The sequence below is a fragment of the Leptinotarsa decemlineata genome, unplaced genomic scaffold (genome assembly GCF_025532065.1).
Source record: "Leptinotarsa decemlineata unplaced genomic scaffold, Ldec_3_MD MMD2_tig00002974_RagTag_RagTag, whole genome shotgun sequence".
Classification (NCBI taxonomy): domain Eukaryota; kingdom Metazoa; phylum Arthropoda; class Insecta; order Coleoptera; family Chrysomelidae; genus Leptinotarsa; species Leptinotarsa decemlineata.
The window spans coordinates 10,091,938-10,668,653 of record NW_027412578.1 but is presented as its reverse complement, the minus strand read 5'-3'; the positions used below and the strand labels follow the sequence as shown (position 1 = coordinate 10,668,653).

Below are 576,716 nucleotides of genomic sequence, written 5' to 3'. Positions count from 1 at the left end.
AATCTTCCCATTTCATTTCATTCGAATTCGTGTTTTTTTCCATTACTTTCTATTATATCTTTCAAATAAATGATTTTCCTGGTTATATACGAAAATTTCTTGACATGAAGGCAGAAATGAAACAGAATCAGTTTTTATACTTTCCAAATGAAAATTCGCCACTCTTAAATCGATTTTGGTTACATTTTCAGAAGCTTCATTTTGCAACAAGTTGTTAGAAGTTGAGCTGCAACCAACATAGTGTATTTAATATAATATTATTATGAATATACCGTACAGGAAAGTTGGTTCTCGTACTATAAGGCCAGACCATGTTTCCCATGAGTTTGAATCATGTACAAATCAATGAGGGAAGTTCAAATGAAAATCACGCTGAAAAATAATATTCGATCATCTCAGGTGTACATCCGTTCGTCTTTATCAACATTATTACGACGTTTCGGTAACATCCCACTTGACATATTCATGTGCTTCGCTCATTAGCTGAACTTGAGACTGTTCAGTTTCATTAATCTGACTTTACAGATACTGACACGATTTAAGGTTCTTGTGCAGGATTCTTTACAGAAGTAATATCTGCATACGATGTTGGCGATACAACTTCTGTAAAGAATTCCGCACTGACATCTATCGGATATAATCCAACCCCTCCGTGGTGTTAGCCAGGGTAGTAATTTGAAACTGGCTTAGACGAATTTAGGTATGCCCCTCTACTATATGTGCAATTCTTGAAGATGAAACTAGGCATCATTCAGATTCAACAGTTTTGAAGTACCTAATGAATATAATAACAATTTATTGAGGGTTGTCGAATGTTGAAATGATATATTTCATCATACCTAATATTCATTATTACTTCGATCAGTATACATGTGTGTGAATGTACTCGTGATAATTTGCTTATTATTCCTGTTCCAGAGGTCGTAGAAATTTAAAATTTTTGCAAGTGAATGTGAACTTGAAGACAGTCAATATTGTGTATTGGGTGAGCTGCTATACTTTTGCATGATCTGTTTAAGTTGATAAACCGAAAGAACCTCTGAAATATTATCAAAACGATATTATAGAAACGAACTGAATAGCAGAGGTGCTACAACCGAAAAATTAGTGTAAACATGTCACAAACTAATGTTCTTGAAATGAACACAGAAATCTCCCTGAAGTTTATAAAGTTCTAATTAACCTTGAAAAAAACAGACACTACCATTGAAACTCTAAAGGAAATAAAAGAGGAACTGCAGGTGATTAATCACAAAATTTCTACTCTAGAAGCTGAAAATACCAAACTGGCGGGGCAAATCCAAACTTTGGACAGAAGACACAGGAAAAATAATATTATTGTATTTGGCATCTGAACTTCAGATATATCTGAGGCACTGTCATACCTCAATAACAAATTAGAAGTTGATATAAGAATAGCTGATCTCAATAACGCCTACTTTTTTTCGACTAAAAATGAAGGAAACGCTTTGGAACTTGAACTTATATCGTATATAAAGAAATTCGAAATAATAAAAAATTTACACAAACTCAAAGGCGAAAATATCTACATTGTTGATGATCTGAACCAAGCAGATTAAGCAATCAACAAAAAACTCAGGATTTATCCTAATACTGCAAAAAACACGGAGTAAGGGCCGCCATCAGAAACAATCAGTTGTATATCAACAACGAACCCTATACTCTTGAAGCTCTAATATCCAGTCCTGACATCTATACCAAACAGCTGGGCAGTGCAAGTGGACCTACGCATAAGGAACTCTGTTCGCTAGAACAACCAGCTCTCAAAAAAACTCTGAGACCAAGAAACAACCCAATGAAAAACTGAAAATATTCGAAGCATTTTAGCATCTCATCATCCGAATTAAACCACTTATTATAGTGATAAGAATAGTATTATTTTTTGTGAAATCTATAATTTCTTATTTTCTTTTTTAGACTTTCATTTTTCCACATTTTTATTAACTATTTGTGTTTTGATATAAATGGACCAGTATATTAGAGATTGTCGTTATAGACCAGTTGTTACTGCAGAAATTAAAAATGTATCTGAATTAAATAGCTTCATGACACAAGGGGAGGAGAATAAATTCAATTTATATCATCAAAACATAAGAAGTGTATTTAGAAATTTTGATAAATTAGAAATTCTCATGAGTCAACTTACAAACAAATTTGACGGTATTATTTTAACAGAAACCTTTAAAATAGAATATGAAACTACTCATGAAACTGAAAATTACAATATGATACACAATTATGGGGATATAAATAAAAATGATGGTACAGTAATTTATATAAGAAAAAATATCATGTCGAATAATGAAGTTAAATTAATAGGTGAATGTAGAGTCATTGAAACAAAAATTACAAATAAAAAAACCAATATTCTCATAACATCAGTATACCGACCATCTTCAACAGAAGCTATTACATTTATAAATGAACTGAAAAAATATCTGGAAAACTGTAAAACTACTTCAGAAACTCATCATATCATAGTCGGAGATATGAATTTGAATTTAAACGATGACAATGAATTTATTTCAGAATATTTAGACGTGATGAGCGAGTATAACTTTATTTCAATGATTAACAGTGAAACACGTGTCGAGCAGGGAGCATCAACCTGCATAGGTCATATTTTTTTCAATGTTAAAATTTTAACAAAAGAATTCCATAACTTTCTAGACGATATGCATAAAAATAAGCTAATAAAAGTCAACTCAATACCACTAATAAAAAAATATATACAAAAAGTATCTCCTCAGTGTAGATCATGAAATAATATTAAATATAATTGATAACAAATAACTTATCAAAATTTCCCTACTTTCATCGCTATAGAAATGAACTGAATTTTCAATTCTCCTCTCATTGTCATTGTCATTGTCATTCACTTTTTCTCAGGTCCAGAATATTGTAAATATTGTAAATACTCATACTGAAATACTGAATCTTTCAGAATAGCAGTAGGACTTAGGATGGGTTCATCTATTTGTGTTTCTCATACTTGTGTTTGCGGTAGTATAGTTGATGAGAAAGGTACACTTGGTTTGAGTTGCAGGAGAAGTGCAGGGCGTATATCTCGACATCACCAAGTGAACGACATATTGAAACGAGCTATGTTGTCAGCGGATGTTCCTGCAATTCTGGAACCCTTAGGTACCAGTCGAGATGATGGTAAACGACCAGATGGCATGTCTCTCATACGGAAATACGGTAAACCTGTGGTATGGGACTTTACTTGCGTTGACACGGTCGCGGCTTCCCATCTAGCCGAAAGTTCCAAGTCTGCTGGAACTGCAGCATTGTCTGGCGAGAAATTGAAAAGGAAAAAATACCAAAATCTTGGAAACAACTATCTGTTTCATTCACTAGCGGTTGAAACTTTTGGTGTTTATGGCCCGGAGTCTCTGTTTTTCGTTCATGAACTCGGAAGGAGAATAGGCCAAACAACGAAAGATCACCGTTCTACCTCTTTTTTGATAGAAAGAATTAGTATTGCTATTCAACGTGGCAATGCTGCTTCAGTACTTGGAACTATTCCTCCTTCACATAATTTTGATGAGATCATGCATTGCCCTAATTTCAGTACGGAACTGAAACCTCTTCGAAACAAGCCGAGATATGTGGATATTAATCAGTTTCCTATCAAGGTTAATTCACAAGTGATTGATCCACCTTTTTCTTTTTCAGTGCGGTCAGTGGACTCAGGTCATTCTTGGCCCCAAAAAATGAGTTGCATTCCTCGTAGAACTGGTACCGTTTCAGTGGAAGCGCTTCTTGAAGCAAGAGCCGAATCGATTCCTCTACGAAACCCTTTTTCACTTGGAACGATCGATCGCATCTTGAGAAATGGTTCTTATGGAGATTCTGTGAAAAGTGTTCTTCCTTACGAATCAGTAGAGAGTTGTCCTGAAAATCTGGAGAAGAAAATTGGATTGGATAATTTAGGAAACACTTGCTACATGAATAGCATTTTACAAGTGTTGTTCATGACGAAGAATTTCAAGAACGAAGTTTTAATGATGAACGAGAACGGGAATGTTTCCTGCTTATTCATCAAACTCAAACAACTGTTCATGCAACTGCAGTTTCGTAAGAAGGTATCATCTTTCCCTCCAACCGATTTCCTGGAGTCTTTGAAGTCCACTAGATGATGATGTGGTGCTGCAGGTTTTTCCGGGTTTTCCTGCAGCTGAAAAAGCAAATGCGCCACTGGAATCAATGAAGTCGCCCCGTAGCGCCAATTAATTTTTATTGTTGTATTTATTTTGAAATACTGTTCGAAGATTATTTGGTAATACAATAAGTAAAGAATTCCCATGCACAACCTTAGGGTTTTAATAGGTTCTCTCGATGTTTTTTACCTATATCTAGAACATTTCATTTAATTGATTGTTTTCTTTTTTTGTATTCTATCTGAAATTGTATATGATGTATTGGAAACTGGTAAATAAACATATCATTATTATATTATTATTATTATTATTCAAGCATCCATATACAGGGTGAACCTACATGAACTGCATCGGTCGATTGTGGGAAAACTATAATTAGAACGGGCAACTCGGCTAAAATATTTTCAAAATAGCGCCACTATTCGTTATACCGGAAGTAGCTGTCAACTTCGTTATTTTGAATGGAACACTTTATATACTATTACATTTTCGGATTTTACATCAGAATCGTAAAAATCTTTGTGTTCAATGTCCTATGTCTGAGTCTAACTGTTTTTGACATATTAAGTTTTTATGTCAAATATAATGTTTGCAGACCCTACAATAAATTACCAAATTTTCCTATGACAAAACCTTTATCATTATCAATTGATATTTTTAACGCCGCGCCATCAGGGCTTACCGACAAAATTTAGAAACCGTCTGGTAAGTATTCTATCGACAGAAAATAACTAAATTGCAAATATTCCAAAAACTACTAATTTTCAGGATAGGTATCCTCATATGAAGTTACCCTTATTTCCAATGCAAAAAACGACTAAATCATAAAATTGGAGGGTTTCCTTTTGAAAAAATCCACTTTAGACGGTGTATTAAATTTCATTCATATTCTTTTTTGACCACCCTATATTATTAATTACCTACATTTCATATTGACGTCTATTACATTTGGTTTCCCTCCACAAGGATCCCAACCAAAAATATAATGATAAGAGTTTCCTCATAGAAAAAATTAATGATTATTTTAGGGTCTGCAAACATTACTTTTGAAATGAAAACTTAAATCGAACAAGATAGGACTTAGATTCAGGATATTATACACCAAAAGTATTCAGATTCTAATGTATAATCCAAAAATGTAATAATATATAAGGTGTTTCATTCAACGTTCAATTAAATTGACACCTACTTCCGTTATTACCGGAAGTGCCGCCATCTTGAAAATATTTTAGCCAAGTTGCCGCTATCGACTTTAGTATATTGTCAAATTTTCTGATTTTTCCTGATTATAGTTTTCCCACAATCGATCGATGCAGTTCCTGGGGATTCAACCTGTATAGTTGTTTGAGATTTGTGTATGTCACTTAGAGTCCACATTATAAAATTCATCAACTAAAAAAGAAAACGTTAAAAATGAATTCGTCAAACAGACCGCAAGACAGATATTGCAATAATCTATCATAAATCAGTGAAAGGCAGCATCTATGAAAAAGCCGAATTGAATTATGAAAAAATTGATTTGTTTTTTATGTTAATTGGAAGCACTCTACATTATTTATTTCTTCATAACTCAACAAATTAAACTAACTGTTGTTTGTCAAATTCAGCGGTCCGTACGCGGATGAAAATTGATAAACACAACATGATAGCGGAGTGCTAATTCACTGGAATTCACCGAATCAATCAACTGAATCAAATTGTTTTTATTCCATTGCATTTTGTATAATTTGTTGGCCGCTGCCGCAATAATTAAAATGTGAGTTAGGAAAGAATATGTAATTAAAATCCCAGCTTGTTTAACGGTACCGTGTCATTTCATCTGAATTGAATGAAATTGCGCTGTTATTTGTTCAATGATTTCTGCAGGTTGCAGACGTAGTTTTGTGGAAAATGGGAAGAAAACTTCTGTAGCATCAGTTTAGATTTTTTGAAAGAATGAACAAATTTGAAACCCAAAACTAGTCTTTTAATAAGTGGAGATTAAGTCGGAATAGATGAAAATAATTTAGTAATAACAATTCAAATAATATACTATTTTTTGGTAGAATAGATGGATTATTGAAACGATCGAAGGAAAAGACGAGAATAAGACTATGGTCTGTCAAAACTTTGGTTTAGAAAGAAGAAGGAAATAAAAGAATAGTTGGCACCGACCTCGCAAGGTTTTCATATTGAATCGCTCCAAGAATTCAGAAAGAAGGACAAATTGTACACAATGAAATGAAACGATAGTTTGTCACTGAATTTTTATTTTGTTTCAAGTTCAAAACACGAGCACTTCAGGAAAATCCTCAATCCAATTCTTGGATCGCAGTCCGCGTTTGGTGGCCTGATTTTCGTGAGACTGCTACGGACAGTGTTTCCGGATCTGAAGCAGGTTCTGATGTTGTACTTGGACCCAATTCTTGTTATCTTTTTCGATAATCTCTGATGTAGGGAACTGCAAGTACTGGTTGTGACGGCTTCTCTTCCTTACGAGGCTCCTGCTGTCTTTTAGCCAAAGTCTGTTCCACCATCGCTTCAAAGTAGTCATTCCATTGAAAATCATTTTTGAAGATGTCTAGTTCCTTGTGGAGACCTTTCTTCGTATTATAGACCATCACGGTCTTGATAATTCCTCTTTTAGTCGATTGATGGTAGTTGGATTCGTGGTTCAAATATTGTCCCATGTAAGTGGGTTTTCGTTATACAGTGTTTTCCACTCAGTGTCAGTCCTCTTCACCAAAACGTCTGGGCATAGCAATTTGTTGTGGACCTCCTTCTTCATTGTGAAAGTGATGGAAGGTCTTACGCTGTTGATGTGTTTCAGAAAGGCGTCTGGTTCAGTTTTCCAATGGTTTCATATTATGGAGGTATCGTCAACGTATCTAAACCAGACACGAGGTTTCTTGTGGGCTTCTTCAATGGGCTGAGTTCCAAACCATTCCATATATATGTACAGTGTCACCATTAAAGTGCGCACCATAAGGGAAACTTTTTTTTTCGAAAAGTTTCAATGAAGTTGAACTTCGGCACTTGTTTGTGCTTTGAATTTAACTTGAAATGATGCGGCCAACTGCGACCCACTGACGTTCAGTTTGTCGAAATAAGTGCATTTCTAGATCGAATTTAACAAAAAGTTACTTGAAAAAGTTGTGTCTACGGCAATTTCATATCCATATGCCAAATTTTTTGCAACTAAGATGAAGTTAACGTTTTGCTTATTTTTGACAAATATCCCCTTTATTTTGAAAAACAAGTTCGGGTAATTGTCATCAATTCATATATACATAACAAACTCATCATGGACTTTATAACTTTTCTGATACATTTTTACTCATACGGGCATTTTAAGAGAGAAATTGAAAATTTGCTTTAAAAAGTTTAACATGACTGGTGCAAAGTTTCAATCACTTGGCTATCTTCTTAAAAAAACCTTTGATTTCGAAAAAGTAGAGACAACTAAAAAAAAATGCAAATAATTTCGAAAGAACTATTATTATCATTATAAATTTTGAACAACAATAATATTATAGAAAATACAAATGGGTACAAAAAATTACTTATTGATCTGAATGAGGTTGTCAAACACTTATAGCCTACATTTTAGTATGTCTTCCTCCACGTTCAATACAAATTATGGTCCTTCTACTGACATCTGTAACTGCTTTTTTAATAAATCGGGGATTTATATTTGCACAGCACTCGCGAATGGTATTTTCCAGATGTTGTATGTCAGTAAATGGTCTACTTCGGTACACTTTTTGTTTCAGGTAACCCCACAAAAAAAATCTGAAGGCGTCAAGTCGGGTGATCTAGGTGGCCAATAATGTTCCCAGTTACGTCCAATAACTTTGCCATTGAACATTTGTTGGAGGAACTGTTTTACAGCAACCGTGTGATGTATTGGTGCGCCATCAAGCTGATACCATAGGTCGTATTTAATATTTAAAGGCATATTATCTAAAACTGCACCAACCTCATCATTCAAAATGTTGAGATAACCGACGGATGATAGATTTTCCCTAATTAAAAATGGCCCAATTATTTCGTCGTTAAGTATCCCACACCATACATTAGTTTTGAAGGAATACTGATCACCACATTCAACTGTGAAATTGGGATTTTCTTGGGCCCACCATCGGCAATTTTGAGAACTTACCGTCCATTTGAAGGGAACGTTGCCTCATCTGTCCATAAAATTGTATACGAAAACTTTACATTTTCTTCTCTCTCTCCTTGAAACCAGAATGAAAACCCCAAACGGACATCAAAATCTCGTTCTTTCAATGTGTTAATAAATTTTGGCTTGTAAGGCCAAAATTTATTTAATAAAATTTTTCTAATACTTTCTCTCTTGTAATCGGTATTTTTTATAATATCGGTTATGGTCGTTTGTCCGTGTTCAAACAAATGTTAAGTTGGACCTCCTCATTATATTTACTTGGAGTGTGCTTTTTCTTAAATTGATTTGCTACGGATCCTGTTTCTCTGAATTTCGACATTATCCTTGACACAGTAGTACGCTGAACTTTTTTTCCTGGATGCCGTTCATTAAAAATGTTAGCTACATGCCGGTGTGGTGTATTCTCACCACATATTAAAACTATTTCTATTCTATCCTGAAGAGACAACATTATTGCAACAATAACTGTTAAAAATTTGACGAGTAAATCAACAACTTGACACTACCATAGCATGCATTTTGTTTGTCGAAACCTACTTAAAAATTTTATTCAACGTGATTAAGCATCCTTACCGCCCTAGTTAGTGTTTATAAATAATCTGTAAATACTGAATATTGAAATTTCAATGTAATTTCAATTTCTAGTAATTTTATTAATACTTATTGCAGTTTTTGAGTTTTGTCTGCTTTTTAAAAATTGAAGTTACTGACGTTTGTTTAAGAAAATAGCCAAGTGATTGAAACTTTGCACCAGTCATGTTAAAATTTTTATAGCACATTTTTAATTTCTCTCTAAAAATGTCTGTATGAGTAAAAATTTATCAAAAAAGTTAAACTCCATGATGAGTTTGTTATGTATACATGAATTGATGACAATTAACCAAACTTGTTTTTTAAAATAAAGGGGATATCTGTCAAAAATATGCAAAACGTTAACTTTATCCTAGTTGCATAAAATCTGGCATATGGATAAAAAATTGCCGTAGACACAACTTTTTCAACTAATTTTTCAATAAATTCGATCTAGAAATGCACTTTTTCAATTATTTTCAAAAAAAAGAGATGAATTTGACAAACACTGAACGTCAGTGGGTCGCAATTGGCCGCATCATTTTAAGTTGAATTTAAAGCACAAACAAGTGACGAAGTTAAACTTCATTGAAACTTTTCAAAATAAAAGTTTCCCATATCGTGCGCACTTTGATGGTGACACTGTATATATATATATATATATATATATATATATATATATATATATATATATAGGCTATGACTGGTGAGAGTGGATCTCATTGGCAATCCCTCATCTTGTGTAATTAATTCGTTCTTCAGTTGGAAGTAACAGTTTCGTACACAGCATCCTAGTAGTTTCATAAATACTTCTATAGGTAAATTCGTTCTTCTAGGTCACCTTCAGATAATTTTGGAGTTCATTTTGGTAATGGAGATAATGAATTTGTGAGCTGGTACATTGTCTTGATAACATAACACTTTTTTCTCAGCTAAAGGTTACTGAACTTCGCCAAATTAGTTTTTTGTGCCATATCTAAACCATTTTAAAAATTTGTAAGCTTGCAGATACGTAACTATTTGAATGAATACTGAATCTTGTGTCATGCTCTTCGGTAAGCCAAATGCAAAGAATTGTTGCAGTTAATTGATTAACATTTCCATCGATGGGGTTCAATTACCAAAAAGTGACGTCACGAAAAATTTAGGCCTTTATCTCGATAATTCTCTGCGTTTCACTACACATGTTTTTCAAATTCTTAGGAAGGGTTATATGAATATAAAATTAGTATACTTGAGTACAAATCTTTCGAACAAAAAAAATGGTACTCTGCGACGCACAGGTACCATGCCAACTATGCTGATACTGTTTATGGTCCAGGACTCTTGAAATTTGACAGGCAGAGACTTCAAAAACTGCAGAATTAGTGCATAAGACTCATCACAGGCGTAAAGAGACGTGAGCATGTGTCTCAATACTTGGAACAACTCGGGTGTCTGAACATGGATGCTAGGCACACACTGTATTCTGCTAGTTTATTCCATTAGGTCATAATATCCACTGGGAAACCTGCCTACCTATTCTGGAGTCGCCACCTCATTTGGTCGACCACTGCGATGCTTGTCTTGACAGCTCATACGGCCTCGATCAAACTCTGCTACCCAATATTTTACTGTTGTTAACAGAGGGGAAGACTCACCCAAAATAGAATCCACTTCAGCTTTTATATTGGTTGGGCGGAGGCCTTTCAAATGAAAGTACTGTAGCACATGGCTGCCAAACAAATACTAAACAACGCAGCGTCTTCAAACTTGAAACATATGGTCTACATATTGTTTACTTTCTAATACAGTGTTGTTTTTCAAGCAACTACCGCCATCTCTAGGTCAGGCAGGGTATTTCTGGGACCATCCTAGTGGATGTCGCCTCTTCGCCTTGAAAGCAAACATTTCTCATCTAGCACGTTTCTATTGCCTACCTGTTTTAGGTTGCTTTAGGCAGCCGAAATTATTAAAAACCTCTGCGACTTTCGTTTCGAAGGTATTTACATTTTATTACGCCAAAGGTATTCGTAGTTCTTTTATCAAAGACGTTTCTCATTACCCAGGAATTTTTTTCTAATTTGATGCCGAGGAATGAGATTAGCGACATCATATTTCATTAAAAATATGCAGACAGACGCGGAAGTCCGCAGCATCCTTGTTGTGCTCAAGTATTTAATATCTCAAGAGCGTGGTTTTGGTTTAATATCCAATTTCCATAGTCTGGATTCCGAGTTCCACATTCTTTATTGTAACCCGGGTGTACAGTGTGTGGTAACGTCGCTAATTTCAACGTTATTGCGGAGTTAAACTCGAAACTAGGTGATCTAGGTGGCTTGACGACGCGAAGAGGATGACACTATTCGAGAACTTCATCTCTGGTAATTCTACGGAGTCGCAATAGGAGTGTATTGATGCTCTTCGATGTGATATGCAGGATTTCCTAATTAGAACGAATGAAAAATCGGCTCGATACCTTTTGGGGAGACAGCTTCGAGCTGATAATAATAATATAAGTTCATTCATGACATTTTACAATATATACACATCGGAAATAATAAACAAATTTCTAAATTAACTAATAATAACATTGAGAAGTGAAACTTATGCCAAGGTATATGAAATATATGAACATATATTGTGAAAAAAAAAAGAAAATAACAAATGAATACATAAATTCAAAATATATGCTCAACAACAATATATGAATTGAATAAAATGATTCAGAAATGTAGTTGATGAAATATATATCATGATTTATTGAAATTCATTATATCATGGGAAAAAATTCGTTATGTCCCTATTATCCATTCTTTAATTTTATTTTTATATGAAAAAACAGATTTGTAATTTTTTATATAATGAGACAGGCAGCTTATCAAATGTATAAGGAATTATATATTTGTATTTTTTTTTGAGATATCATCTTCTTCACACTATTTTTTAAAGAATATGTTAATTCATTTCTTGTATCATACTCATGATTATTATATTGAATGTTTGATTTATTTTTATGTATATGAATCAAAAGATTATGAAAATATAATTCACATATATCCATTTTTTTACTAATTTTAAAAAGTTTCCACTTGAAAAATCATATTTTTCATTATAGATTATTTTTACAAAATATTTTTGAATAACTTCAAGTTTAGTCAAGTAATAATATTCCATATTGTAGTTGGGATTGAACCAGAGCAAAATAAAATAGATTTAAATGATGTATACTCAAAAACTTTTTTAAATATTTGAATTTTGGCAGGAGGAGCCTTGAATTTTCCAGCAAATAATTGATTTGATGATTCCATCCCAACTGTTTGTCAATCATTATGCCAAAGTACTTGATACAGTCAGTCTCACTAACTTTGAGTATACCTGATTTTGGCGAAAAATTTTGGTAAGAACTGAAAGTCAAATATTTGGTTTTTTCAAAATTTATCATTAGTAAATCACAATCAAACCATTTCTATCAAACCATTTCTTTTAAATTACACCAGCTATTAGCGGTATATGAAATCACCGTATCATCTGCAAAATATTGAATTTTTTCCTTCAGTTTGCATATAAAATAAATCATTTATGTAAATATTGAACAATATCGGACCCAAAACAGAACCTTGCGGAATACCATGAATAAATATGTTTTATCACTGTATATATCATTAATTTCAACTTGTTGATTTCAATTTTGCAAATAACTTTCCATTAAATTGAATGAAGTATCACGAAATCAAATTACTTGTAATTGATCATAGGATTGTTCAAGGATCTGTACTGTCCTGATATAGCATATCTGAAAAGGTTTTTTCCTCAACATAGTCTCCTTTCGACTCTACACACTTCTCCTAGATATACTCCTATCTCTGTAACCCGTTCAAATTGTACTCGGCATTTTTCTCTGCAGAATAATTGTTCACGAAGGTAATTGCCTCTTCATTTGATGAAAATCTCTGCCCCTCGAGCACAGTTTTCAAATGAGGGAACAAAAAGTAGTCGCTTGGGGCTAGATCCGGTGAATAAGGTGGATGGTCATGCAGTTCAAACCGTAATTCTTAGATTTTTGCTGAAGTGTGAGACGGTTGTTGTCTTGATGAAACAAGATTTTCTTTCCTTGCAATTTTGACCGTTTGGTGACCATTGTTGGTGTTTTCGTCGGTAGTCGTTTTCGGACGTCCCGAACTTTCATCATCTCCCAAGCTCCTACGGCCACGTTTAAATTCAGCTGCCCAAAATTTCACTGTAGTGAATGATGGTTGCTGAGTCCCCATACAGAAAATTCAACTTATCTTTAATTTGCGTTGGCGTATTGCCTTTCACAAACTACACTTCACGATTTGATCTCCACAAACTTTATTTGAGAAATATATCACGACATGTTTCGAATCACTGCGATTCAAATCACTGTTGAAAAAGCAACTGTGTTAGCGAAACATGTCGGTATATATTTCTCAAAAAAAAGTTTGTGGAGATCAAATCTCAAGGTGTAGTTTGTTAAATTATTATGGATATTTATCAAGTAACGGCCGAATCAATCAGAAAACAAAAGTATTCCCTTTCAAAAACAAATATTTAATGACAGCTCGATACTCGATTTTGTCCATTTCGATAAAAACACTCACATCAACTCATTCAAACGACATAACATAAAAACTGCGCGTCCAAAATGGTTAAAACTTTGGTGAGAAACTGTTAGATGAACAAATAAATTCACCAGCTTTCATTCACGAGTGCAGCTACCTCCATATTGAGGTCTAAAACTTTCCAGACCACCTACAAATATCTATTTTTTTTCTGATTAGATTTGCACTGGAACACAAAGGTGCGTAGGTTTTTGCCTCTTGGACTTCGTCAATTTAATTTGCGAAGTCGAAAGAATCAAAGGAGGACTACAGTTTATGTTTGATTCCTAAACTCTGAAATCAGAGATTGATTTTGGGTTTCGCAACGTTAAAATTAATATGTGTATGATTCTGTCTCAACATCTGGACCTCTTCTGCCAGACAGCAGAAATTTCAACCGTATCGTGAGCATGTGTTAACTGATAAAAATGCATCTATATGTGGACATCAACAAAAAATAAACCATACATTAAATAAAGAAAACATAAAAATTCTCCATACGTGAAGTTAGAAAGGAAGGAAAGGAAAATGAATTTGTTCCAGCGTTGGAAAAATGGATTAAACAGAAACCCCAATTTCGAAACCCTGAAACTATAACTATGCAGCTCTCCCCTTGGATTTGTGGAATTTGACAACTAGTTTAGGATCCATTGCTATTCAAACTAATCCAAAAGTAGCGTTTTTGGATCAATGCACTGGACAGCCGTGAACAAGTTGATTCACTGTATACTGATTTCAGCAAGGCTTTTGACAAGGTTGATCAAAACATACTCATGTCGAAACTTGCTGGAATTGGTGTACAGGGTGATCTTCTTAGGTGGCTGTCCTCTTATGTATTTAATCGTAGTCAACTTGTTAGCATCAATGGATTCAAGTCGACGCCCTTCGTGGTTACCTCAGGGGTACCTCAGGGCTCACACCTGGGTCCACTGTTGTTTTTAGTATTCATAAATGACATACAGTCTTGTTTCCTTTATTCTAATATTTTGTTATATGCGGACGACTTGAAAATATTTTAAAAAATTACCTCTATAAGAGACTGTTTAAAAATTCAGGAAGACCTTGCTAGATTTGTAATATATTGTGATATGAATAAGCTGAAACTCAACGTGGAAAAAATGTACATCTATTTCGTTTTATAGAAATCATTCACCCATATTGTTTCAGTATTTGTTGAATAGTATTGCATCAAATAGAGTAGAATATACCAAGGACCTTGGAGTATACTTTGACACAAAATTGAATTTCAATCGCCATGTTGAATATGTCATAAATAGGAACAACAGAACACTGGGTTTCTTCAATAGAATGTGCAGAGACTTCAACAACGAAGCCGCTATTAAAACTATCTATTATGCATTTGTTTATCACTAATGTCTATGTAACTCACGGTATTAATCAAATCCGTAACTATTATAACATTCAGCCTCTAGAACAACGGAGAATCACTTCGGATCTAGTGTTTGGCTATGAAATTTTAACGAATCTTATTGACTCGCCTGAGTTGATAGCAATGATGTCCTTTCATGTACCCCAGAGAAACACAAGGAATAAATATTTATTAGCTACTTCCACATATAACACCAATGTGGAGAAAAACTCTCCAATAAATAGAATTACAGACTCATTCAACAGATACTGTTCCAATTTGGACGTTTTCTCCATGTCCTTACAAATGTATAAAAGTAACATAAGGAAAATATTCAATTTTTGATCATTTATGTTTTAGATTAAGCATTTAGATCATTTACCTGTTGAACGCCAGTTTTGTTAGCACAATCTGTATTTTAGTGGATATTTGTTTGGGTTCTTTTACCTGTATGTGTCCCGGATTTAGAATAAATAAATAAAATAAATAAATAGTCAGTAATTGCCTTTGATTGTGAATTCCTTGTCCTTGGTGTACAATTCGAAAACACCAGCAGTAATGCAGTGATATTGATATGATATGATTGTTCTGTAGGAATTTGGGTGTTACTTTCTGTTGAGTGAAACATTTTCTCATGTAACTAGTTCAGGTTAGGTTAGGTCAATAGTGAATGAATCTATTCGACAGTCCACCGCAACCCGCAAGGGTTTTTTGTGGCTTACACCTTATAAAACTCTACCAAATAAACCCAGCTTCTCAACGAAGCCGATTAGTGAATATGGTGAGGCTCAGGATGTGGAGTGTACTCCAGATCACTAAGCCTAAGGATTAAGTGGGGAATGGGAAGAAATACCAGCGTGGTCCAAACAGAACTGGCTGGTATCTCAATCGCCACAAATGAAATAACCAAGAAAGGAATTTCTGGCAAAAACATAACAATCTGCACTGATAGCAGACAAGCACTATTAGCCTTGAACAGACAGCGTGTTACCTCAGGGCTAGTACTAAAGTGCCACCAAGATTTAGCCAAAGCCTCGGTAGATAATAACATTACCCTGAGCTGGGTTAAAGGGCACGACAGGAGTGAAGGTAATCGTATTGCCGACTCTTTAGCCAAGGAAGCGGCTGGATTAAGAATTTTAGGACCCAGTGGCACCCACGGCCTGATGACCTCGACAATTACGGAACTAGTCAAATGTTACACCCATGCTCAATCCTTAAAGAGATGAGATGGAATTAAAGGATATAATCTTGCCAGGATCACCTTAGCATTTCTGACTGGCCACTGTCAGCTAAGAAAACACCTACATAATATGGGGCTAGTGGACACACCTCTATGCAGGATGTGTGAAAAGGAAGATGAGACTGTCACGCATGTCCTGTGCAAGTGCCCGGAGTTATCGTCAATAAGAGAGTGTGTGTTCGGCGAGTCTTGGCCTACACCTGCCGATATAAAGGAGATGTCTCCCAGCGACCTGTCCACCTTCCTGGAAAGGACAGGATGGATGATGACCTAGGAGGACAACTCCTCGGGAGGATGTACAATGGGTCATATGTGGCCTAAGTGCGTGGGCTTACACTCACCCTCCCTACTCTACAAATAGTGAATATGGTGCCTGATCTTTCAGCTCAGATGGTAAGAGTGTGGCTCTACCAAACTCTGAAAACCTGATTCGGTCCATAGCGGGGCAGGCAGAAAGTATATGCTCTGCTGTTTCACAATTTTCCAAACAGAAGCGACACACACTGTCTTCCGACAGTTCGAGTCTCTGCATATGATGGTTCAAAGGACAGTGACCCGTAAGAAGGCCTGTTAGACATCGTAGTTCATCCCTAGCGTAGTCCAACAACTGTTTGGTATTAAGCTTCGAAGGGTGAATTAATGCCTTGGAGTAAGCTAATCCTGGAAGAATTTGTCAGATGTCCTTGAATCTTCTTGCCATCCAGGTGTTCAATATTTCTTTGGCAGAACCTAAAGGATGCCAATGGCAGATGAAGCTGCTTGTAGAACCCTCCTTCGCAAGGAAATCAGCAGCCTCATTGCCTTCCAGGCCAGTGTGGCCAATAATCCAGACCAGAGACAAAGTATTCCTATTGTGGAGAGTTATTTTTGGCAATTTGCTACCAATTTAGACGTCGCTCGGTAGGAGCCAAGAGCTTTCAATGCCGTCTGATTGTCCAAGAATTTTTTTTTCAATTGTGTATGGGTCTCCAACTGAAAATACCTGCACCAGGGCCTGAAGGTGTTTTTGATCCATCTGTGAATCAACAACTATCTCTTCCTAATAATTTCTTCCCCTGGAGGATCCAGTATTCTCTACTCGGGAAAAGTACTGTATAACGTAGTTCGTAGTTGACTCAATGTCAGAAGTCATTCCCAGAATGCTCTGACTTTCAGTGTCAAACACCAGTCTAGTGTACTCTGCATCATTGATTTGTGCAATTGGCGATGTACGCAAGTCTATATGCAGTCCATTTAGACTCTCTCTTCAAGAAAATGTGGAGAGGAGATAGATCTAGAAGGATCTCCATGGACGCCGACGGTGCGGTACTGATGACACCACAGACAGCCAGACAAACCTGTCGTAAAGCTTCGCCTGAGCTGTTTTCTGTAAACCCTTCGGCCACCAGGCAATTGCTTCATAAGTGATCATTGGTCCGACAATCATCACATATACCCAATGGATTTGTTTGGAACCTGAACCCCAAGTTGTACCACAAATCCTTCGACCTGTCCAGAGGGACAGTCTGGATTTGTGTGGAACTTTTTCTAAGTGAGCGTTTCAGGTGAGTTTTTCATCAAGGATAATGCCAAGATATTTCACCTCCGTTCCAAATGGAATGATCTCATGTAACTAACGAATTATATTATATTTCATGATTTTTTTCGGCAAGTGTGAAGACCTGTTGTACTTCATGTTGTTTCAGTTTCAAGAATATCGATTGATGAATTCTTTCAAATTTGAAACACCGCCATCAACTCCATAGACTCACTCACCTGCCGATGCGTCCCTGTTCCCCAGTACCGAAGAAGGCCTAGGTCTTGGCCTGTCCTCTTCAATCGTAAATTCCTTCTCCTTGTTGTACAATTCAAAAATACTAGCAACGCATGAAAATCTCGCCTTGCCCCCGTGGAAGATCCTCTCGTCCATCTCGACTTCCACGCCTGATAGAGTAATGAGGGGCAGTCTTCGACCGCTAGAGGGCACCATTTTGCCTTTCTGCTCCATGACCGGTAAGTGCTTCAGGTAGCTCTCGTTTATCTGTAACAAAGTTTTAAAGTTTACTATTTGCTTTGGAAGTTCGGTTTTATTTACCGAGGCTATTTTTTCTGGATTTTCGGGGAATGAATTGGTGCGTGTGGTTGAAAGTTTCTCCCGGCCCGTGGGGAATAGACGGGGTTGTTTGAGTACGAGTTATGAAGGATTTACCTGATGAAGAGGGCTCAGTTTGTTGAAACTTATAGAAGACTGAGATTGTGCTTGTGGAGAAAATGGCCGTACTAGTTAATAAAACAGTAATCAGATCAGATATAAATCGAAATTTCTCAATCGTTTTCGTGTTAATAAAAAAGATATGTTCTTGAAAATAAAATATTCAAGAGTGTGAATTTTAACGGCCGAAGATGACTGTGTCAAAGCCTTTTTCCAGGTATTCCGGCTGTGATGTAGGGTTTATTGCCTGACGTTTCGTCTACTACTGCGATGAGGTGAAAATCAAAGTGCTCTAATAATTCTTGCCGCTGAAACTACAGTGTTGGAATTTGTACCCACTCTTATACTATCATTGGTGGTTGTTTTGCACGTTACCCAGCATTTTTTCTTCATAATGTTATTTTTGGTGTACCTTCCACAAGATGTTTCAATGAGAAAAATCACTGGAAATTTTGACGAAATTGGCGGTACAGATTTCATCTCGGTTGTCTTCCAAAGCGCCTCTGAACCAATCAAGTCGAATTCAATTACTAGCTCGAAATGAAAGAAATGAAAAAGTAAGCACCAAGTTTGAGAAAATTTCCGTTTTCTAAAAAACTGGATTGGAAATGGAGGAAGCACAAGATATCAAAGGGTTGTACATTTTAGTTGCTTGATCTAGAAAAAAGAAATGCCAGTGGTCCCATTGATAATAACCTAGTTAGGACTAAATGTACCAATAACTATACCAAATTTTGTTCAAATCGGTTCTAGGATATTTATATATTATTAAAACCATTTTTTTCGAAAATCAACGCCCTGTATCTCAGAAACCGTTCATCGGAACGGTTTTTTTTCAAAACGACCTAACAAAATACCATTCGAGGTTTGTTTATTAGCGGTAACAGGTGGCTTTTTTTCATTAAATCAGATTGAGTATACCGATTCCAGTGGCGTGTGACATTTATGGTAAAAGTTATTGTACGCCACTCCCAACTAGCAATTTCGTATTTTATAATAATTGCGGAAACGTTTCGGAGAAACAAATTATAGAAATACATTTCTCCCAGAAATGTTTTCAATGTGTTTATAAAACTGCTATAAATTGGAAATTGGCACCGTTTTATGAAACATTATAGGTATTATCAATATTTTGTTAGGCCTTTTACAAACACTATAAAACAGTTTTATAAACATTCTGGCAGTTACTATAAAATTTATCTAACACTCTTGAAAAGTAGTTTTGTAAAGACTTCCCCTACTGCACTTTTGCAACATATTTAAGCGATGCCTATAAAAAATAATCAGAAGACAGTTGTATAAGAGTTTTTTAGTAGTTTCAAGTAGGCGTTATGAAATATAATACAGCCGAAAACGATAACAATAAAATGAAAAAGTGTTAAAAATGTTTTCTTGAAGACGCAGGAAGTAATTTTGTATTGGACACTAGGAAAATATAATTGATATGTCACCAACTGAAAACTAAGAAATAGAAAGGATGAAGCCATTTTAAAATTTCACTTTTGCACTCATAAAACTGTAAAAGACATTGTTTGTGTTTCGAAGATTGATATTTTTACTGCAAATGAAATTTTATTGACAAATATATAGCCTATTATTAGCGCGCCACTCATTTATAAATGTTTTCGGTAAAATTATTAATTACATATAAACTCACTATGTCGACGTATTAATTTTCTAGTCACAAACTTAACTCACTTTATTCTAAATAATATAATGTTATAATATTTATGTACTTTCCAGCTGTAAATATCACCATATGTGCGGTATTTCCTATTTTCAACTCATCTAATTTCAGTATCCCGAATCGCTATCATTTAAAATGGCGGCGTTCTATAATGAATTGGTATCAGTAACAAGCATTTCAACGTATTTTAGCTACTAAGTTACCCCTATAAAACTGTTAAGAAACACTTAGTTCTGGGAGTGATGGTATTGCGGCAGAGTCGGACTACTTTTTAAACTGTAGTTTTCTATAAAAGTGCTTGTATGAATAAAGAATTTCTCACATACAGTTTGGATAAATATTATCTGTCGGGATGTTTTGGCTGAAAAGTTTCTTTCATCGATTATAAAGGATAAACGACGGGTTTTAACCATTATAATAACCTTTTCCTGTTTTTCGCAAAAAAATTGAAGCACTACGTTAGGTGGGATAGTTTTAAGTGTTTTTTTACTATTTCCAATATACAGGACGACTCAAAACTTCCAGAAAGTTTTTTTATGAAACAGCAAGTCATTTCTTCGTTTATTTGAAGCACCTTGAACTGAATCTGAAACTATCTTATACTCCCCAATGAATGTTCAAAATAGGCGCCATTGAGTTATTATTTATTTTCATTTATATATTCGGGATACAATCAGAAAAATCCACTACAGTATCCACATAATGGAATTATTATCAAATTGAAAGTATAACATATATTAATTGAATTTACTTATGGGGTACCTATACTCAATAAAAATCAAATATTTAGAAGTTACTGAAGAACTAATTTCCACCACGTTAACGATGGTGTCCCACTTGAATAATCAAACAAAAATATTCTTAAAAAACATAACTAAAATTTTGAAGAATTTTTCAAAGCTGTGATTAGGAATCGATGTCAGTTGGTTGTTCTTAAATGCTGCATTTTATTCTTGGTGGCAGCGAATATATATAAGCAAAATCAATTTGATTTTATAACAGTTATATTAGTGTTTTTGAATTGTAGTTAATATACCATACTATAAAATAGTTGGGAAATTATCATTGAAGTGACAATATGGTAATGAAAATAAAATAGTATCTGAAAGCATTCCAATGAAATTATTTCATTCAAGCTACAGGAAACCGGTATAAAAAAAGCTTGAAATCTTTTTATAACCATCATAAAAATCTCGCAGAAAAGTGTTAAGAAACTGCTACATAACAATTTACTTTTATAGAAAAATAAGTTTTGTAAGTTAGTTGCAAAAATGTTTCTGTGATAATTTCCTGACTATTTCATAATGGTTTTTTAATTTTATTTCATAAACGTTTCTATGACAAATTTATAAAACACTTTTATTGCCTACAACTATTGTGTTCACCGATCATCTAATATAATCAATTAGCATTTTGGAAGTAATTATAAAATACTAATAAAATAAAACTGTTGCAACACCATGGAATTATAAAACAACTTTGCTGGTTGGGCTGTTTCTCTCCAAGTTCTCTCCATTTCCATTGAATTGAAAAGACGTGTATGAAAAGGAACTTTCATTCACATGCTTCTATACAAATACACGATTACCTATTTTTCATCCGCGGCAAGCCATATACTTACAGAATAACCTACATCAAACATTGCAAGGAAATAGTTCTTCATTTTTAGAGCAATCTCATAAGAGATCCTCTTCAGAGGTATCTTTTCATAATTTTCATTCCAAAACATTTTTGAATCGAAGTAAAATCCGAATGTATATCAAAGAAAGGGATACAAATTATTTAATTTTGATTTAATCACCTGTCAAACCCCACAGGGTTGGAATAACTCATATCACAAGTCTGGTTATTTCAAATGATATCAGATTCAGCAAAAACAGTGGCGTACAATGGTTTTTTGCCAAAAATATCAATCAAGTAACCATCTGCGACGCCACTGGACGTGAATTCCAAATCTAATATCACGAGAAGAAGCTGCTTGTTACTCGTAACAAACAAACGTAGTTTATTTGAAATCAGCAAAAACAATTAGCAGTTATTGATGATAGAACAAGTTAGATCACACGTTCATATGAACTTTTTTTATGTAATATAACAAATAATCATCACCTGAAATTAATGACATTACTTAAAATAAATTATGTATTTGGATATAATTTTTCTTGCCCTTTTTGCGTAGATTCAATTCAAGAGGTCTTCCAACAATAAAAAAATCATTTTCTCCAGAAGCTACTACAATTCATACCTCCTAGTATGTTTATGTCGAGGAAGAAATGTCAGACTGAATATACAGGCCGTTTGTTTCATATTCTATACCGTAACAATTACGAATACTATCAAATGGGGAAAAAAGGTAACTGTCATCGGAAAAAATAGAATAGTAGAAGAAAATTTACGGGGACTCCCGCCCTTCTCAAGTTATACTAGAAAAACCAGAAATGCTGTTTATCGTTTTTTTCGAATGAAATTGATATTTCGGAGGATATCAAAAAATGGAGAAGAAAATGTCATTGTATTCGAATATTCGGGAAAACATTTCGTGTCAACATGGCCACCACCAGCTTCTTTTTAATACGGACCTTTTTTTATTACAGATATCGATAAAGCAATAAATTCAACATCCAAACGTATATTACATTCGATAGTTTTATAGTGTTTCCTTCGAAATAGGTATCATAGTCAGTGACAACAATTTTAAATTACGGTCCTGGCGTTACTTTTTTTGTAAATTGTTTCGATTTCTTCAAAATATAATTCAGAGAACCCAATAAATTCGACAGGTAGGTACCCTAACACAATGAAAATTCGTACTTTTTCATTTTGGAAATTGTTGTATTGACGTAATCCTTCTTTCAAGGCTCATTTCTTCCTAATCAATTATAATTCGTAATATTTTTATAATTCTCAATCCCGGAAGTAACGAAAATCTCAGTTTATGGTCAAAATTCGATTGTTGAATGATTTGATATGATCAAATAGCATCTCAATTCATTTACCATCTCAAACGCGTAGGCTTTGTTTGGTTTCTATGGCAGGAAAAATGAATGCGTTGTTGATATCTGTTGAGAACTGTCAGATGTTTATGAACATATCAAAGATGTATTCAAATGATGAATGGGCTGATATGCTATTTAGTTATGCAAAATCAAATGAAAATCGTCTTTTAGCAAGGAATATGTATGTTGACTGTTGAATATGGTGTTGTGTAACCACAGCAGTGATGGTAACCACCATCAACAGTAACTGTTGTCACTGTTGATGATGGTTATTTCAAATGAAACGCTATAAAAATATCAAATGTGATATACCCTTTAATTGTGAATTTATCGCTACATCAATATCTGTAATAAAAAGAACAGGTCTATATTAAAAAACTGATGGTGGTCATTTTGACATGAAACGTTTCATCGAATATTTATTATTACAAAGTCATAGTACACTTCGAATATCTCACTGCGTTCTGCATCATCGATGTCTCTACGACCACGTTTGAAGTCGTCAGCAAACCAACATTTAGTTTTTGTTTCTGATGGAGCAGAGTCGTTATAACAGTTTTCAGGCCAATGCTTCGCTTGAACAGTATTTTTCCCATCAAGAAGCAGTGGTGAATTTTTTTTATTGATTGTTTTGAAAATAACAAAAGTAGTGTCACTCTTAGGACAATGACTCACAAACTTATAGCCCAGGTAATATTAGTGAAAATGGAAGATTCATTTTCAGCAGTACAACTACTAAATAGTCTACAAAAAACAATGTCATGTTCTGTTTGCTGTTAAACCAAAAAAACTGACAGCATCCGCAATTATTCATAGTTTATCATATCACACATAAAACCGCAAACTAACGCCCAAGCATTCAGTGACTAGTTTATATTTCCAAATATTCCTCTCCAAATCGCCCGTCCATTCCATCACTATCTCTGAACCAACATAACCATCATCCACTATCACTGAAAACTCCGTTCAAAACTCCCGTTCAATCGTTGACCAATAACGTCCTGGACTTTGAAGTTTTATCTGGCATGCGAATATTTTCCATTTTCATTATTTTCGTTAAGAGCGGCGCTTTTGAAGTTTATTCTTTTTCTAGTTTAGTTGAATTGTTGCCGTCCGTTCTACAAATAGTTCCCGTAGAAACTCCATTCTGTCTCATATGGTTCGTGTACGGAAATTACAGGATGAAGTTCAAAGAGATGATACAAACGGCAGCCTGCGAGAAAAAAGTAATTGCAATTAAAAATACAAGTCGTTCGCAGAGATGCACGGTGCTACAGAAACAAATAATGAAGCAGAACTTCTGCGGTTATTTCACTCAACATATTCGCTAGTATAATGACTCGTTGTTTTTAGACTGGATTCAACGTAAAACACGTAAAATGTTGTTGTTTTAATTTTTTTGAGGACGAGCACTACAGAAAAGTCACCAAGCTGGTCCGTCTTAGAAAAGTGGACCATTTCTCAAACGAATGGAAACGCTTGATGAAGCTATTGCGAAACACATGTTGCTGTTTTGTTAACTGTCTAGTGAAAATCTCAAAATGAAGTGTTACTTGAAGCCATGTAAAACATAGATTTCAAATTTGAATATCAAAACTGTTTTTCGAAATGAAGTCGACAATATTCTGCTCACAAACAATGAAAGTACGATAAAACCACCGCTATAGCGAAAGTAACAATATATAATCGTCGTAGCCCATTTGAGCCAATGTAAAACAGGTTTTCCACACCCAAATTTCAAATATATTCTGTTGAATTGAAGTCGACAAAATCCCGCTATTATACACACATGCTTCTTGTACGCATAACAGTCCTACAAGTTCTTTGAAATGAAGTCCAAAGGAATCGTGTTTCATTATCAAGCATTGTCAACAGTTCATTCGCCGGCAATGGAAGAACGATAAACCTGCCACTATCACCGAAGTGACAACATGTGAACCTCATATCCCTTTTGAGCCCATGTACACAGATTTTAGAATCGAGATCAAACCCGTTTTATTGAAATGAAAGGGAAGATCTTCAACTAGTATTATCAATAGTTCACTCTCCGGCAATGAAAGACAATGAACCCGCCGATATCGTCAAAGTAACAACATTTACGCTTCATAGCCCATGTACAAATATATTCAGTTTAAACGGAGTCGGCAATCTACTGGAATTATACACTCATGCTTCTGGTATATACTGCAGCCCCAAAAGTACTTCTAAGAATCATCCAAAAGGGTTGTATTTCATCATCAAGCATTGTCAACAGTTTACTCAGCAGCAATTGAAGTACGATAAACCTGTTACTTTCGCGGAAGTGAAACCTAAGCTTCATAGCCCATTTGAGCCCATGTAAAAAATTCCATTGCAAACATTCAATGTATACTTTTCAATGAATCAGTAAGGATTCATTCCATCAGATATGATTGAGCAGGGTTAGATTTGAGGTTTCAGTTTGCTTCACCTCCTCACGAAGCCTCCTTGGTGTAACGTGTTGTTATTCTGATATGAGAGAATAACCTTATACCCCTTTCAAGCCCATGTACAGGACGAACTGAAAATCCAAATCACGATGAAGTCGAAAACTTCCTGAGTTTATATACACACACTTCTTTTGTGCATCAAAGCCCGACACATTCTCGGAATTGTCGTCAAGCCTATTTTACCTACTCTACCTACTAGCTGGCAATAAACGTATTATAAGTGACAACATATAAGCTTCATAGCCCATTCGAGCTCATGTACATAACAGACGTAACATTCAAATCACAAACCTATTTTGACGGAATGAAGTTGACTATCTCCTGCGATTATACACACATATTCTTATATGCTTCACAACCCAACAAGTTCTCTGAAGTGTCATTCAACGGCATCGTATTTCAGTATCAAACATTGTCTGTCAACAGTCTCCTCGTCGACAATGAGAAGATGATGAACTCACCGATATTCAAGAAATGACATCATATGAGCGTCATAGCCCATTTGAGCCCATGTACATAACAGACATAAATTCAAATCACGAACTTATTTTGACAGGATGTAGTCGACTATCTCCTGCGATTATACACACATATTCTTATATGCTTCACAACCCAAAAAGTTCTCTGAAGTGACATTCAACTGCATCGTGTTTCATTATCAAACACTGTCTGTCAACAGTCTACTCGTCAACAATGAGAACATGATGAACTCGCCGCTATCCATGAAATGACAACACATATGCCTCATAGCTCATTTGAGCACATGTACAGAACAGGGTTAGAATCTAAATCATGAACTCATTTTGCCGGTATAGGTAGGTAGGTAGGTCTGAAGTGAGTCGGTCTATTTGACCCTCTATCGCAGCCCATAAGGGTTTATTGTGGCTCACACCTATTCACACTCGGCCAAATAAACCCAGCTTCTTAACGAAGCCGATTAGTTTGTATGGTGAGTGGTCTTTCAGGTCAGATGGTGAGAGTACGGATCTGCCGAACTCAAAGAACCTGATTCGGTCCCCAGCGGGGCAGGCACAAAGTATATGCTCTGCAGTTCCATCATTTTCCAGACAGAGGCGACACACACTGTCTTCCGACAGTCCAAGTCTCTGCATGTGATGATTCAAATGACAGTGACCTGTAAGAAGGCCTGTTTGACATTGTGGTTCATCCCTACTGTAGTTCAACAACTGTTTGGAATCAAGCTTCGAAGGGTGAATAAATGCTTCGGAGTGAGCCAATCCAGAAAGATTCTGCCAGAAGTACATAACTCTTCTTGCCATCCAGGTGTTAAGTGTTTGTTTGGCAAAGCCCAAAGCGATGCCAATGACAGGTTCTGGTCCAATGAAGCCGCTTGCAGCACCCTTCTTTGCAAGAGAATCAGCAGCTTCATTGCCTTCCAGGCCAGGAATCCAGACCAGATACAATCTGTTTAGTCTTCCTATCGAGGAGAGTCTTTTTTGGCAGTTTACTACCAATTTAGACGTTGCTCGGTGGGAGCCAAGAGCTTCCAACGCCGCTTTACTGTCCGAGAATATTTTTAATGACTTGTGAGTGAGGTTGGGTTTATCCAATCTCTCCGCACACAATTCAATAGAGTAAATTTCCGCTTGAAATACAGTCGCATAAGTTCCTAGGCAGGTAGATGACTCTGTCCTGGATATGCGACTGAAAACACCTTCACCAGAACCGGTAGGTGTTTTTGATCCATCTGTGAACCAACAACTATCTGCTCTCAATATTGTCTTCTTTCGCAGGATCCAGTCCTCTCTACTCGTGGATAGTACTTTATAAGGCAGTTCGTAGTTGAAAGTTGGAGGCATGAAGTCAGAGGTCATTTCCAAAATGCTGTGACTTCCAATGTCAACCAACAGTTGCACTCTGCATTGACTCAATTTGTGCAATTGGCAATGTGCACACGTCTGTATGCAGTCCATCTAGCCTCTCTCCCCAGAAAAATGTGGAGAGGAGGTAGACCTAGGAATATCTCCATAGCCGCTGACGGTGTGGTACTGATGGCACCCCTGATAGCCAGACAAACCTGTCTCTGTGAGCCAGAGAGCTTCGCTTGGGCTGTTTTATGTAAAGCCTTCGACTACCAAGCAATTGCAGCATACTTGATCATTTATCATTGGTCTGACAATCATCACATTGATCTAATGGATTTGTTTGGGACCTAAACCCCAAGTTTCACCACAGATCCTTCGACATGTCCATAGAGACAGTCTGGCTTTGTGTAAAACTTTTTCCAAGTGAGCGTTCCAGGTGAGTCTTTCATCAAGGACAATGCCAAGATGTTTCACCTCCGTTCCAAATTGAATGACCACAACATTGAGGGGAAGTGGCGTTAGATCGTCCAATTTCCTTCTCTTGGTGAAGGGGATTAACACAGTTTTGCTGAGGTTGACAGACATCTGCTCCCTCAGGCACCAACTGTGAACAACGTCCAACGCGCTTTGGAGGATTTTACAAGCTACCCTTTCCGACGTGAACCTTGCCAGGATGACAAGGTCATCTGTATAAGCTTGCAGATCAACTTTTCTTCTGTCGAGGGCATCAAGCAGACTATCCACCAGGAGCGACCCTGGAAGGGAAGATAGTACCTCATTTTGAGGACAGCCCCTGGTGACCCTGAACCTGATAGCTTCGCCTTGAAGAGTTGTAGTTGCAGTTCTGTTTATTAGCATCGCATAGATCGAGCCAGTTAAGGTCGATTCTATACCCTTCCTAGCCAGAGACAATCCTATCGATTTAGGTAGTGCATTGTCAAATGCTCCTTCAATATCAAGAAATACAGCAACCGCATAGAGTACCGGTATAGAGTACTAATTGTCTCCTGCGATCATACACACATTCTTTTTGTGCGCATTAAAGCCCTGCTCGTAAACTAGTATTCTGCCATTTCAAGAGCTCTATAAAGCTCTTTTTTTTGTACAACAAATAACCTTGATGGTCAAAGTTTTGACAAAAACTTAACAAATGACAAAACAGTTTTGACTCCCCTGACGGAGACCGCTATGTAGTATTTTTGGAACAAGCTAATAACATCAATAGCCCCTTCGAGCCCATGTACATAACATCCTCCAAATCCAAATCACAAAGCCGTTTGGCCGGAATGGAGTCGACTATCTCCTGCGATTATACACGCATGCTTCTTGTATGCATTGAAGCCCTACACGGTCTCTGAAATGACGTCCAGCGGGAACGTGTTTTATTATCGAGCATTGTCAACAATCTACTCGCCGGCAATGAAAGTGCGATAAACCCGCCGCTATCGCAGAGGTGACAACATCACAAGGACAATTCATCATTCCTGGCACGATATCCGACGAAATTATGCACCCCGACAACTTTCCATCACGACGGAGGCATTGAGATGGGGATGGCATTTTTGCTTTCTCGTAGACAATGACCCCGAAATGAAAACGGTCGCTTTATCAGGAAATACCAGCTTTGAAAAGGTTAGTAGGCGTATCGCTTCTTCTGTACAGTATACGCAAAAAGGAAAAAGTTGAGTCAACTTCCAGCATGGGTGTGTTTGGAATTTGGAAAACACTGAGACAAATTTTCAAAAGAGGTGAGAATTTTTTGGTATTTTTGGGTATCTATTTTATCATCTATTTCCCCAAGTATAGTTCATGTGGGTCCCCAATAGAATAATTTTTAGGGCAGAACTTCCAGAAGAAGAAAAAGAGTAATTAACTTCGAAACAAACTCTCTATGAAGATTTGCAGATCATGCATTAAAGTTACCTTCAGATACGAACTGGAAGAAAAACCCATCTCAATTCAACTAGTTTCATAAAAACATTGAGTTATACGAAAGAAAAAGTATGATCACCATACAAACAAATACATTCACAACCACCAAACATCACAATCACTACTTCGCAGTACAACTAGAATCCTTCTTCCACCGTATCGCTTCGATTACTCGACTCAACAGACTCACGTCGCACTCATTTTATATCAATAAGAAAGGTTCTAGTCTTAGTATGGAAGATTCTATTGTTTTCAACAAAAATAATTGTGTATTTCCTCTTGTTGCTAAGAGATAGCGTTACTGTCTATGATTGAGTTGTTTACTAGAACTAAATAGGTTTGTTCTGATTTTAACATCCGAAACTGTTTGGAAACTGCGCAAGACATGATGCGTTTAAACAAAAAATCTGAAACAGTCCGAAATAGTCTTGGACACTCGTTTAAACCAGAACGCATTTGGAGGAGACCACTGTGCCACCTATCGTTATATGAAGAGATGAAGATGAGAAAATACTATTGATCATGTCCATTTTGTTATGTAGTCAGTTCAAATGTTGTCTAACCTCAATCATCAATTATTTATATCAATTAAATAAAAAAACATCTTAGCAAATAGCCCAAACAAATTTCCACACGAATGCGCATGAGCAACGGGAACAGTTCTCAACAGTTCAGCTTCGCGAGCAAGAACGATTCGGGATGGTTCAAAACAGTTTAGGATCATTTCGCAGTCGAAACCAGAACAGAGGATTCATCAGTCCGAAATTATCTTCAATAAACCAGAACGCTATATATCAACTGCGCATGATCCTAGCGTCCTAGAACCTGAATTTCGTAGAACCAGAACAAACCTAGAAGGCACTTAACTAATACTCTCTCGCTTGTTTAGACGTGGAAGATGACCGTGGAAGATGACCGTTTGGTGGGAGTTGGCCATTTTTCGCTTGATGATGGATTTCCATAAGTAAACACATAAACACTATCCGTAACAGCCTCACGAAAACCGGGCCACCAAACGCGGACTACGATTCCAAGAATTGCATTCACCGGATACTCTGTGAGTGCGGAAACATCTATATTGGTGAAACTAAGAGGCCATTCAAAGTTTGCATTACCGAGCACAAGAAACACACACACCGAGGGGAAACCAGCAAATCAGGAATAGCAGACGATGTTCGGACCCATCAACACAACATCGAGTGGTCCCAAGCTGAGATCTTGCACAGAGAAGAACATTGGTTTAGGAGAAAATTCAAGGAAGCCGCATACATGTTGTTCAACAACGTATTCAGCTAAGCCAGCGTAGAAATACGCAACATATGGAAACCCATCATCAAGCGAAAAAGGGCCAACTCCCGCCAAACGGTCATCTCTCGGAGGAACCAGTCCAGTCATCACCCGAAGACGATTGTAGATACTAACAATCGAAACGTCGTGAACTAACGTGACTTGGAATCTCTCCACTTTGATTTTTATTTCATTTTTTCATTTCTTTATCATTTTATTTATTCAATTGTTCAATTTTTACTTGTATTTTATATCACTATTATTTTATTTCAGGTTTATTTTGCTTAATATAATTGTTATTTTCAGCTTTTCATTTTTAATTCTTCTTTTTTAGTTGTTTCAGGGATTTCAAATCATTTTATATAGTAGACAATGGAAGTTCGAACTAGTAAAATTCAAAATGTATATACAAAATACTCTTGCTTCATTTGTATCTGGGGAATTAGAGCGAAGGACAATATGTGTGACCCTACAGAAAATCACCAACTGTTGGTTGAGCCAATATAATAAATGAACCAATGTTAAGTGGGGGAAAGATCATACTTCCGCCACAATGTATCAAATTAGGTAAGATGGAGCAATTCGTCAAAGCATTGGACTAGGAAGGAGGTGGGTTTGAATACACCTGTAAAGAATTCGCTGAGCTGCGAAGCATGGAGTAGTTTTGTGTTTGTGGTAGAATATTTTCCATGAAACTATAATGCACCAAATCATAAGATGTTGGAAAGCTTTGAAATTCCATGATTGAATTTGAGCGTGAAGTTATACTTCTTACACAGTCATCTGGATCTGAAAGTGATGAAAGGTAGGTATCAAGGTAGAAGGGACCGTCACATGATAACAGATTACTGGTGGTCTTCAAAAAGAGAAAATATAACGAAAAAGTTACTGAAAGGCGTTTCTCTTGAGTTGAAAATGGATTGAATGTTTTTTTTTCAATTCGGATGAATGTTAACTAAATATTAAAACAGAAAATTCTATAATGATTCCCAATGAAATATTGTCATTTGGAAAAGTACTTGTTATATCATTTATACTGATAACAGAAAAGAATATAAACTTTCACAGTGGAGTATTTCATGAATTATTCCACACCCTACATTTATTTCATGGAAATATTGCATTTTTGTCTTCACTTCGAATTTTGGGACGAGACAACTCCATTTGTAGTGAAAGTAGCTTCATCACTGAACAACATTGTTTTGAAGAAATTCATATCATTCGAATATTCTCTTTGAGTCCACAAACAGAGTTCTAACCTTCTTTTTTCATCTCTCGGTTCCACAGTGTATAAAATTTTTGGAATGAATAGTTTGATTTTATGTTCAACAAAACATCTTCTGATATTGTCTCTAGCGATATTTGAGTTCAAACTGACCGTTCGCGAGCTTGCATGAGGATTATTATGAAAATTGGCAAAATTCCCACACCATTTCTATCCTCACGATCTGAGCATATTGAACATATGCTTCGATACACAACCTGTTTCGTTAAAAACAGAATGTATACAGTTCACCGTACTGCTGCTCACTGGAAGTTACAGGATGTCTATTATAAAATTCTCTGGCAGCTTCTCTTAACCGAAAAAGGCGCACAAGTTTACTTTTATCTCGCACAGGTAGTTCTCTCATGACAAATTCCTAGCGCTTTACAAAATATTCTCCATACAAATCGGCATAATCTGACGTTACTGTTTTAGTTTACAGTTTGTGACAGCAGCAATAATAATCAACAATAGACTTTTGTTTCCAGTGCCAAATGAAAAGAGCGCGATTTGGCACATCCGTACGGTGTTTCACGGGTCTCTCACCAAGAGTTTGAAACCATTTAGGAGGTATGCAGTTAACATTTCCTCATCATATAATGTGAATGTTGATTCGACCACAGAATCATCAATTTTGTATATTTTTTTATGACATTTGGTATACCACATTTGAGAAAGGCCCAAATTTTTCCTAAAGAAATTTCTTCCAGTTTACCCTATAAAAATATTCACAGCGGGCCTTGGTTTTTATAGAAAGAAAATGATATTTGGTCTCAAAATACAGTTTTTTGAACTCCATAAATCAAGTTCTTCGAAATTGGAGAAAAGATGCAAGTTTTAGGGAGGTGTCCTTCAAGTGACTCACAATTCTCCATAGATTTTTTACTGAGACTATCCATAAAATCGATCAATATTATTTTATTGGAATGAAGTTTCAAATGGAAAGCAACCTTCACATATAATGAAAACTTCATACTTTTACAAGGTATGGAAAGCGGTATCAAAGCCCGCAGAGTGCCAATTAATCGATCTGATTAATTTCGATGGTTGTACCAAAAGTTTCCATCATATGAATTGAAACATCCGCCGTATTTTCGTTTCTATGAATGTAATCCAGCAGGGTAATAAAGTAAACTAGACGATTTAATTGAACTACTGCAAATAAACATGAAATCTGAAACGAGCTACTAAAACTAATAATTAGATTGATCATAAATATAATTACTGGAAAGTCTATTACGGATATCTAGGAATAGGTTTTCGAAATTCGCCGGATCGCTAGCATATAAATTGGAATTAAATCTGAATCCAATTGTCAGAGCCAGCACCCACACAAACTTTGTAATGCGAAATTTACATGGGGAGGGGTACTTAAAATAATCCTACGTATTGAGTACTCGATGATTTGGTGATGATCCCAGGTTATTCAAACGTGTATTTCAGCAAAAATAGCAGTTTACGTACTGTTTTTAGACGAGTCAACAAAATTCTATGACAACCGACCACTGAAAGGCTGAGATTCCGAAAAAACTGTTTTTGAAAGTTTTGCGTACCCTATTTTTTCGGCCACCGTGTAGAATAGCAAATTATTGTGACACATTCCTTCATTATATTTTGGCATCCTAACCAATGATTCCCAAAGTTGATATGATAATTTTATCGACAAATTGAAGCAATATGTGAACCGAGCAACTAAACATCAGGTTATATCAAAAAATAGAAATCATAAACTCGGGGTTTCATAAACTCGATAAAAAATAGAGACAATATGACGAAAAGGTTAAAAAGTAACTATTCAGATGAGTTCAAGAATGAATTTACTGAATATAGAAATAAATTAATTAAAACAACAAAAAATCAATATTACAAACAGAGGAAAAGTGTTAAAGAAGGGGGAATAAGGTGTAAAGATGACCTAGTGAATAAATGCTTGTGTTTTTAAATAGTTTATTTAGTGAAAAAGAAGGCTGAAAAGTTGCCCTTTTCTGAACTTTGAAGGGCCGTAACTTTTTGAAAAAGAGAGAGCGCCGCTTTTTTCTTTCGGATTCGTAATCTACGCATCAAAATACGTAAGTACAGTCAAAAATTTTTTCAAAATCGCTGGGTGTCCACATAACGAAAATTTACCTTACCTTCTATTATTGTTAAAAAAATTGTCTTTCTTTATTTTTGAACGACGCTCTCTTTCCCATAACAATCATCAATAAAATATTCGCAAATTAATTTACTCCTTTCTTCTTTCTTTATACCCACTCTCGTTTCCACTGTTGAAAAGCTGGTGGGGCATTTGTGGAGGTAATAACTTCTCAGCCTACAATGGCTATTTATGATAAGAGTGTTGAAAGTAAGGTTTTATTTTGTGAATGAGAAAGTTTGCGTAACGAAGGTGGCGAGTTGAGCAATTTCACGAACAAAATAAAACTTACTTTCAACACAAATATCACAGTTTATTGTACAACTGTCCTGTTTTCATAATAATATAGATACATTTATTATTTCCATAAAAACACTCTTTGTCAGTTAGCTTTTTTCAAATTATCACATTTGCTGTGGAGTTGCAATGTCAGAAGACGCCGAATCACCGGATTAACAACAAACAGAATGGTTTACAGCTCACGCGAATTAAATGATTGGAACGAGAAAATAACTTTTTAAAAAGAATTTATTTTACAAACTAGAGACGACTGTCTCTTACGAGAGCTACAAACAGAATGATAATTAATATAAAGTTAACTGGATGCTAACTGCATGTCGAGATAAGGGATTCCTGGAATATCTCTTACTCAGCTGAATCTCCGTGTGAATGGCCGTGTCGTGGGAACTATGACCACGTAACTCCTCCCTCCTTAGGCCGAAAAAATAATGGAATTATTTTGGCGGCTTGGAACCATATCTTCGTCATTGGTATTTTCTTCTTTTTGGGGTGTTTTGAAGCAACAACATCCCAGTATACGGGTTTTAATCCAATTTTTCTTAAAAGCTGCCAATATCAGGACAATTATTGTGATAGTAACTCCTGCAAAAACGCCAAAAATGGTAGTGTTATTTTCGGAGTTGTTAAATTTGTGGATTGGTTTCAATCGGTCCACTATATTGTTGATTTCGTAGAGTTCTTCAAAATTTAGTCTTGAGAAATTTTGTGTTTCATATATTGTTGACTTCTCGATATTTTTCATTTCAATTTTAGGTAAGATCAGTGGCTTGCCTGTTCCTATTTTCACGTTGTTGGTGAAAATCTTGTTTCTCACTTCAATTTGGCAATTTTTCGGGATCTTGACTAGGGTGGGCGCTTTTATTTCCAAATATTGATCGGTTTTACACTTGGAAAATATTCTTTCGCTCTGTATCGGAATTACCAGGATTTCTTCTTGAGTGATTTGTTCGATAATCGACTCTGCCACATTGATTGGAAAAGGCTGACAATTATCGGCAACTTTGCCTTCGATCAGGTGGGATGTGCATTGGTCTTCGGAAAAGTAATCTTCTGGACAATAATACGTTTTCTCTAATACTGGGCATGGACTGTCTTCGAACTGGATATTGTGGTTTGCTCGTGCCAAATATGGGTATTTTGGGATAAAAATACTGTGATTTTGGATGATAGGATAAAGGTGGAAAAATGTAAGAACTTCGTTTCCGACAATAGGAACGTGTATTGCGAAAATTATTCTGTCATTCGAAAAAGTTACTTGTGCACCGAAAAATTGATAATATGTCAACATACTTTCAAATTTCGGGATTTTTGAATCAGAATAGATGTTGCTTAAATAATTTATTATTTCTTTCAGTTCAGAACTAGGTATTATTGAGTTGTGTAAGGTATTTAACTTTGCAAATGTGATAGCATCTTCTAGATTATCGATAAAAGTAATCATATTTTGGCAGTCAAGGGTTATTTGTGAAACAATTCCTTGAAAACTAATGTAATTCGTCAGGTCGCCAATGGTTTTTTGAACTGCAACTTGAAATGTTTTCAGACTGTTTTCTAATTTTTCTTGATTTGAATTCAAAATTTGGATAGTTTTATTATAGTGATTGATTAATTTTTTGGACAGAGAGATTTGCATGTTTACCTCATTAATCATATTTTCTTGGTTACGTTCTAATATAGCGATACTTTCGTCGTATCGTTTACCATCATCAGCATCAAGAGTACCGAATAACCAATTTTCGATTTTTCCAATAACATTTATCATACCTCTTTTAATACGGATATGGGGTTGGAGGTTTTCTAATTTTTTTTGTCATATCAATAAGATATTCGGTTCTGACTAGCAGGTTGTATGCTAATCCATGATAGGAAATTGGGTTATTAATTGTTCCCTTATCAAAATTATTTTTGATTATTTGGAAGTAGTCGTCTAGTTTGTTTAATTGTTTTATTATAGAGCTAAGTTCTATGTAATATAAAAATGTATGTTTGCTATATATAATTCTTGCATTTCCCAGCTGTATGGGAAGGATGGGGTTGGTTATAGGGGTTATTTGAATATCGTCACTTTGGACTCGGAGCACGTGAAGTAGAAGGTATAGCGTTATCAACACGTGTATCTTCATGTTCTTTTACTCCCTGTAACAAAAGTTTTTTTGAAATTTTTGGTTTTCTGGCTATTGTTTTGTGGTAGGTGCCTTTATTTGTTTTGAGTTTTATATCGGTCTCTTCAATAATTTCAGTTTTCTTAAATTTCGGTCGATCTTTATTTCGCGCCTTTGTTCTAATATACGCAACTTGTTGATTTGCAAACTCTGGGGGTTCATTTCGTTGGGTATTTCTGTTTTCAATGACTTTTTCTTTAGTAATTTGGTTGGAATTTTGAATAGATTGATACAGTTTTTTAACATTTTCTTTGTGTTTTTGAACGTAATCGGAAACAATTATACGATCATTTAAATCAAATGGGTCTGTGTTATTAATATGACCTTTAATTACTTCGAAAGGTGTAAATTTGGTAACACTATGTATTGAATTATTATAGCCAAGGACAGCTCTTTTCATCAGCTGTTCAGGTGTGAACGATTTTCCTTCTTCCTTTAAGCATCGATAATGCTCAATCAGTGTTGAATGAAATCTTTCAACTGGTGAATTAGAATTACTGTTTTTTGAAGTTGTGTAATGCAACTCAATGTTATAAATTTTACAAAAATTTTCTAGATCTTTATTTTTGAATTCGGTGCCTGAATCAGCGGTTATTTTGAGTGGTAAACCGTGATGGGTAATGAAATTGAGTAGATTTTCGACTACTAAAACTCCGGTTAAGGATTTTAATGGATATGCCTGACCGTATCGTGAAAATGTGTCGATAATTGTTGAAAAAGTTTCGTTTGAAATTTTGAATGTATCTATGTGAACATGCTCAAATGGCTTAGAAGTTGTAGGTGTTAGGTTGAATTTAATTACAGGAGGATTCCGATCGTATTTGTTTTTCTGACATGTTTCGCAATTATTAATATAATTTTGTATGTCTTCTGCCATTTTTGGCCAATAAAATCGTGAACTGAGGGATGTCCTCATTTCATTTATACCTCTATGGCATGTTTTCTTAACGTGATAGCATTTAAGTTTCTCTTTCTGTTCTTTCGATGTTTCTACATCCTCTAAGAATGTTGGACAATGGACAATTTTGAATGAAGAATTCTTGAGTAAATTTTGGATTGTTGTATTGAACATTTGTGAGACTGCTGGGTTTTTAAAATGGAAGGCAAATGTTTGTTTTGGATCGATATATTCTTTAATAAGTTTAACAATATTCTCGCTCAGATTTTTAGAGGGTATGGTAATATAAGATCGCAAATTCTCGAATACCTTTTCTATTCTACATTTAAGTTTTTCTATGTCACCAATAGCTATAATTATTTGATTTTTATATGTATTAACTGGTCTTTCTGAAATGGGAATTTGAAAAACAGGGTCTTCGAGAGAAGTGTGAACGGTTTGTGAATCCGATGTTTTTTCGATTTCGTTTAATTTTGGAGGAACAATTTGAATATCAGATAATATGTTAATTTGTTTTTTCGGTTCTTGCGGTTCCAGGACTTCATTGAGAACGTCGTTGTCTAAGACTGGAATATTATCGTTATTCAAATAGATGTCGATAAGTTCGTTTATGTCTCCAGGATTATTTTGAACTGAAAGTGTTTCGATAGCATTGAAGTCATTTGTATGAGGATTTCTGGAAAGAGCATCCGCTGCTTGGTTGCATTTTCCTTTCTTATATTTTACAACATAGTCGAATTCCTCTAATTTCAAACGCCATCGCACAAGTCTTGAATTAGGTTCCTTTAGTGAGAAAAGCCACTGAAGGGGTTTGTGGTCTGAATAAATTGTAAACTTTCTGCCAAAAAGGTATGGTCTGAAATATTTGCAGCTCCATACAATCGAAAGAAGTTCTTTTTCGATAGTTGAGTAATTAATTTCAGGTGGGTCAAGTGTTCGAGAAGCGTAACAAATTGGGTGTCCATTTTGTGACAAAATGGCGCCAAGGGCGTAATTTGAAGCATCAGTTGTGACTTCAAAGGGTTTTTCAAAATCGGGGTATGCAAGAACCGGTTCTGAAGTCAATACCGATTTACAAGTATTGAAACATTCGATAAATTCTTTAGTGTGTTCAACTTTTGCGTTCTTTTTAAGACAACTTGTTAGAGGTTTTGTTAGTTTAGCAAAGTTGTTTATAAATTTTCGATAGTATCCCAATAGTCCTAAGAATGACTTTATTTCTCGTTGTGTTTTTGGGATTGGAAAATTTTGAACAGCTCTGATTTTCTTTGGGTTAGGTTTTATGCCTTCGGGCGTAATAACATGACCCAAAAATTCTACCTCTTTTCTGAGAAACTCCGATTTATCCAGTTGGATCTTAAATTGTGCCTCTCGTAATTTAGAGAAGACCAATTTTAAGTTTTGGATATGTTCTTGGAGTCCAGTGCTAAAAATAATTATGTCGTCCATGTAAATCATGCATACTTTATTTTGTAGGTCTTTCAGAACCTCGTCTAATACGCGCTGAAGACTTGATGGACCGTTCTTAAGGCCATACGGAAGTCTCAGGTACTCGTAGTGTCCGTGCTCTACATTAAAAGCCGTTTTTTGGATTGAATTTTCAGCCATCTCGATTTGATGAAAACTGCTTGCCAAATCGAGGGTGCTAAAGTACTGAGCTCGTCCCAGTTTATCTAAAATGTCGTTTATGTTTGGGAGTGGGTAACGATCACTAATGGTTTTATCATTAAGTTTTCGATAATCGACTACCACTCGCCATTTTGGCTTCCCGGAAGCATCCATCTTTTTTGGAACTATCCAGACTGGGGAAGACCAGGGACTACAGCTTGGTCGTATTATATTTTTTTCGAGCATGTCTTTTATTTGACGCTGAACTTCGCTCTTATGAACGTATGGATACCTGTATGGTCTGGTATGTATGGGTATTTCGTCTGTGGTCTTGATTTCGTGTTTGACCTTGGAGGTGAATGTTAATTTATCTCCAGGTTTCAAAAATATGTCTGAAAATTCTTTACAGAGTTTCAGTATAGCATTTGTTTCTTCCTTGTTCATGTGGTCTGTACGTATCAAATCAGCGATATTAATTTCGGTTGCCAATTTAGGTGAGTCCGTCCCTGTATTTTCGAAAGTTTCGTAAGAATACATTTCGAAAGTAGAGGATTGAAAGCTCTCTACAGGAAGTGGTTGTATCAATTTCACTGATATTGTTCTATCGGTGGGGTTTTGTACTTCCATAAGGGCGTAACCATTTTTTGAAGTTGTTAATATTTGTGGAATGAAAAGATCATTGAGTGTTCCCTCAAGGGTAAGAATTTCACCTTCAGGAACTGTGACAGGCAGATATTTAAGTACTCTTTCTTGTGGGTTGACAGAGAAAGAAAAACTCGTATCTGTAGACTGTCTGAACTTGAAAGGAATTTCAACATGATTTCCTATCAGTCTCTTATTAACAAGGTCTATATTCAGGTGCATATTTATCAAGTCTGTTAATCCTAAAACTCCGTCAAAGTAATCGTGGAAATCAAATAAAATAAAAGTAATTTCATAGTTTGTGTTGAACTCTGGAAAAGCAGGTATCGAGGCTTGGTACCTTACTTTCTGACTTCCTAAAGCCGTTTTGATAATAGTATTTGAGTGATAAATTTTGTTTGGAAATAATTTTTCAATAATAGATGGTTTAATAATCGATCTTGAACTTCCAGTATCGATTAGTAGTTTAATAATTTTATTTTTGTGACTAACTTCGACATAAGGTAATGCATTGTTACAAAATGCATTGATTTCGGCTAAGTATGATCTTCGAATTGGGTTGTTAAATGAAAATTTCCAGTTTCATCACAATCTACGTTGCTTAAGTATTCATTCTGAAAATTTGGTTCGTTTTCTAAATAAACAGCATTTTCTGAAGAGTATGCTTCTTCACTGAGGTTGGGATTATCATAAAATTGTTGATCAGTGTCATTATATTGGGGAAATTCATCGTATTCGTTAGAAAATAATTCCTCAGATATAAAATGGGGTTTTTGACTTGCGGTAAACATTTTTTGAGGGTTTCGGTAATTATTAGGGTTCCTAAAAGTGTTGTTTTGTTGAGAAAAAGGTCTTTGAGACATTTTTGTTGGGTTTCTTGATGTAGTGGACATGGGTTCCGGTTTCGGTAATTGATTAGGTGGAATATTTTTTGGTTTAAAAGCATTCTGAGGAGGTCCGAAAACTTCTCGGTTTGTAGGGTATCTTTGCGGTGGTAATTGTCTAGGTTGGATATTAATAGGTTGGCTTGGCCAATTAGGTCTCGTTGAGAATTGTGGATTGAAAAAATGTTGATCATTTTTTGAAAAATAATTTGGGTTAGAGAAATTTTCGTTTTGAAAATTTTGTCTTTGAGGTTGCATGAGTCTAGGGCCATTTTGGTTGACGTTTGGCATGATGGATTGTCTGCCGAAAGTATTGAACTTTGGTTTATAATCGTTTAACGAACCATACATTTTTTCAAAATTTTCGAACTCGTTTACGTATGCTATGGCATCTTCCAGTGAGGCTGGCTTTTTGAGATGCATATTATTTCTCAAAATACCAGGACAACCAGCAATGAAAGTACTGAGGGCTACTTTATCGTAGTGAGTTGTTTGGTAAAGTTTTTCTTCTGGAGTTAAGTCTGGGTTGTTACTGACTCTTTGAACTACATTACTTTTGATTAATTGATTTCTACTACCGAAATTCATTAAGTCTTCTCCTCTATGGGGTCGACTTCTAGTTAATTCCTGAACTAAACAGTCCAAATCTCTCCTATCCGAAAAACATTGTTTCAGAGCAGATTTTAAGGCATCCCAAGTATTAAGTTCGGTTCTGTTACCAACCATATACTCGGCTTTACCTGTCAATTTTTCTTGAATACATTCAAGAACGTGTTCATTAAGTGAAGCATCATTAAACACATTGTACGCGTTAACTATAGCATCGCATCTACTGATAAATTTGTTCAATGTATTGCTATCACCATCAAAAGTTTTTAAATTGTTTATTCTAGATTTGAAAAGGTTCCAATTTATTTGAGTTGGTTGGGGTGGAACTGGTGGAACCATTGTGGGTTGAAAAGTATTATCAAAATTTTCAGTATTATTTGCTGAACTTTCTTGAAATGATAAACTATTCAATCGTGATAAAATATCTTCGATTTCACTCATAAATAAATAATTGTTTTTCTCAATAAATAGTTTCTTAAAATTACTCGTCTCGAATAGACAACAATTTGTTCGCAATGAACGATACTATATATCTTCGCCGAAGTCCTTATACAGAGGGTTCGTGAAGGCAAGAAGGAAATATTTGGCACTTACTTGTAAGTTCCAGTTCCTTCTCCGTTGATTCCTTGCAGCTTCCCTGGGGCTCTGTCGTCTCCTTGTCCGCTCGTTCTGGGTGGTCCTCGAAGGATTCTTGTTGAATTTGTGCTGAAGGGGTTGAAACTCCACGACGCAAAAAGTTCGTTTTCACGCTGCACAAATCCTACCGACTGCGCCAATTAAATGATTGGAACGAGAAAATAACTTTTTAAAAAGAATTTATTTTACAAACTAGAGACGACTGTCTCTTACGAGAGCTACAAACAGAATGATAATTAATATAAAGTTAACTGGATGCTAACTGCATGTCGAGATAAGGGATTCCTGGAATATCTCTTACTCAGCTGAATCTCCGTGTGAATGGCCGTGTCGTGGGAACTATGACCACGTAACTCGCGTAATATTCAAAGTCACATTTGAAGATCTTGCCGGTGTTTAATGTATTGCATAATGAAAAACAATACTGGGAAGTCGTGTGTGCCTGACGTTATTGAAGAGGCTGCAAAAAGAGCTTCAATTGAATTGTTACCAAAAAAATCGGCTCAGCAGTATGACATCGCATATTTCAATTTTCTCAGCTGGTGTAGAGTTAAAAACGTCGAAGGAAATTTCAGCAAAACCGTCTTCTTAGCCTATCTAGAAGAGAAATCAAGAATATGGAACTCGTCAACTTTGTGCAGCAAGTTTCCAATGATAAATTGGAATGCGCCAGTCAAAAATGGTGATAAACTAAGCAAGTATTTCAAGGTAATAGCAATTTTCAAAGCGGAAAAATGAAAGTTATAGGCCCAAAAAATCAAACACTCTTAGTATTTTCGGAATATATGGAGCCTGCCGGCGTGAAGAGCTGTGCCATTTATTAATAAAAGACATTGAATTAATGGATAAATCATTGATTATTCAAATTCCAAATACAAAAACGGAAATAAGTCGTTCCTTTTGCATTGTTGAAAAAAACATTGACTATTTTAGTGAATACGTTGCATCACGCCCTTCTGTTATTAATCATCAACGTATAAACACGTTTGGGAAAATGCCCTCTACCATTGCTGAGTTTCTGAATCTCCCCAAAGGAATATACAGGTCACTGTTGCAGAAGGTCTTTTGCTTCTTTGGTATCAGAATCAGGAGCAAATATGACGGATAATAAAAAACACGGAGAATGGAAATCTACAAAAGTAGTTAAAGGTAACATCGATCCATCTTGATACATACAGAATTGATACATAAATCCTTGGAGAAAGGAAAACCTTCTTTATACCTATTTCTAGACCTAACGAAGGCTTTCAATACTGTCGATACTACAAACTTAAGAAAATAATGGTATCAGAGGGAACAGCCAAACGCTTTTTGAAAGCTAGCTTCGAAATAGAATGCAAATTGTGCGAATTGCAGATACAATAAGCAATCAAAAACAAATAGAATGTGGAGTCCCACAAGATACGGTACTGGGTCCTCTGCTTTTCAATTTATATCTAAATGAATTATTCAATTTGGACAACTGTGGAAAAATAATTGGATACGCAGACGATACTGCGATATTCTATGAGGCAGACACTTGGCCTGATTTGAAAAAGAACGTAGAAACAAATTTCCACTTGCTTAAAAAATGACTAAAGTGGATCTGAAAAAAACTAATTGTCTTCCTTTTAGCTGCAATCTATCCAATGATTGTCCGTTTGAAACTCTTGATGTCGGCGAACAAGGAAAAACAATAAAAGTAGATTACCTGCGGGAAATCAAATACTTGGGCGTCTACATAGATAGAAACTTAAGATGGGACTCTCATATAAAATATACAATGATAAAACTGCAAACAATGCTTCACAACTTCCGTTCCTTGAAAAATTACTTACCTAACAAAGAACTTAATCAATTATTTAGTTCCCTAGTAGAGAGCCATTTGAGATATGATATAACAGCACGGGGATCAGCTTTGTGTGTACACTTCAATCCGTTAGAGGTCACAAAGGAGATTCATGAAGTTGATCATGTCTAAAAATTTACGTTTTTCGTCAGATCTCCTGTATAAAGAGTGTGAAGTTATGAATATGAGACAATTATATTACTATTGTACAAACGTGAAGAATCATTTCAGCAAAAATAAAGCATCACCACGGAACCACGACTATAACACACGACATCGCGACCAAGTAACCTATCCTACTGTTAAAAAGTCAATTTCACAAAGAGCATATTCTTTTATGGCAACTAAATTATATAACACCATACCTCACAAAATAATTTTTTTTATTCCAAACCTATATTCAAAAATCAAATAGGAAAACACATTCTCGAAAAAGATAGACAATTCTTAAAAAATCTGATAGAGTGAAATAAGTTAGTCTTAGTCGAATTTATCCCAAAGTTGTATCATATTGTATTGTAAGTAGCATAATGTTATGACCACTCCCCACACCGTGGGGTAAGTGATCATTGGGTCCGAGAATCATGTGCCCTGAGCAAGCGCAGTGAGCCAAGAAGGACAGCCTTCTGCATCTGTGCGGCTAAGAGTTCTGCCTTAGTGCGGCAAGCCTGCGTTACACATCTATCGATGAGCAGGTTCTCTTTACATCCAGTGACTCCTCTCTTCGACCCTCTGTTGTGTTGATGGGTCCAAACATGGTCTGCTATTTCTGATTTGCTGGTTTCCCCTCGCTGTGTGTACTTCTTGTGCTCAGCAATGCGAACATTCAATAGGATTTTCCGCACTCACAGGGTATCCGGTAAATGCAATTTTTGGAATCGCAGTCCGCGTTTGGTGGCCTGGTTTTCGTGAGGCTGCTACGGATAGTGTTACCGGATCCGAAACAGGTTCTGGTCTTGTATTTGGAACCAATTCTTCTTATCCTCTCCGATAATCCTCTGATGGACCATCGTGTGGTCCCAAGCTGAGATCTTGCACAGAGAGAAACATTGGTTTAGGAGAAAATTCAAGAAAGCCGCATACATGTTGTCCAACAACGTATTCAGCCAGGCCAGCGTATAAATACGCAACATATGGAAACCCATCATCAAGCAAAAAATTGCCAACTCCCGCCAAAACGGTCATCTCCCACGGAACCAGTGAAGCGGAAAATGGAAAGCAGGGATAAGTGAAAGTATTATTGCATTTCAGTTTTATTTTGCTTGATATAATTGTTATTTTCAACTATTCATTTTTAGTTGTTTCAGGGATTTCAAATCATTTTATATAGTAGACAATGGAAGTCCGAACTAGTGAAATTGATCATGAAACATTATCAATCACCTTCAAACAGGCGTAAAATAAGCTTTTATAGAAGGTACATTGAAAATAGAGGTCGTGACTATTGAAATAGTTTGGTCATTATCACGCCTTAGTCAAAGACGAACAGGACTGGTTTGAATTTGACGATAGTCATTTCACGAAGTGTTCTGGCGATGTATTCAATCTATTGGAGCCTCTGGAAACACCGTACATTTTGATTTATAAGAGAGAGGACATTGGCAGATCAAGATCTTAAGATGATGTGGTGCTGCAGGTTTTTCCGGGTTTTCCTGCAGCTGAAAAAGCAAATGCGCCACTGGAATCAATGTAGTCGCCCCGGAGCGCCAATTAATTTTTATTGTTGTTTTTATTTTATCGTTTTATGATTTCACAAATGTTTAATAAAATGTTTCAAACTATATCCAGAGTATACTCGCATTTTCGTGTTCATTCATTCGTCGCTTTGCCATATATCACCAAACTAAGATCATCTGCATAGGCAGTTACTGCAGAATATGGTATTCTCCTGCTTATATTATTGATACATAATAGAAATAATAGTGGCCCAAATATAGATCCCTGGGGTACTCCCAATTTACCTGACCTCATTTCTGATGTTGAAAACGAATAAACATCAATTCTCTCAAATTTGAGTGAGACAAACTGCATTCTGTTGCTGAGGAAAAATGAAACCATGAATGTGAATTTCCTTTTATTCCATGACGATCCAAAATGACATTCAAAAGTCCTACCCAAATCACATAAACACTCAGGCGAATGTTCTATGTGGTATTCTGTGTGAGGGTTTTCAAATCAATTCATATCATGAAAGTCGGAACTAATGAAATGAACAATCATGGCATAACCTAAAAACGCGAGGAGAATGATGTACTGGGATTTTCAACACCATTCAAAGGAGCGTCTCGAATTTGATGCGTCTAGCCCCAGAGTAGCCCGAAGTCACTCACATGAACAAACGAAATCAGCGGAAAGAGAAAGATGCCGAATTTATTGGAAGTATCCATTCCCCACCCTCAACAAGCTTCCAAGCTCAATGTAGCTCTCGTCGACGATATACGGTATTGATATACAGTATTCTTAGCTCCGATTGTGATGAATATTGTACAAAAGAAAGAGGAAAAATGGATGAAACATCGATATTTTCTCTTCGGACTTCGCAAACTCCACTCAATTGAAGAAGTAGTTGCAATGGTTCATACTTGACTGATTCATTACTTTCATTCTCGGTTACATTCAACGCATAAATTACTGAACACACTAGAATAACATTTAATCAGGTAGATGTGATACATGAATGTACCGCCAACATATTTCTTGAGAGGGGAGGAAACGCTTGATTGAGTTAAATTGGATAGATTGCTTTAGTGACTAAAGCCGCGGCAGGCAAAGGCGCGACGTGTCGTAATTGATGGAATAACGAATTACTCGTGCCATATGCGAAGTTGATATGAGTTATTATGACACCAATTTCGATGTCATTGTGTATTCCCTAACGAACAAAAGTATGAGACAAAAACCTCAGTGAGAATCCTTTACAAATGCATTATTTTAGGTCTATATATATATAAAAGAAAGTGGTGTCAGTTACACTATTTGTAACTCAAGAACTGATGAACCGATTTGGCTGAAAATTGGTGGAGAGGCTAGAACAAGGAGAGGGGCATAGGATACTTTTTATCCCGTTCGACCGCGTTTCCATGAAGTCACCAAGAAGTCACTATAAAATGTGGTATAGCAAAAACGCATCTGACATGGAATAACAAAAAAGTAAATGGCAGCTAAACGTAATTTTGTCGAAGGATAATGAACTTATGATGCACTGTTTGGAACCTTTGTTGTAGTAATGAATATTACTGGAGTTTTTTCACAACACCAAACCGTTATTTTAACACCTCGACACGTGTTTCGATCACCAAGTGATCATCTTCAAAGAGGAGGATTAAAACTAAGGACTAGTGCGAGCTAATCCTATTTATGCTAAGAGGTAACTCATACAGGTAGACCATCCAGGCATACCAACCTAAATTGACTTTACAATTTTGCCTTATCTATTATTTTACAATATATGTTTATATAAAACAATTTTCAGCTATATGAAAATTAATTTCACAATATTGCCTATCCAAATTTATTTTTGCAATGTGTCCTTATGTAGTAATCAGGAAACCCAACAAAATTAATTTATTTTATTTCAACAAGCTATATAGTATGCTCTTTGGTATAGGTCCGTCATAGTTATTCATAATAATATTGTGTTTACTTATTTCTACACTCTCATAGGCATCTAGTTGCCTGTTGTTGTTGACTTGTCTAACTAATCTGAATGAACTGAAGTCTATGGAATGGTTTTGTTGCAAAATATGATGGGCGACTGCTAATTTTTCAGGTCTTCCATATTTTAAGTGTGCTACGTGTTCCTTATATCTCACTTTAATAGATCTTTTTGTCTGTCCATAATATTTTGCATCACAGTCCTTACATTCAATTTCGTAAATTCCAGACTTTTCCGAATTCTCGACTTTGTCTTTTGGACTTCCCAAAAGGCTCTGTAGTGTATGACTTGTTTTAAAAACCACCTTCATACCTAATTCCTTGAAATCTTGGTTTTTGTCCTTTCTGAAAGTCGAGATTTCGTTCATCCTTAACCTAAACTTCTTTTTCCTTATTATGTCATCTACCATGTCCCTCGAGAAACCGTTAGTGGCTACTATTTCCTATATTGTACGTCTTTCTTTTTTGAACCTATCATGTGTTAGAGGGGAAGTCAAAAGACAATGCACTAAAAAATTCAACCCAGCACGTTTTTGCTGAATGAAAAATGAATTTCCAATTTTCCACAAACCATCTTACACGGACATTATCATACATAATTCCTCAACACACTCTTACCAGCATTTAGTTGCTGCATCCAATAGAATGCTTTACAGACTCATAAATATTCCACTGTCTGAGAATAGTTTCCAGAGAGAGCTGAGTTTGATCAAACAAATCGTGGTTAACAACGGTTATAAGGTAGATAGTATAGACTACATTCTTTTCAAAAAATTACAAATTCAAGATATAGAACAAGATATATATATAGAACATTGTCATATTTAAGTGCACTAACCAATAATATTGCCCGTTTTTTGGAGAAAGAATGCGTAAACGTAGCTTACAAAACGAGTAAGTGTCTAATTAAATGTAATAAAAACAGTAAAGATGAAACTTTGGTATCGGATAGATCAGGAGTATATGAACTGACTCGTGGCTCTTGTCCAAAACTGTATATTGGCCAAACAGGGAGAAAATTTTCCCAAAGCATTAAAGAGATAAGAAGTAGTTTTGTAAATAGAAATATCAATACCACCTTTTAGCAGAAGGACATGAATTCAATCATGAATACGATGTGTTACATTTAGAAGAGAAGAGTTTGAAACTCAATCTTGCTAATAGAAATCCTAATCATGGTTATAAAAGTTTTTCTCTGAGCGTAGGTGATTTTTCTACAGATATAATATATTGCTTTCGGTAACCGTCCAGGAAGTATGAGATACTTTTTCTTTAAGAAAGTAGCATTTTTCTCGCCTAGTCCGGGAAGTACGTACTTCTCATGAAGGCCGGGAAGGATAACATCGTTGTTGTCATTGTGAATATTAAAGAATATAAAAGTATCAACTTAACTTGCTTCATTTTCAATAGTAACAATTATTGGGTCAGCTGGTGCATATAGACGGGAAGCTCTAACACAAATGTCCTTCAATAATAATAATAATAATAGTAATGTTTATTTTGACAAGAAATGAATCAAATTCACAAAATACAAATAAACATGATACAAATAAACATGATAGATCTCACTGAAGTGGTGAATAACTTACATTATTCACCTCTTGTACGTGAGTTTACTTAGCGTGCTAAATATACTATAACTCCACTTTGATCTAATATACGACAAAGAAGACATGTTGCTTGCGAAAATATCAGCTTCCAAATCACATAGTCGGAGAACTTTTGTAGTAATTGGACAAGAAAACCTACCGTTGTATAGGTAATATCTATCTCCACGATCATCCCATATTTCACACAACATATTCGTAAAATATACAGGCGAACCAGAACGAACCAGAACGTTGAACTCCAGCGACGTTATTTGCTAATAATGGTGGAAACATCATAAATTTGAAACACGGTGGCTAGATGTCTACCAATGTCACTGAAAGATATACAGACAATTCACTTACAAACAAAATTAAAATTGTTCTGCCTTCAACCAAAGGCATCTAAATATCTCAAGAATTCCATATCAGCAACTGCTCTAATTATTATGTAAATATTTATTAAAATAAGAATTAGATTTTTTCTGTTAGTAGCTATTTTCTGCTTGAATTGCAATATTCAATACAAATAAGAATTAAAATGTTCGAAATCGTATTCTACAAAGAAATATATTGGAGAAATGTGTCTCACTCATTTGTCATTCCACGCGGTTGTCGAAAAAATAGTTGTCGAAAAAATAGCTATGGCTCATCCAAGAATTTTGTCTACTCGTCCAAAAAATTCGGACTTGTTACGTGAATTACTATTCTCGCAAGGAGTATGAAAATTGTAGCACTTTTTCTATTTAATGAAAAGGAGCAAATGCAGACGGCAGCTCTTCGTCGGTTGGCACTATGGATTCGTTTACAAACAAAAGTATATCATTGTACAGTAATTGATTGGTCAAAAAATAGGAGGGGCGCCACTGCAACTTTTAAAATGTTTATGTCAAAGATTACTTACTTGGAAAGTTGAGCAATCGAGTAATGACTAAATAGTTGTTATACCCAAAACTATAAGAGACTTTACCATATGATATTATCAAGTTGATGAGTGTTAATCAATAAATAAATGAAACATAGTAAAACATATTAATAACTCTTCAATGGTTCAGAGCAAAAGTTCCCAGAAATAAGACTTGTAATTCTAATAATAATATTCAATATTAGATACCTCGAGAGGTTAATTGGTTAGGTAGATGTTTTAGGAAATTAATTTCCCAGCGCATAGTACTATGTGATGGTTTACATATATTCGTTGAAAAACATTAATAATTAAAAAATTTAAATGGTAGGATTTTATCCCGTATAAAATATATTCATCGGGCTGAACCATGGAGTGTACACTTCGGGCAAGTGAGCCCTATTGGAACCATAATACCAAAAATATCCTTGAAATGTAGACGAGGGGTTAAACCAAAGCTTGGGAAATAACAACCAGAACAGAAACCGTGACAATTCCCTGGGTGAAAATCCTCCGTGTAAAACAACCCTATGAATGTTTTTTTTATAGAAACTGTATATTGTCGCTAGCAAGAGAATAATGAAAAGAAAAGTAGGAAAATTCACCTTCTGTGAAGGATTTTATCTTGTAGCAAAAAAGGCGTTGGCGTGGTACAAAGTATTCTAACACCAAATTGTCGTAAATGTTCAATATAGGCCTCTATTAGAAGCCAGGACGTAGTGGTTGATAATAAGATGGGTAGAACGAAATATCCACTAAGGATCATTTAACAAATTCAGGATTCGTCAGCCGAACAAAATCAGAAACACCTGTAGGGCAGACACCTGTCGTTTTCGCGAAATCTACCATCCTAACTGATCAGAAAACAATTCCTTTTCTTCTTCTTCTTCTTTTCGGAAGATAGGGTACTAGAGTTTTGACCTATCAATATTTGCATGTTCCATGCGTAAAGGTCCAATCTGAACAGAATAAAGTAATGGTATGTTTGGTTGTATCTGGTCAGACACCCCCTAAAGTTAAATTGGCTACACTGACGAAAAATGAAACAGTTGACAGTCAAAATATCATCAAACAGCTGACAATTAAAATTGAACAGAAAATACCAACTCGAAGACACTCCTTGTGAAACATATCCATAACCAAAACATTCGAGATTAGCAATAGGATTTTTATACGGTTTCTATGGATGAGGTTAGACAACCAACTTTACATATCTATGTTTGTTATTTTCACGTTCGCTGAGGGTAGGTCACCACGGAGTGAAATCCATGTTGCTCTAAAACTTTTTTATTTATTTACAAAATAAAGTAGCGAAAATTTACATGCTACAAAATATAAGTGAATTCTTAGTCAAGCCTGCGCACTGTTGGATAAAAAACAGCCACAGTACGAATAACACATATTTCGATGGATCGACAGTTTAACGCGAAGTGTCAAATCTATTCAAATGCACACATTAAAATGCAGAGTATCATTGATTTAACCAGAACAGTATATCACATCAGTAAATCTATTCAGTTTACATACACTATGTCGCTAATGAACATCACTTGTAAACGCTCCAGTATTGACGTAATCTGATTTCTGTTGTTGATAATTCTGCATTGAATAAATACATTTTGAGGGGTAGCTGGATCGACAAATGATTCACCTCTGCGGAGATCAGCGCTGATACGATGTTATGGAATATGCTTCCAGCACTCCAGTAGGAGTTATTTAGTTGAAGACTCATTCTGCTGAATTCCAATTACTCAATGTTTGGAGTACAAAATGAATAGGAAAAGGTGTTTTTTGTAAATGTAAATGTCAAAGTAGTTATTTCGAAAGTTTTTTTTCGTGTAATTCAATGTTTATATAAAAGTAGGTGTTTCAAAGGGGTTGTTTTCCTGTTTGTGTCTGAGAGCAACTTCTCTACACATCTTTGTAGACAGTTTATTTTGAAATTCATTGCTTCCTTCCTTTCCTTGGAAAATGATCATATTTTTGTTAGTATAAAGATGGAAGTAGAAAGGCCTTTATTTCTCAAAAAGCAATCTCTCCTCAAAATATGTCTCTTCCAGCAATTTGAAAATACACCGTATGAACATTTTCTAAAGTTCCAAAAAAAATTTGTTTTGTGATAATTTTTCCATCAACTATTTTTATGAAACCATGCTTATTTTAACTAGATACTATTCCTTGCGTATTTCTACCGTTCCCAATTCCTTCAGTACACAAAACAAAGTTTAGTTTTCATTGTACTGGGATGAAGAATGTCTTGCCTGGAAAGCCTGATTAAATTTTAGACATCTTGCAAAAAATATATGGGAGTTGGAATAGATTTTCCGTTAACCAGCTGCCATCCTCATAAAAAACTATAACTTTCCCGAGTCTAAACTTATGCGAGCCGAAGATTAACGAAATCTGCAATTTTGTAGGGTACTAATAACGGCTCTGAATGTCACCTACCTCTCAACCTTGACTATGAATGACGTCACCCGACCTGGAGCTATGTGCACATCGTATGACCTTGAAGACCCTGAACGAACTTGAGCTATGAGCACATCATATGGTCTTGAGCATATGTACTTGGTACATGATCTTGAGTTAGGGTATAGGTCTTGAGTACAGAAGGTATAATCTTGAACCCCCTTTCTTCCTGATAAGTCCTATATAAGCAAGATGTTTCATGCTTTTACTTTCGGTTTAGATGACCTAAAGTGTTTCAATTGGTGATGAGTATTTATTGGGTTCCAAAGTGGCAGCAACAAGTATCTACCAATCCATGTAGTGAGTGTTTTTGTCGTCATAGTCGTAAAGGTGAACATATCTTCTTGAACCGTAATTTTCATTTTTTTTTAGAAATGGATAATTCAAAATTTGACATTGAAAAGAATAATTTTGCGATTATTCAACAAAGTAAAGGTTTGGAGCAGAAACCCATTACGTTATTGGTTGTCAATTAAGGTTATGAAATTGAAAATATGTCTATGCTTTCTACACGATTTGGTGAATACATCCAAGTACTTCAATTGGATGAGGACAGTAATGCTTCTTTCAAATCATGGCTTACAAAACGATTCAAAGAGCAATTTATAGTTTGATTTCACATTTGACTTCAATTCCAAAATGACTAAAGTGAAAGTGAGTTTATTGAAAACAAGTTTCTACGCCATAACAAAAATACTCCCACGACATAGGTTTCTGCTTGAAAAAACTTTTCTATAATGAAACACGAGTCTCAATTTTGTAAACCTTCTATAGATTAAATCAAAATAAAACTCATCACTGACTTTTGAAATGGATTCCCATCAAGTATCGGCCAATTCCATTTGAGTTTTTTTGTTACTTTTTCCTCTTCGTTGGATTTTATTTCAAGCTCATTATTATTATATCACTCGAATAGTTAATGAAAATAATCACATGATTAAGTATAGATGTTATGATACCTGATACTTACCTAGTTTCTATTATCAATAATATTCATTCATTCATTTCATGCCAGAGTAAGTGCAATAGTGAAAAATGGACTGTTTGAAATGGTACCTGATCATAAATCTCGATTCAACCTGTTGTTTATTTATTGGTTATGATCAACACTGATAAGCACTACCTACTAGTTTTCTTCATTGCCTGAAGATACCAACTTGAATGATATCTTCAGTTTGGTTATTGGAAAAAGTATTTGTTTTGGACTGATTCTACGAGAGGTTCCAGTTTTTTCTCTTACTGCTCATCAACGAAAGTGAGTTGATATTTTCACAATTTTACTTCCAACAAAATTATCAGAATTTGATAACAGAATAAACACCAGAAAGAGTAACTTACCCTCTTTCCATTGAGGTACCAAGTTATATTTGCCGCAGGATATGATGCTGGAGCTGTACAATTTCCTTTCGCGGGTTGTCCAATTTCTAAGAGGTCCTTCTCCATTATGATTGTTGGCTCTTCAACTGGTACATCTGCAAACAAGAATAGATCAGTTGGAAAATGTAATTATCTAATTCAGAAGTTTTTTGAATATGATATTGATGAAGTGAAGCAAGTTTTTGGCTTTCATCGTTACTAAGAAAAACCTTCGAGTATTTGAAATAGACGAAGGATGCATAATATACAGTCCACATAAATCTGTATATGAAAGAGTTCCTCATAGCTTACCAAAGAAATTGATCGTTCAGCCACCGTTTCAGATATTTTCAAACGAATATAATAAACTGTACCCTTATATGTATACCTATATAGCCAATCAGTCGGTAGCCAAGCGGTTCGGCGTGGGTGATTTGTTCACTCACTCGAATTGACTGCCGTGTTGGTCGGTGGTTCAAGCCCTAGTCGAACGACCGATCTTCACTTGCTATCGTCCAACCCGTGTTAGGAATCACACGTTAAAAAGTAAGACCTCGTTAATCCTTAGCTCGCAGTTGATATTATGTGTGAAATATAAGATCGTTCAAATGTCTGCCGCAGCTTCTCTGTGTGGAACGCATCTGGAACGTCCAATTTTTCATGACTATGTTGAGAAGCCCTCCTTCAAGATGTGCAGTAGATGTGTAGAAATCTGTCATCAGTCTGTTAGATCATTCGAGCCGTATTCATTTAGTGCTGGAGATTGGGAGTAGATTGCATAAACACATTTTGAATAGTCAAACTCGTGAAGTTATTCCTGAGGGGCTTCTCTCCGACCATGCTTCAGTCCGGCAGCTGTAAATTAAGTTGAATTCAACCAATGGCATGGATTATGTTGGCTTTGAGGGCCGCTGTGTTTTGTGGCTTATTTGCACACAGCTGCAACTTGAAAAACTTCACAAAAACAATTCTTACAAGGTCAAATCTCATGATCTCGATCCCCAAATCACATCATTTCCACGCGAGATGACCATGCCCTCCAATCGTTCGTGCAGAATAGCCAATGTGGCACGAGCTGTGTGGCACGTAGTGCCGTCCTATTGAAACTTCATGTCGTTGGTACCCAGATCATTCAATTCATGCCAGAAGAATTTGGTAATAATCGACCTATAGTGCTCGCCGTTGACAGTGATATCATGTCCAAAGTCGTTCTCAAAGAAATATGATCTGTTGACGCCGCCAACTCAAAATCAACACCAAACAGTGACTTTATCGAAATGTAACGGACGCTCTTGGATCATGTGAGGGTTGGTATCGTCACCAATTCGACAATTTTGTTTGTCCACATACTTATACGACATTAACCTTTTGTTCGTATCATCTTGACTTAAACAGGTTGGAGTCTGGCTCCCTTACCCTTTCGACTGATGTTCGTCAGAGAGACAAACGGGTCAAGACTGATTTATGCTCCGAGGATGTACCTCTTGCTCCGATATCGGAGCAAGAGGTACATCCGTCAATTGTGCAATGTGTTGTAATCAAGTTTCTCGCCGCAGATGGCGTAAAACCGCCCGAAATCTTAAAGAGATTGACTGCCCAGTTCGGGGAAGAGAGACTGTCGCGAGCTATAGTGTTTGCATGGCATAAACAGTTCGTGGAGGGTCGTGATCGTGTTGAAAATGAGAGTCATGACCGCAAACCTCGCACCAGCATTACAGCGAACAACATCAGCAGTGTTCGACGGCTTACTGAAGATGACAGACGTCGTTCCACTTCTGAAATTGCAAGTGAGGTCGGGATAAGTTATGGGACTAATTACTCCATACTCACAGAGGAGCTAGGGTGGCGCCAGGTGGGTTCTTCGCCTTCTGTTAAAAAAAAATCTGTTTGAAATCTGTTTTTCCGTTAACCAGCTATCGCACCCCTACGAACGACCACCCTCAGAAGTCGAAACTTGTGCGAGCTAAGAATTAACGAGGTCTTACCTTTCAACGTGTGATTTCTAACATAGCTAACCAGAAATTGCATCGTCTTCAGGTGTGTGGGCGTCTTCTTGCACGATTTTAGGAACAAGGTGACCAATTTCCAACTCATATTATCACCTATGATGAAACATGGGTGCACCGCTACACTCCAGAGTCTGAACGAGCGAGTATGTAGTGGAGAAAACAAGGAGAACCTGGGCCAGTGAAAGCCAAGTCACGTTTGTCGGCTGGCAAGGTTTTGGCTACCTTTTCACTGAACAGCGTGGATTGCTGTATCTCGATTTTTTGCACGAGCACAGGACAATTAATGTGGCTTACTACTGCGACGATTTGAGTGAGATCCGACTTGAATATCGTCGCAAAAGACGAGACCTATCGATCAGGGGAGTGGTTCTTCTTCATGACAAAGCTCGCCCCCATACAGCAGCCTTGACTAGGGAAAAATTGGAGCAACTGGGATGGGAAACATTGGAACACCTTCTTTACAGTCTAGACCTGTCACTCTGTGACTTTCATGTGTTTGGCCCTCTCGAGGAAGTTTTTGAGAAGCCAAAGATTCGATAGTGATGCTGGGGTTGAAGCCTGCGTGCGCAATTGGCTGCAGACACGACCTGCATCTTTCTACGTGGAAGGAATTAGAAAGCTGCCTATCCGCTGGGGAAAATGTGTTTCCAAATCAGGAGATTATGTAGAAAAATAAAATATATTCTTTATTGCGTTTAAAATTAAAATAAATGATCAAATAAAGTCTCGTTTATATTTGATTCACCTAGTATATTTTGAAAGCGTATTCATGTTGTTTCATTTGTATTCAGATAAAGTGAGTTTTTCTCTGAGCCATTGGTACACATCAGAGGAAATTTAATAACATTTCTGACGGATATTCGATCCATTCCTGTCTGATACAATAACAGATGTGTCACCAGCCTAAACAATAATTGAACAATATCCTTTATATTGAGTAGATATAGGCTAGTCAAGTCAGATAATAATAATAATAATAATAATAATAATAATAATAATAATAATAATGTTTATTTCATAAGATTGAATACATTTACATATAAACAAAAAAAAATGCAGAAATAAACATGGCAAGCCACTGAAGCTCATAGAGCTTGTGTATGACAAAAAAAATGAAGAAATTAAAATGAAACAATCAATCAAGTTGACACGTTTTGTGTGTGATGTCAATTGAAAGGGAAAAATAAATAAAATATCATGAACAAGAATCAGTGAACAAACATTACAAACTAAACTATCGGTCATAACATTCATCATTCATACACCATATACGTATAACAAATGAAAGTCATATATCTTATATTTCATTCACTGTTCTGTTCTTAATATGGTCTTAGTTCACTGCACTTCTGTAGAGTCACTGTCTATTCTATAAGGTAAGTCCTTGTTCAGAAAGATTGCGATAGTACAGAATATGGTGAACAATAATGACAGATGTGGATTAGAACATATAAATAAAAGTTCAAATATAAGTATGAAGCTGGTGTATATCATGAATTGTGAAATTATTTCCATTTATACTTTAAATATTCACATTATTTTTTGTGAGAACATGTGATTTTTCTTTCTGTATCACTACTTCATTTTTTTTCATTCCAATATTTCATTTATCTTACCTATTGTTATATTCGTTAGCCATAATTTCAGTTCTTTTTTAAATCTGTTATCACTTGTAATAGACTTAATTTCGAATGGAACTTCTGCATAGGCAATAGGGCACAAGTATGTGAGAAATCTTTGACTTCGAGATGTACTTACTTTAGGAATTCTTGAGGTTTTGTGCTTGAATCTGGTATCGTGCAAGTGATCCACAGACAATAATTTTGTTTCATATTTCCTATGATACATAGCGAGACTTTGAAAATATAGATGTCTACATGTAAAAAATTTAGATTCTGCGAAAAGTATTTCAGACGGATAGGTATAATCTCTATTGAAAATAATTTTAATGAGAAATTTTTGAGTGACATTTATAACCCTGAGATGATTATCAGTAATACCTCCCCACACAATTATTCCATAGTTGATATGGGACTGTACTAGACCGAAATATAATGTTCGTAGCTGTACTATGTCAAAAATCTTTTTGAAAAACTTAAATTTGTTCAGTAGAAACCTTATTTTATTCGCAACATATTCTGCGTGCTTACTCCATCTTACATTTTTATCTATTATTATGCCAAGATATTTTATATGTTCTTTCATATTTATAGTCATTGTGTCATTGTCATTATCGATTTCCAACGAGGTATAATTTGGCAATTTGTTGTTGAAATAAGAGAAAGGTACAAAGTGAGTTTTTTTTGTGTTAATTGTCAGCAACCTGCTCTTAAACCAACTGACAATTTTTATAAAATCTCCCTCAACCTTGTCCTTCAATTCATTACAAGTTTCAGCGCGATATATTACGGCTGAGTCATCAGCGAAACTAATAATGGTACCTTCTGAATTGACCCTAAACAAATCATTCAAGTAGATATTAAATAGGAGAGGCCCCAATACCGTTCCTTGGGGGACTCCATATTCTATGATGTCGATGTAATTCAATTGAAGTTCAGACTAAAAATTTCCCTGTAGAGGGAGATACATTTTTAAATTGACACACTGTATAACTACGACATAATCGTATCACATTTCGTCACATTGTTTTTATCAGCACCCTTCAGAAATTATATAATTCCCCCAATATTCTGAAGAGTGAATAAGAAATGTTCTGTTTGTATTTCCCAAGAGCCTTTGAATAAATGCACATTTCAATTCAGAATACTCGAGAGAAAACTAAATATTAATCAGCTCCCAAAGATGTCCCAGCCTCCTCAAGAAAATCCAACTGAAAATCCCGCGTCGAATTCCTTATCCCCATCCAAGAATTAAAATATTGCCGAAAAACAATTTCATTATCTCTTCCAAGAATCCCCATTTGGCCGGATAACAAATTCTATTGTCACCAACGGCCGTAGCCCGATGAAAATTTTCATTGGATAGAAGAGAATCGAATGAGATAATTTTACCAACATGTTTTTCATTTTCCGGGCTTTTCAGCAAGCTGGTCTCGTACCGACCTGCTTGAGTTACTTGGAAAACACACACCGTGTTTTTCAACGGGCAGGAAGGAGGGGAAACTGTCGAATTAGCGCTCAAGGGTATGGAGATGTATCTTCTGCAGGTTGTTTTCGCTTTCGAATCCCATTTCAGTATTTCTCAAGTGTTTTCCTTCTGAAGACACTTGGTGTGTTTATAACTGCTGAGGACTAATAACAATTAGTCACTCAGTGAAAACAAGCTATTGATGTCGGCGGTAATATCAATGGGGGTTCCATCTTATACAACATAAAAGAATAATTGAAATAACATTTCACCGTCAATTGTTTACTGAAAAAATAATACAGTGTTCAGTATGAACATTTCTTATGAATATATTATCAACTAAATAATGCTAATCACAAAAGACTAAAAGTTAAGGTGTAGAAATTTGAAAACAGAAATGAAAAAAAGTAACTCTATACCCATGATAACATACGCATCTCTGGTCTGGTGGTCAAAGATGAAGCAGGCGACCACCATCAACAAACTAGGCAAGGTGCAAAGACTTGCATGTTTGGGAATAAAGAGAGCATTCCCAAACAAGCAACCCTAACAGCTGCATTGGAGACACTCCTGAATCTACCTCCTTTACACTTTGTGATAATGGGGAAGGCCAGGATGGGCCAATTCAGAATGGAAAACTCACCGAACTACAAAAGATCGGACCTAACAGATATTTCGGAGCAAGTGGACGAGCACATATTGAATATGTGCACGGACCACATGACACAGAAATACACCTTTGACACAAACTTCACGGCCAAAATCATGAGCCGTGAAGAGTGGAAGACCATTAGTCATCCCGTAAACATGGATCGAACACCAAACATGGAACGAGAGCTGGAATATACCGAGCGGATAGAAATCTAAACTACAGCTATCCGCTAGGACTATACACATCCGTCTTTCAGGCGGAAGTTTATGCTATCTTGCAGTGTGCAAGGCTCACCAAATTGAGACCTCTAAGAAATGAGCGGATCAATATTTCAACAGACAGCAAGAGCGCACCAGGGGCTCTGACAAATCCGAAGGTGACATCAAAACTGGTCTGGGAATGCCATAAAGAACTGAATGAACTTGCAAACAGGAACAAATTGACTTTGTACTGGGTGCCAGGATATTCAGGAACCACAGGTAATGATAAATCTGATGAATGTGCTAGACGCGGATCATCAACTTCATATATAGGTCCTGAACCAGCTCTGGGAGTACCAAAATCATTGGTACGAAACCAGATTGAGGCATGGACCAATAAGAAGCACACAGAGTACTGGACGAAAGTACTTGACAACAAACACAGTAGAAGCTTCATCAGGGAACCGTTCGAGAAAAGAACCGAAGAACTACTTCAATATAGTAGGGATCGACTCAAAGTAATTACAGGGTTACTAATTGGGCATTGTCCGCGTAGAGGACACCTGAATTAAATGGGGCTGTACAACGGAGACCTCAGCTGCAGATTATGCAACGAAGGGATAGAAACAGCTCTACACATCTTATGCGAATGTGAGGCACCGAATCGCAGTAGGCAGGCAATATATGGACGTACAAAATTACGCCCGGAAGAACAAACATCCAACACGGAACCTGTACAAACTAGTACAGGGAACGGGAATATGGGAGAATAAGCGCAATGAGTCCAAGAGGCTGCAGAGTTTTCTGGAGACTTGGACTAAATGGGCAAGTCGGACAGCTCCCAAGGTACAAAAAAACTCTATACAGAGCTGTGAAGATCATGCAAAGAAGTTCCAGACACATGAAACATGAAGAGTCAAGAGTTTTTGCGCTTGATATTTCTAAGGCATTCGACCTTGTGTGGCATGAGGATTTGCTAGCCAAACCTCGATGCTATGGCTTATCGGATGGATCGTTTTCGTGTATGGTTCTCCAGCTTCCTGAAAGAAGGTGCCCTACCAGTGGTCGTTGATAGATATATCTCGAATACTTTTACCATCAACGCTGGTGTTTCCAGAAATCCATACTGTCTCCAACCCTTTTTTTATTGTATATCAACGACTTATTGGAGAAAACGAAGAATCTAATTTATTGTTTTGCTGACGACAGCAAACTTGTCTCGTCATTTCATTTGGATTCCAGGATATCGGCTGCGAATGCATATCTTCACCGGCTGCAGGAGGTTGTATGTCTTGATGAGGATCTGGAAGGGATTGCGAATTGAAGTGAGAGTATAACCAGGTTCAATGCCATCAAAACCCAGGCATCGGTTTTCTCCAAATAGATGAATGTCTCCGAACCGGATATAATAATGCCAGGACAGATAATTCCGCTTTCTGTTTCAATAAGTTTGTTGGGGGTTAAAATAGACACCAATATGTTTTGGCACATCCATGTCGCTGGAATTGCAAAGGCTGCTTTTCAAAAGCTTGGAACACTGTTCCAAACCAGAAAACTGTACACCCCTCAGCAACTTTTGATGTTTTATAAAGCTCAGATCAGACCTTCTTTGGAGTATTGTTCTCATGTATGGAGCTCTGCCCCCAAACATACCCTGAAGTTGCTGGATCCCATCCAGAAAAGAGCAATCTGCCTGATTAGAGACGCGAGTATCACTTGCAACCTTGATAGTCTGGAATATCGTATTGTCTCTCTTCTATAGAAACTTTCATGGGAATGGTTCAAGTAACTTGGCAAATTTGACTGTAGCTGCTCATCGTTTTGAGGCTCAACTCAGTACACCTCGAACTTCACTGCTTGAGAACTCTTTCATTTGGATAACTATTTTTTCACGAAATAGACTTCTTGAAAACGTTTTTCTATATGGATTTAATCTCCAACGATTTGAAACGCTACTTTCGCACAGGCAACGGTCTCAGAACGGCTTGAGGATTCTCCTGTAGTGCTTGTGTTCGGTCTCTCAAAAAAACACAAACTGAAAAAAATCCTTTTGAAACGGCCTCATCGGCTGAAGGCCGGTGTCTTACTGCGAAACATCTGATGTCCCAACAGTGAGGATGACAGTGTTCCATGTAAGTGAAATTTCACCTCTTTCATTCACTACATTGTGTATATTGTGTAACATTGTGTAAAAGTATATAATTCAGTGTTTGTGAAATGTATGTGTTTCGTGCAGGTATATAAAGAAAACATCAATTTTTGCTACTGCCAAAATCCGTTGATAATTGAAAGTGCCAAATGCACGGCTGGAGTTGATGTGCACCACCAGTGTACACATACACATCCCTCCATCTTATTTTGTCAATGTGAAGAGAAGCTGAGGAACTATACACTTTTCGAAAACCTAATTGGATTTCGGGTAGCAAACAGTGATTAACGATAGGAGCTTCACATTGAACTTCAGTTGCTCTTGGATATCTTTATCTTAAGCTGGTTCAGACCTTTAAGGCAGTACCCGCAGTACGACGCACAATTCACCTCATTACATCCTCCGTACGTTGAATCAACTTCTATTTTTTCATTACAAGCAAATGAATTTCTATTTTTACTTTTGCAGTTAAGGATACGTTTTTTAGAGGATGTAGTTTTCTGTTGTTGTTATGTAGGAGGGGTTATTATAAGCTGAAATTCGAATTTGTGGGGTCGCAACTCATGTTTGGTGTCCCACAAGGGTCAGTACTTGGCCCTTTTCTATTCATAATTTACATCAATGACATTGATAAGCTCCCTGTGCCAGCATCCTTCACTATGAACGCAGTTGACACCTCACTTATAATTTCCAATACCCGAGAAAGTTCTATAACGGAAAACTGTGAGGAAACTTTAACCGCAGTTAATGATTGCTTCTCGGCAAATCGTCTTCTTCTGAATATTGATAAAACAAAATGCCTTAGATTTCATATCCCGCAAAGAACCTGTGAATATATCTCATTTAGTTTTCCCATGATCTCCACTAATGTCACAAGAACGAAAATGCTGGGATTGAATGTTGAAAATCATTTCAATTGGAAATCTCACTGTGAGGATCTTGTTTCCAAACTCCACACAGTTGCCTTTCAATTTAGGAATATAAAAGAAATTCTGAATCCTGATCAGTTGTTGCAGCTCTATTATGCACAGGTAGAAAGTAGACTACTTTCTTGGCTTGACCTTCTGGGCAACATCAACTTCATCGTCTGGTGTTTTTATAACACAAAAACGTATTATACGTTCAAAGTTGGGTTTGAGCTCTCGAACCTTCTGCAGAAATGCATTCAAAGATCTGGAGATAATAACCTTACCCTCACTTTATATTTTGGAATTGTGTATATATATATATATATATATATATATATATATATATATATATATATATATATATATATATATATATATGGTAAAATGGATTAACAGGGTCTCTCAGTCAAAAAATCAAAAATCAAACTCTGCTTTACTTTGCCAAGCTTTCGCTTCTAATGGGAAGCTTCTTCAGGGCCTATAATTTAATGATTTTTGAATATTTTCGCCTTTGAATAATATTACAAATCATACTTAGAGTAAAAATGAGTGAAAAACAATAAATTGAAGATAGAATGGACATAAAAGTTAACATGTATACGATTTTTTTTGTGGGTTTGAAAAATGTCATACCTTCACATAAATGTCATTTTTCAATGGGTATGATGATTTGATAATTTTTTACTGTAATGAAAGAGTTATTGATTGATACATCTTTCATTATTATTATGTTTCTGATGTAGTTCTAGTAAATTACTATATATACTGCTGAGATTATCAATGTCAGTTTTCTTATTCATACAATCAGAAGACTTATTAATTTCCACCATTTCAAGAAAAAGGCGTTTGGAAATATTTTTTTCTGTATGTAAAACTTTGATATTAGAGAAATTTGGTTTATGACCTGTTTCTATAGAGTGTTGTGCTAATGCACATGATTTTTTATTGAGCTTTATATCACTTTTATGTGAAGTTATTCTATCATATATATATATATATATATATATATATATATATATATATATATATATATATATATATATATATATATATGTATAAGAAAAAAGATACATTCCACCAGATCGATTCTAAACATGGGTATAACACTAGACACAAAAATAACTTTAAAGTGCCTTTAAGAAAACTTAGAATAACTCAAAATGTCCCAAACTTCAGGGCTCCAGAAATATTTAATTCAATCTCGAAAAACATAAAAAATAGTAGCTAAATTTTCATTTTCAAACGAAATCTGAAAGATTTTCTAGTGCAAAATTGCTTCTACTCCATAGAACAGTTTTTAGAACATCACTTCTGTAATGAGTTACGTTGTATACTATACAAATTCAAATATTTGTTGAAAATACTGACATACTCTGATCTCAAAATTCTATATCACGTACTCGTGGCGAGTCATCTGAGCTATGGAATCGCTTGCTGGGGTGGAACATTCCATATACACCTTCGTCCACTTGAGGTGTTCCAAAACAGGTTCCTGAAATTGATACTATCAAAACCACCACATTATTCAACAGAATCATTGTATTCCGAAGCTAAAGTTTTCGATATCCGCCAACTGTTTTACTATAATATTGTCATAGCTTATTACAAGAACATATGTTTCACTCTTCCGACTCACTTATACAACACCCGTAAAAAATAACCACGTTATTCCTCAAACGCAAAAATGAATTTTCAAGCTTGTCCAAGAAAAAATTAAGATTATTCATATTATCTCAACCAAGAAATTTTTTTGCTGAACTTGTTGACAAAAAAAATATTTGAAATTTGTGTGTTATGTTTGTTATATACCTGAACCCATATTATGCATATGTTTGCATGTACATCATTAACATCAATTCATTTAAGTATAAAGCAGTTTTATAATATAATGTATAATGAGCGTTATTATTTTTTGAATTTTTTTACAACAGTACCTATTATGAAATGAAAAATATCACCCTTCTGATCGTTCACCTTCTAGGTTTACAATTTTGTCATTTTATAGCCCTAACATTATTTTAAAGAAAGTGTCTGTATGTATTTGTGTGTGTGTGTGTTTTCTTTTTTAGGCGAAACAAGTGCTTCTGCACTTATTGCCATTTTACTTTATTCAACATAGCTATTATTTGTTTGTATGATTATAATTATTCTTTTTTATGAATAAAGTCATTATTATTATTACTTTTGAGGGATTTTTTTTCTCATCTATTCATGTACTTATTTGCTTTGTATTACCTTTTATATATAACCATTTGTATATTTTCCTTGCGGTGTTTGTTATTCGTTTGTTGATGGTATGTGCACTTTGTATGAAACCCTTTTTTTGACTTTTTCCATACAGACTATACTGTCTCAAGGAAATAAAATCATATTATTTTCATGTATCTCGGCCCCCTCTTGGAAAAAGTGATTTTTCTCCAAGTAAATAACACAAGCACTACATAAAAATCCTTATGGGCTCTCAGAGCGGTGCCTGTGCGAAAGTAGCGATTCACATTGGATTTTAATACCTGGAGATCAAATCCATTATCTATCCATCCATCCATGAGGATGTTTATTCCACTTAAACGCACTTCACCAGATGGGAAAGTTCTCAAACAGTGAAGTTCGACGTGTACTGAGTTGAGCCTTGTAACGATGAGCAGCAACAGTCCGTCGCATTTTTCTGATATGTACAGTTCTTGGTGAAATCAAATCTGCCAAGTCACTTGAACACTTCTCATGAAAGTATCTATAGAAAAGAGACAAATCTCCAACCATTCTTCGATGTTCCAGGCTATTCCGTGTTAGGAATCACACGTTAAAAGGTAAGGACAGATTTTTAAACAGAACAGATTAAGGTTGCACGTGATGTTCGCGTCTCCAATCAGGCGGACAGCTCTTTTCTGGATGGAATCCAGCAACCATAGAGTATGTTTGGGGGCAGAATGGATGAAAAGAATTGCTTGGGATGGTGATGTCTGTATAATTACACAGATAGGTCATAATAATGGTTTGAACGCATATACTTTCCAGAAGTTAGTCAGAAAACAAAGCCGTAAATTCACTTACATTTTAATATACCCTCAGGTCAAACAACCAGAAATCAAGAAATGGGTGACACTAACATATTTTGGGAAAAGAACAGAGATAATTGCAGGTTTCGCCAGAAAAAACAATGTGGAAGTGGCATTAAGATCACATGCCAGGTTATCTGACTTCCTTTTCAATGCCAAAAATAAGGTGGACTTGTTGGAGAAATCTGGAATTTATAAGCTTAAGTGTTCGGAGTGTAATAGTGTTTATGTAGGACAATGTGGCCGAAATTTCTAAAAACGGTATGCTGACCATGAAAGGTCCTTCAGACTAGGAAAAAATGAGTCGACATTTTCAAACCATTCCTTGGCATGCAACCACAAGTTTCCGTATCTAAACGATACGGAAATTTTGCACTATGCAAGGAAGGGTTACAAACTCAATTATTCAGAATCCTTGGAAATTCACAAGCATAAACATTGCAGGTGCAACCTGTTAAATGATTTAGTTTACTTACCAGTTTTCAAATTAGCAAATCCGCATTGTAAATTGTAAATTCAGGTACCTATTCAATCAAGCCAAATACCTGTATTATTACCTACAGGGGGATATATGAAGGCTAATGTAATAAACCAATGTGAGTTCAACGTACATGTTTGAAAATGTCCTTATAGGATGAAACTGCAGTAACGTTAGTTACAAATAAAAGTGGTAACAACATAGAAAGTTTAATTTCTCTTTTCTCCATTATGAAATAATAATCATCATCAATCAATCTACAAAATCATAAACCCCCATGGAATGTATTCACTGAACTGTTTCACGCATTCATTATACATTTTTCAATGAGCCCCAATCGAATAATTTTTTATTAAACATATCCAGCAGTCAGCAAATCGGAATATATCATCACGAAAATAAAAATCATTATCGAAATAACTGAAAATCAGTGCCAGTTTAGCTAACAAAAATTAATTCTGAAACAAATAAAACGTATTAAAATGCCGAATATGATATAACTCTGCAAAACAATTTTCATCAAGTGTGCGTCGAAATAATTGGGCAACGAACAACGCCAGAGCCGATGACAAATGATACAGAAGTGAATATCGAGAACAGCGGCTGAAATTACCGCCCGAAAAATGAATGATTCGGTCATTGTGATAACCGCAGCATAAAATTTCGTTTGTCATCGACGGCCTTTGCTCTGGAGAATACAAAGCAACTCGAGCACATACATATTAACGGTTGGGAACGGAATTTGTTACCTTTGAATTGGTAATAATCGATTTTGGACAGAAAATACAGCGTGCATTACGTTAAGGGTCCATTGAAATGTTTAATTTTTTAGGCTTTTGCGTGCGTTTTTCAGGAGACGCAATTTTATTTCTTTGATGTGTAGGAGGGGTAAGTATAAGCTTAAGAAGTTCAAGTTTTGGGTCGCAACCCTTGTCCTTCGACCACCATCTTGGAAAAGGGGATGCAAAGAGGTTTGGAGCTGTATTTCGTTAACTACCAACTTTACAGCCTATAATGAATCGATAATAACATGGGAATATCTAAAAACTAGTAATATTGTCAATACGAAAAAACTATTTTTCGAGCCCTGAAGAAGAATTTGATTAAACCCGAAACGTCGGCAAGCAAATAACACAACACAACAAAAAAATATTTTTTGAATGTTTCCTACACTAAATTAGTCAATTTCTACTAATTTTGGGGTGATAAAAACGAAAATAACAATGAAAAATTTTTATAAGCTCTGGTTTTTGAGATACACAGTACTTAATCTTAAAGAGTAGTTATACTATACGTGAAAAGTGAAAGTACATAAAACAATATTGTTATGTTTCTTTTAGAATATTTTAAGTACAAAATTAATAAAAAAAAAACATTATTCTTAGTGTTTTGACAAATAAAAGAAGTTTGTACCACCAAATTTCAATTAAGTCCATCCAATTCATTGTAAGATCGCTGTCGTTTAGCTTGTCTTTTATAAAACACTTCTGGAGCATCCCTACACACAGACCAGCAGTAGTCTGCAAGCATTGCTTCATTCTAACGGCCCTGATATCTCTGTTCCATTAAGGCAATGTCTTGATGGAATCTTTCTCCATGTTCGTCACTCACAGCTCCACAGTTTTGTGGGAAGAAATTAAGATGAGAGTGAAGAAAATGAATTTTTAAGGACATGTTGCATCCAAGTTGGTGGTAAGCTTGAAGGAGCTCTTTAACCAATGCTGTGAAGTTATCATCTCTTTTGTTACCTAAAAACCCATGTACAACCCCCTTAAAGGCTTCCCAGGCTCTTTTTTCATTTCCTGTTAAAATCATGTCAAAAGCAGGATCATTTACGATTTCACGGATTTGAGGCCCAATAAAGATGCCTTCCTTGACTTTAGCATCACTCAACCTGGGAAACTTTGCTCTCAAGTACTTAAAAGCTTGTCCTTCCTGGTTCATGGCCTTCACAAAGTTTTTCATTAGTCCCAACTTAATATGTAATGGGGGAAGGAGAACATCCTTAGGATCTACAAGAGGCTCGTAAACTACATTTTTCTCATTAGGGTTTAGGTCTCGTGTAGGCCAGTTCATTTTTTTATAGTGAGATTTTCTATCCCGACTGTCCCACAGACACAAAAAACAACAGTACTTGGTGAACCCTAATTGCATTCCTAGGAGTATAGCAATGACTTTCAGATCACCACAGATGTGCCACTTGTGTTGTTCATATTTGATTGATTGGAGAAGTGTTTTCATATTTATATACGTTTCCTTCATGTGAACTGCATGACCTATAGGAATAGAAGGTAGCTGATTTCCATTATGCAGAAGTACAGCTTTTAAGCTTAGTTTTGAAGAGTCTATAAACAGTCTCCATTCAGATGGAGTGTGATCCAAATTCAAGCAGTCCATCAAACCATTAACATCAGAACAAACTACGAGGTTTTCTTTTTTCTCAAAAAAAGGAAGCAGATCTTTTTGACGCTGTCTGTACTGAGATATTTTCACATCATGTTTTAGAAGATTCCACTGTTGTAGTCTTGACCCTAACAGCTCAGCCTTTTCCTTAGACAAGCGAAGAACTCTTATAAGGTCACTCAACTCTACTTGACTAATTCTGTGCGGATCACTAGACCTATCGCTTACTTCAAAATCAGGGTCATAGGATGTAGAAGGATGGGTTGCTCCTTCTAAACAGTCTTCATCACCTTCCTCTAAAATTTCATAGTTTTGGGGTGGAGAAGGGACTGGCAAATTGTCTGAGTGTGGTACAGGCCGAAGAGCAGATGGGAGATAAGGGTATTTAACCGTTCCTCTTTTCTTCATAGATAAACCTTGCTTAATGGGAGGAGTTAAGCAGAAATAACAGTCGTCTGTATGATTGGTAGGCTCACGCCAAACCATAGGTACTACAAAAGCCATTGCCCGGTTTTTATTTTTCAGCCACTCTCGCAATATGACGGAACAAGAATTACAACATATATGAGGAGCCCATGATTTATCTTGGTCCCCAACTTTCACACCAAAATAATGTTCATAGGCTGTCTTAACGATAGGTGTCATTTTACGTTTCTGAGCCTTAAATGTTATTTCACCACATATATAGCAAAAGCTATCGACAGAATTCACACACTTTCGAGGCATTTCAGATCAGCACTTAAATTAATTTAAAAATCAACTTCACACGATAATTTCAATAGCAACCACGTGCGTACAATTGACAAACTCACATAGGTTATGTTTACTACTTAAGAAAAGCTGATGAGAGGGGTGTTATGTAAACAAACATGTGTACCAACTGTTGGTGATGAAATATTTCATTTGTTGAAAACTCAGTATACATATATATATATATATATATATATATATATATATATATATATATATATATATATATATATATATAATATAATGATACTATATCTTGAAAACAAGAGCTAATATATAATTTTTATGGTCACTTTCGGTTTTAACACGTGGAAATACATTAAAATCATCTAATTTCAACCCCGAAACAAAAACTTTGTTGTGTTGTGTAATCGTTTTTAAGAAAACATTGATCCTGTTACCAACCAAGTTTTTTCAGAAGAGTTAGTCATGCATATTGTTGCTACAAACTCCCTCATAGTCCGGTCAAATTAGACTAAAAAAATAGTGAAGGTACACACATTCACAACAGATTGCAAATGCGTGTAATTGTTCAAAACATGGTTTTAAATGAGATTTTGAAATTCCGAATTATTGCGATGCCTGGAAAAAAATTTATTCGAGGTCAAAGGTCAAAAATCTCGAAAAAAAATGTTTTTTCACGATTTTCAGGAAAACGGTAAGTTTTATCATAAAATAACTCCAGATGAAAATTGTAGACCATAAAATTTTCTACAAAAAATGTTATGGTCATTTTTTTTCTTAGAGCCACCGTTTTTGGCATACGACGAGTAAAATAGTTTTAAAAGTTGTAATCGTCATTATATGCATAAGTATGCCACGTATATACATCTCTGAAGTTGTAATTTGAGTAAAAATATTTTTCTATTGGTATACATAAGTATGAACCTCAGTTGCTGCTCATCAACATATTTTCCGGGTATATTACCAAGTTCAAGTGTGGCTTGGTTATTAGCTAGACCCAAAAGACTGGGGTTGGAAGTTGGTCGACTTTACTCCCACCTGCGCTGCTGCTGAACACAATTTTTTGCAACTGTAAGAAGGGATGCAGCACTAAATGTGGTTGTAAAAAAGTTGGACTGTTTTGTTCTCTGGCATGTACACATTGTCAAGGCCAGTCATGTTCTAATGCTGAATCACCAATAGTGGAGAATTCATTTGATACCAACGAGGAACATACGATACATCACTCTTGACGCAGTTTGCCTGCACCCAGGATGAACATCAAGAAGAAGAAAATCAAGAAAAAGAAAAGACCAAGAAGAAGAACGACAAGAATAAGTATTTGAAGGTTATGACTCAGATGAATACATTTTTACATTTTTTTAATTTCAATCGCTTTTATAATTTCCAACCCTTCCTAATATATTTTATTATGCAAGTTTTCAATTTGAGAAAATCACAACAGACATGTGGAATAGGCCTACTGGGGAATCCACGTTAAAAAAACGCGCTAAGTACACTACCTCAAATGTGGCGTGGAAACGTGTGCATATAATGACGATTACAACTTTTACAACTGTTCGACTCGTCGTATCTCAGAAACGGTAGCTCTAAGAAAAAAAGTATTGACACATTTTTTGTAGAGAATTTTATGATCTATAATTTTATTCTGACGTTATTTTATGATAAAATACACCGTTTACCTGAAAATCGCGAAAAATCCATTTTTTTACGGGATTTTTGACCTTTGACCTCGAATAAATTTTTCTCCAGGCATCGCAATCATTCGGAGTTTCAAAATCTCATTTTTAACTATGTTTTGAACAATTACACGCGTTTGCAGCTTGTTGTAAATTTATGTTAACCCGATTATCAATATTCGCTCCAGTTCGGAAACCGACCGATGCCCGACTCAGACGACATTTTTACTGCAGAACCCAACCCTCTCATTTCACTTTCGATCCCTGACAGGAGTATCCGTTACAGTTTCCAGCCATAATCTAGGTCGTTCAATCCTTTTTGAGCCAATCTACGTGCCATCGCGGTTCAACTAAGGGCAGAATCCCTATTAAAGCCTGGGATCTTCTTTTCCATCCGGCCAGGGAGACTAATCAACCAAGGCCTCCTTGATGGATCGCCCATCACCTACCCGGATGAAAACAGTGGGTGGTGAGGTGGGGGTTGGAGGATTTTCGGTGGTTTGTCTGAAAATTGATTCGGTTATGGAGGGATCATGTTCGCTCTGTTTCAATTTCTATTCAAATTTCGGGTCGTAACAAATATAGGAAATTGACTGTGAATTAATCACAATCAGATTATTAGTAAATAGTTATTTTTGTATGAAGTATGTAATAGCGTACAAAAATAAAAAGATATGAAAGATATGATTCCTTAATCAAAAAATCCTTGTGAAGTCCCACTTAGCTGTCACCAGACTAACATATATGGATGTGTCACCAGTGAAATCAGAACGATGTATATACCTACCTATACGGACCTATACCAAATAGCATACTATATGGCTTGTTGAAATAATATTGTTGGGGTTTACTGATTACTACATAAGGACACATTGCAAAAATAAATTTAGATAGGCAATATTGTGAAATTAATTTTTATACAGCTGAAAATTGTTTTATGTACAGCTATAATATTTAAACATATATTGTAAAATAATAGATAAGGCAAAATTGTAAAATTAATTTAGGGTGGTATACCTGTATGGGTGGTACACCTGTAGGGTTTACCTATAGGTTATATCTATATAGCATAAATAGCGTAAGCTTCGCGATAGTTTCTAGTTTAATCTTCCTCTTGAAGATGATCACTTGGTGATCGAAATACCTGTAGAAGAGTTAAAAATAGCGATTTGGTGTTGAGAAAAAAAACTCCGGTAATAGTAAAATGTCAAAGTTATCAAATTTTACCACTTGCACAGTGTTGCCAAGTGATTAGGCTAATTCAACAGATGATTTCAGGCGAATTTCGTCTTTTTTAGCTATTTATTCACCAATTTATCGCTTTTTTTCTATATCGGGACGTCAGTTTCAAATAATCCTTGTTTGGCATATATTCATCAGTTTTTCAAATATTTCCTTCCCTAATATATTTTCATTCTCTGCCAACCCGATAAAGAATATGCAGGCAGGGTAAAGAGATTTCTAGGAGTTGGCCATGTCCTTGAATTGCAAATCTAAATGATTGAGTTAGACAATTGCTATTCAGTTTTGATAGTTTGTTGCATTCGTACTGATCAATATGAATATCATCAAAATTTATAAAATTTGTGATGATAAGCATGATGCACTCGAAAAACTGGCAGCTAATACCGCAAGAAAGTGAATATTTATGTCCCAAATGTGATGGACCTTTCAGCCTTATTGACGACATATCAAAGTAAGAGAAGCTTCAGTTTTTTTGTGGGGGCTTCAAGTAAATTTCATTCACAGTCTCATTTACAGCAATCATCATTCATACTTAACTCTACATCAATAGTCATTATTTGCAATATGATTTGGTAATGAATACAAGTTTGTTTTGAACTCTAGATAGGTTCTGAATTTTCTTAATCAATATGACCAATTTCGTTAATGGTGCGACAAGAAACATGAAACAAAGGTTTCTGAAAATGTGCTTGTATGCTGTTTTGAGGTCAAATCCAAATTCATAAAATCTCCTACGTTATGGAGTGTCTATTCAATTTTGAAAAGTACAAAGAAGTTTTAAAAATTGCTAATCTGAAGTTTTATCATCAGTAAGTAACAATTGATGCAATTGAATATGTTGGATCTAAATTGTTTGTTGACATTACATTGTAAAGTTCTTTTGACATCTGTCAGGGAAAATTCAAAATAAGTCAAGTCGAAGGAAAAATACTATTAGCTATAGTTGATTTTTTCAGTTCAGGACGGAGGCAGATTCCGAAAAAATAGGTACCCACATCATTCTGTCATAACTCGCTCAATTTTGATGCTAGTGACTTTTATAAAACACTCCAAGTTTCCCGAGATACTAACTCAAAAAAACAGTGTTGTTTGGTCACTCAACTGAATAATAAAAATCAACCTCCAACAAAATATTACTCCGTTTATATTGTATCTACAGACCAAATAAATCCGCAATTCTTTTTGCTTTCTTATGAATATAGGATAGAGAAAATACTTTTGTCTAACTTCTACTGAGTGAATTATTTGTTACGACTGCTTTCGGTTTGTCAAACCATTCTTAAGTTACTTGAGAATAATCTTATTCAAATGAAAGAAATGTTATTTTTTTCATTTTATATTCAATATGAATTTCTACAAAATAAATAGGTTTTCAATCGACTAACATTTTGATAGGCTACATTCTCACTTGAAATAATTTTTTCGACAAAATAATTCCTTTTCGCACCCGCAAATAAGTTGCATAAAACAGTCTCTCCACTCACTACATCAAAAACATATTTGCATCCAGTTTATGTGGGTCCCTTCACATATTGGCATAGTTGGAAATGAAAGAGTTGACAAACTAGTGAATGAAGCAGTTACTAACCCGCTAACAGATACAGTGTTACTCTATACAAGCAAACGATCATCAACAATTGGCAATCACAATAGAATAGTTCATCAGCAAAATTTCATGAGATAAAACAGTCAGTATCTCCTTGGAAAAACAACCCCAATAAAAGAAAAGCCCATTTTATCTCGTCTTCGTCTAGGCCACACTCGTCTCACCCATGGATATCTACTATCTGAAGAAAATCCCCCAGTATGTGAAGTGTGTGATAGTCTTCAAAGTGTCAAACATATTGTCACCGAGTGCGTGCTATATCACAACGAAAGACAAAATTATGACTTCCCACCATCAATAAAGGACATATTAGGATATGAATGTGATATTAATAATCTATTAGCTTTCCTCAGAAATACCAATTTGTTACATACTCTCTAAGCTTTTTTTCCATGAACATGTAATATATCGACAAGTCGCTAATGACCCTAGAGGTCGATGCGACTGTAAATAAATAAATAATAAAAAAAAATAAGTCTAAAAGCATTAACAGTAAAGTTCAAGGTGTAAACTTCAAAACGATGAGCAGCCACAGTCCGTCGCGTATTTCTGATATGTACCGCTCTTGGTGGAATCAAATGTGCCAAGTCTCTTGAACACCTCCCGTGAAAGTATCTATAAATTCAATCAATCTATCCATTTTCAGAGTATTTTTCAATGAAGCATTTTGTTTACTGAAATTTGTGTTTTACACAATGACAAATTATGCAGCAATTGAAGCTTTTTCCGTTACTGATTCAACTAATCAATGATTCCTCGAAACTGTCAGCATTCCGCAAAAGCGATGTAGCAAAACACATAAGCTAACCCAATTGGTGGAAAAGCTCCTCTGCAGCGATCCAAATGTTTCCGTCGAGTTTGGACTTTTCCCAATGGCGCATCTTCTTCGGGGATATTGAAAGAAAGCCACTTTACTCGTTGGCAACCGATAATAAATGGAAGAACATCCATCCCGAGTGATACTCCGGACAGGTTACCCATATCTCAGTGACACCGAACTTAGAAACGATTACTCATGTGGGGTTGTACGATATTGTTTCTGTCCTTGGCGGGTTCGGGGACAGAAGGGCGGTTTCGGATAATTGGGCGAACCTCTGTTTACGACATCCGCCAATAAATAGCGTGTGATCGGTGAGCAGTGACCGTGTTTTCCATGGGGAGCTCGATCAATTCCAGTAATGGAAATAAAAACAAAAATATATTGGCGACGATACGTGACATACAGTTATTCTGTTTACGTAAGAGTGGGTTCCCATCTGAGATGGTTTTGTAATTGAATTACAGTTTAGAAAATCTAGCTGTGTCCCTGTATATTGGATACGTAGTAGATCAACCGGCGGAGTGGGGCGAGAGCTCACAAACATCGAGGAACTCGGGTAGCCGATATCAAGTTTGAACAGTGAGTGGAGAAATTATTTTGTGTGGAGAACTGTGAGTTATAGAGAGGCGAAAGATATTAAAAAACACAATTATGTTCGCAATGAGATCACAGAAATAATTGATAAATTATGTATACATTGTCCTCACCCCAACAACGTGTGTTATGGGATATCGTGTATACATTTTTTTCATGATTAGAATATTTGGTGAAATATTGAACTGAATGAATATGTCGCAAATCGAATAAATTTTTGAGGCTGATAAAAATACGTATTTTTTCAATCAAAAAAAACTGTTTTTCTGATGATGAATTGCAAATGTCAGAAATACATTTCATAACAAACTGAAAAGCAATGGATATTTGAGGAAGAAAGTTATCAGTAATCCAAATTGGCATTATTCAAAGTTCATTTGAAACTATAATTTCAGAAATGCAAGGAAAATCAATCATGATGAAACGACAATATCATATGTTCATCCTCATCAAATCTTCATCCTTCATCTTCAGCCTTATCCGTTTCAGAAAATGTTCACATTCATTTATTGTATCATTCTGGGAATAAAGACCTATTATTATTATTTTTTTTTTCACCGTAGTGTGCGCTGGTCAGGCCCTACACCCCAAAGCCTCGATACATTCGGGAGGGCGCGCCAGCATAATCAACCAATGACCACTCCCCACACCGTGGGGTAAGTGATCATTGGGTCCGAGAATCATGTGCCCTGAGCAAGCGCAGTGAGTCAAGAATGACAGCCTTCTGCATCTGTGCGGCTAAGATTTCTGCCTTAGTGCGGCAAGCCGGTATGATTTTAAGATTCGAGAGTAGAGAAGACATCATTCCACCAAGGACTCCAATAATCAGAACAACCGTCTTGACAGAGTGATCTGGATAGAGTCTGCGGAGTTCGAAGAGAAAATCTCGATATTTTATCCGTTTTACCTTCTCTTTTCTGACGATATTCGTCTCGTCAGGAGCTGAAAACTCCACGATAAATATCGTTTTGGTCTGATGGTCGAGAAGGACTACATCAGGCTTATTAGCTTGTATGAGTCTGAGGGTGGGGAACAAAAAGTTCCAATAAATTCGGCACTTCTGGTTCCTCACAACGGATTCAATATCCCCCGGAGCGTAGGGCAACACCGGTGTCTCGTCAATACCGTAAGAGTGTCATAGATGGTAATATATCACTCTTAGAGCCGCGTTATGTCGATGGATATAGACTGAGACCGCATATGTTGGACATGCTGATAGCAAGTGCATTAGGATCTCGGGCGCCTCGCGGCAGGCCCTGCACGTTGTGTCAGGAACCTCTATACCCATCACGCCACTGCGGTAGACTAACGTGTTGAAGACACCATCCCTTATTATTATTATTATTATATTCTCTGTGATTTTTGAGCTGACGAAAATGCGTATTTTTTTCGATTAGAAAAAAATATGTGTTTCTACTGATGTATTTTCAAAGTCAGACACAAATGTTCAATTTCGGGAATATTCTAAAAAAAATGATAACTTTATCTCAAGTCGATATAGTTAACATCATTTTGAAAATATGAAACAACTTTCATTGTATATTACATCAAAAATACATATTGAATGAGACCATGAAATGTTATTTCTATAATAATAATTATTATTTGATGATCAAAGTTGTTCCAAAGATATTAAATCACTATCATCAAAGTCGATAATAAAATTCAAGATTTGAATAATGAAAAACATGAATAATCAAAACTCACACATCAAAACGTATAATTCATATTCTATCATGTTTCTTATTCAATTTCTTCAACTATGTTTCACGCAGTGGACATTTCTTTATGTTTCAATATAACCTAGCTTTCATCAAGTACATGCTTTTCTCATTATTCAAGAATCAAAAAATTTTCTTATCTTTCCGATATAAAGGTCTGTGTTATATGTTGTCTAGCTATTGCTTCGTAAAAAGTAAGTCATAGGTTCACGGTATAGCGGAGTAAGTTTGATAATATATAGGTATGAAGTGATACATTTTGACACGATCCTTTTGATACATGATGCTATTATAACGATGTTCTCCAAGATTTTCATCACATCTTGTATGTGGCAACGGAGAAGTTTGCAATACAGGCTGTGAGGATTGCGATAAAAATATATTGGTCAAACTAAACAGACTAAAATAGCTCGCGTCAGGGAACATACTTCCCATATTCGGTTTTATGAACTACAGAAGGCTAGTGTCACTGACAGAACAGCCACAGTATGTAATGCAATCTGCAGACATCAGCAAACAACCCGGCGTTCACTTTTTGTAACGATTACAAGTAGCAATCAGGGAAATAGTGAGTGTCATAACAAGTAATCATCAACAAAACAACTAGGAAAATATATAAAATTGTTTCGAATGATCGAGAAGTGGAGTTACGAGAGTTAACTGATATTGTGAAGTTATCAAAAGAAAGAGTTGGATTTATATTGCATGAGCATTTGACTATGAGAAAGCTCTGTTCCAAGTGGGTGCCGCGCGAGTTCACTGTTGATCAAAAACAAGAACGTTTTGATGATTCTAAGCAGTGTTCACTTCGACCGAAGACTAGCAAATTGTTCCAGTTAGCAGAGTCATAATCGAACAGGCGGGCAAGCAAGTAGAAATTAGTTTACATTGTTTGCCTGCATACGCTGCTGTGAATGAAAAACGTTTTAATATATGCTGAAATTGTTTTTACTAGTGTAATTTATAATGATCTTATCAGCAGTCATATTCCTAATAACATATCGACTCTTTCGTTGAATTTAAAACTAGTTTCGACCAATGTGGACCCAAAAATTCCGTACCTCGAAATATCATATTAGTTTTGGTGATAATGAAAACAACTATATTATTGTCACACCCGTTTTCGTCATCTCAATTATTTGTTGTGATACTTTGGAAAAAATTTCATGTCTTCTCAAGGGTTCAATAAAAGGACTTTGTTTTATAGAGGACAAAACTTATAGAAAATAACTTCAACTTATTGATGACTCCTGTATTGAATATAGGAAGAGAAGAAGAGTGGCGTATTCCTCAACAAATTCAGGGCTGAGTTTTAGAATAATCTTTTTTCTGAAGCGAGGAATGAAACTGTTCTTCTAATAACTCAAGATAACAAAAATTGTTCCACCCTGATGAACTCAAACTCCCTTCATCCCTGTGACTGTACATATTCCATTTGCAATCCATGCAACATTCCTCTCCGGGAAATTAATTTCAAATCTCAATACCTGCGAACACAGCAAATAATACGACACAACACAAAGTGTTGAATGTTTGGCCAAGCATGCAGAGCTGATAATACAGCCCACAAACGGGCAGAAAGCCCTCCATAGCCCCCTAGGGCCCTCAAAGCAAATTCCAGACCGAACTCGGGTCAGAGCTTAGGCGCCACCGTCTGAGGAAATAATCAGAATTCACGTTGTAATTCGGGATCGGATAAAGGACCGCTGACGAGGACTGATCCTTTCAGTTATATCATATTGTTGTGGATAACGACATGCTGAAGTTGAAACAGAAATTTTAGTTTCAGCAGGCGTGATTTGTTTGTTTACAATCTGAAGTGAACACGGTCTAGATGGTAAATTCTCTAGGTTGCTTTGATGACCATGAAAATTAATGAGGATCTTCTGAAAAATCTTCATCGGAAAAACTACGCCAAGTTGAAAGTTTCCATTGTCGTCCTAGTGGATCCTAGATGAAACGTAATAAAAATAAAGATGTGTAATATTGTCGCAACTCTGTACTCGCTTGGCTTATTACCGAGAGGACTTTATACGCTGTTTCACGCATTCATCATTCATCTAAATAATGAAAGAACTCATTTTAAAACGTAATCAGATATTAGGAATAAACTTCCACTCAAATGTTAATCAAAAGTACAATAAATCACCGAAAACTCACATTATGCTGCCACCCAACAGGATCTAAGAAAAGAATATGTGCTGCATGGCTGGAAACTCTTTCTGAAGATCAATAGACACTGAATGAATTTCTCAATACTGTTTTTTCCTGATGTTGACCTCCCTCAATATTTATGAAGATTCATACGCTGGAGATTGGAGATTGTTTTATATTTCTATATCCTGTGATCGTATCAATTTCGATATCTGTGAATAATAAAAGAAAGAATTTTGAATTCTGGGTGGTTTTGTTTTAGAATATTGAGGTTGAAGTTGGAACACCTTTCAATTGATGTATTTGCTTGAATGAATTTGAATTATTCTATTATTATGTTCGATATTTGACAATATCCCTCACTTCTTCATTTGGAAGACCCAACATGGAAAATCTCGTGGATAATTTTTCAGAAGACAAACACACACACTACGTTATTTGTGTGTCTATGTGTGTGTGTCTATCGTGAAAGGTTTTCTGGGTCAGCAGTCTAAAGTCCGGGTATAACCGCGTCCGGTTTTCTAGTTGTTAGACGTTGCGGCTTCGACTTTGAAGCCATTTTCAAGAAGCTATGAATACACTGAGGTCTGAATCTGCCTACTCCTTAGATAGTGACAGGCTGCAGAGGTTTTGTGACTTGACGTCGGGGTCTCAACCTGCCTACTCCCAAGCGTCGAGTCGCAAATCAAATCAAATATGTTTCATTGCCAGAAAAAAAATAAATCGCATAGACAAAGTCTTGAAGAAATTGTTGATATCAATAATTCTTCTAAAGGAAATCTTTCAGAAATATGCAAACAAATTGAACAAATAATACAATTAAAAATGAAGATATAAAGTACAGAGCTTAGGTGGATCCAGAATACTGGATATTCTCTTCGTATTTTTTCTTGAAAACGACACATAACTTCAGGATTCTAATTGATTTTATGACCATGTGGCAAGAACTCCTGATTCAATACAACACGGTAACCGAAAAAAAAAACATTAAGCGAAACCTCGATATGTGATCGAACATGGCGTGCTTTTTTGGTCTTGGTTCTCTTAGGCTCTTCCTTTGGAGCACTTAATATTTGGTTGATAACCATATATAGCCGAAGTAAACGATATTGTGCACATTTAGAGTTGGCGGCACTCTCACAGGCAAAAAAACCAATACATAGAAATTGGCGGTTCGTATTGGATATTTTTTACTAAGCGAATTTTATGATTGGCTGAAGAGTCATAAAATTAAATTTGAAGTCATGTTACAGTGACGAATATGAATCGGGAAATGCGGGGATGGTTATCGCCGTCGTGTTCAGTTCAGGAACTGATCGCGATTTCAGTGTTAAAATTCGATATTGGTGCAGTTATAATTACTTAAAATTTCTGTTATCTGTTGAAAATGAGGCGCCCTTGAACAAGTACAAATAGTAATAACGAGTATGATAACAACGCAGACTTTTTTCAATGTAGTGATTCAATAGCGATGGTGAACAATACAAAAAAGAGATACCAGTGAATAAGATTCAGATGCATTTGAATATTGAAACACAGAGAGTATGTTTCAATGTATATAAGAATCTACATCTCAAGTTTGATTTCGAGGGAAAGAAACTATAACAAGCAACATCAGATTTGACCGAACGCAAGACGCGATGTGATACAGGATTACCGAAACCTTTAGATGTTCATCTAATAAAATCATTGACAAAAATATACGACTGTTACAGAAGCAATGAGATCCCTACAACTGAAATCATAAGGAAGAAATTGAATACTTTCGGCAATAACGTGAGTAGCTGTGACAAAACTCTTCAGGATTGGATAAAGAAGAAGGATTTAAATTTAAAATAATGAACAGACATCAAGCAGTTATGGAAAGCAGAAGAATAGTGGAAATGCGTAACAAATTCCTAGAACAAATAATTTAATATAGACAAGAACAACGGGGAATTTTCTATTTGGACGAATGTTAGTATGACACTCACGACACAGTTAGGAAAGGGTGGACTGATGGTTCGAGAATGTGTACGCCTAACATGCCTGCAAACAAAGCATCGCGACTAACTATTGTGCATTTACTTAAACTATACCTATGATTCGTCACCAGTAATGACCCTTTTCAGCAAATTCAGATCGCCGTTGACGTTATTGAATAATTCCTGAGCGATGTTCAGGAATTATCCAATTCCTGAGCATCGTCAATATTTTCATCGGTTGTTGATGTGCTGGGGCTAGCGTTTAAACAAAATTTGCGTAAATTCTTCGGTTCATTTTTTTTTGATAGCATAAAATCACCAAACAGGCAAAATACTTCTAATTTGTATGCCTCTCACCAACAAACTAAACACGCAAAACACCTGATACTGTGAATATTGAACATTCATCCTATTTTTCAAATGGCCCACGTATATCTCAGTCTTTTCGAAATTATTATTTTATCTCGGTTACCCTCTTAAAGAACTGCGAATTCTTCATCGAGAATGAAACCGCCGTAAACGATATCTTGAGGAGCATTCCCCAAATTGCTTTCTCGGAGTTGATCTCACATCAAACTCGACATAAAACATCCAATTTCCATCAGAATCCCACACATCTTCTCCGCCATTATTTCAATTTCCGCGCGGTCCGCTCATGTGCAAAATGCAATTCAACTTTATGAAAATAAAATTGAAAAATAAATTATACGGAGTCACTCGTACACGAGAGCATAATAATCTGAGAGCTTAAGAGCTGGAAAGTTTTATTTGGAACGGGGTATGTTGTTTCCGTCTTTTTGCGGCACGGATGTGCTCTTCCTTAAATTGAGTTGTAATTCGTATAAAGTGTGTTTGTGTGCACGACAAGCGGAACTTGAGTTTTCAGCAGTTTTTGCGCTCTACTGGGAAATCCTTGAGCTATGATTATTCAGATCGTCTCTGAGAAGTCTAGTTTCGAAGAAATTGACCAAGGCAACTCATTCTGCTCATCAAAACTCATCATTGGCACAAAAAAATATTAATAATAATAATACAATTTATTTCACTTATTGAACAGTATGAAAGCATTACAATAAACATTTTCATGCAGTACCAAGAAAGACGTCTATGTATAACTAAAACCAAAAATATTAATATATACCGTGTGACACAGACTTATGGTACACCCCCCTTTTTTTCTTTATTCTTTCACCTATTTTTTCGGAACTATCAATATTGATTATGATTACAAAGAGGCACTTTTTCACGTAATGTGAGATTTTTTTCAACTTCCAGTTTTTCCAGAAATCTTATCAACGTTTAATTTTCAAATAGAACACCCTGTATATTATTACATTTTTGAAATCTACACAATTTTCTGAATCCAATGATACCCCATACTTGATATTTTAAGTGTTAAGACACTCGGTTTATTTTTCGATCTAGCGGGACGTGAACGTGAAAAGAATTAATATTATTTCAATTAAGTCAACACAACGAATCAACATCATTGTATGGAATAAAACTTAGATACTCATTTTCTCATATTGTGATTCATTTAAGAAACAATTTTTTTTAAAAATACACAAATTAATCATAACAGCTGTTCGAAATGTAGACTGTCAACATCGAGGCATTTTCGAGCTCGTTTCGCGGTATTTTGAATCACACAGGCCAATTATTGAGGCTTTATATTCTGAATATCTTGTCTTACTCGTACTTCCAGGTCCTCGCGGGTTGTTGGGAAAGTTGCCTAGACTAAATTTTTCAAGTAACCCCAAATGAAAAAGTCTAACGGAGTTAAGTCGGGTGATCTAGTAGGCCACCTAATAGGACCATGTGTTCCAATCCATTGCTCCCCAAATCTATCACGAAGAAACTCCGTTACTATCCTATTATTATGGGGAGGTGCTCCATCCTGCTGAAAAACCAGTCGATTTGCCAGATTGAGCGGTAAATCTTCTAAATATCCTTCAATTTCATTTCTGAGAAAACCTAGGTATCTATCACCACTCAAAGGACCATCAAATATTATGGGGCCAATTATCCTAACCCCTACTATTTCCAGCCAGATATTGAATTCAAAACGTTCTTGGAAATTTCCCTGTCGAAACAAATTCTGATTTTCTTGTGCCCAATATCGCGTATTCTGTCTATTAAAGAAACCAAGATTGGTGAATCTTGACTCATCTGAGAATACAATTGTTTTCAAAAACGCATTATTGGGCTGCAACATTATTGTGTAGAACCCATCTGCAATATTCCACCATTCCTACGCTATCGGCGTCATACAGATGTTGGTGAAGTTGATATTTGAAAGATAGATACTTGTGTTTTTTTACAAATCTTTTTACACCTTCACGACTGATATCCAACTCAAAAGCCAGCTGCCTAAGAGATACTGTTTTATTGATTTCCAACCTCATGAGGACATTTATTTCCATTTCTTCAAATATAAAAAAATTTTCATTACCCTCATTATGATCAGGCTCACGTCTGAACTCCTCTTCAAGACGCTTGAATTAATTTCTAGCCGGACATTGTCGTGCGAGATATCGATCTGAGTATAACCGGAGATCCGCAACTGCATTTTGCCGACATTCCTCATAAATCAATAGCATATCTACTTTCTCGTTTCTATTATTCACTTGTTGCATTTTTAACTCATTTCTGTTAGAAATCCGATTGACAACAATGTGTTCTGTAACCAACAAACAATGTCAGTTTATAGAAATGTCAAGAATTGTTTGTAATTCATAGCCACCTCATCAACTTACCTTTATTAAATTGCGAGAATACTAAATAAATTCCATGGCTCTCTAGATCGAAAAATGAACACTTTAAATATCAAGTATGGGGTATCATTGGATTCAGAAAATTGTGTAGATTTCAAAAATGTAATAATATAGAGGGTGTTCTATTTGAAAATTTAACGTTGATGAGATTTCCGAAAAAACCGGAAGTTGAAAAAAATCTCAAATAACGTCAAAAAGTGCCTCTTTGTAAGCATAATCAATATTAATAGTTCTATAAAAATTGTTGAAAGAATAAAGAAAAAAAAGGGGGGTTTACCAAAAGTCTGTGTCACACGGTATATAAAACAACAAAACATGATATGTACTAAACTGGACATATAAAGGTAATTATCATTTATTTTTTTCAAAAGTAACTATCAAAACTCGTCAACGGTGTATCAATTTCTTTCAATGAGATATTTTTTCAATTTCCTTTTGAATATGCAGATATTCATTAAGTCCTTGCTAGAAACATCTAGCTTGTTATATAGTTTGGGTCCAAGGTATAGGTGACTCTTCTGATAGGGATAGGTTCGGTGAGGATTCGCTATCAGCAACCCTCTAGCTCTAGTTGCTTATGAGTGATCTTGTTGGTTTGCGCAAAATCATTCTCCACTCTTATAAACGTAGAGACACATCTCATATATATACAGACCAGCAACTGTGAGTATTTCCATCTCTTTGACACTCTGCATGAGTGTAGCCATCCTAAACTAGCAATTATTCTGACTGCGCGCTTTCGTAAAATGAATACTCTTTCAGCAGAGGAGCTCAAACCCCAATTAAAGATGCCATAGCGCAAATGACAGCCAATAGTTGCATAATACAGATTTGGATTTCGACATAAATATCAGTGCATAACAGTTCTTTCGTAGGTTATCACATAGTGAATCTATATGAGGACCCCAATTCAGCTTATGATCTAGAAACAAACCTAGCATTTTTGTTTCTGTTTTGGATGTCACCTCTAGTTGACTGTCTTCATATATTTTGAAAGTTTCGGTGATGTTCTGCATTGAGAATTTTAATAATGCTGTTTTGCTGATATTTAGTGCTGAATGTTTTTCCCAGTCCATTATTTTCTCATATATGGATTCTGTTGTTTCTGCAAGTGTTAATGTATTACGATCAGTGACCAGAACATTTGTATCGTCTGCATATGCAACTATATGTACCTTCGAAAGATTGTTAAGGTATTGTATCAAGTCGTTCGCATAAATGAGAAAAAGCAGTGGTCCGAGTCTAGACCCCTGCGGAACTCCTTCCTTGCAGGCCAAGGACCGACTGTGAACACCTTGGATTATCACTGCTTGTGACCTGTTCTCTAGATAAGGACCTCATCCAATATTGGGCAACTCCACCAACCCCATAGCGATGCATTTTCTGAATCAGTGCATAGTGATCAACACAGTCAAATGTTCTATAAAAATCCATGAACAAACCACAAATTTGTAGTTTGTTATCCAAGGATGATAGTACGTGTTCTATGAAATCATACAAAGCTGTTTCCGTGCTTTTATTTCGCATGAAACCATGCTGTATAAATTAGATATACTAGAGAAAAGTCTCACTCCTCTATATTTCTCATAGCTATTTGAGTCTCTTTTTTTAAAGATTGGTGTAACGATTGCAAATTTTTATTTTACAGGGAACATTCCTCGTTTCATGGAAAGATTCATCAGATAGGCCAAAGAGTAGACTATTTCTTCCCTGCATTTTTTCAGAAGATTGTTTGAGACCTCATCATATCCGCTAGCTTTAGAATATTTCAATTCATTTATTGAATCAAAAACCTCATATTCCTTGATTGGATGGAAAAATATGGAGTTTGCGTAGTGTGTGTAGTTCACAGAATAGAAGATGATTACAATAAAAAATTTCTGTTTGAAGTCGATGTATCGATAAATCAATCATAATAAATATATATTTTTTTAATCGACGAACTCATACATACCAGTACTCATATTCAAAATTTAAAATATAGAATAGTTTCATAAAACTGAATCACAAGTCTCAGAGGAAATTGTGAATGATACAATTCATACATTTGTTTGAAAGGAGATTAACAATGTGTCATGATGAATTTCATTAGTTCGGACTTCCATTGCCTGATGTTATATAAATCCCTGGAGTACCTGAAAGAACCTATAAAAAGAAGAAGATCGTAGAACAGAATTCTGCAAAATCATGACGGAAACCATTGCAACGCATCCTACATATCTCCACAATAATTGTTTCAGTGACGAATGTACATTTTTTCAAACGTCAATGTTCACACACAAAATTGCCGTTATTGGACTGACACCAACCCTCACGTTTTCTGGGAAACACATACCCAACATCCAGAAAAAATTAACGTTTGGGTAGGAATATTGGGAAACGATATTGTAGAACCTCTATTTATTGATCAGAATTCAACAGTGGAACTGTATTTGAATATGCTGGAAACTACTGTTGACCATCTCTTCACTGAAATCGTCGAAGCGAATCCTAATGAATTCGATATGGATATTGTATTCCAACAAGCTGGAGCACCACCACATTACTCCAGACAAGTAAGAAACTATTTGGATACTACTTTTCCCGGTCGTTGGATTGGCCGTCGAGGTCCTACAGAATGGCCAGCCCACTGCTCGCCAGATTTGACACCTTTGGACTTTTTTTATAGGGTTATTTGAAGCAAAAGGGTACGAAACTGAACCTGCTTCAATATTGGATATACGGCAGAGAATAATGAATATTTGTAGAGATATTGAAATGTTCGGCGTGAAATATCGGATAGACTGTTCATATGTCAAGAAGTTCCAAGTGAACATTTTGAGTATCTTCTGAACTGACCTCAAGGTTAATACCTCATATTATGTGGTTAAACGTCAATGTATTCAGGCAATTATTAAAAGTTTCGTCGTTCTGTAGTAGTTGAAGATATTGATATTAATATTGATTGTTGATGTCAATAAGACTCTTTGTATTGAATTTGCATATTCTCCTCGAAGTCTACATCACTTCACCTTCAATTTTCTCAACGAATCTCTGAGATTATCAACTTTTACAAAGTTTTTAGGAACAATGAATAATTCCCTTTTCACATGAAAAGAACACATAGAGTTTACATCTAAGAAACTGAACCAATGTTATTACCTAATGAAATCACTGAAAAGTAAACTAGATACCAAATCTCTACTAACGATTTATTACGCAAAATTTCACTCCATAGTATGTTGCAACATTGCTGTCTGAGGATTATCCACTGAAATTGACAGAATATTCGTAAAACAAAAGGCACTGCTACGGTTAATTTTTAACCCTGATTACAGAATGTCGTGTGAAGAAATACTTCAAGAGAATAAAATATTGACTGTGGCAAGCATATTTATTTTAAAACTGATGACATATATCATGAATATAAAAAGCACTTCGACCTACGATCGGAAGTACATAAATATAGTACTGGAAAAAACTATATGTTCACAACTCGAAAACACCTCTATACAAAATATGAGAAGTCTCCTGTGTTTGTTGGAACGAGTATTTATAATAAATTGCCTAACAGTGTAAAGACACTGCCACCAATTGCCTTCAAACAAAAACTCAAGTCATTTTCATCGGCAAATTGCTTTTACACACTTGACGAAATTTTACTTGAAGTTGTAAATATTTAATATTTTTTACAATATTTTTATTTTATTTTATATTTTATTATGTACTGTATACATACAGTGTGACCCATTTTTAATGGAAACACCCCCCTAGAATCTGAAGTTGTGAATCGATTTTAATAATTTTTTTTAATGTTAACTACTGAAAGGTCTACCTTGGGACGGAATTTGAAATGTTCATTGAAGTTTCAGGGCATACTACGATATTTTTTCTTAGTCGAAAATCGGGCTTTTTCATTAGCGATTTTTTTATTGGAAAAATCACTACGCCGCTGGATTCAGAGTGCCTCTAAATAGGTGTGACCAAAATTTCATGAAAAAATATTCATTATTAACAAAGTTATGACAACTCAAAAATTCGAAAACTCACACAGCTAACAGTCACAATATATCATTTTTTTTGAGTTCAACAATAAAGTGCCGCTAGATGAAAAAAAAAACAAAAAGCGTAAATATTTTTAATGAAAATAACGGAATTACATTCCGTTAGGAAATTTCTATTGTTTAAATATTCCCCTTGGGCCCATAAACAATATTCCAGGCGTCTTGCTTCGTCGCTTTCTTGAAGTGTGTGTAAAAATTTTGGCTTGAAAGGTTTAATATTCTTCGCCTTGATACATCTCCGAATAGTTTCTCGTGAAATATTCAAATCTAAAGTGGCATTCTATATATTGGCATTAGGATTATTTCCGAAATGATCTAAAATAATTTGATCATTCCTGTCATTCCTGTTTCGTCTTTGTACAGGATTACTTTTTAACATCATTTTTGATACTGCACCAGTTTCATTGAATATTTTATTAATTTTATTTACCGTACCGCAGCTCATACGAGGACGATCTGGATGTCTCTCATTAAATACTCTACAAACCTCTCTAGCACTTCTAACGTCATCTCCCGAAAGGCGTACAATTTCAATTTTCTCTCTTACGCTCAATCTTGCAGCCATGACACAAAATAATTCGAATAACTGTAAGGTGAATATTTTTGACAATAGTACACTTTAATCTTTCACAAGTGTCAAACTGTAATATCATTTCCATGGCAACTAAGATTTAAATTGAAATATTAAGTCTTAGTTTTAGTTAATTTGCGTGAAAAATTGAATGCAATTCCGTTATTTTCATTAAAAATATTTACGCTATTTGTTTTTTTTTGTCATCTGGCGGCACTTTATTGTTGAAATCATAAAAAAAATATTCTCATGGCTATATCTGTTAATATAGGGTGTTTTTTGTAACTGCTAGCTATGTGAATTTTGGAATTTTTTGAGTTGTCATATAACTTTGTTGATAATGAATATTTTTCCATGAAATTTTGGTCACATCTATTTAGAGGCACTCTGAATCCAGTGGCGTAGTGATTTTTTCAATAAAAAAATCGCAAATAAAAAATCCCGATTTTCGACTATGAAAAAATATCGTAGTATGCCCTGAAACTTTACTAAACATTTCAAATTTTGTCCCAAAGTAGACCTTTTAGTACTTGACATTCCAAAAAAAAATATTAAAATCGGTTTACAACTTCAAATTTTAGGGGGTTGTTCCCATTAAAAATGGGTCACACTGTAGATGTATGTATATATATTATACTATTTGTATTATTTGTATTCACTTTTTATATGTATCCGATCAAGATTTTATTTGACGTATCAGATCTTTGTAATGAAGCACAAAGAATAAATAAATTCTATCAATCTATCTATCTATCTATCTATTTATCTATCTATCTATTCTAGAGTTGTGAAGTATTTGACCTCCTAGAACGAAACTGCAGTAACATTAGTCACGAAAAAAAGTGGTGAAAACATAGACAATCCTTTTTCTTCATTATGATTTCCTACTACGTAGTAACGACTACATCTATCAATTTATTGAAAAATATTTTCTTCCAAGTGTGGAATTTTTCGCTTCTGATAACAAAGGTAACCCTTGTATCATCATTCAGAGATACAGACATTCTTTCCATACCATCCCCAAATGTAGCTCCTTGTTCAGAAGTAGTAAACAATTTTCCATGAAATGTGCCACCCCTATGTTGCAAACTGCAATTATCCCTCTCGTATCTGGTGTACTGCACAATAATTATGACCGAGCGTCGAGGTTATTGCATCCCCACTACCTGTTCAGGAATTTTAATGAAAACTGACCTTTGTTCGAGAAACGAGTTGAAAAACCAAAGAGTATAAATCTCTTTTGAAACAAACACAATAAAAGCTCATTTTCCGAACCGAAGTTACCGAATAGATATGTACAGCCAGCTATACATTCATATCACGCAGCATAATTTGTATGAGGGCTGCAAAATACGACCAGAAAACTCGGTTTTAATTAATGTTTTAATTAAAGTTGGCGCTAATGATGTATCTGTCTTGAATGAATTCGGTGGAAAGCTTATCGGCCTGAGGAGGGAAAATAATACAGGGAAAAGGGACGGAAAAGTTGGGAATGGCATAATGATACTGAGGAGAAATAATACTATTCCTCCTTCACATAATTTTGATGAGATCATGCATTGCCCTAATTTCAGTACGGAACTGAAACCTCTTCGAAACAAGCCGAGATATGTGGATATTCATCAATCTCCTATCAAGGTTAATTCACAAGTAATTAATCCACCTTCTTCTTTTTCAGTGCGGTCAGTGAACTCAGGCATTCTTGCCCCCCAAATATGAGTAGCAGTCCTCGTAGAACTGGTTCCCTTCCAGTGGAAGAGCTTCATGAAGTAAGAGCCAAATCGATCCCTCTACGAAACCCTTCTTCACTTGGAAGGATCGATCGCAGCTTGAGAAATGGTTCTTATGGAGATTCTGTGAAACATGTTCTTCATTACGAATCAATAGATAGTTGTCCTGAAAATCTAGAGAAGAAAATTGGATAATTCAGGAAACACTTGCTACATGAATAGCATTTTACAGGTGTTGTTCGTGACGAAGAATTTCAAGAACGAAGTTTTAATGATGAACGAGAACGGGAATGTTTCCTACTTATTCATCAAACTCAAACACCTGTTCATGCAGCTGCAGTTTTGTAGGAAGGTATCATCTTTCCCTCCAACCGATTTCCTGGAGTCTTTGAAGTCCACTAGATAGGACAACAAGAGGATTGTTGCGAATTCTTAGGGTTCTTGTTGAATACTCTTCGTGAGCAGAACAATAGCAAAATCAATACTCCTGACCGCTCTGGACTGAATGATTCCGTACTGCCCGTCTCGTCTTTTGTTTGTAAATCTTTTGCTGGAAAAATCCTCACTTGTTTACTTTGTGGTAAATGTTCAAGGAGTACCGAAAACTTATGTGAATTTCTGGAACGTCATCTAGCTTTTCCTAATATGACTAATAACCAGTCCGTGCAAAGCTTATTGTTAAATAATCTGAAAATGGAATTTTTAACATGTGATGATCGACTGTATTGTCAAACATGCGCCAAACTATCTGACTGTTTTAAGGAAATGAGCATAACTGAGGCCCAGTCAATCTAATAATAACACTGATGATTTTCAAACAAGACTCAACTTCCAACGGAAGCAAAAAATTCTTTGGAAGGTTCGAAATAGATGAACATTTCAACCTAGCAGACCACTATTGTAATATTCATGCAGTCATTGTTCACTGCGGTTCTGGCGTTAAATTTGGTCATTATTACGCCTTGGTCAAAGACGAAACGGACTGGTTTAAGTTTGACGATAGTCGTGTCACGAAGTGTTCTGGCGATGCATTGAATTTATTGGAGCCTTTGGAGACAGCCTACATTTTGTTTTATAAGAGAGAGGACATTGTTAGATCAAGATCTTCAGATGATGTGGTGCTGCAGGTTCTTCCGGGTTTTCCTGCAGCTGAAAAAGCAAATGCGCCAGTGGAATTAATGAAGTCGCCCCGGAGCACCAATTAATTGTTATTGTTGTTTTCATTTTATTTTTATCGCTTTTTCAAAATGAAGTATTCATGCATTAATTTATAATTAAAATAAAAAATACTGTACTTGAACTTATCAAGTACTACCGTTGCTACCGAGCAACGTCTTGATCGGTAGCAATTTGCCAAAAACCATTCTCTTCGATAGAAAGACTTAAGACTTTTTTATCCATGTGACTATCGTGCAAGTAAGACGTGTCTGCTAAATGTTCCAGTTCTCAGTGAGCAAATAAAAATGACAAGGAGTTCAGTGAAAGCAGAGGTTGGTAAAAACCAATTAATGATTACCAAAAGTGTGGACGACTTGAAAGATATTTTGAATGAAGCCATAAAGAAAAATAGTGATAGTTTGATGGAACAAATTGCCATTCTGAAACAAGAAATTCATCAACTTAAAGAAAGTAATATAGAAATGGTCGAAATGCTCGCCAATCATCCTCATAATAATTATGAGTCCGAGCAATCTGCAACTAATGACATTAGTGATCACGATTCATTTTCATCAGCTGAGACGATTGTGGGAAATACTCCGCGAAAAAATATAAACAGACTACTAGATAAAAACCCCCTAAAGAAGAGTTTCCACTCTGATGTGATAAAAAGAAGTAGAAAAAAAAGGTAAGAATGTGTTAGTGGGTACTCGAACAGAGGACAAATCCAACATTAATGAAACATTAAGTAAACCTCCACACCCGAGGCTACGATCTCCAGGACATCAATTCAATGTCACTAAATTGAATTATCTGGGTAGTAAATGACAATCGCGAATTTTAGCTCATCGAAAGAAACAACTTTGAATTGTGATCTGACTGGATTAAATTTTTTTTTTCACCGTAGTGTGCGCTGGTCAGGCCCTATCCCACGAGGTTGCACCAGCATTATCACACTACACGACAAATATCGTTTTGGTCTGGTGGTCGAGAAGGACTACATCAGGCTTATTAGCTTGTATGAGCCTGAGGGTGGGAAACGAATAGTTCCAATAAATTCGGCACTTCTCGTTCCCCACAACGAATTCAATATCCCCCGGAGCGTAGGGCAACACCGGTGTCTCGTCAATACCGTAAGAGTGCCGTAGATGTTAGTATAGCACTCTTAGGGCTGCGTTATGTCGATGGATATAGGCCGAGACCGCTTATGCTGGACATGCTGATAGCAAGTGCATTAAGGTCTCGGGCGCCTCGCGGCAGGCCTTGCACCTTGTGGAAGGAACCTCTATACCCATCACGCGACCGCGGTAGACTGAGGTATTGAAGACACCTTCCTGGCAAGCCATGATGAACCCCTCAGTTTCCGACTTCAGCCCACTCGACGACAGAGTGTCTCTGCTGTGGATTCCTGGTCATGAGGAAGGCAATGAGGCTGCTGACTCCTTTGCAAAAGAGGGTGCTGGAAGCAGCTTCATCGGACCAGAATCTGTCATTGGCATCGCTTTAGGCTTTGCCAAACAAACATTGAGCTCCTGGATGGCAAGAAGATTCATAATCTTCTGGCAGAGTCTTCCAGGACTGGCTCACTTCAACGCGTTTATTCACCCTTCGAAGCTTGATACCAAACAGTTGTTGGACTACGATGTCTAATAGACCTTCTCACAGGTCACTGTAATTTGAATCATCATGTGCAGAGTCGTAGTTCTTACCAGCTGACCTGAAAGACCACTCACTCACCATACAAACTAATCGGCTTCCTTAAGAAGCTGGGTGTATTTGAACGAGTATAAAAAGATGTGAGCCACAATATACCCTTGCGGGTTTCGGTGGAGGGTCAAATAGATCCACTCACTTTTGATCTAACCTAACCTAACCCTCTCATCTGAAAAACTGCGTTTATGTGAAATAAAATTCCTGAGAACATTTTTCCAAATGAATTTGATCTCCAGCAATTCAAACGCCTTAAGGATTTTCCTGTAGGGCATGTGTTTTGTCCTTGAAAAAAATAAAAAACCTGAGGAAGTTCCATCGAATTTCAATCAATCGAAAAACGGCTTTTGATGGAACCCTTTTCCACAATCGTACGCAAATTCACTCAATAATATTCATAAGACCGTAGGTGAAATTTCAATTCTGCATGCCCAAATTTCTCTGATTTATCTTCGCCCCAACGATGCGGAAGTTATGAGGGCAATTGGAACATATGTGACCGCTGCCTTTCTACTAAATCAAATTCAAAACATCAAATAAAATACGCCGTCAGGAATATTTATACATGCTTCAAAGTTGGCTCGGCAAAAGTACCTTTTTTTATTTCGCGATTGGATGCATCGGATTTACTCTAGTCAGCAATTTCGCGATATTCCAATTCGTTATGAAAGTTCTATTTTATATTCGGGAATCGGGTATTCGAAGTAATTGGAAGAATTGTGAGAGACTTACTGTAATGCCTGATAGTTGGCTGCCTCAAGTATATTGAACTTTGTGAGGTTTATTCGACATGGAAACCTCATGTTGTTTTCAAAATAATAAAGCGGAATATAATAAAGATCTATTTAATGAGATGTAAGTACATCAAATAAGGTATAAGAGAGATATAAAAAAAGACTTTATCCATAGTCACACACGTATTTTCCTTTATTATAACCCCACTTATACATTTGATGTACTCGTTGAAGCCTACGTGGTAAAATATGTTTCGATACTGTTGATAACAATTACATGATATGGCAAATGAGTCAAGCAAATCAACAAATGCTGATACTGATGATTATGTGCAATACTGAACAATTACAAACAATAACAAGGGAGGGCTACAAGGATATATCGTCAGGCCCTTGCCGCGTAGCTTGTATTTCTGTGATTTTCATCTATTTGTAAAAAAATACAAAACTCATTACTATGCTGACGACATGTAATTATTTCTCTTTTTCGCCTGGTGATTCAACATCTGCTTTGACATTTCTACAGACTACAAACTCAAGCTCAATTCTAATAAATCTGCCATAATGATGTTAGAACCTTAGAAGAAGAGAGAGCTCACCAGCTCCACTTTTCAAGTCCACATCGAAAATTTAGGGTTGTGGTTTGATACAGAACTTTGCTTCACTAACTATGTCAGCTATCTGCACCAAAATTCTCATAACGTCCTCACGCAGATGTTTCCAAATCGTGGTTTGCTAAACACAACATTGAAACTGAGACTATGCGAATCAATGATCATGTCAAAAATGACTCATTCCGACAGTATCCATGGACCTGCTCAAGACAATCACATGATCTACGACTACAGCGTATTCAGAATAGCTGTCTAGTTCAGTATCAGTTCAGTATCAGGTAATATAACAATATATCCTCAGCAATACAAGAATCATGATGGTTGAAAGTTGAGAAACTTAGAACACTGCATCTACTGACCAACACATATGAAGATTTGATATGTTATCAACCTGATTACATACTGAAGAAGCTTTGAGCATTCTTAACAATTATCAGTTTCACCACACGGAACAGTTCAGTTTCAGTGATCTCCAAAAACAAATTCTTCTTCTTCACCTGCTGCTTTTCGTATAATGCACCCAAACATTATATACCAAGTGAATTTCGATATTATACAACAGAAAACATCAAAATAAGACTAAAGACTTACTGTCTAGTTTCTTGTCCGTTCCCGACCTTGGCAGATCGCACCCAGATGATTGAAACCACTTCATACTTAAATGAAGGTAAAATTACTTGAGGCGTCCCACAAGGTTCGGTACTGGGCCCACTTTTATTCTTAATTTACATTAACGACCTATCGTCTATCAACATCCAAGGAAAATTTACTTTGTTTGATGATGATACTACAATTTTATGGCATGCTCCTAACAACCATACGTTGTATGTAGTTATTGAGAATGACATCAAGAAAGTGAAAGACTGGTTTGATTCAAATCTCTTGAGCTTGAATTTATCAAAAACAACTTCGAAATTCCCTGGCTTGTTCATTGACAATAATTTAAAGTTCAACAAACATGTAGATACTTTGAAATCGAAGCTCTCCTCTGGATGTTATGCAATACGAGTAACTGCATTTAAGCTCGGATCTGCAGAAACTAGAATGGTTTATCATTCCCTTTTTGAATCCCATCTTCGTTATGGTATTTGTTTTTGGGGTGTGTTCTACCACATGCCTTCAATCAGTATTATTAATACAAAAACGTGCAATACGATGCATATGCAAAGCCAAGCCTAGGGACTCTTGTCGGCCTCTTTTTGTCTCTAACAGAATCCTAACTGTGGTCTTCTCATTTATATATGTGACTATCTGCCTTCTCTTCAAAAATAGGATATTGTACGAGCCAATGTATCAAACCAGGTAAAGATTCAACTTTGAATTACCGCTGCCTTCTTCAACCGTAGTTAAAGATTCCTTTATTTACAACGGTCTCAAAATGTTCAATCACCTTCCTCAAGCTATAAGAGCCATAAATGACCTTAGAGCTCTTAAGAAAGAGTTGAAAGACTTGCTTTCTGTGAGACCTTATTATAGCTTAGCAGAATTCTACGATGATAATTTTAATTGAGAAGACTAACTGTAATATCTACGGTATTTTATTGATTTGATTCAATTTAGTTTAAATCGATTTATTTAATTTTTTAACCATGTTCTTATATCCTGAACGTTTGTATTAGGTTATTATTATTTACATGTCTCTTTTCAGTTCATGTTATTATCACTTACTTTTAGTGATTTCACTTTTGTGATAATTTTGTGATTTTATGTATATGATATATATATATATATATATATATATATATATATATATATATATATATATATATATATATATATATATATATATATATATATATATATATATATTTCGCGCAAGGTTTTGTCAATAAGAATTTATTCTTCAGACAATGAAGTATATTTGAATTGAATTGAACCTGGTTACTGTCATCCCAACTAGAAATCACTTCTAGATCCTCATTAGGATATGCAACCTCCTGCTGCCGGTGAAGATGTGCCTGCGTAGCCGATGTCCTGGAATACAAATAAAATGACGAGACCAGTGTGCCAAGCAATATATTGGGTTATTGTTTTTTTCCAATGAGTCGTTGATATGTAATAAAAAGAGGGTTGGAGACAATATGGAACAACAGCGTTAATGATGAAAGTATTCGAGAGATATCCATCGACGGCCACTGGCAGGAAACGTTTTTTTCTGTAAACTGAAGAGTCATACACAGAAATGATCTGACAAGACATAGCATCAAAGCTTGGTCAGCAAACCGTCATGCCACACACGGTCAAACGCCTTAGAAATATCAAACGCAACAGCTCTTGATTCTCCATGTATTCCAAATATGGGTGACATACGATAGGTCGTCCGTTGATCTTTGTTTCCGGAAACCATATTGATGATCGCTCAAGATATGGTAGTTTACAACTTTCTATAGTCAGTTGGTGTATAGTTACTTGGAGTATTTTTCTTGTCCTTTTTGGGAATATGCTCAACGAGAGCAATTTTCCAACAAGAAGGATAAACCCCTTTCTTGTAAGACAGGTTGACCTGTTTCAAAATTCGCCTGACTAGACTCTGTCGGAAAGTAATTTACAGCTGTGGAGTGGGATGCAGATTGTTCAGATAGTACATTTGTTTTTCTATAGCTGAATTCTATTGTGAATGAAGACGTATTATTATTATTATTATTGTTATTATAACTCATTGTTCATGTTGTTCATGACTTGTTTGGGAGTATGAAGAACTGTGTTCACAGTTTAAAAAATAAAAACACGGTTTTCACTGTTTGAACAATTTTGACACATCAATCCTTTGTAATCCTCATTCTTACATGTTCACAAACTCAACTATTCTGTATAACCACTATATTGAATTAGTATTTTGAATTTTCTAAAAACAGATTTATAATGGATCCACGATGGAATTATTAGAGTCGTCCCTGAAACACTGCTGTTTGGGTTGGATCTTTCCTGCACCAACGAAGAATAATAACCCGAAACCAGTCTGTTTATGATCTACTTGAATAATTTCAGCCAGAACCTGCTGATATACGTGGTATATATCTACAGCAGCATTTTTAGACATTCAAGCAGCCTATGATAATGTTCAATTGAAATTACTTTTTGAAAAACTTGTAGAAACCAAAATCCCAAAAAATATTTGTTACCTTCTGGTTATGTTGTTTTCAGAAAGACAAATATATTTGAAAATTGGCGAAACTATTTCTATTCCTCGTAAAACATATTTGGGAATACCCCAAGGAAGCATTCTGAGTCCTCTTCTGTATATATTACATACAAGAGATTTATAAAAATGTATTGAAACAGACTCTCAGATAATACAATATGCAGATGACATTTGCATATACACACAAAATTTGTCTTTTGAAAAGTCACTTGAAAACTTGACGAGAGAGATGGAAAATGTAAATAACTGGAAGGACAAAAACGGATTGATGATTGAGGAAAAAAAATCAGAGATTTGCATATTCACAAAATCTGGACCGTGGGTCCTACCAATTCGACCGTCAGTCAAATACTTGGGTATTATCCTAGATAACATGGAAACAACATGTCATAACTCAAATTCGACAGAAAGCAGAGAAAGGTATTGATATCCTTAGAGCCTTTTGTGGAACAAAATGGGGTGCAGATCCAAATATCGCCCTAATATTTTATAGAGCATTCATACGTTCAATATTAGACTACGGAAGTATTTTTTATGGAAGTTCTGCAGATACTCACTTGAAGAAATTAGAAATAATAAAAAATAAATGTCTGAGAATATGTCTGGGGTATCTCCCGTCAACGCCAATATCAGTTATGGAAGCCGAAGCTAAGGAACCTCCATTAGACTTAAGAAGACAACTGCTCAGTAACAAATTTGTGACAAAATCTTCAAATTTGATTCCCAAACTTCATCAACTTACAATTTTCACACTCACTCATCGATACTGGCAGAAAAAGAAAACGAATTTGTTGGTAGAAAGTTTCACCAGATCGTCTTCTTATGACAAAATGATCTACAAAACCTACAACCTTCCATAATATACAGAAGATTACGACATAATATCCCACGAGTTTAAAGTACATTATTTGGGAAAAAATAATATAAGTTGTGAGGGAGAGTTTTCAGGAATAATCAAGAGGCTGTGGCCAAATGCAGATTATATCTACACAGATGGATCAAAAATATCAGAGAAAACAGGCTTCGCATTCTATCATTCAAATACAAAATATTTCCAATGAAGCATTCATCTACACTGCAGAACTGAAAGCCATACTTTTGGCAATGCAATATATTCTGACACAAAACAGCATTCATTCAATAATTTTCACTGATAGCAAGAGTGCCGTGGATCGACTGAAAAATTTCCGAAATCTTAATGCAAAAACAAAAAAGAAAAGAAAAAAAAGAAAAAATAAATACAAAAACCAACAGAAATGAAAATTCAAAAGCAAAAAAAGAGGGGGAAAAATCTATGTTTGAGCTACTATTCAATATTTCTTTCAAATAGTTTTTTATTAAAACAGTCTGGCTAATTGGTTCTCCCAAAGCCAAAAAATTAAACCACACACACACATGTCTATCGTGGTATTAGCCCAAAAATAAATGATGTTCTGCCAGGCATTCACAGAAGCCTACAGTGGCAGAGATGAATGTTTTGGAAATTTCATTTTAAAAAATATATTTTCTCAGAAATGTTCATACAGGCTTCAGAGTTGTCTCGGCAAAAGTACCCTTTTCAATTTTTTCGATTGGATGCGTCGAATTTACTCTAGTCAGCAATTTCGCGATATTTCAATTCGCAAAGTTCTATTTTATATTCAGGACTCGGTTTTTCGAAGTAATTGGAACAATAGTCGAAGGCTTATTGTTATGCTTGATAGTTGGCTGCCTCGTTTAATGACTCATGTTCGGGAAGTTCTTGAATAAATGGAATGGAATATAGTAATGATTCGACAAGATGAAACTACATGAAATGAATTTTATTCAAATATAATTTTACTTTTTGGGAAAGAATGGTTTCGGCCTTCTACTTCTTCATCTTCATACAAAAAAGGGGAAATCTATTTCAAAAAAGTAACTCTATACACAGATGTGTCGATCATGCAAAGACACAGATTGGAAAAAAAACCCTATAAAAACAGCTATTTCAACAGCTATTATAATTCAAACATATTTGTATTGAAATATCGAGAGATGTGATTCCATTGTAGTACCTTATGAAGTACTGACAAATTATACCGCTATGAAATACGTTAGGTTAGATTAGGTCAAAAGTAAGTGGGTCTATTCGAGCTTCCCCTGCAACCCGCAAGGGTTTATTCTGGCTCACACCTATTCACAGTCGATCGAATAAACCCAACTTCTTAACGAAGCGAATTAGTTTGTATGGTGAGTGGTCTTTCAGGTTATATGTGAGAGTACGGCTCTGCCGAACTCTAAAAACCTGATTCAATCTCCAGCGGGGTAGACACAAATTACGTGCTCTGCTGTTCCTTCCTTTTCCAAACAGACACTGTTTCCGACAGCCCTGTAAGAAGACCTATTAGATATCGTAGTTCATCTCTACTGTAGTCCAACAACTGTTTGGTTTAAATAAACGCTTTGAGGTATCCAATCTTGAAAGATTCTGCCAGAAGTCCATAAATCTTCTTGCCATCCAGATGTTCAACCTTTGTTTGGCAAAGCCTAATGCGATGCCAATGGCAGGTTCTGGCCCGATGAATCTGCTTGCAACAACCTCTTCTGCATATGAATTGCATATGAATGTTCTACGAAGTTATTTATCACAAAATCCCAAAAAGTAAATTGTAATTGAAGTGATTCACGGGTACTGTTCTGATACTCATACTTTGATTTCTCTACAAAGGGAATAATGCATGGAAAGTGGCTAAGGTGTGTTCTGTACACAAATCAGATGCCAAGAATCTGATTGATAATTATAGTTCAATATCTCTCTTGAATATTGGAGCCAAATTATTCTAGATAATTTTGTACAACCGCATCTACTTGTCAACGAGACATATAATCTCTGTCTATCAACATGGATTTATGAATTCTCGTTCGACAATTAGTAATCTATCGATATTCAGTCAATTTCTGTGCAAAACTCTAGGTAATAGGGGTCAGGTGGATGTGGTGTATAAAGATTCCTCGAAAGCTTTCGACAGAATAAATCACACACTTCTATTACACAAGCTCTCGAACGTAGGTTTTCCCAAAATGTATATAACAAATTTTGGAATCATATTTAGTCAACCGTATACAGTTTGTTCAATACAATGGTCGTGGAATTACAGTTTTAAGGTTACCACCACACCACTGCGAATTAAACCCAATAGAATTAATCTGGGCGCAAGTAAAAGGATATGTGGCACAAGAAAACAGAACATTTAAATTAGTGGACGTGCAACATCACCTACAAGAAGCTATTCGAACTGTTTCTGCAGAAGACTGGAAGAAATGCATGCAGCATGTTTTAAAAGAGGAGCAATAAATGTGGGACGTAGACAACCGTAATGAACACAATATTAAACCAATCATAATTCACTTTGATGATAGCGGTAGCAACATTGACAAATCTGAGGTTGAAGATTAGACGAAAATTTGTACATTTACATTTATATTATATTCTACCCCTGACGTACCCCTGACGATGAGTTTGAGTTACTCGAAAGCTTGAGAATAGTTATAAAGAGTTCACTTATCAATTGCTGCAACCCAATAGTGAAAAAAATTTATATACAGGGTCCTGCAACAGTGGCGCGGTGTTCCATATCTCTATATAGGAAGCAGATAGGAATCTAATTTTCTATAATATTACCTTATTGCTCGAGGTCGACAAAATAAAAATATTGGCGGTCACACAGGGTGTTCGTTTTTTTCTGGGCGGATCCCAACTGTGTCTTTTTAAATGGCAACCTATATTTTTTATCGCTTTTTCGGTTTCTTCATAGAAAATAAAATAAACTTTATATATATCTGCACTTCGAAAATATTGATGGTTTTCGAGATATCTAGCATGACAGGTTTTTTTTCCAATATTCGTCACTCAGAATATTTGAAATTATAAAGTGGTGCCAAGTCCAGTTGAAATTTTTTTTTGGTCGAATATTCTACATTGGTAACTCTCTCAAACGATATATCTGAAATCGACCTGTGATATACAGGGTATGAAAAACCGCTTGCCAAATATTGTAAATGAAAATTTGCAAAATCTTCCTTATATTAAATGGAACACCCTGTATATTATTGATCCATAAGAAGCGCCAACGAAACCTCTACAAATTTCATTAAGTATTCCCTATGGCTGAGTTCAATAGTTTTTCTTAAATGAGCATTTCTTTCGAAAAATGGTCATTTTTTCAAAGCGAAATCCATTTGATGACTGATAAGAATATACAAAAAATACCCTTTCCTTAAAATATCGCCCATTCCTAAAATTACCTGTTGCTAGATAAACAAGTTGCGAATTACACCACAAAATGGACGTTCTTGAATAGTTACAATAATTTCAAAAATCTCGGAATTTGTGCCATATTCTTTCGGTCTAAAACAACCTTTCAGCGAATGAAATATTTATTGGAAATCAAGTAGTCTGGCAAATGACAGAACAAAATATTTGGCTGCAAATGAATATTGAAATTTTTAGTCAATCGTGAAGTTGAACTGTGAGTATAATTTCATCAGAATGTTGTTATCAAAAAGTGATTTGATTGATATGATTTTCATATTAGGTGAATCAGACAGGAATTGTTTATTGGCAAGTAGAATTTATTCTCAACGGTATCCGATCTTGGGACGATTCGTTGAAACTGGATCTATTAATTATTCCAAACATGAGCGCATCAAGCCAGCTACTAATGAAGATAATGAATTGCAAGTTCTTCTTGCTGTTGAAGAAGATCCTAGTAGGAGTCAACGACAAATTGGGGAAATAGTGGATATAAGTGAGAGATCAGTGCAACGAGTATTGAAGAAACATCGCTTGCATCCATACCACGTTCAGTTACATCAAGAACTACTGTATGCTGATTTCGAGAAAAGAGTGAGATTTTGCAATTGGGCCATGAACAAAATTCGTCGAAACGAATATTTTTTCAATAATATTTTATGGTCGGATGAATCGACATTCCATAAAAATGGATTTGTAAATCGACATAATTACCATTATTATGCGACAGAAAATCCTCACTTATTGAGACAGGTGGATTATCAACAAAGGTGGTCGATAAATGTCTGGGGAGGCATCATTGGAGAATATGTAATTGGTCCATACTTTTTTGAGGGACATATGAATGGTGCAATGTATCTCAATTTCTTACGAAATGATTTACCAGGTTTGTTAGATGATATTCCTCTTGACCTCCGCAATAGAATGTGGTTACAACATGATGGTGCACCTGCTCACTATTCGGCAGAAGTGAGAGATCATCTAAATGAAGTATTTCCCAATAAATGGATAGGACGGAATGGGCCTGTACGGTGGCCCGCTAGATTACCAGATTTGACGAAACTAGATTTTTTCTTATGGGGATACATAAAAAATAAGGTTTACGTTGAGCCACCAACTTCTCCCGAAAATATGCGACTTAGAATAACGAATGCTTTTCGCAGCATTACACCAGCTGTCTTGCGCAGGGTAGAACAGTCTTTCAAACATAGACTTCAGCTCTGCATTCAAGAAAATGGAAGACATGTTGAACATATTTTATAAAAGTTTCATTATCAACCTTAATTAAACTCTCCCTTTTGTAGTTTTGTAATTTGCCAGTTGACAAATTTGAATATCTAGAACTCAAGCTCTGAATGAATATAATAACATGAAAAAAATAGTTATTTATAATGTTTCTTTCTTTTAACTTGTTTGGTTTGATATTGCACGATTTATGAGTGAAATTCTGCATCCAATGAAAAAATAATTTTCCATTTAGCAAAAAGTGATAGGTACATACATTTATTTCGTTAAAAAATATTTGTTTGGACACCTTCTAATGTACAAAATTGAAACAAGATATCTTTCGTATATTTTTATCAGTCGTCAAATGGATTTCGCTTTGAAAAAATGACCATTTTTCGAAAGAAATGCTCATTTAAGAAAAACTATTGAACTTAGCCATAGGGAATACTTAATGAAATTTGTAGAGGTTTCGTTGGCGCTTCTTATGGATCAATAATATACAGGGTGTTCCATTTAATATAAGGGAGATTTTGCAAATTTTCATTTACAATATTTGGCAAGCGGTTTTTCATACCCTGTATATCACAGGTCGATTTCAGATATATCGTTTGAGAGAATTACCAATGTAGAATATTCTACCAAAAAAAATTTCAACTGGACTTGGCACCACTTTATAATTTCAAATATTCTGAGTGACGAATATTGGAAAAAAAAACCTGTCATGCTAGATATCTCGAAAACCGTCAATATTTTCGAAGTGCAGATATACATAAAGTTTATTTTATTTTCTATGAAGAAACCGAAAAAGCGATAAAAAATATTTGCTGTCAACTGGACTTACTTCTACTCTCAATCATATTGGTTTTAGTATAGAGTTGCCAGATTAATTATCCATACAAGACGAAGAACTGTCAATTCGATTACTACGTTAACAAGCTACAGCTGACATGTACAGCATGACTCCAAACTGAAGAACCATATATGAATCTTTAATTCTGGTTGAGACGAATTGACAACGCCTCCATAGTATGAAACCATGAAGACAAAGAACTAGGCATTTCTTGCAGCACCTGCAAAATTTGATTTATCAACTCAATCATTATCAATCTACACTGCTATTTATCGTGTATTAAATATCTGTAACATAAAGGAAAGCCTAGACGGGAAACTGGGCTGCATCAGGGGTGATCTTCAGCAAAACGGTTATTGGTGGAACAGATTTTGGCCAGGAGAAAAGAACCCTGCAAGGAAGAGAAGCTACCGCAACCAGTGACATCGTTTCCTCACGTCAAACGACTATTGAAGAAGATGGAAAAAATTTGGTTCAATTGCCAAATTGAAACCTGTTTCAGATCCGGGAACACCATACTCAGCAGCCTCACGACACCCTAGCAATCACACTGGGTCATTGACATATCCTTGATCTTGGATGATTGATGCAGTTAAGGTTTCACTTCTCTAAAATTCAACTAGAACCGAATTTAGGGGAGGGGTACTGCCTTGGCGCCTCCATAGGAGTGGGGCCCCCACAATAAAAAAATATTCAAATTTTGACGGGGCAGCAACCAAACACTTTTTTGTATTTTTACTAAGATTACTTGCACAAACATAATGAAACTGCTATCGATATATCCCAAATCCCTGATTGCAAGTTTTCATTTACTATCAATTTTTGACTTGATCGACCGTTTCGTTGGTAATATCTTTTTTCAATGTGTAACTTGTGATTTGTATCCATGGGTTGAATAGAAATGAAATAAGTAAAAGTATCTGAAAATTAGTTGACCCTGTAGGTCATCTTTACAAGTTCTCGCTTCTTCGAACTCAAAATTTTAAAAATTATTCCACGTAATCACTTGAATCAAGATTCTCAAACGACACTATCTAATGAACGCATCGATTTTCGTCCGCTTCCCCTTTTTTGAAAAATTTTGGATTTTTTTTTTAGCGGAAAGTTAAAACTTCAACTTCTATGAGAACATTTTTTAAAAGGCCTCCACTCCTCCGTTGCCTCATGGCCACCAAACTTCCAAATCCGGCTCTGAATCAATTCATGTTAGCTATCAAAAGTATTTTCCAAACCAATAAAGGCACAACGAGCTGTTATACTTGTCACAACATATTTTTCAGTGCTTCAAATCAGGAACTCTCCAACTCTCTTATGATAGGGGAGCCCACGATGCAAAATGGGGATTTACTCGAGCGTCATTGAGACATATTAGGTTGCAAAGCTTAGATGATAAGACGAAAAGAATGTCATATAATATATACCTTTTCATCGGTGGGAGAAGTGAGTATAGATTTTTAAATATGTAAAAGAATACTGTTGCATGGACATAATCGAGCGCATCAGATATTGATAACATAACATTAGAATACTTGTATTTATAAGAAAATAATTTTTAAAAAATGCTCAAAAAAATTAATTTTTTATAATCAATTGAATAATTAGGCATCATCTTCATCTTCATCATGAACGAGTCTCTGTGATCAGCTGTGATGGCGTTATGGCAACAGAATTCATAGTGGAGACGAAGTAAGAGAGTAATAGATAGCAAAAGAGGAGAGTTTAATGCATGCATTAAACTTTATCGACGAATTTTTATATTTCAGCTTGCGTAAATCGTCAGATTATATATTTTTCGTTATCCTTGAATCATTTCCTTCAAAATAAAAAAAAATTAGCTACGCCCGCGAATGTCGTAATGACGTTATTTTTTTATAACTTTGCTGCCCTCCCGTTTCTTTACCTAACTCTCAAATTGTCAGATTACTGGAATATACACTTTTCAGCATGTAATTAACTTACCCTACCTTAATCTGACGCGCTCGAGAATTTCTGATGATCAATTTTTTTTTACAAATCTCATATTTGGTGAAGGTACTTAACCGGGTACAAGGTATCCCACTGTGTAATAATCTGCCGCGCTTTAGTAAATCCCGAAATCCCCGCTTGGACTCTCCTATTATTATTATTGCATATCAACGACTTATTCATTGGAAAAAACCAAGAATCAAATATATTGTCTTGCTGACGACAGCACACTTGTCTCGTCATTCCGTTTGGATTTCAGGACATCGGCTGCGGATGCACATCTTCACCGGCAGCAGGAGGTTGCATATCTTTATGAGAATCTAGAAAATAATCAGGTTCAAATCATTGCCTCGAAAACCTAGACATTAATTTTCTCCAGAAAGGTAAAATAATGTCAGGACAAACAATTCCGTTTTCTGCTTCGATAAGTTTATTGGGGGTTGAAATGGACACCAACATGTCTTGGCACAAACATATCGCTGGAACTACTAAGGCTGCTTCTTCAAAGCTTGGAATACTGTTCCAAACCAGACAACTGTACTAAATTCAGCATTTCTCGATGCCTCATGAAGCTCAGATCAGACCTTCTTTGAAGTAATGTTCTCATGTATGGAGCTCTGTCCCCAAACATACCCTGAAGCTTCCATCCACTTGATTGATAATACGAACATCACCATAGTCTGGAACATCAAAGGAAGGTTGGAGATTTATCTCTCTTTTATAAATACTCTCATGGGAGGTGTTCAAGTGACTTGTTCCATTTCATTCCCCCAAGAGCGGTACATATCAGAAATTCTCGACGTTCTGTGGCTGCTCATCGTTTTGAGGTTCATCTCAGTACACCTCGAACTTCACTGTTTGGAGACTGTTCCATTTAGAGAACTGCGTATTTTCCTTCATCCCTTCGAAAAATATCTCTGGTTGAAACTCGCTTTCAATAAACTTTCTAGTTGAGACGATTATATAAGTACATTTCTCAGTACCTCACGATTTTTCTAAAATGATGATTCGTTCCGAGAATTCGCTACTCAACCATTATGACTGCCCAGTCACAATGATCTCCTGAGGACGGTATTTTGGGTAGTGAAACGCGCGTGTAGATACCGTGATTTTTGTTCTGGTGTTGGGGAAGCGTTTTTAATAGAACGTAGGATATAACAAACTCATTCAAATTTTTTATGAAACGAATCACATAAAATTCGGTAATATAAATGATAAATCCCACTCAAATGAGGACCGAAAATGAAAAACCTGAATTTCACGAGATTTCATTAACCCGCAAGCTGAAAAAACCAGGGAAAGTTATGAAACTCAATTTACATAACGAAAATGAAAAATATCCCTGATGTCGGAGGTTAGATAAGAAATTTCTCTCCGAGGTGAATAATAAAGAGGCAGGTGTGTATTGATTCCAAACGTACTCCAAATTGAAAAACTTTGAAACAACATCTTTGTTCGAAGCTGAATTGAAGTGTGGAGGGGGATTGGTGGGTCTTATTTTAGAAATAACCCAGTATACCTCAATCAATTTCATGATTGCTAAATCAGTTACTCGGCCAGTTAGAATTCGAAGCAAACTATTACGAGACAACTTGGCTATGGAATTTCCCAGCGTTCTCAGAACCTTGCACGAAATTGCACCTTGGAAACTGGTACAACCTTAAATGAGGTTAGAAGTCATGAAATATAAGAAGAACAATTTTAATAACATCATGATGAAACCAAAATTCTTTGAAATACTGTCCAAATATAAGGTGCGAAAATTATTTACATGGATGGCTCTAAAACTAATGATGGAGTAGAAAGTACATTTTATACGCCAGGAGGAAGCCACTTTCTGTCGTTTTTAAAGTTCTTAAGCATATTCACTGCTGAATTATATGCCAAACCTGCCAAAGTAGAAAAAACGAACTATTTAGGCAAATTATTACGACGTGAATGAGTGATCTTAATCCGCTTGAAAATAGGTGAAACTTGGCCATTGGAAACCTGCATTGCCGAGCACAAGAGAAACACACAGCAAGAAGAAACAAGCAAATCAGGAATGACAGAACATGTTTGTAGTCATCAACATAACATCAAGTGGTCCCAAGATGAGGTCATCCACAGGATGGAACACTGGTTCAAGAGGAACCAGTGTTCCATCCTGTGGATGAGGAACCAGGATATATATATATATATATATATATATATATATATATATATATATATATATATATATATATATATATATATATATATATATATATATATATATATATACATATATATATATATATGAACACCCGGAACACCCGGAATGAACACCCGGAAAAACAACACATCATATTCTACCATCCGTGAAAACCTACATTGTAATGTATATATATATATATATATATATATATATATATATATATATATATATATATATATATATATATGTTGTTCAACGACGTATTCCGTCAAACTAGCGTAGAGATACGCAATATATGACAATCTGTGATCAAGCGGGAAAACGGCCAACCCCCGCTAAATCGGTGAAGCTGAGAAAAGGAAAAGAGACCTGTAAGTAGTCATTTTTCGGAGGAATAGTCCAGTCATCGCCTGAAAACGATTGTGTATACTAAAAATCGAAACGTCGTGATGTTACTTGGTTTGAAATCTTTTTCAATTTCAATTTCAATTGTTCAATTTTCAATGTTTGCTTATTATTATTCTACTGTAATTTCACGGTCCTGTTCCTAGAAATACAAAAATGTAATCCATATGGCCTTGAATCGACACCATTTTGGAATAGTAATAACTTCCACCAACAATTATTCACCAAAAATATATTTGTAATAATGCAAAATATCATCAGTAGAATAACAGATTTTTTATTAAAAACAAACTAGACATGCTAGTCAGTTCTGAAAATATCATTGGATGTTTGATATATTTATGATGTTCTAGTGTTTCACCAATTATTTCAACCCTGAAAAAAGTAACATTCCAAAAAAATGCGGTCATATTTTTTACATTTTCTAAATGCTGTTTTTCAAATTTATCCATGATAACGTCATTTCGAATTACCAATAACGTTCATTTCAAATATTCATTGACGTTCTCGCAGAAAATTATTTGATATGCACCATATTCATGAAGTTCGATATTCTATCAGATATTTTGATCGAGAGAAAAATGTATATATGACGTCGAATAACAAGCGTCATCAAAATGACGATAATTTATACATTATTACTAGCAGACCCGGCCACGCGTTGCTATGGCTCAGGTTTCTTGTAATATTACATTGTAGTAAACTATTTTCTATGCTTTTTTACATAGATGCCATTTGTAAAAAAAATATGGCGACCTCCATGACAGTTTGTCTACTACCGTAACTCCTAAGTACAATGAAATTATTATTTACGAACGAAGACGAAACCGTTACAGCTGGTATAAAAATCAACTGGATTGGGATTTTGAACACGATTGATTAACATTTTCGTGCACAATATTTTTGGTCAACCTGTCTTCAGCTAACACAAATAGATTCGACGGTTTTCCTACACGTGAACATACAACATATAGTTGCCCATGAGAAAATCATGGATTTTCCAAATGTAAAGCACAAATGAACATGAACAAAATGTTTGGCTTTGAGACTTATTTACCGACAGCCATCTTGGTTTAGGATAGAGTGTTGGGGCCTTCTAAATCGGGAGGGGTCGTCTACAGTCTACAGCATAATCCATAGCTTCCTTAACTAAGTGACTTCTTTATATACATGGCAAAAGCTATACGAATTGGAAACTATAGCATTCTTAAGGGTATGGTAGAATCTGACGTTACCATTGGAATACGTGGCAACAGGACCACTTTTCCTTTAAACTTCACAGTTAAAATGGTTGCCTAAAGAATATTTCCGGTGATCTTCTTGATGACCAAACGCGTACTGTTGCATAACTGAGGTGGATACAAATTAGGTAGGAGGATAATAGGGGAACCAATCTTCAATCGAAGATTATGTGATGGCATTCCAGATATATCTAGTGAATTTGCAAATTCAATTGGGAAATTTATACTTTCATTTTCATCAACAACAGTATCGATTGATTTAGAAGACATCAGATCGCCTGGTAACAACTGTTGTATCTGGAAGATAATTTCGTCAACATCAACATTTTTAGCTGCCAAAATCTCCCGATGACTGAGCCAGTTATGATTCAAGTAATTATACTGTATATCCGGAAAAATACTCTAAATCAATTTATTTTTTTCCTGAAGAACAGTGCAGAAATTGTCTGGCAGTTTGATGCATTGCGGATTTGATTGCAGTTCTATTTTACTGTTCCCAATATCTAGTAATTGTTCGGAAAATATTTGTGCTGATGGATTATTTTGCAATCGTACGCGCATGTTTATGGTCGATCGGAATATTCCAACGCTTCGCCATAAGATATGATTTGTAGCTTGTATGCCGAATTTGTGGGTTCAACATGGCAGCGCCATCTATTGATTACTTACTCAATACAGTCAACAGATATCGCCATCTGTTGAAATCATTTGGAGTTAACAGATAGTTCTGAATGTCAAATAGTAGACCAATAATTTGCAATCAAATAATATTGCGACTATAAATTGAGATGTAGGCTATCCTATCTTCCGAGTTGGATCAAACTATACACGGTGTGCGAATTTAATTGAAATTGGTTGAGAATTTTAAGAGTCCATCGCGGACAAACAACGTGACACTTAATTTATATATATTAGATTATATCATCACGAACGTAGTCTATTTGCAGATATCTCACGAAAACTATCATATAAGCTATATTTTGCAAATACCAAGTTCACCGGATGATACTGCATAATGATAACATAATATTCAGGCAATTAGATTTGTAGTGTTTCGATCAACTTACCGATAACATACATGTACCCCGACTGCATGAAGGTATAAAAGTTGGGTGCATCCGAAGACACTTCACATTTGTATCGTCCTGTTGCTTCAGCTTGTACGTTTTTCAGAACCAACTTATTGGGAGTACTCTTGGTGAGCTGAAAAATAATGGAATGTAAGTGCCACATTATTATAATTTCCTTATTTGTATTAGGTTGCTTCAAAAGATTTGTCCGTTTCAATGTCATATGTTTTTATAGCTACATATCTCAGTAAAACTGTCGTGGTATATATTGTTTGTTAGAGAATTGTATAGTCTATACATTGAAGCTGTTCGTATGATTCCAACCGATTGCTATTTCACACAGAAGTACGTTGGTTATCAAGAGGTAACTGTTTGACTCGGTTTTACAATCTACTTGACTCTGTAATAGGGTTCTTGGAAAACAAAGACAAAGAATTGCACGACAACCTCATCACTTCAAAGAATAATATTGCGTACTTGACAGACCTGTATAATTCATTCAAAGATGTCAGTCTCCAACTTCAAGGTGACGACTTGAATTTGATTAAAACAAAAAATATCATTGCTGCTTTTGTAGCCAAATTGCTCTTATACAAGAATAATATCGGCAGACGTGACTTTTACAATTGTCAGCAGTATCCTTCAACAACAAAGACTTGCTTGTTTACTGCCAACATTTGGAGAACCTCCACAGTGATTTTGCAGAACGATTTCAGGACATTTTAAAATTGGAAATACCGGACTGGGTGTTGGATCCTTTTCTAAATGTCAACACAGCAGGAACACCCCAGCTGGAAGAAGAACTCATAGAACTGGTAACGAACGAGAAAATAAAAATAAAATTCGAAGATGAATACCAAGTATTTTGGCTACAAAAGCCAATCTCGCAATTGTACCCTGAATTGTGGTCCATCGTTCAACGATTTTTGATAGCATTCTCATCATCGTATTTGTGTGAACGTGGATTTAGTACTGTCACAACGTTGGCATTCTTCTTCACATTAGATTCACATTAGATTAGTTTTAAAATTCAAATTGAAATGTCTGTTTCAATAACATGAATAAAACTTTTCTTAATATTACAAAATGGTGTTTCATATTACCCTCATCAGAAAGTCTTACTTTCACATGACACACATAACTCAATTATTAAAATAATAACTGAGATTGTGATTCTTAACATGAACAGAAAATAATTAATTCTCGAAGTGGGCGGTAGACAAAATAAGTTTGAGAACCTCTGTTCTATCGTATGTCACCCATATTTGTAATAACGCAATCGAGAAATATGTAGAGTCAAGAGCTGTCGCGCTTGATATTTCTAAGGCATTTGACCGTGTGTGGTATGAGGGTTTACTGGCCAAACCTCGATGGTATGGCTTGTGTATGACTCTTCAACTTTCTGAAAGAACGGTCCCTGGCCGTCGATGGATATCTCTAGAATCCTTTTACTATTAACGCTGGTGTCCCCCAGAGATTCACTTTATCTCCAACCCTCTTTTCATTGTATATCAACGACTCAGTGAAAAAAACAAGAATCCAAAATATATTGCTCTGCTGACGACAGCACACCCATCTCCTCATTCCATTTGGATTCCAGAACATCGGCTGTAGTTGCACATCTTCACCAAGATATCTTAATGCATATCTAAATAAGGATCATCCTAATGCATTATTTATGATAATTCCGCTTTCTGCCTTGATAAGTTTGTTGGGGTTAAAATGGACACCAATATGACTTGGCATAATCATGTTGCTGGAATTGCAAAGGCGGCTCCTCAAAAATTCGAAACACTCTTCTTAACCAGAAAACTGGAGAATTGTTCTCATGAGCTCATGAGCTCCACCCCTGAAGTTATATTAATAATAATAATAGCTTTATTGTGCATAAATTACACACAAATTACACACAAAATATTACCTGCTAAGTAATACAAATAACATTTATGAGCAATAAGGTAATTACCTAATATAATTCAATTTTCTTCAGCGGTAAAATTGAAAGAAAGAATATGATAAATACATCTCAGTTTGCAGAAAAGTAAAGGAAAACACTACACTACAATACATTACTCCATGCTGGTCAACAAAGTTGATTTCAAATGATGTTTCACTTCATATAAAGATGAATTCACGAGAGGAATCATCCTGTTCAAAAATAACGGTGCCAGATAGGAAATGCATCGTTCGCATTTAGATATAACATGGTTTGGAATGTTGAAATTATTAAACCTGGTATTGATGCTACGGATATTAGAACGACGTACTATAGGCTCTAATAAATACAGGGGTATTTTGTTTTTGATGAGTTTAAAAAGAAATATTGTGATCAGATATTCCATTCTACACTTTATGTTTAATTCTCTCAATCCTATCAGAAAAAGAGTAATGTGCTCTCTATAAGGTACACAGCAAACAAAACGAATACAAGAATTTTGAATGTGTTGCAACTTTTGTCGATTATATTCCTGTAGATTTTGATAGGTGTCGGTGAATTATTCTTATTCTTTCCGATTCTCACTACTTTGATGCGCTGGATATCGAAAGAAGGGGCTTACGCTTGAATAATTTCAGATACCTTCTTTTCATCTCCTTCTCCTTTGTTGGTGACTGATTCATTGTGTTGCTGCTGAACATTATACATTATTATGTTTTTCTCTCGTCGCTGCCTATCATTTATTTCATTCAAAATGGCATTCATATTATAGGTTTCTCTATTTTCTTTAAGCTTCTTCAGATCTTCCTGAAGTGCCTTGATCACTGACTTGAGATCTTTAATTGCTGTAATTAGCTCCCGACAATTCTCACAATCCATTTCCTTGGGGGGTGTTGGGATTGGAGTTCGACAGTCCTCGCACCTATAGACGGGACCTTGTATATTGATGAATGTGGAATATTATTCTTTACTCATACCCAAACATTTGGCATGAAAGTACTTCTTACAAAAAAGGCACTGTATGCCAGGCGATCGATCGTTGACTGTTTTGTTACACTTTTTGCAAGCGGACGCCATATCAAGCTGAGTAATTCACTGTTTTTTTTCCTGGGAACTTTGGGTAACGTAAGTTCACAATGGTGTTTGATATAAACGAGATAATCGTGATTCCGAGAAAAAGAAAAACGGATTCAGAAGGCAATGTTTTACCACTTAAAAACACGAATTTCACTGAGCTCGCAGAAATACGTGTTCACACGAGGACAGCTCAATACAGTTGTCGGATTTCATCCAGAATAAGCCATCTGCCTCAATGGAGATACAAATATCACTTGCAACGTTCATTGTATTGAACATCGAAGAAAGGGTGGAGATTTGTCTCTCCTTTAAAGATACTTCCACGGAAGGTGTTCAAGTCACTTGGCACATTTGATTCCAACAAGAACAGTACATATCAGAAATATGCGACGAACTGTGGCTGCTCATCGTTTTAAGGTTCAACTCAATACACTTCAAACTTCACTGCTCGAGAAATCTTTCATTCGGAGAACGAATGCGAACGCTTTGATTCAAGTGCCCTTAATACCAGAAATACTAGTATTGATATATTTCAAGTATCAATTAATTTCAACGTGATTTCGAGCAATATTCAAGTTTTCTTGCCTTCTAACTCGATTACATTCTATACATTTCTTCTGACCATTTTTACTAAAAGGCGTCAATACAATTATGCATCTTAGAACATGCAGATTCTAATTACATGTGTCAGTTCAGAACGCTATTTTTCTAAAACTGCTCATAAAAAATTAAACGTCAGGGTTTAATTGGAAGCAGAAATGAACGCCAATCAAAATGATGTGCCACTTTACCCCCATTCTCATTCAAAATTCTAAGGGTAACATTCACTCCTCCTAGGAGGTTAAATCACAAAGGCTACAACTAGTCCTTGAAAATGTCCCCCTTGACAATAAAATTGACCTGTTTTTTCGATTCCCCATATTGTTTACTGGAAGGAAGATATTGAGGGTGGGAAGTTTTCAAGTTGACACACTGTATATTCAGGGGTAAAATCAGGAGTATTTGCAACTTCCTGAACAAAATGAAAAAGCCTTCTCACGAAGGGGTGCTTTGCACAATCAGCAAAAAGATACAGTCGATTTTATCATCCTGCAATGTCAACTCTAACTCCACAGCGACCGACTTTTATATTTATTTCCCTCCTAACTCCATATACAATCGACGTCCCACTCTTATCCACTCTAGATAAAATGAACCCCAACAAAAAACACCCTACTGGCTTTGAAAACCCTGGCAGAAGTGTTAAAGGAAGCTTCAACGTGAACCCGCCGAACACCTTTCATACAACTTACATCGACATTGATCCCAGGTAGGGGGAATACTTGCGTATTGGGAAGCTCCTTCGGAATAAATCTGTAGAACTCCTTCGTGCCCTTATACCACTTGAAGGTGTAGAGGGGCTCCCCTTCCAGGTCGTAGTCGCACTGGAGCGTCACTGTATCCATAATTCTCACTGCGGGAGGTATCACAACTGAGACGTCCTTCAGGGCGATGATACCTGCAGAAAAATACATATTTCAGCTGGATTATGGTATGACGGGATATTATACAGGAGTTGCGAGATTTTTATCTTGGGGATTTGAGGATTTCGGGCTTGGATGTGGGAGAGGGCGCTAACTTAAATGCTGGATTTATTTTTCGAGAAAGGAAAATGTATCTTCTCATGGTGAGACAGACTTATGGAATGAAATATGCTATTTTCGAAGTGTGTATATCATTTTCTTACTCAAATGCTTCCAAATTATATCGGAAGAAATTTTAAAGTCAGTAGCCGTCTAGTTTTCCCTTTCATTTACTTAGTTTGAAACTTTGAGCAATATGTGGAGCTGTTCCACCATGAAAAACCCGAATTATTGCGTTGATATGTGACAATGGATGAAACATGGCTCCATCTTCCCACACCAAAATCAAAATGATCGTCATCTGAGAGGACTGCATCTGGTGGAACGACTCCAAAGCGTACAAAGACGCATCAGTCGGTTGTCAAGGTTATGGTATCAGTATTTTGGGATGCGCATAATATACTATTCATGGACTATCTTGAAAAAGGGAAGACCATCAACCGCAACAATTACTCAACGTTATTGGAGCGTTTGTAGGAAAAACGGTCTCATGCAAAACTGCATGATTTGGGCTTCAAATTGCTTCCATGTCCACCGTGTGCTGGCCTCCAGCGACTTTTTCGTCGCTGGAGGCCAGCACTGATGAGGAGGTAATCGTCGAAACTGAGGCCTATTTTGAGGCTGAAGACAAATCGTATTATGAAAATAGTATCGAATATATTGAATAATAGAATCAAATCTCATTAAAAAAAAACTCCTTGTTGACCTAAAATCTTTTTAACTCATTTGCTTGGACGAAGAGGCTTCTGCAGTGAGTTTCTAAAATGTTTTCATATTATTCAAATTGATACCTAGTTCATACCTGAACTCGGGCTGAATTATAAGTCATCAACTAGGTAGAAAAAGGCATATAATTGAAATCACTGATTTATAAAAAGCATGAAGTAGTTACAATTAAGAAACTATGATAACGCCTGAAGAATCTATTTTATAGTGAGACTCATGTTGCGGTTTGATGAATTGTTTAGTAAAATCTCACAAACGTTAGTACAATTACCATTCAATAAAGTTCAAAAAAATTCAGTGAATAGTGTTAACACCTTTTCTACCTGTCACCTGTCACCTGTCAAAGCCACGATGATTCAAACACCAAAGTAGACTATCGTTTCTCACCTATGTTGGATCATACTTCAAGAAACTCTTAGTTTTCGATAAACAAAGGTTTGACATTCAAGGGCTCTTAGACCATAACCTCAAATTTGTTAGGACTGGTTCGAGAGTAATGTATCTAACCAAACACTCGAATAATCTGATAGATCGGGGTGTTAAAGATTATGACATAAACCTGTTGAAATCTTTCTCACTTTTACAACCCCAGTCACGAGAAACTTCTTTCTTTATATCACTCCGTTGTTCGACAATTAATTTCTGACGATAGCCAATTCAATGTCAAGTAATATCCCTCCTTTCCATTGTTTCGCGAAGCCCTATTGATGAATGATTTCTGCAGTGTCATCAACTCTTCTTTTTCAAAAAAAATCGACGAATATTATGTAAAGGAGAAGGCGCGAATGAAATCTAATTTATAAAGATCGATCAATTACTGTTGACCTGGGAAAGATTGATTGCTAAAGTGGAAAAACAAGTAAATCAATTTTAAACTTTCCTATGGAGGCAAGATTCAAATTGCTTTTCTTGTCAGGCCTACACGACGATGCAAAAAATGGATTATAATTGATTCTAGACGTTTTGCCGGAGACTCGTCTGCGTTGTTTTGCATGAAAATGCGGTGGAAAAGTCGAAGGAAAATGCATTCAGCCGCTGATAGCAGCTGAGAGTAGATTGCTGGAGACGAGAGGTATTGTATAACGAGCTGAAGAGAAATTTGAACAATCTAAACAACCTTTTGAAGTGACACTCCTCACAAATAATCATTAGTAGATAAAGTAATGGTGACTTATGAAACGAAAAATTCCAGTCTCAAAGTGTGTATATCACTTAAATGCGTTCGAATTATATCAAAGGAAATTTTGAAATCAGTAGTCGTCTAATCTTCTCTTTCATAAAAGATTCATAGACTTCTGATAGAATCTTCTAGGATTGGTTCACTCTGAGGCGTTTATTCACCTTTCGAAGCTCCATATTAAAAAGTTGTTGGACTACAGTAGGAATGAACTACGATGTCTAACAGGCCTTCTCACTGGTCACTATCATTTGAATCGTCATATGCAGAGACTCGGACTGTCGGAAGACAGTGTGTGTCGCCTCTGTTTGGAAAATGAAGAAACAGCAGAGCACACAATTTGTACCTGCCCCGCTAAGGACCGAATCAGGCGTAGTCTTACCATCTGACCTGAAAGACCACTCAACATGCAAACTAATCGGCTTCGTTGAAAAGCTGGGTTTATTTGCTCGAGTGTGAATGGGTGAAAGGGAGTGTGTTGCGGGTTGTCGTGGAGACTCGAATAAACCCACTCACTTTTGATCTAACCTGACCCAACTCCCGAATGTAACTCCCTTATCGTAAAGATAGAACATGACGTAGCTCCGTTAATGATAATAATCTGATCGTAACGTGCAGCAGATCAAATGGAAGATGCAGCTTAGTGTCCTTCTGTTATGCCAGCATATTTGATATTCACGACAAGGGACTTTCATTTGGAGGAATCTAAGGTATTTCCAATGAATCTAGTAACAAAATCAACAAGGTAAATTTGTTACTAACCCTATAAGATTTTAGGGGTGGACTCTGGTAATTTGTTGGGGAAGTCTAGGGACTTTTTGAAAAATATCGTGACATTTTGGACAAATATCCTGACTTTTTGACAATTCTAGTGACTTCTTGACAAATCTAGTGACTTTTTGAGAAATATAGTGACAAAAATGACATGTGGGACCTGGAGATCTAGAAAACGGCCATTCCGGTCCTAGTTCTCTCATAGCGTATCTACTGTGGTTTCCTGGAAAATACCAATTCTGACTGAATTGCTTTACTTCATTACATTAGATGTAATATCATGTGAATCTATTGATATATTTGTTTGTTTCCATATGATTGATTGTTGAAATTTCCGTAAGGCTCTTGTAGTTCGCATGTGTAATTTCAATTGATATCAATTCGTAGAAATGAGGTATTCATAAGGTGTTTTTTCATTACTATAACAACTTGTATAGTTCAAGTAAACGATATTATGCAACCTACCATCCAACAGTTCCTCTTTAATAATATAGTTAGGGAGCTGAATATTTTGATATTTTCGTAATTCAATAATTATTATATATATGATGCAACAAGTTTTCCTTCATTCTCAGTATTTTTTTATAAACATATGTCACAAAAAGGATTTGAAGCTTTATAACTTATATTTATTATATGCGAGCGCTTTCGACAGCTGGCGGTGCTATCATCTTTCTAGCTCTACTCAACTTGAGTAGTGCCAGAAAGGAATACAAATTATTATCTATTGAAAAACTTTGTATCTCATCTTTCCTCGAATTTTTATTCGGTACACTGATGAGTCGTCGCGAATGATAGGAAGCGTTGACAAGAACTATTACACTATTCGCATCAAAATTTGGGATGTATGTGTTATCAAACCATTTCTCGAAAATATTAGCTTATGATAGTCTTCTTATGATAGTCAAAGTTGCAGTCCTCAAGTCTTCTTCCACATAATTTCAAAGAATTCGGAACCCATAGTTCACTTCTTCCGCAATGCACAATGATTAATCGCGATCCTTTGCTAGCAGGCATGCTAGGCGTACTCATTCTCGAACCATCAGTCCACCATTTGGTAACTGTGTCATGAGTGTCATACCAAGTTTCGTCCAAGTAGAAAATTTGCATTTGTTCTTGTCTATATTTAGTTATTTGTTCTAAGTATTTGTTACGCAATTCCATTATTCTTCTGCTTTTCATAACTGCTTGACGTTTGTTCATTATTTTAAATTCAAATCCTAGTTTCTTTATCCAATTCTGAAGAGTTTTGTCAAAGCATCTCACGTTTTGGCAGGAAGTATTCAATTTCTTCCTTATGATTTCAATTGTTGGTAGCTCATTGCTTTTGTAACAGTCGTATATTGTTTTTTTTTTCAATGATTTTATTACATGAACATCTAAAGGTTTTGGTAATCCCGTATCACATCGCGTCTTGCGTTCATAAGGTTTGTTTTTGACTATTTTACGTACAGTTGAGAAAGGAATTTCGGTCAAATCTGATGTTGCTTGTAATAGTGTTTTCCCTCGAAACCAAACTTGAGATGTAGATTCTCATATACATTGAAACATACTCTCTGTATTTCAGTATTCAAATGCTTCCGAATCTTATTCACTGGTATCTCTTTTTCGCATTGTTCAACATTGCTATTGGAATCACTACACTGGAAAAAGTCTGTGTTATTATCACACCCGTTATTACTATTAATACTTGTCCAAGGACGCCACATTTTGAACAGATAACAAAAATTTTTTTCAATCATAACTGCACCAATATCGAATGTCAACACTTAAATCGTGATCAGTTCCTGAACTGAACACACGGCGATAACCATCCCCGCATTCTCCGATTTCTATAGGTCACCGTAACATAATTACAAATTCAATTTCATGACCCTTCAGCCAATCATAAAACTCGGTTAGTAGAAATTATCCAATATGAACCGCAAATTCTTCAGTCCACGTGGACTAGCAGACAGCGGCATGATTTCTTTGTATTGGTTTTTTTGGCCTTTGAGGGCGTCGACACCTTTAACTATTCACAATACCAGTTACTTCGACTATACTGTCCACTTCGTTAGATACGTTAAAATGAAATGTGTGATGTGGGGGAAATGAAATGAAAGATATAAAATAACAACCCCTCATGCTCCCACCAAACATTCTTCAGGGAAAAAAACCTTTTTAGCTATTTTCTATCAACTTCCATTCGCCATTTCGTAACGCACCATTGCCTAAATGACCCATTCAACGACTGTCGAGCCGATCGAATTTGACGTCGTCGCCCACATCCAAAACATGTTTTCTCTGTCGCTAACCGCATCTCTTATTCGATCATTTACTCGCAGGAAATCGTAGCAGTAATAAAATCCCGACATGCCATTGAATTTTATCTTCTGAAATAAACAACAATCCGCTTTCAGTGTTATGTTTATGCAGGGACATTATATGGAATTTCAAAACAGAATAATAATTCCCCGTGCACCGAATAAGGCAGGAGGAAGGAAGAGATATAATTTACTGATTGTGTATAGCTGCATTCATGAAGGAAGTATTATGTACAAGTATACAATCCATAGGATAATAAGGAGTCTTCAATTCTGTTCTGTAGACAGCGTAGGTTTGAATTTTAATTTCATATTTTGCCGGCTGAGCTCCTAGAAGTTCTGGTATCTCGATGATATGCACAATGTTTCACGAATCAATATTTTGTCTTTTTGTGCCAATTAGAGTTATTCGTGTTTTCTTTCTTGCAGATACTCTAGTGTCTGATTTGAAAGCAAGTCCACCAAAGTGCAAAATCTACAGTCTACTTCAAAAATCAGATTCAAAGATTTGCCCCTCGATACATGGGTTCTGCCCATCAAGACGCCCACGATTCCTTCGATATCTTTTAGAAGGTTCATATGAGGACCTCAACAAAATTACTGAGAAAGCTGAACTGATCTTAACTGAGATTGACGAAAAATTGAGCAATAACGGAAAAGCACAAGAGTCCTGGCAGAGATATTTGAATATGAACAACTCCAAGATTGTAGACTATTTCGTTGGTCAATTAAAATCCACTATGAAGTGCACACACTGTGGACACTCATCAGTAACCTTTGATCATTTCTGGGATTTGTCCCTTCCCATACCAAAAAGATCTGGCCAAGTGAGTTTGTGACTTTTCTTCAGATGGATTAGATATGAGCAGTTATGCAGCAAACAATGTGGCTCCTTGTCATTATAATCTATATGCACTTTCAAATCACAGTGGGACTACTTACAACGGACATTACACAGCATATTGCAGACACCCATATAGTGGCACGTGGCAGGAATACAACGATTCACACGTGTTCCCGATTGCGCCAAAATCAGTTGTGAGCAATGAGGCATATGTCCTCTTTTATGAACAGGAGCGAACGAAGCAACACCTCAGGTGTGATTTTTTTTTCTTCTTTCCTTTTTTTTATAGTCTCAGTTCTTTGAATTGATTTGTATTTCATGAAAAAAAATCTTAAATGAAATTGTCAGTTGGAAAGATCCCTATGACCTCTACTGAAGTATTGTCTGCATATATAAATAATCTTCATTCTTTGATGAAGTAAGGCAAGTGATTCATGCACAGAGTGGGTCAAATTGAATACTTTCAAAGGTAAACTCAAACTAGATGAAAACTGATGGCTTAGGGTCAAATTTTATGTCAAACTTGTATTATTATCCTTTCGGAGTTACAGCATGTGTTTCAAAAATGTACATTTTCGAAAAGTTGCCGAAATTTTTTCCTATCAGAAATTTCTTGTTTCTCTGAAAACATTTCCATGCACTTAGTTACATCAATAACTATAATAATTATATCGACTACAATTTGTGCAAAATGTTTTTTAATATTAATTTATCTTATAAATATTTCTTTCAACTGATACTGTACTATACTGACTTGTTCTGTATTATGCTAGACGTAATCTAAAGAACTAATAAACTATTATTATAATTATTAGTTTCATGGCGAAACACGTGTTGCGTTTTTGTAAAATCGTTTAGTAAAAATATCGCAATAAAGTGTTTTTGAAAACGTTATTTCAATGGAGTTTGAAATAATCTTTCAAGAAATGTAGCACACATGATATTCTGCTAGAGTCATCTTTGAAATACAGAGCTTTATGATTTTCCCATGTAGACTTTGAAACGCACACTTTGATCAACTGAACTTTGGACGACACAGTAGTGAAAGAGAAAGAAATTGTTCAGTAGTAGCTATCAGATGTTGAAAAAGCTCTTCACAAACGGATAGTTTCAATAAAACTGATAACAATTTATACTATACTAGTACTATGTTGCTGTATCGCTGCTGTTCCAATATTTTGACAGAATCAGAATCAACGAACTTATGCGTGCGCAGCGTTATAGAACAGTGCTTTCAAAAAATGATTCCACAGCGCCATCTAGTGGCGAGCTACAGAAAAATTAATAGCCTATATATAATAGCCTATATATATATATATATATATATATATATATATATATATATATACATATATATTTGTTCATTGCATATTGGTGAGCCCGGTATATGAACGGGGCGTTGGTCCACCCAGCACTTCCCGAATATATTTAGGTATATACTTTTCGGAATACTCTTCAGTGGTATGATTTTATTAATAGGCCCATCAGAGGGGTAGATTTTTTCTGAAAATGAAAATTTTACATATCCTTTAAACCTTTGTCAGCCCCATGCTGTTGGTCAGCCCATAGTTATACAAATCGCTATATGAAGAGCATCTTGGTCAGCCCTACAATGCTGCCACATCGAAGGGCTGACCAGGAACGCGATCCATTTCAGTGTATCATTGGATTTCATCGTGAGGGTATCAAGTGTTTTTAAAATCCTGGCAAATCCAGTTTTTCAGAGGTAAACTATGTGTTAGTTTACCGGAAAAAATATATTAGGAAAAGAAAAAGATGCCGTTACTATTGAATATTTATGTTTCATATAGTTTCTGTATTATGTACGATTGATTACTTGTTTATTTTGTGGTAATTCATGATCACTTTAATGAAATGAATAAAAACACTTTTGTCTAAGTACCACTAGTTGATTTTATGTATACGACCAGTTTTGGGTTTGACCCCGCATTATTAAGTATTTTTTCAATACTTCAAATCAAATCAAAAATCTTTATTTCCGTAGACCTAGGGACGGCATGGAAAAAGTCACATAACTCAGTACAATTACAATGAGGTCACAATCATAAAACAACATAATTATATGATATATTACATAACATTCAGACCATAAAAGGGGTACAAAAATTAAAATTTAAAATTCCAAATCAGACTGAAAAAATTCATCAAGCAAATAAAATACCTTTTCACATAATACTTTCCGAACTTTTTGTTTAGAGAGCCTTACACTAATTATTTTTTAATGGATATTGGGAGCTTGTTGTACAGTTTTTTTGACATGATATGAGGTCCATTAGTCACCTTGGCTAACTTATGACTAGGAATTAAAATGTTATAGTTTTTTCTCAGGATGAAGCCCGAAAGAAGACATGTATCATCTCTGTTCTAGAACTTGGAGCAATTTGATTTAACGTAGATTACGCAATTAAAAATATACATGCAAGTAACAGTTAATATATTCAACTTTGCAAATAGTGGTTTACAGGAATCGAGTTTTATTTTAAAACAAATTGTTCTAATATTTTTTTTCTGGAAAATTAATAAGACACTGATTCTATTGCAGTTGCCAAAACAAATAATACAGTAATTGAGGGCAGAGTAAATATATGCATATTTATTCCAATTGAGTTGGGAATCAATAAAAACTCCTAAAATTTTTTTATAGTTTACCTGTTCAATATTTTTAATCTCAGACCTAACCAATACACTACAATCAGTTTCCTGAATTGTAAAGAAAATGGTGTTGGTTTTAAGATTATTTAGAATCAAGCCATTCTTAGAACAATAATTTTGCATGTTGAATACAGCATCATTTGCTCTTACTGACAATGTTTCACATTCCGAACCACTGACAGTAAAATATGTGTCATCAGCAAATTGTATAGAGCACTGTGGATGATTAATTTTTGAAAGGTCATTAACAAATAAAATAAATAGTGTAGGCCCCAAAACACTACCTTGGGGCACACCTGTACCAACGTTTCGAAATTCAGAGAAAAATGACCCAGTCTGAAGCCTAACTTTAACAACCTGTGTACGACCAGTTGAATAGGTTTCAATCCATTTCAGACTTGGACCACGAACGCCCATGCCAAACAGTTCATCAAGAAGAAGACCATGATGACTGATATCAAACGCTCGTGTCAAGTCGAAAAGAACACTAAGTGATTTTTCATCGTTGTCGAAGTTTGATAATACATGATTATGTAGAGAAAGGATGGCATCCTGGGTTGACAAACCCACTTGAAACCCATATTGGTTGTCAGATACGATATTTTATTTATTTAAAAAGGACACAAGTTTTGATATGATTCTTCAAATATTTTCGAAAATGGAGATAGTAAAGCAATACCTCTGTAGTTCGACATTACATGCTTATCGCTTTTTTTATAGACTGGGACGACCATTGCTTGCTTAAGTCGGGAAGGAAAAATACCTTCACAGAAAGATAAATTGATTAGATAAATCAGAGGTTTCATTATTTTCAAAGCAGCCTTCATTAAAACATTGCCTGGCAATTCATCAACCCCACTGGAATTTTTCGAACATGCGAATTTAATTATTTCCACGAGTTCAGTTTCATCTATTATAAATATCTCTGAGTAATATACCTTCTTCAACGATATCCTTAGTAATCCATGGTTTGTGTCTACTTGAATTTTGATTTTGTTTAATTTTTTGAAACTGTTTAGGAAAGGATATATCAAAAGCTTGAAGAAAAACATCATGAAAATGGGAAAATTTAGTATCGAAGTCAAATTCAGTGAAGTATAGAAAATTGCACTTTTCATACGATAATAAATTTATGAAATGGAGGATATTATGATCATTAAAATTTCTCTTCAAAAAATAATGGTATATATCAGCGGCGACGAAATTTATAGGTAAGGTAATACTTGGTAATGGGGTCAAACCCGAAAACGGTCATATAAATAAAATCAAATATAGGTAATTAGACAAAAGTGTTTTTATTCATTTCATTAAAGTTTCAGTATTCCTACGAAATCTGCAATTGTTTGACACGCGTTAACTATTTTAGCGCGAAACTCTTTGAGAACCGTTACGATCTTTGCAATGGTCCTAATGCTATTTTGTTAATTGGCTTGCCAATATTTTGGTATACTTAGAGAATAATTAAAGAATATATAGGTATGTGACGATTACAAATAAATATCATAGAATCTACTTAATTTTAAGTAATTCACTGTTTTCCAATTCCTAACTCAAATGAAATATTATTTTCCTGTGTTTTCATTTTTAGTTCGAATGGATGTTTCAAATTTGGTATATCGATTTGATGTGAATGTGTGTAGAAAGTAGCAAGTATTAGAATAAATATGATACTTCACTTAAGCTCATCAATTTTTTTTATCAAATAGACGTTACAGTTTGTTCAGGACTGTTGTATTAAATATTCATTATGCATGTATTTCTTCAAGCATTGCGATATCCATTTATCACTAGTAAATAATAAAATCATTACAGAAAAGAAAGTAGGCAAATTCGTTGAATATGTCAATTCCATCCACCCGTCAATAAAATTTACCACTGAGAGGAAGGTAAATAATTCATTAAATTACCTTGGCTCAACCATTACAAAAAATAACAATGAACATGAATTTGCAATTTTCCACAAACCATCTTACACGGACATTATCATACATAATTCCTCTACGCACTCTTACCAGCATAAAGTTGCTGCATTCAATAATATTATTCATAGACTATTGAATAATTTCCAGAGAGAGCTGAGTTTGATCAAACAAATCAAACAAAAACTACAAAAGCAAGCCATGGACCATATCTACCCAAATTCAAGATGCGATAACGTCAGTTATGAGACATTGTCATTTTTGGCTGAACCAACTAATAATATTTTTTTAAGAAAGACTGCGTAAACTTAGCTCACAGAAATAGTAAGGCAAAACTTTGGTATCGGATAGATCAGGAGTATATCAGCTGAGTTGTGACTCTTGCCCAAAACTGTATAATGGCCAAACAGGGAGATTATTTTCCAAAGAATTAAAAGCTTAGATGTAATTTTGTGAATAGAAAGACCAATTTCACATTTGCAAACCACCTTTTAGCAGAAGTACATGAGTTCAGTCATGAATATGACATGTTATATTTAGAAGAGAAGAGTTTGAAATTCAATTTTCTAAAATGTCAAGCAATCAATAGATTCAAGAATTCGGGTAACTAACTAAATGATCAATTAGAATTGAATAACCGTTACTGAATATTTTTCAAATGTGGGGACTGGGACATAAGCTCAGGTCATTTAATCCATTACAAACTTAAGTACTTGAAATGTAGGTACTTTAAATTTTAAAATTAGGTATACCAAGCATTAAATTTGTAAAATATAGTAGATAAAGATACGCCCGGAGAAGCCATTGTATGGCGAAACACGTGTCGCGTTTTTATAAAACTGTTTAGTGGAACATTTTTGGCTGTGAGTTTTAGAAAGTATTTTGAAGTGTTTTGTGTGAGAAACTTTGCCAAAAATCCGACAGATATAATTCAACGCGACAAAAGTTGTTTCTTGTTAGGAACTTAACAATAGAAATGATTGTTGTATACGTTTTTGTGAGAGATTGTATCAATTAATCTAAAAAGTCGTTCACTTATACTTCAAGGTCCTTCTTCACAGTAAATTAGAAATCAACCCTGAAAAATCATCGTTAAATTCCTGATAAAATCACTTATCCAATAGATGGCATATATGGGGTTATTTTGTTTGATATTTTGAAGAGAAGTGTGTACACATCTTAGTGATACCTTATATTATTTCACAAAAATTAGGTGTTTCGGGAAATTTACATTACTGTCTTATTTATGGAGATATTGAACGTGGCTCCTTTTGAAAAAAATTCCCTATATGCAATCAATTATTTATATTTTGAGCTGTTTTGGAATCATCCGTATCTGTGAGTATAGGTTGGAAATGAGTCAAATCACTTTTCAGTATCGTCCTTCCATTTTTTATTTTTATCATTCATTTTTGGATCCATTTTCAACCCGTTTGATATCTTGATAGAGTTTTTCAACACACTGATCTCATTTCAGATCATCAGACACGCACAGTTTTGAAAACAATAAAACCTTCTCAAAAACAAACTTGGTCTAAGGAGCAAAACGAAATATTGTCAAAAAGTTTTTCGCTCCGAAAAAAAAAAGAAGTTCTAGAATTGAATTAGTTCTTGTTTGTATCTAAAATATAAGGAAAATAAATATTCATCATTATTAAAAAATAGAAACAGGGCTGCAATCAAAGAATACGTTTACTGTTGTTATAGAAAGAAGAAATAATATTAATAATTTTCATTTGATATTTTTTTACCCATGTTGTAGTTTCATTTCATTAGAAATTATGTTATTTTTTCATACTACGTGTTTATTAGTTTACCGAACAATTTTTGTCAGCAGTTCTCAAATTGAAGAATAATACTACATTCAAATAAATGTTTATTCAACCTGATCAAATTTTTTCTGTGCTGAAATATTCCAAGTCTTTTTTATTTTGATTGAAATGTCTGCTGCAGGTTATAATCGATGATGATATGACGTATTCATCGTCATGAACAGTCAACATAATAAAAAAACATTGGTTTAATCTCCACTTCATTATGTTCAACCTGAACAACATCATACCTCCAAAAACTGAAAGGGAGTTTTCGAAAAAACTATTGTTAAGAAAAAGAGAATTGAAACTTATTACTAATATCTGTTTCACAAATTATATCTTACCTTATGCTAGTCACTCAGAATTTCGTTTCGTCATAGAAAACATACTTAGTGCGATTTTTACCTAATTTTTGAACTAAATTATATATCGGAAATCCGTAGTGCTGCTGCGGATTTTTATATTATTTATATTATTATTATTGCGGATATTATTGAAACTGTAGACATTCTGGATATTCACTATTCATTTCTCAATAAATTCATTACCAGATCATTCATCACATTTTAGATTTTTCGTTTGTGAAAAAAATGTAATTTTTCATCTACTCATTTCTACTCAGTCACACTTCGATTATTTTTGTGCAGTCAGGTTTTCAAATCTACAATTTCAAAGTCAAATCCGAAGTTTCCTGCTTAATGTCTAAAATTGATTTACACAACGCGATTTCTGTTGAGGCGTTCATGCCAAATAATTAGAATTTGAAAATCTACATTTGAAAATACAAACAGGAAACGGTTTAAAATATGTCTGTCGCACCCCTACGAACGACAACCCTCAGAAGTATAAACTTGTACTAGCTATAGATTAACGAGGTCTTACATTTTAACGTGTGATTCCGAACACTATATTGATATTTTCAACTTATAACATATTCAAATTTTTGTATCTAAGATAGTGCAGAGGTTAAAATTGCTTCGACAAGCTAAATGGAATAACGCACTGTTAGTAATTATATTATTATCCTAACTAGAACGGAAACAGTACATTTCCGTACTCGACACCGTTATCCGAAAAAGCTGATTTCGGGTAAGTAGTCGAATGTGGGAAAGTATGAGTTCAGATCAAGCATTTTTCTACAAGTGCACGCACACGAACGCTTGTACAAAAAACATCCAAAACAGGAACTTTTTCATAAAATTCTACATCTCTCAAAAAATTTTCCATTTCTATTATCGAATTTCTGCACCACGACAATCTAGTTAGAATCATGAAATGCAGCGTTGCCCGATTGTGGGCTGACCAACATGCTATTCATTGAAAGTGTTCGTATAAACGTGGGCTCACAAAGACACTATTCACATCAGGTGTATACAATTACACAGCCACGCCTCCTGGCGAAGTTTTGTGAAAGTAGGTGGTGTATCAGCTATGTGTATATGGTGTAATGGTCGGCCCAACCGAAAATTTGCTAAACGTCATTTCACATGATAACATGTCCAAAAAACACTATATACAGTGGGAAACGTTGGTGAGCCCGAAACCGGGACGACCGACGTTTCCGAGGGCTGACCAGAGTTCACATCGTATATTCTACGGGCTGACAAATGACCGTTTACATATATATATATATATATATATATATATATATATATATATATATATATATATATATATATATATATATATATATATATATATATATATATATGCTGAACTGGTTTTTCCGGGTATTTGATCCGTGTATGTGATATTATCTCTAATTTCACCGACGTTTCGACAAAATCTCATTTGTCATTATCAAGGTGCGCTTTTACGTGTTCAGAAGTTTGTTGACCTTGCTCAACTCACTTCTTACTATAATGGTAAAATGGTATTCGTTACGTGTTCAGAGATAGAGTGGTCCATAAACCCTCTACTTCCATAAACTTCAGATTTCATATTCAATACCTTAACGGGGAGATGAGGTCAACTAAGAAGAAGAAGAACGCAGGTAAAACTCAACAACATTTAAATACTAGGTAGTAGATGGTTTATGGACCACTCTATCTCTGAACACGTAACGAATACCATTTTACCATTATAGTAAGAAGTGAGTTGAGCAAGGTCAACAAACTTCTGAACACGTAACAGCACACCTTGATAATGACAAATGAGATTTTGTCGAAACGTCGGTGAAATTAGAGATAATATCACATACACGGATCAAATACCCGGAAAAACCAGTTCAGCATATTCCTATCCGTGAAAACTTCAGATTTCATATATATATATATATATATATATATATATATATATATATATATATATATATATATATATATATATATATATATATATATATATATATATATATATATATATATATATATATCTATATATATATATATAGATTTACTACTGATAAATGAATCTCCAACAATTGATAATATCAAAGAACAAACAACGAAATATATTCCTTCAGAAAAAGTGTTCGAAATGTCTACTATCTCCTTCTACACACAGGCAACACCTTTTCAGAATGTTTTTTGCCGAATTATTAAGTTAAATAGGGGTCAGAGGAGAGAAACCTCTGATTTGTCCCAATCTGTACAAGGGAAAAAGAAAAGGTCCGAGTATAGTTCCTTGTGGAGTCCCTAATTAGATTTTTTGCCTTTGGAGAGTTCTGTCCCAATTTCAACAGAGCTGTTTTAATTTCTCATTAACGAGATCAGTCAATCATTTACCATCTATCGAGTACTCAATAAGTCCAACTTTTTCGCCAGATGTGTGGATTAAGATCGCCAAAGGCACGGGATTAGTCCAAAAATATTCCTATCACATAATAATTCCGTTCAATGTTCGTATAGATACTGCACCAGGTCTGATGTTGCGGTGGTTTCTGTTGATATTTTTTCATGAAATCCATGTAGGCAAGGGTTTAGCAGAATCAGTATTTCCAAAAAACTTTAAAGTCATCATATATGCATCTTCCTAATATTTTTGAAAATATAATGAGAAAGGAAATGCCCCAATGGTCATCACCATTTTTCAAGTCACCTGCCTTTAGTATATATACTGTTTCCCATACTTTCAGAAAATCTGAAAATTCTTGCTTTTCTACAGAGAGATTTATTTTTTTGCAAGAAAAGGTGATAAACGTGATTTGCACTGTCTTATGAAGGAAGGAAGAAGCCAGTAGGTATCTGCTGGGTAAGTACTTCCCTAAGGACGATCGTCTGAGCGACACCCAGGCAAGGCGGAGGATAAGGGAGAGTGAACAGGGAGAATTGGATGAGGATCAGCCGTCTTTCACGGTTGGGGAGCTGCGCGCTATAACCGAGCAGCTACTCGATGGGAAGGCGACGGGAGTGGATGGGGTCCCCAACGAAGTGATTCGGAGGGTGACAGTTTGAAGTTGTTCAATGCCTGCCTAGAAAGAGGGTATTTTCCGGAGGTGTGGAAGCAGACAAAGGTTGTGTGGATACCTAAGAAGGACGGAAATCCTAGGCCAATCAGCCTGCTGACGGGCTTGGGAAGGATGTTGGACAGGCTTCTCAATGGTAGGATACAGGTCTGGTGTGAAAGGGAGCTGAAGTTCTCACCCAACCAGTATGGTTTCAGGGGGGAATGGATACGGTGATGACAGTTGGAAAAATGGTGAAACGATTAAAAAAGAATAAGAGAGGAAGCATTGTGGCGTTGAACCTGTCAAACGCCTTTAATACCGCGTGGGCTCCGGCGATTGCGGGATGCATGATACGTATGGGAATGCCGGAGAATGTGGAAAAGGCATGTAGTGAGTTTTATAGGGGAGCGAACAGTCACTTGTGGGACGGTCGCTGAAACGGTGAACAGAGGCTGTCCACAGGGGTCTAGTTTGGGACCAACACTATGGCTTATAGTCATGGAAGAGTGGTTCGAGAGAATGAGAAGGATGAAAGAAAGACAAGACATTGGAGAATATGGGGTGTACGTGCAGGCCGACGCGGATGGCACCGAGGGTGGCACCGTTGAAAGAATAGATGGAATCTGGTCTGGAACGAATGCAAAGCGTGGGAGGAGGAGATGTGGCTGGGGTATAATGATAGAAAAACGGAATGTATGTATATGCAGACCAGAAAGGAAGAAAAGCCACCCGGTCATAAGAATGAATGGCAGGTAAATCGAGATCGGTATGAGCGTGAGATACCTAGGAATTGTGGTGGACTCTGGACTTCTGTTCATAGAACACCACAAGGAGGTAAGGAAGAAGGTCAGTGTGCTTGCAGGGAAACTGAGAAGATGGACCGGGCGGGACATCGGGCTCAGGAGAGAAAGCATCAGAATGATATATGAAAGGGTTGCCAAACCTACAGTAATGTATGGTGTGCAGGTGTGGGGGAGTAGAAAACACGACAGTAGAGTCAGGAGACAGCTCAGCGCGGCCCAAAGGCCATTCCTGATTGCCTCATGTGGGGCATACAGAACGGCACCGACGGCTGCGCTCAGCGTGATCTCGGGTATTGCGCCACTTCATGTTGAGGTCAAGGCAGATACCATGAATGGAGGATGAATGGGGGGGAAAGGAAGATTGGGGACAGAGTGAAAGGGACGGATTAGGTACTCCCTTGGATGCAAGGAATGTTGCTGGAGGAAGCGGAGGACGAAGGTATTGGTGAGGTGTACGTGGACGCTGGAGCGAATATCGGAAACGAAAGAATGTGCATAGGTTGGGCGTATGAAAGGAACGAGGGTGAATGGGTACGAGGAAACGAACGAATCAACGAACAGAGCAGCGTGAACAAGGCAGAACTCATTGCGATTGAGAAAGTGATAAGCATATGGAGTATGAACGAGAGTGTGAGAGTGGTCAGCGATTCTGCCGTGGCTGTGGAAAGGATGAATGCGTTACGATCAAAGAATAAAAGGGAAGTAATGATACAGAGAATGATTGAGGCAAGGAAAGAAAGGGGGCACGGACCCAAATAGTATGGCGCAGAGTAGTAACCTGAGCAATCAGAAAGCCCATGAAGGGGCAACTTGAAGCCTCAACCTTGAAAACGTCACCTGGAATGTAAGAAGAATGGACAATAAGAATGAGGAGAGAAAGAGGATAAAAAGGCGCATAAGGGAAGAATGGCAGAGGGAATGGGAAGAAGGAACGAATAGGCGACTTTTATACAGGTACTGTAGAACAGTCAGATTTGAATCACTCAATTGTCGAAGAAGGCTGTCCAACTGTTCACGGAGCATGGGAACTTCCCGGGTTACTTTGCCAGGTTCAACCTGGGACCTGAGGTACCATGCCCCTGTGGCTGGGGGGAGCCCGAAACGGCAGAGCATATGCTGGAGAGGTGTATGGAGGGAGAGAAAGTCGGATGGCGCGAGTGGAAGGAGCGACTTGAGCGAGAAAATGGAGAAATGCAGCTTAGGGGAATGAATGGAAAAAAAGGGAATGGATTCACGTCGCGAATGAATGGGCGGAGAGTGTGGTGAGGGATGAAAGGGAACAATGACAGGCAAACTGCCACATACAAACCTGGGAGGAAAGGTGATGGACGACACGCGCCCCGATCCTGTTACTGGATGGCGGATGAACCCCAACTCATGTATTAATTTTGAACGCCAGATAACATAATGTATTGTGTAATTGTTATTGTTAGGTATTGCATTGATAAGTTAATAATTATTTAGGTAATAGTTAATATACAAAAGAATGTAAATTTCAATTTTCTGTTGAATTTGAATGTAATATGTTTCATGGACAATAAATATAAATGGGTCTTCTACCCCGCTGGTTTCGTCCCTTCGAGTGGCCGGCGTTATGCGTCGACTACACGAAGGGGGGGGTGAGTTCGGAGGAGTAGGAATTTCCTTGACAGTGGTGGCGTTAGATAGAGGCAAGATGCCTAGTGGTAAGGCTCTCGAGCCAGGTCAGCGGATGGCGATGGCATCATTCATTTCTCATAGTATAATTATTCCCAAACGACATACAATATTTCCCACTTCAAACATATCTATATGACAAACTAATAAAAATAGGAAATCTGAGTGATTATGACACTCGTAACTCGGGGTTACTGGCAATGTACAAACATAAAACCTTCATTTTTTAGCGATCTTTCACGTACAATGCCTGTTAGTTCTATAATCAACTTCCGCATGATTACACTACATATACTTTGATGAACTTCAAAAAAAATTTGAAATCCCTATTATCAGCTCAATATGATTAACAAATGTCGAGCTGTGCATCTACAGAACGGATAATGACCAGTCGATCACTTTATGAATTTAAGGTACTAATTAATTTGATAGATCTCAGACAGCAGAATTATTCTACAATGTGATAGAGTTATACTAATCGTAGATATTATAGCTAAGAGAAAATTGTAAATTAATATTGTATTCCCATGGTTAAGTTGAAAAACACCCTCGGGTGACACTTCGCCACTTTATCTTTGTTGAATACCTGTTATTGTTATCTCTTTACATGTGTATTCAAAGATGATAAATTCATTTTCATTATTATATAAGCTGAAGAGAGGGATAAATTGAAATTTGGAAAAAAAATTACAGTTCCAGTGTATAGAGTACAAATTCCTCTATAGATCAGTATACACTAAGACTCAGTAGATTGAATATTTTCTGAGTTATGGAGCTACAAAAACGCATGTCATCAAAACGGACCAAATTTTTGTAACAACGTAATAATCAAAATCTTCATTATGAAGACTACGAGGTAATGCTCAACAGGACTGCGACCACAAGCGTCCTCGGTTAATTTCAGCAAAGCACACCCCATCCCAATATTGCCAATTTAGGGTGTATGGTTAAAATCGTCGTGGTATTTAATTCCGGAAATTGAATTTTGCTTTACATCCGGCGAGCTCTTCTTGCAGAACGTCCACGAGGAATTTTATTAGCGCTTAATTAGAAATGGAATAATTACTTTCCGTCAAAATAAATCCATTAATTTGAGTTCTGATGGAGTCCCGGCATATCTGGTAGCAAATTGAAATTAATGGCCAGAAAACAGATGTTCCTCAATCGATTCGCTGCGGATTATATCTAATATGAAGATGGAGGGAGTGACGCAAAACAGTATAATTCTGTCTCGTTTCACGGCGTCTGTAGGTATCAACGGGTCTGCGATGTAATTTATGTCAGGAATATCACCATGAAACTCAGCTCTGTGATATGGAAATTTCGACTGGGAAATGCAGGAAGACACAGTGGTTAAAGACTATTATATCTCGTAGTTTGACGACATTTATTTCCTGTGAAAATATTCAAGGAATGTGAATCAGTCATATTCATGCAACACTGAATTAAGATTTTCAATAGACACTGTACCGCAATACGTGCACATAATATTTGTTCTCTTCTTTTATAACGTGGGCTACACAGTTCTTCCACACATCACTATTACCTACTTCATTCACTAATCGCCTTATATTTTCAAGCCCTACAGCATTCAAAGTCGGTGACTGATTACATTTCCGCAAGCTTTCTTTCATTGTGGCCCAAACCATTCCAATTGGATTGAACACACAATAGTATGGAGGCAAACGTAAGAGAATATGACCACGTGTTTCACACATCGAATCAATAATATATTCTTTTTTGAAATTACGTTGTTTTATGGTCGCCAGTAATAGCTTTTTCATTGGAATCTTTTCGGGTATTTCCATGTCATGATTTCGTATGAAATCAACAATATCTGCTTTTTTGTGTTATTGTTTGGTATTGTAGTCAATAACCGAGAATGATACGAAGCGTTATCCATAACAATAACCGAGTTTGGAGCAATATTTGGGAGAAGCTGCTCACTGAACCAGGTTTCGAATAAAGCCGCAATCATATCTTCGTGGTAATCAGCAGACGAATCTTTTATATTTTTGGCCGACAAAAGCAAAGCGTTAGGTAGGAAACCACTTTCATTCCTGGCATGAAAAATTATAACACGTTTTCCGCTTAAAGCAGGTGTGTTCAAAGCACAATACTTGGTTTCGTCTACCCAGCCATATTTGACAAAATCATGTGTGTGAAACCAAGTTTCGTCGAGGTAAATTATATGCCTGCCGGATTCTCGGTAACTTTTCATTCGCCTCAAATATTCTTGTCGGAGTTGAACAATGCGTGTCGATTCCATTATGACCATCCGTTTGTTCAATATTTTATATTTAAAACCACAAGACAATACGACACCTCGTGGAGTTTCTAAAAATTTGTAATTGTAATCGGGATAGTCGAGTAATTTATACCAAATCATTTCCAAGGTTGGCACTTCATTTTTTTGGTATATACCATAAATTGTTCGCCGAATCACATCTTTTGTAGCACCATCAACGTTTGAGAATTTTTTATTCCGTTGTTTTCGTTTCATTGCATGATCAATGACACCCCCTATTTTAATGACTCGAAGAACTGTCGAACGAGATAGTTTCGTTAACTCGCATATTCTATTCACAATAGCATTCTGTGAAGTCTGACAGTTTTCCTTCTTCAAGCATTTCAGAAGAAAACATTCAAAACTTAAAGGCTGTCCTACAGAAGGAGTCTTGGGACGATGTCTATAAAGAAATATGCCCAAACAAAGCTTATGAAAGTTTCAACAATATTCTTCAATATTATATTGAATTGATTTTTCCGGTGAAACGCTTCCGAAAGCAGACAAAAAAGCATAATTTTGACATTTTCACTCCGGAACTTCACAAACTGAAACACCAAGTAAACCTCTATTCAGAATGTGCTAAAGTTGATAATAATTATACGGAGATATATAAGAGAGTGATCCAAACGTATAGGGAAAAATGGGGATCTGCCAATTGAATCTTGTACTTCTACAAAAATGTTAGGCGTCTCCTTGGACTACAAACTCACATGGATCCTCATATTGAGACCCTCTGTATTAAATTGAGAAGAAACTGCTATGCTCTGAGATTCATGGCTAATTTTTGTAGTAAAGAGATTTTACTGAGCTTATACTATGCGACCATAAACTGCCACTTGAGATATGGAATTTTGAATTGGGGTACCGGATCTGCTGCTGAAAGAATATTTATTTTGCAAAAAAATGCAATAAGAATCATTGCCGATATTGGTTGCAGAGAATCATGTAGAGATGCTTTTGAAAATCTCAAGGTACTAACTGTTGCTGGTCTCTATATTTATGAATTGTGTATATACGTTTATAGAAACAAGAATAATACACCTTTCCAGCAATATAATTATTCAACTCGTTCTAGAGACAAAAAGATACCCAATATTCATAGAACAACTCTTTATCAGAAAAGTTTTCTTCATCTTGGACCAAAAATGTTTAATAAATTAGAAGAATCAATTAAAATATCACCAAATCTTAACATTTTTGAATCAAGACTGAAAAAGGCACTTATTGAAAAAAATTGCTACACACTTGACGAATTTCAAACTGTTTTTTCTATATTTTAATGACAAAATATCACAACTATGTGATAAAATTGACTTTCATTTATTTATAGTCATTTTTTTTACATAATCTAAGCCAAACAAATAATTATATGTATATACCTATATGTATCATATTTTTAGATTATTGATTATTGATGATTGACGTTTTCCTCGTCACTGCACATATAACAATGTACTTTTTAACAAGGAAATAATAAAAAATTATTATTTATTATTATTTAATGGGAGATGACCGTTTGGCGGGAGTTGGCCATTATTCGCTTGATTATGGGTTTCCATATGTTGTGTATCTCTACACTAGCTTGGCTGAATACATTGTTGGATGAAATGAACGCGGCTTTTTTGAATTTCCTCCTAAACCAATGTTCCTTTCTGTGTATGATCTCAGTCTGAGATCATTCGATGTTATGTTGATGGGTCCAGACACGCTCAGCTATTCCTGAGACGGTGTTTTTCCTTGTAATGGTTGTATAATGGGAAGTAAAATCTAGACAAGTTTTGTGTATCCGAATCTCTGGAGCTGATGATCGGTCTAAGCGGAAAGTCCTCCTTATGGATTTTGGGTAGTCCATACAAGTGAGGGGGCTTACTGTGGTGCGGTGTTAGCGATGATCTTTCCTTGTCCGAAAAATGAATTTGGTGTTTTTTCAAAATCTGGTACAACTTCCATTTAATTGATGCAGGAATTTCAAATCATTTTATTTAATATCAGACAATGGAAGTCTGAACTAATGAAATTCATCATGAAACATTGCCAATCACCTTCAAACAAACATTGGAATAATTGAAAATTTATGAGAAAGATATCTAGAACGATTTTTCTGTGCGCTGAAAGCCCTAGAATTTTTTCGTATGTTAAAATTGTGAGCGTCCGTTCTGCAAGATAATGTGTTCGCCTGAAACTTTATAAAAATTGATTTGATTTTTTTACAGTCCCAACAGTGGGGCTGGTTCCAACAGAAATGCACTGTATACTTTCATATCCAAATGTCTCTACAGTTACGAAAGATAAAAAGTCGTTTGATGCTCACGATTAGTTTTTTTTTGCTTGATTTTTTTCTGAAATCATCCATCCTCTCTAGTTTCTTGTTGCCTATGGAATTCTAGTGTTTTGTAAATATTTATCTTTATGGTATTCACCCACTCCATAATGAAGTCATTCATTTGCAAATGTTCCTCGGTCCTCCATACTTCAAACATAAAATGAATATTCTATGATAAAACTCAGACGATAAATAGACATTTGGAAGCGTGTAAACGATTCACTACTATTTTTGATTGTTCCTATTAACAGCTCGCTTTGCCTCTTCGATGAATGATCATAAAATGGAGTTGAATACGAAATAACTGCACTTTTATTTTTTTATGCGTTTTTCATGGTAGATAAAGCTGAATGGCTGTGTAATAATGTCGGATAGAGAACATAACTATTTACTGTTATCTCAATGATACTTTTACCTTGTTGATGAGATTAACCAACTAATCTTCAGAAACAGAAACATTGATACAAAGTAATAGGATGGTAAAAATGTTTCGTCCGTTTTTTAGAATCTACTTCGGACTCAAATATCTCGGTGAATACTGACCCAATTTGATCGAAATTTTTGCCGTTTCAATCAGTGTACCTTTGCCAACGTAACACAAGCTGATTAATTTCGTCAGCATATAGATTTTGTGCTCGAGATTCGATGAAGTCAACGAAGGCCGTTTTGCCAGGTCCTGATTGGCTACTGGAGAGAAAGTTATTGAAGTACTTGAAAAGACGGTATTCGGACGGTTATTTTGAAAACGTGCGGACGGACGTTGTTATGGAACAGGATCGGACCGGCTGCCGCTGACGCAATGTCCGGTACATTTCGTTGATTTACTGTTGTGAGGGTTTAGCTCGATTGCAGAAAGTTATAGTGAATCACACCAACCGCTGACAACCATACAGTAATCATGGTATTTCTTTGATGGGTTTTCTCTTTTGGTGGCTTATCAGTGTCCAATCACTACCCGGAACGAGTCATGTTGTCGTAGAGGACCCATTTTTCATCATACGTGCTGATTTGATTCAAAAAAGGATCGTTTTGGTTGTGCAGAAGCAAAGAGAAATAGTCTTTCGAACGTGACAATTCCTACTTACGTTCAAATCGTGGGGAACTCACTTTTCGAGCTTCTTGACCTCCCCAATACGTTTCAAATACTCAAAAACCGCTGAGCTGACGCTCACTTCTTCCGCAATTGACGCACCGTTTGTGATGGGTCCGTCTGTACCAGGGTCAGCAAATTTCAATCCTGGATTACTGTAGGTCGACCACTTCAACCAATCAATCAATATACTTCATTGTCCAAGGAAAAATATTCTTATTGACAAAGCTTTCCATAATCTAAAGACAGAACATGTTTAAATTTAACAAATAGTATTCTATACACCACAAGTCGACAAATACAAAAATGTCCACAATACAAAAAGTGAGCATCATCGTAAAAAAATTATTTACATAGCTTATTATAATCTAAAATGGATATATGTATAGTCAAATTTGTAAATAAGTTGTTAAAGGCAAAAATTTATCACAATACAAGAAAGTTAGCATCTTCGGCGGGAAGGGTATAATAGGACTTGAGCAAAATTATTTTTTTGACTTTTTTTCGAAAAATATGGTGTATGATGATTTCTCTCAAACGGAGTAGCAAATTGTTACATATCTTTTTAGTCTTATTGATTTTTTCGTTAATTCCAAGTGGGGGGAATGGGGAGAGGTAATTTCAAGTCAAAGTTCTGTGTTTTATAAGTAACGGTTCACAATGGTCAGTATATTCAGCTCTGGACATGAATCTGACTGCTCGTTTCTGCAGGACGAAAACAGAATTGAACAATTGCTTGCTGCAATAACCCCAAAAATGCAATACCATATCAATTAGAGAAAAATATGTCACCTTACTCATTGGCAGACCTAGTTCCTCAGACACAACTCTCACTGCAAAGCAGCTCGATGCCAGTTTCCTTTCGAAACTTTGGATGTGGATATGAAATTTTAGGTTACTCTCTATTTCAATGCCAAAAAATTTGGTACAGAGTTTGTTTTCGATGGTTGTAGTTTCAAACATCAGAAGTTCATGAATGTATTTGAAGGTTGGAAGTCTTTGGCATTGAAGCAGAGATGGTTTGTGTAGCACCAGTGTTTTACTTTCTTCAAATCATCTTCAAGTTTTGATTTGTGTTTTTTCCGGCCTGGAATCCAAATTGGGCCTTATTCAAGATGTTTTTTCTTGCAAAAACTGCAGAATTTTTTTTGACAAGTTTTTGTATTACCTTAGATAGAAGAGATAATGAAGAAATTGGACAGAAGTTCGACGGATTGTGGATTGGAATGACAACTGCTGTTTTTAGGCATAATGTCACTGTCGAATGAAATAATTATAGCTTCAGCTAAGAGTATCAACGGTCCTTCAGAGATACTTTTCAATATACTCAAAGGAATGTCGTCAATACCAGTACTTCCTTAATTTTTTGGTTCACGGGGCTCATTTTTGGGGCTAAAATCCCCGGAAAGGAATTTCGAAAACCAACCTAGAACAGTACCATCATTTCCAAATGTCTGGTTAATTTTTCAGTTTGTTTTGGTAGCACTTTGTTTCAGTTGTTCCGTAATAATTTATTATTCAAATTATAGCAAAATAAGACATGTACCTCTATCTATTACGCAATTAAATTATACAGCGTGACTCACGGTCGATGGTAGGTTAGACGTTTCTGGAAAACGCAGAGCATGATTTTTCTGAAAATTCCATCTCTCACATTTTCTTACTTGTTCTATCGATCTAAAATATTTTCAGTATTGCGGCGTTGCCACTTCCATCAAAAAGTCCTAGCAACTTTATTTTTTTAAATAGAACACCCCGTATAATAATACATTTTTGGAATCGCTCTGGTATTTCAATACTTTTTTGTTGATAATATCCTATACCTACCTCTATCTGTTTCCGAGCCTTAATTGAACTTAATTACATCAGTACTTTCAATTCATGAAAAGTTGATATTTTGATGATAGTTTGGACAAACTCTAAATATTCGAATAACACCAAGAAATCGTCTCCATATCATACATGGCGTGCTAAAATTACTATTATTTCCATTATGCATAAAAGTAGTCAAGAGTTCATTTTTTCAAATGAAACCCCCAGTATATTACTCGGTAAATTGAAAGATGGTGAAAAATGCTTCAAGATGATATATCATATTCCTATACCTAAATCGTCAAGTTTTCATGCTTTGCGTTTTCCAGAAACGTCTAACCTACCATCGACCGTGAGTTACGCTGTATAATAAACTTCCACTGAAAATCAAGCAAATTCCAGACAAACTCGAATTCAAAGTTGTCGTGACCCGAATACCTGAATAATTCCCATGTTATCTCATCATAAGGTTTTAACAAGGATTTTCTGGTCCTGTGAATGTTCAACTTAATCTGTTGTTATGTATATCTGTGCATATTTTCGAAAATTCAATATCTGTTTTGTCTAGTATTTATTTTGTCATATTATTTATAGATAGATGGATGGATAGATATAGTTTATTCACCGTTTGTGCTACATTACATAGATGGGATACGTCGTATAATATTTTTCTCCGATACATACTAAAAAAGTACTACAAATAGTTTATTTGGAAGCACCAAACTCTCACGAAGGTTCGAAATAGATGAACACTTCAATCTAGCAAACCACTATTATTATCATCTTCATGCAGTCATTGTTCACTGTGGTTCTGGCGTTGAATATGTTACTTTTATTAAGTACTCTCCTTGGTTATTCACATTTTGTCTTCAATCGAGGACCGCCTGCCCGGTACTGACGATGCCCAATAGGCTGAAACTGCTGTCTACTGGTGGCTCTTGAATTGAAATCAATGAGGGAATGATCAGAATAGTACTTATCAGGTTTGTTCTGGTTTTAACATCAGAAACTGGAAACAGCGCAAGACATGATGCATTCAAGCAAAAAATCTCAAACAGTCCGAAATAATCTCGGACACTTAAGACATGATGCATTCAAGCAAAAAATCTCAAACAGTCCGAAATAATCTCGGACACTTGTTTAAACCAGAACGCTTTTGAGGAGACCACCATACACCTATCATATATATGAAAATACTATTGATCATGTTCATTTTGTTATGTAGAGTATCCTCATAGTCAGTTCAAATGTTATCTAACCTCAATCATCAATTATTCAAATCAAATAAATAAGAAAATATCCCAGCAAATAGCCCGAATAAATTTCCACATGAATGCGCGTGACCAACGGAAACAGTTCTCAACAGTTCAGCCTCGATAGCATGAACAATTCGGGATGGTTCAAAACAGTTCAGTATCATTTCGCAGTCGAAACCCGAACAGAGGATTCATCAGTCCGAAATTATCCTCAATAAACCATAACGCTCTATATCAACTGCGCATGATACTAACTTCCTAGTCAGGATCATGCACATATATCTATTCCATTCCTTCTCTTTCCTTCCTTTCCCTTACTTACCCTTCTCTTTACTTCCCTTCCCTGCCCTTTCCATCCCTTTCTTTCCCTTCCATTCTCTTCTCTTTTCTTTCATCCCCTTCTCTTTTCTTTGTTCCCTTCCCTTCTTTCTTTCACATCCCATCCCATTCTATTCTATCCTATCGTATTCTTTATTCTATTCAATTATATTCTGTTCTATTCTAATCTATGTTCGGCCTCTATTTAGAGATTTACAATGAATCGGATAGTCGACAAATATAGTCAACAAATATAGTCAACCAAAATTTCAACCAATTTTGCAATTTCAAAGCTTTTTGAAGCTTTTGTGAAGTTTTGAGGCAGTATGACACTATAAAGACTAACGGCCATCTTTTCATTATTATTTTATCATCGACCCCAAAAAACTGTAAAAAAAGCTAACATCAACGACGCTGTAACTTCTGAAATCCTCTTACGTCAAGCACTCTGCGCTAGCCAAACTTCCTGGTCTCTCGACCGCTAAAAGTCGGCACGTTCGTCCTGCTGAATCCTGCTGAAAGGGAGTCAGAATAGTGTTATGATACGATTTATCACGGCCCCGTCTTCCATCAAATTAGAATTAACGAGTTCCAACAAGAAATTTTTCCCAGCAGCTGAATATTTTATGAAAAGTGAGAGCTTTCCAGTGTATAACGCCTAAAATGCTCGTTGAGGGTGTAGCAATTAATTTTTATTATTCAATAAGATATTTTCGGCTACGCGTAAGTGCACAAAATAATATCGTCAATTTGTCTAACTGAGCTCTTCCATTTTTTATGTGGACTCGCCCCGTGGAGGGGGATGAAGTGAAATACGAGCGGATATTGCATGAGGTCGAATGTCGAGCGTGTTTTTTTTCGAAAACGGTAATTTAATTAGTGGATTATTAGAACGACGAATACAAGAAGGGTGTTCTTAAAGAAAAATTCATTTCGGGAAATCGATTTTTGGGTGATGGATGTGTTGTTTATCTGTTTGGACAGTTATGTCAGTGCTAGTGGCTGAAGGAGTACAAAATTGTCTATGATCCCAATCAGAAGGGGCCTTTTTCCATTCGATTAATTGATGGAAAGTATTTACTTTTGCTTTTGCGCAACAAAAACAATTTTTTTGGGGATCGTATCAGCACGTGTAATGAATAGTCGATCCTCTATGGCAACAGCAGATGTTCAGGACAGTGGTTGGACACTGACGAGCCACTCTGGCATTTTCCAGTGTGTGTTTCACTATAACTTTCTGCCACCGGACCAAACCATTACAGCACAGTGCTATTGTGAGAAAATCGATGAAATGTGCCGAAAATTACGTCAGCAGCAGCCAGCACTGGTCAACAGAAGAGTTCCAATCTTGCTCCACGACAACGCCCATCCGCAGATTTCACAAATCACGATCCGATAATTAAACGAATAGAGTGTCAAAGTTTATGCGTCATCCACCATACTTCTCAGACCTCTCGCCAATCGACTTCCATCTTCATAAGCACTTCGATAGCTTTCTCACCGGTAGAACTTTTCCCAATCAGAACTAGGCAGAAAACGGTCTTCGTCGACTCCATCGAATCTCTGGCACACAATTTTTATGCTGACGAAATCAATCGACTTGTATTACGTTGGCAAAAGTGCATTATTCAATACTTTTCAATAAAATTGAATGAGTATTCACTAAGACATCACATTTCACAGCAGATTCATAAAAACTGACAAAACTTTTCAAACAACCATAGATTGGTATTCTCAAATGTGGAAAATAATCATGAAACAATTCAAAATAATTTAATCGAATACATGAATTGAAAGATGTTCCAACCTCAACACTGCGCCACCTGCAGACAAAGTCCGGAAACAACTCCACAAATACATACTCCGGGGTGAGAGTGAGAATAATAATGATATACCGGAGAAGTGCATAACATGTCAAAGTTCAGGTGAAAACGATCTTATCCCTTGCATATCATTTGGAACTACGACTTTGTAGGTACCTATGGCAGATTGTCAACGGAAAAACAACAACTAACCTCCGAGCAGAAATAAAACCAGGTACCTGTGCAATTTCTTCCATTTGCGACGAATCTTCCAAATGGAAGACGTTGCACAGGGGTATTGGTTTCCCTCCAGCTTTCTGCGCGGCATTAGCTGTGTTAACCATAATTCGTCCTCAGTTGTAACCCGTTCAAGCGAATCTAAATCACCGTTGACGTCATCGAACAATTCCAGAGCGATGCTCATGTGACGGTTCATTTTGTCAAAATTCAGCCATTCTGAAAAGAATTTCTCTGCCATATGCCTCATGCCCAAAACTGCTCGCGTTCAGCCTATTCCCAATGAAGGCAAGAAAACTCTTTCAAATACTATATATACCTGTTAATTTGCTATCAGTGATATGAAAAATCATGGAGAAAGCTGTAAGCCACCATATCCTCAAATATTTGAAAGGCTCCATCATCTTGAGCAATCATCAATATGGCTTTCGGAAACAAAGGTCAACAGGCGACCTTCTATGGTGTGTCACCCATATTTGGAATAACGCAATCGAGAATCATGGAGAGTAAAGAGCTGTTGCGCTTGATATTTCTGGGGCCTTTGACCGTGTGTGGCTTGAGGGTTTGCTGGTCTAACTTCGATGCTATGGCTTGTCGAATCATTTTTGCGTATGGCTCTTCAGCTTCCTAGAATAATGTTCCCTACAAGTGGTCGTCGAAGAATATCTGTCAGAAGCTTTCACCATCAACGCCGGTGTTCCCCAGAGATCCATATTGTCTCCAGATCTCTTTTTATTGCATATTAACGACTTATTGGAAGAAAACATGAATCCAATATATTGCTTTGCTGACGAGAGCACACTTGTCTCGTCATTCTATTTGGATACCAGGAGATTGGTTGTGAATGCACATCTCCAACGGCAGCTGGAGGTTGCATATCTTAATGAGAACCTGGAGGTAATTTCAAATTGGGGTGAAAATAACCAGGTTCGATTCAATGTCATAAATACCCAGGCAACGGTTTTCTCCAAAATTATGAATGTTTGCGAACCAGATATAATGATATCAGGTCAGACAATTCTACGTCAATGAGTCCAATGGAGGTTAAAATGGACACTAATATGTCTTAGCACAATCATGTCGCTGGAATTGCTAAGGCTGTTTCTCAAAAGCTTAGAACACTGTTCCGAACCAGAAAAGTGTACACCTCAGTAACTTCGGATCCTCTATAAAGCTCAGATCAGACCTTCTTTGGAGTATTGTTTTTTTGTATGGCATACCCTGAAGCTACTGGATTCTATTCCATCCAAAAAATAGTCATTCGCCAGATTGGAGAGGCGAACATCTTTGCAACCTTGATAGCCAGGAAAATCGAAGAAAGGTTGCAGATTTGTCTCTCTTCTATAGATACTTCCACGGGAAGTGTTCAAGAGACTTGGCACATTTGATTCCACTAAGACCGGTGCATATCAGAAATACGAGACGGACTGTGGCTGCTCATCGTTCTGAGGTTCACCTCAGTACACCTTGAACTTCACTGTTGAAGAATTCTTTCATTTGAAGAATTGCGTTTATGTGAAATAAACTTCTTGAAATGTATTTAATCTCCAGTGATTAAAGTCCAATGTGAATCACTACTTTCGCATAAGCACCGCTCTTAGAGCGCCTTAAGGATTTTTCTGTAGTGCTTGTGTGTTATCTTTAAAAAAAGGGTATAATCAACCCTTGGTACAAGATCAACTTTGAAGCAAAAGGTAAGAGAATCATCCAACAAAGGGTAAGAGAGTCCAAATGTTTGTGCAGATCCGTGCTGTTTGGAAAAATCATTTATTCATATATTTTGACAGGTTTTCAAATAAGCTAGTCGGTATGCTCGCTCATCCCATGTGAAATCGTCCTCCAACTCGCAGCAGACGGCGGTTTCCTGATGAGAAACGACGCGCCTCCTCAAAGAAAATTCCTGACAAAAACTCGGGAGCGATTGTCGAAACGGATCTGGGCGGATAACTATCGGAATACTCAAAACTTTTTTAAATTAGGAAAAGAGATCAGTCAAGTAGGAAATCACATCTCCCGAACATTACTGCAAACAATAGAACTCGAAATTGGATCACTGGAAACAAAAGACATTGATTAATGAAAGCGGACGGTTTTGCCCTGTAAACTGCATCCACGAGTAGTAGGCGGGGAACTTTCACGAAAAAAGAAAGCACGGAGAGAAAGATTAGATAGTGAGATGTTTACTTGGAAAATACAAGACATTTTATTGATAAAGGGATTGTCTGGGAGCAATCTTATCAACAAAAAATGCAGACTGAACTCCATAACCTTGAAAACTGTTTTCAGAACTGCTGCTGGCATAACAGCAGAATTATGTTTTTTATCGGTGTTGCTATAAGAGTCATTGTAGCATCTTCTTCAATTTCACTTATGAGTCTCAGGCACCAGATGTTTTTGTTATTGTTCGAAATATCAAAAATTGACGGACTTCTGGAACCTTCGCCGCGAAAGTCTCAACCATTTTGTCAGAGTAGGTTATGTTTGTTTGTTGTTTAATATCATTCTCTGGCGGCAATTGAAGTATGTCACATGATTCACAAATACTCAGATCTTCACACTGGCCTAATTGAATGCTTCGTTCAATGTAAAAATTACCTCTTTGAATTATTTTTCAAACCAATGTTTTCCTGTGAATATTGATATGGGCAGACACGTTCCGTAAATATAGATTTACTAATTTCTTCCTTCACTGAGTGTTGTTGTTCTGCTCAATTCAGATTTTTTGACTTCACTGCTGTAGAACTTGCAATATCCACATAACGAAGTTGTTTCAATCGTTATTAGCGTTTGTTGGCTCAGTTTCCATAAAGCAGGCCGAAGAGGGTTGGCCGAAGAGGGTTCACTGAGCCAAAAGGTCTTTTCTACACATGAACAAACCGCTTCAATACGATTAGCTGAGTAGTCTTTGACGCTGAGGGCTGCCTCTTCTTACAACACCTTCTGGTCATTGACGATCTACAAGAACAAGGGTTGCTCAAGAACTCTCACATTGTCAACCCTAACTACAATTATTCTTCTCAAACGAAGCCTTTTTGACGCACTTCTTCACCCCAAACAACCACACCCCTAACGATCTCGATGGAGAACTCGATGGCATGGTTACCATCGTATCGAGAAAAATATCTGGTCGAGGCGGGAATCGAACCCACGGTCTTCCGATCGTGAGTCGGGCGCACTACCACCGTGGCCAATTCAACAACAATATGTGAATATACTACGCAGATTCGATTTCGTGTCTTCAGAAAAGCTTCTATACCTAATATTTCTATTGAATGGTGAATTTCTATTGAACTATTGAATGGTGAAGTTGACCCCCCTGTACCATTATCACAAATAGATTTTCATGTCCCGAGATTGGAGTCTAGGTCAAATAAAACTTTTAAGTGCAAAACAGCTCAAACGAATAATATGTCTAAAGCACCAATTGATGTGATGTGTTCAAATACTAACAAATTGTCAAATATGTGTGATATTTTTAACTGCAGTAAGAGTGAATTGGGAAATAGATCTCGAGCACATCTAATTTGGTAATCAATAGTAGATGTAATATTTGTTTTTCTTTTTATTTTTTAATGTATCCATGTCATGTTTTATTTGTTGTAACACTGTTGCTATCCTTTGGAAATTGCTCTGTAAATGGTTTCTGTTGGGCAATAAATGCTATATTTCTGAATTGAAGGGGTTATATTTTTAGGAGTTATTAATTTTTTGGGAAAGAAAGTTTTTGGCTTTCTACTACTTCATCTGATACAAAAAAAGGGATGAGAGAATCTTCCAAAAAATTAATCACTCCTAAAAATATAACCCCTTCAATTCAAATAAGATTCCTCTTGGCTGGGATTAAATCAAATAGGTGAATGAATGTCATTACGATGTCATCGATGACATAAGCAGATCAAGCTTATTCCGTGACATTCAAAATCGTAATTCATGAATGAAGTGTGTGTATTTTCTATGATGTTATCCAATTTGGTACTGAAGAGCCTTGGGGCAAGTGTCTTAAGGCGAAACATCGGTGTATACCAGTGAGGGTGACAGTGTTCCATGTGAGTACAATTTATTACCATTCATTCAAAGTAGAACTCATGTGAATGATATCTGATTCTTATTCCACAACAAATGTTTGAAATACAAACTGAGTAGAGGAAAGTATCTTCTGTATAATTCAGTAGTCATATAGAAGTATTTGTTTCGAAAGAATTATTTTCTTCCGTGTAATTCAATGTTTATATGAAAGTAGCTGTTTCAGTAGGACTTTCTTTCAGTTTGTGTCTGAAAGTTACTTCTTTGCATGATCTACACATCCATGTATAGAGTTACTTATTTTCAAATTGATTACTTCCTTCCTTTCTTTGGAAGATTCTCTCATCCCTTTTTTTGTATCAGATGGAGTAGTAGAAAGCTAGATTTCTATTATCACAAGTGCTGTTTCGTATGAATTAGTTTTTAACAGACAAGGTTTCCATTTGTTGTTGGTTCTTTCACGTCCACTTCTAGGAACCGCAGTTCATTCAATACTGTCTTCTATTGTGAATTTCAAGCAAAATATCACTCTTTGACATGTTAAAAATGTCCAGTTTGGTCTTCCTAGTTTCACGCAATGAAGGTGTCTACGTATCTCAACCAGACGCGAGACTTCTGCAGAATTCTTTTATGGTCACCATTTCAAACCATTCGCCCCTCATATGAAGTTAGTACAGCTATTAAGTTCACGATTTCTTCTACCGGAACTGGTGAAGTTGACAAGATTTTTTTTTGAGGAATACAATAAAGACTGAAAGGTGTTTTTGAAAGAATTGCTCTTCTTGTTAATTTTCTTCAACACCTTTCCAGAACACTCCACGCTCTATGGCTAATAATGACTTATGGAACTGACAACTTTCATTGATGGTAACGTGAAGAAGAGTATTCCCGAATTCCTCGCCTATGCCGGGTGATTGATTATAAAACAGGAGAACGGCGAAAAAAGCAACGGATTTGTGAAGTTGCGGTCAAATTGTTTGAAATGAATCGACGTGATCCATTAATACAGAGGTATTATTATTTATGTGATTTATGGATCGCCATCAGTTACATTCGAAGTGCGCTCCGACCCCATCGAGCAGAGGGCTATTAGGGTGGTCTTTCTTTTGTCTTTCTCGTGATTCGAAAGGAAACCTCATAATGGAAACGGAACCCATTTCGAAATTCACAGTTTTTGAAAGATGTGATGAATCTCAGATGAGTTCGCATGAAAAATTGATGCTGATGATTGTGGCTGTTTTTGTTTCCTAAGAAAGATGTATGGATATTTTATTTCTCGCATCTAACGATTCTTTCCCTTTCGATGTGCCATGTCGTAGATAAAAGTACACATTTTGTTTTGTGATGGAATAACTTGGTTGTTTAGCAGATTGAGTTTTAGCTTCACTTTTCGAAGCAAGCTGATATATGGTTCTGAAATTTTCAATCTGTAATAATGGTCAACTCTTGCTTCATCATTCAAAATGAGATATACACATTGCCCATGGCGTTGAAAAGCTCGGATTAGTACTTAAATCATACATCTGATCAAAAATTGGAATGTCTGGAACCCTCAGATCTTAGATTATATTAGATTGTCGGGGAGCTAGCCCATGGCCTGATTCACTGCGACCTTTTCAGATCTATTCTGATGCTTCTTGGATGTTAGAGTTAATTGTCTAGCTTGATCTCTTCAATGAGATTCCACTACCTTGATACTGACCCCTTCATATAGCTGGCAGCCTCTGGTTTCTCTTTCCCGCATCTTGTGTGTCTCAGCCTTATCGCTTCGCATTCACAGAGCACATGCAGTGCGGTTTCTTCCTCTTCTTGACAGAACCTGCATTGGGTTTCTTCTGTCAGACCCATGTTGCTCATATGTTTCCTGAGTCGGCTATGCCCAGTTTGTAGACCCACCACTACCATTACAACTTTGGGGTTGTGGTTTAGCAGGTGTTCCGTGAATCTGGCCGATGGTTTCTTCATGAACTCTCTCGTCTGCCTCATTCTTGGGAGCTTACTCCACCAATCTATTGATTCGGCTTGCATCCATGAATTTATAGATGTCTTTATACATGCTTTCACTACCCCGCAGAAGGGTTCTGGCCAGCCTTTGGATGCGCCTTCACGGGCTAGAACATCGGCCTCCTCATTGCCCTTGTGACCCTCATGTCTGGGTACCCAAGCAAGACTAACCCTATTTTGGGAACTCAGCTCCTTAAGTGCGCTCAGACAGCTTCCCACCATTCTTGAGACGACATGAAATGAGCTGAGTGCCTTAATTGCCGCCTAGCTTGCTGGCTGTTTATTTCCCCTATACAGTGTTCGATGGCCGCTAATTTGCCTGGAACACACTTGCGTCATGTCCGAGACTGACATCTGCTCTGTTTCCGTAAATACCAGTTCCCACTCCCTGGGTCTTTGAGCTATCTGTATACCAAGTTTCTTCCGCTTTTACCGTTGGGCCGTTTTGCCAGTCCTCTCTACTTGGTTTAATGATTTTGAAATATTTTTGAAAGTTGTACTGCGGAACTATGTTATCCACGGGCATTCCTAGTATTGAATCTGCCTTCAGTTCATTGTACAGTTCCAAGTATTCTGCACCGTGTGACTGGCTGATTGGGGTTTGCCCCTGCATTAGCCTGTGTGTCACCAGTCGATCTTCTCTTTGCATGTAGATGTGCAATGATGGAATTCCGAGTAGGACCTCAAGTGCTGCAGTTGGGGTCGTTCTCATGGCTCTCGTGACACTTAGGCACGCCAGCCTTTGTATGCCGCCTAATAACCTAGCCGTACCTGATTGCCTTGTTCTTGTCCACCAAGTCACTATGTTATCATGGGTCTCACTAGCCTTGTATATAACCAGAGTGTAATTTTTGAGTTCAGCCACCAGTTTTACCACACATTCTTCTGCAGATTCACCGGGTCATCCTGACCTTATGTGATGTTTTTTGGATGTGGAGGTTCCACGTGAGCCTGCGATCGAAAGTCACACCTAAGTATTTGACTTCCGTGGCAAAAGGAATCTCCACTTCATTGAATATTGGTGGTTTTAGTCCTCTCATCACTCTTCTCCTTGTGAACACATGTTTTTTGAGCATTCACTAAAGGTTCTCATGCTCGCACCATCTGCCGACAATGTTCAAGGCTCTTTTCATGCGCTCCGAGATGACGCCTGCAAATTTGCCTTTTGTGACTATCACCAGATCGTCAACATATCCCAGGCAATATATGCCTTCTTCAGATAGCTTTCTGAGGATATCGTCTACTCCAGCATGTTTTGCAGGGTCATCCGATGCAAAAATCCTGTTTTGATAATGTTTCTTTTTGGTTTCTTCTACTAAGGCTTTATGTTTCTTTTTTGAGATACGATACACATCCAAGAATAGTGGGTTATATTTTTGTAGTATGTAAAGATCACTGAGATTATTACTGGACAAACTTCTTCACTAATCCAATACTTATTATTAATTTTTTTATTTTTCTGTTGTGGAATGATACATGAATACTGAATGAAAATAATCGAAAGCATCATCTATCTTGCTCATTCCATAGAGAACCGTCCAACTCTCAGACATCAGACCGGTTCCAAAATTGTTTATTGCTTCTTGTGTGAAGTATCGTTTCGTTCTAAAACTTTCCATGTGTTCGTTTTCATGTAATGGAAATTCATATAAGATTGTTCTATGATCAGAGTGAAAATTGTCAACCACGCAACAGGTTCCTTTCTCACTTGAATTTACAAATATTTGATCTATAATAGTACATGTTTTCAACGTTATTCGTGTTGGCCATTTCACTATTGGAGTTAGGCCAAAAATAGATGAAATATTGCTCAACTCATGGAATTTGTTATTTTTGTAAACGTCGAAATTTCCCCACAGAGAATAATATTGACATAGGTTTTATTCAAATAATCTAACACCCCATATATCCTATCCAGAAATACATCACTATTTCCTGAGGGAGATCTGTAACAATTGAGAACAGTATATCGCTTACCCTTTTTGAACGTCACAGCACAAATTTCAAAATTTTTTTCAACACAGAACTTAGATAAATTAATTGGAGTTGCCTCAATATTTTCCTTGGCCCATATAGCTAATCCTCAACTTTTTTTTATTCCGGCCCATATAGCTATTCCTCCACTTTTTTAATGGCCGACAGTATGAATAAATTAATTCAAATCCATTGAGATGAAAAGTATCTATACCGTTTTCTTTAACTCCTATCTCTGTTAAACATAAAAGCTCAAGGTTATTAAAATTTGAAATGTATTGTAATGAATCTGAAGCCGGCCCTGACCGATGTCCCAGTCAGCAAACGCATGATGCATCGCGAAACAGCGCGAAAGGTCCGGATGGGTCCCAAAATCCGCAGAGAGATCCGGAACGTTCGTTGACGATATAAAAAGGTCGCTCTTCGTCCCGAGGAGTAGTCTGTACTTAGAAAGTGAATCAGGCGTTTAAGGAAAGGAATCTAATTGTGAAGATAAATTAAGCGTTAGTTACTAAGTGTTGTACATAAATTAGTTGTGATAGTGAAAAAATCCCACTTCTGACACCAGTTGTAACGAATTAAAGGATTAACTGTCTTAATCAAATTTATTTTTAACAATATTTCACTATCACAACTAATTTATGTACAACACTTAGTAACTAACGCTTAATTTATCTTCACAATTAGATTCCTTTCCTTAAACGCACGATTCACTTTCTAAGTACAGACTACTCCTCGGGACGGAGAGCGACCTATTTATATCGTCAACGAACGTTCCGGATCTCTCTGCGGATTTCGGGACCCATCCGGACCTTTCGCGCTGTTTCGCGATGCGTCATGCGTTTGCTGACTGGGACATCTTTCGATAACTCTTGCATATCTTCTATCGTGGTTGCTGGATCTACTCTACTAACATATAGTTCCGCATACCTGGGGAATCCCTTCACAACATTCGAATTTGTGTTATTTCCGTAGATGATTATTTTTCTGTTCCGTTTATGTTTGACTGATTACCAACTTCCATTGTTTTTGGAACTGTGTGAGTCACCACCGTTTTCCGTCAAATTTATTATTTCCTTCATTTTGTTTTCACTTTCAGCTTGCAACAAGACCGCTGAAAACATTTTATCATTTATATTTTTTGAAGATGAATCATTTGAGTGTTTTCCATCCATGAACACTTCTTTGGGATTCTCCTTTTTTTGTTTCTGACCAGATGTGCCCACTAGTTGTTCGTTTCTCTCTGTTTAATTTTTTGTCCCCAAAGGTTTCTGTATTTTTTCAATTTTTCCAGTGAATGCTTCGTGTTGGATAGAATTATTTGAACCTACTTGATAAAATTCCATATTTTTCTGATTGGCTCCGTTAGATGGCGTAATATACTTGTTTATCAGAGTGATTTGCGACTTCAAAGAGATAATTAAATCCTCTTGATTTCTAATCAAAAGGTCTTTTTGTTTCAGAAAATCCTTCAAATAAGCAATTTCGATATTACTCACAGTTTTTATAGGTACAGTTTCAGTAGAACTGTCTTGGTCCTCCTCTTCTTTGTCATCTTCCACACTCTTGATGTTACAACACTTAATATATTTTTCATTGATTTTTTGTATATCACTATAGTATTTCAAGCAGCCGAGATGCATTGACATTCCACAATTCACACACTTGAGTCCATTAGTTGGCATTATATTGCACTTTTTGCACTTTTTTAGTGACACGTCAACTTCACGTGTGTTGTTTGCAGCCGCCATTTTGCAAAAATGTCATCAAAGTTGGCATAAATGCGAAGCCAAATTGCAAATTACCAAATATGGCTCTATTTGGGTCGAGCTTCAGCGATTATTGGTAATTCATTTGAGACTGAAATTTTGAAAGGTAGAACTGAAGTCTCTAACGGAGAACCAATAAAAAAAATTACTTGTCCTAAACATCAGAACTGCAACACTTTTCTTGACACGCGTTTCAACAATCAAGTGTGAAAAAGACCATAGTAGATGGGCTATGGTAGAATTGCTACCGAAATGGTCATTTCCTATATAAATCCCCTCAAGAAAATCTAAGCTCTAACATAATACTTATAATTTGAAACACTGGCCAGATTGAGACTCTCATCTTCGATTTCATAACCCTTTTATCGTTTATTACATTCAGTTATGCATGATAAAGTAATGACCTCAAAGTAAGGTTTCATATAATCCATCTATTGTATGAATACAAATTAATATTTTGTAACATTATATATGGTATATGATATAATAAAAAAATCAGTGATTTTTGGTAAATCTGAAGACAATGATTCTAGTGACTAAATTGCCAAGAATTTAGTGAAATTTCAGTGAATATAAAGAATGATGAGTAAATCTAGTTAACAGGATTTCAATGAGTCTGGTGATAATATCGATAGAAATATAATAAATATAATAAATATCTAGTAAATCTAATGACGAATACAACAGGATTTCAATGAATCTAATGGAAGAATTGACAAGTTGGAGTCAGTAGTCGCCATATGGGGAGAATTTTATGATCTGGGAACTTTCGAGAGAATCTTGTGATTTTTTTTTTGGAGAATCTAGTGACTTTCTGGGATATCTAGCGACTAAATTACCACGTTGTTTCTTATATCTTTTTTCCTACACCCGTACTCTAACAATACACTTATATGACCATAATCTGTTTCATAATGATATCCATTATGATACACATTTTTCATAACGATACAGATTATCAACCAATAGAAACCCATAATTTTTCAATCAAGAATCCTGTTCCTTTGTTTGTCCTAGATTCTAACCTAAGTAACTAATTGCTTTATTTGTCAAAATCAGTTTTCATATTACCTACCTATATTACCAAAATGTCTGAAAACAGCGATATAGAAGGAATACCATCGACTCCAATATTTTTAAAAGATCAGATTAATTACAGTTGTCATATTCAATATAAATATAATTAGAATCTTTATAGTTTTCATATATCCATGATAATACCATTAAGTTTGTGTTTTTTTTTTAATATGAGTTAATTACTGTAAATGTGTTCAATACAAATATAATATTTATAGTTTTTCATTATTTATCGGGTTTAGAAAAAATAGCGTATGCAACTCTCATGTAATGGTTATTAATACACTCGCATATACCATACAAAACTCGCCTTCGGCTCGTTTCGTATCCCGGTTAATGCTCGTGTTACATGATCGTTGCATAATATACTATTATGGAGATTCAACATTGAAAATGGCCATTTTGATTGACGTTCTATGAGAGCATATCTACTTCAAACCTGTTTTGAACTCAAAGATGTATGTAAGCCAGTGAAGTAAAGGAAATTAATCTATTCTGAAATACAGTACTTCCAACTGTGGAATCGGAGATCCGCATATAATCAAGGAATATAAAAAACTCGCTCTGCGAATAATTCTCCTTTTTCCACGGATTTCCTTCTTCCATAGGGCATTCCTTTAAAATCCGGTTACTTGAAACATTCCATCAAACCTCTCACCTAACTCCCTTCATACAGTTCCAACAGAAATACGCCGACATTCGCACATTTCCCGTAACTTTAATCATAGGAGCTGCCGCAAAGTTCAAAGGACGAGTCGAAAAAAGACACACCATCAAAAGCACGTGAACGTTAAAAGAAAAAAGTAAATAATGGATAAAATGAGAAGTTTAAGGAAAGAATGTATAAACAAGGAAGATGATTGCCTGCCCGCGGCGCGAGGCTGCCTAAACAAGTTCAGAAATATGTTGTCAGGAATATTTCTCTTTGAAAAATTACTTTCTTGTTTGGGTTTCACAAACAGATAAATTAAATATTTTACGTTGCAAATTATCAAAGTAGTTGAAGGAAGCTTCTCAAGAATTCGGATTATGCGTGTTGGGAAAATTACTGTAACGAAAGTTCAGCTACGTTATATTGCACACATTGGTGAGCCTGAGATTCAGAATGTGGGGTTATTCGGTCAAATTTTTCAAGACGGTAGTTGTGGTTTCGATTTTTTCAATGAGATAGAAACTACGCAAACTGCAGAATAATATTAACTTTGGAATGATATTATGCTAGGAATCGTACAATTGAAAGTAAGACCTCCTCAATCCACAGTTTAAACTCCAGATTTCAATACAATATATATCAATTTTCATGCACACCCATCAAAAACCGATATGATTTTTCACGTTTCAGCCAATTTTCTCAAGTTTGGGAACAGAAAATAATCCAGAGGGGGCTGAATCTGGCAAATATTTATGTTATCAGTTAGAAAACACTAAAAATAATAAAGAAATCTGGAAAACACTAAAATCAAATGAAAAATGCCATGAAATTCCAGATTATTTGAATAACACAAATTATGTAAATAACTTTTTCATTGAATTAAAAGCCATCTTTTGAATTTCCTTCTGTTGCCTTCTGTTCAATCGGGATTTCGGAAAGAGCATAGCTGTACAACCGCTCTTCTACATATTGCGTTGTTTTCTACGAAAACAAATGTATGTTGTTAGTCCTACTAGATTTCAGCCGGGCATTTGATACTATTAGTCATAATCTTTTGTTGAATATTTTGGAATATATCGGTTTTTCTGCTAATGCTTTGGCATTATTGGCAGATTATATGAAAGATAGACAGCAGATGGTCAGTATAGAGGAATGCACCTCAGATATTCTATATATCAAATCAGGAGTATCCCAAGGTTCTATACTTGGCTCTTTATTGTTTTCTATATATACTTCTCATTTACTACAAGCTCTTCAAACTTGTCAAGTGCATTTATACGCCGATGATACTCAAATATATCACAGTTTTCCAGCGAAAATGGTAGACAATGCTTGTGAAGTTGTCAATGCAGATATAAATAGATTTGTTAAACTGGCAACGGACCATTGTTTATTTATAAATCCTAGCAAATCGAATGTAATGATCTTTGGCCTAAGGTATCATCGTTCCATTGTGACTAACTCTGAGAATTTCTGCATTCGAAATGAATCATCAGATATTGTTAATGAAACAAAAAATCTTGGTGTTTTGATAGATGTAGAGCTGAGATTTGAAAAATTAAGAAATGAACTGTTACAACGTGCCTATTCTGCACTGAAAATTATCTATGGCAATAGACATATTCTGCCTTACCATGTAAAAAAATCTTTATGTGAATCCTTGGTACTTTCGGTTTTCAACTATGGTGATGTTCTTTTTGGCCCATGTTTTTTTTTCAATTTCAATCAATTTATTTCAACAAGAACAAAACCAGTTATTACAGTTCAGTTGGCTGATAAAGTAATTTCAAGGTTATCTAATTATTCATTTAGTTAACAATATACAGTTAAACAAAATATCGGAAAAATAAGTAGAATTTCTAATAATACACAAAGTAATCCTTGGTGAATACAGTAGGTATATCTTAATATAAATAATATTGCTCTGTTTTGAAACTCATCCGGGGTGGAACAAAATACACCTAGGCGTGTAACGCCTGTTTTGTGCTTTTTTTCCACTCGTTGATGAGGTATTCAAATAGTGTAATAACATATATCAAATAACAGCAGTAGTTGAGTATAAGTATGAGAATGTAGATGAAGATGGAAGTTAAAAAAAAGAAAAAAATTCTTATACTGAAAAACCAAACAAAACAAAACGAAACAAAATGGGAACGAAGGGACAGCGATCGGCTTTGCAGGATTATGAGGTGAGTCTTTGGATTACTTTTTTTTTTCAAAATATTTTAAATGTCGTCGGGTTCTCTAGTATGTATAGCTTAAGGGTGGTTTTAAATTGACTCATTTTCTTAAATAAATTTTTTCAGGTGCGTTGGAAGAAGATTGTACAATTTGGGTCCGAAGAAAAAAACGAATCTTTGTGTATGACTTTTTTTGAAGAGTGGAATTTTGATATGTAAATTTTCGACGGATCTTGTTGTTTTGAGAGTGTTATAGTTGAATTTATGGATGTTCGAGAACATCCATATCAAACATTGGTAGCTGTATAGGGATCTAATGTTGAATATTTTAGTTTCTCTGTATAGTTTCTCCGTTGCGAAACGTCTATCTCTTTTGAATATAATTTTCAGTAATGAGTTTTGAGTTGTTTGAAGGTAATTAATAGCATTATTGACTGCGCCTCCCCATACAACAATACAATATCTGAATGTGGACTCTGCTAATGAGTTATATAAAATTAATATATTTTTTGTGAGAGTATATCTCTAAGGGTGTAGAATTTGAACATGAGAATTCTCATTCTTTTTATAACTTTGTTGTTGAGGGTATGCTGTCAATAAAGCAGCGAAATGCTATTAGGTTTGTTTTGGAAACATCAAATGACAGCAGATTGGAGTCATATCACTCTTTCATATTTTTTATATCTGAGCTTATAATCTCATGGAGATCACATAAAGTTTCATTAGGCTACGATCATGAAATATCATTGGCGAATAGGTTAAATTTTTCAGTTGTTTAATAGTTCATGCATAACAGTATCGGACCCAGTATTGAACTTTGTGGTTACCACTTTTTATTTCATCTTCTGATGAGGATGTTGAGATTTTCACAGCCTGACTTTTTCCAGTGCAATGATTCTTGAACGATTTATGAGGAAGTCCACGAATGCCATAGTGATTGTTATTAATGTCTTATTCAATCCGCTTACTGTGTTCCCAGGTGATTTTTCCCATCACAAGGTATATTGAGTTCATGATATGTTGGTAGATTTGCAGAATATGAAGTTAATGGTAGGGAAAATGTATATTACCTAAGAAAGAGTTTGCAATTCAAATGAAATGCAATCCAGCGACGAAACTCTTCTCAAGTCACCCGGAACATGAATATTCAAACGTCCTTATTAGACATAAAATGAACCGGAGTTTATTCAATTCCAAGAAAGAGAAAAGTCGGGACACCTTACGGAAATGTGAGTACTTTATTCCATTATACCCAAACAGAATTAATTTCGGAGGTAAACTTCACCAACAAAGTTTGGGCGTCATACAAGAACCCCATTATGAAAATCAAGTTATAATATTGAGGCAGAGCGTTACACTCATGAAATAAAAATAGAAATGGAAAACAGCCGGCGGAATTTAGAAAGACTTCGTCCCATTAATAATAACGCCCTAGTAAATTTGTGGAATTATCATTCAACGTGGGACTTAATGTCTGTATTTTATTAATTGGGGTCGGGGTGTCATACAATGTGTAATTGGATGAGTGCTAGTAATTTTCTCCCAGCGTCTCGCTGAATGAAATATAAAAATGACTTCGGTTGACGGAAGACTATAAAAGAAATGAAGCAAGAATGGACATGAGCAATAACTCGTCTTTCATAAAACCATTTGGAATTATATTTTTACTTTTCGTCCAGGACGATTATACAGAGTGGTGAATCAAAAACAGTTCATCAACGTTTACGTCTTTGTATGCGAAAATGAAAAAGTCATCTGGTAGCATAATTTTGTTTACAGTGGACACATTTAGGTGCATACATACCCGCCTTTTGCCCTCCCCAGGTCAAGTAGCCCTAAGCCGAAAACCAAGGAATTCATAATAATAATAATGATGATTTTTGTAAAAAAAAGTTTTTGGCTTTCTGCTACTTTATCTTGATACAAAAAAATGTGATCATCTTACAAAGGAAGGAAGCAATCAATTTCAATCTGTACATAGATGTGTAGATCAGGCAAAGAAGTAACTTTCAGACACAAACTGAAGGAAACAAACATCAATCAGTATATTGTGTAGAAATCCTGTGGATGATATCTGATTCAATTCTATAATGAATGTTTGGAATACCAACTGGGTATGAATGTATGTGTTTCGAAATAATTTTTCTTTCGTGTAATAATTTTCTCTAAGAAATTGATCACTTCTAAAAATATAAACTTTTCAGTTCAAACAAGATTCCTTTGGCTGGGATTAAATCAAATGAGCGAATGGATGTCATTACGATGTCATCGATGACATGGGTGGATTGAACTCATTCTGTGACATAAAGTCGTAGTAATATAATAATAATAATGTTTATTTGTATAATAAAATAAAAAATTACAAAACCAATATAACACATGCAAAAAAAACAAATAAACAGAAAAATCACAGAAGCAGTTCAAACTGCTTGTACGTGATATAATGACACATCCGGGTAAAGTCATATTTGGGTTTTTTGATAAGTCACATGTTAGGTAAATTTCACACTTCGGTAAATGACATAATCAGGAGGTACTCTTTTTTCATTTTTCATACTCATTTGGAATTTATGATATTACTGAAAATATTACGTTCCGTCTTGAGAATCCACTCAGTTAAAAAAAATTTGAATTTTCTAAATTTCTCAATATTCAAAATCTCATGAGGTATTTGCTTGTATATTCTGGGTGCCAGATAATTGACACTTCGTTGTACGATCGTTTTGTCACATCGGGGTAAAAATAAAGAATAATTACTTCGTGTATTATGAGTATGTTCAAAAACTTGTAATGAATTTTTTGTATTTTTAATGATTAATAATATTTTCATACAGAAAAGTTGTCTGATATCCATGATTTTAGCTTCTTTATATAAGAGATCACTACTATAATTACATGTCTTGCCAAATATTAGTTTAAGAATCCATTTCTGAACCACATTTACGTTTTCTGCGAAACAATCACTAACACCCCCCCATCCTAGAATTCCGTATGTAAGTTGTGACTATATTAGTGAAAAATAAATCATTTTTAATTGTCCGATGTCCATAAATTCTTTAAGATATCTAAATTTCGGAAGAAACCCTCTTAATTTTTTGAGAAGTTGTTTCATATGTAAATCCCACTTCATATGTCGATCTATCGTGACACCAAAGTATTTCACCGATGTTGCTGAAGGGATTTGTTTGTTCAAACCTACTTTGAGAGGACCTAGGTTCGGTAATCCGCTAATATAAGATGTGAATGGTAAGTACCAAGTTTTTTTGTAGTTAACAGTCAATTTATTGAATTGGAACCATTCCGAAATTTCTGGAAAATCCTCTTCAACGGTTTGCTTCATATTTTGCCAAGTTGAAGAAGTGTACAAAATGGCAGTATCATCGGCGAAACTGACAGTTCGACCTGTGGTTTTCAAAGAAAACAGACTATTCATATAGATAGTGAAAAGAAGTGGCCCCAGTACAGTGCCTTGAGGAACACCATAGGTTACAGTTCTGGGAATACTCAGAACACCATCAATTTCAACACTCTGTTCACGATCTCTTAAATAACTGGACAAAAGATCGTATGTATTCCCACGGATACCATAGTCATTCAGCTTTCGTAAAAGGTTTTTGTGACATACAGTGTCAAAAGCCCTAGAGAGGTCTATGAATATTCCAAGTATGGGTATTTTTTTATCTAGAGCATTATACACAACTGTAGTTAGTTTATATATGGCATCCTCGGTTGATCTGCCTTCTCTAAAACCGTACTGAAATTCCGACAATAAGTTAAATTTCTTCAAAAACTTAGTCAGTCTAATTTTTATTAATCGTTCTAAAATTTTAGAAACATTAGACAGTAAAGAAATTGGTCTATAATTACTGATTTTTGATTTATCTCCATCTTTATATAAAGGTTTTATCAATCCATATTTCAAAACATCTGGAAAACACCCAGAGTCGAAACATTTGTTACACAAAAATTTTAGCGGAGAGCATATCTCATTCGCTATCAAAGTTTCTGATCGGATATTATCATATCCGGGTGACTTTCTTGGTTTTAATTGTTTTTATTGTTTCAATAATTTCGAGCTCATTCGTAGGGTATAGGTACATTGTGTGTTCCAGATTGACAGATTCAACTCTATAATTTTGTAAGTCTGGTATATCGTTTGTTAAGTTTTTTCCCAATTCGCTATAATGCTTGTTGAAACTATCGGCAATCTCAATTTTCTCTGTGATGATAGACCCATCATCTAATTCTATTTTGTCAATAACTTTTTTTTGTTCATTTTCCCCACACACGTTCTTAATGAACTGCCAAATAGCTTTGGAGTTATGTTTACTATTTTGAATTTGTTGTAAATAGAATGTTTTCTTAGCTACCTTGACGATTTTGTTAAGCTTATTTCTGTATGATACATATGTTTCTTTCAAATCGTTGTTATTTGGGTCTTTCAATGACATTTGATATAAATTTTGTTTCAAATTTATGGATTTAAGTATTGCCGGGGTGAGCCAATTTTTCTTATGTACATTTTTCCTTTTAATTTTTACAGTATTTGTGTTTTTTCCTATATAATATTTCAATTTTTCGATGAATATTAAAGCCATTTCGTCTACATGATTTTGAGAGTACATATCGTTTCAATTTTGTGCTCTCAAATCTAATTTGAGCTGATGATAGTCAATGTATGTTTTATAGATATCACTTCGACATATACTAGGTGAACATAGAGATTTTATTGTGAGAACAATGGGATAGTGGTCCGTTATATTATATCGAATTATGAAAGATTCAATTTTATTGTGTATTCTCTTAATTTTGTGTCTCACGAAGAAATGGTCCAAACAACTATGGCTTGGCAATCTAGTATAATCATTTATAAAAGAATCGTACCTGAAATTACTCATTATAGTTTTGTATTCTTCGACATAATCGTTGTCACCCAATAGATTTATATTCAGATCTCCTGTGATAACATCAATATCATTTTGCTCTTGTTGTTCTAAGTATTTTATTAGTTCAGAATTAAAGATTTTTGGACACGTTCTAGGGGAGTGATATATGGCTGTAATCGATATCTTCATTTCATTCAAAATTAAAATTCTGATGACTTCTATTTCACCAATTTGAGTCTTATTTGTTGTAAAGTTTAGACTGTCTTTAATGAAAGCCATTATGCCATCATTTTTATTCATTTGACCCTCATTATAAAATGTAAGAAACCCCTTTATGAATTATTATTATTGAATTATGTGTTTTTTCTCATAATGTTATCCAGATGGGTATTGAAGAACCCCAAGGCAAGTGTCTTAAGGCGAAACATCGGTGTCTATTAGTGAGGATGACAGAGTTCCAGGTAAGTGGAAATTTTACCTTTCATTCAGTATATTGTGTGAGAATCCTGTGAATGATATTTGATTCAATTCTATAATGAATGTTTGGCATACAAACTGAGTAATGAAAAGTTTTTTTTTTATATAATTTGGTATTCGTATAAAAGTGTTCGTTTCGAAAGAATGTTTACTTCAATCACCTCTAAAAATATAACCCTTTCGATTCAAGGATGATAATAATTCTTCCATTCCTTTCAGATCTAATACACGATACTGAAAAAGTACCACTACATGAAATCTTTGAGGTTTCATATGTTAAAACAATCATGTGAGCAATACAAGATAGTACATATACAATAAATTCCTTTCGTTAATACTATAGAAACAGTTTCCTCAAGGGATTTGGTTAGGACAGAATTGAATACCAGATCTTTTTTTATTTTTTATTTCGATGGGAAGATATTTAGACAGTTTAATGCTCATATAGCACACCATTTGCTGAATTCTTCAGATAATTTATTCAACTTGATGCGGAGTTCCTCAGAGAAAACGTTGGTTGAGAGAGCACAACTCATCTGGTGAACCTGAGAGTTTTCCTAAGGAACACCTAAAAATGCCTTCAAAGGAATTCGTGCGGGCCATACGATCCAGGAGGGAGAACATGAAAGTAACCCCAGTAAGGCTAGTCAAGGAAAACACTTTTTTTCCCTATGTTGAAATTGTTACAGACCGGATTGGGAAAATCTTAGAGATACACGACGCAAAACCAACATTTAGGCCAACAAAAACCATCGGAGAAACTCTAAGAACAGCTAAGGACATCAAAGAACTTTCAGCAACACCCGAGGTATACCGGGGTTGGTTGTTGCTGCGTGTTGGTGTACATTGGAACCACGGAAAGAAGTATAGGTACTCGTCTCTCTGAACACAAGAAAAATTATCGACTCGGAGGAACCAACAAACAAAGAACATTGTCTCATCCGAAGGTACAGTAATACTCGATAAAACTCTCCAAAAGTATATAGAAACGTAATAGAATATGGATAAGGCATAGGGATGAGACAATAGAAATTCGAAAATAGGGATGAATTCAGTTGAAGTGAAGAGGCAATAAACATTAATGAAATTTTGCTACCTTTCCTCAGTTGTACACAAACGAGGTCAGGTGATCCAATAATAATATAAATCCGGAGTCTGCCATCTGATGGCAGTCTGCACCTTCCGATGCCAATTGCCATACTGAACCACACCCATTCACTTTTTCAGTACACATCCATGAATATAAGTGAAAATTAACGAAAGACCTTCATAATTATTATCATTATCAAATATCAGCATGGTAGTTTCTGCGTTGAAAACAACGAGAGCGACAACTCGAGCACCAACTCGGGTACCGCAATCGTTACCACATCGCCTTTGATACCGCAGTAGTAGACGAAATGTCAGGCAACAAAATCTGAAGACCACGGTAAATAAACCCAGAAAATAGTTGTCACACAGTATTATCAGAACACGTTTTAAAATCAGAATGTGAACTCTAAGAACTTATATTCTCACAAATTGAGAGTAGTGTACTCAAAGCAGCGCTTTAAAAATGTATCTTACTACCGCAATAGTAGACGAAACGTCGAGCATTGAAACCTCCTGCAGGCCATGGCCAAAAAAATTCCGAACAATGGCTAGTATAAGGTTGTTTCAGAAGCTTTGTCCGTTTTCATGAGTCTAATTTGAACTACAATATCTCGGTGAATACCTATTCAGTTTTATCGAACTGAGCGCCATACAAATCAGTGCATTTTTTCCAACGAAACACAAGTCGATTGATTTCGTCAGCTCGTTGCCTAGTTCTGATTGGCGAAGTTTCTTCCGGTGAGAAAGTTGTCGAAGTACTTGAAAAGATGATAGTCAACTGGCGAGAGGTCTGGGGAGTATAGTGGGTGGACCAGAACTTTGACGCTCAATTTCTGGAGAGTGATGTGTGAAACGTGGAAAGCAGGATCAAACCTTTTTTACTGACCATTGCCGACTGCTACTGCTGACGCAAGTTTTGGTACACCTGGTCGATTGACTCACAATAGTATGGTTTGACCCGATTGCAGAAAATTGTAGTAAATCACACCAGCCGCTGATCGCCATACAGTACCCATGGTCTTTTTCAATATGTTTTTGCATTTGAGAAGTGTCTGGGTGACTCATTGGTGTTCAACCACTGTCCTGAACGTCTATTGTCGTAGAGGATCCACTTCTCATCACTCGTGACGGTCTGAGCCAAAAAAGATCGTTTTGGTTGCGCATAAAAACAGACTCGAAACGTGGCAATTTCTGTTGATCGTTCAAATCATGAAACACCAACTTTTTGAGTTTCCTGGCCTTTCCAATACGTTTTGAAGTGTCAAAAACCGCATGGGAGCTGACGTCCAGTTCATACACTATCCCATGCATCGTTTGTGATGGGTCAGTTTTCACCAAGTTCCTCAAATCCTCGTCCTGGATTACTGTAGGTCGACCACTTCCTTCGAAGCTGAAATCTCCGAAAATAAATTTCGCAAACCAACAGCTGCTCAATGGAACAAACTACAGTACTGAAGTAACACCTATCTTAAAAACATATCCGCACATATACAGTAGATTCGTAAAATGAGAATTGTTTTCAAATTCTTTGTCGAGATGGGGATCTAACAAAAAAACGTGTTTCGAACAGCATTCCTTGCCATTATTATTTTCCTTATCTTCTTCATTCCCTGCAAGGACCGAACAAATTTGATCATCCGGCGGAAAGTAAGTTCACAGAGGAATATTATACTTTAAATTCCGAAGGACAGGAATTCTCATTAAACCCTGCGTCAAGGGAAAATTCGCGATTGCAAAAGTTTAGGTTGAGGCATGTTGTTGGACTGAGGAGGGTCACATCAAACCGACGTGAATGTCTCGCGGAATTAAATCTGAATTCTGATGTGTCGGGATAATAAGACTGAATTTTTGGGGCAGTTACAGTGCCGTAAAGAAGCATATGGCTTGTCGTTGAGTTATTCAGGAGTCATTTAATTTGAATAAGAAAGGGACGTCTGCCATTTCTGGCAGAAAGTGTCATTCCACCCAATCTCAACAAAAATATCCAAATTGACACCTAACCAGAATCTTAATAGTAGGGGAGCCCACGATGCAAAATGGGGATTTACTCGAGCGTCATAGAGACATATTAGGTTGCAAAGCTTAGATGATAAGAAGAAAAAAATGTTTTATAATATATACCTTCTCATCGGTGGGAAAAGCGGCTATAGATTTTTAAATATGTAAAAAAATACTGTTGCATGGACATGCTCGAGCGCGTCAGATATTGACAGCATCAATGTCCTATTTATTTTTAATAATGTTTGTATGTTAATCTGATCGTTTGCATGATGCGGGTGGTTGTACGTAAGGGTTGAAAGTGAAATGGAAAAAAAATTGATCAAGCGCGTCGGATTTTCTTAGGGGGGGTTAAGTGCAACAAAAAAGCTCTCATTCAATAATCTGACGATTTAGATCTGACGCAAACTCGCAAAACTCTTCAAAAAATACTCAAGCGCGTCAGACTAAGATATATATGGTTCATCTTCATATTTTAGACGTGCTGTCTCATAATCTGAAGATTATCTAGAGGGATTCGCCTAATCTGACAATTTTTTTTTTTTCATCGTTGAACTCAAATAATTGAGAAGCTCAGGAAATATCATGCAAATGAATAAGTGTATGTTTTTTAAGTAGAATACTTTATAAAAAAATATTTTTTTTAAATGCTCAAAAAAATAAATTTTTTATAATCAATTGATTAATTAATGAATCGAAGAGGTTTTGTATTAAAGTGTATAATATAAAAAGTGTAGTAATATTAAAAAGTATATAGAAAGTGTATTAATACAAAACCTCTTCGATTCATTAATTCAAATAAGTGTATTCAGCTTTTCCAAATCCTTTTAATTGATTAATTATTCATCATCTTCATCACGAAAGAGTCTCTGTGATCAGCTGTGATGGCGTCATGGCAACAGAATTCAAAGTGTGGACGGAGTGAGAGAGTAATAGATAGATAAAAAGTTAAATAGGAATAGAAACTCGGAGAGGAAAATATAGGTATCGCACAGCTGCACGCATCAAACTTTATCGACGAATTTTCGTTATTTCGGCTTGCGGAAATCGTCAGATTATATATTTTTCGTTATTCTTGAATTATTTTCTTCAAAATAAAAAAAAATTGCTACGCTCAAGAATGTTGAAATGACGTCATTTTTTACAACATTGCTGACCTCCCCTTTCTTTACGTCACTCTCAAATTGTCACATTACTGGAATATACACTTTTTAGCATAAAATTAACTCATCCTACCTCAATTTGACGCGCTCAAGAATTTCTGATGATCAATTTTTTTCACTAATCTGATCCTTTATCCTTCACGGGCGGCCTTATATATGTGGCTCATATTTGGTGGAAGTACTCAACCGGGTACAAGGTATCTCCCTGTATATTAATCTGCCGCGATTTAGTGATTCCAGAAATCCCCGCTTGGCTCCCCTATTATAAAGGGAAATATAGGGCTTTGAAGCAAGAAATTGAAAATAGTTTATTAGGGATGAGAAGTCTCAGAGTTCTCTCATCCATTCAATCACTTCATTTAAAAAAATAAGTAGAACTAAATACCCTCATGAGAAATCAAACGACAAATGTTTATCATAAAAAAATCAAGACGAGACCAAATACCGTTTTTGGAAAAACAATGGAGAACGTTGATAATAGGAATGATATTCGTCTTGTTACTCATTGGAAATCTATTGTGCGTGCCACAGGTGCAAATTACCTCATTATCAGTTGGGCATTTTATTGCTTTCTATTTATGAGGCAGTAAGTACTGGTGCATGATATTTTCATTGCTCTGGAGTCTGCAAAAATTGATGGTAACTGTTTCAAGAGTAGTTCTTCTGTACCTAGTTCAATGTTATGGAATTGGGGGACTTCCATTCTTGTTTTGCGTGTGTTTAGCTATCAAGTATTTGTTGTTTACTACTTTTGATGGAGATTTTTTGTGGGTTATGCTGAACGAACTAAGTAGGCACAGGTTGCGTTATTTCTGCCTACCTGTGCGTCATCTTAGCCTCTTCAATTCGTTACCTTATGACACCTATACCTATCATTTTGTGCATATTTTGCATTTCGAGGTTCCTTTTGGTAAATCATAACAGAAAATTACAGATAGGAACGTTTTATGTAGAAGCTTCGAGTGCAAACATTTTTTTTCATTTACATTCAATGATATATTTTTTTTCATTTCGTTCTTGATTGAACAGTTTTTATTCCATTCCTTCCAACAAAATTATATTGCGTCGACTTCAATTCCTATAGCTACACGAATTCACCGAACGAAGAATACCTAACTAAATCATTTTTATCGGATATCTGCGAAATGGAAACGTAGGAAATTCGAGGAATCTATAGAAGAATTACAATTTCCTCTAATTATACAAAGGAATTTTTCCGTATCGATATACTATCGTTATGGAGGAATTTCAAATGAGATTCCACGAAAACTCTCATTAAAGCGAACGTCGCAAAAGAATATTTGATTCAGTTTTTTATTAACTTTTCTCAACCGGTCTCTTCACTGGAGTTATCGGTGTGTATGAAATTTGATGGAAGAATATGAAGTCAACTGCGAAACGGTATTCTTTGAATATGACTTTTGTTCATTATCTGAAGGTACCCATCTTTGTTAATTGTTCATCAATATGTACGGCAAATTGAGGAACTTTTATGTATTGCAAGATTCTTCAAAGACTCTTTAAAGAACCTTTCCAAAGGGAAATTTCAATTTGCATGTACTGTGCTGCAGTTTATTGTTTTTTAATAATTTTTCAGTTTGTACAGAGGTGGTCTTCATTATTTGAAAAAATGTCTCAATTTCAATTCATATCCCCTATAACTAATAAAATGATCTAAATTATAATCATTTGCCTCTATTATTTTCATTAGTGATTTCAATAAATTTCTATGAGTTCAATTCATTTCAGATATATAAAAAATAAACTGTTACTTCTCTTTACTTCAGAACTTTTTTCGTCTATTTGTTTAGACTTTTGAGTAATAGAGTGAACAATATAGGGGTATGTACCCAAGGATGAAAGCTTTCGGAAATGATTATTTCCTTCTTCAGGACAACTAAAATGATGATTGTAAATATATATGTATAAAACGTTACAGATATAACTCACTCAACATGAGATTAATATAAAAAATCAGCAGCAAATCGAACGAAAAATAGTTTAAAAGTTAATTTTGACATGAATCAATAAATGAAAATTATTTGTTGATAACATAAAAATAATAATTTGTGTTACAGTCAGTTATATACTGGATTGCTCTCTATACAGCATTACTATCTCTTCTTCGACTATCAAATAAATAAGTACAAATTTGACTGAGATTATTTAAGTCAGTTTTTTTATTCATGGATTTTGATTCTGTATTTATATGTATGATTTCTAGAAAAAAACGTTTGTAGAAATTTTGTTCAATTTCTAAAATAGTAGCATTAGTATAGTTTATTTGGTGGTCTAATGAATTTATATGTTCTGATAATCACATGATAAAACATTTTTTCTGCAGTCCCTTTTATGGAGAAGAGGGAGAAGAAGAATATATTTATTGAAATAGATAATCCTAATACACAATATTATATAAAACATATTACTAACATAGAAATTCAAAATATATAAAAAAAACTAAAAATGTAGATATAGTTCAAAATTGAAAATAAAAATTTTTAGTTTGAAAAATCACGACATATGCTATTTGAAATACATTACAATATAGGTGCAACTCCAATACAATGATAAAAAGCAGAAAACAACATACAAATACTATATTTATTAATATTATCTTACCAAGTATCATTCTATCCAGCATTATGGATGGATTTCAATAACTGTTTTTTAAAAATACAAAATGATGGACTAGATTCAATTTCATTTGGTAATTTATTGTATGCATCAAACCCTTTGAAAAATAAAGAATTCATGGCACTCCTGCTATTTGAATTAAAGGGGTTATATTTTTAGGAGTGATTTATTTTATTTATTTTTGGAAAAGAAAGTTTTTGGCTTTCTACTACTCCATCTTAATACATAAATGCAAATTAGTATGATTTCTTGCGGCATATTTGTGCACATTAAAACTAACAAATTGAGAAAAATATGAAGGCGATGAGTTATTCAGAGTTATATATATAAATGTCATAGTTAAGTAATACAACCGTAAAGAAACTGGTGGCCACCGCAAATTTTGTAACATAAATCCAATTTCAGTGAATCTATTCACTTTTAGAACAATTCGCATACCGCGATTCTGAAGTTTTTGTAATTGGGATGTTTGATTTAGATTAAACGAGAAAATTATATAAGCACATCAGTAATCAAAATGTGGTTGGATTGTACACAGTAATTTTAGACTGAGTGGATAAATTACCAGAAATTCTTGCGAAAAAATATAGTTTTTTAGATATTTTTTTACATATATAATCGAGGTGATTGCCAAAAAGTAATAAATTATCTAACTGGAATGCAAGATATTTGATACATGACACAATTTCAATGTTTTCATTATCGATTTGTAGATTTATTCAACATTGGTCCACTTATATTTTGTTGTAATAATCATTCTTTTAGTTTTCATTTCTTTCAGTTTCAATTTATTTTATTATATTTATTATTATTATTTATTTTATCAATAGCTTCATCTAAGCTTGTATCGTAGCATGCCAATAGTGTTTCATCTGCAAATAAATTTATAAAATCAACGTTTATAAACAAGTTTATGTCATTTAAGTATAAGATAAAAAGCAGAGGTCCTAAAACGCTACCCTGAGGCACACCTATACATATAGCCTAAATATCCTATATACGCCTCCAAGCCTCCAAGTATCCTTGGACTCATTTTCCGAATTTATAAGATAGGTATTATATGCGGATTTTTTGGCTTCTTCAAGTTAGAAATTATAGAAACGTTTAAATATTTTAAAGTGTTCCTTATCTTTGTTCAAATTTGAGACATTTCTAATTGTTTTAAATGTTATTGAGGTATTTTTAATTTCTTTGAGTTCATCATTAAAAAAATTTACTGGTTGTTTTCTTTGATAATTTGAGACGACTTCCAATGGAAAATTAATTTCAACAAGTTTTTTTATTGAGTCTGTAATAAAAAATACGAGATTTTCAATATCAATATTTAAATTTCGCCACCTTATACTTTGTTATTTTTCAAATACAAGTCTTGCCGGTTCTATGGTTAAAGGACGAACCCAGTTTGATGAACTGACCTCGATGATCTGACAAACCTGTTTCTAAAATTTCAAGCCCAAAAGATGTTATAATACTCCCAAACTCTCTAAATATACTGTTATATAACTCGAAATTGATATTGAAATCACCCAAAACAATGATTTGGGTAAAAGTATCTGATAGAAAATTTAGAAGTTCCTCAAGCTTTTCCATAAATATGTCATTATCTCAATGGAGGCACGATCTATACACAGTGACTAAGACAGTTTTGTTTTGTGTTAATTTAATAGCACAAAATTCGGCATGATATGCAATACAGTATTTTTCGAGATTCAGTTGCTTAAACTTGATATAATTTTCCACAAAAATTGCCACACCACCATGTTTATTTTGCTCTCTGCAGTAATCAGCTGCAAGGGAGAAATTGGTGAACCGTATCGCTGAAAGATCGTATTTAGTGAGCCTACTAATACGAGCTCCCGCTGGCCAGGCATAGACAAACGTCGAGTGAACAATTTACGCTTAAGTCCTGATAAAACTTCCATGAAACGTTAGCGAAGTCGTAGTTTGCGATCTGTCTACTAATGTAGCTAATGATTCAAAGTAAGAGTGGCGATAAGCAAAACTGTCAATAATTGAGACTAGTAATTAACAAAAATCCTAATGGATATTGACAAAGAAGCTCACGGCGAAGAAAGACCCAATTTCGAAAACCCTGCATTGCATACACGATGTAAATACATCCTCCAAGGCAATTTCTGCGTAATGATCTATCAAAACTTCCTGGAGTTGACGGGCTCCAAACTTGCAAATTATTTGGAACTGTGTTAATAGCCTAGGAATATGCATGACATGGAATAGTTCTCTTCTACTTCAGGACAGAATTGGGGTGTGCATAATCAGATGAGAGTTTTGAGGTTTTTTATGAGGTTGTCCCAGATCTCCCAGTTTATTATACCGCCATACTGATGCACATTGCAACTAGTCCACAAATATTTGCCCTGATATGAATTTCCGCAGCGCATGAAGTTGTGAGTTCGATTGAAACTTTGTGGTTACTGTGTACGCTCGTTGGGAAGAGGGCTAGACAGTGAAGGGTTTTGTTTGAAATATTGCGGGTCCAGGCTGTCTGCTGGTATCACAACGTCGAGGGAACAATGTCGAGAAGAGATTGTCGAGTGATGATTCGTTTACCGTGGCCGACTTTGTTTCTGTGGGGTTTTGAAAGAGAGAAATGAAAAGTATGAAAAACGCTGGAGAATATTCACGATATGAACAGTTTACCTGAGATATATTCTGGTAAACACATCTTATTATATTTGGTAGATTTGTAGAGAATTTTGGCGACTGTCTATTCGGACTACATATGGTAGGGTGCAAGCAACTATTAAATTTCAAGGTCAAAGGTCATAAAAATCGGTTTTTTGCGCTTTTTTTTGGAAATATCTCATTTCCTATGGGTTTTTTGCTATTTGTATTCATCATCAATATTGTAGAATACAAAATTCTCTACAAATTTTGTTGAAAAATATTTTTTATACGGTGAACCGTTTTCGAGATAGAGGGCGGAGAGCACGCGGTCACAGCATCACTTCAGGTCAACCGGTGCCTCCGGTCGAAAACGCGCCATATATAATTGATGAACTATCGATAAATCAATGATTATAAATATTTGTCAATTTTTATTAACTATTATATTATATTTTATCATTTTCTTCATGCATTAAATTTATATCTATTCAATAATACTGATAACCGTTTACTAAAATTAAAAAATAAATAAGAGAAAAACTTAAATCATAATATAATTACATTCCCATTTACACTAATGACATTTTAAATAGAAAATAATTTAGTGCCTCTTTAAAATCTGTAAATTTTAAAATTCTTCCCCTACGTCAAATCGAAATAACAAAGATAAGTTCATTAATATGTTAATTGAAAAATTACAAGCTGCAAATATTACTACTAAACAAGCCAGAGATGATGCGGATGTTCTTATTGTTGAAACTGCAATTGAAGAATCAAAGTCTAAAAAAACTGCAGTTATAATAGGACAAGATATTGATTTACTTGTCATTTTAATTGGGCGTACACTGTCTTACGAACAAGAAATTTTCTTTAAAAAAGTTGGGAAAGGTAATGTAAAAACGGAGATATACTCGACTAAAAGTTTTGATAATTATCCTCATTCTAAAAAACATATTTTATTTCTGCACGCATTAGTGGCTGTGATACAACTTCTGCGCTTTTCAAAAAGGGAAAAAAATCATTTTTAAAAGTTTTTGAGAAACTGACAAATTTGGATGAACTAGCTGCAGCATTTGAGGAAGAAAATTGTTCGGCCCAGAGATTATTAGAAAGTGGAACTCAAACCTTATTGGCAGTCTATAATGCTCCGAAATCTGTGAAAAGTCTCGATCATCTTCGTTATATGCATTACGTCAAGTCTACAAAACTTAATAAACCTGTGCAGCTTTCAAATATTCCACCAACAAGTGCAGCTGCTTATCAACATTTCAACCGTGTATATTATCAAGTTCAAACTTGATTAGGACATGATTTGGAACCCCAGGTATGGGGTTGGGCAATGCGAAACGATTTTCTGGAGCCTATCATGACAATTTTACCACCTGCTCCAGAAGATTTGCTAAATACAATTTTCTGCAACTGCAAGAGTGGATGCAGGAAAGCGGGCTTGCAATGCTCTTTAGCTTGTGGCCAATGTAATGGGCAAGCTTGTCTCAATGCTCTACCATATCAGAGCGACATTAACGAAGATGAAACCTTTGACCCCGAAATCATGGAAGAACTTGAGACAAATGTCATTGAAGACGATAATGAAGACCAGTTTGAAATTTACCAGCAGCCAGAAGACGACGATGAAGAGGAGGAAGATGATTAAAATTATAAATTGTAGTTTTTGTACCCTTTATTCCATTTCTTTACTTTCAATAAAAATAAATGTATTCAATGATATTTTTTAATAAAAAGATTAATTCATAATTTATTTGTTTTTTTTCATCATGTTAGAAGTTATAAATATTAATTAGGTTAAAATTCAAATATAATTCCTATATTTCCATTAACAATTCTGCAATTACATGCATTAAATTAAGACTGAATAAAAAGTGGATAAGTTAGGAAAAAAATTATAAAATATTATATAATAGTTAATGAAAATTGACAAATATTTATAATCATTGATTTATCGATAGTTCATCAACTATATATGCCGCGTTTTCGACCAGAGGCACCGGTTGACCTGAAGTGATGCTGTGACCGCGTGCTCTCCGCCCTCTATCTCGAAAACGGTTCACCGTATAAAAAATTTTTTTCAACAAAATTTGTAGAGAATTTTGTATTCTACAATATTGATAATGAATACAAATAGCAAAACACCCATAGGAAATGAGATATTTCCAAAAAAAGCGCAAAAAACCGATTTTTGTGACCTTTGACCTTGAAATTCAATAGTTGCTTACACCCTACCAAATGTAGGTTTTGAGACAACTTTTAGGGTGTCAATATACAAGTATTTACAGACTTACCGCTAGGTATCTCGAATTCCGAGGTGAATTTACTATAATGACTGGACTATGATAACGATAACGGGTGATAACGATTGTGGACAAAATAGATGTCCAATTGGAATATACTGCGATCCGAGCAAAGCGTTTGATTGTGTTCAACACGATCGATTGTTAAAAAAGCTTTGGATTTATGGGATTACAGGAAATACACATCCATGGTTTCGGTCTTATCTTGATGGTAGAAAACAATATGTACAGATATCTCATATTAAGGATGATGGACAAAACAGAATACACTGCTCAGATTTGATATCGTTAAGTGTAGGGGTACCGCAGGGAAGTGTCCTTGCACCTATATTGTTCTCTTTATATATAGCAGGTATTGTTAAATACCTAGATGAATACAAACTAACACTTTACGCAGATGATCTGTCGATCCTTGTAGCAGAAAACTTCTTAGAAGCCATCCAACAAAACTGTAACGATTTAATGACAAGAATTATACTTTGGTTCTCAACAAACAAATTATATGTCAATTCTTATAAAACAAATTTTTCGATATTTCACTCTAGACAAAAGAGTATTGGAAACATAGAAATTAAAACAGGAGAAGTAAAACTAAAACAATGCGAAAACATAAAATGTTTAGGTATAATTATGACTGACACATTAGATTGGGAATTCCATATCAGAGAAACAATGTCCAAACTGAACAGCAAAATATACCAACTGAAATGCCTACGAAGAGTTCTCAACTTTTCCGTACTAAAAAGTTTGTATTATGCTGAAATTCAGTCACGACTCTTATTATGGGGTTCATCATCAGCAGCTCAGAAATTATTTGTACTGCAGAAAAAATGCTTCAGAACTTAATTGAATAAACGTCAGAGAGAATCATACACACCATTATTTGCCAATCTGAAAATACTTCCTATCTCTTGCTTGTATATTCTAGAAATATCTTGCTACATTTTTAAAAATAAAATAAGCATTAGCACTCATAGTAATGATCACAGTTATTCGACTAGATTTAACCACCATCTAAAAACACCTCGAAATAATTTGAATATAACTCTCAGGGGACCTATCTCCAATGGCGTAAGAATTTACAATAAGCTCCCGAAATCATTTAAAAAGGAAACTACTGACTTCAAATTAAGAAAGCATCTCAAAAATTTTCTGTTGTCGAAAATGTTTTATGAAATTGAAGAATTTTATTTCAGCTAATTCGATAATTTCATTCAATAATATATTTCAAATAACTTGCTATATTTTCAAAATTGTCAGTTTCAAATGTGAAATGTCTACCTATATATGTAATTTGTGACGTGTTTTATATTAATTTTACTGTAATCTGTAAAACCAATGAATAAATTGAATTGAATTGAATTGAATGTAGGAAGCTCCGCCCCTGAAGCGGAGGCATATTTGATTCCACCAAAAGCAGAGCATAAAAAAGCAGTTTAACTCAGTACACCTCGAAATTCACTGTTTGAAAACTCTCTCATTTGGAGAACTGCGATTATGTGGAGTTTTTCTAAAATGGCTGTGATCTCTAGCGATTCATATCCAATGTGAATCGCTACTTTTGCTCAAGCACCATCCTTTAAAAAATCGGCCGATTCCGTCACATGTACTGAAGGCAGAATTTTCAAGAAACAAATATATGTTCCTTCTGCGTTTCTGTATAGAACCGACTGTTTTGCAAATATAATTGAATATATAACCTCAGTGCAATGAAGATATCTGTCGGTATTTTGGCGCTGACATCTAGTTAAGAAAAAACTCAATGAATTTCTCCTTCGCCATAACATCATAAGGAAAAATCAATTTGGATTCCAGAGCAACAAGAGCACACATGATGCAATATTCTCTTTCCTGTTTGAGATGTATTCCAATATGAATGATGGAGATGCTGCTGCAGCAGTGTTTTGTGACCTTAAAAAAGCGTTTGACTGCGTTAATCATAAAATACTGCTACGTAAGCTGAATATCTATGAATGTAGAGGGATAACACTACGGTGGTTTGAGTCGTATCCCAATGGTCGCAGTCAGATTGTGAAAACGATTGAATGTCCAAACAGTATTGAAATAAATACTGGTGTACCACAGGGATCGGTTCTCGGTCCCCTATTTTTCCTGTTGTATATTAACGATATGATGAACATAAGTATATCTGGTACATTCACTTTTTTCGCTGACGATACCACTATATTGTGGCATAGTAGAGGTATAGATAGATATACTCAATACTCATGATATACAAAAAATCAAGTCTCGGTGTGATTCCAATCTATTCTCCCTTAATATTTCTGAAACAAATATTATGACATTCGAATGTTCACTTTAGAATTTATCTGTAGCGAGCGGTATCATTGAGAACAGAGAGAGTACTGAATTTCTGGGACTGTATGTAGACGGTGGACTGAAATTTGACGCTCACATCAGAAAAATGTTATGCAGTGGTAGTTATTGCAAAATTATACTACAAAAACACACTTTTGCAAAAGTGTTCACTGTGAACATGAATTTCCATAAAATAAGTCGTCAGACAAAGAATTGGGAGTTTATACTGCGAAAACAGCATATCACGCTTTGGTAGAGTCTCACTTAAGGTACGGTATACCTTTTTGGGGGGTGTGTAGCCTCAATTTGCTGTAGTCTGCATTAGAATTACAGAAGAGGGCTATACGATACTTGTGCAAAGCTAAACCTCGTGACTCATGTAGGCAACTGTTTATAGATGAAAAAAAATTGACGGTTGTTGTTTTTTTTATTCTGGAGACAGTGTGTTTAATTAAGAAACATCTTGTGAAACTTGAGGTTACCTCCCATCACTATACAAATCGTCAGAGCATGCAAAAAAAATTAAAATTACCTATCCCTTGCAACTCTCTGGTCAAGGACTCCTTATTTTACAATGGTATGAAAATGTATAACCATCTGACGAGTTACACTAAGGAGGTAAATATTGATATCAATCAGTACAGAAAAATTATTAAAGAAATTTTGAGTACTAGACCCTATTACAGTTTCACTGAGTTCTATACCGATCATTTTTAACTTAGCATGTTTTATATGTATGTATGTTGCAACCATTGTTTGTGTTTTTTTATACAGTGTTTTTATATTTTACTTTACATTATATTCCATCTATATTTTTAAATTAATAGGATATTTTTGTATTTTTTATATTTATTCACTAACTTTGTGTACAAATTTTTTTCTTTGGATACTAAAGTATATATAATAAATAGTAATAATAATAATTTTGCCAATAGATTTACCTTGTCATTATAAACAATGAAGAGTATGTCAACGAACTTTGCATCCATGACACACTTCATTCAACACGCTGTATTCACACGCTGCCCAACACATTCATTAGCCCCACAATTATCTCGATGGTAATTAAGGTTATTACATATGAAGAACAATCCTCATACTGGTCCGAACCGACATTATGCAACTTCTCGACAATAAATCTGCCAGGATCAACTTCGTAACTTTCGGAGCTCCAGCTTCCGCCCCCAGTGCTTCTCTAACGATAATTTATAAATTAAGAGTTAATACTCTTTGGGGAGCAACTTTCTGCACTTTTTGATGTTATATAGCACGTTTACTGTATCGTTAGCTGAAACAACTTCGAACATAGCCACAAATGATTTATTTTCGGATATTGTTCGCGAGTTGCTCCGTTTCAAGGGATAAGCTAGTTTTATCGAAAATTGAAACGGTGGTTCAAGAACCTTCTGATATTATACGTAAAGATTTTGAGAAGTTGAGAATATTACAGTGGTTCGGGTTCGGAAAAAGGAAATATGAATTTTACATAGGAATGTAGACGTTTAACAGATTATTATGAATACTCTGACTCGAAATAAAGTTATTGAATAGTATATTATATATTTAGGGTGAGAAGTGAGCTATTATTTACCGAGCATTTTTATATGATGGATATGATGTGCGAGGTAAATAATAGCTTTTTCAGCCGAGGTATATATAGAATTTTTTTCACTACTAACATTGATATATTAACAATTTTAATTTTGGCATTAGTAATTTTCCAACAATTTGTTAAATATATCGAAATATCAAGTAAAGTGGAGCGTGTTTCTGATCAGACTGGCTTTATTTATGTAAAAATTTGGCATGTATCAAATTTTGTTATGAATCTAGGAAATATCTCATTGCATTTTCGATATATTTCAATGTTCCACTTCTCTCATCGCTTCTGTATGTTCAGAACTTAAAATTTCTCAATTCTGCATTGTAGTGAGAAAAAAATTTCCTTGGTTATATGATAACCCAAGGCAGCTATGAATTGTTGCATGTCAAATTGAAACGGTACAGTTTCCATGTTGAATACGCGATGTCGTTGATAAGCGCTCAACATCTACTTAGGCCATGAAAACGTTTGCCGGCGTTTCCATGACAACCAAACACTGTACAATGTTTATATTTGCTGTCAGTTTGCCAAATGCGGTTCTAATTCAAATTCAGATGTCATTTTGAAGAAGTTAAAAGATCTATATAAGTGAAACGTCAATATAATTAATTGAGAAATGGGTGAAAATTCAAGTGAAGATGATTTAGAGATGATGTGTACCCCGCCTGAAGTTAGAGTGGTGGCAGCTAGTACAAGTAGTGATTTATTGCCAGAAAAATCAAAGATACTGTACATGAATGCATATAACCAACTGAAAACATGGTGTAAAGAAAGAAAAGTTGCTAAAGTAACAGAACTGACATTACAAAACTATTTATTTTATACCGTAAAGGTAAACATATTAAACAAAATATTGGGCACAATACTATTAGTAAAGTACCATATGTCGTGGCTAATTATCTCAAATTAGAAAATCCTGAGTGTTATACTGGTCATTCTCAAAGACGTAGCTCAGCAACACTTCTCGCAGAAAACGGAGGAGATTTACTAAGCCTGAAACGGCACGGTGGGTGGAAGTCGGCTGCAGTGGCTGAAGAATATGGTGAGGAATCGATAGGTGATAAGAAGAAAATCGCAGAATTACTGCCAAAATGTAATTTACCTGATGAAGCTTCAAATATAACTTCTTCTGCAAGTCAAGATGATATCTTTGAAAATGTCCATGTTGAAGATAATTTAGTGGAAAAAGGTAATGAATGCGTTCAAAATATGAGGATTGTTTGTAACACAGAAGTGAATTTACCTGGTCCAAATGTTAGTTCCATTAATACAGGAAATGCTGGAATACACATGATTTGTCACAATTGTACAATTAATTATAATTTCAAATAATTTTCAAGCGTATTTCCAATGTTCAATTTCCTACTTCTAGTTCTAGTCATTATTTACCTAGGTGGTTTTTTATTATCATTATTTACCAAGGGTGAGAAATATTAATTCTCGTTAGGGGAACGGAGTGAATAATAGCAATTTCTCAGTTATGCAATATTCATTCGTTCTTAACTTTGCATAAGATAACTTCATAAAATATGGTTTTTTGAAAATTTTTTCGTGTTTTATAGTAATACATATCAACAGTTAATATAGTTCTACTGAATAGTCAAATTTCCTGATGAAAAATCATTATATAAAAAAAATCTCAATTGAAATTCCACTTTTTTAATCCATTTCAAATTATTTTGACTCTGATATTCTACTAGTACGAGTATTAATGTGTTTCACTTCCAGACGAAAACCGGTTTTTCAAAAATGGATATTTCATGAAGTACCATTATACAGGGTCAAGAACAAATACCACCTTTCACCTTTTATCAAATGACAAAAATCTACATGAATTCCAAACCAATAATAATTCTGGTTTTTCATTAATATAATTTTCATAAATTTCAAACATGTTCCCTTCAACAAAAAAATTTCCAACCTCCCTAAGGCAGGGTTTTATTTTTATTTACAACACCTCTTCACTTGTTTTCTCCTAAAGACCAATGAGGATGTTGTTCATTCAATTTAACATATTTGATTTTTGGGTTTTCTCCTTGAGTTACTTACAGAACAGCAGATGACTCTGATCACACTTGCACCAAAATCAGTTCTCTTTTGTTCCATTTATTATCATCTACAAACAAACACACCTTTTCAAACTAAATTACATGACAGCTGACAGTGTCAATTGTTCTGTGTCTCTCACTTGTTCTTCAACCTCATGACTTTTACCGGTAGTCCATAATTTTGAAACAATTAACGATTTTTATCAAATTTTAATGTAATATTCTTCTTTGTATCTTGTGAGGAGTCAACCTCTTTTAATTAGTGACTTTGTTTATTGTATTGACATGTTTCAAATTTTTTAAATGCAACATCTTTTTCGACACGGCCAACCTCACTAACAGTAAGTGTGACCTTTCATATCAATAATTTTTTATAGTGTATTATCATCATTCAAAATTTGTAGCTTTTCCCTGAAGATGATAATGAATTTTATCGAAATATTGGAATAACTTGTGTTATAAGAGTACACTTCCGTTCTGCTGATCACCCAAAGAAAATTCCCAAGTTTTATTATTATTGATTCCTGAAAAGGTATCGAAGAAATATATCATTGATGTAATTCATTTTCCAAGTGAAAATCAGGTAATAAACTTTTACTAATCGATAAAAATCGGCACCATCAGGATGAAAGTGGTGGAAAATATCAAATAATGGATTGGAAACAATAAAAGCGAGTGTGCTTCAGGCCAAACGACCAAACGAAATTAATTTCTACTTTTCATAGTGGGAAATAACTTGCGACGAATCTTCCAAATCGAAAATTTTGCACAGGTGCCTGATGGTTTTACTTCAACTCTCTGCGCTGTATAAGCTGGGTCATTTATTCTTTTCCGTTGAGTTCATATAACAAAATCTTGAACGTCACATTTGCATTTGACTTTTCGGTTTTGTTTGTTAGGATTTTTATGCATTTTCTATATTTCAAAGTAACTTTGGTGAGTCATTCATAAAATTGTTATTACTATATAATTTATTTATTTATTTTATTTATTTGTAATACAATTCTCTACTGGACATAGCCCGATTACAGAACAGGAAATAACAGAGTACGTATAATAAATACATCGCAAACAAGTGATTATAAAGACTACACATTTTATATTTATTATAGGTGACAGAACAATTATTTTAAGACGTGGGATTTTATATCTGACAATTTGCAACTGAATATATATATATATATATATATATATATATATATATATATATATATATATATATATATATATATATAAATTATCTCTAACAGAGTCACTATAATATTCACGCCTTTTTCCGAGACTGCAAAAGTTATGCTTTTGTAGCAATTCAGAGTGGGTTGTTCCAGTTGGAGGATAAATGCCATCAGTTTTTAGGCTTAGCAGTTTCAAAAATCGTTGTTGAATTGCTTCTATTCTATCTATATGATATTGATAAAAGGGGCTCCACACAACTGACGCGTATTCTAACTTTGATCTTATGAAAGCGTAGAATATAGTTTTTAAGGTCGAAGTTTCTTTGAAATCACTACTCTTACGTGCAATTATTCCGTACAAACTACAGGTGGAGGTTACAACATCATCGATATGCCTATTAAATGATAGTGCAGTGACGAATTTGACGCCAAGATCAGTAAATGTTTCTAGTCTCACCAGGTAAACGTTTTCTATTGAATAATCCAAGATCAAGATGTTCGTTTTTAAACTGTAGGACATGACCTTACATTTATTCGGATTCAGCGACAAGTATTTCGATAACACCATTCTTCAACCCGTCCTACGTTTGCTGACAGTTCATACAATCATCTATGTTCTCAACGAGGCAGTATATTTTCAGATCATCGGCATATGAAGGGAAATATACATCTATAACATCTGCAATATCAATAATGAAGATATTGAAGAGCAGCGGTCCCAGATTTGACCCTTGTGGAACACCGGAAGAAGCACTATATGCCGATATATAACTCGCTCAGTTAGAATCTCAGCAACCTTTGCAAAGTTGCAAATAATAGAGATAGGCCGATAATTCGAAATACCTCGTGCAAATGTGTTTGCATCACATTTATTTTGTAGATATTCTTGATAAATATGAATTTCGAAATGAATTTTCGAAAGCTTGAATAACAGAAAATACTGTTTTTATAGCGCATGGACTGAAATACCCAACTGAAAAATAACCTAGAGTTGTCATTTTCATTTTTGGATTGCAAGACCGGAACAAAAGGCTTATGATACAAGAAATAAGATACATATGTTTTCGAATTGAAATTATTCAGATATCTAGAGAAAACTGCATCCATTGCTGTTTCATGTCTTGTGGTTGTCTCATTTCGGTTATTATTCATTTGTAGTTCAAATTCATCTTGAAAAAAGGTTACCAAAAGTTGTTCATCGTCGGACGCGAAATTACCATTGAAATATCCCACTAAAATTAGTGGGAACGTATGATATATTTCTACTAATTTTTCAGAGCCTACTTCACTGTAAATGTGTGCTCGTACCTCTCTCTCTCTCTCTCTCGCTCCTGCACAGTAATATACGAAACGTAACTCTCTCTCGTCCCATCTTCACTAACTTATACCTCCCTCTCAACTTCCGTTCGCCTCGCCCTATCACACTTTTCGTCACGCATTCACCAGCTTACTCCCAAAGTCAAGCGCGCGTAAAAAAGTTTTACTTCATAAATTGCAGTTTCTTCTTTCCTTAAATGGAAACCTGAGCTGGTTTGAAATCAAAACATTTTTCACTTCACTCCTGATTGGGTCAGGGAGCAACGAGAAATAGCAAAAATAATGTTGCACAACAAACGAGATTGTTATTTTATCTGTCACATGCTCCCTTTACGTAAAACCACGAGCAAGCGTTTGACATCGATCCTCTACATGAAAGTGGATAAAAGCAGAGGAAAATGAAACACAATAGTCTATGATATTGTTCGAGTAAATCGATACCAGGCCGGACACTTTCCAAAAACACCATTTATTATATTTCTTTGTTTGTGTGTCATCGGCCAGTAGTACGTTTGCCCTGACATATTTAATTTTCAGCGATGCTCTCGAACGGCTTCCACCCTTGTTTTGTGTAAACAGGGATAAATCAAATCATGATAGACAGTTTGTTGATTCAGGGTTGAACGTTTCTAACTGAGAATCGCTTGTGTCATCGAACAGAAATGAAGTGCCCGCCATTCTCGAGAGACATCAGTGTGGTGAAACATCGAATGAACACAGGGTGTACAGAAAAATTTGCTTGGGAGTGGAAGCAGTGTACTCAACTATCGGAGAAGAGAAAAGTATGGTAATAGAACCAATTCATGAATAACATCAAAAAATTAAGAGAAGTTTCAGGTGTAACACTGAAAAAAGCATTTTTGGAGTTATACTTCTTTTTGCGCAATAGGGAAAAATTATGTGAGTGAATGTTCACGATGCGCGCGTTAACCTAGAAGTTAGCTTCTTCTTCTTCTTTAATTTATATGACCGTTGCCTCTCAGTCGAGCGCATTTAGTCAGACTCCCCTTGTTCATAGTTAACAGAAACTTCGTCCAGGGGCGCAGCTATCTTTCTAGGGACAATGCTGCCACCCTAAGTTCTTAACGATTATTCGAATTTTCAGCAATTTCTGTCAACCACAAAGTCGATTTTCTCAATAGTCCCAGTGTGCTCACTATGTGCCAGAAAATATAGTATACATACGGTGGGTTGAAAATGAATAAACTCCATCTAACTACATAACGCAAAGGATTAAATTTTTAGAAAGATTTTTGTCTTGTTACGCCAAAGAAGTATAACTTCTTACGGGCGTACATGAATGAATGAATGAATAAATGCTTTATTTATCATCGGATAATCAGATTACAATGTATAAAGAAAATATAAAAAATACAGATTGCAAAAAATATAAAAAATGAAAGAATAGTATGGAACATGCTGAAATTTTGACACAGATCTATATATACATATACATTAACATATACATAAATATACACACACAGATATATACCTACATACACAAAATAATATCATAATGAACCCACATCAGGAACCACGTATTTTATACATATATACACATATACATACATACACATGGCAATAATTTTTTTTTAGATCGCTTTAGGGAGAAAAAAGTTGACGGGTGATTATTAAACGAATGTAACTTACAACAAAATTTATTAAATGGTCAAAAATACTGAATGCGCATATAAGCAAAACTAAAAAAAAATATGGCTCTTCTTTGGCACCCCGAAAAAAAATCATAATACAAAAAAAATTGGAATCAGTACGAAGTATGGCCTCCATGCTGGTTTATTACGGCCCTACATCTATCGTGCATCGACAAAATGAGATTGTCAATGTCTTGTTGAGGTACATTTGCCCATTCAGCGATTAAAAGCTATCTCAATTGAAACGTTGAGTGAATGTTCCCCATATGCGGAGTAACTCTTCGTTGAAGCATGTCCCACACATGCTCGATGGGATTCAGGTCCGGCGATTGTGCTGGCCATGGCAATACATCAACTCCTTCGTTGGTGAGCCAGTCAGTCACTAGACGCGCGACATGTGGACGAGCATTATCGTGCATTAGGTGGAAGTTTTCACCAACAGCACCAGCAAACGGACGGACGATAGGATGAAGAATGGTGTCGAGGTACTGTCGAGCTGTGAGACTGCGTACACATACAGAGGTGGTACAGCATTACTGTACCATCTCTGTATGTGTGCACTTCCTGGACGTGTCTCAAACGTTATCATTTCCAGGTCGTCTCCAAAGTCTTACTCGACGAGAATCTGGATGAAATCCAAATTTGGATTCGTCTGTAAACAAAACTGTGGCCCAATCATTTGCATCCCAGTTTTGATGTTTTTGACACCACTCTAATCTTCTACCGCGATTGCCTCTCGACAAAGATGGACATCTAAGTGGCCTTCTGTTGTGGAGATCTGCTTCATGCAGTCGATTTCTGACAGTATCACGACCAATGGTTACCTGGTGCGTCTGCTGCAACACGTTAACCAACTCAGGTGCTGTGATTGTCGGTTGTCTTCTTGGGGTTAAGACCAAAAATCGGTCTTGAACTGCAATTGTAGCGCGTCCTCGCCCTGGATGATGTTCGGCTGGACTATCAGTTTCACGGAAACGCCGCCACAATCGACTGATAACACTTTGGGGGACCCCCAAACGAAGAGCTACATCATTTTGTCGCATGCCACCTTGAAGAAGCCCTACAGCTCTATTCATCTCAGCCAATGGTAAGTGATGGCGTTCCATGTTAAAGCACAATATTCCCAGTTTAATTGCTGAGCAAGAACTGCATAGAATGTACAAACTCGACACTTTCAGATTATTCACTTTAGCCGAAAACCTACAGTTTGTAAAAAACTTGATAAAAGATTAGTTACCGTTTTTGCAGGCTTTGTTCAACCCATAGAAATCTACAGGGTGGTCTAGTGTACCAATTCAATCGAAATTAAACGACCTCGTGCATTTATTTTTATGATATTCAGTATGTTATAAAAATATCCCTAGACTTTTCCGATGTGTGTATGAACATATACACATACATACATATACATACACATACACATTTATACTGTTCAATTTGTCACATATTCTTTCAGTGGTGTGGGCTTACACTCACCCTCCCTACTCTATAGATACAGAACATGACAAAATCTATCTAAGAAATAGAATACTAAAAGGAATATTTACTCGATTTATCGTTTTCTAATTGGATCATCTCACTTTTCCAATATTACAGCAAATTCAACCAAATTCATTAATCCACATAAATTCCTTAATCGATTTGATCTGCTAGCCAACAAACCGAAAAACATACTTCAGAACCCCAGTTGTAATTTCAAACACAGTTCAAATTAAGAGCAGTCAGAGACGATCAAAGGTCTCGAATGCTCATATTCCCAGATCGTTCTGTCACATCAAGTGTGCCGGAGGCTCTGGATTAATGGATCCCTACCGTTTCACCTATCCCGAAAACAAACAGTGTGAAATGCAAAATAAACACTGCACTTGAGCGGTTTCTATTGTACAAGCGCAAAATGGGTTTACTTTCACCCATCGCGTTCAAGTGACAGACGAAATAGAAGAGGAAAGTGGTATATTGTTTCTAATACAAATTTCACAGTGAAACATAAAATTGGGACATTTTCAAAATAAATGCAAACTTGGAAAGCATCAAATAAAACCCTTCAGATTTTCATCGATTGATTTCTATCATCAATCTGATAGTTCGAAAAATAACGGAGATGAACTGAAGTCTGACAGTCATTTGTCAAAACCAAAATATATGACCCAAAACCCAAAGTCAAACCGATTTCACAGCATATTCTATTGTACAAAATTTGTGTTTGAAAGTGGTTAACAATGTTTCATGATGAATTTTTCACATATAGTCAGTGGGCATACTTGAAGACTGGCTATAAATCAATTCATCCAAAGGAACAATTCATTCAGCTTATGCATCTCAAATCTATTCATTTCTAAACATTTTAATAGAATGAGTTTCAAACTTTTCTCTCCTAAATGTAACACGCCATAATCATGAATCAACTCAAGTCCTGCTGCTGAAATATGGTTTGTCAATATGAAAGAAACTACTTGTATGTTCCTTAATGTTGCGTGTTTCTAAAACTGGTTTGTGAAAATCTCACGATAAAGTGTTTCTTGAATACTGTATCAATTTTCATTAACAATTGATCAATTCCATCACATATCGAAAGGATAAGCGTTACTTCGAAAAACTAAAGCAGGAGGATAATGATTCACTATTTAATTACTCACTATTCTGTACAGAAATGACTTTTGAGCAATCAATTTTGATTTTGAAGATTTTGAAGAAAAAGAAGATCCACTACTTCACTATTTTCATTGGCATTGTTTATATTCCCCACTAACTTCAATATTGTCCAAGATTAGGTTCAGGAAACAAGTTCTCTACAAAAATGACTCCTCCCAATTGAAAATGATTTCAAAGTAGAAATAATTTACAAATCCGCTATTTTCCATAGAATTGTTAACAATTTTTGATAACTCTGGAAACACTCAGATTGCGGAAGATTAATACAACCCACTTATGCCACCAATAAATGCCACGATCAAATAAACTTTTATTTTCCACCGTCATGACTTCCAAGCAATCATTAAAATTGAAACTGATTTCAAAGTGTATTTCAATTCTCCACAAAAATGACTTCCAAGCGGTCATGGCAATCGAAACAGATTTCTAATCAGAAAGAATTTCACAACTCTTGATAATTATTGTCAATTGGATAGTGTGTAATCATTGATGAATTCAATTTTTTTTCGAATTTTGGAAAAAACCCAGAGAACAGTCACTGTGTTTCATTTCTCCAGGAAAATGACTTCCAAGCAGTCGTATCTATTGAAACCAATTTCGAAATAGAAAGAATTCCACAACTCTGTTATTAATGTCAATCGGACAGTATATAATCATTAATAAATCCAGAGTTTTTTTGTATTATGAAAAAAAAACAGAAAATACTCAACTGTATTCCCTTCCTCCACGAAAATGACTTCCAAACAGTCATTTCTATTGAAACCAATTTCAAAGTGAAAAGAATTCCACAACTCTGATATTTATTGTCAATCTGACAGTGTGTAAACATTATTGAATTAGGAGTTTTTTGTATTATGGAAAAACCCAGAGAACAGTCACTGTATTCCATTTCTTCACGGAACTCACTTCCAAGCAGTCATTTCTATTGAAACCGATTTCGAAGTAGAAAGAATTTCACAACTCTGCTATTTATTGCCAATTGGCCAGTGTATAATCATTACGAAATTCAAAGTTTTTTTGTATAATGGAGAAAACCCAGAGAACGGTCAACTGTATTCCATTCCTCCGAGAAAATGACTTTCAAGCAGTCATTTCTATTGAAACCGATTTCGAAGTAGAAATAATTCCACAACTCTGCTATTTATTGCCAATCGGCCAGTGTATAATCTTTACTAAATTCAAAGTTTTTTGTATTATGGAGAAAACCCAGAGAACGGTCAACTGTATTCCATTCCTCCGAAAAAATGACTTCCAAGCAGTCATTTCTATTGAAACCGATTTCGAAGTAGAAAGAATTCCACAACTCTGCTATTTATTGCCAATCGGCCAGTGTATAATCATTACGAAATTCAAAGTTTTTTTGTATTATGGAGAAAACCCAGAGAACGGTCAACTGTATTCCATTCCTCCGAGAAAATGACTTCCAAGCAGTCATTTCTATTGAAACCGATTTCGAAGTAGAAAGAATTCCACAACTCTGCTATTTATTGCCAATCGGCCAGTGTATAATCATTACGAAATTCAAAGTTTTTTTGTATTATGGAGAAAACCCAGAGAACGGTCAACTGTATTCCATTCCTCCGAGAAAATGACTTCCAAGCAGTCATTTCTATTGAAACCGATTTCGAAGTAGAAAGAATTTCACAACTCTGCTATTTATTGCCAATCGGCCAGTGTATAATCATTACGAAATTCAAAGTTTTTTTGTATAATGGAGAAAACCCAGAGAACGGTCAACTGTATTCCATTCCTCCGAGAAAATGACTTTCAAGCAGTCATTTCTATTGAAACCGATTTCGAAGTAGAAAGAATTCCACAACTCTGCTATTTATTGCCAATCGGCCAGTGTATAATCATTACGAAATTTAAAGTTTTTTTGTATTATGGAGAAAACCCAGAGAACGGTCAACTGTATTCCATTCCTCCGAAAAAATGACTTCCAAGCAGTCATTTCTATTGAAACCGATTTCGAAGTAGAAAGAATTCCACAACTCTGCTATTTATTGTCAATCGGATAGTGTATAATCATTAATGAATTCAAAGTTATTTAGATTATAGAGAAAACCCAGAGAACAGTGAACTGGATTTCCATTCTTCATAAAAATGACTTTTCAGCAGTCACTTCTGTTGAAACTGATTTCGAAGTAAAAAGTATTCCTCAACTTTGGTATTCATAGTCAACCATACAGTGTGTAATTACTAATGAATTTGAAGTATATAGGATATTGGAAAAAAACCCAGAATATAGTCAACTGTATTCAAGTTCTCCACAAAAATGATTTTCAAGCAGACACCGCTATCGAGATCGTTTTGAAAGTAGAAGAAATGTCACTAACCATCAACAACTGTCAACAACAACAGAAACAACCGCTTCCCCGAAGAAACGTCCACAAACTTCTCCATCTTCATCCTAATCTTCAGAGCAGTCAAATCAAAAATCACTGTCACTCATACCCGGTACTCGAAAGTGATCATTTCCCCCCTTCTGCCCCCGAACCGGCTCTATGTCCGCGGCCGTCCATACTGCCGTCTGTCACTGTATGATTGAATAATTAAACAATTACACGGGACGTTAATGGATTCAATTAGAGCGGCACGCCGGTATTTTAAAGCGGAACAAGTGACATCCGTTTAGAGCCGGGTGGAAATTGTCGCTGCTCTTGTTTTGAGGACCGCGCGAAAACTGTGGCGGAGGGAGCGCGATCTCTTCGGGATGCTGCGCCGCTGTAGCCAGATGCCACTCCCACTTCGGTGGCCAAAATCACGCGGATTTAGGTTTTCCGTTCGGAAAAATCTCTCGCATGGGAAATTGCCTCATTGATGGGGAGAATCACCTTTATGACCCGATTTTCGAGGGATAATTCTCCCCGTTACAAACTACCCGCTTAGCACCAAGACGGCATACTGAGTGAAAATGGTTCAATAATGATGAATTTTATGACTTTTTAATGACAAATTCATCAATTATCAATATTAATAATAATAATAATAATAATAATAAATGCTTTTATTGAAAGGTTACTCAGTACAGGAGATACTAATCTAACCTAACAAATGGCAGAATTCAACGTCTGCGCATGATAAATCAAGGCTGAAATTGTTCTTATATCCAACCAGTAAAGATATAAGAGAGTGAGAAATGACTATGTGAATATAATAATAATAATAATAATAATAATAATAATTAATCGGCTTTATTGATAATACAAAAAAAACAATACAAAGATATACTTGAAAATGAAAATAGGTTACAGGAGATGCTGGTACTCCTTGGCGAAGTCTAGCTCAAAGCTACTCTAACTCAACCAACAAGCACCACTCCATGATGTACGCAAACATACAAAAATAAAAGCAATTAACAGTTATGGTAACATAAAATGAGAACCGTTAATAAAATAATAATTTGTGATTACCTTCTAAAGATAGTTGACAAATAATTTAATTTAATTGATCTGTTATCTAAAAAGCAAAAGTTGACATTACTGACTATCATAGATGTAATTTTTATATTTGTATTTGAATTTCCTGATATTGAATCTCTTCAATTTCTCGAGCAATGAATTATAGAGCTTTACAGCACCAAAAAGAAATGATCTCTGAAACTGTGCAGAGCGATGTTGTGGCATAGTTAATTTGTTTTCATGTCTAATGTTTCTTGATTGAATATTTTCACGCAGAATTAGTTTTTGTATTAAAAGAGGAGAATGGGAAAGGGTGATCAATTTATGGACAATACAACCCAAATGATGAATCATACGGTTTTTCATATTGAGCCAGCGGGAGCTTTTAAAGGTTTCAGAAATTGAATCATACTTACGAAGTCCATAAATTAGGCGGCAACAAGAATTTTGCACTTTTTGTATTCTTTTTTTATCTGAATCATATAAGTATGGCCCATATATGAAGTCACAGTAGTTGAAATGGCTTAGCACCAAACTATCACAGAGCATTCTTTTTAGAGGTTGGCTCAAAATGAAACGATTACAGTATAACAGTTTCAATGACATATAAGCTTTTTTCATTAAATTTTTAACATGACTAGTGAATCTAAGATCAGTGTCAAGCATGACCCCTAAGTTTTTAGCTGTATTGACAGGAGTCAAGATAGTATGACCTAGTTCTAAACGAAAATTGTTTTCTGCAAATTTACGATTCTTCTGCGATCTAAAGTGCATCATCATTGTTTTATCAGGATTAATTTTCAAATCATGTTCACTTGATAGCCCATTGATCGAATCAAGATCAGTGTTGGAGAGATTTTGTGCCTCAGCACACTCATCGATTTTAAAGTGCATGTATAATTGTATGTCATCAGGAAACGCCAGTATTTACATTTCTTGATGGACGAGATAATGTCAGTAGTATAAATGATGAACAATAAAGGTCCCAAAATGGAACCCTGTGGTACTCCTGATAGAATATCAAGAGGGAAGGAGTGATGACCATCAACAACAACTTTTTGAGATCGACCAAGTAAATAAGACCAGATGTTGAAAGTTATTATGAACAGAAAATTGATGAAAATAAACATAATGCGAAAGAAATGTGGAAGTATTTAAAATCACTTATAAATCCAATTGAAAGCTATAATTTTGAAAAGATAGTATTCAATGTCGGCGATCAAATAAAAGTTTGTAGCACAGAAATTGATATTACAAATGCATTCAATGAATATTTTATCAATAGTATAGGTGAAATTGTAAACAATATAAATTCTGAGTCAGACTGGAGTTCAAACAGTTTCGACATAGTAAATTGTAAATTAAATTCTTTTTTTAAGCTGATAGACTTGCCGCAGTTGAAAAATATAATATTTTCAATAAATAAAATTAATAGATCTGAGATAATGAACAGTCTATTTCTAAAAGAGATATTCAACACCTTGGGCATGTTATACTGAACTTCATTAATACATCTCTTCAAACAGGACAATTTCCCCAATACTTCAAAATAAGCACAGTAATACCAATACCAAAAATAAATAATATATATGAAGCATGTTATTTTCGTCCTATCAATACTCTTCCAACCCTTGAAAAAGTATTGGAATTAGCAGTATATGAGGAACTCAACAAATACTTTGATGAAAACAGGTTACTTTTAGGTTGTCAGTCAGGCTTCAGAAAAAAACATTCATGTAAGGCTGCCTTACGATTCACAATAACAAATTGGCAAGAAAAAATTGATAAAGATAATTACGTTGTTTGTACATTCTTGGATTTAAAGACGGCATTCGAAACAATAGACAGAGATTAATCCAAAAGCTCAAATATTATGGTATTGGTGATGTAGTTTTGAAATGGATGAAAAGTAACCTCAGTTCGCGGAGTCAAATAAAAAAATTAATAGGTGTTATTCACAAGAGTTAGTGAATGATTTTGGAGTTCCACAAGGTAGTGTATTAGGACCTTTACTATTTCTGATTTATATAAACGATATCAATTACGTAGATGGTGATCATGTGATTACCTTATTTGCAGATGATACATTAATATATACCTACAATAAAACCTTGCGATTTGCTATTGAAAAGGTGAATAATTCATTGAAAAAATATTGAGTTGTACCTTGGAATAAATAAACTGAAACTTAATATCACTAAAACTAAGGCGATGATCATTACAACAAAGTATAAACAAAATAAAATTGGGAGAAACACAGTCAAAATTAAAATTAACGAAACTGATGTAGAAATAGTGAGTAAAATTAAGTATCCAGGGTTCACTGTAGATAATACTATTTCATTGAATGATCATGCTGACTATATAATAAGCAAAATATCAAATAAACTGTTTTTTTTTTCTAGAGTAGCATCTGTATTATCAATGTATGCCAAAATAACGTGCTATAATTGCATAATAAAATCTCTTTACGACTTTTGAGGGACTCTCTTATATCTCTTGAATCAGAACAAATTGAATCAATTACAAAAATTACAAAATCGTGGAATGCGAATAATATTACTCTGCAATAGAGTAAAACCTATACATAATATGATCTGTAGTTTAAGGTGGTTTAATGTCTCTCAACAATTGTATTATCAAACTATGATATTTATATTTAAAATAATAAATAAATTGCAACCAACATACTTAGTGAACCTTTCAATTACAAATAGTGAAGTACATCATCATGATACTAGATCGAACACCAATTTTCACATCCCAGGGGCAAATTCACGTAGCAGTATGAACTCGTTTATTTTTCAAAGATCTGGAAAGTTTCAATAAACTACCAAATAACATAAAAAACTCTTCTTCTTTCCGTCTATTCAAGAGGGACTAGGTAACATTCATAACGAAAAACTGAATTGAAGCTAATTTATATTTGAAATATAATAATAACTAAGACTTTGTTTTGAATGAATATATAAGTAAATATGTAAACATGTATCCTTTATAGAATATGGGCGATATAGTTTCTTTTTTGGGATTTTCTGTTATTTCGTTATAATAGACTAATTTATATAGATTTTTGTGTACATTTTAAGTACATTAATTATGTTTATATTAGGCTTGCCTATCTGGAAATAAAGTTCTTCTTCTTCTCCATAACTTATATTAATGCATATTATTCGCAATCGAATTTAATGAAAAATAAAAAAACGAAAAGAAGGGAGAGAAGCAAAAAAAAGAAAGAAATGCAGAAAAAAAAGGCAAAAAACGAATAAATGAGAAATCGATGTTTCATATTTGACTTCAGTATTGCCAGAAGTAGAGAGTGGTTAATACGATCAAATGCTTCAGAGTAGTCCAGCAATAATAGGAGACAAAGTTTATTATTGTCGACAGAACAATGTAAATCATCAACAACTTTCAAAAGAGTTGTTGTGCAGCTGTGGTTTGGCCGGAACCCTGATTGACATGTAAGTAATATATTGCAATAATTCAAATATTTACGTATCTGCAGGTTTACACATTTTTCAAATGCTTCAGATATGGCACACTAATCGGGCGAAGGTCAGTCACACTCTCTGCATTGCTTATTTTGCCTAACGGATTAATATGCGAATGTTTCCAGATTGTTGAATAAATATTTTTTTGAATATAACCATTGAATAAGTGGCATATGTGAGGTGAAATAAATGGACAACAATATAATAACAATTGTATGCTGATATTATCAGGTCCAACAGCATTAGCTTCAATACCTAACAGAATGGTGTAAATCTCATTCTCTTTAGTTTCATGAAATTGGAAATTTTGGTTATTCAGCTTCGAGCTAAAAAAATGATTTATTGTGTCGGCATCAGGCGTGGAGTTACTATTAAGAATATCGCCGAAAAAGTTGTTGATTTTTTCGACATCCGAGAGGTGTTCAGGAATTGCCTTTTGAGCTTTTTTCTTATAAACATTGAGCTTAGCTAGTTCCTTCCACAATTGTTTACTTTTCGATAAGCAATAGTTATATGGTTTCTTCTCGAGATTTACCGTTAGATTTGTGAGATTCCTCAACTCTTTGTATTATACCCAGTGATGAGGTGATTTGGTTTTTTAAATCTAGGAAGAGCATCATCTCTGAGTTTGAACATGAGTTTAAGGTTATCTGTTATACAAGGTACTTTATTCCTAGATATTTTGTCAACTTTTTCGTCGATGTTATCGGAACTATAAATAGGTTGGAAATTAATATTATTTAAGTCAGAATAAAATGATTCTGGACTGAATTTTCTGAAGTCTCTAAAAGTGTAAATGAAGCTATTCCCTTTTGTATTCGCGATATCCGACCTGCATGATACAAGAAAGTGATCCGAAAACGAGCTACAATCGATCGTAGTACAGTCGCTTATTGTCAATAATTCAGAGCATATTATAACATCTATGATTTTGCAGGTAGTTGTAGAAAGGCGTGTTGGCTGATCTACTATCTATTTCAAACCGAAAGATTCAATGATCTCACTCAGTTGAATACAAGATGTATTTGCAGAGTCTGAGAAATCAGTTTAAAAACTTGGAAGAGGAACATTGGGGGGTCTGTACATAGAGGCTACGGCATATTTTACTTTATGGATAGTGAAGGTTATCCACACTTGTTCAAATGCATCTGATGAGTTATAATCATTTGAGTTATGCCAACAATTCATAACTCAACTCAGTAGGAAATTGCCATTTGAGTATTCATTTATACAATCAATCAAATTTTTTCTCTAGGAACCTTTCCAGATTATTAGAAACATAGCTTCCTGAAACCAATACATAAACTAGGATATAAGAAAAATATAATATAAGGAATTATAGAGCAGTTTGCAATCAGTCAGAGATGGCTAAGATGTCTGATTCTATGGTTACAAAGAAACTTTCCAGGGACTGTAAGTCTTTACTCAAATCCCAACAACACTGTTTTTCAGAAGGTAAATCCACGTGTACCAACCTTGCTCCTTACACAGACTACTAAACTAAAAATCTTGAGAGGAGGCTACAAGTTGACTCTGTCTATACTGACTTTTCCAAAGCCTTTGATAGAGTCATACACGGCCTACTTATACCTGAAATTCAATCGCTTGGTATAAAATCGCTTTATTCATTTATTCTATTTTGTAACTTATTCGTATCTGTATTTGTATTTATCGTTTGTAAATAAAGTTATATTATTATTATAATGTTTTGCGAGTAATCAATAGCTTCTTAACTGGTAGAACTCTGTCTGTAAAATACGGAGATACAACATCTACGTCCATTCAGGTTCCATCAGGGGTACCACAGGGTTCCCATATGGACCCACTGTTGTTCAACTTGTTTGTATATTACTGGAGTTTTTTCCCAACACCAAATCGTTATTTTTAACACCTCGACACTTGTTTCGATCACCAAGTGATCATCTTCAAAGAGGAAGATTAAAACTAGAAACTAATCCGAGCTAACCCTATTTATGCTATGAAGTCATATATATGGCTGAAATAATCATAAGAAATTTGAAATCGGGAAATAAATATAGTTCCCACAGAAGGATAAATCTGTACGTGGGTTATATCATTTTAATATACAATAGATTATAATGAATGAAATATAAAAATTAAGTCTCTTCCAGTATGAACAAAAAAAGCACTACAAAAATTGTATAAAGATATCACATTGAAATTACATATAGTTAACATACATAAAAAACATTTAGGTTACATAATGAAAAAATCGCAATAGGTACATTACATCGAACATTACCCACACATCAATCAAACAAACACCCTGGTTTTTTTAAATGAAACAAACAAACAAACCATGGAGAAGTTGACCTACAGATTACACAACTATAATCACACACATCTTTTACAAACATTTATACACTGTAGTGATATGTATTGTTCACATCAACATATTGGTCTATCTGTGCTCTAGGCAAACCTGAGATCCAAGCTGTAATCTTATTTTTGAACATATTAATACCAACGATAGTTTTGATATGTGCTGGAATGAAATTAAACAGCCAAGGATCTAAGTAAGTATAAGATTATTTCATCAGTTCGGACTTCCATTGTCTAATATAATATACATTGATTTGAAATCCCTGAAAAAATTGAATGAGATACGTAGAGATGCGTAACATATGGAAACCTCTAATCAAGCGAAAAACGATCAACTCCTGCCAAACGGTCATCTCCCGCTAAAACCAATGAAGCGGAGAGAGAGAAGAAAGGATCGGTGAAAGCACTCGAATGACCTATAAATAGTCAGATTTTGGAGGAATAAGTCTAGTTATTACCCGAAGATAATTGTGGATATTAACAATCGAAACATCGTGACGTAACTTAGTTTGGAATCTGTTAATTTTTATTTTTTTTTATTTTCAGCTTTTATTAGTATTTCAATTTTTTATTTTTTTAGTTGTTGCTTGTATGTTATTTCTTTGTAATTTCAGTTTTTTGTTCAATAAAATTGTTATTTTTGGTTAATATTTTTGATTTTTCCAGGGATTTCAAATCAATTTATATTATATTAGACAATGGAAGTCCGAACCAATGAGTATTTTTTTGTGATTTTAGTACATAGGTTGAATTCATTTTGTGGCGAGTTGCATAATGGTGTTCAATTTTTCTAAGTTCATGTTTATTTTTGTGTTGCCTCGTAACAGTTTTGAAGAAGTAAAGTTGCCGTATGTCTAAAGTCAATGTTTCCTTATATAGGGCTTCTTTGAGGTAAGTTCTTTTTTTATTTGTGATTATTTTCAGAGTTGATTTTTGAATTTGTTCTAGAATGTTTACATGAGGATTACTTGCTGCTCCCTAGGCAACTATCCCATAGGAGGGATCAGTTTCAAACAAGTTATAGTATAGCATGAGCATTTGAGCTATATCTAGGTAGAATGTCATGTATTTCAATTTATATGTAGCACTACGTCTATATGTGCAACCCATTTCAAATGTGATTCCTAACACAACCGTGTTAGGAATCACACGTTAAAAGGTAAGACCTCGTTAGTCCTTAGCTCGCACAAGTTTCTCAACTTCTGAGAGTTGTCGTTCGTATGGGGGCAACAGCTGATTAACAGAAAAACAGATTTTTCAAAACAGATATATACCAAGATATATGCATAAGCTTCAACTTGTCGACGCTTTTTAGGTTATAATGAAAATAAATATTATGATTTTCCGTTTTGTTATCATAGATTTCCAAAAATAACTACCACATGCTATATCTATGTCTGAGTTCTAATTTCATAAATCTCTGGGATGAAATATTGTTAACAGGTAATGCCTATTATCGGGATTCCAACTATGAACCACGAACCCACAACCTCCAATCGATCGGCTCTGTTATTCCATCCAGCGATCTATTAGATTCATATTTGAATATTCGAAGTGTTGATGGGATCCAATAATAAATCATTTATTCAAATAGGCAAACCAATATACGATCAAAGTTTACATGGCAGTAATTACAATTGCGTTATGTAAATATGAACCAAATATACAGTGCGAACCATCTTAAATGTACCGCAAGACGGAAGAAGAACTTTTTGAAAAAGGAACAAGCGGAGTTTCAATCTGAAAACTATCGACACCTTTCTAAAACTATAGCAACTGTCGGCAGTATTTTTTTTTCTGAAAAAGGGGTTGGTTAAGTAACAGGATCAATGTTTTCTTTAAAAAAAATTGTATTCTGGCCGACGTGTCGAATTCAATTAAATTCTTCTTCAGGGCTCTGTACCAATGAATTTTCATGAATATACCTTCCACAAAACTTATACGATTATTATCGTTTCATTTTCATAAGAAATAATGAGTTCTCAATTAATTTACTCACCGAAAAGTATTTTCTTTGTGTTGATGATGATACTATTTCAAAAATCATCAGACATATTAGATACGTATTTGAAAAATAAAAATGAAAAACACATTGCAACAACAAATTTTAGAGACAACACCAACAACAAAACGACATGAAACAAACGAATGGCTTCATCTGTGATTCTGATAAGGTGGTGTCTGTTTTCAATCAATGACAGAAAGAAAAAGAAAGAAGTGTAAATTATTCAGGTATTTTACGTATCAAATTGAAATATGCGGTATTGAAGCCATCAACATATCTTCTAGTGTTAACACTATCGCATTTCGCTCAAAAGTCTTTTTCATATATATTGTTGAACATCTAGAATAGTTGGATGATCAAAATCAAAAATGTGTTCATTATCTTTTCCTTATTCAACGAGAACTGTGGGGTTTTTCATATTCAGTTTCTTAGAGTCTCTCGTGTGTCCAGAAACTCGTGTTTTAAGATCCCGCCCGGTTTGAGCAACATAGTATGTGTGACAGCTTCCACAGTTCAATTCGTACAAAATATTGGATAGTATTTCTTGTGGTGTTTTAGTTTTTGTTTCGAGAAAAAATGCTTTCCAACTGTGTTTTCATTTGAAAAAGCCACTTTTATTTCTTCGGAACTGGGTAGCATTCCAAGTTCAACAGTTAAATGTCCTACAAATGGAATTTTATGATATTTGGGTTCCACCCCTGTATTTTGGGAGGAGATCCTTCTTTCTTCAATCATTTTTCTAATGAGGGCTCTAGAAATTTTTTTTTCAGTAGGTAATTCTCAATTAATTGGAGATTTCTGTTATGGAATTCAGAATTGGAAATGACAATTGCTCTTGATTTCAAATTCCTTATAATGTTGATTTTACTTTGAAAATTATGTTTCGAAAAATAGTTTAAAAATCTCTCATAAAAAGTTGATTTATTATACCAGTCTACCTTTAAAATTCGGTTTGCATCTTTGATTATTTTAGTACCTAGAAATGCTAACGAATTGTTTTTTTCCATTTCTATAGTTAATTTCAGTTTTGGACGAAAACTATGAAAAGTATCTAATATTTCAGTTTGTTTACTTTTTTGAATGAAAGTAACAGTATGATTTCATTTCTGATAATATACCTGAGAATCAAATTTTAATTTCTCTTGACGTGGTTTAACTAAGATTTCTATAGATCTATTGGTTAGTATAATTAGAAGAAAATAGAAAATCATTTCAAATTACCACTTTACCCATAGATCTCTTCATAGAAGTTTCTGAATTCTGTATAGATTCCAATAATTTTTGCTACAATGGATCTTTTTACAAACAAATTTTTGGGTTGTGTTGCCGTAGATATGAAGTGATCTCTGCGGCTTTTATATAGGCCTTTTGCTAAAAAGGTTCCAACTTGCTGATAGAGTTGTGCTCACCTCGTTTGTTCACCTGCTCGGGCAGCCAACCTGAAGAGAAATGTTTCAATTCCTTCCTCTCATGGTCACGGACCATGCAGAGAAGGGTATCCGAACTCCTGACGACTTTATAGACTCCACCCAGTACCATTCTATCATGTAGAGACTCAGAACTCAAAAGTTCACCTCCTCCCTGTTGTTGGGAGAGGTACAACCGTGGAACGGACGATTTGAGATATAAACTCTCATGGAGGTGCATCATTCTTCGGGTTTTCACGTCGCGCTGATATAGCTGCTCCCAAGCTCACTTTACCAATTCAACCGGGTGGAATAAGATTAGAATGGCAAGCATATCTGTTGCAGCAACTTTGTTTTTCCCCGACAGTTCCGTTGGGGTTTGTGCTGATATTAACCGCAAAGAGAGTTTTTTATTGTTGTTACACTTTGTGAATGGCGTTGTTCCACCCCGAAGTGAGTATTCATTTCTCCAGCCTCCAGATGGTGTAGGATACTTCCATCTATGAGCTGCACATACTTTCCATAGGTTTCGCATCTGGATGTGGGAAAAAATGAAAGAACAGAAATACAATATAAACGGAATTACTCTGAAAATAATATGATGAACTGTAAAAACCTGATCGAAAAAGAACGATGGGCAGATGTTTATTCTTCTTCCACAGTGGATGATAAATTCAGTAACTTTTTCAACACTCTCAAATTCTACTACGATATCTCATTTCCATTTGAAAGAACGCAAATAAAGAAACGCTGTGAAGTCTGGTATACCAAAGAACTGAAAGAACTTCATAATATGCTCTGTGATATGACAAACATTATTCAAAGTTCATCAAATATGGCCATTGAAAATAAATTTGATACATTGAAAAAACTATATAAAGAAACACTGAAGCAAGAAAAGTATAATTACAATGATGAAAGAATAAAACAAACTGGATGAAAGAAAGTTGGAAAATTAATAATGAATCCAAAAATCTTAGTCAAAATCAATCAGTATCAAAGCTCAATTATAATGGGGAATGTTTGACAGATTTGAGGAAAATCTCTAATATATTCAGTAATCACTTCGATGATTTGCAATGTTCCCCAGTTAATAATGATAAAATCAAGCTGATATATCATTTCCATCATACATTCTTTCTCTCTCCTACTAATGCATATGAAATTGAGGATTATATTATGAAAACCACCAAGAAAACAGCTGAAGGTATTGATGAAATTCCTGGAAGACCGTTGAGATATGTCAGAGAACATATAAAAGACCCACTAGCACAGTTAATCAATGAAACGTTCGTTACAGGTCAACACCCAACAAATTTGAAAACCTCCAAATCAGTACCTGTATATAAAAATGAAGGATCCAAATATGACGTTAATGATTATAGAAATATCTGCTTACAAAGTCAGTTATCAAAAATTCTCGACTTTGCTTTCAATTGGCGCCTCAACAAATTTTTAGAACACCATAACTTAGTGTTGAACTATCAACACGGATTTTGGCAAAATAAATCAACTGCAGTAGCAGAACTCTGTGAAAACATTTATAACTATTTGAACAACAAACAGAACACAATAGCTCTATACTTCGACTTAAGCAGAGAATTTGATACTGTGAGTCATGATACTTTAATAGAAAAATAATATCGATTAGGAGTTCGAAGACTTGCAAATGAGTGGATTACATCATATTTGAACGATAGAAAACAGATTGCAGTATTGAATAATAATAAATCAAGAGAAAAAACAATTAATATGGGTGTTCCACAGGGTTCTATAATGGCCCAGTACTCCCCATCATTTTTATGAATGATATGAATAACTCATGTCCAAGTGCGCAAAATATAATTCTCTATGTATGTAATTTTCTCATATCGGAAAAATCAATAAAAAATCATATAAACGAAACAACCAACAAGCTGAGTAAAATATGTTTTGTAATAAGACAACTGAAAAACACTGTAGCAACTGAAACTATGAAATTGGCATAATATGGATTGGTTCAATCAACATTCAGTTTTAGCCTAATGTTTGGGTCACTATATATATTTTAAATTACTCTGAATATTAAAACACGAGAGAATTCCATTCTTAATAATAGCAGTCTACACAAGTACGATACAAGAAAATGTGGTAACCTACATCAACTATACTCAAGAATAACCATTGGGCAGAACTCGCACATAAATAAAGATTTATAGATTTGTCTAGAGAAATGAACTAATATGTTGTAATCAGGTATATTTTTATATATGTCTGTATTTTGTTTTTATACTTCTTCATGTGCTGATTTCTATATGTAGACTAAATACTAAATTCATATCATATTTTGAGACGAGTCCAATAAGTTATACATTTTATAGTCTTTTTCGTAATAACTTCAGTGACGAATAAAGTTCTATTCTATTCTTTGCTGTTCTGGTCTGTTCTGTTCTGTTCTATTCTATTCTATTCTATTCTATTCTATTCTATTCTATTCTATTCTATTCTATTCTATTCTATTCTTTTCCATTCCATTCCATTCCATTCCATTCCATTCCATTCCATTCCATTCCATTCCATTCCATTCCATTCCATTCCATTCCATTCCATTCCATTCCATTCCATTCCATTCCATTCCATTCCATTCCATTCCATTCCATTCCATTCCATTCCATTCCATTCCATTCCATTCCATTCCATTCCATTCCATTCCATTCCATTCCATTCCATTCCATTCCATTCCATTCCATTCCAATCCATTCCACTCCACTCCACTCCACTCCACTCCACTCCACTCCACTCCACTCCACTCCACTCCACTCCACTCCACTCCACTCCACTCCACTCCACTCCACTCCACTCCATTCCATTCCATTCCATTCTATTCTATTCTATTCTATTCTATTCTATTCCATTCCATTCCATTCTATTCTATTCCATTCCATTTTATTCCGTTCCTCCCAAAATACAGGGGTGAAACCATTTGTGTAACATTTATCTGTTGAACTGTGAATGCTACTCAGTACCGAAGAAATAAAAGTGGGTTTTTCAAATGAAAATACAGTTGGAAACCATTTTTTCTCGAAAGAGAAACTGAAACGCCACAAGAAATACAATCCAATAATGTGTACGAGTTGAACGGTGGAAACTGTCACAAATGATATGTTGGTCAAACCGGGCGGTATCTTAAAAAATACGAGTTTCAGACCACATGAGAGTCTTTAAGAAACTGAATATGAAAAACCCCACAGCTCTCGTTGAACATGAAAAAGAATATGGACACATTTTTTATTTTGATCATCCAACTATTCTAGATGTTCAACCATATTTATCAAAAAGTATTTTGAGCGAAATGATACATATCCTCAAATGCAATGGTCGATGGCCAATGTCGATGCCCTTAATACCGCATATTTCAATTTTATACGTGAAATACCTGAATAATTTACACTTCTTTTATTCTTTTTCTTTCTGCCATTGATTCGTTTGTTTCATGTCGTTTTGTTGTTGGTGTTGTCCCGAAAATTTGTTGTTGCGATGTGTCTTTATTTTTCAAATACGTATCTAATATGTCTGATGATTTTCAAAACAGTATTATCATCAACACGAAAAAACTACTTTTCGGTGAGTAATTTGATTGAGAACTCCTTATTTCTTGTGGAATTGAAAAGATAATAATCGTATAAGTTAGTGGAAGGTATATTCATGAAAATTCATTGTTACAAAGCCCTGAAGAAGAATTCAATTGAATTCGAAACGTCGGCAATAATTTTTTTTTATCCTTTTACCCAGTCGACCCCTTTTTCAGACAAATTATTGAATCACTAAACTAGTTAACTGTATTTTTTTATTAAATTTTCGCTTCAGAGGACTGTATATATTGCTCAATATAATTGTTACTTTCAGCTTTTCAATTCAATTCTCGATATCATTTGTTCTTTCAGAGATTATATCATATCATATTATATTTGACAATGGAAGTCCTAACTAGAAAAAGCAGACTTTTGAGTTGTTAAGAACAATATTTTTAGTAAAACTTTGACACCCCGTTACTCGGAAACAAAGCAAGTCAAGACACATATGAACTTTTTTCCATAAAATATGACAAGTAATCACCACCTGAAATTAATGGCATCATTTGAGATACATCCTGTATATTAGTAGCGAAATCCGTAACTACTCGTTGTCCCGTACTGCCCAAATGGCCACTCAACTGATCGATCATCAGGCCCGAATGCAGAGTAAACGAAGCGGGATTCATCATACTCCGTTGCAGGATTCATTATCCTGCGACTGGGGCTAAATGAAAGGAAAGAAGGTGTGCGTGCCAAATAACTAATTCCCGGCATTAGGGCTCTTCATCTACGCCGATGCTTCGGTGCGAAACCTCGACTGCCGGCTGTTCTTGATTGCTTATTGAGACCCACGAATCCAATAATCGGCCTCCGCTTGTTTACTTAGCACCTATTAAGTTATTGCCGCGGAATTTTTCTGATAGATACATAAACTATAATTGAATTCCGGATTGATTTTTCGGTTTGTTTGGAAAATCTGGGATAATTGATCATGAAGGATAGTATTAGTAATAATAATAATAAATTGGCTTTATTCATTGACATACATTATTTATAAAGAAGAAGTAAGATACAAAAATCAAAGAAACGGAGAAGTTCAGCCGAAGCTGTTTTACAACTTAACCCAGGGGATAGCATGTATTATACTAATTGAAATTTATTTGGTTTACCCCACGGTTGTGAGGGGTGGAAAACGCAACCCCTAAAATGTATTTTCAATGTAACTTTTGTCTTATTATTTGTTTACCATTTAAAAATTTATTTCCGATAGCCTGTTTTAATCTAAACAAAAAATGTCTACTGGGTTTTTTGCCCAAAATGAACCAGTTCGCAACAAAAAATTATTTTACGAACAACTACAGAGATGCGAACTAGATTTATTGTTATTTTGTAGTTAGTACCTGCATTAAACGATTAAAGGGGAATAAACAAAACTAATTTATTAATAACAAAACACACAACATGTAGAAATCATAGTTAATGTTCAATATGTCTACCTTCAGATATTAGGCATGCGTCTAGACGTCGGCGCATTGAACCACATATTCGCTCAAGTATTCCTGGAGCCTCTCTGATTACCCTGCACGCATCGATGATGCGGTTTCTTAAGTTCTCTACATCGCGAACAGGAGTACGATAAACCAAATGCTGTGAAGTGCCCCAAATAGAGAAATCGAGAGGATTGAGATCCGGGGATCGAGCGGACCAGTTTTGTGGTCCTCTTCGACCTATCCACTGATTTGTATATGTTTCAGTTAAATGCTGACGTGCTACTTGACTGAAATGGGCGGGAGCCCCATCATACATAAAAAACATATCCCGTCTGACACCCAAAGGGACTTCCTCCAGCAGTACTGGATGCACTTCTCTTGAAAATTGAACGTATGCCTCACCATTTAATCGAGGAGGTAGAAAATGAGGCCCAATTTAATCATACCCAATAACTTCGAGCCACACGTTGAGAGATGGTTAATTTCGACAATAGCGTGAGGGTTTTCATCAGCCCATATGTGGTAATTATGAAAATTAATAATCTTGTCCCGAGAAAAACTACATCCGTCTATGAATTTTATCGTCTTCAGAGAGTCACAGTTTCTTCTAATCATTTCCAGCATCCAATTGCAAAATTCAAGACGATTCGGAAAGTCTCGCGGTAACAGTGCCTGTACTCGTTGAAGATGGTGAGGGTATAAGAGTTGTTCCTTTAGAATTCGAAATACCGTCATATGATCAACATTTAGCTGGAAAGCAATCTTTCTAGTACTGGTAGTAGGTTGTTCTTCAATCAAATTGATTACTAATTCCTCAAGATGTGGTGTTCGTACTTCTCGATGGCGACCACAATCCTGCATTCTTTTGTTAAATGAACCATATTCTCGTAATTGTTGATGAAGTCGAGCAAATATTCTATATGAAGGATGCTTCCGTTGAGAATACATTTCAGCATATCTTCTAGAAGCTTCTAACCCATTTCCCTGCGACAGACTGTAAACGTAATGCATATCCGCCATTTCCTCATTCGTGTATGCCATTTTAATAACAAATGAATTAATAAAGTAACAAATTAAGAACAGAACAACAACACACAATTAGTATTAATTCAATTTCGAAAATTCACAAACTGACAGCGTCATATCAATTTGAATGTCACTATCGCTAATAGCGACCTACTAGATAGATTAGTTTCCTATTATCGCATTTATGACGATGTATCTCTGTAGTAGTACCTAAAATAATTTTTTGCTGCGAACTGGTTTATTTTAAGCAAAAAACCCAAGAGACATTTTTTGTTTGGAATGAAAGAGGCTATCAGAAATAAATTTTTAAATAGTAAACAAATGATAAGACAAAAAGTTACATTGGAAATAAATTTTAGGGGTTGCGTTTCCACCCCTTACAACCATGGGGTAAACCAAATAAATGTCTGGCTAAGTGTCATTCTGGTGATTCAAAACGTCAGTTTAATTTCAATATTGTAACTTTTTCAGTGCTTGTGAAAAAAATTGTTATACAAATTTTATGTAGCCCCTTTAAGGGGTTGTATCTTAACAAGGCATGATCCAATGAGATTCCTCTATATGAAAGATCCCATCTTTTTTCCAATGAGGAATCACCTCCTTGAATGTTTTACACTTATTTAGTTACACCCTGCATAGAAATATAAAAATAATTACCTAGTATACATTGGTAAGTGAGTAGTTTATAAATCTTTGTGAAATTGAGAAAAAAACAAAGGTTATCAATTTCAAAGTAAATATTAAAAATCTATTTAGCTTAAATGAGGTTAAGTATATAGCAAAACATACACAAAGGTGGGACAAAGGGAAAACCATATGAGCAAGACATTACATGAATATATTATCTATCCAGAAGTTTTGATTTCTGTTAACGTTTTTTTTTTGTTCACAATTGGCTTCATTCATCAACGTAATTTCCATCAACAGCTTTATCTTTCTTCTACGGACGCTATTATACAATGTGCCACTTCTCTCATCGTTTTTATACGTTCAAAACGAAACGGAAGATTTCTCATGCAGTGAGAAATATCCGTCATTACAGTGAGAAATAATTTCACACTTTTATCACGATAACCCAAGTCAATCATGAATTGTTACATGTTAGATTGATATGACACGTTCTATATGTTGACAACGCTATGCCGACGATTCGCGTACAATATCCAAGTAGCCCATTGTCGGCGTTTCCATAACAACAAAACCAAAGCACTGAAACGGGCACTTAAAAATGATTTTACACATTCAAGAAATTCTCAGAACAGTTTACTAAACCGCAACACGTTTCACTATTTATTGGCTTCTTCAGACATGTTTATATCAACTAAGAAGAATTTGAAACCTTATTTCTCTTCACTAAATTCGTCTTTCTAGGTAAATTTGTTCAAATAGGTAGTTCATGCGTAAATTTGGATGAAATTATTTGCCATGACATCATCATTATTTTTTACAATTCTCCTTCGTTATCGCAATTTCTTATTTGGATAGATTTTGGTGAGTATATGCGAGATTCATCAACAGATGTTAATAAACTTCCCCTTCAAATTTCAGTCTGTCATCTGAAATCATTTCACGAACTGTCACGCTTGTGTAAACTCAAATTTTTGTAAAATTTATCACATGTATAGTGTTACACATTGATGCAACGGTAAAAGATTAACTATTCCGTATCAAGTCGTATATCCTTCTCTTCACCTGACAGACATAAATATTAATTCATTAAATATGTATGTGAAATATGCGGTCTCAAAATAAACACTCTTCTAGCAACTACTATAGAAACCTATCGTGTGGTTTTTAAAATGATTTATTGGTTAAATGAAATTATATTTCACGGGTTAAAAGTAGAATCCGGTAGTGTGAATGAAAAAAACACATTGTCATAAATCAACAGAAAAACAGTCATATTTCCTGCAACGTCTGAATGTCGAAATTTAAATCAAGAACCAGTCTGCAGTTTTTATTTTATTGACAGAAAAATCTTTGTCTCGTCTAAAAAGCTAGCACAATAAGCTCGTTACTTGAAACCTTCAATTTAATTTGCCATATTTGTATTTATGTTACGGTTACAGTATTTACTTGGCTAGTAAATAAACCAGTTGGATAGTATACAAACTATCCAACTGTGTGGTTATTTTGATGGCCTAAGATGAAAAACAGAGGTTGCATCTTTTGATGCAACCAACTTGATCTTCAGGGAAAACATCATTCCACCAAGGACTCTAATAATCAAAACAACCATCTTGACAGAGTGATCTGGATAAAGTCTCCGTTTCTCCTCCTCTTTACTGACGATATTCGTCTCGCCAGGAGCTGAAAACTCCACCTCAAATATCGTTTTGGTCTGGTGGTCGAGAAGGACTACATCAGGCTTATTAGCTTGTATGTGCCTGAGGGTGGGAAACGAATAGTTCCCATAAATTCGGCACTTCTCGTTCCCCACAACGGATTCAATATCCCCCAGAGCGTAGGGCAACACCGGTGTCTCGTCAATACCGTAAGAGTGCCGTATATGGTATTGTAGAACTCTTAGGGCCGCGTTAAGTCGATGGATATAGGCCGAGACCGCATATGCTGGACATGCTGATAGCAAGTGCATTATCGTCTCTCGCGCCTCGTGGCAGGCCCTGCACCCCTCAGTTTCCGACTTCAGCCCCCTCGACCTGAAAAAAGCGAACGTCAGGCGCTTTGATAAGCCAAGGTCTGCAATGTTATTGAAGAAGACCCCATGCATTGGCTTATCGTTGTGTTTCCGCAGAAGTAAGGTGATCTCTGCGGCTTTTGTCTAAGCTTTTTTCTGAACGGGTTTCAACTTGGTGACAGAGTTGTAGTCACCTCGTTCAGAGTCGAAAACTATACCGGGTTCATTAGCTGCTCGGGCAGCTGCCCTAAGGAGAAATGCTCCAATTCCTGCTCTCTCATGGTCACGGAACATGTAGAGAAGGAGATCCGAACTCCTGATGACTTTACAGGCCAGTACCATTCTGTCATGTAGACACTCCAAACTCAAAAGTCCACGGCCTCCCTGTTATCGTGGGAAGTACAACCGTGGAACGGTCGATTTGGGATGCAAACTCCTATAGAGATGCATCATTTTTCGGTCTTTACGTCGAGTTGATACATCTCCTCCCGAGTCCACTTCACTACTCCAAACGAGTAGAGTAAGATTGGAACGGCAAGCATATTTGTTGCAGCAACTTTGTTCTTCCCCGACAGTTCCGATGACCAGATCTGTCGAAGTTTGTGCTGATACTTGCTGCGGAGAGAGTTATTCACTGCAGTTACCTCTTGTGAATGGCGTTGTTCCACTCCGAGGTAAGTATACGTCTCTCCGGCGTCCAGATGGTGTAGGATGCTTCCATCTACGAGCCGCACATCCTCTCCGTAGTCCCCGCATCGTCCTCTTTTGAGATGAACCATTGCACATTTGTCTATCCCGAATTTCATATCGATAGCATGCGTGTACTCTTCCACCACCCTCAAGGACTGATGGAGATCCTTCTCTCCAGAGGCATAAAGTTTAAGATCATCCATATAAAACAGATGGGTGACCTTGTGCCTCCGGTTTCCGGGGGTGCCACAGTTATACCCTCGAGTATATCTGAGCGCAACGGATAATGGATATAGTGCGATGCAAAAGAGAAGGGGACTATCACCCTGAAATACACCTCTTCTGAAAGTGACCCACCCTGTTTGGACTCTTGCTTGACCAGATGTTATGGTGAAGCGAGTTCACCAAAGTGGTATCAGTTGTTCAATGCATCTCACTATGTTGTTGGGTACCGCATTATTATTATTATTATTATTATCATTATTATTATATACTATCTAGCTAGTTTATAAACTATAAAAAATTTATCGCTTAAACACAAACCACAAGAAAAAACTACACAAATTAGCTAGCATTTTTGGCAAGTTTGTAAACTATCCACATTAGTTGGATAAAGTGTGAAGCTGATATTGATAGTAATAGGACATAATAACCAACGAGTTCGTTATTATGTATTACTCAACAAACTAATCAATTCTCTTGGGTTGATTTAGTTTAGGATAGTGAAATCCTTAGTCAAAAATGGTTTCTTTTTTGGTACAATGTAAGATTGTTACAGGTACCTATTATTATTTTAGAAAAAGTAAAAGAAATATAACTCATATAATAAATGCAATACGGATTTATACAGATGGCTCAAAAATCAAAGAAGGCTCAGGATGTGGAGTGTACTCCAGATCACTAAGCCTAAAGATTAACTGGGGAATGGGAAGAAATACCAGCGTGGTCCAAACAGAACTGGCTGGTATCTCAATCGTCACAAAAGAAATAACCAAGAAAAGAATTTCTGGCAAAAACATAACAATCTGCACTGATAGCAGACAAGCACTATTAGCCTTGAACAGACAGCGTGTTACTTCAGAGCTAGCACTAGAGTGCCACCAAGATTTAGCCAAAGCCTCGGTAGATAATAACATTATCCTGAGGTGGGTTAAAGGGCACGACAGGAGTAAAGGTAATCGCATTGCCGACTCTTTAGCCAAGGAAGCGGCTGGACTAAGAATTTTAGGACCCAGTGGCACCCACGGCCTGATGACTTCGACAATTGCGGAACTAGTCAAATGTTACACTCATGCTCAATCTTTAAAGAGATGGGATGAAATCAAAGGATGTAACTTTGCCAGGATCACCTTGGGCGACCCTGGGAAGCTGGCGCCGAAGAAATATCTGGCGATGACCAGGAAAAATCTACGCCTTACCGTAGGATTTCTGACTGGCCACTGTCAGCTAAGGAAACACCTACATAATATGGGGCTACTGGACACACCTCTATGCAGGATGTGTGAACAGGAAGATGAGACTGTCAGGCATGTCCTGTGCGAGTGCCCGGAGTTATCGTCAATAAGAGAGTGTGTGTTCGGCGAGTCTTGGCCTACACCTGCCGATATAAAGGAGATGTCTCCCAGCCACCTGTTCACCTTCCTGGAAAGGACAGGATGGACGATGACCTAGGAGGACAACTCCTCGGGAGGATGTACAATGGGTCACATGTGGCCTAAGTGCGTGTGCTTACACTCACCCTCCCTACTCTACAGATACAGATACAGAACTCAAATAATACCAGGTGACAAAACATCAACCATAAAATATGTCAGGATATTAAAACCACTAAACAAAGAACGGTATTATTTGTTGGAGCAAGTTGCACTGTTGTGGCACTTACTATTTACACGTATATCCAGACGCAAGACATTTACACTTTTTATTCGCACAACTCTTGCAGTGGCATCGCACATATCCTAGGGTTGAACCCGATACTGAAAATTTTCCTGCAGCGCTTCGTTATGTTATTTCGGTGTCCGTCTTGACATTTTCCAACTTGAAAAATTGTTGCTTACATAATATTTCAAATTCGTTGCGGGAATAGAGCTGTTTAAGGACACCGTGAACAGTTCCAATTCGGTAAAATTCATCTTCTACACTCATTATGACGCCCAATATATTTCTATGATCTGACCGACTTCGATCTACATCTGGAATGAGTACTCTCACGGACATGCCGACAGTTCCTGGTTTAAATTTCTTGCAAGAAGTTAGTAGCATTTTTTGTGCTTGCCTTTTTAGACTTTCCTGGCATGAAAGCATTCATTCATCGCTTTCTCTCTCTCTCTCTCTCTCTCTCTCTCTCTCTCTCTATTTTAGATGGTCGTTGCTTCCTATCGTCAGCGCATATGACCAATGCTCCTCCTGTTGGTTAACAGGAGCTTCGTCGGAGGGCGCAGCGGTCTTGCACAAAGCAATTCTTCCACCCATTTTTTTTTAAATTTTTATAACAAAAACAATTTGATTTTTTGAAGTCGCCTCCTACTTGGGAGACCTTTTGATAGTTTTTCACATATATAGCCCCCTTTACGTGGTTATCCGAACCAACCCGGCCTGGATACCGGCGTGAATAAAGGGTGCCACTTATTCATCACTTTTTCAGACACTCCACATTTCAATTTTAATACAACACAACACAAAACGGAGCCCCACGATAGCACATGGCATCCGCGTACCTTCTTTGTGGACGGACGTTATCAGCACGTCCGTCCCCTACCATGGCCACCACGGAACTCCCATTCATCGCTTTAATATTGTTTTTATTCTGACAATGGTCACATACGTTTTCTTCAGAACATAATAAGCATTTTTGTGGTGATGATTCATTGAGAGCATTTTCTGTTGTTTCAGTAGAGAGCAATGCCATTGCTTGTTCTTTAAATGAAACTGAGGTTTTATTGTTAACTTCGAGCGAAACTGAGATTTCGGTATTATTTTCAGGTAAAACTGGGGTTTCAGTATTAACTTCGAGTAAAATTGGGGTTTCAGTATTATCTGCGAATACTATGAGCTATGGGCTATGAGTATGGGCTATGAGTATTATCGGGCAGCACAACCAGAGTATCATTTTGAATTAAATCTAAAAGAAATTAGGTTGCGTTGTGAAATAATATGGAAATACTTTACAGATACGTACCAGTTAATTGTTGGGCGGCCATTTCCTCTTCAGTGACGATAGATTTTTCATCGGGTACAAAATTATTTGAAGGATGATAATAATAATAATAATATTTATTCATCCTCAAAGACATTGACAGACGTATAGGATAGGTCAGTATTAAGCACATAAAAATCACATCAAACGATAAAATTGTAGATCAGTAGATAAAAATAATACAATAAAAATTTATACAACAAAAGTCAGAATTACAAAAATTAAAACAATTGTAGTTATAAAAATTGAATATGTCATGCCAAAGCCGCATGAACCCAATCAGTCGAGATGGTCCGAGAGAAATTCGCCAATACTATAGTAGGCCTTAGAAAGAAGCAATGTTTTAACTGCTTTTTTAAATGCTACAGTGTTCATCTGTTTGAAATGGTCTGGTAACCGATTGAATAATTTTATTCCCATATATTTGGGAGAATGTTCGAATTTTATAGTTTTATGTTTAGGAATGCTCAACTCCTCTGCATATCGAGTTGGGTAGCTATGATAGAATGAGTTCTTAGTACAGTCTGTTATACATTCGCGAACATATAAAAGTATTTTAAAGATATAGATGCAAGGAAAGTTTAAAATTTGATGACTAATGAAAAATGTCTTGCATGATTCCCTCCAAGGGATGCCTAGAAATTTCCTAACAAATTTTTTTTGAGTAATGAAAACCCTATCTTTGTCAACACTGTTTCCCCATAGGATCACATTATAACTTAGATGGCTATAGACCAGACTGTAATATACATCTGAAATGGCGCGTAAAGGCATACAATTCTCAATTCTTGGCAACGTATGAATCATTCACATTTTTCCCGGGATGACTGTTATTAAAGAGGCGAGCAGTAAGTCTAGCACAACTATTATGTTGATAATAAAGTTTAACAATTTCAACTCGTTCAGGAATGGAATAAACCATTTTTACAGTAAAGTTGAAGTAATTTCAAAAGTAACCGAACTGAATTAATGAATGTTTGCCTAAATTCGTTTTGTACACTTATCTGCTGTTGTTATTTAAACCAAAAAACGCACGAGAGAAATTGAGGAATGTAGTAGTGATAAAAATGCCGTTTTTTTCCGCATTTTCATTAACACCAAAAATATGGAGTAAATGTTCTTGCTTTTTTATAACTATTCCAGTAAATACAACAAATTAGGTATCTTTGGAAAGAGAATTTTATGCCCATACAAATGATATATCACTCGACCCCACTTTCTATTTAAAATTTTAGGGTTGTTACTCACCCTCGCTAGGGGGTTAAAGGCACAGGTAGGAAAATACATTTAAAATGTGTCCCCCTCAAAAGCAAAATTGACCTGTCCGAGCATTTTTAAGGTTAGTTACAAAAAAAGGAGAAAAGCAAGGTGCATACTTTTCGTTGGACCACTCGATATAGTGACAAATGCATTCGCAGAAGTTTGAAGAGTGGTGTGATGACTGCTACCTAGGACTTTCCGAATTATTTTTTAGTACATTATCTCCTTTTTTCTTAATAAAACCATTTAATTTTTTTTTCAATTATTTCATTGAGAATTTATTCAGAGGCTCAGTTGGAAATTCGAAGTGATGACTCGAGTATATCCTCAGGTCATTGAAGTTTGCACCAGCCCAAAATATAAATCAGACTCCATAATGAGTGTAACGTTGGCTCCTTTTAGAGAAAAAGTGCAGATCTTCTGAATGCCGAAGTTGTGGAAAAGCGCTTTCGGCCCTTTTTCGTTCTGAAGTTTTGAGTTTATGAATTAAAATAACCTCGCGCGGTTTGGAGTTTCAATGTGCGAACTCTGCACTGATCTGAATAACGTGGAAAACTACTCTTCACTAATTCCCATTTTATTTACTTTGAGAAAACTGTTTGCTCTTCAAACTTCTGCGAATGCATCTGGCATTGTATGTGTAGTGCAGTGAATATTTTGTTCACATGGTTAGATACAGTAGAACTACATAATATAATATGTCATCTAAAATAAAATATACAGTTTCACCATTAAAGTGCGCACCATATGGGAAACTTTTTTTTCGAAAAGTTTCAATGAATTTTTACTTCGGCACTTGTTTGTGCTTTAAATTCAACTCAAAATGATGCGGCCAACTGCGACCCACTGACGTTCGGTGTTTGTCGAATTCAACTTTTTTTTTGAAAAAAATCGAAAAAGTGCATGTCTCGAATTTAACAAAAAGTTACTTGAAAAAGTTGTTTCTACGGCAATTTTATATCCATATGCCAAATTTTATGCAACTAGGATGAAGTTAACGTTTTGCTTATTTTTGACAGATATCCCCTTTATTTTAAAAAACAAGTTCGAATAATTGTCATCAATGTATACATAACAAACTTATCATGGAGTTTAACTTTTCTGATACATTTTTACTTATAACGGACATTTTTAGAGAGAAATTAAAAATTTGCTATAAAAATTTTAACATGACTGGTGCAAAGTTTCAACCACTTGGCTATTTTCTTAAACAAACCTTTGATTTTAAAAAAGCAGAGCAAATAAAAAAAAGCAAATAATTTCGATTGAACTATTATTATTATTATAAATTTTAAACAACAATAATATTATAGAAAATACGAATGGTTACAAAAAATTACTTATTGATCTAAATGAGGTTGTCAACCACTTATAGCCTACATTTCACTATGTCGTCCTACACGTTCAATAAAAATTATGGTCCTTCTACTGACATCTGTGACTGCATTTTTAATAAATCGAGGATTTATATTTGCACAGCACTCGCGAATGGTATTTTCCAGATGTTGTATGTCAGTAAATGGTCTACTTCGGTACACTTTTTGTTTCAGGTAGCCTCACAAGAAAAAGTCTAAAGGCGTCAAGTCGGGTGATCTAGGTGGCCAATAATGTTCTCAGTTACGTCCAATAACTTTGCCTCTGAACATTTGTTGGAGGGACTGTTTTACAGCAACCATGTGATGTATTGGTGTGCCATCAAGCTGATACCATAGATCGTATTTAATATTTGGTTAGGCATATTATCTAAAACTTCACTAACCTCATTATTTGAAAGGTTGAAATAACCGACGGACGATAAATTTTCTCTAAAGAAAAATGGCCAATTATTTGGTCGTTAGGTATCCCACATCATACATTAGTTTTAAAGGAATACTGATCACCACATTCAACTGTGAAATTGGGATTTTCTTGGGCCCACCATCGGCAATTTTGAGAAATTACCGTTCCATTTGAAGAGAACATTGCCTCATCTGTCCATAAAATTTTATACGGAAACTTTACATATTCTTCTCTCTCTCCTTGAAACCAGAATGAAAACCCCAAACGGACATCAAAATCTCGTTCTTTCAATGTGTTGATTAATTTTGGATTATAAGGCCAAAATTTATTCCTTAATAAAATTTTTCTCTTACACGTTCTCTCTTGTAATCGGTATTTTTTATAATATCGGTTATGCTCGTTTGCCCGTGTTCGATAACTTTTAAACAAATGGGCCTCCTCATTATATTTACTTGGAGTATGCTTTTTCTTAAATTGATTTGCTACGGATCCTGTTTCTCTGAATTTCGACATTATCCTTGACACAGTAGTATGTTGAACTTTTTTCCTGTATGCCGTTCATTAAAAATGTTAGCTACTTGCCGGTATGGAGTATTCTCACCACATATTAAAACTATTTCTATTCTTTCCTGAAGAGACAACATTATTGCAACAATAACTGTTAAAATTTTGACAAGTGAATCAACAATTTGACACTACCATAGCATGCATTTTGTTCGTCAAGACCTACTTAAAAATTTCATTCAACGTGATTAAGCATCCTTACCGCCCTAGTTAGTGTTTATAAATGATCTGTAAATACTGAATATTGAAATTTTAATGTAATTTCAACTCTAGTAATTTTATCAATACTTATTGCAGTTTTTGAGTTGTGTCTGATTTTTCAAAATTGAAGGTACTGACGTTTGTTTAAGAAAATAGCCAAGTGATTGAAACTTTACACCAGTCATGTTAAAATTTTTATAGCACATTTTTAATTTCTCTCTAAAAATGTCCGTATAAGTGAAAATTTATCAGAAAAGTTAAACTCTATGATGAGTTTGTTATGTATACATGAATTGATGACAATCAACCGAACTTGTTTTTTAAAATAAAGGGGATATCTGTGAAAAATAAGCAATACGTTTACTTTATCCTAGTTGCATAAAATTTGGCATATGGATATGAAATTGCCGTAGACACAACTTTTTCAAGTTACTTTTTGTTAAATTCGATATAGAAATGCACTTTTTCAATTTTTTTCAAAAAAAAGTTGAATTTGACAAACACTGAACGTCAGTGGGTCGCAGTGGGCCACATCATTTTGAGTTAAATTTAAAGCACAAACAAGTGTCGAAGTTGATCTTCATTGAAACTTTCCGAAAAAAAAGTTTCCCATATGGTGCGCACTTTAATGGTGACACTGTATACAGTTTAAAAACTAAAAAACACGATTTTGAAGAACATTGAACTAAAAAAATGAAAATATTTTTTTAAATAAGTTTAAAACAATAACGAACGAAAAATACTAATATTATTGTGAAAAAAGCGATGGGTGTTTGATATACAAAAAATATAGCACAAAAAACTATATTAAATGGTTTCATTGAGAAGAAAAGGATAATACTGATGGAGATAACGTACTCACAACTAAAAAACAATTCGGAAAGTCCTAGGTAACAGTCATCACACCACTCTCCTTATCAATCTACGGTATTGAACGCATAACGTAACCTGAGTTGATATGTAAATACTACGCCCAACGATTTCATTTTTTCATCTGATCAATACCGTAGATTGCTTAGGAGAGTGGTGTGATGACTGCTACCTAGGACCTTCCGAATAATTTTTTTGTTTTTAGTACATTATCTACATCAGTATTATCTTTTCCTTCCAATAAAACAGTTCAGCATAAAAAAATTGTGCTCATTTTATTTTCAAGTTTTTAGTTTCTAATTTTTTTCTACCCTGACGCCAACTTAAAAATTATTTCTGGTGCTGAGTCTACAGAGGAGATGGATGGCGAGTCTAAAAAGGAGATGGATGTCGAGTTTACGACTCCAACGGACTTTCCTGTAAATTTAGTTCAGGAGCGAGTCTAAAAAGGAGATGGATGTCGAGTTTACGACTCCAACGGACTTTCCTGTAAATTTAGTTCAGGAGCGAGTCTACAGAGGAGATGGATGTCGAGTTTACGGCTCCAACTGACCTCCCTGTAAATTTAGTTCAGGAGCGAGTCTAAAAAGGAGATGGATGTCGAGTTTACGACTCCAACGGACTTTCCTGTAAATTTAGTTCAGGAGCGAGTCTACAGAGGAGATGGATGTCGAGTTTACGACTCTAACTGACCTCCCTGTAAATTCAGATCAGGAGCGAGAGCTTCTCAACTCTCCAACTCCTAATCCAATAACTGAATCTAAAAAAACGTTTGGTGGTGCAGCCAGGAAACGACCGAGTCGTCTCCTCAAGAACAGGGTACCTTATGAAACCGCCTTGCACCAAATTCTTGAGCGGCGTACGCAGAATATGTCTCAGGTGGAGGAACAAACCCCCCCTCATATGGAAAGGTTTTCGCGAGTATCAAGGTGGGAATATTGCACTTTGACAATCCGACTACCTCATCAACGATGAAACAGCAGAGCATAACTTTGTGTCTGCCCCGCTGGGGACTGAATTAGGTTTTCAGAGTTCGGCAGAGCCGTACTCATACCATCTGACCTGAAAGACCACTCAACATACAATCTAATCGGCTTCATCGAGAAGCTAGGTTTATTTGGTCGAGTGTGAATAGGTGTGAGCCACAATAAACCCTTGCGGGTTGCGGTGGGGGTCGAATAGACCCACTCACTTTGGACCTAACCGAACCTGATTGGAATTGCGAGAATGATTCTCATCTAGGCCCTGGGAGGCACGTATAAACCAAAAATGACGACAATTTGATGTTGATTTTCTGGCTGTCAGTTTCATTACTGTTGGAATGAAGCGTTTTATAGCTGTGAGACTCTTCATTTGTCGGATCATTCCATCGATTTCAAGAAAATAATTGATGAGGAAATTTGGATTTTTGATGATCTTCAATTTTTCGTAAAAGTGTATTCTTTCAGCACTTTTGGAATCATGGAATCTGATTCATTTTCTCGGCTGAAGCAAACTACGATGGCCTGTATCCATCGCTGTGGCTGTGAATTTTTCCATTAAGGAAACTCTCGACGGTATTTCAATATCCCAGTGTGCGGACACTTAGGACAGGAAATTATAGGTGTCACTTGTATCTCCCTGTGACTGCATATTCAATGAGGCTCCGCTGTGGATTTCGAATTGAAATGTTCCAGATGGGAAATGAAGGAAAAATGTTCGTTGATTTTCGGAGATTTATTATTTAGCTCGCTGATTTGACGGGCAACATGTTGACGACATTACAGATGTCCCAAAAGACTTCTGTCCAATATGGGGTATCGAATAATTCATCACGTTATTATTTGGTGAGGTTTAAATGGGTATATGATGGTTCAATCAATGAGAGTTTCATTGTCACGTTCATTTTTTTTTATATTTGGTGGTTGCTCTTAGTTTCCTAGCGTAAAGAATATACTGTGCATTTCTTTAATGCATCCCCTTTCATTTTTTGAACGCGATCAGGGGATGATAAAATTAATGCATGAATACTTTATTTTGAAGTGAAATTGACAGATAAAACTTTCAAGATAGCGAATGGAAAGGGGGGGTCTTGGGACACATCTTTTTGAAACTCCTGACAATTGCTTCACAACCCTAGAATATAATGTCAATATCTTCAACTACTACAAAGTGCCGGAACTTTTAATAATTGCCTGAATACATTGACATTCAACGACATAATATGAGGTAATAAGCTTGGGGTCAGTTCAGAAGATGCTTGAAATAGTTGCCTTGAACTTCTTGACATGTGAACAGCCTATCCGATATTTTACGTCAAACATTTTCGTAAGCAGTTGTTACGCTGTTCAACGGGGGTGGAAGAGAAATTTGGTTTTGGAATGAAAGTTAAACCTCCCCTCGGTATATTCCAAAACCGTGTTGGTAACAAAAATATTTTTTTCGGTCACTGAAAAGTTTACTCAAATGACCACTCGGCTAGCTCAGCAATTTGGGGGTGAGTATGGAGAATAAATCCACCAAAGGGTGCTGTTCTTGATATTTTACAAAAACTTTATTGAATCTTTAACAGGTTTCAAATAACATACAATGACAAATATCAAGAAAGAATATGCAGTGTTTGTATCAACCCAAAGTGGTTTTGAGGGGTATTTCTCAAAGCAGATTAATGTATATATACATATATATAACAGAAATGCTTCCGTGCCTGTGTGATCACACAGGCACGGAACTTAACAGGAAACAAGTTCAATAAATCTATCAATAATAATTCTATCCTAACACTGAATCAATTACAAAACTCAGTTATCACAAATTTGCTACAAATCAAAGTTACACTGAATGATAAGGGCAAAATAACAGTTTGATGCAGCACTTCCTATGAATTACAGGAGGCAAATCATGTTAAGGCAAGTCTCTAGTACTCGTAAAGCGTTAAGGATGCTAATGATTACGCAATGTGTTGTTAAACAAACTGAATCGGTGTCAAGCACAGCTGCGGCAAGCTTTAGGCATTCATAAAGCTATAGGCTTTTTCATAAAGCTGTAGGCCAGTTCATTTTTTTATAGTGAGATTTTCTATCCCGACTGTGCCACAGACACAAAAAACAACAGTACTTGGTGAACCCTAATTGCATTCCTAGGAGTATAGCAATGACTTTCAGATCACCACAGATGTGCCACTTGTGTTGTTCATATTTGATTGATTGGAGAAGTGTTTTCATATTTATATACGTTTCCTTCATGTGAACTGCATGACCTATAGGAATAGAAGATAGCTGATTTCCATTATGCAGAAGTACAGCTTTTAAGCTTAGTTTTGAAGAGTCTATAAACAGTCTCCATTCAGATGGAGTGTGATCCAAATTCAAGCAGTCCATCAAACCATTAACATCAGAACAAACTACGAGGTTTTCTTTTTTCTCAAAAAAAGGAAGCAAATCTTTTTGACGCTGTCTGTACTGAGATATTTTCACATCATGTTTTAGAAGATTCCACTGTTGTAGTCTTGACCCTAACAGCTCAGCCTTTTCCTTAGACAAGCGAAGATCTCTTATAAGGTCACTCAACTCTGCTTGACTAATTCTGTGCGGATCACTAGACCTATCGCTTACCTCAAAATCAGGGTCATAGGATGCAGAAGGATGGGTTGCTCCTTCTAAACAGTCTTCATCACCTTCCTCTAAAATTTCATAGTTTTGGGGTGGAGAAGGGACTGGCAAATTGTCTGAGTGTGGTACAGGCCGAAGAGCAGATGGGAGATTAGGGTATTTAACCGTTCCTCTTTTCTTCATAGATAAACCTTGCTTAATGGGAGGAGTAAAGTAGAAATAACAGTCGTCTGTATGATTGGTAGGCTCACGCCAAACCATAGGTACCCGGTTTTTATTTTTCAGCCACTCTCGCAATATGACGGAACAAGAATTACAACATATATGAGGAGCCCATGATTTATCTTGGTCCCCAACTTTCACACCAAAATAATGTTCATAGGCTGTCTCAACGATAGGTGTCATTTTACGTTTCTGAGCCTTAAATGTTATTTCACCACATATATAGCAAAAGCTATCGACAGAATTCACACACTTTCGAGGCATTTCAGATCAGCACTTAAATTAATTTAAAAATCAACTTCACACGATAATTTCAATAGCAACTACGTGCGTACAATTGACAAACTCACATAGGTTATGTTTACTACTTAAGAACAGCTGATGAGAGGGGTGTTATGTAAACAAACATGTGTACCAACTGTTGGTGATGAAATATTTCATTTGTTGAAAACTCAATATACATATATATAATATAATGATACTATATCTTGAAAACAAGGGCTAATATATAATTTTTATGGTCACTTTCGGTTTTAACACGTGGAAATACATTAAAATCATCTAATTTCAACCCCGAAACAAAAAATTTGTTGTGTTGTAATTTAATAATATTCGAATGTTTGTAACTACAAGTCCTTATGTCGGTAATAATTTTTCCTCAATTTTGAAGTTCGAATTATCAAACTAGATGTCGCTCACTCCGCGGTCCTACTGAATAAAGCAGTATGTGAGTAACTACCCGTTTCTCTCCACCCCCAGTGTTCAACATCCCGGAACGCATGCGAAACTACCCGTTCTCGCCTCAGTTCCACTTCCGTGATGGATTACCCGAAGAAGAATATTCGACATAATTCCTGCAACTCCTGCGACTTCGTGTTATTCTTCGGGAAAGAACGCGTGACTCGAAACAATAAATTACCTGACATTTAATAAATGTCTCGCTCCGTGCCACAAAACGCAAAAATACGAACCGAAAGCAAAGAAAAGCCAGATTTGCATGAATAAATTCTCATAAGGCTGAAATGTTAAGGCCTGCCGGAAAGAATTATGAATCTTAATTGTGGTAATGTGGGAGAGAGCCGGTTTTGAATGGGAAGGCGGGTAAATCGTCTGATTTTGTGGTTCTGTGGAAAATCCAGGATAATCAGCTGGTGCCGCTATAAATTTCCGTTCAACGGGTTATTGGATGAAGATCGTTTGCTTGTTTAGTAGTTTTAGAGGATATGTAAAATACAATTTGGTGTTTTCTACAAAACAACATTTACGAAATGCAAATTGTTATGTTTCTTTGGGAGATAATTGGTGATACCTTTATTCAATGACGCGGTTTTCATATTTTTGCCTTGATAAAAAGTGAAGTACCTATCAGCAACTGCTCTTTTCCAACTTAAACTCATGAACTAACACAAACACTTTCTATTGGAATTGTCAGAAGGTTTTTTATAGTCTAAGAGATTTCCACTAAACAGTTTTACAAAACCGCAACACGTGTTTTGCCATGCATGGCTTCTTCAAGCGTGTCTTCACGAGCTAAGTTTGGATAATTTTTCAAAAATTTTTAATTTTCGAGTCAAATCACAATCACAAAGTCTTGATTTTATTATTGACTCCCAACTCATTTTTCCTCGGCTATCTTCCACCTCATTTTCCGCTTCGAATAACTTTTACTGTGATATATTAGAGTTCAAACATGAGTTGTGAGCAATAGAAAGTTTGTAGAGATTATCCAAATCATAGTTGATATTGATTTGAGCCCATCCCAGTTCAAAATAATTGAAAGGCACAGTGATGGACAGAGGCATCATTGATTATTTCATGAAAATCTGCAACGTATAACGAAAAAAAGGTGGGGCCTAAAATAGTTCCTTGAGGAATACCATAATCAATATTCAATAGATCTGATTTGATTTCTTCCAAAACAATACGTTGAGTTCGATCAGGAGCATAACGTGTTCTAGTTCTTCTATCTTGGCTATTTTGATTAATTCTACAAGGCCCAATTTGAATGGACTTCTTCTCTTCACTATATCATTATTTTCGCCCAGGACTAGGATTACTAAGTCGACTACATACCTTGATGTTTCATATCCATTTGTATTTCTTATGGTTCATTATTACGTTCCATGACACTGGTGACAAAATCTTCGCTTTCCCTTTCACTACTTTTTCCTCATACCAATCTCCCTCAGCAGTCTATCCACCTGCAGTTATTATTGATTCTTCTCTTCGATGCCTAGATTTCAAGATTTTTCTTTAAATTTGCTCTCAATATCCAAGAAAGCTGCTGAATATATTTTGTACATGTGTGGCACAATATAAAGTCGTTTCTATTCACATACATCACATGTACGCTTGTAGGTTTCTATGTAGAGGTCTGTTAACGAGTTACATCTTCCTAACATTGTTGTCAAGTGGTCACTGCCGAATCCTGTTCTATTTTTTAGTTTTTGGAGTGAAGAACCTGATCAATATACGCGAGATAGTAGGTTTTGTAGACTCCTATTCACTATTGTTCAAACTTCGAGGTTTTGAGCATTTAGTGAATGCAAATTCTTATTCACAAAGACAAGGTTCTACACCGTCTATCAGTAGATGGTAAACTGTCTCCTCATCGTGGCTAACAAGTTCTTCATCAGTATCTTGCTCAGTTTGGAACTCAAACTCCTGGGAGCATTCTTGGTTCCTTTATTTCCAGTAATGTTATAATGGATGCAGCAGTGGATAAGATTGTTTTATCTAATCCATCTCAGAAAATATAAATATGCGTTGTGGATTTTTGTCAGTGGGCAAAGTTAAAGAGTCACTTCATATCATCTCTATATTCGTGAGACAGTGTTTTTGATATAGGTAGTATATGAAATATATTATTCTAATAAAAAAATTTGTTAAAATATGTTTTCCCGTCAACGAGCTCGTCAGCTCCTCTCCCTCAGAAGCCTAAACTTGTGCGAGCTAAGAATTAACGAGGTCCTACCTTCTAACGTGTGATTTCTAATACGATATAACTGTTGCCTGGTCGGAATACCAGCTGAAATCTCATTCATACATGCCTGTTTTTGAAGCAATTGTATAGTGATTTCGTGTAGCAGTTCTGTAAAAATGCTTTGCGAATATCATAGAGTAAAAAACAATTTTACCATAATGTAGAACATTATCCGTAGTCGGGAGAATAACAACCCTATTTTCATTCATATCTATCATCCATTACACATTCTTCGAAGTAGTAAAACTACAATTTCCCTGTGAACGCCGAGAATCTAAAGCAATAAACCGCGAGAACACAGAGAGAGAAACAGGCGTCGACTCCAATACTAATGATCCCAACTACACTGTTACTCCGATAAAATTAGGTTCTCTGGTGAATTCTACACTGAAATCAACTTACATCAACAATAAACGTAAGAAGTGATATCACTAATGCTTTAATTTCAAAAATTATCCAGGTGTCATGACAACTGTAATGGAGAACAAAGAAAGACCTTTTTTTTCAAGGTTCTTAAATCGCCCTGGAGGCCTTTACCTGTGTGATTCTTGATAAAGTAGCTTTATTATCCAAATGAAGCCCAATAAATCCATTGAAAGTGACTTCACTTACGACCATGATAGGATGTTCTTCTCTATACACACAGAAATGGTTGTCATGAAACTTTCTGATATCATACTGTGAAAAACTACCTTTATCAATTAAAGAAACTTCAGACATAAAGTTGGGATTGTTTACAATTTTCCGAAAGAACCACCGACAAAAATTCAATCACTCAGGACTATTGCTTGGCAACGGTACATGAACCCGTTGAATGTGGTATGAATAAAATAAATTTCGTCTGCAAAACCCTTCAAATACTTCGATGACCGATGCTTAATTAAAACAATAGTGATGATGCCACTAATCTGTTCGTTTCAAAAATTATCTAGGTACCATGACAGTAATAATTGAGAGGTTCTCAAAGAAATGTGCATATAATTTTCTAGTACTTGTGACAGCCAGGTTTTCAACTACGAGTACTCAAGTAAGTACCTCTTCTAACCGTGGTATTATTATCGTTCTTGATCAACCAGAACATTCAGCACGTGCAGACAGAAATCCATGGAAGTAGTTTCTGTAAGGATAAAAATCATTCGAGCTAATTTGGCGCTGCTCATTCATATTTATTCGTTATTGGGAGAAATATCGAGAAATACTACATGAAACTGACCTAAGGACCTCATAAATGTTGTAGCAACATCAAGATATATCGGACCCCTTATAGCTGTATAGCCCTTATCAGTCTACGTTGGAACCTCAGGAAGAAATGTAAGTACGCAGCTCTCTGAACACAAAAATAGAATCGTCGCCTTGGACATACTTACAAACGAGCGGTCGCGAAACATGCACACAAAGAAGGCTCTGATGTTAACGCCAACTACTCAACAGGAACTAAGGACTGCTGTCCAAGATTACACGAAAGGTGGTAGTGATTCAAACAATTCCAGTCGAATTCTAATGGAAGACTGAATTAACATAAAAATAGTATAGCTACCTGCAATGAGTTGTAAACGTATGCCAGGCTGATTACCACTGTGAATAAACCGAAAAGAAACATGAATAATTTTCTGTTCTTGGGTACTTTGTACATTGACTTATCACCTTCGATGACATCTATCGCAGTTGTAGAAGAAACATCAGGCATGGAAACTGGCAGACCACGGTCAACAAACCCAGAAAGGTGCTTCCAGCTGCTCCCACTTTACTTTCTTCCACTCCATTATAGTTTTCAGAAGTTTTTTAATATTGACTGAATTAGTTTGCTCTAGTTTTCATCATCAATAAATACTTTTATTATGCCTGCTTCCATTGCATCAACACCTTCGATAATATCTACCGCAGTTGTAAACAACACCTCAGGCAATAAACTTCGGATCAATAAATCCGAAAAATGACTTTCAAATAGTGAAAAAACCTCTTCGGGAATGAAAGAGGTGTCATGATATAAACTATTTTGATGTAGCTGAATCTCAGTGGTGACATCTAACAATACCCTGAACAGTTTTTCAAATTTAGCAGTGTGAAAGTCAAAACAATATTTCAGCAATTACATCAATATAAAATAATTTCAAGTAATGGATAAGGTAATGATTCACTTACTTTTATAAGTAACCTTCTCGAACAGTTTACATTTGCTTCGCGTTTAATCAACGGAAGCTCTCATTAGGATGACAGCTTGCACTCAATACATCAAAAAGTGGTAGCTATACAAACGTGAGTCGTTGGCAATACCTAAGATTCCAAGAACGGAGTATAAAATAACATAGATTCACAGAATAATCAATGAAGTGCTAACGTATGCATCCGTTCAAGGTGGAGGCATCTATCTGCATAATTTGTATGTTTATTGTCTATGAGTATAAGGGGAACAGTTCTCAGCTTTGATGATGACACAACGATAGTATATGCAGCACAAATCTAAAATTGAACTGAAAGTCATCGATCATAGTTATCCTACTCGAAAAAAAAAGAAATACAACTGTGCAAATTCCCAAATGTGAAAAAAATATTGGACAACGATGTACAAGCTTCTTAGGTCATAAATTGTACAATCATTTTCCTCCAGAACTTAAATTGATCAACAACATTAACTCATTCAAACATTAATTAAAAATTTGGATGCAAACCACCGGAAGACTGTTTTTTAGTGATATAGTCAACAAGAAAATTTAATGAAAACATAACTTTTGTAAATCATATATTATTCCATACTCTAATCTGAATATATGATGATGAAATTTATGATATTACGACAAAATGCCTCGATTGTGATAAAATTTTCTCGAATATGACAATCTCACTTTTAGTGTATTCAATACTCAAATTGAATAGTGAAGTTTCCGCTTTCGACAAAATACCCCGATTCTGATGGAAATTTCTCGAATATGACTCCTCATTATTACCGTATATATTTTAGTTATAAGTGTTATCGTTATTTTTTCTTTTACTGTATATATTTTAATTATAAGTGTTGTCAATATATTCATCTATTTTAACGTTTACGTATGTTTCTATATCATGCTTACTAAATATCAACTTACTTTTTCTCACTCACACACAAGCAACCCCTTGCTTCTGTGAGCATATATGTTTATTATTCTATAATTTATTGATTGTGTTAATTTTTCTATTTGAAATAAACATTATTATTATTATTATTATATCAGCTTTTAATTTCAGAATATCCCGCCTGCGAATTACATTTCCGTTGCTCGTAGTTACAGTCACGTCCATTCTTCCATTTTTTGTTTCCATTATCCATGAAAATGATTTCACAACTTCTGTTTTAAAAAAAATCTGTTTAAAATCTGTTTTTCAGTTAACCAGCTGTCGCAGCCCTACGAACGACAACTCTCAGAAGTTGGGAAACTTGTGCGTGCTAGGGATTAACGAGGTCTTACCTTTCAACGTGTGATTCCTAACTTTCACAATCAGTTTCATTTCTAGACGTGTTTCGCTAACACCGTAGCTTCCTCGGAAGCTACAGCTACCGAAAAAGCTACCAAGTTTCTTTTATAATTGAATAGAACTGGCCGATACTTGATGAAAATCCATATTAAAAAACTAATCAATACAGTTTATTGTATGATTTTCACTATAAGGGTTTTACAGAAACGGCGACACGTGTTTCGCTATACAATAGCTTCTTCAAGCATAACTTGCTTGAAAACCCTTGTAGTGAAAATCATACAATGAACTGTATTGATTAGTTTTCTTTTTCAAGTTTCTTTTTTCGATGTTTTGTTCCAAAGGGGAAACAAATGAAAAGTTTGATGTGTCGTATATTGCCGTTGAACGTTAACAGAGACAAAATGATTCACATCGTCTGAATGACAATAGCCAACAAAACTCGAGACATACTTCAACTGAAGTATCTAAATTTCTTGTAGTAATCCACCGTATGACGAGTCCTTAAATTTGAAGCCAGCTTCGAAATGCGGCGCGTATCGTGTGTTTCTATATGTTGCTTGCGGTCGTGCCGTTGATCCTCAGACGACTCTACGCCGAACAAATCCGAGGGGATTACCCGACGCTACTCCAACTACCCTGGCACTGCTCCAAATAGATAGGATATAAGGATAAAGAAGGTTATGTACGTGGCATTTGGTTACTCTTCTCGAATTCTGGCCGTGTTTTCAATTTGAGGCGGCCTTGTCGATCTTGCGGCACGCTTATGTTTCATTTTATCTTTCATTTGTTATGATCAACTTTTGTTTCATGCAATCGCTGTTTTGACGTGGATTACCGAACTCGGGTCGGCCGGTTTGTGGATCAACATATTGCTTTGATTGATGATGGTTGGAGAAGAGTAGACAAGCACTTGGAGATTGTTGGTTTCCATTCGACTCCCGCTAGATTTTTCTTCATGGAAAAGTTTATAAAGCCACAGAATAATCAGTGAAACAAACTTTGAGATTCTGAGTGTGCAATCTGGATACTTTATGAGTTTCTATACCCAGTGACCACTATTTCCAAAAAAACGTAGTGGTGTCTTCCAAACAGTTGATAAGTGAAGAGTTAATCAACCCAAGATGGCGGCTGTTTTGGCGGGAAATTCGAATTGATTATTCTAGTTATAATTTTAAACCTGGCGAACATCCTGAGCCGGAATCACGTGACGTGTATTGTCTGTCAGCGGCGTTTTCTGAAATCACGGAACATGAGATTCAGATTGTCACTTCACGTAACCTTAACTGTCATTTTTGTCGTTTTTGTGCCACCTATGAATTTTATTGAAAATCAGCTTGAAAAAAGATTGGCTTGTGAATTGAACCCTATCATCGACGTGCTAGACTTTGACGGAATCAAAATCAAAATATCTTATTGAAAAATTATTTACATGTCATTCCGTATCTCATTTGTTACAAACATTTCTTCTCGCGGTAACTGCCTCTTGGAGGCAGAGTAAGTCTAATATCTCCTGCCTCAGTGACAACCCTCAGAAGTCGAAACTTGTGCGAGCTAAGGATTAACGAGGTCTTACCTTTTAACGTGTGATTCTTAACACGCGTTGGACAATAGCAAGTGAAAATCAATCGTTCAGCCTGGGGTTTGAACCACCGACCAACACGGCAGTCAATTCGAGTAAGTGAACAAAGCACCCACGTCGAACCGACCGGCTACCGACTGACCAATAATACTGAGATCGCTGAAAGTCCATATGCGCTACTTTCATCAGGCTTTTTGTTGAGCTTCCTGATAAACGTTCATATATAAAACAAAAGCTAGACTTCAGCCCCAGCCTGGATACTAACATGATATTGTGAAAGAAGAATCGGACTGGAGATTGTAGTGGGAATCGAAGGCCGAAGATTGGAATTGATTTTTGTTTTTGGTAATAAAAAAAATGAGAATCGGGATGTGACGTAAGGGTGGGCTATTCTTTTTGAAATTTGAAATATTTTTTGCATTGGATTTGGGGCTTGGTCCGCTTGGTGTGACATAAGCATGGACATGTCGACCTCATTCGGATGAGAAATATGAGGACAATGAAGTATAGTGCAAATTCTATATTCATCATAAGAACAATCTATCTGTGGTTATCTATCCAGCACTTCAGGTCCGCTTCTGAAAATATCAGTTTTAAATAAAAAACTATCGATTTTCCATCATTTTTCAAGCAGATAGAGCACGTACTATCTCTTGACAGTAAAATTCTCTTCATATGATGAGTTGTGCTGTGATTTTACAATCATTTGGCGCCATTTTGCGAAGAAATTGGCAAATCCTGAGAGATTTTGCCGGAAATCTCATCAAAACAGATTCTGGTCTGACGTAACCCCTCACAACGTCCTCTCTGGCAAGGGACTCACCAGCTGCATAACCTTTCAGGTCAGTAAGACTAGGAATCCAAACTAGTGACATTTTGTCAAATCTTCTCAATGATAAAAATCTTTTCAGCAATTCAATACCAACCAGGACATTGCTTTAAGAGAGTCAGTGCTTTCACAGCCGTTTGGTGATCTGAGAATAGTTTCATTGATTCATGTGTGAAGTTGGTTTCCATCAATCTCTCCACACATAAATTATTGGGGTATATTGTCCCATATTTTTCCAGGCAGGCTCATATATCTGTCCTAGATATGTCATTATATACAGCTGCAATAGAACCTGAAGGAGTTTTTGATCCATCCTTGAACTGCTAGCTGCTCTTAATGAAGTTCCTTTCGGAGGATTCAGGTCCTGCATCAAACAAATCCAAGGAAATTTGGGGATGTATTGCTCAAGTTTGTGAACAGAATGACCACTATTTAAATGTTAACGTATTGGTATCTCCACTGGAATTATATGAAACCGATATAGTATTTGCTGATATATATATATATATATATATATATATATATATATATATATATATATATATAGTATTTGTCGATATAGTATTTGCAATTCTTAGAATCACAGTCCTCGTTTGGTGGCCTGGTTATTGTGAGGCTGCTATGGATGGTGTTACCGGATGTGAAGCAGGTTCTGGTGTTGTACTTGGACCAAATTCTTCTCATCATTTTCGCCAATCCTCTGACGTAGGCAAAAGCAAGCACTGATTATGACGACTACTTTTTCTTTTGATGCTCTTGCTGTCTTCTACCCAAAACTTGTTCCACCTTCGCTTTGGAGTAACCATTCTGTTGAAGATCTTTTTTGACGATGCCTAGTTCCTTCTCGAAACCTTCCTCCGTCCAGAGGCCGAAAGCAGGATACACTTGAACCTTGATGATTCCCCTTTTGGTATGATGTGTGTTGGAGTCGTCATTCAGATACTGTCCCGTGTAAGTGGGTTTTCGGTAAACAGATAATTCTCACTTAGTGTCGGTCCTCTTCACTAATACGTCTAAGAATGGCAATTTCTTGTGGACATCATTCTCCATTGTGAAGGTTACGGTGAGTTCCATTCTGTTGATGTGCTTCAGAAAGGTGTCTAGTTCTGTATTCCCGAACTAGTAAAATTCACCATGAATCATTGTCAACCGCTTTCAAACAAACATAAAATGTTTGAAGGAAATAGAAATATCTTTGGTGATTTTTAGAATTGAAACCTCTGGAGTAAAATGAGTCCCATACCAGAACAAGAATCTCAACACACGCATCATCAGAAGATGATCAAAATTGTAGATACAGTATTTTTGCAGTGTTTTCAATAGAAAAGTAAATATTATTATGTTTTCCACCATCATTCACTTCTAATATCCAACAATAAATACAGACGAAAGGAATTTAACGGTAGAGATTCATCAAACACCTGTCAAATCGCCCTCTATCTCGTATTCGTATCAACTGTCAAAACACAGATGAGTAAAATAAATATCGCCAGTCGTTTTTCATTCAACGACATCCCCATTCAACCGAGGGTAAATGACAGCAATATTCGACGGGATGCCTTTCGATATACTTCAGAATGAGTTAATTGTCTGTAGGGTCGTTTCCTCCGGTAATTTGCTGTATAAGTTTGAATTAGGTGATTTGTTCTTGGATTGTGTTCGCTGAAATGGAGTGCCTAATGAACGTGTATTCGTCTATTGACATTCATATTTGTTCGGTCAACAGCAATTGAAAAAGACTGCCGTTATTGCCAAACAAGGGTTTGGCAAAATTGAATTCGATTGGGTTGGCGCTTTTTGTTGTTTGATTATTTCTCCACTTTCAGAGGTATCGTGGACTGTTTCTATTGAATGTAACATACAATGTAACATTATGGCTAGACCGAGCAAGTATTTATGTAAACAAAATTCATCGGCGTATTTTGGAAAGATGCAAAGTCATATATATTTGTCACGTAGCTGAAAACCACCCAAGATGTAGATATGGGCATATCAATATCCCAGCGTCAAAATAGTCAGTTTTGTCGATTCAGCGCTATAGGTTTTCTGGTTCGTCGCACGTGTTACGAGGAACGGTTTGAGATTTGAGCACTCGTGATTTCTTTCTAGCTTTTTACAAGGCAGAGAAGACAGAAGGTTCATGCAAGTTTTGCGAGAGCCATGAAGAGAGTCGGACACGAGAGCCCGTGAAGGTGGGTTCGGTAGTGTCATCTCTCAGCCTTCAAGGCTGAGGGTGGTGGCCTGAAAAGAGAACTTATTTTGTTTCTGAGCGCGGAGTGTGAAATTTAAGAAAAATCAGTAGTGAAAGTGTAAGCTGGTATTGGGCAGCCTTTGAGGCTGAGGGAGGTGGCCTAAATAGGGGAGATATTTTGTTTGTAAGCGCGTGGGGCGAAATTTAAGTAAAAATGATAGTGAAATCTTAAGCCGGTATGGGGTACAGGGGAGTTTAAATTAAAAGTGTTGGTGTAGAAGACACACCGGGTCAACGAAACCTATGGTTGACCACGAACCACACAAAGAGGCGTTATGTAAGTGTTTGTTATTTTTTTCTACTAACCAGTTGATATTCAGAGAGAGTTCACATAATATTTTATCTGAGTCCACTTCCTATTTGCAGAAAGTTGCATATTGTGGGGTTACTAGCTCTAATTGTTGTTGTTAAAGATGAAGTTGTTAATACAATTACAAAAGGGGTGAAAATTTAAAGTTATACACTACTCTCCCTGAAGTAAAAGTAAAACTAAGAGTATTTTGGTACCGAGTTGGCGCATTTGTAATTATTAAATAGGTTAGATTAATAGTAAATAGTATGGTAAAATTGGCGGCATTTCTTTTGTTCTAATTCTTTCATTTTATAGAAATTAACATTTTCCTTTTATATAATATTTTACACGTTGTTTTTATTTTATCCATGGAGTCATTTTTCTACTAGTATACTTTATATTTGAAACCTTTGGACTTTCATTTTCTCTTGGACTGAGAAAAATACCATCCTAGTAGAGTAATATGAAGTTAAGAGAACACAAACAAATAAGAGACCTTTTGTCAATCTATCGAGAAGAGAATAGTGAGTGAAAAGCATTTCAATTAAGATTAAAAATTCAGTTCTGGAACCACACAATGAGAGAGAATATAAGTAAGTATACCAAATGATCAGATTTAAAAAAGACCGGCCTTCGTGCGATCGGCACGAACTCTACAGCTTTTTCGGACCTGCCTTGATATTCAAAATTTGATGTGGAGAAATCTGCATCTGGTGACAGCGCTGCTAAAATTCATTTCAGAAAATAAATGAGGGAGAAACGAGCTAGAAAGCTTCTATACTTTAAACTTTGAAACCTTCAGTTTCTTTCGTTTTCTCTTGTCCTGAGAAGAGGACCATATTATTACAACGACAACACCCGTCCGCACGTTTCACAAATCACCGTCCGAAATTCGAACTAATTGATCGTTGAAGTTCTGCATCACGTACATGTCCATCTATCTGTCTTTCATATAATGATTTTGATAATCGACACTGGCATTTTGGATGTTTCACAAAAATAACTTTGATTATTTTTGGGCAATATTAGGTACGTATTCTTGATTCCGAAGCCTTCGCACAAAATAGTCATCATCCTCATTTCAAAATGTTTTAAGACATTAGCAACACAACTCCAAACAAGCGTCGATATCTTTCGAATTACAAAATTACCTGATCGTCTTGACTGCTACTTCTCAATTAGATAATGAACTTCAACAAATCCTATCTACTGTTCCATTTATTCCTCCCTTCTGAGTGTTCGAGTGATCCGTTTTTCCCGTTTTCAAAAAAGGGTACTGGGTAATCTCATTCTGGTTATTAGCGAACGAAATGGCTGAAATTTGCCATAAGTAAAACTAGAGAATCCTTTTACGAATATTTAATCAGGGCACTCCAAGCGGCTGATTTATTCAATTTTGACGCCAAACCTTCTCCCTAGACGTCAATTTTCCGGATGTCACTTGCTGAATCTGAAGTTTTCCAACAATTTTTTTGTTGCATTTCAAGATGTTAACGAAAAGTAGAGAAATTTCGAAATATCTGCAGTGTATCGATTATAGAACCTAAAATAGCTTTCTCACGTGAGGCGATAACATCTTTCCACCGTAGACTCAATCCATCAGATAAACTAGGTTCTTCAAAATGAGCAATTGCGAAATCAAGCTTGTACTACGATCGACTCACGAGATTCCTTCTACGCCTTCCACTACAACTTTCACTGTTTAAAAAAAATTGTTTTAAAATCTGCGAACAATTGCGAAATCAAGCTTGGACTACGATCGACTCACAAGATTCCTTCTACGTGTTACACTACATCTTTTACTATTTAAAAAAAATCTGTTTAAAAATCTGCGAACAATTGCGAAATCAAGCTTGTACTACGACCGACTCACGAGATTCCTTCTACGCCTTCCACTACAACTTTCACTGTTTATAAAAAAAATCTGTTTTAAAATCTGCGAACAATGGGCTTTATTCATGCTATTGAAAATGATACTGGTTTGCTATTAGACTGATCGAGTTAGGAGTATATTACCAATCGGTCCCAATACCTCTTTATGTTTTCAGAAAAAAGAAAAATTCGAGAAGCAGGAGTTCAAATTGGCTGCGTGTCTGTTGACCAATAAAATTGATCGGGTCCACAGCGGTGTTGCCAAGTGTCAATTATTTTAACAAAAATACGAAGTTATGAAACATTAGAAAGAGTACACTGTCTCATACATTCAAGAGAAATAGCTGACTGGATGACAATATGACTAATACATAACGTTGAATTTCTCATTTTTGGCGGGTGGCAAGAATGCATAATTAATAACAGGTTCCGGTCCGATGAAGCTGCTTGCAGCACTGTTCTTTGCAAGAGAGTCAGCAGTCTCATTGCCTTCCAGGCCAGTATGGCCAGGAATCCAGACTAGAGAGACCGGGGAGAGTCGTTTGTAGCAATTTGTTACCAATGTAGATGTTGCTCGGTAGGAGCCAAGAGCTTCCAACGCCGCTTGACTTGTGTATGAGGTTGGATTTTTCCAATCTCTCCGCACACTATTCGATGGCGTAAATTTCCGCTTGAAATACAGTCGCATAGGTTTCTAGGCAGGTTGTGTCTGTCCTGGGTCTGCGACTCAAAACACCTGCACCAGGATCGGAAGGTGTTTTTGATCCATCTGTGGAGGATCCAGTCGTTTCTACTAATTCAAACGTACTCAATGTTAACAGAGCATTTTCGTGCGTATCCGTCGTGGTAGATTCTGATAAAGCGGTCGATTTCTTTCATATAACTATATCCTATCCCTATATCGTGCCAGATCATTCATCCAAAATCGAAATTCACTCAATAGAAAATTAATTTGTCGAATTTGAAGCCTTCACCGTGTTGTCGACATTGAGCGACAACCCTCATAAAAATCGAACAAAGGCCCAACTTCCTAATGAGAAGCGGGAACACTGCCCAAAATAATTATGTGAGTGTAAGCTTGATGAACTAATCAATGAACCCCGAGGATTGTTTCTGGAAGCTAGAGTTTGTATCAGTGGGGAAGTTTTCATGGCGTCGTTCTCGGTTGTTATCGTTCATTATAATGAGTAACTTTCTCTATTGTTATTCATTAAAAGTTTCGCCATTTACATACAGAGTTGAAGGTCAGCGGAAAGAGGGTGGATTTTAAATTGAACTGAACGTGAGTGTGAATTTTTCAAATGTTGAATTTGATAGTGATCATCAATTCTCCATCATCTGAGATTTTCAATTATTGGAACACACTCGGTTTCGGGCTGTTTAGCCACTCGTCAGTGCAAAGTAGTATCTATCATCATTATAAAGTGGATGATTTCCGATAATTGAAAATCGAATTCCTTTCAGAGTAGCATTCCTCGAACTAGGCTGAAACGAACAACAAACAACAGGTTTGTTATCGCCCCATCTGCCTGTGAACGAGGTGACCAACCGCATTTCCGAAATTTGCCGAATTCTTCGTATAAAGGAAGAAAACTTCTCACATATAGTCAGTGGGCATACTTGAAGACTGGTTATGAATCAAATCATCAAAAGGACCAATTCGTTCAGGTCGATTCATCTGGACTTTGCATCAGGAAAATCAACCGTTGAGAAGTGGTTTGCTAAGTTTCAACGAGGTTAAATGAGCACCGAGAGAAACATCAAGAAAGTCCACAAAATTAGTTTGGATTACCGTAAAGTGAAGTTGATTTAGATAGCTGAGCCTCTGAAGATATCAAAGGATTGTTTGTTTGAAGGTGGTTGACAATGTTTCGTGGTGTATTTCATCAGTTCGGACTTCCATTGAAAAAAATAAAAAGATTACCCGAAAATAACAATTTTATTAAAACAAAAAACTGAAATTACAAGGAAATAAAATACAAGCTACAACCAGAAAATGAAAAATTGAAATATTAATAAAAGCTGAAAATTAAAAAATATTAACAAAAATGAAAAATAAAAATCAAAACCAAAGTTAGTCACAACGTTTCGATTGTTAGTATCCGCAATCGTCTTCGGGTGATAACTGGACTTATTCCTCCGAGATCTGACTATTTATAGGTCATTCGGGTGCTTTCACCTTTCACCTATCCCCCCTTTCCTCTTTCCGCTTCATTGGTTTTAGCAGGAGATGACCGTTTGGCGGGAGTTGGTCGTTTTTCGCTTGATAAGAGGTTTCCATATGTTACGTAGCTCTACGCTAGCTTGACCTATATGCGTTGTAACTCTGGCCATTGAAGAAGCCCACAAGAAGCCTCGAGTCTGGTTGAGATACGTAGACGACACCTTCATAATATGGAACCATGGGAATGCAGAACTAGACATTTTCCTGAAGCACATCAACAACATGAGTCCTTCCATCACTTTCACAATGGAGAAGGAAGTCCACAACGAATTGCCTTTCTTAGACGTATTGGTGAAGAGGACCCACACTAAATGGGAAACATCTGTATATCGAAAACCCACTCACACAGGACATTATCTGAACCAGAAATCCAACCATCATCAATCGACTGAGAGAGGAATTATCAAGACTCTACTAAACCGTGCTTTCGAGCTCTGTAATACAAAGGAAGGTCTCGAAAAAGAAATTGGCATCATCAAAAATGACCCTCAATGGAATGGTTACTCCAGAGTGATGGTAGAACAGACTTTAGACTAAATCAGAGGATTATCGGAAAGGATAAGAAGGATTGAGTCCAAGTATAACATCAGGACCAACTTCAGATCTGGGAACAATATCCGTAGCAGCCTCACAAAAACGCGGACTGCGATTCCAAGAGGTGCATTCACCGGATACCCTGCGAGTGCGGAGAATCATACATCGGTGAACTAAGAGGCCATTGAAAGTTCGCATTGCTGAGCACAAGAAACACACACAGCGAGGAGAAACCAGCAAATCCGGAATAGCGGAGCAAGTTTGTACTCATCAACATAATATCAAATGGGCTCAAGCTGAAATCATCCACAAATCATCCAACTTATAAGTAGTACAGTCCTTAAAGAGTATTCTCCTCAAAATCGACCCATCAAATCGCCGGCGGTCGTGACAACATTTTATCGTGTATTTTATTTATATGTGTGTATTCTGGTGTTGTCCCAACTGTATTTTGAATAACTCGTCGATAGCTCATCGCACGCCCATATACCCACCTTGTTTACCTTCATGTGATTCTCATACCCCCAGAAATATCAACAACCCTCCTGTAAGGTAATCTGGCTAGGTAATCAAATAAGGAGCCATATTCTTTAGTCGGGCAGAACGCCCCAAGGACCAAGCCACATGATTAAGGGTCACTTTAAAGGAAATCCGCTGAAATTGAGGCGCTCGCTCAGAGATTGGATATTGACCAGAGTATCAAGCCCGCTTAAACGGATATGTTCGGGGTCAATTTCGAAATGTTTTCTATTAGGGCTTTCTCTATTCGAAATTTCAGGATTCGACGTCGGAGGGTGCATCTGCAACTCCGTCGATATTTTATTCGAGCAGTAAATTGTCTATTGGGAGTCCGAAGTTAATGGCGGAGGATGATGTGGATTTCTCCAGGCGGTTTATTCCCGATTACTTCCGTTAAAACGATATTTGTAAGCTATAGTCAGTCCAGAAATGAGAGAACTACAGCAGTATATTATATAGAAATGAAAGTTGTTGAGTGTCTTGATATAGAAATAGAAGTCATTAATCGGACATAGCAATCAAGAAAGTGGCAAACCATAGACATGTGTTTCGGGCTTTTGGTTCATCATCAGTATGGTGCAGCCAAGTGTAAGGATGGACAACACTTGATTACCAAAAGATAGAAACACAAATGCACGGAGCCAACAGCGGTAGCCAACCGCACATTTATGGTTTCAGTTGATACATCTTGTGGTTACAAGAAAACCGTCAAGATCACCACGGAGGCAGCATGGACCCGGATGTCACGCAGGTAGCTATAAGCTGCCTCCGTGGTGATTTTGATAGTTTTCTTAAACACAAGATCTATCAACTGAAACCACAAATGTGCGGTTGGCTCCTGCTGGTGGCTCCGTGCATTTGTATTTCTATCTTTCGGTAACCAAGTGTTGTCCATCCTTACACTTAGCAGTACCATACTGATGATGGTACTGCTGGTATATATATATATATATATATATATATATATATATATAGTTATATATATATATATATATATATATATATATATATATATATATATATATATATATATATATATAATGGAACCAACAAATAATGGGGCTAAGCAGCAAATGAAAGAGTACTTTTTAAAGTTTGTCCAAGCTTTCGGAAATTTAATAAATTGTTTCCATCATCAGGGATGCTACAATTTGAGGGTAATATTAATATATAATTATGAATTGTTAGACTTACAACTTTTTGAGGCTGTTTCATACGATAGTTATGTAAAATATTGGACACAATATGATGGATGAACATTGATACAATACATTTATAAAACTGGTTAAAGGATGTCTAATATTGGATAAAATATTTGTGAAAAACGTTACAGTTTAAAATTAATTTGAAGGAAGAATAATGTCACATGTCGAAATTTCACAAAACATTAATTTGGAGGGATTGACAGATAGTTGACATGACATATGTCAGTGGTTCTAGTGATAAAAGCTGTTACCAACTTTGACTTGTAAAGAATTATTTTTGGAAATTTCTACCTGTGCAGCTTTTATTAAAGTGAATGTAAGATAATAACATTTGGATTAAAGTATAAAGTACATTATTCTATTAATGCTAGATTGGGTGAATTCATTGAAACATTGTTATATGGATTTTTATCTAACGTCAAAAGATAGGAATATATCTCACTAAGATGATTAATATCTGTTTTTTTGTTGATGTAATTTTTATTTTCAGCAATGAAGGCCATTTCAAGAAAGGACCTTTTTGTTAAATGTGTTTCACTTGCTAAGACCTTAGTGGCATCAAAATTCATATGGTGGTCAAACTTATTGATATGTTCAGCTAGAGCACATCTTTCAGGATGGTGTCTACAATCGCTTTTGTCTTCAATAGAGGACCGCCTGTCCGGTACTGACGATGCCCAATAGACTGAAACAGCTGTCTACCGGTGGCTCTTAAATTGAAATCAATATGGGAATGATCAAAAAGTACTTATCTATTCATTTTATATATATATATATATATATATATATATATATATATATATATATATATATATAGCAGATTTTCATGGCATTATTTTCCAGCAGCTTGACTGCATTAACCTTTCTGGATTTCATATCATTTCTAGAAACATGTGGATTCGTTTTCAGATGGCATTTCATGTCATCTTCTAAAATTTCTGCTACCGCACTGACATAAAAACTTGCCAAGTTGACTTGGGTGTCACACCAATAGGTGGTTCCACTTATGTTTCACTTGCGTTTACGCAGCTATTTTTATCAAGTACTTTCTTGTTTTTTTTTCCCATTTTGTATACACCAGTTGAAAGGGGAAGGGAGCCAGGCTTCAACCTGAATAAACTCAAGATGGATTACGTCTCATTTTGTCTTCAATAGAGGACCGCCTGTCCGGTACTGACGATGCCCAATAGACTGAAACAGCTGTCTACCGGTGGCTCTTAAATTGAAATCAATATGGGAATGATCAAAAAGTACTTATCTATTCATTTTATATATATATATATATATATATATATATATATATATATATATATATATATATATATATATATATATATAAAAGTAGGATGTTTAATGACTGAATCTATGAATTGATTAGATGATATCTTGAGGTTGCAGTCAAGGTCAAAAAAAACTGTCTTAAGTCAAATTTGTACTTATTTATTTAAATTAGATAATGATAGTCGAAGAAGAAATACAAATGCTGATTCATCCATTATGTAAGATGTAACATTATGTAAAACAAATTATTATTTTTGTCATCAACAAATAACTGTCATTAATTGATTCATATCAAAATTAACTTTTGAATTATTTTTCGTTCTATTTGCTGCTAATTTTTTATATTAATCTCATGTTGAGTAAGTTATACCTGTTTCAGCCTATCGGGCATCGTCAGTACCGGGCAGGCGGTCTTCCATTGAAGACAAAATGTGAACAACCAAGAAAAGTACTTAATTGAAATTACTGCGTGAGCGCAAGCGAGACATAAGTGGAACCACCTATTAGTGTGACACCCAAGTCAACTTGCCAAATTTTTATGTCAATGTTGGTGGTTTGACCAATCAGCCGGCAACTACGGTTGCAGAAATTTGGGAACCTGAAATGCCATTTTAGGTTAGCTTCATTTTCAGGGCCAACTATTCTTATTTTTTCATGGTCAAAAATTAAAAAAATTATTAATGATTTTTTGTAAAAAAATCATTAATACACCACTGTATTTGTGACGTTTTCAAATTGTCTGTAACAAATTTACGAAGAAATGCGTCCAATAATACAAATACAAAATAATTACAAAAGTATGCTGTTTATATACTACACTACTAAATTAAGGCGGTCTCAAGACATGACTGTTGAAAATTTCAACAGTTCATCAATGAAAAAATTATAAGGGAAGCGTCCAAAACTGTCAGCATTGAATATTAATGAGAAAACAATTGTTATGAATGTCTATAATTCTTTAAAAATACAATATCCGTCCGAAATAAAAAGTAAGGGGGAAGTAGTGCAAAAATGTGCGAGTGTGACCGGTATCAATAGATCGAAAATTTTTAGAATCCTTAAGGAACTCAAGGAAAACAACAGATTTTTTATGCCGATAGTATCCACTGGCAGAAAGTGTTTGGTTATCGGCGAAGAAGTCAAGAATTCTATTAGGAGAATACAGTGAAATTTTCCAATCAACTACCGCCATCTCTAGGTCAGACCAGGTACTGAGATTAAAAATTTTCAGTACCAAAATCAGACTGTGGTTTTTGTGTTGAAAGTAACTGTTACATGTGGTAAAGAAGTGAAAACTTCTGTTTCTCTCTGTATCTCTAGAGTAGGGAGAATGAGTGTAGACCCACAGTACTTAAGCCATATGTGACCCATTGTATATCCTCCTAAGGAGTTGTCCTCCTAGGTCATCGTCCATCCTGTCGGCCAAGACTCGTCAAACACACACTTTCCTATTGACGATAACTCTGGACACTCGTATAGGATGTGCCTGACAGTTTCATTTTCCTGTTCACATATCCAGCATATAGGTGTGTCCACTAGCCCCATATTATGGAGGTGTTTCCTTAGTTGACAGTGGCCAGTCAGAAATCCTACTGTTAAGCGTAATTTTTTCCTGGTCATCGCAAGACATTTCTTCGGCGCCAGCTTCCCAGGGTCGCCCAGGGTAATCTTGGCAAGATTGCATACTTTGATTCCATCCCATCTCTTCAGGGATTGAGCATGGGTGTGACGTTTGGCTAGTTCCGCAATTGTTTAATTCATCAGGCCGTAAGTGCCACTGGGTCCTAAAATTCTTAGTCCAGCCGCTTCCCTGGCTAAAGAATCGGCAATGCGATTATCTTTACTCCTGTCGTGCACTTTAACCCACCCCAGGATAATGTTATTATTTAGCGAGGTTTCGGTTAAATCTTGGTGGCACTCTTGTAATAGCCCTGAGGTAACACGTTGTCTATTCAAGGCTAATAGGGCTTGTCTGCTCTCAGTAGAGATTATTATGTCTTTGCCAGAAATTTCTTTCCTGGTTATTTCTTTTGTGGCGATTGAGATACCAACCAGTTCTGTTTGAACCACGCTGGTATTTTTCCCATTCCCCAGTCAATCCTTTGGCTTAGTGATCTGGAGTACCCTCCACATCCTCAGCCTTCTTTGGTTTTTGAGCCGTCTATCTATATGCGTATTACATTTGTAGCATCTGACTCTGTGTTCTGTTTCATTTGTATTTTGTAGGGTTTATTTAACACAAACCTGGGTTCAATTGCATCACTGGTTGCCTGCAGCAGAGGTTGCGCAGTAAGCGCTTCTCCATATAAGTTCGGCCTCAATTGACCCATTCCTACTTCGAAGTTTACACCAGCCGTGCGAAATCGAAACATAGCCATTAACGCATTAACCTCCAGGTCCAGAGGGGACGAACAGAAAAACTTCTGTTTCATGTTCTACAGAACATTTACGGAAAAGAAATTTCCCATATAATAAATAGAGCAGAACGAAATCAGTTATAATCAATTTATTGTGGGGTAGAGAATAATGTTTTTAATTCTGTTTCTATAAAGTACTATGTCAATGTTTGTATTCAACTTAACAAAAGGCCATGAAATACAATATTTGAAATGAATTATAATTGAAATTAACAATTCCAAAAGCTCTGGCATTCCGATTTTCAGGATGGTATCGTTATTATATAATTAATTTTCACCAAACCACATGTTTTAGTGCGTTCATAATTAAATTACGATATTTTCACAACATACCTATTCAAAAAACCTATTTGCAAATAATTTCGGACTGCTATGATATAACTCATACAAACCACTGCAGAGCATTATATTTTAATTGAAATATCACATTGAGTCCCAGTTTACGCTGGAGAAAAATTGTTGAAACAAAAGATCAGTTCAATTCATTTTTTTCATACAGGAAACGATAATAATAATGCATGTCACTTCCAATCGAATTAACAAACTTCTTCAGCAAATGGTGATTTCGTAGAAAATTCATACTATGGACATTCGCATGCCGTTGACAAACGCGGACTGCGATTCCAAGAATTGCATTTACCAGAAACCCTGTGAGGCCGTTGAATGTCCGCATTGCGAGCACAAAAAACACACACAGCGACTCATCAACATAACATCAAGTGGTCCCAAACTGACATCATTCACAGGGTGGAACACCGGCTCGAGAGGAAGTTCAAAGAAGTTGCATATATGTTATCCAACGACACATTCAGCCAAGCAACATACGGAAATCCATAATAAGGCGGAAAACGGTTAACTCCCGCCAAACGTTATCTCTCGTGGTGAAGCGGATAGAGGGAAGAGGGGATAGGTGAAAGCACTCGAATGACATATAGACAGTTATCTCTTGGAGGAATAGTTCATCATCACCAGTCCATATCAGACTCTTTTCTGAAATTTTTATTTGTCATTGACTTTGTAGAGAAAATTATCTTTGCCAGTTCGTCCCATAGTGTTCAAGCTTAATGAACCGCATAATAAAGTAAAATCATTTATTGGTCTTCACTTTCTCAACAGTGTTAGTTGAAGTGGTATTTGGAATTAACCCTGTTGCCCAAAACCTTTCGTATGTATCCATGGTTGAGAGGGACATAACTAGTAAACTCTAAAACGTACGACAAGTTTGTTCTTTACATTGATGAAAGTAATATACTTCCCAAGAAGTTTGTAAATTATTTAAAGTTTCCTTCATATTTCACTTCCACATAATACAAGTAAAGTAGCTAAATAAAGTTGCCAGACTCCACTCGAAAGCTTTCAAAGCAGTTTGAAAGTAGCAGGTGTCTTTCATTCATAAAATATTTTCAATATTGACTTGTTAATGTGTTGAACAGAGTGTGTTTGACTCAATTTCGATTTGTGGTTTTGTACATTCCTGAAACTTGAATATTATTTGTGATATAGATAAAAGTCTGAAGTGACAAACCAAGTTTTCAGGATTAGACAGCTGGAAAATAAATAAGGAATATATTGTTAACTTTGGTCAATTGTTATCGAAAATGTAAACAAAATTCGCATGCATAGATTACAGTGGATTTTTGGAGCCCATTATCTAGTACCTAGTCATACTTTCACTTGCTTCAATCTTGTTTACATGTTACCTAATTTGATGGTTGATCTGTAGGTAACTACTCTACTTTTTTGTGGCTTTGAAAATTTTAACAATGTTTTGAAACCATTATCAAAGAAACGATAAATTAAGGACAATTTTTTTCATAATTAAACTAGATTAATTAAACATTACAACCGATTGTTCATTGTCAAAACTGAATTGTTTGCAATTGTTTTACTTTGAGGTTGTTACACTCCATTTTTCCATTATCATTTTATATTGTTTGTGGAACAATCTGAACACAAACAAATCTTTTTTGCCAATTTTGAATTGTACCAACTATTCAAAATTTCTGTTTTCTATTTTCACAGATCTGGAATACTTCTGATAGTCTAATCAACAAGTTCAAAAACATGAAAAATAGAGATAAAGGTCCTAAAAATATAAGCGATGGCTCATTCGATCCGGAATCACCTCTAGAAAAATGTTTTTGAAGGATTTTGGTGCAGGTGAAAAATTGCAATTGTTATTAACAAAATAAGATTAAAAAAAATAGTATTTAGTTTTCCATTAATAACTCAAAAAAAATAATATTCAAGCAATTTTGAAAAAAGCTCGTTGAAGAGGAGGAAATTTCCGATAAGAAAGTTTTGACTTCTGAAACTCTATCTCCATTATTTATAATTTTAATTTGACTTTGAAAATAGGGTTCCGCGTGGCTGTTACGGCATACGCGCGCTGCCGCTAAAGAGAGTTTATCAAAAGAAATAATTTTTTATAACATAAAATGTCATTTTAAAAATTTGAAAAAATCCTAGTATCTTCTTAATGCTTGAATGAATCGAGTCCCGTAGAAAAATAATTTGTATCACCATTTTTCCGAAAGTTATTCAATTGTTAACTAACAAATTTTTTCCCAATCTCCGTTGACATAAATAATGGGATGAAAGGTATAAATAATTGGCCTATAAATTTTAAACTTCATGGAGCCGATTTGATATATATACTCCATACGATCTTGCGATAAAGGTTCATAAAAATGTATTGATTGGTTAATTATGATTTTTTATAACTATTGCAAAATGAAATATCTAAAAATTGTTGATTTTTCAATTGATATTTAGCTATGTCTGTTTTCACATCAAACAATGGCAATATTTTTGAAGAAATTTTTTTGCTATTTTCTTGTCTACAGATAATTATGATAAAAAAAAAATCTAAATTTTAATTTTTGATGGTTCAAAATCGATTTTTTTATATTTCAATTGTTTAAATAATTAGTTGGGAAATTATTTTGCTTTTAAAAATCATAATTTACACTTATAAATAGTTTTTCAAGAAAAAAAAATATATAATATTTAATTATTTATTGGTTCAACAATTTTTTATGAACAAATATTATTAAAACAGCTATATATATGAAAGTGCCAATTCATTATAATATATATTAGAAAGTATTATAATCAATGTAAAAAAAAATTATGGCACTATTTTATATATAGCTGTTTTTATAATAATTTTCTGCTTAAGAAAAAAATATAACGTTGGTCAATATTTGTTTATAGCAAATTGTTAAGCTAATGAACAATGAAATAATAAACAAAAATCTTTTTTTTTGGTAAACCATTTGAAAGTGCTTTTAAAAGCATAATTATTTCTTAACTAATTATTCGAACAATGGAAATATAAAAAAATCAAGATCTTCAGATGATGTGGTGCTGCAGGTTTTTCGGGTTTTCCTGCAGCTGAAAAAGCAAATGCGCCACTGGAATCAATGAAGTCGCCCCGGAGCGCCAATTAATTTTTATTGTTGTTTTTATTTTATTTTTATCGTTGTTTTAATAAAATGTTCAATTCTCAAAAAAAATCGATTCAAAACAATTAAAAATTTAAATTAAGAAAAAATAACTATTTTAAAAAAATCATAATTATCTCTAGACAACAAAGTAGCAAAAAAAAGTTTTCAGAAACATTGAATTTTAAAACAATTCAATATACAAATTACGTAAAAAATTCATATCATATGTCAATAACTGCCATTGTTTAATGTGAAAACAAACATAGCTAAATATCAATGGAAAAATCAATAATTTTCAGATATTCAATTTTGCAATAGTTATAGAAAATCATAATTAACAAACTAAAAAAATTTTAACTTTTATTGAAGGATCGTATGAAGTATATATATCAAAAGGGCTCCATGAAGTTTAATATTTATTGGCCAATTGTTTATACCTTTTATCCCATTATTTATACCAACGGAGATTGGGAAAAAATTTGTTAGTTAACAAATGAATAACTTTTTGAAAAATGGTGATAAAACTTTTTTTCCACGGGACTCGTTTCATTCAGGTGTTAAGAAGATACTAGAATTTGTTCAAATTTTCAAAATGACATTTTATGTTATAAAAAAATTATTTCTTTTAATAAACTCTCTTTATTAGCGGCAGTGCGCGCATGCCGTAACAGCTGCGCGAAACACTATTTTCACGTCAAATTAAAATTACGAATAATGGAGGTAGAGTTTCGGGAGTCGGAACTTTTTTATCGTAAATTTCCTCCTCTTTAACGAGCTTTTTTCAAAATTGCTTAAATATTGATATTTTTTAAATTATTAAAAAAAATAACTAGTATTTTTTTTAATCTCATTTTGTTAATAACAATTGCAATTTTTCACCAGCACCAAAATCCTTCAAAAACATTTTTCTAGAGGTGATTCCGAATCGAATGAACTATCGCTCATATTTTTAGGACCTTTATCTCTATTTTTCATGTTTTTAAACTTATTGATTAGACTATAACAGTCTGCTGTAGTACTCCAATTAAATCAAAAGCTTGACATTTGATCTAACTTGACGTGTTTTTTTTTTTGTTCTTGGCCCTTATGGGCTCTCCCATTGAGACCATTGGACTCTACCAATGATTCTGTACCACTTGTGAACATTATTTAAGGAATACAATGAGTCAAAAAAGACTTTCAGCTTTGGCAGTTTATTGAAGCAGGTTATAGCATCAAAGATAAATTACGAACCAATAATTAGGGAGTTCAGAAAAACCAAAAGTAAACAATTTTTTTTATTTTTTTTTTTTACGTTTCTTACCCCCGACGCAAGAAAGGTGTGTTTTAATTTTGACTTATATATCTGTATATCTGTGTGTCTGTCTGTGGAACTGTAGCTCATATACTAGTAGACCGATTTTGATACTATTTTTTATTCAATAGGTATAGTATTTCCAATACCAATTGGAACAGCACAGAAAAGGAATTCCCGCCTCGACATAGGCGTCGGCATAATTATTTTTCAGTTACTTATCCTTACAATCATATCAATTGATCACCACATGATAAAGTTATCTCAACTGAATTTTTTCACCATGGGTAATTATGAAAAACTTCGAAATTCAAGGTAGTTGATTTCCGAGTCGAAAACTCTAAAATACAATGAAAACACAAATAATCACACCGAATTCTCATCAAACATATATTTACAAAATAATAGAGGCCAAAAACATTGCCACACAGTTCTTCCACACATCACTATTACCTACTTCATTCACCACTCGCCTTATATTGTCAAGCACTACAGCATTCAAACTCGGTGACTGATTACATTTACGCAAGCTTTCTTTCATTGTGGCCCAAACCATTCCAATTGGATTGAACACACAATATGACAATTTAATTTGTCCGCTTTTTAATCTTATGTTGAAAAATCAATTTGCAGGTAGTGGTTCCACTAGTTAATTACCGAAAAACCAATTGGGATAATCATCATTTAACAAACAAAGTCCACATCTGACCAAAAAACATTAGCTAAATAAACATCTAACCCTTGTCTTTAGATTCAGTATCAATTTGCTTCTCCTGAAGATGCTAACCTTGTTAGCGAAACGCGCGTCGAGTGCAAAAATATCAGTTTGGTGTTAGTGTAATTGATCTCTAGAAAAAGTTTTCAAAAATCGGTTTGCAAAACCACTCACTACCTCACCTAACCCCACGAACACACGGCACTGATGAGGAAATATTGTGAAACGGACAAAAAATTAGTATTCAACCAGTCCAGCTAGCCGAGCCTTTATTCCTCAACAAGATTTGATAGCACGTTTACTAATTATCTGGACGACTAGGGGCCACAGGCAAGAAATGTTTATGACTGTACTCTTATTTTTATTGCCGTTCCAATTGGGAATGGATAGACTATAGCTAATTTTGATTCTTAAATGTGTTTCATAAAAATCACTTCAGCTGTTTAAAGTTAACTAGCCCGTTTTCAAGATTATGAAGAGGAAGTATGCATTCAATAATGTTTAACAATACATCCACTTGACTGATCGAAACAAAAATTTGATATCATTGAGAGTATGTGCAATAACATTTCAACTTTGACTTGATGCTGCTACCCGAACAATCTGCAAAGGACCAACTCCTCGGCAACTTACAACAGACGTGTTTGGGGTCTTAATAAGTAAATATCCGCAGTGTCAGTTACTTTGACCGGATACTTTGATACAGCGGTCTTGGCATTATTTTTTATTACTTTTGAGTCGTTTTTTTAATTTTGTTGTTTAATGTTTAATGTGTGAAAATTTTGGAAAGTATTTTTCAATAAATAAAAAATTCCAAGTGTTTTTTCCATTTTATAAACCCTTCTTCTTGCCTTGCGAAATATACCTTACCCACAATAAATTTAGGTCTTGTGCCGCCACTGCTATTCACCTCAAACGGCGTTGCTAGCTGTCAAAGTTGTTGATGGTCGCTAAAGCGAATCTATATTTTGTAATAGAATTCAGGGACCAGTATTCCTTCAAAACAAATGTGTGATGCCAAAATCAAATTTTGGATAACGCCATTATTGAAAATAATTTCCATATGATGCGGTCTTTACTTGTCAAACTATAAGATTCGTAAATGATTCTTCACATGGTTTTTCATAGTCAGAAGAACATTCAAAAGCTCATTGAAGAAACACTCCTGAATAAATTCACTTTTCGGTAGAATATTGCACCGTATAATGTTTTTTTTTTTTTTAATTCGGAAATAAATAAAAGTTCAATCAAATTATACAGCTTAGCCTCTCGAGATAGAACGAATAAATTCTCGGAATCGATATCCAGCTAGAGTCGACTTTTTTCTTGATTACACCACCTGGATTTCTAGCACATCTACGCGACGAAACTAAATTATAGTCTGCATCTCCTTCTTTCCAATTCGTCTTCATTTCCTGAGACGTTAAGCTTTTTATTGAGCAAATAAAAATAAAGGTGGACCTGAGACCGGACCTCTTTTCTATAATTTCCAAATCTGTCTCTTATTTCATCCTTAACGGCATTGTTTACGGTTTCATACAGTTCTTTTGTTCTCTTCTTTTGTTTGCGTCCGGATACAATTTATTATATCCTCGAGTCCGCGGATTAAGATATTTTCACGGCACTTTCATAGGCTTTCGGATTTATTAAGAGTTACTCACCTTTATTCAGTTAAGGGTTTTTTTGGAATCCTCCGAAAATATTCATAAATTTGGCTCAAATGCTTCCAATGAGGACTCAGAGGACTTTAGTAACAGTTTTATAAGTAATCATTTTAATGGTACGTATCAGTGGAAGTGAACAGAAAGAATTGAGAAATGAGAATTGAAAAAGCAAGCGATTTTTAAAAAATACGCAACATTGAATCATCACATTATCATTGAATTATAACAATCTGAAAATATTTTCCATGTTTTAAGAATGTTCCCAATGTTTAAAATGGAAACTATTTCGCCACGTTATTTGAGCTGACATTAAGTTAAATCCTGCTATTTATATAGTTTGCTTTTTGAATAACTCGCTTGATTAACTTCAATTTGCATGTTTGTTTTCATGAACTACTTTAAAATTCCCTTACCATGGACTTTATGTCCTCTGTGGGCAGTAGCTTGAATAATTTCAACACAATTTGTAACGTTGTAACGTATTCTATCACATCCTAGATGTCGCTTTGGTGTACTGTAAAAATGTATTTTAAAACAAGAATATTTGAATAATAGTAGGCAGTTCTGAATTAATCTTGAAATATTTCACAAATGGAAATTCACTTCAAAATCTTACAATGAATGAACTTCTGAAGATGTGATTCACCATGGGATTCACGATTTTTCTACTAGTTTTAGTTCAATGAAAAAATTAATGCAAGGCTGCCATCTGTTATTGGTTAGTTCAACTGAATGAAAAATGAAATTTTTGTTTAGAAAGTTACCTGAATTTAATTGTTCCAATGTTTAAAGTCCATCTGATCAGCTGATGTTTGACACATGGTCGACAACATAACCTTTGAATTGTGATCTTTTAGGCCTCTTTTTTGAAAATGTTATCTAGTAAACTGTCTTGTCAAAATAAGTTGTTTCACAAAATTTTATCAGGAACTAAAACAGGTTTGTTAGTAACTACGTATAGAAGTTATGTACCAAAGGAAAGTGTTGCATTTGGAAATATTGTGAAAGAAGTAACCAAAGCTAAGAATCCCCAGTATGTGCCTCTAAAGTACTGTAAGTACACACTCTCAGCACCTTATATGATGTCAATAATCACACGCTCCTATACTTACACTTTGGTGGTTCTTTTCATGTCTCAGATATCTTTTCTCATTTCAGTTCGTGAAGATCTCCCTCAAAGTAGTCTCCATCACTTAAGATGGATGATGCAAAAAGACCTCCTAGGCCAAGATATATTTCTACTAGGTCCTCCAGGTCCGAGAAAAAGACATTTGGCCATGCAGTATTTGGAACTGACTAACCAAGAGCATGAATACGTTGCTCTTAGTAGAGATACTACAGAGTCCGATTTGAAGCAGAGGAGAGAAATAGTTCAGGGGACTGCTAAATATTTCGATCAGGTTTGATTTTTGTGTATTTACAGGACTTGAATATAGTTTTTGACAAGTTTAGTAGATAGAAAATCCTGTTGGCTTTTACTGAGTACTATGTTCAATAAAATATTGTCTCAATAAACATTTACCAGAGTTTTATCCCAACATCAAACCGGTGTTGGGATGTTTTACTTGATTTTCCATCAGAACTCAGTGTAAATTAAAGCTGAAAATACTTATTTCATTATGCTGACTTCCTGTTATCTGAATATTTACGATTTCTCACTTTCCAGAGTGCTGTAAGAGCAGCTAAAGAAGGTCGAGTTTTGATTCTTGAAGGAATAGAAAAAGCAGAACGAAATGTGTTACCAGTACTGAATAACCTTCTTGAAAATAGAGAAATGCACCTGGAAGATGGAAGGTTGTTGATCCCTGCAGCAAGATACGACAAGTTATTGAAAGTGAGTGATTGTTACTCTAGATTTTTTGTCAGTTGTTTGTGATAATATAAATTTTTCAGGCGCATGGTGAGGAAGAACTGAAAAAATGGAAGCTGGTCAGAGTTGACGATAATTTTAGAGTTATTGCTCTGGGTTTACCTGTGCCAAAGTTAGTATTTGTCTAATAACCCAACATTCAACCCAAATCTCATTTTTTTTATATGTCTACTGTTATCATTCCACGAATCCAATTATGTCATAAAAGTTGTTGAAATTTTTATGTTCACTACCTAATATTTCCTTAATATATATATATATTGGATTCCAGATACCGGGGAAATCCTCTGGATCCCCCTCTGCGTTCACGATTCCAGGCTAGAGATGTCCACATCAATAGTTACAAGGTGAGTTATTTTCAGTTTATACCCTTTTTCTGCAGTTGATACCTGAATCTTAATCATTAATATAATAAAAATTGGGTGCCGTTCAACATTTAGTATGTTTAGAAACAATAAACAAAAATTTTAGAAATCTTTTTTTCATTCAAAAAGCTATATTTCGCAAAGATATTGAATATTTTGAAAATTTCATTTTTTTTTAATTTCTGTTGGACTGTATTTTCCTTGAATAGCAAACATTTTTATATTACTTCATAAAAGGGGTAAATTTAAAGACGAAATTATCAGTCTTCCTGACACACTCATGACAAAAACAACAGTAACCAAATTTATTATCGACAAATTTCATATTCAGCATTTTATGTTTGGATAAATCTTAAGTTGTGTTTGCTGTTTTGAATGAAATAATAAAAAAGGCATCAAAATTTCCTTCCAGAAGAACATTCCATGTCGATTCTTCGGCAAAATAAATTGGCATTTGAAACAATACGTAATACTGACGAATTTACCCATTGATCTCTTTGAAAAATATTTCAGCATACTGTCCTTTGAAGTACGATTCACTAACCAAGTTAGCAGAAAAACTGTTTTGGCCATCTCCTAAATTCTTTTCATGCCAGGGGTTCTATTTCTGCTGATCAAGTAGTCAATGGTTGACTATGAATACACATTGGTCATCTCTGTAAACATACTTGCCTCATATAGTATCACGAAACCCCATATTCTGATCTTACCTTAAATTCACTTCTCCAACCTCGAATTTCAGTTCGTGAACTTGTTAATAGTAACACAGATATTCTACTAGATTCATTTCGAAAACTTAAATTCAAGGAGAATCTTCGTAAATCTTCTATTTTTCTATAAGACTTTCCTTCCGTAAGAACCAAGATACTCTAACGGCCTCGATCGTATTTTCAAAATTTTGAACGTGAAAGTTGCCTTCAGAACTTCCTGCTGACTTCGAAAAAGGTTAGGTTACCCTAAAGACAAGATGTCGGTAACTAAAAATTCTTCGATAAATGAAATGACCTCTTAGGACTATGGTGAGAAATACGTTGGACATACTGAGCGAACCATTGAAACTCGTTTCAAAGAACATGCAGCACATATTCGATTTCGAAGACGAAAAGTCTAGTGTCGCTCAACAAACCTTTGTAAAACGCGCGTTTATTGAAGTTCTGGTGATTGGGAAAGGTTCCTGTTTTTTAAATTCATTTTACCCCAAGTGATTTCAATTATACGTTCCATCAATAGTACAAATGGTTGATTTGGATCAAAAGAAGCCATACAATCAACTCTATCGTTGAAAAAATTACTAGTTTTTGAAAAACATTTATTGTAAAACGAAACAATCAAATTATCCTTTGGTTTGAATTTTTCTGAATAGAACAATTACTCAACTTACTACTCAAAACGCTACTATCACAATCGCTGAACTTTTTCGGCAAGTCAGGCATGAAAATATGCAACTGTCTCTTAACCCCGAACTTTTTTCGAAAACAGTCCCCGTTCTCGATGGGTTTTGAAACGTAATTCTCCTCGACTGTCGAAGACACCAACATCTTTGAAACGGGTTTGTCTTCAGAAATGAGTGTCTCGTCCTCATCGAAAACTCTGTTATTTTTGTTCAAGACGGAGCTGTTGGTAAATTGCAAGCTTTGGGATACTCCTTCCACTTGAAAGACCCGTTTTGGTTTTTCCTCAAAGGCGATAGGCTGACAAGAGGACAAGCACCTGTGTCTAGAGAAGTTGTTCTGTTTCTTCTTGGCAGCAGATTCTGCCGTCACAACTCGAAGAGGTTGAGTTTTCTGATCGAAATTATTGCTAGTCTGAGTGGCTAAGTCCAACCAAACCATCACCCGTTCACTCAAGGAATCGCTGGAAGATTCCAGAAAGGTATTGTAGGTTATGTAGTTAGCTATGTTGTCTTCAGGTCCAGCCGTTGGACATTGTCTAGATGCTGTATAACATGGCGTTCCGGAATCACCAATGTCGATGCTGTTTGATTTTATCGAAAGACCGAAGGTGTTGGTTTTGTCTTCCAAGGGAACGCTGAAGGAAACTTGCTTGTTCAAGCGTTTGGACGATGATTTGTGGTGGCATTTCACGCTAGTCTTGCACCTCCTCAAAGTATCGCTTCCATCGCTGAGGGAGGGTTTCAGTAGTTTCATGGAGGACACGTTCAGATTGGAGGAGTAAGAGCCGGTGGCTGATTTGACAATTCTAGCGCTGTTCGGAGATTTTTCCCACTTCTTTGGCGGTTGGGAAGTTTCTTCGCGTAACACCACGTGGTGCTGTCCGTCCTTCCAGATCGTTTTGACGTACAGAGGGCGCTTGCTCGATTCCCAATGGGCCACCATCATGAGTCGAATTGTAGCTGTGAACAAAAAACATACATCGTATAAACTGATTCAAGAACGTTATTTTGAGGACTAATATACAGATTTTTTGAGTTTGTTTCAACATGGCAGTTCCTGTGGGTTATAAATAATGGTATCATAGTTGACTAGTACTGCCCATGAAGCACGAAGGTGCCTTGAAGATATACTATGATTCTGGGATTATTCTGCAACGTTTCATAGTTGACAGACTGAGAATTGTCATGATGCTCCATAGATGACTCTAGGAGTTACTAACATTGCCTACGCAGAATACGAGGCTAGATACGAAGCAGTCAATACCGTAGACACCCAGTAAAAAAACTATTTGGGTAGAATAAAATAATTGAAACCGAGGGAGAAAGTCGTAAACCACCTTATCCTCATGTATTTGGAAGGCTTCAACATCTTGAGTGATCATCAATATGGCTTTCGGACAAAGATCAACAGGCGACCTTCTATCGTATGTCACGCAATCGAGAAACATGGAGAATCAAGAGCTGATGCGCTTGATATTTCTAAGGCTTTTGACAGCGTGTGGTATGAGGGTTTGCTGGCCAAACTTCGATGCTATGTCTTGTCGAATCATTTTTGCGTATGGCTCTTCAGCTTCCTAGAATAATGTTTCCTACAAGTGGTCGTCGATGGATATCTCTCGAAAACTTTCACCATCAACGCTGGTGTTCCCATTGTCTCCAACCCTATTTTTATTGTATATCGCCGATTTATTGGAGAAAACCAAGAATCAAATATATTGATTTGCTGACGGCAGCAAACTTGTCTCGTAATTCCATTTGGATTCCAGGACATCGGTTACGGAGGCACATCTTCACCGGCAGCAGGATGTTGCATATCTCAATGAGGATCCAGAAGTGATTTTGAATTGGGGTGAAAGTAACCAGATCCAATACAATGCCACAAAAACCCATGCATCGGTTTTCTACAAGAAGATAAATGTCTCCAAACCGGATATAATAATGTCGGGTCAGAAAATTCCGCTTTTGCTTCGATAAGTTTGTTGGGAGTTTTTTTTTGGTCCCTTGGGAGCTGTCTGACTTGTCCATTGGGCTTATTGCGTTTATTCTCCCATCTTCTCGTAGCACCCATTCCATCAGTCTCGTACCCTGTACTACTTTGTACAGGTTCCGTGTTGGATGTTCGTCATATTCTTCTGGACGTAATTTTATACGTCCATATATTGCCTGCCTCCTGTGATTCAGTGCCTCACATTCGCATAAAATGTGTATAGCTGTTTCTATCCCTTCGTTGCAAAATCTGCAGCTGAGGTCTCCGTTGTACAGCCCCATTTTATTCATGTGTCCTCTAAGCGGACAATGACCGGTTAGTAACCCTGTAATAATTCTGAGCCGATCCCTACTATATTGAAGTAGTTTCGGTTCTTTTCTCGGACGGTTCCTTAATGAAGGTTCTACTGTGTTTGTTTCCAGGTACTTTTGTCCAGTACTCTGTGTGCTTCTCATTGGTCCATGTCCTAATCTGGTTTCGTACCAATGATTTTGGTACTCCTAGAGCTGGTTCAGGACCTATATATGAAGTTGATGATCCGTGTCTAAGCGCATTCATCAGCTTTATCATTACCTGTGATTCCTGAATGCCCTGGCACCCAGTACAAAGTTAATTTGTTCCTGTTTGCAAGTTCATTCAGTTCTTCATGGCATTCCCAGACCAGTTCGAGACCACCTTCGGGTTTTTCAGAGCCCCTAAATTTCTGTTCGGTCCGATTTTTTGTAGTTCGGTGAATTTTCCAGTCTGAATTGGCCCATTCTGGCCTCCCCCATTATCCTAAAGTGTAAAGGACGTAGGTCCTTTACACGTTGCTGCCACTACCTGTGTTTGTTCGACTACCTGTTTTGGTCTTATTACCTGAGCTGCCTCTCCTGTCTCTGTTATTGTACCTGTATTGTCATGTACCGAGTTTTGCCTCTGAAGTTGAGCGGTCTGATTGCTTGTGCGAAGTGATAAAACGGATCTCCATGTTGATGGTAATCTTTGCGCATCATCCCTCTTGTTCATATTATTAGGTCGTTTTTCAATTTCGATTGCCTCTCTGATTGTTCGTGAGTAAAAGTTTTCGTTGCTTGCTAGCATTTTTGTGTTGTCGAAATTGATGTTATGTCCTGTTTGAAGTACGTGTTGGAAGAGAGAAGACGTGGTGACTTTTCCCTTCACTGCTAGTTTGTGTTCATCTTTGCGAATGTTGATTCGTCTGTTGGTCTGGCCGATGTAAGTCCTGTCACAATCATGGCATGGTACTTCATACACTCCTTGTGATTCCAGTGGTATCTGATCCTTGGGATTACGAAGCATGGACCTTATTGTTCGTTCTGGTACGAACGAAGTTGATATGTTATGTCGGTGAAGAATTCTGCTGATTTTATCTGTTGTTCCTGCAATATATGGTAGTGTGGTTGTTATGACCGGTGTATCTCGAGTTTTTTGTTGTTTCCGTGTGGTCTTGGCAGCCGCTTTTATACTTCTTTCTGAGTAGTTATTCATTTGTAGCGTTGTTTCGATGGTGTTCAACTCTTGTTGTCTGTGATCGTTGTCTGCCAGCCTCCTCGAACGTGTAATGAGTGTTCTTGCCACCGCGTGAATTTGTTTTGGGTGGTGGTGTGAATTTGCGTTTAGGTACCTGTTCGTGTGTGTTGGCTTTCGATATACCGTGTGACCTAATGTTCCGTCTGGCTTTTTCATAATCAGTACATCGAGAAATGCGAGCTGGTTGCCTTCTTCAACTTCTTTCGTAAATTTAATGCGTGGATGGATTTCATTCAAATGATTAAAAACCTGGACAGTTCCTGGCTATCGAAACAACGCTACAAATGAATAACTACTCAGAAAGAAGTATAAAAGCGGCTGCCAAGACCACACGGAAACAACAAAAAACTCGAGATACACCGGTCATAACAACCACACTACCATATATTGCAGGAACAACAGATAAAATCAGCAGAATTCTTCACCGACATAACATATCAACTTCGTTCGTACCAGAACGAACAATAAGGTCCATGCTTCGTAATCCCAAGGATCAGATACCACTGGAATCACAAGGAGTGTATGAAGTACCATGCCATGATTGTGACAGGACTTACATCGGCCAGACCAACAGACGAATCAACATTCGCAAAGATGAACACAAACTAGCAGTGAAGGGAAAAGTCACCACGTCTTCTCTCTTCCAACACGTACTTCAAACAGGACATAACATCAATTTCGACAACACAAAAATGCTAGCAAGCAACGAAAACTTTTACTCACGAACAATCAGAGAGGCAATCGAAATTGAAAAACGACCTAATAATATGAACAAGAGGGATGATGCGCAAAGATTACCAACAACATGGAGATCCGTTTTATCACTTCGCACAAGCAATCAGACCGCTCAACTTCAGAGGCAAAACTCGGTACATGACAATACAGGTACAATAACAGAGACAGGAGAGGCAGCTCAGGTAATAAGACCAAAACAGGTAGTCGAACAAACACAGGTAGTGGCAGCAACGCAGGTAAAGGGAAACATCCATCCCTATAAATTGAGACACAGAGTTCGAAGTAATCAGTCTAGTTGAAAAAAACAGACATCACCAGAAGATGGCAAATGAGACTTTGCCGAAACGTTGTGAAAATAATCCTTATGGGGAGAAAATACACAGAACACGGAGCGAAACCCGAGAAAACAGCTCATCATATATATATATATATATATATATATATATATATATATATATATATATATATATATATTCACGGGAGGTGACTTGGCACATTTGATTCTACCAAGAGCGGTACATATCAAAAATACGCGACAGATTTTGGCTGCTCAACGTTTTGAGGTACACCTCGAACTTCACTGTTCAAAAACCCTTTCATCTGTGGAATTGCGTTTATGGGAAATAAACTCCCTGGGAACGTTTTTCCAAATGGATTTGATCTTCATCGATTCAAATTCGATGTGAATCACTATTTTCGCACCGCTCTGAGAGCGCCTTGAGGATTTTCCTGTAGTGCTTGTGTTTTGCCCTAAAAAAATGACAATTTATGAGGGATCATGTAGAGCATACCTTCATTGGATAGATTTTGAACTGGATGAATCATTTACTCAGATTTTCCAAGTTTTCCAACTGACAAAGGATGCAAGAACTGTGTAAGGACACAGAGATTGAAGGAAGTCTTTGTCTAGCTCATGCATATCGGATGTTGTGTACTGGAGGCAGGTGCGGCAACAGGAGGGAAACTTTGAGGTACCGGGCCTCGGACACTAAGTAACTTCATGTAATATTTTGGATGAAATAGGATATACATTTTACTATGAAATGTACTTAGTCACAAGCACTAATTTTCAATTTGTGTTGTATATAAATGTACAATCTCTTTCATCTACGATAATAAATGATTATACACTATACGGTAGATTCATCAGTTGGACTGTTCGACGTCTACATAACCTCATTGTTGATACTTATTTCCAACTACAATTTCGATATTTCTAATTATTATTGGGGATAATTGGTTACCTCGTTCACAGGCAGATGGGGCGATGACAAACATGTTGTTTGCTTTGAAGGAATTCGATTTTCAATTATCGGAAATCATCGACTTTATGTTGATGATAGGTCTGCAAGAGTGTTCCAATAACTGAAAATCGATTGCTGCAGTTGTATTGTTGTTGTTTTCTGATAGGTGTCAGTCCGTTAACCTATAGTGTAGATAATGTGAGACTGACCTGAACGAATTGTTTTTTTAGATTATTTGTTATAATAGGACTTTAAATGTTCACTTCAGAATTTATCTGTAGCGAGTGGTATCATTGAAAACAGGGAGTGTACTACATTTTTGGGATTGTATATAGACGATGGACTGAAAAATGACACATCAGAAAGATGAAAAGCAAACCTTTCACTAGATTTTTGGGTTGTATGTAGCCTCAATTTGCTGGAGTCTGTGTTTGTATTACGGAAGGGAGCTATACGATACTTGTGTAAAGCTAAACCTCGTGACTCATGCACGCAACTGGTTATAGATAGAAAAGAATTACGGTTGTAGCTTCTTTTATTCTGGAGACAGTGTGATTAAAAACATCTGGGGAAACTTGAGGTTACTACCTATCACTGTTCAACTCGTCGTCCTTTGCAACCCTCTGGTCGAGGACTCTTTATTTTACAGTGATGTGAAGAGGTATAACCATCTGCCGAGTTACTCTTAAGAGATAAATATTGATACCAATCAATAAAGAAAAATAACAGGAAATTTTTAGTAGCAGAACCTATTGCAGTTTGACTAATTTCTATGGCATGTTTTATGTGTATTTCACTAGTTCGAACTTCCAACTAAAAAAGACGAATTAAAATAAAAGTAAAAATAGAACAAAAATAAATAAAAATAAAGAAATGAAATTAAAATAAAAAGTTGAGAGATTCCAAACCACGTTAGTTCACGACGTTTCGATTGTTAGTATCTACAATCGTCTTCGGGTGATGACTGGACTGATTCCTTCGAGAGATGACTATTTATAGGTCGTTCGAGTACTTTCACTTATCTCAGCTTTCCATTTTCCGCTTCACTGGTTCTGTGGGAGATGACCATTTGGCGGGAGTTGGCCATTTTTTGTTTGATGATGATGGGTTTCCATATGTTGCGTATTTCTACGCTGGCTTGGCTGAATACGTTGTTGGACAACATGTATGCGGCTTCCTTGAATTTTCTCCTAAACCAATGTTCCTCTCTGTGTGAGATCTCAGCTTGGGACCACTAGATGTTGTGTTGATGGGTCCAAACCTGGTCTGCTATTCCTGATTTGCTGGTTTCCCCTCGCTGTGTGTATTTCTTGTGCTCGGCAATGCGAACATTCAGTGGCCTCTTAGTTCCACCAATATAGGATTTTCCGCACTCACAGGGAATTCGGTAAATGCAATTCTTGGAATTGCAGTCCGCGTTTGGTGGCCTGATTTTCGTGAGGCTGCTACGGATAGTGTTACCGGATCTGAAGCAGGTTCTGATGTTGTACTTGGAACCAATTCTTCTTATCCTCTCCGATAATCCTCTGATGTAGGGAAGTACAAGCACCGGTTGTGACGGCTTCTCTTTCTTGCGAGGCTCCTGCTGTCTTTTAGCCAAAGTCTTTTCTACCATCGCTTTGGAATAGCCATTCCGTTGAAGATCATTTTTGATGATGTCTGGTTCCTTAATTCATCTTTTTTAGTTATTTCAGGGATTTCAAATCTTTTTATATAGTAGACAATAGAAGTCCGAACTTGTGAAATTAATCATGAAACATTGTCAATCACCTTCAAACAAACGTTTTAAGTGTATATTTGTTTCAACCATTGTTTGTTGTTTCTTATCCAGTGTTTTTATACTATAGTTCAGTGTACATTATATTTTATATATTCATAGGACATATATGTATTTCATTTTATATTTATTTACTAGCGTTGTCAACAAGATTTTATCTTCGTACAATGAAGTATAACAAACAAATAATTTACCAACTTCATGGTGAAACGAATAATAATTCAGAATTGAATAAAAAACCTGCGGGCCTTTGTTATGAGTCGAAGAAATGTTAATGTAAATCCTCCAGCTGAAATTTTCAAATTATTTACGGGAATCGCCAATTTCAACCCTCATCGGAGCACAATTTCCTCAAGAACGAAAGAACTAAAGTAAATAAGGAGGCGCAGTACTTCTCACTCTGTATTTACCTATAAAAATATTTATCCAAGACGATGATTCCGCATTTCCACCGATGTCACGAACTTCGATTCCAGTCCTTAGTTGGCTGTGACACTTTTCAAGGGATTCCGACATGCGAGTTTCCCGACCGACATCAACAAACAGATCGAAGATAAGTCCTTCGGGGACAGGCACTGCCGACCGCTCGTCGAGACCGACCGTCGTCTGGAACATTCGCCCCGGAAATGAAGATGGGAATGAAGCCAGAGACTGCGGTCGGGACCGCGTGGCACACCGTCGTTTGGCGCACACTTTCGCTTCTTTGCGACAGTTCTGTGCTTTGACATTAAACTTTGTGGCATGCCTCCATGTGTGATTATCTCGCCCCGTTTGAATGAGCCAGGACGCGATGTCGAAAGACTTTTACAATAAAACGCTGTCTTTTTTAATTAATTATTTTATTTCAACACGCTTTTATTAGCTTCGACTGTATGTATGTATATACAGTGTGACCCATTTTTAATGGAAACACCCCCCTGAAATTTGAAGTTGTAAACCGATTTTAATTTTTTTTTTTTTGAAATGTCAAGTACTAAAAGGTCTACCTTGGGACAAAATTTGAAATGTTTATTAAAGTTTCAGGGCATACTACGATATTTTTTCTTAGTAGAAAATCGGGATTGTTTATTAGCGATTTTTTTTATTGAAAAAATCACTACGCCACTGGATTCATAGTGCCTCTAAACAGGTCTGACCAAAATTTCATGAAAAAATATACATTATTAACAAAGTTACGGCAACTCAAAAATTCAAAACAGTCACAAAAAAACACCCTATATTAACAGATATAGCCATGAGATTTTTTTTATGATTTCAACAATAAAGTGCCGCCAGATGAAAAACAAACAAATAGCGTAAATATTTTTATGAAAATAATGGAATTACATTCACACAATTCAACTAACAATGAAGCAAAAAATTTCAATAAACGTAACTAATAACTGATTATTGAAATGTTTCGATTCAGTGGATCAAATAATTCTAACTCATATTCTAGTAGCCTCTACTAATCCACCACGTATTTCGATACATGTGTCGTAGCGCTTACGAATGTTTCTGATTACGTTACTTAGTTCTTGAGAGCTAATATCTGCACATACCTGTCGATTTCTTGTATGTATGTATATTTAGTTTCAATTTAATAACAAACAATCAACACGGTTTCAGAAATGGCTTCTCCACTGAATCAAGTGTGGTTGAGTACACTCAAAACATTTTTCAAAGAATGAATCATGCTGAATATGTGATATCAGTATTGTTCGACTCAACAAGGGCATTTGATACAGTCGAAAGGTCTTTCTTCTCAGAAAAACTAGAAAAGTTGGGTATTCGTGGCTGCCTCTATTTCCTCGAAAACCGAAAGATTATAGTGAAAATTGATGATGTTTTTTCAAATGAATTTGATAAGGATCTTGGAACCCCTCAGGGAAGTGTCCTCGGTCCATTAATTTTTCTCAAATTCATTAACGATCTTCCTAAATATCTAACTGAAGCATAAGTTCTCATGTATGCAGAAGACACATGCACAATATCAGATCACTCAAAACTCGCACTTTCAGAAAAACTTACCAGAACACTAAACCAATTCAAAGATTGGTGCTATTATAATAGATTAATGTTGAGTGTTTCGAAAACGGTTTGCAATGAATACCATACAGCTCAAAAATTACCATTAGATTGCTCAATATTAATAAATAACACTTCAATCAGTACATCGAAGTCTGCAAAATTTCTCGGAACCATATTCGACTGTAATACTATTTTGGGAGACACAAATTAATAGTGTCTGTAAAAAAATCAATCAGTGTTTCTATCTATTGACTGTTTTGAAATCTATGCTAGATAGGGATACTTCATTGGGTGTCTATTATTCGTATGCTTACTCTGCGATTTCCTATAGTATAATAGTATGGGGGCAAGGGCGTGATAACCAAAGGGTGTTTGTATTACAAAAAAGAATATTCCGATTAATTTTTGACCTACCTTATCAAACTTCATGTCGCGATGCATACAAAAACCAAAAAATTCTTACTGTTACTTCTATCTACTTATATAAATTACTGAGCCATATCTACTGAAACCGAAATAAACTACCAAAAAATTCTGATATTCACAACCACAATAAAAGGCGACTTGTTGCAAAAAAATCGAACCACACTTTCCACAAAAAATCACCTCTGATGATTGGAGCGTCTTACTTCAATAGGCTTCCTTATAATATAAAAAATAGTAACACGTACGGAATTTTCAAAAGTAGGTTAAGAAAATTTTAACGAATCATTGTTTTTTATAGCTTAGGAGAATTTGATGACTTCCTTTCTAGCAGTGTTAACTGAGTTCATAGTGTTTATTGTGCTTTATGATTTTTTATATTCATATCAAGATGTCTTGTATACTTGTTTTTTTCTACACCCGTACTCTAACAATACACTTATATGACCATAATCCGTTTCATAATGATATCCATTATGATACAGATTTTTCATAACGATACATATTATCAACCAATAGAAACCCATAATTTTTCAATCAGGTATCCTGTTCCTTTGTTTGTCCTAGATTCTAACCTAAGTAACTAATTGCTTTATTTGTCAAAATCAGTTTTCATATTACCTACCTATATTATCAAAATGTCTGAAAACAGCGATTTAGAAGGAATACCATCGACTCCAATATTTTTAAAAGATCAGATTAATTACAGTTGTTATATTCAATATAAATATAATTAGAATCTTTATAGTTTTCATATATCCATGATAATACCATTAAGTTTGTGTTTTTTTTTTAAAAATATGAGTTAATTACTGTAAATGTGTTCAATACAAATATAATATTTATAGTTTTTCATTATTTATCGGGTTTAGAAAAAATAGCGTATGCAACTCTCATGTAATGGTTATTAATACACTCGCATATACCATACAAAACTCGCCTTCGGCTCGTTTCGTATCCCGGTTAATGCTCGTGTCTTAATAACAATCATTACATGATCGTTGCATAATATACTATTATGTTTCATTAAGTAGTATTAGGGTTACATCTTCAACAATATATTATGTCCATGTATGTATGTGTATATACTCTATTTTGTCAACCTAACCTGTTAACTAGTACTTTAGGTGTAACTTTTTTTTGTAGTAAGTGTGTGGGTTTTACACCTCACCAGACACGTCCAATCCATTGTATAATAGGAAAACGGATTTAATAAAATTTGATTTGATTTGAGTATCAGCATTGCACCCGTGCGGAGCAGGGGCGTGTCTCTAGTATATTATGTAGTGATATATTGTTGGTATTGAAGGTGGAGTTTGTATTGAAGGTTTCCGTTTTTTCGTAAGGTTATGTGATTCAATGAAGTGTGCTTTTTTTATTTCACTTGCTTTTCCATTGTATTGGTGACTTTTACTTTAACGTCTAGTCACTGTCATAATCATAATATCAAACTTAACCTGGTAATTTCTGTAGAAGAATTTATGAAAAGTTATAATATTCAGTCCAAATCATTTTCGAATATTTGATTCCATCTGTTCGAATTAATTAGGACAGTGAGTGACACAGTTAGGAATTGTGAAACTGTCATAACTAGGCCCTGAAACTCGCGTATGATTCAAGAATAATGATTGCTATATTTTGATTTCACGACTGTCAGTGTTATCGCTGTTCTCTCTCCTCTCTAATTCTGTTGGATGTTGCTTCCCAGTCCGGCGCATTTGTCCAGGCTACTCCTATCCTATTCTTGAGTCGACTCCTCTTCGGGAGACCTTCTTGTTTTTAAATACACGTAAAGGGGGCCCCTTCACGTGGTTATCCGAACCACCCGGCCTGGATACCGGCATGAATGAAGGGGGCCCCTACTCCACATTTCTGTCTGAACTTTCTCATATCTGTAGAGTAGGGAGGGTGAGTGTAGGTCCGCAGCACTTATGCCACATGTGACCCATTGTACATCTTCCCAAGGAGTTGTCCTTCTAGGTCATCGTCCATCCTGGCCTTTCCAGGAAGGTGGACAGGTCTCTGGGAGACATCTCCTTCATATCGGCAGGTGTAGGCCAAGACTCGTTGAACACACAATCTCTTATTGACGATAACTCCGGATATCCGCATAGGGCATGCCTGACAGTTTCATCTTCTTGTTCACACATCTTGCGTAGAGGTGTGTTCTCTAGCCCCATATTGTGGAGGTGTTTCCTTGGTTGACAGTGGCCAGTCAGAAATCCTACTGTCAAGCGTAGATTTTTCCTGGTCATCGCTAGATATTTCATCGGCGCCAGCTTCCCAGGGTCGCCCTGGGTGATCATGGCAAGATTGCATCCTTTGATTTCATCCCATCTCTTTAGGGATTGAGCATGGGTGTGACGTTTGGCTAGTCCCGCAGTTGTCGAAGTCATCAGTCCGTAGGTGCCACTGGGTTCTGAATTTTTAGTCCAGCCGCTTCCTTGGCTAAAGAGTCGGCAAGGCGATTACCTTTACTCCTGTCGTTCCCTTTAATCCACCTCAGGATAATGTTATTATCTACCGAGGCTTTGGCTAAATCTTAGTGGCACTCTAGTTCTAGCCCTGAGGTAAGACGTTGTCTGTTCAAGGCTAATAGGGCTTGTCTGCTATCATAAACTTTCACATAAACTTTAACATATTGATGATTTGCACAATAGACCATCATAACGTGCGATAGCACGTGGCATCCGCGTACCTTCTTTGTGGACGGGCGTTATCGGCACGTCCGTCCACTACCACGGCCACCACGAAACTCTGTTATCGCTGTTGGGAAGGGACCTTTTTTTGCTATAAAACTCTGTTTTTGGTTGCCTAGCCTTCCATTTCTTCTTCATTTTATTGGTTCCAAGGAAATATTTATGATAATAATTTAGCTGTGAATGGTTGCTCTGTTGCTGATCCATGTATCATTCAATAAATGAATGTAGAATTGATGTTAACATAGTGATGGAGAAAATGTTGACACCAGAGAATATTCTCTTGATTTCTCATCCCTTCAACGTTTGCCTGCGAGCAAAACGTCAGTCGCTTCATCGATCGTCGCGCTTATACTAATTGATATTCCAAATGAATTCGCAACTATTCATGACAACGTAGTGAAAACTGGGTTAACATCGTTGTGACAAAAGTTTCGCCGCTCCAGCAGTGATAAATGTTTTCCATGATTTATTGTTGTTCGAGAATCACACGGAGCGAAATCTACAACGCAACACAAAGAGACTTCATTATATCCGTTGAAGGGTTCGTCGTACGTTTCCGTTGAATTTGAGGACGAAATGTAATTTTTTTTATGCTTCTGTTCGCAACGGAAAAAATGATTACGCCGTGAACAGTTCGGTGGAAACGTTCGACGGGAATCAATATCATTAATAGATACAGTTCGATTATATCTAATGACTCGAAATCACGCAGCATTTCCGGAAGAATGCAGAACACTCGAGTTTCCGGAACGTTGGATTGGAATTGAATTGGGAAAAAAAAGGAGTGCAATGTATTGTCGCAACTCAGTCCTTGCTTTGCTTATTTCGAGAGGATTTTCCATTATATGGAGGATCCATATAATGATGGAAATAATTTGAAAACTTAATGAAATATTCTCTATAAAAAAATGCAATAATGCACTAACATTGAATAGTTGAGAGAAAAATACAAAGAATCCCAAAAAACTTACATTATCGATGAAAAGCAGATGAGCTGCATTCTAAAAATGCTCTAGAACCGTTTCTGTAATGAATACTGAATGAATTTCTTAATGCTTTCTGATGATCTTGACCTACCTCGATATTTATAAAGTAAAATATGCCGAGGTTGCAACTTTGCTCCGGTCACCGTACTAAAGCAAAATGCTTAATACGCATACGTGCAAGTTTGCGTATTTAGAGATTGTTTTATATTTCTATATCCTGTAATCGTATAAATTTTGATGTCTATGAACTTGGAATATTGAAAGATGGGATTGTGAACACTGAGTGTTTTTGTTTCAGAATATTGAAATAGAGGTTGAAACACCTTTCAATTTATGTATTCACTTGAATGGATTTGAATTATTTTATGGCGATTTTCCATATTTGACAGTATTTTTTACAAAGGAGTTGTCTCTACATGAAGAGATGAATGTTTATTCCAAAATGACGTAATACTTTCTTTGTTGACTATGTACAAATTACTCAATAATGAAATCGACTCCTCGTATTTCTTAGGAAAATAAAGTTACTGGCAATCTAATGGGCTTGTTTCATGATTTTTGGTTTATAGTTCACTTGATAGAAATTTTAAATTGAAAAACAGTGCACTTTGTTTCATCTCTTTAAGTACCGTAGTTTTCTCGTAATTAATTATTAAAAATCGAATGTGGTAGGGTGGTGACGTCACGGCCCTATTCCCGCTTCTTGTTCGATTGACCAATCCGAACAATATTTATATTGTTCGGATTGGTCAATCAACATTGCCAAATCGTAAAATTCACGTAGCCTATAATTATGGAAGTGTATATGAACCCGTTAACGTTTCAATTAATGAAAAATTCTCCACATAGAATATGTACACGAAAAATCATGTTTGGAAATCAGTACACAAAGTCGATATCACAAAATAATAAACTAAACTATGATATTATGCATTATTTAGTAATATACAGTTATGAAAATCAAAAAATATAGCAAACTGGGTTAAACAATCATTTCAAATGAATTTCACTAGTTTGGACTTCCATTGTCTACTATATAAAATGATTTGAAATCCCTGAAACGACTAAAAAAGAATAATTAAAAATGAATAGCTGAAAATAACAATTATATTAAGCAAAATAAACCTGAAATGAAATAATAGTGAAATAAACTACAAGTAAAAATAGAACAATTGAATAAATAAAAATAAAGGAATGAAAAAAGAAAATAAAAATGTAGAGATTCCAAGTCACGTTAGTTCACGACGTTTCGATTATTAGTATCTACAATCGTCTTCGGGTGATGAATGGACTGATTTCTCCAAAAATGACTATTTATAGGTCGTTCAAATACTTTCACTTATCCCTGCTTTCCATTTTCCGCTTCACTGGTTCCGTGGGAGATGACCGTTTTGGCGAGAGTTGACCATTTTCGCTTGATGATGGGTTTCCATATGTTACGTATTTCTACACTTCTACGCCGGAACGTTACGGTCGAAGAAGCACTCCAAATCATACAGAGAAAGCTATCCGAAGACGGGAACCTGAAAGAGAGAACGAATCTACCTATAGAAGTAATTATGGAATTACTAGGATGCTGTGTACGAAACTGTTATTTCCAACTGAAGGACGAATTCTTTACACAAGATGAGGGACTGCCAATGGGATCGCCACTTTCACCAGTCATAGCCAACATATATATGGAGTGGTTTGAAACTCTGGCCATTGAAGAAGCACACAAGAAACCTCGAGTTTGGTTGAGATATGTTGACGACACCTTCATAATATGGAACCATGGGAATACTGAACTAGACGCCTTCCTGAAGCACATCAACAACGTAGGTCCTTCCATTTCACAATGAGAAAAAAGTCCACAACGAATTGCCATTCTTAGACGTATTAGTGAAGAGAACCGACACTAACACAGGGCAGTATCTGAACCAGAAATCCAACCTCCATCAATCGACTAAGAGAGAAATTATCAAGACTCTACTAGACCGTGCTTTCGGGCTCTGCAATACAAAGGAAAGTCTCGAAAAGGAACTAGGCTTCATCAAAAATGACCTTCAACGTAATGGTTACTCCAGAGTGATGGTAGAACTGGCTTTAGCTAAAAGACAGCAAGAGCTCCACAAGGAAGAGAAGCCGCCACACCCAGTACTTGTACTTCCCTACATCAAAGGATTGTCGGAAAGGATAAGAAGCATTGGGTCCAGATCTGGGAACACTATCCGTAGCAGCCTCACGAAACCAGGTCGCCAAGCGGACTGCGATTCCAAGAATTGCATTTACCGGATACCCTGCGAGTGCGGTGAATCATTCATCGGTGAAACTAAGAGGCCATTGAAAGGTCGCATTGCCGAGCACAAGAAACACACACAGCGAGGAGAAACCAGCAAATCAGGAATAGCAGAGCATGTTTGGACTCATCAACATAACATCAAGTGGGCTCAGGCTGGTTTAAGGGAAAATCCAAAGAAGCCGCATATATGTTGTCCACCAACGCATTTAGCCAAGCTATCGTAGAGATACGCAACATATGGAAACCTCTAATCAAGCGGAACACGACCAACTCCCGCCAAACGGTCAGCTTCCGCTAAAATCAATGAAACGTAGAGAGGGAATAGGGGATAGGAGAAAGCACTTGAATGACATATAAATAAGAAGGAATAAGTCCAGTTATCACCCGAAGATGATTGTGGATACTACCAATCGAAAATTGTGAATTAACTTGGTTTGGAATCTTTCAATTTGTAATTTTCATTTCTTGTTAATAATTTTTTAATTTTCATTTCGTGTTAATATTTCATTTTTTTTATTTTTTAGTTGTTACTTGTATTTTGTTTCACTGTAATTTCAGTGTTTTTGTTTAATATAATTGTTATTTTTTCAGATAACCTCTTTATTTTTTTATTTTTTACAGATTCTTTCAGGGATTTCAAATCAATTTATATATTATTAGACAATGGAAGTCCGAACTAATGAAATACATCATGAAACATTGTCAATCACTTTCAAACCAATAGGTTTATCAATCGAATAAAAAATTTCGATAATATATCCTACACACATTTTGTTTTATTTAAATTTAAAGATAGGAAACACCTGATGAAAGATCCTATATTTTTAAATAAACATTACTAGTTTACGGTCAATCGATCGTTTTGCAGCTCTAAACCCTTTTCGAAATAGTGAATTTTCGTATCGCAGACGGATATTTTCAACTTAAATAGACTTTCGCAAAAACATCGCATGGACTGCGGCAATAGAAGTTCTCATCAGGACTTCGTGTGAATTGCTTTTACGAAACACCTTCGATATCAGCTCCGTTGAATTGGATTGAAGTAAGACGTAATCGAAAGATTATGATCGAGCGGCGCGGTCGAGTTCGGGGTTACTGCGGAAACACGCCGGGGGGGGCGCGGGGGAGTTGATTGAATTTCGTCTGGGAGTTGCTGTATATAATTATCAGAAATTAGTCTGAAACGTTGAATGAGTAATGTTGAACATTTTGTTCGGTAACGGAAGATTTCTTAGACATTAGATAGTTTGACATTCACGTCTCGAGTTTACCTCTGAGTTGATTTTGAATTGTTAATACATTGGCATGTCCTCATTAATCAATCCTGAAAGGTCGAATTTGACACAAAATTATTTGCTCTGATGGCATTGTTAAATCTGGTAAACAAGCGTTTGTTAATAACCTACCGGGCATAAAGTTAGGGTTTGATTCTTGATTTTTTCGTATCCTAATGTCACATATTTTACCGAGTCCTGGCAAAAAAAAAACAATTTTTGCTCTGCTCCACAATAGAATGAGGATTTTGTTGTGCCCAAGTATAAGAATTGTAGTGGTTGAAGATGTCAGCACTGCTCAGATAAGGTTCGTCTGCCCAAATACAATTTAACGATAAATCAAGCACTTGGTTACAACTCTCCGGGAACCACTGGCGTTCAAAATCTCCTGGTCTGTGTTGATGAACTCTGTCGATTCCTCATTCAAAAAATGGAGTTGTTATGGCATAAGAGGCACTGCTCTTTATCTGGTAAGGTTTTATTTTCAAAATAGGTATCAATCAGTGCGTCGACGTCAACAATATCAGGTCAGATTTAAAGCCAATTTGTCATGGCGTTCCTTGGGGTTCTGTCCTCGGCCCGTTATTATTCATCATTCATATAAATGACTTATGCAGCTTTATTTCACCAACACATATGCTCAGACAAATCACATACCATTTTACCTCAAATGATGGACAGAAGTAAAAACTTAGCAAACACTTGGTTCACAGCAAATAAACTGAGACTGAACGATAAAAAAACCCAGAATATTGTGATATCCTCAAACACCAGTGTACTCTAGGAAACAGTATTGATACTAGAGTCAGTTGGTGCAGCTATATTGAAACAACTACTCGTAAGCTGTCTAGTGTTTTACTTGTTCTTAGACAGTTGAGAAATGCTGTAGGTTTGATGACACTATTCCACGTAGTTATTGGGAGCATTACAAAAAACCCACTCACAATTTTCAGATGTCAGAAAAGAATCATGAGAATTATGGCAAATGTAGGATATAGGGAATACTATCGTCCTCTTTTTCAATTTGAAATCATGCCACTTCCTACATTATACAGGGTGTAACTGAATAAGTGTAAAACATTTAAGGAGGTGATTCCTCATCGAAAAAAAGATAAGATCTTTCATATGATGAAACTTCATTGGAGCATCCCTTGTTAAGATACAGCCCCTTAAAGGGGGTACATAAAATGTGTATAACAATTTTTTTCATAAGCACTGAAAAAGTTACAATATTGAAATCAACCTGACGTTTTGTTCTAACAAAGAGACACTTAGCCAGTAATTTATTTGGTTTACTCCAAACAGGCTATCGGAAATAAATGTTTAAATGGTAAACAAATAATAAGACACAAAGTTACATTGGAAATAAGTTTTAGGGGTTGCGTTTTCCACCCTTTACAACCATGGGGTAAACCAAATAAATTTCTGGCTAAGTGTCTTTTTGGTAGTACAAAACGTCAGGATAATTTCAATATTGTAACTTTTTTAGTGCTTGAGAAAAAAAATATTCAAATTTTAGTGTACCCCCTTTAAAGGACTGTATCATAACAAGAGATGCTTCAATGAAATTTCTTTATATGAAAGATCCTATCTTTTTTCGATGAGGAATCACCTCCTTAAATGTTTTACACTTATTTAGTTACACCCTGTATATTTAGGTTGTGTTGTTGGAGATTCACAAGAATATTGAGATGTTTCAGAAACAACGATCATGATTATTCAACAAGATCCGCATGTTTATTGTATAATACAAGACATAGGTTAGCAGTTAGTTAATAAAACTCCCCAAATTTGAATTTATACAACTGCCTCCATTCCTCAGTTGAATCTTCGGATTTCAGAAATTCCAAAAATAATATCAAGAGATATCTTCTCAACCACTGTTTCTACGCAATCGAAGAATATGCTGCTGTAGCTGGTCAATTCATAGTTCTTGAAAAATGATTCAAGATTGTAAAGCTGTGATAAAGCCTGTTCTTATGTTTGTTGACCTTTTTATATTGATATATTTATTTTATTACCATTCATGTGACACTGTGATCATTTTAATGAAGTTTGATATGCCAGTTTTATTTATTTATAAAATTAATTACTTCAATCTAGAGACGTTGCACGTTTTAAATGTCTGACATAGTATACCTATAGTATATGGTATATATGACTTGCCATAAATATATTTTGTATATAAAGTGGTCAAATGAATTTACTCTACTCTATTCTACTATGGTAAATTCTTGGTAGACCTGCTGATATTTTCGCGATGACGTTTTGGGATTATTTTCAACAGCTCCCAAAACGACTACTTTCTCCAACTCCTTATCTCTATTTGATATAATTTAGACCTTTTCTTCTAAAATTGACCACCATCAATTAGGTTATGTTGCAATCTTGCGAAAATGTCTCTAAAAGGTTGTCTTATCTCTGGATTCGTCTTGTAATACAACTTGCTTGCTGCTTCTGCATTTCTCCTGGTTTGTGTAAATCATATTCCACTTTTCATAATTTTCATACTTCATTGCGAATGTGTTTGAACCACTAATCAAAGAGCGTCTTTACTGCTTAAATCAAAATTCGACTGCTACCCTCTTCCAATATGTCGCGTAGCTTTCTAGAATTTCTGGGAACCGTTAACGTTTCCTAAGCTCAGGATCCATTGTTGTTGGCACTTTTCTTCACAAGAAGTAAAGCAAGCATCACCAAGACTTCTTAGATCCTCATTAATCTCTTTCCAAGCAGGGACATTATCTGTTTCATCAAACGTAAGGTACACTTGGTATCATCCACATGTAATGGGATGTTAAAGATGTTTGCAGAGTTAGAAAGTATAAATAGTGAAGAGTAGCGGACTCAATATTGAGCCTTGAGGTACACACCCTGCAGAACTTCGATTGCGTCTGATGATCTGTAGTTCAGTATAACTCTTTGGGCAACGTTTATGAAGATAAATTGTGATGAGTTGTTGTGATACGTCGCGCTTGTGATGTATGCTATGTATCATTCATTATTTGTATCATTATATGTATCATTCATTATTTGTTTACTGTTATGGTGCCTTCAGTGTCAAAATAGTTATTGTTGTCTAGACAAGAATACAAGCAGATAAACTCGGCAATCACAATATAGTTTAGAGCTGGAAGGTTCCCGCTGTTTGCTTCTCAACTGTTTGCGGCATATACGAGTAGATTGTAGAATAAGAGTGTTATTTCTTGGGCGTTGAAATCATAAAGTAAATGCCTCGAAAAAAATGAGGCAGGAAAGAAAGAAAGAAATTTTATTGACCTCAAATCAAAATTTCTGTTACATTCCAAAATATCTGCAGTAAATATAAAAATATACATACAGTACACAAGAAAAAATCTCACAATACAACAGTTATGACTCACATATGAACATTAACAATATAAATACAAATATATACACGTATACATATATACACATATATACACACACACACATATATATATATATATATATATATATATATATATATATTTATATATATATATAATCACATATATGCACACATATTTATGCATACACATATATTCACACATATACACACACATATACATATATTAAGGACCACTGATTATTGAATACCTCATCAATCTTATAGAAAGCTTGGGTGACAAGTGAATTTTTCACATTGAACTTCAATTCTTTTATATGAAGGTCGTTCCAATTTATAGGCAAAGTGTTATATATTTTTATTAGATGTCTTTGTGTGTGGTGTCATGATTGTGAATCCTAGAGCCACTATTATAGTAATTTTTATTTTTATGTACAAACAGTATTGCTTCTAGAATATAAATGGAAGCTAATGTAGGTAAGTTTGACCGATTTTATAAAGATTGGTTTACCAATCTGGAATCTGGTGATGAATAAACTAATTTTTTGTTATTAGGATTCTTTCAGGTTGGTTGTTGTGAGTTTTTCTTCTTAATTAAATATGTTTCACTTGATAAATATTATTTCGAATGTTCTTGATTTGAATCACTGTGAGCAAGATTTTATTCATAAGTTTTGTGAATATTTATGGGATTACGGAACATCAAATGCTCTCCTTCGAACTTGTTGGTATAACTTCAGAGAATGATTTTGATGATGACATCGAAACCTCTATGTTTGCCGATTACTGTGGTTCTGAGGATGATTTGCCTAATTTCGCCGACCGAGCGAGAGAAAAAAGATCGCCAGTTGGTCTAAATAAATCAACAAAATCTACTTTCGCCTAAGAAAGTGATGAAAGTTACAGTCAACACCTGTCATTTACTTGTGATACACTGATTGGAACCTTTGGAGTAGTAATGAATATTACTGGAGTCTTTTCCCAACAACAAACCGTTATTTTAACACCTCGACAGGTGTTTCGATCACCAAGTGATCATCTTCAGGAGGAAGATCAAACTGTCATTTGTTGGGTATGTGCGTAAAGGTTTTCGAATGGATGCTCCCAAATATTAGATGGCAATGTGTTTCTGATCACGTCATCATACTCTGCTATATCAGCGACAGTAAGTTAGTTGTAATGATTCCAACTGAATATATTCACCCGTGATTTTTTCCGTTCGTATTGCTGATTCCGTTCTTCAGTAAATTTAATTCGATGCTGTATTATCGTGTCGAAAATATATTCAGAGAATATCAATCTAACTTTAGTAGTTTTCGCGAATATTACATAATAAATTGCGAAGTTGCGTGAACATTTCGTCTAATTTCAGAAGTTAGACAATAATTAATACGCCGTATATGTAACTTTCACGGATCTATTTTTAATTCGCAACTTGGCAACTTAACTCAAATTGAGAAACTTCCTAACGGGAAGTTTTCACGTGAGGGTGCCTAAATATCGCAATAAAATAGTCAGCGAGATGTCGGGAAGAAGCGGAAATCTTCAGATAGGCAATAAGTTTTTTTTTTCCTATGTACGTCTTAGTACGTCGAAGGCTGTTCAGATAGAACTGAATAACAATTTTTTGGCAACTGTCTGAAATGTACCCACTTTCCGGACGCTTTTTCTTTGAGAAAGTAGCATTATTCCGGCCTAGTCCGGGAAGTACGTACTTCCTGTACTAGGCCGGGAAGAATCACATCATGGTTCTCATTGTGAAAATGAAAATCTTGGTAGGCATGGTGTTGATAACCATTGTAGCAAATAATGACTGACAGCTATTTGACATGAAAATAAGGATAGCATTGTAAGTATGATTAGTTTGATCTTCCTCTTGAAGATGACCATTTGGTGATCGAAACACGTGTCAAGATGTTGAAATAACGGATGTAATTGTGGCTCATTTGGCGCAAAAATCTGAAACTGTCAAATCCACTACCTTGTGAGGTATGTAATCTACGTTGAAAAGTGCCATTTCACTGAAGAAAAATATAAAGATAGCCACTTCCTCAAAGGTTATTGCATTTCTTAAGAGGAATAACGTTGGTTAAAAGAAATCAGAAATTTTCAACGGCGAGCAGATCAACAATCTCATCAGGGAAGGAAATAATGAAACACGTCTACTGCTAAAAGCAATTTCAACAAAATATTGCGATTGTAAAATAATCAACTCAATTTGTGTTATTTCCAGGGAGCAACAATTATTTATTGAGTTAGCCAGTGCGTGTAGACGGGAAGAACTAGGTTAGGTTAGATCAAAAGTGAGTGGATCTGTTCGACCCTCCACTGCAACCCGCAAGGGTTCATTGTGGCTCACACCTACTCACACTCAACCAAATAAACCCAGCTTCTTAACAAAGCCGATTAGTTCATATGCTGAGTGGTCTTTTAGGTCAAATGGTAAGAGCACGGCTCTGCCGAACTCTGAAAACCTGATTCAGTCTCCAGCGGGGCAGGTACAAAGTATGTGCTGTGCTGTTTCATTATTTTCCAAACAGAGGCGATACACACTGTCTTCCGACAGTCCGAGTATCTGCATATGGTGATTCAAATGCCACTGACCTGTGAGAAGGCCTATTAGACATCGTAGTTTGTCCCTACTATAGTCCAACAACTGTTTTGTATCTAGCTTCGAAGTGAATAAACGCCTTGGAGTGAGCCAATCCTGGAAGATTCTGCCAGAAGTCCATAAATCTATCCAGGTGTTCAATGTTTGTTTGGCAAAGCCTAAAGCGATGCCAATGACTGGTTCTGGTTCGATGAAGCTGCTTGCAGCACCTTCCTTTGCAATGGAGTCAGTAGCCTCATGACATCACCGCGAAAGAATGCAGTCCGCAACCGCCGGTAAAACTTTGAACACCGAACCGACTACAGATTTCTAGAAAGAACCGTTACATTATATAAGCCCGGTTTCCTGACCCAAGAGGGCAGTTCAGAAAGTGAATCGAGCGGTTAAACAAGAAATTCAAATAGTGGAAATGAATTAAGCGTTGGTTGCTAAGTGTTGTAAATAAATAAATTAGTTTGTGATTAGTAAAATATTGTTGGAAATAAATCTGTTCAATACAGTAAATTCTTCAATTTGTTACAGCCGCTTGATATTAATGAATTAAGCTTTAGTTGCTAAGTGCTATAAATAAATTAGTTTCTTATTAGTCAGTGAGCTATGCTTGAAGACTGGCAGTAAACAAATCTAAAGAAATGAACTTAAAACGTTTAAGCCAGTTTCGAATATACCTACACAGTAGGTTGAATGGACTGAAGCCTATCAGAAAACCACCACTCCCCTGGCTAATACCACGAAGGACGTTGGATTATATCCGACAGGCGGGGCGTCAGTGCAGTTAGTTTGTGATTAGTGAAATATTGCTGGAAATAAATTTGTTTAAGACAGTAAATTCTTCAATTTCTTACAGCCGCTTGATATTAATAAATTAAGCGTTAGTTGCTAAGTGTTGTAAATAAATTAGTTTGTGGTTAGTGAAATATTCTTGGAAATAAATTTGTTCAAGACAGTAGATTCTATAATCTGCTACAGCCGCTTGACTCTCTGAGAATATTTTTATTGACTTGTGTATGAGGTTGGATTCTTCCATTCTCTCCGTACACAATGCAGTAGCCTAAATTTTCGCTCGAAATACAGTCGGATAGGTTCCTAGGTAGGTTGATATCTCTGTCCTGGGTCTGCGACTGCAACTTGCATCACGTTAATGCACCTGCTTACTCGCGATTGCTTTTCCGTAATTATTTGGCTAAGAACAACACCGTAATCATACCTCAGCCTCCGTATTCGCCAGATTTGACCCCCTGCGACTTTTTTGTTCCCAAGATTCAAGAAACTCATGAAAAGAAGGTGTTTGGCGAGTTTTGAGGAGATAAAAAGCGAATCGCTGAGAGGATATCAAAATGGTGAAAAAAAATTTTTTTTGAGAAAAATTAAACAGACCACAAAAATCATTTTTTTGCATTCAGCTTGTACTACAGACATTCGTTATGGAATTGAAACAAATATCATTCATAGGGACGCTACACAATATAATATATGAAAGAGTTACGATATAAAATGTCACTTACATACAACACTGTCATCCTGACTGGTGTACTTCGAAGTATCGGACAAGATGCTTGTCCCATCAGATCACCAATACGCTTGAGAAAGCTTGTATAATGAAATAAGTATCGCGGTTTTTGAATACTCCTATAAGAGAGCCTATTCGCTTTTAGTTTTTCTATTGTTGGTGCTGGAAGATCGCCTGTATACAAATGATAGCAATTAAAGTCCTAGTATTAGTCTTAGGGCCTAGGGTTCTTTTTCAGTTTCATTTTTTTTATAGGAATGGTACCAAGAATTGAGAAATCTGGCTCCTTCTGCATCCCCTGACAAATTGGAAAAAATAATAGCTTGTGCATTTGCACTGTTGAGCAAAGAAAGCCTATCGATAGGCTTACCAGATTTTCCATTGGACAATTTACCACTAGCAGCTTTGATACTGGTAAGAATAAATTTAAATGAGTATGAATTTAATAAACATTCATTAGCGAATGAACGAAAAATCATTCTGTTGTCCTATATTTCATATTTGGAACATCAAATGTTGAAGGAAATGAATGAATTTCTGATCACGGTTGTGGAAAAAACTGTTTCTCTTTCAGGAACAAAATCCTCATCTTACTCCTTATGAAATCATCTACAGATTATATCCTTATAAAATATTCCTCAAAGATGGCGTAACGAATTTAGAAGACCTCCTCAACAAGTTGGAAGTTTCTCCTCAACAGCAGTCAACAGTCTCTTCTCTGACAGAAAAAATATTTAACTTCTTGAAATCCAAGTCGGCTGATGGTGGTAATGGCTATGTCGAAACGAAATATCAAAACGAACTTTTGCAAAACGTTTCACAAAGTCTCAACGTCGGAGATGTCTGTATTATCGGTACAAGCGGTTGTGGAAAGACCATGTTAATTAATAAGGTAAGGAATACGATGTTTTTTCACCTATTTCAGTTCAAAATTCTTTGGGGTCGTAAAACGCCGATATTAAATTTAACGTTTTTTGACTCTGGCAGCAAGTACAAATAACAGAGCATATCAGTGCATTGATGATATCTTCCAGAATGAATAAAAGGAAGAAAACGTATAGAAACTTGGAGAATAGTTCTGAATTATTTGAAGACTGTTCAAATAGCATGACATAGCAAATTTTCTCCAAATATCTTACACCAGACACTCGACTGTCTTTCGAAAACAAGTCTGACTACAAGTAATCATGGGAACATGTCCATACGAAGACGCTGACTATGGGATCCACAGAAATCTCAAACTTTGCTCATCTAAGCTATCCTTGAAGAACAAGTTCAAGTAAAATTAACTATTCCTTCTTATACTCAAGATGGTTCTGCAACATGCCATCCCATGGATGTCGTCGTCGTTACAGAGTATCATGCTTACGCATATTCGTGAAGAAAGGCTAAAACAAATATAAATCAATGAGCCAAGTTTTCAAACATTCAGTTACGAGAGTCATTGCTGCATATTGTTCCAGGCATTCTTCTCCATGTTATATAACTTCTTCAAACTCCCTGATATCACCCCACGCGGTTCCACCACCATTTGGTGATGAAACCACCACCATTTGGTGGTGAAACCGCATCCATTCAACATGTGCGTCCACTGAAACCAATCAACGAATTATTTGAGATTAGCAAAACTTCAATCAACCGTTATTACCAACTCCGTTTCTATGAAATGTGTTTTGAATTTATGAACTTGCTTTGGCTCAATTGAAAAATAAATTGCAAAACTGTATAAACAAAGTCACAACACATAATTCTGACCATAAGTAAGGTGAACGTCGGGAATTTCATTCAATTTTTTCTGTAGGTAGCTGAACTCTTAGGTAGAGAAGTGGAAAATATCGTTTTATATCAAGACATGACCTCCAGAGATTTAATTCAACAGAGAACCACCCTTGACAACGGAGATACCATTTGGAAATTTTCTCCTCTTGTTAGTGCAGCTATAGAAGGAAAAATAGCCGTGTTAGATGGTATCAACAGAATCCACCCGAGCACCTTAACCGTTTTACATAGGTGAGGCCAAAACCAAGTTGTTACTGAAGGGAAAAGTTGATTTTTTTGAAGGTAAATCAAAATCAGGGCAAGTTGCAAAATTACTTCCAGATGTGAAGAACTTCTGAAAGTTGAATAAAAATGGAAATGTTTCAAGTACAAACACAATAGATATATTCCATGTTCTAGATAAAGATTCGTTATCCAACATGTTCAAGTCTATTTTTCACTGGCAATCATACTTTCCTGTACTCAAAAGTGCCAACACCAAGTAGTTCAGCAAAGTATTAGAATATGTTGTCTCGAGCTACTAGTATACTATTTGTTTTATATTTTAGGTTAGTTCACGACCGAGAACTCCAACTGCACGACGGTACAAGGCTGATAGATAGTAACCGCTATAAATTTCTACAGCAGCACTTCGGATTGACCAAAGAACAACTTCACGAAAGTGGCGTTTTCGAAATTCATCCAGATTTCAGGATAGTTGCTATAGGGGAACCCCCGAATTTTCAATCTGCTGGGGGCAACTGGATGTCTCCGGAGGTATTGAGTCTTTTCGTCTTCCACGAAATGAGGACTCTGAGCAAACAAGAAGAACTGCATATAATCACCACAAAGGTAAGTCCGGCTTAGTGATGTCTTCAATCTACTCGTGAGTCTATTGGATATTAAAGTACTTATATCTTCGTGGGTCATTCAATATCTTCATAAGACATATTGACATATTGATTGTATAAGTCAGTAGTTAATATAATTAGGGTTAATTCTGTCTACTATGTTATAGTATACCAATTAACATTAAAATACGTTTCCAAATTTCTGTTGAAAAAATATTGTTTATATCAATTGTTATGAATATGACTTCATTCGATTTTCTCTTGTTCTTCCGTTCAATCAGTCGCACCACCTCATTAGGAATTGCACGTTTGAAGGTAAAACCTTGTTAATCCTTAACTCACACAAGTATCTACAGATTTTTCAAACTTCCAACCCTAAATTGTCATTTTAAATGGTGAATCTTCCAACAATGGTTGTCCAGAAAAACATGGCATCTCATCTTAGGGTTAATAAAAAAATTTGAATACGAGTATCATGAAAGGTCTGAAGCTTCAAAATCAAATTCTGAAGAAAAAACTTTCAGGGAAATCAACACATAGAATGCGTTCTCAACATTATTTCACACAAACATTCATTAACTTATGAAGCAATATGTGCATTTTGAATTATTCAGGTCTCAGAAATATCAACTCCTAATTTTCGTTTTCTGTCATATACAATATCAAATTCATATCTTCTATCTCATTTTGTCGAAACATGAGCTTCACTTTTGGAATTTCGATTATACAACATAGTCTTCAGGGTTGCAACTGCTTTCAAGGTCTATAAATAGAGGATTATTGAGGGGAGCATTATGTAACCCAAAAGGTGAACGTTTAAAGTCGTGAAAATTTTTAAAAAGGACTACAGGAGCTTTCAAAAAGTTCAATTATTTTTCAAACTCCCATATGAAGCATTTGATTTCTTTCATCAGAAATAATGTCGAAACATGAGCTTCACTTTTGGAATTTCGATTATACAACATATTCTTCAGGGTTGCAACTGCTTTCAAGGTCTATAAATAGAGGATTATTGAGGGGAGCATTATGTAACCCAAAAGGTGAACGTTTGTTTAAAGTCGTGAAAATCTTTAAAAAGGACTACAGGAGCTTTCAAAAAGTTCAATTATTTTTCAAACTCCCATATGAAGCAGTTGATTTCTATCATCAGAAATAATGACTCAATCAAATCCAAAAGTTTTCTTCATTGACGCAAAATGATACTCCTGGTCTATTGAATTCTAGTTTAAAAAAAAAAAAGAAAATGAAACTCTCGTTTTTCATAAATTATAATTACACTCTCCATTATGTAGAGTGTAAATGGCTAACTCCGAAAAACAATTGTAACCTAATATTTCCAACGCCTAAGTTTTTATTCATTTCATGTAGTTCGGTCATATCTCAAGACCAATGCAGCAGATCGTGGAGTTAGCGCACATTCTTAGAGGCAGTCCGGATCCAACATTGAAAAATCTCTCGGGCCACTTGTCCACGAGACAGTTAATCCGCATAGCGGCCAGAATGAAGAGCTACCCGACCGACAACATTTACGGCACCCTTGAAGAAACGTTCATGATCAAATTTCTACCGTCTCTGACCAGACAAGTCCTTGAGAAGACTTTAGAGAAAGTGAAAATAACCCCGAGTGAAAACAACGACAAAAATCCAGTCCAATCTGAAATCAAAGACGGTATATTGACGATAGGCAGCATCGCTGTTCCTGTGTACAAGACCAAAGATTTAACCAAAGTCCCGGATATTTTGTTTTACGACGTTCCACAGCACTTGAAGTTGATGGAAAAGTTGCTGCAGGATTTTCAACTCGGGTACCATCTGTTGCTGGTCGGCAATCAAGGTGTGGGGAAGAACAAAATCGCTGATCGGTTTCTCGAGCTACTGAACAGACCAAGAGAATACATCCAGTTGCACAGGGATACTACTGTGCAAACTTTGACGACGCAACCCACTGTGAAGGATGGGTTACTGATTCATGAGGATTCACCGCTTGTAAAGGTGAGTTTCCATTTATAAGTAAAGTCCAACAATGTCTTCGCAAATATTTTAACAATATTATTAATCAATTGAAATGAACTAGAAGATAATTAAATTCACAATGAATGTATAATGATTTCGTTTACACACTAAATCTCACTCTACATAGAAGCACCAGACGTAAGTCTGATGGTTCCATGTAGAGTACATCTGGTGGAGTCTATATGGAACCACCAGACTAACGTCTGGTAAAATTTTCAGAACGGATAATCGGCTTTAGAGGAGCATCCTTCTTGGGAAACTTTGATGTCATTTCCCCATCTAAGTAGTATCGATTTTGAAGTTGTTCTTTCATAATGTGATACCCCTCCGTTTCTATCGATGTAGATATCTCCGTAACCTTAACGTTCAGAACCTGTCATTGGTAGTGGAACCTCAGACTTCTGACAAAATCAACCATGATTGTCCCATTTTGAGGCATTTAACAAATGGGCTAAAATGCCCCGGCCTAAGAAAGGAAACGCGTTTTTTTTGTTCAAAATTAGCATTATTCATCAACGTAATCTCCATCAAAAAACACACAATCATTCCGTCGCCGCTTTAACATGTCAATACTATTTTGTAAAAAAATAGACCTCAATTTCGGCAATAACCCCTTCATTCGAGCGTAATTTTTTACCGGTGAGAATTTTTTTGAGATCTACGAACAGCCAGTAGTCGCTGGGAGCCAAATCTGGCGAACACGTGGGATGTGGGAACAATTCGAAGTTCAATTCATGTAGTTTTTGTCATAGTCAAATTATCATGCAATATAACGCCAACACGTTCTTTTGATATCTTCACAATGTCAGCTAACTCACGCAACTTCACTTTTCGATCATTCAAAACGATTTTGTGGTTTCTTTCTGATGTTACTGCATCATCTGGACGTCCCCTGCATTCTGCATCATCGGTGTCTCTTCGACCACGATTGAAGTCAACAATGTTTCTAATGGAGCGGAGTCATCTTAACACTTTTCAAGCCATTGCTTCGCTTGAACTGTATTTTTTCCATCAATAAGTAGCGTAAAATCAAAACACAAAATTGTTTCTGATCCATGACAGAAGTAGTTTCACTCTTAGCACAATAACTCACAAACTTCATTAGTTAAAACTTCCACCATGTATGTATTTTATGTAAGAAATCTACCTACGGTGTCATCGAAAATCTACTGCAATGTATTTGAAGTTGTGTACTCTTCGATTTGAAGTTTGAAGAGCACCAACATAGTGATAATTTGAGTTTTTGACCACTAGGTAGCGCTTGTAATGACATTTGAATAGCATCACTGAATCTAGAAGGTCTTGGCCTTCTTACGGGTATGGCCAATGGACGTGGTCTAATATTTGAAATAGCAAGTTGATTTTTAGTTGGTTATTTTGAACACTGGGACTATTTCAAGTATTAGATTTCAAAATTCAAAAACAGAAAGGTTTCCATGTTTGAACTGAAACTTTCATTTCTTTAAAAGTCTGAAAACTTTCTTCTTCTTCTTCCTTTATTCGGAGGTCGGAGATATTCAGAAAACAGTAACAGGTACTAGGGAAATGGATGTTTTATGATCTGTATCCATTTTGTTTTCTGTGTATCGAGCGGGCAGAACCTAGAAAAAATGTCATTTGCTGTAAATGTCGCCACTCACATTGAAATAAAAATTCTATCGCCAAGGCATCTTATCCAAATCTACCGAAATCTACTGGCGAAATCTCATCTACTGTAATTTTACAATTTGTGTTGAAAATCTACCGAAAAAGTAGAAATCTACCGCATGTGATCACCTTGAGTAGAATGTCATGAAATTCCAACAGCTTTCTTTTGAAGGTTAGTTTTAACTGAAACAGCGGTGAATGCAATAAGGCTAGCGCCATCTATATGTTACGCTCGAGACTTTTTAGCCCATGTAGTACATGTCCTTCACAGAATGTCACCAAACAGTTATTAGACTACGACCAGGAATGGCCTACGTTGTCTAACAGGCATACTCACGTGTCTGTTTGGAAGACGATGAAACCAAGAGTCAGATTTTAATTTTTTTGAGTGTTTCACTTTCGTCACTTAACCTAAAAGATCACTCACTTCCTAACTACTAACTAACTAAAGCATCCGAAAATTTCAGAATCATTATTTTGATTATATGCCTCAAATTGATTTTTTTTTCATTCATTAGCTCCAAATCAGTTGATATTTTCAGATAAAGGAAGTCGAAACTTCTTCCACTTGAATTTTTTTTCATTATCCAACAGGCCATCAAACACGGACACGTTTTGGTCATCGACGAAGCCGACAAAGCCCCCACTCACGTGACGTGCATATTGAAAACCTTAGTCGAATCCGGCGAGATGATTCTCAGCGACGGCAGGAGGATCGTAAAGAAAATTCCAGAAGGCCGAGATCGTACCGGCTACATCGAAACCCACCCCGATTTCAGGATCATTGTCTTGGCCAATCGACCGGGGTTCCCGTTTTTGGGCAACGACTTCTTCGGCGCTCTGGGCGACCTGTTTAGCAGCCACGCCGTGGAGAACCCCTCCAGAGAGTCGGAGATAGAGATGCTGAAGCAGTATGGTCCGAAGGTGAGGGTGGAAATCATCCAGAAGTTGGTGGATGTGTTTGGGGAGCTGAGAGCTTTAGCGGATCAAGGGGTGGTGAACTACCCGTACTCAACGAGAGAGGTTGTCAATGTAGTGAAGCATTTGGAGGTAACCAATTAGTTTGTTTAAAAAGTTTTGTCCGTTTCAATGTCATGTGTTTTTGTAGATTTATATCTCAATATATATCCATTCTACCGTGTCGTGGATATACTGATCAATAGAGAATTTTGTATTCTATACATTGATGCTGTTCATTTTTTCCCGAATTTTAATTTGTTGCCTGTTTTCATCTTATTACAATACGATGTCGTTGAGCGATTTACGAATTCAAATTGAACCAAACCGTTGACGAAAGAGACCGAAAAATGAACCAGGCATTTGGCAACGATAGTGTTAATGAACGAACTGATCTACATTGGTTCGCGAAATTTCCGAACGCGAGCATCGAAGTGGTTGACCTACTGGGGTTTGCAGACCCTGGTGGAGACTGACGATGGGTCAGTTTTGATGACAAACGATGCGTGGATGACGGAAGAAGTAGGCGTCAGCTCGCATGCAATGTTTGATGGTTCGAAAGCTCGAAAAGTGGGTGCTTCAGGATTTGAACTATCAACAGAAATTGTCACGTGTGATAAAAAGTGGATCCTCTACACCAGGGGACGTTAAGGACAGTTGTTGGACACCGATGAGCCACCCAGGCACTTCCCAAAGGCGGCAAAAAAAATACCATGGTTACTGTATGGTGGTCAGCGGTAGGTGTGATTCACTATAACTTTCTGCAACCGGACAAAACCGTCACAGCAGAGTCCTATTGTGAGGAAATCAACGAAATGTACCGGTCAATACAAGAGGTCCGAGTCTGCTCCACGACAACGCCCCTCTGCCACAAGCACTGCCTCTCCCAAGGCTCCTCCCTGATGAACACTTCAGCAAGTTTGACATCTGACCTCTTTCAGTCGAAAGTCAGCCTTTAGGTGCTTTTACTTTGTAATCTGATGTTTTCTTTCATCTTGACTTTCCTAATTGGTTGCCTTTTATATTTCGGGATTAGAGAACAAAAACAAATATTAATCATCGAAAATCACTTTATTGTTTTTCAAAGTATTCCCCATGAAGATCTATACACTTTTGCATGCGTTTGAACCAATTGTCGAAGCACTTTTGCCACTCTGATTGAGGTATGTCCAAAACATGCATTCTGCAACCTGAAGAAGCAACCGCTCTTCAGGTGTCGAAAAACGTTGACCTTTTTACGTGCGGGAATAAAAAGAAGTAATTCGATGTTTTGGGTGCTCAAAAATGCAGTTGTTTGAGCCGATGTGTGAGAGTTTGCATTGTCGTGTTGAATAGTGACCCGTCTTCGGAGGTTGGTTTTCCTGATTTCTTGGAAGACAACTGGCAAACAAATGGTTGTTTACCACTCAAAATTGACTGTTCTGCGTTGTTCTAGTGGTACGGTTGCGACATGTGCAGTTTCCCGAAAAAGCAGGCCATTTATTTGGAAGTGCTTCGTACGCGAACAACTTTTGTTAGATTTGGCTCATCGTGAAACACCCATACAGTAGACTGCTGGTTACTTTTGAGCTCATACACGTAAATCCATGATTCATCACCTGTCACGATGTTATAGACGTGTTTTGAAGCACCGCGATCGTATTTTTTGAGCATTTCCTTCGACCAATCGACACGAGCCTTTTTTGAGCGATTGACAAATTGTGTGGGATCCAACGCAAACAAATTTTTTTGACAGTCAAATGTTTATGCAATATTGAATGTATGCTGGTCTCACTAATGCCTTAGGTTATCTCAATCTTACGATTGGTAACATGACGATCTTGCAATATCAGTTCGCGCACAGCATTAATGGTTTTCGGAACAACAACTGATTTTGGACGACCTTCACGAAATTCTTCTTAGAGTAAACTACGACCACGATTGAATTCACCATACCATCGATAAACACTGGCCCTTGATGGAGCTTCATCGCCAAAAATTGAATTAAGTTCATCCATGAACTGTTGCTGAGTCAATCCACGTCGAAAGTTCTAAAAAATAATCGCACGAAAATGTTCACGATTTAATTCCATTTTTGGGCCGAGATGAATCTTTTAAGTTACTGTAAACAACACAAATAGCACGCGTATGTCAAAACGTTCTGAGTACGTATAAGCTCGAAAATGTCCAACTTTACGATAGAGCTGTCAGTTGCCAGATTGCAACACTAGGGTTGCCAAATCCCGAAACATAAAAGGCAACCTATCGTAACTGAATGTTTGCATGGGGTCCCCAAAAACTAACCGGAGGCGAGTGTTTTTATGTCACGAGTGAATTTAAAATATAGTCAAGAAGTTTTTATACTTAACGGAGCTGCCTGATAGCTACTCTCGGGGGTAGTCTCTGGTTCTGCTTCGTTGGCCTCATGTGTTTGTCCTCTCTCGGAATCTGGGGTCATCCCTGTTTAGTACATTGTGTAGATGGCGTAGCGCTCGAATTCTGTCAAACGCGTCTTCTGCGTGTTGTCTCATATATGCGTCTACGTAGTGTATGTTCAGATCTAGATTCCGGAATATGTATCTATCTGTCTGTACCTGTAGAGTAGGGAGGGTGAGTATAAGTCCACAGCACTTAGTCCTCATGTGACCCATTGTACATCCTCCCGAGGAGTTGTCCTCCTAGGTCATCGTCCATCCTGTCCTTTCCAGGAAGGTGGACAGGTCGCTGGGAGACATCTCCTTCATATCGGCAGGTGTAGGTCAAGACTCACCGAACACACACTCTCTTATTAACGATAACTCCGGGCACTCGCACAGGACATGCCTCACAGTCTCATCTTCGAATATGTACCTATTCGGTACATATCTTGAAGCGTTTACGGCGGCCCTTACGCACGCGTTCATAAACGACTGGATCTGTCTTCTGTATGTTGCTGCGCACTGGCCCCAGGCAGTGCAGGCATACAGGATTATTGGTAAGAGTACAGTCTTTATCATCAGCAGCTTCGACCTATTGTTGGTAATAGATTTTGTAGGGCAGATCTCGCCATTCCTATCCTCTGCTGTACGTGAAACCTGAACGTTAATATTTTGTCCTGGGTGACTCCCAGGTATCTAGCTTTCAAGCACTTCGGTAACTTGCTCACCGGTAGAACTTTCACCAATCAAGACCTGGCAGAAACGGCCTTCGTCGACTTCCGAGAATACAATATTTGACACTGATTCAAATGGCGCTTATTGCGATTAAATTGAATAAGAATTCACTGAGATATTGCAGTTTAACGTTTTCCCATAAAATCGGACGAAACTTTTGAAACCACCTATTGATATTTTTTTCAAAATATATCACAGGGGGATAATTTGGGTTCCACATTAGTAAAATTTCGTATATTTAGAATATAAAATGAGATTTAAAATAAAAATTTGTGAAACAGAACAAGGTTCATTTTTGGTGACTTTTCTTCTACATCTTTTATAGTGCTCGCTAAACATTCTAGTCTGAAGAGAATTTCCTCATTATAGATGTCATTACTCTTACGACTTATTCAGGAAATACCTGTCAAGAAACTATCAACATTAACTGTCTACTTTTCGTTAATTCATTCAAAAATTCTTTGGTGAACGTTTGTAAGTTCCTTCAGAACGAAGTAAATAAAATGTATTTTCAGCTTGGTTTGTCAGGAACCAATCGATCAATAACTTTCTTATTCATCAATTTCGTCAAAAATGATATGAACATCATTCAACACGAATAATAAGCGACTATGTTAAGAAAACATTAGATGCAATAAATAAAAACGTTTTTCTACACCCGTACTCTAACAATACACTTATATGACCATAATCCGTTTCATAATGATATCCATTATAATACAGATTTTTCATAATGATACAGATTATCAACCAATAGGAACCCATAATTTTTCAATCAAGAATCCTGTTCCTTTGTTTGTCCTAGATTCTAACCTAAGTAACTAATTGCTTTATTTGTCAAAATCAGTTTTCATATTACCTACCTATATTATCAAAATGTCTGAAAACAGCGATATAGAAGGAATACCATCGACTCCAATATTTTTAAAAGATCAGATTAATTACAGTTGTTATATTCAATATAAATATAATTAGAATCTTTATAGTTTTCATATATCCATGATAATACCATTAAGTTTGTGTTTTTAAAAAAATTTGAGTTAATTACTGTAAATGTGTTCAATACAAATATAATATTTATAGTTTTTCATTATTTATCGGGTTTACAAAAAATAGCGTCTGCAACTCTCATGTAATGGATATTAATACACTCGCATATACCATACAAAACTCGCCTTCGGCTCGTTTCGTATCCCGGTTAATGCTCGTGTCTTAATAACCATCATTACGTAATCGTTGCATAATATACTATTATTACAAACGTCAGTCATTATGAAATTTATTCATTTTGTATTATTCATTCTTTAGAAATTTCCTACGGCAGACTTGGAAGACGTTATATTCAACGTTTTTGATTTTGATCGATATAGCCCCGAGTCAATTGAAACACTTGGAGAAGTTTTGGTGAAGCATGGTTTTTCTAGCAAAAATATCATCACAGCGGAGTATATCACAGCCAAACGAGCCAAAGAAAATATTCAGGTCACAGTCAACAGATACAGTGGGTAAGTTTTGACGATTGATAACGGCCATCATGTTGAAGCTACATCTGTCAAATTAGTTGTCGTTTATTCAGTATGTTTTTCCAAATCAACGTGGAGGGATTTATCATTCAACAACACGTCCAAATGATGAAGCTGTTCATTCAAAATGGGTGTTCTGTTCCGCCACAATCGTCCTACCGCGAAGACTATTCGCAATGTGGTGGATAAATTTGAGTCCACTGCTTCAGTACAGGATCGACCAACACCCATACGTTGGCGACACGCAATTCACATGAGATCCAAGAGCATCCATTGCATCCCGAAAATGTCACTGTTTGGTGTGGATTTCGGGCTAGCAGAGTCATAGGTCCATATTTCTTTGAGAACGACATTGGCCAGGCCATCACTGTCAACGGCGAGCACTATTGGTCGATGATTACCAACTTCTTTTGGCCTGAATTGAACACCAACGACATGTGGTTTCAATGGGGCGGCGCTACGTAGCGAATCAGTAATTGATGTTTGTTTGATTTGCAAAAGACAGTGTAACCATCCAATATCATAGTTAAATTCCCTCAGTTAATATAATCCGTGATCTGAGAGAAGTACTCACTTGTACTGAAGGGCAACTTTAAATTTGAATTGAAGGGGTTATATTTTTAGGAGTGATTAATTTTTGGGAAAGAAAGTTTTTGGCTTTCTACTACTCCATCTTGATACAAAAAAAAGGATGAGGAAGTCTTCCAAAGAAAGGAAGGAAGTAACTCTATACATGGATGTGTAGATCATGCAAAGAAGTAACTTTCAGACACAAACTGAAAAAAATTCCTCCTGAAACAGTTACTTTCATATAAATATTGAATTATACGAAAGAAAAAATTCTCTCGAAACAAATACTTCTATATGAACACTGAATTATAGAGAAGATACTTTTCTCTACTCAGTTTGTATTTCAAACATTCGTTGTGGAATAAAAATCAGATATCATTCACATGAGTTCTACTTTAAATGAATGGTAACAAATTGCACTTACATAGAACACTGCCATCCTCACTGGTATACACCGATGTTTCGCCTTAAGACACTTGCCCTAAGGCTCTTCAGTACCAAATTGGATAACATTATAGAAAATACACACACTTCATTCATGAATTACTTTTATCATGCTCAAAAGGCTTCTACTACAATTTTTGCTAATGTTTCCAGCACTCGTGCAACTAGATATTTTGGTCACAGTTTCAAAATTTAGCTGTCATTATAGTACAGGATCCCGCCGCAAAATCACTACGTTCATAGCGTAGTTAATCAAACTCAAATTTTTACACACATTTATGAATAGGAAAATACATTTATGTATTCATTAGCTGCATGAATAGCATTTTGCAAGTATTATTCATGACGAGCTTTGAACGATGAACGAGGACAAGATGTTTCCTACTGTTCGTGCAGCTGCAGTTTCGTAAAAATGTCATCTCCAAATAAGCAAAGTTGCACGGATGCGTATTAATCATTTTACCTCAGCAAGGTGACCAGAGGAAAGTTGCAACCTCAGCATATGAATCTTCATAAATATTGAGGAAGGTCAAAATCAACACAAAGTATTGAGAAATTCATTCAGTATTCATTGGTCACTCTTCAGAAACGGTTCCAGGGCATTTTAAGAATGCATTACATCTACTTTTCATCGTTCCTGCTGGGTAGCAGTATAAGTTTTTTGATGATTCTTTGTATCTTTCTCAACTATTTTATTAACTACCCTTAGCGTCATTTTTTGTTTTCATCATAATAAATATTTCATTCAGTTTTAAATGAGTTCTTTCATTATTTGGATGAAAGAGGGTTGATTGAAACAGCGATGTGCAAAGAGAGTCTCGGACTGTTTGCACTGTTTTAAGATCATCGGCAAAAAGAAGACAATCTATATATTTCAGAACTGACGGTAAATCATTGATGAAAATTATGAACAGAAGTGGACCTAGATTCAATCCTTTTGGTGCACCTGACCTAGCTGAAAATTTATCTGAAATTTTTCAGTTATGTTTGACAATGAAAAACTGATTTTGAAGATAATTCTCCGTTAGTTCCATTTTTTTTATTTTATATTTACTCAATTATTATGAAATTTGTTTTCAGATTTATTATACTGCATTTGGTTCCTCCGATGTAGCCATTGTAAGTACATATATACATATAGATGGAGCTGAAGAAGTTTTATTTCAGTCGTGTCGTTCGAAGCACACTCCCTTTTTTTAGTTAAAAATATTTGCGGCCACATTTTGACTGGCACCCTGTCGTAAATGTATTCTCCTATTCACAAATATATGTAAAAATCTGAGTATGGTTAACTACGCTATGGACGTAGTGATTCTGCATCGGGATCCTAGACTATCAGTTTATTCATCTTTAAGTTATATATATTGGATTCTAACAATAAAAAAGGTTTTTCATCAAACGATAATTTGGACAATATTCAAACATGACACGATGAAGAATACCATATTGTATTTTGTAAATATAATGTTCCTCCCATTTTGCCACATATTTATAGAGATTCTGAACTTTTCAATAATCTTAAAATGGAGACTAAAATATTTTTCATCATCGATAAAAATTCACACCTAAATTATGTAAACTCCTATTTTTTGTCAACATTTCATTCAACTTTGTCAATATCATGTACTATCAGTTTTTTTATCGACCTTTTTTGGGTAATTGTTACCTTCCACAATCTGAAAAATATAAAAATTGTAATGGAGAACTTTATACAAGTGTAGAAGGGCAAACTTTTTAGTTTACCCCGATAAGTTACTGCGTAAAAATCAATGTATTTTTCACAAAGATAAATCTTCTATTTATCAGTAACTTGTCATATTTAACAATTTTGCCTATCAAAAAAATTATTAAGAAATAATACTTATCTTTTACGTTTCGAAGGCCAAAATCTGCCTCCGTCTTCAGAAGTGGATAAAAAATTCGAATATATTCGCAGTTATTCCTTTTTTGATAGCTTATTTCTTTACTTCTTCGACAGATGTCAAAGAAGTTTTGAAATATGAAATTATGTCAGTGTTGTTGATTGACAACTGAAACATTCGATGTAATACAAGGTACTCTCCGATATCGGTTTGTTGCCATTTCGCCACTATCCAAAATTTTCTTCAAGATGGGTACCAAGTACGGTCTATTTCTAAGGAGCTATTCGAGATACAATTCTCTCCAGACATGAGAATATACGCTGATTCTTTTAGCTCTTACGTATCTTAGTATGAGGCTCATTGGTAATCTTTCTTGTCCTATCCCATTCCACCCGATGTTCACCGTCTGATTTTAAAATGTGTTCTGATAATTTTGATCCTGTCAATTGTCTACCCATCTTGAAGAAAATTTTGGATAGTGGCGAAATGGCAACAAACTGATATCGGAGAGTACCTTGTATTACATCGAATGTTTCAGTTGTCAATCAACAACATTGACATCATTTCATATTTCAAAACTTCTTTGACATCTGTCGAAGAAGTAAAGAAATAAATTATCAAAAAAAGGAATAACTGCGAATATATTCGAATTTTTTATCCATTCCTGAAGACGGAGGCAGATTTTGGCCTCCCAAACGTAAAAGATAAGAATTATTTCTTAATAATTTTTTTTTTATAGGCAAAATTGTTAAATACGACAAGTTACTGATAAATAGAAGACTTTTCTTTGTGAAAAATACTTTGATTTTTACGCAGTAACTTATCGGGGTGAACTAAAAAGTTTGCCCTTCTACACTTGTATAAAGTTCTCCATTATAGTTTTTAAATTTTTCAGATTGTGGAAGGTAACAATTACCCAGAAAAGGTCGATAAAAAAACTGATTTTTTTCCTCTACAAAAAATGACTTTCGTTGAATAATCATGTACTAATTTTTCAATCTTATTGTTTGTTCTTAATATTTTTTTTACCCATCCTAGAGGAGTATCAATAACAAACAGAAAAATTAAAAATTATTTTTCAGGCTAGATACTAAAGCGCCAAAACATGGAAAGGAAGACCCAAAGAATGAGCCTCATGTTGGAGGTAACACTTGGGCTGGTGGAACTGGTGGCAGAGACACTGCTGGTCTTGGAGGAAAAGGAGGGCCGTATCGTTTAGATAAGGGCCACAAAGTGCACCAGGTAAAATTTATAATTTAAATCTTTTAAACAGATATTCTCGACTATCTGTGAATAATTGTGCGGAGAACTAAAATCGTTGGGCACCAAAAGAGTAACTTGACCCGTAACAGTATAACGCACCCCAACGGTTTGGTCAATTTGACTACCAAACTACTACCGACCCCGTTCAGGACGACCCTCGACACGTCAAGAAATGACTAAGTCGTCGACAAAATAATGCCCCTGTTTGTGAAGACCGTCGCCGAACAATTGATCAACTTTGTTAGATATCTGGAATATCATGGAGTTCAATTCAGAGGTTCATATCTGAAGATTTGCACATAAGAAGGGTTGCAGCCAAATTTGTCCATCGCCTTCTCACATACGAAAAAAAAAATCGTCTTCAGGCATGTTCACAATTGCAAATAAGTTTGAAGAGGCCACCATTGTGATTACTGGTGAAAAATCTTGGTGGTTTGATTACGATCCCGAAACAAAACAGCAATCAAACCAGTTAAATACATCTGTTTCTTCTTGTCCTGAAAGAAGGGTTGCGGCCAAATTTGTCCATCGCCTTCTCACTTACGAAATGAAGCAACATCGGCTTCAGGCATGTTTACAATTGCAAATCATTTTGAAGAGGCTACCATTGTGATTACTGGTGAAAAATCGTGGTGGTATGATTACGATCCCGAAACAAAACAGCAATAAAACCAGTTAAATACGTCTGTTTCTTCGTGTCCCGAAAAAAAACTCGCCAAATGATGGCAAACATCGATCATGCTCATTTGTTGCTTCAATTGCAGGGACATTGTGCACCTGGAGATGATTGCCCCTGGTCAAACTATCGACCAGAGTTCTACTTGGAGGTTTTGAAAAGCTTGAGGGAGAGTATTCGGAAGAGAAGGGCAGATCTTTAGCGCACATGCGCACCATTCTCTCCATGAAAAAGTTTTTGACAAGTAACAATATGACACGGATTGTCCACCTTCCTACTCGCCGGATCTAACCTTCTGTGGCGAGACTTTGTTTTTCTAACTGAAAGATTGCTTTCAACACCTGCATAAATTTCTGCGTTACTAGATTGCTGTAGTCAAATTACTCTTATAAGTTTTAATACTCATCAGGTATATTTCATTCGATATTCTTTCAGCTATCAGATGAAGAAAAAAATGCTGTTCCAGAGCACATTCAACGGGCAGCGAGAGAGATGGGTCGGAAGGCGTTTCAGGAGAGGTTGAAAGAAATCGGGATGAGTGGGTATGATCACTCGGTTTACTCTCAGTTTTCTGATTCTGTAGCGAGACAAGTTCAATCTTTGAGGGTTATTTTGGGCAATTTGCAGGCCAAGAACAAGGAGAGGCAGTGGTCCAGACATCAGACTTCCGGAGAGTTAGACGATGTTAAGCTCATCGATGGTAAGAAATGTTAGTATCGGTTTTTGGGCCGCTTAGTGGAGTTGTCATCTTGTTTCAGGCTTGCTGGGAGAAAAAACAATCTTTCGGCGAAGGGCAGAACAAGAACCGGAGCTGGGAACGCCACAGATTAAACCGAAGTTATTCAGGGTGGTAGTAGATGTTTCCGGCAGCATGTACAGGTTAGTGATATCGTTTGGATTTGAATTTTAACCAAAAAACTCCAGTTCATCCAGCAGCTTCGTAACTGTACTTTAATTAATACAAAACGACTATTTCCACAATAATCATTTCGACCCCAATTCTTTTTCAGATTCAACTCATATGATGCACGCTTGGACAGAGAACTTGAAGCTGTTGTACTGGTGATGGAAGCTTTTGAAGGTTTTGAAGACAAAATAAAATACGACATAATTGGTCATTCCGGAGAAGAATATAATATTGTGTTCGTGCCAAGAGATAAACCTCCAAAGAACAATAAAGATAGGTTAGAGATAATCAGGGTGAGTATATCTTGTTTCGATTGATCAGATGTTCGAATGATCAAACTTAAATGGATTTTATCTGTTGAAAACGATGAATGAAAATCTTTTGATAAATTCAAATTTGATGTTCAACTTCTGCAACCATTTTCAATAACAATATATGATCAAAATAGCTCACAAACTTGCCCCAATATAAATTTTTGGGACAGTAAATATCTTCATTACAAGCTTGTCTTTTTAATTTCGTCATAAGTAAGAGTGATTATTTTGCTGGTATCTTTTTGGCAACACTGTTTTTGACATATCACGCTTGAATCGTGTCTTGTGTCATTATCAAACTTGTTCAGTTTGGTCTATAATTTAACCATGAATCGACTTACGAATGAACAACGCTTGCAAATTATTGAATTCTATTATAAAAAATCATGCTCGGTGAAGAAAGTGCATCGTGCACTTCTTACAATTTATGGGCAGTTTCGTCGGCCTACTGAGGGAGCTATTCGGAAGCTTGTGACTAAATTTTAAACCCAGTTTACATTATTGGACATTAAACCACCAATACGCATACTCAAAGTTAGGACTGAAGAAAATATTGCGGCTGTATCCGCCAGTGTTCGTGATGACCGTGAAATGTCGATTCGCCGCCGTTCACAGCAATTGGGCCATCTAAAGGGGAGCCGCAGACAACATTTGCATGAAATCATCTTCAAACATTAAATTATATTGATCGTTCTATCGATTCCAATAATGATTTCATCAATTTTTTCAAATGTTTTGTGTTGTTTTGGATTTCAAATCCTATACCTCTTAAAAAATCACCCGTTAGCTTCCAGGTCTATTTCTGAATAGTATACACCAGTCTATACAAGATTATCTCTGTCCCCTACTGGACTTATGGAACTGATATGGGGCTCGCTACGTGCTCCTAATATTACTGCATCAATAGACTTGACATTCTAGAACAAGCAAAGATCTGATATCACCTAACAGTGACCAACTGGTGTTGTATCTTAATCTTGATGAGCTTGATACTAGAAAGACAATTACCGTTTACCGCGTGGAGGACCGTTGTTGACACTCTTGCGCGGTAAAGTATAGTAATACTCTTCAGCGAGGTGAGCTGAAACAAAAGCGTTTTATAATAGATCTAATGACAAATTTCATATGACAAACCAACGATCGTTACTGTTTGCGCCTACCTATGGAGCGTGGTGAGCCTGAGGAAGAGCAGAATCGCCCTGATTGTTGTCGGTCCGACCGTCTACAACTGCAATTATATGAGCTATGAGGACAAGCCGGACGTTGTGTCCGTTACCTCACCGAATTTGATAATGTTGTAGGCGAAACGTCAGGAACAGAGATCTTGGGTCACAAACCCAAAAAACATTTCTGAAACAGTTATTTCCCTCTGTGAAAGTACACATTGTTTGATGTTTTGAATGTTTCAGACGATGCACGCGCATTCTCAATATTGCTGGTCTGGAGATCATACTCTCGAATCAACAGAATGGGCAGTATCGACGTTGTCTGAGGAAGATTGTGACGAGGCTATATTAGTAGTACTTTCAGATGCTAATTTACAAAGGTACGGAATCCCGCCCGCCAAATTAGCCCAAGCTATGTCTGCGAAGCCCAATGTAAGCTCTTATGCGGTATTCATCGGGAGTTTGGGAGATCAAGCTGAAAGGTGAGATTCATAATAATCGTTTCTTGTTGGAGTTTATGCATGATTTCTCGTGTGAGCTATTGTATCTTAGCATCTTAACTTTTTTGTTTCAGATTGAAGAAAAGTGAAACTTCACATATAGAATTTGACCTATTAAGCTATCTCATTCAATTTCTTCTTTTTTTTTCAGGTTAACACAAAGATTGCCTGCTGGACGTGCTTTTATATGTAATGATACCAGTGAATTACCTCAAATCTTGAAGCAAATATTCTCATCTTCTGTTGTTGGTATATGAATGTATTTTTCTAAGAATCTAGAATAATTTTGTACAGACATGTTCTCATTTATATTTGTTACGAAAAATATACGTTTATTGTCTTTGTTCCATACAAATATTTTATCAACCTAAACAAAAAGTATAACAGTACAAACGATATGTTTTCCATCGTTTTCGACTATTTTGTGTTTCTTTTTCATTTCAATTGAAATTTTCAATATGAACAGTTTTGTTTTCCGGTGTTAATAAAAAATTGTTGATATTCACCTGATCAGTGGATGATCAGGTGAATATCAACAATCAGCCCTCTAAGTATACATGGTAAAAATCCGCCAAGGTTTTTCGTTTTCCCATATCGATGGAGCAACAGAATAAAGGAGTCGAAGTTGAATGATGTTTTAATTAGCATGTTCCTATCCTATATGGCGCAGTCGGTAGGACTAACTCAATAATCATTGCATAATGAAATTGGAAGTCCATCTCAGCTACTCACTAAGGAGAATTCAGGAAACTGTTTGAAAAATATTTTTTTTGATGTATAAACATTTTCTTACAGACAGCTCGCGTAGACAGACGTCATTCTCATGAGTAATGGCCACAAAGTTTTGTCAAGTTTATAAAGTGGTAGGTATTGGTTTCCAACGATTTATACAAACTCCATAACAACACGGTTTTGTTGTTCTTTTTCGGGCAGGTATAATAATAGATATATTTTGATCATAGATATATTATACTGTTCACACTAATCGTATTTCAGATCTGTCATTCCCGCCAAAAACTATTCCCTCTATATGTTCGATCAAAATACATCAAGCACACAGGCTGGATGACCCAACCTGTGTGCCCAAAATACGTAACTAATCACAAGTTCTTATAGCTTATTTGAAAGAAATTTATTTCGTATTTTTTTTTTAATTTTGTATTCTTTACAATCAGATACTTCAACACATTCGTTCACAAAAGACATCACGAATGCTGACGCATGCGCCCAAAAAATCTGACGAAAAGGTCTATCAGACAAAACCATTCCAAATTTTTGAGGTTAAAATTTATGATTGCAATAAAATTCACTCAGTATGGCATGTATCATACCCGCAGTTGTGAAAACTATTTGGATAGTGTAAAAGAATTCAAACAGAAATAACTTTTCAATAAACAACATTGAACTGTCAAACTATAATAATACGCCATCAATTGGTCTCAATATCTGAAAAATTGCCGAGGAATAACGATTGTCTACCTGTATTCGAAGTACTGATTACAAAAAAAAACTAATAAATAGAATTTATTCTATGATTTTCACTATAAGGGTTTTACAAAAACCGCGACACGTGTTTCGCTATACAATAGCTTCTTCAAGCATAACTCAAATGTTATGCTATTTATTAGTTTTTTGAATATGGATTTTCATCAAGTATCGGCCAGTTCTATTCAATTACTGATTACAAGCTAATAATAATATGCTCTCAATATATATCCCTGATAAACTAACTATCCCAAAGGAATGCGAGAGAAAGTTTCTTATTGGTCGGAGAACTTGCAGCGCGCGACAAAATTGTGACTTAGCTCTTAGTACTTTGAATATTCTTATATGGCAACCCTGATCGATGTTTCATTTTTGTAGTGTTCATTCACATCAGCTGATTTCTGTGGGCTATTCGGTTTTCTCCGACCTTCCACGATTAGTTTATTTTGCAACACGCGTTTATGAATCGTAGTAGGTGATAATTTTTGCCAGTCAAGTTCGAATCATGTTGAGGCTCATTCGCAACGGTGTCACCAAATTCCAAAGGTGCAGCTATTCTGCACAAGCTTTACCGGCGCCACAAGAATCGCCGAATGTCTTGTATTCTGGGGTAAGCAAGAATTAATTGTCTGTTGAAATGTATATGCTGTCTTTTAAAACATTTCGTGAAGCAATAGTCTGTTAAGTGTTACTTTAGGTTTTGAATATATTTTTTGAAATATATAATTTCTTTCAAATACATGAAGGTTACGGCTTTATCAAATTAGTAAGTAGTATAAATAGAATATTTTTGGACTCCTGGGTTTCTCAATGAAAACTTTTCAAGGCTAGTTATTGATTTAATCATAGAATTAATCTCAATATTTGGTGAAGGCAAACTAGATAACTGAACTATTTTTATTTGCGCTTATGTTTATTTTTCGATAGAACATCTTAATTTTTAGTTAGGGGTGAGTGGAGTTATACTTCAATAAATTTTCGTTTCAATTTTTAATAAGTTTTTTCCTGGCAGACACGAACATATCAGCACATGCACATTCAGGATTTAGCGGGTTGGGGTTATAATTTCACTATATTCACTTTCAAAGTTAATTTTGTACAGAATAATCTAATATCTTGTAAAAACAACGCCTACGTGAAACCAATCAAGTTGATATAATCTTTGATTGATCTTTCATTGTAATTGTAAGATAATACAATCTCCTATTCAATCAAAATTGTTTTGAATGAAACCTCAAATACCATTTGAATAACTATTGCTATTTCACTACCATGTTGATGAATATTCATGAGAACAATTATGCGGAATCCAAAATCAACTAATGAGTAAATAGGTCTATAGTGGGTTGTAGTAAATTGTGAGACATTTGAAATAATATTCACCAGTATGCAAATATGTCGATATGGGAAATACGAGGACTGTTCAAAAAATAAGAAAAATTTTCATTTTTCTCAAAAATATTTATTCCTTCATAAATGTATATTTTGTTACCTTCAAAGTAGTCTTCAATCGTCGCAAAACGCCCTCCTTTCATAGTTCTCTTCAATCTTGGGAACAGGAAAAAGATGCAGCGGGCCAAATCTGATGAATACGGAGGCTGAGGCGTGATTACGGCGTTGTTTTTGGTCAAAAAATTAAGAACAAGCCTCATCTCCTAAAGACGCCAACTTTGTTGGTAAAAGATGGGTACTTCGAGAAGAGTGTTGCAGTTCTGGTGTTCTCGAACACCAGGGTTTAATATTTTTCAGCAGAAAGTGATATGTGAAGCCATCTCATAATATATGGCGTGTTATGAAAATACTAGAAGCAGTTTTTGCAATTTTCACATTTTATTACCCTAAGCATTACCGTTGGTGCGACGTAAGATTCTCATTTCTTCATGATTCAACATTAATGAACTGCTAAAATTGAAATTCTTCTGTATGAAGTTGTTAGAAAAAATTTAGTTTCACCCTGGAACTGTAAGTAAAGTACTATATCTACATTCTAACGGGTCTTCTAACAGGGAATTTCGAACTGACAATTGATAACAGACGTTTGTTGAAGCTATATCTGTTAAATCAGTTGTTATTCCTTCAGTCTGTTTTGCCAAATCACAGTGGACGGATATAGCATTCAACAAAACGTGGAAATAATGAAATTGTTTTATCAAAATAGGTGTTCTGCCAAAAGGATTATTCGCAATGAGGTGGATGAATTTGAATCCACCACACATAATGGCATCAATAGGTCTTTCAAACGATTTAAAAAAATCGCTGATATCTCACACTTCGTTTTATTTTAACTTAAAGATAGGAAACGCTTAATGAAATACCGTATTATTTGTATTTGATAATAAAAGAATGACTCACTGAAATATTTCATGAGAGACAAGAAATCTTAATACATGGTACCAGTTCTTGTTTCTGGGTACTCAATGGTTTCTCAGACAGTTAACAAGCAGTTTTTCATTTCTTTGAAACCGACTCATCCAAATATCCCTTTCACATCCGTTGCCAAACACGCCTCCAGCATCCACTTATTTAGCTTTTTGTGAACATTTGAAACATTAATAATACAGGGTCTGACTCTTCATAAATCCATTCCTATACCTCAATTGTGGGATCTCCGATATCTATCAGATTGAGAGACTTGGCGGACCTTCAATATTTATTGAACCAAGGAAAAAATATGTTTCATTGGCGTAGAGCAATAGACGAGGTGTACCTTTTTTACTTGGAAAAGGTGTGGAAATTAGGTTTTTTCATGAAAAGTACCAAAAGTTCACTGTCAAAAAAGTTAGGCAACTTGAAATAAATAATAACAGCGTACGCAGCGCCCTCTAGATCTTACATGAAAATTGATACTTAATTATGATTTACCACGTCAAAAAACACTGGGTACCGAATTTCGTGCAAATAACTTATTTTTTGCAAGAGTTATTTTCAAAAAGCGAACAAAAAATTTCAATTTCAACACCCTGTATCTCCGAAATGAAGCATTTCCGGATACAAGTTCATATAGACTTTTTTTAATTGTCTCAGGAATACGTCACTTGAATATTTTAACGTAAGTACTTATGTTACACCCTGTATACTATGAATTTGTGATGCACTGTTTGGAACCTTTGGTGTAGTAATGAATATTACTGGAGTTTTTTCCCAACACCAAATCGTTATTTTTAACATCTCGACACGTGTTTCGATCACAAAGTGATCATCTTCAAGAGGAAGAAGGTAACGGTTTGGTGTTGGAACTCCAGTAATATTCATATATATTTTAGTTAAAAAAGTTTCCATATGGAAGTGCTGCTAGTGTTTATTTAAAGAACATTGTCAAATTCGGAGTGTTTTATTTTTCATTGTAAATGTTCTTTTCTTTCAGAATCTTTTATTTTTAAGTATTGATACTTTACGAAAAAGTGAATTTCTTCTTTCTGTTGAACACGAATTTCAACTTGAGAACTATTGTAATTCAATATAATAATAACAACATAACACCATTCAATCATTTTCGTAAACTACGCCTCAACTAGTTTATGAAATTACTATATATCAATCAATCAATCAATAATCATTTCCAAGGAATTTTTAAAATTAAGATTCACCAAATGAAGTGACCATGGATTTCTACATCAGCAACAAAAACTAGAGTATATCGTAATACTCTTAAATAACTGAGAGATTCCTTGTAATTTTTTTGAGGAGAAAAAAATGGGTAAAACCAGTGCAATCACTATTATTAAACGAGTCGTTCAAGGTTGAGAATTAAAGTGGCATCCATAATTTAACGATTTACTGTTGTATGGGTTGGTCTACAGTCATAGATGATACCATGTCCTTGGCAGCAAGGGGTTTTTACAGTTTAGTGATAATAACAGCTGATTCTAATGCAAGCATTACATAGGCCCAAGTTCATTGTTTTGGAATAATTTCATAATGAAGATGAATTATAACATTCATACAATTTATCTAATCTTGTTTTCTTGACATTAACGAGGTCACTGATCTTTTTATTATCATTACCTTTCGTAACATATTCTTCAGAGAATATTTCCAATCTTTGAAACTCACAGAATTTTATAATCATTAACGATTTCGAAGAATATTACTGGAGTTTTTTCCCAAAACAAAACACGGGTTTCGATCACCAAGTGATCATCTTCAAGAGGAAGATTAAACTAAATATCCTTACAATGTTATTCTTATTTATACCATAGATACCTATGCTAAGTGCCTTAAATTAATTTTACAATATTACTTTATCTACTAGTCTTAAATCAATTTTACAAGGTGTCCTTATGTAATAGTCAGGTAAATCTAATAATTAAAATATTATTTTAACAAGCTATATAGGTATTGGTCCACCATCGTTATTCATAATATTATTATGTTTACTTATTTCCACACTCTCATAGGCATCTAGATGCATGTTGTTGTTAACTTGTCTAACTAATCTTAATGAACTGAAGTCTATGGAATGGTTTTGTTGCAAAATATGATGGGCGACTGCTGATTTTTCTGGTGTTCCCTGTATCTTATTTTAATAGATGTTTTTGTCTGTCTCTAATATTTTGTATCGCAGTCCTTATATTTAATTTCGTAAATTCCAGACTTTTCCGAATTCTCGACTTGTCTTTTGTATTTCCTAAAAGGCTCTGTAGTGAATGACTTGTCTTAAAAACCACCTTCATACCTAGTTCCTTGAAAATCTTTCCAAAGTTCTTCGTGTATTGGTGGTATGGAACTGAGTTATATTTATCTTGGTTTTCGTCGTTTTTAAAAGTCGTAATTTCGTTAATTCTTAGCCTAAATTTTTTCCTCCTTATTATATAATCTAAAATACCCCTCGGGAAACCGTTAGTGGCTGATATTTCCTGTTTTCTTTTTGTGAATCTGTTATGTGTGGGAGGAAAAGTCAAATGACGATGCAATAGAAAATTCAGCCCAGCACGTTTGTGCTGTCCACAGTGATGTGAACTGTCAGGAATACGTGCATGTTTCCTTTCTAAATACATCGTATTCTAGCCCTCCTTATAGGCTCCTCATTACCAAAACGTCAAGAAATGGAAGTTGTCCTTTATTTTCTAACTCATACGTGAATTTTATTGATGGAAAACAAAGTCCTCAATATTCGATTTTTTGTTATAGAATATCGCGAAAACATCATCCACATACCTCAGCCATATCCTTGGAAAATACTTTTACTTTTTCTTTTCTCTGCTCATAATAATAGGCAAGCCCAAGTGGGGATTTCGGGATTTACTAAAGCGCAGCAGATCATTATACAGGGGGGATACCTTGTACCCGGTTAAGTACCTCCACCAATATGAGCCCCATATATAAGACCACCCGTGAAGGATAAAGGATCAGATTAGTAAAAAAATGATAATCAGAAATTCTCGAGCGCGTCAGATTAAGGTAGGGTGAGTTAATTACCTGCTGAAAAGTGTATATTCCAGTAATCTGACAATTTGAGAGTGACGTAAAGAAACGGGAGGGTAGCAAAGTTGTAAAAAAATAACGTCATTTCGACATTCTCGAGCGTAGCTAATTTTTTTTTATTTCGAAGGAAATAATTCAAGGATAACAAAAAAATATATAATCTGACGATTTCCGCAAGCCGAAATAACAAAAATTGGTCGATAAAGTTTAATGCGTGCAGCTGTATGATACCTATATTTCCCTCTCCGAGTTTCTATTCCTCTTTCACTTTTTCTCTATCTTTTATTATCTCACTCCGTCCCCACTCTGAATTCTGTTGACATGACGCCATCACAGCTGATCACAAAGACTCGTTCGTGATGAAGATGAAGATGATGATCAATTAATCAATTGATTATAAAAAAAATATAATTTTTTGAGCCTTTTCTTAAAATTATTTTCTTATAAATACAAGTATTCTACTTGAAAAACATACACTTATTTATTTGCATGCTATTTCCTGAGCTTTTTAATTATTCAAGTTCAATGATTTAAAAAAATATTAATTTTTTTTTGTCAGATTAGGCGCATCATGCAAACGATCAGATTAACATACGAACATTATTAAAATACGTAGGACATTAATACTATCAATTTAATCGAAATTAAACGACCTCATGCATTTATTTTTATGATATTTAGTATGTTATAAAAATATCCCTAGACTTTTCCGATGAATATATATATATATATATATATATATATATATATATACACCATTCTTTTTGTTTTTTTTTTCATAAACATAATTTTTATTGAGAATAATTTTTGTTTATGAAATACTTTTTGAATTATTCGTTAAAAACCATCTAAAAACGAGGATTTATTGGTTGAAAAATTGACACTTTCACTCTCGAATGAGTCGAAAAGGATCGACTTTCAGAAAAAAACTTTATAGACCAAAAATTTCTAAGACTATAAACTAGCCTTTTGATATTTCCGCCTGCCGACGGGACATTTCGTTGTTGACATAAACAGTCGCCCGCGACACTTCCTTCAAAATGTTTCTTATTTTGACAGCTCAAGTTTTTGTTCCGTCGACATGGACACAGTTGCTGTTTTGAGGTTTTGTCCGGTCGGTGGAAATCCGCCTCTAGGTGAATCGTTAAGATTCAGGGTTCCATAATTTAACGATTTACCATTTAATTGGTTGATCTACAATCGTACATGTCATTCACTTGGCAACAGGAGCCTTTGTTAGTTTAGCAATGATAACGGCCAAGTTCATTGTTTTAGAATTATATCATTCCCATTGTTTATCTAATCTTATATTTTCTTTTCTGGGCCAACGAGTTGAAATCATTATCTTCAATATATAAAAATTTTGTCATTCTCCAATGATTATTTTATTTTTATGGAAGATTACACTCCAGCAGCTTTCCCATTGATTTATATTTGTTTACATAATATATTGTGAGAGGTTAAATTCCCGGAAAAGCAGAAAGAATAATTGACTCCTCCATAAAAACTGTGTTTCACAGAATATATTATCCAGAATATTTCCAATCTTGTCTCGCAAAATTTTATTCACAATAATGTTTTTTCCAAATCGTGCTTCCTGATTTCTGCTGCATACATTTCTTTTCAACCTACAGTTTTCGAATAAAATAAATACACTTGCACGTTATTATGGGTATGTTTTATTACCCATTTTGATGTAACAGGTATGGTACCAGCAGGACCTCGCAACATATTATAGTACGATGGAAGTAAGGCAATAACTTGAAAATATATTCGAAAGAAGGTTAATTCGTAGATATTCCGATATTTTTTGGCCAGCTAGCTCGCCAGATTTAGCCCCATTAGACTTTTTATTCTGGGGTTACCTTAAAAAAATATATATCAAGACAAACGTAGAACAGTTGGAAACAATCTTTACAGAAAAAAAATCAGGGTGTAACTCCCAATGTAATTGGAAATGTATTGGGAGAATTTTCTTCTAGAACGAAAGGAAACCTATATTGTAAGAGGAAGCAGGTACGTTGAAGCAATAATGAATTGATAATGAACTGTTACAGGTCTCTCACGCAATTAACATTATTAGCACTGTATTTACGTAGTTGATAATTATTGTAAAATAAATTATTTAGAAGTCGCCAATATCCCCAGTTGGGTTCCTCTACTATAACACGTATTTAGCCACTAATATTTTCATTATTTGTAAATTATCGTTTTTTTTTCATAATCATTTCCGGGATAAGAATTGCATCCTAAAAGGCAAGACCTCGTTAAACCTCAGCTCACTCAAGTTTCGACTTACGAGGATTGTCATTCGTAGGGGAACGACAGCTGGTTAACGGAAAAAACAGGCTTTCCCAAAAACTGATCTCATCTAAAAATATACCCCTGTCAGACTATAACAGATTTTTAACAGATTCCTCTCTTTTTTCAGGTTTTCATAAACAACGAATGGCAAAAGTCAAAATCCGGCGAAACTTTCCAAACCATCAATCCTACAACAGGTCGACCCATCACAGAAGTTCAAAGGGGTGGCAAAGCGGATGTAGATTTGGCTGTAGAGGCGGCTAGTGAAGCATTCAGATTCGGTTCGCCATGGAGGACGATGGACGCCTCCCAGAGGGGTCGCCTCCTGTACAAATTGGCCGATCTCGTTGAGAGGGATGCATCATACATTGCAGTGAGTATCATCATCCATATGTATGGGGAATTCAAAATGAGCGATACTCCCTCTGGTGTCGTATTAGGAAATAGACAAAAGTACGTTGTTTTCCTAGGTAGACAAAAAAGAATGTACCTACCATATTCAGTGACCTACGCCCTATCAGCATTTTGCCTTCATTCTCTAAAATATTCGAGAAAAATGTTTACCGTCATGTAAGAGCTTTTCGTAATCGAGGATCTTGCGAGATTCAGAGATCAATCAAAAGTCATCATTTTAGTACTGCTTGATCAAAGTACTGCTTTCAATTTAGTTAATTTCGATTTACTCATCAACAAGCTCAAGTTCGTAGGATTCGATGACATTTCTCTCAAATGGATGACCAGCTATCTCACAGGCCGATCACAGAGGGTCAAACTGGATGATTACTCATGTTCATCCCCAAAAGAAACAATCTCAGGTGTACCGCAGGGAAGTATTTTAGGACCCTTGATGTTTTCAGTGTTTATTTTTGATTACCCCACTTTATTATCACATTGTCAAGTACATCTATACGCAGATGATATGCAGTTATATTTGTATTCTCATAACACCGATACAGAAAGTTGCGTGGCCAATATAAACACAGATTTGCTCAAAACATTCCTATACTCTATACTCCTATACTTTGGCCTTATGCATAGGGTTTCAAAGACAAATAGTAGAAACTCAGTGTAACTATAGGCTCACTCTCGATAACGCAGACATTGACTGGGTAGACAGTGCTAAAAATCTTGGCATAACCATAGATAGATAGCTCTTTGTCTTTCCATGAACATGTGACAAACATGTTCATAGTATCGTTCTTCAAACTCAAATCGCTATATAAATTCAAGTATCAGCTATCAGAAGAAATGAAACTCAGGTTTGTTAAAACTCTTATTTACTCGAGTATTGTTAGGTGTATTACAATTTTTTGCCGCAATATAACAAGTAGAAGTAACAACGTATACAAAATGCATGCGATTCGTATGCTGTATACCATATGGTGAATATGTCACACCATTTTTGTTAAAAATTAAGGAGCTGAATGTGAGGTACAGAATCCAATATTTGATAAAAAATGTTTTGTTTAAGTTGCTTCAAACTGAAACACCTAGTTATTTATATAGTTTATTTATATTTATTTATATTTATTCTGACATACATATGGTCAATTTGAGAATTAACTCATTCAACATACCTAGGCACCGTACTTTCAAATTTCAAGCATGTTTTTTCTTATATAGCCCCTTCTTATCTGAACGAAATTTTACCCCTTTCAAATCAATAAATCAATTTAAGAAAGAAATAAAATAACAGTTGCTTACTGCTCAGTGCTAATTTAAAATTCAATGTATGTTAGTGCAATGAAATTGTTAAATTGACCTAAATAACGTTATAAATATTAAGATTTATTAGCAACAATTTGATCTATTAATTTTTTTCTCTTCTCTATCATTGTTATGATAGTAAGTAAGTATTATTATAATTATTTTCTTACACTCACTGTATAATTTTTGGGAGGGGTGGAAGATGGCCTTTGACTAACCCTTTTCCTTTTATGTATAAATGTATAAACGATATTATTATTATTATTATAAGGCCATATTCAGAAACGATAAGCAAAGTTAAAGCGAACAAGAAGAATACGTAAGTCTAATAAAAACATTTTCAAAAACTAGTACAAATTATTAAAACGAATATTCACTCCAAAGAATCTGAATCAGTATAATACTTTAGTAAACAGCTTTCAAGTGAAGATAATCATTATTGAAAATCAAGCTAATGAAAATGACACTGATAATTCCATGTCTGAAAGTGGTATTATATAAATATAATATGTAATAAATCAACATTTAACATAACAAATAATAGCAAACAGAGCCTGGATTTGTTGATAAATTTCATAAGCTCAGTTTTGTTCTGTAAATAATTCCAGAAGTCTTATCTTTGTTATTCAATGACACGGTTACCATAAGTTCACTTAAGTTGTGAAATTGCATTCGCTTTGAAAAATGGTAAAAATTCGGCTTAGCGTACCCCCGCTAGGTGACTAGCTTGTATATGAATCGACATAACTTTTGATTATAAGTCGATTGACATGACCGCTAGCGTCCGGAAAGGTCAAATAAAAAAGTCAGGGTCCGCAGAGGTCAAATGATAAAGTTGTTCCAAATGGCTTAAAAACACTATATTTCCATGAAAAGAGGCTCTGCACCTGACCTAACCTAACCTAACCTACCTACCTAACCTAACCTAACCTTGACCATACATGAACATGCTACTGTTTAGTCGTCAATGACATCGTAGCGCAACCTTTCTGCTTATACTTCGGGCATCGGGTCAGGGTCTGCAGAGGTCAAATGATAAAGTTGTTCCAAATGGCTTAAAAACACTATATTTCCATGAAAAGAGGCTCCGCACCTGACCTAACCTAACCTAACCTACCTACCTAACCTAACCTACCTAACCTAACCTAACCTAACCTAACCTAACCTATCTAACCTAACCTAACCTTGACCATACATGAACATGCTGACTGTTTAGCCGTGAATGACATCGTAGCGCAACCTTTCTGCTTATATTTCGGGCATCGGAAGCGTCCAACACCCGGGTCTTCCTCGATGTCACTCATGCCACACCTATGGCTGTTGCACTTTTTTGTAGAACGAAGAAGGCCTTGCTATTGAGTCCAAGTGATACCGTCCATCGCTGTCTTCGGAAAAGAATTCAAATTCCAAACTGACGACTGAAGAACAAGTAGCGTCGCAACGCTGATATAGCATTCTCCGACTTTTTTTTATTTGACCTTTCCGGACGCTAGGAGGGGTCATGTCAATCTACTCAAAATCAAAAGTTATGTCGATTCATATACAAGGTAGCCACCTAGCGGGGGTACGCTACGCCGAATGTTAGCCCGAAAAAATTTTGGGCTCCTCTGCCGAATGTTGGTCCGAAAAAATTTTGGGCTCCTTACTCGCGAAAAAATCAACTTCGCGACCTTGGTAGACAAATAACTATTTGTTTTTCTTTTATTCCAAAACTATCTGTCGCTCTGACAGCTTATTTGCTTAAATTATACAGTACTGCCCTTGTAAATTGAATGAAAGGTTTGAAAAATCACATCACAGGATACCTACTATATTCCGCATACATTATTAATGAATATTCAGAAGACATTTGGTGTTCGGCTAAAATTGTCATTATTGAGTCAATAAAATGTATTTTCTATGGGGACTGGTGATAGGTGAATTATTAATCACTCGGAAACAGCGTTTACAAATAATAAAATTTATTAACAACACCAACAAATGAACAAACAGAAAATAACAGTGTAACCTCGTGTCGAGGAGAATCAGAATTAGCATTAGTTTCCGGCCAAAATCCTTGATCAGAATGAATACCTCGGCTAAGAAAATGTGTTCCCAGTTAACTCTTGAAAAATTATCTCTCACGATGCTCGGGGTTATAAATTTAGTCAAGAAAGGTCAACCACTTGGGCCCTTGTCTTAATCCATAAAAGTTTTAACTATGAGTACCTACTCGAAACATCCCAAGTGGTTTCGTTCTAAATATTCATCTGTTTTTCGGCAATAAACTCTCGTTTCAAAAGAAAAGAACTTTCCAAAGATATGCAATGAAAAATACAAAAATGCTAAGTAAAAATTAAAATTAAAGATTTAACATAAAAAAACAAGCTGATGGATATTTTGAACGACTCCTCGATAATAGAATTATGAAAAGTTAATTTCCTAACAAGAATTTATAATACAAAAATAAAAATCAGTAATGAAATGAAATTTTTCTAAACTAAATAGTTGTAGGGAAAATCCTACATTTCAAATTAGATTATCGAGTGTTATATTTATTAATGGATGATTTTTTTGCTGGTATCTTTTGGCAAGACTGTTTTTGACAGATCACGCGTGAATCATGTCTTGTGTCATTGTCAAACTTGTCAGTTTGGTCTATAATTTAACCATGATTCGACTTACGAATGAACATCGCTTGCAAATTATTGAATTTTATTATCAAAATTCATGCTTGGTGAAGAAAGTGCATCGTGCACTTATTCCAATTTATGGGCAGCTTCGTCGGCCTACTGAGGGAGCTATTCGGAAGATTGTGACTAAATTTTGAACCCAGTTTACATTATTGGGCATTAAACCACCAACAAGCATACGTAGAGTGAGGACTGAAGAAAATATTGTGGCTGTATCCGCCAGTGTTCGTGATGACCGTGAAATGTCGATTCGCCGCCGTTCGCAGCAATTGGGCCTCTGTTACTCCACTACGTGGAAAATTTTGAAAAAGGATTTGGGTGTAAAGCCTTATAAGATACAGCTGGTGCAAGAATTTAAGCCACACGACCTCCCACGACGTCTAACATTTGGTGAATGGGCGCTGGCAAAGTTGGCATTTTTATCGAATGAAGACCAGACACAAGCATTGCAAGAGCTACCGATGCATCCTGAAAAATTCACTGTTTGGTGTGGATTATGGGTCGGTGGCATCATCGGGCTGTACTTCTTCAAAGGTGACAATGGCCGGAATGTTACTGTGAATGGCGAGCGCTACCGTGTGATGATTGACAACTTTTTGCTGCCCAAAATGGAAGAATTTGGTTTCAACAAGACGGTGCCACATGCCACACGGCACGCGAAACAATGACCCAATTAGGAGCCGCCTTCGGTGAACAGTTTATATCACGTTTGGGGCCTGTCAATTGGCCGCCTAGATCGTGTGATTTAACGCCTTTGGATTATGTCTTGTGGGGTCATGTTAAGGCTCATGCAACGACTGACGCTCTGGAAGCTAATATTGAAGCATTTATACGTGAAATACCTGTCGATATGTTAGAGAGAGTGTGCCAAAATTGGACCTTGCGCATGGGCCATCTAAAGCGGAGCCGCGGACAACATTTGCATGAAATCATCTTCAAATATTAAATTATAGCGATCGTTCTATCGATTTCAATTAAGATTTCATCAATTTTTTCAAATTTTTTGTGTTGTTTTGAAAATAAAATCCTATACCTCTTAAAAAATCACCCGATATCATTACAGAGTTTGGAATCTTTGGACAACGGCAAACCCTACTCCAATTCCTACAACGTCGACGTTCTCGGCAGTGTCAGCGTCCTCAGATACTACGCCGGTTGGGCGGACAAGATCCACGGCAAAACCATCCCCATGGACGGCAACTTCTTCGCGTACACCCGCCTAGAACCGGTCGGTGTTTGTGGCCAAATCATCCCCTGGAACTTCCCCGTCTTGATGTTCGTCTGGAAAATAGCGCCCGCCCTGTGTACTGGCAACACGATCGTGATTAAGCCCGCCGAGCAGACGCCCCTCACAGCGCTCTACATGGCCGAACTGATCAAGGAGGCCGGATTTCCCGCCGGAGTGGTCAACGTGGTGCCCGGATTCGGAGACGCCGGAGCCGCCATCGTGGATAATCCTAAGGTGAGTGAATGCCGTTATTTCGAAGATAAAAATGATAAAATTGTTTCATCAAAATGGATGATCTGTTCGGACAACGTAACGCGCGCTCCACCCATTTTACGGCCGCCATAATCGTCCTATCGAGAGGATTATTCGCAATGTAGTGTGAGTCCACTGGTTCAGTAAACGGTCAACCAACACCCGTACGTCGACGAAACGCAAGAACTGTCGAAAACATCACCGCTGTCTGTGAGAGTGTGCAGGAGGATCCGAGGCAGTCGATTTCGCATCGCTCACAAGAACTCGGCCTTTCGCAGACCACAACTTGGCGAATTTTGCGTCGTGACTTGGGTCTGCACCCGTACAATATTAAACTGACCAAGAAACTGAAGGTAAAGAAAAACGACGTCTTTTCGCTGAATGGGCTTTGGAGCAGTTGGCAATTGAACCTAATTTTCATCGAAAAATCATCTTCAGCGATGAGGCCCATTTCTGGAGGAATGGGTTAGGGTTAGGTCTAAAGTGAGTGGGTCAATTCGAACCTCCACCGCAACCCGCAAGGAATTATTGTGGCTCACAACTATTCACACTCGACTTGTATGGTGAGTGGTCTTTCAGGTCAGATGGTAAAAGTACGGCTTTGCGGTACTCAGCGGGGAAGGCACAAAGTAGGGGAGATCCTTGTACTTTGGGACACTTTTTTTCGAACCTCCATAATTTGAGCAAGAACTGACTTGAAGCATTGATTTTTTTACCACCGTATAATAATATGATCATCAAAATATTCTTATGATAGGAAAATACACACGATGATTTATTTGTGAGAAAATAAAAAAAACTGATTGGGTTTTATGTTCCAAGGTACAAAATGAGGTACTTTGGGACACCGATATTTGTACCTTGGGACAAATATCTTCAGGATTTTTATTGAAATTTAAAAAACATAATACATTGTAATAAGCCGTAAAAATATAACCCATATATGCTTATTTGTCAGATAAAAAAGTGAAAACTGAAAAATCAACTCTCAGAGAGCATAAGTAATAGAAAGTCTAGTTTTTTTAATAGCATTTATTTATAATCACTTTCTCTTAAAAATTAGTAAGAATAAAGATTTCACATATACCTAAATTAGTTTAAGAACTGAACAGTTATGCTTTGGAACTTTGGTTATTACCAGTAATTAACAATTAATTTACGAACTAAGGCAGATCGAGACAAGACAATAAAATATATCCTACTTTTTTGGACTTTGGACCACATTTTTGACAATAATTATCAAAACTGGTGGAATCTTCGTGCACCCAAAAGCAACAAGTAACACATTGAATCCAGTCTTATTTACGTGATGTAACACGTTTTGGCAAATAAAACCTCATGATTGTCCGTACATCCATTTTTGGTACTTATACGAATGACAATATTTCATTACTAACTACTGTCAACTACTGTTTGAATATTCTTCAAAATGCCGTTTTCCCATCAAGAAAAATGTGATATGTTGGACTACTTAGTTTGACAGAAAAATAGCGTAAGAGCACTCCAACACTACAGTAATTCGTTCCCCGATCATGAATTACCTAGTTTTTTTGCTGTGCTTCATCGTCAATTCAGTAACCACCGTATAATAATATGATCGTCAAAATATTCTTATGATAGGAAAATACACACGATGATTTATTTGTGAGAAAATAAAAAAAAACTGGGTTTTATGTCCCAAGGTACAAAGTGAGGTACTTTGGGACACCGATATTTGTACCTTGGGACAAATATCTTCAGGATTTTTATTGAAATTTAAAAAACATAATACATTGTAAAATAAGCCGTAAAAATATAACCCATATATGCTTATTTGTCAGATAAAAAAGTGAAAACTGAAAAATCAACTCTCAGAGAGCATAAGTAATAGAAAGTCTAGTTTTTTTAATAGCATTTATTTATAAACACTTTCTCTTAAAAATTAGTAAGAATAAAGATTTCACATATACCTAAATTAGTTTAAGAACTCAACAGTTATGCTTTGGAACTTTGGTTATTACCAGTAATTAACAATCAATTTACGAACTAAGGCAGATCGAGACAAGACAATAAAATATATCCTACTTTTTTGGACATTGGACCACATTTTTGACAATAATTATCAAAACTGGTGGAATCTTCGTGCACCCAAAAGCAACAAGTAACACATTGAATCCAGTCTTATTTACGTGATGTAACAAAATAATTTTCTCCACATCCAACACAATTATTTTCCTCTTGATCATCATCATATGGATCGTCGTCACTTTCTAAAATCACATTAGTGACTTCCTCTGAACTAGAATATTAAATTTTTTCTTGAAAACTCTCTTTTTTACAGTCTTCATATTTTTTTATAATGCAGCCAACTGCTCCAATTCCAGTTTTTCAGGAGTATCGGTTGAGACTCTTGTTTTCTCACGTTTTCTTCAAAGCTACTGCGTACTGATATGCTAGTTTCAAGAAGTGCTCTTTAGGTATGCCATAATGAAATTTGGATGCTGTTGATAAATACTCGACTAATTGCTATTCCTCTTCATCATTCAAGACTCTCTTCACAGCATCATTGGGTTTATAAATGACAGTTGTAGTTTCGTTTTCTTTATTCAGCTTCATGACCTATTGAAGATTTTGAAACCTTAAACTCTTCGGCAGCTTTTTGGATAGAACATCGTTTTTCAATCACCTTTTTAACGGCATTTTCAACATTTTCTGCAATTGGTTGGGGTCTAGTAACGTTATTTTTACTCCGAGGCATCTAAAATAACAGTAAAACGAATAATTATAAGTAAACTAGAGTGGACTATAGAAATTATCAAATGTTTGTACTTAGGGACAGCCCCAAGGTAAAAAGGTAAAAAAATATCACTGTCCCAAGGTACGAATTTCGTTTGTTTTGCAAAAAAGTGTGGTTAAGTTTTTTCAATCGTAAATCCAGTATTTACCTGCTACATAAGTTATTACAAATGTAGTTGTCACCTAATTATACTCATATCAGATTACTTACTTTAAAAATTTTCAGGAAACACAACAATTATTAGGCATATATAAAAAAGCACGCGAAAAATTTGACAACGCACCGCAATGACGTGACGAGTCAAAATGGCCGACTTTTTTTGAGTGCAATCGAATTGGTGTTTTAAATGACCGCTAGATGTTGCTTGATTCAATTCTTGGGCTAAATTTTGTAATGATTATGAAGTTGTCCCGAGGTACATGGAGTCCCAAGGTACAAGGATCTCTCTCTGCTGTTTCGTCATTTTCTAAACAGAGGCGAAACACACTGTCTTCCGACAGTCTGAGTCTCTGCATATGATGATTCAAATGACAGTGACCTGTAAGAAGGCCTGTTAGAATTCGCAGTTCATCCCTACTGTAGTCCAACAACTGTTTGGTATCAAGCTTCGAAGGGTCAATAAACGCCTTGGAGTGAGCCAATCCTGGACTCTGCCAGAAGTTCATAACTCTTCTTGCCATCCAGGTGTTCAGTCTTTGTTTGGCAAAGCCTAAAGCGATGCCAATGACAGGTTTCGGTCCGACGAAGCAGCTTGCAGCACCCTCCTTTGCAAGGGAGTCAGCAGCCTCATTGCCTTCCAGGCCAGTATGACCAGGAATCCAGACCAGAGAGAATCTGTTTTTGGCAATTTGCTACCAATTTAGACGTAATTTAGACGTTGCTCGATAAGAACCAAGAGGAGCCAATAGCTTCCAAGAGGAGCCAAGAGATGAACATGATACTCCTTGATAATGCCATTTGAGATGGTGGCAAAACGTTAACCTTAGGATAACTCTCAAATAATTTCACTGAAAAAATACTCTAAATTTATGGAGTAACTAACTCCATTGTAAAATCGTTTAGTGAAAATCTCACAATAAAGTGTTCTTCAAATATGTTGAAGATAGGAAGTGCTTGATGAAGACCCGTTATGATGACCGTTCAATTTAGATTCAAATTCATCAAGTTCTAATCAAATGCTGGAAATATAAAGAAATGGCGTTGTATCTGGCAACGCTTCCATCTGGCTTGAAATTTCAATGCCATATTTGAGCTCTATATAACAGTTCATACACATAAACGTAAAAAAATCATTAGACTCTGCAAACCAATATCTACGACACATGTTTTGTTTTTGTGTCGTAGATATTGGAGCGCGGGCTACGGAGAAAGATGAGACCTGCGATAGACTGTCACCAATAATTTTGCAGATTTTGAGAAAGGAATAGAAAATTTTTAAAAAATTATTGTTTCTAGGTTGAGTAGTAATCGTCTTCTTGGCAAACGAACTCTGCCTTTTGCAGTATTTATTCCTTAACATATGTATTCATTGTATTTGAGTTTGTATCTTTGCCTGAGGTAACACAATCATTATTACCCCTCATCATATTATCATGTTCATAAAGAATGATAACGTTGTAATTCGTCCGTTCAAAGTTATTTTTATACACTTGCTATGAAAAAATACAGATCTATAATCCCATATATAAAAATGGATGTTTGTTGGTTGGTTGGTTGGTTGGTTGGTTGGTTGGTTGGTAAGTGATAAACTTCTCATAAACTCTCATCGCTCAACCGATCGTGATGAAACTTGACATATATAAGTAATTTTTCATAGAGGAGGTTTTTAGGCTATCAATTTTTCTGTAACTCGCCACTAGATGGCGCTGTAGAACAATTTTTTGAAAGCACTGTTCTATAACGCTGCGCACGCCTAAGTTCGTTGGAACAGCAGCGATACATCAACATAGTACTAGTAGAATATAAATATAATTAAAATGTCACGTGTATTTTGAAATTACTAGTAATCATGTTCTCGCGATAAAAATTGAACACGTTGAACAGCAGTAAACCCTGTTTTTAATTAGGTACCTAACAATTTGATTCTGAGAAAATGAAATTGCAACATCGTTAACACCTGAAGTGAATTAAATATACGATAACTGGAATCTTCTTTTAGTTGGGTGATAATGGTCCATTAAAAAATTAGCGTGTGTGTTAAATTTTGTTTCGTCATTCCTCAAGTTTGAAGAGTGCCAGATGATGACAGTACTACCAACTGTCGAAAGCGCTCGCAGATAATTAATAGAAGATATAAAGCTTCAAATCCTTTTTGTAGAATTTAATATTGAAATACTCAAAATAAAGGAAAATTAGTTGCATCAATCAAAAAATAAATATATATATATATATATATATATATATATATATATATATATATATATATATATATATATATATATATATATATATATATATATATATATATATATAGTGTGTTTCAAATTAAGTCGGCACCATTGCTTACTCCGTTATTATTGATTTTTATTGGCCTTCTCGATGCCGAAAAAAAAAATTGACAATCGCGTTTTCCATAAAATGATTTTTTTTAATGGAACACCCTATATTTTATCATGCATTTCGATTCGTAAAAACATTCTCAAAAACAAAGCTCATATCACCTTTCTTCCTTAAGTTAAAAATGAGCGACTTATGTGGAAATATTTATTTATTTCACTAGTACAAAAAAATGTCTTTGTTTTGGCAAATAAAACCTCATGATTGTCCGTACATCCATTTTTGGTACTTATACGAATGACAATATTTCATTACTAACTACTGTTTGAATATTCTTCAAAATGCCGTTTTCCCATCAAGAAAAATGTGATATGTTGGACTACTTAGTTTGACAGAAAAATAGCGTAAGAGCACTCCAACACTACAGTAATTCGTTCCCCGATCATGAATTACCTAGTTTTTTTGCTGTGCTTCATCGTCAATTCAGTAACAATGAAAAAGTTTTTGAGATAAGGAGAACTAAAAAATGTTTTGTAATATCTGAAGATAAGAAATTGACGTTTTAGACTACTTTGAGGTTAAATCCAAATAATTCCACCCTCACATAATTTCAGTGGCGTGAAAAGAATGTTGCCACTGTTAAATGGCCTCCTCGTTCACCAGACATGACACCTCTAGATTTTTATCTGTGTATTTTGGACACCTCTGAAAAATGAGGTGTACAAAATAAAACATAATAATGTAGATGAACTGAAAAATTATATTGAAATTGATGACCGAATTGTATTGAAAGCAACACGTAGTGTCAAGAGAAGGGCCCAAATCGTTGTTTTTTAATATTTATCCGATATTTTATAGCTCTTTATTCGCCAAAACAATGAAATTTTTTGTACAAATGAAAGAAAGAAATATTTCCACATAAGTCGCTCATTTTCAACTTTTGAAAGAAAGGAGGTATGAGCTTTGTTATTGAGAATGTTATCACGAAACGGAATACATGATAAAATATAGGGTGTTCCATTTAAAAAAATATCATTTTATGAAATATTTTGAAAACGCAACTGTCATTTTTTTATCGGCATTGAGAACACCCTGTATATATATTTTTTCAAACCAAGTGTATCATTTCTGGTATGCTCTTCGCAGTTTTTTTATTTCAATTCTGGTGTTTATGTACGTTCAATAAATCTCAATCTAATATTGAACCATAATTTATCATGGCCTTGATGCGTTGGAATTCAAAATACATTCAGATGTTAATTTAACGTCGGCCACTAATAAATCTATTTAAGTATCAGATAACAATTATGGACAAGGCAACTAGGCGATTCATATAAACAAGAGAAATTCTTCAAAATCATTCATAACCCATGTGAAATGCACAATGAATTTGCGTTTTAAGCTTTACCTTTGTTCCCATTACTCGAATCTGTTTTCTCTGAAGCACAATAAGTGATTACTCGTAGTTAGTGAATTAGTATGGCTGGTTAAGTTGAATTACAATTGGAATGATAATTATAGAGGGCAATTTATACAGTTTTTATCATTAATTGTATAAGTAGGACTTCACTTTTGAGCATATAAGATATATTGAACAGGAAAATTATTTACCTTTCAACAGAATAAAGGAATGAAAGTTTATTTTCACTAGGTTGAATATCACGCACAAGCACTTGTTTATTCGCAAATCAATTTTATTATATACCTACCTATTTATATGATGTATCTATATGTTGTATTACTGTGTATTTGTGAAATTATTTTGTAAAAATTCGTGAATAAACCTTATTATTATTATCATTATTATATGCACTACGTGATGAACTCGTCAGACATAGAAACTATATTGTATGCAGATGATGCAACCTTGGGCATAAAAATATATAAAATAGATGATCCTCGTTTGATTCATAATAACATATTAGAGAAAGATCGATCATGGTTCACACCAAATGACTTGATTCTCGATTAACAAAAAACAGAAACTCTAACGTATGAAACAATCTGCTTAAATCGAGATAACAAAAATTCTACCAAATTTTTGGGAGTACAAATATCATTCACTTTTTCATTCACTCCTTAGGTATGGTACCTATGATCAATTGGAATAATGCATCAAAGGTACATCTTAATAGAATATTTGTTATTCAAAAATCAGCAGTAAGAAGCATAATCTCTGCCAATTATGATGAAAAGTCTCGACCAATATTTGTAAAACTTAAAATAATGACCCTATATTCAGTTATTGTCTATGAAAATCTGCTTCCTTTATATGAAATTGATAAATTTTTCAAAGTTATTCAAGAAGAAAGAGAACTTTTTCACCTCCCGAACTTTTACTCAACTTTGAATGTATATAATATGTTAGCTGTGTGATTTATAATTTGTAAAAGCTCATGGCTGTACATTTCAGTCAATTTTTATAAGATTGGAATTTTATCTTGTTAACTTGTATTTTTTTGTGAATCTAATTTATCTACAAGCATTTTTTAGAAACTATATTGACGAATCTTATCCTGTCAAACCTATTTTAGAAAATGTATTGACGTGTCTCAAAACTGTGTGTTTCTTGAGACTAATAAAATTATTATTATTACTAGATGGTAGAGGAGTTTTTTTCACGTTTTTTGTGACTGGTTTCAATTGATTCCCTATAGCTTTTCTTTTGTATGTTATCTAAATGTTTGCATTTACTTTCAAATGTAAAACTGTATTCATACTATTTCTTCCAGGTGGACAAAATCGCATTCACGGGCTCTACTGAGGTGGGAAAACTTATCCAGAACAATTCAGGAAAATTCAACCTCAAGCGTACCACGTTGGAGCTTGGCGGAAAAAGCCCTAACATCATTCTTGCGGACGCCGACATCCAACACGCGGTTGAAACCGCCCACTTTGGCATTTTCTTCAATCAAGGTCAAGTTTGTTGCGCCGGTTCCAGAACCTTCGTCGAAGACAAAATATATGACGAGTTCGTTGAGAGGTCCGTCGAAAGGGCGAAGAAGCGTGTAGTTGGTAAGTTTGTTATGTGAAGGAATCGACCGACATTGAATACTTTATTGTGAGATTTTCATTCAACTGCTACTGAAGAAGCTATCGTAAAGCAAATTCTTGTTGCGTGTAGTTTCTTCAGCGTTTCACTAGAGTAAAGAGGCAATAAAAATTCAGAAACACAGGGATTAAAATCTGGCTACCTGTCCTTGATGGTACACAAACAAGATCTAGTAATCCAATTAAGAGAAACCAAGCCCGCCCGCTAATTATATAAAACCAGAGTCAAATACCAGAGCATCGTAGTTGATGTGTTAGGGACAACTTGAGAATCAAGTTGGGCTCTACGACCGTTACCACATCGCCTTTGATGTCTACCGCAGTAGTAGACAAAACGTCAGATATACAAATCTGCAGATCACGGCCAGAAAAACCCTGATAATAGCTTTCACACACTCATCTAAAAGACTTGATTGCTAGTGAATATTTGACTAGTTTTAAAATGCTACAAGATGTTTGTGAGTATTTGATATGCAATGTTTGGAAATATGTTTGGAAAAACTAACCTCAACATCTCTAGTTTCAAGATTAAGTTGTAAACTACTCCTGGCTACATCTCATTGAAAATGATATTTCCGTGTTTGTGAAAGCCATTTGTTAGAAAGTTTCTAAACAATATCAGTTTATATTTAAAAAAAACAATTAGGGGAGTTTTCTCCAGACTCTGTCAGGCTCGTTCGATATCAAAAAAAACTGCCATCAATTTTTGCTTTGTTGCAAAGGATTCGTGTATGTCCGATTCTAAATTTATCAGGTTATCTGATGTGGAGCGGTTTTTTCGGAATCCACTTTGCTCTGAAATGATTAGATCATTCTGTTCTAGAAAATAGACGAGTCTTGCGTTGATGATTTTTTCCAAAATTTTGCAAATTGTGTATGTTAGAGATATGGGTCTGTGTGACTGTGATTCTGATTTGTTTTTGTGTGAATTATGTGAATTTTGCAATACACCGTTGACAGTGGAACACATCATATGTCTCTGCCCCTACTACAATGAAGAACGAAAACTAATGAACATCAGTGAGAACATAAAACTTACTTTGAATAACAATATGGAGAAAACTATACAATTTATAAAGAAAATTAATGTATACAATCAAATATGAAGTTCGTATATATGTGTGTATACAGTGTGTAACAACGAAAACTTAACAGAGCCGTTTTTGAATATAAAAAATAGGATTTTTAAAAAAAGCTCGGACAAGTCAATTTCTAATTAAAGGGGAACACCTTTCAGACTAATCAGATTTTTTGTGGTACGCACCCCCTCGGAGGGGTGTGTCCGACGACCCTTATTCAGATAGGGAAAGTAGGTCGAGTGGCACCTTGTTTTAAAGGTCTTTCGAATACCTTTACATCTCTGTTGAAAGAAAATTTTTGTAACGATTAGTTTTCGAGATAATTTGAAAATTTAAAGGTATTTTTATTGAGTTCAACTCTTTTCAAAATAAATCAAATTGTTTTTAAGGTACAATTTACGTTCAGAACTTTCATGACAACTGCTACCATTTGATTTCGTAAAAAAGTAAGATTTATTTGTTTATTGCGAGGAGATTTTTTCGGGTGATGGGGTTGGTTACCACCCTTACATTTTAGGTAAATTGAGTGGCACCTCCTTATGAAGGTTGCCTTTTGACGTGGATATTTTATGCTTCTGAAAAAAAAGTGAATCATACTAAAAACTTACCTACACAACGAATACAACCTGCTGATTTCCTTGAATGCTGATTACATAGAAAAGTTTAAAAAACTGTTTTAGGGTTAATAAACCCCAATAATTGTTTTTAAAGCACACACAAAAAAGTAACACCTAATAAGGGTAACTCACATGGGAAATTTAGAGTAAATGTTCAAAATGTGCGCCATTTTGCTCCATGCAACAATAAAGATTTTGTTCGAATGTTGCTCTTACATTATTCAACATCTCAGGAGTTATAGCTCAGTATTCATCAATAATTCTACGACGTAATTCATCCAAATTAGGTGGCTGTGTAGCATAAACTTTGAATATCCCCACAAAAAGTAGTCCAGTGGTGTTAAATCTGGTGATCGTGCTGGCCAATCAATTGGATCCCTTCTGCCAATCCATTGTCCTTCAAAATGATTATTCAAAAAATTTTGAACCTGCTGGGCATAATTGGGTGGTGCACCGTCCTGTTGAAAATGGATAAATTCATCTTGACATCTTGGATCCTGTTCAATTATTTCAAATATACGAGGTTGTATTGCCTCTTCAAGAAGTTGTAAATAATAATCACCGGTTAAATTTCCATCAATGAAAAATGGACCTATAATATCATTGCCTAATATTCCGGCCCAGACATTCAACTTTTGGGGATGTTGGGTATGTATTTCTGCGTATTGTCTTGGGTTTTCATCCGATCAATAACGGCAATTGTGACGGTTCACGCAACCATTTAAATAAAATGAGCTTTCGTCCGAAAAACAGATTTTATAAAGCAGCTCGGGATTTTGCATTAATCTCTCACTCATGCCCTCACAAAACTCCTGTCTTCGGTGAAAATCATCCTCATTGAGTTCATGAACTAGTTTAATTTTGTAAGGATGGAATTTGTGGTTTTTAAGGATTCTCCATGCGCTCATATGGCTTATTCCGGCCATTGCTGATAAACCTCTGGTACTTAATCTGGGATTGGCGATGACTTGACCAGTCACTCCAATCGCATTATCGTCATTCACCACCCTTCTCTAAACATTTCTTTTCTTATTTAAAACCGAACCTGTCTCCCTGAATTTTGTGACCAAATCCAGAACGTACTTTCTGCTTAAGTGTTTACCAGGGTTTTGCTCGTTAAATAAAATTGATGTTCTATTAGCAATTTGGTCGTTGCCAAAAAATAAAGCAATAACTGAAACCCTTTCAGCAGTAGTGTACGGCATTTTTAAACAAATAACAATACACGGCCCGTTTAAACAAAACAATCGAACGATGTACTAATGAAAACTGGAAGAAGAGGAGTGGGTATTGATTTTAAAAAAGGGATTTTTTTTAACAAAAAACTGATAAGAACTGCTCGAATTTTTTTTTTATTTTGGCATACAAGTTACCGATTGGTCTGTCTAATGTATCATTAACATGGCAATTCAAACTTCAAATTATCTCGAAAACCAATCGTTACAAAAAAATTTTTTTACCAGAGTTGTAAAGGTATTCCAAAGACCTTTAAAACAAGGTGCCACTCGACCTACTTTCACTATCTAAATAAGGGTCGTCAGGCGCACCCCTCCGAGGGGGTGCGTACTACAAAAAATCTGATTATTCTGAAAGGTGTCCCCCTTCAATTAGAAATCGACGTGTCCGAGCTTTTTTTTTAAATCTTACTTTTCATATTAAAAAACGGCTCTGTTAAGTTTTCGTTGTTACACACTGTATATCTATATATGTGTGTATATATCTATTATAACTTGCAATGAACCCCGCTAATAACCCTTTCTGGTCGATGCGGTTCTTGCTTTAATAAAAAAAAATAGGGGAGTCTTTTTGAAAACTCTTTCGCTCATATACATGCAAATGCTTCCAGGAAATCCGTTTAGCCTGAACACGGAGCAAGGTCCTCAAATAGACGAAGAACAAATGAATAAGATTCTCTCTCTCGTCAAAGAAGGAGCACGTCAAGGCGCCAAGTTGGTTCATGGTGGAGAAAGACATGGAGATGAGGGTTACTTTGTTCAGCCCACAGTGCTAGTCGATGTTGAAGACAACAATATCATTGCCAAAGAAGAGGTGAGTAATTTGTCCTCTATGAAAATGTTCATGCTTTTATTTGTGTTGATCGTAATAAAATATATTTCACTTTATAGATTTTCGGGCCAGTTCAACAAATTTTCAAATTCAAACACCTGGACGAAATAATCGCAAGAGCGAACGACACCAACTACGGTCTCGCGTCCGCTATTATCTCTAAAGATATCGACAAAATCAATTACCTCACGCAAGGAATCAGGGCCGGTACAGTTTGGGTAAATTGTTACAACGTGATATGCACTCAAGTTCCGTTTGGCGGATTCAAAGATTCAGGATTCGGCAGAGAACTGGGAGAGAACGGACTACAGCAATACAGTGAGGTCAAGTCAGTTATTATGGCAGTGCCCAACAAAAGTTCATAAAAAATAGACTCATATCTTTTTTGTTCTGTTGAGTTCAATTTTTTTATATCGCATCAGGAGCGTAATATGATTTTAAGGCAACCTCAGGATACTGGGACGAAGTGAATTTTGGCGCCCAACGTGGGGAACTTCGATTCATTCTCTGTTATTACCATTACAACTTACATGACTTCTTTGAAACGAGAACATTCAAGGAATAACATAACTATCTCGCTTATTATTTGTGTTTTGCTTCGGCTTTCAGTATCGAATGAATCCATTTCCTTTGGTAAATCTATAGTTATTGTGATAAATAATATATTTTTACTACTTCAATTGTGAGCATCATTTACTCACCTTACCCCAAATCAATATACATGAGATAAAAGAGATCAACTTCAGTTAGTGTATCGTCTACTGCGTCATTTCAAGATGATGAAATCATTGACTTAGCAACCGCCATTGGCTATATGCTAGTTTGTTGTGTGCAAATCTTCAGAAATATTTACCTAATGATGCTATTTAAACAAGAGTTTAAAAACAAGTTAGATATGTTTGTGTACTTCTTGTTTACCATTGAATTAGGTATTCCCAATTTTGAAAACCGTTTTTCTTATACTTCTCTTCGTTAAGAAGAAATCTTACAAAAATAAGTTCCCAAATCTGCAATGAAAAATTATGAGTGCAATAAGAAGGTTAAATGTGGTTTAAATAAAGGTGAATATGTATGTAGATAATTTAAACTTGTATTTCCAATGCAAGCAAGGCATTTGTGATTTCCACCTCAGAGGAAGAGTAGTTAGTATAAGTAAATTCTTGCCCATATAAATGAATTACATTATTTATATTGCGAGTTCTGTTTAGGATATGAAAACGAATTTTTAAAATTTTCAAGAGGGAGAACTAGAAGTGCTAATTCAACAGAAGTTTCCAAAGAATTAAATTGATTCGGCAGTGAAAGAACTGTATTGAAGAAAAGTATATTTGGCCTTGAAAAATTGAATCTTATCAGTGAAGCACTTATAAAAATTACAGGAAGTCTAGGTGTGACCATCTGAAGATAAAATATACAGATAAAAGTAACATTGTGTTTTAGGACTTCTGGAAAATATTGGTATAAGCTGTAGAGAAACTAGTACTCAATATAAAAATATAATTTAAAAAGTGTACACATAACAATGTCATTAGGCATCATAAACAAAAATCGGAATAACAATTTGTAAACTAAACAAGTATAATGTACATTATGAGAGGTAGCACCAGGTTGTCGACTTGCGTTGTTTTAGCTTCAACCAAGGAAGTGACAAAAATCGCAAGGAATATTTTCAAACATTGCTCGGTGGAAAAATTTGGTACAAAATCTGAAAATAACACAAAAGAGAGTTTTATTATTTCTAAAATGAATATGTATATTCATGTATACATAGTGCAAATATATTCTTTCTGGAAACAGTAGTTCTTATCAGCACAATGAATGAGACTGGATCCACTTAATAAAAAAAAAAGCAAAAAAATTCAGCTCCACAAATTAATTTGATTTTTGTTGGGACCCAAAAACAAGTCACTAGCAAATGGCATAGTAGTTTTTTAACTATACTCTACATACAGTGATTATACTATGAATATACCAAAAGTTTTCTTTTCGACTATCTTACAAGACAGCAAAACAATTGAAGTAGATTTTTATTATGGAGGCATACTTACTGAACACAATTAAAAAATACACGAGTCCCATTTGAGCTAACATGCATCCAACGGTCCCTTCAAATGTCTTTTTTGTTCCTAAAATTATTCAATATTATACTTACAATAATTCCCATCCAAAGTCGCATCATCTAGGATTTAGGCTAAACAGTTAACCTTTGGTTTATAAAAATTATAAAATAAGAGTAGGAATAACTTCACAGTTCAAAAACCAATTTTTTCATTAAGTAAAAACTACTCTTTAGTCTAAATCAATAATCCTACTGGAAAACAAAAAATTCGTCATGGAGACAATTTCAACTCGCCCTTCAAAAATCTCATTTGACTAAAATTATTCAATTTTTAGTACCCATACACCAGTTTTGAGGGTGTTGTTGTCTATATCAATTATGATTTTGTTTGCAGTACATGTTTTTTTTCTGTGTTGGCTACCCTGTCTGTGCATTTGTCATTATTGTCAGTTGTCATATATGGTTTTTATATTGTCGTTTTGAGTTTTATTTTCTGTTTTTATTGTATTCATTTTCCATTTATTATTCTCAACATTTACTTGAGATATCAATGTGAAAAACTAACATGACAAATAAGCAGAGGAACCAATTCGAAAAAATATATATATTTGCTCCAAGTGAAATCTTCACAATTTGTTATTGAATTCATTATGATTGTAGGTATTGAAATGTCCAAGTAATTGGAAAAGCCATGTATCATGAGAAAGTTGTTAAAATGCTCTCTTTCTCTCTATATATGAAAAATTTTTACCTGGCCAAAAGTGCTTCCCATAATTCGATCCAACGATACTGGCTGCAGTATCGCCAACACCAATAGATAACAAGCCGCTCATTAGCGGTATCAAACAAAATATAGACGAGTCGGTTACATCACACGGAGACGGATGTATCCAAATTGGCAGGGAACAGCCAACGATAAGGTAGATCGGTGTCAAGGCTAAGTTGCCGACATCTTTTTCATCACTAAACGCTAAAAAACCATCCTGTAGGTGCCTTCCAAAGGGAGGCATCTGCAAAATACGCAATATCTGAAAGAAATAGTCTAATTTAAATAAAGAACAATTAATAGTTCAAAAATTTCCAGTCAGAAAAAGTAGATGTCATGAGCTCATGTATTTTGAATTATAAGTGACCTATTTCCACCAAGAAGAGAATTGGTTTAAGACAATTTCTAATTCAACTACAAGCTGTTCTGCATCGTGATATTGTTGTGTTGTCAGCAAACATTACATGAACATCATCTAAAATTGAGGGAGGTCATTCATATATGAAAGAAATAGCAGAGGGCCAAGAACCAGACCGTGTAGTACACCTAGTTTTACCGCCTGATCATGTGAAATAGAGTTGGTGCGTTTTACTACCATTTGTTATATGTGATTGTATCTAATTTATCATGTTGGAAATTCTAGAGGCCACAGTTCATTAATTAAAAACTTGATACCTACGGGATCAATAAAAGCATATGGCAAGCCGAAAAATGATGACAAAACATTTGTTCTTTGTCTCTTACATATTTAATTCAGTGAATATCACGACGCAGTTCTTATCGATTTTTTTGTCTGAATCCATGCTGAGAAGTTACTAAATAGTTCTTTTCCAAGTGATCTATCATTCGTGTTGACACTTGCAGAGTATACAATACCTTCCTCAAGTAAGAACTGAAAATGAAACTCTATTTCTTTGACAAGTGAAAAACTTACAATAAAATGTTTCTTGAATAAGTTATGGATTTCATCAAGTATCGGCCGATTCCATTACATTCCTGAAATATAACCTACCTCCAATGCGAAAAACAATCCTGTAACCACTCCACTTGCAAGGTACAGAATAGAACATCTATGTAGGAGCCCCGGAATGTAAACAATGACTGCTAATAGGTGAAATATTTTCCTTGTACCAGTAGAAGCTTTATGAACACTGAAAATCTGCTTGTTAATTGCCCAAACAGCTAAACCAGTACACAAAACCCAATATATCATCAGTTTTATCTAAAATGAAGTGAAAAACTTTTTAACAATTTACAAAGAACTTCCCCAAAGTGAACATTGAATGGAATGGATAACTTACAGTGGACCAATCATAACACAACTGCTGAAAAATCCATAAAACAGGACTCCGCTCCAGTAGAATATGTAAAGGTAAGAAAATCACAAATACAATAGTGAAAATCACAACAGAATAAAACGGCTTAGAACTTTTCAGACTGAAAAAATAAGACGCCCATGCGATTACTGCAATCCCTAGGAATCCCAGCTGAAACAAAGCATAAAATGAGTCGAATTTTGTATTATTTCAATTATTTTCCCTCACCTGGATAATTAAAGTAGAAATTTGCATATTACTTTTGAAAGGCTCGGCTCTCGTTCCATGACTCAGGAAATTCAAAATAGTGAAATACAATAAAATTATGGCTGCTTGGCTTGCTATTCCAGCTTCTCCAAGTGTGAAGCATTCTTTGAACTTCTCTAGGATGAACTTATATGTCTTGAGGTATAGAAAAGTACAACAGACTCCACTTAATAAGGCAAAGAATAGACCTGCAAGAACACTGAACTGAAATATTTGGACTTGTTTGAAAATGGCGTTGAAAGCATGAATAGTCAGTAAAGTGAAATTGGGTTTTTTTATAACACAGCAAAGATATTACCATTTTTGCCTAATTCAATGAAAATACTATTCCTGAACTGAGGAGTCCTCTTGACTTACATTTATCAGCCAAGCTGGTATCATCAAAAGATGATCGCCACAAATCTTAAACAGTAAGTTAAATAATCAAAAATAAACATGTTAGAAGATAAAATGAAATGAATCTGTTCAATTAAAAAAATCCAAGAGAGTTTCATGTTTCATTCACAGACACAACCAATATCCATGTGGCAAATGCTCACTTGAAGTAATGCAGAGATAAAAAACATAAAGATAACAAATCCAATTTCAGACCTAGTAACTTGAGTAAATAAGGACTATTTATAACTGGTATAAGATAACAATGGATAAATTTGTTGAAAAACTCTGTCATGAGAATAAATTAATGCAAATTCCAACACACTATACTCAGAATTCATTGCCCCAATTCTGTAGTATTAATATAATGTAACCTTTGTTGAAGCAGATAAAAAATACTGTTGAACTGATTGCACTGGCGAGAACCGTCCATAAACTGAATACAGTCAGTTTTTGCTCTTTCAACTTGTGAACCACAATAATTGTTGATGTGAGCAATATACCAAAACATACTAATGAAGCTAATTTGTAAGTGGGTGTTGAAGTAATTGGATGTTTGAACGTCGATATTATTATCGAAAGTGGTAGAAGAAATAACGCCCATAAACCACTATCAGCACCGGGCCTGAAAAAATACTACAGTGAAGAAATTAGATGATTTTTCAAAGGTAATTCTACAAACCTCACTTTCATATCATTAATTATAATGAAATCAGTCATTCTGAAAGAAAACAGTTTTGATACAAGTGAAGTTCCACCTTAGAATATCAGATTTTATGCAATCTTCACTATCAAGAAGAGGTTTCCACATTTTTGAATTCAATGACAAAATATGAAAATATAACCTAAAAATTATATAATGACATAACGTGTACTTTTGACTTTTAACATTGTACAACATTGGAAGGTTACATTTCAAATGTAAATAAATAATTTATAACTTCAACAAAAGTTTTGAAATTTGGTTCATTAATATACCGAAGAAACTCACGTCAATTTAAAAGTGAGTTTTGGTCAATTAATTTTTGAAATATGTCAGAAGGTAGACTTCAATATTAAAAAATTGTATATAATTATGTAATTTAGGATATCTTTTTCATTCGTAAGTTAGGTCTTCAATTGTATACCCCTTTTAGGTTCAAGGTGTATGTTTTGTTCGTTATTGACTTCATGGCACATAAATTATACGTTTGCAGTTCCATCCGCCAATTCATGATGAAAGACACATCCTAACCTGTAAATAATAAAAAAAAATATGAAGAACTACATTTCCTGAAGCATTTGAATGAATAGAACGTTCCTAGAATCCATTGAACTAATACCACAGAGTACTAATCTGTGCTAATACTTCGTATACCGTAATTTGTCAAATCACAGTTGAATAAATAGTATTTTATTTGTCAAACGGGGAAGTGTTTGGTTTTGTATTGGTGGCAACCCTCTTTGTCAAAACTTCAATCCTAGTTTCGTTTTTGAAATTTTCATTCGTGGTTTCAGTACGACATAACTGTAACTATTTGGTTGACATTAGTATGGATAAATTTTTAACAATTTGATATTGAATTTGAGAGGTCGCGATCAATTTGACATCAAGGGTAGCCACAACTATTACCTGAAATTCCTCCTGATATTTGACATAATTGTTTACTAAAATGATTCAATATTTTTGTCACAAAGCATCTAATCTAATGAACAATCAATTGATGTTGACAATGGAAATCTGTGAAATATTTATTTACTATTCCTTTGTTATTACTATATACATTACTATTATGGAAGTCAGTGTATTCATAATTATTGTATTTTAAATATCAGTGTTGCCAATAATAAAACGCCTGAAACATATACAACCATTTTTACGCGCAATAAAGTTTCAACTGACAGGATCTGAAGTGCGAAATGACTTTATCTTTAATTTTTGTGTAACGTTAAATCTGCCAATTGCAACCGTCAATGACTCGAATAACATATTTTTATTTCATTAGCACTATTACGCCAACAGAGAAACTTTTGGTATCAGATATCAAATAAAAAGTAGAAAAAATAAAAACCCCTCACATGTAGGTTGGTTGTAGAATGAGAAGTTTTCATATTGCCAACCTTCGTATAAATCCTACTTAACCTTAAACTACATTTTTTTAGAAATTTGTCATTTTGTTATTTTTAGTTAATTATCACATTAAATATGGGATAAAGGTTTTCCCCGTTTAAATATGATTACACGAGAAACTCCTCACTGTCACATCCCAAAGAAATGTTATGAATGAAAACTGAAAATGAATGATGTCAAAGAAGACTCGACTTTTAAGAGCTATATTGGAGAATCAGAATTGGAGGTACTTGAAAATAGTATTTGTGGCCCCTTTATAACATTTTTTTTTCAGTCGATAACTTTGGATGATGCCCAACGAACAAAAATTCTGGATGGTATGAAATAATACTTTAACAATCAAGAAGTAACATTGATGAAAAAATATTTCTTTAATAAAATATGAACAGCTGGAAACTTATAAGGACATGAAGGAAGAAATTAACAATTATTAATGAAAATTCTATAAAATTTGAGTGTTTCATTCATAGAAAAACTCTACACTGTGAATGCCAGACTACTGATATAAAGTTCTATTTAGGATAGTTTTTAATCACAACTGGAGTTGAAACACTCATTTTGACAGCATCCCCCTGAAGTTCTTTCAATATGGAAGATTCGGATGCAAGATTTTCACTGAATTATTCTCATCTTTTTCATTCATCATGTGGTGTGGAATTTTAATTTCCTTTTAACCCTGAAACAGAAAGAGGCATTTCTGTTTGATTGACAATGAAAGAATTAAAATTACCAACATTGAATATTTGTGTTTCCAACAAGACAATTGTTTTATGATAAATTCAATATATTTGATAGTTTTATTTTACAATATTACCTACAAGGTGATTATTCACGGACAATAATTATACAGTTCAATAGAAGGGTTTTCATTGATATTTAATCTTTTTTTTTTTCCAAATGAGATTGCAATTTCAGGTGAAACCATCGTTTACGAGGCTCCTAAGGTTCTTTTGTACCCCCCTTTGAGTGATAGAAGAAAGTACATCCCTGGTATCTTAACCATCACCACATTCAAGCTTTCTTTTGCCAGTGCTGAAGATGTGGAACCGTCAAACTGCTTCCAACAAAATCTACTGCTCGGTATAAACGATGTTTGCCTGTCTTCCATTGATGTCATTTACCAAATTGGTGATCGTAACAAGAAGAAGTTAACTCCTGGTCAAAATGTCACAGGAAAAGTCAAAGATATACTTATAGTTTGTAAAAATATGAAAAGTTTCGAGTTTAGCTTTAAAATGTGTGATAAAGATAGCGGGAAGAATGTAGTTAATGCTTTACTTCATCATGCTTATCCAAAAAGACATTCCCTGCTATTCGCCTACGACTATAAGTGAGTTGTGTTGTTATTCAGGTTTCGGTCTTTCAATTTGTTTTTTTTTTTTAGAGAACCCTACGTGAATGAAACACTTAATAGAGAAGCTCGATTTTTTCTTGTGAAATCAGACTGGGAAAAAGAACTGAAGAGAACGAAATGTCAAAATTGGCGGATATCCCAAGCCAATTTCAATTTTCATATATCTCCTATGATGGTTGAAACTATCATAGTGCCTCAATCCGTCACTGATACTATCATCAAAGCAGCTGTGGAAAAATTTTGTTGCAGGTTTCTTCCTATATGGGTAAATATACTAGGACAATAATGTAGAACTAAATTCAAGAGACTTCTTACCTGTTTTCTTCATTAATTCTAGTCAGCTGCTGTAAACACATTTATATGATGAAGTAGCTCGATACAAAAATTGGTAGTTATTTTATCTGAAAGTCAGTTTGAAGTTGACTGGCCTGTCAAAAAAGTGTTCAAGTATGAAGTTGTCAACAGGCATTGGGAAATGAAGAAGTTATACAGTCGAGCTCAAATCAAACTAATTATTTGCATTAAAAAGGGATAATAACCAAATCACATTTATTCATGACCTTCTTAGGAAAAACACAATTTTCTAGTATTAGGTTCAAAGTAAAAATTTTACCAAAAAAGAATTATTAAATCAGATATCCAACAAAGTGTGCATGGAAAGTTAGATCTGAAATAAGTAATAATACATAATCATAACAAAATATTGAAATGATATCAGATTAAATTTTGCGTTTTTATTCAATGATTTTGAAAAACTCTAAAATTGACAAAAAAAATCCAAACTACATCCAAAGCCAATAGAGAAATTTCAGAGGTTTTCTTTCTTTTTGTCTCCGATCACCTTTGAAAAAATGTACTACTTGATGTGTCGCCAATTAAAGAACAGAAAATCTTGTGTACCTGATGAAGTCCCAACTTTTATCTTGTAAGCTGTATTACCCCTTTGTCATATTATTATGACGAGCTCAGTATATACTCCAAGGAACTCAAGTGAGAACTAATGATTTCCATTTGAATATTGTTTTCTCCATAGATCACTCAATTATTTGGAAAATATGCTATTTTACCTGAGAATAAACATGAAATTAGAAAAGGATTTTCAACTAATACAGCAATACATTCATTTTATGAAAAGCTTTTGCAGTAAATCAGAGCATGGGCCTGTTTGGAATATTTTGAGATCTAAGCCATGCCTTCAATTGTGTAAATGAAATCTTAGCAAAAAAATTTTTCTTATAGCAGACTTTCTCTAGAGTGGATTTTATCTTTTCTGACAAATTGAAAACAATTTGTTATCATTAACTATCAAGGTAGAGGAATAGAGAATGAAAATTTTGGTTCAAACGTAGATGTACCACAAGGTTATGTGCTTGAACCGATGCTCTTTTTGTTATATACAAATGAAATTGAATGTCAAATCTGAAAATTCTGACTTGATCATGGATGTACCACAAGGTCCTGTACTTGGACCAATGTTTTTCTTGTATACAAATTGAATTGAATGTCAAATCTGAAAATTCTGATTCAATCATGGATGTACCACAAGGTTATGTACTTGGACCAATGCTCTTTTTGTTACATACAAATGTTACATACTGATATGCTTTCCCAAGTAATATGCTTTTTATTATCTCCATTAAAGATATTAGATCAGTAGTGTAAGTCAGTGTGATTATCTTGAAACCAAATGAAAATAAATAATTAGGTTGGTTTAAAAGTTCTGTTCGTTTTTGTGTTCTGGAGCAGGAACGGGACCTCTTTTGTTGACCAGTAACTTTTGAAACAACCGAATATGTATATCTTTGACCTGCTAGAGGTGTAATATTGCTTGATGTAGTGAAATAAAGTACTGTTACTTTTATATATGATGTGAAACTTCTTTGATGAATTACCTTCTGTCCATAATAAATCATTTTCGAACACGTCTTAATTTTCAAGGTTTGGGGTACTTCCAAAGGTGCCGCTCTAGTTCGAATGGCAGATCTCCTGCCTGCCATCATGGACCGAACCGAAGAGAACAAACTTCTGGAACACATTCGAAAAAGCCATCCCGACAAGAAGCCTCCTCATATTATTGATCTCTCGTCACCGACGCCTAAAGATATCCAAGTTAGTTTCTTGAAATTGAGAGAACTGTGTACTCCGGACAATACGAGAATTTTCAAAAGTCAGGATTTCAAATTCTATGGGTTGTTGGACGGTACCAAATGGTTGTCGCATGTTTCGACTTGTTTGACCAAAGCAATGGAGGCGGCAGACAAAATTTCCATGCATGGGTCAACAGTCGTATTGCAGGAAGGTATGCTTGCATTCAAAATTAGTTTAAATGACTTGCAAATGACGGTATTCATAATAATCACTCAAGGTGCATACATAGATCAAGACCTACAAGTCTATTTGGTTCATACAATGGATCGATAAAATAGGAAGTTTTATTGATCTTTCAAATGTATAGAACTATACAAATAAGATGAGTTATGACTATAAAATGGAAATTTAAAGTTAAAATATCAATGAATATTATACTGCTCTTCCGTTAATTTATGTTGCATTGGATAGGACAGCTACATACTCGACAGTAGGTTAAATACAATTTGTAATCAACAGATCTCTCACACTTTTTGAACAAATATTGATTCAACTCTTCAATATGGGGAGATATAATATTGTAAAGGTTAACATCAATAGAATTTCTGCTCGATTTTTACAGTCTGAATCTACTAGCCCTTAATAAATAGCATCTTCCTGTATTATAATCGTGAAAATCACAATTTCTGTCTGAGAAAAACCTAAAATTCAAATCCAAGAAAACCTTGATACTCGTTGGTAATAATTTTATGTTCAATTTTTCTCGTTGCTTTTTTGATACTCGTTTTAATTGAGTCTACAACTTATTTCGTGTTATACAAAGATTTTTTAATGAGGTGACCTTTTTTTTGTTGATGAGTTTTTCAATTTATATGATAACTTGCATGTCTTTCTCATGATAATCATTGTGGAAAGTAAAAGAAAAATTATATTTTTAGGCAACGGTCAGGACATGAATTGCATAGTTTCCAGCCTAACCCAGTTGATCCTGGACCCCTTCTTCAGAACAAAATTTGGCTTTCAGTCTCTCGTCCAGAAAGAATGGGTCGCTCTAGGTCATCCTTTTGCCAACAGATTAGGACACATACTGGATAAAGAAATCGAACCTTCGCCGTTATTTCTTCTCTTTCTCGACTGTGTCTGGCAGCTACTGCAGCAATATCCGACAGCGTTTCAGATCAGCGAGACTTACCTGACTACTCTCTGGGATTCAACCCATATATCTGTATTCGATACGTTTTTGTTCAACTGCACTCATGCGAGATTCATGGCAGAAACGGTAATTTGATAATATTGTTAGTTTTTCCCCGTGGGTTGATCAATAATTGACTACACTGAATAATCAAACTTAACTTTATTTCACTTGAAATACAACAAACACTTCAACTAAAAATTTCAAGTATTAGTTTAACGTCTATCGCCTTACTAGATTACTTCGCGTACCGCACTGTAACGTCCACTAGACTGTCCGAATGTCTATCGCCTTACTTGATCACTTCGCGTATCGCACTGTATCTTCCACTTCACTGTTTACTTGACTTTCTCGATATGCCCGCAGTCGGCGTTTGAATATCGTAATCGAACATCGTAGAATTTTCACAGAAGTTCTTTTCTGCTTCTCGAGCGACAGGGAACATTGGGCGTTCCTGCGCTCTTAGCTACGTCACGTTTGTTTTATGGTTACCAGTGGCGGCCGGCGTTACTTTCTTTCGGGCATGACCTACAAAAATATATTCGCTATTAGTTGGTGATTGATTAGTTGATTTTATGTTTATATGTTGGTGGTACTATGTTGAAATATAATTGAAAATTATGTTTCAATGTTATTGTCACTAAGGCAAAAAACGTTTCTCGCATCCTAATTGGTTTCTTCGATAGTAAAACAGTCAAATTTTATGTAAACAGCATGAAATATGAGTCAATTCTTATATTTAAAAATAATGGATCAAAAAATGAGTGGAGTTGAGCATCTATAGAAATGTTTAATAATAATAATCATTGGACAGAAATCAAAACAAGTCCAAAGACTGTATTGAGGAGAGACACATACATATAAAAAGATACAATTCTGAAATATACATCTCTCCCAACTTACCTACACAGTAGGTTCTGGTAAATGCATGCCGGAAAACAACTACTTCCTCGGCTGATACTACGCTGGACATTGAATTATGTCTGACAGACATTCATGCAAGATACTTCACAGAGGTTAGTCTTACAGATCTTTCTCGTTCATCTAGCAGCAGAACCATGCTGAAGTCAGTCGAGTAGATCACCTACAGACCAGTTTCGAGTTATTACCTCGTCATCAGTACTGGAGAGATCCGACCTAAACAGTAGTGTGCCTGGGACTCGATTAATATCAACGCGGCTCGACCGCATGTATGAAACCTTCGTCTAAGAGTATTATTGTTAACTACTAACAGCTCCATCTCGTGAACAACTATCCATCGTGGTATTAGCCCGCGAAGTACTTGTTTTTTGGCAGGCATTTACGAGAACCTACTATGTAGTTAAGTTAGAAAAGATAATTTATTTCTATATCTGTGTCGAAGCTATTTTCCGGATTTGTTGACCATCTTCTGCAGGTTTCATGCCTTACTTTTCGTCGACAACTGCGGTGGATGTGTTTAAAATATGTTTTTTCGTTAACCAGCTATCGCACCCCTACGAACGACAACCCTCAAAAGTCGAAACTTGTGCGAGCTAACGAGGTCTTACCTTTCAACGTGTAATTTCTAAAACGGGTTGAACGATAGTAAGTGAAAATCGATCGTTCAGCCTGAGGCTTGAACCACCGACTCACACATTGGTCGATTGACTGAGTGAACAAAGCTCCCAAGTCGAACCGACCGGCCATCATAGGTTTGGGTCTATGGATGTATTCCATTGGTTTTGAGGGTGGCGTCATTCCTATTTGTTGAATTAAATTACCTATGTGAGAGCAGTTGAGTGCAGGTAGCCAGATTTTATAATTGTTGATTCTCTCTTTTCGGTTGAAGTCATTTTTTTGCTTCTGACTTTCTATCGACTCCTTATATAATAACTCGAAAGTTCTATTTGGGACTTGGATCTCCTTAAACGCGATAACGTGTGTACCTTCTCCAAGTGCATGTTCACCTACTGATGGTTTATATGCCCCAGGCTTTTGAAGAAACTTGATAGAACCCACAGTTCAATCAACCAATACTGTACTTCATTATCTTGCTATAGCAAGCGCCAAACGTGATGGCAAGCGATCGCGCAGGTATAGACTCTCCCAACTAAATCACTATTGGATTATGATAAGCCCCTTGCCGGCCAGTGTCGTACCTATGATAGTTTTAATTAGGGTAGCAAATGGAACATTTGACATTTTCTTCTAACATTTTTTTAGAAACAACACATTGTCAAACGCCAACAGCATTGGAGGACAAATAACGATACGCCTCTGGACAGAGCATTTGTATGTCTTGCAATAGCTGTAGTGGGGGTTACATTGAAAATAAGTTTGTGCGCATGGGGCGGGCGCGCCATCACGTTTGGCGCTTGCTGTACACTGTTATTGACGAAGTGAAACATAGCAACATGTAGTTGTATACCTTTGTCAACAACGAAATGAAATAAGTCATACAATTAATTTTACAATAGCAGTTCTTGTACACAATCTTATCTAATTTAGATTTTTAACATATAGATTTGTCAACATTGTCGTTTACTTTATCACTGAAGTATTTACGGGTAGTTACTATCCAAGACTATAAATGGAGGCAATACAAATTCAGAAGTACAGAAATAATTTCGACCTGAAGAAAAAAGGAATTAATATCAATAAAACCTGGCTACCTGCACTCAATTTCTCTCGTATCGGATCATTCAATTCAGCCAATAGGAACGAAGTCACACCCACCACCATTGAAATTGATTCGGAAACCCTAACCAATTCAATAGTGTGTTTTGAGGATAACCAGAACACTTCTCATACGTAGAACAATTTTGAAAAACCTACTCTGGTTCAACCTAAAATGAACCCATGTCAATAACTTCACACAGAAGCCGTTATATTCTTTAAAACTATTTAATAGGATTCAAAATTCTCTTTTCAATGATGTAACAGTGCTCATTTCTTTTCAAAATGGTTGCTTAGGAGCCCATGTTACCAAATTCAATATGGCGGCACTTCCATGTATCTAATGTTAATAGTTGCGTTCCCTATTATAGTACAGAATAAGTTGAACAGAACATCATTACATTTCAGGGATCAGCGCACCTGCATCCGCCTCTGATCCTGCGCAGTGTCTGGGACTGGCGGGAACAATTCTCAGATAGAGACATCGGCCTTTTTTGCAACCCTTTATTCGACGACAGCTTCAAAGAGCAACTCAAACCTCACACCGGCCTTTCCGGCATGGATATATGGCTCCAGTGTTACTTCAGGTGGTTGCCAGACCTTGAAATCCGAAACGGGGGCCATCCGCAAGTCGACCTGATCAGCAGATACATAGTGTCGGAGATACTGCAGACCCAGCAAGGGATCGCCGATGTCAACGGCAGGGTGAATAGGAATAAGGAGGAGTGCATGGAGCTGATTAGAAAAGTAAATAGTTTTTTTCCGTTTAGCCATATTTCTGGACCAGTGTCTGGGGACCCCATCAACAACGTCCTGCTGTCTGGAGACACTTTAGATTCACAGTCGATACTTAATTTTAATAACGAATAGACGTCTCTGAGGCGGGTCAATGTACCATAGGAGAAAATATCGTTGAGGTATGAATTATTCGCTTAAATCTGCAAGGTTCTTAGCTGTGAATTTTTTGTCATCAAGTACACATTTAATATTATATATTCATCTCCCCAAAATGATTTATTCCCCATGGCGTACTGAAAAATCGAACTTATCGAAAGTTTTCATCCAAAATAATATTTCATATCTACGAGTGAATATAAACTTTATTTCAATAAGATTTTATTCTGTTTCCTCACATGTTGAATTTCAGGCTAAAATTTGTTTTTTAATTTATTTTGAAGAAGTTCAGTATTTGAAATTGAGAATGATTCGTTATTTTATACCTTTATGAGAACAATTATGTACAAGTATATCTAGTTCAGCTGTAAGATTTTGTTCTAACAAACCAAAAATGTTAATAACTATTATTTATGTTTTATTTATAATAAATACATTTTCAATTATTGGGTCTGTTTTATTGAATTATCAGATTCAGTTGATGAAGCCTTAGTATGGGTTTGAACCAAGATGCACAATCCCCTCATTCTAGGTAAAATAGATTGCATTTGGAAACGATTCTGGTTCCATCTATTAACGTGTGAACAAAGTTAGGAGAATCTCACAACGAGAGATTTTCACAAATCAAAAGCGGAAAAGTTTAAACACCGGTGTTTCTATGCATCTTTGTGTAAACCGAGGAGCATGTAAATTATTTTTTCAAAAACTATCGACCTAGGACATTGTTGTTAAGTTTCAGCCAGAGGTACTGAGGACACTTGGAAAAGTGACACAGTTGGGACTGGCGTAAAATTGGTATTTCAATGTTATTTACATTTAGGAATGAATTAACATTAAATGGAAGATTTTTTACAATATGGCCCATGACTTGAAGATCTCAATAAAATGTGATCGACAAATTTCGATTCTTGCTCAATCTATCCACATGTGCACAAAGTTGGATGAATCTCATGTAGAGTTCTCACAAATAAAAAAGTGAACAGCTAAAACACCATCAGGGTTACACCTGTTTAAAAAAAAATCTGTTTTTCCGTTAATCAGCTGTCGCCCCCATATGAACGACAACTCTGAGAAGTTGAGAAACGTGTGCGAGCTAAGGACTAACGAGGTCTTACCTTTTAACATGTAATTCCTAACACGTTTCTGATTCCTATGTAATATATTTTGACTAAAACAATCGATTTACGGCACTGTTACTCTTCATAAAATAAAGGGATACAATGTACTTTGGCATTTCATTTGCAGAAGCGCTAAATGCACAACAATGGGTGAATTCGTTCATGTCATTGATCAGATTTGAAATTTAAGATATTTTTCGAAAAAGGTACAACGCAACAGTGCAGTACAACATAGTACCTACTGTGAGTACATGGATACTCTTTCAACCGAAGTAGTTTAAAAATGTAAAATAAGGGTTTTTTCTAGAGAAGCCTAAAAGAGCCACAATATTATTTTCCACAGATTCAAACTTATAACTGTGAATTGTGTAAGAAATATTTTTAGTATCAAATTGTTAATGAAACGAGGACTAACGTAACCAAAATCATATTCAACTATTGTAATTAGAACTTGAAAAAAAATATCACATATTTATTAGTTGAATGTAGGTTTGCCTATGTTAGGTTATAGGCATAGAAATTATAATGGTTACAGGTTAGTCTTTAGCCGACATTTATTGTTCCGTGTGCAAAGTGTACACAGTTATAACTGTGAATTTATACTTATAACTTCACACTCATAAGTGTTAATTCACAGTTATTAGAAGGAAATTTGTCAATGTACAGTTGTAATTGGAAATTCAAACTTGTATGGATTCTGAGAAAAATAATATCGATTATTGTGGCCCCTCTACGATTCCGTATGTTTCTGTGATACAGAGAAGTGAAAAATTGGAATAAACAAGCAAGTGACCGAAATCCTTAAAAACCTTCATCCTTATAGGATACCTGTTTCAGGACATGTCGATGGATATGATATAGAGCACTGCATTTTTTCTCAGTTGGCTACTATTTGTTTGTCAATAAGGACAGTAGTCATGCTAATTGTTCGCACCATTACCTACATTAATTTTTAACAATTCAATTAGAAATACATACAATGAGAACAGCAAATAAAACTCAGAACTGAATATTATGAACATCAACTGGATATAATAATTACACTTATAACAAATACAGAGTAGCAAACTTCAAAAAAAAATGTGTGCTACAAAATATCCTCATTTATATAGACGATGAGATTAATATAATATAAAAGACTTCCAATCAGTAAATGAATCTCAAAATGGATACTACAAACAGCATCTACAGATGACATTTGACACTTGAAAGCAAATAAACGAAACAGCTAGCTCAAGAAAATGCATGTGCTTCAAATGAAATCCCTATCCGAAATAATTCATCATAATCCTCATAGGATTTACCCGCTTTTTGGCATCACTGAAAATTGACAAGACAATAGGCGGCATTTAGATTTTTATTATAGAAACATAAAAAAAGTAATACAAATTATGAAACAACAAAAATTAATTGGCGCTCCGCTTATATTTGAAACGTCAAACTCAGAGATGATATTGATTATTGCAATAATCAAATAATAAAAAAATCGTAGTCAAAAATACTCTATTATTGTTTGTTCAAGTATTTCACTTTACGTTTTTAGTGTAATATTCGTTCACAGAATTATAAAACTCGCGCTTTTTGATGACCAATAGACTTTAAAAAAATATTGTTCACTGAGCCAGTGTAATGAATATGGACAATTCAACGAGATGATTTTACCTCAAAATACAATATATTTTCATGTATATTTCAGAAAATGATATCCAACCCGTTTCTTTTTTCTTTGATTTTGCGTTGACGCGCGCTCTCTTGCGGCAAAGGTATTCACGAGGCATATTATACTTCTCTATGGTAAATTTTAAAATTCAAAGGCCTTTCGGTACGTAGATGTATGAAATATTCTAGAAGACGCGCACTAGCAAAGCTACATTTTCAACATATTCGATATAATTTGCAATCTTTCATTGTATATCATTCCACTTTTTTGCGGTTGTGGAAAATCATAATACATATACATACAAAAGGTCTCCACAAAAATCACGTTCAGTCAATAATTTCGTGGAACCATTTATATCGTTTTCTTCATTTATTTTATGGTGTACCTAGTTGTAGTTTGAACTCATTTCAAGGAAAACCGGATACATGAGAATTTACTTAGAGTTTTCCTATAAATATTCAGCAGCTGTTATCATTAACTAGCAGCTGCGTTATCAACTTACAACCGTTATCAACTTTGAATCGAAACGAAATTTTCGACATAAAACCTTACATAAAGTTTAGTTTTATTCGAATTCAATGGTTATTCAACCCGTTGATAATCTAAATTTAGAAAGTAGGTATGTTCGTCCAGCAGTGAAAGTTGTAAAATTTACAGCAGCGATCAAATCCAATAATATCATCGAATCTGCTCCCTCAAAAACATTACATATTTCAATTGGTGTAGACAGACATTAAAATAATAATAATAATGGAAGGAGACGCAGATATTGTCATACTTAGAGAATGGCTGATGAAACAAACGCATCTGCCACAAAAAATCGGTGAGTATACATTTTCATCATTGTTGCTTTGCTTTTTAAGAGTTTCACATACTCGTATAGGTGAGAAATTTAAAATGTCTCTGAATATCCAGATAACTAATAATTTAATTAAGATTTCTTGAACCAATTTGTGAGAAAAACAACTTCAGGTGGAATTTTCATAAAAAATATTTTTTATAATGACTGCTCATGTTAGGTTAGACATTTATGAAAAATGCAATGCAAGATTTTTCTGAAAATTTCACGTCTTACATTTCCGCATTGTTCTATCCAACTGAATTATTATTTTCAGCATTGCGATGTTGCCGCTGCTATCAAAAAGTCCTAGCAACTTACATAAAATATAGTAACTTTTTCGACATAAATAATTTGGGTTAAATATGGGCAATTAGACAATGATTCAAAACATACCTAGCCATCAATGAATTTAGGCAAATTAGTTCTCTCAATTCATGAGAAGTTTATATTTTGACAATAATTGTGAGAAACTCAAAGTATGTAATTTATATGGAGAAATCGACTCCGTATCACATACAGGGCGTGCTAAAAATGACTTGAAGTTCGTTATTTCAATGAAAGTCACTGTATATATTATTATTACTACAACGATGCCTAAATTATCAAGTTTTCTCAATGGAGCCGCATATTGGTGAAACATATTATTAGATTTTAACTTTACGTAGCCAAGGAAATGTCAAGCTTAAGATAGTTTGGTGACTATTTCTTCAACATATTTTTGTTTGTATAAAGATAGTATGGTCTATAAACAGAAAATGAGTCATGCTATATTTTATTGTTATACTATGTATGTATAATTTATATAATCACCTAATTCATTGTCATTATCACATCACAGGCGTTAAAAAAATTAAACTATAAATCAGATCAAATATATTTGATAGCCTTACATTTGCACTAATAAATGACAAATCTATTATACCTAGATGTTATTTTCCTAGGATTAACTGAAAAAAATGCTTTCGAAACAATATTTGAGCGAGGAAATGGAGAAAACAGTTTGTATCATTCCATATTGTGGCTACATCGTAACCAGCATCATAACCTAATTGGAGACCTAGTTTTCAGCAAAATTTGTTGTTTTCAAATTTATTTCTACGTTTATTATCAAAGATAAAAGTCGATAGTGATGAAGACATCCTTTACAGCTACATGGTTGTTCAGAAAAATGATTACATAATACATCGTTTCTAGTATTTTGCATTATAGAGACGCCAATCAACAATATCAACCTTTGACACCGAATGTATAAATAGGACAGTATATCCGGTTGGGTTCGCGTGAGTGTTTCGTCCACTCATTCAATCAACCGTCAGGTGGACCGGCGGTTCGAGCCCGAGGGCGGACGATACATTTTCACTGCATATGATTCAACCTGTGCTACGAATCGCACGTTAAAAGCTAATATCTCGTTAACCCTTAGCTCGCACAAGTTTCGACTTCCGAGGGTTGTTGTTCGTAGGGGGGCGATAGCTGGTTCAGAGATATTAGGAAAGATACCTGAATGAGTCATCATTTTCCAACAATTTTTTCTTCTTTTAACTCTTCTGAAGAGACAATTCTCACATTCTGGAGTTAACAACATTTTTAATTTCAAACGTTACATACTTTTGAAAATGTATTGTTGTGTTTCAGAGGATAAACTCCTCCAGAGGTATCTTCAAGCTTCAAACAACAGCATCGAACTTGCCAAAAACTTGATCGATTTATCTTTCACTCTAAGAAGTCAAGCGCCTGAAATATTTGCAGAGAGAGATCCGACCCAATCAAGCTTACAATCAACTTTTGAGATAATGTAAGTCTAAATAAAGTTTTAAATATGTAATAACGAAACATTTTCAGAGATTACCTCCTTCTGCCCCAACGATTGAACAATATAAATATTTTCCTTTATCGAATTACTTCAAACGACGTGGATAAATACGATTTCATAAATGGATGCAAGGCATTTTTCATTTTCTCAGACACAAGAATGATTGAAGAAGAGGATATATCAGATGGTGAAATTCCGCTGTTTGATATGAAGAATTTCTCTGTAAAACATTTGACTAAGATCGTACTCCCCGTTTTGAGAAAATATATGGTGTATACACAGGTAAATATTGTTTAGCAAAAAGGTCTTCTTTCAACTATCCCTATATAATTATAATAATCAAACTTTAACACTGATTTTAATATGTTTTAAAAGAATAGTCCTTTATTTTTATATTAGAAATGAATATGCTTCAACAATATAATTGTAAACTATTCAACCTTTTCAGAATATTACTGTTTTGGACTCAATTTTCCACTACAGTTATCTGTATAGGTCGTGATTAGTATTATTCTTCAATTCCTAAAGTTTATGAATTTTCAAACTATCATTATCATTGATTTCATAGTTTTTACTATTCAATTTGATTCAAATTATTTGCATATGATCCCTCTGCATGAATAAATGTATAATTTCATCAATAGCTAGTGGTTAACGCAATCAAATGCCTCATAAAAGTAAATGGAATATTGAAATATGGACACTTCACCAGCATTTACTTTCGAAAAAGTAAATGATTCATTAGAAAATGGTCTGTTATTCAACACACCACCCCAGTTTAAAGCATAAATTGCATGTATTCAGCAGGGATTTAATTTATTTATTGTAAATACCTGCGCCTTTGCATCTAATATAATGTCCCAATGATTTATTTATATTCCTGTTGGTTCAAGATCCAATTATCAATTCGTTATGTCTCTGAAAACACTTCACACTCTTATTCTTGAAGCTAATGTATCACATTCAGGAAATGCTCGAATAAAGAAAAGGTGATTTGGTGTAATATTTGGATATTATAACATGGGTTTTGCCGAATAAACTCGTTAGTATATTTTTTAGTGATTTGAATAAAAAAATTTTTTTTTATCAAGTTGATACAACTACATCATGAAAGTCTAGAACTGATGGTACAACTGAATACTCTTCATCACTTTCTCCTCAACTCAAATCAACATTATTTTGAGAGTTCTTTGCAAAGAAAACCAACAAACTCATTCTTATTTTTGCTGAAATTTTTCTTAGTTGAATTTGTATTCTTCGTATATCTACCATGTTTCTTATATGCTTCAGTTCCATCATTATTGTATCCATAAAAAACAGGGATTTCAAATCAATTTATATTATATTAGACAATGGAAGTCCGAACTGATGAAATATACATAACTTTGTTCCAGCTTCAGGTTTTCGATGTCAAACAAATATAAATAAAAATTTGAACAAAAATCCTATTAAAATTGAAGCTATTTCTGAAGACTCCCAAAAAAAAGACATCATTGGTTTGACAATGTTTAGTATTTTGACTCGTTCATTAAAATTTTATATACATATACCACTGTACACAAATTTCATGGTAAATGAATTATTTTGTAGATGTATTTATTAGATGTTTCCACATTACAAATAAGTTGCCATGAATGAATGTAAGAAATAAGTGCTTATTATATCACATGTTAATATGTGGGATACTATCCAAACAAAAATAAGATGTATCTATTAAATCACTTCATAACAACCCTGGAAAAATCAATTGGTAAGATTATCTGAGAAGTCTTAAACTTTTTAGGTGCAACAATGGGGTGTAACAATGCTTGGGTATTTGAGAGGTTATCAGTAAAAGACTTGTTTGTTGTTTAGCGACGAATGTTTTGGTTTCATTGTCTGACAAACAAAACTGAAAACCTAAAATAAAATTTGTTGTTTCATGACAGAGAAGATTTTTCTCCTGGTGGTTGAGTATTTTTTTTCGTCAAATGATATGAATGTAAAATTTCAAAATGATTATACCCCATATGGATATTCCAGAACAATGAATTTACTATTCTGGTTTTCTAGAGTATAATAAACTTCCAGCCCAACTGAAACAATGTAATACGTTGTCTAACTTCAAGCATAAAATAATGGAACTTCTTCAAAATGAAGTACAACATTTGATAATAATCAAGTGCAGTAATAATGAAGTTTTAAAACGTTAATATGCAAAAATCCGAATTTGACTATTGGGATCTACCTATTATTATTATTGTGCTTTATTTGTACACACCTCAATTACTTTTCAGTAGTGTGAATTCTGTAATCTTTCAGGAAGCCCATCCCATGAATCTGAAGCAAATCCATCTACTGAATGTCCCCCCGTTCTTGGACCGCATGATGATGCTCCTCAAACCCCTAATGAACAGTGAAGTTTCCAAAATGGTAATGTTTTCTCAATCTTCGATGCCAACAATTAATAAAGATTTTTCAGCTTCACTTTCACTCTCCCAATTCAGAAACGCTGTTCGATTACATTCCACGGGACTTCCTTCCCGAGGAGTACGGAGGTACGAAAGGCAAATGTGCGGACATTAAAAAATATTGGTCAGAAAAGATTATCAAAAGGAGGGATTACCTCATAGATGATGCTCGGTGGATAGTCGACGAAAGCAAAAGGCCTGCCGAGAATAAGGGAAAGCAGATGTATAGCGTACAGGGATCATTCAAAACACTCAGTATAGACTGATGAAGTTGTTGCTGAATGTAATCGTAGATCAGTAAGACTTGAAGGGTTGGTATTTTATTTGAATTTTCTGAAGCATTTCAGTTTGTAATTCTCAAGAGGAAGATAAGGCGAACTAGAGAAGAAAATAGATGATATTCAATGTCAATAAAAAGAGAAGATACATTCTAAATCAAGCACAGGATTCTTGTGAGACACATTGAAAAGAAATATATTACTAATGTGATGAAATTATGAGTATATCAGTATTCAGGCAGAAAATGTTTGCCACTGAAACATTCAGAAAATTGTATTATTATATGGTATAATTGAAAAAAATATTTTATTTTTCTTCCTCTTCTTCCTAAAACGAAAAATTATTTCAATAGTGGTCTCTTATTCTAATAATACTACTTATTATATGAAGGGTCCACTGCAATAATGATGAATGTCCTTTTTTGTTTCGAGATAATTGGATTTTAATTTTATATATGATGTAAAAAAACTACGATCTGAAGATAAGAAAGTATTTTATATTGTAGTTAAAGAAAATGTTTCACGACATTATTTCTTTGGCAAATAATTATTATTTGGGTATTATAAACTAATTGAAATGTAGATAATGTGAAATAAGTCTTCAAAAGACTGATTTAATGAATCAACTCTGATTCTTTATTCTTTTATTTTCGCAGAATGGGGAAGTTCATCGTAATAACGTCTCGTTTCAGGCCTATAGAACTTTTTCAGGGATTGCAAGTCGTTATATTTCACTGTTGTTATAGACAGCTTGTCTTTGTAAGCTAAACCAATTAATTTAAATTCTCCCACATTGATACCTGCCGTAATATCTCGACAAGACGCTGGTGTGTTAATCACACTTGATTCCCATTGACTATTATTTATTAAAATTTCTGTTAAACATGAGCATTGGATGTTCTTTCTGGACACATGAATTCTCTAAGTGGTGTAAAATACTGGGTTAACAGTCAATGCCCAGCAAAAAAAAAACATTTCCTATGATTTCTGCCCTCTTATAAAAATGGATAGAGGTCCATTGAGCATGTGTGGTTTAAATTTTTTGGCTTTGGGAGAACCAATTAGGCAGACTGTTTTAATAAAAAACTATTTGAAAGTAACATTGAATAGTAGCTCAAACATAGATTTTTTCCCCTCGTTTTTTGCTTTTGAATTTTCATTTCTGTTTGTTTTTGTATTGATTTTTTCTTTTCTTTTTTTATTTTTGCACTTTTATTTCATTTTTTGTCTTTTTCCTTTTTAAATAAGTGTTTTTTCTAGATTTGTTTTCCTTAATTTTTTTGTTAATATTTTTTTCTTTTTATTATTTTATATAGATTTATTTAAATTTTTTCAATGCGTTTGTACATAATATGATTCAATTTCTGTTTACATTTGAATATATTGTTAGTAGTACTATAACTATATTTACAATCAATCATTCATACTTTAATTTTGCATCTTATTAGATGATTGTATAATAATTTGTATATATTTCTGTTGTTTGAAGTTAACGTACAATTCAAGTTTATTGGAAAAAAGATATTATGAAATTTCAATTCAGAGTAAAGGGTATTTATACTGTGGATGTGGTGCAAACACTCCAACATGATGTGATCGAGATCGCCATAACGTCCACATGAGCATAGGGGATTATCTGTTAATTCAATTTTGAATTTGTAAGCTGGGCAAATAGCGTGATTTGATTTTAAACGGTTTATTGTATTTATGTATTTTCTGTCGCTCTCTTGTTCAAACCATCTATTTCCAATAATCTTTGGGAAGAGTGTTTGAAGTTTTTGCCTGTCTGAGATTCATTGAATTGATTTTGCCAAATTTCATTCAAATCTTTCTTGTGAATTCGATTCAAATCGGTATGTGGAATAAAGGTGTGAATGGACTCTAAGTGGTGTAAAAATACTGGGTTAACAGTCAATGTCCAGCAAAAAAAACATTTCCTATGATTTCTGCCCTCTTATAAAAATGGATGGCAGGTCCATTGAGCATGTAAGTCACTTCAAATATAAAGGTCTAACCATTAATCAAAAACTAACATGGGAAGTACAAATAGAAAATATAGTAACAAAACTGAGCAGCATATGTTTTGTAATAAAGCAATTACGTGGAACTGTCTCACTGGAAGTGCTAAAATTAATATACTATGGATTTGTGCAGTCTATTTTATCTCAGCTCAGGCCATGAAAGCATTTAAACTCAAAAAATGTGATAAAATGCCTAGCTGGACATTTTATTCTGTGCAATAATTTTTAAACTCCTAATGTAAGTCAATAATATACTTTTCTTTTATGCTTTCAATGTACATGTATGTATCTATTTACATTTTACATATAGCCTAGTGCTCCGGTTTGACTAGTCTGATAAAATGTAGTGTCGCAATGCCATTGTAAAATTTTTAATAACCAATAAATTCTTGGGAAAGTTTTTGGCTTTCTACTACTCCATCTTGATACAAAAAAAAATTTATCACTCCTAAAAATATAAACCCTTCAATTAGAATAAATTCTATTCTACTCTTCCCATCACAGCTCGACTTTCAAAATACAGCTCCAATCGAACAACTTTCGAGTTTCTTTTCCTATATTTACTTCACCTGTCCAACGAATGACAAAAAAAACACCCTCCAAAGAATCGACATACTTATATTCATATATTTTTTCTATATAAAATTGAAAAATAATACACACCTAATAAAGTAATAAACAAATAATTTCTTCACGCAAAGAAAAAATCTACAGGGGGGTCAATAAATTAAAATATCACTCTAATAATTACAAAGTTTTATGTAGACCTAACGTATCTTTCAACAACTGATTGCGAAGAGACCAGAGGGCCGCTACGACATTATCATGCTGATCTGCTTTCCGTCCCAACCAAGCGGCGATATTCTGCAATTTTTCTAAATCGGGCGCAGGAGTGTTTTCTTGAGTTGCCTGGAGACTTCTTTCCCAAGGAGTGATGTGCTTCGTTTCAGCCTGTAGTCCTTCGATATATCTAAAGAAACTGACGATTAACATATTTTACTTTTCTCTCTCAACTTCTTTCATTTTTTCATCATCCATCAATTTTTTCTGTTTCTCAATCTGCATTTCAATTCACATTGTTTTTTCAACAGTCCACGTTTATAAAAAGTAAACATTAAAATGATATCAATAATCCATAATAATCTCCATTGGAGTTATACTTTTCAAAATATTTGATTTGGGATTGCTGACAATATCCCTTTACCCAAAAGGATGGTTGAATTTGATGTAAACCATTTCGCATGTGCAAGGACACCAGCATGTCATATGATGGTTGGCATAAATTTTGTATAGGATAGTGCTCAAGACTGGTACCTAAGTCCACCTTTTCCCTTTAAAATAGCTCTGATTTCATTATTTACAATTAGGACTTCTTTCGTTTTTTTTTCAACTCATTTTCTTTCATATGTTTTTGATTAGTTTTTTGAGAAAAGAAATTATTGTTCTAATAATTTGTGAATACAATTTTATTCTAAGAATTTGCAAACTATAATTTGATGATTCTGTTACATTTCTACATAGTTTAATGAATTCATTATTGAAATGTAAATGAATGCAAATTTTATACCTTTTGTCTCTGAGAAATAATTGTTTATAAGCTAATAAATTTAGGAATATAAAAATGTTACTGGAAAGTGATTTTCATCCAATTTTCCTTCAAAAAAAAATTATTACTATGGGTAAAGAACAATATTATTTGTGCTCTATACATAAATAGTTTTAGCACGACAGTAAATTAATGTAACCTTTATAGGTTTCATATATTTAACGGTCTTAAATTAAATAAAATACAGTTGAGATATTTATTTTAATACCTTTTTTATTATACATTTTACTAATTCCCTTCAAAGTAAACTCCTGGTACTTCTCGAATCCTTGAAAACTTTAAAAATTCAAATGCGAATATTTTAAAAACATTACATTCACATTCACTAGTGAGAATTTAAGATAATCAATACTTTTTAATTTTCGCATGCAATTCAATTCATCATTCAACACACTTCAAAGTATATTTAACCTAACCTAACAGATGATACAATTTACACTTAAAGTTCTAGACAACATTCATAAACTTAAAGTGTGAAGGAATTCACTCCATATCCTCTTTCTCAGTCTCACTTCTTCTACCATGCTCATATAATCCTTTTTCATTTTTTTCATCTTGCCTAATTATATTCATTTCATAACAAAAAACAAAAAGACTTACTTGATATATGCTTCCGAATGTAGAACTCGCTGAGGTCTCGGAGGTACAGAGATGAACATAGGCTCCTGGATTTTTTGAGTATTAGGCGACAGCACATTTGTAGTAGACACCGCTAATTATAGGAAAGAAAGGTCAAAATATTGCATGAACAACATAAAAAAACAGCTCTTGTAGTGAAGGTTGCCTTTTGGGTATTGTGGTTCAAGATGTGATTAAGAGTAAAGTTCAAAATTTGGACAGTACATCAACTTTCATTGGAAATTTCATTGGAAAAATCCGTTCAATTATTTCTTCAACAAGGGAAGTAAACGATTAAAAGAATGCCAATAAACTTTCAATGTGTGTGAAACACCCTTTTCGAATATAAATGATTTTTCTAAGAGTCTCAACTCGATATAACTTAGCGGATAATACTACTAATTTAATGTGAAACCGACGGAAATGCTCTTTGAATGATAAAAGCAGTTCTGAACTCAGATTTGTATTTCAAATAAAGTGGCCCACTAAAGCCCACATGTGGCTACTTCCGAAAAACGATTGAAGTGCTTAGAAGCTAACTTTTGCAACTCTAATTCTAACACCCAAAAATCAATTTAAATGTTATTTTATTTTCATATTTGTTTAATTACCGTGCAAGTTTTTTCCAAAGACAAACACAGTCACAATACACAAAAAATGGCAATCCTCGTATTCCTATTATACATCAAGCTACTTTGCGAATTTCTTAATTTTTAAAACACCTTTTACCTGTAGTAGAAGACGAAAAATTCCCGCAACTTGAATTAAAAGTACTACTAGCTGCTGTTCCGAATGGAAAAAAGTGTTAGATTATTATTTGAAAAGTGAAAGGAACTAATTACTTTTAACACTGATGTAAACTACTTAGAAATTCAAAACAAGCTAGTATTTTCTAAAACATGTACATTGGTAAAACTACTTTTGGAAAACGTTCTGAGGATTATTTCATAAGTATTTTCATATTTACAATACGTGTATCACAGAAAATACTTAAAATGCCTGTCCAATTTTCAATTTCAAGTAATTTTTTTACATAATAATTATCCGGTTAGTTTCCAATGCGACATTTGACTCAATTTATTTCATCCTCAATTCATTTTCTGTACTCAGAGATGTATTATTTTCAATCAATTTTGGTAGCAGTAACCTCACAAATTAGTTGAGTTAAGGACTATGTATTCCTTGACATTTCTATAAAAAAGCATAACATAATTGTCATCAATATTCGTGAAAAAATTTTAATCATTTTCAATTTATTACCTTTACTCACAACGACTCAACAAATAATATTTGTTTCTTTGTAGCAAATTTGTATTATTATCTTTCAAGAAGCTTTAGCAGGGGCGCCCACGATGCAAAATGGGGATTTACTCGAGCGTCATTGAGACTTATTAAATTGCAAAGCTTAGATGATAAGAAGAAAAAAATGTTATATAATATATACCTTTTCATCGGTGGGGGAAGCGGCTATAGATTTTTAAATATGTAAAAAAATACTGTTGCATGGACATACTCGAGCGCGTCAGATATTGATAGCATCAATGTCCTACGTATTTTTAATAATGTTGGTATGTTAATCTGATCGTTTGCATGATGTGGGTGGTTGTACGTAAGGGTTAAAAGTGAAAAGAGACAAAATTTAATCGAGCGCGTCAGATTTTCCAAGGTGTTAAGTGCAACAAAAAAAAGCTCTCATTCAATAATCTGACGATTTCGATCTGACGCAAACTCGCGGACATTATTATAATGCGCAAAAAAAAATCGCCATTTTGAAATACTCCGCGTCAGATTAAGATATATATGGTTCATCTTTATGTTTTAGACGTGCTGTCTCATAATCTGACGATTATCTAGAGGGATTCGCTTAATCTGACAAAAACAATAATTTTTCAAAAATTTGTTTAATTCATTGAAAAGCTCAGGAAATAGCATGCAAATAAATAAGTTTATGGTTTTTAAGTAGAATACTTATATTTATAAGAAAAAAATTTTTTTAAAATGCTCAAAAAAATGTAATTTTTTATAATCAATTGATTAATTAATGAAGAAAAGAAAAATGAAATTTTCTATGTTTTTTACCACTTTTATTTGTAACTAACGTTAGCAGTTTTGTCTTATAAGGACATTTTTAAACTTATATATTGTATTAGTTTGAAAATGTCCTAGTTTGAAAATTTCCTTTTTTTAAACTAGGACATTTTCAAACTTATACATTATATAAGTTTAAAAATGTCCTTATAAGACGAAACTGCAGTAACGCTAGTTACAAATAAAAGTGGTAAAAAACAGAAAGTTCAATTTGTCTTTTCTTAATTAATTATAATTAATTACTTAATTAATTATAATTAATTACTTAATTAATCATCATCTTCATCACGAACGAGTCTCTGTGATCAGCTGTGATGGCGTCATGGCAACAGAATTAAAAGTGGGGACGGAGTGAGAGAGTAATAGATAGAAAAAAGTGAATAGAGAATAGAGGAATAGAAACTCGGAGAGGGAAATAAAGGTATCACACAGCTGCACGCATTAAACTTTATCGATGAATTTTTGTTATTTTGGCTTGCGGAAATCGTCAGATTATATATTTTTCGTTATCCTTGAATTATTTCCTTCAAAATAAAAAAAATTAGCTACGCTCGAGAATGTCGAAATGACGTTATTTTTTTACAACTTTGCTGCCCTCCCCTTTCTTTACGTCACTCTCAAATTGTCATATTACTGGAATATACACCTTTTAGCATGTAAATAACTCACCCTACCTTAATCTGACGCGCTCGAGAATTTTTGATTATCAATTTTTTTTTACTAATCTGATCCTTTATCCCTCACAGGCGGCCTTATATATGGGGTTCATATTTGGTGGAGGTACTTAACCGGGTACAAGGTATCCCCCTGTATATTAATCTGCCGTGCTTTAGTAAATCCCGAAATCCCCGCTTGGGCTCCCCTATTACTATGCAATGATAAATGTAAATAACAGGTTTGTTAAATCATACAATTTCATCAACACAATTTCCACAAGAAAGTTACTGTAGTTTTTGAGCACTTGTTTCATAGTAACTCAATAATATCGAGTGTTAATTTGTATGAATGTAAATTCAAATACATAATTCTTCAAAAATGTTATTGTCTTTCCTCTATAGGTTATAGTTATACCAGTGCTCAATGGTACATTCAAACATGCTAATTAAAGGCCACTATCAAGTAATAATAAAAATACGATGTATTTAACTAAAATACATCGTATAACTATAACCTTGTGTTCAACATTAAATCCGACATACATATTCTTGTATGTCAAGACTTATACTAATTTACTTCAAACATTAAATAGAAATAATTTGAATCAGGTGGTTTTTCTTTCAAAGAGAAACGTCGAGTAATACAACTGGCAAAAGACGGGAAGATCAATTCAGGAAGCGAAAAACTACAAACTAAAAATAAATAAAAAAATAAACTCACGAAGGTTGGGAGTGGCAGAGGATGACGGGCGACTGACAACTTGCTTACTGGAAGGCTTGAAGTTCCTACCACAACACCAAAATAATACTAATATGCAATACACACCATTCACAAAAAAATACCAAAAGTACTTGGAGAAAGTCATAGGATCTTTATATATTGGGCCATTAGTTATTTATCTCGAATCGCTTGCAGTTGAGACAAACAACAAATAGCTCTCTTGAGAATGAAGGTTTTTTCCTGAAGGCTAGATAGAAAATTAAAAAAATCGCAAGCACATGCCAATCATCTGAAAATATTGACAAACCAGCTAAAATTTCGGCAGCAGTTGAGACGGCAGGCTGCAGGACTGGCATGACTCGGTTCCCGATAAAATTCCTGGTTGTAGAAGCAAAAAGTCAACAATGACACACATTTTCAAATCGCTAAATAAAGTGACGGAGTAGCGATAGTTCTCAAAACAAAAATAAGGCATAGCTTCAAATTTTTCAAAATCAGCTCTTCAACACAGATTTTTTTAGGACCAATTGTTCAAGTCGGCGAAAAAACATTAGAAGGTTTGAAATTTACATACAGGACAACAGAATATTAAATAATTACTTTTTTACTTCATCTTCAATATTCACTGGTTAATCTTCACCTTTTACCATTTACGTACCAAATGCCCAAGGGCCAGAGTCAAACTAATTTTTTTAATGTATACAATGAGGTTTGACAAAAATGTTCAATATTTTTCTGAACCTTTTTTCTGTCTTGAAGGTTCGATGTTGATGTCTCATATACATCATTTGAAAAGTGAAGAATCCACTGTAAATCGATAATACAAATTGTTTTTATTGAATAGTTTGTTATCATGCCTGTTTGGAATTACTAAACTTGTGTACAAGTATAATTAATTTGAAAGTCACGGTACTTATTTCGATTAAATTGAATGAGTATTACTGAGATATTACAGTTTGGAGTAGACTCATAAAAACGGAAAAAAAATTGATACAACCTTTTCTTTGCTTCTGATATCTTCCTTTACGTTTCCTTGGTTTCTCCAATATCTACAAGGTATTTTCTTTTGGTAGAAGTTATATATTATTTTTTGTATTGTTGTAAATCATGCCCTAAAGAAATTAACTCCGGCCGCCACTGGTAGCCATAAACCAATCGTGACGTAGCTAAGAGCGCTCGAATGTACAATGTTAGCTGCCGCTCTAGATGTAGCGAGAATAATGCTACAGACTTCGATGGAATTCCGGCGAATGTTCTTCCCTATTCGATTATGATATACAGTGTGGTCCACTAAGTGTGCAACAAATGAGAAACTTTTTTATTATCGATTTCTCAGAAAATTTTATTTTGACAAAAGTTGTTGTCAATAATAAAATTTGGGTTGACATCTGACTATCATCTGCAATTTTGTGATGATAGAACCCCATTTGTTGTAAAAGCAGATTCATCTCCAAACAGAATGCATCGATCTCGTTGTTCTTCTATTTAACTCAGAATCCTCATGAAAAAATCATATCTCAAATCATAGTATCTTTCTGGAAATGTACAAATTAATGTAGGTTTGTAAGCATGGTACTTATATTTCTTGAGAATACGCTTCACAGAGGTTTTTTTTTCTGCCGGTATAATCACTAATTTCTTGGGTGGACCTTCTAGGATTTTCTACTACTGCTTGAAGTCAAGCTGGTTTCTTCTGTGCATACAGGTTTCGTACGCTCCTTCTTATGTTTATATTCTAGTGAGCCGGTCTGTTTGGAATTCTTCAAAATTCTACTTACACTTGAATAGCTAATTTGTTTGTCTGGATGCCGCTCGTTGAAAATATTTGCAGCTTCGCGCATTGTTTTATAACCATCATCACAGATTGAAACTAATTCTGTCTTTTCAGTTAACGTTAATAATACTGGGCGAGGCATTTTTAAATGAGGACAAATATGAAAATGTTTTACAGGTAAGTTTTAACAAGTCACACTATCAAACTACAGTATTGATTTAGGGCGTATGTGTTTTTTATTCATGGCTATCCGCGATAGATTTTGGAATGTTTTTAATATCTGTTCTAGTTGAGGCATTGTTGTCAGCATAAAAGAAATTTTATACTTTTATTGACAGTTTATTCATATGAACATTTAGTTAGTAAAGTATTTGCCTCGTTAAAAAGAGTATTTGTTTTATTCTAGAGTTCTGTTAAATATATTTGCAAAAAATTTGAAGTTGACGGTCACCTAAAATCAATTCTAAGCAACTTTTCTCTTCAACATATTTCTATATTTTTTTTTGAAATATGGGTACTTTACTCTTGATCGAACTTTATATGTTTTTGCCTATCCTGTATGGTGTTTGTAATAAAGCCATTTCGGGTACACTTGGTATAGTTTTGGAACATGCACCAACTTTTGTCAAGAATAATATTTTCTGAGAAATCGCTAATAAAAAAGTTTCCCATTTGTTGCAGACTTAGTGGACCACACTGTATAAACGCCATCCACTCGACCATCGACACAGTCAAGTGGAAGTTAAAGTGCGGTACGCGGAGCGATCTAGTGAGCGGTAGACATTCGAATAATAGTTGAAGTGTGTGTTGTATTTAAAGTGAAATAAAGTTAAGTTTGATTATTGTTTAATGTAGTCAATTATTGGTTACTCACGGGAAAAAAAAAAGTATTATAGGCATGGGGTGTAACGTTAGGTATGTCATTGATTTAATTAATTTGTTTATTACTATTTTTGTAGTAACGAAGCACAACATTTTTTACTTGAATCGATTTTTTTTATTCAAGTTGTTTCTATAATTTTTTGATCATCCTGTAAATAAACATTGAAGCCATATATGAAAATTTGAAGCTTTCTTGGAATTCCCACAGAATTTAAATTTTCTGGGTTTTGAAAACAAATAAAAAACAGTATTTCAAACATTTCAAAACAAACTTACTTGCTCCGATTCTCTGGCGGTACGCTCCTTCCGTTGCCCTTGTTGATGTGCATATCACGCACGTGCCTGATCAGCCTCTGAATGTTCGGGAAAGGCTGAACGTTTTTCTTGTTTCTGCCGCAATTGCGCCAGTAGCAGTTGAATTCCGAAATTTGATTTTCGGTATAAAAAGCCTGCACATGCCCTTGCGATTCTTTGTCCTTGATGCAGTGCTCAATCAGATCGACGACTTCTTCGAATTGGTAATCACAGTTGTCCCAAAGACATTCGTAAACCTTGGTACAAATCAAGTATTCAATGTTGGTACGGTTGGTCTTTATATAATTCAATTATCGTTATTCGCAAATAAAAATGTTTTCATTTAGAATTGCAGTTAGGGTTTTAGACTCACAAGACTTTTTTCATATTCCGTTCGCCAAATATAACACTGAAAAGAATTCTCCAAGTGTACTTGGTTTGATATAATGCAACAATCTACTTTAAATTTGGGGATCTGTTGAGACAAGACACAACATCCCTTGTCTTACTCCTATTCGTGTCAAAAATGTTAAATATATGCTTCAAGGTATTTTTATTCGGGTTTGGAAAAAATATTTTCAATATATTGATTCAATAATTGATCCATTTCTATCTATCAAGTTCGGAAGACATTGAAAAATAAAGGACTCCATGTCTTCTTGCTGTCTCTCCCAGTATTTGTTTCTCTTCGAAAGAATACTAGATAAAGGATAAAGGAATGTAGTGATTACCATTTCTACAATGCGAATTATCTTGAGAGAATATATAATTTTTTATCGTCTCAAATACAAAATTTTCGAGTACACCATACATAAAAAAAGAGGGGATGTTCAGGGAGTGTATTTTTGATAATCTTTCCAATTTTATCCGAGATTTTTTCCATGCTCATCAATGGGGAATGTTCCTCCTGACGAAAATCAAGTAGTTTTCATAAAAGAGCTCTAAAACAACGCATTTTAAACTTATCATTTCAACCTTTTTCTTTAAAAAATTATTAAAATACTTAAAAAAAGATAAATGAAATAATGCATAAAGGGATTTCTATTTCACCATTTGGCAACATCGGTTATAGCTAATAAAGGACAATGAATCTGTTACCTGTATGAGACAAACATAGATGACATATTTCAGAGGCGTGCTGTTCTGTTTACCTATGTTCCCAGTTCTGAGACATTCTGTGACATATGATATTTTGTGCACCTAACCTATCTTCCTCTATATAAATAAATAACAAAACAACTGTTGTTTATGTGGCTTGTGGAGGTGGTAATGAACTATAATTTATATTTTGCCTTAATTGTTGATTTATAAAGATAATTTTCCTTTTTTAAATTAGAATATCTAGGTAACTATAAATTATTTCTTCTTGATACATACGCTGTTGCCAATATGTGAATTAGAAACAAATTCCTTCAAAAATTAAAACAAAACATTTGAAACATCAATTTGAATACTTTTCGAAGTGAATTTGAAAAACTCATGAATTAAACTCAACTTTATTTTGTTCAAACTTGTATTTGCTGTAATAACCCAAATTGAGGAACATTCCCTATTCTAATGATAATTAGAATTGTCTCTTATAATGGCTATGATTTTTTTTATTACAATCTTTCATCTGGGATACCTCAGAACCAATTTGTACCTCAAGTCACCTATCTTTAGTATTAGCAATAATTTCAATTCAATTTCAAATTTCTGTGACATCAATTTTGATTTCCTAGAATATATTGTTAAAAATGCATCTCAGTTTTTCATGGAGAATTTCTTATTTTCTGGTATAGTTTTACTATTTCATTTTATTATATTATTATTATTGTGGAATTATAATTATGAAGCTTTAATTGCTTAGTTTTTATAACCATACATCATATTCATAATACCAATGTAGTACAAATTATTAATCTAAACGTAAAAAAAGCAAAAACGAAAACGATTCAATCAGTGAGTCCGATCCTGAAGAACAGAATCCGATAATAACCTACAATTTAAAAAAGTAACTTACCACATCTACAGGTGGTGGAGGTGGAGCAGCTGGACTGGAACACTGTTCTTCGAGCAAAAGCATAGCCTTCGTCTCCTCGTTCAGTTTCGAAGCTTTCTCCTCCCATTGCTGCTTCTCGTGCTGTGGCAGGGACTTCCACTCGCTTCCGACTATGCGACTGATATCACCAAACGTCGATTCGGGATTGTTCTGGACGATTTGCTTCCGCACTTCGCGCGAATACAAAATGTAACCTGTCACCACTTTGTTCTTGTTGGATTTCTATCAAAATAAGGCAATGGTAATCGTAAGATGGCCAGGTGATAGGCGGTAGTTTCGAAAATGACATGGTTGTTTGAATGAATACACTTTATTTTTTACAAGAACTATTCTCAGTTTGGTAGAATAATATAACATTTTCAACAGGAAAAATAAACGAAGCTGAATCAATAGAGAATCTGTTGAAGTGTAATAAAGGGCAAACTGAAAAGTTACTGCATAATATAAACCAAGTTTGTTTTTCAGGTTGTGGAAGGTTATATACAAAAAAAAAGTGAGAAATATTGTGTCCTCAACAAAAAATTGTCTTTCAAAGAAAGTGATTAATTTTATCATGAAATCACATCTTATCCTGATTTTCATATCATTATTTTTCCAAACGAAAATTCATTTTCCCTACACTACATAAACTTCACTGTCGAAACTACCACGTAAATACACCGTCACTTATTGTTACTTCCTAAAAAATTTCATGGCCGAAACCAAATTTTGACTACACTCATGGAATTTTTCAAAGCAGTGATGTTAACATCAAAACGGTAAGACATACATAATAAAAACATTCGCACAAGAATCGCACCATGCTTCGCTTCCAATACAGAATAGCCAAAAGCGATTTGGCAATCCTGCATACCACTCACGTACCTTCTTGGTAGGAGCAGGGGTAGAAATAACGGGGGTGGCGGTACCAGGAGTTGGGACAACGACGGGAATTTCGCCTGAACCGACCGATGGCGGGCCACCATCTAGGGAGTCTTCCATTAAAATGTCCATGTCGTTCATTTTTGTAAACTGAGGGGATGGTTCCTAAAAACGGTTTGGTTGTAGTATTACGCTAAAATTTTGAATCAATATCAAACAGAATCGCTGTTTTATCTTCACTGCTGAATCTAACGTTTGTGTAGTTAAGAAAAATCCTTTTCAGTACTGCATTTTTGATATAACAGAGAAAAGTTGACCAAAAGGGCAATGGGGTTATTGAACTCTGTTTCAATTAGTAACAGTTCCTTTACCTGTTTACGGAAAGTACTGAATAACGTATTGAAAACAACAGCCCTACACAGCATGACAGAGGAAAAGAAACATTTTCACATAAATTCATTCAGGGAGTTGAATTTCTTGAAATTATTACAAAATTGTTCGCATAGACTTTTCATGGCAATAACTTTAAATCAGATTCATTGTGTTATAAAACCACAATGAAGGTTATTTATTTCACATTTTATATTTTTAACTCTAAGTGAAATGTAATTCATTTTTTGAGTATTGTTTTTTACCATTCTATAATAAAAGTCGTAGAAAATAATGTACTTCCTGAATAAAATTACTCAATGTTTGTCACATTTCATTTTATATCAAAATTATTATAACTGTTTTGTTAATCGCCTAATATGAAAACTCAACTTATGATGATGCACTGTTTGGAACCTTTGATGTAGTAATGAATATTACTGGAGTTGTTTCCCAACACCAAATCGTTATTTTTAACACCTTGACACGTTTGATCTTCCTCTTTGAAGATGATCACGTAGTGATCGAAACACGTGTCGAGGTGTTAAAAATAACGATTTGGTGTTGGGAAAAAACTCCAGTAATATTCATGAAAACTCAAACTTACAATGGCAATAGGGTTATTAAACAGCTCTGTTTTAATTCTTTTCATCTTTACTGTTCATTGAGAATTCAAGAAGCATATTCATGAATTTGGCTGTATCTTCAAGATACTTGATATTCACCCGTATCAAAACGGTAAAGGGGGTTTCAAGATAAAAGCTAATTAAAAAACAATAAAAATCTGATGAGTGCTCAAATTGTGACCTTTTGGATATATTTCAGATTAGTTATCAGGTATTTACAGTACACCCAGAGTTCAATGAACCCCAAACCTTTTATCCTTCAGGTAATTTGTTAGGATTCAAAAAAGCAAATACTGCACCGTTGACGAAATTTCAAGACAACGCCTTGCTGATATTTCTCTTTGAAATCAACAAAAACTCAATATTAGTTTAGATTAACGATATTTAAATTCAACATATTACTCATTACTATATAACAAAAATAAGCACACCCTTGCACATCACAAAGAATTAGATTCAGAAATATTTAATAATAGAAAGTTATTTTTACAGTTTTACAATCACTAAGAAATCTTGCTTTCAGGTCATTATTAAAATAGACTCTAAATGAAATTTACATTTCCAGGAAACGGAGCACTATCCATCGTATTATCCATGGCTGCTACTTCGAATGTCGCTTCAGCACATGCACATCATAAGAAACAACTGATTTTTTTATGAAAGTTCCGGAAAATACTCTAGAAAACAACCGAAAACGCTTTTCAACACAATCTCACCGTCATCATCGCCTTGTATTTTTGACAATCTTTTTGACAGAAGTTGAGGTTATCCGTAAACGCCAGCGGGAAATTTGAATTTAGGGCGGATGACACGTAGGCACGAATATAGGGTGATCTAAGGAACTACAGTTGACCGTTTGCCGTTTTCTGAAGAAGCTAAAGTTGCATTTCTTAGAGAAAAAAAGTTGAATAGTCGCCATATCTCGTTTTTTCTTGAAATGATAAAAATTGAATATAATGGATGTTGAGAAAACAGGCTCTTGAAAGCAAGACTTGCTATTTACCCGACAGATATTGTGTTGTGTTTACGTTATTTGCTTTATTCATTATACTTAATTGTTTTGATTGAATATTGAGTACACCATTTTTGCATTTTTGTAAATTGTTTACCTCAAAGTGAAGAATTCAACTCCAAGACAACTGTCCGTGACATTTGATTTTATAATGATAAGAACAAAAGTTGAAATAAGAAACATGTTAACTGGATAAATATGATAGAATTAAGTTCCAAGACTTTGAATGAGACAGAATTCTAGTTTTACAAATAGAATATTATTTCAAGAAGGCACATTTTAGCCCTAAATTATCCCATTTTTAATATTTTGAAAAAGGGTTGACAATATACGTGTACAGTGAATATACGTAGTAATATGTAGAGATTTTCAATCGCATTTGTTACAAATGTTTTTTGAGTTTATTAGGATAAAAGAGAAATTCTGTATGTATTGAAATATATTGACTGAACTTTTGTACAGTGACGAATGTTTTCTATGACATGGACTATGAAAAATTTCAAACATTTTTAGAAAATAATTCAATTGAAAGCCCTTTTAATTTTGAGGGATATAGTAAGTACCAGGCTAAGACAGAAAAAAGTCCAATGCAGTCATTTTCATAAACAATTTTGCTAGTAATTTGAGAATTCTTTGACATTTTTAGCACTTTTCAAGACTGTTGTTACTCTGTTATACCGAATCAGTAAAATTGCTGATGAATCGAATTATTGTGAAAACTTTACTTTTTTCTGACCAATGCCTTGAAGTACGGGTAAGTACCGCCATAAGTTGCATTAAGTTTTGCTGATAAAAATTGTTCACTTACTACTTTCAAAGTTGACGGAGTTTCTGATTTGGGTTCTTCTGGTTTTTTCACCGCCAGGCTCACCTGAAACACAGCAAAACACATGCCACACCCAAAAAGACGAGAATAGAATCATTCATGCTGCATCTAAAATTTACTCTCAAACATGCACTACAAAACATTTTGCGGATATAAATTGTGGATGTGTTCAAAAGGATATGCGGTTCCTAAACTACTACTTAGTTATCAAAATCAAGTCAATTCCGTTTTCTGTATATTTCAAGAATAAATATTATGCTATGAGATCCAAACAGTTTCAGATTTAATTTATAAAGAACTAGCTGACCCAGCGAACTTCATACCGTAAATGGATTGGTTTGAAATGCTGGTTGTAAAAGACACGGAACTGAACATTTCTTTGCTTCACCTCTACAGAGGGAGACCTTTCATAAAATTAACAATAGAGATGTGAGCACACAATGAATTGTATTAGGCTGTTTCAATCAATAGTTTTGACCGTTTTAATGTCATGTGTTTTGTAGCTCCATATCTCAATCCTTCATCTGGAGTACCTGAGGGGTCGATTCTTTGACCACTTCTGTTCTTATCATTTATCAATGACCTCAGTAATTATGTCGACTGTAATAAGTTATTTTTTGTAGATGATTTAAAAATGTATTTACCTGTCGAAACTATCGAAGACTAATATATTGCAACGACAGTTAGAACATATACAGACTTCGTGTGACTATACTCAATGCTTCCAAATGTAGTGTCTTATAATAGAAAAATGTCAGTCATCGAGTACAATTATCGAGTAGATACCATTTCACTGTCACGAAGTAACTCAATTAAAGATCTTGGTGTATATTTTGATCAGAATTTGCCTTTTTCCAACCACATTAGATCGAAAGTTACTGAAGCATATTGAGAGTTTGTGGCTTTGAAGTTCGCAATTGTAGATCTTTTTCAAACATATCTGCCCCAATTACTCTTCATCAGGTCAAAATTAGAATATGGCTCTGTTCTATGGTCTCCATTCTACAATTGCTATAATACATTAATTGAAAAAGTGCAATGTCGTTTCCTAAAGTTTATTTACTTCAAATCTTATGGTATCTATCCTGATAGAGGTATTCCATATGAATAATAACATTCAATATTGAAAGTCTTGAATTACGTAGAAAACTTGCTGGGATAATTTTTCTGTATAAATTACTGCACAACAATCTGTATGCTATGGAGGTGTTATCTCTTATAAATTTATGTGTGCCTTATTTTAGAACTAGAAGTACAAAAACTTTTTACAGCCGACTGGCCAGAACCAATTTGTATCTCAAGTCACCTATCTTTAGTTTAATTTCAGTTTAATTTCAAATTTGTGTGATATTATAATTCCCTAGATTCTAGGGCCTAGAATATATTGTTGACACTGCATCTCAGTATTTCATGGAGAATTCTCAATTTTCTGGTATAGTTTTTCTTTATTTCATTTTTTTATATTATAATTTTGTTATTCATTTTCTCAAATTGTAACTTTGTAATTATAACGATCTATATTATTTTTTTAACATACTTAGTTAACCCTGTAAATGATTTTTAACTGTTGGATAATAAAGGCTATTATTATTATTATTAATGAATATTTATTCTGTGTCGTGGTATATACCGATCGACACACCTCTTTTCAGCTCATTACTATATTGTTGTAAATCATGCCCTAAAGAAAATAACGTCGGCCGCCATTGGTAGTCAAAAACCAATCGTGACGTAGCTAAGAGTGCGCGAATGTTCGATGCTGGCTGCCGTTCTACATGCAGCAAGAATAATGCTACCGTGTCAGTCAAGTGGAAGTTACAGTGCGGTACGCGGAGCGATCTAGTTGGCGGTAGACATTCGAATAATAGTTGAAGTTTTAGTTGAAGCGTTTAGTGTAGTTAAAGTGAAATAAAGTTGACTTTGATTACTGTTCAGTGTAGTCAATTATTGGTAAAAATATGGGGAAAACGTAACAATATGATCACGTTGAGCGATTTCGACTTTTCTTTACGAATTCAAATTGAACTAAAGCGCTATCGAAACAGACCGAAAACTTTACCAGTCATTTGGCAATGATAATGTTGAACTCTTCGACGTTGATTTGCGAAATTTTAGCCTCGAAGACGAGCTCCGAAGTGGTCGACCTACAGTAATCTAGGACGAGGATTTGAGGACCCTGGTAGAGACTGACCCATCACAAACGGTGCATGGAATGGTAAAGAACTGGAAGTCGACTCCGATGCGGTTTTTGATGGTTTAGAACGTATTGGAAGGGTAAAACAGTTAAAAATTGGGTGCCACATGAATTGAACCATCGATAGAAATTGTCACATCAAAGTCTTTTTTTTTTCGGATCGGATAATAATAATAATAAATATGCACTTTTCTTTTTGACAAAGTCATAAAATTTGAACAGAAATCGTCAAAAAAAGAGACAAATATATCGAGACAAAGCGTAGATACTAAGCCTTAACTTCCGCCTGTTCATTAGTATGTTACATTACTTTTACTATTCTATTATAATCTATTCTTTAAGGCATTTCCATTTCACGTCACAATAGGTTGTTTTCCTTACAAATGAGCGTTATTATACTCACAAATTTCATTTTACCTGTTCATTTCCTCTCACTTTTTGATTTTATTAATTTTCATTTTTTCATAAATTTCCAATCCAACTCTTTTTTAGACAACGAAAGTCCAAACCTCTAAAATTCAAGAACCGTTGTATCTCTATTCACTTTCGGAATTCATTATGAAATTTCACAATCTGAAGCTGCTTGTATCTTTAAAATAGTTAAAAAAAAAAGTGAGATTAGTAACAGTTTCAAACTGTCAGGATCAGCACCAAACCAAGGGCACATCCATCAAACGCGAAGATTAACATACAACACATAATTTATTCCATGAATGTACACTGGTCATCAAAAACTCAATTTCGATTATAACTAAAGCTCTTTTCGCCGAATCACCGAAAGGTCCACTCAAAGGACCAATGAAACGCTGAAAAAACATCTAAGCTACTGGGCACCTACCTTTGGCGGGCTTAAAATTTTCGTAAAGAAGTAGATCTCGTCTTCCGTGACAGTCGGAGGGTGCGAATATTTCTTGAGGCCATCTGCAGGAAGTTTCTTGACTTGTCGATTGATTTCGTCATACATCGACGTACAAATGAGCACGTCCGACTCGGGAATTTCAGTCAATCGGTCTATAAGGAAACATCACACTGCTATACTTACCATCGGGATACAACACATTCTTTAGTTTTCATCATTGTATTAAATGCATCAATAAAAAATGAGTGAAACCCTAATAGTCTGGTTGTGTAAAAGTTTTTGTGAGAGCTTCAAGATACCATTAAAAAGATAGAAAAAGCAAAAACTCTGTTAATGGTACAATTGGTTATTATGTTTTCGAGTTCAAAATTAATCACTGCTGATATTTATCAGGGTTATATTCATCTGTTTGCTTCATATCCATCTTCATTCAAATGGAATACTAAGAAAATAAACATTGTAAGCTTGTACAATTAGTGGATACCCTCTGTAACAATTTACTGCACGACAAGACTACAGATTAGATTTTAGTAGATTCAAATAGATGTAAGTAGAGTTTGCAATCCTAATTTTGTGTATTACTGTTATTGGTATATCCGTAAGTAAATAAATAAATAAATAAATAAATAAAGTGCATGTTCCACATGTCGATATGCCCAAGGCGACATTCTCTTGTTTTCGGAGAGCTGGGTATTTATACTTTGTTCTGTTACTTGTAAAGTATTTTGAAGCTCTCCTCAAATTATTTTTTGTTGATGAGTTATTTTCTTAGTGTTTATATGCCTGACCTACCACATTTACTGACTGCATCAAAATGACCAATAAATTATTATACTTTTTAATCAAATGCTAGGGTCTAGCAGCTAGAGCTTTTACTAAAAATGGTTATTATTTTCAATTGATTTTTTAAAGTATGATAATTCATCTTAAGCTGAAAAAAGACTAATATAATTGAAAAAGCTCAAGAATTTTAATAAAAGCGTGTGAAAGAAGAATGCAATTATGCAACTGAATGCAATTATTTTAATTATGCATTCACATATTTTCAGTTCGAAACATATGGTATCAATAAATATCAATATTTCTAAATATTCAACAGAGACCTCGTGTCCCAAACCCAGAACTATAAAATACTTATGAGACAGGAAAAAGGCATCACAGGTTCATATTTAAATACTTATTCCTCTAACAAAAAAGTCCAAATATGACTACAGGAGATATAAATTTTTATTGCAAGATCGTAACTTTCATTCAAATTTTATTTATAACATATTTCTTCACAATTATGCTCTCGTTGATTAAACATTTTCTTCAAGTTGAATATTTACATAAAAAAATTCAACAATTTTCAAAATTGAATCTATTATTTGAAGACTGCTGTAAAAATTGAAAAAAATTCAATTTCACATTTATTCATGAACAAAGATGTTGTAAAATAAAAAAAGAGTGTCGAATACTTTAACTTTTTGAAATTTTCCATTCTTATTGTTTAAAAAATTTTTATTGCATTGCTTATGAGATAACTGATCAACCCGCCACTTCAAAATACTCACATGTGATGAAATCGTTCACTTCCAGTACTGAACACTTCCCTATAATACTGACTATCGGATTGGCGTCCTCCAAACTCGACAGGAACACCTCCTGCTTGTAAAACAACCTGTTCGGTGAATGAGGAATTTCCGAAGGCGTTATGAACCATGGCCCCCGAAAGTAACATTTGCCACTGCGAAAAAAAACAATTCAAAAACGTAAGTGGAACGAGAAATGCAGTTGAAAAAACTCACTCCTTGGTCTCCCAAATACTGTCGATTTGCGCTATAATTTGTTTACCACCCTCCGCTACTACATATACATAATCACCCGTTTTAACCACCCCGGAACATATCGTGTTGAACTGTTCGTAGTACGTGTTTCCATCATCTATGTCCATACTGTGAAAAGCCACAACATTCTACAAAAAAAAGCAAAATTTTTATGTTGTTCTTATAAACCATACAATTAACTTACTGGTTTATCTCTCTCCTCTAATTTTTCTAAATCTTCCAACTCTTGGAGTTCATCTTTATGTTTCTCAACGCGTTCACGGAACACAGACATAACCCTCTTCGGTTGAAGAGGTTCTTCCCTCGGAACCAACTTTAACGTTGGATTCTCGGGATATATTTTAATTTTTTTAAAGCTTCTTAACCTAGTACTATATCGGGATTCACAGACATAAATATCTTTCTCTTCATAACCTGAAATACAAAACATAAAAGTCAGAGATAAACCACTTACGATTTGAACGTTTTGAACTGTTTCAACCCAGCTTTTTACAAATGCCAAATCCCACATCTATTATTCATATCCATATAATGAACTACCTAATCAAATAAAAGATGTGAAAAGTATTATTGAATAAACAAAACTAAAAGCTTTTTATACATTACAACTCACAAATCATTACGCTCCTTTACAAGAAGGATGCACCTAATAACAAAATTCTTAGATGTATTATGATGCACTGTTGAGAAAAATGGGGTACTGTGGAATAATAGGAATAGCACTGAAGCTAATTTCCTATCTGTTATCAAGTATTGAAGATCAGAGAGTACTCTCCAATAAATAAAAAGAGGAGTTCCTCGGGGATCAATACTGGGCCCTCTTCTCTTTATAATTTACCTAAATGATCTACCAAATGTTTTCACCTCAAATGTAAAGACAATTATGTATGCAGATGACATTTGGCATCAGTATCGGTGAAGAGGAGTGTTTGCGATCCTTGACAAAGTTATGGAACAAGCAAAAACCTGGTTCTTGGTGAACAAACTCGTACTTTAGAAAGAAAAACAAAATTCCTGATTTTTCAAACTAGCCTGTTTGGAGTTCGGTGGCTCAGATTCACCCTCATGGATTATTTGTCATTCAAAAGAAAGCTGCGAAATCTATTGTAGAAGCAATTTTTGAAGACTCCTGTATGCCAATCTTCAAAAAATAATGCCCCTTTACTCTCTTATAATTTTTTTATTTTTCAAAATTTCTTATTGAAGTGAATTAGTAATAATTTCTGTTCTATTTGATATTTTTAAATATAGGATAAAGAAAATAATAAGAAAGTTATTTTCTTTATCCTATATTTAAAATGAATGTGTACAAAATAAGTAGGTCATCAATCAAACATGGTCAACTTTTCCTAGTATGACCACTGGGAAAATGATTTATTGTTCTTTCAGCTTGGGTATACCAGTTATATTTCTTACTTCATTTTCTTTATATAGACTTGAGTAAGGCATTTGATCTTGTAGATCACAAACCTCTCCTAACAAAGCTTGAAATGTATGGAATCAGGGGAATAACCCACAAATGGTTTGAAAGTTACTTAGAGGGTAGATACTACTATGTAGAGGTTAACAGAAATAAATCAGAATACAGAAATTGTTGCCTCGGGGTTCCTCAGGGTTGTATATTAGGTCCACTCTTATATATAATATATGAAAATTACCTTTTCTGATGACACATCTTTATTCTCAGGAAAATATTAAAGCCACAGTTAATAAAGCATCTAATGAAATAAAAAGAACCCAAAAGTGGTTCTCAGACAATGGTCTCTTTGTTAAATGAAAGAAAAACTGTGCTTTTACCTTTTAATCATTCAAGAACCACTCCAGATCACAGTTCACTAGTAATGTCAATTAATGGATCAATTCAAAAACAAGAGCAAACATTTTTGGGTTTGAAGATAACAGAAAATCTCAAATGGAACAAGCATACTGATACAATTTGTAAAAAGATCTCAATTTGTTATTGTATTCAACAACTACGCTGGAATGTAAATAGATCACTCTTACTAATGTACTACCATGCATACTTTCATTGTAACATTTCCTATGGTATTATAGCTTGGGCAGCATCTAATGATTGTTCCAGAATACTCAAAATTCAAAAAAGAACCATAAGGTATATAGCAGGAGTTACTAGAAGGACAAGTTGCAAACTCATCTTCCAAAATCTCAGAATATTGACTGTTACAAGTATATATATTTATGAGATATTAAAATATGTAAAATCGCATATAACCAGTTTTCCTACTCTTATTGGTAATAAGAATGATAATACTAGAAATTCCCTACAGGAAGTGCCAACACACAGATTAGTTGTATCTGAATCATGTCCCAGGCTTATGGCCATTAAATTGTACAATAAACTTCCAAGTACAATAAAAAATCTGGCTTTAAAACAGTATAACTATCAAATCAAAGAGTTGCACCTGGATGAATCCTATTATTCTCTCAAAGAATATATGGATGATAACTTATGACCCTGCACATATGTAACATTTAAAGAATATTTTAATAATGATGCTGTTACATAAATAACAGATTAGTTTTGGTTTTGACTATTATATATTATGTAATAGCAAGTTGTTTAAGACCTCTGCTGAACTTATTTTAAATCCTTTGACTTACTTAATTAATATAATTTTTTCCAGTGGCATCTTTCCTGATACTTTGAAAATATCTAAGGTGATTCCACTCTTTAAAAAGGGCGATAAATCCCAAATGGACAATTATCGTCCAATTAGTATCATTCCATTAATTGGCAAAATAATTGAAATCATCCTAAAAGATAGGCTTTACTCTTTTTTTGAAAGCAAACTTTATTTCAGCGAATCCAAGTTTGGTTTCCGGAAAAACAAAAATATTACCCACGCCGCTTTCAAGGTTGTTGCCGAGATAGTGGAAGGCCTTGATCAGGGCAGGCATACTTCTCTGATATTATGTGACCTGACCAAGGCCTTTGATTATGTTTCACATTCCCTACTTATTGAAAAACTAAGTTATTATGGCATAAGGGGCACTACTCTGGAACTCCTTCTTTCATATCTTACAAACAGATTTCAGTGTATTGAGCTAAACAATTTAAATCTGATTTCAAAAAAATCGAGCATAGCGTCCCTCAAGGTTCAATCTTGGGACCTTTCTTATTTATTGTGTATATAAATGACTTATGCCACGCCATGGCACCTACTAAATGTTTTCTATTCGCTGACGACACAACAATTATTTGCTCAAGCAAGTCTTACACTAACTTGAAAGACTCCGTCATCACAGTACAAAACTCAGTTAAGCTTTGGTTCACGAAGAATAAACTCAAATTGAATGAAAGAAAAACCCAAAATTTGATTGTCTCCACAAATTCAAATTATCGCGAGGGGGCAAATGTATCGTTTCTAGGCATTACGATTGATGACAAATTAAGCTGGAGAAATCATCTTGACCTTGCTGTTCGCAAATTATCTTGTGCTCTCTTCGTTCTGAGAAGGTTAAAACATGTAACGAACCCTTATATTATGAGAATATCTTACTTTTCCCTTTTTCATTCTGTACTTTCGTACGGTATTCTCCTTTGGGGAAACTCTACTAGTGCAATTGCTGCTTTCAGATGCCAGAAAGAAGCCAAACGCATCTTGGCTAACCTGGGATACAGAGACCACTGCCATTAATTTTTTATTCGTCTGGGTATTATGCCTCTGCCTACTTTATATATTTATACTGTTCTGCTAGAAATACATCGCAATAAAGATACTTTACTAAAAAACTCTGACATCCATAACCACAATACCAGATCAGCTGACTTACTAAATACTCGTCATCACAGGTTATCTTTAAGCCGCAGAAACTCCCTAAATCTGAATCTATATAACATTCTCCACCACTTTATCAAAATATTGGAATTCAAAAAATTTAAATTAGTCCTAAAAAAACTACCTACTAGACAATTGCTTTTACAGTACCGATGAGTATATGGACTCGGTTAGGTACTTTAAGCCTTATAAGCTATCATAAGTACGGTTAATCATGATCTTTTATTGCATTTTAATATATATTGCACATGTCTAAATTTTAAATCTTATACTATATATTGATAATCTGTTACTAGACGTAAATCGTTCTTTTAATTATATATATATATATATATATATATATATATATATATATATATATATATATATACAACATTTTAGTCCGATTTTAATAATGATGCTGTCGCATAAATAGCAGATTATTTTAGGTTTTGAGTATTATATATTATATAATATTATCTATGTAAATTGTATATTGTGCCTCTAAGTGTATGTAGTTTGTATTTTCAATTTTCTATTTGTACACGTTTTGAAATAGTTAATGTCATCTATAGATTTTCAATACGTCACTGGAAAAGGTTCAAAATAAATTTTTGTGTAGCGCTGCCTACAAAATGGGCGTTCAAATGGACCAGAAACATAACAAGTTGCCTTTTAATCTATATATTTCAATATTCGTATGGGTTTCATAACTGTTTTTGAATTGAACTGTTTATTTTACAATGTTGCAACTTAGGGTTTTCTTGTTTACACTGAATAAATAAATAAAAATATGGAAACAGTTCCATTCGCATAACAATAACACACTCACCTTCCGGCCGCATCGTGAAGTAATACTTAACGTTCACCACACAACACCTGTCTCTGACCTCTTCGAGAGGAACCGCGACGTGAGAGTCTGACTTGAACACTTCGCGTTCCAGAAACTTCCTTGTCGTCAAGTGATATGTCTCGGCCGGCCTCAAATAATAGTTCCCGTAGAGCATCTGCTGCCCGTTATTCTCCCACAGCCTCTCGATGTAGAGGATGTGGGGCTCGCACCCTTTTTCTTTGGCGTCCAGATACACAAACTCGCCCACTTTAAATGTCCGCTGGTTGCATGTCATCGACTCGCCGACCGTTGAGTTCGCCTCTTTTATTAACGAGTCTTCCGAGCTACGCGTCTCCGTCTCGTCTTCGAGAGACTCCTTGAGGGTTTTGCTCACGCGCACCTGTTCTATGGCAGCTTTGGCGTCCGCTTCGGAGAAGCACAGCGCCGGAGAAGAGAGGAGTTCTCCGTGCCTGCACAGCTCGTCGCGTTGCTTTATGAAGTACATCTGTAACTCTATGGCATCTTCGAATATTTGGGAGTCAGTTCTGGAGAGACGCCGCGCCCTGTTCATACACGCGAAGAAGTCCTCCTGGAAGGTGTCCAACCTCTTGTACACGCCCTTGTCCAGCCTCCTTTTGAGGAGGTCCAGAGATAGAGCTCTTACTCTGGAAGAGAGATAATCAATCAAAATATATAAATGTGACAAAGCTTGCTGAGTAATTAATATTTACATAAATAATATAATAATAAAAATGAAAAAGAGGAAAACGTCAATGTACAATATTGAAAATAAATAAAACTATACGAAGTAGATAATGTCACAAAGTTATAAAGTAAAAAATGTGTAAAAAATATTTTTTTAAATGTATATATACATATACACACATATACATATATACACACCTATACATATATATATATATATATATATATATATATATATATATATATATATATATATATATATATATATATATATATATAGGGGCAAACCGCGGACACGTGTTTCTGTCCACGAATTATTTCATTCTTGATTTGTATCATACACACTCGATAAAATCTCTATCTGTATATATATATATATATATATATATATATATATATATATATATATATATATATATATATATATATATACACATATACATATAGTATTTGATTACAGATAAAAGTCATCAATACTGTAGTAGTTCTTTGACAGAAGAAGTTGCTTCAGTCTTGATTTAAAGATGTGTACATTTTCAGAATTTCTGATATTGTCGGGGAGTTTATTGAAAAGTTTGCAGCCCTGAAACTCAAAACTTCTTTGGAAAAGAGCAGTGGGATGTTGACTAGGTAATAATAAGTGGGCATTCCGAGTAGAGTGCTTATGATAGGCTTTGTTAGCAGGTAATGTGTTTCTATTTCGATAGATATATGTGCAAGCTTCCATTATATATACTCCTGCTAGCGTTAATATTTTCAAATTCTGAAAAGTTTCTCTACAGGAATCTCTATAGCCCAACTTAGCAATCATCCTAATAGCATACTTTTGTATACATAACACACGAGACACGGTAGAGGATGTGCCCCAGTTGAGGATGCTATATCTAAGATGCGAATTGAAGTTTGCGTAATAGACAGGTAATGAAATACTTTGACCACAATGGTGGGAGAGAAACCTAAGAGAATAACAGGCTTTTGTAAGTTTATTACATAAGTGGTCAATATGTGTCCTCCATTGAAGTTTGTCATCAAAAACAACACCCAACATTTTTGTTGACTTGGTTAGGTTCAATTCTAAAGCAGTATCAACAAACAAATTCAACCCCTATTGTTGTCCAGTATTCATCTTGAAATTTAACAAGTTAGTTTTGGCTTCATTCAACATTGAATTGTTTTTCTTTGACCACATAATAACTTTTTTGTAGGTCTCAAGAGCTGTGTTTTTCGCGGAGTCCATATCGTTTTCAATAATTAATATAATAATAATAATAATAAATATACTTTATTGTCTAAAGATACAATAATCTTATCGACAAAGTGTAGACATTCATAAAACTTTATATATCATGGTTCACATGATATTGTCAATAAAATATAGGACTATCAATTAATTTAATTTTCAATTGGTTGTAACTAGTATTAAGATAAATAAATTAAATAACACATATAACATACTGAGCTGATGTTAGACGTCAGTGAACACTGTCTCAAAAAATTCCGTAATACTATATAAAGCCAGATCCAGAAGAGAAGTTTTCAATTTTTTTCTGAACACAGCATATGTTTCAGAATGTTTTATTTCTGTTGGCAGATGATTGAATATTTTGGCAGCGTTATATATGCATGAATTTTTTATGAAATTTGTTTTTGGGATTGGAAGTTTTATGTCATTTCTCTGGCGGGTGATTCCATCAGCGAACTTGTAAAGTGTTTTGGTTTTATATACTAGACAGGCAGTTTCGAGAATGAACAATGAGGGCAGAGTTAACAACTTACGAGTTTTGAATAGTTCTTTACATGATACCCTGGGAGCCGCCTTACAAAGATAGCGAATTGCACGTTTTTGAAGAACAAAGATTGAGTTGAAATGTACTTGATTACAGACTCCCCAGAAAGCGATTCCATATCGAATGTGCGATTCGATCAAGGCATGATAAACCAGAGGGATATCCGGCAAAGCACAGTGGAATGATACGCAGTTAGTTTTTTTAATATTGAAGGAGAATAAATTAGCATCGCACCACTCTTTGATCTTTGTAATCCCTAAAACTATTTTTGAGTGCAAGTTATCAGCATCTTTATCGTACCATAGAATGGTAGTGTCATCAGCAAAGATTGTGAAAGAACCGTCGGTTGTAATATTTACTACGTCGTTAAAATACAGTAAGAACAAAATTGGTCCCAGCACTGAGCCCTGAGGAACCCCACACTCGACGGAACCTCCATCTGAGAGCCTATGTGTTCTCACAATCTGAGTTCTCTGTTTAAGGTACGATTCTATCCAATCATAACTCTGTTTTCTGAAACCATACTGGTTTAGTTTACGCAGTAGAATTTTATGGTTTACACAGTCAAATGCTTTTGACAGGTCGCAAAACACCGCCGCACATGCGTCTCCACGGTTTAGTGTAGTGTACAGTTCATTAAGGAAGACAATATATTAGCAATATATTAGCATCATCAGCATAACACGTACAGTGAATGGCCGAGTTCTTATTTAGGTACACTGACAAGTCATTGGCAAAAGCTAAATACAAGAAGGGTCCTAGAATGGATCCCTGTGGTACCCCATCCTCAATATTTCTTTTGGTACTTAGACTTTTTCCAACTTTGACTACTTGTCTTCTCTTATATAAGTATGAGTTTAGTAAGGATAAGGGTATTCCTCTTACACCATATTTCGAGAGTTTGTTGAGCAAAAGATTATGGTTCACACAATCGAAAGCACGTGAAAAGTCAATAATTAATCCTAAAACAAATTTCTTTTTGTCTAGAGCACTTACTATTCGATTTTGATATTCACACAGTGCTGTATCAGTGCTTTTTTTCTTAGTGAAACCATGTTTTGGAGCGATAATAAGTTATTTGCTATGAAAGAGGATTCCAATTGCTTATGTTAATTTCATAAAGTTTAGAGATACTTGAAACAATACTAATTGCTCTATAGTTATCCATACTGTTAGGGTCACCTTTTTTAAAAATAGGAGATACACTAGCAAGTTAAAGATTGGTCGGAAAGATGCCTTTTGAGGTTGAGAGATTAATTAAAAAGGTCAGGACACTACATAGTTCACTAGAGCAAATTTTCATTATTTTATTGGAGATTCCATCAATCCCAGTAGAGTTAGGGTTTTTCAATATGTTAATAATTTGTGTGAGTTCCCATTCAGTAATTGGAAACATAAAAAAGCTTGAGTTATTTAAGGTGACATTGCTCTCGAGAAACTTTGTGTCAACGGAGAAGTTTTCAGATATAGTCCTAGTAAAATGTAGATTAAATTTTTCAGCTATCATTTCATCTGAATATTGAACATCATTCACTGTTATAACTATTTCACGATGTTCCATAGTTTAATTTTTTTGTAATTCCTTAATTATGGCCCAAATTGTTTTAGATTTGTTGCATGAGTTTAATATCAACTCATCATAATATTGTCTATTCAGCGATTGCAGTTTCTCTCTGTATTCTTTATTGCACTTCTTACATTCTTCCTTAAATCTATTATCATGTCTAGCTAATGTATTAAAGAATGAAACTTTATTTTTCAGCTCCCTTATTTCACGAGTCATCATTATTTTGTGTAATTTTTTTTGGTTGACCCAAGGTAATTTTTCTTTTTGAGAACGATATTTTAAAATAATATGTTAAAGTTTTACTAAAAGCATCATATATGCTAAGTTGGGCAACTCTGAGCACATATAATATACAAAATATATAACTTACAAAATTTAAAAGGTTATGAATATATATATAATCGTACTGCTTTAAAAAAATAAATTACAGTTTGTGTTACCAACACATACACACATAAAACTTACTTCTTCCCATCCACTTCATCGTGCTCCGGTATATCTGACATCGAGTCCGAATAACACCTTCCCTCGTCATCCTGATAGTTGTAGACGTTGGTGAACAGGTTCAAGAAAATATCCTGAACGGCAGCTTGAAAGTCGGGTACCGTATTGTCGTCTTCTTTGAGCTGCATCTTGGTCTGAAATAAGAACCTCTGCAGGACGAGGGCGTCTTTGTAAATTTGAGAATCGGGTTCGTTATATTTACAAGCGTTGTCGAACATCAGGACGAAATCGGCAACGAGCTCATCCAAGTTCTCATAATCGTTCGCTCTGATCCTGTGAGCCATTTTTTCCATGTCGATGGGATGGGTGATCACCTCATAGTAGTCGGGATAGTCGATTTTCGAGGGTAGTTTCATGAATATCTGTGAGAGCTGCCTGTTGTCTTTCGGCTCTCTGTAATACCTGATGGATTCGTAGAGGCTCTTCAGGGTTCTCTCCAAAGGGGAGAGTATCCGCCTTGGTTTGTAACTGAAAAAAAAAATATTGAGTTGAATTAAAAACAAAATAATATTCTCTCTCTAGGTATATTTGGTTCAAGATGTTGAAGGAAGAAAAAAATCAAGAAACCGGAACAAATTTGTTGAACGTACCGGGTTTTTTCATGTTCACTTGTATCCTAAAGCTACTAGATAAGACCTGGATTTCGTGGATCATAGAAAACATAGAAAAACTGGGCACTTCCAATGGTAAAGTAAATAGAAATGTTGTAGAAAATCTATTTCCTATTGAAATGTATTTTTTTATTTTGGAGAAAAACTGCAAAACTTTCAATTTTGAGAGAGAGAGAGAGAGAGAGAGAGAGAGAGAGAGAGAGAGACGTTTATTGTCCTAAAAAAGAGTTCTTGTTGACAAACGATTATGAACAATGTCAAAGTAGTATAAAAGTAATTCCTAAAAGCCCATTTATATAAAATAGGGTGTCAAACACATTTTTAAGAAACAAAATAAATGCTATACTATTTAAAATTCAAAATTTCCCTAAAAAAATATGCTATATTGTAGTGACATACAGTAGTAAACTATAATTCATAAAAAGTGTTGTCATTGCAAAATTCATCTAAACTATAATAAGATTTATCAATCAGAATGTCTCTTAATTTTTTCCTGAAAATATTCAAAGAAAAACTCTTCAGGTATATGGGAATTTTATTGTACATCTTTATTCCATTGTATATCAATGAGTCCTTCACCATTGTTGTTGTAGGCAGGGGAAGTCTGATCAAGCTAGCTTGACGTGTATTGTAGTGTGGCTCCTTAATATCCTCACGAGCAGATATATTTTTATGAATCAGACTTACTGTTTCAAGAATGAATATATAACTGTCAGAATTCGTTGTTCAATGAATAATGGTTTGCAGTGATCTTGGAACTTTGCCCCGCACACATACCGGACAGCTCGCTTAAGTAAAACGAAAACGGTCTGCAGCATGCTTTTGCTGCATACTCCCCAGAAGGCAATCCCATATCTTATATGTGCATCCACAAAGGCAAAGTACGCAGATCTTGCAAAGGTTCTACCCAGTTACTTCGAAACTGACTTCACTACAAAGCAGCCAGATGCAAGTTTTTTATTCAACTTGATAATATGATCCTCAAATTCAAGTTTATTACCAATGTGAAGTCCTAAGAATTTGAAGGACAATTTCATCTCGAGAATGTTGTTATTCAAACTAAGAGGTGGGAGTTCACATTTGAAGGTGAGGAGATGGGTTTTATCAAAGTTTAAAAAAGCTTATTTGAGTCGCACCAGCTCTTAATTTTTTCCATGTCTACAGTGGCATCTTGAGCTAGTTTTGTAGGATCTTTTCCCTGCCACAGCAACGTTGTGTCGTCTGCAAATAATGTGATGCTATCAGTTAGATCCAGTTGTGTTATATCATTAATATACAATAGAAACAAGATGGGTCCTAGGATGGAACCTTGAGGGATACCTGCTTTGATTTCTCCTACATTTGAGTTGGTTGAGAGTCTTACAATTTGCTTTCGATGCTATAAGTACGATTCAAACCATCTAATGCTTCTGTGCTCAAAACCATAATGTTTCAGCTTCCGCAGTAATATTCCGTGATCAACGAGATCAAATGCCTTGGAAAAGTCACAGAATACAGCTGCTGAATAGGCAACAGAATTCATATCACTATAAATCTTATGAAATTTTTTGTCTGGAACTTTTTGGGGTGAAAAATGGTTGGAAAAAGTTCAGTCACTTTCAACTTATTCACTTGTTAGCTTTGCATCTTATTTTTTGTTTCTGAGTGTGGTTTTTGAAGGATTATCATATTTTTGGCCAATTATATTTAGTTATCTTCTTAAAGGAAGTCCCACCTACTTTTTATGAATATTCATAGTGAGGGCTGATGAATTCAAGTGATAATGCGGGATACAGCCAAGTACTATTGACGACAGATTGATACAACACTGTCGGATTTGAAAGAATCAAAATGGGAATATTGGTTAATGAAGGGGGCAACAATTTTTGCTTATGAGAATAAACTAAATTTTTTCCCTAAAGTCAGGAAAGTCAGTATTAACAATAGGTGTATGTCTATTTGTTTTCGAAATGATTCTCATCCCACGGTTTGGCAACTTTTGGAGGTGATTTATTTTATTAAGGTTAAAAGAAAATAACAGTGATGAGCAGTAATCAAAGTTTGGCTGAATTATTGTGTTATAAATCTTTATTTTGGCTTCCATTGAGAGCATTTGTGCAAATCTGAAAAAAAAAACTTTTTCGAAATTTTTTTGTGTATATATTCAAATTGACTTTCAAAAGTCAAGCAATTATCTGAAAACCTAGGTACTTAACTGACAAAACTATTTCTATTTTTTGTTTCTATTGTTTGTTCAGGTGTAAGTTGATACTATTGACATTGATATTATTATATTTATATTTTGTTGTTAAAAGCATTCCTTCAGTTTTGGAAACATTCAATTTAAGTTTATTCCTTGTTGAATATTAATGTACATCATTCAAAACTAAATTCATTTTTTGTATTGCTCCATCCAATCTACAATCGCTACAAGCTAACAGAGTATCACCGCAAAAAATTAATGAATATGAATAGCATTTCAGATGACACACAGATCCATTAAACATACTCTTTGTTTAAAAGAGTAATTTATGCAATGAATGAATAAATAAATAAATACAATCATAATTAAAAGAGTATAAATTCAAATTTAAAAAATAAGAACTAGGACAATGTTTAGATCAAAAACAAAAGCTTGAAAGATATCAGTCTATACAGGGCAAATTCATAAAATCCTGAATTGAATTAAAACAGTTTTTCAAAAGGTATGCTTTGAGTATCCTTTTGAAAATGTGAATTCTGAAAAAGATATTGGAATTAATAACTATTTCAGTGTCATTTTTATGATGTGTTTGAACAAGATGATGAAGCTCTTGAATTCAAGTGGATAAAATTTGTGTGCTACGTTCATCATGCCAAAAAAAAGTGTCTACATACGGTTTCAAAACTATCCTTTCCCTCTTAGGCTTTTCCGGAGTGACAGTGATTGGCTTAAGCTGAGATATTTTATCTATGAGGATCTTTTCCAGCAAGTTGGCGTCTTCGTAAATGGGCGAATTCTCTTCATTGAACTGCCGACAGTTGCTGAACATCAATTTGAAATCGTTCACCAAGTCGTTCTCGCAGCTGTACTGTTCTGCCTTAATTTTGGACTCGATTTCCAGGAAATCTATAGGTTCCGCTATCACTTTATAATAACCGGGATACAATTTTTTAGAGGGCTTCTCCATAAAAGCCAACATTGGCTTCCTACCATCTTCACACTAAGGACAGAATAAAGAGAAACATTTAACACATTTTTCAAGACAAAAAACACAAGCCGCAGCCCTAAAACTCACTCACCGTATAATCTAACATGTATTTGGCCAAAGTGTGCAATTTTTTCTTGAGAGACATCGAATCTTTTGGTGGTCTTCCTCTGCTCGGAGTGTGAGGACCAGGTGTGGGGTTTTTAGGTTTAGGCCCGGGTTTCCTTCTGACCGGTTCTTCAGTTGGTGTGGTCTCTGTAAATATCTGAAATCCCATCCCGGAACTGAATATGATTCAAATAAGAGCTACTCCAGCAAAAAAGTTAATAGCAGAAGCAAGCGTTTATTGTTGAATAGTGCAAAGCAAAAACAAAGAACACTACAGTTACATTTCAATTGTTACCAAAAAACAATGGATTATCAACTCTACTCTTCCTCAATAATAAGATTCCATACTAAAATAATCGTTCAATAATTGTCATTATAAAATACTCATAACATGATGATAATAATAATGTTTTTTTTTAATGCTACAATTATTTGTATAAAAAAACAATTACAACATATAATGAAATGACGTCACACACAATGATATTTCAAAACTATGTTTTAAAAAATCCTCAACACAATAGGGTTCTAGATCTATAAGTATTTTTTTATTTTTTTTTATCGATTGTTACTGGCAGAACGTCTTACAAGTACTGGTAACTTGTAAAAATTTCATTGCTATATAGTAGGGAAATTTTTCAGTAAGTCTCAATGTATGATATTAAATGAGGTCATGCCTCCTAGCGTTTTATTCGTGTTTTCATTATGTTATTTTTCTGCTCAAGTAGTTCGTAGATAGATGGTGATGCATCTTGCATATCAATACCATTGTTTGATAGTACATATAGTCTTTTAATGACATATATTCAATTCTTTCAACATGTTGACTATTGGCGTGTCTCTTGGTACACCCAGTATGATTCTCATAGCTCTATTTTGTTGCTTTTGAAGTCGATCCAACTTGTTTTTATTAGCCGTAAATAGTATTGAAGAACAGAAAGTAAGATGTGGTAAAACGATGTATTATAAATTGCAATTTTCGACCATATAGATAGGCTAGGCGGCTAAGTGATCCTCTCACCAGAAAATTGACCTTATTGGTGATAGTTTATATCAATTTCAATACATGTTCTTTGAATGTTAGTCCTTGGTCAATCAATACTCCCAAATACTTCACCACATACACTTTCAATATCCTCATTAGCAATATTTATACTCATTCCTCTATTTTTTATTTTGTCATAACCTGTTTTATTACTCAGTAAGAGAAATTTCGTCTTTTCACTATTCAGTTTAAGAATGTTGAGATTATACCATCAACTAACTCTGCAGAGCTCACTATTTAGAGTATCTACAAACTCATTAACATTACGGAAACAGTAGTATATTAAGGTGTCATCTGCAAACAAACTAAATTTGCTTCTCGTTACTCTTTTTTGAATAACAAATATTCTTTTTGTATTCTAATTGGATTCAAAATTTGCAGAATAAAGAGATGAAACTGCTTGCTTTTCTAAAAACATCTGTGAAGATTTATGTACATCTAACAAAAAATTTATCTTAGCCGGCGATTTTAACATAAATCTACTCAAAAATGACACATATTCAACTCGTTTTCAAAATATAATAAACAGTCATGGAGTTTGTCAGCACGTAAATGAATGTACCAGAATTACAAATAATAGTACCTCTTTGATTGATTTTGTTCTTAGTAATTTCGATAATCAAACCATTGTACATCATGTGCCAAAGTTAACTAATCATTCCTTGATTTCAGTCAATTTGTCTAATAGAATAAACAGTAACTCAAAAACTCTGATTTCCTACCGAAATTTGGGCCGAACAAATATGGATACAATAACCAAAGAACTAATAAGCAACAATTATTTATTAAACTGTGTTGATGTAAATCGATTTTATAGTGATTTTATTTTCCAAACAGAGAATACTGTTAATATCATAGCTCCTCTCAAAACATACCGTTGTCATAAAAATAGTTTACCATGGTATGACCAGGATGTGCATAATTGTGCTAAAGCAAGAGATGATGCATATAAGACCTTTAAGAATAGCAAAAATGATGATGATTGGCAATGGTACAAAAAATTGAGGAATGATGTAGTAAATTTACTCAAAACAAAAAAAACAGAAGTACTATTATAATAAAATTGATTTGAACACGAGAAATCCACGAGGCATGTGGAAAAGCATAAAATCGCTGATAAACACAACGAATAACTCTAGTTTCAGTAACAGCATCCAGTTTGAAATAAACGGTCAAGTAAAAATTTGATGAGGCAGTGTCTACTTTTTCTGAATTTCAGCAGCTAAAGATAGCAGACCTTTCTAAAATAATCAACAACTTTGAAAACAAATCTGGGGCAGAAATTGTCGATATTAAATTTATAAAATATACTTTTGGTGTTATTGGGCATGTACTATTGCAGTTTGTAAATATTTCCCTACAATATGGACAATTTCCTAATGCATTAAAAGTCAGTACTGTTGTTCCGATACCTAAAATTCCAAACACAAATAAATCAAGTGAATATCGTCCCATTAATACTCTGCTGGGAATGGAGAAATTGTTGGAAATGGCTGTATACGATCAACTAATGAAATATATTAACAAGAACAATATCCTAATAACAAACCAATCTGGATTTCGAAAGAATTTCTCCTGTGAAACCGCTCTACAACTGACTGTTACTAAGTGGATACAATCAATTGATAAGGGAGAATACGTTGTTGCAGTTTTTCTTGATTTACGAAGAGCATTCGAGACAATTGATAGGAATATCCTTTTAAAAAAATTGGAATTAATTGGGATTAAAGGGGTTGTGCTAAATTGGTTTAAAGATTATTTAAATGATCGACAACAAGTCACAAAGATTGAAAGTGAATTATCCATTCCAGTCACTACAAAGTTCGGAGTGCCCCAAGGAAGTGTACTGGGGCCCTTGTTGTTTTTGATTTACATAAACGACATAAACACATACCACACTAGTGACTTTATCAACTTATTTGCTGACAACACGTTACTATCTATAGCACATAAAGACCTGAAAGTAGCTATAGAAAAGATGACCTCATCTCTAAATCAAATTGAGAATTATTTTTCGGCAAATAAAATGAAATTAAATACTCCAAAAACGAAAGCTATGATTTTAACAACCTCTTACAAATATAAACAAATAAATATAAATATTCTTTCCCTGTATGCTGATGGTCAGAAACTTAAATTTGTGAAAGAATTCAAATTATTAGGTTTTATGTTGGACAACAGTATGTCTTTTGGTGCACACTATAACTATAAGACTAAAAAGATTTCAAAAAAACTTATATTTCTTCACTAGAATTTCGAAACACCTTTCTACAAATGCGAAAATAACCGTATATAATATAATAATACAGCCCCATTTTGATTATTGCAGTACGCTGTTATACAGTTTTGACCAAAATAAAATTATGTCTCTGCAAAAGTTACAGAACAGAGGAATGAGGGTGGTTCTTGGATGTAATCGTTATGCAAGTATATGCTTTATGCTCAGTGCATTACAGTGGATGTCTATTCGTGAAAGATATTACAGGTCAGCAATGATATTTATTTTTAAGATAACCAATCATATGCTACCTTCTTATTTCGAAGAATTTATCATTTATAGAAATTCCACTCACAATTACACTACTAGACAAAATGACAATTTTCACCTGCCACAATGTAGTTTATCAAACTCCATGAAAATTTTATTATATAAAGGCCTCATTGAATATAACAAACTTCCCCAAAATGTGAAGAATAATAAAAACCTGTTTCAATTCAAAAAAAATTTGACTGATTATATGAAAGGTATCACAATAGAATAGTAAGTGACTCGGTAAATATTATGTATTTATGTGTACCTATATGTATATATGTATTATATCCTTACTATGTGTATCTATATAACATGAAATATTATGTATATTATGTTTGTGTATTAGGATCTTCCTACCAATAAATCATTCATTCATTAATGTTTACTGATTATTCTTAATCCATAGGACACTTTTCCAAGCTTCGAAGAGATTTCCTCTATATGTTGTGACCAGTTCAGCCATTCATCAATGTAAACACCTAAAAACTTGTTCAGCCATTCAGCCATTCATCATCAAAAAACTTGGTCTCATGCGATAACTGAAAAGTAGTATAGGTAAATTATATCTCATTTGGTTTTTTCTCTGCTGTTAGATAGTTTGCAAATATTATCACTTTACTTCTAGACTCGATAATGTTAACTTATTTGTTTTTTGAAAATTATTATGACAGTTTACTATCATCTCCGAATATGTGTCTCCCCCTGCCAGAAGGCTTGTATCATCAGCATATAAAGTTATAAATTAATTATCTGCTAATTTAGATTTGCATTAATCATTCATAAATATATCGAAAAACAGTGGGCCCGCTACACTTCCTTGCGGTATACCTATATCTGTTGTTATAATATCAAATTTTATATGATATGCAGCATTATATTCAATACTGCCACAGAAGTGTTCATATCATATTATAGATTCTGTTTCAGATTGCCTCAATATTAATTTATCATGCAATTAGAAACTGAAGGTGATTAAACTGAATGAAAGGGAAAAGTGTGTCTTTATATATTCTTCCATCATAAATGAACACCTTATAAACTTTGCAAATTACACTGATTCATCAATAAAATCAATCATTAAACCTTTCTTTGTCTGATAAAAAAAGGAACCTAACAATCTTCTTACAGCTAAGAGATCCATTGATATTGGAGTACCTCAAGGTTAGATTTTGGAACCCACCTTATTCATTCATAGATGTAGATCTTCTTGAATTCATGAAAGAACATCTAACAAAATTGGTAGCAGATGTTGGTCATTAATTTGCTTCATTGAAGATCTATTCATGAAACACCTTGCTTAGATATTAATTAATGATAATAATAAGAATAGAATAGAGGTGATTTATTGAAAAATCTCACAGATGCTTAGGATGGATGTCTTTCCAACATGGTCAATTTGTGAATTGTAACCCAACATGTAGAGCACTACATTTACTCTGTTAACTTAGTGGCTAGATTCAACTCTATGCATCCAAGGTGTTCGGCGATTGAAAATAAGATCGCCAGAGGTTTTCATGTCAAAAAGGTAATTTTACTGGGTATCTAATGCCAAATCACTAATAAATATCTAGAAGAGAATTAGGCTCGAAGCAGAGCCTTGGGGTATACCCAGATGTTTTTTATATCTTATAAATACGAAACCTCTTCAATATATTTTGTGTCTCTGCATTTAGAACTGAATGTTCACAGATCTCATACACTTTATCCATTCTATGTAAGAACTCTTTTTGGGATTAATGAAATGAAAATAAATAATGTGGTACACAAATTAATTTTAATGTTCGCTCGCTAACCAAATTAGCAAAATAAGAAATGTTGAGAAAAAAAAGGGTTATTTTCATATTTTTTCATAATTTTAACAATCATCAATTTTCAGTTCATTTTCAAATTTTGAAGAAGTGAATGGTTGTTTCCATTATACTGATCTTATCGTGAAATATATTTTTGCCCGCAAAACTAGCTTTTTGGTAACAATCGAAAGTAACAAATAAACAAATAGGTTACACGGAAATGAAACATAAGCAGTGCAGTAGCATACCTTCCGGTTTTTGTTAGTGACTCTTTGTGTTACCTGATCAACATCAAGTAGTTCTTGAACTTTTGCTTGCATCAGAGTTTGCAGCTTTACGGCATCCTTAAAAATATAAAAATAATGAAATGAGCTCGAACTAATCAAAATCAATCTAGGGGGACATGTCAAGATGATACGAACATGAGAATAAGTCCCAACAGTTGAATTTGGTCTTCCGAGCCGGATATACTCAAGACAAGAGGACAATTTCCAGAATAGATCGACTCAAATTTGTGATTCTAACAAATGAGATATACATATATAATGAAATGCTACCTACCTTATATAATTTAGATGTGGCTATATTATACTTTTTTGCGTTTTCAAACATTATCGTCAAATCGCCAGCCACTTCACTGACAGTTCCGTACAATTTCAAAACTAATTTCCTTCTAATCTGGCCCAGTGACATGGGATTTTTTATTTCCCGGTAATAGTCTGGATAGAGACGACGTGACGGTAACTTCCAAAAGGGATCGCACAGAGGAGCACCATTGCTACCAACTGCGATCCGAACTGCTTCGAAAAGTTTCCACTGGGGATTGTTCAGGTCTACCAGAGAAGCGGCTCGAGGCTGTCAACAAAAAGTTAATATCAATTCAATTTGAATCAAGTGTGGTCATAACAGACAACTGAATGTGGTATTTATGGGAAAGTAAAAAATTATAATTACAAAGCTTCAAAATATTGAAACAGCACAAACATCACTTTGAATTTGAGTAGAAACATGTGCTACTCATAAATGATGTTCGATTGTTTTTTTGAGTAAATTTAAAGAATCACTTATTGTAATAGGGGAGCCCAAGCAGGGATTTCGGGATTTACTAAAGAGCGGCAGATTAATATACAGGGGGATACCTTGTACCCGGTTAAGTACCTCCACCAAATATGAGCCCCATATATAAGGCCGCCTGTGAGGGATGAAGGATCAGATTAGTAAAAAAAATTGATCATCAGAAATTCTCGAGCGCGTCAGATTAAGGTAGAGTGAGTTAATTACATGCTAAAAAGGGTATATTCCAGTAATCTGACAAATTGAGAGTGACGTAAAGAAAGGGGAGGGCAGCAAAGTTGTAAAAAAATAACGTCGTTTTGAGTCTCGAGCGTAGCTAATTTTTTTTTTATTTTGAAGGAAATAATTCAAGGAGAACGAAAAATATATAATCTGACGAAATAAGCCGAAATAACAAAAATTCGTCGATAAAGTTTGAAACGTGCAGCTGTGAGATACCTTTATTTTCCTCTCCGAGTTTATATTCCTCTATTCTCTATCAACTTTTTTTCTATCTATTACTCTCTCACTCCGTCCCCACTCTGAATTCTGTTGCCATGAAGCCATCACAGCTGATCACAGAGACTTGTTCGTGATGAAGATGATGATTAATTAATCAATTAATTGATGGATGTAGTTGTTACTAGGTGGTAGGAAATCATAATGAAGAAAAGAGAAATTAAACTTTCTATGTTTTTTACCACTTTTATTTGTAACTAACGTTACTGCAGTTCCGTCCCATAAGGACATTTTCAAACTTATACAATATATAAGGACATTTTCAAACTTATACAACATGTAAGTTTTAAAATGTCCTTATAGGACGAAACTACAGTAACGTTAGTTACAAATAAAAGTGGTAAAAAACATAGAAAGTTTCATTTCTCTTTTCTTCATTAATTAATCAATTGATTATAAAAAAATTAAATTTTTTTGAGCATTTTTTTAAAATTATTTTCCTATAAATACAAGTATTCTACTTGCATGCTATTTCCTGAGCTTTTCGATTAATTAAGTTCAATGAATTAAAAAAAATTAAAAAAAATCAAAAAAAATATTGTTTTGGTCAGATTAAGTGAATCCCTCTAGATAATCGTCAGATTATGAGACAGCACGTCTAAAACATAAAGATGAACCATATATATCTTAATCTGACGCGCTTGAGTATTTCAAAATAGCGATTTTTTTGCACATTATAATAATGGTCGAGAGTTTTCGTCAGATCGAAATCATCAGGTTATTGAATGAGAGCTTTTTTTTGTTGCACTTAACATCCCCTTAGAAAATATGACGCGCTCGATTAATTTTTTTTTCACTTTTAACCCTTACGTACAACCACCCACATCATGCAAACTATCAGATTAACATACCAGAATTATTAAAAATACGTAAGACATTGATGCTATCAATATCTGACGCGCTCGAGTATGTCCATGCAACAGTATTTTTTTACATATTTAAAAATCTATAGCCGCTTCCCCCACCGATGAAAAGGTATATATTATATAACATTTTTTTCTTCTTATCCGTTTACCATGCACTTATTGAATCTCGACTACATTATGGAATACCTTTTTGGGGAGCATGCAACTCATCCCTTCTCTCTTCTGTATTGATATTACAGAAGAGGGCACTAAGATGTTTCTGTAAAGTCAAACCCAGAGAATTGTGCCGGAATTTGTTCACCGCCAATAAAATGTTAACAGTCATCGCACTTTCTATCTTAGAGACAGTTTGCCTTATTTATAAACATAGTTTATATATAAGTATATAAGTTTAACTTTGCTTCTACTCCTTATGCTACTCGCAATACCAATTATACCTTTAGACTTCCCATCCCAACTTCGAATTTAATCAAGGATTCCATATACTATAATGGTGGTCAATTGTTCAATCATTTACCATTACAAATGAGATCTGCAAATTTAAGCAATATTCATTTCAAAAAGGCGGTGAAGAACCTACTTGCCCAGCTTTGCCCGCGTAGAATTTGGTTTGTCACATTAAGTTTCGTGACACAACATTTTAAACAAATAGTTATATTTTTTTATTAACCAAAAACTTCAGGTTTCCAAATTCACATAGTTTATTGATTTATTTCCAAAGAAAAAATATTTTTGGCTTTCTACATCTTCATACAAAACAAAGTGGTAAACTTCTTTCCCAAAAAATATCACCCCTTTCAATTTACTTTTCAATAATACATACTTTTAATGAGTTTTGTTTCATGTTTGTTTTATTATTCAGGATGCCATTAAGAAAGTATACAATTTTTCCAAATTCAAAATCTATGAATCTTATGAAAAACTGTTTTCAAATTTATACTCTCCTTTCTTTTTTAGCGTAGGGAAGTATTCCTTCATTCTAATAATACTTTAAAAATTGTACTTGTTCACAAGATTACGAACACCAAAAGTGGTAAACTCTAGCTAAAAGAGAAAAATATATAAACATTATGCTCTTACATCCTCATCTGGTTCTGCCTCCGCATCCGAGTAATTGTCTTTCAACACAGATGTAGTGGCCGAAAAACTTGTCCCCCCTTTTTTTCTTTTATGTCTGCCTCCTCCCGAACCGATCTTAACGGAGTTCGGAGTAGCTCCGCTCTTATTTACGTGCGGAGACAAGCTATTCCTATTTGAAGTAAACGAAGAGCTATGCCTGTTGCCGACGGGCGTCACACTACGCCTACCGATGGGCGTAGCATTATTTCTGCCAATAGTAGCGCTCCTATTCCCGTTGGGCGTAGCACTATTGCGGTTAGAGTTGGAGGTCTTTGTGTTTGGAGTCGCACTGGATTTGTTCAGAGCGTTTTTTATCAAAGGAGAGCTTTTATTCGTCGTAGAGTTTTTGAGGGAATTGGGAGTTCCACTGTTTTTGTTGGCACTGTTTCTTACTGGGGTTGAATTTGCTGTCGGCACTGGAGGAAGTGATCTGCCTTGGTCTATCTCTATCCTCTTCATTTGTATAATCTGAAAATGAGAACACGAAGTCACCATTGAGTAAAATAGCTAAAATAAAACCAAAAAACAAATCAGGAGCGATTCTCACAGACCAATTTTGTCAGTAAGTCCATTTGCTGAAATACTGGAAAAATTTGTATCAAACTCTCTGGCAGTTTTCGTTCACTCAACTAATGAAGATATTTGGCTTTCAACTAGAAGTGCAACTATCGAATTTCCGAATATAATGTTAAAACTTTAGATATCTTTCTTTTATAAATTTGGAATATATCATTGAAGGGCTATGATTTGAGAGCTTTCTAAATCACCAAGAGCATGTACATTAAAACTGATAATCAAAGATCCCTGATACTACACTGTCCAGGGCACTTATATTCCACAGAGTTCCATACTAGGACTCTCAAATCATTATTACTTTGGATAAATACGGAGCACTATTAATTATTGAAAACTTGGGGTAAGTACACTCAACTAAACTTCTGGAAACAAACTTATCTGAAAACTGTGGTTTAGAGAAAATGAATTGATGAAATTTGACAAGAATTACCGTTGTTTAATTGATTCTGTTCTTATCATTAATTATCATACTCAAATATAGTTTGTCAACCAATATAAATAGTCGTTTTTTAGTGTGATACACTTTAAATTTAAATGTCTCTCACGAATAAAAAAGAAAATTGAACTCAGCATAAAAAGTTGGAAAGAAAAAGAAAACACGAAACTTTATGATAATTATTATTGAAATAATTCAAGTGCATATACGTGTTTTTATTTTAAACACAATGAAAATAATAATAATATTATGTTTCATTTACAATGAATCAATTGACTGATTGATTGAATAATTATTCATCATAATTCATAATTATTTTCCTCAGTATAAAAAAAATGCTCAAGAAGAAATGAAATAGTGAATTCACAATATACTTTGATGGATGATAATCTGCTCCCAAGTATAATAAAAGTCGAACTTTAACGTTTGTGAATCATTCGAGCAAGTAATGACCATTTTTTCTATGACTCACAAGCAGCTTACAAATTGATGTGACAAAGCTATTTCAAGTTTCTAGTATCTCTTACCATGTGAAGGACTTTTGAAAAGTATCAATTGTTTCACCACATTACAAATTTCTGGTAGTGTACAATCGATTTCAGTTCCCGAGTCCAAATAACTGATTATTTCAAAACAAAATGTCAGTTCAATAAGTTTAATGTGTGAGCACATATTTTGAGATAGGAAATTCTCAAAACTTACATAAATGACCACAGAATTGACACTTTATCCAATAGTCATAGAAAGAAAGAAGTTTTATTACTTAGCTATTTTAAAAAAAGACCAACATTTCGAAAGATAGTCTTCATCCGTTCTCAAAACCTAAAAATATTGATATTGGAAACACATCTTCTGCAGATATGGCTCTTCCTTCTGACGAACATTGAAAGAACAACCAATTAGACTTTTGAAAGGTTTATATTACCCTACAATGTTTCAGGATCAACTATATTTATTCATTTTTCATATTGTGGAAGGTTAGAAACCCAAAAAACACCAAAGAACAGTGAAATTAAGGATTTAAACCTCAAACATTGGATAAAAAAATTAAGTTTGTTGGTTATGGACAGATTTAGACAGTTTTAATAAACTGTCAAATAATATAAAAAATTATTCTTCTCTCTGTGTATTCCAGAGGGACTTGGTAACGTAACGAAAAACTGAATTAAAGCTAATTTATATTTAAAATGTTCAAAAGCTTTATTTATTTAAAATATGATAATAACTAAGATTTTCTTTTTGATTAAATATATAAGTAAATATGTAAACGTATATCCTATATAGAATATGTACGATATAGTTTTTTTACTTTTTTGTGATTTTCTGTTATTTGGTTATAATAGACTAATTTATTTTGAATTTTGTGTATTATGCTTAGATAAAGAACTTGAGATGTATTTAAATAAACTAAAAAAACTGATAAAACAATGATAAATATAAAAACAGCAATGAAAATTAATTGGCGCTCTGGTTCGACTTCATTGATTCCAGTGGCGCATTTGCTTTTTCAGCTGCAGGAAAACCAGGAAAAACCTGCAGCACCACATCATCTGAAGATCTTGATCTAGATAAAGTACATTAATTATGTTTATATTAGGTTTGCCTATCTGGAAATGAAGTTCTTCTTCCTATACAGAATACAATTTATATTATTATATTATACAGATTTCAATTTAGACATTTTTTGGCAAACTAATGGCTTTTGCGGAAGTAGATTTAATAAATCCATAAATATCAATGAAATGTATACATTTTTAATAAAGTATAATTCTTCAAAAATTCAATTAAACACATATAATCATTAGTTAAAAACTGTCTAATAAAGGAAAATAGAAATAGTTTTATTCATCGCTGAAATTTTCACACATACATAATTACAAGACTAAATACGTGAGAAAACTTATTGGACTAGTCAAAAGTAAAAGGAGTTATGAATTTGCTACAACCACTGTTTTGGCAGACCTTATTTCAGTGTTCTATTTATCATCATATCGTAATTTTTGTACGTATTTGTGTTCTTGAGTATAACTCCATTGTACGGTCACCCTATTATAATGTTGATGTTGAGTTGTTAGAGGGGTGTCAAAACAAATTCTTGAGATATGCTGCTTTTCAGTTAGGATTAAATAGAGGAGAGTATAACTACTCACAGATATTGAACATATTGAACATGAACACCTTAACTCATAGGAGACTTGAAACAGATCTTGTGTTTGTCCACAAAGTATTAAACGGCTATATTGATTCTCCAGAAATAGTTGAGCTTTGTACTCTCTCTGTGAATGATAGAAAACCAGAAATAGTGATATTTTTAAAATTCCTTTTTGTAGAACCAATTATGGTCAGAATGAAACAATATGTAGGATATTGAAATCAGCAAATCATTACCATCTTAATCTGGAATTGTTTAATTCATCATTATTATCCTTCAAAAAATCAATTTGTAGCACATGTAGCACATCAGTTTGTAAGCACATGTACAATTTATAAAAAAATATTTGTGAAAATTGGGTTGTCCGTTGAAATAAATAAATAAATAAATAAAAATAAATTCTCACCTTCCTCAGCACCTTTGCCTGCTTATAGATATGTGATCCGGGCTCGTTGTAAAGACAAGCATTTTTGCACATGAGTAACAAATCTCTCTCCATCTCTATCAGGAATTTATATTTATTATTCTGTACTTTGAGGGCTACCATCTTCAAATCCACAGGCTGTTCCACAACTTCGTAATAATCAGGATATTTCTTCTTCGATGGCAATAACTGAAAGGCTGGATGAAGCAGCTTTTTATTGTCATCTTTGGCTGTCATGACAGCTTCGAATAGTTCCTCGAACGGATTAGTCCCATCATCGTCGAAATTTGAGTCATCTGAAGTATTGCCGTCCTCATCATGGTTCGTGGTATTCTTAGATTCTACTTTGGATACACTACGTTTAGAGTTTTTCACTAGGGCCTGTTTATTATTTACAGGTTTGGGTTCATCTTCTACACCAATTATTCTGAAAAACAACAATAATTATCCAGGTGCAGAGTTGAATAATAAAAAATAATCTAATTGTAATTAATGACAGTAACTTTTCAAATCGTTGATAATTTTGAATGGATGAAACAGAAAACTTACCTATTTTTACTGGAAATGAACAAATCCCAAAGTTCAGTTGCGTCCTTAAACTCCTGGGAATTCTTCTTATAAAAAGCCTTGGTATTATTTACAATTAGTTCCACATCACTCTGCAAATCATCTATATCATCGTATTCGTCCATCTTCAACTTTTGCTGAATTTTTAACAAATCTATCGGATTGCTGACGACATCATAATAAGCAGGTTCTTGCCTACGTTTCGGAACTCTAATAAAAGATTCACTGAGCAAAGAGCCATCTTCTTTTTTATGATTCCTCAGTATGTCAATCAGCTGCTGACATGCCTCCATCTAGAATATAATTCAATGAGTAATTACAGCGCAGATAATTTTCGATAGCATTATGAATTTGAAAATATCACATTCATTTCTAGTGCAATTTTTCAACACTGTCAACAATTCTGATGTAATTTGTTAAAAAAAAAAATTGAAAAAATTAAACATTTTGCTCTTATAAAAATATCATGTAATCGTGAAATGAGGTGACATTTCATGACTTGTTACTACTGAAAATGAATGAACAGTTGATTTTTCAATGTCTGGGTGGGTTAAATATCCTTAAAACAGTATTTACAATGGTATTGATACTTACAGGATCAAAGTATTTCTTTCTTTTTCGCATTGTTGGGCCACTGCTTGTAGAAGCTTCCAAACTGTCAAGAGAATCCTCCTCTTGGTATCTATATGACACAGAACTGGCTCTCCGCCTTTTATTCATGTTTGTTACTGGAAGGAATACAGTTTAAAGCAGATCACAATACCTTTTATTATGCAAAATCGATTACTCCATTTACTGGATTCGTATATCATGAAGTAAAAAATCCAAGGGTTGATGGAATAATCAACTTATTTTCTTAAATAACACAAATAATCATATCACAATGGGATACCTCTAGGTTCAGCTCTCCTGTCCAAAAGAGGTTACCTTTGCAACATTGATAAAATATCAACTGTTGCCATGCACTATTCGATTCACTGGTTATCTTAAGTACTGACAAAAATACTGATGGGAAGATTCACCATATTGCAAAGAGATCTTTTCGAAAAACACAAATTATGTAAATAAGGCGCGACAAGCAACTCATCACTCCATTCGATATTTATACAATGGCGGCTAACGATGTTTAGATAGAGTGAGAACATGTCAAAATGAACAAACATAAGAGAGATAGCCATATAACATTTGGCAACGTTATCGCCATTTTGAAACTACTCTATTTCTTGAAAACTGTATTTGAAGGATGTGTCAAACGTCAAAATTTGAAATTTACAACAACTTTTGAAAAGCACTCCCGGTATTCCGGTAAGTCGATTAATAAGTTAATCAGGTTCAAAAATCCTAGATGATCCTGATTTTCAAATAACTACGGCAACACTGTCAAGCTTGACCAGTTGTTCCGACAATTTTTAACTTTTTTGAGCACCCACAACTACAAATTCTTTTTTTTTTTTGAGGTTCGAATCTTCCGACATGTGGGACCCTATTCCTGAATCACTCGCGGCTCTGCGTATTCGAGTGTATACCTCACGGGGAAAAAAAAATATCAAGGTGACATTTTATATTGACATTTTCGAAAAATTCAATTTATTTTAAATTTAATAAACATTCCTGTCGTAAGAAAACAGTTGGCGGAAATAATTCGGTATTTTGAAAATAGCACTAGATCGAAAGTGGTAGATGATGCTGTTTTCTGAGTTGAATCATGTGATATTTGTTTAAGACATATTAAGATGCATATTAACTGGAATTTTCATGCAAATCTGTCGTGTATTCTACAACCTAATGATGTAAATTGAGAGGTAGATATGAATTGTGATCACACTGCCATAAAATATAATTTTGCATTATATATGCAAACGCATGAAACTTTACCAACTTCTTTGAATTACTTTTGTGAATCTAGGAGAATTATTAACGGTGTCGGTTTGTGTACATTGTGAACAAATTTTATTTTTATGTGAATACTTCCTGGAATGGAAATATCTATATTACGGTGACTGAGCACGTTTGTTTTACTGGTAGCCTATTGGCTAGATATCAAAATAAGACCTAATGATTCAAACTGGAATAGCCTAGCATTAGCGGGAAAAAAACGCATCTAACAATATATATATTGGCCAATAGTGAGACAGCAATTACGTTTCATTTTTTTAAAAGTCATACCTAGGTAGGTACATTTTGTTCTTATATTTTGATTTACGAACTCAAACTGCGCTTTGATCAATACTGAAACGCACATTTCTCATTCACATCTTCTGTTAGTTTCTTCATTGCTTATTTTCTTTTTTGAATATTTTACACATTGTCCTTACAACGTCAACTTCGGCGGTTTATTTGCCATAACCTCACTCATTTGCTCACAAGAAAAAATAATAGTATTGGCAACATAATTTATCAAAGATCAATTGATGACTAAAATTATAGTCTACACGAAGTCAATCCGAACAACTATAATGTACCGAGTCTGGAAAACGAACTACCAACGTATGGTAACAATTTAGTTTTTATGTCATTCGAATTGACTTTGTATATACTATAATAAAAAAATTGACTATCTTGCGGCAACGCTAGAAATACTCCACTCGGTCTATGTCTATAACAATTTCCGAAACAAAAGCTAATCCCAGCATTCACCTGTGTATAGACATCACAACAGCGGTAGACAGCTGTTTCAGCCTGTTGGATATCATCAGTACTGAACAGGCCGTCCTCGATTGAAGACAAACTGTGAAAAAACGATGAAAATCGGTACGTAAACGCAAGCGAGACAACTATTGGTATGACACCAAAACCGACTATTGCGTTTCGAAAAAAATTATGGAAAGAAGTTTCCGTACAAAGAAGTTAATTATAGTAGTAAATGCAAACATTATTCTCGAGTTTGATTTCCAAAAAAACTACATTTTTAACATGGTGATTAAGGGGAAGAAAGAATTTGCAAGTAATTGAAAACGGAAATTGAAAATTATGTACATAGTGGGAAATAATTAGCGACGAACCTTTCAAATCAAAGACGTTGCACAGGTGTTGAATGTTTTTACTTCAACTCTGTGCGCGGCGTTAGCTGGGTTAGTTGTTGTTTTTTCATTAGGTATCTGCCACACGTACCTACAAAGTCGTAGGTTTACATGAGAGGCAAGGGGTAAGGTGTTTTCACCTGCACCTGGAGCAGTCAGAAAATTTTTAGTATGGCCACTGAATATCTGTGGTACGGCACTCCACTCGCCATAAAAAAAAAACAAAAAAGAAGAGGAAATGATAACCTAACACCTATCAGTAAAATCTAATTTCATATTTCATCATAAAGAAAAAATACAAGTGTGGGTTTGGGAAGTTTACAGGTCTAAGGTTCATTCCTGTCGTAATTTGTTGTTCGATAATTATGCACTTACAATCCAAGATGTACAAAACTTATAAAAATCCATGAAAATTTTTGTAATTACAAGCTAAAAACATGAAAAATAGATTAGTTTCTGTTGTTATACTGATTCTATTATATATCGAACACGGTTGTTCATTTTCTTATAATCCATATTGTTGGGTTGCCGAATGTTGTAATAAGGATGATATACCTGGAGATACAGATAGTAAGTTTCTTTTTGTTACCAATTCAAATACGGGAAATTTTAGGTTAAGGGCAAAATATACTATTGTAATGATCTTTGTCACCAGTGAGGTAGAGGTAACACAGTATTCTAATATGTGAAATAATTATAACTGCAGTAATCAACTTTTCATTAATCAAAATTGAAGAAACATTAGTTTCATTTGTTGAAAGTTAATATTTGACAAGGAAGTAACTTTTTCACACTCTGGAAGTCCTTTTTTCTCTACTAATACATTCTTATATAACTACTGCTTTCACAGACCAGAGGTGCAACCCTTTTCGTGATGTGGCTTTTACTAATCAATTTTATGACATTAAAATATGGACTATACAATATGTGGTATGAACTTTACTGCTGGTTGGTGCAGTGCGAGAACAGTGTTTGTGTTGGTTTAATTTTCCAATTCTACCTTTCATTAAAGTCTTTATTCACTCATAAATCAATTTTTGTTATTAGTTCATTGCCATTTCAGAATTACGAACCTCCTTGACCAAACGAGTATATGGTCAACATTTTGTGGAGAATGCTGTTGATGCCATCTTAGTCCACTGGAATCCACACCATAAGCCCTCAAAGGCTTTGACACTTAGTTTCCATGGATGGCCAGGAGGAGGAAAAAATTATGTGGCAAAGTTTATTGCAGAAAGCCTCTTCAAGCATGGAATGTATAGCAAATTTGTACATAATTTCATAGGCAGGGTTCACTTTCCTGAAAATAGTCATGCTGCAAGTTATCGAGTAAGTGAATAACTTTCATCCAGTGTTACTTTTTGAAACTGTGTTCTTCTTAAGGAAAACTTATATAGTTGGCTGAAATATAACGTTTCAAAATGTGGGCAGCAGCTGTTCATTTTCGATGAAGTTGACAAAATGCCGCCAACTGTGCTCAATGCGATAAAGCCTATGATTGATTACAGAAATAATGTAGACGGTGTTGACTATACCAGAGCCATATTCATTTTTCTTTCGAATACTGGTGCTAGCCTCATCAACGAGCACTATCAAGATCTCTGGAAAAAGGGAAAATCAAGAAAAGAATTGAACTTGAAGGATTTTGAAAGTTTGATAACCAAGGGAGCATTCAATGAAGAAGGCTAGTGGATTTTTTCAGATAATATTGAACTTGACAGAATTGCGAAATGTAGTAGACAATTTTCAAAATATAATTCCAATACAGTTGGGACAACCAAAGAATGCATATCAGTCAAGAAATCAAAATATTCTTCAAAGTTTCTTCTCAGCAATACATTTTTTTTGAGTTTTGAATCTGTTCATACTCAGAGATTCACCTTTTCGATCATTTGGAAGAATACTTATTTTGTAGAGTAAATATATTTACTGAGTGATATGAAGATCCCCATATAATTACTGTGTACTTCATTATTGGGTGAAAATATGTTTCAGTTGAGAGACAATTTGTAAGGTATTTGATACGAGGTGAGAAATTCAAACTATTGACAAGGTGCACCCTAAATAAATTAACTGAATTTTCATCTACTTGTTCAACAAGTGTGAAGTTGAGACTCGGTGTTTTGTCGACCACTTAACAAATAATAGAAAAGGAAACTATGTGGCCACTGCTCCAAACAACCTGATGAAAAGTTGTTTTTATTTTTGAAATTCACTCCAAAGTAACTCCATGTTACGACTTTGGGACAAATCCATAAACTGATTAAACACAAATGTAAACTGATTTATTTTCAATTCCCGATGAAAAATATGCTATATTACGTATTTGTTCACTTATTTTGTTGATGGCATGTGTGTATTCTTTCGTTAATCCAACTGCAAGTGTTCAGAAAATCAAAAAGCAAAGTGTTTATTCGAAAAATTATATATTCACTGAATAACACTTATTTTATTTTTTTATGAAAAGATGAATGCTGAAAGTAGTAGAAGTACTTTTCGTGTTCCTCGAACAAATTCACCTAGTTAAATTATTTTCAGGTGGTTTTCAATTTTCTGACACTATCAAGAGCAATTTGATAGATCATTATATTCCGTTTCTACCAATGGAAGAACGTCATGTCAGAGAATGTATTAAAGACCAGTTCAGGGAACGCAACGTAGAATTTCCATCAGAAGAACACATTAAGTGAGTTGAGTATGGACCATTCAAAGATTTTATTACTTGTTATATATGGAAAGCTTTTACAAGATATAGGTACAACGTATTGAGTCTGAAACATCAAAGCGATAATTTTTGCAAATAAACCAATTCAAATACCAGATTAAATTTGCATTCTTGAACAGTCTGCATGATATATAATGTAGACTAACAATATATATATTTTTTCTTTATTTGCTTGTAAGATTATATTTTATAGAAAAATAAAAGATCTCAAGTAAAGAGCAAAAGACATGTCTACATGAAAAAATCTATAAAAGGTCCTTCATTGGTTTTGTTGTATAGAGAATGTATAATTATTCAGTACTATGAAAAGTTTGTTAGAATTGCATTCTTGGAAATTATAAAAACTTTCACATACACATTTTTCGAAAATTATCACAACTATTCTGGGAAAAAATTCATGAATTCCGAACTTTTTATTACTTCTTTGCTGGCTATACTGATTCTATGGTATATTTTTTAGTGAGGTGATGGAGTTTATAGAATGGGGACCAGATGGTACAAAATTGTTTTCAAAAACTGGCTGCAAGAGAATAAGTTCCAAAGTTGCCATCTTAGTTGCAAAACACTATAAATGGGCGCTAAAAAATGATGAATTGTGAACTACCAACCATTGATAAAGAGGTGTTTCAACATAATCTTCGAGTAAAATGTCTTGTAGGAAGGTTTGCTAAGAAAAAACTGTATCTGTGTGGTCAGATCAACATTGGAGTAATATATTTCCATTAAAATCGTCAAAAATACTTTGGAAATGTCAGTATGTGAAATGTCATTTTGTTCACAGTTTAACTGATTTAAATAAACTTCTTTCTCATATACCAGAACAGTGAAACTTAATTTAATATGGGTTTACCTGTTAAAAATGAACTCTATTCTTGGGATATTTTTTGACAACTAATATAGCATCATAAAGATAATCCTCTGCTGATGATGCCAATTCGTTTGGCAAAACTTACATTGGGAATAGTCTTTCACAGTTCTGGTATGGCTGGAAGATGATTCATTCATTATAGATTTGAGTTTTATAGAAGTGTTTTCCACATAAATGATACTATAGAAATTTGTACTGTCCTCGATTAATATTAAAAGTATTGATAACAATTTTTTAGTGCTGAAGTGGCATTTCATATACTAATCAGATAAACTGTTACGAAGTTGAAAACGTTGAACTTAGGATTAAAATTTAAAAAAAGGCATCTTTAGGCAATATTTTTTATAATAAAGTGATAATTTCAAGAACATATTAAAGTGGATTCATCTACATATTTTCTTATGAATAGTAGAATTTTTAATTTGAATTAACCTCTACAAGTTGTTGAAAAAATCCACATCTAACTGCTCTCAAATTTACTTTTCATTTTTTCTTACCATAATTTTTCAGTAAAAATTAGTATAATTACATTACGGCAGGAGAATGGAATCTGAAAATCCAATATTATTTGTTCATTTAAAAAAAAATTGTGATGAACCTAATTTTAATCTGTTGCTCTTTTTTGGCAATTCTAATTTGAATGAATATCAATTGAAATTTTCTCACACACAACAGTTAAAACAATATTCTCGTTTGTATGTTTAATAACATAGTTGCCTTGATCAGAAAATAATCATATCATATTCCCTTAAAATAATTTATTTGCTGGACTCTTGCAAAAAACACGTAGAAAACATTACAATTTGAGAAGTATGTTTTCTAGCACGGTTTTGCCTTCATAATTAGTATTTATTACGATCTGTCAATAGTTATGACCATTGGTTGATAAAACGTGTGACGAGAATTATGTTTTCGCAGTTTTGGTGTACTTTTCGAACTATTAATAAATATATTCGCAGGTAGCAGTTCATTATGTATTGATATTTTATACAAACTTTATATGTTTCTGTGATATTGTTCAATTATTTGCTGATTCTGAAAAACACATTATTGTTTCTAATTTTTACTGTACGATTTTGTAATTACAAGATAACAAACATATTTTTATTTTTTTCTTAATCCTTGGGCTAATCTTCATTAGGTGAATGGAGTTTGAACCTCTTTAACGCTAGAATAACAGCATAGACATCTTCCCTTATAGAGACACCATGTATTTAGTATCTGCAGAATACTCAAAATATGAATATCATTGATGAACATGTTTCCCAAAGGTGGCTCTGGTTATTAGTATTTGCATTGCAGAGAAATACTGAAAACAAATCCCATTCGCAAGTCCATGTTGAATTACCATCATGTCTCTCCAATACTTATCAATGACCAACATGGCTTTATCAATAAGAGATCCAGCGTAACCAATCTTTGTATATTCAGCGACTACGTCGCCAAGAATTTTGACACCATTCACGAAATCTGTTCAAAAAATAAGTGAATTTTCTTTTTCTCAGAAAATATTTCTTTTCTATCTGAAGATAGCATCTTCCATATTTATTTTCAGTTTTAATATTAACATTTGTCCACAAAAAGGATTTGAAGCTTTAATAATCTAATTATTATATGCGAGCACTTTCGATAGTAGACTGCTATAATCTTCATGGCTCTACTCAAACTGAACATTTTATCTTCTTGTTTATTCTTTTATATGGTTAGAAAGCCTTAGTGCAAGTATGTCTCTTTAAATTTGCCTGTACTTGGGTTACATCAGGTAATATCCTGAGAGAAACACCAATACAAAGGAGATGAAGACGCTAACTCGGCTGGTGAAAAACACGCTCAAAAAAGTATTGTATTTCTGAAGCCTGGAAAAAGTGCTTGCTTTTGGATTTATTCTGATTGTGGTTTATTCAAAGTAAAATAATGAAAAAAATTACAGTTGTATCTTTATATTTTCATATATATAAATTACTGGATGATAAATCTTCACCACGTTCTGTAATAACTTTTTTACTCACTGGTATATCAAGTCTTGTAAACAAGTCCAACAAAACGCCTATATTAGCTGAATCTAAAGGTGAATTGTCTACATATGCAATAAATAAAGTGCATTTCAGTTCAGTATGAATGCAATATGATAACACATTAGCACCCAGGCCTGTTACTAAGTTTGGGGTTTCTAGTTGACCACAATGAATTTTTTCTTCTGGATCATTGGAGAGCATCCTCAGAAGTGCAGAAGGTTTCTCATATAAATCTCCATTTTGGTAATTATATATGGAATCCGAAGTAACTGCATAAATGTGCTTTGCAATCTTGATCCAATTCTCAAAAGCCTCCACTATCTGAAATGAAGGATTTGAAAATTTGCATGATGTAGTGTTTAAAAACTGTAATTAAGTTAGTAGTGAGAAGCATGTTATTACCTCTCCTGTGTTGAAATCTTTTTGTTCAAAATGAGTAATCACGTAGACATTCTCCTTTATGTTATAAATTTCCACTCCTGCACTTTTGAGCTTACCAATGGATTTCAGGTTAAGCAAAACACAAGAGTTGAGTAGTTTTTTCACTTTTTCAGTTTCCACAAAAACAAGAGTATCAATTTGATTTGGAGTTTCACAATTTCCTTCCCATTCCAATGGATTCCTGAAAACGAATTTTCAACTCTAATAAAAAATGCAATTCATTAATTTTACCTACTGTATATATTCCGGATATTCTTCTAGATCATCGTCTATTAGGGCCCTGGTAGTGGGTTCAACGATTTCGCCAAACAGTAAAGAACTCATTTTGAAGTGAATTTGTTCATAAATACACTCTGGATAAGAAAATATTTCTAGAAAATAAATAATAATTCAAATATCGAACAACCAAAGCCATAGACAGGGTCAAAGCGCAGAATAATTATTTACTATTCTGTGTTCTGTGGTCAAAGTTGTAACTTAATCTTTCAAGTGGTCAAACAAAGTCATCTACATCATCGCAATACGTGTTGCATGCTTAAAAGTATAGTTACAGTTACAAAATATTCAAAAAATATATTCAGAATTGCAATTTCTCATTATTGGAATAACTTACCATTTAGATCCTTGAAAAAAAAGTTGAGATTTTATTTTTTGAGAATATGGTTGACTCCTCAAAAAATTCAAGGAAACACTCAACTTCAACCCAGGTTTTCGGTAAAACTCTAAGAACGACGGTCAATATATTTTATCTTAATTTTCAAACACGAAAGTTTTTGTCTGAGAGCAAAATGTTGATAAATACGAAATTGGGCTTTTTTTACTCGAGTAATCTTGGTGCACAATGAATATATTTTGATATAATGTCCAAAATATATAAATTATAATATAAATTTGAAAAACTTGGTACCAAAATCAAGATTTTCGAATTTGTGTGAAATTTCACAAATTCCCGAAATGTATTACTTCTGAAAAACATTAATCATGACAGCATTTGACATAAGCACCAATGTTTGATAACTTTGATTAGTTTAACAGGTCTAGCGCATTCAATCGCTGTAAAAGTTATTCATCCTTCAGTTTTTCTATTATTTTTGTGCTTTGACAAAAATAATATTGATAAAAAGTTATTTTAGTCAATCACTCCTACAAAATCCTTCACAATCACATTTTTTTCATTGACACTAGACGAATATGCAACTCAAAATCACCGTGATGCAATTGACCATTAATGAATCTCTCTTCATTTTTTAATTGCTAGAGTTTGTGTTCTTACTTTTTGTCTCAAGATCTTATGCTTATGAATTTGAACTCAAAGTTATTAGTCTAGAAATAGAAATACACAAATGTGCAATAAACTCAAATATAGCTACGATAGCTAAACAAATATTTGAGTGAAAATGTTACTAGGATTCAATTTTCAAAAACATACAAGAAACCTTTGTATTCCACTGAAATATTACTAGTTTGAAAGCTTGTACAAAACATATATAAGATTTAATTCTCAAAAAACATCTGATAAAACATAGCCCTCTATTACTAGCTTAAAACATTGACACACTTTAAAATTGTGATCAATTATGCCTGTATCATCCTGAATCACTGAACTTGACAATTCGAGTTCAGCGATCTGAATAAGAAGCAACGACCCATCCAGAGAGAGAGTTCACGGGACTCGTAAACCTATAAATATAGATAACGATTCTGTCACAGAATATTCTGTGTTTGAGTTTGTTTTCTCGTTTCGTGATGTTCGTATTCGTATTTAGTTAATCAGTTTTTAAAAATCCGTTGAAGTTAGAAACGGTAAAAGTTTCAAACATTAAACGAATCCGAAGGCTCTTAAAGTTTCGACAAATTTTATGGACTAATCACAAAGTTATCAACTGTTTATATCTGTGATGAATTATAAAAGTGAATATTGAGGAAAAACCTGCAAGATGAATTCTAACCTCATAACAAATACCTTTACTTTTAAAGACCTTCTTTTGAAAAAACTCTATTATTCAGTGATATGCAGTGTTTTTTCACAACTTATTGTATTATTGACCTATGTATTTATATCAAATATCAATATCGCACATCCATCAGACTGGATATTGTCAACGGTGAACACCTTCCTGTCTTTGAGCACATGGCTGTTTGTAATACCTTTCATCACGATCATTTTCGCTCAAAGCATTATTTGCTCCAAAGACTACATCTCCAAACCTAGCTATTGTTCTACAAGATTCCAGCAATTCATATCAGCTTTCTCAATACGAAACCTGATCCTTTTGGTGTTGAACATAATAGTGGGAACTGCTTCAGTATGGATGTTTCTATCGCTTGGAGGGGAGCATCAAAATCTCACCAGCATCTGCAAAGGTCAGAGTTACTGTTTGAATGAGGGTTCGCTTTATCTCATTTCCAGTGGCTTATGGACAGGTTTCTATTACTTTGCAAAGGTGTATATTTCTGAGAAACATCTAGAATTTCCAGTTATCCATCAAAACAAAGTTCTGCAGTTCAAATCTCAATTAATACCATTAATTAAAGAAAGTTTAATAAAGTCTGTTTGGCCTTTATTTTACTTCGTGTTTTTGTATACATTATGGGGAAATATGTTTTACCAAAATTTAAGAGCAACTTTTGGTCTCCTGGAAGGAGAAACCAGTGACAGATCTTTTATTTACTTGAAGTTGTGGATGTTCAGCACAATATATTACTTCAATATGAACATGATGCGATTTTTCTTCAATGTTTTTCTTACGGAGCCTGTGGAATTTCCTCCGTGCAAACAGACAGATGATTCCTTGTGCCTTCAAGATTTCATTCATACATCGGATTTTCCTATAGTACAAAATTTGGCTTGTCTGGATCTCTCCAACCTGGCTCAATGGTCAAAGCAGAGAAGGCAAGTGTTTTTTACACTCTCACAACCTGGAGGGCATCCCCACATTTGGAACTCTTTAGTAGAAAGTGTCTTGAGGTTATTAACTGAATATACAGAACTTTTAAGTAAGTCCACCGAAAGTATGGAAAGAGTTTCCAAACCGTTGCCGCAAGTGCCTATACAAAGTCCCATTAAGTACCAAAACCTTCGTAATATGTCTTGTTCATCCGATATGATGACAGACATTGTTGACATTACACATACATCTGTGCCAGTTATATCATCTGTGAAAGCTGCAACGGATAAACTCCAAGAAAAGATAACAAACATGTTTGGAATATTGAAAGTTCTTCTTGGAATCAACTTTTTATTTGGGGAATTACCTCAAGCCAATATCCAAAAGTGCCTTGCCAATGGACTCACAATAATCTGGACCTGTCAAGGGATATCGGATTTGGCATGTGCTTCAATTATGGAAGATAAGTATGGAATTGTTCAGAAGGATATACCAGCAATAGTCAATACTCTAGTAAAATTGAAACAGAATTTAGACAAACTGAACAAAATTAGTGCCCTATCCAAAAAGATTGCGGGGTACGATGACTTCAACTATAAGATGAAAGGAGCTGTATCAGCGGCTGTTAAAAGAAGTTTATTCAATATATGCAGGACTTTTGGAAAATTTATGAGTGAATTTCCTTTGAATAAAGATGTTGCCTTGTATCTGCAAACTATTTATAAAAGCTAGTGTGGTGTACTATTATGAAATAACTCTTATTTATTATTATTTGTGAATTTACGTTTAATTTTTATTGTTAATTAGTGTTTGGAAGTTGGCTTGTACTTTTATTTATGTTGGTAAATTGAAAATTCAACATATTTTTTCACTGAATATGTACTCATTTTATACTGGTAAAAATAGTTTTCTGTTTTATTTTCAACATTGAACATAATATTTATCAACAACATTGAATAAAAGATATAAAGGATATAATTTTTCTTGGGGTTTAAATATAATTGTTACTTCAATAAAAACGTCAGAAGCTCAACAGTTATAATGAATATCAAGATGAGATGTGAAAGAAATTTCCATAGAAAATATTGAAGAACCTATTTTTGAAACATTTTTATATTAATTTTGTACTATTGCCAAATCCTTTGTATATAGACTGTATTGCCATCTCTCACTGAAAAACTATTCACACAAATTAGTTTTCCTTTTTTACTATGAGATGTCGCCCCTAACTTGAATCCTAGTTTTTTTAAAGCTTATAAAGAAAATTGTCATATGAAAAGATAATTTTAAATTATTCAATAAAGATCATGTTAAATTGACCAGCGTCTTCTATCAGAAATAATGTTTATATCTGTACCAATTACTATTTATCTTAAAATAATTTTCCCATACCAAGAAATAATGTTTATATCTGTACCAATTACTATTTATCTTAAAATAATTTTCCCATACCACTATTAAAGCAAATTTTATCAGATTTATTTTATGCCAGTGGTGCCAACTCTACCTCATCATTGCTGATGATAGATAGCCTTCAGATTCTATGGTATAACATAGAACCACAGTGTATCCATATATAGAGTTGCCCTGCCTATAAATCTGTGCCTATACCATGAAACGGGTATCGTAATATCCTTATTCTGTACAACTTATTGGCGAGGGGGGTGGCGGGTTGAAGGGTTATGGAGAGTTTGTTTACATTTGAAGTACGTTGGATCATAAAACAGCGGCGGTTGGTTTAGTTGATTATCGGAGGGATATTATATATTTATAAAATAAATAATTTCAGGTGAAAATGTATTCTGTTTAAATAGTTCCTACCGGAAATCTGAAAGAAATTTCGATTAGAAATCATGATTTCATTCAAAATTGGTATCTAGGGGTCTTTGTGAACCGACACCATGAAAGGGGATATTTTTGATGTTTATAATAATCATTTTTTGGATCTTATTCTTGTAAATAAAGTTTTAGAAACTATGTTTATATTGTTTCATTAATTGATATATCTCAACCAAAAAAGGTTAAAAAAATGATAACATTCATTTCTCATTGAATATTGTCCGTATGCAACGCGAGAGCCTCGTGCATAGAAAGAAAAACCAAAACGGGAATCATATTTTTTTGTGTGACGTAAGTTAGTTGTTAAGTGAGCAATAACAGATTTAACACCGGTTGCACAAGAATAACTTTAGTATACAAACTAAACATTCAGCAGAATTTTTTTAATCTGTTGATCACAGAATGAATGTGACCTATGGTACACATATGAAAAAAAAAAAATTTTTGAATAGTTTTTTTTGATTTACATTAATGATTTTTCGTAATTATAGAATTTGTCAGCATGAATTATTGAAAAAAACATAATGTCGGTCCACAAAAACCCCTAGATACCAATTATTAATGAAATCACATAATAATATCAAAAACCTCAATTGTAATTATAAATACTCATGATTTCTGATCTAAAAATTCTTTACATCGGACCTCACAAACCGTACCGCTTGTTCATCAAATCCAAGAATGAATCACAAATTTCTTCATCTGATTTTATGAAACAAAGTTCATTACTTTTAAAATTAACATTTATCATTGTTATGAATTAGTTCATTATAAATAATTTAATTTTAACCCAGTACACCACACGCTTTATTATCTGTTTAAAATCTGTTTTTCCGTTAATCAGCTGTCGCCCCCATATGAACGACAACTCTCAGAAGTTGAGAAACTTGTGCGAGCTAAGGACTAACGAGGTCTTAATTTTTAACGTGTGATTCCTATACATACATGAATAAAAATCTAGTAGGTGGTAGAAAAACTGGACTCATTTCCATAATCATTAATAATAAATCAGATTTCCTGTAGGAACTATTTAAACAGAATACATTTTCACCTGAAATTATTTATTTTATAAATATATACTATCCCTCCGATTATCAACTGAACCAACCGCCACTGTTTTACGGTCAACTTACTTGCCGAAAACAAACAAAGTTATGCTGCCTTCAATGTAAGGATGGAAAAGGCCTCTCTGTCTTTTGTTACTCTGAAATCCATACCCATATTACAGAAAAATTGACAAGTAGTTAATCTTTTATTATTCTACTTCCACTCAAACCCACAGAGCATTCAAACCATATCTTCTACTACATGATGCCATCTTTCAAATGCTTTCTAGTACACTTTTCAGATGAAGTCATGAGAGATACAACTGTTGTTTGCCCTTTCTTCAGTCTTTCATCGAAAACATTTAATTTTAGTTCTAGTTTGTTGGCACCCAGATTGTCATTCCCATTCCTGCCAGAAGTTGTTCACTATCTCTGCTCAATGTAGTATGATCGAGCCGAGAGAGTGAATAACTTTTGGCAGGAGTGACATCTAGATTAGGAATAAAGCTAATGACTTTCAAACAGTTAAGAGAGAGCAAAGCAAAGAAATTTGTCTGTAGTTACCTACTTTAGTTTTGATCCCTTTTTAGAGTGTCATTAAATGGTTTCAAAGTTGATGAGACGTTTGTTTCTACGTAGAGGTTTATTTTCAATTCATCGATGTGAGCTAACACATCACACATGAAGTCTCGCATGTTATGCAAATGCATTGACATTTCTCGCAATTTATAGGACAAAGGAGATCTTACTTTTAAAAGTAACATCCCTGTAAAATATCATTTCTGTAAAAAAAATTCAAGGAAACAAAGGTTGCTCAAAACAAAAAAAATAAAAATCAGTTACATAAGTTTTATTTAAAAATTAAATTTATAATAATTTTTATAAAGAAGCTTATATTACATTTGACAACAATTATTGCATTTGTTCCAGAAGTCCAAATGAAATAACCGTAATGGCCAGCTGAACAATATACTATAACAGAAAGTTTATTTATCTACACTTCCCACGGATATAACTACGAGTCCGAAATAATTCAACTACTAAAAATCTCACAGGAGGCAAAATCATTAGACAAACGATGGTGTGCGTGTGTCGAGATTTCTGCACAGATAAATTTTCAACTCCCTAACAGTCAAAGATATTTATATATTTTTATTATACCGGTAAAGATTCATCAAGTATTAACTGCAGCACATTTACAATCTATCATTAACTCTGTTAGAAGGAAAAACGAAACTTTTGATTATATTACTTTTAATACCTGGAATTACACAGAAAACAAACATAAGTTAACAATAAATATGCACCTGATTCGAATATAATAAACCTTTCATTACTTATATAATATTTCTATATATATATATTTTAAAAATATAAAGTACCGAACAATTTACAAACTCAAATCGACAGCATACTAAGTGCACAGCAAAAAATGGTATCCGCTCTGTCACAGCACAATTTCAGCATTCAAACAGGTTTGAGGATATATAAAATGAACCGAAAAGGAAACAGTAGCTGAAGTGAATTGGACAAGGCAGCGCTACCTGCTGAAATCTGCAAAAGATCATAAGAATTGGTTTCAGTTGGACAGTTTTCAATACACTTTATAGTGAGATTTTCACTAGAGTTTACAAAACTAAGATACGTGTTTCACTATATAAAAGCTTCTTCAGGGGTTCTAGTAGAGCCCAAACAACATATTCAAGATTCACTTTCAGACAGCACTGTTTCGAGCCGCCATAGGTCTAGGTAGTGGTGATAGGCTGAACGACAAATGCATTACAAAGATGGCGTCTTCATAAGGGGAGAGAGATGTCATTGCGGTAACTTACTCAGGCTTGTTCTGTAAGCTCGGTTGAGTGCGGCAATGCATTTGTGGTTCAGCCCGAGACCTATGGCGGATCATAACATCACTGTCTGCTGTTGACTCATAAATGCATTGTTTGGACTCTGGTTTTCAGCTAGTTGGTTTTCAGCTAGTTGCTTTGCAGCTACAGTAGAAGACAGAAAACAAATCTCGTTGGCTATTGGTGTCGAAGCTTGTCATTGCAACTGCCCAAGTATCACCTACACCTCAAGAAGCTATTGTATGGTAAAACAAGTAATTTTTCACCTACACCTCAAGAAGCTATTGTATGGTAAAACAAGTAATTTTTTTCTAAAGGTTTGTTGAAGAATCTCAATAACGTATATAATATACATTCATCATGAAATTTCATCCAGTGTGGCCGAATTTCATCACGTATTATACTATTATATTATAGCAATACTTATTTTAATCAATTATAAAATGCCCTTCTCAGAACCAACAAACAAACTATTCAAGTCCTGATATTTACTGGGCATCGATTCATTGTTCGAAGGATATGTCATCCATTTGACAAAACATAAATATATACATTCAATATTTCTTGTATGGTCAAGTCTGATTGGAGATTACCAAGTGAAAAAAAAAATAAATTGCTTTTCAACAAGTATCAGGCTAAGTCCATAAAAAACAATAATCATAAACATACTTCATTGCCCAAAGAAAAATTGCTGTTGACAAAGCTTACATGAAAAAAGAGATAATATAATAAAGTTTGAAAATAAAGGCATGTAGTTTTCAAACTGCTTGAAGTTTTTATTAATTCTTTATTATATTTTCTCTAAACAAAATCATCTGAACAAACACATCTCCTAGCAACACCTAGCATACTCCATTTGAAGGAAATTGTAGGGCACTACATTACACCCCCCCTTAAAAAAAATATTAAACGCGGAAATGAACTCTTCTTCCAAAGCGGGTTACATCATTTGATTTTATTGGAATGTATGCTATTTAGGTTAAAAATTGTTTCTACGGTATTGAACCACAGTTCAGGTTCAGTCTTCCAGAAGGATGGTAAAGTGACAGATTTTGCACGATTGAATTCAGTTTCTGGCTCCATGCTGTAATCTGGACTAGTTTGACTGATAGAACAACGATCTTTTTCTGTGGAAGTTGAAGGCGTAGTAACTGCTGGATTAAGTATAGGTGTAGACTCTTTACTCATTTGTTGAATAAGTTTTTCTATGCCTTCCATTCTCCTATTATTATTTTCGAGATTTTCAATCAGCTTATTACAAAGAATCTCTAGCTTGTTCACCTTTTAATAACACTACCGCCTGCTTGAGATTCCTCGATTACTGATTTTGCAAAGAAGTTCTGTGAAATCAAAGTCTTGGGAATTTATCATTCCAGGATACTCCTTAAGAATTTCAGGCTCCAGCATTATTTTCATGTCAGGAACAGTTCCACCTGGATCGACATTGAAATATCGAAGTAGGTTAACTATCTGCTCTCGCGAAAGGTTTTGAAGTAACTTGACCATGGTTTTATCAAATGCGTAAAAACTATTCATTTCTTGGGATCACCAATTGTAGTTTTCAAACTACTTTTAAAAAACGTTTTTGATTGAAGTTTTTATTAATTATTTATTATATTTTCTCTAAACAAAATCATCTAAACAAACACATCTCCTAGCAACATCTAGCATACTCTATTTGAAAGAAATTGTAGGGCTACAGTAATATAAAAGAAACAATATTATCAAATAAAAAAACTTACCCCATGATTAGTGTAACATGCATAGTATTGCTAACAATCGGTTATTACTGACAACACTGTTTGCGTACACCGTCAGAATTCATTGTTGGTTTCACATCTATTTGCTCTACGTTTTGTGGTCGGATAGTATCACCCTCGGGAGGGTCTCTTATTTGTTTTTGGGAGACGATTCTATAAATCTCTGAAAAGAATGAAAAGTACAAAGAATCAGTTATCAAAATTATACAACAACATAGAATAGAATATGTTTATTTCATCACATCAACTATAAAATGTACAATAGTGACAAGTTAAACTGACAAACAAGAATAACAATAATTGAACAATAGTTGTTGTTATACACGCTGATTACATCTAAAACAATTATTATGGAAATAAAAAAATAAACACATGTAACATATTAAAATATTAATATCTCACAATTCAAATATTCGTTGATGAAGTAGAAAAGTGTCTTAATAGTGAGTGCTTAACTCTAGCCTTCAACGGTCATAACTCAGACCGGTAATGTCTGTTGGTATTTTATTGTATAAATGTAAGTTTAGTGAATTTCAAGCTGATAGATCCAGTTAAAAAATGTAGGTCTCAGGTGTGCATCTCTTCGAGTAGGGTAATAATTAAAGTTCAGCATTTGTAAGGTGCTTTTTTCTGAAATCAAGTTTCAGCATCATTATCTGTTCTAGAACAGAGGTCCATTAAGTCGTTAACATTTGAGTCTGCTTCTACCATTGATAAATCATATGCATAGTAAAAGATAAGCTTGGGGGTAAGAAATGAAAAATATCATTAATATAATCCACAAAAAGAGTTGGTCCCAGTATGGACCTTTGTGGTACACCGTGCAAAATGGATCTACATGTGCTAGAATTTTCAGATGTATAAACAACTCGTTTTCTCCCACATAAGTAGGTTTTCATTAGCTCTAAAGCTCTGCCACATATCCCGTAATATTCCAATTTACCTAGTAGGAGCTCATGATTAACACTGTCAAAAGCCTCACTTAGATCACATAGAGTTAGAGCAGACACTAACCCCTTTTCAATATTCTCTATAATTGTATCAACTATAGCCATCACAGTTTGTGTTGTCGATTTGTTGGACCTAAATCCAAATTGATTTTCATTAAATACTGAATGAATAAGTAAATTGTTTACAAATATATATGTTTTTTCATATGTTCAATCCACATTTTATACATTTTCAGGTAAACTCTTTAAATGTTGGAAACCTTTGAAAATAGTTTTGGTGTCAAACCTGTCTTGCCATCTGGCCTATATGTATCTGTTTCTTGTAAATTAGTAGTAATGATAAATTACATGTATAAAGTACATATATGCCATAGTTAGGAATTAAATCTGTATCTAATTTAGCATTTCTAACATCAAATTGACTGGAATGAGTCTGGTACACTGGATCTTTACACTAATATTGAAATAACCACATAAGTAAAAACTGCATGTACCTCGTTTTACATTTATCACAATTTTCTGTCAGTTTTTTTTTTCAGAATTGAGTGAAAACATTGGTCTTGACATCACTTGATATGAACTTGGCAACACCGCAAAACTTATTCATATTTCACAATTCAATTTTCTTCTTCTTCCTATATTTTTGTTGTTCTGACTGTGCGTGCGACGTTGCCAACTTGTTTTGATAGTTCCGAAATTAAGAAGCATTTCATATTATGAAACGTACTTTTATATTTGGAATTCTGTTAAAGAGATATTTGATTGAGTAGTACTAATTGAATATTTATGTCGTATATTCATTAATATACTTTTTTCTGTTTTACAAAAATCCTATATATAAATTTTGGAGCGGAAATGAAAAAAAAAATTGGATGTTACTTCCTGATGAACAAACGAATAATATCATTTTCATCATTTGAAATGCTAACATCCCTTATCAATCCTGATATACCTGCATATACACACTTACACTCACCAGTGAGTATGTTCTGGAAAGCCATATCGACATTCGTGGAATCCAAAGCAGACGTTTCGATAAACGATAGTCCATTCCTTTCGGCAAAACCCTTCGCCTCATCCGTCAGCACGGCCCTGAGATGCCTGAGGTCTGACTTGTTGCCTACCAACATGATGACGATGTTCTGATCGGCGTGATCTCGAAGTTCACGTAACCAACGTTCGACGTTCTCGTAGGTGAGATGCTTAGCTATGTCGTAGACTAGGAGGGCGCCTACAGCGCCTCGATAGTAGGCTGCCGTGATGGCGCGGTACCTCTCCTGACCGGCGGTATCCCATATTTGTGCCTTGATGGTTTTGCCATCCACCTAGTGCCAATGACAATAATGATAAAAAAGCTTCATTGTGTAACAGAAATACGTCAACTTCAATTTTAAAAAATGTCTAAAGGTTGCGCAAATCAAAAGAAATTTATTTCAACATAGAATCAATATAGAATTCACAAAAACTATGGGGTCTTCCAACAGAGACTTTCGAACTTTGATAATTGATAACGGTTAAATAGAATTCTTGTTACAAACACAATGTCATAAATAAATATTAATATAAACATGAAGTATGAGATGTGAAGTAAAAATGTATAAAATGTAAATGATTAAAATAAAATATGAACTATATATACACACATATGCAAAGGTTACATGAAAAGAACTAGGACAACGAATAAAAATATGTATTTCACACACAGTACAATTGCAATTTCCACACATTCTAAATCATAGGGCATCGTCAAAATATTCATGTAGGTCATAATCACTTAATAGTTTTGTAAATTTCTTTCTGAATATGATAAAAGGAGTCTCTTTGATTTCATTGGAAAGTTTATTGTATATCCTGATTCCAATATATATTCATTTATTTATTTATTTGTCACTGAGGTACAGTATGTACATATGGTATATCAATAACTTTATATATATATATATATATATATATATATATATATATATATATAGAACATAATAACAGTGTGATACGAATAAAATAGGTAGGTATTCCATTTATCATATATGTGTATATACATATATACATACATACACATATATACACACATATACATACATACACATATATAGACAAGACATATATAAATTCCTTAGTAAAAATATGGAACAGGCGTCGAAGATAATACTAAATAATAGTAAGAGGAAAAAAATAAGTAAAATCATTGCTCAACGGAAATCATCTTCCAGGAATTCATCACAACTATAGTAACATTTTTGCAGCAGCAATTGCTTTACTCTACCATGAAACACTTTATCAGAGGTAATTTGTTTGATCTGCTCTGCTAATTTATTATACAGATTTATGGCATTATACAAAGGGGACTTTTTATATTTCGTTGACTTATGACTTGGAATACGCAAAACATCACCATGACGTGTGTTGTAGCTGTGCACCGTTGCGTTGTTTCTAGTTCATGGATGTTAGATCTAGCAAATCCTATACATTCAAGAATGTATATGGAGGAAGCCGGTAATAATTTTCCCCTAACGAATACTGGTTTACAGCTGTCTCGGTGTTCAATGCTGAAAATTAGTCTAACAATGCGCTTTTGTGCTACGAATACTCTGATGAATTCATTACTGTAACCCCATGCTATGATATTGAGGGATATATGTGAACATGCCATAGCAAAATAGATTTCTAGTAGACCTGCTGTGTCCATGTATGATTTCATTTGCCTTAAAGCAAAGAATGTCTTGTTTAATTTGTTGCAGACATCTTTTATTTGCAGATCCCATGATAAGCTTTCATCCAAGTGAGTTCCTAAAAATTTTACTTCGCTACTAATCTTTATTTCGTCAATAGTTTGTAGGTCATCTGGAACATTATTTTTCCTATTATAGAAATTTACTATAACAGTTTTTGTGGAGTTTAATATTAATCTGTTTCGCTGACACCAGGAGCTAAAACTATCGATTATGCATTTTACCTTACTAAGCAGAACATCAATATTTCCCCCTGTAACTGTGATAGTGGTATCATCCGCAACGAGTTTTGAACCAACCATGTTTTTGGAATTGATATATTCAGTTCGTTTAACTGCCTTGTGTGGTATGTGGCTGTAGCTGTAGATTCGTGTATTTTTATGTATAATCGATACGGTTTCCAGTATAAATATTGAAATAACCGTAAGGATTCCATGTTCTCTATAAAGGGGTTTACATGAATTCCGCCATTTCGCTTTACATAAGTACCTAATAGCCCTTTTCTGCAAGACAAAAACCGACTGCATGAGTTGTTTACTGCAAACACCCCAAAAGGGTTTGTCATACCTTAGATGAGAGTCTATTAAGGCATAGTACACTACTTTCACTGCAGCAAACCCCAGTTCCTTTGAGATGTTTCTCAGTGCGAAACATCTCGATGCCAATTTTTTGTTGATGTGCAATATGCTGTGAGAAATTTAAACTTTCATCTAAATAAATTCCCAAAAATTTCAAAGTGGAGTTATTTTTTATTGTGTTATTGTCTAGGGAGATATCGAGTATATTACACTTGAACGATAATATATTTGTTTTGCTGGTAGTCACTGATAAAAGATTTGAGTCAAACCAATTCTTCACTTTTTTCAAGAATTGGCACATTTTGCTATGCAATCTGTTTTTGTCCACAATAATGTGGTTTCGTCAGCAAATAAGGTATAGCATCCTGTAATCGATATGTTGGTTAAATCATTAATAACAGAAACAATAAAGGACTTAATACAGAGCCTTGAGGTACTCCACAATTTATCTCCCCAACGTCCGAGTTAGATGACGTTCTTACAAATTGTTTTCTATCAGAAAGGTATGAACTAATCCAAATAAGACTGTTGTCCCTAAAACCATATTTTGTGAGTTTCCAAAGCAATATGCTGTGATTGACACAGTCAAAACCTTCGGATAAGTCATGAAGCACTGCTGCAGTGGCTTTCCCGCTGTTGATTTCATTACACACCAATTGCAATACTGTTGATATATCTTCACTTGTACTCTTAAAATTGTGAAAGCCATACTGATGTGCTCTCAACATCCCATTACTTGTCAAAAATTCCATTATCCTTTTTTTACCAGTTTTTCAATTATTTTTGTTGATTTGTTAATTTGAACGGAATGACCCTATATAAACTATTAATGCCATACATTATCACTCAAATATTACTCAACATTTCTAGTTGGATAATATTTGAAAAGTGATTATCAAACGCACAATCACACAGTCAATTTTCGAAAAATTAAAATCTGTCTTTGAATCAGATGAAGATGTAAAATTTATACCAAACTTCTGTGTTATTGTATTTTGTTACATTAAATTTACCTGAGTTTAAATTCACGAAACTGCTTAGAACAGCTCTGTCTATGAAAAACAATGCCACAATGAGAATTTTAAACACATACATTATTTATAATACAAGTGGATGTAGTCCATTATTTGAATTTACCTTGTTTCAAATAACGAGCGTTCAACACTTGACCCACAGCTCTATGAGGTCAACAATAATTTAAAATGCAAAAAAACATTGACCAGTAGTCAAATGATCCAAATGATTGCAAATTGGGAGAGTTACGATTTGATTCAGCTCATTTTGAGTGTACGTTTATTTAAAGCACAACTATTCGTTACAAATTCACTCCATTTGGTGCTTGTTTTTAATGATTTGAAAATGACCGTTGAAATATTTCTCAATTATCTCAGCCATTATGTTTCAAATAATACTTTCAAGACATTTAAAAGATAAAGAAAATTGATGTTATTGTTACACTCTACAAAATAACCACAACTGATTAAAATTATCTACCAAGGTTCCTATAGATACCATAAAGTGTGTATTCCTATAATAATGTGATAAATATACATCTCAGATTACCACGGAAATTTGATTTATTTTTATGCTATGAAGATTATTTGGAAGATAATATTGAAAAATCTACCAAAGCTGAGAGAGATTTGTCTCATTATTGTCACTCTGCAAGCACATACACTCATAGACAAAAATGTTGCATATTTTATTTTGATTTCATGTTTATTTCTATTTGTCTGAATCTTTAAGCAGTTTTCATTACTAAATGGTATATGCCAAGTATTCAACGTATATTGATTGCCAAATAATCCAGATAATGAAACTTTATAACACAATTGAAGAAGTAATGGAATAGACTAGTTTTGGTAATAATATTTAATCAGAACAAGCAACAATGACGACAAAATGAAAGTTCTTTAAGGCAACATAATAACAGTTCAGTATTTAGTGTTTCTACCCCTAACTCTAAAGATAGCCTGCATCCTCCTGGGCATACCCCTCAAAAGTTTTTTGATGGTTTCTTGTGGAATTCAATTCTATTATTCCTGTGCAGCAATTCTTCAATTGAGTAAGGAGCTGGAGTTCATGCTCGTATATGTCTTTTTAGGATGTCCCAAATATGTTCTATGGGATTTGCATCAGGACTGTTTGGTGGCTACTCCGCTACTTCAAGTCCAACAACTTCAAGATACTGGGTGACTGTTCTTGCAGCATGTGCACGAGCATTATCATGCATCAGCACGAAATTGTCGTAACCAATGAAGCCGCCGAAAGGTAAAACATGCTCTTCAAAAGTGTTGCCTATGTACCAGTCAGCATTCATTCTTAAATTCACCTCTATAAGCTTGATGCGACTGTCCTAACTAATGCCACCCCCCAACATAATGAAACCACCACCAAAGCTAACGTTATGTACCAGATTACAAACGTTCTCCAAATCTTCTGTATATTCGACCATGTCAATCTGGTTTCCATAACTTGTATTCTTGTTCCATCTGTGAAAATAATTTTTCCCCACTGATGTTCATTCCAGTTGACATGGGCTATGGCAAATTGTAACCGTGTAGATTTGTGACGTGGGAGAAGCCTAGGAACTCTGGCAGGGCGTTTTGGATTTAAATCAACTTCTTTGAGTCTTCTCATTACTGTTTTGACACTTATGTTAACTTGTCTTGTGCTCAGTAAATCATTTCTAAGATACGGAGCTGTAAGCGTGCAATTTCGCCAAGATTGAGTAACATCTCTTACGTTCTTGGCCAGTCTCTTTGTATCGCTTCACAATACCAGAAACAGTTGAGTGATAGATATGCGATCTCTGCGCAATATCTTCTTGTCTGCATTCCTCATTGATTCAAGTAACAAGTTTAACACAAACTAATTCGCTAAAATGCGACATCTCACCAAGAAAACTACAGAATCATGACAAAGTACTCGAAATGCCATTCTGACAATGATAAACAAAACAATAGACATTAATAGTGGAAAAGGCACACTATTCAAAGTTTGTAATTTGTACCATTATTTTACTTATTCAGCTATAGCGACTATGTCCAAGCATCTTTTTATCTATACTGAATGGAAATTTACGTAAAATACTTTGTCCTTCGAATATTTATGAATAAATAAATAATGTGTTAGGGTAAAATAAATTAACACGAAAAAAAGTCTTGAAATAAAATATGCAATATTTTTGTCCGAGAGTGTATATATTACGATAGAATTTGATAAATTTCCTGTTCAACAAAAAGTATTTCAATAAGTTTAATATAATCATGTTTATGGTAAGGCTGAACCGACAAAATTCTGAAAATTTTAATCATCAGTGATAAAGTAAATAGAAATCCTAAAATAGAACAGAATTAACAAAAGCTACTTATTGAAATATTTCAGAATAGATAAGCTTCCATTATTTCTAACATGCCCAACAGGTTTAACTTGGAAACTGAAATGTTCAATAAATATAACAAAACGATGTCTGCAACTGACCTTGTAAAGGAAAAATTTCATTACATGAGACCTTTCAATCCTTTTTTGTACTATAATAATTTGGCCCTTTTATCATTGAACATAAATGAAGATTTTTTGAAATACATCAAAGATGAATCATCTTTCCAAAAAGCTGTATTTCAGGAAACTAATGTACGTGAATGAGAAACAGTAGATTTTAATAAAGACCTTAGGAGACCCCAGAAACAATATTTTTTATTCATTTTTTTTTTGAAGATACACATTGCTTTCTATCACCTAAATAATGTTGAAAACATAATACTGATATCAAATGATTTGAGGAGATAGCTCCAAAGTAACCCCAAAATCTAATACTGTCATCACAAATCTACGGTATGATTAAAAATAGTACTGTATATGAGTTAAAAATATATAACCACTTGTCATTGTCGATAAGGTAATTAAATAATTTCAAGTTATTCAGGAAACCTATCAAAGATCCTAATACCAACCCTATAGAAATCACTTAGGTTTTTCAACATCTAGAATTATGTGTTCATATTACGACTGGCAAAACTGGAACTTGCCATCGCATTCTACATTTTTTAATGACAAAATTCTTCATGAGAGGTTTGTTGATGTGTTTTCTTTTTTTTTGATTTCAATATTTTTTTGTTAATGTGATTTGAAGTTGATTCCCCATTTACAGAACCTACTGTGTAGGTATGTTGGGAGAGATGAATGTTTTGAAGTTTCATTTTGAAATATTTATTTTTTCGAAGTTGATTTTTTCAGAATTACTGATCATTTTTCAAAAAAGGTTGTTTTAGGGGAACATAAGTTTCTATTCTGCGAAAACATTAGAAATAAAGAAGATTCTCAAAATGTGTTTTTGAAAAAAGGTGTTACTTTACAGGTTATTACTAAGAGTTCCTAAAAAAATCGAATTTGGAAACAGTTACGACTTTTGATTGACTGTGTCCCAAAAGTAGACCGTAGCGCCAAGTTTTGTCTTCAGATTCATGATCAGTGGACAAACATATGTAAGTCCAATTAAAAATGTTTAAGAAACCATTACGAGCAGTTAAAACAAATATTTACTGAAAACATTTTTAGTTTTAAGTTATATCATTCAGTTTGAGCTCATTTCTAATAAACCAAGTACTTGATAGTTTTATTAGCCATCATAAGATTTATTTGAGCTTGTGTCATCTGCAAAAGCAGTATACATTTTTTACTGCAAGAAAACCACATAAATAGTTGTGAATGAAATGAATGTGAATAAACTTTTGAAAATATTCACCTGTATACTTCTTGTTGCAAATTCAACACCTATAGTGGATTTAGACTCCAAATTGAATTCATTTCTAGTAAATCTTGATAGTAAGTTACTTTTTCCTACGCCAGAATCTCCAATAAGGACCACTGAAATATAAATATTATAATCAGATTAGAAAGTATCTAGGATGCTACATATATTCATTTCTATATTATGACTGACATGAATGAATCATCAAATTAGGTAAAGTGGTACACTTAAAAAATAAAGACACTGTCTGGTATTGATTTCTTTAAATATAGAGCGAAATTACCGAAATGACTTTATTGATGTTTTTTTCTCTTTAATAGCAACAACTTGACCTCCGACTTTGCTGACATGTCAATAATAATTATAAGGAAGAGAATTGATTCGGCTATTTATAAGTCTTACCTTTGAATAAATAGTCATATTCATCGTCCTTTGTACTCATCTTTATCGAGGATGGTTTTTTTTTTCTATAAATTAAGTTCTATATCCTCAAAAAATCAACACAAAGAAACTTTACCACATATCACAAAGAAAATATCGTCCTATTCAATACACCCTATTTATCACAGAAACATTACTTCCAATATGGTTTGAAAAATACCGAAGATGATTTGTACAAATCTTGATTCTGTTTTTGATTTTATTACATACACAAAATGGCGTCGCGATGTTTTGTTGATGATTTGTACGCCCCTTTGACAAGAAACGTCAGATTCTTACATTTTTTAAAATGCGCAAGCGCAAGTTGCCCAGAATGTTTTCTCCACCACAAAACTACTAAAGAATATGACCGGGAACTTTGAATATATAGTTATTCTCTTATTTTTATGCGTCATTCTCTGAAAATTTTACATTTCCCCATTGATTAATAATAATTTCCCTGTGTTGTAGAAATGTACAAACATTAACAATGTTTTTTCATGTCCAAGAATTTCTGTCAAGTATGAACTACCTGGAACTACAAAATCTGTAATCTCTTCGTATCATAGATATCTAGATTGTTTTTGGGAGAACGATGGCGAATATAAAGATAGACAATATTGAACTATGAATGATTCACCTAAATTTATCATATTTGTTAATAAACTCCTCTGGAAGTAGAGAAAAGGCAGTGTAATTCGTGATCTTTTATTTTATGTTAAGATATTTTACGATTCTAGAGAAAATGGCAATTCAATCAGTATTGTGTAGAAAATTTTAGGAATAATGCTTTATTAATGAATTTAATGCAGGAAACTAAATCAAATGAGCTGATTAGAATGAAAGTGGAGTAGGTCACTTCAACAAAGTTTTGAGTAATTGATGTTTCTACGAAAACAACCAGTTAAATCAAATCTAGGTTAAATGTCTTGAAACGGTTTTTTGTATTTTTAAATCTATATGGTTACTACCATATACTGAATAGGGGAGCTACAAAGGAAGCTATTTTTGTAAAGAACGCAGATTTGCAAATTTTTAATTTGCATTCTGGGGGGATTGAAAAACGTTACAGTTTTGAAAGGTAAAACTGGAATCTCTGGCATAGAAAATATCGAAAACAAGTATCAGAACCGCATTACTGTTCTCGACGCATGTTTCACCAACCCAGTTGCTATCTTCAGGACGATGAAGTAAACCGTTTACTTATGCTGCTGTCCTGGTGTTTGAGAAAAGCGCTTGTTTTGGGCAGTTCCAGTAGATGACTAAATTATTTTTATTAGATTCTGAAAGGAAATGTTATCAAAGTTTTAGGAATAATATGCATCTGTTTTTATCATATCATGGTTTTTGTTAAGATAAATAGACTAGACATATTTTTTATTCATAAAGTCCACAAACCACTTGTCACTTTTATTGACAAGGCAGCAGAGAATACGCCTCATAATCCATCATATTCAATTTATCTATACAGATCCCAACTGTACTTAATTTTGACTTCAATAAATACAAGAATGAACTGAAAAAATATGTGGTTTCGTTTTTTATAATAAGTTAATTATTTCTGATCAGGTGAAAAAGTATAACTTTAACATAAGTGATGGTTTCAAAACAACTGCAACAATATTGAAAAGTGTCACTTTATATAAAAACGTTATTATTATCTGTGTAAAGAAAAGCTGTTTTCGATTAGAGATTTTGATTTTTTATGTTGGTAAGCTCGTCTTGAACATATGTTCAACACATATGTTAAACATATGTTCAACATATGAAATTTTGTCCCGAGAAGCAATACGAAGAAAACCTCCGTTATTGTGGAAAAACAATAAATCACGATAATGCACCTGATTAATAACATTTTATTTCATTATTCAATATAGTTGTCTTCCAGGGTGACACAACGATTATAGCTGTCATACAATTTTACGATACCATTTTTTATGGTACGATTTATCATTAGCCTCAAAATAGGTCTGTTTCGAATATTATCTCTTCATCGGTGCTAAATTTCTTTCCAGCGAGAAAAAAGTCGATAGGAGTCAGATCTAGAGAGCACGGTGGATGCGGAAGCAACTCGAAGCCCAATTCATGCAATTTTGCCATAATTTTCATTGATTTGTAACACGGTGTATTGTCTTGATGAAACATACCTTTCCAAGTGGTCCGTTTCTTCGCGATTTCGTTATTCAATATTAAACCATGCTCATTCCAAAATACTGATACCATAACTTTGTCAGCCGACTATTGCGTTTCTGCACGCTTTGGAGTCGGTTCACCACGTGCAGTCCACTCAGATGACAATTATTTGATATCTTTAGAGCCTCAGCTATATCAATCAACAACATCACTTTGTGGTCATCGAAAATTATTTTTTGGACTTTTTTTATGGTTTCGTCGGTAACAACCTCTTTAGTACGTACACTGCGTGCATCATCATCGGTGCTCAGTTCACCTCGTTTAAACTTAGCAAACTACTTTCCAGTGGTTGATTTTCCTGGTGTAAAAAGTAATGCTTTATCAATATACGAAATTCTTTTCATCCATTTTCTTCAGACTAACAAAAGTTGCTTCACTCCAAATGTTCAATCCCACAAACTAATATTCCAAGAGCTGTGAAATTTGTACGTGTCTTTTAAAGGTTAGGATTAACTAAAAATCATATGGATTTGACAAGCGCCATCTGTGTTTTAGCCTACGAACTTCTCAGCCCACTTAATATATTAAAATGTTGACCATATTGGTATCATTTCTGGAATACAAGAGTTCCCCATACATTTTCTAGCTGAATTTACAAAATATTTAATGGGCAAGGAGACGCGAGAATTGTTATGCCTGGTTCACAGTTATACTGCTACAGAAATTGGAACGATATAGCGTGAGAGGGACTGCTCACAAGTTAATTAAATCATATCTGCAAGGCAGAATTCAACGAGTTATTATTGATGGTCCTGTGAGTGAATCACGGAAAATAGAGCAAGGTGTCCCTCAAGGATCTATACTCGGACCACTTTTCTTCATAATTTTTGCGAATGACTTGTTTCACTATTTTCAACAACTTTCATCAGTACACGTGGTAACATATGCGGATGATACAAATTTCCTTTTAATAGAGAAAGACTCGGCAACTCTATAAGATATTACTGGAAAGGTATACCAGCAAATTATAACATGGGCAAGTAAAAATCACCTGAAACTCAATATAACAAAAACTGTGCTGATGAAATTTACTAGGGTTACAAATGAGTCCGAGATTTTCAGTATATATGAGGATGATGATTTTCATGTAGAATCCTCTAAAGAAACTAAATTATTAGGCATCACAGTTGATTACAGACTCACCTGGACACCACATATCGACTCACTTTGTGAAAAACCACGTAAAAATTGTTATGCGTTAAGATTCTTGTCTAACTACTGTAATGCTGAAATCTTGTTGACTCTGTACTATGCCATTATTCATTGTTATTTGCGATACGGGATTTTGAATTGGGGTACGGGATCGTCCGTGGAAAGGATTTTCATATTACAAAAGTCGTCAGTCCGAATAATTGCTAAACTTGGAGAGAGAGTCATGCAGGAGCTCTTTCACAAACCTGAAACTTCTTACGGTTGTTGGGATATATGTTTATGAATTACATATTTTTGTTTATAATGACATATCAAGTTTTTTATCGAACAAGCAAACTAATGATTTTCCAACTCGCTCTGGAAATTTGCTAGTACCTCGATCACATCGAACAGCCTTCTACCAGAAAAGCCATCTTTATCTCATTCAACAAATTAGACGTAAATATAAAGGCAGCCCCTAATATAAATATTTTTAAATCAAGATTGAAAACTTTTTTATATGAAAAAAATTGCTACTCCTTGGATGAATTTTATCGATGATTTTATACCTCTCCATGTTATTTGTGTTTCTTTTTCATTTGGCAAATCAATTCTAAATACCTATTTTTTTCTTTTTTTTTTCAAGCTGACTTTTTTCTTGTTATTGTATATTGGAAGATATGTTTTTTCATCTTTTTTCCATTGTACCTTTCAACAAGTGAATAATTTGATAATAAATAAATAAATAAATATACAATAATAAAACTAGATAAACTTGTTTCAAAAATATATATATTTACACACATGTACAATTTTGCAATCTAAAACTAAGGCACTTTTGACTTGAAAGTTGTTTGAAACATATAATGCCTGAATTTTAAAAAATTTACTCCGTATTAAGGAACAATGTCATATGAAACAACATTTAAAATGAATATTCGGATAATAAAAAATTGATAGACTAGAAAAATTACGTTCTAAAATTAATCCATACTTAGTTGCTAGTATGTTAAAAAGAGAAATATTGGAAGTAAATAAATATTCTTAATTCAACCTTTTTAAGCAAATACTGAGCAAAAACTACATATGAACTCAAATCAATTATAACACAGCTTTTTTTTGAAAATAATAAGTTAACTTCAAACTACTCTACATCTTTGACCTATATCTCTGAATACATTTCATAAATTAGTATGAGGCAGTGCGTCCCGACTTCATTCCAGAAACTTCCGAAATATCTTTACAACCAACATTACCACTTCGAAAAATATTTTAATAACATCACTGGCTGAACAGCATCTCTTTACATTTTTAAAACTTCTATGCTCTTTACATATTCGTTGTTTGAATTATTTACATATAAACAAAAACCAATAATTTATATTGTTCAATACAATCGCACCCAAACAAAACTTGCCAGATATAATCAGCTGGAACCAATCACACATCCTCTAAGGCGTTGGCCTAGCGATACCCCGTACAATCAATAATTCGAAAGCATTCATTTTGCTTTCTAGTTGGTGACTAGAAAAATCCATTTAGAAAATTCCAGAATTAGTCTGGAAAGGTTTGTTAATGGGCGATTTTATATCACATTTGCGACATTAAATAGTAAAAGTAGCACCATTTTTTCAATTTTCAAATACTTATACTATAGAATTCAACTCTGTTTATAGGATACAAATTGAAATTCCAGGGTAGGTTCTTCATCGTTATGTTCCTTGGGAGGTTATTCATGAGAAATTTCTGATATTAACCAAATAAACCTGACTGTTATACTAATTGTACGGTTACACCGTTAAATTCTGCACTATATAGGAGTTTTTCACTAGAAATGAAGAGCAAACTCATTAAATCATTTATTCATTTACTTCTCGACAAAACGAATCTGAGCTAGTTTCTGATTGAATTAAGAAGACTAGAACATTCCAAAAACAAGCACTTTTCCCAATCACCAGAACTGCAATACTATTCTCGACGCGCGTTTCACCAAGTTGGCGCCTTCTTTATGAAAAATTTCTCAAACAAAAACAAACTGCAAAGTCCGATATCAATTATATCTATTTATGAAAAATTATCCTGTGGTATGTAGGTTAGTGGTGTCGCTATTTCAAGAAAGTAGCATACTCACTTGCTGAACCAATCCAAGGAAGACCAAACGGACTCGCTTGCCACTAGTTTCGTTTTCAACAGAAAAAATGAACGAAAAACTTGTTCAAGTTACGAAAACAAACTCAAAACTCGAATTCCACCCAAAGAACAAATAAAAACTGGTTCGATTCGCAGGTTCTGTCGTGAACTGTTTTCACTACATGAACAGCAATTCAATTGCTTCATTGTAACTGCCCATTGCTTTTTTTGCTCATGTTCTACAAAGGCAAATTAATAAAAATAGCTTGCCTAGTACCGATAATCGAAATTTAAAACCACCACAGATTAACATTTTGAAGGAAGTAATAATGTCGCCTACTGTTTCCACATAGCGAACTCTTTCTACAAAAACACAGACAAAACATCGAAACCTTTTGATCTTTCCGCCTGTCGACGGCATATTCAATTGTAGAGAAAAACAGTCGCCACGACATAAAGTCTTCAAAATGTTTGTCATTTTGACAACTCAAGCTTTTGTGTTGTAGAAATCGGTACAGTCGCTATTTTCTTGTGGTTTTGTTCATTTGGTGGAAAACCACCATAAAGGATGAAGATTTTTGATCATGTACATAACCGTAAAAACATCTTCAATCACCTTATCTAGTTTATGGTATTTTCTAGTCATTGAATAATAAGTTTGTTGAAAAATGTGTCTCAGAAAAGGTAAGACCTTCAAGGTCGGTTGAATTGGTCCAATTTTTTTCATTTTGGGAACAAGAATAAATCTCTTTTCAGATCGAGAATATCAGTAGTTGTTTTTGAAACATCCACCGAAAAAGAAAATTGTCGAAAGTCGTTTTCTATCTCTACCGCCTCCATTTCGAATGATTCAAAAAAAGACAGAGGAACTTTCAATACTGTTTCATATTTGTTATAATCTTATATGAACCAATTTGCAATTCGACGTTTCGTTCATTGGATTTCATCATCAACTTGATTTTTTCAAATACGGACATGAATTGTAATAGATAACTGAATTTGTTATCACAGTGGCAACAAAAATTGATGAAAAAACTAGATGTTCGTATTAAAAAAAGAAGTTGATGATGAAATACAAGGAACGGAACGTCGCATTGCAAATTGGTTTATATCGTAACGTATATGAAACAGTATTGGAAGTTCCTTTGCCTTTTTTTTTATATCACTCAAAATGGAGGCGAAACTCGACAATTCTAGTTTTTGGAAATATTCCAAACCACAGATTTACTCGATTTGAAAAGAGGTTATTCTAGTTCCCCCAATTAGGGAACTTTTGTCCAATTTAACCGACTTTGTAGGTCTCACCGTTTCCGAGATAGCAATATTGGTATAAGCTGAAAAACGACCTGTATAACTGTGATTCAATATTCGTGTGATATTAATTCATTTATATAAATTTTCATGAGCAGGAATCTTCACATATTTGTGTTGATGTTATCGTTTAACTGTAAATAACAAAACTGAGATTATTATAAGAGAATATACACTTTCACGGCCGGAGATGAATGTGTCAAAGCTGTCCAGGTTTTTGGCTGGTCTGGAGAGTTTTGTGCCTGGCGTTTCGTCTAATACTGCGGTAGACATTATATTTCCTTCCCTATGTTAAAAATCTTACACCGGATTTGGAGAATCTTAGAGAAACACGACGTCAAACCAATATTTAACCAACACAAACTATCAGAAAAAAGTCCAAGGTCAGATGAGGACCCCAGAAAACTCTCAGCAACACCCGGGGTATACAAGATTCCTTGTAGCTGTGGGTCTACATTGTAACCACGAAAATATAGAGAATACAAGAGAAAATGCCGACTCGGACAAACTGACAGATCGGCTGTAGCTGATAAGCTCTCAAAAAAGATGGCACTCACATTATCTCCTTCAAAGATAGAGTAATACATGATGAAACTCAAAATTACTATTCAAGAGTATGTAGAGAGGCAATAGATATTCAAAAACACAGAGATAATTTCAATAGAAGAGGCAATGAACATTAATAAAATCTGGCTACCTATCCTTAATTGTACACAAACAAGGTCAGGTAATCCAATTGAGAGAAACCAAGTCACGTTCACTAATATTAATAATATAAAACTAGAGTCGAATACAGGCTTCGTAGTTTATGCGTTGGGAACAACTACTCAAGCACTTCGACCATTGTCTCATAACGTTTGATATCTACCGTAGTAATTGACGAAACGTCAGGCATGAAACCCTGCACACAACCAAAAAAAAAACGGAAAATAGCTTTGACACTGAGATTGATATTATTTAAAAATGTGATTCTCTAAAGTGACCCTTCTTCAAACCTAGGTTCCTGATTTTTGTTTTAGCTTTACAATGTTTCTTCAATTTTCAGAATAATTTCCAGTGGCGTGTTTAACGTAAGAACTCCTAAACTGAACCTGTTGATTTAATATCGAGCGGCCATCCACAACACAAATTTTTTAATTGAAAAGATTTTAATTGAAAAGCGGCCATTGGTAATAGTGATCTGAAAAAACATTTTAATGCGCCCCTTCCCCAAGAAGGTAACTTTTTTTTGGAAATCTGTAAGAATATTAGTTGCAAACGACAACACTATAGGAAAAAGCTTTCTGGCTTTCACTTCTCCATCTCTATACAAAAAATTGTGGGAAGCAAGAAAGCAATTAGATTCAAAGCATGTGATGGAATTGATCGATACTTGATGAAAATCCATAACATATTCAACTAACACATTAAAGCAGGATTTCCACTAAAGAATTTATAAAACTGCAACACGTGTTTCACATTTGATGAAGCTATTGTATAGCGAAACGCGTGTTGAGGTTTTTTCATTGTTTAGTGAAAATCGCCGTAGAAGAATGGTTTCATCAGGAGTGAAATGTGCTTAGCCCTTTTGTAAACTGCTTGGTGAAAATTCCACAATAATTTCAAAATAAACTCTTTCCAAAGACATGTAGATCATGCATAGAAGTTACTAATCGCACTTAAAAAATATTTCTTTCAATTTATACAACATTATAAGATTGCTAATTGAATTTTCATTTGTTAACTCAAAGATGATCACACAACTATTGTTTGTACGATGTTCATTAAGCATTAAAAGCAAAAAAAAATATGAATCCAGAGGAATTCTTCATAACACGATGTTTGAACATCGTGTTATTATTTGCCGAGTCAAACCAGTCATCCTCAAAATCCCAAAAGAACATAACGATGAAAAACCTCGGTCCTTTAGAGCCTTCTTTCCTTAAACCTTACGGAACTAGGACACTTTGAGCAGGAAAAGGCCATTTCATTCATATATTTATTATAAGGCAGCTAGAATAGAACTTTGGTTATATATCAAACTTTTCACACCAATACTCTTTCTTGTTTTCATCTTGATAAAGATGTGGGTTTTCAGATAAATAAGGGGATGTAAAAAAATCATAACGGATTCCATTTATTATTTTCTGAAGCTTCTCGGGACTGCGTAGGTACTCATTCAGATTAAGAAAGAAAAAAAAACCTCAAAATTGCCTCCAAATATAACATAAGGCACTTCGAAAGGCACTTCGTAAGTATTATGAAATTCTTTGTTTTTGTTGATTCTTCTAAATAAAATTATGTTTGGATCTTGCTGGTAACTAAGGAATGATTTTGAATTTGAATCTTTGAAGAATATTCAAAATAATGTTATCAGGTAAACCTTTATATATATATTTAAGAATTGATAAATTTGTGTAGAACATATTTCTCAGTTTTTACACTGTATTTTCATATAGCATCATATGGACTTTAATAATAACTCATTTTCAATCATATATTTTTTTTTTGTTCAAATAGAGATTGAAGAGATATTTCATTTATCTCTACAGGTTTGAAAAATTCACTAAAACCAACGAAAATATCAAATTTGGTAAAACCTCGACAAAGAAGTTCTGTATGTTTCCAGATTTGTGGGAAACTCATGGAAATCTTTTTTTGACATTGGCTTTTACGTTTGTTTATTTAAATTTTTTTCAATAAAATAATTCAGACACAACTCAAATATTCATGCATTAAAAATCTCTTAAATGAAATGAAAAGTACATGAAAAAGGGAAACAAATTTTTTGAAAGTTGTGAATATGTACAATGAAAATTTTTCTTAAATTTTGTTGGGACAGTTCAAGATTTTCTGGTAGCAACAGAGTCGGTTATTATCCACCAAACATTTCAACATACTTTTTTGTTTCAAAATAATTTATAATTTCTTTTTCTGAGTTTAAAGTTGAAATTTAACAAAAGTCCGCATTCAGTCAGAATTATTTTCAAGTTGAAAGTCAAAATTCAACTTTCAACAAACTTCCGAGTTGAAAGTCGGAATCCAACTATATTTAACGAAAATTCCGGGATTAAAAACGAATTTTGTTAGAAATTCCAAGTTAAAAGACGGAATTTAACAAAATTTTGAGTTAATCAGAAATTAACAATAGTTGAAGATGAATTTTAACAAAATGTTGGAGCTCAAAGTCGGAATTCAACAAAATTCCCAGTTCAGAGTCAGAATTTGACAAAAATTCAGAGACTAAGAACGAAATTAAACATAAATTCTGAGTTGAAAGTCGAACTTTAACAAAAGTCCGTGTTCAAAGTCAGAATTATTTTCAAGTTAATTCAAGTCAGAATTTGACGAAAATTCAAAGACTTAGAACGAAATTAAACATAAATTCCGAGTTGAATGTCGAAATTTAACAAAAGTCCGTGTTCAAAGTCAGAATTCTTTTCACGTTAAAAGTCAGAACTCAACAAAATTCCGAGTAAAAAGTCGGAATTCAACAAAACTATAAGTTTATAAAAGAATTTAACGAAAATTTCAAGATCAAAGACGAAATTCAATAGATATTTCAAGTTGAAAGACGGCTTTTACATAATTCTGAATTTGTCAGAATTTAACAACAATTGAAGATCAACTTTAATAAAATTGTAGAGTTCAAAGTCAGAATTCAATAAATTTTTCCAGTTCAAAGTCAGAATTCCAAAAGTTCCGACCTTATGGACAAAATAAACTTAAATTTTGAGTTAAAAGTCGGAATATTAAAAAAAAGAGTTTAGAGTCAAATTTCAAAAAAAAATTGAGATTTTCAAAATTGGGCTTTGATGAAATTCCGAATTAGGAGTTGGATTCAAACAAAATTCCCAATTTAAAGTCAACATTTGCCAAAAAATCCAAGAATTTGGACTAGGTATATTATTAATTTGTAACTTTCATCTCAGAATTCGGAAAATTTTATTTTTAACAATATTCATCTTCCTACTTCCTAACTATGATTTGAATTCTTTTCTGCACCTTTAGAATTCTTTTTACTTACTTCATTTTCAAGCTCAAAATCATTTTGAATTAATTTATTTTTTAATTACCTTTATAGTATTATATACAAATTTAATTCTCTACTAATATTTGAGTATTTTACAAAAAATAATCAAAAAAATATTTGTAATGTAAGAATCTATTGTAAGAAAAATATTGAATTTCAGAAAGGAAAGAATAAATTCCAAAACAAAAAAAATACTGGAAAATCGTGGGAGATGCAGTGTTCGATTATTAACTTCAGAAAAAAATTATATCCTGAATAAAATAGTTGTTGAAGGATGATGTGTGAATTTCAATAAGATAAACTTATGATCAATTGTTTTTGTTTTCTCATTCTCAAGAAGTTATTATTCATTTCGAATTGTTAACTCCCATTATACCAGAATATTCTGTCTGAAAGTTTATATTATATAAATAAATATTTCTATATTTTTTTAATAAATAAAAATTCTTCCGGATGATAGTTCTGACTTATAATTTCAAACTGAAATACTTGCCATCTATTTTCTTTTTTCACGTTTTAACTGACAATGTGCAGGTGGGATCTGTTAAAAAAATGTAATGTCTGGTTATGAATATTGGAAAATAAGTGAGAAAAATAACATTATTTTGAACACAATTTTTCTTTCTGGGCATCAATTTTCCCCTAACATTTTTCCATCTTAGTGAATTTCCGGACCGAGGAACTTTTCAAGATCATTGTTTTCAGATAAATATCGCAATCTCAAAATAAAAGCTAATTTCTTACTACCCCTTATTTATGGTATTCTGAGTACTAACAGCAAAATGAAACACAAAACACAAATTTCCCCGCGACGTAGAAAAACCTTTGCTTTGAACAAATGGGACTTTTGGCAAGAGTAAGGGCCTTTGTAGGTCTACTCAGAATCTCGAGTCAAATTACTTGGGGTTCCACCCCTTCCGTTTCTCCCTGTACTGAACGTCACACGTAGACGGGCCCACCTTGATTGTCGTTGTCGTCCAGGTTGATCTTGTTGAAGGCCGCCAGGCCTCCGTCGTCAAAAAACCTCCGGAACGTGAACTCGAAAAAGCCGTGGAAGAGTTTCGAGTTGTCTAGGAATTCCTCTGACGTGCTGGAATCCAGTGAGGTGGAATTACGAAGTCTGTCAGGGTCGATCGGATCGAAATTCGACGTGTCTGTAGGATAATCTATGCGAGGTTTGTGTGGAGCGGGCTGACGTCGCAGCCCCTTCTCGAAATCAATGTCTTTGAAGAACGGGTGAGATTTCACTTCACAGGCGTTCTTCCCTAAACGTTTGTCCGCACTACAGCACAGTTTAAGTATCAAGTCCGTACTCTCTTTAGAGAGATTCGCTTGCTTCGGTATCTGGAGAGTTGTCTCCCAGTTTATAACCTGGAGAAAAATAAGAAAGCATGTCAATTCTCAACTGCCGAAATTTGATTTATTGAAAAATTACAATATTCATTAGTATAATTGATATCTGATGAACCGATTGTACGCTATCATAGATTATTTGTTACTGTTGTTCATGGGATGGGTAAACAATTAATGAACTTCTACCGTGCACAGGTGGAATCTCGTTTGAGATATGGGATTCATTTCTGGGGCAACTCCATACATTCTAGGAACACATTTATTGCACAAAAAAGAATCGTAAGGTGCTTAGCAGGAAAATCAAGACAACACTCTTGCAGAGATCTTTTGAAAAAACTGAACATTTCAACTCTGACTGGATTATTTATTTTTGAGATATGTTTATTTGTCTATAGAAATAGGAAAGGAATCCCAAAGAATTACAACATACATAATATCAATACAAGACAAAAGAACCACTTGCGTATACCTTTTGCCAGATTGAATGTTACCAGTTCTTCGCCAAACTGTATTGGGCCAAGGTTATTTAGGTCACAAACTGAGGTAATACTCGACTTCTAATTACTTCAATACAAAAAAATTATAATAATTCTATAATAGATATATATCTTTAACTCCTTCGCAAAGTTACAGAGCAAAGTTTATCATGTCACTTATCTCACCTGCTTTAAAAATGGGACTGACTTTACTTATTTTCCAAACTTATGGGAAGGTGTTTGTTTTCAATGTAAAATTGATGATGATTTGGAGAGGTTTGGTTAGGATATGAGCACAATATTCGACCAAGAACCTTGGGATTCTATCGTGGCCAAAGGTAAAGTTATCCTTCAACTATAGAAATTAAACCATGAAAATTAGTAAAATTTGCAGGAGCAACTTACACACGTCTCTTCACTTCTACAAAGACCAAGCAAATGTCAATAATGGAGACAATGCATAACAAATTGAGATTTTCGCATAGTTCCAACTTGGAAATTGAACAAACCTTAAGAACTCACCTTGTACTGCGTTTCTGCCGGTGTATTCGCCAAGAACGGCGGCTGACCCACCAGCATCTCATACAGAATCACTCCCACACTCCACCAATCGCACACGCGCGTGTATCCGGTCCGTTGCAAAACCTCGGGTGCGATGTAGTTCGGCGTGCCGACCAGAGAGTGCGCCAAACATCGATGCTCGCGGCGTCTCCGCCTCTCCAAAGGCTTCAGACTCTTGCACTTGCACTCTTCATTCCAGTCATCGATCGGATCCATCGAGTCTTGCCTACTGTGGTCTCCTGAAACGACACAACGCAAGTTACAATAGGGACATAATTATTACAGAAGCAAAACTAACCGTTAGGTTGGTAGTACTTCGAATTGTGGGTCCAACGGAAACCGGTGCATAGACCGAAGTCGGTCAGTTTGATATGGCCGTCTTTGTCTATCAAGATGTTGTCGGGTTTGATGTCTCTGTGGATGAACCCCATTTTGTGGACGCTTTCGACTGCGCATGTCAATTCTGCTATGTAAAATCTGTAAGGTTTGAAAGAAATGTTATGTTTTGTTGGGTGTATGATTCATTGTTGTGCTGATAATTCAGAGACAGTGTCATTCACGTACTTTACCGCAATAAAAAAGCAATAACGTTTTTATAACATTCAAAAAAGCTATGCAAATATAGTATGCCCCAACTAAGATAATATTTTATAATGAGTATTATTTTTATAAGTATATTGTGCTTCAATAAATTGGTCACTGACAGATCTACAGAGTGTCTCAAACTAAGATTACAAAACATCAATGAATGATAATCGGATAACAAATTCCAAGAATAAATCGAAAACAATGTGGAACATTCTGAAAAATACAAATGATGCTAAAGTAACAAATAATAGCTGCATCACAATCAAAACAGAAAACAACACGATGATATCAAAACCAAAGGAAGTTGCTACGATGTTTAACAACCACTTTACAACCCAAACATGCAGTAAGAACTCAGGTAGTATAGGATTAGCCGAAGAACAAAGCCACAATATTTTTAGAACCGACTAATCATACAGAAATATACAATATTTTGAATGACCTACAACCGAAATTTGCTAGTGGATTTGACTCCATTCCTCCTTAAGTCTAAAAAAGCTGTGAGATTCATTTGTGATCCTCTGGTAGATGCAATAAATGAAAGTCTGGTTCTGGTATCTTCCTAGATAAGTTGAAAATAGCAAGAGTAATACCGATCCACAAAAAAGGATCGAAAGCGGATTTAAATAACTACAGGCCGATATCCATTCTACCTTCGACTTCAAAGGTCTTTGAGAAAGTAACCTACAAGCGATTGCAAACCTTTTTGAATCTAAATAAGATACTTGCTCCACAACAATGAGGATTTAGACAAGGGATGTCAACTGAACTTGCAATTCATATTGCGATAACAGAAATTATGAATAATATTGAGGAAAGTAATAGGGTAGGAAGCTTGTACTTTGATCTATCAAAGTCAGTCATACTATTTCACTAGATAAACTAGAAAATAATGGAATTAGAGGCAATGCACACGACCTTATAAAATCATATTTGTATGGAAGATACAAAGTCGTAGACATTCAAAATGACCAACAAACTTATTCTGATAGAAATCTAATTACTCAAGGAGTTCCACAGGGGTCTATCCTAGGACCAATATTGTTCTTGATATACGTGAATGACCTTCCACAATCACTTGGTACAGGTCTAGTCTGTCAATTCGCAGATGATACGTCGGTAACAGTGTCTGGGTCTGATTCAAGAGCTCTCTCCAGAGGGTTATCTGAGATAGCGGAAAAATGTTCAGGTGGTGTTCGGAGAACAGGTTAAAATTGAACACAAACCAAACAGGACTAATCCACTTCAGAACTTTCCAAAATAGACAGGAATCGATCTATGTCAAATTGGAAGATAAATCTATTCCAGAAATAAACGATTTCAAATTTTTGGGAGTCACAGTTGATAGCAGTATCAGATGGGACACACATGTGAATAAACTGAACTCAAGGCTCTGTTCTGTAACAGGAGTATTTCGAGCAGCAAGGGACCAAGTATCGTTGCACAGCATGAAGGTATATTATTATACACATGTTCAATCTATTATTCAATATGGCATTATATTTTGGGGCACATCTACTATGGCGAACAAAATATTCAGAACTTGAAAGTATATAATTCGCTCTATGTTAAAATTACCTTATGGGTAATTACATGTAGACAATACTTCAAAGAACTTGCTATATTAACCGTTCCTTCCTTGAATTTTCTTCAATTAGTAACTTTTGCAAAAAAACACTACCACATCTTTACAAGGAACTGTGATCATTATTCCGATCAAATGGCAATAAATACTAGAGGAAGAACCGACCTCAATATACTAAAACACAAATCATTTTATGAGAAGGGACCCCACTATAAAGCCATTAAGGCATATCAATCACTCCCAACTGAAATAAAAAATACTAAGTACCTGAGAAAATTCAGACTCCTAATGATAGAGTATCTAAAAGAAAAAATGATTACAGTTTCAATAGCTGGTGATGGGTCTTAACGTATTTGTCTCATTAACTTTCAAACTACAATCATTTTTAGTAGATGTATTTATGCATACTTGTATTAACTTTACTTAGTCAATGAATTGTATTGTAACCTTGTCACTGTACATACATTTTAATGCATTGTTTTATAACCCCTGACGTGCTATGTCCTCAGTTGAATTTACGGCAATAAAGATTATTATTATTATTATTATAAGTATCCGATATTTATTAATACAAAAATCATCTGACTAATATAGTGTTGTAAATCATGCCCGAAAGGAAATATCGCCGGCCGCCACTGGTAACAATAAACCAAACTTGACGTAGCTGGGAGCGTGGGAATATCCAATGTTACTTGCCGCTCGGAAGCAGCAAAAAATATGCTACTGATGTCGATGGAACTAAGGCGAAAATTCTACGATGTTTCATTGCGATATTTAAACGCTGGCTGTAAGCGTATTCGGCAGTCAAGTACACCGCGAAGTGAACGCTACAGTGCGGTACGCGAAGTCATCTAGTAAGGCGATAGACATTAAAATAATAGTTGAAATTTTTAGTTGAAGTGTTTGGTGTATTTAAAGTGAAATTAAGTTAAGTTTGATTATTCAGTGTAGTCAATTATTGGTGAACCCACGGGTAAAAATGTAACAATATATTTGAGAATATTAATTGATAACAGCACCAAAACATTTTCATTGAAATTCCTGGTTCCCCCATCAAATTTTACAAATTATATAATTGTGATTGGCTATTCATTTAAAAAATATGTTCTATTTATTAAAAATTATAGAATCAAATAATTGCTTACCATAAACTCAATAAATAATATTCGAATGTTATTTAAAGCTATTCACTTGTTGTTTGCGATGTTTTACTTTTCACCATTAACAAAGTGTCCAATTCACCCTTTCTTCTTTTGAAGTAGTTTTACATATTTGATATTACACGTTTAAAGTTATAAAATTGTCTTAATAACTTATAACTTCCCTCACGACTCAACTTATAACTTAATGCCTTACTCAAAACTATTTACTTCTGGCTATTGCTCTACTGAAAATGTGAAATAATGACTCAAGTGGGCGGAGTATTTTAACACAGAACAATTTTACGTTTCTGCGCCGACCCATTTTAGTTTCTTCGACCATTTTTATACATAGGCAATTAAAAATGGCAATATTATATTTCAGAAGTATATTACAGTATGGATGACTAACTAAATAGATAAACTATTACAGAGGATTCTTTTTACAGAACAGATAGACTTACCTTGCCAGTCGCTCCTCAAATATCCCCAGTTTGATAAGCAAAGACATCAAATCTCCGCCGGGAATATAATCCATAACAAAATAGAGAATATCCGAATCCTGAAACGAATAATACAACTTGACGACCCACTCGTTATCTGCTTCGGCGAGGATGTCCCGTTCCGCCTTCACGTGCGCCACTTGGTTTCTCTTCAATACCTCCGCCTTCCTCAAGGTTTTCATGGCATACAGGTGGTTCGTGTCGATTTTCCTGACCAGCGTGACTTCTCCAAAAGCTCCCACCCCTATCGGTTTTATTCGAACAAACATGCTCTTGTCCATCTTCGCCCGTTTCAATCTGATGTAGTTCGATTCTTTCTGAGACAGCATCTTCCTCATCTGCATCTGCGCCTCGGGGCTGAGCCCTATTTTGTTCATCTCTTTTTCGAGCTGCATACGCCTGAACATCCGTTGCTTGTAAGACTTTATCACGTTTTCGATGTGTTGTTCCATGAAGAATTTGAATGCTTGGGGAGAGTAGTTTTTCACTTTGCCGTCTCGTCTTTCCTCTTCTTTTTCTTTGCTGATTTTTTTCCGTTCAGGTATAGGAGACTGATGTTTTATTTTCGTGTAAGGGGGTAGCTGAGGGGGAGTTTCGTTGTGTTTGTTGTCCCCGTTACCGTTCATCTGAGTGTTGCTGTTGTTGTTTTTGACAGAAGAGGATGCTTGAAAGAAAAATAGAATCAGGTGAAAATGGAAAGAAATGCAATCATTCAATTATTCTTGATTACATCTTCAAGCTACGTATAAGATGCAGACATATGATCTGTTTATAATAACGTAGCTTTTATAAATAATGTGAAAAGGAAAAGATACATGTTCCACGCATCTAATAATAGTTTTTTCCTGGGTACCAAACCTCTACCTAACTCTAAACACAATCTTCAGATAATAAATACAACACATCCAGCATTTATAATAATAATATTTGTTGATTTCTTTAGGACATCCTAATATACATACATTATTTTAAAAATATATAAATAAATGACATATAAATAACAAAAATGATATGATAGAAGAAAAAAAAAAAGAAACGCATTTTCTAACGATTCCAGAATGGTTTCAACATGAGGATATACATAACAAATATATTACAAAACAGAAAAAAGAAAATCAGGGATGAAATTTTATATTCTTCATGAGTTTTTTTTTATTGGAAAACATTTATTGAATATTTCAACGAAAGTGGGAGTTCATTATGCTCATTCAAACCTTTATTAAATAAAGACTTCATCGTACTAGTCAAATTAGTTCGAGGAAGGTGGAAGTTTTGGGAGCTACCCTCTCTTGTTAAGTGGTTGAGGATTTGAGATTTATATATATATATATATATATATATATATATATATATATATATATATATATATATATATATATATATATATATATATATATACATACAGAATTCTTCAAAATAAGTTGGAAGCCAGTTATGTGTTAGTTTGAAAATGAATATCATTGCTAACTTGTAGTCTCTGGGAAACAGACAGCCACTGCAATGTACTTAACGTGTTTGATATACTTGTATACCTATTCACTTGTAAAATAATCCTCATGTTTAGACTCTGTAACTTTTGTAAAGGACATACCTTATTTTGGTCAAATGAGTATAAAAGACTAGCACAATAATCAAAATGGGGTTGGATTATACAATTACATAATGTAATTTTTGAGTACATCAAAAGCTGAGATGAAATTCTTGAGAAAAAATAAATTTCTTTAGTATCTATAATCAAAATGAGCATGAAGAGATAAACGATTATCCACCATGAAACCTAAGTATTTGAATTCACTTACCAACTCTATTACATCACCTGCAATTTGTAATCTTATGTTGTGATAGCTTATAACCAGTTGATAAGATCATATATTTTGTTTAGGAGGTGTTGAGTTTTAGTTTATTGCGATTCATGTACTTGAAAACATTTTTTAGTTCATTATTCATTTGATCAGCAAGTGTTTCTATATTATCTCCTGAAATTGATAACAAAGTGTGGTCTGCAAAAAGGTTCATGAAATCACAACCATTGATGGTATCTATATCATTCAGGTATATTTAAAATAATATAGGTCCCAAAACGCTCCCATGAGGTACCCCAAAAACCACATCGTGAGATGATGACACTGAATCCTTTATCTTGGTTACCTGTTTGCATTGTGATAAATAATCAGTGAGCCATAACAAAACAGTTTCCCTAATAGCAATAATTTGCAGTTTATTTAGTAATATGTGGCGATCAATTGTCTCAAAAGCTCTTTTAAGATATAAAAATACAGCTATAATATAATGTCCCTTAACTATTGATTCTTTCCATTTTGATATTGTGACTTATAATGCAGACTCACATAAATGGTCATTTTCTGAAACCTGACTGATATTTTAGTAAAATATCATTATTTTCTAGATATTCAATGAGTTGATTATAAACTGCGAGTTTTAATATTTTTTCAATACAAGGCAATAAACAGTTAAGAGCACATGAAATGTATATTAAAAAGAGCTAGATTTGAAAAAAGCATATAGATTAGGTAGATGGATAGACATATACTTTATTGTCCAAGAAAATTCAATCTTATTGACAAGGCTTGTTAAAAAATCAGGTATATATAGCACTTCAAAGAATAAAAGAAAAGAAACAATTCAAAAACACAAATACCCAGAAACACAATTTGAGCAAAACCAAGTTCACATATCTAATAGATGAAATATAACAATAGAAAATAAAATTTAACAAAGTTTTTAGACAAAATAGTATGTATAGTCCCTTTCAAAAGATGTAAATAACAAATATACACAATTTGAACATAAGTTCACGAGTCCTGGCAATAAAATAAGATATATCCCAGTATAAAATATAATTTAAAGTATAGGTGTCAATATAAACAACAAAAAAACACCTATATTAAATCACAGCAAAGTTCCATTGTAATATCCATCAAGATTGTAGTATGCTTTAGTTGCAAAGGCATCTTTAACAAGATTGCTAAACCTTTTATAGCTTTTTTCCTTTCTGATTTCGTAAGGAATGTGATTATACAGCTTTTTACTTTCATAAATTAAAGAATACTTTGTTTGGCTCGTTTTTGGAACAGGAAAATGTATTTTATTTTCAGTTACTTGCCGGATTATGTAATTTGTATGTTCCGGAGTTCCAACCATATTATGTTTTTTGTAAATCAGGCAAACAGTTTCAAGTATGAAAATACAAGTGACAGTGAGAATTTTTTCTCTCAAAAATAATGGTCTGCATGACTCAAGCCCTCCCACCTTGCATAAGTATCTAACCGCTCGCTTTTGCAAAACAAACACTGAATGAAAAAGTTGTTGACTGCAAAATCCCCAGAAGGCAACACCATATCTTAGGTGGGACTCAATCAGGGAATAATATACCATTTTTGTTGTGGATGTTAGGAATTAAGCAGTTCCTAAAATAGACCCCTTCAGGTTTTTATATATTACATTAGTTTTCTCCAGATATTTAACGAGTCTTATGTGGAAACTTCTTCTTTTTGCTATTTCAATATATAGGATAAAATTTGATGACTCCATTAAATTTGGTACTGTACCTGTAGGAGGCAGAGGCGGCGCCCCGTTATCTGAATACTGGTTCCGGCTATCTCCTGAACCGGTCGACTGCGGACTATCAGACCTGCACTCGTTGTTCACGATCGGAGAGTACTTCCTCTGCAGCGGGGCGTGCACGTGGGGGCTGGCGCGCGGCGACTTCGAGCTGTCCACAGTGTACACCTGTCCGAGGTTCTCGTCGGAATACGGAGGCGGCGGCAGCGGCGGGTGCGCTATGCCCCTCTGCGCTTTTGCTTTGGCCTGCATCGTGCTCGCATAGCTCGGCGGTTCGGTCGTGGGAACGGTGACGGGAGCGGCGGGGTTTGACGAGGCGGTGGCGGGCAGCGGGGCGGCTGGTTTGGTGCCTCCGTTGGTGTACCTGGAAATAGGAGTATTCAGTATTGTTCCACACGGATCAAAAATTGAACTTATGCGAGTTTGAAGAAGAAATTTTGAGATAAAAAAAATCATTACCAACAAGGAAACAAATGAATATTATTCCAACACTAAACTGTTCATTTTTGACACTTCGACACGTGAAGATGATCACTTGCTAACCAAAACACGTGTCGAGGTGTTGAAAATAACGATTTGGTGTAATATTCATTACTACCCCAAAGATTTTAAACAGTGCATCAAAGTACAACAAGGAAACGGTTTATCCTTGCATTGAATTAGTAAAATCCAACAATTTCCCAAAGGTAGTATTACAAAGTAAGATAATAAAATATACTTGAGAGAGAGAGAGAGACATATGTTCAGTGTCATAAAAAATACATCTTGTCGACAAACATTTTTCCTCAGGGATCAATATTGGGCCCCCTTCTCTTTATTATTTATATAAACGATTTGCCAAATATGTTCTCAAATATCGAGACAATTATGTATGCTGATGACACCACATTTGGCATCAGTATCAATAAAGGGGAGTGTCCGGCTACAATACTTGGGGAAGTTATGGAACAAGCAAAAATCTGGTTCTTGACAAACAAGCTCATACTCAATGAAAAAAAAAAACAAAAGTCTCATTTTCAAATCCAGGCTATTCTACAATGTAGAAAACGACCTAGACATGCTGCACACTAAATTTCTGGGTGTAGATATAGATGTCAGGCTATTATGGAACATACATATATATACAATTTGCAATAGACTAAATAGTGCAGTATTTGCTATAAGAAAAGTTAAACAACTTATTAACTAATCCACTGCAATAACTACGTATTATGCACTGTTCGAATCCATTATTAGATATGGCTTGTCTGTCTGGAGCTCGGCAGCTCAGTTTCATTTAAATGCTATATTCGTCATTCAGAAGAGGGCTGTAAGATGTATCATAGGAGCTAATTTTGAAGACTCCTGCAAACCAATCTTTAAAACGTTGAAAATAATGACACTTTACTCTCTGATAATTTTTGTAAAGTTACTATATGTCAAACAAAACATTAATAGTTACTCTGTTGTGTCCGATATACACGGTCACAATACTAGAAATAAAGATAATTTGATTTTACCTCAAACCCGGTTACAAAGAATGGACGATACTATTGATATTAAAATGTACAATGCCCTACCTCTTACAGTACGTTCTCTGAAATATTAAAGACATTACTTACAGAAAATCCCCTATATGGTATTAATGACTTTTTCCATTCACTCCCGGGACCATAGAGCAAAGATGCCTTTCACGATTGTATGTATGTACTGTATTATTATTTTTATTGCACTGAATCTTCTGAAGATTTTATATTTTACTTTTGGCATATGTTAATTTGATGGTATTTTGTGACATGTTCTAAAGCTGTAGCTTTGTTATGAACCAAATAAAATATTTGAATTTGAGTTTTTCTGCTATAAAAATAACTATTAATATTAATAAAGTGTTAAGTAAATATATAAATGTACACATATACAAACAATATGTTTGTTAAACTGTTTTATTGTACATGGGTAAAACTATGATTGAGTAATTTTTGTATAAATGTATAAATAAAAAACACTACAAAGAGAAAGAAAGAAAAATGTATATATAAACATACATATACAAACATATATACATACATATATACACATGAATATTATTAGGTGTTGAGGTTATCCTCAAAAAATTCAAATAATAATAATTAATGTCATTTATTGGTGAATACAAAAAGGCCATCGACTGAAGTCCTTCAGCAAACAGTATAGTAAGCCTTTTTGACCAGAGTTGCCTTCAAGTTTCTCCTAAAAGACACATTCTGTTATACTTTTCGGTAAATTGTTATACATTTTCACTCCATTATATATAATTGAGTTCTTGATTTCACTACTTATTGGGATAGGAACCTTTAATTGGCAAGCTTGTCTAGTATTGTGGTGAGGCGGAGAAGTAAAGGTACTTTTGTTCTTGCGTATAAGGTATGTTGATTCAAGAGTAAACAATGAACTCACAGTTGAAATTCCATGCATTTAAAACAATGGCTTACAAAGATCATTACACTTTGCTCCAAAGAGATACTGTACCGCACATTTTTGTAATATGAAAACAGATTGAAACATCGGTTTACTGCATACACCCCAAAATGCTATGCCATACCTTAGGTGAGAGTCTATGAGGACATAATAAACATTTTCTGCTGCGTGAAATCCTAATTCTTTTGATACTATTCTGAGTGCAAAACACCCGGAGAAAAGTTTCTTGTTTATAATGCCTCTATGCTTCTCAAATTTCAGACACTCATCAATATGAATTCCCAAGAACTTTGTGGAGATCTTATTTTCCACTAGTGTGCTTTCCATATGAATTTCTGGTATATTGCACTTAAAGGTGATTATACTAGTTTTTTTAGTGTTGAATGACAGCAGATTTGCATCCCACCATTGTTTAATTTCGTTGAGGTCATTACAGATGTTCCCATTTGAATTCTTTTTTTCAGTACAACTTCATATAAAAATAGACTTACCCTTTCTGTTGGATTGATACTGTGTATGATGGAGGTGGCGCTGACGTAGCTGGAGGCGTCGTCGATGTTGGGGACGGTACCTAATAATAATATTTATCAACAATTAATGATACCCAACATACATATGATAGGTCACACTAAATTAAATGAAACAATTACCGTTTCTCACGTTCTTTGTATAAAGATGGAAAAGTAGAAAGACAAAAGTTTCCTTTCCTGAAAATTAATCTCTCCTAAAAATGAAATGAAACCCATCAATTAATTACATTTCACAAATCATATGATATTAAATTCAAAATGCTAACTATGAAAGAATTAAGAACAATCATATCTAGTTTAGATAACAAATGCAATGCTGATATTATCAACAATAAAGTTCTTAAGAGTATTTTTGAAGTTGTAGGTCATGTTATATTGAATTTTGTAAATACATCTTTGAAAAATGGTCAATTTCCTGAAAAGCTCAAATTAAGTACTATAGTTCCAGTACCTAAGGTTACAAATACTAATGAAGTCTGCAATTTCCGCCCAATAAACACTTTACCACCACTTGAAAAAGTATTAGAACTAGCTGTATATAACCAATTCAGTACATATATTGAAAATAACAATTTATTAATGGAATATCAATCAGGATTCAGATCAAAGCATTCATGTGAATCTGCCCTCCAACTTACTCTGTCCAAGTGGAAACTATTAATTGACGAAAATAAATTTATAGTGGCAGTATTTTTAGACTTCAAAAGAGCTTTTGAAACAATCAACATTTCAATCCTTCTCTCTAAATTAGAATACTATGGTATTTCTGGCAATGTATTACAATGGTTTAAAAGTTACTTAGTCAATAGATCCCAATGTACGAAAGTCAACAATGTATTTTCGAGTGAAATAAATATTAATACTGGAGTACCGCAAGGTAGTGTATTAGGTCCCCTACTCTTCATACTATACCTAAATGATATTAACTATATTCCAGACTGTGAATTCATTAATTTGTTTGCAGACGATACACTACTCGCAGCAAGTGATGTTAATTTAGATAATGCTATTCGCAAACTAAATATGAGCTTACTTAATATTACAGTCTTTCTGAACAGAAATAAACTTAAATTAAATGTTAACAAAACGAAAGCCATGATATTAACAACTCCATTTAAATATAATTCAATTGATAAGAATACAATCAATATTAATATATATGGTGAATCTATTGATATTGTTGAAGAATATAAATATCTGGGTTTCATAGTTGATAACAATTTGAATCTGAAAAAACACTTTCAATACATCTACAACAAAATTTCTAAAAAAAATGTTTTTCTTTACAAGGATAAGTCGTCAACTAACATTTCAATCCAACTTAACAGTTTACCGATCAATAATTCAACCGCATTTTGATCACTGTGCCAGTTTACTTTTTCTGCTTGACGGAAACTGCATATCAATGCTACAAAAACTACAAAACAGAGGTATGCGAATACTGTTAAAGTGCAACAAATATACTCCTATTGCAACAATGATTGACGCGTTGAACTGGTTGACAATAAAAGACAGATTATACTATTTTTCAATGATTTTCATCTTTAAAATACTTACTGGTCAAATAGCACCTTACTTCAATGAATTTATCAGTTTCAACCATCAAATTCATAACTATCCTACAAGAGGTAGCAGTGACCTGTGGGTTTCAAGAACTAGTCTCTCAAGAACAATGAACTCGTTATTTCATAAGGGATTATTGAATTATAATAAACTTCCTATCAACATTAAAAAAAGCAATTCACTCCAACAATTTAAACACTCCCTTATGGAATATATACGATCACAGAATTATTAGATTAAGATCTGCATCTATTGTTTTCTTTTCATTGTCCATTTTCCCACTAGTACATTTTCTTATTTTCGCATGTTATATCTAATACTATATCTAACATCTAATAATATTATATATTTCGTCTAAATTTTATTTAATATTCACAATCATATTACCATTTGTATATTAGGATGTCTATTTTGAATAAAGATTATTATTATATTATATTATTATTATTATTATTATATGTTTCTTACAAAAGTACAATATGTAACTCGACACAAGTAATTCTTCTCTCTTTTTTTTTTTAAGGTACTTGATGAAAATCCATTTCGTACTGAAAGCAACACTTTATTGTGAGAGTTTCACTGACCAGTTGAACAGTTTTACGAAAACGCAACACCTGTTTCACTATACAATAGCTTCTTCAGGCGTGTCTATACATGTATAGGCGGGTATAGACATGCCCTATTGTATAGCGATACATATGTTGCGTTTTTGTTAACCGGTTTAGTGAAAATCTTAATATAAAGTGTTGCTTGAATAAGTTTCCAAATCATATGAATTGTGTAATGTAATAAATTGATGAGTTTATGGTTTTTTCGCCAATATATTATTTCTCTCACGCCCTGTATGTTTAAAGTAAAATGGCATGTCCCTAAATAATTTGACAATCGTCCATATGCATGTCAAAAAATTGGTAATATCAAATAAACTAAATTGTAAAGGTTACCTGAGGCGCTGTAGGCGCGATAGCCGTCTGCAGCACTGGCTTCTGCACCTGAGTACTCTTCACGGATTGCATGATGATCGGAGGTTGCGAAATTGTTTGCCGGGCGCCCCACGCTTGTAACGGCGTCGGTCTGGCCATGGAGGCGGCCGAGGCGGTCGTCGTCGATACGGGAATTGGACTAGGCGATGCTGTCGACGCTGATCCTGCAATTAAAAATAATCACTTTGAAAAAAACCGATGACAGTACCATGAAACGTATTCACAAGGATTTCAATGACAACAGACATGTTTCCTTTCAACGATATCTGGATGAATTCGTAAGCAACGTCCACCTTTGATGTACTGGTACCTAATAAATATTCAAATAATGATCATTTTGAGAAAAAACCCGACCCAATTTTTTCATGACAATCAATCATCGTTTAAATGCAAATGTTTGACATTAGAATAGCGAATGTTCCTCCTAACGAAAATCAAGTAGTTTTCATAGAAGAGCTCTAAAACAACGCATTTTAAACTCATCATTTCAACCTTTTTTTTTTTAATTATTTAAATACTTAAAAAAGAGGAATGGAATAATGCATTCAACATTCAAAGGGATTCGTTTCTACTCCACCCTTTGGCAACATCGGTTATAGCTAATAAAGGACAATGAATCTGTTACGTGAAATTAGAGATAATATCACATACACAGATCATATACCCGAAAAACCAGTTCAGCATATTCCTATCCATGAAAACTTCAGATTTCATATTCGATACCTTAACGGGGAGATGAGGTTAACTAAGAAGAAGACGAACTCAGGTAAAACTCAACAACATTTAAGTAGTAGGTAGTAGAGAGTTTATGGACACTCTATATCTGAACACGTAACGAATAACGTTTTACCAGTATAGTAAGAAGTGAGTTGAGCAGGGTCAACAAAACTTCTGAACACGTAATAGCACACCTAGATAATGACAAATGAGATTTTGTCGAAACGTCGGTGAAATTAGAGATAATATCACATACACGGATCATATACCCGAAAAACTAGTTCAGCATATATATATATATATATATATATATATATATATATATATATATATATATATATATATATATATTCTTTGATTTATTTTTCCTAAGAGCATATGCACTTAATTTTTACAAGGCAGAAGTCGATAATATGTGTAATAACAATTATTTTAAAAAAATTTCACTCCGTTATTGTTCAACATTCATATAGCTGATTTTTTCATATATAATCTTTTTTTGACAAGTTTTACAAGCTGTTGGTTTGAATTACTCAATTTTGAGAAAACACCCTGTATATTATTGGGTGTTAAAATTATTAACAACGAATCTCAAGCTAGTCAATCAACCTGAATTCAAAAGAGGATAGGTTTCAACTGAACCATCAATAACAAAAACAACTACTATCATTGCTATTTTGAAACATGAAAAATCAAACTTACCAGAGTATATTCCCGAAGAAGGACTCTTCCGGAAATCCTGCGTAGGGCTTTGGCGGTTCTGAATAGAGGCCGAGTACGATGGTGGCGGAGGCGGACCGTTAGATGAATTGCTCGATATCAAAGGGTACGGCGGAGGTGGTTCCGACGTCGAGACAGTACTGCTCTGGTACAAACTCAGGGCCTGCATCTGCTGCGAGAGTTGCTGCTGCGCTTGTGGGCCGTTCTGCACTACCATGGGCTGTCTGCCGGACGATGAGGACACACTGCTTACCGGACTAGTGCCTCTCTGAAAATTTTATGAAAAACTCTATATTTTAATTCCGAGATTATATCAACTGCTCTTCTCTAAAGGCCAAAGACCATATAGGCATTGGATGACAGATTGTTTATATAAATCAAGAACAGCAACGAACCAAGTATTGAGCCTTGAGGTACGCCAAAAGAAATTTCACGTTTCACTCTTTGCTAACGTTCAAAATAAGAATAAAATATATTGATTTTCGTCCGACGATCTGACTAGATTTTGTTTTCCTATTCTAAGCCTCACCTGTTGCAATGCAGGCGAGTTGTAAGCACCGCCCCCGGCCGGCGTCCTCGCCGGTACAACCGGCGCGGTTGCAGGCGACATCCTCTTGAACATCTGCTGCACATTGGTCGGCACCGCCTGCTGCTGGTAAGAGCCTACTCCGTGCGGCGGGGGCGGCGGCGGAGTATTCCTCGGAGGTGGCGGGGGCGGCGGTTCGCCAAAGCTCGGCGAGTATCGGCTGTGGATGTCGGCGAGACGCGGACTGTCGGAGCGCGAGCTGCCGGCGCCGCTGTCGAGGGCGGGGCTGCAGCGGGGCGGCGGCAGCAGCTCGCGCTCGATGCTCGGCTTGCGGATGAGCTTCGTGTAGCCCGGCGGTTTGATCGAGGGGTTGTCCAGCGAAGGCTTGCCGAGGATGTCGAGGGCCACATCGAGGCGACCGTTGGAGATTTGCAGGGCACGGATTGAGGACTCCTGCGAAACGACGTATAGAAAATGAGCAACTAATGGTAAACACCACGATTACAGTGTAATCTACCAATGATATTGAATGTATTCAGAATGACCTGGATAGCTTTTGTACCTACTTTGATACTAATTGTTTAAAAGTTAACGTTAAGAAATGTATCGTGTTGAGATTTTATAGAATAAGGCAGCCTGTCAGTGGAAACTACTCCAATAATAATATAACTCTTCAAACTGTCAAAAGCTTACGCCATTTGGAAATTACTTTCGATAAAGATCTAAGCATTATTGATCATGTCAATAATATCTGTAATAAAGCATTCAGAATGCTCGGATTCATCAAAAGGAATACCCGCCTTATTACATAATATGATGATATAAAGTCATACTTTTCACCGGTTTGGAGTATTTTGGAATACCTCTTTATGCCTGTCATAAAGAGAGACTTGAAAAAGTGCAAAATCGCTTCACTAAAAATATTATTTGGAAACTTGGCCTACCGTACTTTGGATTTAACTCGCAAATGAGGCTGTCTATATTAGATTTATTATCACTCGAGGAGAGACGTAAACTTGCAATGGTTCTATTCTTTCATAAAATAACAAACTTCCACAACAATTGTTCAGCTATTTTAGATGACCTTTGCCTTTTCGTTAACTCAGGATCCTTAAGAAGTAATCACATTTTTTAATTTGGGTTGCGATCCTAAGAGAATAACTATGGCTCGATGGTAATAAGTTGTAGACTTCAGAAAAATTTCAATACATTCTTTTCAGAACTCGATCTTTTTCATTTGTTACATTCAAATTTCAAAAAATGGCAATTAGACGAGTTCATCCAGAGATTGTTCATTAAACTTCTGAATAGTTATTTATTATTTCTTTTAATGATCATAACTTATTCTAGTGTTTGTACGTCTTTTTTTTATTTGAATTTGAATTTTCCTGGCTTGCCATTTGAATTTAATTACAATTATATAATGTGCTACTTGACAAATGAAAATGCATACCTTTATTTATTATTTATTTATTTTATTTATTTATTTATTCACGGGTAATGAAGTAATAACTTGACTCTAGGGTTTGTTTGCACATTGATGTAACATTTGGGAATTTCCAGACTTTATTAAGTTTGTGTTGAATTTCATTAAAAAAAAAGGTCGAATTGATAGCTGACAGACACGTTTGTTTTTCTAGAGTGAAGCCAAGTACAATTATCAAAATTTGGTAACGTAATTTTCATTTCTTGACACTGAACTTTCGTGACTCTAGTGGAGCAATGATATGCTTCGAAACATGGTTCCAAAAAAAAGGTTATTTTGGTGAAATAAAAGTTTCATATTCTGTAAAAACGTTTGAAATGATTGAGGGTGATATTTTGCAAGTTTCTATTGCCAGAAGCGAGTTCCTAAAACAGTTGATATTTCAACAGTTTCAACTGTTACAATAGATACATATCTTTTATATCCTCTACTTTAACATATTTTGTACCATGCACCATTTATATTTTTATTTTAAATTCAGTTGGTATGTATTGCATTTTTTTAAGTATGTACTACGCAAGCGTTGTCTACAAGATTATGTCTTATGGTAATGAAACATATTATTATTATTATTAAGGTGGTCGTATCTCCGAAACTATACCACAATGCTCATAATTTTAAAGTATAAATGAATAACTATTGGTACAGATATTCAACTCTTGCTGTAAATTAAAAAATAATACTCAAGTTAAAACTAAAAAATATTTACACCACAACCTCTCACCTCAGAATATCCCAACTGTCGCAACTGCATAACCACATCTTTCTCGTTTCCATTCCCACCAGAAGTCGAACTCAAAGAACTCACACCACTCGTTGCCGAAAAATTTGAAATGGTACTGGCTGCGCTGGAACTCATGGCTTCGCTTCCACTTTTTGCGAAAGGTCTGAGCGAGTTCTGGATTTCTTCCATGGCCTTCTGGTGATAGCCCGGGGACCGGGCTGGCGTATTCGGATTCATGTTGAGTTGGACCCGAGGCTGCTGGCCCATACTGGGCCCCACCAATTTGTTCTAGTAACTTACATTCAGACTGCGAGATAATCTAGGACCACAACAGATTCTACGGTTTGAGGCGTCTCTTTGTAACTGAAACAAAGTCCAGACCGTGAAGTTCGTCCTATGTTCAGTAAGACAGTTTATATATGTAGTTATAGCATTGATCTTAGAGAAATTATTGAACTGGTCACTTCATTTCCCTGAAAGTTGTCTGCGGGTCCCGATGGAATCCCGCTATTCTCAATTAAAAATTGCATTTTTACCCTGGCCAAATCCATCCACATGATATTCAACATTTCTTTGAAATCTTCCATCTTTCCAGATTATTGGAAAAACAGTTTTTTGAAACATATTCATAAAAGTGGATCAAATAATGACATTAAAAATCATCAAGCAGTTTGCAATCAATCTGAATTACCCAAATTCTTAGATAGTCAAGTAACAAAGAAGTTATCATGGGATTTTAGATATATAATCGTAACACGGATTCAGTCGTGATAGATCTACCAGTACAAATCTGCTCATTCATCAACACTTTATGATAAATGCCTTCGAAAATAGACACCAGGTTAATTCTATTTACACAGATTTTTAAAAGGCATTTGACCGCATAAATCACAATTTGTTGTTACATAAACAAAATGCTTTGGGTATTTGGGAAAACATTTTGAAATGATTTGCAGAGTCAAATATGTAAAATATGGTAACTAAATATCTTCCTCAATCACAGTTCCATCTGGTGTACCGCAGGGATCTCATTTGGGACCATTACTTTACAACTTATTCGTAAATGACTTGAATGATCTTATGCTCTATAGTGAATTTCTTATGTTTGCTGATGATCTGAAGATGTTCAAAGTTATTCATGACTCATCTGATGCTAAATCATTACAGTATGATTTATCTAACTTTGTACGCTGGTGTGATATTAACTTATCACAGTTGAATCTAGACAAATGTCATAAATTTCCTTTTTTTTTAAAACAAAAATTCTATAGTCTATATAAAATCAAGCAATCAGAACTGGAAACAACAAGTACAATCAAAGATTTAGAAATCACTCTTGACCCAAAAATGTCATTCAAACCCCATATTGCAAATGTTACTTCTAGAACACTAAAAATGTTAGGTTTCACTCTTAGATCTGCAGAGGAATTATCTCTCTCTTCTTTAAAAATCATATATTGCTCAATTTTTAGATCAATAATCAAATACAACTCAATTAGGTGCCCTTCATATAATGTGGATATTGATACGCTTGAAAGTATTCAAAAAATTTTTTTAAGATACTCTGCATATAAACTGGCATATCATATTGGTGAATATAATTATACAACTATATCGGACATTCTTAACTTGAATACTTTAGCTCATAGAAAATTAGAATCAGATCTTACACTAATTCACAAACTAATCAATGGTAGTAATAATTTACCGGAACTTGTTGAACTTATAACTTTAAATGTGAATCCAAAGAGAACAAGAAATACATAAATCTTCAAAGTACCCTTTCATCATAGCAACTAAGGCCAGAATGAGTCTATAGGTAGAATTTTGAGACTTGCAAACACTTACAATGTGGATTTAGAATTTTTCAATTCTTTTTTGGAATCATTTAAAAAAGACTGAAAAGATAGTTATTCACCAGCATATTTTTACCTTTTTTTTTATTTATATTTTTCCTTTACATCTAACTGACAGTTACAGTACATATGTGTGAATTAATTATTTTGTAAAAATAGGCAATGCAGTAAATAAATAAATAAATTTATAAATACATTTTTCTGGAATTAATCTGTACCGTCTTTATTAATCATTTATGTTCTTGACTAGTAGTACTTGAAAAGTTTTTTCAGAAATAAGAAACTTTGTTGTATACTGCAGATATTTAGTTATAGTGAAAAAAACTTCTGTCAAACAAGAAAAATTCATTTGGAGAAATGTGCATTCTATATAAGTAGCAGATAAATTTTAATACATGGAAATAAATAGGTGTTAGTGCTTAAGGCAGTGTTAGAACTTCAGTAGGAATGTGCCAAATTGCAATGACATGTATCACTCTGCATTCCACACCAGATTCTTTGGCATTGTGACTATCAGGTAGGCCATGGTCATTGAATATATCTAAATGTAACCGAATATGTTGAATTTCACACTACAACGTAAAATAATTACCTCTGGAATACGCAAAAATAATTTGGAAGCTGCTGTAGTCTTACAGAATGACAGAATTTAGTGTCAAGTCAATCCATCTCATTCTATATGGTGAATTCCAAGAGCACTTTCATCACTTTTATTACTATTTTAACGGCACTGGAGTATCAAATTACATTTCAACATATAATACATGCTTTTGTTGATCCAAAACCGAAGGTTTAATAATTTTGAAACTCACTAAAACAACAAAAAACTGCAATGAAAACAAAGAAAATCGTATGAGGTTTAGGGTTCACTTGTCAGCCATTTTACACAGTGTCAAATTCCAGAAGCTGCCAACTTTAAGAAAAATAATATAAGAGTATTGAGAGATGTCGGGTAAAAAGTTCATTTACCGCACGATTTATCGTTATAACATTTATATTTAATCATTTTTAATTTTTATAGTTTTGAGAGTAATAATATTTATTTAAAACGTGTTCTTATCTGGTAATTTTTCATATCTTATCGTTGCCTCCCTGCAAACCACATACAGTCACATTCAACAGCCATAAGCGTATCCTAAAGGATTATTTTTTAAGAAAATATGCAGAGGCAATAGTTATTGAAACTTTCGGAAGACCTTCTGAAAATTTGAGTACCATCATCACTGACACATTATATACTTCTAAAACATTTACAATTTATCACTTATATTAAAGGAATGAGAGTTAAATGATTTAAATTCTGATGAACCAAGAGCACGTACGCTACTGTCAGAAAATATTCATGTTTTTTAAAACAAAAAAGGCTACTACTGTATTTTTTCTCGTTCTTTTATTTTTATTTTTAGAGACGTTTTTGCAGAGGTATGCAGGAGGCGTGGTTTCCAACTAATGAGTTTTATTTTGACAGATACTGACGAAAACAAAAGAAAACTCAATGATCAAAGTCATTAACCAATTACTTCTAAGTAAATCCGTATAAAACGGTTCATTCTTAGGAGCCCTGCTATTGGACGGATGAAAACTTTATTGACAAGGGAATGCATGTTCGAGTTACAATATACATTACATAACCTTACAAAAAGGAACGAAGATGGGGAAGATATTTTCCACTGTTAAGCACCCTTTTAGAAATTTTAATTTAGAATATAGAGCTCACAAAGTGATATCCCAGCCCAAACCTATTCCTGCACCTCTGCATGAAAAAGACCAAATTGATGTGGAACGGCTTATGAAAGGTTAGTAAACCAAAAAGGTTAGCCTTCAGAAAGTGAATTTAATTTTTTTTGTAGAATTCCCAGACGTTTATGCAAAAAGCCTCCAAAAGGATGAGAAACTTGACAAGCATTTGAAAGATATATTTGTAACCTCACATGATGTAAAGTATATAAAGAAAATTTATAAATTCATTTATAACATAGAATCAGTCAAGTGATATGAAACTTAATCCTATAACTAATGGTGGATTCAGGCATCCAGTCTGAAGTAAGATTTGTAAGCAATTTATCATTCATTTTCAGTGGCAACATTCATACTCGAGCATAGTTATTACTCATAATATCTATGTGCACAAGTTATAAATTTTTAGTAGTAAGAAATGAAAAACATGAATTCTTATGACTTAAAACTTGCTACATATGTCTTAAGACTGGTGCATGAACCCACCCTAAGTATCATTAGACCATTGATTAGTTACTAGCCGTGAGAAAGTTCTAGAAAGTTGGAAATATGTATTTTGAAAATTTGGTGTGATGCAATAATAAGGATCCTTGTATTGACAGTGAGATTTGTGTTGAAATGAAACAAAGACAGGTATAATATACTTCAGTATGAATTGTAGAATAGAGAAAAGCATATCAGCAGTATTCTCTGATCTTTTGGAATAGACTGTCAGTCACAATTCCCTGACCAGATTAAATGTACTTGCTGTGTTTTTCCTTCTCTTTTTATTTATAATTTGTAAAATAAGGTACCTTTTATTTATATAAAAGACTTGGTCAACAAAAATTATGAAAAATAACTACATGCACAACTAATACTGCAACATATACTCAACGGACATTATTTGTACAAGTTTCCTCTCAAATGTCATTCTTGCAGATGATTTTCATTGTCCAGGAACTCGTAATCAAATGATTGATGATTCAAAATAATTTTCTTTACCAAAGAGAAAGTAATTGACGATGATCTTTTTATAGTTTCATAATTTATCCATTACAGTAGTCTGTTTGATATTGACAGAGAGTAGCAAACACTAATTGGGCATACAAAGAGATTACAATAAGATATTGTTTTTACTGAGTGAAGTTCAAACACATTTTAATTTATATTGCATTAGGCATTCTATGTAAAGAAGAATGATGTTATCCTCAATTGTCGAGTTGAAAAACAGCTTCAGCTGACACTTCGCCCATTCGTCATAAGATTATCTTCAATTAATGTAAATACTAATAAGATATCCTTCATCTCTTGTGATGAATAAAGTCAATTATTATTATTATTAATTATACTGTTTACTTCATGATGTTGTGCATACTAATGCGTTTTCTTTAGCCTAATATAGCACACAAACTAGAACAAAATCCAGAAAGGCCTCTTCCCACAGACAGGAAAGCAGTAGAAACGTTCCTTTATGGTGTTAAGCAGTCAGAAAAAATTCCACTGGGAAAGGTTTCACTAGCAACTGCGTTAGAATTCATCACAAACCATCAAGGTGACCCTAGAAAATATTCAGCAAAGAAAATTTCCGAAGACTGTTTACTTCCCGAGGAGAAAGTCAGTAAGTTATTTTTCATTTTGTGGTCTTCAAGAAATAATGGATAATTTTCAGATTCTATACTGAAATATTTCAAGGTTTTCGAAGTTTACGTGCCCCTAGAACGGACAACGGATTCTAAGTTTGTGGGCCCCAGTGAACCCAAGGTTCGTATTATCAAAGAGCTGAGGAAGAAGCTGTCACCTCCAGACGCGAAAGAAAAAGAATAAGTGGTTTAATGAAACAGTGTGTTGCTTAGTAGTTTATATTAAAAAAATACAATAACAAATTGTCCTTATGAAATTCTGTCCCAGCGCCAGATGGTACCATCGTCGCACACACATATAAGAATATTGGCGTTTCTGCTCAGGGAAGTTTGCCGAATAGCAGTGGTGCAGCGGGGATGCTGCAAAGTGTAACACTTGGCTTGTGCCGGATCTGGTACGTCCAAGTCCCAAACAAATACTTTCCCACATTGGTTTCCTAGTGCTAAAATCTGAAAGAAATTGAATTTTGGAGTTCAGTTCATTCAAATTAAGAAATTTTTGTATAAATTATACCAGAATAGAAATAATTTCCAGTTGAATATTTTTTTGTTTATGAAGGAACAGGCTTTGACACTTTTCGTGCCGTGAGCCTACCAGTGGATACTGCCAAATCTGTCTATTCAGACCACGTGACCATCCGTCAATTCTGCAGATGCAGAAATTGATAAGAACTAGTTGAGAGTTATACAAAGTTAAATTGTTTTTGCATGTGAATTGTGGTACCTTGAACTTTAGTTGGCTTAGCAGATCAGCTAAGTCAGTTAAATTCAGAAACAGTTTGAGACATGAAATTGTTAGTTTAACTAATACAACATATATGCACATAGACAAAAACTTAATAAATATAGTTGAAATAAATAAAAGGTTACCAATTATGAGAACACATGCTCCCGTCATAAAAATCATTTGTACTGTATAAACACATATCCTTCAAGATTTCTTTAATTTTATTTCTGAAACTAGCCAATGACAAGTTTTGTATATGGCTTGGAAACTGGTTAAAATAGCTTATTCCTACTATTTTGGTTTTGTTAATTCTATGGCAAGGTTGTAAAATATGATTTTTCGCCCTGGTGTTATATGTGTGATTCATTCTGTAATTTGAAAAATTATCTATGTTTTTTCTAATATATATATATATATATATATATATATATATATATATATATATATATATATATATATATATTCGTACACAATGCTGGAGCAGAGAGTCATAATACCTAGTTTTTCAAAAATTGGTTTGCAAGAGTCATCAAATTTGGCTTTTACAACTGAACGCACAGCAACCTTTACTATAAATATTCTTTGCAGTGGGTATCAGCTGCATTTCCCCAACTTAATATTCCATATGTCATAACATAATGAAAAAGTGCATAGTAAACTGTAATAGCAATATCTTTATTGGTGAGAAATATATACCAAGGAATTTGACACATTTAGTTTCAACAGATGTATAATCGGTTGTGAAAATACAAGTTTCAGTTTTATTGTGATTTAGATACAATTTGTTAAGATAAAACCATTCTTTCACCGTTGACATAATAAGTTTTCCATTTTTTTTATTGGAATATGTAAAGTTTGTATCATCTGCATACAGTATTGTAGTTAAGTTGTCATATATATTGGTCATAAAATCAGGTAAATCATTTATGTAGATTGAAAATAGAAGAGGTCCCAATGTGGACCCCTGAGGAACTCCTCTTTTTTAAAGTCAGTTTCTCACTGAATTTATTATTCCTGTACACAGCTTGATATCTGCTTTCTAAGTAAGAACATATTAATTTGTTAGCTAGTCCTCTTATTCCATACCTGTGAAGTTATCATCTGCATATAGCAGCTTTCTAGTATCTAAATCTTCAACTAAATCATTCATAAACAATAAAAAAGTAAAGGCTCTAGATTAGAGTCTTAAGGGACTTTAGAAGTAGAAAAATGTAGATTGGAATAATATTACATGGAATCATTATTTTTATATCCATAATAATACGATATATTGCTTCAAGACACACTCAAACATCAGTCGTCTGTGACTATATTATTATTATTTTTTATTACTAGCTAATGCCATCTTATTATTTATCTTTTTATTGATCACATTTCATATTACATTCTTGATAATAAATATATATTACAATTAACTTTTAGTAACTGATTTTTATCGAATTGTATTTTGTGAATTTTATAATATGAAATTATGTACTATTACATTTAGAAGCTTTGTAAATAAGAATTCTATTCTTTAGATAAATAAAGCATGATTTGATTTTAATATTTTATTGAGATTTTCGCTACATAGTTTTACAAAAATGCAACATATGTAGTGAAAATCTCACTGAAACATATGATTTGAAGAACTGGATGATATCACTGAAAAAACCAAAAACAGCTCAGCTTTAAAAAAAAAAAAATATTATGATCTATCCTATCTAAAGCTTTTGAGAAATCAACATAAAGTATAAATATTTGCCTCAAAAACAAGAGTATTGAAGAGTTGTCATGTGATAAGTAAATTAGATTCCGAAGACCTTCGACTTATAAAACCACGTTGTGATGGAGACATGTACTCTATAACTGCAGAATACATTCGATTACATATGTCCATTTCAAAAAACTGTTAAATTTGCAATAGAACGATAATTATCGATATCAGATTTATGACGTGACTGGAAATCTGGAAATTTTTTACAAAGAAAGAATTCCATCTGGATCAAATGTCACACTCACTCAAATGACGATATGATCGCAAGTGTTTCATATATTGGACAAACGAAAGTTTATTTTAGAAAGAGAGACGATCTTTATAGTAGCCTTGAAGACCCTAAAAAACTGCACTCTTCAAGAGACAAGAGTGTCTTACATCATCTTTCAAAAACTTTGAATTTATTCTTCCTCCAAGTTTATTCACAAACTAGGTAGTTTACCTTTTGCCAAAAATCCATTGCAAATCTGATGAACCATATTTCGCACTCTTTGTATTCAAATCTATGAATGATTGTAGAACTCGTCTCTCCTTTCTTCAGATTTTCATCTTCCAATCTGCCAGGTTTCCAACACACTATACAGTTTTCACAAGACTTGCTGAGCAGAAAATCTCCAAGCCATCTCACACAGTCTACATAATTCCTGAAAAAAAAAGATAAATTCATGATTTCAAATGATACAGTCAAATATTGCATATTTTTCGAAAAAAAATTGATAATTTCAAACTGACAAATTAGTGATTAATGACAAAAAGGTATTCAACAACAGTGACCCAAATTTCCTTTCTTGGAATTATAATTGACTCAAAGCTAAACTAGAAGAGCCACATAGATAAAGTGGCAACAGAAATGTCAAGGTACTGCTATGCCCTGAAAATAATAACACAAAATATATCCACTGAGGCTACGATATTAGCATATAATGGTTATATTCAGAGTCACATCAGATATGGCATTATATTCTGGGGAATGTCTGCACTTTCCACAAAAAATATTCTTATTGCAAAAACGGTGTCTCAGAAAAATATTCAACCTTTCTCAGAGAGAAAGCTGTAAAAAAATATTCCTAGATAAAAAAAAATTAACACTAACAGGTCTCTATATTTATGAATCTGTGGTATTTGTCAAAGAAAATATATCTCTTTTTGCGACTCATGATAGGAACCACAACACACAAAACAAAAATCACCTTTTGAATATAAAGATACATTTGACCTATCTTCAAAAAAATATACCTTTTTCAATCATGAATATTTATAACAAGGTACCTGAATCTCTCAGAACTCTGTCTTCTGTGATCATGAAGAATAAATCGAAAACTTTGCTTCTTTCCAAAGCTTATTATTCGCTGGTAGAATTCTTCAATGATAATTTAAACTGATGTTGTTCGCGTTGAATATTTCATGTCATATCATTCTGCATCGTGATGTAGTTTATTAAGTCTATTTTGAACCCTACATATGTATATGTTCGTGTTCTATATCTAATTTAACAATATTACATTAAGTATATTGACTGTGATAACCTTGTTATTTATACATCTGTGGCCATTTATATTCTTAACCAATATTAATGATATTGCCTCATGATTTTTTTACTATTTCTGTAATGTTTACTGTAATTGACATGTTCTACACCTGGAAAGGTTTTTTATTACAAAGAACTAATAAAGGATATCTATATATCTATAGTTAAATATATTGAATTATACATTGGAGAATATTTAATTTATTGGAGTGGTTTTAAAGCATACAATAACTTACGAAAGACTGAAAAACTTCACACTTTGCCTTCACAAAGATAAACAATGTGGCGTCATGATCGTTCAAAGTCAACCATCAATGTGTTACATTATTTTTATATTCAAGGAAAGTTATCTTTTCAGTTTCAAGAATTATCTACTAAATAGTATTCAATTTTTTTTCTCTAGATATTCAATTTGAATACATTTATTGAATAGAAACCTCATCATTTTCAACAAGTATTTTGTAAAAAACCGAATATAAAGAGCAAGTAAAAATCAGTTAAAACTGGTTGGGGTCTTAGTTGGTGCTCAAAAAAACAGAGCACAGTGGCGCTAGCCACCGCTCATTCTGAATGCTATGTCCTTACAGAAGCCACCAAGGAGGCTATTCACTTGAAACGTCTAATTGAAGACATGGGAAAAACTCAGGATAAGGTTGCATTATTCTACGATAATCAAGCAGCTGAAAAAATCGTTACTGATCCAATGGTGAGCTCTAAATCAAAACACTTGGATATTAAACAACATTTTATTCGTGAAGTTGTCGAGAGAGGAGACATTTCCTTGCACTATTTATGTACCGAAAAAATGACTGCTGATGTCTTAACTAAACCACTGGCAAATCCGCGTCATCATCAATTAATTCAACAGATGGGATTAATTCAACAGATCCGAAAAAATCTTCGAGACATTCATCAGCTGGAGTGTGGAACTGTAGCTATCGACTCATGCCCGAAGTCAGGCAACATGGCATTCCTTTTTTGAAATTGACTTATGTCATATTTTTTATAATAATGTCAATAATCTTTTTCACCGTTGAGTATTGTTGTAAAGTACAATTATAGTTCACGAGTTCAATACGCATTCTTATTCAACAGTTCCAACAATTTTCAACAAGTATTTTGTAAAAAACCGAATATAAAGAGCAAGTAAAAATCAGTTAAAACTGGTTGGGGTCAGTAATATGTATCGAGAAAGTTATGAAAAATTACCTATGTATATCTCTTGTGGAAAAATCTGGAAAATTCTCCTTCAGGCAATCAAATGGCCTTGTATTACGATTAGGATTCCAGTGGAAAGACTGTTTGATAGCCTCTTTCATGCTGTCTTTATTGAGTTTCCATAATTTTAATGAATGGTCCATACCACACGACATTATTCTATCGCCCATCAAATCAAAATCCTGAAAAAATCTATTGAGAATCAACTCACTCAAAGAGTTGGGTTGTGCAATTATTCAAAAGTGAAAATTTTAGAAAAAGCAGACATACTTACAGCGCTAAGTACTTCATCTCTGTGACCCTCAACTCCTCCGAAAATGGCAATACATACATCGCTTTTTATATTCCACAACCTGAGTGAATGGTCTTTGGAGACTGATAAAAGCAAGTTAGGATCCCTCGGATGAAATTTCAATTCATTTATAGCGTGACCGTGGCCTATGTAATGCCTGACGCAACTCATCGTAGCTTGGTTAAGAATACGGATGACCCCTCTGGAACCAGCCACTGCCAACAGGGGTTTTCCTTGTTCCTCCTCAAAGGACCAAGCACAAGTGTAAAAGTTTTCGTCGAGCTGGGAAAAAAATCAGTCAATATATGCTTTACTGTTCGAAAAATAAACAAAAAATATGATGATATGATGTTGGTAAATTCAAAGGGAGATCAACTGAAAAAACAGAATGAAAGGTCCAGATGATAAATCTAAATTTTAGAGACAGACAATGGGAATAAACACTGCAATGGAAGTCAATCCAGAATTTTTAAAACTGCCGCAGCTTCGATGTATATTTACGCCTTTTTCAAGGCTAAAATACATAATTAGGGTGAAATATATAAATAGATATATGAAACAAATAAAAAATTCAAAAACAGGGCACATTATGTGAAAGCTTTACCTTTTTTAATCATTTGGACTGTGAAAATATGTTCAAGACGAGTCTACAACATAAAAAAAAAATTGAATGTATGTAGCCTGCGAAATTTGAACATTCACCTTATTTTTTGGACAGGCCACGTGCATACAGTACTATAATTATAAAGAATTAAAACAGCAACCAATTTAATATAAGCATGGCAAAGAGGCGTGAAATAAATAAACTACTTACATCTGGATCTGCATAGCACTGTGTCAATTTGATTCCATTTCCTTCAGGACACTCGTATATGCTTACTCTGTTACTACCAACAGCTGCAAAAATAAATGGTTGTCCTTCTTTCAGGTGGTGGTTGAATTGTGCACCAAATAGTGGTTGACCGTGGTCCTCCTTAATACTGCATCTATATCATGAAAGTGGTAGAACCTACACAACTTCATTTTTACAGAATATAAAATTTATAAAAATCGAGGGTAGTAAAAGCTCTTTAGGTGTGCCCTAAGGACCTATATTGTGCCAAACACAGAAATCTCTTTGTTATACATCAATTATTGTTTTTCATTTCTGTTGAAGTCCCTTATATAAATAGGTATCTTTCAAGGGATAAATGAAGGAATAGTTCAAATACATTTATAGGACCCTTCAAAATAGTTACAAAATTGTTTATTGAGAATGAACTATCCCCTGATAGTTAGCTAACCCAAGTACGATTAATACTTACGAAAATCTATATATTGGTTTCAAAATTTTAGGGGTGGTATTGCTGAAACGATTTTTGCGTTTACGACCTTTCCGATTTCGATTTGTTGGGGTTGCACTTCTTGATGTGTTGTCGGTAGTTGAAGTGCTACCGATGCTGGAGGTTTCATCCTATGAATTAGGAAAAAGAAATAAGTCAATCATTTTGTAATGGAAGACGTTGATACATACCCCCTCGTCACCAGATTCTTCTTCATGGTTGGAGAGATCTTCTTTGGGAGTTGATCTGCATTTTTCTTTCATGTTTTTTTATTTATTTCAGTCTATAAACAGACTGTTTTTTTTTTACAATTGAAGCCGTTGCACTTCATGTAGAAGGCGATTCCTATTTACGCGCTACTGTCCAGTCTCCTGTCTTCACTTCATAAATTCATAACTGAGTAAGTAACTGACCGTTATGTAAACAAAAGCTTCGTCCAGGACACAGATCCAGGACACAGGAGTCCAGGGACTCAGGGACATAGAACGTCTTCTTCTTCTCCATTTATATGGCCATTGTTATATATATAATAATATTATCTAGTATCATTGACAAATGCCTGGTTCATTTTTTTGGTTGTTTCAGCATCGCTTTAGTTGAATTTGAATTCGTAGAGAAAAATGAGGATAAAATCGCCCGAAGGGCATCTTATAATAATAAGATGAAAATAGGCAAAAAAATAGAATGTAAAATTCTCTATCGATTAGTCTATACTACGACAAAGTAGAATAGATATATATTGAGATATGGAGCTACAAAAATACCTGCCATTAAAACAGACCAAACTTTTGAAACAACCTGTATTAAAATACCATAATAGTAAGTACTAATTTCTCAGCAATATTAGCATTAGAACAAAAACGTTGTGATTCTATGTATTTTTTCATTATATATTATATTAGATCAAAAAATATATAGAATCACAAACTGACAACAATGTTTTTGTTTTAATGCAATAATATTTCTAAGAATTTAGTGCCTACTATTATGGAATTTTAGTATAATATAAGAATCAATCAGGGTTGAAGTTGTAAATATCAGGGTGCTGAACCCAGGTGCATTAATTGCACATTGGCATGGCAACATTGCCACAAAGAGTCATGTCATATTATATATAACCTCATAATTTTGTAAATATAACCTAAAGTAAGCGATTTTCGATTTTAAAGTTAATTTCATTTTATTAGTTATGTTCAATTTTGTGAATTGACCAAATATGCCTGGAAGTAAAATATTTATCCCCAGTAGGAGTCTGGGGTACGTCAGCAATCACATACCTTTACAAGTAAGGTATATAAAGAGCAGGCAAGAAAATTTAATCATAACATGTGTTGGAAAATCTTTTCATACATACGGAATAACTCATTTCGGGCTTCTAAGCGTTAGCCGTTTGCATTCTGGTGACATTACCTGCATGACTGCTGATGCCTACCACGTTTATACAGCCTGTGACAATGTAATATATGCATGGCGAAGAGGAGCGGAACTTCAACATACTTACAGAGGCCATGCAAAGGAAGTGCATCTCATGTTACCTTTCGGGGCGCATTTAATATCTGTTGATAAAGGTAGCAAAGTGAAGATATGGGATATAAAAAATGAGGCTGTCTATGGAGAACTTACATTTAGTACCGATAATTTTCAAATAAGTGCTTTACTACACCCCAGCACTTACATTAACAAAATACTATTTGCCAGTGACAATGGAGAAATGCAGTTATGGAATATTAATACTTTAAAACTGATATATCCTTTCAAAAGTTGGGGAGCAGCTGTTACTTGTCTAGAACAGGCTCCAGCAATTGATGTAGTGGCAGTTGGTCTGAGCACAGGGAGGATAGTTCTGCATAATCTCAAGTTTGATGAAACAATCTTAGAATTCACACAAGATTGGGGTCTAGTGACATCTATTTCATTCAGATCAGACGGTCACACTATAATGGCTACAGGTAGTGTTTGTGGGCATATTGTATTTTGGGATTTGGAGGAAAGAAAAGTTTCAAGTCAGTTGCTGTCAGCCCATGATGGTGCGGTAACAGGAATGGTGTGCCTTCCAAATGAACCCTTGATTTTGACTTCGTCTCCTGATAACACCCTAAAATTGTGGATTTTTGATATGACAGATGGAGGTGCTAGGTTGTTGAGAATCAGAGAGGGTAGGTCTTATTTCAGTTATCGAAGCATTATTATATTCATTTATTTATTTCAACAGACAAACCGATTCACAATCAATTTTACAGATATACGTATGCTCACCGAATTTTATGTGCCATAGATTTTTGACAGACCGTGGCGATAGGTAGCAATTTATTGATTTTGAAATCCTACAAATTTTCTCATTTTTACCATAATTTGTTCTACGAATAAGTAAATTTAAAAATATCACTTCTCTGTTCTTCCATTCTGTTGAAAGTTAAAGAACTAATTCTATTATCTCAGGACATGCTGCTGCTCCATCTTCTATTCGTTTCCATGGTGCTAACGGACATAACATTCTGAGCTGCGCTGATGATTCCACCTTGAGGATATTCAACACCCAAACCGAGCAGTTCAACAAGAGCCTGGGAAAAGCATCCTACAATAGAAAAATTAGCAAGAAGCGCGGCAGAGCAGTACAAGATCCTCTAAAAATGCCCCCCATAACTCAGTTCACTTCCGAAACTACTAGGGAAAAGGAGTGGGACAACATTGCTGCCATCCATTCAGGTCTTGCTATGGTAACGACTTGGTCCTACGATAAAGTGAGGATGGGAGAGTTGAAGTTGTTGCCAGAACGATTCCAGAAAAAGAATTTAGATGTCAATTTGGAAGTGGTGGCTACTAGCATTTGCCTCACACACTGCGGGAATTTTGTGGTTGTTGGGTACAGCACAGGGCATGTAGATAGGTGAGAATATAGAAGCCATAAAAAAATGTTGTCGATCTTTTTTCCAAAATCGTTCGATTTTTTGGTTTTCTGGAGTTGAGCTTGAGAGAGAGTTTCAATTTTTGAATTATTTTCAGGTTTAACATGCAATCCGGAATATGGAGAGACTCGTATGGCAATCCTAAAGCACATGACGGTTATGTGAGAGGAGTAGCAACTGATGGTCTCAACCAGATTGTGATAACTGGAAGCAGTGACAGCCTAATCAAATTTTGGAGGTTTAAAAACAAAGGTACCTGCATATGATAATACTTGATGATCCCTCATTTAGAACAATGAAGCTCAATTACATTTGGTCAGAATAAAAAGCTTGGGCTAACACAATTCATAGCTGAGCTGAATCAGAATTTAAAAATTGATTAGATAACAAACAGAAAACAGTTCCAATGAAATATTTTTTAATATATATTGTTCTGTATTATATTACATATTAATGCATAACAGAACATAATATTACAGAATGTTTTTCAATAACAACAGTGTTCTTGCCTAAAAGTCATCTATTTCCTATCATAGTATGAATAGTCAAAAAGCACTTATGCTGGTATGAGACCATTCATATAGGTATGTTAGTTTATGAAAAAATGATAATCATATGATTGTCCAAAACACATGAAAACATATACATTAAAAGTACAAAGAGAAAAGAAAGCAAAAATTAGTAAACAAACAAAGAAGAATATTTAAGTATAAAAAATTGATAATTATTTCATTTTCTTCCATTTTCTTTCATGAAGTTATCATAGTTTTCTATTTGTTCAGGTTCTACCTGTTCTAACAATCTCTTCTGCTTTCAGGTACAGATCCGTTGACAATCCTTACTCTAGAAGAACCTGTGAGTTTCTTTCGCTCCCATCAAGAAAGTTCAATGCTGGCCGTTGCTTTAGAAGACTTTTCCATAAACATCATTGACCATGACACCCGGAGAATTGTTAGAAAATTCATCGGACACATAGGCCAATTGACAGACGCGACATTCAGCCCAGATTCAAGATGGCTAGTCACCTCATCTATGGACTGTACCATCAGAACTTGGGACATACCCTCTGGACAACTCGTCGACCAATTCATGTTTGACACTGCTTGCGTGTCTCTCAACATGTCTCCTACTGGCGAAGCTCTAGCCTCAGCTCACGTGGGTCACCTGGGGATTTTTCTATGGACCAATAAGACACTCTATGCTAAAATAACTCTGAGGGCTATTTCTCCCACTGACGAACTGCCACTTGTTACTTTGCCTGAGTGTCGGCAAGAGGCTATAGAAGAAGGGGAAGTCAAAGAAGAAGAAGAAGATGATGAGTTTATATCTCCGGAGCAAATCAGCGGAGATCTGATAACTCTCTCGGGGCTTTCGACTTCTAGATGGCAGAATCTTATTGATATCGACATCATCAAAAGGAGGAACAAACCGAAGGAACCTCCTAAGGCCCCAAAAGCTGCCCCTTTCTTCCTTCCCACAGTGTCATCTTTGAATAATATCCAGTTTGATGTGAAGGCAGAATCCAGTGAAGGTAGTAAACTGATAACCCCATTGAGTTTTGTAAATTTATCGGAGTTTGGGAAGTTACTTGACAGCTCTAGACAAAATGATGACTTCCAAGCCGTTATTGATAAACTGAAGACGTTCGGCCCATCGATGACTGACTTTGAAATAAAATCTCTTTCACCCGAAGGAGGAGGTTCTGTAGAAGTAATGTTACAGTTTTTGAAGTGTTTAGAGTTTATTCTCAAATCAAATAAGGACTTAGAACTGGGGGAAGCTTATATGAGTGTGTTCTTGAAGGCCCATGGAAGTGTTATTGCCCAAGAAAAGGTGTTGAGAGACTATTTGCCAAACATCCGGAGCTGCCAGAGTGTGGCATGGGAAAGGTTGCAAGCAAAGTTGTTTTATTGTACATGCGTTACTCAGAATTTGAAGACTATGTAGTTTTATTACATAAAAGTTGAGAAAAATCTGTTGTTTTTCTTTTCATGATATTTGCATCAACTTAATCTTAGTGCTAGTTTTTTTTTAAGTAAACTTGAAACTTTACTTCATTTTATTTATGGACATCAATATTTCAGGTCTCGCACGCGCACATGGGCCCACATACACGAGTGCGCGCGCTTACACACAAACGCACACCACACGCGTGCACATACGAAATGCGCGCGCGCGCTCACACACACACAAGACATTTGCCATGCGTTCCACTCTCAGAGTAATCTGAGGTTCGGTTCCACTAAGCGCTCACAACGATCAAAATGCTCCTTTTAGCGGTTATATGTAACGACCACGGTCGTTGTGGTCGCGGCGTAAACGTCACTCATGACGTCCGTACTTTCGCTCACAATGATCCATCTGAAGAGGTGGGTCAAAATGGACGTTAGGAATATTTCGGCGCAATTTTTGAAATATGACAGATATTAACTGTAATTCAACCGCTTGAGTTAATCAATGGAATAATTACGTACACATAATGAAGTGGATTTAGGAGAAGTATAAATTTAGAGTATAATCTGGGTGTGCAATTAGACATGACATTTTGAAATCTACAATGTAATTTGTGATTGAAAATCATGTAACTGAAATGACTTTTGAGTTCTTCATCTGGATAATGATGAATTACACTCTTGAAATCAATAATATGTTTGTCAAGATTATACTTTTGTGAAGTTGCATTCCGCTCTTGATCTGAACTAGATGAATTAGTTTCTGGAGCACTATTGCGACCCGTCAGCAAATATCCACTCACCGCAAAATACATTTTGATTGATTCAAACTCAATTTGTTCAAAAACTTTACTTAAATTAGATATAAAAATTTAAATAATACCTCTTTTTCAATATGAATAAAGTTAGCTTTCAATTATTGAAACTTATTGTTATTTTTTCAACCTTGCCATTTGTAAAGTTCACATAAACAATCAAAACATAATCAGTTCCACTTGAGTTTACGACAGTGACGCTCGCAAGCAAGTGGAACGGGAAAATCTGCGGTTGTGATCGTGACCGTTGTGAACGCTTAGTGGAACGCAGAGTTGGTGTTTACTAATGTAGCCAACCGTACAACACGAAATGTCTATTTTGTCAAATGAAATATGGTACAGTCGGCTCCAGCACAGAACTTTATGTGATCGAAGGTCTCATATTGTCAAAAGAAGAATCAGAGAATGGTATGTCAGGTGTCAGATACGTAGAGAGAAAAAAACTGGGCTAAAAAATAAACATTTCTTTCACATGGTTTTTAACACAACTCTTGCATTTGAAGTTTTTTCATTTCTGGTGATGAAATGGAACGTGTAGCTAATCCCTGAATCCTTTTCAGATTTTTCAAATCTTCATGACATGAAGAGTTATAGGAAATTAATATGAATTTTTTTATTTTTATTCGATTCTGCAACTTGTTCGAATCTGATATACTTCTGAACATACTTTAATAGATTCTACAATCATGTTACAATATGATATAATACACAAAATATCGAAGTCACATTTCTGAACTTCTTCGGTATCTTTCGTAAGTAACGGGACTGTTTCTTTTTACAATTCCATTCACTAATTCTACAGTTTCATTATCTGAGATAATAGAGATTTACAGTCGCAAAATTGGCTGGCAAGTATGAATAAAACCATAACGGTAGGAGAACAATTTTCCAATTTAAGAACAACAATGAATCCAATGGATCTATATCTATTGATCCAGTGTGAAATGTGTTCAGAAAACGCATACCTTTCCAGTAGATTCGAAAATAGGGAACAAATGGAAATCAATCTGTTTTCGTTGTGATCACTTCTAACAACATACTCGTCAATACACGAAATATTTCATTGGTGTATTTCCCTCAGTTTTCTATTGACGCCATCTTGCAGCAAGTTTCTTGAATAAATGTTGACATTTTCTTGGCGATATTTTTTGAAATGTCCAGTCGACAGTAAAAAGTAGCATTTGAATAATGAGTGACAGAAATAATGAACCCAATACGACAGTAATAATTAAATCGAAAGCCAGTAGTGATACAGATAATCCTGATATAGAAGATGAAAGAAATGAACAACGGAAGAAAACTACAACTAAGTTTTCAACAAAGCAGGCTAATGAACGTTTCAAAGAATCTGAAACTGTTGGCTTCAATGATCCCAGAAGAATGTCTGATCAATTAAGCGATGATGATTTTTTTTCTGTATCAAGCAATAACCATTCGTCTGATTCAAGTAACGATAACAATAGCTACACTACCGCAAATTTATGTGATACAGAACAAGAAACGAATTTTCTTAACGGTAACAAGAAGGAATAATATTACTCTATATACTTTATGTGAACACTATATGTTAAACCTATTCTACCTGAACAATAAATGATTATCCTGCATGGCATTTTCTTCAAATAGATATTATTTATATCTTTCGTTACCAAAAATAACAATCCGGTAGTTCTAGTAGTGAAAATTGTACTATTTCCACTACTTATAAGGAAGTATTGATCTTTGTTGTTGGGTGTATGTTACGGGAATAAAATATCATCAGTCTAATATTTGAAAGGATACACTTATTTTTAATTACTTACCATCAGGGCCGTAGCGAAAAGAAAAACCAGGGGGAAGGGTATCCAAATTTTCCCAATTCCACCAGTAAATTTTCCCATCTTTCGAAGAAATGAAAGCCGAGGGATTAGTTACTACTATTATGTATTAATTTTCTTACTTAGTTATCCAAATATTGGCTGAATGCTTATGCCCGTTAGGGTATGCACAAACAAAAATAAATTTTAGTGATTATAAAAATAATAATAAAGGTCCTTGGTCTCCCACCATATCCACCATGTATAGGAATATTCAATACAAATGAAAGTAAACAACACCTGAATAATATTGTGCTTATTGTTTTCTACTATTTTTTTTTTCTGTCTTCACGACCCGAAATTTCCCAACTTTTCCAAGTCGGAAAAACAGCGAAAAGTTGGGAATTTTGTAAAATTGTCACTTCAAAATTTGTGGACTGTTCAGGACTGTTCTTTTACTAGGGGGAAATAAACTTTTTTTACAGATTTCAAACAACTCAGAATTCCCGTCAAGTTATGCATGTTGAGAAATCCCAACCTTCTCCTGGTTCTTTCCCTTTTCTTATTACCTCTCCTTTTCTTTTCTATCAATTTTATTTTATATCTTAATCACGGTACTAATAACAAAAGCGCATTCGACAATCGTGAAAAAATGCTAAAACATCGACTATTTTGAGATTTGAATTATACACTAGAGGTATTTTTTGGTAGCCAACAGGCATTGGTAAAATATCCAATATTATTTATACCAAAGAATCGTTAAGGATGATATTACATTATAACTCCATTGCAAAGAATTCGTCGTTTAAGCGAAAGTAGCGCCTGGAAGAGAAACCAAAGTGAATAAATTTGACGGAATGGTTATTCCGTTATAGAAATCGTAATAAAAAAACGCGAATCTGAAGATTTATAGAATCTACTACATTAATATGGTAATGTTGGGTATCATCCATTAATGGAAAATTTTCAAATGTGTTGGGGGATTTTGAGGAATTTAATTGAAAATTTCCTTAGTGTTTGGTTGGCATCATTCGTTTTAAGGTCGTTAAACAAGTCGGTCACAAACCACCTACTTGGGAAGTCGGTCAGTCGGTCCAAGAATTCCCAAGGTCAAATATGGAACGTTAAAAAATAAATTATGAATTTTTATTCATTATGTCAATTTGTTTAAATATATACATAGCATATGTCAGGACTGTCAGGTTGTATTAAGTGCTCATTAGTGTTTCTAATAAGATAATAGGACAAATCGAAAAGAAGTAGTCAAATCTATAAAAGTTCCTATCATTTTTGATCAGATATTACATACATTGAACAAAAATGGCTTCTTTGGGAAAGAAACTGGTGGATCAGTTGAAATCCCCTGAATTCAGGAGTTATTTGATGAGGTATGTTATTATTAACTTGGAAGTTTAGTATCTCATTAATTTTCACTCATAGCACACACTTTTGGGGGCCTGTAGCAAATTGGGGCATTCCATTGGCCGCTATAGCAGACATCAGTAAAGATCCCAAATTTATAAGTGGAAAGATGACAGTGGGTAAGTTCAAACGGAATAATTTTCAACTCAAATGTTACATAACACCATTTTCCAGCATTGTGTTTATATTCTGCAATGTTCATGAGGTTTGCTTTGAAAGTTCAACCACGGAATATGCTGCTGTTTGCTTGTCATTTTACGAATGAGGGTGCTCAATTGGTGCAACTCACCAGGTGTATAAAATATAACTACTTGGACAAAACGAAAGAGCAGACAGTTGGACAGACAGACAATCAGAAGAACTCAACAGGGAAAAAAGAATAATCGAATTTTAACTAGGTGCAATTTCATTGTTGTGTATTTTCAAAGAACATATCAAGACCATTTTATTTTAATTATTGACGAGTGAGATGCCACTGTTTATATCGACTCCAGTTCTATTGCTCGTTATTTTGTGACAGATTTGTGGTTAACGACTGGGCTACGTTCATCTTATAAATTTTAGCAGATTGCTGATTCTGTGAATGGAAAAATAAGCTTCAGATGTTGCCTTTCAGCAAAAATTATAGGTGAACGTAAGTTTTTTGATGCCAACGAAAGGCACTGAGGTATGGGGATGAATGAAATTGATATGTAACTTTTATGAAATGGTGTTAGAAAAATGACAATACTGTGCCTAAATTATGACAATTTCCATTTTTGTGAAACATATTTTTACACTAATGATTTACTGTTGAATAAATTTTATTTTTTGTTATTGTATCCTTTATGATGGTGTCGGAACAATTAAGAGTTGAAAATAATATATTGCGTGATTTGCCATACAAAGTAAATTACTATATTTAGTACCATAGCTTAACTTTATCTAAAATGATGATGGAGACTTCTATGTAAACAAAGTCTTTGACGTTTAGAATTCATTTGAACTTGCTGAGGATAAAATTATCACAGATAATCAGTTGAGTAATGTTTCATACAGGGTTGAGCAAAACCTTAATCATGAATTGTCAAATTTTGAACAGATTGCTCAATAGGTACTTTGGAATGAACAGATTTGCAAAGGAATTATTGGTTTTATCCTGTGGGGGACATTGAACCTTCAATACAAAGTACAGAGTATCTATAAGGAACAATACATGAGTGTTTGGAGTGTTATTGAAACAAACTTTAATGATGATCTTTGCACAAGGCCAAACATTAAATTTGGGGTTATTCATAATATTCACGGAGTTAATAATAGAAATTGAGAGTGCCCCGGGGTTATCGAGGAAAATACATTTCTTAGTTTTTCTGAAAATTCGGCTTGTCTACTCTGGTCACCAAATTAGTTTCAACATTTTCAGGCGAAATTTTAATTGTATGGACCCAACTTGGTACATATGTCGTTAGATGGAACAAGAATCGTTTCCAACTGTTCAGTTGCAAGCTAGCATCAAACATTTGGACACTATTAAGCACTCGAATAAGTTATAGATTTTCATTAAGTATCGGCCAATTCCAGTTCGATCGATTTTGTAACACCAACACATAAAATATCGTCTTATTTTATCCAGTAAAAGTATCCAAACAGCGAAAAACAAACCGAATATATTGCCTACTAGCAAAGATAGTTTTTCAAAGTTAACAGAATTAGGTATTTGTCAACGAGGTTTTTGCGATGACCTAAAAAATATATTATAGTATACTGTGATAGTAAATTCGTTTATTAAAGGTTAATAACTGATGACAAAAGACTGACATAAATAGAAATGTTGATTTTGTCACCATCTTGCGGCAATTTCAGAACTTCCCCACATGGTGTACTACAATTTTTGAAACAAAAGCGTATCCCAGAATAAATCCTTAGACAATGCCAGAATCTAGCACGGTATGGACATCTTACTTTGAACACTTATTTTCCATTTTGCTTATAGAGTAGATTCGTGATTATGACAGATAATGTTGCATTGAAACCTTATTATCTTTTTATAGCAAAGCTGTATTTTTTTCTGATTCGCTTTTGTTTTGTCAAAATCTCTCGACGCTAGAAATGATATGGACCCAACTTGGTACATATGTCGATAGATGGAACAAGAATCGTTTCCAACCAACTGTAAACATTGGTGTGCGCTTAGCGCCTCTGTGAATGGTATGCCGAAGTACGTTGGAATATTTTTTTATAAAGAATCAAGATTGCCGTATATCGAGTGTTTTCGACAAAATATTTTACCTTTGTATAAACACCATCATTGTCTAATAAATCCTTAGACAATGTAAAGACTTTCTATCCACCCTGGCACTTCTATACATCTTGTAATGGATGTAGTTTTTGTTGGTAGGTGGCGCATCAAATCGTCTTCAACTATTCTATAGATATTACGTTTTTCTTGATACAGTTTCAACTTTGTATATAGGATTAGTCTATATACAATGGTTTCAATATATGCAACCCAATTGAACGTGAATATTTTTTATGGAGCTGCACAAGCACTATCGGAAAATGTTCGAAAGGCTCTGACTGCGGTGTCTGTGCGAAAGTAGCGATTTTTATTTGATTTGCACAGTACCGGGAATTTCAAACCACGACTTGACAAGCACATTGAGGAATGCCCTGAGGAATTACTCAGAATCCAGACATCAACATCATACCTTCGATCTGCAAAGAAAGAACTTTGAAAAGAAAATTTCCCAACAAACAATTGGAAAGTGACACATTTTTATTTACTATGAAGAAAAAAATACATTTTGGACTTTCTGCTCTGTGACACTCTGTATTGTTATCTATGCTATGACTCTGTAGAGTTAGTTAGATGACTGCGTATTCCAAATCGATTATTTGAATAAAATAACCATGAATACATGAACAGGGACACTTAGATAGTTCCGGATGAGTTAACTTTTTCTGATAATTTGTTTTCCGTGTTCTGTTGAGTTGAAGTGAAGTAGTATTCTCAGTATCGTCAGCCATGCAACGTAGCACAATCAACCCATCTCAACAAGATACATTCTCGCGGAAAAAATATCTTGTCGAAGGGAAATTTGACCCCATGAGTGTTCCTGATACTAGTACTGTACCAATTTACTGCTTTTGATTTGTTAACAAATCAAAAATCACTTTACTAGATCACTTCGACTTCTCAGTTGCGTCTATAACTAATTTGTTTTAAAATGTGGCGAAGGCGAGCTTATAAACAGATATAGTATTTCCAATACCAATTGGAACAGCACAGAGAAGGAATTCCCGCCTCGACATAGGCGTCGGCATATTATTTTTCAGTGGTAGTTTTTCAGTTACTTATTTTTACAATCATAGCAATTGATCACTCCATGAAAAAGTTATCTCAACAGAATTTTTCCACCATGGGTAATTACAAAAAACTTCGAAATTTAAGGTAGTTGATTTCCGAGTCGAAAACTCTAAAATACAGTGAAAACACAAATAATCACACCGAATTCTCGTCAAACATATATTTTAAAATAATAGAAGCCAACAAAATTGTTAGAAAAATAAAAATTCTTCTTCGCTATATTCGGATGAGGTGGAATCATCATCGGGTTGAATAACGATCGGATTTATGGAACTTTGCACATAATATTAGTTCTCTTATTTTATAACGTGGGCCACACAGTTCTTCCACACTATTACCTATTTCATTCACCACTCGCCTCATAATGTCAAGCACTACAGCATTCAAAGTCGGTGAGTGATTACATTTCCGCAATCTTTCTTTTATTGTGGCCCAAACCATTTCAATTGGATTGAACACACAATAGTATGGAGGCAAACGTAAGAGAATATGACCACGTGTTTCACACATCGAATCAATAATATACTCTTTTTTGAAGTTACGTTGTTTTATGGTCGCCAGTGATACCTTTTTCTTTGGATCTTTTCGGGTATTTCCATGTCATGATTTCGCATGAAATCAACAATATCTGCTTTTTTTGTGTTTTTGTTTGGTATTGTAGTCAACAACCGAGAATGATACGAAGCGTTATCCATAACAATACCCGAGTTTGGAGGAATATCTGGGAGAAGCTGCTCACTGAACCAGGTTTCGAATAAAGCCGCAGTCATATCTTCGTGGTAATCAGCAGACGAATCTTTTATATTTTTGGCCGACAGAAGCAAAGCGTTAGGTACGAAACCACTTTTATTCCCGGCATGCAAAATTATAACACGTTTCCCCTTGAAGAAGGTGTGTTCAAAGCACAATACTTGGTTTCGTCTACCGAGCCATATTTGACATCATGGGTGTCAAACCAAGTTTCGTCGACGTAGATTATATGTCTGCTGGATTCTCGGTAGCTTTTCATTCGCCTCAAATATTCTTGTCGGAGTTGAACAATGCGTGTCGATTCCATTATGTCCATCCGATTGTTGAATTTTTTATATTTGAAACCACAAGACAATAAGACACGTCGTAGAGTTTCTAAAGATTTGTAAATAAAGTATGCAACTTGATATTGATTCTGATAGAACAATTAATTTTTTTTATAAAATAGTCACATTCTGGGAGAAGCTCTTATATCAAGTTCATTTTATTCCTTTTAGAACACGTAAATCAAAGTTAGTTTTTAGAAATGTTCTTTTATTCTCAAGAAAACTCTGTTTCGACAGGTTTACAGTGTATCAAATATTAGATTAGTTTACTAACTGCCGGTTTTGCAGCTTTCCTCATTTTTAAGCCTCAACATCATACTTTCTTTTTGCAATTACTGAAAAATTACAGTACTTTGTAGTCAACTTAATGACCACTGACACATACATGTCTCATTATTACAAACTTGTTGACTGACAAACCAATTGATATTTTTATAAACTACTACTCACGGACAATCTTATCGGAAAACAATTCATATAGTGACTACACGGGCAAATGTTTTATCTTTTGTCATTAGTGTTCTGATATTTTTATCTAATTGGGAATCCAACCTTGTATGTAACAAGCTATGTACTTGCTTATTAGCTCTTTCCTCGACGAATTGATATATTTTTTTCGAAGAGAAGGGGTACCTAATATTATGATGTGCGATTAATAACGTTTATATTATTATGATTTTAAATCAAAAAACTAATTGCCTCGAACTTCTTCATGGGAGAAAACTATTTTTACAGCGATGCCAAGTTGAGCCTGGTGGAATATAGATAAGAAATTCTGCGCACAAAATTCAGTATAGATTTTGGAGAGGTTGATGAGCCACCTAAGCATTTCTCAAAGGCGAAAACCCACCAAAAAAGACCATGGTTACTGAATGGTGGTCACTATAATTATCAGCAACTGTGTCATAGCATCACAGCAGAGTCCTATCGTGAGGAAATCGACGAAATGTACAAAAAATTGCGTCAGCAAGAGCCAGCACCGGTCAACCGAAGAGTTTCGATACTGCTCCACGGCAATGCCAGTTTGCACGTTCGAAAAACCACCGTCTGAAAATTAAACAAATGGGGCGTCAAAGTTCGGCCTCACCCAGCATACTCCCAAGACTTCTTGTCAACAGACTACCATCTTTTCAAACATTTCAGTAACTTAATCACCGATAGAACGTTTGCCAATCAGGACTAGGCAAAAACTCACACAAACTAAAAATTGTGACCAATTTAAACTCGAAAATTTTGACTTCAATCTCGTAATTTCGAATTTGATCTCGATATTTCAACTTTAATCTCAAAATTTCAACTTTATTCTCGAAATAACAAGATTAATTCGAGAATAATCTCGAAATTTGGACTTCCAACTCGAAATTTCGAGTTTCGACGATAATAAAAATAATATGAAAATATATATATGTTTGTTTGAATGTGGTTGACAATGTTTCATGGTGAATTTTGGACTTCCATTGTCTAATGTGGAATAATATGATTTGAAATCCCTGAAAGAACAAATAAAATTGAAAATTAAAATGATAAGTTGAAAATAACAATTATATTAAGCAAAAAACTCTGAAATGAAATTGCAATAAAATAAAAAAGTAAAAAATAAGCAAAAAAATCATATATCGAACAATTAAAATGAAATAAAAATTAAAAGTGATGACCTGAACACTATTGCAAGAATCGCAACATCATGAATTAATTTAGCCTAAAATCTTTCAATTTTTATTTCATTTTAATTGTTCAATTCTCGATTTTTTGCTTGATTTTCCTATTTTATTTCATTGTCATTTTATTTCAGAGTTTTTTGCTCAATATGATTGTTATTTTCAGATATTCATTTTACAGTCACTATCCTACGCCGATTGTGGATACTAACAATCGAAACGTCGTGAAGTACTTGGCTTGGAATCTTTTAATTTTTATTTTGGAATTTTTTGCTTGTTGTTGATTTTTATTCAATTGTCATTTCATCATTTCATTCAAGCGTTTTTTGCTTAATATAATTGTTATTTTCAGCTATTCATTTTACAGTCATCACCCGAAGACGATTGTGGATACTACATAACGAAACGTCGAGAAGTTACTTGACTTGACATCTTTTAATTTTTATTTCGATTTTTCTGCTTATTTTTGTTTTTTTTTGCTTAATATAATTGTTATTTTCAGTTATCCACTTGAATTTTAAATTTTATTTGTTCGTGTTAGGAATCACACGTTAAAAGGTAAGACCTCGTTAGTCCTTAGCTCGCACAAGTATCTCAACTTCTGAGAGTTATCGTTCGTATGGGGGCGGCAGCTGATTAACGGAAAAACAGATTTTAAACAGATTTAGAGATTTCAAATAATATTATATCATAACTAATGAGAATATATTGTTTCTGTTTTAAACAAGTTAATCGAAAAGCTTCTGTAGTGCATGGTATAAGAACTGATTCCGTAACAAACATATATCTTGTAAATGGTTATTTTCCCAACTCGTAAAAATTGGAAATAGTTAACTTATTTAGCTAAAGGTAAATTAATATAGCTGAATTACTTGAAAAAAAAAGCAGAAATAAAAATCGGGATAGTGGATACATTTAAAAAAAACTATTTTTCACAACAAGAATATGTGATGCAATAAATGCCAGGTGTAAATCTGTCTGAGGTTTTTATTACTATCCACATGATATTTTTCTACAAAAAACTTATTTGAGTGATAGGCAGCAAGTTTCATTTAATGTCGGTATCAGCAAGAGAAGAAATGTAATATTCGGTGTTTCTCAAGAAACTCCCCTTCTTTACATGAGCAGCCAACTTTTCTTTTCTGCAACATGTCGGAACAATAGACGGAAATACTAACACTAGAAACAAAAAGAAGTCAATAGTCATCTTTATTTAAATAACTATAACTTCAAATAACATCCACATCATCAGTGACGGTAATTGCCTCCTGTCACATATAAAAGCTCCGTATAACATTCTCCAGCCTCCAGCTAAATTTAGCACTTTGGCAACAGCGGAGCTTTCGATAGCACGCGAATCAAAAATAACAACCGCGAAACAATCCAGTTTAATTCATTTTTAACAACAACGTCGCGTGGTGGAAGTTGCAACCGTTACTCTGTCGCTCGATTTGAATATAATCGCGATGTTCAAACCTTGTAAAAAAACGGTGAACGAATCAATGCCATTGAACGAGTTGAAAATTCCGCCGGTGTGATTTCAGTGACTTTAACAAAAATGAGTTCGCTCTCAGCCATTGAGATAATAAATCTCACAGACTTTACCCTCCAGAACTTCACCACAGTGTACTCCATCAATGCTTCAACCAACACCTCGGGAACAATCGATCTCTACCCCTTCGAGATCGTACTACCCTTCACCATAATTTACGTGATCATCTTCATCGTCGGGGTCATCGGAAACATCAGCACTTGCGTGGTCATTGCCAAAAACAAACCGATGCAAACCGCCACCAACTACTACCTGTTCAGTCTGGCGTGTTCCGACATGCTCCTGCTGGTGTCTGGGCTACCTCCTGAGATGTACAGGATCTGGTCTCCCGATCACTATATCTTCGGCGAAGCCACTTGCATGATACAGGGCCTGACTGCAGAAACCTCAGCCAACGCCACAGTACTCACAATCACTGCATTTACTGTGGAGCGGTATGTAGCCATTTGCCACCCCTTCATTGCACACACATGGTCCAAACCAAGCAGAGCTGTGCGCATCATCATAGCTACCTGGATCATTTCCTTGGGTCTGGCCATACCCCAGGCTATTCAATTTGGGGTTAGCGAGGAAATTGAGAATGGGGTGCTCGTCAGTCATTGCACAGTTATCAACAATTTTGTTGAGCATGCTTTTGAGATATCAACTTTCATTATTTTCGTCGGACCGATGATTTTGATTACCGTCCTGTACGTGCTGATTGGGATACAGCTGTGGAAATCGAAGAATATCGGTCCTGTTAGATCTAGGTCTTCTGTAAGGAAGGGCGAAGCTGAGGAATTTGGGAGGAAGAGTGCCAGCGCCAATAATGCAGCTCAGAAAAGAGTTGTTAACATGCTGAGTAAGTAATTCAATGTTTGTTTTATGTTGTTGATCCTTTACGCTTTTCCGTGTAGGTATCACACGTTTAAAGGCGAGATCTACGGAAGCGTAGAAGGGCCAAAGATTATTTGTTTATTTGATCCACCATAATTTCGACTTAAAAGTCAAAATTTCGACCTTTATCTCGTAATTTCGACTTTCATTTCGTAATTTCGACTTTTATCTCGTAATTTCAACTTTTATCTCGTAAATTCGACTTTTATCTCGTAATTTCGACTTTTATCTCGTAATTTCGACTTTTTTCTCGTAATTTCGACTTTTATCTCGTAATTTCGACTTTTATCTCGTAATTTCGACTTTTACTCGTAATTTCGACTTTCATCTCTTAATTTCGAATTTTATCTCGTAATTTCGACTTTTATCTCGTGATTTCGACTTTTATCTCGTAATTTCGACTTTTATCTCGTAATTTCGACTATTATTGCGTAATTTCGACTTTTATCTCGTAATTTTGACTTTTATCTCGTAATTTCGACTTTTATCTCGTAATTTCGACTTTTATCTCGTAATTTCGACTTTTATCTCGTAATTTCGACTTTTATCTCGTAATTTCGACTTTTATCTCGAAATTTCGACACTCTTTTCAAATCACTTCGACAGTGCTTCAATCTTCTCATAGTGGTATGTTTTTTTTGGAAAAAATATGACAGAAACCGATTTTATTAAATATTCAAAGCCTACTCATTTTTTGATTGAACCTTCGGAAACCAATCTGTTCCAGTTAGTTTTTTTGCGTCATTATGTCTCTATGATTTTTCGAAACGAGGAGAGACAACCCGTAATACCTAAGAAATGAACATTGTATCTCTTCGAAGAACATACCGATAGTATTAGTTGGTATTATGGAATAAACATAAAAAAAAATTAAATCAATAGTAGATGTAGGAGATAATTATATAAAACAATTTAAAAAAAATATATAGTATAAACAGTAGAATATTAACAATCAAACAATCGTGATGTCAAGCAGCCAGATCAGTTTGAAAATATTCATCAAGTGAATAAAAGGCATTTTTGTAGAGAATATTTTTAACGCTATTTTTGAAATTGATGGGATTTGAAATTTTTTTAATGAATGTTGGAAGTTTATTGAATATTTTTATAGACATAACATGAGGTCCGTTTGATACAGATGTTAATTTGTCTACAGGAACTATCAGATTATAATTTTGCCTGAGAGTATAACCAGCAGCTATGTGGATAGTATCCCTTTGCTGAAACTCATGGTAATGATTCTTAATGTAAGTGACACAATTTAAAATATACATGAATATCACAGTTAAAATTTGTAACTCAGTAAATAACTGCTTACAAGAATCACCATATTTTTTAAAACACATGGTTCTTAGTATCTTTTTTTGAGCAATCAACAGATCATTCAATTTGCTGCTGTTACCGTAGCAGACTAAGCAATAATGATAAGGAGCTGATGATGATGATGATAAGGAGCTGTTCCATTTTCTGAAACGTAACATTATTTGAATACACATTCGGGCGTGTCTGTACTTATCCTATTCGTTCCATGAATAAACGACCGTGTACATTGTGTGAAAGCTATTTTCCGGGTTTTTTGGCAATGGTCTGTAGATTTTATGTCAGACGTTTCGTCTACTACTGCGGTAGACATCATTAAAGGCGATGTGGTACCGGTCGTAGTGCTCGAGTTGGTGCTCAAGTTGTTATTCCTGTTTCGAACGCGGTAACTAGGATGCTAACTGCGATAGTTTGGTTTTATATTATTATTAGTGGGCGTGGCTTGGTTTCTCTTAATGGAATTACCTGAGCTTGATTGTGTACCTGTATGGACAGGTAGCCAGATTTTATTAATTGCCTCTTATTTTCTATTTAAATCATCCCTGTGTTTATGAATCTCTATTGCCTCTTTATACAGGGTAGTGGCATTTTTAAGGGCATTCTCGATGCCAAAAACAATAAAAAAATGCCAAAGCTAATATCACCTTTCTTGCTAAGGTTGAAAATGAGTGAATTCTGTGTAAATATTTATTTTTTTCACTAGTACGAAAAATTTCTTTGTTTTGGCGAATAAATAGCTATAAAATATCGAGTAAATATTCAAAAACACCGTCGTTTTGTTGAACACATATTTGGGCCTTTCTTCTGACACTACGGCCATCAATTCTATTAATTATAGTTTGAATATAATTTTTCAGTTCATCTACATTATCATGGTTTATTTTGTAAACCTCATTTTTCTGATATTATCAAAAATAAAAATCTAAAGGTGTCGTGTCTTGTGAACGAGAAGTCTACTTCTCAGAACCATTTGTAGCAATCCACCTGTTTCCAAAACAGTCTCGCAACATTCTTTTTACGCCACTGAAATTATGTAATTATGTGCTGATGCTCCATCCTGCTGAAAATAGATCATCTAACGAGTTTCCAGATCAAGATCATCGAAAAACTCTTCTAACACTCTTGTTAATGAATTAATGTATCAGGGTTCGTTCAAAGAACCATGGTGGAAAAATGGACTGATAATTCTGCCTCTAAATATACCATAAAAAACATTAATACTAATTCGTCTTTGCGAATTGTGGGAATGGACTATACATGGATTATCTCTACTCCAATAATGAACTTTTTTTCTATTATACATCCCGTAATTTGAAAAATTAACCCCATCGCTCTATATTATATTTCTATAGGAGTCTACATTCATTTATGAACCACCGATAAAACCTCAATCGTCTCTCACGGTCACCAGGTTCTAGTGTTTGCACTGTTCTTAACTCATAACGAGAAATCTTATGTTCCTTCAGAATTCGTTTAATTCGTAGCATCAATAATAACGGAGTTGGCAATGGGACACCCTATATAGGGACACCCTATATACTCGGTTTGTCCGAGTCGACAATTTGTTTTGTATTCAGAGAGACGCGTATACCTATAAACTTCTTTTCATGGTTCCAATGTAGACCGATCTGCAGCTACAAGGAATCCGATAGTCCCCGGATGTTGCTAAATGTTGTCTGGAGTTCTTGGCTGACCTTAGACTTTGTCTGATAGTTTTTGTTGGCTTCACGTTGTATTTTTCTAAGAATCTCCCAATCTGGTTTGTAACATTTTTAATATAGAGGAGGAAAGCTTTTCCCTTGACCAGCCTAGCTGTCTCCATTCCACAGAAAGACTGTGAGGTTCACAAATACGTCGTGCTCTCTCAACTAACGTTTTAATAACTTCCCCCTTTTGTTGTGACTTGTGGTTACAGTTTTTTTAGGTACCTGTGCGTTGGTTTCTTGTACACTCTATGGCCCATAATATACCATCTTCACGTCTGTTCAGAAGAACATTCGTAAAGGCTAGAGTCCCATGTGTTTCTCGGTCCATAATGAATTGGATTTTAGGTTTTAGACAGTTTAGATATAGTAAAAATTTGTTTAGTGTCTCTTCACCATCTTGCCACACCTCAACGTGTCTCAATATAACGCAGGTAACAATATAGTTTTACAGCCGCTTGCTCTAAGGCCCGTTTTTCCATGAAAAAGTTTGCCATCATTGAACTTAATCGACTACCCATCGCGGTTCGTCAAAAACAAAACAAAACATTTCAAAATCTATGAAATGTATTTGTATACAGATTTCATTATTATTATTATTATTATGGTGGGTAAATATTTTAATAGCAATTATGATATTTACCATTGGTTTACAGTTTTTTAAAAAGCATACAAAACAGTCATTCACTCAGGAATGGGTTTATGTCTGCAACAACCATTTTGTACCTTTCAAACTCATATTCAATCAACGATCGTTAAGCATGGACCTTAAATGAGGTCTCAGTTATTGAAGTGACTTAAGACAAGTGACTCATATAGTGTAAGTTTCAAATTGAAATTGAGAATATGCTGATTACTCCAAATGAGCTCAAGTGATCCAAAAGTTCTGCTTACCACACTTTTGATGTACTGGGAGAAACTCATATCACAATCTATGGTAAGTCCCAAATTTCATCAACAACGTCAGTCCTTCCATCACTTTCACAATGGAGAAGCAAGTCCACAACGAATTGCCATTCTTAGACGTATTGGTAAAGAGAACCGACACATCTGTATATCGAAAACTTACTCACACAGGACAGTATCTGAACCAGGAATCCAACCACCATCAATCGACTAAGATCATCAAGACTCTACTATACCGTGCTTTCGGGCTCTGTAATACAAAGGAAAGTCTCGAAAAAGAACTAGACATCATCAAAAATGACCTTCAACGGAATGGTTACTCCAGTGTGATGGTAGAACAGGCTTTAGCTAGAAGACATCAAGAGCTCAACAAGGAAGGAAAGCCGCTACAACCAGTACTTGTACTTTCCTACATCAGAGGATTATCGGAAAGGATAAGAAGGATTGGGTCCAAGTATAACATCAGGACCTGCTTCAGATCTGGGAACACTATCCGCAGCAGCCTCACAAAAACCAGGACACCAAACGCGGACTGAGATTCCAAGAATTGCATTTACCGGATACCCTGCGAGTGCGGATAATCATATATCGGTGAAACTAAGAGGCCATTGAAAATTCGCATTGCATAAGAAACATACACAGCGAGGAGAAACCAGCAAATCCGGAATAGCAGAGCATGTTTGGGCTCATCAACATAACATCAAGTGGGCTCAAGCTGAAATCATCGACAAGGCGGAACACTGGTGTAGGAGAAAATTAAAAGAAGCCGCATATATTTTGTCCAACAATGCATTTAGTCAAGCTAGCGTAGAGATACGTAACATATGGAAACCTCTAATTAAGCGGAACACGACCAACTCCCGCCAAACGGTCAGCTCCCGCTGAAACCAATGAAACGTAGATAGGGAAGAGGGGATATGTGAAAGCACTCGAATGACCTATAAATAGTCTGATCTCGGAGTAATATGTCCAGTTATCACGTCGAAACGTCGTGAAGTAACTTGGTTTGAAACCTTTCTAATGTTTAATTTTCATTTCTTGTTAATGATTTTTAATTTTCTGTTCAATTTTTTTTCATTTTTTGGTTGTTGCTTGTATGTTATTTCATTGTAATTTCAGTTTTTTGCTTGATAAAATTGTTATTTTTCAGCTAATTGTTGTAAGGGATTGTTGTCTTTGTGAATAACTATGTTATTTTTCAGAATATTTATATTATTTTTTTTACCAAAGAAAACTATTTATCCAAATTCAGCTTCAGACAGTGTTGTTCAGCTGTTTTTTAACGTTTTTGAGCTTATCGTTGATGATTTTCATAGCTGCATCTGAGCTCTCCATACTGAAATTCAGATATAACTGTGTATCATCCGCATAAGCCTGCATTTTTCAACGTTTGACTACATTTGAAATATCTGCAGAGTGTATAAAATAAACAGTGGTCCTAAAAATAGACTCATTAGGAACCCCTAATAATACATCTAGGCTAGATGAATATGATCCAATTACCATAATCCTTTGATAAGTCTTATGAAATAATTCTAGATCAAAAATGTTGATTGAATATTGAACCCTTAATATCTTAATTTGGAACAAAGTATTTCCTGACTGATCGTGTCAAATGATTTAGAAAAGTCGATAGCAGTTGATAAATTGGGTCATTTGCAGATACTTTTTCTGCAACTATTGATAATGTGAGCTATATATTTGTCAATAAACGGGCCACAGAAGAGTGTATTATCTACTCCGTTCGAATGGTACGGTCAAGTGCAAAATGTATAAGCAACTTATTGTACTAACCGAAACAGGATTGAAATGAGGTGAGAACAGTTGTCGGAAAATTGCGTCAAAACTGTTAATGAACGTTGATTACCTAATTTAACTCATCAAAACCTCATAGAGTTTCCCAATTGCCGTAGTCTGGTACATTGAAGCAATTTATTTGTTACAAATGAAGCAGAAACAATGGCCGAGAGTCGTTGGGATTTCGTATCGCGTCGGCTGCACGTCAAACTTTAATCAGTTATTATTTACTCTTGATTGCTGAGGAATTGATCGACAGAAATGCTCTCAGATCTAATAAAGTAATACTTTTTTTTATATACGGATGCGTTTGTTCCAGTTTATCCATACGGGTGAACAAAAATGCCATTGTTTGTAACATTTTTATGAACGTGGACATTTTTGTGAAATGTAATGTTTACCATTCCAACAGGTTTTGGTCACGTTTTTTAGTATTTTTTGGTGAAGGTTCTCGTTGTTTTGAATAGTTTGAAAATACAAGGAACGAACAATAATTTCAGTTCCTTATCTCTCAATGAAACATACTTAAATATCACAAGACCTTGCAAGAGTTATGCATTGACCGTATGAGTGAATTATCAGTGCTAGCTATTTCAGCAAAATCTTCCTCAGACCTCCATGATATTTTCAATTTATGAAAAGTTTTAATTCCATAATGCAGTGTTAATTCCATATCAGATTACGATAGATGGCTATAATAATGATGACTTCAAAGATATATTAAAGTCTTTTTATCAAAATTATCACTCTACTGAATCCATCCATGAGAAGTTCTTTATTAATACTAGACCGAATATTAATTCGAATATCTAATCACATAGCAAGCTACCAGAAATTGAAATATTCAAATTTGGTGGGAACCTCAAACAATGGAAAACCTTCATTGGAATGTTCAACTGTTTGATACATGTAAATACGTTTTTGAAAAATATTGAAAAACTTAATTATCTGGTTTCTTCTCTTTCTGGACCGAAACTGACCCCGAAAAAATAATTCAACAGAGGCTAACTATATAAATGGTTATAACTCTTTAATAAAAAAAAATGAAAACCTACATGATTAAAGGAAAATTGCTGAAATTCTCAACTGAAACACAGTTCGATTGAATTTGGAATATTTTGTCTATTTACTAAAATGATGCAAAAGGACAACTTTTATATTCATGCCACAGAAAATATGTACATTGATACTCAACAGAATTGTTGACTTCTCCGTTAAAAAAAGTTTATTCATAAAAGAATGGAGAGAACAAAGGATCTCACGAAAAACCACCTTAGTCTACAGCAGGGGTCACCAAAACTACGGCCCGCGGGCCAAATTCGGCCCGCCAGTGTCATCAATCCGGCCCGCGACAGCCAATGATTTACTGTCATCAGTCTGGCCCGCGACAGCCAATGATCACCTAATTGTTGCTATTGCTGTGATAACTTGAAGAAGAAAACACAGAATGATAATTACTCGGTTTTATTTACTTGCAAGGTAAAACTTAACGACAGATATGATGACAAAGAAAACTTAACTTAAGTATCTAAGTTTAAGCATATTAATAACTAACAAATAATTGAAATGAATCACAGTAAAACAAAAACACTAATGAGATTTATGTAATTGTGATTTTCCACCGACAATACTTTGTAGTTGTGGATCAATTTTACTTGTACCAATTATCGAAAGAGATTCAAGATGCTCATCGGTTAATTGAGATCTGTAAACATTCTTTGTATACTTCACGTGTTAGGAATCACACGTTAAAAGGTAAGACCTCGTTAATCCTTAGCTCGCACAAGTTTCGACTTCTGAGGGTTTTCGTTCGTAGGGGTGCGACAGCTGGTTAACGGAAAAACAGATTTTAAACAGATTTTTTTTTTTCATCTTGGAAAACGTTTTCTCACACAAGTAAGTAGTACCAAAAACAGAAAACAACCCACGAGCCAATTTATGCAAATTATCAAATTGTTCCAGTGGAAGACTCTTATAAAATTCCAACAATGATGAATTTTGATATTTGTTCTTAAGCATATCACTGCACCGTAAATCAATAATTTCCATTTGGACTTCCGGAGCCAGATTTCAATGTCAGAATGAAAAGGACTTTGAAAAAGCTTAATTTCATTCGCAATGACATCAAAATATGAAAAACGAGTATCAAAATTTATCTTCAAAGCACTCAAAGTTTCGATTGCAAAATTGATGGGAAATTCAGTCTCTGTAGTGTGGCTGAATATTTCACATGTTTTAAAATGTGTGAAACATTTTTTACGTAATTGCAATTGAAATAGTATTATTTTCTGCCTGAAGGATTTGATATTGGTGTATAAATCAGGGAGAAGCTGATTTTCTCCTTGCAATCTCAAATTCAGTTCCTTCATATGATTTGTCAAATCGACATAGAAGGCTAACTTCCACATCCATTCACTATTTTCTAAATCGGCAAAAAGGACGCTGCTTCTCATTTAAAAAAAAATCGATCTCTGCTCGAAGTTCAAAAAGCGCTTAAGGACTTTTCCGCAACTAAGCCAGCGTACGGCAGTATGATATGGTAAATAATTTTCTCCAATCTGTTGAATAAACTCGCGGAATTGTCGGTGATTCAGCCCAGTGATATGACTGGTTTTAGAACTTCAGACATATCCAAACATTTTCCGCACAAGGACTGTTGATGAATGATACAATGTAAGACTAATGGTTTTGAACCACCATTATTTTCTACAGCCTTTGACACAAGTGCAACCACGCCTTTATTTTTACCATACATAATTTTGCCTCTATCAGTTATTATAGATTTCAAATTTCTCCATCAAAGGTTCTTTTTATTATTGGCATTTTCAACTCCCTTAAAAATATCTGCCCCAGTTGTCGTGCCGTGAATACTATCAATATCAAGAAGTTCTTCATACACTTCATAACTTTTATCTACTCCGCGAATAAAAATCAACACCTGAGCAGTATTTGACACATCCGTTGACTCATCCAATGCTAGACAAAACCACTCATGATGTCCATTTGTGTCAGACAGTTGAGATAATATATTTTCTGCGATGTCTTGCATCCTCCGAGCCACGGTGTTTGCTGACAAACTGACATTTTTAAATAAATTTACCTTTTCGGGGCATATTTCTTCGGCTACTGCAATCAAGCATTCTTTTATCATTTCTCCATCGGTGTTCTTCAAGTTCAGTTTAGTAGCTTCCACGTACGTAAAGAATTCCTTGAAGTGATTACAAGTCTTAGTTTTACCTTTTTCTTGAATATTATTTATTGTTAGCTGTTATGGTATCGGAGTTGTTGATTTATTTTTTGTTTCATTGATTATCTTCCAACTCTCCCTTGATATGTTATTGGCATTGCTAATTCTATTATTATGTTTTAATTCAGATTTCTTGATTTTTTTTTATACTGAAACTTTAGGCAATTTTAACGTTCTCTGATGCAATCATTTTGTGTATGTTTGACTATTTTCGACATTTGATGAAGACTCTTTATTTCTGAGTTGTCTTTTTGTTATTCTTAATTTTTTTTAATGTGAAAGCAATGTTGAAGTAATATTCAAAAGTGGAGTGAAAACAATTTTATGCCTCATCTACAGTCTTCGTATTGTTGTAAATCATGCCCTAAAGAAAGTAATGCGGGACGCCGCTGGTAGCCATGAATCAATTGTGAAGTTACCAAGATCGCAGGCAGCCCAGCCGGCGATTCGCGGTTGTTTGATGTTTGCGCCGTTTCGATGGAATTCCTGCTTATATTTTACCGGCTTCCATGGATTTCTTGAGAATTCTCCATCGGTTTCGGAATAGTTCGTTTGTCGCATATAAACGCTAGCTACGAGCATATCGAGATAGTCAAATATAGTCAAGTTTAAGTGACAGTGCGGTGGGGGGTTTAATAAGGCGATAGACAACAGTAGTTGCAGTTTTAGTTGAAGTGTTTGGTAGTATTATTGGCTAAATGAAGTTGACTTTGATTATTGTACACTGGATTTGGGAAACAGTATTATATCGTATTACATAAGCATTAGTCTGAAAATTACTTGACGTTTTTATGTTGTATTACAGTTATAGTAGTGAAATTAATTTGAGTTGAATGGTACAGTGTGGTCCTACGGGCGAAAGTGTAGCAGTATTGATGCAAACCGTACAACTCAAACTAAATATATGGAGTAATTATTTTTTTCACTTTCTAGAACAATCTTCATTTATTTTCTGAATATATTTGAAGTATTCTTATATAAATTGAGGGGTTTTATTTTTAGGAGTGATTAATTTTTGGAAAAAAAAAAATAAAATGAGGGCATCTTCCAAAGAAAGGAAGAAATAATCAATTTGAAAATAAGTAACTCTATACAAGGATGTGTAGATCATGCAAAGAAGTAACTTTCAGACACAAACTGAAAGAAAGTCCTCCTGAAACAGCTACTTTCATATAAACATTGAATTACACGAAAGAAAAAAATCTTTCGAAACAAAAATTTCTATATGAACACTGAATTATACAGAAGATACTTTTCTTTACTCAGTTTGTATTTCGAATATTCGTTGTGGAATAAAATCAGATGTCATTCACATGTGTTTCACTTTAAATGAATGTTATATTGCACTTACATGGAACACTGTCATCCTCACTGGTAAACATTGATGTTTCGCCCTAAGACACTTGCCCTAAGGCTCTTCAGTACCAAATTGGACAACATTATAGAAAATACACACATGGAAGATTCCCTCATCTTTTTTTTTTGTATCAAGGTGGAGTAGTAGAAAGCCAAAATATTCTTGTATACTTTTTCAGAATTTTGGGAGATAGATAGCTTCTACTTAGTGAAGATTAAAGGGAAGAGTGACATTTTCATGTCTAATCTTGTCAAATTAGAATTAACGTTTCTAAGGATTTTTCCTTGAAAGTTTTCACTGAAGTAAAATATAAATTCATCCGTTATCTTTTGATAACAATATGAAAATCACAAAATTTAGTAGATACCACCAATTTCTGTTATAATCCTCGCGTGTGATCGTTTGCCATTCCCAACTTATCGGATAGAATATTTGCTGCAGCATTGAGATGTAAATATATTCAGTTGGTGATTCAGAGAAGATAATGGATGTCACTATCTGAGAGATTTGAATAACTGCCGGCAATTTAAAGGTCGCATTCACCTGTTCATTCTGAATTTCTCGAGTTTCGCGATAGGAACATCGTTATTCGATATTGAAATAATTTTATTTTTCTGGCGAAATGCGGCTAGTGAAAGCTATGGCCATGAACACTTAGAGGAGAGAATTTGATATTTGACAGTTGTGTGGGAATTTGTAGAGACATTCAGTGATTGTTTTTTGATACCGTTGATAAGTACATTTTAGTAGGTTAACAAAGAACCCATGAATTAGTCATTCCAATTTGCCTTTTAAGGCGGCAACCTATTAAAGAAACAAGCAAAAAAAAATATCGCCTTTTTCCTCTAGATTATGCTTAAGCTTGGTAATAATTTTTCCAACTTGAATGTTACGTTAGGTTAGGTTAAGTCAGTAGGTGAACAAAGCGGGTTCTGGCGCAATTCAAGGTCGTGCGTCGCTGGTAAGTGTTTCAGAGAGAAACGTTAGTGAGTGGAAGAGAGAAACGTGTGACGCAGGATGGAATGAGTATCGCAGCGATTCAAGCGTGGAACTCGGTCCCCTTAGTACTCCGAATCACCTATCCGCCCCACTTGAGACTCCGCCTCATCCCTCGGCACCCTTGTCTCGTTCCAGTCACGTGATTCTAATTAAAGAAAGTTTATAGTTATGAGAATCGAACCCGAGTTGTTAGTTATGAGTGAGTGGGTCTATTCGACCCTCCACCGCAACCCGCAAGAGTTTATTGTGACTCACACCTATTCACACTTGGCCAAATAAACCCAGCTTCTTAACGAAGCCGACACCCACGACAACTTCCCCAAATGAGGGTTTTTGCACGTCAGCTACACCTGACGATGTTTTAGATTCAGCCGTGCAAGGGCTTTTTTCGTCTCTGCTTTTGGTGAATCATCACTTGAGCGCAAACGTTTGCTAACCTGCTCATGGGTGGTTTGTTCCCCCACCTGAGACAGATTCTGCGTATGCCGCTCAAGAATTTGGTGCAAGGCGGTACCACGCTTTTGTGGAGACGACTCAGTCGTTTCCTGGCTTCACCACCAAACTTTTTTTAAGGTTTAGTTGGAGTCAGTAAACTCAACATCCATCTCCTCTGTAGACTCGCTCCTGAACTAATTTACAGGGAGGTCCGTTGGAGTCGTAAACTCGACATCCATCTCCTTTGTAGACTCGCTCCTTCTAAGTTTACAGGGAGGTCGGTTGGAGTCGTCCATGTCCATATCCATCTCCTCCGTTAGAAATAATTTTTAAGTTTACTCTGTCCATAAAAGTCCCACGAGTAGCTAAGGAAAGAAGGTCAATCACAGCAGAGCCCCGCATTACCGTGACAAGGCGATGCTACGACGAGAGGACGCCCGGTATCTCGAAGGTTCCGTACAGAAAGCCTATAGGTTCAGTGTCATTCATCCTCTTGGCACAGATACACAAACCTTAGGATTGAGCCATCGTTGGAATGCCATTTAGTTAGGGAATAACAGAACCACAAATGATTCTGTTATTCCCGTATCCAGCGGGGCTACGTGGAAGCAGGCATCCGATGGCCGGTTTGCTCAACCCCCACATCCCAAGCCAAAGCACTCGCTGAAAACAGCATGCACAGTGGTTCAAGCAGTGAAAGATGAACATGGACAGCTAACCCGCCAATTTGAAGTTTAACAAATAAATCTTGACAAATATCAAAACTGAAGTTTGGAATTTTTTTCTTTCTTGAAGATATTCTTTGAAGACTCAAGAAAAGATCCTTCCATTTATTTAAGAACAATCAAATTTATTGAAAAATTTAAAATATTCAAATATTCCGATTTATTTGTTTTATCAACGTTGGGCTAAAATGTTCGTAGGCTAACATAATTTTTTTTTTATAAAATTTGATTTTATTTTTCAATGAAGTTGCCTTTGAGGGCATTACAACGATTATAGCGGTCATATAAGTTTTCGATGTACGAGTTATCTCTAGCCTCGAAATATGCTTCAGTTTCGACGATTACCACTTCCTGTTCTCGGAACTCAAAAGAATGCTCGCTGGAAAGAAGAGGTAATCGTCGGATTACCTCTTCATCGGGGCTAAATTTCTTTCCAGCGAACCATCTTTTGAGGTCCAAGAACAGGAAAAAGTCGCTGGAGGTCAGATCTGGAGAATACAGTGGATGCGAAACCAATTTGAAGCCTAATTCATGCAATTTTGCCTACATTTTTATTAATTTGTGACACTTTGCATTGTTTTCATGAAACATCACTTTCTTTTTCTTCAAATAGGTCCGCAATTTCGTCTTTCAACCGCACCAATAACGTTATATACCTAATAGTCGCTGTTGATGGGTTTTTCCTTTTCAAGATAGTAGATGATTAGGATCGGAAAGACCCACACCCTAAATCGGTACGACCAATCAGCCTCACAGCCTTCCTGTTGAAAGGACTTCAGAGGATACTGGACGGACACATCAGGAGGGTGGCATTATATGAATCCCCCCTGAATAACTTAGTATGCCTATTAAACTGGCAAATCGATAGATTTAGCATCAAACAACCTTGTAGAGAAAATTTACCAATCCCTTGACAACAAGGAGATTGCGGTTGCTGTATTACTCGATACTGAAGGAGCATTTGACAATGCACTACCTAAATCTATAGGATCATCTCTGGCTAGGAATGGTACAGAATCGACCATAACTGGGTGGATCTATGCCATGCTGGTAAACAGAACTGGAACTACGACTCTTTAAGGCGAGGACATTGGGTTCAGGGTCACCAGAAGCTGGCCTCAAGGTAAAGTACTGTCTCCCCTTCTGTGGTCGCTCCTGATGGATAGTCTGCTTGGTGCCTTCGACAGAAGAAAAGTAGATAGGCAAGTTTATGCAAATGACCCTGTCATCTTGTCAAGGTCCACGTCGGGAAGGGTAGCCTGTAATATCCTCTAAAAGACACGTTGTTCACAGTTGGTGCCTGTCAACCTCAGCAAAACTGTGCCAGGAGAAGAAAATTGGACGATCTAACGCCACTTTCCCTCAATGGTGGGGTAATTCCATTTGGAACGGAGGTGAAATATTTTGGCATTGTCCTTGATAAAAAATTCACCTTGAACGCTCACTTGGAAAAAGTTTTATACAAAGTCAGACTGTCCCTATGGACATGTCGAAGGATTTGCGGTAAAACTTGGGGTTTAGGTTCCAAACAATGATCAGATCAATGATCACTTATGGTGCAACTGCCTGGTAGCTGAAGGCTTTACAGAAAACTGCCTAGGCGAAACTCTCTGGCTAGATCTGGCACATTGCTAATTGCACAAATCAATTTAATGAACAAAGTTTCGCATACCCAACTTTTCATGCACGATACGTTGGGACTCAGCTGTCTGGACCAACTTCACTTTACGGTCATTCTGAATTGTTTTGTAGACTTTTTATAATGTTTTCGTCGGTAACAACCTCTTTGGCTTTGCGTGCATCGTTCTTAGTGCTCATTTCACTTCGTTTAAACCAGATGGTCCAGATGGTCTACGTTGATGTTACCAAAAAATGGAGGTTCACAATTCGTAAGAGGGGGTCCACGAAAATTTATCTGCCTTTGATAGATAGATAGATAGATAGATCAGAGTATTTGTAGTCCTACATGAACACAGTGGCAGAATGCTTTGTCTGTAAAAGTACGTCAACAAAATACAAAATCTTAAATCTACATACACTTCAGGAAATATGGACTGTCAAAAATCACACAAGGAGCTTAAAAAATAAATATATAGTAGTGGATGCTAAAAAAAACTAAAATACATCACACTTTTTTAGATACATCATGCACTGAGTAAAATTTTTGACTAAAGAAATTTGAGTCAAATGGTACTTTTGCATTTTTACACTTTTGAAAGATATATACTGCTGGTGCAGTGAATAACTTATTTGACCTAAAATTCCCCTACAGGAATCTCTAGAATTTTTATTGAAAAGTACTCGTACTTGACACAGAAAACTCTACATAATTCATTACTTGAACCCCAAACTGTTATTCCTAGCCTCATGATTGAATAGAAATTTGCATAATATACAGTAAATAATACTTCGAGATCAACATATTTTTTAAGTACTCTTATCCCATATATTACTGAAGACAATCTACTGCATATATTGTCTATCTGAATTGTCCAACTCAAAGTATTAGCAATGCTGATTCCCAGAAACTTTACTGAAGTATTGCAAATAAGTTTTTCACTATCAAGTGTTACGTGATGTGGCGTTTCTAAACTGTTGTTGGTTTTAAATATGAGGCAGTCAGTTTTTCCTTCATTTAGAATTAACTTGTTCTAAAGAAAATATTCTTTGCATCGTTTGATTACGTCACATCCATTCTTGATTATATCTGGTAAAGTGGCACCAGTTAGCAGGAGATTGGTGTCATCAGCATAGTTGATAAGGTGAGCAGACTTTACATTTCTTGTAGCCTCGCTGATTACATTGATAAAAATAATGAATAGTATTGGGCCCAGAATACTACCCTGCGGGACTCCTATCGATGTGGCCAAGGCCTTTGATCTAACTGTTTTGTTTTTCTGGTTGAGTTGTACTATCTGCTTTCTGTTTTGAAAAGTTTGCGAAGCAGAATATTGTGATCTATACAATCGAAAGCCTTGGATAAATCTAGAAAAATCCCGCAGTACAGATCTCCCCTTTCCAGTGATTCTATGATTTTATTGTTAAAATAAACCAGAGCTGTTTCGATAGACTTATTTTGCAGATATCCATGTTGGTGATTGGAAAACATGTTGAACTTTGTAAAAAAGGAAACTAGTCGTTTAGCCATGGCTAATTCAATTGAAGAACTGAAATGTTGGCTTGACTTCACTTATTGATGTAGGCAGATAATATTGTGAGAAGCTCAGCAACTGTAACATGTAAAAACTCGCGAATTCCATATTTTGTACAGACAACCAGCTTACTTCAGTACGCTGTCGTGCGTTGTCGAAAGGTGCACGATTCAAGATTTTATTTACTTCTTGGATCAAAGTTTTTGGAAAGTGAAGATCCAGATTCAAAAGAAAAGTAGATCAATTCGAAAGCAAACATCGAGTAATTGGGAGATGTGTTCAAATAATTTATTGATATTAACTCACAATTACAAGGGTGAAATTTTAGCTTTTTTGTGAATTGAAATTTATGAAGCAAAATATTAGTCGGCGTGAATTTTCCCGGTTTTCAAACTTGTCACAGATGAAATACCTCGATAAGGATATTCAGACACTCATTCAACGTTTAATGGGGAATGTTCCTCCTGACGAAAATCAAGTAGTTTTCATAAAAAAGCTCTAAAACAACGTATTTTAAGCTTATCATTTCAACCTTTTTCTTTAAAAAATTATTTATATACTTGAAAAGAGGAATGAAATAATGCATTCAACATTTAAAGGGATTAGTTTCTATTTCACCATTTGGCAACAACGGTTATAGCTAATAAAGGACAATGAATCTGTTACCTGTATGAGACAAACAAAGATGACATATTTCAGAGGCGTGTTGTTCTGTTTACTTATGTTCCGAGTTCCGAGACATTCTGTGAAATATGACATTTTGTGCACCTAACCTATCTTCCTCTATATAACTAAATAACAAAACAATTGTTGTTTATGTGGCTTGTGGAGGTGGCATTGAACTATAATTTATATTTTGCCTTAATTGTTGATTTATATAGATAATTTTCCTTTTTTAAAGGGGAATATCTAGGTACGTATAAATTATTTCAACTTGATATATTATATGCAAGGTAAAATATTTTTAGGAAGGCAGATAAAGTTCTAGGCGCTGTTGTCAATATGTGAATTAGAAACAAATCCCTTTAAAAATTAAAACCCAACATTTGAAACATCAATTTGAATACTTTTCGAAGTGAATTTGAAAAACTCATGAATTGAACTCAACTTTATTTTGTTCAAACTTGCATTTGCTGTAATACCCCAAATGGAGGAACATTCCCCATTGCCCTGCATGATGACTTCAAAATCAGATTTGAAGATATTCTGACGATGGAAATACCATCATGGATCATAAATGCATTTGATGAAACGGAAGTGGAGAATATGATACTACAAGAGGAGCTACTTGAACTCAGCACTAATGAGGAGCTGAAGGTGAAATTTGAAAGAGGGGATCAAACATTTTGGCTGCAGGTAAAAATAGTGAAGAATATCCTGGACTGTGGGGAATTGCGAGAAAGCATATCGTGTCGAAAAAATATTTAGTGTCGTTACAAATTTATTAACAAAAAAAGGAGAATATTGATATCACAGAACGGAGAGATTTGTGATTATTCCTAACAAAACTGAAGCCAAATATTAATAATTTTCTGTCAATCCATCAACGAGTACATCCCTTTCATTGAAATCATGACTATTTTGTTAATGTCATTGTAGTTTAGAAGTTACGTTATTAATGTTGAAATTTTGAAAGTGGACTATGATGAGAAAAGTTTGGGAACCTCTGGTTCAAACCTAGTAAACCACTTCTCAACGATTGATTTTCCTGGTGCAGAATACGAATAATGTTCATCAAGCCAAACGTTGGCTTCAACAATATTTTTTTCGTCAGAAAGCAATGCTTTATTAACACACGAAATTCTTTTTCATCCATTTTCTTCAAAAAAAACAGAACTTGCTTTAGTCAAAATGTTCTATCTCACAAACTAATAATCCCACAGCTATGAAATTTGTACGTATGTCTTTAGAAAGTTAGGGTTAACTTAAAAATCGTATGGATTTGATAGTAGTAGCGCAACCTTATTGATAAAAGCTACATTAATATCAGTTTTGATTTTATCATTCCTTATGTTCTTATTGGAATTCGATGTTTTATGTTGATAAAATAATGATTTGGGAAAATTGTTAAAAAGTTATTGCATAAAAGTTAGTTCCCAATTGATAGCAATATTAGCAAGGTAATATATAATAATATAATAGGAAATCTAGAAATAGCTTAACTAATGGGTATAATGTGTAGAAAGGATCTACAAGGCTCTTTCCTCAAGGAAAGAGCCTTGTAGATCTTTTTTTTTTGTTGTTTCTATCGTTTTGGGGCATACTCGGCTTTTCTGTTGATCAGATGTCCCCCCCCCCATGAACGACAACCCTCAAAAGTCGAAAAATGTGTGCGAGCTGCGGATTAACGAGGTCTCACTTTCTAATGTGCGACTCCTAGCAGGGGTTGGACGACAGGAAGTGAAAATCGATCGTCTTTCAACCACCCGTTCACACATCGGTCGATTAAAGAGGAGCAAATAACCCACGCCAACCCATCCGGCTACCGTCCCACCGCGTAGAAACAAATTAGAGAAAAATTATTACTTTCATGAATATGAAAAACTTTAACGACAATATATACATTTATATGTTAAAGAGAAAATGAATGTTGAAATTGAAATTAAAGTGATGTTCAAAGTTTAATTACAAAAAGCAAAAAGATGGAATTATCTTATAATTAGAAGTACTTGGTTTGTCAATAATTATTGAAAAAAAATCATTAGATGAATCAACGAACATGTAGGTACTACTATCTTTTACAGGAGAAATGCTTAGTGGCATTAGAAAAATAGCATTGGTAAACATCTCACAATAAAGTGTTTCTTGAAAAGAAAAATTATTTTCCTTACAGCAGTATCACCAAAATAATGCTTTAAATCAGTGTTTCTCAAACTTTTCGAATTCACGGCTCCCTTATATTTTTTGAAGGTTATCGCGGCGCCCCGAACGTAAAGATTACACTAGATATTTAATTAATAAATGTAGGTAGGTGGCTGTCTGAACGGATTGTATTTTGCAATTACCGATATTATCATATTATCAGAGGATTTTTATCAATAGGTACCGACGTATTACCTTTACTCAGTTATCTATGTTGTAAAACGTTGTACCTTGAGACTCACCCGTGGCCCACGGCGCCCCAGTAAAGGTTCCACGGCGCCCCAGGGCGCCGCGGCGCACACTTTGAGAAACACTGCTTTAAATGGTTTTGCTCAATTTTGTGGGGTGTTACATAATATTCATAATTTGAGAGAAGTATTTTGAATAATTATAGAGAAACAAGGTCAGAAATTTGGAGCACTGCTTTTTTTTCAATTAATCGTATATTAACTGCCTCTAAGCATTTGTAAATTTACTCCTACAAACCAGCAAAATCATAATTATATCCTTACTCGAGTAGAGGACTTTCTATTTAAAATGTTTGAAAAACTATTAGTTTGGAACTGCACCAAATCAAATATTCTTATTCAGCTGTTTCCTCATAAAAACACAATTTTAGTGACACCGTCAGTGGGAAATTTTCATTGCCAAATCTTGTTTTTGTTAGTATGTATTTTGCTATGATTAAAAGTACATCGAGCTTGGTCAACAATTTATTATTTATTCAACAAACAAACTACCTGAAACATCAATAACGTTTCTATGAAAACATAGCATCGAAAATTAAACGGATTCAAGTATATTGAGAACAAAGTAAATTTCTCTCTCTCTCTCTCTCTCTAAGTTAATGGACGTTGCCACACCTATGCTGTGACATCATTTTGACAGAGGCTCGTCTGGGGGGCGCAGGAGTCTTGCTCGAAGCAATGCTGCCACCCCTTTTTTGTCACACTTTTTATAAAGAAAAAACACAGTACTTTTTTATTGTCGTCTGCTGCTCAGGAGACCTTTTGGTTTTTTAACATATACAGGGCTATTCAAATTCGTTTCTATAAATGGAGATCTTGAAAACGATAAGAGATAGAATTTCAGTTAAATTCAAGCATAAAGACTAGTTTATGCTTGTATTGTATAGCGAAACACTTGTCGCGATTTTTGTAAAACCCTTATAGTGAAAATCATACAATAAACTGTATTGATTAGTTTTTTAATACGGATTTTCATCAAGTATCGGCCAGTTCTATTCAATTAAAATAAACAAGCCTTCCTACGCAGGCCAATCAGATTTAACTGCAATCGGCTGGCGAAATTCATTGTTACAGTGTAGGAGTGGTCAGTTCCGTTTGAACGCCTGTGGTTTGTACATACACGGTATTTTGAAGCTCAAAATTTTCAAAATGTCAAGTACTGATACGGCTGAAATAAGATTTTGTTCGTTCTTTAGTGCGACTTTGTTCAAGCAGCCTTGTCAGGGAGGTCACGTGCACTATACATGATAATATTTTTGAGCACCCCGTTGCTTGAATGGACAGAGTATAGGTTCAGAGCCAACTACAAATTGTTACATTACTGAAGAAGGGGATTCAAATATTTGTTATGATCAATGATGTGAGAGTGACATTGAACTGAGGAATTATGATCAGTATGGAAGAACAGTAAAGTATCATTCGAATTAAACAAATCTATTTTCAAATTATCAGTTTGGATAATGAAATTGAAAAGTATTAACTAACTATTTGTATAAATTCAGGCTTTTACGACATCAATTTCGGACGTTTTGCTGAAACGATTGCTATCTTCAGGGTTCTGGTAGCAATTCACCTCTATCTATGGACGCAATGAAACATATCTCTGAAGATGCCAACTACTCGCAGCGGCGAAACCTAAGAAATTCCGAAGGATAGTTTCAACAACTATTTTAATAATATTCCTCAGTTTTCTACAGCCTTTCATTATATATAATGTTAATTGCAACATTAGTATTTCCTGCAATTTTCAAGTTCAATGTTCGAAGAAGTAATAAAAAGCCAGAAAAGGCTAATGACCATAGTAGTCGATGCCAATGACACCGATAAAAATCGCCTGAATAAATCCTTGTGTAGTGAAACACAGTGTATTCGTAAATTGTTTTGGAAAACTTTAACAATGACCTGTTGTTGAATAAGTTCAGCCTTGTTTATTGAATCAGGATTCAAGTTTCTCATTTTCTCATGACAATAATTCTATTAACAGTAGTTCTCCATAATGAGGTCGCCATAAAATGCACTCATGCCAGCGCTTCTTCCAATTCTCTTCCAAACTCGATCTTTGGGGTAACCTTCAGCTCTTTCAGCGATGCGCTTTTAATGCCATCTAAGCGTGTAAAACAATCGCTCTTCAATATTCTCTTCATTGTGTTTAATAGAAAAAAGTCACACAGAGCCATGTCTGGTGAGTATGGAGGCTGAGGCATCGTTACATAATGCCTGTAGGAGATAACGAGTAACCCTGGATCGGTTGAATGAGAACAGTCATAGCTAAGCTTTCTGGGAGTCCACACGCGTTGTTTATTAATGTTCGTTACGGGATTAGAATAAATATTGTATTCGAAGACTTCGTGTTTATGTTACTTGACATGCCTTCGTCCAAAAATTCACGAACAAACAAAGGAATATGAGCTGGTGTATTATCTTGAAAAACAACCATTGGCTGTTTTTCAAAAAATTGACCGTTTGACCTCGTGGCAGGAATTCATGATACAATATGTCATTAAACACACTGAGCATAACCTGCACGTTTGATTGTCGGGCCTTTTTCGGTCATCGCGAGCCATCTTCGTCTGTGTTCGTCATCTTCAGTGTCTTCACGGCCATCTTGGAAAGGCTTATATCACTCGTAAACCCGTGAAAAATTCCCTTTACTTTCTGAAGACACCTCGTATTAAATTACTTTTTTCTTTTCTTCGAAAGGACTTCTATATAATGATGGATAAGTGGAAAGCCAAAAAGTTTTTCTCTATTGAAAGGACATTCTGGTGCAATTATTGTAATGAATGGAGTTTGGTTGAGATTTTAGAAGTGTCAGTGTTTTTTGAGTTACAATTTTAACATTAGTGACAAATCACACTTTGTATTCTTGAAGATGCTATCCGCTTGTGTGGGCGAAACGTCGAGAATCCCTCAAACAGAAAATTCTGTAAGACTACAATGTAATATACTGTTTGCCACTCAATTTGAACAATTCAGAGGAGTAACAATATTTTGAAATATTACTGGCTCAATTATGTACCTACGTACCTACTCGTATGTTTCTCATTCACAATATATTAATCGTTTTGCCGATTCATACATCATCACTTATAAGCAGATCAGTTTTTCAGAATGTCATATCTTGGAAGCTACCCAAAAGCAGGATTTCAATTTGTTGAATGTCTTACTCTAAACATAAACTGTAATAAATCATCTGAGATTTGTCTAGTGAGTTACCTACGGGATTAATTGATTTATTTTCCACTGAAAAATGACATTGATATAAGGTTGACAGAAAAGATCAACATTCAGAGGGATCAACTAAAGTTTTAGTACAAAAAAAAAGGTTGAAAAATTGGGCATAGAATCAATGAGATATAGTTCAATAAAAATAATATTGAATGAAAGGTAAAACTGAAACCTTTGTCGTAGAATACTTCATTGTACTTCAATTTCAAATCAACACATATTCTACCGTTTCATATTTTTTCATACCTTCTTTTTAGTCCATGTTTATGACTATGTGAAAACGTTTTTCATATTTTTAATGACTAATCGCGTGTTGTTGCATAGCCGTGGTGTATTCAAATCACGAAGCGATCCAACCTTCAGTTGTGAATTATGCGGTGGCATGCCTAACAAATCCAATGAGTTCAAAAACTCTATTAGATAATTCGGTTGCATTGCAAACTGTATCTACATCCGATGGATAAACTATAATAGTGACAGAAAACTGTGTAGGCAGTGAGAGAAGGTTTATTGTGTGAGAGAGGCAGGAGACCTTCTTCGTTTTCATTCCTGCTCCGTGCTGTTCATTGTCAACTATTGTCAACTCACCAAAACTGTCTCAACTAGAGTTTCATGTGCCGAAAATTAGTGTTAGAACTGAACAATGTTTCTACCTACCAACACCGAGAACCAATATGTTATTCAAATCTCCCTTATTTGCAATGTGCTATAAATTAAATCAAGTCTTTCAGAAAGTAGAAACATATTCATCTCCATCGAATATATTCAAAGAAGAGATAAAAACATTAGTTTGCGAAGCAACAAATACTTATTTGAAATTTGGTTTTTATTCCTGAAGTTATCATTGTTAGGATATATGTATATTTTCTATATTCACCACTTTCATCCCAGAACTGTATATTATGTTTACAAATTATCAAACACTTACCTAAAATTTGTTTTTTTTTTCTTTCAAATATTCCATGAATGTATACACTGAATAAACTTATTGAACGAATGATTCGAAGAGGTTTTGTATAAAAGTGTATAATTATGAATTCTTATTGCAAAGCGCTTTCGACTTTCGTCATCATCAGTGCTCACTTGTCAGGCAACAGGAAGTATCGAGAACGAGAACATAGTACATTTGTAAGATTTGATTTATACAAAACTCATTAGCCTAATAACCAACGAAATACATGTTAGAGATTGAGGCCATGTATTGCGTTGGTTATTAGGCTAATTAGTTTTATATAAATCAGATTATACAAATCAAATTATACACTTTTGTACAAAACCTCTTCGATTCATCCTTTCCAGGAAGGTGGACACAGGAGACATCTCCTTTATATTGGCAGGTGTAGGCCAAGACTCGCCGAACACACACTCTTTGGCAACCTTGAGGTGTCTCACGGTGGCCTCCGCAAAAGTTTTGGAAGTTGCACCGACAGTGCTGTCGTTGCGCAGCTTCTTCAACCTTCTTGGGGTTCCCTCCGTAGAGGTGCACAAGTGAGGGAGCTTTGCTGCAGAGGCAGCCGGTTCCTTGCTTTTGTTCAAGGCGGAGTTCTTGGCGCCCGTCGCAGGAAGTGGAGGTGGAGTGGGTGTACTTATAGTTGCTGCCACTCTTGCCTCTTTCGCTGTCTTTCTCCATAGCAGATCACGAGGTGATCTGCTATGTCCAGGCCATTCCAAGCGGTAGATTGGGGTGGACATTTCTGTTCATCCCCAGCCACCGCCTTAGATTGAGGTGAGCACTTCTGTCCAGCCTCGAGATTGGTTATTATTTTTGTTGTTTCTGTTTTCGTGCTTGTTTCATTCATGTGTGTTCTCACGAGTAGCAGGGGAATAGTTGGTCTGCTCTAGCAGAGCCCCGCATTACCAGAGGTAATGTAACCGCATATCACCCTGCGGCCATTCAGCTGTCGGCACGATTCCTTATACCATACCTTGGGTAGACTGGTCCACGTTGGCATGTTTTACAAAGGCTTTTGGGGAGATTTAGTTCCCCTCACCCTACTTATTTCTGCCCCTGACCAGAAGTCTGGCAACTTCGTCCGTAAGGCCGCAATGGCTTCTCGGAAAGGGCCTCCAGTCCCCTGACCGTTCCCCTATCAGCCACCTGGGGTCGCGCCCGATAGGTAGCCCAACCTACGGGACGATTCATCCATGAATGTATCACTATTACGGTTTGTATACAGGGTGTCCCTGGACTTCCTCTTTTCCTCTCGGGAATGTATAGATGGGGTCAAAATATCACCAGTACTTCATATAACTTTTTTTCCTAAAATCCTTCGTTACCAAGTAACGGGCCCTCGAAGTTACAAAATGAAAAATGTTTTTCTTTGATAACTTTTCAAGTGAATATTCAAAATCATCCAAATTTTGGTAATTGACTAAACAAATGAATTCCTTCGATGAGCTTTCATGCAGGAGTCAGTTGTTTTGCTACAAAGTCAGGAACGGACTACCCCCGATGGTCCACACCCCAAAACTTTGAAATGACAGATATTTTTCAATATTTTTCAACAAATTAAGGTTACTTGGACAATTTTATGAATGAAAGTACTCGTGTGGAAAGTCGATCGGAGCAACGAGTCTTGATAAAAATGTAGTTTCACTCGACGACATCAAACCCGCTCGTCCACCATTATTTGAAATGAATAATTATCAAAGCAGAAATAATAATGATAACGTTAATTCAACAACATTTATCCTGAGATGTCTACCATTATTCGAAAATATTAGTTTTTAAGGAAAATGGAAATGATAGGTAAAATGTTCATAACGAATTTTTATAATGCAAACACGTTTAACTAACGAAACTCAAGAGCCTCAAGAGCAAACAGAAATGAAAAATCCGCTACAGAAACTGCTCGATATGACCACCCTCTCTCTCTATACATTTTCTTAGTCTGCGAAGACACCCTCTCTGTACTTGAAATAGCATTCCAGGGTCGTTTCGTATGGCTTCACAATGTAATGTTATTCTATTCAACAATGCATTTCTTGTGTGAATAGGTGTAGCGTAAACAAGGCTTTTTAGATGCCCCCACAGAAAGAAATCCAATGGATTTAAATCCGGAGACCGCGATGGCCATGAATATGGCCCACCTCTACCAATCCATCTATTGTGGAAAATATGGTTCAGATGGTCACGTACAATCAAACTAAAATGAGGAGGAGCGCCATCATGCATAAACCACATATCTCTTCGGGTTTGCAATGGAACATGTTCCAAAAGTCCATTCAAATCGTTCTGAATGAACTCCAAATAACGTTCTCCATTCAATCGGTCCTGTAGAACGAATGGTCCTATAAGATGGTTTCCTATGATACCAGCCCAAACATTCACGTTGAATTTCCGTTGGTGTTTGGTTTGCAATATCCCATGGGGATTTTCTTCGGCCCATATATGGAGATTATGAGAGTTGATAACTCCATCTCTACTGAAACCTGCTTCATCAGTGAATAAAACTCGATTAATAAAAGTCATATCCTCTCTTTGCCTATCCATGAACCAATTGGCATATTCCAGTCGTGCTGGAAAATCTTGAGGTGTCATGGCATGTACCTTCTGGATGTGAAATGGGTGGAGCAGTTGTTCCCTAATTATTCTATGAATAGTGGACTTGGATGTATGGAACTGTTCTGATAGATTTCTGATGCTCATTGAAGGATCATCAACGATGGCTTCCAAAATATTCTCCTCCAATACAACGGTACGTACAGTCCTAGGAGCGCCCTCACCACCTCGTTTTGGCAAAACTGTACCTACAATAATATCGAAATAAAACAACGTGCTCAAATTAATTATCAATTATTACATACCTGTCTCCCTCAAGCTGCGATCGACACGCTCGAATGTTTCTCTTGACGGTACCGTTCGATTGGGAAAATGCTCGGAATACAGACGACGAGCTTCTGCAGCATTACAAAATGCTCGTCCATAAAATACATGCATATCTGCATATTCATTGAATGTAAACTGTTCGGCCATATCAAAAAAATTCAAAATATCCTATAGAATATTGACAATACAATGATAGTCATATGACAACGCACCACTCAACAAAACAAAATCGCATTCCAGTTTCTCATTTTTTATAAAAACTTTCTAAAAGGTTTTTTTGCCAACATCTGTGAAAGAAATGGAACATAATTATTCCCTGGATATTTTTCACCTGATCATGTGCAGCCGTTTTTGTAGTTCATTCGTTTGCTTTTTATTAGTTTAGTAAATATTTTTTCCGGTGTGCGTTTTTTCAGCTAAATTTAGATTCGTGTTGAAGACTTTCTCCCATAAAATTATAATTATTAGTGAAACTCCTCTACAGTTTAGCTGTGAAGAAGAATTTGAAACATTCGAATGTTGAGTTTCATGAGATTCAGATAACTGATCAACACGAAACGTGATTATTCCACACGTATTATGTACATACAAAATATGGAATGAATTCGATATTTCATAGTAGAGTAGCTTGTTAGTTTGAAAACACCACGAATCTACAGAACTTGATATTTCTTTTGAAAAAATATCTGCCATCACAATTGTGACTTAAACTTCCATATAGGTACTGTACTTTTTGTTTACGACTTCATTTTAGCATACTTTGTATTATTCCTGTTATAAATGTTGTTGAAATAACGTTATCATTATTATTTCTGCTTTGATAATTATTCATTTCAAATAATGGTGGACGAGCGGGTTTGATGTCGTCGAGTAGAACTACATTTTTATCAAGACTCGTTGCTCCGATCGACTTTCCACACGAGTACTTTCATTCATAAAATTGTCCAAGTAACCTTAATTTGTTGAAAAATATTGAAAAATATCTGTCATTTCAAAGTTTTGGGGTGTGGACCATCGGGGGTAGTCCGTTCCTGACTTTGTAGCAAAACAACTGACTCCTGCATGAAAGCTCATCGACGGAACTCATTTGTTTAGTCAATTACCAAAATTTGGATGATTTTGAATATTCACTTGAAAAGTTATCAAAGAAAGTCATTTTTCATTTTGTAACTTCGAGGGCCCGTAACTTGGTTACGAAGACTTTTAGGAAAAAAAGTTATATGAAGTACTGGTGATATTTTGACCCCATCTATACATTCCCGAGAGGAAAAGAGGAAGTCCAGGGACACCCTGTATATTTTCTATATTCAACACTTTCATCCCAACATTGTATAATACTGTAATACTGTGTACTGTAATTGAGTCTAGTGCCTGGTTGGACAATAAGAGTTTATTTTCATTATTAATCAGTATCTATATGTTGTTATTTACAACGGATAAATCATTCGAAGGTTGACTGTAAAAAAACTGTCTTCAGTGTTTTCAATAAAAAATATTGGAGACCTTAATTCCATCAAAGAAACTCATTATCAAGCCCCTTGCCAAACGGCAAATGTTCGAAACTCGTTTCCATCGATATTCCTAAATAAACCTGCTGGGATAATTACCGGTTTCATTCAAATTACACTCGTATCGTTTATGGATTTTATTGGTACAGGGTTTCATAAGACATATAATCTGCATTTTGATTAGAACGAACAATTTGTATCTTCGGATTGCGCTGTATAATACTGACAAATACGAGGTGAGCGGAGTGAAGTTTATTTGACAAGTAACAGGTCAGCCAAACGTTGGCTATATACTCACGGGTGCCAGAAACTCCAGATTAGTTTCTGAGCACTGTATGCGGGAGAACATATCGAATACATTAAGGTATGTTTATAAATATATCATAATCGAATATTTCACAAAATAGACGTGTTGTTGAAATATCAATTTGGAAGTTACAGGGTAGAAAACTATAGTAACAAGAATATCAAAAACAGACATACAGTACAAATAATATAAAAATAATGATAACAAATAGAAGTATCAACAAGAGAGTAATAAATATTAAAAGATCTTCATTTAGATTCTATATGTATTCATTGAATAATACAGTTATAATAATTTTCCTGTTCAAATAGAACACAGCTTATTTAAAGAGTTAAAGTGAACAGTACAGTGGTAAGTTAACATTATGGAAGATAAGTAAAATGTATAAAAAAAACTGTTATTACATTCAATCAAACTGTTATTATAAATAAAATATATATTACGAGGTGCATTTCTTAATTATTTTTCACACTAGTTCTGGACCAATCTTTGCCAAGATTGAAAGCATGTACTTGAAGATCCGACAAGACATGGAGAATACCCACAACAGGAAGTGGGGAAAGTTGGGGTGAGGAAACAATGCCCAAATGCAGAACAAGAAGAGAACAGCTAGATCGAGAACCAGTTCCAACTTCTAACATCAGCAATGAAGAACGAATAGCCCTGAACGAGCTACGTAGAGACAACACTATCAAGATCTTACCTGCAGATAAGGGAAACGCTTCTGTTTTGATGGATACTGATCTCTACGAACAGAAGAGCGAAGAGGTGCTTCAGGAAGGAAAATACACGAAGATCGTAAGAGACCCTACTGCATCAATTGAAAGGAAGTTTTACCAGACTTTGAAAAAATAGCAAGTCTATTTTTCGGAAAAAAAGAGATCATCGCTAACACCGCACCACAGTGAGCCCCCTCACTTGGACTACCCAAAATGCACAAAAAGGATGTTCCGCTCAGAGCGATCATTAGCTCCAGAGATTCAGCCACTCAGAACTTGTCCAGACTTTTACTACCAATAAATAAACCACTGCAAGGTGAAACATCGTCTTTTGTGGAAAATTCAAGGCATTTCGATGAACTACTAGGGGAAATCGAAGTCAAAGAGCAGGACCAAATGATCAGTTTCGACGATGCAGAACTAGACACTTTCCTGAAGCACATCAACAACGGGAGTCCTTTCATCACTTTTACAATGGAGAAGGAACTCCACAACGAATTACCTTTCTAAGACGTATTGGTGAAGAGGACCGATACTAAATGGGAAACATCCGTATATCGAAAACCCACTCACACGGGACACTATCTGAATCAGAAATTCAACCATCATCAATCGACTAAGAGAGAGTTCATCAAGACTCTACTAGACCGTGCCTTCGGGCTCTGTAATACAAAGAAAGTTCTCGAAAAGGAACTAGGCATCATCAAAAATGACCTTCAACGGAATGGTTACTCCAGAGTGATGGTAGAATATGCTTCAGCTAGAAGACAGCAAGAGCTCCACAAGGAAGAGAAGCCGCCACAACCAGTACTTGTACTTCCCTACATCAGAGGATTATCGGAAAGGATAAGAAGGATTGGATCCAAGTATAACATCAGGACCTGCTTCAGATCTGGGAACACTATCCTTAGCAGCCTCACGGAAACCAGGCCACCAAACGCGGACTGCGATTCCAAGAATTGCATTTACCGGATACCCTGCGAGTGCGGAGAATCATACATCGGGGAAATTAAGAGGCCATTGAAAGTTCGCATTGCCGAGCACAAGAAACACACACAGCAAGGGAAACCAGCAAATCCGGAATAGCAGAGCATGTTTGGATTCATTAATATAACATCAAGTGGGCTCAAGCTGAGATCATTCACAAGGAGGAACACTGGGTTAGGAGAAAATTCAAAGAAGCCGCATTTATGTTGTCCAACAACCTCTAATCAAGCGAAAAACGACCAACTCCCGCCAAACGGTCATCTCCAGCTAAAACCAATGAAGCGGAGAGAGGGAAGAGGAGATAGATGAAAGCACTCGAATGACCTAGAAATAGTCAGATTTCGGAAGAATAAGTCCAGTTATCACCCGAAGAGGATTGTGGATACTAACAATCGAAACGTCGTGACGTAACTTGGTTTGGAATATTTCAATTTTTTTTTTAATTTTTTGTTAATGATATTCTTTTAATTTTCAGCTTTTATTATTATTTCAATTTTTTATTTATTTTGGTTGTTGCTTGTATGTTATTTCTTTGTAATTTAGTTTTTTGTTTAATGAAATTGTTATTTTTGGTTAATCTTTTTGATTTTTTTTCAGGGATTTCAAATCAATTTATATTATATTAGACAATTGAAGTCCGAACTTATGAAATACATAATTTTTTAACGAAAGTTCAAACTTTCTCAAAGATTCCGGAGTTGGAATATTTTGCAGTAATGAATTTTTAATAACTGATACCAAATAAGTTAAACTTCTTTGTCCTATTGTTTTCTTCATGTAAGGAGCATGACATAAGTTATTGGTCCTGGTGTTATATCGACTTGAAGATATATCGATTTGTTTATGATGATTGAACATATGAAGACCTGCACTAAGAAAGTATGTTTGTCTCATATCAAAAAGTTGAAGTTCACTGTATAGTTTCTCTGATGAATATGTACTAGGTTTACGCAGAATCACAAATTGACTGGTCATCCTTGAAGACTGGCTGTAAATCAAATTATATAAAAAAACAATTCGTCCAGGCCAGTCTCAAATTACACACACTGTAGGTTAATGGACTGACACGTATCAGAAAACAACTATTTCACTAGTTCGGACTTCCATTGTCTACTATATAAAATGATTTGAAATCCCTGAAACAACTAAAAAAGAAGAATTGAAAATGACGCATGAACACAACATCGAGTGGTCCCAAGCTGAGATCTTGCACAGAGCGGAACATTGGTTTAGGAGAAAATTCAAGGAAGCCGCATACATGTTGTCCAACAACGTATTCAGAAAAGCCAGCGTAGAAATACGCAACATATGGAAACCCTTCATCAAGCGAAAAATGGCTAACTCCCGCCAAAACGGTCATCTCCCACTGAACCAGTGAAGCGGAAAATAGACAGCAGGGATAAGTGAAAGTACTCGAACGACCTATAAATAGTCATCTCTCGAAGGAATCAGTCCAGTCATCACCCGAAGACAATTGTAGATACTAACAATCGAAACGTCGTGAACTAACGTGACTTGGAATCTCTCCACTTTTTATTTTTATTTTCTTTTTTCATTTCTTTATTTTTATGTATTCAATTGTTCTATTTTTACTTGTATTTTATTTCACTATTATTTCATTTCAGGTTTATTTTGGTTAATATAATTGTTATTTTCAGCTATTCATCTTTAATTCTTCTTTTTTAGTTGTTTCAAGGATTTCAAATCATTTCATATAGTAGACAATGGAAGTCCGAACTAGTGAAATTCATCATGAAACATTGTCAATCACCTTCAAACAAACGTAGAAAACAACTACTCCCCTGGCTAATACCACGAAGGGGGGTTCCATTATATCTGACAGGTGTCAGTGCAGGATTCTTCACTGAAGTTATTCCTGCATATGCTGTTGGAGATACAACTGTCACAATCTATTTCCAATTATTGGAACACACTTGCAGACCGGTTTCGTAATGTTTGGTCATTCGTGCAAGGTAGTGTCTATCATCAACATGAAGTCGATGATTTCCGATATATGAAAATCGAATTAATTCCTTCAGAGTATCATTCCTCTAGCTAGGCTGAAGCGGACAACAAACAACATGTTTGTCATCGCATCGTCTGCCTGTGAACGTGGTATCGCCAACAGCAATAGCAGGAATAACGATCTATATTACTAATATTGAACGTTGAGTTCATAAACTGCTAAGGCTGACACTCCGTTCTTTCAGCTCAATTTGTTTTGTTTATTTTCTCATTATGTTTATTGTATTAGGTGGATTATAAAGAAAACAAATAAAATTATTATGGTTACTTCGATTTTCGAATTAACACTATACAGAAACAGGAAGCGAAGTAGAACTCCAAGTTGGGAAGGTTGTTTTATCGTCTTTAGGCAAATTTCACGTTGCGAGATGAATATTGAATTCCCGAATCCAAACATGGTTTGATGAAAACCAAAATAGTGTCTCTGATTATGTTAACGATGATAATCTGTTGGTTTTGAGTATAAAATATCTAAACTCGGTTGAATAATGGCCTGAATGGATGAATAAAACATACCTACCTTTGTTTACGAAAACAATCCGATTTCCCATGTCAATAAAACATCAGACAAAATGTGAAATATCCAAATTGAAACACAGAAAAGTAATAAGTTCGTGGGCATTTACATAAATAAACTTTCACAATGACATAGGAGCTCTTAATCGATTTCAAAATTTTGAATTGAAATGAAATTACCAGAAATGAATGTAAATAAAGTTTATCGACATAAACAGACTGTGAAATTACAACTAAATAACTAATATTCTTGTATGCTCAGTATTCATTTAATGAAGGCTATGCATATTATGGGGTTGCGAAAGGAGTCCTTTTTTATCATGTTTATCTACGATTTACGAAGGGAAACCAGTTTTTTTTAATAATTTCCGTAACGAGCTTTCCACATTTTCATACCGAATGACTCTTTTTGAATAACCGATATTTAATTCGTAATATTGAAATACAATCAATACACTTCGTCTGTTTTTATTGGGTATTTAAAAAACTTTCCATAGACCACCATAAACGACAATTTAAATAGTTTCCACAATTATAGATTGCTTGATACTTCCAAGGCCTTTGACCATGCATTAATCCCTGGCAAAGAATAAGGCTACTGAGTCTAACTGTGAAATCCTGAGTATGACGTACCACAAGGATCCACACTTTGACCGTTATTTTTGCTGCAACAAGTAATATGCTAAATATGGACATTTTGGATGATTTGCCCTGTCAAATGATAATACTTTTGAAGAATTTCATTAGTTCGAACTTCCATTGTCTGATATTATATGAAATGATTTGAAATCCCTGAAAGAACTAATAAAATCGGTGAAACTAAGAGGTCATTGAATGTTCGCATTGCCGAGCACAAGCTTGACAAGAACAGCAGAGCATGTTTGGATCCATTAACATAACATCGAGTAGTCCCAAGCTGAGATCATACACAGGGTGGAACATTGGTTTAGGAGGAAATTCAAAGAAGCTGCATACATGTTGTACAACAATATATTCAGTCGAGCTAGCGTAGAGATACGCAACATATGGAAACCCATAATCAAGCGAAAAATGGCCAACTCTCGCCAAACGGTCATCTTTCACTAAACTGGTGAAGCGAAAAAAGGAAAGCGGAGATAAGTGAAAGTACTCGAATGGCCCATAAATAGTTATCTCTCGGAGGAATTAGTACAGTCATCACCTGAAGAAGATTATGGATACAAACAATGGAAACGTCGTGAAGTAACGGCTTACAATCTCTAAACTTTTTTATTGTAATTTTTGATTTTTTGTTCAATTGTTTCATTTTCACTTGTATTTCATTTCACTGTTATTTCATTTCAGGTTTTTTTGCTCAATATAATTATTTTCAGCTTTTTTTAATTCTTTTTTATTAGTTCTTTCAGGGATTTCAAATCATTTTATATAATATCAGACAAGACTATTGAACCTGAGTATGACGTGCTAGAAGGATCTTTATTTGGACCACTGTTTTTGCTGTACATAAGTAATATGTTACATTTTGGGATCTATGTTGATTTTATGGCTTCTGCGGATGACACCACTGATTTGTGGCATTACAAAAATATAAAGTCTATCAACAAATTTCTTTAATTGATATCCTAACAGTTGAGAAATGGTAATTAATGTTTCTAAAATGAATTGAATAACATTAGGTATCAACAGAAATATTGAAATGAATAAAAGACCTATTGAAAATGGTATTACTGCAAAATTATCAGAAGAACAAATAGATAGTGAACTTAAAATTAAACTACTCATCTCAAACTCGAACAGAAAAGTGACATCAGAATGTTGCACTCGAATCCTGATTTTTTTTGGATGAAATAAATTTCTCACGATTGTCCTCATTTCTGGGAAAGAAAATTTTTGGCTTTCTACTACTCCATCTTGATACAAAAAAAAAGATTTGGGAATCTTCCAAAAAAAAGGAAGGAAGTAATTAATTTGAAAATAAGTAACTCTATACATGGATGTGTAGATTATGCAAAGAAGTAACTTTCAGACACAAACTGGAAAAAAGTCCTCCTGAAACAGCTACTTTCATATAAACATTGAATTACACGAAAGAAATAATTTTTTTCGAAACAAATACTCTTATATGAATACTGAATTATGCAGAAGATACTTTTCTCTACTTAGTTTGCATTTCAAAAATTCGTTGTGGAGTAAAATCAGATATCATTCACAGGAGTTCTACTTTAAATGAATGGTAAAAAATTGCACTTACATGGAACACTGTCATCCTCACTGGTATACATCGATGTTTCGCCGTAATTTGTTACCATTCATTTAAAGTAGAACTTATGTGAATGATATCTGATTTTATTCCATAACAAATGTTTGGAATTCAAACTGAGTAGAGAAAAGTATCTTCTGTATAATTCAATGTTCATATAAGAGTATTTGTTTCGAAAGAATTTTTACGTGTAATTCAATGTTTATATGAAAGTAGCTGTTTCAGGAGGACTTTCTTCCAGTTTTTGTCTGAAAGTTACTTCTTTGCATGATCTACACATCCATGTATAGAGTTACTTATTTTCAAATTGATTACTTCCTTCCTTTTTTTTTGGAAGATTCCCACATCTCTTTTTTTGTATCAAGATGGAGTAGTAGAAAGCCAAAAACTTTCTTTCCCACAAATTAATCACTCCTAAAAATATAACCCCTTCAATTCCTCATTTCTATTTTGAAAAAACAGAATCTTCTCATTTACAAATAGAAAATTTGGTTGCTGGTAATTTTTGGAGGCAATATTTGGGAGATATTGTTTAACGTTCTCAAAAGCATTTGACCAGTTCAATGGTGTTCTGTGGGTCAGTTGATAACATGAAGAGATTGAAACTGATGTTAAAAGGCAGCCTAATGTAAATAACATGTTCTGTTTTTTTTATTTCAATACACCTTTCCACTACAACAAGTAGGAGGTAAAAAACTTTATTGCAAAATATTCAGTGCAGATGTATGTAAATGTGCACTAAATTCACACTGTCTGATCTATTCTTGCTTATTATCATGAAACGGAAGGATGCAAAACTAACTTCATATGTATGAAAACCTGATGAATTTACCACTTATGGACCGAGAGAAATAGTTTTGCTACGAGTGAATCAGAGGTCATCAAGTGGCGTACCCAGAGTTTATTTTTGAAAAAAATCCAAACTTGTTTGGCTTGATGAAAATAATCGTTACCTATAATTTCAGAGATATAATAAGAAGAAGAAAATCCTACCTGCTCAACCGGACTATCTTTCAGAATCCGAAGGAGAGGATGGCTTTTAAAAACATGAGAACTGAGTTCTTTGTATCGAGGACGGTTATAGAACAAATGCATATAATATCCCCCATCCCGGTCGGTCGGTAGCCGGGCGGTTCGACGTGGGTGCTTTGTTCACTCAGTCAATCGGCCGATGTGTGAGTCGATGGTTCAAGCCCCAGGCTGAACGCTCGATTTTTACTTGCTATTGTCCAATCCGTGTTAGGAATCACACTTTAAAAGGTAAGACCTCGTTAGTCCTTAGCTCCCACAAGTTTCGACTTCTGAGGGTTCTCCTTCGTAGGGGTATCAGTGAGAGCTGGAACTTTCGCCGCTCATAAATGTTGAGAACAGTTTACAATTAACCAGAGTTTTCTAGAGTATTTTACAACATTCCAGAATATCCCGATTTTTAATGAAAAAAACTCGATAATTTCTTGTATCGTAAGATTTTACATTGAAGGTAATAATTTCTAAAAGATAAGGCCAGTCGATTAGTAGTTTCTAAATGAATGTCATATGATGAAAGCGCCGTATGCTGAGTTCAGTTAAGATTATTTGAAATATTTGACGACTAAAGTTGGAATATGTCTCCATTTTGAAGGATATAGACTTTAGAAATCAAATTTTGACATTTTCAATGTCACATTTATAGTATGGGAACCACGCAACTGATGCTTATTCCAGTGCTGATCTAAGAAGAAGAAGAACAATATAAAGTTCTGAGGGTATTACAAGACAACTCTTTACCATTTATCATTATAAATCCCAAAATTTTGCTTCCCTTTGCAGCAACATTATTGAAGTGTCTTTTGAATTTCAGTTGTTGATATAAAGTGATCCCAAGGTCTCTTATGTCGTTCACCCTGTCCATCTATCCATTCTATCCATCTATATTATGGCCATAATAAAGGATATTTTTAGATTTGGAAAAAGTGATGACGTGACATTTCTTTATGTTTAGGTACAAGTAGTTTGTTAAGGATCAGTCATGTATGATATCTGATTTGTTTTGAAGAATCTAACTATCTGAGATAAATATAATTTCGAATCATCTGCAGATAGTAAAAACTTCACATACTTTAAACAATTTCCATTGTCATTAACGAATAGATTGAACAATACTGGTCCACAATATGATTCTTGTGGCACACCGGAAGTTACAGGAATTGTTTCAGAAGTGTTATTATTAATTCTAACACACTGCAAACGTAATCTGAGGAAGCTTCCTATCAAATTTATTATACCAGTACCAAAACCTAGAGCTTTCAGTTTTTCCAACAACAACAACGGTATATATAGTATGTATTTGATTACCTTTCTCTAAGGCATGTAAAATGGATGTATGTCGGAGGACAGTGAGACGCGCATGGGGTCTTTCACCCCGTGTGGTCACCTGGATCTACACTGCAATAATAAGACCTATGTTGACGTACGGAGCCATTGCATGGGGACCAAAAGTTCTACAAGCAATGGCAATCTAAAAGTTATATCAAATACAGCGATTGGCTTGTTTAATCATCACAGGAGCCATGAGAACAACACCAACCGCGGCAATGGAATTAATTACTGGTCTGACCTCTCTGGACCTGTCCGTTAAGGAGGTCGCGTCAATGGCAATTTTACGATTGCGCACGGCTGGTGTAAACCTCGAAGTAGGAATGGGCCAATTAATTGAGGCTGAGCATATGACGAGAAGCGTTTACTGCGCAACATCTGCTGCAGGCAACCAGGGATGCAATTGAACCCAGGTTTGTGTTTAATACACCCTACAAAATACAAATAAAACAGAACACAGAGTTGGATGATACAAATGCAATACGCATATATATACACGGCTCAAAAACCAAGGAAGGCTCAGGATGTGGAGTGTACTGCAGATCACTAAGCCCAAGGATTAAGTGGGGAATGGGAAAAATTTCCGCGTAGTTCAAACAGAACTGGCTGGTATTTCAATCGCTACAAAAGAAATAACCATGAAAGGAATTTCTGGCAAAAACATAACAATCTGCACTGATAGCAGACAAGCCCTATTAGCCTTGAACAGACAACCTGTTACCTCAGGGCTAGTACTAGAGTGTCACCAAGATTTAGCCAAAGCCTTGGTAGATAATAACATTATCCTGAGGTGGATTAAAGGACACGACAGGAGTGTAGGTAATCGCATTGCTGACTCTTTAGCCAAGGAAGCGGCTGGACTAAAAATTTTAGGACCCAGTTGCACATACGGCCTGATGACTTCGACAATTGCGGAACTAGCCAAACGTTACACCCATGCTCAATCCCTAAAGAAATGGGATGGAATCAAAGGATGCAATCTTGCCAGGATCACCCTGGGTGACCCTGGGAAGCTGGCGCCGAAGAAATATCTGGCGATGACCAGGAAAAGTCTACGCATAACAGTAGGATTTTTGGCCACTGTCAACTAAGGAAGCACCTCCGCAATATGGGGCTAGTGGACACACCTCTATGAAGGATGTGTGAACAGGAAGATGACCCCCAGAGACCTGTCCACCTTCCTGGAAAGGACCGGATGGACGATGACCTAGGAGGACAACTCCTTGGGAGGATGTACAATGGGTCACATGTGGCCTAAGTGCTGTGGGCCTACAATTACCCTCCCTACTCTATAGATACAAAAGACATGTAAAAAATGGTGTTCATATGTTATAAGATTTGCCATGGTAGATCGACCAGTTGAAACCATATTTTTGTGGAATTATTATATTCTTTCAGATTCAGGTCAACTGACAAGAAACTGTATAGGCCTTTCCATCACAAGACGAGCGCAAGCGTAGCCGTCATATTGAAATGGCGGTATTTCAAAATATTCGTACTGTTTTATTCAACAATGGCCGGGCAAGGAACATTATCTCTACAAACAAATAAATTATTGGAAAAAACCATTGATGGTGCTTCACTTATTTATAATTCAGTTAAGGCTCATAATCGTGAACAATTAAAAAGGTGGTTAAAACGTCATGGGCGTCCGCAAAAAGGAAAAAAGTGAGCTGATTGAGAGGTTAGGTATCAGCATTTGTTTACTATCTAAAAACATATAAAAAAATAGTATTTACAGTTTTATTCTCATTAATAATGTCAATTTATTTGATGTAATTGAAAATATATTTTAGTTGACACGAGTATTACTTATGGAACTGATAAATGAATCAATCCTTAAAATTTTGAAGCTGTACATATGACATTATTAATTAGACAAATATGTGAATATTGAATTGAATATGTTTAGTAATTTTTATTAGAGGGAAATATTCAATACAACATAATATATATGAAATGTATGAAATGTATGAAATTAAGTCAAAAATGCAATAAGGAATAATGTACGTATGTTGAAACTCCTGATAGCTTAGGCCTAAAGGATCAGGGTTTTGTTCAGTTGGACCACTTTCTCCAATGAAATGTTTGAGTAAATATAAGTATCCTTGGTAACGTCATCAATAGATTTAAAGCCTCGGTCACTCCTGCCACATTTTTTCCACCCATAATTCACATTTCGCACATTTTTGCACATGCTCCAATATGTAATTTGCTTGATGATTTGGTTATTTTTTTTGCGATATTCAAGACTTTGGAAAATTTATAAAATAGTATGTGTTGGTTTTGAATGATTTGTATCGTGTATCACTTTTACATATTCCATTAACACCGTTTTGTTGTTCCTTTTCGTACAGATAACATAATTATAATGAAGTATAAAATTTTTTTTCTGATTATTTTGACTTAATCCTCTATTTCTTTCTCACTTTTTTTACAATTAATAAACTTCAATTTATATTTTAATTTTTAAAACATGACTTGTGGGCTCTTCAACATGGTTGTTTACAAAAATCTGTACGAAAAAGATGGCTGATACTGACGCATGCGCATGAGATGATAAGGCCTATTGGTGCAGTTGAAGTACAGATACTTGAGCTTCAAGTTATGGATACCATCAAATACATCAACCAATGCAATATTGAGTTTGTTTATATCAACTACTTATATCTTTATAAGAGTAGTTTGGAAGTATACAGTCTGTGTTAGAATAGACTTTTGCGAAGTGTTCTGGTCTGGTTTTTCAGATACATTGATTGTGTAAATTGGAGATGTGCTTCCAAAACAAATTTGGGTTTTGTTGAATATCATATTCAATAATGTTCAGGCAAATTTTGTAACAATTTTTGCTTAGCTCTTTTCATCGACAACGGTCTTGGGAAAATTCAAGATAAGTGTGTACATCATTTGTCCTTCTGAATTCTTTGTGTAGTAATTTTTCTTGAAGATAACGTACTGTTGAGGAATGTCAATATGAATTGAATCAAATAGGTAACGATGAGCGTTTGATAATGAATCATAATTTTGTCTGATAGAAATGACTTCAGATTTTTCTAACGTGTCTAGACTCCTATTTGTTTTGATATCGTTGAGTGAAATGTGATTTATTTCTTATATCATAAGAATGTTGCGTTCTGACTCTGTTAAACGTATCCCTATTTTTGAAAACATAACATGCCATCTCAATATATACACATTTGTCAGGATCATTATTTTTAAAGATTTAAAAAATGAATCACGGAAACCCAGTCCGCTAATAATTCACACGGCTCGATTTTGTGATTTGAAAACTTTTTCAGCATCTGAGGTATAACCCCAGTACTTCACAGCATATTTCATGCTTAAGTAGAAGCACGTAAAGTGAGGTTGTCTAATTTTATTGAAGATAGTTTAATACATATGTTATGAATGTGGTCTGTCCATTTGAGGCGATGATCTATTCTCAAGCTGAGCATTTCAGTTTGTGAGGTATAGTCAACAGCAACTTCATCGGATAGAACTTTCTAATCTATGTGCTCCACTAACAACTGTGATGTTTCAAATACACTACATTTGTCTTTCCATTGTTGATACATAGCTTATTTTCTTCAATCCAATATATTTTTCAAAGTTTTGTTTTGCTATACTATACCTCCATTATAGTATTTTCATAAGAACGTTTGTATATCATCAGCGTAGAAGGTAATCAAAGATGGACGATGCTGGAGAGATTTCAACATATCATTTACATACACTACAAAGAGAGTCGGGCCTAGTATTGATCCCTGTGGCATTCCGGAAATGATAATATGGTAACTCTCCACTACCAGCCCAGGTTTCGAGAGTATTTGATAGCATTCTATAACATTTGAGAACATGCCAAAATGTTGTAGAATGTTTGAAAACATCCTGTGACATCGCAGGTCATTGTGGAATATTCCAAAACAGACTCGAATGCTGTGGATTGCTGAGGATTGGAGAAAACGTTTGCACAAGTGTATTATATCTCAGGGGAACTACTTTGAAGGAGACAAAATAGAAATTGATGAATAAATAAGTATTTTTTAGAAAAATGTATACATACAAAATTATAGCGCTCATTTTTTTCTTGTTATGTTATCATCCAGATGTTTCAAATTAAAATTAGTACAATTCAAGGTCATTTTAGAAATATCGTATGACATGTATTTGATATGATATCATAATGAAACATGCATTCTGCCATGATAGTGATTAAACTGGGATCATTAATAACTATAACGAGAAGGCCACTTGTTTGAACAAATAGATGGAGACTGAAAAATAACTGAAAAATAACATAAAACTTTGAATATTAAACCAGTCCAGCGACTGAAGGAATGCATGTTTCATGCACAACGGGTTATTCAAAATACAATTTTTATTTCCCTCTCGAATATCAATTTGGATGTTCTCCATTTCTTGTCGTGGCATATAGAAAAAGAAGGATTTTTGAAAGACCAGGGATTTTTTAATTTTACTGTCTGTTTCTTGTTGAGAATTCAAGAAAACTTTTATTTTTTTATCATAAAGTGCTTCGGATATTTCAATCACTTATATCAAACCCAACTTACATTTTTACGTTTAAAAAAATAAGAACAAAACTGAAATCGAAAAAAACCAAATTATTAATGACAATTGGGTTTGGGAAAAAAATTGTTCCTCATTAGTTAAGACTGTGGTTGTCGTAACAAACTTTGGAAAAATGCAGAGGATGTATGTGTCAAATTGATGTCCGACACTCTTATTTCCAACCTGTGTAAAACATGTAAAATGAAACTCTCAACGAGAATTTACAATAGTTCAGATAAATATTGAATTTCCTCAAAAACACATACCTAATATGACGTTATTGGAACATCCCTGAAAGAAACGAAATGATTAACTGAACACTGAGCAATTTTGAACTTGTGTAGTTTTGTGCACCACAGGACACTATTCTCTAGTCTGTTTTATCCACCTCTGCATAAATTACCTATTCAAACACATGACGATATTTTGAGTTTTGCAGATAATCTTTTCCTTTTCATTTTTCTCATTAGAAAGTTTGATTGACTCAACAATCACCTTCTTACAGTAAACATAGATCGAATATATTGCTCAAATCTAGAAAAATAAAAAATAATTCAGAATAAAAAAATCACTTACCCTAATGACTAGAAATCCATTCGTTAATTATTCTCCCAAATACTTAAGAAAACATATACAGAAATAATTGAATATCAATCACTCACAATCAAAATTCGAGGCATAAAAACATTTGTATTGTCACTGAACACGAGAAAAACACTGGAAAAAAATTACTTTTATTGCGTAAACAGACTGTATGACATTATCCCTATTAGAATGAAAAACATGACTACTTGGAACTATCAGAAAATGAAGTAAAAGAGAGGGTTCTTCATTGAAACATCATCAATTTATTGAATTTGATTGAATCATTAAATTGCTTCAAAATTGAATTCAAATTTCAAGGCTACTCCACTGGACCTCCAACTCATCTACTCTGAAATGTATCAAACAATAATAATAATAACCTGCTCATCGATAGATGTGTAACGCAGGACTCGATACAATATAAGCGTAACCTCTCTACGGCCTGGATCGATTACCGTAAGGCATTTGATACAATATCGCATGAGCTCATCTTGCATTTGCTCAGATGCCTTGCTTTAGGTACCCGACAAAACAAACCGGGTTATGATAGCAACCCACTAGATTCTTTATTGTCCAAATGAAAGAGATTTACCAGATTCTAAGTGGCGAGAATGGAAACTACAAAATGTTACCTTATTTGTGTCAACTTAGCATGCATATCAAAAATAACAAAGACGAGAGTTCAATGTCATATAAAACTATGTAGAGGTTATGTGAGCGGTACATAAGAGATGAAGTATTAGTTCACAAACCACTTCATCGAAATCAGCATGCATATACTCCGGGAAGGTCTACTGATCCTGCCCTCCACCATGTGATTGGCAGAATCGAGAGATCATTGACAAAACAACCTTTCCAACAATTACCCAGCAACTACACTCCAGGAATGTACCCCTGGTAGTAGAAGAATAGATACTCAAGATGATCTCTAGTAGAGCGATAAGTATCAATGTAGAAGACATCACAGTGATGTGATGAACATCACTGTGATGTGAATATCTCCTCATGAGGGGATGTTCACAGAGAGGGGTCTCATCACCCCTTCTCTGGAACATAGTTCTGGATACCCTGATTAATCACCTCAACAATAATGGATTCTACACAATTGCATATGCAGATGGCATAGTAATCTTGCAGACCGGTAAATTTGTGAACACACTGTGCAATAGAGCGTAGGATGGGCTCAAATTAATAGAAACATGGTGTAAGGAACACTCACTGTCAATCAATCCCAGGAAGACTGAGATGGTCTTCTTCACCAAGAAAAGAAGTTTATCGGGCTTAAAACCTCCCGAAATCTTCAGAAGCAAACTAAAATTCTCTGAAGAGGTGAACTACTTTGGTAGTATCCTCGACAAGAAGCTAACATGGAACTTTCACCTACAGAGTAGAGCAAAAAGGGCATATGTGGCTTATGAGCAATGTCGAAGGACAGTGGGATGCGCATGGGGTCTTTCACCCCACGTGATCACCTGGATCTACACTGTAATAATGAGACCTATGTTAACGTACGGAGCTATTGCATGGAGACCGAAGGTTCTACAAGCAACGGCCATCCAAAAATTATATCAAATACAGCGACTGGCTTGTTTGAACATCACAGGAGCCATGAGATCAACACAAACCGCGGCAATGAAATTAATTACTGGTCTGACCCCTCTGGACCTATACGTTAAGGAGGATGCGTTAATGGCCAAATTACGATTGCGCACGGCTGGTGTAATCCTCGAAGTAGAAATGGATCAATTGAGGCTGAGCCTATGGCGAGAAGCGCTTACTGCGCAACCTCTGCTGCAGGCAACCAGTGATGCAATTGAACACAGGTTTGTGTTTAATAAACCCTACAAAATACAAATAAAACAGAACGCAGATGCTAAAAAATACAATACGCATATATACAGAGGGCTCAAAAACCAAAAAAGTCTCAGGATGTAGAGTGTACTCCAGATCACTAAGCCAAAGGATTAAGTGTGAAATGGGAAAAATACCAGCGTAGTCCAAACAGAACTGGCTGGTATCTCAATCGCCACAAAAGAAATAACCAGGAAAGGAAATTCTGGAAAAAACATAACAATCTGCACTGACAGCAGACAAGCCCTATTAGTCTTTAATATACATTATCCTGAGGTGGGTTGAAGGGCACGACAGGAGTAAAGGTAATCGCATTGCCGACTCTTTAGCCAAGGAAGCGGCTGTACTAAGAATTTTAGGACCCAGTGGCACCCACGGCCTGATGACTTCGACAATTGCGGAACTAGCCAAACGTTACATCCATGCTCAATCCCTAAAGAAATGGGATGGAATCAAAGGATGCAATCTTGCCAGGATCACCCTGGGTGACCCTGGGAAGCTGGCGCCGAAGAAATATCAGGCGATGACCAGGAAAAGTCTACACTTAACAGTAGGATTTATGATTGGCCATTGTCAACTAAGAAAACACCTCCATAATATGGAGCTAGTAGGCACACTTCTATGCAGGATGTATGAACAGGAAGACGGAACTGTCAGGCATGTCCTATGCGCGTGCTCGGAGTTATCGTCAGTAAGAGAGTGTGTGTTCGGAGAGTCTTGGCCTACACCTGCCGATATAATAATAATAATGTTTATTTATCAAAAAATTACAATATTGAATACATAAGTTTATATCAGTAGTGCTTGAGAGCTGCATAAATAAACAATGGCATCACTGAAAAAACAATCGCGAGATTGCTCCTTGTGCGTGAAATAGCCTCTAGAAAAGATTCTAAAAAATGAAAAAAAAACATTCATGTAGCACATAATACAATATTTAAAATATCACATTGATTGGTTATCAGTTTCATGCAAGATATTACGTGAGATAAAATATCACAGTTGAACGGTAAAAATCAAGTGAATAACACGATCCCACTGTTTTGATACATTTCGGAAGCACAACACTATGTTTTTGTCTCCTAGTATTGTATGGGTGTTCCGAGCGTGTTATTTTAATTTCATTTTTGTATATTTCTGCAACATTTTTGGCAATAGAGTTGTGTAACATCGAAAATGCCACTTTCTTTGTATAATTTATCGCTTGGATACATCCTTCCTTTGCCCAAGATGATTTTAAGAATTTTTCTTTGTACAATATTGAGGCAATTTAAGTGTGTGTCTTTTACTCCTCCACATCCTATTATGCCGTATGAAAGTTGGGACTGAACTAAACTTTAATACACAGTTGTCCAATGGGTGATATGAAAGTATTCTTTCAAGAGTTTGAATCTTGATATGAATCCTCGAAGTTTATTTGTGATATACGATTCATGTTAATCCCATTTCAAATGTCGGTCAATTTTTATACCGAGGTATTGGAGCTGGCTTTTGGAATTGATATTTACTGGTTTATATTCAATGGCCCCATATTCGGCAAATTGTTAGTATAGGAGGTGAAGGGTAAGTATTTGGTCTTTTCCGCATTCAAAGTTAGTTTATTGTATAAAAAACATTTATTAATATTGTTGAAATCTTTTTCCGCCTTCGCTTTCAGTTGTTGCCATGTATCGTCACTATAAAATACTGCTGTGTCATCTGCAAAGCTCCGAATAGTTCCTTAAGAGGTCATTTTCAATAGGCTGTCTATATAGATGGTGAACAGAAGAGGGCCTAAGACCGTACCTTGGGGAATCCCGTAGGTAATCGTCCTTGGTGTACTTACTGCACCATCAATATCGACTACTTGTTTACGGTTTGAGAGATACGATTTCAATAGATCATTCGGCTTACCCCGCATGCCAATTTTTTCCAGTTTATCAAGAAGCCTTGTATGACAAACAGTATCGAAGGCTTTGGAAAGGTCAATAAAAATGCAGAGTGGCGGTTTGGAGATGTCGAGTGATTTGTAGATATGAGTCGTCAGTTCCAATATTGCATCTTCTGTAGATCTTCCTTCTCTGAAATCTTACTGTTGTTGGGACAGGATATTATGTTTTTTCATGAAATGTGTCATTCTTGCTTTTATTATTTTTTCAAAAATTTTTGCTTTGTGTGATATCAGAGAAATAGGTCTATAATTTGGAATTTGTTGTTTATCACCACTCTTGAAGAGCGGTTTGATAACACCCGTTTTCAAAATGTATGGAAAGATTCCGTTTTCGAAGCAACTAATAATTATGTGGGTAAGAGGGACTGTTATAAAATCTGCTATATGCTTCAACATTTCTGCAGTAAAACCGTCGTGTCCAGGACATTTTTTTGGTTTAATTTTTGTAGGTATAATTCGTAAAACTTCTTCAGTGTCTGTGGGATATAAGAACATATTTTTATTGATTTCAACTGTTTGGTCTTTAAAAGAACCGGGTTTTAGGATTTTGTCAGCAAGTTTTTTCCCTATTTCACTGTAATGTTTATTGAATTCATCAGAAATGACCTGTTTATTTTTCGTTATATCACCATTATTCAATACAATTTCAGTTATTTTTGTTTTGGGACAATTTTATTGCAGATTTCATTTATACTATCCCAAAGCCCTCTTGATTTGTTACTATTTTTATTGATTTCGTTTTGGAAATATTGTTTCTTTGCTTTTTCTGTAAGTTTATTCAAGTTGCGTTTGTAATCATTGTATATTTGTTTGAGTTGTTGATCATTGGGGTTTTCAATAAATAGTTTATAAAGATTATTTTTTTCCCTTATTGATGTTGACAACCCTAATGTTATCCATTTTTTTCTAACTTTTTCATTATTTTTCAATTTGATTTTAGTTGTATTTTTGTTCATATGATATTTTAGTCTATTAATGAAGAATTTACATTTTGAGTAGACATCACTTTGTTCATAGATGTTGGTCCATGTTTCAGTTTGTAGAGCTAATTTCAACCTTTTGTAATTAATGTACACTTTTTTATTTTCGGGTGTTTCGTTGCCAACTTTCTCGCCCATATCTATTGTCAAAACAATTGGTCGGTGGTCGCTTATTTTATCTTGAAAGATAAAGGACTTTATACCGTCGTGTGTTTCTGTATTTGTTTTTACAAAGAAGTGGTCGAGACATGTGGAGGTATCTGGTCTAGTGATATCATTTATATAAGAAATGAATTCGAAATATTCCAAGTTGTTTTTATAATCTTCAATGTAATCATTTTCTGATAACAAATCTATGTTTATATCTCCCGTTATTACATGGATGTCATTCGGATCAACAGTTTTGAATAGTTGAAAAAGTCTTAATATCTTCTTTTTGTTATTGAATTTTATCTTGAGCTCCAGAATTTTCATATATAAAGGAGTTGTCTCCTAGTGACTGGTCCACCTTCCTGGAAAGAACAGGATGGACGATGACCTAGGAGGACAACTCCTCGGAAGGATGTACAATGGGTCACATGTGGCCTAAGTGATGTGGACTTATACTCACCCTTCCTACTCTACAGATACAAAGATACAGATTAATGTCATATAGACCAGAAGTTAACGAATAGTGATGTGAATCATGTCCGATGTTTTACATAGTTTAATCTGAAAGAACATCTACAGCACGTCTTAAGGAACATAAAAACACCTTCCAGAATCATAAAAGGAGTTCAAAGCATGCTACTCGCCTTCTTGTAGATCGATAGGGTGAATCACGAATTCATACGAAATTAATAAATTTCAATTCCCAATAAATAATGAACGATCAAATTAATTTGAATAATTCGCCATCATTCAACGTTTTTTTACCAGGAAGTCACACCAAGAATAAATTAGAATGTCATATCAATAATTCTATTCACCCGTTTCTACTGAGACTCCGTGAATTATAGATCAGCTCTTTCAGTCGAGCTACTATCTGCAGTAGCTCATGATTGCCAATTATAAGAACCACTTGGCAAATCTAGCTGTGACTTGAATAAATTGTGTGCAGGTGGAAAATAATTGCAAGATAATGAGTGACATATAATTGCGAATGATAGATACGTACATTCTCATTAGACATAGATAATTGAATGCATAGTTATAGTCGAAGAAACCGGTATAGTGCATAGTTAAAGCTATCGGCGATCTCAAAGGCCAAAAAAACCAATACAGAGAAACAAAGCCGCTGCCAACTAGTCCACTCGGACTGTAGACTTGGCGGTTCGTATTGGATAATTTTTACTAAACGAGTTTTATGATTGGCTGAGGAGTCATGAAATTAAATTTGAAGTCATGTTACGGTGACGAATTGAATGCGCGGATGGTTATAAGACTCGTTTTGTCAATGTTCAGTTCAAGAACTGATCGCGATTTGAGTGTTGAAATTCGATATTGGTGCAGTAATGATTACTTGAAATTTTTGTTATCTGTTTAAATTATGACGTCCTTGGGCAAGTACTAATAGTAATAACGAGTGTGAATACAATGCAGATTTTTTCCTGTGTAGTGATTCCAATAGCGATGGTGAACAATGCGAAAAAGAAATATTAGTGAATAAGATTCGGATGCATTTGAATATTGAAACACAGAAAGTATGTTTCAATGTATATAAGAGTCTACATCTCATTTGTGATATTGATGACTTATTTATTTTGTGGAAATTCATCTTCAATTAAATGATAAAGAAATGAAATACTTTGTTTAATTTCCACTTACTTAATGTATTGATATTAATATGACCAAAGTTTCGGTTTTTACACCATTCTTGAGTATTCTGTTAGATTACTTGAGAATGGTCGTAAACCTTGGTCGTATTAATAACATCAGATTGAGTAAGTGGAAATTAGACAAAGTATTTTTCTATATCTATATCATTTAATTGCGTCCACATCTCAAGTTTGGTAAAAAACAAACCTTATGAACGCAAGACGCGATGTGATACGGCATTACCAAAATATTTAGATGTTCATTCAATATAATCATAAAAAAAAACAATATACGACTGTTACAAAAGCAATGAGATACCTACAATTGAAATCATAAGGAAGAAATTGAATATTTCCGGTCATAACGTGAGCTACTGTGATGACAAAACTCTTCAGGATTGGATAAAGAAAGTAGGATTTAGATTTAAAATAATAAACAAACGTCAAGAAGTTATGGAAAGCAGAAGAATAGTGATATTTCGTAAAAAATACCTAGAACAAATGACTGAATATAGACAAGAACAACGGCAAATTTTCTATTTGGATGAAACTTGGTACGACACTCACGACAAAGTTACGAAAGGGTGGACTGATGGTTCGAGAATGTGTACGCCTAACATACCTGCAAACCAAGGATCGCGACTAATCATTGTGCATTACGGAGGAAGTAAAGGATGGGTTCCGAATTTTTTGAAATTATGTGGAAAAAAAAAACTTAAGTACTGCAATGTTGACTATCATAAAAACATGGAAGCTAATATTTTTGAGGAATAGTTTGAAAACACATTGATCCCAATTTTGGATGCGAATAGTGTAATAGTTCTTGACAACGCTTCCTATCATTCGCGACAGCTCATCAAAGTACCGAATAAAAATTCGAGAAAAGATGAAATACAAAGTTTTTTAATGGATAGCAATTTGCATTTGTAACCAACTACTTGAAGTTTTACAGACAAAAACATTTGGAAAAGTGTATGCCTTTGAGAATATTGCTGAAAAGTATGGACACACCATACTGAGACTTCCCCCCTCTTTTTGTGTTTTCAATCCTATCGAGTTGAATTGGGGAAAATTGCAACAAAGCATCAGGCGTAAAAATGATTTTCCAAAATTTGATAAGATGGTAATAGAGCTAGTTGAAGAAGAAGTATCTGATATTACCGAAGAAGTCTGGCAGAAGCTTTCGAAGAAAGTTAGTGAAGTGTTTTTAAAGCGATGGATTGTATATATATATATGTGAGTGAGTAATATTCAGAAGTATTTTCAAATATCACTCTGTTATTCGAATCTCTACTTTAACCTATATGAACTAACCTATATGAACGAAATATTTATTATATATACTATTATATACACGGATACAATTCATATAATATTTTCGAAGATTGATTGCCTGAAGATTATAATATAATTTTTTGCCTAATGCTGCTACATGGTTTTCGTCAGGTATGGTATGATAAATCTTTTTCGTGCGTGTGTGTAGGGTGAATATATGTTTCATCCATATGAATAATGGGGCTCCCATTTTCTTCAATAATTGAATAAATCTCAAGTAGTCAAATAGGCTGGCATTCCATTATCATTTTCCGGTTATTTTTCACCTTTCTCCATCGAAATTCAAGTTAATGAATTTATTTTTTCAAAGACTTCCCACTGCTTTGATATTCAATATTTCGGATGATGGATTTATGAATTTCCCTAAGCGTAGGAGCCCTTGTCTCTTTGATATAGAGATTTAATTGCCAAATTAGCATCATTCATCACAATTTCGGAATTTATTTGGAGTTGAAAATGTTTTTTCTAATCATTTTCTTATTTTTTCATCTCTATGCCCCTGCAGCCCCAGCTACTCGTTCTTGAACTTTAAAAGTTAAAATACAAAACGGGTTACAATTTTTCTCATTATTACTTTCACTTCTCACTTTCTTGCTTCCGCTAGCATACATCTTAATACCTTGTCTACAATTTCTTTGCTTTGCTTACGGAAAATCCTGTTTTTCAGTTTACTGTTCGATTTCTCCACTTACTGTACCAACACGATGTTCACTACTCGAGTTCCTTGATGTTAATATATTCTCGTCCCACTCCGACGGCTCCGAGGCACAGCAGCTAGATTTGCCAAGCTGTAATTTATTATGTTTACTTGAAGATGTTCTGTCGTTAAGAGAAGATTAAAGAAATGAAGAAATGACATGCATGGGACATGAATAATTTTCTCTCGGTTGAGAAGAGAGGAGGCATGAGTTTTATCTATATATGAAAGTTAGTCTACTCTGTACATTGAAGTCGATTTTTACATATATATTTATAATTTATAGATGGAACAGTTGGAATATTTCTGTTAATAAGCCTATAATGAATCTAAACGAATCATTATCAAAATATTATAAAGTTACATTTTTCTCTCTTTGTCGAAGTTAGTATACATAAATAAATTTATACATGGTGGGCTGGGAAATTTATTGAGTAGATATTTACACATAAATTGAAAAGGGTATATTTTTAGAAGAGATTGTGGAAATCTTTCGAAGAAATAAAGAGATAATCTACTTTAAAAATGAACTCTTTACGAAGATGTGGTAAATGCCAGACATTTAGCAAATATTGTGTTAATGAACCCACTGTTGGACGTTGTTTGCGAAATTTCGTTCCGGAGATTTTAGCCTTGATGATAATCGCCTAAGTGGTTGATCTTCAGTAACCCAGGACCAGGATTTGAGGATCCTGGTGGAGACTGACCAATTACAAACGGTTTTTGAAGGTTCAAATCGTATTGGAAAGGTCAAAAAGCCCAACGATTGGAACGATTGACAGAAACCATTACAGCGTCCTAATGTGAGGAAATCGATGAAATATACCGATAATTGCGTCAGCAGCAACCGGTACTGGTCAACACAAGAGGTCCGATCCTGCTCCACGACAACGCCCGTCCGCATGTTTCACAAATCACCGTCTGAAAATCAGACGAATTGAGCGTGGAGATTCTGCCTCACCCACCATACTCCCCAGACCTCTTGCCAACCGACTGTCAGCATGGCCTTCATCGACTTCATCGAATTCAGTGTACAATTTTTATGCTAACGGATTCAATCGACTTGTTTTACGTTGGCAAAAGTGCACTGAATCAAACGGCGCTTATTTCGATTGAATTGACAGAGTATTCACTTTGATTTTACTGTTTGTTTGAGAGTAGTTGACAATGTTTCGTGGTGCATCTGTGAAAATCTGTAATAAATTAAAAAAGAGATTTGCTGAAAAATAACAATTATAATGAGGAAAAAAAACTGAAATTACAATGAAATATAATACCAGCAGCAACCAAAAATCAAACTATTAACACGAGATGAAAATTAAAAAATTATTAACAAGAAATGAAAATTAAAAATTGGAACATTCCAAACCAAGTTTGTGAGGTATAGTCAACAGTTACTTCATCAGATAGAACTTTCTAATCTATGTGCTCCACTAGCAACTGTGATGTTTCAAATACACTACATTTGTCTTTCCATTGTTGATACATAGCTTATTTTCTTCTATACTATACGTCATTTATAGTATTACTTTTCACAAGAACGTTTCTATATCATCAGGCAATCAAAGATGGACGATGCTGGAGAGATTTCAATATATCATTTACATACACTACATTATTGCCAGCTAAATCGCGGAAAATTCATGAAACCGCGTATTCAAGATTCATGGAGTGGAAGATGAAAAAGACATGCAGTTCTTTCTCGGAGACGGTGTCATTGGCTTATTTTTCGGAACTGGCTCAACAACAAAAGCCATCAACAGTGTGGTCGAATTATTCAATGATTAAAAGTATGTTACAATCCAATAATAACGTAAATATTTCAAAATATTTCAAACTAATTACATTTCTGAAACGAAATGAGAAAGGTTACACGCCCAAGAAAGCTGCGATATTTACGAGTAAACATATTAGTGAATTTTTAAATAATGCTCCCGATGAAGTTTATTTAATGGCCAAGGTTGTTGTTTTATTTGGGATTGCAGGAGCTTGTCGAATTTGTGAAATCATCCAGGCAACTTTAGATGATATTGAAGATTCGGGACTTTATGTTGATGATATACACTACTTTGCACTGACGAGTGGCCAAACAGCCCGAAACCGGTCTGCAAGTGTGTTCCGATAATTGAAAATCTATTGCGGCAATTGTATCGCCAACAGCATATGCAGGAATAACTTCAGTGAAGAATCCTGCACTGACACCTGTCGGATATAATCCAACGCCCTTCGTGGTATTAGCCAGGGGAGTAGTTGTTTTCTGATAGGTGTCAGTCCATTAACCTACTGTGTAGGGTGTTGAGACTGGCCTGAATGAATTGTTCTTTTAGATGATTTGATTTATAGCCAGTCTTCAAGTATGCCCACTGACTATACGTGAAAGATTTCTTTCCTTTTACGAGGAATTGGGCAAATTTGGATATGCAGTTGGTTACCTCGTTCACAGGCAGATGGAGCGACGACAAACCTGTTGTTTGTTGTAGTCTTCAGCTTAGTTCGAGGAATGATACTCTGAAGGAATTAATTCGATTTTCAATTATCGGAAATCATCGACTTCATGTTGATGATAGACACTACCTTGCACGAGTGGCAAAACATTCCGAAACCGGTCTGCAAGTGTGTTCCAATAATTGAAAATAGATTGTGACAGTTGTATCGCCAACAGCATATGCAGGAATAACTTCAGTGAAGAATCCTGCACTGACACCTGTCGGATATAATCCAACGCCCTTCGTGGTATTAGCCAGGGGAGTAGTTGTTTTCTGATAGGTGTCAGTCCATTAACCTACTGTGTAGGGTGTTGAGACTGGCCTGAATGAATTGTTCTTTTAGATGATTTGATTTATAGCCAGTCTTCAAGTATGCCCACTGACTATACGTGAAAGATTTCTTTCCTTTTACGAGGAATTGGGCAAATTTGGATATGCAGTTGGTTACCTCGTTCACAGGCAGATGGAGCGACGACAAACCTGTTGTTTGTTGTAGTCTTCAGCTTAGTTCGAGGAATGATACTCTGACGGAATTCGATTTTCAATTATCGGAAATCATCGACTTTATGTTGATGATATACACTACCTTGCACTGACGAGTGGCCAAACAGCCCGAAACCGGTCTGCAAGTGTGTTCCGATAATTGAAAATCTATTGCGGCAATTGTATCGCCAACAGCATATGCAGGAATAACTTCAGTGAAGAATCCTGCACTGACACCTGTCGGATATAATCCAACGCCCTTCGTGGTATTAGCCAGGGGAGTAGTTGTTTTCTGATAGGTGTCAGTCCATTAACCTACTGTGTAGGGTGTTGAGACTGGCCTGAACGAATTGTTCTTTTAGATGATTTGATTTATAGCCAGTCTTCAAGTATGCCCACTGACTATACGTGAAAGATTCGGGAACGTTATTAATTGTGAAACTCAAGCAAACAAAGAATGATGTAAATAGGAGATTTGTAGTTACTGAAAAATATATTAAATTTTACCGAATGTACATAGCCCTTCGTCCAGCAGCAGCAAAGGTTCGCCGCCTGTTTTATATATATAGCAATGGAAAATGTATCAATCAGGTTGTGGGTAGCAATCAGTTTTATAAGGTACCTGAAGCAGCGCCTGATTTTCTTCAACTTAAAAATGCCAATTCATATACAGGTCATTCATTTCGAAGATCGTCTGCTACACTTTTAGTTGAATCTGGGAGAGACTTGATGACACTAAAACACACATCAACGGTCGCTGAATGGTATGTTGATGAATCGGTAGCACACAGGACAGAAATAGCTAATAAAGTGTTTAGAACGTTTGGCAGTGCTGAAATAACACCCACACCCGATTTGCGACCAGGTACATCAACGGCAGTTGTGTCTTTGGCAGAAAAAAATATAATTTCAACACAAGAAAATTCGACTGTTGTACCGAATAGTTCAAGGAACATATCATTTATGCAATGCACATTTAATAATTGTACTTTTGGCCTAAGATGATAAACAGAGGTTGCATCTTTTGATGCAACCAACTGATCTTCAGCCTTTCTCGTTTCAGTAAATGTTCACATTTATTTATTGTATCATTATGGGAATAAAGACCTATTATTATTATTATATAAAGTTTCGATTGTTAGTATCCACAATCGTCTTCGGGTGATAACTGGATGTATTCCTCCGAGATCTGACTATCTATCCCCTCTTCCTTCTCTCCGTTTCATTGGTTTTAGCAAGAGATGACCGTTTGGCGAAAGTTGGTCGTTTTTCGCTTGATTAGAGGTTTCCATATGTTACGTATCTCTACGCTAGCTTGACTAAATGAGTTGTTGGACAACATGTACGCGGCTTCCTTGAATTTTCTCCTAAACCAGTGTTCCTCTTTGAGGATGATTTCAGTATGAGCCCACTTGATGTTATGTTGATGAGTCCAAACGTGCTCTGCTATTCCAGATTTGCTGGTTTCTCCTCGCTCTGTGTGTTTAGTATACTCGGCAATACGAACTTTCAATGGTCTCTTAGTTTCACCGATGTATGATTCTCCGCACTCGCAGATTATCCTAGTTCCTTTTCGAAACCTTCCTTTGTATTGCAGAGCCCAAAAGCACGGTCTAGTAGAGTCTTGATAATTCCTCTCTTAGTCGATTGATGGTGGTTGGATTCCAGGTTCAGATACTGTCCTGTGTGAGTGGGTTTAAAATAGACTCATGAAAAGGACCAAACTTTTGAAACAGCCCAACAGAGAATTTCCAATGGATATTACGCCCAGACCACATGAATTGGCCACTGCAAAGGGCGTGAGCCAATATTATAATTTTGACATTCTTCTACCATTTAGTTTAGTAAAGTTATATCACGAGGCTTTGCCGGGTGTGACAAGCATCTACTTTTCAAATGTATTTTTTTCTTTTCATGAGTACACCGTGTACATCTGTTTTTTGCAGACAAGCCTCCGAGAATAACTCGTCGAATAAATTTTGTATTCCATAACGTAGTCAGTTTTTACGTCGTTTATTAAAAAGTTCAATTTCGTTGTTCTGGTAGGTAGTCAAAATACAAACAAGCAATTAAAGATATAATGACCGAGACCTTCAATTTTTTTCAGTTCGGTTCATGTTTAGTCGATAAGGAAAACCCATCGAATGATTTTACTTTGTTTCACTTTCAAAATAGTTGACAACACTCCATCAGTTTTATATCTAAACTTGGCTTTTCAACTGATTTATAGTTTATATTCATGGATTGAATCACAATTGTGATTAATTTAATTCCTTGTATTGTCGTTGAATTTCAAACCAAATATTTTTTCAGTGAGCCAGAAATTTATTTCATCTAAAGGAACAATTCGTTCAGGCCAGCCAGGCTGCATATCCTAATGGGTGATTTCTAATTGGAGTGAAAGGAACCAGGTTCAATTCAATGACACAAAAATTCAGGCATTGGTTTTCTCCAAAAAGTTTAATGTGTCCGAACCTGATGTAATAATATTAGGACAGACAATTCCGCTTGCTGCTTCAATGAGTTTGTCGGGGTTAAAATGGACACCAATATGTCTGCTTTGATGCTTTATAAAGCTTAGATCCGACTTTCTTTGGAGTATTGTTCACAAGTATGGAGTTCCGCCCCTAAGCATATTCTGAAGCTGCTGGATTCCATCCAGGAAAGAGCCATCCGTCTGGCTGGAAACGTGAAAATCACTTGCAACGTTTTTCCAAATGAATTTAATCTCTACCGTTTCAAATCCAACGTAAATCGCTTCTTTCGAACAGGCACCGCTCTCAGAGCGCCTTAACAATTTTATTGTAGTGCTTATGTTTTGTCCCAAAAAACGTAGCTCGACTGCTTGCATGAGACCTTTTTCTATCGGCTGTTTGGGTAGGATCTGTCTTGTTCTGACGAGGGGTAATACCCCGAAATCGGATAGGTGATCTACTCGATTGATATCAGCGCAGTGTTTGTTACTGCTGGATAAAAGAGAAACATCTGCAAGATTACATAATTATTACGTGATCATTTGTGGGGTATAATTCGTTAGGAGAGATGAATGTTTCGAAATTTCTTTCAAAAATATTTATTTCCTTCTATATTTCACGTATATTTCTATATTTCTGTATATCACGTACCTTAATTTGTTGTCCATCAACATGCAGAAGACATTAAAACTAAATTTTTCTTGAAACCCGGCTTCTTTTGTGACGTGAGGATTTTCACTGGACCAATAATGACGATTTTTTCTATTGAAAATCCCTTCTCTCGAAAATTTCGATTCATCAGTCCAAATAATTTTATTTAAAAAAAGTGGATCTTCTTGAATGCGTGTCAACAACGTTTCACAAAATTCTACTCTCTGTTGAGGATCTTGAGGCTTCATTGCTTGAATTTTGGTGAATTTATAATCATGCATTTTATGTCTTCGCAAGATTCTTTTAACCGATGAATATTTTATACCCAAATCTTCTTCAGCACTTCTTATCGATGACTCGGGAAATGCGTGAAAATATGCTAAGACATTAATCTGGTTGTCTTCGAAAGTTACGGGTCGAGGCAAGTTTCTTGGTGCTTTTAAAGTTGATCCAAATGCATTGAAATTGTTCTGAATTCGTATAAATTTCTTGAGGTTCATTGGCGGTAGATTCGGATACATTTCATTGAACTTTCTACATGTTCTGCTGATAATTTTGTCACACTGTCCAAAAATAATAAACAAATTCATAAGAACTTCGTTTGAATAGTTTTGTTCCATCGTTTTGAAGGTATTTGCAACTTCTGAAGTGACGAAAATGTCGATATTATTAGGAGAATGTCACAACGCTACTGTCAAATAGTAATCATGGCCTGCTTACCAAATACCGAATGGAAATACCATTCTGAAGGGACATTTTCACAAATAAATGTTCATAAGTCCGAAACTTGACTAGTTAGGTATAGGTATGATATACATAGAAAGAAAGCAAATTTCAGCAGCTTTCCGAATTTTCAATAATATACAGGGTGTTCCATTTAAAATAATCAAATTTCAGCAACTTTTTCAAGCAAACGAAAAAACTGTATTTTTTTACCACTCTGTATTGAAGTAACGGAGATTAGGCTGACGTGTGGGAAGTGTCCAAGTATCACCTAACTCCAAACCAAATTTCGATATCATAGTACTTCTTAACTAAAAGATATCGCCATTTTTAGAAGTCATGATTTTCGAAGAAAAAAATTGAAATTAATTTTTATTGCGAAAACGGTAACAGATAGGTATAGGGAAATATCAAGAAAAGTTGTCGGGCAATTGTTGGAGATTCCAAAAATAATATTATATATAGAGTGTTCCATTTGAAAAATCAAAGTTGCTACTGCTTTCTAATAGAAGCGGCAACACCGCATTGCCGAAAATATTTTAGATGGCTAGAGAATGTCCGAATATGCCCTCCATTGAATTTTCAAAGTGATCCGTTGTCTGGTTCACCAGAAACGTCTAATGTGCCATCCACCGTGAATCAGCCTGTATGTTATTGATTTTCAACAAGTATCGTTCGAAAAGAAAATAAAATATCTTGGAATGAAAAAAAAAACTAATCAATACAGTTTATTGTATGTTTTTCACTATAAGGGTTTTACAAAATCCGCGACACGCTTTAGCTTCTTCAAGCATAAACTGAGAGTTACTTCTAAATTGCCCCATTTTATACTATAACCTAGTTCCTATTCGTCTACCTGAATAATGAACGTTCTTCCAGGTTGACCTATATAAAACATCGGACATGACCTACACGATAATTTATACACTCCTGATTTTTCTGAAACTGAACTTTTATCTTCGTTATTTTCAATGTGTAAGTTAACAACAAACATGTTTTTTCAATTTATCGTAAACCGGCACATATAGATATTATCATTCATAATTCGTCCACTCACCCATATCAGCATAAGGTAGCAGCTTTCAACAGTATGATCCACAGTCTGATAAATGTACACTTGTCAGAAGCGAATTTCAATAAAGAAATGAATATAATAAAGCAAATAGCCGCCAATATTGATTATGATAGCGGTCTAATACATTCTTTATTATCAAAAAAGTTATACAGTCAAGCTTTGAAAGAAGTTTACCCAATTCGAAGAGAAGAGGATAAAAGTTATAGAACCTTAACCTACTTAGGCCAACCCACTATAAATATTTCAGATTTTCTGCACAGCAAAGGTGTAAATACTGCTTTCAAAACCAAGAACAACTTGGGCATGCACATTAAAAATAACAAAGATAAAAGTTCAGTTTCAGAAAAATCAGGAGTGTATAAATTATCGTGTTGGTCATGTCCGATGTTTTATATAGGTCAAACTGGAAGAACGTTCAAAGCCCGCATAAAGGAACACAAATATAGTTTTCAGAATGGAAAAATGAATTCCACATTTGCCAATCATTGAATCTCAGAGGGACTTGACTTCAACCATAAATACAAACCCCTCCATTTCCAGAAGAAAGGTTTGAAACTTAACCTATTGGAGAGTATGGAAATACTACAGGTAGACTTTCGAAAAAATGTATTGATACCTGACCTTTTCAGGTAGATTTATTATTTAGGTAGACGAATAGGTACTAGGTTATAGTATAAAATGGTGTAATTTAGAAGTAACTGTCAGTTTATGTTTGAAGAAGCTATTTTATAACGAAACACGTGTCGCGGTTTTTGTAAAACCCTTATAGTGAAAATCATATAATAAACTGTATTGATTAGTTTTTTAATATAGATTTTCATCAAGTATCGGTCAGTTCTATTCAATTATCTTGGAATAATTTTAGAACCAACAAATAGTCCACATAGTTAAAAAATTACGTTACAAATCCAAACGGATAGCAAACATACTCAATCAAAAAAAAGAAAATTATATTATATAAGAGTTTGGTAGAGCCCCATCTGAGATATGGTATAATTGGTTGGGGTGGAGTATCGAAAACTCATCTACGTTCCCTTGAGGTTATGCAGAAAAGATTTATCAGATGTATCCTACGGAAAGGTTACGACTAGGTACCCTAAGCGATCTACTTCATTCAGAATCTGGAATATTTGATCCCAGACAGCTGTTTTTTATAAATATTGATGCTGTACAGCATAAAAACACAAAAGAATTAATTTTCTATCAACATAAATATGCTACAAGTCGAAATCATAGTATCATCATACCATTAATGCTCAAATCAGTTGGGCAGAAATCCTACCGGTATTTAGGACCAAAACTCTACAGTTTTTTTCCTGAAAATTTAAGATGCGAATCAAATCTCAAAACATGTATGACAAAGATCAAATTATTTGTCAAGAATATACCAAGAGCAGAAATACATAGACAAATATAGATTTAAATACTTACTTCCACGATTGTGGATGTATATTGTGTATTAATTTGTTTTTAGTCTGGAAACCTCCATTGATTTGTTTGATTTATTTATATTCTGTGTCCAGTTCAAACTTGTTGAACTGGACACATTTTTTATCCATACTTAGTACCCATTCAAAACATTGAGTTATTTTTAATTCTTCATATCCTGTTCAAATATGTCCAATTTAAACTTATGTTCTTATCTATCTCTGTATCTGTAGAGTAGGGAGGGTGAGTGTAGGCTCACAGCACTTAGGCTACATGTGACTCATTGTACATCCTCCCGAGAAGTTGTCCTTCTAGGTCCATCCTGTCCTTTCCAGGAAGGTGGACAGGTCGCTGGGAGACATCTCCTTTATATCGGCAGGTGTAGGCTAAGACTCGCCGAACACACACTCTCTTATTGACGATAACTCCGGGCACTCGCACAGGACATGCCTGACAGTCTCATCTTCCTGTTCACACATCCTGTAAAGAGGTGTGTCCACTAGCCCCATATTATGTAGGGGTTTCCTAAGCTGACAGTGGCCAGTCAGAAATGCTACTGTAAGGCGTAGATTTTTCCTGGTCATCGTCAGATATTTCTTCGACGCCAGCTTCCCAGGGTCGCCCAAGGTGATCCTGGCAAGATTACATCCTTTGATTCCATCCCATTTCTTTAAAGATTGAGCATGGGTGTAACATTTGACTAGTTCCGCAATTGTCGAAGTCATCAGGCCGTGGGTGCCAATGGATCCTAAAATTCTTAGTCCAGCCGCTTCCTTGGCTAAAGAGTCGGCAATCCCACATAGCAATAGATATTCCAGGTATATTTCATGAATATACATTTAAGGATATTGTATTATGCTATGAATATGCCATGGATATATATATCTTCTGGAGAATATTCCCTGGAAGTGCTCCTGGCGAACCTTTGATATATTTTAAGAATATTCCTTGGGAATATTCTTGGAATATCTTATAATATTCTTAGAATATCTAAGGTATATTCTATTAAGAATATTCCAGGAATAGAACCCGAGGAATATTCATAAAATATTCAGGATATTCTTAGTTTATTGTAGGAATATACAATAGAGAAACACCATAGAATATTCTTTAAATATATTTTATGAATATTCTAGGAATATTTGGAATATTCCAAGAATGTGACGAGTAACCGCTATTAGGCATGTATATATTGCATTTTGATACAAGATTCACACAAGTAATAAAACACATAATATTCATAAACAAATATATTTTAAAAACAATATACACTGAAATATTTGACGTTTCAACCCATATCAAAAATAAAAAATCCAATTCAAAATATTTATTCACTGAATAAAATATTCCTGAATACTGTCATATTACAAATATTAGAAATGTATTCAAATTAGGATGTTCCTACTCTCAAACAAATGTATACTAAAAAATATGCTAAAATAACAACTCTGTGAATTCATCAGCACTAATTAAAAAATAATAAATATATCATTTCATTGAAAAAGAAAAAGTGTATTACATCAAGAAATAGGTTAGGTTAGGTTTCTCACTTAGAAAAATAAACCCACAAATGAAGTATTTAAAATGAGTGGTATGATGGGTTCTTCAATGAATTTCACTTACTTAAAGTTATTCAAACTTTGCTCACCAGAAAAGTTTTCCTTATATTTGTCCAACAATACATCAGCCAGTATTTCAATAATAATACCTGGAACAAAATGTACATTAACGTTCATTATCACTATTTGAAAGTGGCACAATAAAACTGGAATAAAAATCAAATAGATATTTTTCGCATAGGTTACTCATGAACATTTACAACATTTTATGAATTGGAGAACAACATGCATTGTCTTGTAAAAAAGTAATCATTACGTTTTCAGTTCCTTGGCGCACCTGCCTGTACCAGGTACCACTCTGTTTCCTTTTGGGCAAATTGATACTATCTTGAAAACGAGTGATAAAAATTATGAAAACAAATGATACAAAAGAATGTGTCATTCACTTACTTTTCTCTATTGAAGATACACAACTGAAATCACTCTAGTTCAAACATGTACTTAGTCAAACCAACAAATCCCACACACCAACTCTCCTCGAACCTAAAATGAGGTATAGTAGGTTAATCACCATGACTTCACTATCGATACTATTGCATTTTACTTACTTTTCTTGAAGACTGAATAGATGCAACTCTCCTGTTTGAAGATCCAAAATCAAACTATTCGCTGTACTGCAAATTGGACAACCCTAAATTATAAATGGTACACTAAACGTGATAGAATTATACTTTGATAATAACACCAACACACCATGCATTACACACGCGAACCTGCCACGTCAACCGCCATGTTGAATCAAATGTCGAATTTAACGCAAACGCAAATGTACCATGCATTAAGGGACAGCCGCTTTCACAGAGCTTATTCGACTGTCGCGCGCTACACTTCAATTGACCAATGAGAAACGTTTACTCCAATTATTCACTTCCCCATTTCTCTGTTTCCAGGATTTTTCGCTTTGTAATTAAATAATTTCAAATACAAAAAGACAAATAGGATGAGAATTAACCAATTTATTGATGCAATTGGTTCATTTATTGGCCCATTCAAATTTTTTGTCGTTTCCAACAGTTGCTGTTGGAGCAATTCATCCAGAATCTTCGCGTTGAGTTCAAAAACTGGTTAACACTATCAGGGTTATATACATTAGGTTATGCATTCGATTAAGATCTTCAAATATTTTTGTTTTTAATAATATTGAATTATTTGAATACGTTATTATAAGATAATTCAAAATTCCATTGTAAAGAATATTCCAAAATATACCGTGGGGATATATTCTAAGAATATACCATATGGTATATTCGAGCGACAATATTCTTAGAATATTCAAGGGAGAATAATCCATTTATAGACATTCTATGCACATTCTTTCGGGAATAATTTTGCCATATTCATTCAAGCATATTCTATGAATATTCTAAAGGCATGTATATATTCCAAGAATATTCTATGAATATTTGGAATATATACGTTCGTTTTATGATATACAGGGAATATTCCATGAATATCTAGTGCTGTGTGGGATGCGATTACCTTTACTCCTGTCGTGCCTTCTAACCCACCTCAGGATAATGTTATTATCTACCGAGGCTTTGGCAAAATCTTGGTGGCACTCTAGTACTAGCCCTGAGGTAACACGCTGTCTGTTCAAGGCTAATAGTGCTTGTCTGCTATCAGTGCAGATTGTTATGTTTTTGCCAGAAATTTTTTTCTCGGTTATTTCTTTTGTAGCAATTGAGATACCAGTCAGTTCTGTTTGGACCACGCTGGTATTTCTTCCCATTCCCCACTTAATCCTTAGGCTTAGTGATCTGGAGTACACTCCACATCCTGAGCCTTCTTTGGTTTTTGAGCCGTCTGTATAAATCCGTATTGCATTTGTAGCATCTGACTCTGTGTCCTGCTTAAATTGTATTTTGTAGGGTTTATTAAACACAAACCTGGGTTCAATTGCATCACTTGTTGCCTACAGCAGAGGTTGCGCACTAAGCACTTCTCGCCATAGGCCCAGCCTCGATTGACCCATCCCTATTTCGAGGTTTACACCAGCCGTGCGCAATCGTACCATGTCCATTAACGCAACCTCTTCAACGTACATATCCAGAGGGGCCAGACCTGTGATTAATTCCATTGCCGCGGTTGGTGTTGTTCTCATGGCTCCTGTGATGTTTAAACAAGCCAGTCGCTGTATTTGATATAATTTTTGGATGACCGTTGCTTGTAGAACTTTCGGTCCCCATGCAATGGCTCCATACGTTAACATAGGTCTTATTATTGCAGTGTAGATCCAGGCGACCACACGGGGTGAAAGACCCCATGCGCGTCCCACTGTCCTCCGACATTGCTCATAAGCCACGTATGCTCTCTTTGCTCTACGCTGTAGATGAGAGTTCCATGTTAGCTTCTTGTCGAGGATAGTACCAAGGTATTTCACCTCTTCAGAAAAGTTTAGTTTGCTTTTGAAGATTTCGGGAGGTTTTAAGTCCGTTAGACTTCTTTTCCTGGTGAAAAGGACCATCTCAGTCTTCTTGGGATTGATCGACAGTGAGTGTTCCTTACACCATGTTTCTATTAATTTGAGCCCATCCTGCGCTCTATCGCACAGTGTGTTTACAAATTTGCCGGTCTGCAAGATAACTATGTCATCTGCGTCAGATAACTATGTCATCTGTCCCTTCCCTGTGGACATCCCCTCATGACCAGTCCTTTCACTGTGATGTCTCCTACAATAATACTTATTGCTCTACTAGAGAGCATCTGGAGTATCCATTCTCCTACTACCAGGGGTACATTTCTGGAGTGTAGATGCTGGGTAATTATTGGAAATGTTGTTTTATCAAACGCTTCCTCGATATTCATGAATATACCCAGGGTGGATTCTTTGTTGTCCATTGATCTCTCGATTCTGCCAACCACATGGTGAAGGGCCGAATCAGTAGACCTTCCCGGAGTATATGCATGCTGATTTGGATGAAGTGGGTTGTGAACAAGTACTTCATCTCTTATTTACCGCTCACATAGCCTTTCCATAGTTTTTAAGAAAAACAATGCGAGACTTATTGGTCGGAATGCTTTTGGTAGGGTGTAGTCCATGCTACCTGGTTTGGGTATAAATACTACTCTTACTTCTCTCCACTTACTGGGAATATACCTCAGAGCTAGAGAGGCTCTGAATACTCCAACCAGGTGCGGCATAAGAGTGTCCAGTCCCCACTGAAGTAGGGCTGGTCTCATACCGTCAGGTCCTGGTGACTTGAAGGGGGAAAAGCCCGATATAGCCCATCTTATTTTGTTCTCATCAATTACTGTACTAGCATATTGCCAGTCATATTGTGAGGGTTTTATTGGTACATCCGTCCAGGCTTTGTCGCCATTTTCCCTCGTCAGGATGCCGATAGTCTTATGGTGGTCATTTGAGAGTGCCTTCTGTAGCCTAGAAGCTAGTGGGAAGTCTTCGACTGCCTCACCATAGGCTCTCCAGGCTTCTCTTTGCTTTCGTCTGCAGACTTTTTTGAACTCTCTGAGGTTGGCTTGATATATAACCCAGTCCTCTTCGAGTCTTGTACGTTTTGTCTTGTTAAAGGTCGTTCTCGCTGTCTTCCTGAGGTGTTTCAATTCAGGGCACCACCATGTGTTGGTTGTGCCATGCGTTTGAACCATCCTCATCGGACAGGATTCCTTATATGAATAATAGGAATAATAATATACAATGTATATTTTGTTGTGGATAGATACTGTGTACCTTTCCAGTTCTTCATTGTTACCAGTAGTCAGGACCTCTGTTTCCCGCAGAGATCCTCTTAAGAGTCGATTGTAGAGAGCTACATCCGTCCTCTTCGGTTCACGGGATTTTACAGTGGTCCTGAGATCCTGGTTTACCGTATAGGTCAGCCAGCGGTGGTGTGACAGAAATAAGGTCCGAGACTTTCCAGTCTGTCGTGAGCGTGATATCTATTAATGTTTGGCTACGGGCATTAATAAATGTTGGCTCCGTGCCACTGTTCAAGATTGCTAGATCTTTCTGAATTATATATTCATATAGTGACTTACCTCAGGCGTTGATATCCTTGCTGACTCAGCTCACGTGGTGAGAGTTTGAGTCGCAACCCAATATGAACTCCACTCTCTGGTTGAGGCAGTGATTGCATTGTATTATTTTTACTTTTTTCCCAACGTCCTTGCCCATGAGACAGTTGTTGGATTCAAAGTTACCTTTAGAGGTCCATCTGCTCCCCCGCTAAGGGGGAGGTGGCCTCGCTGTTTTTGGGTGCCTCCTCCGTCAGGTCATCGACTGTAATCTGTTCAGATGCTACGACTTCCTTTTCGGGACCCATGGTGGCCTTGGGGTCAATATCCACTTTAGGTGGCTAGTACTTATTCCAATAGATTGATTGTTTTTATTTATTTATATTCTATTCAAATGTAGCTATTTCAAATTTATATCTTAGTACTTAATTTAATGCATGAATTTCATTCACTGTCAGATTCAGTATTCTCATTTCTTACACACAGGCAGATCATTTTGCCTCGTAAGATGTATTTTATTTGTTCATTGTTCATTTCTATATGTACATGTATATTTACTGTAAACAATCCTAAGAAAGTGAATAATTACATATTTTTATTATTATAAAATCCATTACACACGGAACTTTCGAGTTTAATGTTAATTCTTGAAGTGATGTTTGCTGTTGGTATGTTACGTAACTATCTGTATGTCAAATTCAAATGCGTTCTAGATTTCAGAATGCATACTTATCAAAATAGTAATAATTAGCACCCGTCATGCAGGTTTAATCTCCAGCTGGAAATTGTATTTTGCATTTATTGCACTCAAATGTCGAAATCACAGATGACGAAATCAAATAAACAAATAATCATATGCATTCAATTCAAAGCATTAAAAAGGATATATTCTAAATTATGTCATTGATTTCAGGTGGCGGTTCTCGCCATATTTTATTATAAAGGAGTTCTAATGAACGTACGTCCTAACTTGCTTTGGTTTCAGTTTTACTGAAAATATTGTTCTTTTATCAATAACACAATTATTTTCGCCGATTTCGAATAAACTACGTGTGTTTTCTGTGAGTAACAACGGATTTCTTTTCATGAAATCAGATATGATATTCAGTTCCAGTGGCGTTGTAGAGGGTTATGAAAAGGGTATGAAAACTGAAAAAAAAATAAAGAATTCATCACTGATGATTTATTGAGGTAATTTTCATTGTGTCATAGTGGCATATTTGATCTTTTGATCGACACATCCTGGGTATTTTCATTGTGATTTTTTTATAATTATCATTCCAATATCAATTGTATAATTATCACTTCTTGAATACTTATATATGCTAGTAGATCTGTAAATGTTCTGAAAATTCCACTAGATGGCGTCTCAAGTTTGTCCTTCAAGGACATTTGCGTCCAGCACCACTGAAGAGACCTATGGTAGATCGAAACAGCGGTCTGGTATTGAATTATAAATGCGTTGGTTTGAGTTATTTCATTCAGGTAGGTATTTCCACAACTCCTGATAACGGGGAATGTTCCTCCTGACGAAAATCAGGTAGTTTTCATAAAATAACTGTAAAACAACGCATTTTAAACTTATCATTTCAACCTTTTTCTTCAAAACATTATTTAAATACTTAAAAAAGAGGAATGAAATAATGCATTCAACATTTAAAGGGATTAGTTTCTATTTCACCATTTGGCAACATCGGTTATAGCTAATAAAGGACAATGAATCTGTTACCTGTATGAGACAAACAAAGAAGATATATTTCAGAGGCGTGCTGTTCTGTTTACTTATGTTCCGAGTTCCAAGACATTCTGTGACATATGACCTTTTGTGCACCTAACCTATCTTCCTCTATATAAATAAATAACAAAACAACTGTTGTTTATGTGGCTTGTGGAGGTGGTATTGAACTGTAATTTATATTTTGCCTTAATTGTTGATTTATAAAGTACTGCTTTTATAAAGTAGAATATTTAGGTACGTATAAATTATTTCAAATTGATATATTATATGCAAGGTAAAATATTTTTAGGGATGGCAGGTAAAGTTCTAGGCGCTGTTGCCAATATGTGAATTAGAAACAAATCTCTTTAAAAATTAAAACCCAACATTTGAAACATCAATTTGAATACTTTTCGAAGTGAATTTGAAAAACTCATGAATTGAACTCAACTTCATTTTGTTCAAACTTGCATTTGCTAAAATAACCCAAATTGAGGAACATTCCCCATTCTCTGATTCAATTCAAATAATTCAACAAATGCAATATTTAGAGCAAAGAGCTTATTATGTATTCTGTTGTTATTATATACCCGTTAGAAAATGGAAAACTAATCACTCTGAATATCCTGAACTTTGTTGAAATACTCGATTTGATGAAAAAGTTGCTTTTAGTTAACATGCAACTTGTAAATACCGTGGACTTTTGAAATCATGTCGTGCTCAGCTATCAAATACACCTGCTTGAAACATTGAAAGTAGTTCGAGACAAGGTGAAGGGCTATAAATAATTGTCGAATACCAGTGAAGTTATTTTAATTAAAATACCTGAATGTTCACGCTAATAACGCATAAACCTATTACTCGTTTATTCCCTTCATCTTTTCGTTAACCCTATTAAATCGTAAGTTTGTTAGGAAAGAAGAAATACTTTTGTGGTAAATTTTCCACTAGTGAGATGTTTCATGGAGATGAACTACACAAAAACTCTTGAGCCAATCTAAGTAGATTAATTTTCCAAAATGCGCATTTTCGAAAAACATGCGGTTTTCACCATTGAGTTTGTCATAAAATTTGACCCTCAGACACAGCAATCAGTTTTTATCTATCTAATTTGAAAACAGGAGTTTCCTTTGAAAAAATATCCAATTTGATCCACTCTGTACTATCATGTTTGAAATAAGTCCCATTTTTCTGTTGTCTTCTACTCGTCCCGAATACTAATAGATATCGTTCTTCATCTGGCTGATAAGAACAAGTGAGAACAATAGATGCGTATCACTACGTCGAAATCTCCTTCCATCCCTTCTCCTGATGCGGGAATTGTAGAAATTTGAATTAATTTTACATGACGGGGATTCGACGTAATGGAAATCCGACGTAGTGATATTTCTATGTAGTGAGAAATCGACATAAGAAGAGTTTTTTGCCTAGGAGGAAGGAGTATCACTACATCGAAATCTCACTACGTCGAATTTTCACTACGTTGAATTTCCGAGATGTAGAAAGTTTCGATTACTTTCGTATTCTTCAGTGGAAGAAGTGGCTTTCGACATAACGATATTTCGATGTAGTGAGATATCAACGTAGTGAGAATTCGACATAGTGAGACGTTTGTGAAAAATTGATGTTTAAGTTTTATATGCAACAAGAAAGGTGTTTTGTGTTGAAGTATAACCCAGTTTATACAAACGGGTCTATTGAATTTAGAGGCAATAAACTTAGGTAACTGTGAGATTTTTACTACCAACTTTTGAATCCTCGTTTATTTGACATCTAGGAATTTGGAATTGTTGGAGGTGTTAGTTTTATGAGAATTTTTAGTGGATACGAGTAAATCTGTTTAAAAAATCTGTTTTTCCGTTAATCAGCTGTCGCCCCCATACGAATGTAGTGAAATATCCTAAAAAGAACAAGCCACATGATAGATGAGACCTGTGGCGGATCAAAACAGCGATGTCTGGTGTTGGATCACAAGTTCAACTGTTGAAAACTCGATAGAGAACATAAAACTCTCCTTATTCTGGAAGTAATATGTTTGTGTGTAAATAATCCAGCAGGAGTAACATTTTTAATGTTTTCAGTATTGCTAGAAATAATTAAGCTAAAAATATTTCGTCGTTTCCAATTATAAAACATCATCCTGACCAAGATTAAACCATAGTAACCTCTCAAATTTTCAACTAACGGGTGATTTTTTAAGAGGTATAGGATTTGATTTTCAAAACAACACAAAAAAATTTGAAAAAATTGATGATCTCTTCATTGGAATCGATAAAACGATCAATACAATTTAATGGTTGAATATGATTTCATGCAAATGTTGTCCGCGGCTCCGCTTCAGATGGCCCATGCGCAAGGTCCAATTTTGGCACACTCTCTCTAACATATCGACAGGTATTTCACGTATAAATGCTTCAATATTGGCTTCCAGAGCGTCAGTCGTTGCTGGTTCACCCCTGTAGACATGAGCCCTAACATGACCCCACAAGAAATAATCCAAAGGCGTTAAATCACACGGTTTAGGCGGCCAATTGACGGGCCCCAAACGTGAGATAAACTGTTCACCGAAAGCGGCTCATAATTGGGCCATTGTTTTGCGTGCCGTATGGCATGTGGCAACGTCTTGTTGAAACCACATGTCAGGCATGAGCAATTCTTCCAGTTTGGGCAACAAAAAGTTGTCAATCATCACACGGTAGCGCTCGCCATTCACAGTAACGTTCCGGCCATTGTCGTCTTTGAAGAAGTACGGCCCGATGATGCGCCACCGACCCATAATCCACACCAAACAGTGACTTTTTCGGGTTGCATCGGTAGCTCTTGCAATGCTTGTGGCTGGTCTTCACTCCAGATGCGGCAATTTTGCTTGTTAACGTATCCATTCAACCAGAAATGAGCCTCGTCGCTAAACACAATTTTTCGATAAAAATGTGGATCTTCTTCGAACTTTGTCAACACCCATTCACCAAATGTTAGACGTTGTGGGAGGTCGTGTGGCTTCAATTCGTGCACCAGCTGTATCTTATAAGGTTTTACACCCAAATCCTTTCGCAAAATTTTCCACGTAGTGCAGTAACAGAGGCCCAATTGCTGCGAACGGCGGCGAATCGAAATTTCACGGTCATCACGAACACTGGCGGATACAGCCGCAATATTCCCTTCGGTCCCCACTCTACGTATGCGTGTTGGTGGTTTAATGTCCAATAATGTAAACTGGGTTGGAAATTTAGTCACAAGCTTCCGAATAGCTCCCTCAGTAGGCCGACGAAACTGCCCATAAATTGGAAGAAGTGCACGATGCACTTTCTTCACCAAGCATAAATTTTGATAATGAAATTCAATGATTTGCAAGCGTTGTTCATTCGTAAGTCGATTTATGGTTAAATTATGAATGAATGAATGAATGAATGAATGATTTATTGGTAGGAAGATCCTAATACACAAACATAATATACATAATATTTCATGTTATATAGACACACATAGTAAGGATATAATACATATATACATATAGGTACACATAAATACATAATATATACCGAGTCACTTACTATCTATTCTATTGTGATACCTTTCATATAATCAGTCAAATCTTTTTTGAATTGAAACAGGTTTTTATTATTCTTCACATTTTGGGGAAGTTTGTTATATTCAATGAGGCCTTTATATAATAAAATTTTCATGGAGTTTGATAAACTATATCGTGGCAGGTAAAAATTGTCATTTTGTCTAGTAGTGTAATTGTGAGTGGAATTTCTATAAATGATAAATTCTTGGAAATAAGAAGGTAGCATATGATTGGCTATCTTAAAAATAAAAATCATTGCTGACCTGTAATATCTTTCACGAATAGACATCCACTGTAATGCACTGAGCATAAAGCATATACTTGCATAACGATTACATCCAAGAACCACCCTCATTTCTCTGTTCTGTAACTTTTGCAGAGACATAATTTTATTTTGGTCAAAACTGTATAACAGCGTACTGCAATAATCAAAATGGGGCTGTATTATTGTATTATATACGGTTATTTTCGCATTTGTAGAAAGGTGTTTGAAAGGTGTTTTGAAATCTTTTTAGTCATATAGTTATAGTGTGCACCAAAAGACATACTGTTGTCCAACATAAAACCTAAATATTTGAATTCTTTCACAAATTCAAGTTTCTGACCATCAGCATACAGGGAAAGAATATTTATATTTATTTGTTTATATTTGTAAGAGGTTGTTAAAATCATAGCTTTCGTTTTTGAAGTATTTAATTTCATTTTATTTGCCGAAAAATAATTCTCAATTTGATTTAGAGATGAGTTCATCTTTTCTATAGCTACTTTCAGGTCTTTATATCTCTAGATAGTAACGTGTCGTCAGCAAATAAGTTGATAAAGTCACTAGTGTGGTATGTGTTTATGTCGTTTATGTAAATCAAAAACAACAAGGGCCCCAGTACACTTCCCTAGGGCACTCCGAACTTTGTAGTGACTGGAATGGATAATTCACTTTCAATCTTTGTGACTTGTTGTCGATCATTTAAATAATCTTGAAACCAATTTAGCACAACCCCTTTAATCCCAATTAATTCTAATTTTTTTAAAGGATATTCCTATCAATTGTCTCGAATGCTCTTCGTAAATCAAGAAAAACTGCAACAACGTATTCTCCCTTGTCAATTCATTGTATCCACTTGGTAACAGTCAGTTGTAGAGCGGTTTCACAGGAGAAATTCTTTCGAAATCCAGATTGGTTTGTTATTAGGATATTGTTCTTGTTATTATATGACACAAGACACGATTTACGCGTGATCTGTCAAAAACAGTGTTGCCAAAAAGATACCAGCAAAAAATCACTCATTACTAGTAAACGTGCCAGTTTCAAATCGTAATAAATATTAAGCAGTTGGATCATTGGTTTTTTATGAAAACATAGCTAAATCAAAATATATACTGATCCAGAATCGCTATGGGCTTGATTCCTAAAAATTTGGTAGTAACAGATGAAAATTATAAATTCTCGCTACTCATAACTTACGACTTAGGCCTTAATAATGCATGAATCCAACCTGCATGTAAGTTAGCAGAGAGAGATTGACTTGCAAATAGTTTTCATTGCACTGAAACCAATTTCTGGCCTTGTAAAAAAAGTTCATCCTCTTGGCTTCTCTGAAAAATTTGCTACGTCGTAACCTTGAAATGCTGGAACTATTTCTATTTTCAGGTTGCATGCAGGAACTGCGTAAATCGTTTATTGACATTGAGGTTGCATTTTTTAAAGATATCAACCGGAACTGATAAAACCGAAGATTATTCTGAAACGATCGACCTTGCGGATTACGTCAAAGAAAGCTGTGGAAAATTATAGCGCTTCCTCAGAACTGTTTATCTGGTGTTCGCATGACTGACTGAGCTTTATAAATTCTGCGCCGTATCCTTGTTGAAGTCACGATTGATTTTTGTCTTAATGAATGTAGATTATTTCTGAATTATCGAATATGTCGTTATGGCAATACATTATCTGGTATTTCAGTTGATTAAATACCAAGTGGAGAGAATATCATTTTCAAACGAAACATTTTCCAACATTTCATTCTAATTAATGCCGGTTTTTCTCAAACACGAGTGCTGGTTGCGTCTTGAATCGCCTTCTGTTTATAACTGAAACAAAAGTGGAATGATGTGCACGATCATCAATTTATTTGGTTGAACCGCTTCCTTCTAATTTATTCACTCGCATTTGCCAACTTCTTTTCCTTAGAACTTCCACAGTTGTTTATAACATTGTGAATTGTTTCTAACTCTTTCTGGAATCATTAAAGTCAGAACAATGCTTATTTATTTCCCTCTCCACTTTTATTCTTTGTTTTTAAATGAACACATTTAAAGGGAAACTCCAGTTTTCGAACTGGATGGTTGAAAAGAGATGGCTGTGTCTGAGTTTCAAATTGTATGACAGACTCAATGGGGAACACCGCATATCGCATATCACCTTTTTTTCAATAAGATACCCTGTATATTTGTGCATGTTTCAATAGAGCTTGAAGTTACCTTTCCAAAAATGTAGCACACTTGATGTTTTGCTAGAGTCATCTTTGAAATACAGAGCATTTAGGTTTCTTCATGTAGACTTTGAAAGGAATACTTTGATCAAGTTTGTTTTTTGTACCTTGGGAGCTGTCTGACTTGTCCATTTAGTCCAAGTCTCCAGAAAACACTGCAGCCTCTTGGGCTTATTGGGTTTATTCTCCCATCTTCTCATGACATCCATTCCATCAGTCTCGTTCCCTGTACTAGTTTGTACAGGTTCCGTGTTGGATGTTCGTCATATTCTTCTGGGAGTAATTTTGTACGTCCATATATTGCCTGCCTCCTGTGAGTCAGTGCCTCACATTGGCATAAGATGTGTGCTGTTTCTATCCCTTCGTTGCATAATCTGCAGCTGAGGTCTCCGTTGTACAGCCCCATTTTATTCAAGTGTCCTCTAAGCGGACAATGACCGGTTAGTAACCCTGTGATTATTCTGAGCCGATCCCTACTATATTGAAGTAGTTCTTCAGTTCTTTTCTCGGACGGTTCCCTAATGTGTTTGTTGCCAGGTACTTTTGTCCAGTACTCTGTGTGCTTCTTATTGGTTCAGATACCCCCAGAGCTGGTTCAGGACCTATATATGAAGTTGATGATCCGCGTCTAGCGCATTCATCAGCTTCATCATTACCTGTGATTCCTGAATGCCCTGGCACCCAGTACAAAGTTAATTTGTTTCTGTTTGCTTCATCAGCTTGCGCCTTTGCGCTCCTGATGGCCTTTTCTTCTGCAGTTCGACTTTCGTCAATCCTGCAGTTATGCTTTCGGCGGGGCTAGTGTTTCCTGCCGTTTGACTATGTCTTTCCTAGTCAGTTTGCACGTCCAGGATAGTCTGATTTTGCGAGGAGTCGCTCGAAGAGTCATCCTCTGGTGTTCTGGTAGTTCTTGTTGTATCCATCCAAGTCCCACGAGTATGGGGTAAAGAGTTGTCCATATCCATGGTGTAAGGCTGGATACTTTGGGAGGTCGCCTGGTATCCCAAAGGCTCCGTTAGTGATACCTGATGAGGCTCAGGTACCATTCATCCTTTGGTACGGGTCACATAACACCTTAGATAAGGCCTGGGTACTTCTTGGTCTGATTGTTCTGTTACGGCCCCTTCAGCATGGGAGACCCTACCAGCAGCTAAGCTGCCGCCGACATAGCCCGTAACTTTATCACACTACGCAAGCCCTCCCATCACGACAAGGTGAACACCCCTCGGGAGGGACTTTGATCAAGTAGGCTTTGGACGATACGGCGATAAAACAGAAAGCAAATATTTACTGGTAGCTGTCAAATTTTGATTTTAGCTTTTCAATTAGTGGTTTTTGTTAAATTTTCAAACACATTCGCAATGAAGTATTAGAATTATGAAAAATGGGATATGATAGTCTATTTTATACATATCGGGGAAAATGCAGAAACAGCAAACAATTTGTATCTTTGGACGACGCGGCGATAAAATAGAAAAAAATTGTTCAGCAGTAGCTATAAAATGTTGAGTAAGCTTTTCACAGCAGTAATTAGAACTGTTAAAAAAACCTTATATTCCGTTCCGGGTATGGTAATCTGACGTGGAGGTGATGTGAACTGGCCACAGAGATCGTGTGATTTGACCCCCTTAGACTTTTTCTTGTAGTGTTTTCTTAAGTGGCAGGTGTTTGCGAATAAGCCACACAGCGGTCCTCCAAGCCAACATAACCCTTGCCATCTGGCACCTAACAGCTAATCGCAATATTTTCTTAAATAAAGGATCTGGTTTATGTCTTCCTGAACATCCTAAACATTTTTTTTTCAGTTGCTGTTGTGGTGGCTTTCTTCATCTGCTGGGCTCCCTTCCACACTCAAAGACTACTAGCAGTCTACCTCTCAACCGCCTCCGAGGAAATTCAACAGATGTTTTTCGATTTTTATCTCTACCTGATGTACACTTCTGGAGTATTGTACTTCGTCTCCACGTGTGTCAATCCTGTTTTGTATCACATCATGTCGAATAAATTCCGAAAAGCTTTCAAAGTGAGTACACACACTGATCAGTTATTTTACATTGAAAAACAAGGACATTGCAGTTCAATGTTCTGTTTTTTGTACAAACTGGTAAACGAGAGTGATTAACTGGGATTCGCTATTCACCTGCGGAAACAATTGAGTCTCAATAAACAGTATGGGAAATTCAATAATCGATCAAGGCGATCAAGGCAAAACAAATGACCCTCAACGCGCCACGACCAAAATATCATCAATTACTTTTTTCTGTTGGCAAATGATCATTAATGAACATCCACCTCCAACCTAGATATTCCAGCTCAACCGCAATGCGAAGCTTTCTGTAGTTCCAACAGCCTGAGCACGATGAACTGTGCCAACCAAAACCGGAGAGCATTTGTGGGTTCTGCTGCCACAGAATTATAAACTACTAAAGTATTTGAATTAGTGTGTTAAGTTGTTTTTGGCATCTTATACACTGTGTCCCTAAAGTATGGATCAAATTCATTTTCAGCTAAACAGGTCATTTTGAGAAATAATCCTGAAACACGTCGATTTTTTATGTTAATTTACCGTATTTTAAAATAATAATCTAATATACAGGGTGAATTACGTTCAAGTAATGACGTCACAGTCAATTTTTCAAATGGAACACCCCCATTTTGTCTCAATTTTCGGATTACTCTAGCTGAGTTGATTCCAAAAATGTATCACATGTTGATTCCAATTGGTACAGGGTGGACAAAAATACAGTAGTTGTCTGTGTGCTAATAAAGTAATGCGTAACATTCTTTATTAGGTAAATCAACAATATTATCAAAAATACTTATTGTCTAGCGGACAGAATATGCTGGAATACATGACTTTATATTAAATGTTCGAACTGCAGCCCTTGCTGTATTTGACAGTAACCCAAACGGTGTACAAATTCTTGTTGAACCTTGTGTATGGTTTCTTGCGTAATATTGTTTATTTCTGTTCGAATTTCCACTTGTACATCTTCAATATTTGCTGGTTTCGTTTTATAAATAACATTCTTCAGATGGCCCCACAGAAAATAATCCAAAGGATTTAAATCTGGTGACCTCGCTGGCCATTCAGTGGGTCCACGTCTACCAATCCACCTGTTCGGAAAAATTTCATCTACGTACCTTCTAACATCTACAGCATAATGTGGAGGTGCACCATCTTGTTGAAACCATAAACTTTCATCAAAACCTCTAGGATTACGTCTACTGGGAAATAAATTACGTAAAGTAGGTACGAGATACCCCCTTAAAAACTCAAGGTACTTTGCCCCGTTTAAATTACCTTCAATAAAGTAGGGTCCAATGATTCGATTTCGTACAATTCCACCCCATACATTTACCTTTTGAGGGTATTGTGTATGATGCTCACGCATCCAGTGGGGGCTTTCTTTTGCCCAGTATCTACAATTCTGACGGTTAACCTCACCATTTAACGTGAAAGTGGACTCATCAGAAAAAATAATGTTTTGTATCAAGAGAGGGTCTCGGTGACATTTATCCATCATTTCTTCGCAAAATTGGAGTCGCCTATCGGGATCATCTTCGTTTAATTCTTGAACAAGTTTGATTTTATAAGGATGCCATTTTTCAAGCTTCAATAGTTTGTGTACCGTTGTTTTGCCAACACCGATTTCGCGACTAACTTTACGAACAGAAGTGTGCGCATCTTCTTCAAAACTCAGTAAAATATCTAATGCTGTACCAGCATTTGCAGGGGGACGACCTGATTTGCGTACATTTGCAACCGTACCAGTTTCTCGAAATTTCGTTTCCAGCTTACTAACTGTTGAACGCGTTATAGGTCTTTCTGGATATTCATCATTAAACAAATTGCACACTTCCATCTGAGTTTGCGATCTGTCTCCGTACCCAATCATCATAAGTATTTCAATTCTTTGTTTTACACTTAACTCCATTTCTACTTCCAATTAAATCTAAGCAATCATTCGAATATTCACGAATACCAAACATATTGTAGTACTAAACTGTCACTGAACATCAATAAATTACTAAACAAATAATGATATTTCACAAAAAACTAGACGACTATGTTTTTTATAAATGTAGATAAGAAATAATTTCTTTCATATTCTGTCTGCTAGATCACAAGTACCAAACATGTTTGGAAACAGCTCATTTTTATTACTCTAAATATGTACCAAACTACGGGGTGTTACATTTAAACCAATTGCCGCTAGACAATAAGTATTTTTGATAATATTGTTAATTTACCTAATAAAGAATGTTACGCGTTACTTTATTAGCACACACACAACTACTGTATTTTTGTCCACCCTGTACCAATTGGAATCAACATGTGATACATTTTTGGAATCAGCTCAGCTAGAGTAATCCGAAAATTTAGACAAAATGGGGGTGTTCCATTTAAAAAAAAATGACGGTGACGTCATTACTCGAACGTAATTCACCCTGTATATTAGATTATTATTTTAAAATACGGTAAATTAACATAAAAAATCGACGTGTTTCAGGATTATTTCTTAAAATGACCTGTTTAGCTAAAAATGAATTTATTCCATACTTTACGGACACAGTGTATACACTCTCCTCAGTTGATTCTGTATGAGCAGAGAGGACCGGAGAGAGGACTCGCTGGATGCAAGGAGAATGGGAACGACAAATGTATTAGGCAGCCCGTGGGTTGGGCTACCTATCGAGCGCGGGACTGGGGGCCCTGTCCAGGAAGCCAATATGTGGCCTTACGGACGGGATCGCCAGACTCCTGGTCAGTGGCAGAAATAAGTAGGGCGAGGGCTGCTAAAGCTCCCCAAGAGCCTTTGCGAAACATGCCACCGTGGACCAGCCTACCCAAGCTAAGATGTAAGAAATCGTGCCGACAGCTGAATGGTCGCAGGGTGATATGCGATTACGAACGATCCCCTTGGGGAACCGGGCAAAACCTCATTTCAATCAGCCTCCCTCTGGTAATGCGGGGCTCTGCCAGAGGTCCAGAGGTGACCAACTCTTCCCTCGCTACTCGTGGGAACACACATATATGGAACAAACAAAACGGACACAACAAGAACCAATCCCGAGGCTGGACAGCAGTACTCACGTCAATCTATGGCGGTGGCTGGGTATGAACAGAAATGTCCACTCCAATCTACCGCTCGGAATGAGGCTGGACATAGTAGATCACCTCGTGATGCAATACAAAGGCGGCGCATTTGCGATGCCGAGGCCAAAAGGAGAAAGAGAGCGATAGAGGCAGGAGTGGCAGCAACTATGAATGCACCCTCCTTAGTAGGGTGCACTCCACCTTCAACAGCAAGGGCACTTCCTGCGGCAGGTGCCAAGATCTGCGCCTTGAATAAAGGCAAGGAACCGGCTGCTCCTGCAAGAAAGCGCCCTCACTTGAACATCCCCACTAGGGGAACCCCAGGAAGGTTGAAGAAGCCGCGCAGCAACAGTAATATCGCTGCACCTTCCAAAACCTTCGCGGAGGTTCCGTGAGATACCTCAAGGTTGCCAAAGAGAGGGTGTGTTCGGCGAGTCTTAGCCTAAACCTGCCGATATAAAGAAGATGTTTTCTAGTGACCTGTTTACCTTCCTGGAAAGGACAGTATGGACCTAGGAGGACAACTCTTCGGGAGAATGTACAATGGGTCACATGTGGCCTAAGTGCTGTGGGTATATACTCACCCTCCCTACTATACACATACATACATGTTTTAGGCAGCAATATAAGGAAAACTCGTTTATGGTTCGGATCGATTACCGCAAGGCATTCGATACAACATAGCATGAGGTCATCTTGCACTTGCTCAAATGCCTTGCGGTACCCAACGAAACAGTGAGTGCGGAGTACTTTGCTACTACTTTGGAGTACTTGTTTCAACAAAATATCAGGCCAAAATTCAGGCCAGCTGAATACCCAAGAGACGTATACTCACCTTGGAGTAGAAATAGGTATGCCACTCACAAGAGATAACCAGAGTGAAAGACAAGTATCAGCTCAGACAAACTTAGTCATCAGACCTGTAGGGAAAGAAGATTCGATTCATCAAAGCTGACTTTTACTTTTCTCAGGCCGAGTGGGTTGAAGTCAAAAACTGAGAATTCCATCATGGTGTGCCAGGTTGGTGACTTGACGTTTCAGTTTCCCATAGTCGCGTCATGGGTATGGAGTAGAGGTTCCTGCCACTTTCAACTAATTTTGCAAACTAATGATAAATATCGAAGGCATATAGTCAAAATTTATTCCGATACAAATTCAAAATGTTTCTCATTCACTTCCTGACAGTTGTGAAGTCTATTTACAAATTCATTCCCCAAGTTACAAAATGATCCTGGGGGGATTTCGTTGCAAGCACCTCTTTTTCTATCCACGAGTTCCGAAGTGAATTATCGTTGTACATTTCAAATATCACATATCTCTTCAAAAACATTTAGAGGCATCATATCATGTGATCTAGTGGGTTCTTCTAAGGGACTACATCTATCTGTCTATCGCTTTGGATAAAATTGACAAACCCAAATGAAGTTTCAGTTTATTTCAGCAAGATGAGATACCTCTTTATTACGACAGGCTGCTTTGAAAGTGCTAGATGACGTTAGGATGCAGTTCCAAACTATGACGGCCTTCAAACCCGAATGAAGATAGGAACACTGCTAAATGACCATCAATAAAATTGGTGTATAAGAAAACGTGGTCCCTCAGAATGACCCGCTAGATTACCTGATATGGCGCCTCAGATGTTTTTGTGTGAATTTGTGACATTCTGTTTCACAGCTCCTATCGAAATTACTCCAGAAACATTGCATTCTGGATTTGCCTTTGTTTTATTCCGTGTGCTGTGATCGTGTTCAATTATTTCTGTTTCATTCTTGCTGAAGTTGAACTTAATATTTAAGAAATAAAAAAAATAGTTGTCTCAAATCGATATTTGGCATATTTGGTTAGTGAAATATCTTGAACTCATCAGTTTCGTAGATAACTTTCGATTATGGCAAAATATAGCACTTTTAGTTGTTTAGGTGGTGAACATTTTTTGAAATTTTGAATTCATATGCTATTGACTGTAATTTCTCGATCATGAATTTTACGTTCCGATGCCATATGAAATGACTTTTAATAGTCAACCCTAAGTATTTAATGTCTTTTACTGAATGTATACCTAAAACACCATCATGAATTCGAAGGCAATTTGTTGAAAACAGGCTACCTGACGTAACTAAAGAGCATTATCGTGATATATGGTAACAAACGATCAAAATAGTTAGTTTTGCATGAGAAATCTTCTTCAGTTGTTCCCATGCACCACCTTTATAGAATAACTGATTTCACTGTGGAAAAAAATATTAATTTTTCAACATAATCTCCTTACAGTTTTATAAATTCTTCTCAGCGATGTTCAATAAGTTCGATACCGTTTTTATAATAAGAACCGTCTACCTCCTCAAAACAGCTATCAAATGCCGATATCACTTGTTTCTTCTTTTTGTGAGAAGTTTCAAGCTTCTAATAAATTTATTTCTAGTGATGAATCAGCCTAATTGCAATTTCAACTTCTCGCCCAAAACCAATTTCATATGCACGAATGGCACGCCAATCCAGAGATGCGACTCAGTGAAACGAGACTTCTTTAGAGGTAACTTCTGAAGAGATGAATTACAGAAATGATGCATTTTTCTCCTTTGTGTATAAATTTCGTTGTGATATAAATGTTGGGAAAACTGTAAGCGGAGTCGTTCGAATTAAAGCATCCTTTGATCAGGTTCATAATGAGGAAAACTGAGGGAGTTAACAAATATTAAAACTAGACATAAAACTTTTTGCTTTGATATGGATTCCAAACTGCTTTGTAAATTAGACAGGATATTTTATAATGGGAAATATATCTGACAACGAAACAACAGAATAGTAAACTAACCTTAGGCTACATCATACATAATCATATAATCAAATATATAACTTACCTGTCCAACTCAAAGAATCGGGAAATCCTGCTATTTTGAAACATTGCGAAGGATAAAGAGCTATTATTCCCTCCCTCAATTCTTTACTTATTAATTTTAATTGACATACTTGTTTTTTAACCTTTTTTAATCACATTGTTTACTCGTTTGTGTAATTCATGTAATTTTGGATTTTACTAGTTTGGACTTCTATTGTCTAATATAATTCGAAATCTCTGATTGAACAAATAAAGTTAGATTGAATAGCAATAAAACGTGAAATGAAAATGAAATTAAACGAATGAACTGATCAAGAAAAAACATGGAAATAATCACAAAAAAGAGTAAAAACAAATAAAAAATAATAAAAATGAACAGAACATTGAAAAAATTGAATAATGAATTGAATTGAAAAAAGATTTCAAACCAAGTCACTTTACGACGTTTCGATTGTTAGTATCCACAATCGTCTTCGGGTGATGACTGGACTATTGTTCAGAGAGATGACTATTTATAGGTCATTCGAGCGCTTTCACTCATCCCCTCTTCCCTCTCACCGCTTCACCGGTTTAGCGGGAGTTGACTGTTTCCCCGCTCAGTAACAGGTTTCCATATTCAGCCAAGCTAGCGTATCTCTATGCTAGCTTCTAGCCAGTCTGTTCCAGAATCATTTTTAAGTAACGATTCCGTTCTGGTGATGCCTAGTTCCTTCTCGAGACCTTTCTTCGTATTACAGAGCCCAGAAGCACGATCCACTAGAGACTAGAGCAGGGGTCTCCAAACTTTGAAGCCTTCGGGCCATAATGATTTTTTCAGTTTATTCCAAGGGCCAATTTCTGCCGTTAACTATATTTGTAGACTAGGATAGTCGCAAAGTGCGTGACCTAAGCAAACTTACGCTTTTTTTGCATTTCAATTATTATTGTGTATTGTGACACTTAACGACATCTAGTGGCGAGTAGTGGTACTATGTACTATCTTTTTCAGCTACCCGTTAGGTGGCATTAGGCGTAATTAAATATTTGGAATTACCGCGTTGGTTCGAGAAAGTTCTGGTTCTAGCTAGTGTATTCCGATCACTTCGAGATGGCAGTAATAATTGCATATAAAAAGGCTAGCGGCACAACTGCGAGTTAGTCTGCGTAGGAAAGGCGAAGGAAGCGAAACTGTCTATTGTGAAATAAAGTAACACCCGTCAATAAAAGTATTTTGATTTGACTTATTGTTTCTATGTGTGATTTGTTTGTATGGAAAAGAAGCGAAAAATCGACAGTGAATGAAAAAAGTTCCAAGAAAAATGGAACTTTCAGTATTTTGTGATTGAGTCCAGTAATAAGGCGCTATGTTTAATTTGTAATGAAACCATAGCGGACTCAAATCGCAGCAATCTTTGTTTACCAAAGCGAATACTGCAACTCGCGCCAGCTTTCGTGTGGCTCTTGAAATCAGAAAACGTGGCAAACCATTCACCGATGGAGAAATGATGAAAGAATGCTTGATTGCAGTAACCGAAGAAATATGCCCCGAAAAGGTAAATTTATTTAAAAGTGTCAGTTTGTCAGCAAACACCGTGGCTCGGAGGGTGCAAGACATCGCAGAAAATATATCATCTCAACTGTCTGACAAAAATGGACATCATGAGTGGTTTTCTCTAGCATTGGATGAGTCAACGGATGTGTCAGATACTGCTCAGGTGTTGATTTTTATTCGCGGAGTAGATAAAAGCTATGAAGTGTATGAAGAATTTCTTGATATTGATAGTATTCACGGCACGACAACTGGGGCAGATATTTTTGAGGGGGTTGAAAATGCCATTTATACCTGCGATGGAGAAATTTGAAATCTATAATAACTGATGGAGGCAAAAATATGTATGGTAAAAATAAAGGAGTGGTTGTACTTGTGTCAAAGGCTGTAGAAAATGATGGTGGTTCAAAACCATTAGTCTTACATTGTATCATTCATCAACAGTTCTTGTGCGGAAAATGTTCGAATATGTCTGAAGTTCTAAAACCAGTCATATCAGTTGTTAACTTCATCAGATCCACTGGGCTGAATCATCGACAATTCCGCGAGTTTATTCAACAGATTGGAGAAAATGATTTACCATATCATACTGCCGTACGCTGGCTTAGTTGTGGAAAAGTCCTTAAGCGCATTTTTGAACTTTGAGCAGAGATCGATTTTTTTTAAATGAGACGCAGCGCCCTTTTGCCGATTTAGAAAATAGTGAATGGATGTGAAAGTTAGCCTTCTATGTCGATTTGACAAATCATATGAACGAACTGAATTTGAGATTGCAAGGAGAAAATCGGCTTCTCCCTGATTAATACACCAATATCAAATCCTTCAGGCAGAAAATAATACTATTTCAATCGCAATTACGTAAAAAATGTTTCACACATTTTGAAACATGTGAAATATTCAGCCACACTACAGAGACTGAATTTCCCGTCAATTTTGCAATCGAAACTTTGAGTGCTTTGAAGATAAATTTTGATACTTGTTTTTCAGATTTTGATGTCATTGCGAATGAAATTAAGCTTTTTCAAAATTCTTTTGATTCTGACATTGAAATCCGGGCTCTGGAAGTTCAAATGGAAATATTGATTCACGGTGCAGTGATATGCTTAAGAACAAATATCAAAATTCATCTTTGTTGGAATTTTATAAGAGTCCCCCACTGGAACAATTTGATAATTTGCATAAATTTGCTCGTGGGTTTTTTTCTGTTTTTGTTACTACTTACTTGTGTGAGAAAACGTTTTCCAAGATGAAGTACACAAAGAATGTTTACAGATCTCAATTAACCGATGAGCATCTTGAATCTCTTTTGATAAATGGTACGAGTAAAATTGATCCACAACTACAAAGTATTGTCGGTGGAAAATCACAATTAGATAAATCTCATTAGTGTTTTTGTTTTACTGTGATTCATTTCAATTATTTGTTAGTTATTAATATGCTTAAACTTAGATACTTAAGTTAAGTTTTCTTTGTCATCATTTCTGTCGTTAAGTTTTACCTTGCAAGTAAATAAAACCGAGTAATTATCATTCTGTGTTTTCTTCTTTAAGTTATCACAGCAATAGTAACAACAATTAGGTAATCATTGGATGTCGCGGGCCAGATTGATTTACAGTAAATCATTGGATGTCGCGGGCCGGATTGAGCCCGCGAGCCGTAGTTTGGAGACCCCTGGACTAGAGTCTTGATGATTCCTCTTTTGGTAGATTTGGTGGCTGGATTCGCGATTCAGATACTGTCCCGTGTGAGTGGGTTTTCGGTATACAGATGTTTCTCACTTAGTGTCGGTCCTCTTCACCAATACATCTGAAAATGAAAATTCGTTCTGGACTTACTTCTTCATCGTGAAGGTGGTGGAAGATTTTACGGTGTTGATGTGCTTCAGAAAGGTGTTCTGTATTCCCATAGTTCCATACTATGAAGGTGTCGTCGAAGCATCTCAACCACGCTCGAGGCTTCTTGTTGGTTTTTTCAATAGTCATCGTTCGAACCACTTCATAGTTAGAGGCAGTTGAGGGAATTCCAGATTTGTATTTAGTTATTGAACAAACTGACTCTAATATGAAATTAGCATTTAACAACAAAATGTTGTTTGCAACAAAAGGTGGCTTCTTTTGAAGGATTGAAAACAGACTCTTAACGAGTTTGAGCAAATACTTTCCAGAAAGGAATCCCATATCTCCTAATCCTAGTTTGTTTCGTGCATAACATCCAGATGAGGGTGTGCAAAAGAATGGGGTCCTCAGATTTGAGTATTTCGTAAATGAATACGCCAAGAAATTTGTTGCATGATGTATTTGCAACTACACCACCATTTTCAACTGAGGAAATATTATCCACACCATAATTGAAATTTACGAAATATTCAATTTTAAAGATCCAGTTATCACCCGAAGACGATTGTGGATACTAACAATCGAAACATCGTGATATAACTTGGTTTGAAATCTTTTAATTTTTTTCATTTTTTGTTAATAATATTTTAAATCTTTTGTTTTTTCCTCAGCTTTTTATTAATATTTCAATTTTTATTTGTTGAGTTGTTACTTGTATGTTATTTCTTTGTTATTTTCGGTTAACCTTTTTGATTTTATTCAGGGTTATAAAATCAATTTATATTATATTAGACAATGGAAGTCCAAACTGATGAAATACACCACGAAACATTGTCAACCACCTTCAAACAAAAGCTAAAAGATTTGCAATACACCAATCCGTGTTTTTCTTGATATATAAGCAAAAAGCAACGCGAAGTTCTGTTGAATTGCTTTTATAAAGCAATATTATGATGTGCATGTAGAGTGAATTTTCCCTATATAAGAATGGTTGTTGAATAATTGATGTAAAGGAGGAATAGGGTAGGACATAGTATCGAACTTTGCGGTACTCTGTGACTTACTCGTGATATTTCAGATAAAGCAGAAGATTCCACAATAGTACTGTTTTCTGAGCAAAACTTCATGATTCACACAATCGAATGCTTTGGAAAAATCGCAAAAGAGTGTTGCAGTCATCTCCAGTCTATCAATATTATTTCAAACTTTATATAAAAATCAAAACATGGCATCATGACTACTTTTTTGGGTCCGAATCCAAATTGTTTGGATCTAATTATTTCTTGTTATATTTGAAAAATATTTCAAACTACCTAGGCAACTATTCTCTTTTGTTTGTATATGTGTAATTATTTATGTATGCTATTTTTACCTCAATATGCATCAGGAACCGAAACCTTGTTAGATAACTGTTAAGGTTTCGGAAAACATAAATTATTCATCTATCTATTCAAGATGTTGTGAATCCTCTGAACATCGAGGAGTTAAGGCAGGTTTCCACCAAACGGACTCGCTTGCGACAGAAACAAAAAACTTGTTTCAGTTTCGAAAACAAACTCGAAACTCGAGTTCCACCAAACGGACAAAAATTTAACTGATTCGCGTGATTTATTGTCATTTCCACTACACGAATGGCCTGCAGTTTTTTTACAATCGAATCTTTTGGTCAAAAGTAGCGAAAACCAATAAAACCTAGATACTGGATGGGGTCGAGAGCGAAATTTTTGCCTCGTGAATTTCAAGGAAAGAATAAATATTCTGAGTACGATTTGTTATCTCTGGAAATGAAAACCATAATTAGTATTCATCAATACTTTCTTTTTCAGAATACCTTCCTCGAAGTATGCGGATGCAAGAAAAATCCCAGAGGCGACTACTCCTCGGTAAGAAAAGTACCCCCCAGCATGAGAAACATGCAGAGATCTGTTTCTGAAGTCTCCAGCTTCAGCCCAAAGTCACAGAAGGCCAATAAGTTTCGCAACTCCGGGATATCCGACACATGTCGCAGCAGTTTTTTATCACACTCCAGCACTAGAAGTACCTTGTACGAGAAAAATAAGTTCATCGCTGGAGAGCCAGGAACTAACGCCGGGAACGAAGGAAAGAGGTTCTTCATTTTCCCGTTGAAGTTTTCCAGAATTTTCGGACCGAAAACCTCTGAACAGGGACGCAACACGGGAACCATAAGCAATTCTAGCTTGAAAGATACTGATCTTACCGAGTTCACTGATTGCGATCTTGTCAATAATATGAGGGCAATAAATGAAGATATGAAGTAGGGTGGATTTTTGTTTCAGAAGCCGATATGAATAAAACTAAATACAGTTAAAGTAAATACAAGAAAATAAATATTTCAAAATTTCGAAACATACATTTCCCTCAACTACCTACACAGTAGGTTCTGTGAATGCCTGCAGGAAATAACTACTTTCCTGGCTAATACCACGCTGGATATTTAGATCTCTGAAAAAATAATATTTAAAATTTTCTAAACTTCCTCAAAGAAGTTTGGAAATAATGCGAATCAGTGAAGAAAAAACTGCGAATATCGTCAGATTTTCACAACTCTGGAGACGGAGGCAAATTTCTGCTTCCGAAACGTTAAGATAAGTATCTGTGTAATTTTTTACCTCTTTTTTCGATAGGTAGAAGTATCAAATAGGACATGTTATTAATAAAGTGAAATTTTACGTCTTTCATTTACTATAATATGTAGCAATCCTTTGAATGAAATCTGATTTGATTCCATAACGAACTGAATAGGAAATAGTGTATTTTGTATAATTCACTGTTCATCGAAAGTAATTTTTCTTTCGTGTTATTCAATTTTTATATGAAAGTAGTTATTTCGAGAGGGGTTTTTCTTCCAGTTTTTTCCAGTGCCACCCAGTAAACTGCATCTCCTGGTTGATGCTACACTACTAACGCATTTCCTGAAAATAATGTGTTCCATTTGTACTAATCTTTCAAGGAAGACACTTAATGTATCATAAGTGTATAAATGTTAAGTATGACTGATGCATTTCGGTAATCATAACAGATCACTAATTGGCACGTCGCAACGAGTACATTACTTTTGAAATAAAAATAAACAGTATTCATAAATTCAATGATGCATGAAAATTTACAAGGTGGCTGAATGAAAAGGAGCCCTACTATCATTCGTGACCACCAAGCGAGTTGAAGTTTGTATAGGATGCAGTTTTGAAGCTCTCGATATTACTTCTGCAATGGTTTTTACATTTGGAAATTTCATCCAACAGTTTCGTCAAAAATTCACCACGAAAAGTCAATAAATCAGTTGAGGAACTGCAGCAAATTTGAAATACTGCAGGTAAGTTGGAATACCTTGAATACCTAATTATTATAAGTGCCATCTGTGTTTTCTTCTTGTAAACTTATCGTCACACGCCATACGGAGCTAATGAGCTCTAAAAACTGACCGCCATCTTGATATTCTGGCTGCCAGCCTCATAGAAGCGAAACGTCGAATTTCAAACTTTTTTCGGTAAGAAAGCAATCATTGATAATCATTCACTATGATACATAAGTAAGGAAAAGTGTAAGCAGAGACAAAGAAAAAAGGTGGAATAATATATTCCAAATTATCTGCACCATAAGTCAAATGAAGCTTTTGGAGTTTTTTTAGGCTGATTAAAATTTTGATAATGCTCTTGATTTTCGTTTCGTTTTATTCTTTCAGTTTAATAATTTTCTAACCATTTGATGCATTTTTTATTGGGCTAAGCCGTTTTCTTCTCCACTTATTCCCAAAAAACAAACCAGTATTCCAAATTTGCTGCAGTTCCTCTAACTTACCATATATACAATTTCACTTATTATTACTGTTACTTTTTACTTCCGCAAGAGGAATTCCTATTTCAACTGTCGTTGCTTCCGACTGCATAATTCTTAATATGTTGTTCACAATTCATCTGCTTTGTCCCCTGAGAACCTTATTTTCCATTTCCAAAAATAACACAGAATAATTTCTTCACCTACTGAACTGATACGATGTTTACTACACGAGTTCCTCGATGTTAATGAGCTCTCGCCCCTCTCCTCGGCTAATCTACTGCGCATCCGATATTCAGAGGCACAGCTAGATTTGCCAAGCTGTACATTTGTTGAGAATGTTTACAAAAATCATTTACAAATCGATTTTCTACCATCACTGTTGTCGTTGAAAGTTCGATGAGTCTGTTGGGGGTTAAGATGGACACCAATATGTCTTGGCATAATCATGAGGCACAGCTACTGGCAATTTAATACACTCAAATTGATTCAAGGCTGAGGTATGCTATACAGGGTGTAACTGAATAAGTGTTAAACATTTGAGGAGGTGATTCCTCATCAAAAAAAGATAGGATCTTTCATATGAAGAAATTTCATTGGAGCATCCCTTGTTAATATACAGCCCCTTAAATGGGTACATAAAATTTGTATAACAATTTTTTTACAAGCACTAAAGAAGTAACAATATCGAAATCAACCTGACGTTTTGTACTACCAAAAAGACACTCAGCCAAAAATTTATTTGGTATACCCCATGGTTGTAACGGGTGGAAAACGCAACCCCTAAAATTTATTTCCAATGTAACTCTTTGTCTTATTATTTGTTTACCATTTAAAAATTCATTTTCGATAGCCTGTTTCATTCTAAACAAAAAATGTCTCCAGGTTTTTTTGCCCAAAATAAACCAGTTCGCAGCAAAAAAAAAATTTTACGAACAACTACAGAGATACATTGTCATAAATGCGAAAATACGAAACTAATCTATCCACTAGGTCGCTATTAGCGATAGTGACAATTAAATTGGTATGACGCTGTCAGTTTGTAAATTTTCGAAATTGAATTAATACCAATTGTGTGTTGTTGTTCTGTTCTTAATCTGTTACTTTAATAATTCACTTGTTACTAAAATGGCATACACAAATGAGGAAATGGCTGATACGCATTACGTTTACGGTCTGTCGCAGGGGAATGGGTTAGAAGCTTCTAGAAGATGTGCTGAAATGTATCCTCAACGGCAGCACATAGAATATTTGCTCGACTTCATCAACGATTACGAGAATATGGTTCATTCGATAAAAGAACGCAGGATTGTGGTCGCCATCGAGAAGTACGAACACCACAGCTTGAGGAAGCAGTACTTGATTTGATTGAAGAACAATCTACTACCAGTACTAGAAAGATTGCTTTCCAGCTAAATGTTTATCATATGACGGTATTTCGAATTTTAAAGGAACAACTCTTATACCCTTACCATCTGCAACGAGTACAGGCACTGTTATCGCGAGACTTTCCGAACCGTCTTTCATGTACATATGTCAATGTTTTTAAAATGCAACTGTCAATATTTTATTTTGTTGGAATATATTTCTACATGAAGTTCTAAAGTCTAAATTGAATATCAATGTCAGCAGTGCTTTTTGTTTTATAAAAATCCTGTCTGATCCAGTAGCTAGTCCCCAGACCGAAATGTTCTGATACATGATCGAGTAAAATTTGGCATAATAAACTGATATCAGTGAATTCGTATCTAACTTGCACTTAAGAGATTTCATCGTATAGTATAATTGATTCAATTTCTTACATATATAATCTATATGTTCTTGCCATGTGAGGAGTGAGTCAACCATAGTTCCTAAGAGTTTTGTCGAGCTGGTCAGTTCTAAAGGTTTATTTTGGAAACTTAGATTGAGATTATGTTGACTTCTCGATGAATTCGCGAATTGCATGTATACCGTTTTGTTCTGGTTGACAATGAGTCTGTTCTTGTTACACCACCCATTAAATTCGATTAGAACAGCATTTACCATTTGTGTCATATCGTCAGATGTTTTACTAGATAGACGTGTCATCTGCATAGAGAAATATTTTTCCATGACTTATATTGAGAGGAAGATCATTTACATATAATAAAAATATTAGTGGCCCAAGAACGCTGCCCTGAGGAGTACCTGTTGTAACTGAAAATTTATCCGACTTGATGTTATTCTGCTTCACCTGGAAACATCTATTCGCCAAAAAAGAAACAATTAATTGATTTACATTACCACGAATCCCAAGTTGAAGAGTTTGTCTGCTACAAATTTAGTGTTCAAAGTGTCGAAGGCCCTGCTCAAGTCAAAGAAGACTCCTACAACAATATTTTTTTCGTCAATTAAATTATGTATGTGTTGTGTGAAATTTAGCGTTGCGATTTCTGTTGAGCAGTTTTTCCTGAATCCATTTTGGCACTCTGTCATCAGATCGAAGGTTTCGAGGTAGTCGTTTATTCTGGAGATATTAGTTTTTCCAAAATTTTTGAGAGTACGCTGATAATTGATATGGGACGATAATTTTTGATACTCTTTTTGTCACCATTTTTCAATACGGGTACTAGAATCGCAATTTTGAGAAGATCAGGATATTCTCCAAAACCAACACATAAATTCATAACATGAGCTATTTGGTCTGATAATATATCTACACATTCTTTAATAATTTTTGTTGAGACCTCATCATGCTCTGTGCTTTTTTTATTAGGTAATGAGGCTATGACTTTTTTACTTCGTTTGTTGTTACGGGTTTGAAAAACATCGTTGTAGTAACATTCGCCATTGTTGTGCAGCTGTCTGAGTAATCACCCGAGAAATGTGTTTTGATTTTTTTGTCAATTATGGTTGAAAAGTATTCTCCAAATGTTTTCGCGACTTCTACTTCATTACTGATTCATTTCTGATTGTGATTCAGGATTATACGTTTACTCTCAGTTGTTCTAGATGGTTGCTTGATTATACTCCAAAGAGTTTTGCTTTTATTGCTAGACTCATCTACTTTTTTCATATAATGATTTATCTTTTCCTGGCGACTTTCAATTTCTACGCTTTTCTTTGCTGTCTTATAAGCAGTGTCTTTAGTGTCCCAGTTCCCGTGTTTTTTTAGATAATTCATGTGCCTGAGATCTTCAATTTTTTTTTAGCGGAGTAGAAAGGACAATTTTGTTATTTTGTCGCTTAGAGGTTGTATTTTAGTCCAGTCATTATAGTAAGTTCACCTCGGAATTCGAGATACCCAGCTGTAAGTCTGTAAATACTTGTATATTGACACCCTAAAAGTTGTCTCAAAACCTACATATGGTAGGGTGTAAGCAACTATTAAATTTCAAGGTCAAAGGTCACAAAAATCGGTTTTTGCGCTTTTTTTGGAAATTTCTCATTTCCTATGGGTTTTTTGGTATTGTAGAATACAAAATTCTCTACAAATTTTGTTTAAAAAAAAATTTTTTATACGGTGAACCGTTTTCGAGATAGAGGGCGGAGAGCACGCGGTCACAGCATCACTTCAGGTCAACCGGTGCCTCCGGTCGAAAACGCGCCATATATAGTTGATGAACTATCAATAAATTAATGATTATAAATATTTGTCAATTTTTATTAACTATTATATTATATTTTATCATTTTTTCCTAACTTATCCACTTTTTATTCAGTATTAATTTATTTAACAACACTTACCTGCCCATGTAATTGCAGAATTGTTAATGAAAATATAGGAACTATATTTGAATTTTAACCTAATTAATATTTATAACTTCTTACATGATAAAAAAAACAAATAAATTATGAATTAATCTTTGTATTAAAAAATATCATTGAATACATTCATTTTTATTGAAAGTAAAGAAATGGAATAAAGGGTACAAAAAATACAATTTATAATTTTAATCATCTTCTTCCTCTTCATCGTCGTCTTCTGGCTGCTGGTAAATTTCAAACTGGTCTTCATTATCGTCTTCAACGACATTTGTCTCAAGTTCTTCCATGATTTCGGGGTCAAAGGTTCCATCTTCGTTAATGTCACTCTGATATGGTAGAGCATTGAGACAAGCTTGCCCATTACATTGGCCACAAGCTAAAGAGCATTGCAAGCCCGCTTTCCTGCATCCGCATCGCGAACCACAACCACTCTTGCACTTGCAGAAAATTGTATTTAGCAAATATTCTGGAGCAGGTGGTAAAATTGTCATGATAGGCTCCAGAAAATCGTTTCGCATTGCCCAACCCCATACCTGGGGTTCCAAATCATGTCCTAACCAAGTTTGAACTTGATAATATACACGGTTGAAATGTTGATGAGCAGCTGCACTTGTTGGTGGAATATTTGAAAGCTGCACAGGTTTATTAAGTTTTGTAGACTTGACGTAATGCATATAACGAAGAAGATCGAGACTTTTCACAGATTTTGGAGCATTATAGACTGCCAATAAGGTTTGATTTCCACTCTCTAATAATCTCTGGGCCGAACAATTTTCTTCCTCAAATGCTGCAGCTAGTTCATCCAAATTTGTCAGTTTCTCAAAAAGATATAGATTTAATGCATGAAGAAAATGATAAAATATAATATAATAGTTAATAAAAATTGACAAATATTTATAATCATTGATTTATCGATAGTTCATCAACTATATATGGCGCGTTTTCGACCGGAGGCACCGGTTGACCTGAAGTGATGCTGTGACCGCGTGCTCTCCGCCCTCTATCTCGAAAACGGTTCACCGTATAAAAAATTTTTTAAACAAAATTTGTAGACAATTTTGTATTCTACAATATTGATAATAAATACAAATAGCAAAAAACCCATAGGAAATGAGATATTTCCAAAAAAAGTGTAAAAAACCGATTTTTGTGACCTTTGACCTTGAAATTTAATAGTTGCTTACACTCTACCATATGTAGGTTTTGAGACAACTTTTAGGGTGTCAATATTCAAGTATTTACAGACTTACAGCTGGGTATCTCGAATTCCGAGATTCTTACCTAATTTAAGCTTAAATGACTGGATTATTTCTAGAAAATTTAGGAAATGCTGCCTCATAGCACCAATGGAAATGTTCCCAGAAGTTACTGAAAGCTTCGTTTATGTTGGTAAACGTGGCAGTAGTGAAGTTTTTTTTAAACTCCATGTCTCCTCTCCACTTTCATCCAGAATTGTTTTTGAATTCAACTGATGCTCCAGCCGTGTATTACAGCTGAAGTCTATCACAGCAAAAACAAACAGGACTTCTAGGCTTCATAGGTAGAATTGGAATCTATAAGTTTTTATGAAAACTAAAAAAGTGAGAACCATCTACAACAAATTCAAGGCACAGTTTTGACCAAATGGAATCAGGTTTATGCAGTAGTGTT

At 35.0% G+C, this 576,716-nt stretch overlaps 18 protein-coding genes and 2 long non-coding RNA genes across 31 annotated transcripts in view; 10 read left to right on the top strand and 10 right to left on the bottom strand.

Annotated features, from left to right (window-relative positions):
- LOC111513912 (uncharacterized) overlaps positions 1–190,721 on the bottom strand; it is a 230,334-nt gene extending 39,613 nt beyond the window's left edge. Inside the window, exons 1-5 of the mRNA XM_074177470.1 lie at positions 190,390–190,721; positions 114,881–115,086; positions 110,573–110,708; positions 53,436–53,569; positions 17,888–18,152 (exon numbers count right to left, since the gene is read on the bottom strand). Of these exons, the coding sequence (XP_074033571.1) occupies positions 17,888–18,152; positions 53,436–53,569; positions 110,573–110,708; positions 114,881–115,086; positions 190,390–190,462 (814 nt within the window). The 5' untranslated portion in view covers positions 190,463–190,721. The remainder of the gene's footprint in view (positions 1–17,887; positions 18,153–53,435; positions 53,570–110,572; positions 110,709–114,880; positions 115,087–190,389) is intronic.
- Positions 190,722–251,083: 60,362 nt separating this feature from the next.
- Positions 251,084–298,341, top strand: c12.2 (von Willebrand factor A domain-containing protein c12.2). Of its 2 annotated transcripts, XM_074177466.1 has the most exons (18): positions 251,089–251,396; positions 251,502–251,743; positions 252,010–252,177; positions 252,237–252,325; positions 252,485–252,560; positions 278,649–278,807; positions 278,968–279,285; positions 280,195–280,403; positions 280,721–281,003; positions 282,371–282,994; positions 285,257–285,712; positions 290,059–290,255; positions 294,232–294,391; positions 295,524–295,788; positions 295,847–295,967; positions 296,099–296,288; positions 297,719–297,957; positions 298,127–298,341. In XM_074177466.1, the coding sequence occupies exons 1-18, from the start codon at positions 251,216–251,218 to the stop codon at positions 298,230–298,232; spliced, it is 4,083 nt and encodes a 1,360-aa protein (XP_074033567.1). In that variant the 5' UTR covers positions 251,089–251,215; the 3' UTR covers positions 298,233–298,341. The 2 variants fall into 2 exon arrangements, with proteins under 2 accessions (XP_074033568.1, XP_074033567.1); XM_074177467.1 differs by lacking the exons at positions 296,099–296,288; positions 297,719–297,957; positions 298,127–298,341 and having other exon boundaries at positions 251,084–251,396; positions 295,524–295,630; positions 295,716–295,788.
- LOC141483119 (uncharacterized) lies at positions 253,880–263,918 on the bottom strand. Of its 2 annotated transcripts, none has more exons than XM_074177469.1 (2): positions 263,672–263,918; positions 253,880–254,931 (listed from the first exon to the last, which is right to left on the bottom strand). In XM_074177469.1, the coding sequence occupies exon 2, from the start codon at positions 254,915–254,917 to the stop codon at positions 253,907–253,909; it is 1,011 nt and encodes a 336-aa protein (XP_074033570.1). In that variant the 5' UTR covers positions 254,918–254,931; positions 263,672–263,918; the 3' UTR covers positions 253,880–253,906. The 2 variants fall into 2 exon arrangements, with proteins under 2 accessions (XP_074033570.1, XP_074033569.1); XM_074177468.1 differs by lacking the exon at positions 263,672–263,918 and adding an exon at positions 263,258–263,499.
- A 1,539-nt stretch (positions 298,342–299,880) lies between the features above and the next one.
- Positions 299,881–325,813, top strand: Aldh (Aldehyde dehydrogenase). The gene is made up of 6 exons (XM_023163996.2): positions 299,881–300,070; positions 307,316–307,561; positions 312,631–313,029; positions 321,052–321,334; positions 324,913–325,115; positions 325,193–325,813. The coding sequence occupies exons 1-6, from the start codon at positions 299,966–299,968 to the stop codon at positions 325,496–325,498; spliced, it is 1,542 nt and encodes a 513-aa protein (XP_023019764.2). The 5' UTR covers positions 299,881–299,965; the 3' UTR covers positions 325,499–325,813.
- An 803-nt stretch (positions 325,814–326,616) lies between these two features.
- On the bottom strand, positions 326,617–333,807 carry Dolk (Dolichol kinase). 4 transcript variants are annotated; one of them, XM_023163995.2, is made up of 9 exons: positions 330,908–331,305; positions 330,599–330,761; positions 330,291–330,541; positions 329,503–329,729; positions 329,260–329,445; positions 328,971–329,180; positions 327,944–328,220; positions 327,182–327,259; positions 326,617–326,838 (listed from the first exon to the last, which is right to left on the bottom strand). In XM_023163995.2, exons 2-9 carry the CDS (start codon positions 330,634–330,636, stop codon positions 326,702–326,704), a joined length of 1,404 nt encoding a protein of 467 aa, XP_023019763.2. In that variant the 5' UTR covers positions 330,637–330,761; positions 330,908–331,305; the 3' UTR covers positions 326,617–326,701. The 4 variants fall into 4 exon arrangements, with proteins under 4 accessions (XP_023019763.2, XP_074033566.1, XP_074033565.1 ...); XM_074177465.1 differs by lacking the exons at positions 330,291–330,541; positions 330,599–330,761 and adding an exon at positions 333,696–333,807 and having other exon boundaries at positions 331,044–331,150; XM_074177464.1 differs by lacking the exons at positions 330,291–330,541; positions 330,599–330,761 and adding an exon at positions 331,529–331,662 and having other exon boundaries at positions 331,044–331,150.
- LOC111508483 (myotubularin-related protein 10-A) lies at positions 330,445–340,639 on the top strand. Of its 3 annotated transcripts, none has more exons than XM_023163992.2 (8): positions 330,445–330,584; positions 332,084–332,255; positions 332,301–332,343; positions 332,942–333,356; positions 333,411–333,645; positions 335,319–335,679; positions 336,407–336,747; positions 339,706–340,639. In XM_023163992.2, exons 2-8 carry the CDS (start codon positions 332,193–332,195, stop codon positions 340,165–340,167), a joined length of 1,920 nt encoding a protein of 639 aa, XP_023019760.2. In that variant the 5' UTR covers positions 330,445–330,584; positions 332,084–332,192; the 3' UTR covers positions 340,168–340,639. The 3 variants fall into 3 exon arrangements, with proteins under 3 accessions (XP_023019760.2, XP_074033563.1, XP_023019762.2); XM_074177462.1 differs by lacking the exon at positions 330,445–330,584 and adding an exon at positions 331,958–331,976; XM_023163994.2 differs by lacking the exon at positions 330,445–330,584 and having other exon boundaries at positions 332,014–332,252.
- On the bottom strand, positions 336,544–341,514 carry LOC141483118 (uncharacterized). Its single transcript, XR_012465919.1, has 2 exons — positions 341,307–341,514; positions 336,544–337,188 (listed from the first exon to the last, which is right to left on the bottom strand). It is a non-coding gene; the product is annotated as an uncharacterized lncRNA (long non-coding RNA).
- A 1,934-nt stretch (positions 341,515–343,448) lies between these two features.
- LOC111508489 (alpha-tocopherol transfer protein) lies at positions 343,449–348,642 on the top strand. The gene is made up of 5 exons (XM_023164001.2): positions 343,449–343,792; positions 345,446–345,605; positions 345,653–345,905; positions 347,925–348,035; positions 348,085–348,642. The coding sequence occupies exons 1-5, from the start codon at positions 343,720–343,722 to the stop codon at positions 348,337–348,339; spliced, it is 852 nt and encodes a 283-aa protein (XP_023019769.2). The 5' UTR covers positions 343,449–343,719; the 3' UTR covers positions 348,340–348,642.
- A 2,332-nt stretch (positions 348,643–350,974) lies between these two features.
- polybromo (protein) lies at positions 350,975–396,893 on the bottom strand. Of its 4 annotated transcripts, none has more exons than XM_074177457.1 (22): positions 396,658–396,893; positions 396,360–396,493; positions 395,748–396,058; positions 395,181–395,625; positions 391,572–392,078; positions 388,615–388,908; positions 388,302–388,397; positions 382,672–382,842; positions 382,267–382,592; positions 378,761–379,267; positions 374,237–374,901; positions 369,810–370,039; positions 369,587–369,753; positions 369,353–369,525; positions 367,779–367,951; positions 364,729–364,791; positions 361,917–362,078; positions 361,014–361,274; positions 358,994–359,268; positions 356,062–356,126; positions 352,579–352,690; positions 350,975–351,351 (listed from the first exon to the last, which is right to left on the bottom strand). In XM_074177457.1, the coding sequence occupies exons 2-22, from the start codon at positions 396,483–396,485 to the stop codon at positions 351,120–351,122; spliced, it is 5,361 nt and encodes a 1,786-aa protein (XP_074033558.1). In that variant the 5' UTR covers positions 396,486–396,493; positions 396,658–396,893; the 3' UTR covers positions 350,975–351,119. The 4 variants fall into 4 exon arrangements, with proteins under 4 accessions (XP_074033558.1, XP_074033560.1, XP_074033562.1 ...); XM_074177459.1 differs by having other exon boundaries at positions 388,335–388,397; XM_074177461.1 differs by having other exon boundaries at positions 350,975–351,342; positions 396,658–396,892.
- A 2,148-nt stretch (positions 396,894–399,041) lies between these two features.
- Positions 399,042–403,479, top strand: LOC111513785 (torsin-1A). The gene is made up of 5 exons (XM_023170011.2): positions 399,042–399,355; positions 399,849–400,114; positions 400,169–400,469; positions 401,324–401,471; positions 401,971–403,479. The coding sequence occupies exons 1-5, from the start codon at positions 399,223–399,225 to the stop codon at positions 402,107–402,109; spliced, it is 987 nt and encodes a 328-aa protein (XP_023025779.2). The 5' UTR covers positions 399,042–399,222; the 3' UTR covers positions 402,110–403,479.
- Positions 403,480–404,302: 823 nt separating this feature from the next.
- On the bottom strand, positions 404,303–405,273 carry PSMG1 (Proteasome assembly chaperone 1). Its single transcript, XM_023170012.2, has 3 exons — positions 405,070–405,273; positions 404,796–405,015; positions 404,303–404,714 (listed from the first exon to the last, which is right to left on the bottom strand). Exons 1-3 carry the CDS (start codon positions 405,156–405,158, stop codon positions 404,325–404,327), a joined length of 699 nt encoding a protein of 232 aa, XP_023025780.2. The 5' UTR covers positions 405,159–405,273; the 3' UTR covers positions 404,303–404,324.
- Positions 405,274–406,555: 1,282 nt separating this feature from the next.
- Ndc1 (Nuclear division cycle 1) lies at positions 406,556–408,914 on the top strand. Its single transcript, XM_023170010.2, has one exon. It carries the CDS (start codon positions 406,772–406,774, stop codon positions 408,452–408,454), a length of 1,683 nt encoding a protein of 560 aa, XP_023025778.2. The 5' UTR covers positions 406,556–406,771; the 3' UTR covers positions 408,455–408,914.
- Positions 408,915–411,442: 2,528 nt separating this feature from the next.
- On the bottom strand, positions 411,443–423,937 carry Rab11 (RAS oncogene family member Rab11). Of its 2 annotated transcripts, none has more exons than XM_074177456.1 (5): positions 423,627–423,937; positions 423,219–423,340; positions 416,141–416,489; positions 414,197–414,377; positions 411,443–412,180 (listed from the first exon to the last, which is right to left on the bottom strand). In XM_074177456.1, exons 1-4 carry the CDS (start codon positions 423,664–423,666, stop codon positions 414,241–414,243), a joined length of 648 nt encoding a protein of 215 aa, XP_074033557.1. In that variant the 5' UTR covers positions 423,667–423,937; the 3' UTR covers positions 411,443–412,180; positions 414,197–414,240. The 2 variants fall into 2 exon arrangements, with proteins under 2 accessions (XP_074033557.1, XP_023025781.1); XM_023170013.2 differs by having other exon boundaries at positions 411,443–412,161; positions 423,627–423,936.
- A 3,805-nt stretch (positions 423,938–427,742) lies between these two features.
- wts (serine/threonine-protein kinase warts) lies at positions 427,743–456,960 on the bottom strand. Its single transcript, XM_074177454.1, has 11 exons — positions 456,342–456,960; positions 453,894–454,256; positions 451,687–452,136; positions 451,140–451,425; positions 449,682–449,884; positions 447,136–447,215; positions 444,196–444,572; positions 440,588–441,290; positions 437,110–437,288; positions 436,773–437,050; positions 427,743–435,792 (listed from the first exon to the last, which is right to left on the bottom strand). The coding sequence occupies exons 2-11, from the start codon at positions 454,158–454,160 to the stop codon at positions 435,361–435,363; spliced, it is 3,255 nt and encodes a 1,084-aa protein (XP_074033555.1). The 5' UTR covers positions 454,161–454,256; positions 456,342–456,960; the 3' UTR covers positions 427,743–435,360.
- Positions 456,961–457,400: 440 nt separating this feature from the next.
- Positions 457,401–459,351, top strand: LOC111511550 (NADH dehydrogenase [ubiquinone] 1 alpha subcomplex assembly factor 4). Its single transcript, XM_023167577.2, has 4 exons — positions 457,401–457,545; positions 457,600–457,685; positions 458,861–459,086; positions 459,138–459,351. Exons 1-4 carry the CDS (start codon positions 457,401–457,403, stop codon positions 459,290–459,292), a joined length of 612 nt encoding a protein of 203 aa, XP_023023345.1. The 3' UTR covers positions 459,293–459,351.
- escl (embryonic ectoderm development protein escl) lies at positions 459,314–466,449 on the bottom strand. Its single transcript, XM_023167576.2, has 7 exons — positions 466,143–466,449; positions 465,934–466,082; positions 465,444–465,615; positions 464,612–464,911; positions 464,329–464,519; positions 462,034–462,235; positions 459,314–459,558 (listed from the first exon to the last, which is right to left on the bottom strand). The coding sequence occupies exons 1-7, from the start codon at positions 466,212–466,214 to the stop codon at positions 459,358–459,360; spliced, it is 1,287 nt and encodes a 428-aa protein (XP_023023344.1). The 5' UTR covers positions 466,215–466,449; the 3' UTR covers positions 459,314–459,357.
- A 607-nt stretch (positions 466,450–467,056) lies between these two features.
- On the top strand, positions 467,057–470,830 carry LOC111511546 (WD repeat-containing protein 36). Its single transcript, XM_074177455.1, has 4 exons — positions 467,057–468,107; positions 468,391–468,838; positions 468,955–469,113; positions 469,679–470,830. Exons 1-4 carry the CDS (start codon positions 467,168–467,170, stop codon positions 470,802–470,804), a joined length of 2,673 nt encoding a protein of 890 aa, XP_074033556.1. The 5' UTR covers positions 467,057–467,167; the 3' UTR covers positions 470,805–470,830.
- A 3,660-nt stretch (positions 470,831–474,490) lies between these two features.
- Mpc1 (Mitochondrial pyruvate carrier) lies at positions 474,491–475,658 on the top strand. The gene is made up of 3 exons (XM_023167575.2): positions 474,491–474,808; positions 474,861–474,961; positions 475,017–475,658. The coding sequence occupies exons 1-3, from the start codon at positions 474,741–474,743 to the stop codon at positions 475,223–475,225; spliced, it is 378 nt and encodes a 125-aa protein (XP_023023343.2). The 5' UTR covers positions 474,491–474,740; the 3' UTR covers positions 475,226–475,658.
- A 6,644-nt stretch (positions 475,659–482,302) lies between these two features.
- PKr-C (neuromedin-U receptor 2-like) lies at positions 482,303–569,909 on the top strand. Its single transcript, XM_074177453.1, has 3 exons — positions 482,303–483,315; positions 558,045–558,262; positions 569,369–569,909. The coding sequence occupies exons 1-3, from the start codon at positions 482,481–482,483 to the stop codon at positions 569,819–569,821; spliced, it is 1,506 nt and encodes a 501-aa protein (XP_074033554.1). The 5' UTR covers positions 482,303–482,480; the 3' UTR covers positions 569,822–569,909.
- LOC141483114 (uncharacterized) lies at positions 544,142–545,953 on the bottom strand. The gene is made up of 3 exons (XR_012465917.1): positions 545,045–545,953; positions 544,753–544,979; positions 544,142–544,585 (listed from the first exon to the last, which is right to left on the bottom strand). It is a non-coding gene; the product is annotated as an uncharacterized lncRNA (long non-coding RNA).
- Positions 569,910–576,716: the final 6,807 nt, after the last annotated feature.

What these genes read in the sequence shown, in the direction of transcription:
- c12.2 (XM_074177466.1), top strand. Translation starts at nt 251,216, where the DNA reads ATGTTATCTAGTAAACTGTCTTGTCAAAATAAGTTGTTTCACAAAATT. An exon ending in GTATGTGCCTCTAAAGTACT is followed by an intron (nt 251,397 to 251,501) that starts GTAAGTACACAC and finishes TTCTCATTTCAG; the next exon opens with TTCGTGAAGATCTCCCTCAA. An exon ending in TCCACATCAATAGTTACAAG is followed by an intron (nt 252,561 to 278,648) that starts GTGAGTTATTTT and finishes TTTTTTTTATAG; the next exon opens with GAATGGTACCAAGAATTGAG.
- LOC141483119 (XM_074177469.1), bottom strand. Translation starts at nt 254,917, where the DNA reads ATGATGGTGGCCCATTGGGAATCGAGCAAGCGCCCTCTGTACGTCAAA.
- Aldh (XM_023163996.2), top strand. Translation starts at nt 299,966, where the DNA reads ATGTTGAGGCTCATTCGCAACGGTGTCACCAAATTCCAAAGGTGCAGC. An exon ending in GGGATGCATCATACATTGCA is followed by an intron (nt 307,562 to 312,630) that starts GTGAGTATCATC and finishes ATATCATTACAG; the next exon opens with AGTTTGGAATCTTTGGACAA. An exon ending in ATATCATTGCCAAAGAAGAG is followed by an intron (nt 325,116 to 325,192) that starts GTGAGTAATTTG and finishes TTCACTTTATAG; the next exon opens with ATTTTCGGGCCAGTTCAACA.
- Dolk (XM_023163995.2), bottom strand. Translation starts at nt 330,636, where the DNA reads ATGACTGATTTCATTATAATTAATGATATGAAAGTGAG. An exon ending in TGTGTTATGATTGGTCCACT is followed by an intron (nt 329,181 to 329,259) that starts GTAAGTTATCCA and finishes ACTTCATTTTAG; the next exon opens with ATAAAACTGATGATATATTG. An exon ending in GTATTTTTTAATTGTGTTCA is followed by an intron (nt 326,839 to 327,181) that starts GTAAGTATGCCT and finishes TGTTATTTTCAG; the next exon opens with ATTTTGTACCAAATTTTTCC.
- LOC111508483 (XM_023163992.2), top strand. Translation starts at nt 332,193, where the DNA reads ATGAATGATGTCAAAGAAGACTCGACTTTTAAGAGCTATATTGGAGAA. An exon ending in CTATTCGCCTACGACTATAA is followed by an intron (nt 333,357 to 333,410) that starts GTGAGTTGTGTT and finishes TTTTTTTTTTAG; the next exon opens with AGAACCCTACGTGAATGAAA. An exon ending in CGAGATTCATGGCAGAAACG is followed by an intron (nt 336,748 to 339,705) that starts GTAATTTGATAA and finishes ATTACATTTCAG; the next exon opens with GGATCAGCGCACCTGCATCC.
- LOC111508489 (XM_023164001.2), top strand. Translation starts at nt 343,720, where the DNA reads ATGGAAGGAGACGCAGATATTGTCATACTTAGAGAATGGCTGATGAAA. An exon ending in GCATCTGCCACAAAAAATCG is followed by an intron (nt 343,793 to 345,445) that starts GTGAGTATACAT and finishes GTTGTGTTTCAG; the next exon opens with AGGATAAACTCCTCCAGAGG. An exon ending in AATATATGGTGTATACACAG is followed by an intron (nt 345,906 to 347,924) that starts GTAAATATTGTT and finishes GTAATCTTTCAG; the next exon opens with GAAGCCCATCCCATGAATCT.
- polybromo (XM_074177457.1), bottom strand. Translation starts at nt 396,485, where the DNA reads ATGAATAAAAGGCGGAGAGCCAGTTCTGTGTCATATAGATACCAAGAG. An exon ending in CTTCACGATGCGGCCGGAAG is followed by an intron (nt 370,040 to 374,236) that starts GTGAGTGTGTTA and finishes TTTGTATTTCAG; the next exon opens with GTTATGAAGAGAAAGATATT. An exon ending in TAGAGGAGAGAGATAAACCA is followed by an intron (nt 369,754 to 369,809) that starts GTAAGTTAATTG and finishes TTTTTTTTGTAG; the next exon opens with AATGTTGTGGCTTTTCACAG.
- LOC111513785 (XM_023170011.2), top strand. Translation starts at nt 399,223, where the DNA reads ATGAAAAATAGATTAGTTTCTGTTGTTATACTGATTCTATTATATATC. An exon ending in GGGAGCATTCAATGAAGAAG is followed by an intron (nt 400,470 to 401,323) that starts GCTAGTGGATTT and finishes AATTATTTTCAG; the next exon opens with GTGGTTTTCAATTTTCTGAC. An exon ending in CCATCAGAAGAACACATTAA is followed by an intron (nt 401,472 to 401,970) that starts GTGAGTTGAGTA and finishes TATATTTTTTAG; the next exon opens with TGAGGTGATGGAGTTTATAG.
- PSMG1 (XM_023170012.2), bottom strand. Translation starts at nt 405,158, where the DNA reads ATGAGTTCTTTACTGTTTGGCGAAATCGTTGAACCCACTACCAGGGCC. An exon ending in GAATATCCGGAATATATACA is followed by an intron (nt 405,016 to 405,069) that starts GTAGGTAAAATT and finishes ATTCGTTTTCAG; the next exon opens with GAATCCATTGGAATGGGAAG. An exon ending in AAGATTTCAACACAGGAGAG is followed by an intron (nt 404,715 to 404,795) that starts GTAATAACATGC and finishes CCTTCATTTCAG; the next exon opens with ATAGTGGAGGCTTTTGAGAA.
- Ndc1 (XM_023170010.2), top strand. Translation starts at nt 406,772, where the DNA reads ATGAATTCTAACCTCATAACAAATACCTTTACTTTTAAAGACCTTCTT.
- Rab11 (XM_074177456.1), bottom strand. Translation starts at nt 423,666, where the DNA reads ATGAGTACAAAGGACGATGAATATGACTATTTATTCAAAG. An exon ending in ATATGACTATTTATTCAAAG is followed by an intron (nt 423,341 to 423,626) that starts GTAAGACTTATA and finishes TTTATATTTCAG; the next exon opens with TGGTCCTTATTGGAGATTCT. An exon ending in TTGCAACAAGAAGTATACAG is followed by an intron (nt 416,490 to 423,218) that starts GTGAATATTTTC and finishes CATTGGCACTAG; the next exon opens with GTGGATGGCAAAACCATCAA.
- wts (XM_074177454.1), bottom strand. Translation starts at nt 454,160, where the DNA reads ATGGGCCAGCAGCCTCGGGTCCAACTCAACATGAATCCGAATACGCCA. An exon ending in GACAGTTGGGATATTCTGAG is followed by an intron (nt 452,137 to 453,893) that starts GTGAGAGGTTGT and finishes GTCGTTTCGCAG; the next exon opens with GAGTCCTCAATCCGTGCCCT. An exon ending in TCGCGCCTACAGCGCCTCAG is followed by an intron (nt 447,216 to 449,681) that starts GTAACCTTTACA and finishes TATTATTATTAG; the next exon opens with GTACCGTCCCCAACATCGAC.
- LOC111511550 (XM_023167577.2), top strand. Translation starts at nt 457,401, where the DNA reads ATGGGGAAGATATTTTCCACTGTTAAGCACCCTTTTAGAAATTTTAAT. An exon ending in TGTGGAACGGCTTATGAAAG is followed by an intron (nt 457,546 to 457,599) that starts GTTAGTAAACCA and finishes TTTTTTTTGTAG; the next exon opens with AATTCCCAGACGTTTATGCA. An exon ending in ACTTCCCGAGGAGAAAGTCA is followed by an intron (nt 459,087 to 459,137) that starts GTAAGTTATTTT and finishes GATAATTTTCAG; the next exon opens with ATTCTATACTGAAATATTTC.
- escl (XM_023167576.2), bottom strand. Translation starts at nt 466,214, where the DNA reads ATGAAAGAAAAATGCAGATCAACTCCCAAAGAAGATCTCTCCAACCAT. An exon ending in AAACCAATATATAGATTTTC is followed by an intron (nt 465,616 to 465,933) that starts GTAAGTATTAAT and finishes TTCATGATATAG; the next exon opens with ATGCAGTATTAAGGAGGACC. An exon ending in GAGATGAAGTACTTAGCGCT is followed by an intron (nt 464,520 to 464,611) that starts GTAAGTATGTCT and finishes AGATTTTTTCAG; the next exon opens with GATTTTGATTTGATGGGCGA.
- LOC111511546 (XM_074177455.1), top strand. Translation starts at nt 467,168, where the DNA reads ATGCCTGGAAGTAAAATATTTATCCCCAGTAGGAGTCTGGGGTACGTC. An exon ending in AGCACAGGGCATGTAGATAG is followed by an intron (nt 468,839 to 468,954) that starts GTGAGAATATAG and finishes AATTATTTTCAG; the next exon opens with GTTTAACATGCAATCCGGAA. An exon ending in AGGTTTAAAAACAAAGGTAC is followed by an intron (nt 469,114 to 469,678) that starts CTGCATATGATA and finishes GCTTTCAGGTAC; the next exon opens with AGATCCGTTGACAATCCTTA.
- Mpc1 (XM_023167575.2), top strand. Translation starts at nt 474,741, where the DNA reads ATGGCTTCTTTGGGAAAGAAACTGGTGGATCAGTTGAAATCCCCTGAA. An exon ending in TTCAGGAGTTATTTGATGAG is followed by an intron (nt 474,809 to 474,860) that starts GTATGTTATTAT and finishes TTTCACTCATAG; the next exon opens with CACACACTTTTGGGGGCCTG. An exon ending in AAGTGGAAAGATGACAGTGG is followed by an intron (nt 474,962 to 475,016) that starts GTAAGTTCAAAC and finishes ACCATTTTCCAG; the next exon opens with CATTGTGTTTATATTCTGCA.
- PKr-C (XM_074177453.1), top strand. Translation starts at nt 482,481, where the DNA reads ATGAGTTCGCTCTCAGCCATTGAGATAATAAATCTCACAGACTTTACC. An exon ending in AAGAGTTGTTAACATGCTGA is followed by an intron (nt 483,316 to 558,044) that starts GTAAGTAATTCA and finishes TTTTTTTTTCAG; the next exon opens with TTGCTGTTGTGGTGGCTTTC. An exon ending in AATTCCGAAAAGCTTTCAAA is followed by an intron (nt 558,263 to 569,368) that starts GTGAGTACACAC and finishes TTTCTTTTTCAG; the next exon opens with AATACCTTCCTCGAAGTATG.